The following is a 543,895-nucleotide window of genomic DNA, read 5'->3' on the forward strand; positions in this document are numbered from 1 at the left end:
ACACCAGCCTTTGTCTCCATTGAGGCCAGAGACCACGCCAGGAACTGTCCCAGTTGAAATTCTTCCACAGGTCACTCCCACCATGCCTTCTGAGCTCTGCTGATCCACTAGGCTGCACAGGTGCCCTACCTACCTAGGCAACTACACCTGCGCATATATGGTGGGATATTGCGTCCCAGTGTCCTTAGGAACAGGCAGGATCGCAGTTGATTGATTATTCACTAGAATGGGAGTTCTAGCATCTCCTATTGGTCATTGTGCCTGACAGCTCAATATAAAAGAGTGTGGTTGAAGAGATTCTTTGTTCCTTGCTGTTCTTCCTGTTACTGAGTTGTTACCATTCTGCCTCAATAAATGAATTGACTGTGAAGGCTTGTTGATGTTACATTGTGGGATATAATATGCAGCTTGTTGGCAATGAAGAACTGAATAAAAAGTTCACTTAAAAGTGGCTAGAGCACAACATATGCAGGAAAAAGCTGCAGCAAAACTGGATGCTACAGTCAAACTTTCCAAAGGTTTCCAAACAGTGAACATTTCCTCTTAAAACTTACTTACTTACTTACTTACTTACTTACTTACTTACTTACTTACTTACTTACTTACTTACTTACATACATATTTGATTTATATGCTGCCCCTCTTCGAGGACTGGGGCGGCTTGCAACATATTAAAAAACAAATTACAATATAAGTACAGTGGTACCTCTACCTAAGAACGCCTCCACTTAAGAACTTTTCTAGATAAGAACCGGGTGTTCAATATTTTTTTTGCCTCTTCTTAAGAGCCATTTTCTACTTAAGAACCCGAGCCTGGAAAAATTTCCCAGGAAATTTGAGAGTGGCATGAAGGCCCGGCCAGTTGCCTGCCATTCCCCCTTTAATCCCGACCATCTTGGGCTTTTCTGGGCTGCCAGAGGAGCCTTTCAGTGGCGTTTAAGGAGGCTTTGGCAGTCCAAAGCAAATGAAGCATTTTCCTTTCTCTGGGTACTTGGAGAGGGAATAAACCACTTCGCTGTGGTGACTCCTTCGCACTGCCTCCCATACTTCCAGCATGAGGTTTCCTCCTGGAGCATCTGGGTGTGGAAAGGCAAAAGGGGGCGTTTCGCCCCGGTCAGATCAATTCGGCTTCAGCCAAACCAAAAAGTCACCACAATGAAAGAAAGGCACTGGCTACAAAGCAAGTGAGCGAAAAGAGAGGGGAGCCCTTCAGTATGGAAAGGAAGAGGAAGAAGGTAGCAGCAGCAGCAGCTGCCTTTCAGTCAGAGAAGTGGGAGGTTCCCCACTCTCACCCACCGGGGTTTCTCTCTCTGACACAGTGTATGGGAGGCAGCCTCGCGCCTAGTGTATGGGAGGCGCGTGCTCTTCCTCAGAGTCCCTCTTTTTTTTTAAAGCCTTAAAATGTTGGATTTTTTTTATTCTCTTCACCTCACCTTCTTCCTTCAGCAGCGACAGTCCTCCTCCTCTTCTTCCTCCTCCTCCTCCCACCCAAATTCCAAGCTTTTATTTCTTTCCTAATGGGTTTGCACACATTATTTGCTTTTACATTGATTCCTATGGGAAAAATTGCTTCAACTTACAAACTTTTCTACTTAAGAACCTGGTCATGGAATGAATTAAGTTCTTAAGTAGAGGTACCACTCTATCTGAAGTCCAATTAATTTAAATAATTACTTTTAAAAAACCTAGTAATATTAAAATCATTCATTCCCATTCAACAACATACATACAGTATAGCACACTCCTTGACTGGAGGCCTAGAGTCTAGTGGCCCCAAGCCGGGCTGCATGGGTGAGTCTTCAGACTCTTACAGAAGGTGGAGGCAGTACGAATCTCTGGGGGGAGCCGATTCCAGGGGGCTGGAGCTCCCACAGAGAAGGCTCCTCTCCTAGGCCCCGGCCAGCAACATTGTCTAGTTGACGGGACCTCGAGAAGGCCAAGTCTGTGGGACCTAACCAATTGTTGGGACTCATGCAGCAGGAGGCAGTCCCAAATCTGGTCCAATACTTGTCTTCTCATAATTATTTCATCATATTATGTTGAACCATCTTCTGGCACAGCAATACATTTCCAGAAAGGATATATAGATACTTCTAGGGTTCACCAGTTAAGAAGTAATTGAGAGCCAATTTGATATAGAGGTTAGGGTGTTGGTGTAGAAACCAGGAGAATGGGAATCCTAGGGTTCTTTTAGCATGAAAACCAACTGGATAACTTTGTACCAGTTATTCTCTCTTTCCCAATCCACCTCACAGGGGAATGAAAAACCAGGTACATTTACTATCTTGAGTCATATATTTTAAAAGGTGGGATTAAAATAATATTTGAAGAGAAATCTTTCTATTTTGTTTTCTTTAATTATTTGGTCCTGGCTCAATCCTTCTACTACTTAGAACTCAGGTTGTAGTAATTTATATTTACAGAAGTACATTTTAGATTTGCATTTAAAGTAATAACTGAAAATCTAAAACACAGTTTTGTGTATGTGTGTGTGCATGTGTGAGAGAGGGGGGGTGACACCTCTAACAATCATCCATTAATATTATGTTGTTGCTGACTTCTTTTGTAATATTAAAATTTTCTCACATTGGGTTACTCTAATTTCTTGATTCTTCTTTTTTTGTCTCTTCCTTCTTTTCTTCCATATTTCATCAGCAACAGTTTTATTTTAAAAACTAACAACCCTTTTTTTTCTCTCTCTATTCCAAGCCCCGCCTACTTTTCTCAGTTTACATTCCAAGTCAGGTATAATTGTTCACGCCTATGCTTCTCTCATTCACCTTTTCTGAACTGCCTTCAAGTGGGAGGCAGTCTCACATGTAAAAGGGAGAACAATGAAGACCACGATGCCAGGAATAATTCCTTTACAATATCGTGTTTCTTTAATACAGCTTCTTTGCATACTCTCATCATTAGCGATTTTCCCTTTCTCTCCAACCACTGGTAAGTGATCCAAATAGAGAAGAGTCAAATAAATCAAATCCTGAAGCAAATCAGTATTTCCTTTCTCCTTAATCACAAAACTTTTTCATAATATTCAAAGGGAGCATTCATCTATCTTGAGGCGGCATATATTATCACAGGATAGAAAACTCAGTTATTCAATCATATTCTTTCCTTTAACTCTGTATACATTTTGATTTACTTGAGGAAAGGAGAGGAATCCAGGACTAGATGTCTAGAAATGAATACATGATATTACAGAAAGGGGTTTAATCATTTTCATGCTAAGGACTTTACTTTTGAGTGATGAGTTGAAGCCACAAACCAAGAATTAGAGCAGAATGAATTAGGACTAAAATTAAATGTTATTTAATGTCACATAATTGAAATATAATTAAAACTGGCTTATTTAGAATGATTGCTCCCTATGTTCTGTTACGTTAAAAGTACAAATTAGTAGCAGCCCTTAGCCTGGAGCAGGGGTCCCCAAACTTTTACACAGGGGGCCAGTTCACTGTCCCTCAGACTGTTGGAGGGCCAGACTATTAAAAAAACTATGAACATTTGAACATATTAGAAAGCCTTTTTCTTCTTCTTATACTTTATTAATCTCTGTTCATTCCGAACTTTTATTTTCATGACACTATCTTTATAAATAAACACTACTGTGCATTTTTTCTGGATGGCTTATGGTCTTTACTATCTGTCTAATTTCTGTATGTAATTTTAATATTCAGTGATCAATAAGGCATTCAGTCACATTTCCTTCTGCTAATTTTCATTTTTCCACCATTTGAATTGTTTGCAACTGTATTTTTAGTATGGTAATTCTTTTAATGGGTGGGATACCATGTATTCTTTTCCCATTAGTTTCCTTATCAAAAAAAACCCCTCCTTCTTTGAGTTTATTAAAATCTAATGTCCATAGTATATGTTTTGTACTGATTTTAATTTATTAATTTCAAGACTGAAATTACCTCTCTCTAGCATAAACACTTAGATCTTGTCACCCAGGCAATACCATGGCTGTCTCAGCTAAGGCAACTGAGTCATTCTGTCAGCCATTGGCCAAGAGGCTGGTATCAGCTCTTGGGGGGGGAAGGTTGCAAGCCCCCCAACCCCTGACTGGTGTTCTCTTCTTCACTGCCCCTCCAGGACAGTTCTGATTTGGTTTCAATTTGGTTCCAGGTCTCCTAGCAGCTGGAGTTTGGGGCATCCGGCAGAATGTGGGAGAACCCATATCGCTGGGCCATCAGCCACACACTGATTAAATTGTAGGTTCCTTGGTTCTCTCTGAGCTTGATAGTTTTCTTGAAGATGTTTCATTACCAAACTAGAAGGGAGTGGAGTTTGCTCTTATTTTCATGTACTTGTGATTTGTGCTGTCAGTCTTGATCAGTTGTTGGGTAGAAACCCAGCACCAATCAAAATGTTTTGATTGGTGGCGGGTCTCTACAGTCTCAGGCAGAGAAGGGCTCTTCTGCACCCTTTCTTCAAAAGTTCTTTAAAATACAGTTTTAAAGAGTTTCCCAGAATTCATTAAGGAATCTCCAAAATGCAAACTCATGGTTCTAAAATGAATCCTCTTTATCTAAAGCTTCAGAATTGTTTGCTGGGGAGGTGTGTAGATAAAAGTCAGTCTACATTTAGCGTACATCTGACTTGGGGAATATTTCTTCATAACCAAACAAAAATGTATTTTCTATGCAGTTCATACTTCTTGCTCATTGAATCTGGATGCCACAAAGCAAAGCCCACATTTTGTAATTAACCCCCTTGCCCCATTTTGAATGGCAGAGTGCTGCAGGAGGTTGAGTGCCCTGGCCATGCCCACCCTGGTCACACCCACCCAGCTGATAATTAGAGCAGAGAACTGGATGATAAATTATTTGAATCCCACCACTGGAATAAACTGTTTCTTATTGGAGCTAGTAACTTTGCTTTAGTTTTACCCTTTCTTCATGAGTCTTGTGCTTACAAAACAATAACCACGTTGTCTTCCCTCCTGCCTCCTACTGTTTGATTGTCGGCAGTTGGTTTATTCCAATACTGTACTGTAGGAAATGACCAGGCTGAGGCTAAGGGATGGGCCAAATGTTTTATCAGTCTCAAGCCCCTTCACACTCAGAAGAGATCACTTTGAATTCCACTGACTCTCCTCTACTGCCAATTTGCTTTGATCATTAGTAGTTCAGATTCTTAGAAAGAGTCTGCAATAAATATTTATTACCTCTATCTAAGAATGAACTTTTCTAGATAAGAACCGGGTGTTCAAGATTTTTTTTGCCTCTTCTCAAGAACCATTTTCCACTTACAAATCCGAGCCTCTGAAACTGTAACCGGAAAAGGCAGGGAGAAGCCTCCGTGAGTCCTCTCTAAGAATCTCCCGGGAGGAAACAGGGCCTCCACCCACCCTGTGGTTTCCCCAATCGCACGCATTATTTGCTTTTACATTGATTCCTATGGGAAAATTTGCTTCTTCTTACAAACTTTTCTACTTAAGAACCTGGTCACGGAACAAATTAAGTTCGTAAGTACAAGTACCACTGTATACTGTTATTCTATATTTCAGACATTTGTCCATTTCTTGAACTACTTCATTGCTTTACTTATTATATTCCAATAATTTTCTTCATATCAAAAGATAGCAGCCTTTTATCCTTAGTGAGTTGTTTGCTTTAAGTTGTCTGTTATTTCTTAGTATTTAGTGTAATGAAAAATAAAACTATGTTTGTTAGTTCTGTTCATTTTTTAGACATTATTTGATGAAAATAATTTGATGGACTTATTTCAGAAGTCTACAATGTTTTGTTAGATAAGTGATGTATAGTTAAATTAATAATATAGAGTAGATGAGGATGGCCTAATTATTTTAATCAAAATCATAATATGTTTTGTATAATTGTGTTTTGATTTATTTTCTTTCTTTGTTATTTCTTATTGCAATAGTTGGAAGACCATGTTTTATGAATAAAATGTGCCACTTAAGGAAAAAAGCTATATATTTGAAGAGAGAAACTAGAAGCATATCACAAAAAACAGAAACTCTGTTCAAATCCATTATTTCTGCCACAGGAACTCAGCAAACATCTATTCAAATAGTTGGAACAGAAGAAAGAACTGGTAACATTTTTTTTTCATTTGTTGATTTTAGACAACTGTTTAAAAGATGTTTTTTTTAAAAAAATGCTCTTATGCCTAGAGTCCATAAAACCATTGAAGATCAAACAGTGAATAGATCCAATCAAATGTTGGATTTGTTTTTCTCTGCTGCAAAATAGATATAAGAGATTATGCTAAATCTGAGGAGGGTCCTCGATCTTCAGTCCCTTTGCAGCCACAAGAGATTTAAGTCCAGCCCACCTTAAAATCCATTGACTATTATCTACCACCAATTATTTGCTTAGATCATTACTAGTTCAGATTTTTGTAAAGAGCATAAGCTTGAAATAAATATGTATATTCATTTGAACTGCTGAATCTCTCTGATTTCTTGCTCTTGACAGTGTCTTGTGTGTGTGTGCTTCAGTTGCCACATGTGGTGAGAAATTGCAACCTCTTTATTCTGTGCAGTACAAAGAGATATGTTCTTGGTACTACTAAAATATCAAGACACACACATCCTCATAACCTTTATGCCCTTTTAGAAAACAATGGTACATGTCATTAGCGAGCATTGGCAATAAGCAAAATTAATGCCCATGATAAAAGATTGTCCTCCTAGAAAGTTGGTTCATTACTAAAACATTAAAGCCCTTGCCCATCAGTCCCTAATTAAGTATGCAAATTTTTCTAGTTAATTTATCTGCAACAGGAAAGGGATGTTAGGGCATTCTAACTAATCTGTTTACAAACAGGAAGTGGGGCCAGCCTTGTTTCTATTGCTGCTCTTCTTCAGGGTAGTACAAATTCTTTTATTATGTTATTACATTGCCTTGCAGGAATGTTAGGGCAAGGACCTGAAGCCAAAGAATAGAACACCCCCCCCCCCCCCAAAATAGAAACATGGACGTTTTTTCAATAAAATGGGATTTCTCTGGATAAAATTAGCTCTACACCATAAACTAGTCAATCCTACTTTTACTTAAACCTTAAATGAAAACTGTCCATGGTGTTAATCTGCACTTAGTGCATCTTATGAACAAAAAAATAAGATTAAATCAGTAAAGCAGTATGCTGAAAATATTATGACTCTCTTCTACTTCTTATGGGAGGAGTAGATAGCAGACAAAAGTTATTGTAAATTTCCTAGTTCCTATTTCTGATTTGCAGCGTCATCAAAGCTATCCTAGGGATAGAGGAGCTGAAATGTTCAGTTGCTTGAAGACAAAATAGGAAACTTTCAAATAGGTGCCATAAGTTTTTCAAAGTTATGCAAATAGTACCTATTCAATCCAGTGACCTAGTGATTATTGGCATTTTCTCTGCTGCTTATATGTAAATCTGGGATCAGAGAGGGCTCTGTTCTCGGAGAGGGGCAGCATATAAATCCAACCAACCAATAAATAAATAAATAAATAGCCAAGAAGACCTTCAGCCTACGCAGGCTCGCTGCTCTTGAGATAGCAGGTTGTGGGTCCCTCTTTGTAAAGTTGGCTCTAGGGGTTCAGGTGGGCTTGTTGCTCATGTACCTGCCTCCCAGCTGTCTGTCAACAGCCCTGCCTGTGCTACTTGAGGAAGTAGCGGGGCTGGAGGTAGAGTTCCCCAGACTTATTGTCTTGGGGGACTTAAATCTTGGACCGCCTTCTGCCGCATGAATCCCAGCGACTGATTAGGTCCCACAGAGTTGGTCCCATCAGCTAGACCTGGGGCAGGACTTAGGGAAAGAGTCTTTTTTGTGAGGGCCCTCTGGAATCAGCTCCTCAGGAGATTCATACTGCCCCTGCCCTCCTCACCTTCCATAAAAGTCTAAAGACACATCTATGCCATCAGGCTTGGGGACATTAGACTCTAGCCCCCGGGCTGACAAATGACATGTATGTTGTTGTTGAGTGGGTATGATTGATTTTTAATAATGGGGATTTTATTTTAGATTAGTGGGTTCATATTAATAGGATTTGGATTTGTATCACATTGTTCTTTTATATGTTGTGAGCTGGTCCGAGTCCTTGGAGAGGGGTGGCATATAAATTCAATAAATAAATAAATCTACCATTGCTTGGCAAATCCTCTGAGTTGACACCTGAGTTAATGGCCACCCTGGCAACCATGGACCTGACCCAAGTAGTTCAGGATCCAACTCACAAGGGGGGGGACACACTCCCAACATGGTATTCCTCTCAGAGCAGTTGAGTAATGATCTGAAACTAAGGGGCTTAGATACCGTATTTTTCAGTGTATCTTGGCCCCAAGAATAGGCAGGGTGCCAGGCATAGCACCGGCAGTAAAGCCTCTCTTTCCAGGTGGCTGCTCGAGGCCTCCACTTGGCAGGGACAAGGTGGGCACGCCGCCCAAGTTAGCCAATCCTGGCGGAGGCAGTGGCTGCAGCAGTGGCAACTGGTGAGGCGGCTCCAGAGGCTTTGGCAGGGGCTTGGCAGGGGCCAGCTCTCCCTGGCTGACGCAGTTCTCAGCAGGGGAGAGCCGGCCTCTGCCCAGCTATTCACCCAGCCGAGCCCAGCACCCAATAACATAGTGAGGTAGGGGGGCTAATGGAGCTGAACCCCCTTGCGCTGGATGATCAAGGCTACCTTGCAGGCGTTTTCCACCAGCTGGATACACAGAGTACCAAGGGGACACCTGTCCGCTTCTCCTCAGCTGCCACCATGCACCCCACCTCACTTGCCCGGTGGTGGGCGTTTCTTGCGGGGTCCCTGCCAGCACCACCCCTAGTTCGGATGCTGCCTGCAGGGACCTCGCAAGAAATGCCCGCTGCCGGGCAAGTGAGATGGGGCATGCGGCAGCAGCTGAGAAGTGGGCAGGCGTCCCCTTGGCACTCTGTGCATCCAGCCAGTGGAGAAGGCCTGTGGGGCTGCCTTGATCATCTGGCACAAGGGTGCTCGGCTCCATCAGCCCCCACCCCAATCTTCTGCCTTCGGGGGTGCCTTTGGGAGGTTGCAGCAAGGCAAGTGAGGTGTGTGTGTGACAACAGCTGCAGAGAAGCAGGCGGGTGTCCCCTTGGCGCTCTGCGCATCCAACAAGTTGCATTGGAGAGTGATACGCCCCCATGCCCCACATCCCAGCATCCCATCCACCATCCAAACTGGGGACGGAGGAAAGGGAGGGATAGATAGGAAAGGCAGACCCCAAAACTGTCTACCTAGGAGAGGCATTTTCACTTGTCTGCTCAAAAAGGCTTTGGAGGAAGCTGGAGGTAAGGAGAAGGGAGGTGTGTGTGTGGTCTTTGGGTGGATCCTCCTCACTTTGCTTTCTCATCCCCCCTACCTCTGCAAAAGCGCAAACTGGGCTTCCAGGTTTTAGCAAACTAAGAAAGAAATCCAGGTGGGTGGCTGGGGGCAAGTGGGTGGAGTGTTATCCTCCAGCCAAGACCCTTCTCTCATGACTGGTAGAAAAGTTCTGGGAGTTGAAGTCCACTAGTCTTAAAACTGTCAAGCTTGAAGACCCCTGAGTTACGGGTTAGAAGTGCAAAGGTCTTCAAACCTGGCAAGATTAAGGCTTGTCGACTTCAACTCCCATTCCTAAAATAGCATGACTGGTGGAGGAATTCTGGGAGTTGAAGTCCACAAGCTTGAAGTCCTTGAAGCTGTCAAGTTTGAAGTTTGTAAAAAGTGTACATGGTTTTAAAAAGTATACATGGTTGTAAAAAGTATTCTGCTACACTAGTATTTTATTAAACAGCACCAAAAAACCCACTAGCTCATATGTCACCCTAAGCTCATATGGAAACTTACAAAGTGGCGCTTAGGGTGACAAGATGGGTTGTTTGTGGGGGCTTTTTTATTTGGTGCTGTGACTTGCTGTTTAATGTCTACATGAAATCACTGGGTGAGATCATCCAAGGGCATGGCTGAGTTACCATTGGTATGCTGATGACACTCAGCTGTACATCCCCACCCCATGTCCACTTCAGCATTTTGCACCAATTGTAGTCTCCAAACATTCTTTAAAGGTAGCCCCATTGCAGTAGTCACTTGAGGTGATGAGGGCATAAGTGACTATAAGAGACCAACTGTCCAAATAGGGCTACAACTTGTGCACCAGGCAAACCTGAGCAAACCTGCCCCCTCTCCCACCACAGCTGAAAGATGATGTTTTAAAGTCAGCTGTAGATCAAGGAGTACTCCCAAGTTTCAGACCCTTTCAAGGGGGTCAAAAGATCCCCCATCAGAGTTATGGATGGACAGATGGAGAAGTCTTTGGGAGGCAAAACCCATAGCCACTGCATCATGTCGGAATTGAGTCTGGGCCTCTTAACACCCATCTAGACCCTAACAGCCTCCAGACACCGACACATCCCTTCCACTGTTTCACTGAACTGACACAGTGTGGAGATGTACAGCTGGGTGTCATCTGCGTACTGGTAGTAACTCACGCCGTGTCATCAGATGATCTCACCCAGCGATTTCATTTAGTTATTAAACAGCAAGGGGGAGAGGACTGACCCCTGAGGAACCCCACAGAGGGGAGACCTAGGAATTGACCTCTGACCCCCTGTCAAAACTAACTGTGACCAACCAGAGAGGTAGGAGGAGAAGCACCGCAGAATGGTGCCTCACACTCCCAACCCCTCCAGTCGGCACAGAAGGGATACCATGGTCGATATTTATGAAACACTATTTTCATTGTTTTTGTTAAATTGTATATAATCCTATATCTCATGTAATTTTTTTCTGCTTTAGTTCCAATATATGTTGTTATTGATTCCAAAAAAATAATTCTAAACTGTTTAACTGAAAAGCTATTAATGCAAAGAATCATTGATCCAAAATATCAATGGACTGGTCCCAGAGGACGAATAACTAAAGGTAATTATTGATTTATTTGTAATTGTATTGATTTCTCTTGCAAGAGAATAAGTAAAACCTCTGGACACATAATGATTGCTTGCCCCTGTTATAAAATAATCCATATTGAACCAGGTGGTTGCTTCTATGTAGCACTGTGGTGAATCAAATTATGTGAAACATACCTGCAGATATAATAGGCTCATATAATTGTATGGAATCTTTTAAAAAATGTTATTATATATCTGTTTTCTTCTACATGTTTGTTTATGCTAGGCATAAATACAGCAATTTTGTGTGTTAGTTTCATGTAAGCAAAATAAATTCAGCAAAAACCAATTTTTCACTAATATTGATGGAAGCATGTTGGAGAATGATTTCTTATTAAATTGTTTTTATTATTTTTTATTTTAAACTGTTTCTTTTGCCATTTCCATTTTTAAGTAAGTAAAAAGACTTATAAATTATGATAAAGAGGCTTTGAAGAAAAGAACTAGTTTAATAGAATTATTTTGCAACAGAATTGGAATTATTAAAATATTTTATTTTATGAATTTGTCGGATAATATTGTTTTAGGTGACATGTGTTTGTTCATTTTTTTCCACTTAGTGCATATAATTTACAAACAGAATTCCAATCCCACTAGAAATCATAATATCCTATTCTCAAGAAGATTATGTCACAATTAGTGCCTTGATAGTACATTCTTTTCTTGTTTCTTTCCTTACCTGATAATACAGTAATACAGATGGCATTCTCAAAATAGTTTCCTGCCATTAGATAGTGAAAATTCCAATTCACTCATCCACCTTCCAGGTTCCTGCCACTGTGATATTCTGTTAATAATACAGTCAGCCCAAATGCAGTGTATCTGACACACTACTAAAATAAATTGACAAACAACAGAAAAATACCACCTGGCTTAACATGTAAACTCAGGGAATATAATTTTGAATAGTATTGTTACATTAGTAGATAGGTAACATACAGAATAAATAGCAAATACTAACATTTAATTTTTGTTCTGAACAAAATTTAAACATAAAAGGCTTGTGAGGTAATGATGACCCAATATATGAACATAAAAAAGAAAACAAAATTGAATGCAATAAGGAACAGCTTTCATAAAAAATAAACCTACACATATAGCCAAAGAGCAAGACCTATGTAAACATGTCACTTTTAAAGAAAACAAAAGCCAAGACCAAAGTCTCTACAATCTATCCTAGCCCCCTCTGGAACTGAACAATCACTTTCATAGCATCCTTCTGAAAGAAAATATAGACACTCACAAAAGAGCATTCATTTATACTTTCTTTAAAAAGAGCACAACACTGCATTCCTATAAGTGGAAAAAAGTATTCCAGACTTTTCGGGGGGAGGAAAGTGAACATTGATAACACCATGTAACAATTTTCAAAAAAAAATGTTCCCACTTGTTAAGCATGTTTTCCTGATTGTTTGTACCTTACTATTCCCTGTAAACCTTGCTTTTGTGGTCAGCACACTGATATTTTGAAATTGATCTATTTTTAAGGATATTCGCAATATTTCAAGATACTTAAGAAGCTTCTGGAATTGTGAGAACTATCAAGTTTCTAGAACTGTCCAGAATTATCTAGAACTTTCTGGGACTGTACAGAATTGTAGGTAGCTGTATAACTACAGTTATATAGGGCCACTATAGCCCTTCCTGAGAAACAGAGAGACAGGATCTAATTGATTGGGATTGCATAGTAAGTGGGCAATGGCCATCACAGACAAAGGGGAATTGGCCTAGATAGACAGGTGTGAATTCAATATCTATTCGGATTCTGATAACGACAGTATTCACACTTCACCCCACACCCATTACAGGACGAGCTTAGGAATGTAAATGTATATATATTGTGTTACTCTGGCACCGGGTGATCAATCTTGCTCTGCTGAATCCTCAGTACACTCTTGTACTTTAATACTGCATGGAGTAAAGACCATTTTTATCAAGTTTGGAGAGACATCCTTTTTCCTTACAGTACACAGCAACTTAGTCAATTTAGATGGTATCAAGAGGTTGCACACATCCAGCAGACGCATTTTGCTATGTATGTGGCCACTTTATAAAGACAAGAGTGAAAAAGTACTCTCTGGAAGCATCTGCTAAGATGTATGAGGCCTACAAAGCATACATGCCTGTTGGTGACCAAGACAAACCATGGGCTCCTCATTTCACATGTGAGCACTGCAAGAAAACTCTTGAAGGTAAGTGGATAAATGCTACTCTCTTAAATAGCAGATTAATAATAATAATAATTTATAATAATAATTTGTAATAATAATAATAATAATAATAATAATAATAATAATAATAATAATTGGTACATCCGTCTTTGATATCCGTACCAATTATGGAACTACCATTTACCAGTGGCAAAGATCATAAGCCCAAAAAAGTGGTCGAAAATGAGCAAGCAAAACTACTGTGGGACTTCCGACTTCAGACTGACCGAATTCTGAAGCATAACACACCAGACATTGTGATTGTGGAGAAAAACAAAGTATGGATCATCGACATCGCAATCCCAGGAGACAGCAGAATTGAGGAGAAGCAGCTAGAGAAATTAGTGAAATACAAAGATCTAAAAATCGAGCTGCAACGACTCTGGCATAAGCCCGTGAAAGTGGTCCCAGTGGTACTTGGCATGCTGGGCACAGTGCCAAAGGATCTCAGTGGACATTTGAAAACCATTGGAATTGACAAAATCTCCATCTGTCAATTGCAAAAGGCCGCTTTACTGGGACGGGAAAAATAATTCGCCGCTACATCACGCAGTCCTAGGTGCTTGGGAAGCACCCGACTGGTGATGAAATACGAAATCCAGCATAGTGATCTTGTTTGCTGTGTTGTAGTGACATAATAATAATAATAATAATAATAATAATAATAATAATAATAATAATAATATATTAGATTTGTATGCCGCCCCTCTCCGAGGACTCGGAGCGGCTCACAACAATAAAACATCATATACAAATCCAATGTTAAAACAGTCTTTAAAAACCCCTTATTAAAAACAGTCATACAGCCCAAACACATCATCCATAAAATCAAAAGCAGCTAAGGATATATCAATTCCTCCATACCTGGTGACATAGATGAGTTTTCAAAAGTTTGTGAAAGGCAAGGAGGGTGTGGGCAGTCCTAATCTCTGGGGGGAGCTGATTCCAGAAGGCTGGGGCCATCACTGAGAAGGCTCTTCCCCTGGGTCCCACCAGATGGCATTGTTTCGTCGACGGGACCCGGATGACAACTCTGTGGGACCTAATCAGTCGCTGGGATTTGTGTGGCAGCAGGCGGGCCCAGAGGTATTCTGGTCCAATGCCATGTAGGGCTTTATAGGTCATAACCAACACTTTGAATTGTGACCGGAAACTGATCGGCAGCCAGTGCAGGCTGCGGTGATGACGAAACATGGGCATATCTGGGAATGCCCATGATAGCTCTCGCAGCCGCATTCTGCACAATCTGAAGTTTCCAAATACTTTTCAAAGATAGCCCCATGTAGAGAGCGTTGTAGTAGTCGAACCTCGAGGTGATGAGGGCATGAGCGACTGTGAGCAAATAGGGCCGCAACTGGTGCACCAGGCGAACCTGGGCAAACACCCTCCTTGCCACAGCTGAAAGATGGTTCTCTAATATGAGCTGTGGATCGAGGAGGACGCCAAGTTGTGGACCCTCTCTGAGAGGGTCAGTAATCCCCCCCGAGGGTGATGGATGGACAGATGGAATTGTCCTTGGGAGGCAAAACCCACAGCCACTCCATCTTGTCAGGGTTAAGTTTGAGCCTGTTGACACCCATCCAGACTCCAACAGCCTCCAGGCACCAGCACATCACTTCCACTGCTTCGCTGACTGGACATGGGGTGGAGATGTACAGCTGGGTATCATCATCGTACTGATGATACCTCACCCCATGCCCCTGGATAATCTCACCCAGCGGTTTCATGTAGATATTAAATAGCAGGGGGGAGAGGACCGACCCCTGAGGCACCTCACAAGGGAGAGACCTAGAAGTTGACCTCTGACCCCCCCCCCCCCCACTAACACCGACTGCAACCGGCCAGAGAGGTAGGAGGAGAACCACTGAAGGACAGTGCCTCCCACTCCCAACCCTTCCAGCCAGCGCAGAAGGATACCATGGTCGATGGTATCGAAAGCCACTGAGAGGTCGAGGAGCACCAGGACAGAGGAAAAGCCCCTGTCCTGGGCCCGCCAGAGATCATCCATCAGCACGACCAAAGCAGTTTCTGTGCTGTAGCTGGGCCTGAATCCTGACTGTTGAGGGCCTAGATAATTGGCTTCTTCCAAGGACCATTGGAGTTGGAGTGCCACCACCTTCTCAACAACCTTCCCCATAAAGGGAAGGTTGGAGACTGGATGGTAGTTATTGAGCACGGCTGGATCCAGGGAAGGCTTCTTGAGGAGGGGGCACACAAGTGCCTCCTTGTAAGGAGCCGGGAAGGACCTGCTCCCGAAAGAAGCATTGACAAAACCAAGGATGAAAACCTTCCAGAATCCATATTGGTCAATATAAAGGTTGGGGCCGGAATGACATTGCTTTACAGGCCACTCAACCAAGGAGAGGAACTTTGCTAATCAATTAATAAATGTATGTAGGAAACATACCATAATGGGAGACTAACCCTGATGTCAACTGGGAGATAAACTCTGCAGTAAGGGGGGGATCGAACGGATTCCTAACCAACTTGACTGACAACTTTGAAAGCCAAAATGTAAAGAAGGGAACTAGAGGAACTACTAACTAGAGGAACTACTAAGTACTAACCTAATTCTTACTAATAGAGGATAGAGGGAATTGAAATTGCTGGAAGTTGGGCCAGAATGACCACATCATACTGGAATTTAATATAATATAAACACAAGCAATAGAGTATAATCCAATAAGTATTTTAAAATTTAAAACAGTTAATTTTAATAAACTCGGAGAAAGCCTAAGCAAAAATTCATGAATAAAATATTAAAGGGGAAAACAACTCAAAAGAGTGGGAAACATTGAAAAATAATAAAATAAAAGCCCAGACCAACATAATATCACTGAAAAAGAAAAACAAAAAATCCAAGAGAAACCACTAAGGTTGCAAAAGATCTCTCGATGATCTGAAAGACAAAAAGAATAAGTACAAAAAATGGAAAGAAGAACACATAACTAACGCAGAATATCAACAGCTAGCCCAAATCTGCAAAGAAGTCAGGAAAGCAAAAAATCAGAATGAACTAAGACTAGCAACAAAAGTAAAAAATAATTTTTAAAGGACTTCTGGTGGTGACGTGGGGTGTAGCAGCTGTAAGGAGGGAATCTCCCTCCCGAGGTTGCTTTTTCTTTTGATATCTGAGATTTCTTTTTAAAAAATGTGAGGTAGAAAGGAAAAAGTTAATTAAAGATATTGAGTTAACTCAAGAAAGATTGAAAATTATAAGAAATAGGGAGTGGAATAATTTATTAAAAATTTAAAAAAGGAACTGAGACTTATGGATCAACAAATATGGAATAATATGAGATTGATTGTAAAGCAGAAAATTATGGGATGGGGGAATAAATCAATGAAACAAATGGCAAATTACTTAAAAAAAAGGAAATAAAAATCTTGTATTGTTGCATTAAGGGACAAAAAAGGCGTAATAAAATGTAGTAACGATGAATTGCAAAAAATAATGAAAGAGTTTTATGAAAAGTTATATTCATAAAACTCCGGTTCCGGTTGAGCAGTGGGGAGAATGGTGGGTCCGCTGCTCCTCTAAAACGACGGTAAATCGTCAGGAAATGGATCAGTCCAGGTCCAAGACGGTCAAAGATAGGTCAGAGTCCAGTGCCTACTTTGTCCCTCTATTTTAAGAACTTGAGGGTTGGGAATGTTTCCGCCTGTTGGAGGGACGCCGAGAAAGACCGCGGCGAGGAGAAGTGGCCAATGGAAATGGCGGCGGCGGCTGGCGGAGCCTTGCGGAAGCTGCAGTCTGTGTGAGAGAGGAGAGGACGGAGGAATGCAGCCTTTGTGGGAGAAGATGGAGGAATGTCTAGCTGCTGCTGCAGGGGTGCCGAGGGGAGCCGAGAGAGAGCGTGGCGCCGGAAAAAACATCTAGCCGGTGCGGAGGATGGCAACAGGACCGGACAGAGGATGGAGGGTCGCGGCACCGAAGGAAGTGTTGAGAGGAGTTGAGGGGAGTGAGAGGAGTCGAGCCCCCGTTCAGATAGACTCCCAGCCTGACTCCGGAGGTGAGAGGTCCGGTGTGGACTGGGAATGACGGACACGACGGGAGGACGAGAAACGGTGGAGGGGATGAAGCCCGTTGGCGGGGAACGACTGCAGACGCGAGGGGCAATGTTTTTTGCCCCCCCCCGCATGGCACCAGTGGGTGGGAGCTACTGGGGGCCAGGGGGAGACTATGGTGAGGATTATGCTATCAACCTCCCTCCCCCCCCCTTTTTTCCCCTCTTAACCTTAATTCCTGATCTGTCTATACCATCACCGAAGAACTATGCCCCCTTGTGGATTATGGATTAATTGAAGAACTATGCCCCCTTGTGGATTGACTTAAAAAGACAACTATGAGGACAGGAGATTAAGACCAAGACTCTTTAAGCTAAACTAAATTAAATTTAAGACCTAGACCCAAAGACTAAAAGAACATCATACCTGGACTGATGGATTCCTGAGGATTAAAGAATGTTTTAAGATCTGATTTTATAACATCAAAATCAATTTATATATTTATATGATTTTTATTTTACATTTTATATATTTATAGATATTTTTAATGTTATTGTTTTTTATTGCTATTACGGCTATTTTATATTGTTATTAATTTAATTGATTTTTTAATATAACGGGGTTCTAAACTAATGGATGATTGGGATAAATATGCTTGTGGTTATGAGTGGAATGACTGGCATAATGATTGGGTTGGCGGGGGTGGGTGGGGTTATGGTATGGATGAGATGATTGATAGTAGTATGAATGATAGATTTGGCCCACCTGACGCCCGGGAGACAGGAGAGGAGGGGGCACCGATCTCTGGGGTGGGAGAGGGTCGGAATATCTCTGTGTTGCTGGGGAGAGGCAGATACGGCGGGGGTCACAGAGTTAGCCGTTCCAGGGGAACGAGGGACCGTTGCTTAATAACAGTCCCTTGTTCCGGCTCTGTGAACCCAACCTTGGGTACTGGTGATGAGTGTAACTCTGGCCCTGGGCTCAGGTTGCTGCTGCTCAACGCCAGGTCGGTGGTAAATAAAGCTCTCCTCATCCGGGACCTGATCCTGGATGAGGAGGCCGACCTGGCTTGTATTACTGAAACCTGGCTGGGCCCAGAGGGAGGTGTTCCCCTCTCTGAAATTTGCCCAGCCGGGTTTCAGATATGGCATCAACCTCGACCCCAGGGAAGGGGGGGAGGAGTGGCTATTGTTGCCAGGGAGAGCCTTTGCCTGCGTAGACTCATTGCTCCGGAAATTGCAGGTTGCGAGTCTCTCTTGATGAGGTTGGACTTAGGGGTTCAGGTGGGCTTATTTCTCACGTACCTGCCTCCCAGCTGCGTGTCAAAAGCCCTGCCTGTGCTACTCGAGGAAGTAGCCGGGTTGGCGGTGGAGTTCCCCGGACTTATTGTCCTGGGGGACTTCAATCTGCCGTCACTCGGCGAAACCTCTGGGTTGGCACAGGAGTTCATGGCCACCATGACAGCCATGGACCTGACTCAAGTAGTTCAGGGTCCGACTCACGAGGGAGGACACGCACCTGACATGGTATTCCTTTCTGAGCAACTGAGTAATGGTCTGAGACTAAGGGGCTTAGATGCGTTGCCTTTGTCATGGTCAGACCATTTCCTACTACGGCTTGACTTCCTGGCTCCAATCCTTCCCCGCAGGGAGGCGGAACCAATTAAGATGTTCCGCCCCAGACGCCTGATGGACCCTGAGGGCTTTCAGACGGCGCTTGGGGTTATACCAGAGGCACTTGTCCACAGTTCGGCAGAGTCTCTTGCGGAGGCCTGGAACAAGGCCGCAGCGGAGGCTCTTGACCGGATTGCGCCTTTGCGACCTCTCCGAGGCGTTAGACCCCGTAGAGCTCCATGGTTCAACGAGGAGCTCCGGGAGTTGAAACGCCAGAAGAGACGTCTAGAGAAGCGATGGAGGAAGAGTAGGTCTGAATCCGACCGAACACTTGTAAGAGCTTTTATTAAGACTTACAAAGTGGCGCTCAAGGCGGCAAGATGCGCGTACCATGCCGCCTTGATTGCATCAGCGGAATCCCGCCCGGCCGCTCTGTTTAGGGTGACCCGCTCCCTTCTTAACCAGGGGGGAGTTGGGGAGCCCTTACAGAGTAGTGCCGAGGACTTTAACACGTTTTTCGCTGATAAAGTCGCTCGGATCCGAGCCGACCTCGACTCCAATTGTAAAACAGTCGAGTCAGTCGAGGTGACTGGGGCACGTACTTGTCCACCTGTCTGGGAAGAGTTTGATCTGGTGACACCTGATGAAGTGGACAAGGCCATTGGAGCTGTGAGTTCCGCCACCTGTTTACTGGATCCGTGTCCCTCCTGGTTGGTTTCGGCCAGCAGGGAGGTGACACGGAGCTGGGCCCAGGAGATTACCAACGCTTCCTTGGGGAGGGGAGTTTTTCCATCACTCTATAAAGAAGCGCTTGTGCGCCCCCTCCTCAAGAAGCCCTCCCTGGACCCAGCCGTACTTAACAACTATCGTCCAGTCTCCAACCTTCCCTTTATGGGGAAGGTTGTCGAGAAGGTGGTGGCACTCCAGCTCCAGCGGTCCTTGGAAGAAGCCGATTATCTAGGTCCCCAGCAGTCGGGTTTCAGGCCCGGTTACAGCACGGAAACTGCTTTGGTCGCGTTGATGGATGATCTCTGGCGGGCCCGGGACAGGGGTTTATCCTCTGTCCTGGTGCTCCTTGACCTCTCAGCGGCTTTCGATACCATCGACCATGGTATCCTTCTGCACCGGCTGGAGGGGCTGGGGGTGGGAGGCACTGTCCTTCAGTGGTTCTCCTCCTACCTCTCTGGCCGGTCGCAGTCGGTGTTAGTGGGGGGCCAGAGGTCGACTCCTAGGTTTCTCCCTTGTGGGGTGCCTCAGGGGTTGGTCCTCTCCCCCCTGCTATTCAACATCTACATGAAACCGCTGGGCGAGATCATCCAAGGACATGGGGTGAGGTATCATCAATATGCTGATGATACCCAGCTTTACATCTCCACCCCATGCCCAGTCAACGAAACGGTGGAAGTGATGTGCCGGTGCCTGGAGGCTGTTGGGGCCTGGATGGGTGTCAACAGACTCAAGCTCAACCCGGATAAGACGGAGTGGCTGTGGGTTCTGCCTCCCAAGGACAATCCCATCTGTCCGTCCATCACCCTGGGGGGGGAATTGTTGACCCCCTCAGAGAGGGTCCGCAACTTGGGCGTCCTCCTCGATCCACAGCTCACATTAGAACAACATCTTTCAGCTGTGGCGAGGGGGGCGTTTGCCCAGGTTCGCCTGGTGCACCAGTTGCAGCCCTATCTGGACCGGGACTCATTGCTCACAGTCACTCATGCCCTCATCACCTCGAGGTTCGACTACTGTAATGCTCTCTACATGGGGCTACCTTTGAAAAGTGTTCGGAAACTTCAGATCGTGCAAAATGCAGCTGCGAGAGCAGTCATGGGCCTACCTAGGTATGCCCATGTTTCACCATCACTCCGCAGTCTGCATTGGCTGCCGATCAATTTCCGGTCACAATTCAAAGTGTTGGTTATGACCTTTAAAGCCCTTCATGGCATCGGACCAGAATATCTCCGAGACCGCCTCCTGCCGCACGAATCCCAGCGACCGATTAGGTCCCACAGAGTGGGCCTTCTCCGGGTCCCGTCAACTAAACAATGTCGGTTGGCGGGCCCCAGGGGAAGAGCCTTCTCTGTGGCGGCCCCGGCCCTCTGGAACCAACTCCCCCCGGAGATTAGAACTGCCCCTACTCTTCCTGCCTTCCGTAAACTCCTTAAAACCCACCTTTGCCGTCAGGCATGGGGGAACTGAAACATCTCCCCCTGGGCACGTTTAATTTATGCATGGTATGTCTGTGTGTATGACTGTTAGTATATGGGGTTTTTAAATCTTTAAATATTTTAAATTTGTCTGATTGCTTATGATTTGTTTCTACATGTTGTGAGCCGCCCCGAGTCTTCGGAGAGGGGCGGCATACAAATCTAAGTAATAAATAAATAAATAATAAAATAAATAAAAAGATCAGATCATTCTGCAAGAGATAGAGATTAAGGAGAAACTAACTGATGAAGACAAACAAATATTAAACGGGACAATAACAAATGATGAAGTTATTAGAGTTGTTAATGGATTGAAACCTGCCAAAGCTCCAGGCCCAGACGGACTTACGAGGGAATACTATAAGACTTTTGTGACTAAATTATTACCTTATTTGGAGAAACTATTTAATAACATACTTCAAACCTTCAATATTCCACAGTCATGGAAGACATCCGAGATCATCACTATCCCAAAACCAGATCGTGATTTGTTAGACCCGGGATCCTATCGACCCATCAGTTTACTAAACCAGGATTATAAAATATTTATGAAAATTATAGCAAATAGGATAGAGAGTATCTTACCAAAAATAATTGGTGAAGACCAATAGGGATTTGTTAAAGGAAGGAAGATTCACGAACCAATTAGAAATGTTGTTAATGTGTTACACCATGCTACCACTACCAAAAAGAAATTATGCGTCTTGAAGTTAGATATGTATAAAGCATTTGATAAAGTTAATCATAATTACTTGTTTCAACTTTGTAAGGAATTAAATATGGGAGAAAATTTCTGTCAAATTATAAAAGAAATCTATAAGGATAATACGGCCTATATTAGGGTAAATGGAAATAGAACAGAGAAAGTTAATATCCAAAATGGAACTAAGCAGGGATGCCCACTTTCCCCCATCTTGTTTGCAATGGCAATTGAGGTTCTAGCAAATAAAATTAGAAATGATAAGGACTGGAAGGGTTACCGAATTGGAAAACTTGAATTGAAATTAAATCTTTTTGCAGATGATGCCATAATATTGTCTGAAACCCCCATTGAAATGATGCAAAAATTAATGGTTGTACTTCAGGAATTTAAAGACCAATCAGGTCTCTCAATTAATATTGAGAAATCAGAAATATTTTGTTTGAATACAGGTCCCAAAGAGCAAATTGAGATATGAAAAATTCCAGGATTGAAATTAGGATGTAAAAAAATGAAATATTTAGGAATTTGGTTATTCAAAAACCCAAACAAAATTGCTGAGGCAAATTACAATTTAATATGGAAAAAAATGCAATGATCTATGCATGCGTCGCCAGGATTGACGCACCAAGGGAAAGCTCTCCCACATGAAGAAAAAGAAATAAAAGTTAACCCTTAACTACCCTCTCTAGCTTACTAAAAGTGGACTGAGAGGAGAGTGAACTGAATAAACTGTCGAAAAACTTTACCAGAAGGAGTTAAAAGTTGAAGTAAATAACTCTTTTTGACGCGGTTGGTGAAGAAGTAAGAACAAAGCGAAGATGGCGTCTGCTGTGGAGCTGGAGGAGAAGATGGACTCGTTGCTTAAAGGTTTTGCTGATATGGGCAAATTGCTCCAAGAGATGAAAAAAGATTTATCGGCACTGGGAACCGGAATGGCGGAACTGAAACAACAAACAAAAACTCAAGACCAAAGGATTGGAAAGCTGGAAGCGGGGAAATCTCGCCAGGAAATTCGCATCATAAATCTTGAAGATAGACAGCGTCGTGCTAACATACGCTTGAGAGGCTTCCCCAAAGATTTTGGGGGGGGCAAACAACTTATTCAAGAGATCCTCCAGTGGTTCATTGAGAACAAAGTTACATGTGAGTTGCAAGAATTTGAAAGAGCGCATTGGGCTTTTGGACCTCGCAGGGGTGATTCAAAAGACATTGTTATCAGATTTCTTTCAGAAAGAAGAGCTGCAGAGATTTTTAAAGAACTCAAACAGATTTTAAACTTACGCTACAAAGCCTTTCCAATACGTGTTTTAAAAGATTTATCTGCCGAGACTCTCAAGATGAGAAATCAGATGAGAGAGATCTCTTCTCAGCTATATGAAAATGGGATTAAATTTTCTTGGAGATATCCTGCCACCATTATTGTGTTTAAAGATACTAAATTTTTTCAGGCAAAGTCATTAGAAGAAGGAAGGAAGCTGCTTTTACAATTGGGATTAAATCCAGAGGAAGCAATGCAGACCCAGGCATCGATCGACCGGCCAGATGCAGCAGAACCGTTTCGCGAGTCAGAACAAACCAAGGAGGAGAAGATTGCTGAACTTCAAAGAGAATTGGCCTCACTGCAATCGGAGAAGCGAGATCAGCCTCGTGTCACCAGACAGAAGAAAAAATAATAAACTGAACTGAGTTGTCGTGCTAATATGGTATTAAGTTTTTCAACTAATTAACTTTTTTTTCCCTACTTTTGTACTTCTTGTTGGGGGTTCACGCTAGTTAATAAAGGGAGAGGAGGGAAGATGGGGGGAATCTTTTATTGTCTTGTAAAATGGGGGAGAAGGGAGGGCTTTCAGAGGGAACGTAGATCTAAGAGTGCCTCTCAGTAACGGAAGGTTTTTTTTCCGTTGCCTTCCCCTGTGGGAAGGTCAGGGTAGGGGCACAAGGGTGTGGATTCTTTGGGAAAATAAACAATTCTCCGGTAGGCTCTGTTTTGTTGAAAGAGGAAATGCATTTAGTTTATGTAAATGGGTGATTTAGGCCTTCTATCTCTCAATGTAAATGGTCTTTCATCACAGAAAAAGCGATGTAGAATCATGAAGCTGGCTAAAGACTGTAAGGCAGATATTTTATTCTTGTCGGAGACCCATAAGGGAAGGGAAAAAACAAATAAATTAGTAACAAATATTGAATGGGAAAGAGTTTATCATTCGAAAGGAACGAACAAATCCAAAGGGGTGGCAATATTGGTTCATAAAGAGTGGATTTTCAGTTAAGCAATATTAAGAGAGACAAGGATGGTAGAATGTTATTTATTAAGGGGAAAATAAGAAATAATCTAGTAACTCTAGCGGTTATTTATGCCCCTAACGTAAATGCAAAACAATTTATAATAAATGTAAAACGGAAATTAGATAACTTTGCGGAAGGTATAGTGGTTTTAGCAGGTGATTTTAATTTGGAATTAACAACAGGGAAGGGGGATAAGAAAAAGTTACATTTAAATAAAATTAATATGATGGACCTTCATCAAAATGTGGTTAAAAGAGATACTTTCTATTCTGCAAGACATAATAAATTTAGCTGTATAGATTACATGTTAATTAATAAAACAGATAAGGTTAAGAAGAAAGCAGAAGTGAAAGCCATCTGGCTATCAGATCATGCTCCTATGTTAGCTGTGTTAGAAATAGGGGTTTGTAACAAACAAAGAATTTGGAGGTATAACCCCATTGTCTCTGCAAATGAGGAGAGCAGAACTAAATTACAAAAGGAACTCAATGGATTTTTTAGTATTAATGCAACAGGCGAGGTTAAAGAAACAATAGTCTGGGATACACATAAAGCAGTGATGAGAGGTAACTGCATTAGTACGGAAGCTTTCCTTAGGAAATCCTGGAATGTTAAGAGGAATAATCTATTAAAAGAGAGAATTAATCCAAGAAACCTTAAAAATTACAAGAAACAGAGAATGGAATTTATTACTATCCTTTAAGAAAAAGCAATTGCAATTACTTGATGAGGAAAATTGGAATAAAATGAAGATGATTATGAAACATAGAATTAGAAGCTGGAACAAGAAATCTATGAAGCAAATGGTACATTATTTAAAAAAAAGAAAAGAGAAATCTTTTATCTCTGCTTTAAAAGATAAGGATGGTCTAATAAAACGTAATACTGTAGAAATGGAAAAAATAATGAGAGACTTTTATGGGGAATTATATAAAAAAGAGTATGTTGTTTCACAAACTTCAGAGGTTAAAAAGCAATTAAAGAAAGAGGACAGTCAAATGTTAAACGCAAAAATTACAAGTGAGGAGATATCTAGAGTTATTAGGGGATTGAAACCTGCTAAAGCTCCTGGTCCAGATGGTTTTACAGCTGAATATTATAAAGTGTATATGAATGAATTATTACCGTATATGGAGAAATTGTTTAATAATGTAATGGAAACTTTTGAAACTCCACAGACGTGGAAAATGTCAGAAATTATAACGGTCCCAAAACCAGATCGTGATTTAACGGATCCTAGTTCCTATCGCCCTATTAGCTTGTTAAATCAGGACTACAAGATATTTATGAAAATATTGGCAAATAGGGTGGAGAATATATTACCAAAAATAATTGGAGAAGATCAATATGGATTTGTGAAAGGAAGGAAAATCTTTGAACCAATAAGAAACGTGATTAATGTTCTACATCATGCTACCAGTACCAAAAGGAAATTAAGCATTTTAAAATTAGATGTTTATAAGGCCTTTGATAAAGTTAATCATGAATACCTATTTCAACTATGTAAAGATTTAAATATGGGAAATAAATTTTGTAAAGTTATAGAAACAATATATAAGGATAATGTAGCTCAAATTAGAGTAAATGGCAATAGAACAGAAATGATTAAAATTCAAAATGGAACTAAACAGGGTTGCCCATTATCCCCAATGCTATTTGCATTAGCAATCGAGACCTTAGCAAATAAAATTAGAAATGATAAGGAATGGAGAGGCTATCAAATAGGGGAACTTGAATTGAAATTAAACTTATTTGCAGATGATGCTATAGTAATGTCTGAAACCCCAATTGAAATGATGAAAAAAATAATGATATTACTTCAAGAATTTAAAGATCAATCTGGGCTTAAGGTTAATATAGAAAAATCAGAGATAATATGCTTAAATAGAGCAAAGAGCAAATTGAAATTCAAAAAATCTCAGGATTGAAATTAGGTTGTAAAAAAATGAAATATTTGGGAATTTGGTTATTTAAAAATCCATCCAAAATAACAACGGCCAATTATAACTTAATATGGAAAAAAATCCAGAAGCAGATCAAAAATTGGAAGGGAAAAATTTTAGGAAGAATGGCTAAGATAAGGGCCCTTAAGATGATGATAATACCAAAGATGATGTATTTGTTTCAAGTTTTACCGGGCAGTTTTCCTGAGGCAAAATTAAGAGAATGGGATAATAGACTAAACTTTTGGATTGAAGGAGAGAAAAAATCTAGAATAAGGAAGCATTGGCAGTATGCACAAGAAAAAGAAGGAGGTTGGGGAAGCCCATCTCTAGTATTATATAGAAATGCATTTCAAATTGAAAGGTTAATCGAGCTACAGTTATGGGGGGAAAAGAAATGGGTAGAATTAGAAAGAGAAATTAATAATATAAATAATAAAGAATTATTATTTAAAAGTTGGAATAGAATTGAAATCAGTACCCTAAGTGATTCTTTTAAAGCATGTTTAGAAATATGGCTTAAATGGCAGAGGACAAGTGGAATAAAGTTATCCAAGCTATCAACGTTGCATGCACTGAATATAGGGGATGAGGCTAATTTAATTAGAATCATTAAAATATTAAATAGTAAAGGGGTAATGAGAATGGAACAGCTATATGAGAAAGATGGAAGAGTTAGTAGAACTAGATTGGAATGGTTGATCGGTAAACAGCAATGGTTGCAGATTAATGCAATATGTACATGTTTAAATAAAAGGGAGAATAAAGAAGCCTTCTTACGAGAAGAAAATAACTTGGAAAAAATAATAAGGGTAAAGATAAATGAAAGTAAAGGACAAGCCAGTAACATATATAGAATGCTATTGCAGAGGCAAGAAGAGGTAGTTAAAAGTTTAACAAGATGTTGGCAGGATGACTTACAAATAGACGAAAGAGAAATGGAAGAAATAATAGTAAACATATATAAGATTAAAAACACGAGAGTTAAAGAGATGAGAAGAAAAATCTTACATAAGTGGTATTATACACCTGCACAACTTGCATACTTCCAGGGGAAAGAGAAAGGTAAATGCTGGCATGGATGCCAGAAAAAAGGAATCTTTATGCACATGATCTGGGAATGTATAGAAATACAGAAATTCTGGAAGGTAGTCCAGAATGAAATTAATAAAATGTTAAACATTAATTGGATAATTACAAAAGAAACAGCAATCTTAATTAAATATAGGGAACTAGGAGAACCTAAAGAAATTAAAACTGTAGCATTGGAAAGTGCTCAAGCGGTGATAGTATTAGGATGGAAAGACTCTACAAAATGGACACTACAGAATTGGTATTGGTACATGGTGGATTACATACATTTTGAAATTATGGAAATAAGATTAAATAATTTTGATGAGAATAAACTAGAGAAGCTGATGGTGCGATGGAACAAGGTAAAAGATTATATGTTAAGTAGAATCTGTGATGTAAATACGAAAAATAAACTACAATCACTCTTTTAGTAAAAAAAGCGTTCAAGATAGAGCCAAGGATCAATAGATAGACAAATAACTCAAAAGTCTTTGAATCCTCCTATAGGGGTGGTGGGGGTGACGGGGTGTGTGTGTTGTTTGGTGATGGGCACATGCACTGTGCACTGTTATATGTTTGTTTTTTGTAAACCTATAAAATCAATAAAATTTATTTTTTTTAAAAAAGGAAAAAAATGCAAAAGCAAATTAAAAACTGGAAAGATAAAAGTTTGAGAAAAATGGCCAAAATTAGAGCTCTTAAAATGATGATTATTCAAAAAATGATGTACTTATTCCAAGTTTTACCAGGTACCTTCCCAGGAGTAAAACTAAGGGAATGGGACAATAAAATGAACTATTGGATTGAAGGAAATAAAAAACCTAGAACAAGGAAACGATGGCTGATTGCCAGAGAAAAAGATGGAGGATGGGGGTGCCCAAATTTAGAATTATATAGAGAAGCATTTCAAATAGAAAGATTAATGGAATTACAATTATTGACAGAAAAGAAGTGGGTGAAACTTGAAAGGGAGATTAACAATGTTAAAAATGAAGAGATTTTATTTAAAAAATGGAGTAAAATAGAAATCAATAGATTAGCCAATCCTTTGAAAGCAGCTCTAGATATTGGAAAGGGAAAATGGAAAGGGAAATTAGCAAATAGGAATTCAAAATTATCAACGTTACATGTTTTGAATATAAATAATGATATTAATCTAGGTAGAGTTATAAAGGAATTAAATGATAAAGGCATAATGAGAATAGAACAATTATATGAGACAGGTGGAAGAGTTAATAGAACTCGCCTTGAATGGTTGTTGGGCCAACAAAAATGGTTGCAGATTAATGCAATGTGCAAATATTTGAATAAAACTGAGATTAAAGAAGCATTTTTGAGAGAAGAAAACGGTCTAGAGAAAATATTGAAAGAAAAGATTAATGATTCAAAAGGACAGGCTAGTAAGATTTATAGTATGTTATTACAAGTGGAAGAGGAAGTGATTAAAGGCCTAACAAGATACTGGCAAAATGAATTACAGATAAATGAAAACGAGATGGAAGAAGTAGTAGAAAATATATATAAGATAAAGAACTCAAAATTAGAGAGATGAGAAGGAAAATTTTACATAAATGGTACTTTACACCAGTAAAACTAGCATACTTCCAGAGGAAAGGAAAAGGAAATTGCTGGCATGGTTGCCAAATAAAAGGAGTTTTTATGCATATGCTCTGGGAATGTGTTGAAGTTCAAAAATTTTGGAAGGAAGTACAGAATGAAATTAACAATATGCTAAACATTAATTGAATAATCACGAAATAATTAGCAACACTAATTAAACATGGGGAATTACGAGAATTTAAAGAAATCAAAACAGCAGCTTTGGAAAGCACTCAAGCAGTAGTGGTATTAGGGTGGAAGGACAGCAATAAATGGACAATCCAGAATTGGTACTGGTACATGGTGGACCACATCCACTTCAAAATTATGGAAATAAGATTAAATAACTTTGATGAAAATAAATTGGAGAAGCTGATGGCATGATGGAATAAGGTGAAAGATTATATCTTAGGTAGAATATATGACGACAATGTGAAAAATAAACTCCAATCACTTTTTGTATGTAAAGAAATGAAAACCGGAGCCAAGGAAGAAATTGAAATTTATTGTAAATAATTTAACCCCCTAAATGGTGGAGGGGTTTATTGGTGTTGGGCACTTTTTCTTTAAGATTTTTTTGTTTGTTTGTTATAATAAAAATTTAATTAAAATTTTTTTATAAAATAAAATAAAATTTAAAAAAAAAAGATATCTGAGATCCTGTGAGACATAAATCATCTGGAGGATGATGGGGACAAAGAGGGATTAGCTGGGCATCAGTTGGTAGGAAGCATTCGCCAGCTGATGCGAAGGGAACCCTCCCTATCGGGGAGCAAAAGCACCCATCTTTGCTGATCCCAATATGTGCTGGCCTGAAGCCTTAATGTGCCACACAAGAAAGAAGCATGTGATATGAAAAAATCATCTCCAAAGGCAGTAAGTTGGCACTACCCAATGTGGATTTCTATAAAGACAGACTTTTATAACAACTAATCATATATTTCAAATAAGAAAGTGACAATCGGAATAGGAGATTAAGGAAAAAAGGCTTCACAAATAACTAAGGCGAGGGTGAGAAAAGACGATAGCGAGGGTGAGAAAAGAGGACTGATTCTTGCTGAAATTGATATTGGATTAAAGCCAGCGGTCCCCAAACTACGGCCCGTGGGCCGGATGCGGCCCGCTGAGGTCTTTTAACTGGCCCGCGGCAGCATACGAGATTTTACTGATCGATATAATAAGAGGGAGAAATAGAGAGGGAGAGAGAAATGAAGAGGAGAGATAGAAAGGGAGAGAGAGAAAGGGAGAAATAGAGAGAGGGGGAGAGAGAGAAAGTGTGAGAGATACAAAGAGGGAGAGTTAGAAAGAGAGTGAGTGAGAGAAATAGAGAAGAGAGAGAAAGAAAGAGAAAGAGGGAGAGATAGAGAGGGAGAGAGAAAGGAAGAGGGAGAGATGGAAAGAGAGAGAAAGAGAAAAATGAGAAAATGATGGAGGGAAAGAACGAGAGAGAGGAAAATGAAACAAATGAGAGAAAAGGAAGAGGAAAGAGAGAAGTGGAGAGGAAGGAGGGAGGGAAGGAAGGAAGGAGAAATGGAGTTTGTTGATTTAAGTTTAAATTTACTTGTTAATAAAGAAGTATAAATTACTTTATTACTTAATTATTGATTACTTAATTACTTATTACTTCTTTATTTTAAATATTGTATTTGTTCCCATTTTGTTTTTTACTTTAAATAAGGTATGTGCAGTGTGCATAGGGATTTGTTCATAGGGTTTTTTTATAGTCCGGCCCTCCAACAGTCTGAGGGACAGTGAACTGGCCCCCTGTGTAAAAAGTTTGGGGACCCCTGATTAAAGCAGAGGTCCCCAACCTTTTTTGCACCAGGGACCGGCTTTAAGCTAGATCAGTTTTCCACGGCCCGGGGGGGGGGGCTTTGGTCAAATGGGGGTGGGGTTATGGGGGGGTGGAGCTTAGTGACGCAGCCCTCCACACTTCTCCACAGGGCAGGGAGAATCAGGAGGCTCCTTTGGCGGCTGGGGGCTGCCTGGCTTTGTGATTTTGGCTGGGGGGGGAGTTAGGAAGGTCCTACTTCTCCCCCCCCAGCCAAAAATTCAAAGCCTATCTGCTGGATACGGGCGATGAGCGGGACGAGCGGCGCCGAAGCCGGTGGCCGTGGCAGCTGCTGCAAGAGGCTTCCGCGCCGCTCTGTCCCACTCATCGCCCATATCCAGCAGATAGGCTTTGAGTTTTTGGCTGGGGGGGGGAGAAGTAGGACCTTCCTAAGTCCCCCCCAGCCAAAAACTCAAAGCCTATCTGCTGGATACGGGCGATGAGTGGGACAGAGCGGCGCGGAAGCCTCTTGCAGCAGCTGCCATGGCCACCGGCTTCGGCGCCGCTCGTCCCGCTCATCGCCCGTATCCAGCAGATAGGCTTTGAGTTTTTGGCTGGGGGGGAGAAGTAGGACCTTCCTAACTCATCTATTAACATCTCCTCCCCCGCATCATAGAGACAAATAGATGGAATGCTGCCTAAGATAAAGAAAAAGGAGGAATCACATTGCTGCAGAACATGAATAACATCCTGAATATGGTACAAGAAACAATGTTGAAGCTCAAAGAACTAATAATGAATAATCACACATAACTAAAGACAGATATATCAAGGATGGACAACAGGATAGAAACTATTCAAGCTGCTATCCAAAAGAATGAAGAAAGAATAATAATTGTAGGGGGGGAGGAGCAAAATGAAACAAGAATTGAAACAGTTGACCAAAAACTAAAGGACTCAAACAAAGATTTAGAAAACTCTCTGATTCATCTCAAGGTGGAGAGGTCATCTTATTTTCTGAGGTTCCAAAACATAGTCGAAACTAAGGAAGAAAACATGGGAGAAATTATGATAACTATAGTGGCAGGAATCCTACAGATAAGTCAAGATGAGGTGATCAGCGAGATAGATGAAACATTCAGAATCCAGACTAACTATGCCAGGAAACACCAACTTCCAAGAGAAGTACACTTGAGGTTTGCCAGAAATAACACCAGAGACAGAGTATATGCAGCCTCCAGAGATGGCAAGTTACTGTATAAAGGCAGAGAGCTGAATATTTTAAAGCAAATTCCAAGGAGGGTCCAAGAATGGAGGAGAGATTATAGATCCCTCACTGCTAAACGAAAGGGACATTACATTCAGGTGGATAGTACCTGAGAGAATGGTGATAAATCTCAAGGGAAAAAGAGTGAAGGTTGACACCTTGGAATGAGCATAAGAAATTTATGAGCAAGTGGCAAGTCTAGAGTTGGAACTGGAAAGCGGAGAGCAACTTGAATCTAGTAAAGAAGAAGAACCTGAACCAGGAAGAGGAAGAGAAGAAAAGAAAAGAAAGAAGAGAGAAAAGGTGCAGAAAGAGACAGAAACAAGATGGGGAGAAGGATCACAAAGAGCAGCGGCAGTGGGAGAAGAGGGGTGGGGTCTGATGGCCATGGCAGCAAAGAGCCTTTCCTCTCCCTTGGAAAGGCTCTGAATCCCCACTGCCTGAGGGTTCTGGTCCTGAAGAGAAGGTGATGCATGGGACACTGCTGGGGGCCTGGTAGGGGCTAGCATGCCCCACCAGACGAACCAGCCCTGTCTCATACTGGCTGTGGTGTGAAGCCGGCCAGGCAGCCATGCCTGAGCTGACACAGCCACAGAGACAATGCAACGTTGGGATGGAAAGATGATCGGTAACATCTGGAAAGAGCTGGAGGTGTACTTACAGAGGAAAGAAGAGATTTAAAGCTGGTGCTGCTGAGTGAAAGCAGTGCAAAGGGATTTTGGATTTTTTTTCCTCAATTTGATTTCAACGGAGCTAAAACAGCCTGAAGTAGAACAGTAAGCAGCTGTCCTTGCGATGAGGAAAATGGTGAAATCTTTTAAAAGTAGCAATTGCCCAAGATTGGATTTTTTAAGATTCTTAATTATTTTTAAACTTGTCTTTTTGAATTGGGACCCCCTTAAATTCTCGCTGTGGAGGCTTTTTAATTTTTTTATTTTTTTCTCCATTTACATGTACTAAAGGAAGAGGAAGTCTATAAATAACAAGATTTGAATAAAATTGTTATTTAGCGTCATCCTGTGGTTGGAAGAAACATAGCAGCCAATCTGTGTAAATATGTTGACATGGTTTCGAAGCATCTTACCTGCTTGGCCTTCACATTTGTTTTCTATGAGAAAGGAGGATGTCAGCTATGGCCTGGAAGGGAGAAACTATTCAAGATGGAACTGACTGAATTATTTGAAAACATATTGGACAATGCAATTTGAAAAGAGGTTTGAGACATTTTAAGAACATTGACATTGAAAATCCAGAAGACAGCAGAAGATAGAAGCACTTCAAAGAAAAGGAAGGGACTGAGTTTTTTCCCATAAGGCTATAAATTATAAAAAGAAATGAATATGAAACTAAATGAATTGGAATAATTAATGACTAAATTTTATTGGAGTTTATTACTGAAAAAAAATAGAGATAAAAAAGTTAAAATGGAATGATGGAATAAGGAGATGAAACTGAAATGGTTATGAATGAGAAAATTGAAAAAGGTTATGATTATGATTATTATGGATGAGAAAATTGAAAATGGTTATGATTATGGTTATGATTATTTTGGGTGATTACTACTTTTGACAGTCTTTGAATTATAAATTAATCATTTGTTATTTGAAATAAATTTATTATGTGATTTATACTGATTTATACTGATAAATAATAGGAGGAAAGGGGAAAAGGGTTATTAAAGGAGGATTAATATGGGATAATAATTAGTATCAATTATGTTGGGTATGATGGTAAAAAATGGATGGAGTAAGGAAAAGCTGAATTAAATAGATTATTACACTGAGTTTGATAGTGGAAGGTATATAGAATAGGGAAAATACATAGATTAGGGAAATATATAGATTAGGGAAGATTATCATACTGCAATTGGCAGTGAAAACAATTAGAATAGGGAAGATTATTGCACTGGTATGACAGTGACACATAGATTAGGGTTTGGCAATTGAATTTATAATTAGGGAAAATATTACTCTTTTGGGGGATTTTCGATGGAAGATACTTTTCTTGAAAAATAATACAATAATATGATATATATTGATTATGACTTGTTAAAATAGAAATGATATACTTGTATAGTGAAAGAAACAAAAGGTATGAAGCGACTGGGAAGTATCTTTTTAAAATTTTAAAACACAACCGTTCCTCCTATGTATATTAATATTGTTATAATTAGATTAAGATTTTATATGAATGGTTATCCTGGGATATAAAGAGAAGTAAATTTAGAAATTTATTTTGTTAAGGGCAGCTACGATAAAATAAGAGTTTTAAAAAGTAAGAATGAGTTTAAGAATATAAGAAATGGATTGTAGCATGACGGCACAGTTTTGGTAGATAAATAGCAAATAGCCACAAGAAATTGAGATAGCTAGTAGCACTTTGAATTCAAATCAGGGTGAAAGATAATATCTGAAATCCGGATGTTAAGATTTGAAAAGGAGGTAGCACAGGATGAATGATATGTACCAGAATAAATTGGATAAATATTTAGGAAATTTAGATTAAGAATTAGGCATTTGATATTATATTGTATTGTATTCTAATTTGAGGTATGTGAATTTGAATCTCTGTCAGGTATGGAAAAACAATAAAAATTTATACTCCCCCCACAAAAAAAGAGTGGTGGTGGCAGGTAAATAGAAATAAAAAGAGGAGAAATCTGCAATCTGAACCCAAATTAATCTAGATAAATATCAATGGCCTCAACAATACCTATAAAAGAAGGAAAATATTCTCAAAAATGCTCAAACAGAAGGCACAAATAAATGCCTGCAGGAGGTAATATTAAACAGTCACAGAAAAAAATACTTGGAATATTCCAAATTGGGCAAAATATATGCGGCATTAGATGAAAAAAGAAAAGAGCAGTGGCCATCTATGTCAAGAAAGAACTAAAACCGAAAGAAATATGTATGGATTCCAAAGGTAGATACATAATAATTGAAGTAGAAATCACAGGGGAAAAAATAACACTAGTTAACATAACACCCCAAACAAAAAACAAAAACAATTTTTTAAAAAGTCCACGAAACCTTATTGCACATAAACTGTAAAAATGTCTATATAATTGGTGATTACAATGGAAGAACAGACCCAAAAATAGATCATAGGGCAGGAGGGATAAGTAAACTAAGAAGGCCAACTCTATCAGATCCATTCAACAATAATGGTAGAGGAATTAGATTTAATAGATATCTGGAGGTTATGATATCCTAAACAAAAACAATTTACAATTCACTTCATACCCCATAATTCATTCTCAAGAATAGATATGGTCTGGATAAATAAAGAAATGCATAAAAAAATTAAATCAGTCAAAATAGAACCAAACACGTGGGCTGACCATAACCCACTTAAGATAATATGGCAGGGAGAAAAGAAAGAATTCAGGAGGTGAATTTTCAACACAAAATTACTCCAAGATGAAAACTATACTAACATGATTACTAAAGAAACCAAACTATTTTTAAGAGAAAATAAAAAGCAACCAACAATGACATAGGTTTTGTGAGATACACTTAAGGCATACATTAGTGGGCTAACAATATTTTATAAAGCAAAAAGAAATGGAGAGAGTGGAATATTTATTTATTTATTTATTTTTTATGCCGCCTTTCTCCTTAGACTCAGGGCGGCTTACAATATGTTAGCAATAGCACTTTTTAATAGAACCAGCATGTTGCCCCCACAATCCGGGTCCTCATTTTACCCACCTCGGAAGGATGGAAGGATGAGTCAACCTTGAGCCAATGATGAGATTTGAACCGCTGACCTACAGTCAGCTCTAGTGGCCTGCAGTACAGCACTCTACCTGCTGCCCCATCCTGGCTCATATAACGATAATTTAAATGAGATTAAACGATTAGAAAGAATCCACCAGCAAGATCCTAAAAATAGCAGACACAAACTAAATCTTATTGAGCAGCAAGAGCATACTAGAAACATAAATCAAGTCAAACAAATATATTTCAAAACAGCAAATAAACCAAGCAGATTGCTAGTTCAAAAGATTAAAAAAGAAAAAAAAGCAATAAAATAATATACCAACTAGTAGATAAAAATGGCATATCCGAACACTTGGAGCAAAACAAAAAAGAAATATTACATGACTATTACAAAGATCTATATAAACAGGATCCAGTAGAAACTACCAAAATCACGAAGTATTTTAATGAAGGAAATCTACATAAGAACATAAGAAGAGCCATGCTGAATCAGGCCAAAGCCCATCGAGTTCAGCATTCTGTATCACACAGTGGTTCAACAATTGTACATGGGGATCTTTAGCAGAAATTAACATAACAAAATAACAAATTACCCTACTCCTCCAGTCTTCAAATACTAAATCTAGAAAATTTACAACTACGTCGTCTCCGAACTGATTTAACTGTTGTTCATAAAATCACACATCATAATGTACTCCCTATCAGTGACTACTTCACCTTTAACCACAACACAAGAGCAAATAATAGATACAAACTGAATGTAAATCGCTCCAAACTTGACTACAGAAAATACAATTTCAGCAATAGAGGGGTCACCACCTGGAACTCATTACCTGACTCTGTTGTTGCTTCCCCCAACCCCAAAATTTCCAACCTTACATTATCTACAATTGACTTCTCCCCTTTTCTAAGAGGTCTGTAAGGGGCGTGCATGTGCACTTATGTGCCTAATGTCCCTGTCCTACTGTCTTATTATCCTTTCTATTACTACGTTCTACTTATATTATGTTATGTTAATATGTACTATAATACTATACTTGTTTGACAAATAAATAAATAAAAAAGAAAAAGAAAGACCCTCCCTTTTCCTTGACCTCCAACAAATGGTACCCAAGGGAATCTTGCCTGCCTCAACCAACATAGAGGCGGCACTTGGACATCCGTTCCAATAACATTGGCATCCATGAATCTATCTAATCCTGCCCTGAAGCTATCCAGGCTAACAGCTGTCATGACCTCTTCTGGAAGTGAATTCCATAAACCAATGACCCTCTGGGTGAAGAAATATTTCCCTTTATTTGTCCTCACTTTCTTACCTATGAGCTTTAGGGAGTGCCCCCTCGTCCTAGTATTGTGTGATAGAGAAAATAATTTTTCTCTATCCACCTTTTCTATCCCATGCATGATTTTATACACTACCAAAAATTGAAGATCAGGACAGGCATGATGAACGAAATGATAACTATACAAGAACTCCAATAATACACCCTGGAAAAGCAGAATAATAATAAATCCCCTGGCCCGGATGTTCCCCCTGGTGAATTCTACAAAAAAAACCAATAACACATTTTAAACCATGTTGCTCGAACTGTACAATTATATATTTAAAGATGCCAAAATACCTGATATATGGAGGAAGTCTTACATTACCACAATTGCAAAAGAAGGTGCTGAAAAAGATAAGATTCAAAATTATAGGCCAATTTCATTGCTGAATGCAGATTACAAAATTGTTATGATTATATTGGCCGAAAGAACAAGAAAGGTATTGAATACAATTATTAATTTGGACCAAAACAGATTTTTACCATCAAGACAAATTAAACATTGCACTAGAACCATTTTGGATATTCTTGAATTCTATGAAGCGCATCAAGGGAGGCAGATAGCTGTTGCCTTCCTGGATGCGCAAAAAGCATTTGAGAATGTTAATTGGCAATACTTATTAGATTTGATTAAAAAATTAAAATTCTGCGATAAATTTGAGAATATTATTAAGAACATATATACCTCCCAATCGGCTAGGGTGATGTTAAACGGTGATACAGTGATCCCCCGATCATTGCGAGGGTTCCGTTCCAGGACCCCTCGCAATGATCGGTTTTTCGTGAAGTAGCACTGCGGAAGTAAAAACACCATCTGCGCATGCGCAGATGGTGTTTTTACTTCCGCCGCAGCAGCGAGGAGCCGAAGATTGGGGTTTCCCCACTGCCCACGCAAACTCCTCGCCGCTCGCCCACCCTTCGCCCGCCCACGCCGTTCGCTCGCGCCGCTTCCCAGCTGAGTCCTGAAGCCAATTCGCTTCAGGACTCAGCTGGGAAGCGGCGCGAGCGAACGGCGTGGGCGGGCGAAGGGCGGGCGAGCGGCGGGCGCGCGGGCAGGCGGCGGACAAGCCGTTCGCTCGCGCCGCTCGCTCGCGCCGCTTCCCAGCTGAGTCCTGAAGCCAATTCGCTTCAGGACTCAGCTGGGAAGCGGTGCGAGCGAACGGCGTGGGCGGGCGAAGGGCGGGCGAGCGGCAGCGAGGAGTTTGCGTGGGCGGTGGGGAAACTCCTCGCTGATGCCCGCCGCTCGCCCTCCCGCCAGCAAGAGGGGGAAGACCCAGGGAAGCCGCCCAGCAGCTGATCTGCCCGGCGCCATCTACGCATGCGTGGCCATAGAAAAAAAGGGCGCGCATGCGCAGATGGTGTTTTGACTTCCGGGTTGAAAAATCGCCATATAGCCGTTCGCAATGATCGGGATCGCGATACCCGGGGGATCACTGTATGACCAATCCGTTTCCAATTGCAAAAGGGGTTCATCAAGGTTTCCCCATGTCACCTCTTTTTATTCTGTCACTGGAAATACTTTTAAATAAAATATGGAACAATAAGGAAATAAAAAGAACCAAAATTAAGGACAAAGAATACAAATTACAGGCCCATGCAGACGATGTAGTATTTTTTTAGAGGACCCAATAAACTCAGGTTCAGAATTGATTTTAAAAATAGAGAAATTTGGGGAATTCACACGGTTAAAAATCAATAAACAAAAACCAAACTCATGATAAAAAACATGACCCAAAAACAGGAAGATGAATTAGAAAAAGTTATAAATTTGCAAATAACCAAAAAGATCAGATACTTAGGCCTACCAATCACAATTAAGATCTCATCCATCAAAAAAGATAACTATGATAAAGTAGCACAAGAAACAAAGATAAACTTTGAAAAATGGGGGAATCTGCAACTTTCTATTTTGGGTAGAATTGCTGTGATAAAAATGAGTATTCTTTCCAAATTTATATATCTTTTTAAAATATTAGTTTGTTTATTTATTACTTGGATATACATGCGAAAAATTAGACCAAAAACTTTTCCGGGAACTGAACAAAAATACGATAAAATTCATCTGGCACAACAAGAAACCCAGAATTAAACTATCATATCTACAAGATAAAGGATAGAGGTGGCCTGGAACTTCCGGAGTTAAAATTTTACTACAACGCTGCCTCTCTGAAGGATTGGATAAACTTATCAAAAGAATATAGACCTTAGAGGGGCATAACCTGTAGATGGGCTGGCATGCCCATCTGTGGAAGGATGAATCAAAAAGACAAACTACCATACATTTAATAAATATCTAATCAGGAAACCCATATTAAAAACATGGTAAAACATCAAAAGGAAGTATTATATTAGAATATCTAGATGGTTATCAACCATGGAGACCATTATTTACCCAAACTTGATAGACTCTACAAAAACCCTGAAGTAGAAAACCAAAACTGTAAGATTGATTGATGAACCTACATGCAAATCAAATCAAGATACAGTAAAGATAGAGAGCATATAGGCAAGCACAAACCCATTAGATAAAATCTTGAAAGGACCAGATAATAAAATAATCAGAAAGATATATAAATATTTATTAGAATGGAAGATGGAAGAAATTGTAAAAGATCCCATGATCACATGGCCCAAAAATGTCAGATTGAGAAAAATCTTGGAACACCAACTGTAAAATATCAAAATCCACAGCATATAAAGAAAATTATTACAATCTATTCTGCAGATGGTACTTCCCTCCCTAAAAATTGGCTAAAATGCACCCAAAACTAAACACAAACAGTAGGAAATGTAACGAAGTGACTGGCACCTTCTTTCATCTTTGGTGGTCCTGTCCCAAAGCTAAAGGTTTTTATGGCAAAGATTTTTTTAATTTTTTCACTCCAAACACATATGCAGATTGGCATACCGTCAATCCTAAATTATATTACAGTAATTCATCTTTTCAAATTCGGTATTCATAATCCATCAAATGGATTTGACATATGGACAAAAATAATTACTCAAATTTCTTATATGCATTTAAAAAGCTATTAACTAATACACTTTTTAGGCTGCTTTCTTTCTAATCACATCCAATACATTTGGGCCGTGGTGTTCAATCTTCTCCATATATCCTTAATATCAATTTCATGTATATTTTTTAATCCTAATTTCATAATAGATGCCCTTTAACAAAGAAAGAAAAGGAAGAAAAGCAAATATTCCCGTTCATATCAACTACATTTTAAATGTTATCTGGAAATTACAGGGATCAAAATTATATAAATTCAAGGGGGGGGGAGTTCAAATAATTTGTCACATCTGTCTCAATTAACCCAATTAATAATAATTCCTTTTATTTTATTTTATTTTATTTTTAAAAATTTTTTTTATTACAAATATATACACATTTACATACAATATATGTTTTATATTAATACAAGGCTAAATCAACGCATAACAAATAAACAAACAAACAAACATGACAAACAAACAAACAAACAAACAAAAAGTATTCTTAAAAAAGATCTAATTGCTTATTTAAGTACATTAATAACAATAACTATTCACTTAGCATATTATTATAATATTTGTACTTGTATTCCCTTCAGGAGGTAAGTTTTGAATGATTTTTTATTTTAAATTATTTTCTGGTGAAGTATATTGTGTCCTCAGCGTATACCATTTTCTCTTGTAGGTTGTCACTGTTCTTTAAATCATTTAATTCTTTCTTATCCGCCTTCTTTTATTCGTATTCAATTTCTTTAATATCATACAGATCTTTCTTTATAAAAAGGTTTTTTTGTATATATGTCTTTTGTATTTTTTTTTCTATGTAATAAAAAGGATATAAAGTATTGTTAATTTGGTTTTTTCTTTTGAGTTTTATTTCTTTTCTTAAACCAGTTATAAAGATGTATCCAGGTTTTATCATGTTCGGAATCTTCTTTATTTTTTAATTTAATTGTTAGTGCGTCAAATTCAGCACAGTCTAATATTTTTTTAATTATCAAATCGTCTTCAGGTGGTTCGGGTTGCTTCCAATTTTGAGCTATCGTTATTCTAATTGCTGTCAATATATGAATTAATAAGTAATGTTTGTTTTTTTCAATTTTTTGATCTATAATTCCCAGGAGAAAGGCTTCAGGTTTTTTATTTATCTTCATTTGTAAAATCTCTTCTATCCAATTCTGCATTTTATTCCAGAATTTTTTCATTTTTGGGCAGGTCCACCAAATGTGGTAGTAGGTCCCCATTTTTTTACACCTCCAACATTTTGGGCTTGTTCCTTTATACATTTTGGCTAACGTTGCCGGTGGAAGGTGCCACCTATAATACATTTTGTATATGTTTTCCTTATAAGCTGTAGATTTTGTTAATTTATAGTTTTTGATCCAAATTGATTCCCACTTATCTAAATTTATGCTATAACCAAAATTTTTGCCCCAACTATGTATACTATTTTTAACTATGTGTTCCTCCATTTTGTAGTGTAGCATATATCTATATATTTTGGAAATCATTTTCTTTTCTTGGCCTAAAATTATCTTATCTAATTCTATCTCTTTTATTTGTATTTCCTTCCTTTTCCCTTCTTGATATTTTGATTTAATTACGTTATACGCCCACCAATCAATTTTGATTCCAATTTTTTCTAATTGTTCCCTGGTTTTTAATTCCCCATTTTTTTTCTAATGTTTGATAATAATTTAACATTTTGTTTAGTTCTCTTGAGTTTGGGTATACCGTCGCCTCTAAGCTCGAGTACCATTTGGGGATTTGGTGGTAGTACATTTTTTTGATTTTTTTCCAAGTTGTGTATAACGAGTTTCTTATTATATGTTGTTTGAAATAACTATGTGTTTGTTCTTTATTTTCCCAGAGGATAGCATGCCACCCTGTTCTCATATCGTGTCCTTCCAGTATTAATAGTCTTTTATTTTCCAATTTAAACCAATCTTTCAACCAATCCATAATTGCTGCATTATAATATAATTCGAAATCTGGTAGTGCAAATCCTCCTTGTTTGATATTATCTTGTAGATAATGTATTCTAATTCTAGGTTTTTTTCCGGCCCAGACGAATTTTGTAATCATTCTATTTAATTTTTGAAAAAAGTATTTTCTTAATATAATTGGAATCGTCCTAAATAGATATAGAATCTTGGGTAAGATGGACATTTTTATTGTTGAGATTCTACCTATGAGCGAGATAGGCAATTTGTTCCATTTTTCTAATTTCTTTTTTATTTCTTTTATTAAAACCGTATAATTATCTTCCTTTATTGTGATTGCTTTTGCTGTTAATTTTATTCCCAAATACTTAACTGTTTTTACTATTTGTAGGCCTAATCTGTCTTCTAATATTTTCTTCTCTGTATTTGTTAAATTTTTTGTCAGTATTTTGGTTTTTTGTTTATTAATTTTAAGTCCTGCTACTTTTCCGAATTCAGTAATCTCCTTTAATAAAACTTCCCCTGATTCAATTGGATCTTCTATATTGAATACTAGGTCGTCGGCAAATGCCTGAATTTTGTATTCTTGTCCTTTCAAATTTAATCCTTTAACATTTTTATTTAACCTTATCTGATTTAATAAGATTTCTATGGCCAAAATAAATATTAATGGGGAAAGGGGGCATCCTTGCCGTACTCCCTTTTCTATTTTTATATTTTGCGTTAATTGGTCGTTTATTATAACTTTTGCCGATTGTGTAGAGTATATCGTCTTGATTGCTTTTATAAATTTTTCTTTAAATTTCATTTTGGTCCGTTGTTTAATAAAGAAATTCAAATTCAAATTATCGAATGCTTTTTCCGCATCTAAAAATATTAATGCCAAATTCTTTCCTGGGTTTGCCTCATACCCTGTTTCCCCGATAGTAAGACACCCCCGATTGTAAGACGTATCGGGGGTTTCAGGGGGGTCGGCTAATATAAGACATACCCCGAAAGTAAGACATATGTCTTACTTTCAGGGAAACACGGGGGTATTGCCGCCTCCCTCTCATCTAGCTGCGCACTGCCTCCTGCCCACTTCCGCGCCGCCCCCCTCCATACATCACCGCGTCTGCCGCCTCCGTCTGATCCAAATGAGCGCCACCTCCTGCCCACGCCTGCGCCGTCCCCCTCTCTATACGTCGCCGCGTCTGCCACCTCCCTCTGATCTTAATGAGCGCCGCCTCCTGCCCACTTCCGCGCCGCCCCCCCTCCATACGTCACCGCGTCTAAATGTTAATTTTATGGTTAAAACAAAAAATTCGACAATTTTTTTCCAATATAAGACATACCCCAAAAGTAAGACATAGTAGGGCTTTTGGGGATAAAAAGAAAGTAAGACACTGTCTTACTTTCGGGGAAACACAGTAGTATTCTAAAATATTTATAATGTTTCTCAGATTATTTTTTATATTTCTGTTTGGTAAAAAACCATTCTGGTCCGTATGTATGATTTCGTTAATTATCCCTTTAAACCTTTCTGCTAATATTGTTGTGAAAATTTTGTAATCTGAGTTTAGTAATGCAATTGGTCTGTATTGTTTTATTAAATATCTTTGTTCCAAATCTTTTGGTATTAGTGTTATTAACCCTTCCTTCCAGGATTCAGGCATTGCTCCTTTATCTAGCACCTCATTCAGCATCTGTAGTAATAATTTTTTGACTGGTTCGTATATTTCTTTGTAATATTCGGCTGGTATTCCATCTACTCCTGGGGTTTTGTTATTGTTTTGTTTTTTAATTGCTAGCTCTAATTCTGTCATAGTTATGGTTTTATCCATTCTATCTATGTTGGTCTCTGATATTTGGGGTAGTTCAATCTCGTTCAAATATTGATCTATTTCTTCCTCTTTTATATCATCTTTCCTATATAGCTGTTGAAAATAGTTTTGTATTATCTTTTTTTTTCTTCTATATCAATTTGTTTTTTCCCCTTTTCATCTTCCAGTTGTTGGATATATTTCTTCTCTTTCTGTTTTTTAATTTTATAGGCAAGCCACCTTCCCGGTTTGTTTGCATGTTCGAAGTAGTTTTGTTTTACACTTTTGATTTTTTGGGCTATTTCTTCCTGTGCTATCAAGTTAATCTTGTGTTTAATTACATCTCTTTTTTCTTTTAGTTCGATTTTTTTGGGATCTTTTATCCATTCAGCTTCTATTTGTTCTAATTCTTTTTGATTTTCTCTCATCTCCCTATTTTTATCCTTATTTTTTTTACTAGTGTATGCAATGGTTATCCCCCTTATATATGCTTTGGTTGTGTCCCATATATTTTGTATGGTTGTGTCTTCATTCCAATTTTTTTCTAGAAAGATATCTAATTCTTTTTTTGAAAATTCTTTGTATTTGTTTTCTTGTATAATTTTTGTATTCATTGTCCATCTATTTTTTTTGGTTTGGTTTCCTCTAATTACAATACTTACTGGATTGTGGTCTGCCCAAAAGTTAGGTTCTATTTCTGCTGATATTATCTCTTGTTGTAATTCTATGTTTGTCCATATCATGTCCAATCTAGACCATGAGTCGTGTGGGTGTGAATAATAAGTATATTTACATTCATCCCTGTGTCTTTCCCTCCATGTATCCTTTAATTTAAATTCTTCTATAATATCTTTGAGTTTTTCTGGTATAGTTTTTTTCTTTTTACTCTTTTCTTTACCTTTATAGTCTTTGTCGTAATCTATTATTATATTAAAGTCCCCAATCACACAAATGTTTCCTTTTTCAATTTTTATTATTTTTTGGTACAACTTTTTATAAAAAGATTTTTGGTCTTTATTGGGAGCATAAATCACAATTAAATTTGTTTTTTTTTAATTAATTTCGATTTCTATTATAAGTATTCTACCCTCTTCATCACTGTCAATTACTTTTGGATTTAACCAGCTTTTAATATACAGTGATCCCCCGTTTATTGCGTCCCCGACCATTGCGAACAGGGTACTTCGCGATTTTTCAACCCGGAAGTCAAAATACCATCTACGCATGCGTGCCCGTTTTTTTCTATGGGCACGCATGCGTAGATGGCAAACGGGAGATCAGCTGCTGGGCAGCTTCCCTGGGTCTTCCCCCTCTTGCTGGCGTCAGCGAGGAGTTTCCCCACCGCCCATGCAAACTCCTCGCTGCCGCTCGCCCGCCCTTCGCCTGCCCACGCCGTTCGCTCCCCCTCTTGCTGGCGGGAGGGCGAGAAGCCCTCCCCAGCACCCGCTCGCCCGCCCTTCGCCGCTCGCCCACCCTTCACCCTGGCCGCTTCTTCCCAGCGGAGAAATTCCAGCCCCCACCTGGTCCCGCCCGATCCTCCTCCCTGAGGCAGCTCGCCCTCCCATGGCCGCTTCCTCTACCCTCCATTGCAAGCCCTCGCCACCGCAGCCAACGCGCGCTGCGATCTTCAAGCCCGGCTCCTTTTGGCCCAGCATCCCGGGCCAAGCAGCTGCCTTCCGTGACTGAGCCTGGCTCGCCCGGAAGATCGTAGTGCGCATTGGCTGCAGCGGCAGCAACATTGCTGCCGGCTTGGCTTCGCTCGCCGCTGCAGCCAACGCGCGCTACGATCTTCCGGGCGAGCCAGGCTCAGTGACGGAAGGCAGCCGCTTGGCCCGGGATGCTGGGCCGAGAGGAGCCGGGCTTGATCCGCTGAGCCTGGCTGGCCCGGAAGATCGTAGCGCGCGTTGGCTGCAGCGGCGAGCGAAGCCAAGCCGGCAGCAATGTCGCCACCGCTGCAGCCAACGCACGCTACGATCTTCCGGGCCAGCCAGGCTCAGCGGATCAAGCCCGGCTCCTCTCGGCCCAGCATCCTGGGCCAAGCGGCTGCCTTCCGTCACTGAGCCCGGCTCGCCCGGAAGATCGTAGCGCGCGTTGGCTGCAGCGGCAGCGACATTGCTGCCGGCTTGGCTTCGCTCGCCGCTGCAGCCAACGCGCGCTACGATCTTCCGGGCCAGCCAGGCTCAGCGGATCAAGCCCGGCTCGCCCGGAAGATCATAGCGCACGTTGGCTGCAGCGGCAGCGACATTGCTGCCGGCTTGGCTTCGCTCGCCGCTGCAGCCAACGCGCGCTACGATCTTCCGGGCCAGCCAGGCTCAGCGGATCAAGCCCGGCTCGCCCGGAAGATCGTAGCGCGCGTTGGCTGCAGCGGCAGCGACATTGCTGCCGGCTTGGCTTCGCTCGCCGCTGCAGCCAACGCGCGCTACGATCTTCCGGGCCAGCCAGGCTCAGCGGATCAAGCCCGGCTCGCCCGGAAGATCGTAGCGCGCGTTGGCTGCAGCGGCAGCGACATTACTGCCGGCTTGGCTTCGCTCGCCGCTGCAGCCAATGCGCGCTACGATCTTCCGGGCCAGCCAGGCTCAGCGGATCAAGCCCGGCTCGCCCGGAAGATCGTAGCGCGCGTTGGCTGCAGTGGCAGCGACATTGCTGCCGGCTTGGCTTCGCTCGCCGCTGCAGCCAACGCGCGCTACGATCTTCCGGGCCAGCCAGGCTCAGAGGATCAAGCCTGGCTCGCCTGGAAGATCATAGCGCGCGTTGGCAGCAGCGGCGAGCGAAGCCAAGCAGGCGCGCCGTTTTCCGCTGACTCCTAAAGCGGGGAAGTTCGCCCGGAGTCAGCGTAGAACGGCGCAACTGTTTTAAAATGATCGGAGCTTTCCAATGAGTCCCGAAGACAAACGGCAAACTTCTGCGTTTGTCTTCGGGACTCATTGGAAAGCCGCGCGGGTGTTTTAAAACATCCCCGCCAACATGGGGGGCTTGCTAGCACCCCCCCAAACCCGGGTTGGGCGTTCGGGGGGGTGCTAGCGAGCCCCCCATGTCAGCGGCGACGTTTTAAAACAGCCGCCCCGCCCCCCAATTTTCGGCTCCTCGCTAGCGCTGCGGAAGTTAAAAACACCATCTGCACATGCGCAGATGGTGTTTTTACTTCCGCAGCGCTACTTCGCGAAAACCCGCTCGTTGCGGGGGGTCCTGGAACGGAACCCTCGCAACGAGCGGGGGATCACTGTATAGTGCAATTCCTCTTTTTTTTTCATTTGCAAGTGATGTAAATAGTTTCCCCAATTTCGGGTATTCCAATACTTTCTTATCCTTTTTCTTTACATGGACTTCCTGAAGGCATATTACATCTAGATTTTGTTTTATTAGTTTTGTAAATGTTTGTCCTCTTTTTTGAGGAGAGTTCATTCCATTTATATTCACCGAAAATAATTTAATTTCTTTATTCATTCTTCGTCAACTATCTTGCCCTTTTGCTGCTTCTAAGCTCTCTATAGTTTTCTGTTTTCTCCCCTTTCCCCTTGCTTATCTTGTCTGTTCTCTCTTCCTCTATCTCTCCCTCCTCTTGGCTTGTTGTCTCCAATTCCTTTTAGTAGATAAAATAAAATTTAAAAAAATAGAAAAAGAAAAAAGAAATAAAAAGAAAAAGGATGCCTTTTTCCTTTTCTTTCATATGTGCCTTATAAACCCAATATAATCATCATGTCCTACTCAATTTCATGGCACAAAAAACCCAATGAAATCCTCCTACCCTAATCTATTTCATATCACTGTAAACCCAGTGGAATCATCATGCCATACTCTAATAATGTCACTGTAAACCCAATGAAATCATCGAACCCTATTCTATTTAAATTACTGTGAACCCAGTGGAATCATCATGCCCTAATCTATTTTATGACACTGAATTCAGTAGAGCCTACTCTTTTTTATAGGGCCATAGAACCAATAAATTTATTTATTAATTTATTATTTATTTATTTATTAGATTTGTATGCCGCCCCTCTCCGTAGACTCTGTAAATTCCTCATGCCCTAAGCTAATTTAAGTCACTGTGGAATCATTATACCCTATTCTAATTATATCACTGTAAACCCAGTGGAATCATCATACCCTATTCTAAATAAATCACCATGAACCCAGTGGAATCATCATGCCCTAATCTATTTTATATCTTCTATGTTTATATTTTTATTTTCTATGTTTTTCTATTTTTATCACTGTAAACCCAGTGGAATCATCATTTCCTACTCTATTTCTATCACTGTAAACCCAGTGGAATCATTATGTCCTACTCTAATTATATCACTATAAACCCAGGGGAATCATCATACCCTATAACATCATGAGGTATAAGAAGCAGGAAGAGGGAGATTGTGATCCCACTGCATAGAGCACTGGTGAGACCACATTTGGAATATTGTGTTCAGTTCTGGAGACCTCACCTACAAAAAGATATTGATAAATTGAACGAGTCCAAAGATGAGCTACAAAAATGGTGGAAGATCTTAAGAATAAAACTTATCAGGAAAGACTTAATGGACTCAATCTGTATAGTTGGAGGACAGAAGGGAAAGAGGAGATGTGATCAAAACATTAAAATATGTTAAAGGGCTAAATAAGGTGGTTGGTAAATCCACAGTAACTGAATTTAAACATGCCTGGGATAAACCATCCATCCTAAGATAAAATACAGTAAATAGTATAAAAACAGACTAGATGGACCATGAGGTCATTTTCTGCCATCAATCTTCTATGTTTCTATGTTTTTATTCTATTTTTATCACTGTAAACCCAGTGGAATCATCATTTCCTACTCTATTTCTATCACTGTAAACACAGTGGAATCATCATGCCCTACTCTAATGATATCACTATAAATGCAGTGCCCTATTCTAAAAAAAATCACTGTGAACCTAGTGGAATCATCATGCCTTAATCTATTTTATATCACTGTGAATCCAGTAAAAACTACTCTATTTTATGGGAGAATAAACCCCAAAAAAATCATCATTCCCTAATCTAATTTAAATCACTGTAAACTCAGTGGAATCATCATGCTCTACTCTATTTATATCAGTATAAACCTAATAAAATCATCATTCCCTATTCTATTTTGATCACTGTAAACCAGTGAAATTATCATGCCGTACTCAATTTTTGTCACTGGAATCATCATTTCCTACTCTATTTGTCAGTGGAATCATCATTTCCTACTCTATTTATATCACTGTAAACCAGTGGAATCATCATGCCCTATTCGCTTTATATCACTGTGAATCCAGTAAGATCCTCCTGAACAAATCTATTTTATCTCTATAAATCCAGTGGGATCATCATTTGAGACATTGATGAATCCCCATACAGATGGGAGGTTGAACAACAAACCTTGTGGTGTGACCAGAGCAATCTAGAACGGAGCACACTCAAAACCATAGAAATGGTGGTTGACTTTAAGAGAAACTCTTCCATTCTTCCGTCTCTCACAATACTAGACAACACAGTATCAACAGTAGAGACCTTCACATTTTGAGGTTCTATCATATCTCAAGACCTAAAATGGCCACCCAATATCAAAAACATCAACTAAAATGGACAACAAAGAATGTTCTTTCTGCGCCAACTCAGGAAGCTCAAACTGCCCAAGGAGCTGCTGATACAGTTCTTTAGAGGAATCATTGAGTCTGTCATCTGCTCCTCTATAATTGTTTGTTTGATTCTGCAACCCAACAAGACGGACACAGACTTCAGAGGATAATCAGAATTGCAGAAAAAAACGACCTGCCTTCTATTGAGGACATGGAAGAGAATAGACATGAAGTAATATATATAAAGATAATATGTAAAAATAGAGGAGAAGATATATGAAGGGAAGAAAATATATATGATACATGAGGTAAATGAAAGACAAAGCTTCTTAAAACCCACCTCTGTCGTCAGGCATGGGGGAACTGAGATATTCTTTCCCCCTAGGCTTCTACAATTTATGTATGGTATGTTTGTATGCATGATTGGTTTTAAAATAAGGGGTTTTAGCTGTTTTAGTATTGGATTGTCGCATGTTGTTTTTACCACTGTTGTTAGCCGCCCCAAGTCTACGGAGAGGGGCAGCATACAAATCCAATAAAACTAAACTAAACTAAACTAAACTAAAACTAAACTAAACTAAAGGAAAGACAATTGGACAGGGGGTGAAAGGCACACTAGTGCACTTATGTACGCCCCTTACTGACCTCTTAGGAACCTGGAGAGGTCAATCGTGGATAGTCTAAGGGAGAAATGTTGGGGGTTAGGGGTTGACATTATTGAGTAGGGTAATGAGTTCCACGCTTCGACAACTCGATTGTTAAAGTCATATTTTTTACAGTCAAGTTTGGAGGGGTTAATATTAAGGTTGAATCTGTTGTGTGCTCTTGTGTTGTTGCGGTTGAAGCTGAAGTAGTCATTGACCAGTAGGACGTTGCAGCATATGATCTTGTGGGCAATACTTAAATCGTGTTTTAGAGGCCGTAGTTCTAAGCTTTCTAGACCCAGGATTGTTAGTCTATTTTTGTAGGGTATTCTATTTCAAGTGGAGAAGTGAAGGGCTCTTCTGGTGAAATATCTTTGTACGTTTTCAAGGGTGTTGATGTCCGAGATGTGGTATGGGTTCCAGACAGATGAGCTGTATTCAAGGATGGGTCTGGCAAAAGTTTTGTAGGCTCTTGTGAGTAGTGTGAGTTTGCCAGAGCAGAAGCTACATAGGATCAGGTTAAAAACTCTAGAAGCCTTTTTGGCGATATTGTTGCAGTGGGCTTTAGCACTTAGTCATTTGATATTAGTATTCCAAGATCTTTTAATGAGTGTGGGTTGGCTGTGAGAATTTGTTTATTCAGTTTATATATGAGGTTTGGATTCTTTTTGCTGATGTGGAGGGTAGAGCATTTGTTGGTTGATATTTGAAGTTGCCAGGTGGTAGACCAATCTGAGACAAAGTCAAGGTCTTTTTTGAGAGTAAATGTTTTGTCAGTGGTGTTGAAAAGTTTTACATCATCGGCAAAAAGAACACAGTTGCTTGCGATATGATCGCAGAGGTCATTGATGTAGAGAATGAAAAGAGTAGGACCTAGTACGCTGCCGCGGGGAACACCACTTTTGACAAGGACGGGGGTGGAAATGGCGCTTCAAATTTTGACAACTTGTTGCCTGTTTGACAGGAATGCAGTAATCCAGCTGTGGAGGAATCCTGAGATGCCATAGTATTTGAGTTTTAGGAGTAGTTTGTCGTGGACCACTGAGTCGAAGGCTTTGCAAAAGTCAATATAAATTGCTTCAATGGATTTTCCGTGATCTAGATGGGTAGTCCAAATGTTTTTGCAATGAAATAGTTGTAGGTTGCAGGATAATTTCTTTCTGAATCCAAATTGTTTGTTAGAGAGTAGGTTATTAGATTCTAAGTAAAGGGTGATTGATTGATTTATAATTGATTCCATGATTTTACATGAGACACAGAATAGTGATATTGGTCTGTAGTTGTCAACAAGAGAAGGGTCTCCTTTTTTGAAGATGGGGATGACTATTGCTTTTGACCACAGCTTGGGGAGTGTGCTCGTCCTGAAGGATTTTTGGAAGATAATGCTTAGAGGTTCAGCTATAGCAGAAGATAGCTTTTTTAGGAAATATGCACAAAGACCGTCTGGTCCGACTGATAGGGAAGGTTTGAGGTCACGGATTGCTTTTTCAATGCAGTCTACAGTGAAGTCGATTTGGGTTAGGTTGTTGAGAGAGTTTGAGGTGTGATTTGCAAAGATGGGGGATGAGCCATTACTGTTAACAAAGACAGAGCCAAAAAAGAGTTGAAGAGGTTAGCGTTGGATGGATCATCGTGGTATTCTTTGTTGTTGGGTCCTACGAGTGGTGGTATAGGTCTAGAGTCATTGAGTTTGTTGTTCACGAAGTTGTAGAAGAGATCGAGGGGGACGTTCTCGCCGCTCTCACTCACCACATCCTCTGGGTGCAATCCCCACCTTGGCGGGAGGCGCCAGCGATAGACAGGCGGTGGGGAAGGAGAGGGAGCCACTGAGCCTCTTTGAAGTTCGCGGCGGAGTGCTCAGCCTCCCCACCCACCCCCAGATGCATGTGGAAGGGGAGCTTGCGCGCATAGGCATGTGCGAACCTTCACTGATGCAAGACTTCCCCGCACTTTCCTTGTCACTCCCCGCCCCAACTCCAATGCCCAGCTCCCCAGTGCGGCCTTGGAAAAGACTGCATGGGGGGTTGTTTTTGTGTACGTGGCAGCATGCCTTACAGGGGACATTGCCGTAGTCCTCGGACACAGCTGGAGAAGCCGGGCGGGGCTCAGAGCCCACGGGGGTTTCTCCAGGCCGACAGACTCACCCGCGGGCCGGATAAATGGCCTCAGTGGGCCGCATGCAGCGCCTGGGCCGTAGTTTGGGGACCGTGGCCATAAAGGATAAGTTTAACTTTCACCATCTTATTATGTCTTTTTGTACGTCTTATATTAGTTTGTCAAAATTGTCTTTTTTTAAGGTGCTACAGTTTGAGGAGATTCAAATACCTAGGTATTTAAATTTTTTGATTGTTTTTATACTAAGATTAGATTAGATTAGATTTCTTGGATTTATATGCCGCCTCTCTCCGCAAACTCGGGGCGGCTAAGGATTTGTTCTAATGAAATACTTTGTTCCTGTGTCATGTTTTTAGTTATAATTTTGGTTTTATCTATATTAATTTTAAGGCCCATTATGTCTCCGAATTTGCGAAGTTCTTCTAATAGGATATGTACTGAGTCAAGTGGATCTTGGATTATAAATACAATGTCATCTGCAAACGCTTGTAGCTTAAAGTGTTCTTTTTTTATATTAATTCCTTGAATTTGTGGGTTATTTCTTATGTTCTTTAGTAAGGTTTCTATTGCAAGTATAAAGATTAATGGAACTAAGGGGCAGCCTTGACGGTCACCTCTCATTATTGTTATTTTTTCAGTGCTATGATTGTTGAAAAGTATTTTAGCAGTCTGCTGAGACTAGATCAATTTAATTAGGTTAACAAAGTTGTCGCCAAATTTCACATGGGCTGTTTGAGTTATGAAGTATTGCCAATGTAGGCTATCAAAGGCTTTTCTTAGGTTGTTGAAGATAAGGGCCATTAGTTTATTGGAGTGTTTATCATAATATTCAAGGGTGTTGACTTTGGTCCTTGTGTTGAAACTGATGTTTCTTGCAGGTAAAAATCCGTTTTGATCGGGGTGAATAATATTATTTAAGATTCTTTTAAGATGTTCTGCTATTATTGTAGAGAGTATCCTGTAATCGGTATTGAGTAGGGAAATGGGTCTATAGTTTTTGAGGTGTTTTTTGTCCTTATTCTCTTTCGGGATGAGGGGTATGTATGCTTCTGACCAAACTTTAGGTAGTTTGCTGTGGAGAGGGGCTTCATTATAAATCTCTAGCATAATAGATTCTAATAGGTCTTGGTGATATTTATAGAATTCGGCCAGGATACCATCCGGCCCCGGTGTTTTATTGTTTTGGTGTTTTGCAATGGCCGCTCTAAGTTCCATTATGGTGATTTCCTTATTTATTTTGGAGCTATCTTCCTCCGTTATTGTAAGAGTTTCATAATCAATAAGATAATCCCTAATAGTGCTGTTGTTTATTGTATCTATTTCATATAGTTCCTGGCAGAATTGTTTTATTATCTGTTTCTTATCTTCAGTGTTTAATTTTAGTGATCCTGAATTGTCATATAGAGCGTCTATAATTTTTTCAGCTTTTTGTTGTGCCAACTTAAGGGTTAACCAGCGGCCCGGTTTATTTACGGATTGGAAATGCATCTGTTTTGCATTTTTAAGTTTGTAAGTAAGTTGTTGATGAGTTACTAAGTTTATTTCGTGTTTAATAGATTTGATTTCAATTAAGGTCACCATGTCATTTGGATTTTGTTGAAGGACGTTTCTGCGTTTTGTAACTTAGTGTTAAGATTATTAAGTTTCTCTTGCTTTTGTTTTCTAGAGTTAGCCAGGTAGGAGATATATATTCCATGGATGTAGGCTTTTGCTGTGTCCCAGACGGTCAGTGGGGATGTGGATCCATTACAATTAATCTGAAAGAAAATTGGTAGTTCTTGTTCTATGTGATTTTTGAATTGCTTGTCGTTGATGGTAATAATAATAATTAATAATTTATTAGATTTGTATGCCGTCCCTCTCCAAAGACCAGATGGTAGTCTGGTTCATGTCCATCTTTGTTGTTTTTTATTGTTTGGTTCATTAAGAGTTAATAGTAAAGGGCTGTGGTCAGCCCAGGAACTGGATAGAATCTGTATATCTATTGTTTGGTTTATAATATAGGAATTAGACCAAGCCATATCGATACAGGACCAGGATTTGTGAGGGTGTGAAAAGAAAGTATATTGTTTATTGTCTGGGTTGGGAGTTGTTTTCTTGAATGGTGGTTTGAACTACCCTTGTAAGCCTTTGTTTTATCTGTTATAACATTAAAGTCGCCTATAATAATAAAGTTAGACAGATTTATTTCCAGTATTTTATCATGTAGTTTCACCAAAAAATTGGGTTGTTTGATGGAGGGTGCATAGATTCCAATTATTTTTATTTGTTCGTTTCCTATCGTTATCTGAATCATTAATATTTGGCCATTTTGGTCATTGTAGATGAGTTTTGGTACATATGTGGGCTTAATGTACATAGCTATTCCTCTTTTTTTGACTGGTGCTGAGGATGTAAAGAGTTTGCCAAGGTTGGGAGATAGTAGTATGGTCTTATCATTTTCAGGAATGTGGGTCTCTTGCAGACATATTATGTGAAAGTTATAATTTGATAGTTTATGAAAAAATTTCTTCCTCTTCTTATTTGAATTTAATCCATTTATAATAGTTGAAAATATTGTGATGCCATTTTCATGGGTGGTGGTAGATAAATTGTTTTGTCTTCTATTTTCTAGCCTCGGCTTTCGCTCTTGTGATCGGACCCTGCCTTCCATAGTTCTCTTGAGTTTGTTTTAATTCACTATCCTTGTCTAAAAGATTGTCATCTGAGCTAAGTTCTTCTGTGCTCATTTTGTCTTTACTGTCACCTTCTTTCAAAACTCTTATCTTCAAGAGGTTTTAACAATTCTTCATAAAAGTCTTTTGTGTCTTCTGGAGTATTAATTTTGTATTTTTTGTCCATCAAAGTCACCAGTATTCCCTTGGGCATCAGCCATCTGAACAGAACCTTGTTTTTATTTAGTTTGTTGGCTAGGGGTTGGTAGGGTTTACGCTTTTCTCTCACACGCTTAGGGATCTGACAGAGTACAGTAATCTCTTTTCCTTTATGAGAAACTACAGTCTCTTTCGACATTCGATAGATCTCATCTCTGGTGGTTCTTTTGATAAATCTGATATGGACCTCTCTCGGCAATCTGTGGCGTCTTGCAAAGGAGGTGGAAATTCAGTAAATTTCATCAATTTGGTCAGTCATCTCTTGTGTTGTTTTACCTGTTATTTTTGCAAAGATTTTTGCCATCATTTGGGGAAGGTCTTGTTCATCTTATTCTGTCACATTTTGGAATCGAAGGAAGAAAGCCGACTTCTCAAGTTCCACATTCATCACTGCTTCTTTGAGATTTTTATTTATGTATTTGGTTCTTACTTCCGCAAATTGCAGATGCGTCTCCATCCATTCGTTGATCTCTTCTATTTTCTTTAATTTTTGGTCATTGTTAGTCAGAATTCCGTGTACGTCCTCCATTTTGTCATTCAGCTTTTCCATTCAGTCATCCAGGTTGCCCACATGGTCCTGTATCTTTTTTATGTCTTCTTTCATTATTCCCATGTTTGTAGAAATAGCTTCATAATTACGATTGATTGATTCTTGCATTTTCATCATCATATCAAATAATGAGACCAATGTTATGTTCTGCGCTAATTAGGGAGGTTGAGGAGTTGTTGTTTTGTCATTGGAGATCATTTCAGATGAGCGTTGGGAGGACGGTGTAGTTAAACCTTTTTGACTGTGCTATTAAATTTTTATATCTTGAAATTTTATTCTACTGTACTCTGCTGGGTTGTATCTGAGCTTCCAAAGGTGCAGTCCAATAAGGTACTCTAGAATAATGTTTGTTTTTAATTTTTCCCCAAGTTTCAATTAAAGAATTTCTAACGCTATGTCTTTGAAAGTACCTATGTATAGTCCATTTTCCATACCATACAAATGAGTCCCATCCTGTCTGTAAATTGTGCCCTTCTAAAGTCAAAAGTCTTTTGTTTCTGAGCGTTGTCCATTCTTTAATCAATGTCATTGCTGGCGCTTGATAATACAAAAGCCAGTTTGGAAGTCCAAATCCTCCTCTTATTCGTACACCTTGTAGACATTTTAAACTAATCCTTGTTCTTTTTCCTTGCCAAATAAATTTAGTTGTTATCTTATTCATATAATTAAAAATGATTTTATTAACTTTAATTGGTATGTTTGAAAATAAGAAAAGCAATCATGGTAAAATATTCATCTTAATTAGTGCCCTCTCTTGCACACACACTTCTCTCTCTCTTACACACAGATGCACACCTCTCACACAGACACACACAGACCTCTATCTCTTACTGATCATGCAGGGAATGAAAGGGGTGCCTCCAGTCTAATCCATCTCACAGAAGAAGTTGGAGATCAGAGCTGGAGGCACCCCATTCATTCCCCGTGATCGGTTTGCTTTTGTCTTCTTTTACTGTAGCCACCACCGCTGAGGTTATCTGGGGATGGGGATGGCAGCTTTGAGGGCTAATCCCAAATCCAGGAGTTCCCCCCAGATTTCAGACACTTACATTTTTGTCCAGCTTGATGTTTTGCCCAGCTTTCCTGTCTTTGGAGCCAGCAGCAAAGCAAGTGAGCAAGGGGAGCCTTAAAGCAGCAAAACTCCCTGCTGCTGCTTTAGCCCGGTCCTCCATGGTGGTGGGGGTGTGGGTGTGAAAGACCTTCTCGCTCATTTGCTCTGCTGCCAGCTGCAAAGACAGGAAGGCTGCACAAAAAATCAAGCTGGACAAAAATGTAAGTGTCTGAAATCTGAGGGGAGCTCCTGGATTTGGGATTAGCCCTCAAAGCTGCCTTCTGATGTCAAAGGGGAGGGGGGTGGCGGCAGGCAGAGGGAAATCGCCCACCCCATTCTCCCAGCCTCTGCGCTGCTGCCCTGCTGTCATCTTCTGAGCCAGTGAGCAAGGGGGGCTTTAAAGGAGCAAAGCCCCCTGCTGCCGCTTTTGCCCAGTCCTCCGCGGCAGTGGGTGGGTGTGGAAGACCTTCTCGCTCACTTGCTCTGCTGCCGGCTGCAAAGACAGGAAGGCTGCACAAAAAATCAAGCTGGACAAAAATATAAGTGTCTGAAATCTGCGAGGAGCTCCTGGATTTGGGATTAGCCCTCAAAGCTGCCTTCTGATGTCAAAGGGGAGGGGGGCGGTGGCAGGCAGAGGGAAATTGCGACACACGACCGAACACCGAACCCAAGCCCGAACTTTGCCTGAAGTTTTTTTAAAATTCAGGTTCGGGTTCGGCATGCCGAACACTGCAAAGTTCACATGGATCCGAACTTTGCAAGTTCGGTTCGTCCAACACTATTTATAAGGCAACCATCTCCCTGGTTTATTCGCCTGTTCAAAAAAAAATTGCCTTGTTTTTTAAATGTTTTTAGCTATTTCCTCATTTTCCATCAAATTTAATTTGTGCTTCGTCAAGTCCAAAGTTTCCTGAATTTCTATATTTTGTGGATCTGATTGTAAAGACTATTCCAATTCTCTATGTCTCCTTTCGAGATCATTTTTATATCCAAAAATTTGTCTATTTTGATTGCTTGTATAAGTCGAAACTAAAACTCTAAAATAGGCTTTAGACGTGTCCCAAATAATTTGTAAAGTAGTGTCTCTTGTTTTATTCTCTTGAAAGAAAAATGCCACCTCTTTCTTTATAAGTAATTGAAAGTCTTTTTCTGGTAAAATTTCTCTCTTTAAAATCCATCTTGGTGTTTTTCTTTTATCTTTCCATTGCATAGTGATAGGATTATGATCTGCCCACACATTCGTTTCAATGTCACTTTTTCTATCTGTTTTGTTAATTCTAATGTAGTCCATATCATATCAATTCTAGACCAAGATCTGTGTCTAGCCGGGAAAAAAGTGTATTGTTGTTTTCCCTTATGTCTATCTCTCCAGAGATCAATCAGGTTCCATTCCTCTACCATATTGAAAAAGGCTTTAGGAAGTATTTTTCTTTTTCTTTTCTTTTGTTTGTTAGTCTTATGGTCCAATCCTATATTTGATATTGCACTAAAGTCTCCTAGTATACAAATATTTTCATACTTCAATACATTAATCTTTTTATGTAATCTTGTGTAGAATAGTTCTTGATTCTCATTTGGTGCATAAATCGCAACCAATAATATATTTTGATTATTCATCTTTATTTCAATCATTAGAATTCTTCCTTCCTGATCGGAATATATATCTTTAGATTCTATATTCTTCTTAACATACATTGCCACTCCTCTTTTACTCTGATCAATTAATGAAGCATACAATTCTCCTAGAGATTCATTTTCCAAAAACTTTTTATGTTGATTTTTAATATGTACTTCTTGTAAGCAAATTATGTCCATATTTAATTTTTTAGTTTTGTAAATATTTTATTTCTCTTATTTAGTGCATTAAGTCCATTAACATTCAATGAGATCCATTTAATCTGTTGATCCATAATTGTTAATTTTTTTCCTATCTTAAGGCTTTTGCCTTTCTGTTGCTGATCTTGTCATAACTCTCTCTCTTTTCCTTAGCCGCTAGTTGTTTTTCAAATTCTTCTGCAATTGCAATATTTTCAACTGGTAATGATAGTATTGGTTCCATCCCCCCTGCTGCTATACCCAATAAATGTTCTTTAGTCAGTTCCAATAATCCTCCCTCTGCTGGTGATGGTTGGGCTGTTTCTGTTCCCTTTATTTTTACTTGTGGTTCTCTCTCACCTCGTCCTATCTGTACAAAATTTTGTCTGAAGAATACCTCAGCCTTATTAACTGAATCCAATCTGTATCTTTGTCCTTGCTAGAACATGAAAATACCTTCCAGAACCAACCATCAAAAATGTACTACTACTTCATTAAGTTTTCTTGTAAAAAAATTATATTCTCTTCTTAGATCTCTCACCTTCCTTGGCACTTGCTTCAAAACAATAATTTCTTTTTCTTGGTATTTAAATGTTGTATTTCTCATTTTCTTTAGCACTTGGATTCTACGTGCCTTTTTTAAAATCTTACATGAACTCCTCTCAGTAGGTTATTCTTCATAGCAAACCGAGTACATGTATTTACCCTGTAAGCCTCATCAATGTCATTGAGTATTTTTTCTTTTTCTTCCTCAAAAGGTTCTGATAATACTTCAGCAATTATTTCCCGCAAATCCTCTCCTCTTTCTTCCGGAATATTTTGAAAACGTAGATAAAATTCAGATCGGTCAGTTTGCATAATAATCATAGCCTTCTGGTAGACTCTATCAACTGTAGCCAACTCCTCCAGCTTTGAATCATGCCCGTCTACCTTTTCATCTATCTTTTATAAATGCTGATAGTTTTTCCCCATCATTTCTTTCACTTCTGCTTTCATCTTAGTTACATTCTCATTTACTTGACTCAAACTTTCCTTTGTAGAGCAAAACTCATCTTTAATAGATTTAAAGGCTTCATTTAAAGTTTGAAACAAAATTTTAATTTCTGCTATATCCAGCTTTTCTCCAATACCTAACAAAGATGGTGGTGGTGTACTTGCAGAATATGAAGGTGTTCTCTTTACTGTCATTGTGCAGTTCAAGCAGAACAGATGCAATTCAAATATGAAAATATTTGTAGTCCAATATTTATAATATTTGTAATCCAATAGGTAAAAATAGGAATATTTATAATCCAATGGGTAAAAATAGGAATGTTTATAATCCAATGGGTAAAAATAGGAATATTTGTAATCCAATGAGTAAAAAACAAGAATATTTGTAATCCAATAGGTAAAAATAGGAATATTTGTAATTCAAAGGGTATAAATAGAAATATTTGTAATCCAATGGGTAAAAACAAGAATATTTGTAATCCAATAGATAAAAATAGGAATATTTGTAATCCAATAGGTAAACAAACCCAGTGCTCCAAAGAACGTCCACAAAAGTAATCCAATAAGAAAAGACTTCTCAGTATTCCAAGAAAAACCAGAAAAACCCCCCAAAACAAAACAAAAAAAACAACAACCACAAGTCTTCTGAAATCCAAAAAAATAAAGAATAAATCCAAAAGGAGGGGAGTCCCCCCCCCAAAGTCCCAAAAAATCCATACACACACAAAAAGGAACCTCCCCTCAAAAAGAGGGAGAAGGAAAAACAAGAAAGAAACAGTGAAAAAAGGAGAAGGTGAAATATTTATACATCCAAAGTAAAAATCAAATGGGGGGTGGGTGGGTGGGTGGGAAAAATAGTGGTGTTTTGTTTTCTTTCTCTTTTACATAAACATAATATGAAAAAGGGAAGAATAACCAAAGTTCTTTAGAATTTTTTTTTTTGCACAGCCTTAGTCCAAAATTAACAGAAGTCCCAAACAAAGCAAAAAACAACCACCACTAATCTTAACTTTCCCACCAGATGGTTTTGTTATGGGAAATTCTAACTGCCCAAGATCATTGATAAGGCAACCACAAAAACTTGACATTTAAAATGTTGCTTTATCCACTCACCATGTCCACTAGATAGCAGCATTCTGCCCCTCCCCCAAAAAAGCCAAAAAGTAAAAATATAATATAAAGCAATATACAATGTAAATCTTTATAAACAATATTTCTTCCTGTTTCCAGATTTTAAAAAAAGTCAAATAGTACTTCAGCATTCTCAAGAAAAGCCTCCACCAAAAAAAGTAAAGTTTTTCAATTATTAGCCTCTATGTTACAAACTTTTTCCAGGCACTTCTTAATTGCAGTCCACTCCGGGAAAGGACATAAATCAATCACACACTTGCCGCTGGAATGTGGAATGTCTTTCCCTCATTATTTGCAAGCTTCAAACAGAGGCACTTCCCTCTCAAGTTATCCCCTTTCCAGTAAATTTTAAACCCAAGGGGAAAAAAATCTCATCCAGATGACTTCATTTCACTGTTACCTCTAAGCTGCGTGGGTGTGCACCTGCGCAGCCATCAGGACACCCCCATGAACTAACTCTTTGAAGGCATGCAAAGCTACGCCATGATTTCATTTCACTGTTACATCTAAGCTGCGCGGGTACGCACCTGCGCAGCCATCAGGACACCCCCACGAACTAACTCTTTGACGGCACGCAAAGCTACGCCATCCCAGATCGCAGGGAGGGGAGCTCTTCCCCGGCCAGGTGACAGCAAGGCCCTCCCAATGCTCGCCCGCCACCCAGGCCCCGTGCTGGGCCATGCTGAGGGCTGCCCCTTGGAGCCGGGGGTGACGGGCCTAGCCTCGGCTTACGCAGCCGAAGCATGGGATGGAAATAGGCGGCAGCTGCGGCTTCTCCTCCTCATCTGCATGCCCAGCGAGGGGGCTGTGAGAGCGCTTTCTTGGAGCACTTTGGGAATGCCCCCCCCAACATCCCCTTCACTGAGAGCACTTTGGTCCCAGGCTGTCAGTGAAGAGGCTGCAGGAGAGGCTGGGCAGGCATTCCTGAAGCGCTCCGAGAAAGCGACCTCACAGCCGCTTCACTGACAGACAGAGAAAGAGAGAGAGCAACAGACAGAGTGAGATAGAAAGGAATAGAGAGGGAGAGAGAAAGTGAGAAAAAGAGAGAGAGAAAGAGGGGGAGAGAGAAAGAGAGAGAGAACAAGAGAGATAGAAAGAGAAAGAGAACAAGAGAGGGAAAGAAAGCAAGAGAGAGAGAGAAAGAAAACAAGAGAGAAAAGAGTGAGAGAGAAAGAGAGAAAGAGAGAAAGAGTGAGAGAGAGAGAAAGTGAGAGAGAGAGAGAAGAGAGGAAGGGAGAGAGAGAGGAAGAAAGCAAGAGAGAGAGAGAGAGAAGAGAGGAAGGAAGAGAGAGGGAGAAATGATAGAAAAAAGTAATAGTAATAGACTTTGGTTTTGTTTTATTATTAATTTATTTTAATTAAAAAAAGGGATTTCCCTTTATTTATTTACTTATTTACTTACTTACTTACTTGCTTGCTTGCTTGCTTACTTACTTACTTACTTACTTACTTACTTACTTATTTATACTTCTATGCTGCCCAGTCCTGAAGGGACTGCTGCTCAGACACTATACTTTTCTGCCCACACCGAAAAAAATTAGAGGGAAGATTGCTTCATTTTACTGTTTTCTTCTTCGCTGCCGCTACTTCGCCATACTTAACATAATGAAAACGTACCTCCAGCGGCAACTGATCAAAAGGGACTGGTTCCACCAGAGTTTGCACCCACCCTGTGGATCTCCAGTTTTTCCCCTCTCAATTCCAACCCTTCAAGTCAGGATTGGTGCAGGAAAGTACTCCCAAATTGTCACGGAATGGCTAGTCCCCTCCCCCACAAGCTTGGGAAGAAGCTGCCGACTTGCATAGAAGAAGCCACGTCCCCTTCTCCTCCTCAATCTTGCTCTTCTAGTCTTCTTTCAGCTTTGTGGCATACAAATCTAAATAATAAATAAATAAATAAATAAATGTTTGCTGCCTCTGCACCAGGTTGTTGGCTAGGGACTTTCCAGTTGAGAAGGGGGAGATATGGCCCCCCTCTTCCTTACTGACATCCCCCTCACTTTGCTCCCTCTTTGAGGGGATCAGATACCAATCTGGGACCCTCAGATGTGGGAGTCTTTGGAGCAGGCGTGGAGTTCACAGTCCAACTTCCAATGCCACTGAAGGAGAAGGAGTTGAAGCCCCAGAGATTATATCTGTTTTAAGTGCTATATCAAGGTGCTTCCTGCTTCAAAATGATAGAAATTGCACCAATAATTAGGATAACAATTTTCTACCATTATTTTTTCTACCAATTGAAAATTGGGTGGCTTGGACCATGGTGATTTAGGATTACATATTACTGATACTTTTACTATATAGTTTTGTACATTTTCTTCTTTGCTTGTTTATACATTACTGTATGGTTAATTAATACATAGGGTAAAAAAGCTTAACTTGCTAAATAACGGGCTTCAGAAATTTAGGATTACTTATTGTCTACAATAATTTAATGACACTTTTTCATATTTTGAATTATTTTTATTTATAGAATCTCAAACATTTGTTTTAAATAATGATGGAAGCTTGGAGATTTATAAAATTAAAGGCAGTGATGCTGGGAGTTATACTTGCAAAGCAAATTATATGTACAATAATGATCAGTTGACTACAAAAATCCATTTTATGCTCTATGGTAAGTATGGATTTAGCAATCTTTTTTGTAACGATGATATTAATTTATAAACTACACAGATATTCAAATGCAAGTAAAATAGTATAAACTATAAAGTAATAAATTGTATTTTATAATCTTACAGCCTAGGTCTATTGAAACTAAATATAGGGAGAATATTTATGAACAATGCTTCAGTACATAATAATTAAAATCACAATCACAAGTTATGGTCAACAGCTAAGGGTGGTTCCAGATTCCTCTACTGCCAGTTTGCTCAGGGATGTGCCATGCAGACAGGCACACACATGTGCAGTATAAAAAAACCTTCTGTACATGCACAGAAGCAAAAAAACAAGATGGCAGTACCTATGGCACAGCCAAGAGAATCAGCTTGGGGGCACGGCAGGCCTGGGTAACTGCCAATTTTAAATGTTTCTCTTAAATAATAACTATCTCCCCATAAATCCAAATAGCATCCGAAAAATACCAGCTCAAATTGAGTGACAAAGTAGCTCTTTAGTATTAATTAGAACTACAGTGGTACCTCGGTTCTCGACCACAATTCGTTCTGGAAGTGTGGTCGAGAACCGATTTGGTTGAGAACTGAAACAATTTAAGATAAATTCCCCTCCTCAGTTCTCTCTCCTTCTAGCTTGCCTGCTTCTGTCCCCATGGCTCTCTCTCTCTCTCTCTTTGTGTGTAGTTTGCCGGCTTCTGGCTTCAGTTGTCTCAAGTGTTCGAATTCCAAATATTTGTTTGGATTTCAGGGCAAAAGTTTCTTGAATTTCCTGGTCGAATACTGATTTGTTCGAACTGAGAAGTGTTCGAAAACCGAGGTACCACTGTATTAGAATAAAGGAGTTACTTGATTAGAGCTACTTGAATGATGGACTAGATGCAGCTCTTCTTAGGAACTTTTTTCGGCTTACGAACCCACCGCAGATCACAAAATGGGCAATGAGCGGGACGAGCGGCGCGGAAGCCTCTTGCAGCAGCTGCCACAGCCATCGGCTTCCGCGCCGCTCGTCCCGCTCATTGCCCGTGTCTGGCAGAAGCTGCCACCCGAGCGCTCTTGCCCAGTGGGAGGCGAAGCACTGGGGTGGGGTGGGGGGCTGTCGGGACACCCCCCACCCCAGCACTTTGAATCCCGCCAGCCAAGAGCACTCGGGCAGAAGCTTCCCCCTCATCGCCCGTGTCTGGCAGAAGCTTCTGCCCGAGTGCTCTTGGCCGGCGGAATTCAAAGTGCTGGGGTGGGAGGTGTCCCGACAGAAATGGGCTCTGAAGCAGCGCAAAGTTATCCTGTCTCTCCACCTCCTCCCCCTGCGGCCGCCTTCCCAAAGGAGCTTTCTGGCTGCCCGGGGGGGGGGTTAGCTTTGTGCCGGGGGAGCGGGGGCTGCCACCCGAGCGCTCTTGCCCAGCGGGAGGCGAAGCACTGGGGTGGGGCTGTCGGGAGACCCCCCCACCCCAGCACTTTGAATCCCGCCGGCCAAGAGCACTCGGGCAGAAGCTTCCCCCTCATCGCCCATGTCTGGCAGAAGCTTCTGCCCGAGTGCTCTTGGCCGGCGGGATTCAAAGTGCTGGGGTGGGAGGTGTCCCAACAGCTCCCCCCCACCCCAGCACTTTGAATCCCGCCAGCCAAGAGCACTCGGGCAGAAGCTTCTGCCAGACACGGGCAATGAGCAGGACGAGCGGCGCGGAAGCCGCTTGCAGCAGCTGCCACGGCCACCGGCTTCCGCGCCGCTCGTCCCGCTCATTGCCCATGTCTGGCAGAAGCTGCCACCCGAGCGCTCTTGCCCAGCGGGAGGCAAAACACTGGGGTGAGGGGGGCTGTCGGGACACCCCCCACCCCAGCACTTTGAATCCCGCCAGCCAACAGCACTCGGGCAGAAGCTTCCCCCTCATCGCCCGTGTCTGGCAGAAGCTTCTGCCCGAGTGCTCTTGGCCGGCGGAATTCAAAGTGCTGGGGTGGGAGGTGTCCCGACAGAAATGGGCTCCGAAGCGGCGCAAAGTTATCCTGTCTCTCCACCTCCTCCCCCTGCGGCCGCCTTCCCAAAGGAGCTTTCTGGCTGCCCAGGGGGGGGGTTAGCTTTTGTGCCGGGCGAGCGGGGGCTGCCACCCGAGCGCTCTTGCCCAGCGGGAGGCGAAGCACTGGGGTGGGGGGTAGGGCTGTCGGGACACCCCCCACCCCAGCACTTTGAATCCCGCCGGCCAAGAGCACTCGGGCAGAAGCTTCCCCCTCATCGCCCATGTCTAGCAGAAGCTTCTGCCCGAGTGTTCTTGGCCGGCGGGATTCAAAGTGCTGGGGTGGGAGGTGTCCCGACAGCCCCACCCCAGTGCTTCGCCTCCCGCTGGGCAAGAGCGCTCGGGTGGCAGCCCCCACTCCCCCGGCACAAAACTAACCCCACCCCCTGGGCAGCCAGAAGGCTCCTTTGGGAAGGCGGCCGCAGGGGGAGGAGGTGGAGAGACAGGATAACTTTGCGCCGCTTCGGAGTCCGTTTCTTTCCTGCTGCCACTATCTTCTTGAAGGTTTTCCCAACGAAGCGCTGCGCTGGGCTCCGAAGTGGCGCAAAGTTCTCCCTGCCTCCTCTGCGGTTGGGAGGCTCCTTGGGGAAGGTGGCAGCAGAGGAGGCAGGGAGAACTTTGCGCCACTTCGGAGCCCAGCGCAGCGCTTCGTTGGGAAAACCTTGAAGGAGATAGTGGCAGCAGGAAAGAAACGGGCTCCGAAGCGGTGCAAAGTTATCCTGTCTCTCCACCTCCTCCCCCTGCGGCCGCCTTCCCAAAGGAGCCTTCTGACTGGCCACGGGGGGTGGGGTTAGCTTTGTGCCGGGGGAGTGGGGGCTGCCACCCGAGCGCTCTTGCCCATCGGGAGGCGAAGCACTGGGGTGGGGGTGGGGCTGTCGGGACACCTCCCACCCCAGCACTTTGAATCCCGCCGGCCAAGAGCACTCGGGCAGAAGCTTCTGCCAGACACGGGCGATGAGGGGGAAGCTTCTGCCCAAGTGCTCTTGGCCGGCGGGATTCAAAGTGCTGGGGTGGGAGGTGTCCTGACAGCCCCACCCCACCCCAAAGATCTTCCCGTCTGCAGAGGCTGGCTGAGCCGGAAGATCGCAGCGCGCGTTGCCTGCGCTGGCGAGGGAAGCCAAGCCGGGAGCGATCTTCCGGCTCAGCCAGCCTCAGCGGATCAAGCCCGGCCCGGCAGCTGCCTTCCGTCACTGAGCCTCGCCGGCCGGGAAGATCACAGCGCGCATTGCCTGCAGTGGCGAGGAAAGCCAAGCCGGGAGCGGCGGCGACGCTGCTCCGGTTGCCTGGTCCTCTCCTGCCTCCCACGCTGATGTTCCCCGCTGCGTCGGGCACCGCCAGCCCCGAGTTGGACGCACCCTCCCCGCAGCGCCCAGCTGCTGCCCGCCCCGTCCTAGCCGGAGCCTGAGCCTGGTCCGCTCGGTTGCGCCTCCTTGCCTGCCGCCCGCCCAGGATGCAGACCTGCTGCCTCTCCCCGCGCCCGCCGCCGGCCCAATCCTGCGCCTCCTGCTTCCCCCCCCCCAGCCAAAAATACAAATGCGGTCGCCCGCGGAGCAATGAGAAGCTGAAGCCGCTGGCGGTTTCAGACTCCCGCTGCTCCACGCTGCTCCGCCCTGCCTGTCATGTGGCGGCAGACCCTCTTTGTGTTTTTCGCTGAGGGGGGGAGCAGGAGGACTTTCCTGACTCCCTCCCCCAGCGCCGGACCTCCAGCCAAAAACCCAAAGCGGGCTCCCAACCTGCCGCCGCCGCCCGGCTGTTACCTTTTAAACAGCCTCCCGAAGTCGAACGCCAAACCCGAACTTCTGGGTTCGGCTTCGGGAGGCTGCTGGGAAGCCCCCCAGCTGTTTTAAAAGGTGACAGCCGGGCTGCGGGGCTTCCCAGTAGCCTCCGGAATGCCGAACCCGGAAGTTCGGGTTTGGCATTCGTAAGACGAAAAAAGTTCATAAGAAGAGGCAAAAATTTCCTCAACCCCGGGTTCGTATCTCGGGTTGTTCGTAAGACGAGGGGTTCGTATCTTGAGGTACCACTGTATTCTTACAAGTATTTTAATTTTAATTTTCTTAAAAGTATATAATTCTTAAAAGTATTTAATTTCCCTTTATATTATTCAATGTAATTTAAGTCAGATCAGGCAGTCCAAATGTAATTTCAATCAAATCAATCAGTCCAATTAGATCAAATCAATTCAAATCAGTTTAATTCAGTTCAAATAATTTTATCTTGAACATTGTCTTCCTTCCATGCATTAGCTGGTCAATCTTCACACAGCAAGAATACTGTCTTTAAACCTGTAGCAAACTGCTATTTTTCCTCCGGTCACATGATGTCGCTAGGTGATCAATTTTCCAAGTTTTCTCTGAATAGCTCTTTTATAGTTCCTTCCAGTTTTAGTGATTTGAACTTCCAGTCTTATGTTGCTCTTTGTTTATAGAATAAAAGAAAGATAAGGATTCCACAGCAGAAGTTTAAAATTCCAAATTCCACAAGGCGAATTTTGAAGAAAACCAATTAGGTAGTGAGAAAAAAATAAAATAAAGGGCAACTCGCTACTTTCAAAGCTTCCACTGAAATGCCACACTGCACAGATAGCTGCTTACTTCAATCTCAGGCCATTTTAACTCTGTCCAGCAACCAAGTGAGAAACAAAAGTCTCTGCTTAGGAACTCTCCACTTACCACCATAGACAGGATGTCCCTTCTTCCTCTCTGCAGGTAACTCCTCCAATTCTCTTTCCAGATGGAATCATTTGGCTACCATCCCAGCTTGCATAGTCTCCACAGCTGTGTCGGAACAAGCATGGCTGCCTGTCCAACTTCACCACAGCTGGTGCGAGATAAGCCAGTCCGCCCAGCGGGGCATGCTGGCCCCTGCCAGGCCCCTGGCAGCATCATATGCATCACTCTCCCTGCAGGAGAGATACGGTCTGGTCCAAAAGGACCAGAACTCCCATGCAATGGAACTTCGGGACATTTCCCAGGAGAGAGGGAAATATCCTGGTGCTGCGGCCATGAGTCCCCGCCCCCCAGTCCCACCATTTTAGAACAGTGGTTCTCAACCTTTCTAAGGCCGCGACCCCAAACCTATATGGTTATGGTTGGTTATGACTTATAAAGCCTTTCATGGCATCAGACCAGAATATCTCCGGAACCGCCTTCTGCCGCATGAATCCCAGTGACTGGTTAGGTCCCACAGAGTTGGCCTTCTCCGGGTCCCGTCGATTAAACAATGTCGTTTGGCAGGACCCAGGGAAAGAGCCTTCTCTGTGGCGGCCCCGACTCTCTGGAACCAGCTCCCCCCGGAGATTAGAACTGCCACCACCCTCCTTGCTTTTCGTAAGCTTCTTAAAACCCACCCCTGCCGTCAGGCATGGGGGAACTGAGAAATCTCCCCTGGGCCTATACAGTTTATACATGGTATGTTTGTGTGTATGTTTGCTTTTAATAATGTGTTTTTAGTGTTTTTTAAATTATTAGATTTGTTTTTACATTGCCTTTATTATTGTTGTGAGCCGCCCCGAGTCTACGGAGAGGGGCGGCATACAAATCAATCAATCAATCAATAAACAAACAAATGGATATATGTTTATCCCAGTAACCGAATTTAAACATGCCTGGGATAAACATATATCCATTGTAAGATAAAATACAGGAAATAGTAAAAGGGCAGACTAGATGGACCATGGGGTCTTTTTCTGCCGTCAGTCTTCTATGTTTCTATGTTTCTAAACAAACCATAAGTCTAGCCCCAAATCTCCCAACAGAATTTTGAGCTGATTGCCAGGAAGGTTAGAGAGACACCCCCACTGTAAATGCCTGACTGGTCGGATTGTAAAAATATGTTCCAAGATGCCCGAATAGAAGCTTTAGTTCCTAATACCAGGAGAAATTTGTCTTTTCCCAGGGTCTCAGGTGACTCCCATGAAATGTCATTTGACCCCCTGGTTGAGAACCACTGCTCTAGAAGATAGGCTCAAGATCCAAATAGACCTCCCATGCACCACCAACCAAGAATAGGAAAGTGTGTGCCTTACCTTCTCAATCCAATCTAAAACTAATCTCAAATACAAAACCAATTTCAAATGCAAACTAATCAATGCAAGAAACATATTTAATAAGATGTCTGTATTCCTCCTACTACTAAACACTGACACCTTCAACATTATCTTTGTCTGCAAAACATGGCTAATTGCATCCCTTCCCGACTCCATCATCACATCAAGAAACTACCTTATCTTCCCGTCCAACCGTGAATCCTGCAGAAGAGGCAGAGTTAGGTATATTCTACAAAAAGTCACTAAACCTAAAAAACATCCAGGTTGCACATGATCTTACCTTATCTGAAACCATTGTCGGTGATCTATCCCTAAATACTACCCTTCACTTCCTACTTTGTTATAGAGCCTCTGACTACGACATCACCCATGCGAACAAATTAACCTCACTACTAATGTGGGCAGCCTCCTGTCCATACCCCCCTTATCTCAACCTACCCCACATTAACTGGACCCTAAACAAATGTACTATGGAACCCATCCATACAACCCTATACAACACTGTTACCAATCTGGGTCTCGACCAACTAGTAACAAACAATACTAGACTCAACAAGTGCATAGACCTCATCTTCTGCAACAGCAAAAGTGCAATTTATGGACTACAAATAAAAAAAAACATTTTCCAACAGCCTGAAACCTGACTACTGGGGACCCGACTGCTGGGGACCTCTTGCACTTTTTGCCAAAAATTCTGCACCACTGGGAATTCCCAGAGCATAAGCATAAACACTCCTTTACCTTGGCGCCCATGCCAACAGATGCCTTTAACGTTCTGCTGAAAGTGTGCAAATTAAACGGGTGTGTAATATCACTTATGTAATATTTTCCTTCTCATTTCCCTAACTCTTGTATTCTTGATTTTCCTTATATTCTCTACTGTATTTTCTATCTCTTGCACCTCTACTTGTACCTCATTTTGCCACCATTTAGTCAATCCTTGGATCACATCCCTGTCTGACTTCACTAACATCTTATATATATTGCTTGCTTGCGCCTTAGTACCCTCAGTTTTTTCTATTATTTTCTCTAACTCTATATCCTCCCTAAATAGTGCTTCTTTATTCTCCCTTTCATTCAGATATTTACATATTGCATTTATTTGTAGCCATTTTCCCTTACCCAACCACCATTCTATATGATTTCTACTTGGTCTCCCATCCTTCTCATATAACTGTTCTATCTTAGTTATCCCTCTTGCCTTCAACTCTCCTATACTCCTAGTTAAATTTATTTCATTATCTTTATTTATTACATAAATCACTGACAGTTTTAATTTACAGTGATCCCTCTAGTATCGCAAGGGTTACGTTCCAAGACCCCTCGCGATACTCGATTTTTCACGATATAGTGGTGCGGAAGTAAAAACACCATCTGCGCATGCGCGCCCTTTTTCCATGGCCGCGCGTGCGCAGATGGTGGAGTTTGCGTGTGCGGCGGGGAAGACCCAAAGAAGGTTTCTTCGGCCGCCCAGCAGCTGATCTGCTCAGCAGCGCCGCAGCAGCGAGGAGCCGAAGATCGGGGTTTCCCCTTTGCGTGGGCGGCGGGGAAGACCCAGGGAAGGTTTCTTCAGCCGCCCAGCAGCTGATCTGTTCGGCAGCGCCACAGCAGCGAGGAGCCGAAGATCGGGGTTTCCCCACTGCCCACGCAAAGGGGAAACCCCGATCTTCGGCTCCTCGCTGCTGCGGCGCTGCCGAGCAGATCAGCTGCTGGGCAGCTGAAGAAACCTTCCCTGGGTCTTCCCCGCCGCCCACACAGATGAGAAAGGAAGAGAGTGACGTCATCGGGTGGGAAAAATCGCGATATAGCGTTTCGCGAAGATCGAGATCGCGAAAATTGAGGGATCACTGTATATGCTCTGCCATTTTTTTCCAAATTTCCATAGTCCCTTTTACTCTCTAAACTTAGTTTGTTTAAGTCGCTCCTATTCCACTTTATAAAGATTAATTCTCTATTCTTCATCCCGTTTATCTGTTTTTCTGGTTTCACCCATTTATTCTTGAATAATTGCAACTCCATTAATCTTTCAATTTGAAATGCTTCCCTATACAGCTCCAAACAAGGAACTCCCTATCCACCCTCTTTTTCGTTCGCTATTAACCACTGTTTTCTAATTCTTGATCTCTTATCTTCTTCAAACCAGTAATTAAGTTTTTTTGTCCTTCTCTCTAAACTTGGATGCTGATAGCCACCCCCCACCCCCACGGCAGTACCCAAAACAGATACAGTGATCCCCCGGTTATTGCGTCCCCGACCATTGCGAACAGGGTAATTTGCGATTTTTGAACCCGGAAGTCAAAACACCATCTGCGCATGCGTGCCCTTTTTTTCTATGGGCACGCATGCGTAGATGGCGCTGGGCAGATCAGCTGCTGGGCGGCTTCCCTGGGTCTTCCCCCTCTTGCTGGCGGGAGGGCGAAGGCCCCCCCAGCACCCGCTCGCCCGCCCTTCGCCCTTCGCCCGGGAAGTTCGCCAGGAGTCAGCGGAGAACGGCGCGCCTGTTTTAAAACGATCGGAGCCGGCCGGCTCCGATCGTTTTAAAGCAGGCGCGCCATTCTCCGCTGACTCCTAAAGCGGGGAAGTTCGCCAGGAGTCAGCGGAGAACGGCGCGCCTGTTTTAAAACGATCGGAGCCGGCTGGCTCCGATCGTTTTAAAGCAGGCGCGCCGTTCTCCGCTGACTCCTAAAGCGGGGAAGTTCGCCAGGAGTCAGCGGAGAACGGCGCGCCTGTTTTAAAACGATCGGAACTTTCCAATGAGTCCCGAAGACAAACATCAAACTTCCGCGTTTGTCTTCGGGACTCATTGGAAAGCCGCGCGGGTGTTTTAAAACGTCGCCGCTGACATGGGGGGCTTGCTAGCACTCACCCAAACCCGGGTTGGGGGTTCGGGGGTGTGCTAGCGAGCCCCCCATGTCGGCGGCAACGTTTTAAAACACCCGTGCGGCTTTCCAATGAGTCCCGAAGACAAACGCGGAAGTTTGACGTTTGTCTTCGGGACTCATTGGAAAGCCGCGCGGGTGTTTTAAAACGTCGCCGCCGACATGGGGGGCTTGCTAGCACCCCCCGAAACCCGGGTTGGGGGTTCAGGGGGGTGCTAGCGAGCCCCCCATGTCGGCGGCGACGTTTTAAAACAGCCGCGCCGCCCCCAATCTTCGGCTCCTCGCTAGCGCTGCGGAAGTTAAAAACACCATCTGCACATGCGCAGATGGTGTTTTTACTTCCGCAGCGCTACTTCGCGAAAACCCGCTCGTTGCGGGGGGTCCTGGAACGGAACCCTCGCAACGAGCGGGGGATCACTGTACATCATTTTGGGAATTATCATCATTTTCAAGGCTCTTATTTTAGAGATTCTCTTTCCAGCTCTTCATCTGTTTCAACATTTTCCTCCATATTAATCTATAATTCACCTCCTCAATTTTTGCTGGATTTCTCAATAACCAAATTCTCAGATAATTAATTTTCTTTTGTCCTAACTTCAACCCTGATTCTTTCCTGATTTCTATCTGCTCTCTGGGAACTGTATTTAAACACATAATCTCTGATTTTTCCATATTGACCGACAATCCTGATTCCTGTCTAAACTTTTGTAGAATATTTCTTATACCTTTAATCATCTCCATCAGGGTCTGGGTCAATATAATTGCATTGTCTGCAAATAGGTTTAATTTCATTTCTATTTCCCCTATTTTGTATCCTGCCCAAGTGTTATCTTGTCTTATCTTATTAGCTAATATCTCTATTGCTATTACAAATAACATTGGAGATAAAGGACATCCCTGCTTGGTGCCATTTAGTATTTTAATTTTCTGCGTTCTTTGTCCATTCACCCTTATATACGCTTCATTCCCTTTATAAATATCTTTTATAGTTTCACAAAATATATCCCCCATATTTAATTCCTTACATAGTTTATATAAATAACTATGGTTAACTTTATCAAAAGCTTTATAAACATCTAATTTCAAAAATCCTAATTTCCTTTTAGTAACGGTAGCATGGTGCATCACATTTATTACATTTCTAGTTGGTTCACTTATTTTCCTTCCCTTTACGAATCCGTATTGATCCTCTTCAATTATTTTTGGTAAAACATTTTCAAGTCTATTTGCCAATATCTTCATAAATATGTTATAATCTTGATTTACCAAGCTGATAGGATGGTAGGACCCAGGCTCTCTTAAATCTTGATCCATCTTTGGAATAGTAACAATCTCTGAAAGTTTTCATGTCTGCGGGATATCATGAGTTAACAATATATTATTAAACAGATTCCCTAGGTACGGCAACAATACATTCATATACGTTTTATAAAATTCCCCTGTAAACCCATCTGGGCCCAGTGCTTTGGTTTGTTTTAACCCTTTAATTACTCTAGCAATTTCTTCTTGTGTGATTTCTGCATTCAATATTTGTTTGTCTTCTTCGCTTACTATTTTCCCAACCTTGAGGATTCCTATATTAACCTGCTCCGCTTTATACAAATCCTCATAATATTTTCTCATTATCTTCTCTAGCTGCTCTTTACCATATCTAACCTCTCCACTAGGGTCTCTCAGTGCTAATATACCTGATTTTTCTTTCCTCTTCTTCAAACATCTTGCCATTTGTTGCATTGGTTTTGTCCCCCAACTCAAAGTTTTTTGTCTCATCATCATTCTCATTTTATTCCATTGGATCTCATCATATACCATCAATTGTTTCCTTTTCAATTTCAATAAACTATTCCAATCCCTACTCTTAGTTAATCTTAGCTGCTCTTGTATCAAGTCTATTTCCCTTATCTTCATTTCCCTTTCTCTACCCCACCTCTTTCTAATATCTGCTTCCATACATATACATTGTCCCCTCATAAAAGCCTTACATGCATCCCACACAATTGATTGTTTAATATCACCTATCTCGTAAATTCTAAAATATTCACATAACTCTGTCTGCAGTTTATCTCATCTTGTTCATTAGCAGTTACAACTGCATTATATCTCCAAATTTGTTGGTTGCATTCCTCACTTATTTTCAATTTTGCCAATAGTGGGGCATGATCTGACAACCAAATATTTTTGATATCTACTTTTTTAACTTGTATATTGCCCACTCTATTCAATAATATATAGTCAATGCAACTAAATGTATGATACCTTGCTGAATAATAAGTACCTCTATTTGGGATATCTGCATGGAGATCCACCATATTAAGTCTATTTAAATGTAACATCTTACTATTACCGATCCCATGTGTTAATTGCATATTAAAATCTCCTGTCAAAAACGTTGTGCCCTCCATAAAGTTATCTAGCTTCCTTTTTGTATTTATTATAAATTGTTTTGTTTTTGCATTCGAGGCATAAATTGCTCCAATGTCAACTTCTTATGATTATATCCCTTTAACAAACAACCGAGAGACTAAACTAAGTCGGACGGGCTGGAGAACAACTGAGACAGCCGAACTGAGATAGCTAGACTGCTAGACTGACCTGAGATGCCGGAACGCTGAATGGTGGGAGTGTTTGGCATTGGAGGGCCAGTCAGATGGAGGGACTACATGGAGAAACTGGGTTGGCTGCCGAGGAGAGGAAGGAGGAGGACAATGAATACCAACGGAGTATGCTGTGGTTGCATGGAGGCTTTAGATACTATTGGGAATACGGAGGACTGGAAATGCTAACTGGTGAGAATGGTGGTCAATGGAGGGTGACCAAGGTACCCAGCAAGAGCATGGAAACAAAAGGGGAATCCTGGCTGACGGCAGCAGCTAATATCAAAGTGCTTGACCGGAGTTTTAGACATTCACATTGGACAATTTTAGAACTTAGCCAATTTAGAACTTGGCATTCTTTTGTTGCTTATTTAATGAATTGTCAACTATTTTCTGTATTTATTCATAATAATTAATATTTATAATTGTATAGCACTAGTTTTATATCTTATATAGTATTAATTGTATTTTCCATCTTTACTGTATTATACTTACATTCTATATTTATAAGGAGTTTTTATATTATATATATTAATTATTAAGGGTTGCTATTAATTTTTCTAGAGAATTAATTTTAACTAATTTATAGGGGGGGTTTTAAGGATGGATGATTGCAATGGGTGGTGTAATTTTTATATGAATGAGTGGGTTGGATGGGATGGGGATAGTATGAATGTAGAGTCTAGCCTACCTGGCGGTAGAGACGGGAGGGATGGGGATATCGATCTCCAGGGTGACAGAGGGCCAGAATATTCCGGTAGTGCTGGTGAGAGGTAGATATGGCGGGAGTCACAGGGTGAGCAGTTCTGGAGGAAAAAGATATCGCTGCCTAAAAGCGATCCCTTGTTCCAGCCCCGTGAGCTCAACTCGGGATCCTGGTGATGAGTGTAATCCGGGCCCTGGGCTCAAGCTGCTGCTACTCAATGCCAGATTGGTCGTGAATAAAGCTCTCCTCATCCGGCAATTGATCCTGGATGAGGAGGCCGATCTGGCATGTGTTACTGAAACCTGGCTGGGCCCAGAGGGAGGGGTGCCTCTCTCGGAAATATGTCCAGCCGGGTTTCAGATATGGCACCAGCCTCGACCCCAGGGAAGGGGGGGGAGTGGCTATTGCAGCCAGGGAGAGCCTCCATCTGCGTAGACTCGTTGCTCCTGAGATCGCGGGTTGTGAGTCACTCCTTGTGAAGTTGGACTTAGGGGTTCAGGTGGGCTTGTTACTCACGTACCTGCCTCCCAGCTGCGTGTTAACAGCCCTGCCTGTGCTGCTCGAAGAGGTGGCTGGGTTGGCGGTGGAGTTGGCGGTGGACTCATTGTCCTGGGGGACTTCAATCTGCCGTCGCTCATCGGTTCCTCAGGATTAGCACAGGAGTTCATGGCCACCATGACAGCCATGGACCTGACTCAAGTAGTTCAGGGTCCGACTCATGAGGGTGGACACACACCTGACATGGTATTTCTCTTGGAGCAATTGAATAGTGGTCTGAGACTAAGGGGCTTAGAAGCATTGCCTTTGTCATGGTCAGACCATTTTCTACTGCGGCTTAACTTCCTGGCTCCAATCCTCCCCCGCAGGGAGGCGGAACCGATTAGGAGGTCCCGCCCCAGACACCTGATGGACCCTGAGGGCTTTCAGAAGGTGCTTGGGGTTTTACCAGATTCCCTCATCCGCAGCTTGGCAGAGTCTCTTGCTGAGGCCTGGAACAAGGCTGCAGCGGAGGCTCTTGACCGAATTGCGCCACTGCGACCTCTCTGTGGCACTAGACCCCGTAGAGCCCCAAGGTTCAATGAGGAACTCCGGGAATTGCAATGCCAGAAGAGACGTCTAGAGAAGCGATGGAGGAAGAGTAAGTCCGAATCCGATCGAACACTTGTAAGAGCTTTTATTAAGACTTACAAAGTGGCGCTCAAGGTGGCAAGATGCGCGTACCATGCCACCTTGATTCCATCAGCAGAATCCCGCCTGGCTACTCTATTTAGGGTGACCCGCTGCCTTCTAAATCAGGGAAGAGTTGGGGAACCCTTGCAGGGCAGTGCTGAGGAATTTAACTCGTTTTTTGCTGATAAAGTCACTCAGATCCGAGTGGAACTCGACTCCAATTGCATAACAGTATCGGCTGACAATGAGTCAGTCGAGGCGACTGGGGCTAAACGGCTTTGTCCATCTGTCTGGGAGGAGTTTGACTTGGTGACACCTGATGAAGTGGACAAGGCCATTGGAGCTGTGAGTTCTGCCACCTGTTTACTGGATCCGTGTCCCTCTTGGTTGGTTTCGGCCAGTCGAGAGGTGACACGGAGCTGGGTCCAGGAGATTGTCACCGCCTCCTTGGGGAGGGGGTCCTTCCCGGCTCCTTATAAGGAGGCACTTGTGCGCCCCCTCCTCAAGAAGCCTTCCCTGGACCCAGCCGTGCTTAATAACTTCCATCCAGTCTCCAACCTTCCCTTTATGGGGAAGGTTGTTGAGAAGGTGGTGGCACTCCAACTCCAACGGTCCTTGGAAGAAGCTGATTATCTAGGGCCTCAACAGTCGGGTTTCAGGCCCGGTTACAGCACAGAAACTGCTTTGGTCGCGTTGATGGATGATCTCTGGCGGGCCCGGGACAGGGGCTTGTCCTCTGTCCTGGTGCTTCTTGACCTCGCAGTGGCTTTCGATACCATCGACCATGGTATCCTTTTGCGCCGACTAGAGGGGCTGGGAGTGGGAGGCACTGTTCTCCAGTGGTTCTCCTCCTACCTCTCCGGTTGGGCGCAGTCGGTGTTAGTGGGGGGTCAGAGGTCGACCTCTAGGTTTCTCCCTTGTGGGGTGCCTCAGGGGTCGGTCCTCTCCCCCCTGCTATTTAATATCTACATGAAATCGCTGGGTGAGATCATCCAAGGGCATGGGATGAGGTATCATCAATATACGGATGATACCCAGTTGTACATCTCCACCCCATGTCCAGTCAACGAAGCAGTGGAAGTGATGTGCCGGTGCCTGGAGGCTGTTGGGGCCTGGATGGGTGTCAACAAACTCAAACTCAACCCAGACAAGACGGAGTGGCTGTGGGTCTTGCCTCCCAAGGACAATTCCATCTGTCCGTCCATTACCCTGGGGGGGGAACTATTGACCCCCTCAGAGAGGGTGCACAACCTGGGCGTCCTCCTCGATCCACAGCTGAAATTGGAACATCATCTTTTGGCTGTGGCAAGGAGGGCGTTTGCCCAGGTTCGCCTGGTGCACCAGTTGCGGCCCTATTTGGACAGGGAGTCATTGCTCACAGTCACTCATGCCCTTATCATCTCGAGGTTCAATTACTGCAACGCTCTCTACATGGGGCTACCTTTGAAAAGTGTTCAGAAACTCCAGATCGTGCAGAACGTGGCCGCGAGAGCCATCGTGGGGCTTCCCAGATTCGCCCACGTATCTACAACACTCCGTGGCCTGCATTGGCTGCCGATCATTTTCCGGTCACAATTCAAAGTGTTGGTCATGACCTTTAAAGCCCTACATGGCATTGGACCAGAGTACCTCCAGAACCGCCTGCTACCGCACGAATCCCAGCGGCCGATAAGGTCCCACAGAGTTGGCCTTCTCCGGGTCCCGTCGACTAAAGAATATCGTCTGGCGGGCCCCAGGGGAAGAGCCTTCTCTGTGGCGGCCCCGGTCCTCTGGAATCAACTCCCCCCGGAAATTAGAACTGCTCCCACCCTCCTTGTCTTCTGTAAACTACTTAAGACCCACCTATACCGCCAGGCATGGGGGATTTGAGACACCTTTCCCCCAGGCTTATTATAATTTATGTTTGGTATGTATGTGCTGTTTGGTGTTTAATTATGATAGGTTTTTTAGGTTTTTTTTTTTAATATTAGATTTGTGCCAGTATAATATTGTTTTTATCGTTGTTGTGAGCTGCCCCGAGTCTTCGGAGAGGGGCGGCATGCAAATCTAATAAATTATTATGATTATGATTATGATTATGATTATGATTATGATTATGATTATGATTATGATTATGATTATGATTATGATTATGATTATGATTATGATTATGATTAACCACCTCCCTTCTCTATCTTTCTGAACTCCAACCTCTTCAAATAAAACCCTCTGATGAATAAGAATCACTGTACAGTGATCCCCCGATTATCGCGAGGGTTCCGTTCCAAGACCCCGCGCGATAATCGTAAACTCGCGATGTAGCGGCACGGAAGTAAAAACACCATCTGCGCATGCGCGTCCTGTTTTCCATGGCCGCACATGCGCAGATGGTGGAGTTTGCATGTGGGCGGCGGGGAAGACCCCTTCAGCCGCCCAACAGCTGATCTGCTCCGCAGCGCGGCAGCAGCGAGGAGCCGAAGATGGGGTTTCCCCGTTGCCCAGGCAACGGGGAAACCCCAAGATCGCTTGCCGCTTGCCCGTTCGCCCGCCCGCCCGGCTCCTCGCTGCTGCGGCGCTGCAAGCGAGCAGCCGGGCGGGCGGGTGAACGGGCAAGCGGTGAGCGATCTTGGGGTTTCCCCTTTGCCTGGGCAACGGGGAAACCCCAAGATCGCTTGCCGCTTGCCCGTTCGCCCGCCCACCCGGCTCCTCGCTGCTGCGGCGCTGCAAGCAAGCAGCCGGGCGGGCGGGCGAATGGGCAAGCGGCAAGCGATCTTGGGGTTTCCCCGTTGCCCAGGCAAAGGGGAAACCCCAAGATCGCTTGCCGCTTGCCCGTTCGCCTCCCGCCCGGCTGCTCGCTTGCAGCGCCGCAGCAGCGAGGAGCCGAAGATGGGGTTTCCCCATCGCTGGAGAGCAAGAGGGGGAGAGATAGAGAAAGAGAGAGAAGGAAAGAAAGAGATGAGAGAGGGAGGAAGAGAGTGTGAGAGAGGAAGAAGCAAGATAGAGAAAGAGAGAGAGAAAGAAAGATGAGAAAGGAAGGGAGTGACGTCATCGGGTGGAAAAATCGCGATATACCGATTCGCAATGATCGGGATCGCGAAACTCGGGGGATCACTGTACTTCTACTATTTTGCATTCCTAAAGATTCATATACCCATTTCCAATTTCTATCATCAATCAATTTATCCCTACCTCCCTGTCTTTTATGTGTTTCTGTCAAAATCATAATATCCACCTTATTCTGCTTAGCCATTCTCAATATCCTGTAACGTTTTAAATCAGATCCCAAACCATTTACATTTAAAACCATTATATAACACTCATTCATAATATACAATAATATCCCTTTCCCCCTCTCTAGATTCTGTATTTTTGGGAGATTACAGATTTAAATGAAATATTCCAAAACAAAAGAGACAAAATTACTCACTATATAAGAATTCTGTTAATGACCATCTTGTAATATCAAGATTTGAACAGATGGCAATGATCAGCAAGAAAGTGGCTGAGATGAAATATAGTATTTAACAGCTTTATCCAGTCCTATGCTGAAAATTATCTACCCAAAAGATGAAAATCTAAAAACTGTTTTTTAAAAAATCCCAAGTTTTAAATATCATGTTAGAAATTAACATATTCCTGAAAAAAATGGAAAAAAATTATATCTAACAATACCTGATCTGTTGTGTACTTCTTAAGCAATTCCTGCATTGAAGGAAAGTGGCTTCCTATTTGGGAAAGCAAATAGTTAATACTTATAGAAACAATTCCATCTATGTTGCAGAAAAGGAGGACTTTTCTGGCAACCTTTTATATTTGTCATACATGTACATTTAAATAAGAAAATCTTAAGTCATTATGCCAAGATAAAGTCCAAGTATCAACTTTGAATACTAGCTATAATCACTCCAGTAATAGATACTGAAAGCTATTCAGCCTCCCCCACTTGATCTATGGTCTTGTTGGAGTAATGGTGTTTTCAGCAGCAGAAGAAAATTTTGATTGGGTACATTTAAATATAGAAACATAGAAGACTGACGGCAGAAAAAGACCTCATGGTCCATCTAGTCTGCCCTTATACTATTTCCTGTATTTTATCTTACAATGGATATATGTTTATCCCAGGCATGTTTAAATTCAGTTACTGTGGATTTACCAACCACGTCTGCTGGAAGTTTGTTCCAAGGATCTACTACTCTTTCAGTAAAATAATATTTTCTCATGCTGCCTTTGATCATTCCCCCAACTAACTTCAGATTGTGTCCCCTTGTACTTGTGTTCACTTTCCTATTAAAAACACTTCCCTCCTGAACCTTATTTAACCCTTTAACATATTTAAATGTTTCGATCATGTCCCCCCTTGAACTTCTGTTCTCCAGACTATACAGATTGAGTTCATTAAGTCTTTCCTGATACGTTTTATACTTGAGACCTTCCACCATTCTTGTAGCCCATCTTTGGACCCATTCAATTTTGTCAATATCTTTTTGTAGGTGAGGTCTCCAGAACTGAACACAGTACTCCAAATGTGGTCTCACCAGCGCTCTATATAAGGGGATCACAATCTCCCTCTTCCTGCTTGTTATACCTCTAGCTATGCAGCCAAGCATCCTACTTGCTTTTCCTACCGCCCAACCACACTGCTCACCCATTTTGAGACTCTCAGAAATCACTACCCCTAAATCCTTCTCTTCTGAAGTTTTTGCTAACACAGAACTCCCAATGCAATACTCAGATTGAGGATTCCTTTTGCCCAAGTGCATTATTTTACATTTGGAAACATTAAACTGCAGTTTCCATTGCTTTGACCATTTATCTAGTAAAGCTAAATCATTTACCATATTACAGACCGCTCCAGGAATATCAACCCTATTGCACACTTTAGAGTCATCGGCAAATAGGCAAACCTTCCCTACCAAACCTTCCCCTATGTCACTCACAAACATATTGAAAAGAATAGGACCCAGAACAGACCCTTGTGGCACACTGCTTGTAACCTGTCTCTGCTCAGAATACTCACCATTAACAATAACTCTCTGATGTCTATGCTTCAGCCAGCTTGAAATCCACTGAACTATCCCGGGATTAAATCCAATCTTCACTAATTTATCTGTCAGCTCTTTATGTGGAACCATATCAAAGGCTTTGCTGAAGTCCAGATAGGCAATATCTACGGCACCACCTTGATCCAACACCTTTGTGACATAGTCAAAGAAATCAATGGGATTAGTCTGACATGATTTCCCTTCAGGAAAGCCATGCTGATTTGGGTCCAATAAGTTATTGTTTTTTAGGTGCTGATTTATCCTCTTTTTGAGTAGAGTCTCCATCATTTTAACTATAACTGATGTCAAACTAACTGGCCTGTAGTTACTAGCTTCTTTTCTACTGCCCTTCTTGTGGATAGGCACAACACTGGCCATTCTCCAATCCTCAGGAATATCTCCTGTTAACAGGGATTGGTTAAACGAATCAGTCAGGGGGGTAGCAATGACAAATCTGAGTTCTTTAAGAACTCTGGGGTGGATGCCATCTGGACCCATTGCCTTATTTATCTTTAATCGTTCAAGTTCTTCTAAGACATCGGCTTCTAAGATCACTGGAGCCGAATCCGTACAGCTGGAAGCAATGCTATATCCCTCTATAGTATTATTTTGTAAGGTGTCTTTTGAGAAAACTGAACAGGAGTAGCTATTGAAATGGTCAGCGATCTCCTTATTCCCATCAATGCATGTATTATTACCGGTACTAAGCTTCGTGATGCTGCAGTTTTTCTTCTTCCTATCACTAATATATCTGAAGAAGGTTTTATCCCCCTTCTTTACAGATTTTGCAATTTCTTCCTCTTTTGAGGCTTTAGCAGCATATATTATCTGTTTTGCCTCCTTCTGTCTCATTTTATACACCTCTCTATCAGCTATACTTCCAGACTCTTTATACCTCCTATAGGCAGCCTTTTTGTCATTGACTATAGCCCTTACATCATTGCTAAACCATAGCGGTTTCTTCTTCCTTTTACCTTTACTTATTTGCTTTACATACAGTCCTCTGGCTTTTAAGATGGCCTTTTTTAATACAGTCCACTGGGTGCTCACTCCTGCCATTTTATCCCTCCCCTTTAGTTCATTATTTAAATATTCCCCCATTGCATTAAAATTTGTTTTTCTGAAATCCAATACTTTGGTTGCAGTATAGGATTGCTCACAATCAGTTTTTACATCAAACCACAAACATAGATGGTCACTGCAACCTAAATTTTCTCCCACCTTGACCTCTGAAACCCAATTCCCATTCGTAAAAACTAAATCTAGAATATTCTCTCCTCTAGTTGGTGTCTTAACTAGCTGTGCCAGAGCTGCTCCTGTAAAGGCCTCTACTATATTCTTACTTTTGCATGTAAGGGCACTGGGGATATTCCAGTCAACATCAGGCATGTTGAAATCACCCATAACCACAATATCTCCCTTAACTGCCATTAGGGTAATTTCACCCACCATCTTGTTGTCATGTTCCTCAGATTGCCCTGGAGGCCTATAGATCACCCCAATTCTAATGACAGAACCGTCTTTATTTTGCATGCAAATCCAGAGGGTCTCCAGATCTTTACATGTATTTTGAATTAGTATTGTTTTTAGACTTTCTTTAACATAAATGGCTACTCCACCTCCCCTTCTCTCTATTCTATCCTTCCTATACAGTGTATAGCCTGGTATGGATATTTCCCATTCATTAGAATCCTTAAACCATGTCTCAGTTATGGCAACCAGATCCAAATTATCTCTAGATATTATGGCCATTAACTCACAGAGCTTGTTGCTCAAGCTTCGAGCATTCGTGCACATTACCCGAAGAACATTATTTTCATTATTAGTTTGCCCCTTATTATCAACAACTACATCTATTTTATTTATAGCTCCCTTTTCATAAATTTCAGCAAACGGATTTATCCTCATTGGTCGGGGACAGAAATCACCCACATCAGTTACATCTCTGTCCCCTTTACCTAGTTTAAATGCCTGTCCAAAAAAGTTCTGAATTCCTCACCGAGCACCTGGGTACCTCTGTATGATGGATGCAAACCATCCCTCTTAAACAACTCCCTATTAGACCACCTACTGACATCATGACTTACATAGCCAAAACCTTCAGTTTTACACCACTGCCTTAACCACACATTAAACTCTCTGATACAAGTTGTTTTATCCTCCTGGCCACAAACCGGTAACACCTCTGAGAAAGTCACTGAATCAGTTATTTTACCCAGCTCCACACTTAGACATTGAAAATCTCTTTTTACTACATTAACATTTCTCTGGGACAAATCATTTGTGCCAAGATGCACCACCACATCAACGTTATTACCTTTACTCACAGCCTTGACAATGTTTGTAATCCACCTCCTGTCCCTACTGGCAGTGGCTCCTGGTAGACACCTCATCACCTTCACCACATCCTTACTCTGTCCCAAATCAACACCTCTAACAATCGAGTCACCCACAAGAAAATGTGTCCTCTTTTTATTTCTACTAACTGCACTTGATGGTTTGGTGACATTTACAACAACTTCTCCTTTGAACATCCCCTCATTCTCCACCTGAGGGGCATTGCTAATACCTATAACATCCTTACTATTTAAATCCGCAAGAACATTATAGGAATTGCATACAGAAAGACCAAAATTGCTATGTTTTTGCTCAACTGCATGTAATCTTCCTGAACCAACAGTTGTCCACACAGCCCTCCTCCTCGGGGGGCGCTGTGGAAGTGGAGGCTGCATTACAGCACGTGGCTGGGACAATCTTTCCACTTCTGCCTGCAAGCTACAAACTAAGGTCTGCAATCTAGAGATCTCGCCATATAAACTAGATGTCCTTATGCAAAGAGGGCAGCACCCCAAGTTCCACAAGGTACTACAGAACACAACAGCCAAACAAGTGTTACACTGCACCAAGCCAGTCATCTTAACAATGTATTGAAATACAAGCACTTAGCAAGAAAATCAACCCCTATTGCTACCAAACTTTGCTGATTTTCGTTTATAGTTATATGATTCGCGCGCCGCCAGTAATATCCCCTCCTCCTTGAATTCAAAAACACAATCAGCCAATAAAATTTTCCCTTACAGCCAGTAATATCCCCTCCTCCTTGAATTCAAAAATACAAACTGTAAAAGAGCACTAGTTTTCTCTCCTTTTTCTTCTGTGTTCTGAAAGTGCAATTTAAAATGGCTTTTCTCACCTTTTTATACTTCCCAGCCAGTAATATCCCCTCCTCCTTGAATTCAAAAATACAAACTGTAAAAGAACACTAGTTTTCTCTCCTCTTTCTCTAACAAATAACAAATATAATCTGTTGGTAGGATGGCATAGCAAGATCAAATTGGTAGGATGGCATAGCAAGATCAAATAAATATTACATCAAAAATTGAAGAGTTATAGCAGTTAGACTTATATACCCCTTCATAGTGTTTTTACAGCCCTCTCTAAGCGGTTTACAGAATCAGCATACTGCCCCCAACAATCTGAGTCCTCATTTTACTCACCTCAGAAGGATGGAAGGCTGAGTTAATCTTGAGCTAGTGGTGAGATTTGAACTGCTGAACTACAGCTAAGCAGTTAGCTGAAGTAGCCTACAGTGCTGCACTCTAACCAGTACGCCGCCCTGCTCCTAAGTAATGTATTTAATTCAAAAGATTGCGGAACCTTTGTATAATTGCTTGTCACATAAATAATTAATTCACAATCTATTACCAATTAATTATTAGAACATAATACACTTAAAAAGTGTTCCAATAACAGCAAGGACAAAAGCAAGTCACCATAGAAGAAAGTCACAATCACCAAGTAAGAAACATCAAACAGAGATTCTGGTGGAACCCAAGGCAAAAAGGAAAGGAAAATTATAAAGCATTTGGAAGAAAGATATACTGTACGTTACAGTGAGTTTCCCACTAATTGTATTACAGGCATATATCTGAGAAAATTTACTTCAACCCTTTAGGTGATCACATTTGTGTTATACACAACTCAGGAAACTAAGGAAGATGAAAATTAATACAGACAGCCTTCATGAATGTAATAACCTACTTCAGAAAAAAAAACACCACACACATACCCAAGCCCTTCTGAAGGGTAATTACCTCAGGCCCAGTGGGTTTGGATCATTACCAGATTTGGAAGAATTACACAAGAGGTGTTTTTAAAAAATATTTTGTATTATATTATTTACATTGAAGAAAATACAATACAAAAAAACAGAAAAAGAAAAAAGAAAACACACAGAAAAAACAACAGAAAGAAAAAAAGCATTAAACAATGCACTAACAACTATATGATGTAACCCCTAGGGTTTTCTTACAGCAATTCATATTGGCAATTTACATTAATATGGTTTGTATAACTTACATATTTCTCTACTATTCTTTCCCCCCCCCATAGTATCTTTTCTTTACAACTCAGTTGCAACAGATATAGTTTCATATTATATATAAAATGCCATTTCCATTAATAAATTAAATAATAACAAATCTATTCATTTTATTTATTATTGTTTTTTTCTTCCTTTCCAACCAATCATAAAACAATTTCCAAATTTCATAATATTCCAAGTCCTCCTTATCTTTTAATTTCATTGTCAATGTATCGAGTTCTGCACATTCCATAATCTTCATAATTACAATACTTTTACTTGGGATATCTTTTTGTTTCCAATATTACACTACGCTAACGTGCAATGTGATATAGTGATGTTTTTAATACTCCTTCAGGGATAATCCTTCAGGGATCAACCATCTAAATAGTATTTCATTCCTAATTAGCTTTGCTATAAAGTATTGGAGATCCCTTCATTTTCCTCTTATTCATTTGGTGATCTGTTTTAGCACAATAATTTCTGTCTCCTTATAAATTATTTGTTGACCTCTCATGTTTTTATATAACTTGTCACACATGGTTTTCTTCGTAAATCTAACATGTACCTCTTGTGGCAATCTATGCCTGTTCGCAAAGTTTGTTTGCACCCTGTATACCTCATCTATGTGCCTACTCAATTCCTCTTCTTCAATCTGAAGGCCTTCTGACAATACTTCTACCCTAAACAGATCTTCTCTCCTCGCTTCTGGAATGTTTTGAAACCTCAAATAGAATTCAGATTTCTCCAATTTGAGATGGGCAATGCCTCCTTCCAAATCTTTATTATCCTCAATCTTCTCTCTGTTTTTTCTACTCTTTTTTCTGTTTGCTCTGTTTTTTCTTCTATGAACTTAATTTTCTGTTCCTGTCTAGCCACAGTTTCTTGTATGACTTGTATGACTAATGTCTAATTTTTTAATATTCTCTTTGACCTTCACAAACTTTTCTCATCTCCCCATGATTAAGAAACCTTGTTTCTTGTGTTTTGGTCATTGTCTCTTGTGACATTATCATAAAATCTTAGATCCTGTCTAGTGAAGCCTGTAGAGTTTGTGATGTGGATGTTTGTCCCAGTCTCTCTATGGCAGTCATGTCAGTAATAAGAAATCCAAATCCTAGATATCCAAATAAATATATAAGTCTTTGTCCTGTTGGTGATGACACTGCAGGTTTCTTTTTAATAGTTTTGGTCAAAGTTGATGATATTGCCATATTTACTTTCTTTAAAAAATTATTCCACAGTTGCATATAATTCTTCTATTCAACCATCCTGTTACTTATCTTTAAGCTTTATTGTTTATGGTATTTGTACAATATAATATTCTATCTATTATGCTATAATTATTACTTTATCTCTATAGTTATAATTGCAAAAGAACCTCTTATATTCTCAAAGGGAAATAATTTACACACTAAAATGTATGAAGTCAATGAGGAGAATGTAACTTAACTTATGCAGTCATATATAAAATACTTTATATAGAATCCAAAGTGTAAACACACTCATTTAATCACTTAACACTTAAATTGTCTACTTAATATAATTAGGTTACTACTGTTTGTGTATTTAATATTATACTATATTTTATATCTGTACCAATGTTATATATTATATTCTATATTCAATTTTCTAGATACTGATGATAAATTCTTACCACCTTATACTCTTATAATGTTCTATGCAAACTAATATTAAATTTAATAATACATTCAATTCAGCTATTCAATCACACTATATTTTATTTAATTTCTATAAAGTCACTAGAGCATATTCTGTAAAATAATCAGTCTTTTCTAGATATTAAATTTCAATTGATTCAATATATTCCTACCTTACTTGAATTTAAGTTATAAATAGAGAAGAAAAGATCTAAATATCTAAATGAAACTCTTATATGATAATCCTGTTTTTTTATATATACATAGTTATATAGTTTGATGTTTTTAAATTTCCAAGGATATATCCAGCAAAAATATCAATTTAGGAGGATATTTTCTTACAACTGTCTTTTGGAAAAGGTTGCCTTCTCTTCTGTCTGCATTTGCTGCTGTCAACTCAAAATGTCAGCTCCTGTTAAAGTGCTCAGTCACTTTCCCCCCCTCAGTTCAGAGTCATGATTCTCAGGGTAGAAAAAGAGAAAGCTTCTTCTTCTTAGAAACACAGAAGGTTGGCAGCAGAAAAAGACCTCATGGTCTGCCTTTATACTATTTCCTGTATTTTAACTTAGGATGGATATACAGTATGTTTATCCCAGGCATGTTTAAATTTAGTTACTGTGGATTTACCAACCACATCTGCTGGAAGTTTGTTCCAAGCATCTACTACTCTTTCAGTAAAATAAGATTTTCTCACATTGTTTCTGATCTTTCCCCCAACTAACCTCAGATTGTGCTCCCTTGTTCATGTGTTCACTTTCCTATTAAAAACACTTCCCTCCTGAACCTGATTTAACCCTTTCACATATTTAAATCTTTCGATCATGTCCCCCCTTTCCTTTCTGCCTTCCAGACTATACAGATTGAGTTCATTAAGTCTCTCCTGATAAGTTTTATGCTTAAGACCTTCCACCATTCTTGTAGCTCGTATTTGGACCTGTTCAGTTTTATCAATATCTTTTTGTAGGTGAGGTCCTCTTCCTCTTCGATCCTCTTTTTTTCTCCCACTGTTAACCTTAACTTTAGAACCTGAACTTTATTTCAGTCCTCTTCTTTTGCAAAGTCAAAAAGATGTCCCTTTTGTCAATCTGTAGCCTATTACAATGCTTCCTCTAATTTTTTTTTGGTGTGGGTGGAAAAGTATAGTGTCTGAGCAGCGACTATTATTACTATCTTCTCTTCTTTTTCCATCCCTGTCTCCCCCCCCCCTTGTGTGTGTGTGTGTATGTGAACTCTTGAACCATTTCCAATAACAGGTGAGGGGCTATTGGAAATGGTTTCAAGAGTTCACACACACACACACACACATCACACACACACACACACACACACACACGAGGCTGGGGTTTTTTTCTCTGTTATTATTTGGGTGCTTTTTACCATATGCTTTAAATCAAGAGTCATTTCTCTCTTTCTCTCCCCCCCTCTCTCTTTTTCTCACTTTCTCTCTCCCTCTCTTTCTATCTCGTTCTGTCTGTAGCTCTCTCTCTCTTTCTCTCTCACTCTTTCTCTCTTTTCTTTCTCTCTCTATTGCTTTCTCTCTCACACACTCTTTCTATCTCTCTCTTGTTCTCTCTCTTGCTATCTCTCTCTCCCCCCCTTTGCCTCTCTCTGTCTTTCTCACTTACTTTCTCTCTTCCTCTCTCTTTCAATCTTGCTCTGTCTGTTGCTCTCTCTCTCAGTGAGGGGGCTGCGAGAGCGCTTTCTCCGAGCGCTTTGGGAACACCTGCCCTGCCTCTAATGCTGAAAGCTTGGGATGAAAGTGCTCCCAGAGAAGGGGCTGTGAGAGAGGCGGGCCGGGCATTCCCGAAGCGCGCGGAGAAAACCCTCTCGCAACCCCTTGGCTGGGAGCGCAGATGAGGAGGAGAAGCCAGAGCCGCCACCGCCGTGGGAGAAGTTGTGCCCCAAGGTGGGAGGCGGAGAAAGCCAGAGAGGGGGCGGATCGGGTGGGTGGGAGGCAGCGGTGAAAGGCCAGGGGCGCGAGGGGGCCAGAGGCACCGTGGGGAGGCAGGGGCGGCTGCGGCTCCCTTTCCTTCCACCCTTGTCTACTGCCGGTGCCTCCCCGCCCCCGCCGGTTGGCAGGGAAATGGGAAGCGCATGCGGCGCCTCTGCACTTTCGTCGATCCCGCCACCAACTCCAACACCCGGCTCCTTGCGCCCCCTTGGAAAAGGGTGCGCAGGGGGTATTTTGGGGATGCGCACATGCGCACGCGCTTGCAGCTTACAGGGAACAGTGGCCTATTATATTCCATCTTTTGCTCCATCGTGCTGGGACACTGCTGGATCTTTTCTGGAGACTTTCTATTTTCCTATGTTATCTGTAAGCTCCTTTCAATCAGGAGGGTTCTTGGAAACAATGATCATTCATACCAGACAGGTTCATTGATATGTTGCCGATTTCCACTTTTTCCCCTTCCTTTACTAATCTTTAGGCTGCCATGCTGGTCTCTTCTCCAGCTGGTGATGGGGTTCCCATCTACATCTAAGGGGGCTTGCACCTCCTCCCATAGTGCATGGTGTTTCCCTTTCCAATACTCCCCTCTCCAAGGCTCTGCACTGCGATTGTCGGGCATCCAAGAGGAGAAATTTGGGCTGAGCAGCAGCGATTCACTTCTCAGCTCCACTTCATCATAGTGCCATCCCGGTAAGAAGTGTTATCCAAGAAATTCTTCACTAATGCCTAATAATTGATTACTGAGGCATTCACAGAAGCTGAATTTCCTGAAATATTTTGAGTTGGCATTCTAAATGTAAATATAGCTAATTTGGGGATTGTATTTGTAAATATAACATTATTCTATTACAGGAGACATATTTTATAGAAGATATTGAACTTGGTTATTTTGTACTATTTTCTATCAAGGTCATCAGATTAAGAAAAAGTGGAAGGCCAAGTGGTTGTCTATATGTCTATGTTTCAAATAAGATTCAGCCAATGGCAACCAATGCAGCCAATTTCCAGTGATTCCTGAATCACTGAAAATTGAAGATAATCAAAAGAAGAGAATAAATTCTTCAATAGAACCAATGTATTGGTGTTACCTTTTGATAACTTGCATATTTTGAGCTGTTAGAGAAATAATTTGTTTTAATTTTTAACAGTATATCATGTGCCAGAAAGGAGTATATATATGACATCAGAATTCACAAGTGGAACCTGTGAAACCAGCACAGTGACTTCATTTATAAAATATCTCTTAGAGAAATTAGAGAGCTTAATTTACAAGCTTAACTGTGAAATCAAGCAATGGAACACCCAGTGTCATACTGCTACAGATACACTGAAAAAAATTACACATACATTTACTTTTCAGTTCATAGGTAAGGTGAAACCTTTACTCACTACTTCTGTATTTGTGTATGTTTATTATACAACACTCTATAATACCATAAATATGAAAATATTGCAGATATCAATTCTGTAATACAAGTGATAATATCACATGTAATATAAATGTAATAATGAGCCTATTTCAGCATACATGATAATCAAAAAGTCCAAAATAGCTAATCAACTATTCTCCAAATCAGCCCAGGCAGATCCAGTACTGGCAGAGGCCCAACCATCTGCACAAATGCTGCTATATTTCTCAACAAAATGATACCTATTTATCTATGTGCATATAGCATGCTTTGAAACTGATAGGTAGGCAAAGCCAAGGCAAATGATGGAAGTACTCTGTCACATGATGCTAGAACTTAAACCGCTGAAACAAAGACAATCTCCAATGACTGAGGGCGAACCAATGGCACAGAAGCCACAGGTGGCACACGGAGCTATATCTGCTGTTGCCCCAGCTCAAATGCAATGTGCATGCATGTACTGGCCAGCTGATTTTTTGCTTGCACAGAGGCTCTGGGAGGGTGTTTTTGGCTTCCAGAGAATCTCCAGGGGGATGGGAGAGGACATTTTTTCCCTCCCCCAGCTCTAGGGAAGCCTTTGGAGCCTGGGGGGGGGGGGAATGAGCCTACTGGGCCCACCAGAAGTTATTAAACAGTTTCTGAACTACAAAATGCCTCCAGGGGGTGGGGAAAGCATGCATTGAATTATGGGTGTGGGCACTCGTGCATGCATGATAATGTGCACACATGCTCTTTCGGCACCTGAGGAAGAAAAGGTTCACCATCACTGGACTAAGCCATTAACCACCATTCTTCTTAATGCAAATATGAAATCACCATATAGGTAGTCCTTGACCTTGCATCATTTATTCAGTGATTGCTAGATGTTATAATGTAATGAGCAAATGGTGGTTAAGATTACACCACAAAATTCTGGCTGTTCCAGCATCACCAGAGTCGTGTGATTGCCATCTTGACAATCACTTCTACTTACAATTGGTTACAGTACTCTAAGATCATGTTGTAGTCATTTATAATTTTCCTCATGAAGACAATAGGGAAGCTAACAAGAAAGATCACAAATCATTGGATTAAATACCATCCCACCAATCAGAGAACACTTTTTGTCTGCCTCACTTGGGCTGCACCAACCACTTATGTAATCTTGCATACCTTTCCCAGCCTTAGCTGTGCCTCAGTCACTTCCTTGCACAATGCCCCCAACTTACACCATGCTCTTGCACATTTTTTCTTACCTCTGCCATACTTCTCATACATCCCCTCACACTCATTTGCACCTTATTCAGCCCATGTTGCATCTTGCATGCTCTTTTGCATCCTCAGGCACCTTTCTTGATCTGTGTCACAACTTTTGTATTCTGGTGCACCCTTGTACAACTTTACACCTTTGTGTACTCTCCCTGATCCTCCCTTGCATCCTCACACACCCTTTTGAGTTAAGCTGGCAAGAGGTTGTCCCACCTAATAGTTGTGAGAATTGATAAAACAGCAGCAACCATGACTACAGGGCTTGCCATCCCTAAGAGATGCTGTCATGTCTTACAACCACTTTTCCATTTAAGCTGCATGGCTACATAGCTGTGCACCCAACAACGAACTGCCGCATAACATTTTCCAATGCTACACAGTGGAGCTGGGCACTGTTTGTCCCCGCCCGATGGGTGCCCGATCTGCTCCTCCCAAAACCGGCTTCCCTGCCACAGCACCTGCCCATTCGCCCTGCAGAGTCTGTGGTGGGAAGTGCCAGGAAAGGGTCCCCTGTAGCTGCCTTGAGGTCCCATGTGGGCTCAGAGCCCCCTGGGCTTCTTCTGCTCTCAGCTCCAGGGACTATGCCCACCCCTGCCAGTCCTCCGGCTGCTCTCTCTCCTTGGCGGGGGCACCACAGCCTTTGAAGCCAAAGCCCCCATGTGGCCTGGGAAAGAAGAGGCAAAGGAAGCTCCCACCTGCCATCCCTGCAGTCCCTCTGGGAGAAAGCCAAGACAGACAGAGAGAGGCAAAGAGAGAGGCAGAGGCAGAGAGATGAGAGGGAAAGAGAGAGGGGGAAGTAAGAGAGAGAGAGAATGTGTGAGAGAGAAAAGGAGAAAAAGAAAAAAAATGATGGAGGGAAAGAACAAGGGAGAGGAAAAAGAAATAAATGAGAGAGAAAAGGGGAGAGAAGGAAAATGAGAGGGGGAAAGAGAAAAACAGAATTGAAAGAGAGAGAGTGAGAGAGAAATGAGAGCAAAAAGGGGAGAAAAGAGAGAAATGAGAAAATGATGCAGAGAAAGAGAGGAAAGAGAAACAAAAGAGAGAGAAGTGATTCTTAATTTAAATCATATGGTAAAAAGCACACAAAGAAGGAGAGGAAACCCCCACACACACACATAAGGGGGGGAGATAGGGACGGATAAAGAGAGGGGGGAGTGAGAGGGGGAAGGAGAGAGAGAGAGAAATGAGAAAATGATGGAGGGAAAGAATGAGGTAGAGGAAATAGAGGCAAATGAGAGAGAAGGGAGAGAGAAATGAGAGAAAGATAAATAGAGAGAGGGAGAGAGAATGAGAGAGGGAGAAGGGGAAACAAATGAGAGACAGAAGGGGAGAGAAAGAAAAAGGGAGAGGGAGAGGAAAGCGAGAGAAAAACAGAAATGAAATTGAGAGAAATGAGAGCAAAAAGGGGAGAGAGAGAGAGAGAGAAGGAAGGAGGGAGGGAAGGAAGGAAAGAAGAAAGACATGTCCCACAGAAAAACCGGGAGCCACAAAACCCACCCACTCGTGGCTGAGAGGTTCATGGGACTGGATGGGGGAGATGTTGGCCACACCCATCCAGTTTCTGGGATGCCTGGTGTTTTCTTTTCTGTGGAAAAGGATGAGTCCAAAGGGGTATTGGAGTGTTTTAAGGTTGCAGAGATCTCCAAGGTCCCCTCCAGCTCTTACTACAGGTGGGGTGCTACAGCTGCTGCTAGTTGTGCATTTCCTAAGCAGAAGCCAAGGTTACGTTAAAGCCACTTGGACAATGAAGATGCAGGAATTCTACCCCTTCTTGCCTTCCAACCCATGGAGAAGAATTAATTCCCGCCCCCTCCCTCTATTGATGTTACTATTCACGCACTACAATTAAAAGGTTTCTCCTGCTAGTTGTGCATTTCCTAAGCAGAAGCTAAGGTTTCTTTCAGACAGGTGGATAATGAGGATTTGGGGACCCCAGGATTGTCACCCCCTCCTCAAAGCTCTGGAGATAAATTCCCATTCTCCCCCACCCCGTGGAGAATTTACAGCCAAAGGGTATCTTGGCATCTTCCTGATTTGATGTGTGCTCAGGCATTAAAATGTGCTGCTCAGACACTACATTTTTTTGCCCACACACAAAATAAATTAAAGGGAATATTGCTTACAATGACATTATTAAATGATGGAAATTCTGGTCTCAATTGCCATCATAAATCAAGGAATAACTGTATCTAAAAATACAGTAGATTGTTTTTTCAGTTGACATATTTATTTATTTATTTATTATTTATTTATTTGTTTGTTTGTTTATACTTCTATGCTCCCTGTCTCAACCGACTCAGGTTGAGTGCATAGAACATACAGTACTTATAGCCCATGGCACATATTGTATCCTGAGAATGCCTTAGTAACTCCCCATTTCTCTATTCCTCAGAGCCCTCCCCAAAATTACTATTGTATTGGATTCAAAGTGTGTTGGCTAGAAGGAGAATATTAATTAAATATTAATTGCTATTTTTATATGCAAGGAAGAGGTCAGATATTTTTTTAAAAATCTTCTCTCTAAAATAGATGCAGAACTAAATCATTAATATATTTAAATTGTGTGCTGGTTTTTGTTGTTAATTTAAAAAACAATACAGTGGAACCCCGACATAAGAGCTGCTCTACTTAAGAGTAACTCGAGATAAGAGCTGGGAGGGGAGAGATATTTTTGTTCTACTTACAAGCCCAAATTCAAGATACAAGCGCCAAGGAGCTGTCTCCTGAAGCCAAACGCTAACTTCCGCGTTCGGCTTCAGGAGACAGTTGCGAAGCGGCGCGCGTGTTTTAAAAGGTTGTAGCCGGCCTGGGGGGCTCGGGGGGGTGCTTGCAGCTTTCTTTCTTGCTCTTTTTCTTTCTCTCTTTTACCTTCCCTTCCTCTATTTCTTCTTTTCTTTCTCCTTCCCACCTTCTTCCCTCCCTCCCTCCCTTCACTCATTCCTCTCTTACTCTCCCCTTTCATAAGTTTCCTTGCTTCCTTCCTCTGTTCCTGTCCCTTCCCTCTTTCCTTCCTTCCTTCCCACCCTCCGTCCATTCATTCACCCATTCCTCTCTTGATCGCTTAAAGCCGGTCCCTGGTGCAAAAAGGGTTGGGGACCTCTGTCCTACAGGATTGGGTGGCAGAGAAGTTGAACATATGTAAATTTAAAAGTTTAAGGAAGTTTACAAGTTAAGTGAAAGAAACTTCATTATTCATTTATATGTACATGTACATTTCTTCATTAAAAACATGTCTTTCTGCATAATTTAGACTAACTTTGTGAGTTTTTTGAGGGCTGGAACCAATTAAAATTATTTACATTAATTCCTATGGGGAAAAGTCGTTCGAGATAAGAGCTGCTCGACTTAAGAGCCCAGGTCCGGAACGAATTAAACTCATATCTCGAGGTACCACTGTACTTGAAAAATTAACTTTTAAATGTATCTTTTCATAGATCACCATTGCCACTTGATAATACCATGTTATTGCAGGCTGATTTTATCTGTGATAATATTACCGTATTCTGATACATGAAATTATTACATTAAAATATGCTCTAAAATCATCTGCAAAAATGTAATTAAAACATGAAATATTCTCTCTTTTTCATTTTTTGCAGTGTTTCCTCTTGTACTAGGCACAGGAGATTTTTGTCAAAATTCTCATTGTGAACATTCCAAAAGCAGTATTAGAAAGGTAATGTAGAGTTATTCTTTTAAAAAAAAATAATTTGTATTCAATTTTTAAAAAACAAAGAAAAACAAAAAGACAAAAACCATAATCACACACAAACATCTTTACATTTTACAGTTCTGTATCACCAGTGTAAAATTACTATGCATATATAGCCATCTATCAGATTATCACATTATTAATTTACATTAATATTAGTATTTACATCTGCTACTAATTTATTTTTTTATTATTTATTTACTTATTCAATTTTTATGCTGCCCTTCTCCTTAGACTCAGGGCGGCTTACAACATGTTAGCAATAGCACTTTTTAACAGAACCAGCATATTGCCCCCACAATCCGGGTCCTCATTTTACTCACCTCGGAAGGATGGAAGGATGAGTCAACCTAATTAGTTGTCATTCATTTTTTTCTTTTGATTTCTAGCCAATTATAAAATTTATCCCACACAGTAAAAAATTCTTCCTCTTGATGATTCTGTAATTCTAAAATAAGCACTGTATTGTCATTTCTGTGCAATCCATAATTTTATTAATTATTATATTCTCTATCAAAGGATTTCCATCCTTCCAGGTCTGTGTGAAGGATAATCTAGCAGCAGTTAATATGTGTATAATTAAATATTGGTTTACTTTAGTATATTGCCCTCTAACAATCCCTAGTAAGTATGTAAGTCTGGCCATGGCATGCCAGCAGTAAAACATTTTATATGTTTTCTTTATAAGCAGTCAATAGCATCAATTTATAATTTTCCTTACATAGTTTATCCCAATCCTCTAACTGTATAGCATATCCAAAGTTTTTCATCCAGGTGATCATATTTTCTTTAATGTTTTTTTTATAAATTTACTGTAAATCTTACTAGAATTTTATCTATTAAATTTTGTTTTTTCCTTATACTGGGTTCTTGCAAGTCTTTTTTATATTTGTTCTGAAGTTGGAAGTATGGCAATCAATGAATGTACAGTGGTACCTCTACTTAAGAACTTAATTCATTCTGTGACCAGGTTCTTAAGTAGAAAAGTTTGTAAGTAGAATTAATTTTTCCCATAGGAATCAATGTAAAAGCAAATAATGTGTGCAAACCCATTAGGAAAGAAATAAAAGCTCGGAATTTGGGTGGGAGAAGGAGGAGGACAGGGGAATTTTTAAAAATCCAATGTTCCGTTCGCTCTGAGCTGCCCTGGAAGGAAGTTAATATTGGAATGGTAATCGTGTGATCAACATGGCTCTGCTAATAAATTGAACCTTGGATGAGAGAATTGGACTGGAATCTGATTTATTTCTCAGATGCTATTTGGGGCATTGACAACAAATTCCGATACTCTTTTTTCCTTGGGGACCTGAGCTTCCTTCCCTCCACTCCCAGCCACCAGTGGAGTGTAAACCACAATTTAAAGCCACGATTTAAAGTGGTGAACAAGAGTGAACTTAAAGTGGTGAACAAAGAGTGAATTTAAAGTGTAGAGACTAAAGAGTGAATCTAAAATCTAAAGTGGTGAAGATTTAAGGAACAAAGGCAACTGCCCTTGTTTGCATAGGAATCTTCCCAAAGCCCAGAAAACCTTCTCATCAACCATGCCAAACAAAAAATGAAAAACCTCCACTTACAAACATCCCCAAATGGTATACAGCTACCAAACAAACCATTTGCTATAAATGCAACAAAAATACCTTAGATATAGAAGAATGTAACAAATGCCAAATGTGCTCAAATTATGCCCACAATTTCTGAACTAATCACCATGTCCAATAAATTTCACAACCTCGAATCAATCCTATCCTCACAAAAAGAATATATTGAGTCCATGGAAACACGGATAGAAGCACGAATACAAGCATGCTTCGCATCCTTGGACAACAGTCAAACAGAAATTTAATTGATCATCAACAACCTCTACCTCAACCAATAACCCATCATCCACTACCTCCACCATACGAGCAAACACATCAACCACCTCCTCATCAATCCACCAACCACCCAAATAACATATCCCTACTAATCAAAGACACCTTTGATTAGTAGGGATGCCATCCTATTTGCCCTGGATATCACAAATGAACCTGATATCAACACAATTCGCAATATCATTGCACCAGTATTCCCAATGGATGAAATCATCGAAGTGTCCAGAGACTGTCCCGAGTTCAAATACAGAGATGGCTCGGCAGTCCCTCAATTCTGCAGAGTCATCTGCAAAAACAAAATCAGCAAACATAAATTCATCAATCCCATAAATTCCATTAATTGTTAGAAACAACTAAAAACTATCAGCCAATTTAATAATTTCCTATACTATTCCTTGTCTATGTTTTTAAGTTTTATGTTTACTGTTTTAGCTAATTTTAGGGGGATTAATTATATGTATTATATATTATTACTTTTTAAACAATTTTTAAGGAGCTAATTTATGTATGTTATGAGTGAATGGGATTATCTTAGTCATTATTACGGTAATTTATTTATTTTTTAATTAATTACCTAATAATGGATATTCATAATCATTGGAATGAATGGAATGGTGTGAATGGAAATGAGTGGGAGGGGGGTGATAGATGGAATAGGGTGGGTGGGTGGGATTATAATATGTATGAAATGAATGAATATGATATGAATGAAATTTCAGGCACATCTGACGCTGGAAGAGCAGGAGGTGCGGGGACACTTATCTCTGGGATGGCAGAAGGTCAAAACATCCTGGTTTTGCTGGGGAGAGGCAGATATGGCGGAAGCCATGGAGCTAGCCGTTCCAGGGGAAGGAGGAATCACTGCTTAGTAGTGATCCCATTTTCCAGCTCCATGAGCTTAACTCAAGGCACTGGTGATGAGTGTAATTCTGGCCCTGGGCTCAAGCTGTTGCTACTCAATGCCAGGTCGGTGGTAAATAAAGCTTTCCTCATCCGGAATTTGATCCTGGATGAGGAGGCCGACCTGGCTTGTGTGACCGAAACCTGGCTGGACCCGGAGGGAGGAGTTCCTCTCTCTGAAATTTGCCAGCCGGGTTTCGGATATGGCATCAGCCTCGACCCCAGGGAAGGGGGGGGGAGGAGTGGCTATTATAGCCAGGGAGAGTCTGTGCCTGCGTAGACTCAATGCTCCAGAGATCACGGGTTGCGAGTCCCTCCTGGTGAAGTTGGACTTAGGGGTTCAGGTGGGCTTGTTACTCATGTACCTGCCTCCCAGCTGCGTGTCAACAGCCCTGCCTGTGCTGCTGGAGGAGGTAGCCGGGCTGGCGGTGGGGTTCCCCAAGCTTATGGTCTTGGGGGACCTTAACCTGCCATCACTCAGTGAAACCTCTGGACTAGCACAGGAGTTCATGGCCACCATGACAGCCATGGACCTGACTCAAGTAGTGCAGGGTCTGACTCATGAGGGGGGGCATGCACCCGACATGGTATTCCTCTCTGAGCAATTGAGTAATGATCTGAGACTAAGGGTCTTATAAGTGCTGCCTTTGTCATGGTCAGATCATTTTCTACTGCGGCTAAACTTCCTGGCTCCAATCCTTCCCCGCAGGGAGGCGGAACCGATTAAGAAGTTCTGCCCCAGATGCCTGATGGACCCAGAGGGCTTTCAGAGGGCGCTTGGGGTTATTCCAGATGCACTCGTCCACAGTTCGGCAGAATCTCTTGCTGAGGCATGGAACAAGGTGGCAGTGGAGACTCTCAACCGGATTGCACCGTTGTGACCTCTCCGTGGCACTAGACCCCGTAGAGCACCATGGTTCAACAAGGAGCTCCGGGAGTTGAAACGCCAGAAGAGACATCTAGAGAAGTTTGATCTGGTGACACCTGATGAAGTGGACAAGGCCATTGGAGCTGTGAGTTCCGCCACCTGCTTACTGGATCCGTGTCCCTCCTGGCTGGTCTCGGCCAGCAGGGAGGTGACACAGAGCTGGGTCCAGGAGATTGTCAACGCTTCCTTGAGGAGTGGGTCCTTTCCATCACCCTATAAGGAGGCGCTTGTGCGCCCCCTCCTCAAGAAGCCTTCCCTGGACCCAGCCGTACTCAATAACTATCGTCCAGTCTCCAACCTTCCCTTTATGGGGAAGGTTGTTGAGAAGGTGGTGGTGCTCCAATTCCAGCGGTCCTTGGAAGAAGCCGATTATCTAGGTCCCCAACAGTCGGGTTTCAGGCCCGGTTACAGCACGGAAACTGCTTTGGTTGCGTTGATGGATGATCTCTGGCGGGCCCGGGACAGGGGTTTATCTTCTGTCCTGGTGCTCCTTGACCTCTCAGTGGCTTTCAATACCATCGACCATGGTATCCTTCTGCGCCAGCTGGAGGGGTTGGGAGTGGGAGGCACTGTTCTTCAGTGGTTCTCCTCCTACCTCTCTGGTCAGTCACAGTCGGTGTTAGTGGGGGATCAGAGGTCGACCCTGAGGTTTCTCCCTTGTGGGGTACCTCAGGGGACGGTCCTCTCCCCCCGCTATTTAATATCTACATGAAACCGTTGGGCGAGATCATCCAAGGGCATGGGGTGAGGTATCATCAGTACGCTGATGATACCCAGCTTTAGATCTCCACCCCATGTGCAGTCAATGAAGCAGTGGAAGTGATGTGACGGTGCCTGGAGGCTGTTGGGGCCTGGATGGGTGTCAACAGACTCAAACTCAACCCTGATAAGACGGAGTGGCTGTGGGTTTTGCCTCCCAAAGACAATTCCATCTGTCCGTCCATCACCCTGGGGAAAGTTTGATCCAGTCAGATGCCAGCAATGTGGTAATAGCAGCAGTGTTGTTACAAGACAGTGGAAAGGGACAGTGCATATCTTTCCAAAAAGCTGACCCCCACCAAGAGGAGGTGGGCCATTTGGGAGAAGGAAGTATGTGCAGCAGTGGTGACCTGGAGGCATTTCCTAGAAAGCGGAACCATCCCTTTTGAGGTGTGGACTGATCATAAGAACCTCGAAGCATTAAAGACCCCTTGGAGGCTTTCTCCTAAGCAAGTACGATGGGCCCAATACTTCAGATGTTTCAACTTCACACTGAAACATATCCCAGCTGGGAAGAATCTCCTTGCTAAGGCTTTTTCACGAAAACCCAGTATAACAGCCAAAGAGAGGCAGAAGTCCATTCAATCATCCCATGTCTTCCCCCACATGTATTTTGTAAGCTGCCCTGAGTCCTTTGGGATTGGGCAGCATAGAAGTCGAATAAATAAGTTCTGAAAGTAAAGAGAAAGCTGCACCTGTTCACACTCGAGACCAGACTAGGAAATAATCCTCACCAGGGAAAAAGGGGTGGGAGAACAAATTGAAGTCAATTTTGCCAACTGATCCGTGGTTCAACAACCACAAGGAAATCCTAACACTAAGAGAAGGATTGGCTTTGAAGTGAACCAAATTATATGCGTCTGCTAGCCTGCAATTAGAGATTCTCCAATGGAGTTATGACTCCAGACTAGGGGGTCACTTCAGGTTCCTGAAAACATTGCACCTGGTGTGGAGGCAGTTCTGGTGGCCTAGGATGAGAACAGAAGTCGAAGATTATGTAAAGAACTGTTCTACCTGTACCACCAAGAAACATAGATCCAGTAAACCTCCAGGGTTGCTGCAGCAAGTCACCAACCCTAGTAAACCCTGGGAAGAAATAGCGATGCATTTCATTGTGGAACTCCCCGAGAGCAAGGGTTACACTGTTATTTGGACTGTCATTGATTTATTCTCCAAATAAGCTCATTTCATCACTTGTTCAGGATTACCCATAGCCAGCCATCTGGCTACGCTATTCCTAAAACACATTTACAGATTGCATGGAGTCCCTCGTAAAATCATATCAGATTGGGGGGTCCAGTTCACTGCCAAATTCTGGAGAGAATTGGTTCACGTCATTGGTTCCACCAAGGACTTAGCTCAGCGTTCCACCCTTCAACAAATGGAGCAGCTGAGAAAGCTAGTGGAACAATACCTCAGATGATATATGGGTTACCAGCAAGACAATTGGGCTGAATTGCTGTCTTTGCAGAAGTAGCATACAACAACTCTGCACAGAGCAGCATTGGACTAACTCCTTTCCAGGACAAGATTTCGTTTCCATGCCAGAACTACTTACAGAACTTCGCTCGTCCATCACATTGGTGGAGTGGATAGAGAAACTAAAGAGAGGATGGGAGGAGACCAAGAAGGCGCTTGCAGAGGCAGCAGGACCCTACAAGAAGCAAGTAGATGAACATCAATCTTCCCTTTTAGAGTGGGAGATAAGGTTTTCCTGTCAACCAAATACATTTGGTTAAAGCTGCCTAGCAAAAATCTAGATCCTAAATTTCTAGGCCCTTTCCCAACCGTGAAAGTAATCAAACAAGTCATGGTGCAGCTTGCATTGCCTAGAATCTTAGGAAAGATCCACTCTCTATTCCTCTGCAGCCTGCTAAAACTGGTGATTGGGTTCAACATTAGGCCACATACACAGTCACCCCCTCCCTCTGTAGTAATACAGGGAAATGAAGTGAAAAGGATTTTGGATTCCCGCATTTTCCAGGGTAAATTACAATACTTGATTCATTGGAAGGGGTACCTTTTGTCAGAGGCTACCTGGGTTAAGAGTCAGGATGTCAAGGCTGATAGGTTAATTAAACAGTTCTATGAAAAATACCTGACCAAGCCTAAGTGTGCCCATGGGGAGAAAGAGGGGGTTAAAAGTGGTACTAACCCCTGTGCTCCATTGTTTCAGGAAATGATTCTTTTCAAAGGGGGGCCACCTGTCATGCAGAATCAATCTTGTGGAGTTAGAGACTTTGGCCTGCCATGATAGAATAATATTAGGGGAACTGGGAGGGGTAGTTGCATGAGAGGGAAAGCTACTAGCCATAACAAATTCCTTTCTTAGAGTCCAAGATAAGGAATGGCAAATAATTTGAAAGAAAATTGAAAATTAAAGAGGGTAGACCCCGGTGACAAAAATAGGAGGAAGGAGACAGCATTGGTTATAACTAGTCTAAGAATAGCACCGATGTTGGAATAAATTTAGGATTTGGGAAAGCTTGTCTGTCAACCACATAACAGATTAATATTAGAAGTACTCAAGGAAGGATAAGAAGGAGGAAGAGGAAGTAGGAAGAAATGGGAGAGAGGTAGGAGGGAAGTAGATAAGAGAAAGGGAGAAAGAAGGTAGAGGAAAGAGAGGGAAATAACACAAAATATAGGAGCAAAACAGATGGGAGATAAAACATAAATGGTACAAATTTAGATATTTGTTTATAATATATTGGAAAAATGTGTAAGTTTGTACATGTTGATGCTGTGGTTTATGTATAAATGTAAAGTATGTGGAAAAAAATCTTAAAAACTACAAAAAAAGACACTTTGCTATCTACAGATCTCATCAAATTTTAGTGCAACATTGTTTACAAATTTGTGGACCACTTTCTATGCTACAACTTCACTGATAGTTCGTAATTTTCTAGACCCATCTCCTCTCCACCCCCACCCCCAGAAAACCTAATACATTCTGCAGATAATGCAACCAGTTCACGGCATGTGATTAATTCCTTTGTACGGAAACTGCAATTTATGATGTTAGCTAGCAGAAAGAAGTGTCTAACATTATGTTTCTTTATATAAGCCATCTTGGGAGCCAATTGACAATCAAATATTAATGCAATCATATTTTTAAATTGTAGGCATATGACAAAATCAAGCAATTCTTTGAAGTGCTAAACACAGATTCTTTTCCTGATGATCTTTTCAGTTATGTTCCTGGTACTCTCTCTGGTGTTAAAATAGATCATTGCAAACCAGGCTTTGGGAAAAATGCAAGTACCATGAACAACAATACAATATGCCCAAGATGCTGTGGTGAGTTTCCAGGATTTGGAGTAGAATTTTAGAGAGAGCAATATAAAAGAAGGGCAGGGAAGGAAAAAAGATAACTTATGAATGGCAAATTAACAGCTAGGCTCGCATCTGCAATTAGTATCTGCATCTAGACTTCAAATACACTATTTGTTTGAACAAAGGCTAGGGAGAGAGCAAAAGCTTTGGCAAGAAAATCTAACTGCATAATGTTGATATAAAATACAAGAAGTGACAGGTTGTGTTACAACATTTCAGTGTAATCTGTAGCCTTTGAAATTGCACCCCAATACACTTCAAAGGATTCTTCCTTATGTCCTTTATCATGTCTTATTATTTGTCTGAGGTTTGTTTTGTTCTGCAGATCCCAATGGCTTCTATTTTTTTAAAAAAATCATATATAAAAAAGAACAAAAAACATATTGTATATAGATGTGTATTTGTAAACACATCATTAACTTGATAATAAATTAATGATGTGTAAACAAACTAATAGTTTTTATTAGTCTTTTCATTCAAGCTAGTTCATGAGCAGAAAGTAACCATATATTGGTACATAATTGAAACTACATTCACTTCTTTGATCGATATGCTATATTGACAGGTTATATTAAATCAAAATTATAGCGATATTGAGACAAGCTCATAACATATGAGTATATATCCCCTTATCTATTTTACATTTCCAATATAATGAGATGGATACAAGTAGTCTTGACTAATAATCAACTTAAGCCACTGTTCAAATAGCCACTGTCTGTTACAACAGACCCTCTAAAGCAATTGATAACCTGGTTTCAATGTTTTGATGTCACCTCCCACCAATCCTATGACTACATTTTGGATGCTCATCAGCCAACCTTTATGACCATTTGATGGAATGGAACGGAGCAGAGCAAAGCAGAGGAGAGCATAACACAGCACAGCATAGTAATGGCATGGGCGGGGATGGTCTTTTTGTGTGTCTAGTAGTTTTGGTGTGCAATGCCCTATAATATCATCTTGGAGAAAGAAGTTGAGGGATCTATAGATATTTTCATAGCCCTCTTTCTGGCTCATGCAGTATACATGTCCTCAATGGAAGGCAGATATATAAATTGTTGTATTATGCATAATTCATTATATAATTTTGTTTTTGTTTTTAATGGAATAGTGTCATGTCCACCAGGTACATTCAGTGCAAAATATGGAACAAATTGTATTTTGTGTCCTATTGGATCCTATAATGGAAAATATGGCCAGGTGACTTGTGAAAATTGTCCAAAACACCAAAGCAGCGATGGAAACGGTGCAGTCACAGAAAAAAAATGTCATAGTAAGTTACTGAATACAATGTGTATGGATTCAAATTCTCTTTATTGGTGAATTATATTCACAAATAGGCTAAAACAAGTTAACTAGAGGTGTTCAAGCAATTGTGCAGTATATTGGAACTTATAACATATTTTTTTAACCAAATACTTAATTTAGCTTTGATTTTTATATGTTTTTTTCCTCACTTTTTATGCATTATGACTAGTATCAGGGCCGCCATCAGGAATTTTGGGGCCCCATACAGCCTAAGTGTCTGCCCCCCCCATTTAAAAACTATTTTAAGTCGCCGAGCCACTCCATCCCCCGAGGATCATTTCCCGCTTCACGCCAAGTGAGGCGGTCCCATAGGCCAGTGTTTCCCAACCTTGGCAACTTGAAGATATCTGGACTTCAACTCCCAGAATTCCCCAGCCAGCAAACGCTGGCTGGAGAATTCTGGGAGTTGAAGTCCAGATATCTTCAAGTTGTCAAGGTTGGGAAACACTGCCATAGGCTATTTCAGGAACTGGGTTAAGCCGATTGTGTGGACTCATCCAGGAGAAAGAAAGAAGCGGGAGCGGCGAGGGAAAGAAAGAGCCTCCTGGCATTGGTCAGGCGGAGCATGGCTTATTTACGGCTCCTTGGCACTTCTCCCTTCTTGGAAGAGGCCTTGTTGACAAAACCATGTGCTTTCTAGCGAGGAGAGAGGGGAGGGGGATCCCACACCTGGCAGCCACTGGCGAGGAGCTGGAAAGGACAAGGGGAGAGAAAAAGCAGGGTACCAGCAGTCGGGCAGGTGTCTTGAGGGGGCACTCCCATCTGGAAGGAAGGGAAAACAGGCGAGGGCGAGCTATGAAAGAAGGAAGGAGGAAGGAAGGAAGGAAGGAAGGAAGGAAGGAAGGAAGGAAGGAAGGAAGGGTAAAAGGGGCGATCAAGAGAGGAATGGGTGAATGAATGGACGGAGGGTGGGAAGGAAGGAAGGAAAGAGGGAAGGGACAGGAACAGAGGAAGGGTGCAAAGGAAGCCAGGAAAGGTGTGAAAGGGGAGAGTAAGAGAGGAAGGAGTGAAAGAAGGGAGTGGGGGAGGAAAGAAGGGAGGAAGGAGAAGGAAAGCAAGAAATGGAGGGAAGGAAGGAAGGAAAGAAAGAAAGAAGGAAGGAAGGAAGGAAAGAAAGAAAGAAAGGGGGAAGGGACAGGAACAGAGGAAGGAAGCAAGGAAACATGAAAGGGGAGAGGAAGAGAGGAAGGACTGAAGGAATGGAGGGAGGGAAGAAGGTAGGAAGGAGAAAGAAAAGAAGAAATAGAGGAAGGGAAGGTAAAAGAGAGAAAGAAAAACAGCAAGAAAGAAAGCAAGAAAGAGAAAGAAAGAAAGAGAATGAAAGAGAAATAAAAAGAGAGAGGGGGAATAAAAGAAATGGAAGGAGGGAAAGGAGAGAAAGCAAGAGAAATAAAGAGAGAAAGAGAAAGAAAAAAGAATGAAAGAGCAAGAGAGAGAGAGAGAAAGAAAGAAAAAGAAAGAAAAGAAAGAAAGAAAGAAAGAAAGAAAGAAAGGCAACTCCAAAGAAAGGCTCACTGAGCGGATGCATGAAAAGAGGGACCTGGATCTCCACTTGCCTCCCCCTCGCGCTTACCTGCTCCCAGCGCCAGCAGCAGGAATGCAAGCGAGTAAGCCGGCGCCTGCCCAAAAGAAGCTATTGGCTCCGGGCGGCGGGCGGTGTTCACGGCCCCCCGAACCCCCGGCCCAGCACCTCCGGAGGCTGAAAGGCGCGGCTCTCTTGCCCTCGCAATCCTCGGGGGGACACAAGACCGGCAGAGAAGCCGGCCGGGCTCAGCCCTCTCCCAGCTTCCTCAATTCCGCTTCCCCAGCAGCGTGGCTTGGCTTCCGGAGGGCCGAGACACCCCCGCGGTGACTCCTCCTTCCGCTGCTGCCATCGGGCTCCCTGCCTGTCTGCCGGCCTCCCTGCCTTCTTTCCTCGCGGGGGTGGGAAGAAGGTGCGGGCTGCTGTCAGAGAAGCTCCGCAGAGGCAGAGTTCGTCGCAATCGGGGTTGGGGAGTTTTGGGCGGGCACCGGGGCCCCCCATTTTTCAATTTGGCCGGGCCCCTGATGCCACTCCCAGTAATACCGGTCTATCGGCGGCCCTGACTAGTATAATATAAAATCTTTCCAGTCAGTTGCCAATTTTCCTTGAGGGAGATGAGCAGCCTAGAAACATAAAGTATAAGAAATGATAGAAAGTTTTTGTAGCTTGGGTGGTAGATATTACTAGTAGTTTTTTCTATGAACTTGTTGTTTTTCAAACATTTCATCACCAAGCTAGGTAACATCATCAGTGGAACTTTGGTTGAAGTTTTACTTCTCTTCTGCTTTTATAGTTCTTATCAATCATTTGGTCATGTGTCTGTCTGGTCATAGCATATGAAGATCATCTGGTGATGACATCATCTTGGCTGGTCACAGGACTGACTGGTCATGCCATGTGAGGGTCATCTCACATGCATCAGAAATTTGTGATCATTTCCCAAGCATAATCTACAGCCCTAGAATTTCCTTATGTCTCCCATTTAAGTCCTAATCTAGTCAAAGTGCTTTATTATCCCAAGTTTAGATTGGAACTGCTATACAAATTAGAAAAGCTCCATAAATACTAGAGCATTTTACTGATAGATTCTATATAAAATTTAGTGATACTGTGATGCCTCATCTTACGAACCCCTCTTCATACGAACTTTTTGTGATACGAACCCGGTGCTTGAGATTACTTTGCCTCTTCTTCCGAACTATTTTCACCTTACGAACCCGAGCTGCCGCCGCTGGGATGCCCCACCTCCAGATTTCCATTGTCAGCCAAAGCGCAGGGATTCCCCTGAGGCTCCCCTCACTGGGAAACCCCATCTCCGGACTTCTGTCAGCCAAAGCGCGGGGATTCTCCTGAGGCTCCCCTCACTGGGATTCAAAGCAGCACTGGCAAAATGAAGGGAATCCCTTCAAATATGTTTTGAAAATATGTTTTTGATGGTCTTAGGTGACCCTTTGAAAGTGTCGTTCGACCCCTAAAGTGGTCGCAACCCACAAGTTGAGAACTGCTGCTTTAGAAAGTTGCTTATTATTGATTTCAGTGAGGTTAAGTTTCTAAATTGTACTACTTTGGGAGATTTTCTTTCTACCATAGATGAAAGAAACACTGAACAAATGTAAAGATTAACCAAAAAAAAGCTTTCATTTTTACACAACAAAAGGAGATAAAATATCAATTTTGGTTTGTTAAGGACTAGATTAAATTGAAAGAATATTATTATTATTATTTATTATTTATTAGATTTGTATGCCGCCCCTCTCCAATTACAACACAATTACTTTGTGTTGCTCAAAATTTTATAAAACACTAGATGAAATCTTTGAAACTAATTGTTAGAAAATCTCCCATCGGAAACTTGGTTTATTTTTTAATTTACTTATTTATTTGTCATATTTGTTATAAGATTACAGCTATGGCATAAATATAAACAAAATCAAAGGTATTGGTAAATTTGAGCAACAGAACAGTAGGGCAGGGATGGGATGGGAGCGACAAGGGTGTGCTTATGCACGCCCCTTACAGAGCTCTTAGGAATGGGGTGAGGTAGACAGTCTAAGGTTAAAGTTTTTGGGGTTTGGGCAAGAAACCAGTCAGGTAGTACATTCCAGGCTTTGATCACTCTGTTGCTGAAGTTGTATTTTATGCAGTTGAATTTGGAGTGAGTTTGAATCTATTGTGTGTGCATATGTGGTTGAAGCAAAAGTATTCATTGACTGGCAGGATATTGTGTTAGATGATTTTATGAACTACATTTAGATCAGATTGAAGGCGACATAGCTCTAAGTTATTTAAGCCCAAATTTTCAAGTCTGGTGGAATAAGGTATTCTGTTGTGAGCAGAGGAGTATTAATGTCTGATATGCAGTGTGGATTCCAGACAGATGATTTGAAAATAAACATATGATAAGGAGTGACTTGAAATAGAGAACAATTGATATAATGAAGAAGCACTGTAGAACAAATAAGACTTTGGGGAAATAATTTACTCATTTTTTAAAAAAAAAATTGTAATGCTGTAGCAAAAAGTATAGAAAAATGGCCATTTGTTGGATAAAAAGAAAACCAAGAAAACCAAGAGTGATTTGAATATGGATGTAAAATATGTTGAATTATAAACATATGGGTAAAATGTAGATCTTAAAATGAATTTTAAAAAAACTAGAGCATAAGAGTGATATGTAAATTTGGAAGGAGACAATCAAAAATAGTTAAGAAATCAATTTATGGGACACTACTTCACAGGGCTAAATATAACATTTTCGAAAAATGAGATTATAGTAAATCTATTGGATAAGGATTAAAATATTTATGTTAAGAGTTTCTAGTAGTTATTAATAACTTATAGCCCAAAGGCTATGATTATTTGGATAATGACCATTCCAAATTACAATAGTGACAAATAAAGAGTGATTATGAACAATCCTCAGAGTTCTTGAAATTGCCATCAAATGATGAGGTCCTGCTTTAGAATGGACTTTAATTTCTTTCTGAGCTTATTTTAATTTAACAGTATATTTGGATTTTGCAGCGCCAACACTTAATTGTGCAGATCTTGGTATTTGTTACCTGCATGAAGATTCATATTGCAGATTATCTTGTATGTATGTATGTATTGCACATATACGTACATATGCACACATATATATGAATCATTAGCTTTTTAGTACTTTTACTGGACTAACTAGCTCTGTTTGGATGAGTCAATAGTGAAGAAAAATACATAGATAATGAATTTTGCCTGGACCTGATAATTATAGGGAAAAGAAAGTAATGCCGTGGTTTTTTTTAAGAAGGTCTGAGTAGTCTGCAGAGTGCTCCTGGGGTCTGGGGGAGGGCAAAAAAATTTTTGCCAATTTTTTTCATGAAAACGAGGGTGTTTTTGCCTTCCCCCAGCCTTCAGAACCACTCTGCAGGCCTCCCAACCCTCTGCACATCCCATTTTTTGCGGAAAATGTGCCCATTTTTTGCGGAAAATGTGCCCATTTTTTGCGGAAAATGTGCCCATTTTTTGCGGAAAATGTGCCCATTTTTTTGAAAAATGGGATGTGGGGCTAGGCTTTGGGAGGCCAAAAATGGCTGTATTTGGTGTATAAGACACACCGACATTCCACCCTATTTTAGGGAGGAAAAAGATGAATCTTATATTCCAAAAAATACGGTATTAACCACTAGAACAGCTTGCCTCTTGGGCTTCTAGTTGTTCTGTCTGGCCTAATTCTGTCCCTAATATCTGTCCCTAATTTCTCCAGGACTACCTTCTGCCGCACAAATCCCAGCGACCGGTTAGGTCCCATAGAGTTGGCCTTCTCCGGGTCCCGTCGATGAAACAATGTTGTCTGGCGGGACCCAGGGGAAGAGCCTTCTCTGTGGTGGCCCCGACCCTCTGGAATCAACTCCTCCCACCCTCCTTGCCTTTTGCAAACTCCTTAAAGCCCACATCTGCCATCAGGCATCGGAAATTGATTTCCCCCGGGCCGTTTCCGTTTTATGTATGGTTTGTCTGGGATGTATGACTGTTTTTATATTAAGGGTTTTAAATTGTTTTTTAATCAATGGATTTGTAATGTGTTTTGTTGTTGTGAGCCACTCTGACTCTTCAGAGTGGGGCGGCATACAAATCTAATAACTAATAACAACAATAATAATAATCAATTACTAGAAATAAATGACCTATTCACACTGATTCAAAAAGCAAAGTCACTTTTTATCAAACAAAGTTCTGAAATACAAGAGTTAAATCACTGGAATATGCTCTTGGCTGCATCTCTCTCATTAGCGGAGATAACAATGGCCACATCTGGGAAGTTCGCCAGAATACAGTCATAAATCTTCTATTAATTGTCTGTTTTGCTTTGACAATGTACTCACACACAATCCCAGGAAAATTTCAAAGCTTTAGCAAACTACAGGAAGGAAAATCCAAAGGAACAGACAGGCTCTCCGTTCTGAGACAATGGCATCCATGCTGAATGCTGTCTTTCCACACACCCCTTTCCCATCAGCCTGTCTTATATACTGCCAGGGAATGGCCAAATGTCCCATAGAGATATTCAATGCCTAGACCCCCTTTTAGAGAGATATTCATGTCTGGCTCTCATTCTTCTGACTCTCACATCTAAGAGAGGGTCCTCAAAGTCCCCATTGTTCCCATTGTAAGGAGGAAAAGTATATCAATATTATCTGCTTTAGCAATAAACTTTTATAAATAGAAACATAGAAACATAGAAGATTGATGGCAGAAAAAGACCTCATGGTCCATCTAGTCTGCCCTTATACTATTTCCTGCTTTTTATCTTACGATGGATATATGTTTATCCCAGGCATGTTTAAATTCAGTTACTGTGGATTTACCAACCATGTCTGCTGGAAGTTTGTTCCAAGCATCTACTATTCTTTCAGTAAAATAATATTTTCTCATGTTGCTTTTGATCTTTCCCCCAACTAACTTCAGATTGTGTCCCCTTATTCTTGTGTTCACTTTCCTATTAAAAACACTTCCTTCCTTTAACATATTTATTTTTTTAAAACATAAAGTTTATTAATTAACAAAGGGTAAATGGGGGGAGTGGGAGGGGGAGTACATAGATTCAAAATGGGTAAGGGTATTGATCACATGATAATATATTTCATAATATATGTAACAAAATATAACAAAAATTCAATATTCACATTTGTATCTTATTACTATGAATAATTCATTTATCTATCTTATCATGTTAATTAAAGCCTATAAGGATAATAAATGTTAGTAAGAATAGTAAAAGACTTATTTGTAGAAAAGTAAGTAGAAAAATAAGATTAGAATTATATAAAATATTTAGCAAAAGAAAAGTATAAGGAGTGAGAAAAGAAAAAAAGTTAAATAAATGGGGGAGGGTAAAGGGGGAATCTGCATAAGTAGCAGACGTTATCAAGAGATACAACAAGGTATATTGATATATTATTGGGTGTATCAGTAATATATCGGTAAAAAAAAAGAAAAAGGAATGAATAAAGAAAATAAAATATATTTATATCTATGTAGTAAGTATTGAAAAAGAAAAAAGGTATAGCTTGATTGATCTGAGATAAATGAATGATTAAATTGTAAAATTGTAGTGAAAATCGTTGTTTAATTGAGTTTAAAAAAAGATAAAAAGAGTAATGTTGTCGGAATCAGTTTCTGGTTGAAATTTTGTTTTTTATTTATTTATTTTATTATTTATTTAGTTATTTAGTTATTTATTTTAAGTGTCGGTATTGAAATTGTTTTAATAATCAATGGGATTTTGAGTTCAAAACATTGGAAGATAAGATAAATTTATTGGTTTATAAAATGAAAGTTAGGTATTCTTTGGCAGTGATCCATTTGTACCAATTGTCCCATATATTATAGTACAGTGGTACCTCAAGATACGAGTTTAATTCGTTCCGGACCTGCGCTCTTAAGTCGAGCAGCTCTTATCTCGAACGACTTTTCCCCATAGGAATTAATGTAAATAATTTTAATTGGTTCCAGTCCTCAAAAAACTCACAAAGTTAGTCTAAATTATGCAAAAAGACATTGCAAGAATAAATGTAACTTTACTTATTAATAAGATGATAAGCTGAGAGCTTTCCTTCCCTTCCTCTTTTTACCCAAAACAATCAACATGGCAAACTTTTATTTTTATTCATTAAACTGTAGTTATTTATTCAACTTCACTGCCACCCAATCCTGTAGAGGGAGGAAAGAAGGGAGGAAGGAAAAGGAAAGCAAGAAATGGAGGGAGGAAAGGAAGGAAGGAAAGAAAGAAAGGAAGGAAGAAAGAAAGGAAGGAAGAAAGAAAGGGTGAAGGGACAGGAACAGAGGAAGGAAGCAAGGAAACTTATGAAAGGGGAGAGTAACTTCACTGCCACCCAATCCTGTAGAGGGAGGAAAGAAGGGAGGAAGGAAAAGGAAAGCAAGAAATAGAGGAAGGGAAGGTAAAAGAGAGAAAGAAAAAGAGCAAGAAAGAAAGCAAGCAAGAGAGAAAGAAAGAAAATGAAAGAGAAATAAAAATAGAGAGGGAGAATGAAAGAAATGGAAGGAGGGAAGGAAGGAGAGAAAGCAAGAGAAAGAAAGAAAGCAAGAGAAAGAAAGAAAGAAAGAAAGAAAGAAAGAAAGAGAAATAAAGAAAGAAAGAGAAAGAAAAAAGAATGAAAGAGCAAGAGAGCAAGAGAGAAAAAGAAAGAGAGAGAGAAAGAAAGAAAGAAAGAAAGAAAGGCAACTTCAAAGAAAGGCTCACTGAGCATCTCTCACTCTCTCTCTCTTTCTATCCCTCTCTCTTTCTCTCCCCCCTTTTCCCTCTCTCTTTCTCTCTCTCCCTCTCTCTTTCTCTCCCCCCTCTCCCCCCTTTCCCTCTCCCCCCCCAGGCCGGGAGCGATGTTTTAAAACAGCCGCGCCGTTTGCGAGCTAACTCCTGAGATGCGGAAGTTCGCCTTTGGCGTTTGGGCCACTTGGAATGTGAAATTCAAAACAGCGTTCGGATCCCCCCACCCCCAGCAGAAGCCAAGGACCCCCAGAGTGGGGCGGCAGGGGAGGCGACCGCCTCTCCACTCACCAAGTGCCGGGATACGAGCCGAGAAGAGCCGGGCTGGCTTACTTTCCTTCCTTCCCGCGCTGATGCAGAGCCACTCGAACAAAGCGTCACGCCCCCCTGACGCTTTTGGCGGCAAAAGAGCCCAGCGTCGCTTCGGAAGCCGCCGAAAGCATCAGAGGGGCGCGACGCTTTGTTCGAGTGGCTCTGCATCAGCGCGGGAAGGAAGGAAAGTAAGCCAGCCCGGCTCTTCTCGGCTCGTATCGCGGAGAGGGGCGGCATACAAATCCAAGTAATAAATAAAATAAAATAAAAAAATGTCTCTCCTCTCCCAGCTCTTATCTCGAGTAGCTCTTAAGTCGAGCAGCTCTTATGTCGGGGTTCCACTGTAATCAGAATCTTTTTATTATGAATCACCATTGTAAGTTTTGACATCTCCGCACTGTTAATATTGGAGGAGTTTTTTCTTGTTTCCAATACTGTGTGTATGAAATTCTAGCAGCCATTATGATCTGTAAAATAAGATATTTCTCTGATTGGGTGAGTTTCTGCTTAAATGTACCCAATAAATAGGTTTCAGGTTTAAGAAATAAATTGAGGTGACTTGGTCTATCAAATTTTTAATACATCCTTTGACTTGTTCTTCACAATTATCAAATGCTAATAGGTAGTTGGGCCAAAAATAATTGTATCTATTAGGTTGGTTTTTTGGAATCCATATTGTTTTTTGTGTTCAGTATATTTTGAGTTAATTTGTAGATAAGTAAACCAGTCTAAATTTATTCCTATGTCCTGTAATTGTTGCTTGGATAAGAGGACGTTATTTTTAACTAATAACTGTTGATATGTTAATAATTTGGGAAATGAGAAGATGTTAGGGTGGATTATTAGTTCGTTTGGTGATAATCATTTTGGTATTGTGTTATAATGGTTCTTTTTTATAGAGTGCCAAGTTGTTATTAGTGTTTTCCTTAGGTAAAGATGTTTAAAGTATTTGGGTATTTTATAGGGGTCCATTATTAAAAATGCATGCCATCCGGCATGAAGGTCGAAACCTTCAATTGTTAATAGTCTTCTATTTTTAAGGGTCACCCAATCTTTTAACATCATTAAAATCACTGCTTGGTAATACAGGTGAAAGTTGGGTAATCCGAGACCTCCTCTGATTCTATGATCCTGGAGGTTTTGTAGTTTTATTCTAGCCTTCCTCTTTGCCCATATAAATTTTCTTATTTCTTTGTCTAATGATTCAAAAAAAGATTTTTTTAAAATAGTTGGGGCGACTTGAAAAAGATATAAAAATCTTGGTAAGATATTAGTTTTGATGGCGAGTATTTTCCCCACCAGGGATAGTTTCAGTTTGGACCATCTCAATAAATCTTCCTGGGTATCTTTAAGTAGTTTGTCATAATTATCTTTTTTAATGGTGCTATAATTTGATGTCATCCATATACCTAGATATTTAACTTTTTTTTACTGTTTTTATATTGATCAAATTTTCGAGAGTTTTTATTTGTTTTAGAGTCATATTTTTGGTTAAAATTTGGGGGGTTTTCTTATTAATTTTTAGACCGGATATTTCTCCAAAATTGTGTATTTCATTCATTAGTATCGGGGCGGTTTGTATCGGATCTTGTATTATGAATACCACATCGTCCGCAGAAGCCTGGAGTTTGTATTGTTCTTTTTAAATGGTAATTCCTTGGATTGAATCATTATTTCTTATTTTATTGAGCAGTGTTTCTATTGCTAGAATAAAAATGAGAGGGGCTAAGGGGCATCCCTGACGTACATCTTTCTTTATAGCTATTTTGTCTGTAATGTCGTTATTGAAAAGGATTGCAGCAGATTGTTTGGAATAAATATTTTTAATTAAATTAAGAAAATTTTCACCAAAATTCATATGCTCAATTTGAGTAATGAAATATTGCCATTGGAGACTGTTGAATGCTTTCCTTAAATCCATGAATATCATATTGCTTATCATAATATTCGATAGTATTTAATATTGTTCTCGTATTGGTTGCTATATTTCTTAAAGGAAGAAATCCATTTTGGTCGGAATGTATGATATTATTTAAGATTCTCTTTAATCTTTCTGCAATTATAGAGGTAAAAATTTCATAGTCCATATTGAGAAGAGCAATTGGTCTGTAGTTTTCCAGTTGGTGTTTGTTGTATTTGTCTTTAGGGATAAGTGTTATATAGGCTTCTGACCAAGACATAGGGAGTTTGGTGTGGGAAAGTGCGTCATTATAAATATCTAACATAATAGGCAAAATTGTGTCAACATGTTGCTTGTAGAATTCAGAGGTAATTCCATTGGGGCTGAGGGTTTTATTGTTTTATTGTTTTGGTATTGCTATTTGGAGTTCTGTGGTCGTAATTGGGTTGTTTAATGTAAGTCTTTGTTCATCACTTATTAATGTTTTTTTTGACGTTTTTTCCAAATAAGTTAATATGGAATCGTTGTCTATTGTTATTGAATTATAGAGTTGTTCATAATATTCTTGAATTATTTGTTTTTTCTCCACGTTGGTTGTTTTTACGGTTCCGGAACTGTCAATTAAAGTATGAATGTTTCTATCTAGCTTTTGATGAGCTAGTTTGAGAGTTAGCCATCTGCCTGGTTTGTTGGCCGATTCAAAGTGGTATTGTTTTGCAGCTTTTAATTTTTGAATTAGTTGTTGCTGTGTTATTAAGTTTATTTCATGTTTAATAGTTTTTATTTTGGTCAGAATTGCTGTAGTTTTAGGATCGGTATGTAGTGTGTTTTCTGCAGTCTGCAAAGAGGTATTTAATTGAGCACTTTTTTCTTTTGCTTTATTTGTGGAGTAAGAAATATAAATACCACGGATGTAGGTTTTAAAGGTGTCCCATACTGTTTGACAAGATATGTCAGCATTTAAATTAGGTTTTTTTTTTTAAAAAAGGTAATTCATATTGTATTTTATCTACGAATTGCTGTTGTTTAATGATTGTTTGGTACATAGACCATATTTGAAAAGTTTCCTTATTAGTATTTTTAAATGTGAGAAGTAAAGGATTGTGATCAGGCCAGGTTGCATTTAATATTTCTATGTCTGTGATTTCATTTATAATTTCGAGATTAGACCAAGCCATGTCAATTCTAGAACAGGATTTGTGGGGAGGGGGGAAAAAGTATATTGTCTAGTATCTGGATGGTAGTATCTCCATATATCTTTTAAAGCAAATTCATAAGTTATCTGGTTGAGTGTAGAGTTTTGCGAGAATTGTGTTTAATAGTACCTTTATAGTCTTTAATTCTATCGGCTATGGCATTGAAATCTCCGATTATTAAGAAATTTGTTAAGTTCAATTCTAATATTTTTTTTATGTAAGTTGTGAAAAAAAGCAGATTGATTGGCAGAGGGAGCATATATCCCTATAATATATATTTTTTGTGACCTAGTTTTAGTTGAACTATTAGTAATTGGCTGTTTTGATCTGAATATATTAGTTTAGGAAAATGATGGTAGCTGATGTACTGAAAAGTTCAAAGTTTGGGAGATATAATAAGTTGATCTCATCTTTAGTGATATGGGTTTCTTGTAAAGATATTATGTTATAGTTGGATTCCGAAAACTTATGAAAAATTTTTATTCTCTTTTTGCGTGAATTTAAACCATTAATATTGGAAGTGAATAGTGTAATTTGGTTTTGTCTAGTGTTGGAGTATGGGTTCCTTTGGTTTTTCTTTTTGAGCTTCGGCTTTTCAAACGCAGCGCTTTGTTGCGCTGCTTTCCCGGGCAGCCGGCTTTACTGGCCGGCACAAGGCAGCCATCACAGCAACAACTACGGCACCATGGCGGCCGCTGCTGCCGAGAGCTCCAAGCCCACTCTCAAGCATCAACGCCAGGCTTCGGGTGAGCAGAGCTGGTGGGGAGGCAGACACGGCACCTCTGCCAGGAAGGGCTATCAAAGAGGCCCTAAAGGGGGACAGGGCGGTCCCCGCCGCCTGTGTCAGCAGTGAGGTGAGAAGTGGACCGAAAGAAAGAAAAGGGAAAGAGAGGGAGGGAGGGAAAGAGGTGGAGAGGAAGGAAGGAGGGATGAGAGGGAGGGAAGGGAGGGAGAGAAAGGGGGAGAAAGAGAGGGAGAGAAAGATAGAAAGGGGGAGAGAGAATAGGACCCAGAACAGACCCTTGTAGCACACCGCTTGTAACCAGTCTCTGCTCAGAATACTTGCCATTAACAACTCTCTGATGTCTATGCTTCAGCCAGCTGCAAATCCACTGAACCATCCAGGGATTAAGTTCAATCTTCACTAATCTATCTATCAGCTCTTTATGTGGAACCTTATCAAAGGCTTTGCTGAAGTCCAAATAGGCAATATCCATGGCACCACCTTCATCCAACACCTTTGGGTCTCTGGCAGGCCCGGGACAGGGGCTTGTCCTCTGTCCTGGTGCTCCTTGACCTCTCAGCGGCTTTCGATACCATCGACCATGGTATCCTTCTGCACCGGCTGGAGGGGTTGGGAGTGGGAGGCACTGTTCTCCAGTGGTTCTCCTACTACCTCTCCGGTTGGTCGCAGGAGGTGTTAGTGGGGGGTCAGAGGTCGACCTCGAGGTCTCTCCCTTGTAGGGTGCCTCAGGGGTCAGTCCTCTCACCCCCTGCTATTTAATATCTACATGAAACTGCTGGGTGAGATCATTCAAGGGCATGGGGTGAGGTATCATCAATATGCCGATGATACCCAGTTATACATCTCCACCCCATGTCCAGTCAACAAAGCAGTGGAAGTGATGTGCCGGTGCCTGGAGGCTGTTGGGGCCTGGATGGGTGTCAACAAACTCAAACTCAACCCAGACAAGATGGAGTGGCTGTGGGTCTTGCCTCCCAAGGACAATTCTATCTGTCCATCCATTACCCTGGGGGGGGGAATTATTGACCCCCTCAGAGAGGGTCTGCAACTTGGGCGTCCTCCTCGATCCACAGCTCACATTAGAGAAACATCTTTCAGCTGTAGCGAGGGGGGCGTTTGCCCAGTTTCGCCTGGTGCGCCAGTTGTGGCCCTATTTGGACCGGGAGACATTGCTCACAGTAACTCATGCCCTCATCACCTCGAGGCTTGACTACTGTAACGCTCTCTACATGGGGCTACCTTTGAAAAGTATTCGGAAATTTCAGATCGTGCAGAATGCAGCTGCGAGAGCAATTATGGGCTTCTCTAAGTATGCCCATATTACTCCAACACTCCGCAGTCTGCACTGGTTGCCGATCAGTTTCCGGTCACAATTCAAAGTGTTGGTTATGACCTATAAAGCCCTTCATGGCACTGGACCAGAATATCTTCGGGACCACCTTCTGCCACACGAATCCCAGTGACCGGTTAGGTCCCACAGAGTTGGCCTTCTTCGGGTCCCGTCGACTAAACAATGTCGTCTGGCGGGACCCAGGGGAAGAGCCTTCTCTGTGGTGGCTCCGACCCTCTGGAACCAGCTCCCCCCTGAGATTAGGATTGCCCCCACCCTTGCCTTTCGTAAAATCCTTAAAACCCACCTCTGCCGTCAGGCATGGGGGAACTGAAACATCTCCCCCTTGCCCATGTTGTTCTGGTGTTTGATTGATTGTGTGCTTGTCTTTTATATATATTGGGGTTGTTTTTATGAATTTTTTAACCTAAAATTATAATTGGATTGGTGGGTATTGGATTTGTCACTATGTACTGTTTTGCCATTGTTGTGAGCCGCCCCGAGTCTGCAGAGAGGGGCGGCATATAAATCCAATAAATCTAATCTAATCTTTGTGACATAGTCAAAGAAATCAATGAGATTAGTCTGACATGGTTTGCCTTCAGTAAAGCCATGCTGATTTGGGTCCAATAAGTTATTGTTTTTTAGGTGCTGATTTGTCCTCTTTTTGAGTAGAGTCTCCATCATTTTAACCACAACTGATGTCAAACTAACTAGCCTGTATATAATATATATAATAAATAAAATATAAAATATAATATAAAACTTATTTAAGAAAAGCTGTAAAACTTTTAATGCTGCTATTCAATAAGGGACCAACTTCATCCTGGCATTTTGAATTCTTCATGTTATCAGTAATGCAGTTATTCTTCATGTAAAATGCATTTAAGTTTCTAATCAGAAAGCAGCTCTTTTTTGTTGACTATTTAAAGAGATAATTTATAGCAAATCCTCAAGTTTTTAAAGTTTTCAATATCTTTTTAATTTTTAATTTGAATGCATACATTTAACCTTTAATAATAATAATAATAATAATAATAATAATAATAATTATTATTATTATTTATTAGATTTGTATGCCGCCCCTCTCCGAAGACGGGGTGGCTCACAACAATAATAAAAACAATATAACAGTGAAACAAATCTAATATTAAAAACGTCGCCAGAAATTTCCAAATCCTACACGGGAAGAAACCTGAATATACCAAGACCGTCATACCTGTACCCGTGAAAATCTACGAAAATCTACGAGAATATATGTATGTATGTATGTATGTATGTATGTATGTATGTATGTAGATTGTTCTGAGTTCGGGTTTTGCCCTGTGTAATATTTTGCATGTCTATGCGACGTTTCGGTGAAATCATGCAAAATATTACACAGGGCAAAACCCGAACTCAGAACCTCTGCCTTGTAAGGCAGAGACTTAGCAGAGGTGCTATCAGATCAGATCCCTTCCAGCTGTGTACCAGGGAGGGGCTATATGTTTTTTTATGTCGGATCACCCTGGTATATTTCAAGGAACGTCACAGCTCCTTTTTGCCTCTAGGCCCAACCCAGGGCCACTTCAAGGCAGTTAATTTATTTATAGCCGACAACTATATTCTGTATGTGTCAAAAAAAATTTTCAGCTGGAATTTTAAAATTAAGGGAGACTAGGATGGTCCCATTTCGGCCTTGTTCTGGCCTCATCAGCTAGCCACACCCTTCCTTACTGGGATTTGATCCTGTGGATTCTGCCTTGTAAGGCAGAGACTTAGCAGAGGTGCTATCAGATCAGATCCCTTCCAGCTGTGTACCAGGGAGGGGCTATATGTTTTTTTATGTCGGATCACCCTGGTATATTTCAAGGAACGTCACAGCTCCTTTTTGCCTCTAGGCCCAACCCAGGGCCACTTCAAGGCAGTTAATTTATTTATAGCCGACAACTATATTCTGTATGTGTCAAATGTTATCACATGTTTTTTTGCTGAATTTGAAAATTAAGGGAGACTAGGATAGATCTATTTCGGCCTTATTGTGGCCTCATCAGCTAGCCATACCCACTGGGACTTGAACCTGCAACCTTTGCCTTGTAAGGCAGAGAATTATCCTCTAGGCTACAGTATCCAATCCCTTCAGCTCTGCACCAGGGAAGGGTTACATATTTTTGTGTCGAATCACCCTGGTGTATTGAAGGAACATCACAGCTCCTTATTTGCCTCTCAGCCCAACCCAGGGCCATTTCCAAGGCAGTTAATTTTATTGATAGCCAACAATTCTATCTGTATGTGTCACATGTTTTTTTGCTGAATTTGAAAATTAAGGGAGACTAGGATAGATCTATTTCGGCCTTATTTTGGCCTCATCAGCTAGCCATACCCACTGGGACTTGAACCTGCAACCTTTGCCTTGTAAGGCAGAGAATTATCCTCTAGGCTACAGTATCCAATCCCTTCAGCTCTGCACCAGGGAAGGGTTACATATTTTTGTGTCGAATCACATACACACACAAACATACATACATACATACATACATACATACATACATATATATATATATATATATATATATATAAAACCTTTAATTATGTATTGTAATCATCCTAATTACAATATTTGGATAAAGCTTATTGCTGTTTTAATCTTGTGCCAGTTTTATATCTAGTATTGTTTCAATTCTCCAAATCTCTACCATAAGCATAAACCTGGTTTACATGAAAGCTTTCCTCTTTGCAGCTATCTGCAATTTATTATAAAATGTTTTCCATCTTAAAAAAGGAACTGTGGATGTGGGATTGATGTACTGTGTATTTGTTAAAACTTTTAACTGTTGGTCTTTTCTCTTGATCTCTGAATTTCTCTTACTGTTACATAAAACAATAATTTCTCTTTTCCTTTTCTAATCCTTTACAATTGTTTTGACTTTTTAAAATAATCCCTTGTAATTTAAGATTACAATTTCTTAGATATTTATAGTATTAGTTTATAATGTAAAGTATTAGTCGTTTACAATATGCAATCCAGTATGTTTAGACAAAAAGATGGGTATGTATAATATTAATTATTTTAAAAAACATTATCCATTGGACATGTTGATATCTCAATCAGGATACATAAAGATATATACACATTGTCAAGATGGCATAAGCAGATATTTTACAGCTAGTACACAAATACTGTACAATATTTTTAAGATAATTAAAATAATGTAGATGCAGAAAGTTCTCCCATGAATTGGAATTTCTGCACAACTGCTTTTTTGTACTATCTTTCAAATTATGTGGACATGTTTTTGCTTTATTTTACTGTCAAATCATTTGCAGAGCACTCTAGAAGTTCTGATGGCCTAATAATTTATTTGTATCCTATCTTTATTATTTTTATAAATAATTCAATAATGATTTTTATAAATAATTTTTCTAAATAATTGTGAAGTGGCTTTGGCTGAGTGTGACTAGTTACCCAGATAGTTTTTATGCCTAAGGGAACCTTGAACTGATTGTTTCCTTCTTGCTAGCCAGTGCCTTAATCATTAGACCAAATTGGTTCTTCAGTTCATTATCTAATATTTAAGACCAACACCTTCCTTCTTTAATTAGTGCTTCAGAGAATTCTGCAGTTTAGCTGATTAGCATTCCTTTTGGTGATCACTGAATGTTTTCACAAAACAAGTTGTGTTTGGGATTCCTTTGACACGTTTGAATTTGCATTAATAAAATAGGACTTATGTTTTTTGCTTCTGTTTTTCAGAAATTCTACCAATGTGGATGGTCTTTTTAATATCTTCCACAGCAACTAGTATTTTTCTTGGGACAACGTGGATGTAAGAAACTTATTCTATTTTGAATGTTGATAAACGTCTTAAATATTATTTATCAATATACAGGCAATCTCTGCATCCTCTCGTTTCAGCAGCTGAAGAAAGTCACATTTTGTTGAATTGAATTTGGTAAATTAAATTTTAAATCCATGAAACTATGTAAAAGCCGATAGTAATTTTCTAAATTCCCTTATCTAGAAGTTTATACCATTTAATCATCCACAATTTAAGAACATTTACATAGTAAGCTAAGTGATACAAAGTTGCTATTACAAGTAGTTGTTACCTAAAAGCCAAAGTTTTTGTTGTTAATCAAGACATTTGTTAAGTTAAATTATACAGTTGTTAAGTGAGTCATTCCAGTTGCTCAATTGGTAACATGGTTGTTACTATTATTATTATTAGTAGTAGTAGTAGTAGTAATAATAATAATAATAATAATAATGATAAATTTATTTATTTATTTATTTAGATTTCTATGCCGTACTTCTCAGATGACTCAGGGTGGTGTACAACATAATAAACAGTATAATACACACATATAGAAATCTAATATTAAAAATTATTTTGAAAAAAAAAAATTAAAAAAAACAATTTTTCCCAACACAAGCATCCACGTTCACATAATCAATCACTCATGGCTATGTCCGGAATCGATCTTGATACTCATGGCCCCCATACCCGCTGGCAAAGATGGGTCTTCAAAACTGTGAAAGGCCAGGAGGGAGAGGGTGGTACGTATATCCAGAAGGAGTTCATTCCAAAGGGCCAGAGCACTTTAAATTGTGACCAAAGACCAATAGACAGCCGATGCAGCTCACGGAGTGATGTTGAAATGTGGACAGATCTTGGGAGCCCCACAATGGCTTGTGTGGCTGCTTTTTGCACTAGTTATAGTCTCCAAACACTTTTCAAAGGTAGCCCCATGTGGGGAGCATTGCAGTAGTTGAATCTCAAGATGATAAGGGCATGAGTGACTGTGAGAAATGACTTCCTGTCCAAAATAGGGCAACAATAATAATTAATAATAATAATTTATTGGATTTGTATGCCGCCCCTCTCTGTAGACTCGACACAAATGGTGCACAAGGCGCACCTATGCAAACGCCTCCCTTGCCACAGCCAAGAGATGGTCTTCTAAGCTCAGCTGTGGATCGAGAAGGACACCCAGGTTGAGGACCCTCTCTGAGGAGGCAAAGATCCCCTCCCAGGGTGATGGATGGACAGATTGTCCTTGGGAGGGGAGACCCACAGCCACTCCATCTTGTTGAGGTTGAATTTGAGCCTGTTAACGCCCATCCAAACCCCGACAGCCTCCAAACACCAGCACCATATTTCTACTGCTTCACTGAGTTGACATGGGGTGGAGATGTATAGCTGAGTATTATTATCATACTGATGATAATTCACCCCGTGCCGTCGATTCCATGTGGATATGGGGTGAGAGGACCGATCCATGAGGACCCCCCACAAAGGAGGGACCTGTGGAGTCTGCGGAGAGGGGCGGCATACAAATCTAATAAATAAATAAATAAACAAACATCTGGCCACCTCCCAACACTGACCTCTATACCTGGAAAAATACTGGAGAAAATAATCAAAAAACAACTTACCCACTTCCTAGAAACAAACAAGATCATATCCAATAGCCAGCACGGATTCATCAGAAACAAATCATGCCAAACCAATCTCATATCATTTTTCAACACCATAACCAAGTCAGTTGACCAACGCAACTCAGTGGACCTCATATACTTGGACTTCAGTAAGGCTTTCGATAAAGTCGACCACAATCTCCTATCCACAAACTAGAAAAAAATGGAGTAGATTACTACACATGTAGATGGATAAACAGTTGGCTGACCAACCGCACCCAACGAGTTGTCCTCAACGGCACCAAATCCACATGGAAAAAAGTAGACAGTGGAGTACCACAGGGCTCTGTCCTGGGTCCTGTACTCTTTAACATCTTCATCAACGACCTGGATGAGGGAATAAAAGGGGAACTAATAAAATTTGCAGATGACACCAAGCTGGCGGGGGTAGCCAACACCCTTGAGGACAGGCTCAGAGTACAAGAAGACCTAGACAGACTATCACAGTGGGCCCATACCAACAAAATGAGGTTCAACACTGACAAATGCAGAGTCCTCCACCTCGGCAAAAAGAACCCTAGACATACATACAGCCTGGGAGATACCCCACTCAGCAGTAGTGACTGCGAAAGAGATCTTGGAGTCTTGGTGGACAATCAACTAAACATGAGTCAGCAATGTGCAGCAGCAGCCAAAAAAGCCAACTCAATCCTAAGCTGCATCAACAGAGGAATACGCTCCAAGACCAGGGAAGTACTAATACCACTCTACTATGCCCTGGTCAGACCCCACCTGGAGTACTGCATCCAATTCTGGTCACCTCACTACAAAAAAGACATCGAAACTCTGGAGAAGGTGCAAAAAAGAGCAACCAAAATGATTAGGGGACTCGAAACCAAGACTTACGAAGAGAGATTGAGAGAACTGGGCATGGACAGCCTAGAAAAAAGAAGGTCTAGTGGGGACATGATAGCAGTTTACAGATACTTGAGGGGTTGCCACGGTGAGGAGGGGGTCTCTTTATTCCCCAGGGCACCAGAGGGCCGGACAAGGAACAATGGTTGGAAGCTGACCAAGGAGAGATTCAACCTGGAAATAAGGAAGAACTTCCTGATGGTCAGAGCGATCAACCAATGGAACTGCCTGCCAGGGGAGGTGGTGAACTCCCCAACTCTGGACACCTTCAAGAGGAGATTGGACTTCCATTTGGCTGGGGTGCTGTAGGGTTTCCTGCTCAGGCAGGGGGTTGGACTCGATGACCTAACGGTCCCTTTCAACTCTATTAATAAATAAATAAATAAATAAACTTTGACTGGCCAAAAAGGTAGGAGGTGAACCACCATAAAACAGTGCCTTGGACTCCCAACCAATCTAGCTGGCACAATAGGATACCACAGTCGATGGTATCGAAAGCCGCTGAAAAGTCAAGGAGCACCAGGATAGAGGATTGGCCCCAATCCCAGGCCTGGCAGAGATCATCCATCAGTGTGACCAAAGCAGTTTCAGTGCTGTAGCTGGGCCTGAATCCTGACTGCCGAGGGCCCAGATAATAGGCTTCATCCAAAGACTGTTGAAGCTGGAGTGACATCACCTTCTCATCAACCTACCCTATAGTTGTGGGTCCAGGGAAACAGCTGGGTCCAGGGAAGGCTTTTTGAGGAGGGGGGGCACAACTGTCTCCTTGCAGGGAGCCAGAAAGGATCCCCTCCCTCAAATAAGCGTTGACAATCTCTTGGACCCAACTCCTTGTAACTTCCCTGCTAGCTGAGACCAGGATCCAATAAGCAGGTGGCGGAGCTCACAGGTCCCCTGGCCTTGTCCACTTCATCAGGCATTACTAGGTCAAACTTTTCCCACACAAAGGATTAAGACGAGCCTCTGTCACCTTGACTAACTCATTGTCAGCTGACACAGCATTCCAATCGGAGTCAAGATCCATCTGGATCTGAGTATTTTTATCAGCAAAGAACTCAACAAAATCCTCAGCACTGCCCTAGAACGAGTCACCCTAAATAGGGCGGCTGGGCAAGATTCTGCTGATGCAAGTAGGCTGACATAATATGTGACTCTTCTTGCCCTAAGCTCCACTTCATAAGTCTTAATATAAGCACTTACAAGTGTTCGGACGGATTTGGATTTACTTTTCCTCCAACATGTCTCTATTTGTCTCTTCTGGCATTTAATCCAACAGAGTGCCTTGGTAAACCAAGGAGATCTCCAGGGTCTACTACCACAGAGAGGTTGCAAAGGTGCAATTTGGTCCAGAGCCCCTCTTGCGACCATATTCCAGACCAATACTAGGGACTTCTCGGAACTGTGTATAAGTGAATCCGGTAAAACCCCAAGCGCCTTCTGAAAGCCCTCTGGGTCCATCAAGCGCATGGGATGGGATCACCTAATCGGTCCTGCCTCCCTGCAGGGAAGGATTGGAGCCCTGAATTCCAGCTGTAGCAGAAAATGATCTGACCATGACAAAGGCATGGTGTCTAAACCCCTTAAATTCAGATCATTGTTCAACTGCTCTGAGAGGAATACCATGTCGGGAGAGTGTCCCCCCTTGTGAGTCGGACCCTGAATTACTTTTACGGTATAATTTTTTTTATTTTTCTCCACCATAAAATAAAAAAATATATGGTTATAAACACAACAACAATGCTTAAAATCAATCATATACAAACCTTTCTTTTCTCATTACTCACTCCATGGAAGGTCTTATCTCTCTTCCTGTATAAAATTTTCTGTTAATTTTATACAATATTAGCAATTCTTAAAATTCTAAATGGAAATTTTCCCCTCACCGTCTTACTACTAAAGGTTACAACAATATAAAGTTTAAATTTAAATTTGTCTAAATTTAATCTTAAAATATATAGTTAACTAAAAATTCTCTCTCTATATATATATCTTTTAGTAAAAGAAACTGTTCATAAAATGTAACCTAGATCATAGAATACAGTTCTATATGTTTAAATCTAAACAATAGGTGAATTTTGTGTTATATCATTATACCACCATTTCTCATCTTTGCCATCCGGTTTGCAAAGCTTAAATCAAATTCACTTATTTCTATTTTTCCAAAATTAACCAATTACTAATAATGCATAATATATCTCTTAATTTTCTATCCAATCATAAAACTTCCCCCAAATTTTATAATAATCAGAGTCTTGTTTATCTTTAAGTTTCAAAGGCAATCTACTCATCTCTGCACACTCCATAATTTTTCTCAAAACTTCTCTTTCCGTTGGTATCCTATTTAATTTCCAACATTGTGTATATACAATCCTAGCTGCAGTAATTATATGTATAATTAAATATGTATCTTCTTTATCAAAATTATCTGGTAAAATGCCCAGAAGGTATATCTCGGGTCTAAAATCAATAATCTTTCTTAAAATCATCTGAATCCAATGTTGAATTTGTGTCCAAAATTTCCGTGCTTCTGGACAAGTCCACCACATGAGAATGAGCCAGGTAACTCGCTACATTTCCAACAGTTCATCGACAAATTCTGAAACATTTTTGCTAGCTTTTGTGGTGATATATGCCCTCTATAAAACATCTTATATATATTTTCCTTGAATGCAGTTGACATTGTCATTTTATAATTTCTCTCCCATAATTTATTTATTTTATTTATTTATTTATTAAATTTTTATGCCGCCCCTCTCCGCAGACTCGGGGCAGCTCACAACAGCAAAAGAAAACAATATATAATACAAATTCAATAATTAAAAAGCTAAAAACCCATAATTTAAAAAACATGCACACAACATACTATACATAAACAGTATAGGCCTGGGGAAGATATTTCAGTTCCCATATGCCTGACAGCAGAGGTGGGTTTTAAGGAGTTTGCGGAAGGCAAGGAGGGTGGGGGCAGTTCTAATCTCAGGGGGGAGCTGGTTCCTGAGGGTTGGGGCTGCCACAGAGAAGGCTCTTCCCCTGGGACCCGCCAAATGACATTGTTTAGTCGACGGGACCCGGAGAAGGCCAACTCTGTGGGACCTAATTGGTCACTGGGATTCGTGCGGCAGAAGGCAGTCCCAGAGATATTCTGGTCCGATGCCATGAAGGGCTTTATAGGTCAAGACCAACACTTTGAATTGTGACTGGAAATTGATCGGCAACCAATGCAGATTGCGGAGTGTTGGTGTAACATGGGCATACATTGGGAAGCCCATGATTGCTCTCGCAGCTGCATTCTGCACGATCTGAAGTTTCCGAACACTCTTCAAAGGTAGCCCCATGTAGAGAGCATTACAGTAGTTGAATCTCGAGGTGATGAGGGCATGAGTAGTGAGTCCCGATCCAGATAGGGCTGCAACTGGTGCACCAGGCGAACCTGGGCAAATGTCCCCCTTGCCACAGCTGAAAGATGGAATTGTCCTTGGGAGGCAGAACCCACAGCCACTCCGTCTTATCTGGGTTGAGTTTGAGTCTGTTGACACCCATCCAGACCCCAACAGCCTCCAGACACCGGCACATCACTTCCACTGCTTTCTTGACTGGACATGGGGTGGAGATGTACAACTGGGTATCATCTGCGTACTGATGATACCTCACCCCATGCCTCTGGATGACCTCACCCAGTGGTTTCATGTAGATATTAAATAGCAGGTGGGAGGGGACCGACCCCTGAGGCACCCCACAAGGGAGTAACCTTGAGGTCAACCTCTGACCCCCCACTAACACCGACTGCGACCGACCGGAGAGGTAGGAGGAGAACCACTGAAGAACACTGCCTCCCACTCCCAACCCCTCCAGCCGGCGCAGAAGGATACCATGGTCGATGGTATCGAAAGCTGCTGAGAGGTCAAGAAGCACCAGGATAGAGGATAAACCCCTGTCCCGGGCCTGCCAAAGATCATCCATCAACGCGACCAAAGCAGTTTTTTTTAATTGCTGCCAACAATCTCTATCTATTGTATATCCTATATTTCTCATCCATTTTATCATGGTATCCTTAACCTGCTCGAATTCTAACTCAATCGTTTAAAAGTATTGGTAAATTTTTTTGATCAGGTTAACATCCTGACCCAATAAGATTTGATCTAATTCTGTTTTTTGTAAGTTAATACCTTCTGTTTTAATGTCTTTCTCAAATCTTGATTGTAACTGTAAATACATAAACCAATCCAGTTTTATGCCTTGTTTTTCTAATTCTTGAAGAGGTTTTAACTTCAATGATTGTGTCAGTATATCCTTATATCTTAAAATATTAGACCAGTTTAGTCTATTGGGGTGCATGAATACTTCTATTATCGATATCCAAAATGGTACTTTTGAGTAGTGTTTCGCTTTCATTTTTTCCCAAATTATCATCAACGAACTTCTTATGTCTTTGAAAGTAACTGTGTATGTTCTTCTTCTCATACCACATATATGCGTGCCAACCTATTTGCAAATCATGTCCTTCTAACACCAATAGTCTTTTATTACTAAGTAAAATCCAGTCCTTTATCCATGTCATTGCCGCCGCTTGGTAATAGAGCTCCCAATGTGGTAGCCCAAATCCTCCTCTTTCTCTTGTATCTTTATCTGTAACTGATGTTCCAATTTTCTATGTTTTACTTCAAGCTCTTTCTTATATAGAAAGTTTGCTCTATTCCTCTTACTCTTGTACGTTGTAACAAGGCCTCTAAAATAAGCTTTGGATGTATCCCAAAGTATTTGCAAGGAAGTATGTTCTCTTTTGTTTTCTTGGAAGAAGAAGGCCATTTCTCTTTTAATAAATAGTTCGAACTCTTTCTCTTGTAATATTTCTCGCCTTATTATCCACCTAAGTTTTTTACTTCTGCCCTTTCATTTCAGCACAATAGGATTGTGATCTGCCCAAACATTAGGTTCAATATCAACTTTTTGAACAGAGTTAAGCAGATCAAATGTAGCCCATACCATATCAATTCTTGTCCATGAAGCATGTCTCGCAGAGTAAAAAGTGTATTGTTTTTCTTTCAGGTGTCTATTTCTCCAAACGACCACCATATTCCATTCATCTATCATCTCAAAAAAAGATTTAGGCAAAGTCCTCTTTTTAAGTTTGTTGCTCTTATTCGTTTTGTAATTCAGATCTGGTTGTACTATTTCATTAAAGTCACCCAATACACAAATATTCTCATAGTTTAATTCATTAATTTTCTTGTGTAGCTTTAAGTAAAAGGCTTCTTGATTATCATTTGGGGCATATATTGCTACCAGCAGTATTTTTTGATTATTAAGTTTTAAATCAACCATCAGTATTCTACCTTCTTCATCCGAGTAAATATGATTGGAGTCAATTTTCTTTTGTATATACAAAGCAACTCCTCTTTTAGCCTGATCTATTAATGAAGTATAGAGTTCTCCAAATAGACTTATTTTCTAAAAATTTATCATGTTGATTTTTAATATGAACTTCCTTGAGACAAATTATATCCAAATTTAGTTTATTAAGTTTGTTAAAAATTCTGTTTCTCTTATTTGATGAATTAAGTCCATTAACATTTATTGAAATCCATTTAAGCTCTTCATCCATTTTAAATTTGTATTTGTTTTCCTATATTAAGGCTTTTGCGTCTCCTTTTATTTATTTATTTTATTTATTTATTTATTCCATTTTTATGCCACCCTTCTCCTTAGACTCAGGGCGGCTTACAACATGTTAGCAATAGCACTTTTTAAACAGAGCTAGGCTATTGCCCCCACAATCCGGGTCCTCATTTTACCCACCTCGGAAGGATGGAAGGCTGAGTCAACCTTGAGCCGATGATGAGATTTGAACCGCTGACCTTCAGATGTACAAGTCAGCTTCAGTGGCCTGCAGTATATCACTCTACCTGCTGCGCCACCTCTTTGCTGCTCTCGTCATCACCCTCTCTCTTTGTTCCTTACTATCAATCAGAAAAAGTTGTTCTATACTTGTTGTCGCTTCTTGGTCTTGAGATAAGATATCTGTTCCTCCCGCTGCCACTTCTAGCAAATATTCTTCACTTAAGATTTTTAGTCCCTCTTCTATGGGAGCTGATTCTTTTGCCCTCACAACTACTTGCATCTCCTTTGCTCCTTCCTCAGTCTTTTCAAACTTCTGCTGGAAAAACAATTCAGCTTTCTTAACTGAGTCCAGTCTATATCTTTGACCTTGCCATACCAGGAATATGCCCTCTGGAATCAGCCATCTAAAATTGATTCCTCTTTGGTGAAGCTTTCTTGTTAAAAATTGGTATTCTCTTCGTAGATCTCTTATCTTTCTTGGAACCTGCTTTAGGACTGCACCTTTTCTTTGACCTTTTGTATTCGTTGCTAGTTTTTACCAATAATTTCCTCCATTCCTTTCATTTCAACATTAACAGAATTTAAATTTTTAATCACTTGGCTCAGATTTTCCTTAACTAAATTGAATTCTTGATTAGCACTTTCTCTACTCAATTTTACTTCTTCTCTTAAAGCTTGAATTGCACTCTTAATTTCAGCAAATTCCAATTTCTCTATTATGCTTGATGACTGTGGAGGAGTGCTTGTAGAATGTGATGGTTTCTTTGCTGCCATTTTATAATCCAATTATACTGGAATATTCCAATCAGGAAATAATCCAAAGGGTGGGTATGCAAACCGATAAAATCAAAAAGTAGTTAAAAAAAACAACCAAAAATAATCCAGAAAATCAAATATAATCCAAAGGGTGGGTATACAAACCCGGTGTTAAAAACACACGATAAAATCAAAAAATCATTTCAAAAAAATTAAAAAGTAATCCAAAAAATCAAATATAATCCAATGAATAGATAGAAAGAACCATTAATCAAAAATAAAAACACACAAGGTAATAATCCATAGGGTGGGTATACATACCCGGTGTTAAGAACACCCGATAAAATAAAAAAGTAGTTTTTTAAAAAAAGAAAAAGAAATGATAATAATCCGAGAAATCAAATATAGTCCAGTGAATAGATTAAAAAATCCAATAATCTAAAAAAAACCAAATAGTAATCCAGAGGGTGGGTATACAAACCCGGTGTTAAAAACGCCCGATAAAATTAAAAATTAGTTTTTGGAAAAAATCAAAAATAATCCAAAAAAAAAAATCAAATATCATTCAATGAATGGAAAAAAATCCAGTGATCGAGCCCCCCCAAAAAATTAACTAGTCAGACCCAACATTTAAATTAGGGTCTGATAAAAAGAGTAGTATAAAAGCCAATTCTCAAGAACAAGCTATCAAAATCAAAATCTGATAAAAATAATAAAATAATAAAGAATTGAAAAAAGTAGAGTATAATAAAGTCCTAAAAAAAATAAAATTAAGGATTTAAATATTTTTAAATTTAAAAATTAGAAATCAAATATAAAAGTTAGTTGGTTTTTTTTAAAAAAATAAAAAAAATAAAAAGTAAATAGACTTGAATTATGTATAAAATAAAATCAAGGTTTAAATCGAAAAAGTAGCTGAGTATAAAAATTGTAATATCTAAAATATATATACGTTATATTTATTGATTATAGAATTATAGGATTATAAGTATAACCCTTAAAGGGTCTTTTAGCTGAATTATTATACAGAAGCCTCGAACCAAGGAGCAGAATTATTGTACTTTTCCTAAGAGAAGGGGAAAAAAAACTATTGATCACTTTGTAACCATAACACACTGAATCAGTGAACTGCACCTGGCTTTGTTATTAAAAGTTGCAAATGTTACAAATTGTCAAGACCACAAATTATCAAGGCCACTTTGGTAGCCTTACCGCGATAGCTGGCTCAAAGGGAAGAGCGATCCAAAGGAAAAAAACTTTATGTCAGAAATAAGTTCATTTCTGAAGGTAATATCACAATGCAAGTAAATGGTTTGTAATCATGGGAGAGGCTGATGTAAACCATAATCAGCATGTAATCATGGGTTTGCTAACTAGAGCAGGGCAAAGTAAGAAATAGGAGTAACTAAAATCCAAAACCTGTGGATATTGACTAAAAGACTGGATGGTGATACAAAGAATTGAGAATCAAACCGGGGATGGGGTGTGTTGGGGATTAATCTATTAAGAAAAAGAGAAAAGAATAACAAAACTGGGAGAGCAAGCCGGAAATGCCTATTGCAGTTCGGAGATTGAGGCTGTGAAAAAGTTTCTATGTAGCTGCTGTACAATGGAAGATGGAAGGTTTGTGACCCGGTGGTGTGTGTAAAAGGTTTTGTTGGCTGATTTTATATGATATTTGGGCTCTTTGAAAATTTAATATTGAAAATTTAAAACAGAAATCTTTAAGATTGAAGAAGAGTGACTTTGTAACACAGTGGAAACTCTTATAACTGAGTTGAGAGAACTGGTGGATGAGTTTTTTTATGGTTGTCAAGAGATTTGTGGACTGTACTTAAAAAAGATAATTCAAACAGTACCAAAAATAGAAGATGTTACTGAAGAGGAAAGGATCAATGAAAACTTTGAACTATACAAGGAAGAAATGATAAAAATGACTGTTGAAACCAAAATACCTGATTATTATAATGAACTATATTTACAATACCTTAGATATGATTATGTTTACTGTTTTGAAAATGAATTTATTTGGAATAGCAAAAAAAAAAATAGAGAAGGATAATAAAGAGGTTGTGATTATAGAATCAGGCAAGGGAAAAATAAAATACTTAAGAAACAGAAAAGGAATAGGAGAAAGGGATAAAAAGGAGAACAATAGAAGGAAAAAAAGAAAAAGAGAAAGAAAGCTAGAGAGAAAAGAGGCAATTTAAAGTTATGGGGTTGGAGGAAATTTAAATATATAAAAAAAGATGAATGGTCAAGGTATCAATAAATTGATTTTCCCCCTCAAATAATTTTTAAATGATCTATTATCATACATATTAGATTTGGATATAACATAAACAAGAATTTTTCTTTTTTTAAATAATGTGATTATATAGAATGAATTTAACTATTGGAATGGAGAGTAAATAATTTGCATATTAATAATATTTGAGAGACTTCCTTAGTTTGATCGCCTTCTTGACTTTCCCCCCCTTCTGCTGTAATGTCTTTCTTGTTGTTGTTCTCCTTTTTAATAAGCAAGTATATTTTACAAATTAGCCTTATAAGGAAAAAAATGTCAAAAGTAAAGCCCTGCCTGAAAAAAGCAAGTATACTTCTGAGATTGTGTAACAGGTTTTTTAGCATAAGAAAATACAATATAATGATCAAGATAATATGAATAATTCAAGGAATGATGATATATTATTAATATGGAAGGACTCTTAAGAAATTGATTTTGGGATTTTGAGGGGGTTTACTTTTGTGTGTGTGGCTTCTTCTTCTTCTTATATTTATAGACGGGTAATTCTTGGTTTTACAATTATCAAATTAAAAATAATCCTAATTCATATGATAAGGAATATATGAAAAAAATATGATTTATTAGATGAAAAGTTGAATCAATCAATGATGAAGATTTGTAATTATGAGGAAAAAAATCTAAATGAAATTTGATGGTTAGTTATGTGAAAGCCTGACATTATACAAATGATTGGGTACTTAAAAAAAATCTGTTTTTTTAAATGAAAATGAATGGAATACAATAGATTGGCCTATATATTTAAAGGTAGAGTAGAGATTTTTAGTTACAATAAAAGAGGGAATAAAAGAAAAATAGATATTGAGAAAACTATCAAAGAAAGGGAGAAAGCAACAGGCCTAAAAAGGAAGTTATGAAAGATAACCAATAATGATTGAAAAATAATTTATAATGATTAATTTGTGTTGGTGTTTATCTGCTGGTGTTTATCTGCTTGTCTCTTGTAGGCTTGCGCTGCCTCCACCAGCACCTTCTCAGTATCCTCCCATCCTCTCTTCAGCTTCTCCATCCACTCTGCCAACACAATGGATGAGGGAGGTTCTGTAGGTAGTTCCAGTATGGGAACGAATTCTTTTTCCCCCCCCAATATATTTTATTAAATTTTCTTAAAATAGACAAAACTGACAAACATACATTTAACATGAAAGTGGGGTTGTATCTTCCCCGCTTGTTCTTGAAGTAAAATTTCAATACAAAAAAGAATACATTCAGAAAAGTTTAAAATCAACTTATTACTTTAAATGAAAAGAAGAAATTTGGTTAACTTTTTATATTAAGTTTACATTGTAATTCATAACTCTTAAATCTTATCCCTAATAAGTCTAAAATAACACTTAAATCATAACTCTGCTAAAACAATACTATTATTTATTTATTTTTTATTTTTACTGTTAATATTAATATTTTTTCTGATTGGTTATACCCAGTAAGTAAAATTCCGGGGTTATTTCTATCTCCTGTTTTACTATTTCTTTTATTATTCTTTCTATCATTTTCCAATAAAGCTTAGCTTTGCTACACATCCACCATTGATGGTAATAGGAACCTATTTCCTTCTTACATTTCTAGCATAGTGGAGATGTCTTTGGGAACATTTTTGCTATCCTATTTGGTGGGAGGTGCCACCTATAGAACATTTTAATTTGATTTTCTTTTAGGGAAACTGATTTTGTCATTTTCCAATTTGAAATCCAAACATTTTCCTATGTATCTATATCTATTTCTTTACCGATATTTTTGCACCAACTTATCATGTTATCCTTTAATGTCAAATCTATATTTTTATGGGCAATCAGATATTTATAAACTTTCCCTATTAATTTAGTCTGGTTGGTAACTAATAAGTTACCTAAGAAATTTTTATTCTTATGAAAGATGTATGTCGTACTGTCTTTTTGAAATCTGGACTGAATCTGAGCGTATTGCCACCAGTCGATTATCATCCATTCTTGTAGTTTATTTCTTGACTTTAATTTCATTTGGTCGTCTAATAATTCCTTGTATCTTATTATTTTCATTTCCCTTATTGAATTTGGGTGTATTATTGCTTCTAGGGGGGAAATCCATTCAGGAATAGTCAAAAAGTGATTCTTTTTTATAGCTTTCCAAACTTCCAACAAGTACTTTCTTATTGTATGTCTTTTGAAATAGGTATGAATTTTATCCTTATCATACCATATAAAGGCATGCCAACTGAGCATAAGATCATGTCCTTCTAATTTTAATGTTCTTTTATCTTCTAATACTATCCAGTCTCTAATCCATTTTAAGGCAGCTGCCTGATAATATAATTTCCAGTTAGGTAAAGCGAATCCTCCTCTTTCTTTAATGTCTTCCAAAATATTTATCTTTATTCTTGCTTTTTTCCCTTGCCATAGGAATTTTTTAACTATCATTGTTAAGTTTTTTAAAACATTTCCCCCAGGATTTATTGGAATAGATTAGATTAGATTAGATTTATTGGATTTATATGCCGCCCCTCTCCGCAAACTCGGGGCGAATAACCTGAAACAAAAACAAAATCTTAGGTAAGATATTCATCTTAATTGTGGCAATTCTCCCCAAAAAGGATATTTTTAAGTTGTTCCATATTTCTAAGTCTTTTTTAATTTCTACAATTAATTTTAAATAATTGTCATTTTTTAATGATATTGTTTTTGATGTTATCCATATTCCCAAGTATTTAACTTTCTTAACTATTTTCATATCTGTAATATGTTCAAGCTTTCTTTCTTGAATTTTATTCATATTTTTCACTATAAATTGTGTTTTACTCTTATTTATTTTTAATCCTGCAACTTTTCCATATTGTTCTATTGTCTGTATCAGTATTGGGGCTGTTTTTATCGGATCTTCTATTATAAAAGTCAAATCGTCCGCAAATGCTTGGACTTTATATATTTCTTTCCCAATAGTTAAGCCTTTTATTTTTGGGTCCGCTTTTACTTTTATCAATAAAATTTCTAAAGATAAAATAAATAATAAAGGTGATATCGGACATCCTTTTCGAACTCCTTTGCTTATTTTGAATGTTTCCAATTGCTCGTTGTTTAATATAGTTTTTGTAGTTTGTTTTGAATAAATGGCATCTATGAAATTTACAAATTTAGTACCGAATCTCATTTTATTTAGTTGCATTTTTATAAAGGTCCAATTAACATTGTCAAAAGCTTTTTTCGCATCAAGAAACATTAATGATACTGTTTTTTCAGAATGTTGTTCATAATATTCTAAAGTGTTGATAATCATTCTACGATTCTTTTTAATCTGTCTACCTGGTAAGAAACCGTTTTGATCATGATGAATTTTCTCATTTAAAATCCTTTTTAATCTATCAGCATATATTGTGCTGAATATTTTATAATCAACATTTAATAATGATATAGGTCTGTAATTTTTAATATTTTCTTTTGCAGTTCCTGGTTTATGAATTAAAGTTATTAAGGATTCTGACCATGATTTTGGAATTCTACCATCCAGTCTGCTTTCATTGAAAATTTCCAACATGTTATTTATTATTACTTCACTATCTATTTTATACCATTCTGCCGGTATGGTATCAGGTCCAGTAGCTTTATTGTTTTTTTGCTTTTTAATAGTTGTAAGAAGATCCTCAATTGTTATTGGACTATCTAAACTTTCCTGTTGTTCTTCCGTTAATTACGGTACCTTTATAGATTCTAAATAATTAAAAACTTCATCTTCCCTAATATCTTCTTTTTTATATAACTCTTTAAAAAAAATTGTACTATTTTTGCTTTTTCATCTATATTATATTTTATTATTCGATTTTCGTCCTCTAACTTTGAAATTATTTTTGACTGTCTATGTTTCCTTAGTTTATAAGCAAGCCATCTTCTTGGCTTATTGGCATGTTCAAAATAATGTTGTTTAGCTCTTTTTATCTTTTCTGCTATTTGATTTTGCTCTACAAGTTTAATTTTATGTTTAATTACTTCTATCTTTCCCTTTAGCTCCCTGTTCTTAGCATCTTGATACGATAAAGATTCTACTTGTTTTAATTCAGTAATTAACTGTTCAAATTGTATTTTTTTTCTTTACCTTTGCTGTATATGAAATCATTAGTCCTCTGATGTATGCCTTGGCAGTATCCCATAAATTCTGAGGAGTAGTATCTAAACTTTTATTTATTTCAAAAAAAATCTTTAATTCTTTCTCTATCCATTCCTTATATTTTTTTTCCCTTACGATTTTTCTATTCATCTGCCAATTTGTGTATTTATTACTTTTGATATAAACTACTACCGGATTATGATCTGCCCAGGTGTTAACATCTATTTCAACCTCTTTTATTTGTTCTGCAGTTATTTTTGAAGCCCACACCATATCTATTCTGGTCCAAATTTTGTGGGGGTTTGAATAGAAAGTGTACTGTCTTATTTGGGGATGTCTTTCCCTCCATATATCTTTTAATAATAATTCTGTCTTCATCTTTTGAAAAGTAGTTGGTAATATATTTTTCTTTTTCTTACTATTTTTCTTTCCCCTGAATGATCTAATAATCTATTTGAAATTGCATTGAAGTCGCCAATTATAATCAAATTTTCAATATTTAATTCATTTATTTTCTGGTGCAGTTGTTTATAGAATGTCATTTGATTTTCATTTGGGGCATAAATAGAAACGATAACAAGAGGTTTAGGCTCTATGTTTATCTGCACAATTAATATTCTACCTTCTTGGTCTGCGTATAATTGTTTGGAGTTTGTGGAGTTCTCAACATACATCGCAATCCCTCTTTTTCTTTGATCTGCCAATGCAGCATACATATTTCCAATTTTTGGATTCAATAATAATTTTCGGTTTGTCTTTTTTATGTGAACTTCTTGTAATATTACTATTTGAGCTTTTTGATTTTTAATTTTTGTAAATATTTGTTTTCTTTTCTTGGTTCATTTAAACCATTCACATTTACAGAAAAGATTTTCAAGTCTTTTAGTGTAGTCATTTGTAGTATTTTTTGGTATCTTTAGTTTCGCGCTGAGGTTGTTTTCTTCTTGCACCTAGGTCCTCCTCTCCTCCCTGTGTGGCATTCCCCGCATCCTCCTCCCTTCTTTCTGGCAGTATTTTAATTGGTTGCTCCAGTTGGCGTATTCCACTAGTTTCATAAAAGTCTTTTGCTTCATCCAAGTTTTCTATTTTATATCTTTTGGTTTGCCAGTAAAGTGATAGTCCTTCTGGAATAAGCCAACAGAAAGTTATGTTTTCTTTGATCAAAATTCTAGTCAAAAAATGGTAGTCTCTTCTGCTTTCTCTTACACTTCTTGGAACTTGTTTCAGTATTGTGATTTCTTTTCTTTTGTCTTGTAGTTTTTCATTTCTTGTCCATTTCAAAATACAGTGGAACCCTGACATACGAGCAGCTCTACTTACGAGCTACTCGAGATACGAGCTGGGAGAGTAGAGAAAATTTTGCTCGACTCACGAGCTCACATTCGGGATACGAGCCGAGAAGAGCCGGGCTGGCTTGCTTTGCTTCCGAGCTGATGCAGAGCCGAATAAAGCGTCACGCCCCTCTGATGCTTTCGGCGGCTTCCAAAGCGATGCTGGGCTCTTTTGCCGCCAAAAGCGTCAGGGGGGCGTGACGCTTTATTCGGCTCTGCATCAGCTCGGAAGCAAAGCAAACCAGCCCGGCTCTTCTCAGTACAGTATCCAGCTCTTGGTGAGTCCTTGGCTTCTGCTGGGGGTGCAGAAGCGGGCGGGGGGGGCAAAAAAACCCGCACGGACGAGCACTCGCTGCGAGAGGCGGGCGGGGGGGGGGCAAAAAAAAGGCACGGACGAGCACTCGCTGCGAGAGGCGGGCGGGGGGGGAAGGCACGGACGAGCACTCGCTGCGAGAGGCGGGCCGGGGGGGGGCAAAAAAAGGCACGGACGAGCACTCGCTGCGAGAGGCGGGCGGGGGGGGGAAAGGCACGGACGAGCACTCGCTGCGAGAGGCCGGGGGGGGGCAAAAAAAAGGCACGGACGAGCACTCGCTGCGAGAGGCGGGGGGGGAAAGGCATGGACGAGCACTCACTGCGAGAGGCAGGCGGGGGGGCCAAAAAAAAGGCATGGACGAGCACTCGCTGCGAGAGGCGGGCGGGGGGGGGAAAAGGCACGGACGAGCACTCGCTGCGAGAGGCGGGCGGGAGGGGGGGAAAAGGCACGGACGAGCACTCGCTGCGAGATGCAGGCGGGGGGGGAAACGCACAGACGAGCACTCGCTGCGAGAGGCGGGCGGGGGGGGAAAGGCACGAACGAGCACTCGCTGCGAGAGGCAGGCGGGGGGGGAAAAACGCATGGACGAGCACTCGCTGCGAGAGGCGGGCGGGGGGGGGAAGGCACGGATGAGCACTCGCTGCGAGGGGCGGGCGGGGGGGGGGGGCAAAAAAACCGGGGCACTTTCGCTGCGAGAGGCGGGAAAAAATAAGCAAGAAAAAAAAAGCAAAAAAACCCGGGGCACTTTCGCTGCGAGAGGCGGGAAAAAATAAGCAAGAAAAAATAAGCAAAAAAACCCGGGGCACTTTCGCTGCGAGAGGTGGGAAAAAATAAGCAAGAAAAAATAAGCAAAAAAACCCGGGGCACTTTCGCTGCGAGACGCGGGGGGAAAAAAAGCAAAAAACCCCTTCTTCTAGCGGCCCGCGCGCGCGTTCGTGCCCGCGCTCGTCCCTTCAGCAGCAAGGGAGGGAAGTCAGAGGGCGAGGGATGGAGAGAGAGAAAGAAGGGAAGGAAGGAAGAGAAAGAGGGAGGGAAAGGGAGAGGGGGGAGAGAAAGAGAGAGATAGTGAGAGATGCTCAGTGAGCCTTTCTTTGAAGTTGCCTTTCTTTCTCTCTTTATTCATTCTTCTTTCTTTCTCTTTCTTTCTTTCTTTCTCTCTTTCTTTTTCTCTCTTTCATTCTTCTTTCTTTCTCTTGCTTTCTTCTTTCTTTCTCTTTCATTCTTCTTTTTCTCTCTTTCATTCTTCTTTCATTCTTCTTTCTTTCTCTTTCATTCTTCTTTCTTTCTCTTTCATTCTTTCTTTCTCTTTCATTCTTCTTTCTTTCTCTTTCATTCTTCTTTCTTTCTCTTTCATTCTTCTTTCTTTCTCTTGCTTTCTTTCTTTCTCTCTTTTTTTCTCTCTTTCATTCTTCTTTCTTTCTCTTTCATTCTTTCTTTCTCTTTCATTCTTCTTTCTTTCTCTTTCATTCTTCTTTCTTTCTCTTTCATTCTTCTTTCTTTCTCTTGCTTTCTTTCTTTCTCTCTTTCTTTTTCTCTCTTTCATTCTTCTTTCTCTTTCATTCTTCTTTCTTTCTCTTTCATTCTTCTTTCTTTCTCTTTCTCTCTTTCTTTTTCTCTCTTTCATTCTTCTTTCTTTCTCTTGCTTTCTTTCTTTCTCTCTTTCTTTTTCTCTCTTGCTCTTTCATTCTTCTTTCTTTCTCTTGCTTTCTTTCTTTCTCTCTTTCTTTTTCTCTCTTTCATTCTTCTTTCTTTCTTTCTCTTTCTTTCTCTTTCTTTCTCTCCTTCCTTCCTTCCTTTCCTCCCTCCATTTCTTGCTTTCCTTTTCCTTCCTCCCTTCTTTCCTCCCTCATTCCCTTCTTTCACTCCTTCCTCTCTTACTCTCCCCTTTCATAAGTTTCCTTGCTTCCTTCCTCTGTTCCTGTCCCTTCCCTCTTTCCTTCCTTCCTTCCCACCCACCCTCCGTCCATTCATTCACCCATTCCTCTCTTGATCGCCCCTTTTACGGCGCCGCTGACAGCTAGCTCCCCACCACCACCGGGCCATGGAAACCTGGTCTAGCTTAAAGCCGGTCCCTGGTGCAAAAAAGGTTGGGGACCTCTGTCCTACAGGATTGGGTGGCAGAGAAGTTGAAAGTTTGCCATGTTGATTGTTTTGGGTAAAAAGAGGAAGTGAAGGAAAGCTCTCAGCTTATCATCTTATTAATAACAATAAGTTCTTGTAATGTCTACATTTCCTGACTTGGCCTAGCAAGGTCAGAAGAAACATCAGCTTTAACGATTTATTCATTCTGCACTCCATTTCTGAGACCATAGAATAAATAGGATTTCTACATCCACTTTCTCTAATTCTAGTCCTATCAAAGGATGGTCAGAGGCTTCCCCCAGAAGGAGCAAATAGGCTTGTGGGCCAAAGTGCTGACCAATAGGACCTTCTAAGTGTTGGCATTAAAACTTTCTTACTTGGCTGATTTTAATTTTTCTGCTTGCAGGCAAATTCGGGATAGGAGCCGAACTTCCTAGTTGGCTTCCAGTTGTCTCGGTGGTGTCGGTGTTTAGAGCGAGGATGGCTCCAAAAAAGGCCGCTGAGAAGAAGAAGATGATGATATCCATAGAAGCGAAGCAGGAGATCATTAATTTGCACGAAAAAGGGACTCGTGTTGTTGACCTTGCGAGGAAGTTCCAACGCAGCACATCCACCATCTGTACAATCCTGAAGCAGAAGGACATCCTTAAAGGTGTTAAACCAGCAAAAGGTGCGACAATAATTTCCCAACTCAGGACGTCTGTTCATGAAGAGATGGAGAGGTTATTGCTAATTTGGATAAAAGAAAAGGAGCTGGCCGGAGATACAATAACAGAGGCGGTCATCAGCGAGAAGGCTCGTGCGATATTCACCGATCTGAAGAGCAATGAACCATCCTCGTCGGGCGATCCAGATGAGTTCAAGGCAAGCCATGGGTGGTTTGACAGGTTCAGAAAAAGAAGTGGCATTCACTCAGTGGTTCGGCATGGGGAGGCAGCAAGTGCAGACATCAAGGCAGCGGAGGAGTTTGTTGTGCATTTTGCTAGCCTGGTTGAACAAGAAGGCTATGTCTCTCAACAGATCTTTAACTGTGATGAGACTGGGCTGTTTTGGAAGAAAATGCCCCGTAGGACTTTCATTACTGCCGAGGAAAAGAGCCTGCCAGGACATAAGCCCATGAAGGACCGTCTAATCCTTGCATTGTGTGCAAACGCGTCGGGTGACTGTAAAGTGAAGCCACTTCTCGTGTACCATTCGGAGAATCCTCGCGCGTTCAAGACGCACAAAATCCTAAAGGAAAGACTCCATGTCCTGTGGCACTCCAATGCAAGGGCATGGGTAACGAGGCAGTTCTTTGTGGACTGGGTAAATCTTGCTTTTGGTCCTACGGTGAAGGAATATCTTCTGGCTAATGAACTCCCCCTACAAGCCTTACTGCTGCTCGACAATGCTCCAGGCCACCCACCTGCTCTTCAAGACGACATCCTTGAAGAATTTCAATTTGTGAAGGTTGTCTTTCTCCCACCCAACACGACTTCAATCCTGCAACCAATGGATCAGCAGGTCATAGCTAACTTCAAGAAACTGTACACGAAGCATCTGTTCCGCCGATGTTTCGATGTAACAGAGAACACCAACTTGACACTGCGTGAGTTTTGGAAGGATCATTTTAACATCGTTTCTTGCCTTAACATCATTGACCTTGCCTGGCAAGAAGTGTCAAGGCGAAACCTGAACTCGGCGTGGAAGAAGTTGTGGCCTGCTGCTGTTGCACCAAGGGACTCTGCTGAGCCCGAGGGTGAGACCGAGGACATCACCGAGACTGACACCCCATTGGAGGAGATTGTGTCACTCGGTAAGTGTATGGGTCTGGAGGTAGACGAGGGTGACATCAATGAGCTTGTCGAAGAGCATGAAGAACCGCTCTCTACAGAGGACCTGAAGGCGCTCCATGAGATGCAACAGACGGATCTGACCCAAGAGATGAGCAGCAGTGAGGAAGAGATGCAGGAACCACAGAAAGCCATTCCTACCAGTGAGATAAAAGCGATGCTAGCGCAATGGGAGAACGTTGTCAGTTTTGTGGAAAAAAATCACCCAGAGAAAGTAGCCACGAGTCGTTCAGCAGCACTTTTCAATGACACCTCATTGACTCACTTTCGCAACATTTTGAAAAGCAGGCAAAAGCAGATGTCATTGGACACATTTTTTACAAAAAGAGCTGCTCCAAGTGAAAGTGCAGCCAAAAAGGCAAAAACAGATGATTAGGCTACTGTGTACATATGTAAATTTAAAAGTTTAAGAAAGTTTACAAGTTTCTTCAATAAAAACATGTATTTTTGCATAATTTAGACTAACTTTGTGAATTTTTTGAGGGCTGGAACCAATTAAAATTATTTACATTAATTCCTATGGGGAAAAGTTGTTCGAGATAAGAGCTGCTCGACTTAAGAGCACAGGTCCGGAACGAATTAAACTCGTATCTCGAGGTACCACTGTATCATCTCTTATGGTTCTTCTAATAAATTTGATATGGACTTCTCGTGGTAGGTTGTGCTGACGAACGTAGCTAGTTTGTACTCTGAAAACTTCATCGATTTCTTTTGTAAGTTCTGTAGGATCCAACTGGAGGATTCCTCCAATAATTTCTGCCATTCTTGCTTGTAAATCTTCATCTTTCTCTTCTGTTATGTTCTGAAATCTTAAACTGTAGGATGCTCGTTGTACTTCAAGATGTGTAATTGATTCATCATATTTTCAATTTCGTGCATCAGATCTGCCTTCAAAATAGTCCATTCTCTTTTCCATTTTTTCAGTTTTCTCCTCCACCGCTTTCACCCTATCTTCATTTTCTTTTAAAGTTTGTTGAATTTCCTTCATTTGCTCCTTCATCTCGCCAATTGTAAGAAAAAATCCCCAGACCATGAGAATAAAAGCTAAAAATCTTTATTAACCACATGATATATATATATATCATAGAAACATTTATCAAACATAACATATATCAAACATAACATATATCAAACATATATCAAACATAACATAAAGACGCCAATATGATAATACCGTATCATATCAGGACCAATTGAAGACACTCAAAAGGTGTACTCAAAAGGTAAAGTACCTAACTTCAAGAACCATCTTTTATAGTATTTTAATGTCTGGTTTACACCCCCTTCCTCCTGTCCATATATGGGGTTGTCTTGCATCCAATTTCATCATAGTTCCTTGGAACTCTCTAGATTAATCCATCAAGCCTTTATGAATGTTTCTTGGCCTAAACAATAGGATTTCTTCATCTTGATACAGGATGTAAACATGTTATTTGTACTGTTTGTTTTTCTGGCAAGGACTGCTGTCCAAAAGGTCGGAAGTTTAGTACTCCAATAAGAGTGTTCCGTATCTATCTAGGCCTTAGATGCCTAGATTCTATAGATAATTCTCTCAATCCCTCCTCTTTTTTTTTCTAAGAATTATTCAAATCCTTAGAATATGTCTATCATAATGCAGACTACCCAATTCATGGGGATATTCATCCTTATGCCAGCGGACCTTCCATCAGAAAATGCAAACTAAAGTACATTCGATACAGATACAGAACTTAATACATAACTTAATACAATGCGTATAATAACTCCTACAAATGAGTCTGGCAACCAAGAGTTGGAGTGTTCCATATGTCACTAGATGTAGCATTGTATGATTCTACTCCTAACTACGGTTTCTTGTGCCGTATCTCTACTTGAATAACTCATCTCCCATGTCTATATCTATATGTCCTTATGGTCACTCTGTTTTATATTATAGATTCATTACCTCCTTTTGCAATGCACATGTTCAATGCCTCATTTGCTTAAATTGAGTTCTGTAAGGCCCACCAGGGACATATACTCAACAAACCATCTTATATGTTTGTATTATACTACTCCTTGTATCTCATCCATGAGTGTGGGATATGTCACCAATTACATTCTATTCTCCGGGCCTTGATCAAACAACATTTGTAAAGATAGGCCACTAAATAAACCATTATCTTGGTATATGCTTATAATGGGGTACATATACCATTTCTCCACCTTCTGGAACATGTTTATATATTGTTCCTTTCACCTCACCTTTCTCTATTGTAATGCCTGCTAATACATGACTATCATGTTCAGTGTTCCCTCTAATTTTTGGGGAGGGTGGGCAGAAAAGTATAGTGTCTGAGCAGCACAGAAATAATAAATAAATAAATAAACAAACAAACAAACAAACAAATAAAAAACCCACCCTGTTTTGCCTCAGAGAATTTCAAAATAAAATACTGTACTGTGTGTCTATAACAGTGAGCTCATAATAGGGCAACTCTATCAATATCAAAATGCCACTTAAATAGTTGAGCTAGTTTCAAACTAGATTTTGATTTTCTTTCTCTCTTCCTTACTCCCATTCTTTTTCTTTCTCTTTTCCTTCCTCTCTTTTTTCTATCTGTTTCTCTCTCTTCCTCTCTCTCTCCTTCCCTCTCACTCTTTCCCTCTCGGCTTCTGGGCAGGTTTGGAAAACTCTGAGTTGATGATGATTTTTAAGTGAGCGATTGCTCACTGCTCAGCTTAGAGGGAACTATGATCATGTTCTAGTGTAGAATGATTTTTCTTCTCAGTTACCCTTTCACAAATGACCCATTTGTTTACAAAAAAAATGTTACCTCCATAAATGTTAGATTTGTCTATTGTGCAGGGCTCATCTAATCCAGGTACAAGAATGCATAAGCATGAACATATAAGTCACCAAATAAAACCCCACTTGTCCTAGGGCTTCAGCTTTTTCCTTTTCCAGCAACTCTATGGATAATTGTGTTCACACCTCTTGCCTATATATTACATATCAATTGGCTGGTAACATATTTCCCTACAATCACTTCTTCAAACAATAGGGGACATATGTGCATTATATCTAGCTTGTTAATTCCCCTTTTCTTAACGTGTCTCCCATCTCCCTTGTTTAACTTCGTCTCATTTCATTCACATAGCTTATTGCACAGTTTTGCTAAGGCTACATTGTATAAAAATACCAGTTTGGAAGGTGTTTTTGTTTCATGATATAACAATAATAATTCTTCTTCTATAATCCTACACTTCTTATATAAAGGTGTGTAATCTATACTTATAAAAATATTACTTATAAATAACTTCCACTTCATAGCTTCATCCCAATCCTTTTTCTTCCACATTTGTACTGTGAATATTTTCCTACTGGCACTCCATTACTGAAAGTGGATCTGAGGCATATTCCAGTTTTCAAATCTGGATCAATTAATGCTAGTGATGATGTTTGTGTATACCAATGATCCTGTCCGGTATGGAAACAGAGCTGCTATCATATCACCAGGTGATTAGATAACACAGCCTCTGATCCCATCCCTTTGTGTACAGTATAACATTCCACAAAACAATCACCAACTTTATTATCACATTCATGCTGCTATGTATTATGTGTACTAGGCCCCCCCATCGTATAGTTGCATGTCATGTGTATATGTGACAGTATTGTATACACTAACACTCTGAAATCAGGGGCTTACATTCACAAATTTCCACAACATAAATGTGACCTATTCAGATATATCCTCTTCTCTATGAGAATGACAATGGCAAAATAAATCATTCATACCCAGATTCACAAATCCACCCTCCAAAGTTCCATTTATGTAAAAAAAAAACATTAAAAGGTTTCTTAGTCCTTCTTTCTCTCACTCTGCTTTCGGGAGACACTGATAAACTGACAAAGTCCATTCCTTCATGCATCAGACCATTCATATGTGTCCATGACGTGCACAGTCATCTCAATCATTATCAGTCTTTTCAATGGACATTCCCAAATAAACTTCCAGTTGTGTCCAGTTAGGTTTTCACTCAGGAATCAGTCCTCACTCTTAAAATTATGCACTTGTAAATAAGCCACCAGCCCGTTAGACCTTAAACGAGAAAAAACTGGGACAAGTTTCTTTTAGTTGTTTCAGAGACAATTTAGCATCTCAGTGCATCTCGTTCCAGTATTACACACTTAAATATACATTGCACAATCATTTATACACATACAAATGCTAAAGGTAAACGTTTCAAAGTTGTTATAACTTTATGCTGCTTCTGAGATTCAATTTTCTCCCCAGCCTTTGCCAAATATACTCAGACAGAAGGGAATCCTTTTCAGTTCCCTATTCTACTAAATAGACCATAAAACGTGTACCTATATCATTATTAATATACATTATTAATATACATATACTTTTCCATACCAAGGCATATTTGTTTCACTATTATATTCACTCTCATCTTAAGTATTTATCATTTCAAATAAAATTGCTTTCACCCATCCACTTAAAGGATTTAATTCTTACCCAAATACATATCTCAACTGCTGGCATTTTTAATGTAATTCACTCAATTCACTGAAATGGCCAGCCAACACGTTACCTACTACAATTAGTCCTCTCATTCCTTTGAATTCAAACAGTACACTGAGATCCAGAAATACCCTTCTCTCCAGATTTTCCAAGCTCACCATTAAAGACCCTTTGGTCCTGGGAATTCAATATTACCAGGTTCACCTTGTGGACCAGCTGGATCAGCTGGACCAGGGCAACCATCAGGTCCAGTTGAACCAGGAAGACCTAGACCTGGGCTTCCAAATTGTCCTGGAAGACCTCATAGACCCATCAGACCAGGTTCACCAGTGGGGACTAATAGCACCACCTAAACCTTGTATCACCATATTTGCCATAAGACCCTGGATCACAAAATCCAGATTCTCCAAAAAGAACCTATTGAACCACAAAAACCTTGAGGCCCTGTTTAACCAGGTTCACCAGGCTCACCTGAAGGTTCCTGGTTAACAGGAAAACCAAGTAATTCCAAAAAACAAACAAACCCAGCAACACCACTAGGGCTGACTACTACTAGCATCAGCTTGTCCTGGAGTACCTTCTTCACCAGGTACACCAGATTTACTTTTGTTATCAACAGTATCAGGTTATTCATCCCAACCACTGTATTCCCTTATTTATGTTATTCCAATATCCATGTTTTAGTATATACACTCATTCACACTCAATCAAAAACAAACGTTCTTTCCCAATGAATGGAAAACAGTTATGCATCCTTTCATGCACATGTCCAACATATTTCTCACACTAAGTTAAATTATTAGTTGTCCTTCTTCTTCCCTACTGCCTCTTTTACAGCACCTCATCTTTACTCAATAATCCACATCTTATACAGGCATCTCTTGTAATCAATCACACCGATCATTCAGCTTATTCCAGACAGCATGTAAAAAACTCCTACTTATCACATACATTGCTTACTACCACTGCTTGTTAAATCTCTTCTATCCAATTTTGTTACATTTGTAAAGCAACCCCCTTTCACAAAACCTTTCCCAGTTCACTTACTAGGAGCTAAACAAAATTATACTATAAACAAACACCCTACCAGTCTATACTAATCCATTCAAATGCCTTCAGCCTCTAACACCTTCCTTCACCACAGGAAATCATCAATCCAAAACTATCAAAACTACCTGTCTTCTAAATCACAACAGGTTTATCTAATGTAGCTACACACTTTTTATTACATTCTGTAGCTAACCCAACATTTACTACCACAAACAACCCAAATACCAACACTACTATTATAACAGCCAGAGTTGGAAGGGACCTCAAAGGTCATCTAATCCAACCCCCTTTCTTCAGCAAACAGCTCTCTACCAACTCATAAAAATGACAATCTCCACTTGTGTAATCGCTGGCTGCACTCCAGCATCCTCATACGTATCATCCCACATCATATCTTCTAACAGTTTTCACATAGGAGTATTTCTTCATCAATAAACAATATAAAACACGGAACCACAATCCCAAACATATGTATAAACACTACTTATACCATGCTGTACAAAACAACCACACTTCCCTGCATTCTCTCAGATTACAAACCACAGAGAGAAAATAATGTATAAAAGGAAAAGAATGTTGCACAATCAACATTCATACACTCATAAACAACTTTCTCTTCCCTTAAAACAGAGCCAAATCCAGAAATACGTCACCATCCAGTGCAAAAATCTATTGTCACAGAACTGATTTATCTAAATCTACACGAGCTTCTCAGCTGTATTCAATGATGCCACAGATTTAATCCAGAAAGCAAGTGTCTATCATTGAATTCTACTCAATTGTGAAAAATTTTTCCTAAAATGTTTAGCTTCCTTACGAGCATTGTAAAATCCAGCAACAATTGTCACAGCAACAATTAAACATTTTCATTTCATAACACCACAAGACTCCCTACCAGTACTTTATTTCATTTAACAGATTGGTGTACAATTCATAATTCATAATCAAAGCTTTTTTTTCCTTTTAAAAAAAAAATAAAATATAATATGATTACCCTCATCTTGAACCTCAAGATATCCTTCAAAATATCCCAGCTAGCAATTTCATATGGGCATACAATAGGAGACTATTACCTCCAACAAATATACAAGGCAATTGTTAAAAATAATCCAATGCCTGCTATGTATCTTGACTATGTTGTTTTAGAGATATAGTGTTAGATTTTCCTTTAACTTAATAAGTAATTACTAGTAACTTAGTAGGCTTGACATTCCATCTCAGTTCTCTGATTCAAACAAAGATAAACACTTCTATCAGAAAACATCAAAATAGTCAGTTATTTTCCTCAATACTGGACTCCAGTTTATCATATGTAAAACATACACACTACTATACATGAAAGAAACCTCTTTCATACCCACATCTATACACTAATTTTGGAATTCACCAACACGGAATTCCCTCCAACTGCCACATAAAGCCATAAAAAAAACCCTTTATAACTCTTTCTCATCCTCAACCTCTTAATATACATAACAAATAAACCTAACAACTCAGCCACAGAACTGTAAACCTTTCGCCTGTGTATTAAACACATGCCATCTATCCCAATACAATATTTAAATTTTCTACTCTCTCACATAACAAATATCCACAAATCCCCTTATCTCCAGCTGCTTATAAACCAAGCCTGCTGTAATACAGTAATTCTCCTCCAAATCTACTGCACCAAAAAAAAATCCCAGAAACAACAATAGCCCCTCAACAATTATAACCTTACTTCCTCAAAAAGAAAACACAGCCTGTCAACCCACTTAACTTCAAGACAGCCTCATATTCTCACATTCCTTGTCTTAAGCAAGCAATACTATAAACCCTACACATACAGCCTTAACTCCAATTCAACAACAAAAAAAACCCCTTTGTAATTATTATCTGCTCATCCAAAACATCTATCTCTGATTATTAATCACATTTATCAAAAGCTCTATTTCTCAAGAATTCAAGAATATCAGTTAGACTTCCCTACACCTCTTGCAATAATCTTTCCGCTCTACCAGCAATCTAACTATAACCATATGTATTATAACTTCTTAAATCATACCAGCAAAAGGACAAAATATTACATAGCACAGCTGCTATCTCCCCATAAAGGCACCGTTCTGCTCCTCAACGTACAACCTACAAGCAGCCTACATCCCTTGTCAGAGGGGGGGAAAGAAAAAGAAAGAAGAAAACCAAAACAAAACTTCCATCACAGCATCCGCTGTTAGTTTTAATTTAGACGAAACCCATTCCTAGCATACGCTATGTCCTAAATTTAAAGTCAACACCCATATTTTTCTTCCATAATAAAACCCCTGTTTCATTATGACATAAACGTTCACCCTGAAGTGAAACATAAGCAAACCGATATTCAACTATGTAAATATCCACTCTGATCCCTTTAAAACTCTTACTCAACGGTGTCACCACCCAACATGTGTTTTAAATTAGTTCTCGTGCACAAGAACCCAGCACAAATATAGAGACATTTCTCTCACATGCTCTGTGTGCCCACATGTATTCAATCATGCCACTACATATCACCAACCCAGGATCAGACCCCTTGGCCACCTTTACTCACCAAGGACGCTTGCTTTCGCCGGCAGCTGCAACTTTTCCCGGGAAACCTCTTATTCTCTTGGCCTCTCAGTTCGAAAAGAAGCTAATTCCTGGACATGGAAGCAAGAGAAAACCAGCCACTGGAAAAAACTCCAGTAAGGGCGCCCTGCCAGGTTTCTCCCGTCCTCCATCCAGGAAAAAAGTTCTCGAGCCCCTAAAGTCGGGCTTTTAAGGCCTCTCGTTGTTGATTTGCGTCTTCTTGTGATTTAAGCATAAATTCTTTCATTACATTTAACGTCTCTTGTATCGTTACAAGGGTGGGCTGTTGTGCTTTCTCTTTCTCTTTAGCTAGCATGGTTGCAGTGGCACTTTGGTGTACAGGAGATGGCTGGGGCGACACTTGGGGAGATGAAGTTGACGTTAATGTTTGTTTTTTGATAGTCTTAGTATATGTAGACGTACTCGACATCCCTGGCTTCACAGCAGTTTTCTGTATTATTTCTTATTTATAGAATTTAAAGGAGGGGAAGAGAACTCCAACAAACTCCAAGCTTATTAAGTTAAACCTCTCTAATTATTTCTAAATATCACAATGCAAAAGACACAATAGGCACAGCAGAAATGTCAATGATCTTAATACTTTAAAATCTATATATGTCAATCCTTGTTATACCTTGTTAATGTTTCAAAATATACAATTTTAAAAAGGAGATTTACCTTTAAGGTTTCATTCAATTAAAAAGAAATATATAAAAAAAGATGTTTCTCAATTTCAGAAAGCAAAAAAGTGTCTTATGTTATTATAACAAACCAAATCTGCTTTAAAAAAATTGAAAAAGAAAGGAGAAGAAAAATAAAAGCTGAGAAGAGCAGCAGAAAAAGAAAAAAAAGCAGGAATCAAAAAGTAAAGAAAGAAGAAGAAGAGAAAATAAAATAAAATGGAAGAAGGAAAAAAGAACACCACCACAGGGAGGAAGAGGGAGCCCAGGAATATTTAGCAATTCATTTAATTCAAGCTATTTCTATTTTTTTTAATTAACTAATATCTATAAACAAGGAAAGCAAGGGAAAGAAAACAAAAATGATGTAAAGGAAAAGAAAAACAAGAAAGTAGAGAAAAGGATATCAAAAATACAACAATAATATACTTATAATCTTCTTTTAGGTGTAGATTTCCTTGTTGATTGAAGTTCTATTTAATTTTCCAAAGTCTTTTATAATAGTTCCCAAAATCTCGAAATGCCAAATAATGCCAAGAAAGTCCAAGTCTTGTTAAAAAAAATTTCCAGTCCCAATGTCAAAATCCGAAGTTTGATATTTTTCCTAATCAAAATTTATTCCGGTTAAGTCAGTTCCAAATTTTAAAGTAATTCCTATGAAGACAGTCCAAGGAAAGCAGACGATCTCTTCTTTGCTATAAATCCAAGAAAACAACCAATAATCCAATAACAACGATTCCAGAGACGATCACTCAAACTGTATAAATCTTCTTAATTTTTAATCCATCTGTCACCATTAATTCGATTCGTTTAGTTGTTTAATTGACCGCAGATTGCAGGTTTATTTCATTTTAAACTCAAAAGTAAGAACAAAAGAAACGTAATCCCTCCGCTGTCAAAATTAGTGCCCGGGATTTGATATTATTCTGAAGACCTAAAAATTCCAATCTTCATTTCAGCTTTGCCAATTTATAACTTTTTAAATTTTCATGTCAAGTTGTATTTTATATTCAGATTCCTTTCAAATTTAAAAGTTCAAAAGTTCAGGTTCAACTCAAGAAACGAAAGAGAGAAAATAGATCTGGCTGTTGTTTGGCTCCAGGATATGAATTTTCTATCAACTTTCTCTTTCGCCTTGTTAAGAAAACTTTCACTTATAACTTTCACTGTGCTTCAATCTTCTGCATTTAACATGGAACAATGAGATTTTTACCTTGATTCTTCTTTTCTTTTGGTATTCTTTTTCACTCTGTTAAAATTTCGGAAATCTCGGCTTTCTTCTTTTGCTTTCTCGCTTCCCACTGGTGCGGGGGGATCGCAATAGCCATATCCTCTGGGTGCTGAGGATCGGTTCTCCCTTTTCCAGAGCTGCAGGGCAGACCGCTGCCTCCGGAGCTTCAGCGATAGCTCCTCGGACAGAGGGAAGCCCCCTGTTCTAGGAACAGGCCATCCGGACCCGATCCAACCGCAAACCGCGACCTCTGGAGGGGTGAAAGGAGTTTCAGGGACAGAGCCCTGCCCCGAAGCCTCCGCTGCGGTCCTGGTCCAGACCGGAAGACATATGGGAACGAATTCTTGACCACTGGTGACCTGGGAAGAAGTTAGTCCCTTGCTGCTGTATATGCTACTTCTGCGAAAGGCAGCAGTTCAGCCCAATTGTTCTGCTGGTAACTCACATAACATCTGAGATATTGTTCCACTAGGGTGTTAGCTTTCTCTGCTGCTCCATTTGTGGAAGGGTGGAATGCAGAACTAAGTCCTTGGGTGGAACCAATGGTGCGAACAAATTCTCTCCAGAATCTGGCAGTGAATTGAACCCCCTGATCTGATATGATTCTACGGGGGACTCCATGCAACCTGTAAATGTGTTTTAGGAATAACTTAGCCAGATGTCTGGCTGTGGGCAGTCCCGAACAAGCAGTGAAATGAGCTTGTTTGGAGAATAAATCAATAACAGTCCAAATAAAAGTGTTACCCTTGCTCTCGGGGAGTTCTACAATGAAATCCATTGCTATTTCTTCCCAGGGTCTAGCAGGTTGGCTACTTGCTGCAGCAATCTGGGGTTTTTTCTGGGCCGATGCTTTCTGGCGGCACAGGTGTCATAACTTCTCACATAATCTTCGACTTCTGCTCTCATCTTGGGCCACCAGGACTGCCTCTGCGCCAGGTGCAATGTTTTCAGGAACCCGAAATGACCTCCTAGTTTGGAGTCATGAATCTCTAATCGCAGACTGGCCGGCATATAGAGTTTGGTCCCCTCCCAATCCAATCCTTCCCTCAGTGTTAGGATTTCCTTATGGTTGTTGAACCGCAGATCAGTTGGCAAAGCTGACTTCAATTTGTTCTCCCACTCCCCCTTTCCTGGTGGGAACTACTGTATCTCCTAGTCTGGTCTTGGGTGTGGACAGGTGCAGCTTTCTCCTTACTTTCAGGATGCAGGGAAATACATGGGACTTCTTCCTCTCTCTTGCTATTGTACTGTACTTTTCATGACAAAGTGTCAGCAAGGAGATTCTTCCCAACTGTAAAATTGAAACGTCTGAAGTATTTGGCCCACCACTCTTGCTTAGGAGAAAGCCTCCAAGGGGTCTTTAATGCTTCTTATGATCACACTTTGAAAGGAATTGCTCCGCCTTCTAGGAAATGCCTCCATGTCCCCAGTGCTACACGTACAGCAAATGCTTCCTTCTCCCAAATGGCCCACCTCCTCTCAGTGGGGGTTAGCTTTTTGGAAAGGTATGCACAAGATAACAGCTGTCCCTTTCCACTGTCTAGTGACAACACCACTGCTATTACCGCATAGCTGACTGGATCACAAATTTTCGCTTGTTGCAGAATTGGCATCTTTGCAAAAAGCCTTTTGAGCCTTTCGAAAGCCTTTGGGCATTCCATCGTCCACCTGATTGGATGAGATGGTTTGGGCTTATTAGGGGCTGAGCCAGTCTTTAGTAGCTCGGTTAGGGCAAGGCAACTTCATTGAAAGCTGGAATGAACTGCCGGTAGAAATTTGCAAATCCTAAGAAACTCTGTAATTGGTTGCATGTGCAATCAATCCACTGCTGATCACTAGGGAACAAATGGTCATATTGCCCTCCAAACTCAGCTTGGAAAAACAGCGGGCCAGTAGCAGGCACTGAAGCAGGGAGAAGGGTGGTGACCCGGGCACCACACCCATCTCATCTCAGGGAAATATATTGCCTCAGACATCTTCATCTTTGTGCCCCCCCAGCTCTCATCTCCCATGCTGGAGGCTTCCTCCCATACCTTCAATTCTGGTTGGATCCGCCAGGAGAGGGGGGTTGAAAACTCCAAGCCCTTCCACCTCCGGTTTCTTGTTTAACACTCTCTCTTCCATTCTCCTGAATTTACTCTCTGCCAATGTCTGGGAGCAGACAAATGGAAGCTCAGGTCTCCGAAGAAAATTGAGTATCAGAATTTATTGTCAAAGCCCCAAATAGCATCTGAGAAATAAATCAAAATCCACTCCACTTCTCACACAAATGCTCAATTTATTAGCAGAGCCATGTTGATTTTGTTTCATCCATTCTGATACTAATTTATCTCCAGTACTCCACTCAGGTTAAGGTTCATCTTACATCCCCACACCCACAAGTGTAATCACGTGGACCAGTCCAGTGTAGGGATTCACCTACTTCCTCTTATGTACAGTTGATGCAGAATAAAAGATGACTTTGGACTCTGAGAAAGGGAATTTGTTGTGGCTATAACTTCTCTTCTACCCCTCCCAATTCCGTTATGCTGTGTTACTGTGGCAGCCCAAAGCCTCTGACTCCACATGATGGCTTTCAGCCTGACAGGTAATCTGGTCGGATGCCATGTAGGGCTTCATAGGTCATAACTAACACTTTGAATTGAATCCGGAAACCAACTGGCAGCCAATGCAGACTGCAGAATATTGGAGAGCCATGGGAAGTGGCTGTGTTCTGCACAATTTGCAGTTTCGAATTGGGGCTTCAAAGATAGAGAGCACCTCCCATTCCAGATAGGGCCGCAACTGGTGCACCAAGCAAACCTGGGCAAATGCCGCCCTTGCCACAGCCAACAGGAAAGCAAGTAGGATGCTTGGCTGCATAGCTAGAGGTATAACAAGCAGGAAGAGGGAGATTATGATCCCACTATATAGAATGCTGGTGAGACCACATTTGGAATACTGTGTTCAGTTCTGGAGACCTCACCTACAAAAAGATATTGACAAAATTGAACGGGTCCAAAGACGGGCTACAAGAATGGTGGAAGGTCTTAAGCATAAAACGTATCAGGAAAGACTTAATGAACTCAATCTGTATAGTCTGGAGGACAGAAGGAAAAGGGGGGACATGATCGAAACATTTAAATATATTAAAGGGTTAAATAAGGTCCAGGAGGGAAGTGTTTTTAATAGGAAAGTGAACACAAGAACAAGGGGACACAATCTGAAGTTAGTTGGGGGAAAGATCAAAAGCAACATGAGAAAATATTATTTTACTGAAAGAGTAGTAGATCCTTGGAACAAACTTCCAGCAGATGTGGTAGATAAATCCACAGTAACTGAATTTAAACATGCCTGGGATAAACATATATCCATCCTAAGATAAAATACAGAAAATAGTATAAGGGCAGACTAGATGGACCATGAGGTCTTTTTCTGCTGTCAGACTTCTATGTTTCTATGTTTCTATTATGTTCTAAAGTCAACTGTGGCTCAAGGAGGATGCCCAATTTGTGGACCCTCTCTGAGGGATTCAGAACCCGCAGCCACTCCATCACTGAGTGGACATGAGGTGCAGATGTGTAGCTGAGTATCATCAGCATACTGACGATAACTCACCCCTTGCCCTCGAATGATCTCACCCCCTGCCAACACTGACTGCAACCAACCAAAGAGATAAGAAGAGAATCACTGTAATACAATGGCTCCTACCCCCAATCCCTCCATGTCAAAAAGCACCAGGATAGAGGAATGACCCCTATCCTGGGCCCACCAGACATCATCCATCAGTGCGACCAAAGCAGTTTCAGTGCATAGTCGGGCCTAAAGCTGAACTACTAAGGGCCTAAGTAATCAGCTTACTCCAAGGATCATTGGAGCTCAAGCGACATCACCTTCTTAATAACCTTCCCTAAAAAGGGAAGGCTGGCACAATAGTTGTTTAAAACAGCCAGTAGCAGGGAAAGCTTCTTGAGGAGGGAGTGCACAATTTCCTCCCTTAAGGAAGCCGGGAGGGACTCCTCCCTCAGAGAAGCATTGACAACCACCTGGATCCAGCCCCGTGATACCTCCCTGCTCGCTGAAACCAGCCAGGAGGTGCATGAGTCCAATAAGCAGGTGGTGGAGCTCGCAGCTCCTATCGCTTTGTCCACTTCCTCAGGTGCCACTAGGTAGAACTCCTCCCACACAACAGAACTAAGACGGTTCCCTGTCACCTTGACTGGCTCGTCAGATGACCCTGCATTTCAATAGGAGTACAGGCATGTCTGGATCTGAGTGATTTTATCTGCAAAAACCTCATTGAAATCCTCAGTGCTACCCTGTAAGGCAGCGGTCCCCAAACTACGGCCCACGGGACAGATGCGGCCTGCTGAGGCCATTTATCTGGCCGCAGCAGCGCACGAGATTTTACCAATTGATATAAGCTCCCAAATCTCCTGTCCACTCACCGCGGTTGGCTGCTGAGCAAGGAGGAGATGGAGAGGCAAGGGGCAGGGAAGAAAGCAGGACTGCAATTGGCCCCTCCTCCCCACCTCCTCCGCAGTGAGTGGACGGGAGATTCAAGAAAATGCGATTAGTGAATCAAAAACTGTGGGAGGTGGCCGCTTGCAAACCCCTGACCTCCACCACCTCCCCCCTACGGCACAAGGCGAGCACACCTCATCGCTGACACAGGCGGCAGGGACCACCCTGTCCCCCTTCAGGGCCTCTTTGACACCCCTTCCCGGCAGAGACGTCGCATCTGCCTCCCCATGCAGCTCTGCTCACCCAAATCCTGGCATTGACGCTTGAGAGCAGGCTCGGTGCTTTCAGCATCAGCGACCGCCATGACGCTGTTGTTGTCGCAGTGGCTGCCCTGCGCTGGTCAGCAAAGCCGGCTGCCCGGGAAAGCGGCGCGCTTTTCAAACACGCCGCTTTCCTGGGCAGTGACAACAACAATGCTGCCATGGCGGCCACTGATGCCAAGAGCCCCGAGCCCGCTCTCAAGCGTCAACACCAGGCTTCGGGTGAGCAGATCTGAACGGGGAGACAGAAGCGGCGCCTCTACCGGGAAGGGCTGTCAAAGAGGCCCTGAAGCGGGACAGGGCGGTCCCCGTCACCTGTGTCAGCGGCGAGGTGGCCGCGCCAGCCGGGGCGGGAGAAGGCTGCAGTTGTGCAGAAAGCAGCACCCGCTGGTGGGGCCTGGTCCGAGAGGAGCCACCGCTGTCATTGCAGCAATGGCAGCTGCTGTGGGGGCAGAGCCAAGGGGAGAGCGTGGAGGTGGTGCCCGCCGGAGAGGTGCAGAGAGAAAGAAGTGGACAGAAAGAAAGAAAGTAGAAGCAAAAGTACCTCCCTTTTTGAGTGTTTTGGTAGACTAAAAATATTTTAAATGAAGCTAAAAATATTTTAAATGAAGAGAAGGGAAAGAGAGGGAGAGAAAGAGAAGTAGAGAGGAAGGAAGGAGGGAGGGAGGGAAGAGAGAAAGGGGGGAGGAGGGAGAGAGAGATAGAAATGGAGAGAGAAAGAGGGAGAGATAGAGAGGGATAGAGAAAGGAAGAGGAGAGAGAGAAAGTGAGAGATACAAAGAGGGAGAGATAGAAAGAGTGAGAGAGAGAAGAGAGAGAGAAAGAAGGAAAAAATGAGAGAGGGACAGAAAAAGAGAGGGGGTAGAGATAGAGAGGGAGAGAAAGGAAGAGGGAGAGATGGAAAGAGAGTGAGAGAAAGAAAAAGAGAAAGAGAAAAATGAGAAAATGATGAAGGGAAAGAACGAGGGAGGAAAATGAAACAAATGAGAGAGAAGGAAAAAAGGGAGAGGGAAGAGAGAAGTGGAGAAGAAGGAGTGAGGGAAGGAAGGAGAAATGAAGGGAATTTGTTGATTTAAGTTTAAATTTACTTGGTAATAAAGAAGTATAAATTACTAAATTACTTAATTATTTTATTACTTCTTCTTTATTTTAAATATTTTATTTGTTCCCATTTTGTTTTTTACTTTAAATAAGGTATGTGCAGTGTGCTTAGAGATTTGTTCATAGTGTTTTTTTATAGTCCGGCCCTCCAACAGTCTGAGGCACAGTGAACTGGCCCCCTGTGTAGAAAGTTTGGGAACCCCTGCTCTAAGAGTTTGTCTTACCCCATTATATTAAGGAGGGAGCAAGTCACCATAGACAGGGTGGCTGGCCGAGATTCCAATCAAGGCGGAATGACAAAAACAATTGCTGCCAACCTGCCTTCCATTGAGGACCTGTATACTGCACAAGTCAAAAAGAGGGTGGTGAAAATATTTACTGACTCCTCACATCCTGGACACAAATTATTTCAACTCCTACCCTCAAAACGTCACTACAGAACACTGCACTAGACACAAGAACAGTTTTTCCCCGAACACCATCACTCTACTAAACAAATAATTCCCTCAACATTGTCAAACTTTTTACTAAGTCTGCACTTCTATTTCTACTAGTTTTTTCTCATCATTCATATCATCCTTTTCCTCCCACTTAGGATTGTATGATTGTAACTTGTTGCTTGTATCCTAAGATTTTTTTATTAATATTGTTTCTTCATTGCTAATTAGACTCTATGACAATTCTTAAGTGTTGTACCAAATGATTCTTGACAAATGTATCTTTTTCTTTTATGTACACTGAGAGCATATGCACCAAAACAAATTCCTTGTGTGTCCAATCACACTTGGCCAATAAAGAATTCTATTCTATCTATTTTGTTCTATTGCCGCCTTGAGCACACTAAATAAATCTTAATAGTGTTCCGTCAGATCCCAATTAAATCCAGAGTGCTGGTGAGACCACATTTGGAATACTGTGTTCAGTTCTGGAGACCTCACTTACAAAAAGATATTGATAAAATTGAACGGGTCCAAAGACGGGTTACAAAAATGGTGGAAGGTCTTAAGCATAAAACTTATCAGGAAAGACTTAATGTACTCAATCTGTATAGTCTGGAGGACAGAAGGGAAAGGGGGGACATGATCAAAACATTTAAATATGTTAAAGGGTTAAATAAGGTTCAGGAGAGAAGTGTTTTTAATAGGAAAGTGAACACAGGAACAAGGGGGCACAATCTGAAGTTAGTTGGGGGAAAGATTAGAAGTAACATGAGAAAATATTATTTTACTGAAAGAGTAGTAGATGTTTGGAACAAACTTCCAGCAGATGTGGTTGGTAAATTCATTAACTGAAGTTAAACATGCCTGGGATAAACCTCCATCCATCCTAAGATAAAGTACAGGAAATAGTATAAGGGCAGACTAGATGGACCATGAGCTCTTTTTCTGCCATCAATCTTCTCTGTTTCTATGTTTCTATAACTCTACCAGCCATATTTGATTTTTTTGCCAATATTCCTTTGCTTTTTTACGTGATCACTACATATGATAATATGTTCCTGCTTCTTGATTGTATTTCCAATATTTTGATGATAAATTTCTAAATTTTTTTGCCAATCTTGCTGATGGAAGGTGCCACCTATAGAACATCCTATATAAATTATTTTTGACAGTATTGCCAATGTTATTTTCCTACTTCTTTCCCATAATTCTTGCCATTTTTCCAGTAGTATATTGTACCCCCAAAATTTTACCCATACCACCAATTTCCTTAATCCGTTCCTCCTCCATCTTATAGTCCAATAAAAAAGTATAATTTTTCTTTACCAATTTAGCATTTTTCCTCAGAAAGATCTTAACTATTGTAATTAATATTACTCCATATTTATATCCCCCCTATTTCATATATTTCAAGTAACATAATTGGATTTGTAAATAGGACCACCACTCCAGTTCTATCCCTTGTATTTTAGTTCTTGCCTCAATTTCAATCCCCCTTCTTCATTTATTATATCCTTGTAGAAATATTTTTTTCCTGCTTAATAATATTGGGATACACTAATGCTTCTAATGTGGATAACCAAATTGGAACTTTCCTGTAGTTTTGCTGTTTGAATTTATTCCATATCTCCAATCAAGCTTGTCTTATAAAGTGTCTCTGAAATTATTGGTGTCATAGAGGCAAAATATCACTTATAATGGTAAGGTTAAAAATGTGGGATACACAGCATCATCATCACATGGATTTGTACCTTGTGGACAAATCACATTCAACATGCAGTCCTTAATAGAACTACATCTACATAGAGGGAAATAAAAAATGTGGTACCCCAAGGTTCCATTTTTCTCCCAGTTTTCACTGTTTGCATAAATGATTTAGATGCAGGAATAAAAGGGGAACTCATCACATCTGTAGATGACATTAGGCTGGCAGGAATTGCCAACACCCCAGAAGATATGCTCAAAATCCAGATGGATCCTAACAGATTTGAACACTGGGCCAAAATAAAATTCAACACAGAGAAAGGTTTTATACTTAGGCAAGAAAACCAAATAGGTACAGGCCAGGTGAAACCTGGCTCAATAGCAGCCCTAATGGAAATTAAATATGAGCCAATAGTGTGTGATAATATCTACATGGTAACAACCAAAGAAGACAATGAAATCTTAAATATCATTAAGAGAGGGTAGAATCAAGATGATGTGAAGTACTAGTATTGCCTTTAAAGTCTTAATAAGATCATACTTGGAATACTGTATCCACTTTTGATCATATTAAAAATTGTTGAGTCTCTGGAAAGAAAGAAGAAAAGGGCAACAAAGATGATTAGAGGGCTGGAGGCTAAGATATATGAAGAACAGTTGATGGAATTGGATGTATCTATTCTAGTGTAAAGAAGGACTAGAGGCAACATGATAGCAGTAGTATTCCAATATTTGAGGGGCTGACACAAAGAGGAATATCTATTTTCCAAAGCATCAGAAGACAACACCAAAAAAATGGACGGAAACTAATTAAGGAAAGAAGCAATATAGAACTAAGGAGAAATTTGCTGACACTAAGAACAATCAAGCAGTGAAATAGCTTTCCTTAGAAGTTGTGGGTACTCCCTCCCTGGAAACTTTTAAAAGGAGACTGGACTGAAACGGAGTCACTGCCTGAAATGGTATAAGGCAGAGATGGCTAACCTTTTGTTGTCATGTACCAAAAGTGCGAGCACATGCACACACACTCATTTATTTATTTATTTATTATTTGGATTTGTATGCCGCCCCTCTCCGAAAACTCGGGGCGGCTCACAACAAGTGAAAAGACAATCCAATACATAATCCAATTTAATTAAAATATTATAAATTTAAGAAAAACCCCTATACTAACATACACACACACAAGCATACCATATATAAATTCAACGTGCCCAGGGGAAGATGTTTAGTTTCCCCATGCCTGACGGCAAAGGTGGGTTTTGAGGAGTTTACGGAAGGCAGGAAGAGTAGGGGCAGTTCTGATCTCCGGGGGGAGTTGGTTCCAGAGAGTCGGTGCCGCCACAGAGAAGGCTCTCCCCCTGGGGCCTGCCAACCGACATTGTTTAGTTGACGGGACCCGGAGGAGGCCCACTCTGTGGGACCTAATCGGTCGCTGGGATTCGTGCGACAGAAGGCGGTCTCGGAGATATTCTGATCCAGTGCCATGAAGGGCTTTAAAGGTCATAACTCATAATGCAATGCATGTGCGAACCCCGTACACATGCAACCCTCATGCTCCCTGCTCCCTACACGTGATTCTCCATGTTCCCCCATGCATATACATGTGATCCCTGCACCTGCATGCCCCAACCCTGCACACATGACCCTTGCATGTGTGTTCCCCCATGCAGGCACACATCTCCTGCTTGCATCCTCTCCCTGCAGCTGGCTGGCAGGAGGCTCATGCACATGTGCGGAGGAGCTGAGATGACAACTCGCGCATCTGCGGAGAGATTCTGTGTGTCACCTGTGACACACATGATATAGGTTCGCCATCACAGGTATAGGATTACCTGCATGAGCAGGGGGTTGGATGAAAAGACCTCCAAGGTCCCTTTCAACTCTCATTATCCTATTCTGTTTTGTTATGCTCTGTTCTGTTCATTATTAAGGGAGAATAATTAACTAGTGAAATAGCTTGTCTTCAGCAGTTGTGGGTGCTCCATCGCCGGAGGCTTTTAAAAAGAGACTGGATATCCACTTGTCTGGTATAGGATCTCCTGTGTGAGTAGTGGTTTAAACTACAAGATTCCCAAAATCTCTTCTAACTTTATTATTCCTAAAACCGCAGTCTGCCCCCCGCCCAATAATAATGGCTGTTGATCTTCCATAAAATTGAAATAAAGCCACAGGGGAAAAAAGTATAGCATATGATACTTTAAGCATATGATTATTGTTATTTCTTTTGTATCTTCTTAATTCTTCTGGTCTTAATCTTTTTAGGCTGTAGAGTTATCTACAGACAAGATAGTTGGCACATTAATCAACCAATCAATCCATCCATCCATCCAATAAATAAATAAATAGAACAGGGTTCACACAATCAATGCCAAGCTACAATTTTACAAATATTAAAGTATTTGTAAAATTAAAAACAAGTATCAGGTTCCACCCTATATTTTAATACATTGTTTTTATGTTTCTGTCTAATTCCAAATCAAATTATATGGGCTGGGTTTATATGAATAGTTGATCAATTTTTATTTATAATTCTTACATTTTTCTATATAATTCTTACAGAATCATAATCAATTGCTGCAAAAAAGCAATAGCAACTCAATACATAAAAGAAGCAGAATCTCAGCTTAAGAGGAGAGTGCAAGCATTTGCAAACATTGCAAGTGATACAGAAATTCAAGAACAAAGAAATAAATTAAGTCCAATCAAACAACAAAGAAATAAAATTAGCTTTTTGGAGGAAGAATGTATAGGATTATTAAGCAATGATGAAATAACAGAAGGATCCACAGATGGTACAAGTCTATCTCCTGATGAAATGAGACCAGGGCAATTTGAAATTAATTTTGGAGAGAAGTCATCAATCATTTTGGAAAACAACAGTAATTTCTGTACAAATGCTCCAGAACACACCCAAGAGAACTTAATCAATGATGCATAAGCAATTCTAGCTGCTGTGATATCAACCATTTGCAGGATTTTATTTTAAAAAATACTTGGAAATGAATAGTATTACTTAAAAAGTGTTAAATTAAAACTTTGAACATATATTTAAAAGTAGCAAATTAACCAGATTAGATATGAAATTTTTATGGAACATTAGATCATTTTTGGAAAGAAATTCTTCAATCAAAATCTAAACTAAGATTTTCTTTAAGCACAATGGAAAAAAGAAGTGGCGTACAAATGAAATTATAATTTGTGATGTTTTATGCTGTATTGGAAGTTAAATCTGATTTAAATATAAAATTTATTCATTCTAAATATTAAGTAGAAGCAATGTATTTTGCAGCATATAATATTGAAAAGTGTAAGTGCTCATTCAACTGTATCACCAAGCCCAGATGGGGTCAAAGTTAAGCAGGTTTATTAGGTTACAGAACCAGATGGCGGGGCAACAGAGCTAAGAATTTAAAAATCACATTTCTGATTCTGTAACCTGACAAACTGGCTTATTTATCATTCACTGTTAATAAATAAAGACAAAAGCTTAGAATAGAATCCCTTAAATGTTTTTAAAGAAAAATGTTGCTGTTAGAATATTTTGTCAATTTTAAACATTTCTTATTTTTGAAGTATTCCACTGTTTTTCTAACTTACTGAGTTGTTCTTATAAATATAGTGTTTATATATAGAATTTTCAATCTTGATGGGATCTGATGCAGTGCAGCTGCTCAAAACCCAGACATTTCAGAAACAAAACTGCAACAAAGCATGTTGCAGCTCTGTGCACTGAAAATGTGTGACAATATTGGAAAAGATACATATAATTATTATTTAGTATATTATTTAGTATAACAACAAAACCATCAATATAAAAGTGCACAATTTTTATGAAATTATACATTTGTAAATGAGGCATAAAATATAAAAATATTTTATTAAAATAAAAGCTTTGATATTACATTGCAAAGACTTCTTATTTATAAGAATCAAAATAAGATAATTGCCACAAATGATTGCTAACAAAAATGCTAAGATAGTTTTCACTTTTTAAATATTTAACAATTTGGCACAGATGGTGCTATCCATACATACTTCAAAATGACTTTTAATAATACTGATAGCAAAATATTAGTAAAGATCAGGTGCATAAAAAGTGTAAGAGTATAATCCAGTAGATTATTATTCAGCACCTGAATAGCTTCTGTTTATGATTTGTACAAAAACTTTATTTTGTCTGGATTTAAAATACACATTTTGCATAAAATAGAAGTGTAATTGTATAAAAGCTTTACCTAAGTATCTAATATAATATACAAATACTGCATTATTTAGAGTGACATTCACAAATATTTTAATGCTCTTTATCATTTTCAAAAAAAGCAGTGTAAACAATATTTGTTATTCAAGCTGTATCTTTTACATATTTTAAACACAAGAAAAATTAGTTTAAAACATGACTGATAATGGGACCAAAGTATTTGGCAAATCCTTCTGTGCATAAATAATTTTACTTCACATTCTTTGCAGAACAGGCTCATGGCTATATTCTTCATTGTGTATTTACTTCCAGGAATATGATTCTAGGATTATACATGAAAATGAATTCATTTTTGGTACATTTTTTTAGTAGAAGCGGCAGCAATGTTTTAAAATCACAAACTAATTTTTAAAATGGATATTCTGAATAATATACCTCTAAACCAGGGCAGTGCTCTTTCCACTGTACTGAGGGCTACATGTGACATCCAGCTGTACCTTTTGCACCCCTTCTCTAAAGTAATATAAAAATTTTAAAAATCTGTTTCAGCTGTGAAAATTATATACAAAATACATATGTATGGAAACACCTATTTCGTCTTAAAAGAAAATGAAAATAATTATTTTAATCCAAACTTGCTTCTACAATAAGCTGTTGGTACATGCAAAGTGGATGGTTCACATACAAAAAACTAGACCCTGGATTAATCTTTCTTATATAGAGATCATTTGACCTATATACACATGTAAAAACAGGGAAATTGGCATGGACATATATGCTATGGTATCCTTGCATAACACAGAGAAAAACATATACTTTCATAATACAAGGAAAGCATATGTTATTTGGCATCTATATTTTTAATTTTTCTGTTGCAATTCTAATTCTGCTTAGTAATTTTCTTTGGATAAGCTAGATTTAGAATATTATATAAGGCGGAAGGGGGAATAGTAAAAATGCAACTGAGTACGTACTTAATAAACAAGTAATGCTTCAAAAAAAATTGCCTCTCTTATACTGACATTTGGGTGCTAAGGTGCTGTTTAAGGCCTGTGACAGAAGAAAACTGAAAAATATATGCTAGCTTACACTCTTTAAATAAGTCCTGTTAATATTGTGAATTTAAAATATCCAACAGTATTGAATAATTTATTGTTTTAATTTATATCTTGCTTTGGCACTAAAATTATATGCATTATGGTATCTAATGATCAAACATGGTTAAAACATTAAAACTATAATTTAAAAAAAATAATTGAACACACCTATATGAAATTACAAGACCCACAATAACAGCAAGTTATCTGATTATTTTCCATTTATAGAGGCCTGAAGCCAGTTTAACTTCACTTGCCAGGACATTCAAAGACCTTACAGTAAATACAGTGGTACCTCTACTTACAAACTTTTCAAGCTACGAACCGGGTGTTCAATTTTTTTTTGCCTCTTCTCACGAACCATTTTCTACTTACAAACCCTCACTTCTCTCTTGGCTGCTGCGAGCAGCGGAGAGGGACAGCAAGAGGTGAAGCGAGAGGAAGCAGTGTCGGGCAAACGAAGCAAAGCGAATGGAGTGGGGGAGGGACAGCGAGAGGTGGCAGCTGGACGAAGGCGAAAAGAGTGGGAGAGGTGACAAGCCAGACGAAGCAAGGCAAAAAGAGTGGGAAGAGGGACAGCGAGAGGTGGACTCAAAGAGCTCAAGAGAGGGCAAAGGTGTGGGGGAAATGATCAGAGTGGGGTGGACAAAAACGGGAGGCAAGGACTCATGGAGCTCAAGAGAAGGGAAAAGTGTGGGGGAAATGATCAGAGTAGGGTGGGGGGAAAAGGGAGGCAAGGATTCATGGAGTTCAATAGAGAGGAAAGGTGTGGGGGAAATGATCAGATGGGGTGGGGAAAAACGGGAGACAAGGACTCATAGAGCTCAAGAGATGCTCTTTTCACCTTGCTTCAGAGGGACTGCCACCACTTGCCACCTCTCACTGTCCCTCCCCCCACTCTGTTCGCCTCCGCTTTGTCCGTCCACTTTTTTTTTTAAGCCTTAATGTTTTGGATTTTCCTAATGGTTTTGCACGCATTATTTCTTTTACATTGGTTCCTATGGGAAAAATTGCTTCTACTTATGAATGTTTCTACTTAAGAACCTGGTCACGGAATGAATTAAGTTCATAAGTAGAGGGACCAGTGTATTTCAAAACAAGGCTAGAAAAAATGAGTGTGTATTCAGAAGCACCACAATAATATTTTATGTTATCTTCATCACTGAAAATTTTTGTTATTTAGGACTTGTTTATATTATATAGAATTGTTTACTTGCCTTTTTACAGTATATTAAAGATTAAGTTAATATCAAATAATAATCCAATTTTGTAATTAAAATGCCACGGTTAGAATTCTGTGAAGCAATCCTTGTGGGCCTACAAGCTAGTCCACAGACTATGACATTGTTACTTCATTAGATTTGAATGTCTTTCGCAAAATAAATACTAAAGTCTACTTGAATATTTTTTTTACTATGTATTACACTTGATAGCTAAAAAAAATTAGAACAAGATTCCAAAATACCAAATAGTCTGCTAATATAACTTGACTACAGGAAGAAGACATCTTGAATGAAACTTCCACTTGGGCTGCAATAAGCGCTGAGAGAGGTACATGGGATGCTAAAGCAGGACTGTCAGAGTTGATCAGTGATTCTATCTTTTCTGCTTCTTTATTGCATGCTTCAATCTAGGAAAACATAATAATGAATTTAGTGACTTGTAAAAGGGCATTATGGAAAATATGCATCTTTCAGCTTTATTGTCTTATCTTTCAGAGTGCTTCTTTCATGTAACGGGAAATAATATCAAAATTATCTTTTTATAAGTTCAATAAGAAAGGTTTACCTTCACTCTGCCTTTTAGTGGCACAATTTGCAAGCCTTCTTGGACAGATCAGCTTGTCAGTCCCTGGGTCGCCAGCTGTGGCAGGGCTGCCATTCAGACAGATAAGGATAACTGCCATGTTTGGCAAAGACCATGCTTGCCGAACACCTGCCAAAAGCCTGAAAGCTGCACAGTTCAGCCGAGCAGAGGGCATAAATGCTGTGTGGCCCTTGCCAAGCTGCAGGGAAGGCAGGCACATCCCCGAAAAGCCTAGCACATCTAAGGAGCCCTCATAAGGCCAGCTGGGCTGCAGGCTTCATAAACAGCTGATGTGTGGCAGAACAGATGGGTGGTGGAGAGTGCGCAAATGCAGGGAGCCTGGCATGTTGGAAACAAACAGGGCATGCTGGATGAAAAACTACATCTGCAAAGATACCGGCAAAGTGGCAGCAATTATGGGATGGGAATTATATGAGGTGGGGCCCAGGGAGTGGAACCCACAGGGGTTACAATTAGAGTTCTGCTCAGCTCAACTGTGCTAAATGCCGGAATGTGAAACAGCTACTCCTCAGGCAAGTAACTGATCTTCTGTGCACTCTGAGTTGTTACTGCTAATTACAAAATATCCATTTTTAAAAACTTCCCAGCTGCAGCAAAATACACATTTCTTTTCCTTATCCCCCCCCCCTCCACTGGAATGCAAAAAAGAAGAAGTAGTTAAAATCTATAATGGTATAATTGGACTAGACATGGGAGGATAATCTCATTTTCAGGCCTATTAATCATCTCCGTATGTGAGGAGAAATGAGAAAAAGTGTCCACTGAAACATTATGTAGGCCATTCTATGGTTTTATCTCAATTTTGGTAGGAAGTACCTACATTATGGTTCATCAGATTAAGTTATTTTAAGTTATTTGTGCAACACGCTAACTCCCTTCTAGTTAAGAATGGGAAAAACCAAGCCAACATTGCTTATTAAAAACATTGCTCCTTGAATGTACTGTATCTTCTTATTTATAAAATGAAGCACAGATTATATTCTGCAGTATTCCTTACGTTACACTGGTTTCTTCAAAGGAGACCATCATTACAAAATTATTTCTATAGTACTTTATATTTATAGTTATACTTTTATATTTTTGATCCTATTTTGTATCAGGTCTTTTCCAAAGAAGAAGCAAAGAATACATTTTTATCTTTTTGAATTTCTTCTTCTCTTTGGCATATTTATTAGAACTTGACATACTTATTATAAAGAAGTAATTTAATTCAAGGAAATTTGGTTAAATCATCCCTCAAACCATTATAAACAAATTCTAAAAAGATTCATAGTTTTGTAAGATTTCAGATCTTTTTACTAATGAAGCGTTTTGATAGTGCTTCTTGGAGATTTTTGAAATAACTTTTGATGCATTGTCCCTTAAAACATTTCAATTGGCATGTTTTACTCAATTCTTTATTCAAATGTGTGATTACTAATAATATGGGTTTTTAATTTTTTTTGCATTTACAATGTTATTTCATAAGTATAACTTGCTCATTTCATTTTAATGAAATAGAACAGAATTCTTTAATTGGCCAAGTGTGATTGGACACACAAGAAATTTGTCATTGGTGCATATGAGGACCCGGATTGTGGGGGCAATAGGCTAGCTCTGTTAAAAAGTGCTATTGCTAACATGTTGTAAGCTGCTCTAAGGAGAAGGGTGGCATAAAAATTGAATAAATAAATAAATATGCTCTCAGTAATTTGGCTTTGGAATCTCTTATGTTATATTGGAAATGTGAAAGTGTTAAAATAATTACAATACTGAGCATATCTATGAAACATAAAAAAATCAGAAATATATTTTTGACATATTTTGGTACAAACTTGTTTATTCCATAATCTAGAGAAAATCAAACTGAATATTATTGAGTCTCAGTAAAATTTTTGAAATCTTGGAGAATTTAGGATGTGATCTAATTTTTCTTTTAGTAAAATTAAATGCAAAAAAATTAAAATATTACCTGAAGTGCTTTAGGATTCTGATCCACAGGAATTATAAGAATTACAAGTTCAGATTCTATGCTGAAGTAACCAAACACATCACATTGTGGTACAGAAACATGGAGACGGATCTTTTGAAGTATTTCAAGGACTGTGATTGGCTTTTGGTTGGTTATCTACAAAAGACAGCCACACAAATATTTTAAAATTTGTAACGTTTTACAAAATTGTGTTTTTCCAGCATCCTTAGTACAGTATACATATTTCATAGTTGGTACATTACTTTCTATAAAGTAGATATCCTCATAAAAGAACATGAGGATATTTGAACTTTGGTGTGCTTTTGGTATACTTGACCATCAATGCAAAATATTACTGGAATTGTCCGTATCATTAGCAGAGAATGTTACATATCATGTAAATTTATAACCTATCCTTTTCTTATTTATATAAAAAGCCTCATTTGGTCAAAACCATGATGAAATTCACAATCCCATTAGAAGACAGCTGTGATTCATGTATGAGGGACCCATAATGTGGATTTTGAAACTTGTTAATTAAAATAGTTACTTTATTATAGTTTAACTTATTTCTCTCTTATGGGGATTTATCAAACCACTATAGATTGGAATGTAGAAAAACTGTTCATCCTGTCACTGTATGGATTGAGTGATAGCTTCTAATTCCTAAACTGAAAAGATAAATTACAGAAGAATGGTTGGATACTATTTCCTAATAAGAAAAAGGTTGTTAGTGCAAAAACTGGCGTCTTTGTTTAAATTTGTGAAATTTAAACAATCTTTGTAGTTGATTTATTATGTAAAAGAGGTTACTTTTATCCTATCCAATCAACACTCCTCTTGCATTTTCTTTGTTGTATTAGCTATAAAAGGAAATGTATACAGTGATCCCCTGGTTATTGCGTCCCCAACCATTGCGAACAGGGTAATTTGCGAATTTTGAACCCGGAAGTCAAAATACCATCTACGCATGCGTGCCCTTTTTTCTATGGGCACGCATGCGTAGATGGCGCCGGGCAGATCAGCTGCTGGGCGGCTTCCCTGGGTCTTCCCCCTCTTGCTGGTGGGAGGGTGAAGCCCCCCCCAGCACCCGCTCGCCCGCCCTTCGCCCTTCGCCCGGCCACCCGCTCGCCCTTCGCCCTTCGCCCGGCCGGCTCCGATCGTTTTAAAGCAGGCGCGCCGTTCTCCGCTGACTTCTAAAGCGGGGAAGTTCGCTAGGAGTCAGCGGAGAACGGCGCGCGTTTTAAAGCAGGCGTGCGTTTTAAAGCAGGCGCGCGTTTTAAAGCAGGCGCGCGTTTTAAAGCAGGCGCGCGTTTTAAAGCAGGCGCGCCGTTCTCCGCTGACTTCTAAAGCGGGGAAGTTCGCTAGGAGTCAGCGGAGAACGGCGCGCCTGCTTTAAAACGATTGGAGCTTTCCAATGAGTCCCGAAGACAAACGTCAAACTTCCGCGTTTGTCTTCGGGACTCATTGGAAAGCCGCACCGGTGTTTTAAAACGTCGCCGCCGACATGGGGGGCTTGCTAGCACCCCCCCAAACCCGGGTTGGGGGTTCGGGGGGTGCTAGCAAGCCCCCCATGTCAGCGGCGACGTTTTAAAACACCCGCGCCGCCCCCAATCTTCGGCTCCTCGCTAGCGCTGCGGAAGTTAAAAACACCATCTGCACATGCGCAGATGGTGTTTTTACTTCCGCAGCGCTACTTCGCGAAAACCCGCTCGTTGCGGGGGGTCCTGGAACGGAACCCTCGCAACGAGCGGGGGATCACTGTATTGGATCTTGAGGTTCTCCCTTTTCATAGGGAGATCCCATTTTATCCAGGTACTAGTTGTCAGCTAAGCACATCAGGAACCTATTTAATCTCTCATTTGTTGCAGAGTTTGTTACAAAGTTGATGTCAATGTAACTAATGCCCCCCACATACTGTAACTAATGCAGAAAAATACAATGGTGTGGTTTTCTGCACACCTCACCTGATTAGCAAAGAATTCATTTGTTTTCTCTACTTAGTTGGGTTCATTTGGTATATATCTATAAAAATATCATTCCTTTTCCCTCTATAATAGAATAACAGAGTTTAAAGGGACTTTTCAGTCTTCTAATCCAACTTCTGCTCAAGCAAGAGAGCCTACCAATATACTACCATACTACCAATAATTTATTGTCTTCTTAAAAACTTTCAGTGATGAGCATCCACAATCCCTAGAGGCAAGCTGTTCCACTGATTTATTGTTCTCATTGATAGGAAATTTCTCTTTAATTCTAGGTTGGATCTCTTTGATAGGTTTCCAACCACTATTTTTGTTCTGCCCTCAGGTGTTTTGGATCTATTGATCGACCTTCTCTTTTCTGTGACAGCCCTTCAAACCAGAAAGACTGCTTTCATATCACCTCAATACCTGCAATGATTCATTCTATGCTTTAGCTTTCAATTCCCTAATTATTTTTGTTATAATTATCTCTACACTCATTCTAGAGTCTCAACATCTTTTTGTACTGTAGTGACCAAAACTTGATGCAGTATTCCAGGTGTGGTTTCATCAGTGTAGTATAAAGAAGTACTAATATTTCATGTGACCTTTTTTGTTTGCTCATAGTCTCTTTATACTTTTCTTGGCTCTGTGTTGTATCATTCATCTCAACATGAAACATGAGAAAGTGTTAATAACTGGTGGGATTGATTATTATATTAAGCCTCTCTGTCACATATTTTATCTTTCCCCTGAGAGAAAACATACTTCCTTTGATAAAATATCTGGTGAACAAATTGTTGATTCTCTTCCTTTGAGAAATGAGTTGTCAATCACCAACGCATGCTTTTTTTTTACTTTGCGAAGTCTGAGCTATTTTTCTTCCTGTCACTGAAACATTTAATGATTTGTAATTTTTTTACAGATGTCTTAATACTCCATAGATTCAGGAGATGTTGTGCCACTACACACCCTTTTTAGCCTGTTGAGAAAGGAGACATGGACACCGCAAGAGACAAAATTGGGGACTTTAAATCTGAAACTCTTAGCAAAGAAGCAACTTGGCAATTTAGTGAGTTAAATATAAATAATATTTTATTCTTCAAGTGTGAATACTCTTTAGACCTTCCATACCACCACCATCACCACCCCAATTCGTGTCATTTATTTGTGTGTGTGTGTGTGTGTGTGTATCAAGAAAGAGGTCAAGGTAGCAAACATATCACATATTCCTGCCATCTATTTTCCTCGCAGCATCACAGCAACAAACTTGTGAGATAGGTTGACCTGAAAGAGAGATCAGCCAAAGTCACTCAGCTGATTTTTGCCAAAAGGAAAATTAGATTTATAGTCTCTTGACATAATTTTAACTGTAAAATCAGATAAAGGGTAATAAAGAGCAATTAAAGCTGCCTGAATTTGGATAGCCACAAACTTTGGATAGCCACAAAGGGCAAGTAGAAGAGTCAAAATGTTGGATGGGATTAATAACATCTTGAAAAACAGATGAAAAGTTTACAGAAGATAATGTTAAAGGTGGTATATTAATATAGTATAAGAAAATGTCAAGATCCACATAGTTGGCCAGGATGAAGAATGACGAAGACTTCAGTTATCTTTACTCTTAGTGTTGGAAGTCTAAACATAGATTTTCAACCCTTATTAATTAGTGAATTTGTTATGATGAAGTTCCTCAGAATGCTTTTGAATAATTTCTTACAATGTTTCTTGCCATCTAAGAGTTGCCATTGATTAAATAAGCTGCAGTCCTCTATTTCTTGTTATCTATGTCTAATTTTCCTTACATTATTTTGATTAGCCTCCACATAATTTTTTACAGAATGGATGGTTTGCTAATCTAGAATAGAATGGAAAGGTGTTACCTCTACTTATAAACTTAATTTGTTCCGTGACTAGGTTCGTAAGTAGAAAAGTTCGTTAGAAGAAGCAATTTTCCCCATAGGAATCAATGTAAAACCAAATAATGCATGCAAACCCATTAGGAAAATCCAAAACTTTAAGGCTTAAAAAAAAAAGCAGCGAGCCGAGGAAGCGGCAGGCGAGAGGGGATTACCCCCATACTGCTGCCAAAATGTGTCCGTGGGAGTCCCGGCCATCCATCCTCCCCGCTCCCTCCTGCCAGAAGCCCGTGGGGGCCAAAGCTGGTTGTGGGGAAGGGCGGAACTTTAGGCTCCTGGACAGGCAGGAGGCCACTGCCTTCCCACCCGGCTGCCTTGCCTGTCTCCCCCCAACACTCTTGGCCAACGGTGCCCGCCCTGCCCGCTACAAAAGCCGTGCCGAGGCCACCCAGGAGCCCCTTCCCCCTCCTCTTCTCTTTTCCTTCTCTTCCTTTCCTTCCTCTTCCCCCTTCTTTCTATCCTGCCTTTCTCTCCTCTCCTCTCCCCTCTTTCTCCTCCTACCTCCTCTTTCCTCTTCCTCCCTTCCCTTCTTCCTCCTCCCCCTCCGCATGAGAACAATAGCTGGCTTGCAGCTTATAATAAGTAAAATAATAAATATTAATACTAAAATCCCATTGGGAGAGTTGTATGTGTGTGAAATGTTTACTTCTACCTGGAGGGGGGGGTCAGGCGAGCGTGGTCCAGGCGTCACCTGGCAACCCCTGGCTCGGCCCTCGGTGGGGAGGGAGGGTGTTCTCATGTAGAGGGAGGGAGGAAAAGGAAAGAGGAGGAAAGAGGAGAAAGAGGGGAGAGGAGAGAAAGGCAGGATAGAAAGAAGGGGAAAGAGGAAGGAAAGGAAGAGGAGGAAAAGAGAAGAGGAGGGAGAAGGGGGAGGGGAAGAAGGGAAGGAAGAGGAAGGAGAGGAGAAGGAAAGAGAGGAGGAGTAGGAGGAGGAAGGAGGAGGAAGAGAGGATAAAGACAGGATAGAAAAAAGGGTAAGGAGGAGGAGAAAGAAGAGGGAGGGGGAGAAGAAGAAGAAGGAAAGGGGAGGAGGTGGAAGAGAAAAAGGAAAGGGGAGGAGCCGAAACTTCAATGGGCTCTTCCCCGCTGCGGATCCTGAGGCTTCGGTGCCACAAACTCGCTGGATGGTGGTTCAATATGACTCTTCACGATAAGTCAAATGCAGCAATAAACTCCATCCTTCCACCCACTGCCTTCCGTTCCCCAAAGTTCCAATTATTTTGATTGTCTATCTTTGTTCAAAAAACCCCTTCGAGTCTGCAATGCTAAAGGGTTTTTTCCCCCCTCCACCCAGCGGCTGTTCCCTTTTGACAGGGGATTTTATCTCGAAGCCCAGAAGGCTTTTTAGTCTTTTTGAAAGAAATACCTGGAATCTTCCGGGACGGAAGAATTGAAATAAAGCTGCCAGGCATTCCATCAAATCTCCCCTCGCCTCCTTTGAATGAGGGTGGGTGTGGACGGGAGAAAAGCTGGGAGAGCCCAGCAGAGAGGAGGTGGCAGCGGGGCATCATCTCCACACCCAGGAAAGAAGACAGCAATCCACCCTTGGAAAAAACGGTTGAGGAAAAGCTCTTGCCGGAGGACCCAGGTGGCATGGGGGAGGCAACAGGAGGCTGGGGCACCTGCCCCACCAACCCGTCCTGGCAGCGGGGGCTCCCAGGCAGCCTCAGTGCAGCTTTTGGAGTAAGCAGGGTGGGCGCTGTTGGTTGAGGATGTTGGGGGGGCGGGAGACAGGCAAGGCAGCCGGATGGGAAGGCAGCGGCTCCGGGATCTCTTGCCTGTCCAGGAGCCTAAAGTTCCACCCTTCCTCATAACCAGCTTTGGCCCCCATGGGTTTCTGACGGCAGGGAATGGATGGGAATAATCCCCTCTCGCCTGCCATATCCTCCGCTCACCTCCGAGTGGAAGAATCCGCAGACAAGAGGGGAAACTGGCAGCGAGATGGAGCGGCTGCGGATAATTCCTCGGATGCCGCCTTCACGCTTTGCAGTGACGGTAGCAGAAGGGCTGGGGGTTAGAGACCCGGCATGGCAAAGCCTGGCTCCAGTTCCCTTCCAATCCTCAGAGCCTGCAAACTTAAAAGCACTTGTTTTGGCCGCTGCTAGCAGCAGCAGCCAAAAGTGAAGTGTGGGTTCATAAAACGAAAATGGTTCGTGAGAAGAGGCAAAAACCCCTTGAACGCCCGGTTTGTATCTCAAAAAGTTCATATGTACAGGCGTTAGTAAGTAGAGGTACCACTGTATTTAGGTCTTCTTTTATCTCCTTTAAAAATTTTCTTGCCTGATACTTCTGAAACCCGCACCTCTGGTTAAGTACAACATTTAGTGAGGTGTTAGCTGTTTTCCAGTTGCAAGGCAGCATTTATGTATTTATTTATTAATACATTTTATGCATTAAAGTGGCAGTAGTGTAGTTCACAATCTTAAATATAACACCAAATTTAATTATTATTATTATTATTTATTAGATTTGTATGCCACTCCTCTCCGTAGACTCACAACAGCAAAGAACATTACAAATCCAATGATTAAAAACAATTAAAAACTCTTAATTAAAAGCATTCATACACCCCAAACAAACCATACATAAAACGGGACGGCCAGGGGGAATCAATTTCCCCCTGCCTAGTGGCAGACGTGGGTTTTATAATACTGATAAAAATCTTTAAAAACCTACAGTAACAAATAATACTATGGGCAAAGGAGGGATAAAAATGTCTGCCTCAGCAATAGAATCCTAGAGTCAATTGTCCAGTTCCACAGGCACCTTAGGTCTGGCAGCAAACTATCTCTTGAGCGCCTTTTGAAAAATCAGAAGGAATAAAGCCAATCTAAATTCAGGTGGAAGGATGGTAGATGACTGTAGCAAAAGTACATGTCCTGGGATCCACCAGATTTAAGTCTGTAGCCACTTGCAGCATCCCTTTTCTGTAAGATCTGATGGGGAAGATTGATGTAACTGGGGAGAGGTGGTCTCTTAGATGTATGTATATAGTCACTTGTTCAGTGCAATCTATATTTATTTTAGATCATAGCTACTAACTACATCCTATTAAAATTACCACAATTTATGCCACACGAGCTTGTATTATATCGGTACAAGGAAGATCATTTACTATCCAGTAAATGATTGTTTGTTTTCCATTCCTTTTCCATTCATGATTATAAATTGTATTGAATATCTGAAAGTCCAGAATAGATGGCCATCTCCAATACTTTAACTTTTAAAGAAAAAAGACAGTGTTTACTTACCCTGGCAAAAGTATTCAATTTTTCTTTGTCATATAAGACCCTCAATATTCCTGCATACAAGGGACAACAAGCTCCTGCATAATAAAAAGACAGCAAACACAAAGACAGGTTGAAATGTATTTTAAAAAAACCTTCTAATAATGTATGATACTTAAAAATCCTAGAAGAATAAAAGAACATGTTTCATCTTCACTGAGCAACATACAGTATTTAAATAAGCCCTTTTATTAATATTAGAATTATTAATCTCAGCTTTATCCAAGCTTTCACATTCATGTTTTAGACTCTACAATCTCATATACTTTTCCTCCACAATGAACTTGTTTATAATTAGTTTTTAATATACCTTTCTTTAGGAACATCTACCAATATAGAACATTAGCATCTATGGAATCGTAGTTATCACTGATAATCATATATCATCATCAAGAGAAAATTAAAGTCCAAAATAGAGGGAGGGTAGACAGTGAAAATTGTCCAAAAATAAATGTACAGTTCACATATGCACTATTAGAGTTACAAATAAATAACCTATTCTTCACTGTGGCCTTTGTAATTCACACTGATAATAAACTAATCAGCTAAATATCTGGGGAAGAGATAGTATTAATAGGCAACCAAAAGAAGGACATCATTTGAGGAGCATCGTTTTGACGTAGAACATCATAATATTTAATGAAGACTTTATTCATTGACCAATTCATTGCAGATCTGTTTATGATTGGAAGGAAGACTTGTGGTAATACAATACTACTGAAGTTGCCATTGCTCAAAAAGAAGTGGAAAGATGGAGAAAGATGGTTTTTAACTGGTAGCACAAATATATGGATGAAACAACTGACCGAAAATTATTGAGCAAAGACCAGCTTATCCTTGTTTGAACAAAATGTCTATCACTGATAAAAATCTCCAAAATCCAGAATACCATATTTTTTGATGTATAAGATGCACCGGTGTATTAAATACATCTAGATTTTAGAAGAGGAAAACAAGGAAAAAAGTATTCTGAACCAAATGGTGTAGTATTATATTGTTTAATAAAATACCAGTATAGCAGAATACTTTTTACAACCATGTATACTTTTAAAAACCATGTACACTTTTTAAAACCATGTACACTTTTTACAAACTTCAAACTTGACAGCTTCAAAACCTGTGGACTTCAACTCCCAGAATTCCTCCACCAGTCATGCTAGCTCAGAAATGGGAATTGAAGTCCACGAGCCTTAAACTTGCCATGTTTGAAGACCCTTGCACTCTCAACCCCTAACTCAAACAAACAAAACAAGCAAATAAGAACTATTCATTTTGTTAGTTGTTCCTTTAGACACAGAAATGGCTAGTGGTAGAATCATTTGCAATTACAGTTCCCTGCTGAGGTTGCCTTAATATTACTACTATACCATGAGGTTTTCAAAGACCCCTCTCTTGACTACTCCAATTTTCACAATTGAAATGCATGGAAATATTTGATGATGATAATAAACCTGAAATATTCCTGAAAAGGAGTGTTTCTAGAGCAGGGATCTCCACCCTTGACCACTTTTAAGACTTGTGGACTACAACTCCCAGAGTTCCTCAGCCACCTTTGCTGGCTGAGGAACTCTGGGAGTTGAAGTACACAAGTCATAAAGTGGCCAATGTTGTAGACCCCTGGACCAGATGACCTACATTATAGAGTCCCTTCCAATTCTTTCTCCCTCTGTGTGTGTGTGTGCGTGTTTTGCCCCTCTTCATTTGTTTCTCTCTGACCACAGCGCTGTGATCTTTCCAATGGCATTTGCAAAAACCCTTCCTGGCTCCTTTCAGGAGACCGGCCTTTCTGCTTCGCCCACGGGACTTCCGGGCTTAGTAACCGCACCCATCCAAAAAAAAGGCAAAGAGATGAGCCTCGCTCGTCCGAGGATGTCAGCAACGCTCAGCCCAGCCAGCAAGCGGGAGTTCTCGTTTCTTCATTCAATGGTCCTGCCAAAAGACCCCACGCCCCCAAAGCCTGGCGGGCTCCCTTTCATTTCTTCTCCTGGAATCGGAAACCAAACTCTTTCCTGCGGCTCCTAGCGGCCCCCGCTCTAACTCCTCGCCCAGTCGAAGTTTCAGAAGCAGCTTATACCACCATGTGGCCGCCACCAGGAGGGAGGGGTCCAGGTCAGTGAGGTTGCGGCAAAGCCCTGAATTTATTCTTTGGCCGGGGGTGGAAGTCCTTTGTTGCTGCAGCAGAGGCAACGGCAGAACAGCCCAGGAGGCCCTTCTCCTCTGCTGCAATGGGCCCTCCAAGACCCTCCCCACAGTGCTTGGGTCGTTCAGATAAGAAGAGGAACGCTCGCCCGGCTCGGCTGAGCCAGGGGTGAGCAGGTCTGAGGGTGCTCGGAGCAAAGCTGCCTCAGCGAAGCTGGGCGAAAGGGCCCGCCTTCTGCCGCACGAATCCCAGCGGCCAGTTAGGTCCCACAGAGTGGGTCTTCTCCGGGTCCCGTCCACTAAACCAGCGTTTCCCAACCGGTGTTCCGCGGCACACTGGTGTGCCGCGAGACATGGCCAGGTGTGCCGCCAAGCTTCAGCTGGGCGGGGCGCTGCCGGTACTCCCGCTCGCAGCTGTCTCCTGCTCGATGCCGCGGTTTTCGGCGCTCTCCTGCTGGGCCCCAAAGAAAGAAGGCAGGAAGAAGGAGAGCTCCATTCTTCGCACCTTTTTCCCGCCTTCTTTCTTTGGGGCCCAGCAGGAGAGCGCCGAAAACCGCGGCATCGAGCAGGAGGCGGGGGACAGCTGCGAGCGGGAGCCCCAGGACGGAAGTACCGGCAGCGCCCCGCCCAGCTGGAGCTCCTCTTTTGTCGACGGCAAGTGTCCGATGGGAGCGGGGGGGGGGGGGGTGGCCGCAGCGGCCGCAGGCAGTCGGGGGAGATGGCGGCGGCGAGAGGGAGCGCTCTCTCGCTCTCTCTCAGCTGACTGCAAGTGGGAGCCCTGACGGTGGCGGTTGGACGTTCTGCTGGACGTCGTACATGTTGGCGCTGCGTGCCTGGCATATACGGTGTCCAGCACCACGTCCAGCTGCCGCCGTCAGGGCTCCCGCTTGCAGTCAGCTGAGAGAGAGAGAGAAAGAGAGACATATAAGAGGCAGAGAGAGAGAGAAAGAGAGACATAGCAAGAGAGGCAGAGAAAGAGAGACAGAGCAAGCAAGAAAGAGAGACAGCAAGAGAGGCAGAGAAAGAGAGATAGAGAAAGAGAGAGAGAAAGAGAGACATAGCAAGAGAGGCAGAGAGAGAGAGACACAGCAAGAAAGAAAGACAGCAAGAGAGGCAGAGAAAGAGAGATAGAGAAAGAGAGACATAGCAAGAGAAAAAGAGAGACTTAGCAAGAGAGGCACAGAGAGAGAGAAAGAGAAAGAAAGAGAGACATAGCAAGAGAGACAGAGAGAGAAAGAGAGATAGCAAGAGAGGCAAAGAGAAAGAAAGAGACATATAGCAAGACAGTGAAAGAGAGAGAGAGAGCAAGAGAGAGAGAAAAAAGCAAGAAAGAGATAGCAAGAGAGACAGAGAGAGAGAGCAAGGGAGAGAGAAAGACATAGAGGAAGGGAAGGAGGGAGAGAGAAAGAGAGCAAAAAAGAGAGGAAGAAAGAAAGAAAGAAAGAGGGATGGAGAGAGAGAATGAAGGGAAGGAAGGAAAAGAGAGAAAGAGGGAGAAATAGAGCGAAAGGGAGGAAGAGAGAGGGTTTTTTTGTCCAAACTTTTCTTTAGCCCGCCCCCCCCCCCCTTTCAGTGTTCCCCAGGATTTTGAAAATACGAATAATGTGCCGCGGCTCAAAAAAGGTTGGGAAACACTGCACTAAACAATGCCACTTGGCATGACCCAGGGGAAGAGCCTTCTCTGTGGTGGCCCTGGCCCTCTGGAACCAACTCCCCCCAGAAATTAGAATTGCCCCACCCTCCTTGCCTTTCGTAAGCTACTTAAAACCCACCTCTGCCGTCAGGCATGGGGGAATTAAGATTTCTTCTCCCCCTAGGCCGTTACAACTGTATACATGGTATGTTTATATGTATGTTTGGTTTTTTTATATATTAAGGGGTTTTAATTTGCTTTTAGTATTGGATTTTATTGTATATTGTTCATGATTGTTGTTAGCCGCTCCGAGTTTTCGGAGAGGGGCGGCATATAAATCCAATAAAACTTGAAACAATAAACTAAACTGTGAAAGGGACCGGTTAGGTGCTGCCTCTCTCGGAGCGAAGCTGTCTCAGCTGGCCTGATTGTCTGGCAGGAGGGGGCTTGGATCCATCAGCCCACACCCCAATCTCCCGCCTTCGGGGCGTCTTCACCGTACGCTCCCAAAGGCGCCCCCAAAGGCAGGAGATTGGGGTGGGGCTGATGGATCCGAGCCCCCTCCCATTAGACAATCAGGCTGGTTGAGACAGCTTCACTCTGAGAGGCGGCACCTGACAGGTCCCTGCCACAGCCGCTCGCCCGAGCCAAGCCCACCACCCAATAACATGGTGCCAGTGCAGATGACAGCTCATGGGACGTGGAGGTGACATTCCCGGTGCTGCTGCTCCTCAAAGGGAAGCTGCCTCAACAGTTGCCACTACCACTGTCGCCACCTCCTATCCTGCCTTGGCAGCATTCAATGCATAAGACACACCCAATTTTCAAAGCACTTTTTAAAGGTAAAAAGGTGCGTCTTATACACTGAAAAATACTGGGTGGTAGGCTTTAAAGTGAAATAAGAGAAGGCTAGTTATGGAGGCTAAACATATGAAGAACGGTTGCAGGAACTGGATATGGCTAGTTTAATGAAAAGAAGGACCAGATAGTAGTGTTCCAATATCTTAGGGGTTGCCACAAAGAAGAAGGAATCAACCTATTCTCCAAAGCACCTGAGAGTAGAACAAGAAGCAATGGGTGGAAACTACAGTAAACAAGGAGAGAAATAACTTAGAACTAAGGAAAAATTTCCTGAGTTAGAACAATTAATCAGTGAAACAGTTTGCCTTCAGAAGGTGTGAATGCTCCAGCACTGGTAGTTTTTAAGATGTTGGATAACCATCTGTCTGAAGTAATGTAGGGTTTCCTGCCTAAGCAGGGGGTTGGACTATAAAACCTCCAAGGTCCCTTTCAACTCTGTTATTATTATCATTATTATTAAGAGAAAACTCAGTTCAGAAATTGCAACAAATATACTGCAAAGACCCAAAATCTCCTCAGTGTGAATCTAGAGACCATAATGAAGAATCAGTTAATTATATATGTGCAAAAATCCAAAACTATATCATTTTACAAGCAATTTTTTCTGTGCATAATTCTAATGTCAATCAAATATTAATGTCAGAATTTTCACCTGGTGGGATAACTGGCTTGTATCCTGTTGCTGAAAGATGGGGACATGTAACAGATACACATTCTCCTTGATAACTGTAGTCAGAAAGGACTCCTACAGCTTGACAAAATCCATTGTAATCAACAGCCACACGATCAGAAAAAGCAGCACAGATGTTGCTATACGTTTCCCCATTATGGCCACATACCAAGTCTACTGATTTGCAAAAGGACTGAAATAAATAAATAAATATCAGCAGAGAAATTTGAAATTATTTCCAAAATCAGAAGAGAATGTAATTTCCCAAATTACATGCAAAGAGAGTAATGATTTTTCAGTGTTTACATTATCCAGTATCCTGTAAAATAAACATACAAGAGATAAACATACAAGAGAAAAAAAATCATACAAGAGATAAACATACAAGAGAAAAAAAATCCAATTTTAAACTATAAAATTAAGGAGATGAGGGAAACTCATAGTGTCATGGTCCCAAATTGATGGGTTTTTTTTAAGGTTGCTCCTAAATTACTGCTTGACCAATTTCTCAATTTTGCAAAGCATAACATTATGTTTGGCCATAAATTATTCTTCCAAACTACTACTACTACTACTACTACTACTACTACTACTACTACTACTACTTATTATTATTATTATTATCATTATCATTGTTGTTATTATTGTTATTATTATCATCATCATTATTATCATTATCACCATCATCATTTCTTTTATTCATTAAAAGTGTCACAAATACCACTAACTGATGCTAATGGTTGATATTCTTGCTTAAAAATCTGTGCTGACCAATTGACCCCCTCTTCACCCAAATCATAAACAAATCACTAGAGATGTGCTATTTTCCTTCCTGTTTCAAACGCACTGGTCCAGTGCCAAAGAAGCCCTCCATCAAGGAACTGAATGACTACAGACCAGTTGCTCTAACATCTGTAGTTATGAAAACCTTTGAAAGGCTACTGATGTCCCACATGAAAACCATCACAGATCCACTGTTAGACCCCTTGCAATTTGCATACTGAGTAAATAGATTGACAGATGCTGCTGCTCTGCACTATATCCTAAAACATCTTGAATCTCCAAAGACCTATGCTAAGGTCCTTTTTGTAGACTTTAGTTCAGCATTCAACACCACCATACCGGACATTTTTTTAACTAAACTAAATAAGCTAACAGTACCTGAACACACTTGTAAGTGGCTCACAAGTTCCCTAACAGGCAGGAAGCAACAGGTGAAGCTAGGCAAAAATCACATCAGATATCTGTACAATTAGCACAGCCAACCCCCCACCCCCCAAGGCTGTATACTCTCACCATTTCTCTTCTCTCAATGACTGCATCTCAAATGATCTATCTGTTAAACTACTGAAGTTTGCAGATGATACAACAGTAATTGGTCTCATTCGAGACAATGATGAAACCACATACAGATGGGAGGTTGAAGAACTAGCCTCATGGTGCAACCGGAATCATCTAGAACTGAACACATTCAAAAACTGTAGTTAAATTGTTGCTGGTTTTAAATATAGACAATTCAATGCTGTTCAGAATTCAAGATATATCAACAGATAAATTAATTTGGAAAACACTTGAAAACTTATTTGCCATACCGCCAGTAAGCAAAAGATTGTTCGTGAGAAGAATGTTGTATCAAATGAAGATGAAACTTGGCATAAGCATGATAAATCACCTAGACAAAATTGAAAAGACTGTGTGAGCTGAGAAAGAATAATGCACAGGTAGATGAATAGGAGCAAGTTGCAGTGATGCTAAGTTCAGTGGAAAATAGCTACTCAACCATGGTCAGTATTCTTGAAAACTTGCCAAATGTACCGATAACTGTAGAAAAAGGTGACAAGGAAATTGACAGAAGAATACAATAAAATAACTCAATATCAGCAGGTGGTGACAGTGGAAGCACCAGATTAGCCGAGAGTAATGTGGATAAAGCATTAAAGATGAAGAAGAAAAGATGCTTCAGATGTTGGTCTGAAAAACTTTTTATTGGACAATATTCAGAGAAACAGAGTAGCAAGAATAAAGAAAACTTTCAAAGCTATAGAAGAAAAGAAAGCTGAGAAGATGATGATATACAGAGAAAATGATGAAATACAACACTGGGTGGTCGACTCAGGAGCATCGAATCATCTGAGTTATAACAAAAATATTTTTTTGCAGGTTAGAAAGCAAGATGAGTCAGATAGATGGGTTGAGATGGCTGATGGACGGAGACAACACTGTGTGGAACAATGTTATGTGGGTTCCAGAAATCAATAGCAATTTATTGTCTGTGTCTAGACTAAATAAGGATGGTTTTTTTTGTATTATTTGAAAACAATATATGTAAGATAATACCCAAGGGCAAAGTATGTAATTGAAGGGAAGGAGAATTTGGAAAGAGCAAAAGGATGTTTGCAAAATTTAATGAAAAAAAATATAAAGTTCCAAATTGCATACATAAATGGCATCGTAGGTTAAGCATGTGGATTTGGGATATTTGAACAAGATGATAAATGAAAAAGATGAATATAATTTAAAAGTACAAAAATGTGGAAACTATGTAGCATGTAACTACTGTAACACTGAAAAAGCAAAGAGAAAAACAGTTCCTATAAGAAGTAATGCAAGGTCAAAAAGAGTAATGGAATTTATACACATTGGTGTGCATGGACCAGTATCTTGCAAAAGTGTTAGGGGTAAATCTTATTTTTTAACCATTGCTGATTTTTACAGATATTGCTTGGTATATCCAATGGAGAGTAAGTCGGAGGTACTGAAATGGTTCTAATTCTCTGTTATGTGGCAAAGAGGAAATTTGGAAATACAATCACTACAATATTAAGTGACAATGGTAGTAAATTCACAAATATAAAGTTTGAAAATTATTTAATGTCACAAGGAATAATTCATAGATGCACTCCAATATATTGGGAAATTATTGAAAGAAAGCACCAGACATTATGTGCTGGAGTCAGAGCGGTACTTTCGGATGCTGAATTAGAAAGGAAAATTTGGGCTGAAGGGCTCAGATATGTAAATTACATACAAAATAGAATTTATCACTCCTATCCTAGAAAGTCTCCATATGAAGTCCTATATGGAAGAAAGCCAAATCTGAGCTATACCATTTGGATGTATAGCATATGTTCATGTTCCAAAGCAGATCAGAGGAAAATTAGATTCAAGGGGCAAGAAAGGAATTTTCATAGGATATGATGAAAATAGCCATGCATACAGAATTTATATAGAAGAAGAAGAAAGGGTAGTAGTGTCTAGGAGTGTAATATTTGAAGAAGACATAGGGAGAGATCAAATGTGATTAAGAAATAAAAATAATGAGAAAGAAAATAAAGTTAGAAAAGAAATAAGGAAAAGGAAACATGAGAAGTAGCTGAAGAAGAAAAGGTGAATAAGGCTAGAGTAATGCTAGTAAAAGAGCCACAAAATTGGGAAAAAGTAAACAAAATGCCAAATGAGGAGGTAAGTAGATGGAAAAAGGCAGCTTCAGAAGAAATTGATTCATTGGGAAAAAATGGAATTTGGAAATTGGTAAAGTTACCAGAAGAAAAGAAGCCAATTGGTTGCAAATGGGTGTTTAATACCAAATACAGTCATACCTCGTCTTACGAACCTAATTGGCTCCAGGGGGAGGTTCGTAAGACGAAAAGTTCGTAAGACGAAACATTGTTTCCCATAGGAAACAATGTAAAGTCAATTAATCCGTGCAACAACAACAAAAAAAAAACCCGTAAAAAAACGCTGCCGCCCGGCTGTCACCTTTAAAAAAAAATATATATATTTATTATTTTTTTCCTTTTTAAAAAAAAGTACATAGTCATATTTACAGATGAATCTACATCGTATATACATTCCTATCGACATTGTCTTCTAATTACTTTTAGATTTCTTGATGTTTTATTCCATTGCTTCTTTTAAGTTTCTTTTTTTTGTCCATTGGTACCATTTTGTCCAGGTTTCATAATAGTCCGATTCTTTTCGATTATTAAGTTCCATTGTCAATCTGTCCATCTCTGCACAGTCGTATATTTTCTTGCTAATCTCATTATCTTCAGGTATTTGCGGATTTTTCCAGTTCTGTGCAAATACAATTCTTGCAGCTGTTGTAATATGCAAGCTTAAATATTTTACATTTTTAGAATAGTTACCTCTCATAATACCCAATAAAAAAAATTCTGGCGTATATTCTATTTTTGTATTTGTTATTTGACACAACCAATTATTTATTTTTTTCCAGTATTTTCTTGTCTCTGGACATAACCACCATAGGTGAAAGAAGGTGCCTTGAGTGTTTTTACATTTCCAACACATTGGGCTGTAATTTTTATGCATTTTAGCTAGTCTTTTGGGTGGAAGGTGCCAACGGTATAGCATTTTATATTGGTTTTCTTTATATATTGTGGATTTTGTTAATTTAATGTTTCTCTTCCAAATCTGTTCCCATTCCTCTATATATATATATTATGGCCTACGTTTTTCGCCCAGGCAATCATTGTACCTTTAACTATCTCCTCTGGTGTTTCATATTCCATCAGATATTTATATATTTTGGATATTGCTTTTTCTTCCGGGCCTGTCAATAGTTTATCTAGTGGTTGGGTAATTCTTTCTATACCTGATTGTTCCATATCCTTTTTATATCTCGATTGAATTTGTAGGTATGTCCACCAATCTATATTTATATTTTGTATTATTAATTCTTCCCTACTTTTGAGTTTACAGTTTGTATCTAATATTTCTTTATATTTAATTTTTTTTGTCAGTTCTATTGTATTTGGATATATTAGAGCTTCCATTGTGGATAGCCAATTTGGTATTTTTATATAGTGTTTATGTCTTATCTCTTTCCATGTTTTGAGTAAAGACTGTCTGATTAGATGCCTATTAAAATATTTTGGTATTTTATCTCCTATGTCCCATAAGTAGGCATGCTAACCTTTATCCAAATCATGACCCTCCAATTGTAAAATTCGTTTATTATCAAGATTGATCCATTCTTTTATCCACATCAATGAAGCTGCTTTATAATACGTTTTCCAATCTGGCATTCCGAATCTCCCTCTATTTTTAATATCTTGTAAATCTACTATCTTTACCCTTGATTTTTTACCTTGCCATATGAATTTCGATATTATTTTATTTAATTGCGTAAAAAATTTAGAGTTCAATTTTATTGGTATGGTTTGAAATAAGTATAGAAATTTCGGAAGTATACTCATTTTAATTGATGCTATTCTTCCCATCAGTGATAATTGTAGCTTACTCCATTTTTCTAATTCTACCTTGGTTTGGTTTACTAGTTTTGTATAGTTATCTTCTTTTACTGTTGAACATCTATTAGTTAAATTTATTCCTAAATATTTAATTTTTTTCGTACTAGTGAATCCCAATTCGGTTTCTAATTCCTTGGTTTGCTTATTCGTCATATTTTTGGTCATGAATTTTGTTTTTTGTTTGTTGATTTTTAGGCCTGCTATTTCTCCATATTCTTCTATTTTTCCAATTAGAAACAGAGTTTCGAGTACCAGTATAAAAAGTAGAGGAGATAGCGGACATCCTTGTCTAACTCCTTTATTTATTTGGAACGTTTTTGTTGTTCCATTATTGACTATTACCTTGGCCTTCTGAGTAGAATATATGTTGTCTAATAGCAATTCAAATTTAGAGCCGAATTCCATTTGCTTTATTAACTTTTTCATATACAGTGGAACCCCGACATAAGAGCTGCTCTACTTAAGAGCAACTCGAGATAAGAGCTGGGAGGGGAGAGATATTTTTGTTCTACTTACAAGCCCAAATTCGAGATACAAGCGCCAAGGAGCTGTCTCCTGAAGCCAAACGCTAACTTCCGCGTTCGGCTTCAGGAGACAGCTGCGAAGCGGCGCGCATGTTTTAAAAGGTTGCAGCCGGCCTGGGGGGCTCGGGGGGGTGCTTTCAGCTTTCTTTCTTGCTCTTTTTCTTTCTCTCTTTTACCTTCCCTTCCTCTATTTCTTCTTTTCTTTCTCCTTCCCACCTTCTTCCCTCCCTCCCTCCCTTCACTCATTCCTCTCTTACTCTCCCCTTTCATAAGTTTCCTTGCTTCCTTCCTCTGTTCCTGTCCCTTCCCCCTTTCTTTCTTTCTTTCTTTCTTTCTTTCTTGCTCTTTTTCTTTCTCTCTTTTACCTTCCCTTCCTCTATTTCTTCTTTTCTTTCTCCTTCCCACCTTCTTCCCTCCCTCCCTCCCTTCACTCATTCCTCTCTTACTCTCCCCTTTCATAAGTTTCCTTGCTTCCTTCCTCTGTTCCTGTCCCTTCCCTCTTTCCTTCCTTCCTTCCCACCCTCCGTCCATTCATTCACCCATTCCTCTCTTGATCGCTTAAAGCCGGTCCCTGGTGCAAAAAGGGTTGGGGACCTCTGTCCTACAGGATTGGGTGGCAGAGAAGTTGAACATATGTAAATTTAAAAGTTTAAGAAAGTTTACAAGTTATGTGAAAGAAACTTCATTATTCATTTATATGTACATGTACATTTCTTCATTAAAAACATGTCTTTCTGCATAATTTAGACTAACTTTGTGAGTTTTTTGAGGGCTGGAACCAATTAAAATTATTTACATTAATTCCTATGGGGAAAAGTCGTTCGAGATAAGAGCTGCTCGACTTAAGAGCCCAGGTCCGGAATGAATTAAACTCGTATCTCGAGGTACCACTGTATTGCCAATTCACATTGTCGAAGGCTTTCTGTGCATCCAGAAAGATCATTGCAATTTGTTTATCAGAATGTGCTTCATAGTATTCAATTATATCTAATACAATTCTTGTATTATTCCTGATTTGTCTCAATGGTAGGAAACCATTCTGATCAATATGTATAGTTTTATTTAGTATTTTCTTTAATCTTTCAGATAATATTGAAGTGAAAATTTTGTAATCGGTGTTTAGAAGAGCAATTGGTCTGTAGTCACTAACTTGATTTGTATTGGCACCTTCTTTCGGTATCATGGTGATATATGTCTCTTTCCATGTTTCAGGTATTTTAGCTTCCAATAGTGCTTCATTGTAAACTTCATTGTAAACTTTTAACTGTAGTTGTTCTATAGTCTTTCCAAAGTGTTTATAATACTCTCCTGGATAACCATCTGGACCTGGCGATTTGTTACCTTTCTGTCTTTTAATTGCATCTTGTATCTCTAGTGGGGTAATCTCTCTATTTAACATTTCCCTATCTTTCTCGTTTATTTTCATCACATTATTTTGTTGCAAGTACTTATCTATTTTAGTTATGTCTATTTCCTCTTGTGAGTATAATTTCTCATAGTATTGTATAATAATTTCTTCTAATTTTTGTTCATTGTGTTGTAATCTCCCTTCTACATCCGTTAATCGATGTATCATCCTATTTTCCTTTTCTTTCTTAATTTTGTGTGCCAGCCATCTACCTGGTTTGTTGGCATTTTCAAAGAATGTTTGTCTGGCTAGCTTAATATTCTGACTATATTCCTGTTGGTCTATTAGGTTTAGTTCATGTTTATATCCCAATAAAGATTCATATATTTCTTTTTCCTCTGGTGATTCTTGATGTTGATTTTCTAATTTTTTAATGTTTTCTATTATCACATTATATTCCTTTCTCCCCTTTTTATTTCTTTCTATGTTATATGCTATAGTAATACCTCTTATATAGGCCTTGAGAGTATCCCACAAGTTCTGGATTGTTGTTGGTTGTTTTTGGTTTTCATCTATAAAAAGTTCAATCTCTTTTATAATTCACTATATTCTTCTTCTAATAATATATTTGTATTTAATTTCCCTCTTCTATTATGATTTTTAGTCCCTTTCCAAGTCACAACTAGTGGGTTATGGTCTGCCCAAACATTTATATCTATTTCGACCGTTTCGATGTCTCGTAATATTTCACTATTTGCCCATATCATATCTATCCCTGAATAGGATCCATGTGGCGCTGAATAAAATGTATATTGTTTTTTTTTGGATGCGCCAGCCTCCATAAGTCTGTCATGTTTAATTCTTCTATCATCTTTGAATGTGTTGGGCAGTGTAGTCCTATTCCGGGTTCGGCGTTCGGGAGGACGCTGAGAAGCCCACAGGCTGTTTTAAAAGGTGACAGCCGGGCGGCAGGGCTTCCCAGCAGCCTCCGAACGCCGAACGCAGAAGTTCGGGTTTGACGTTCGGCTTTGGGAGACTGCTGGAAAGCCGCCCGGCTGTTTTAAAAGGTGACAGCCGGGCTGGGGGGCTTCCCAGCAGCCTCCCGAAGCCGAACGCCAAACCCGAACTTCCGCGTTCAGCGTTCGGAGGCTGCTGGGAAGCCCCCCGGCTGTTTTAAAAGGTGACAGCCGGGCTGGGGGGCTTCCCAGCAGCCTCCCGAACCCCAAACCCGGAAGTTCAGCAAAAGTTTGGGGTTCGGGAGGCTGCTGGGAAGCCCCCCAGCCTGGCTGTCACCTTTTAAAACAGCCGGGCGGCTTCCCAGCAGCCTCCCGAAGCTGAACGCCAAACCCGAACTTCCACGTTCGGCGTCTGCTGGGAAGCCGCCCAGCTGTTTTAAAAGGTGACAGCCGGGCTGGAAGGCTTCCCAGCAGCCTCCTGAACCCCGAACCCGGAAGTTCGGCAAAAGTTCGGTGTTCGGGAGGCTGCTGGGAAGCCCCCCAGCCCGGCTGTCACCTTTTAAAACAGCCGGGCGGCTTCCCAGCAGCCTCCCGAAGCCGAATGCCAAACCCAAACTTCCGCGTTCGGCGTTCGGAGGCTGCTGGGAAGCCCCCCGGCTGTTTTAAAAGGTGACAGCTGGGTTGGGGGGCTTCCCAGCAGCCTCCCGAACCCCGAACCCAGAAGTTCAGCAAAAGTTCGGGGTTCGGAAGGCTGCTGGGAAGCCCCCCAGCCCAGCTGTCACCTTTTAAAACATCCGGGCGGCTTCCCAGCAGCCTCCCGAAGCCGAACGCCAAACCCGAACTTCCGGGTTCGGCGTTCGGCGTCTGCTGGGAAGCCCCACTGCCCGGCTGTCACCTTTTAAAACAGCCGGGGGGCTTCCCAGCAGCCTCCCGAACACTGAACCCGGAAGTTCGGGTTTGGCGTTCGTAACACGAAAAAAGTTCGTGGACTTACCTGAATGGCCTTCTCGATGCACTGCGAGGAGAGTCCAATGTAGGTTATTCTTCAGCCTCATTGGCAGGGACTGAGTTAAAAATTAACATATTTATTATGTCCCGCCCCTTAGCTGCCCCATTAGGTCAGTCAATAAAAACGAAGGAATAGTGTGAAAAAACCTTCAACTTTAGTAACAATAAGTAAATAGTAACAAGAAAAGAAACTGGAAATGTGACCCTGGGCCAAAGAAGCCGGGAGGGTTTGGACTCTCCTCGCAGTGCATCGAGAAGGCCGTTCAGGTAAGTCCAACGGTCCTTCTCCACTGCACTGCTACGGAGAGTCCAATGTGGGATATACCCAAGCAGAACAATTAGGGAGGGATAGGCTGGACCAGGGGCGCCAGATTGCATACCCTCTGCAGCACTCTTCGGTCGAAGGCTGTTTCTGCGGAAGCATAGGCATCTAATCGGTAATGTCTTATGAACGTTGTAGGGGCAGACCAAGTTGCCCCCCGGCAAATGTCTTCAATTGGAGCCTGCGTGTTCCAAGCTGCGCTAGTGGCTGCACTCCTGGTGGAATGAGCGGTCACTCCGGTTGGTAGAGAAGTAGAGCTGGCCTTATAAGCCTCCATGATGCAGTAGCGAATCCATCTACTGATTGACTTCCCTGTCACCTTGGTGCCCATAGACGATGGGGCGAAAGAGACAAATAGTGACTCCGTTTTTCTAAAGGATTTTGTACGTTGAATGTACATTTCTAATGCTCTACGGACATCCACTTTGTGCCATTGTAGCTCTAACGGATGTGATCCATGAGTACAAAAATCAGAGAGCACAATGTCCTGAGAGCGATGGAAGTTGGAGTTGATCTTTGGCATAAAACAAGGATCTAGTCTCAGAGTTACCCTGTCAGGGTGGAAGATATAAAGATAGAGCTGCCAGCTCTGAGACCCTTCGTGCTGAAGTAATCGCCACCAAGAAGGAGACTTTGGCAGACAGTATTTGTCTCAAATGGAAGATTGGTGAGGGCCTGCAGTGCTAAAGGAAGATCCCAGGATGGGAAGCAATGAATGACTGGTGGAGAAAGGTTTGATGCTCCCTTCAAAAAATCCCTTATCCATGGATGATGTGAAATCGAGGATGAGGGATCCGGTTTGAGGACAGTGGCTATGGCTGCCACTTGTCTGCACAATGTATTTGGGGCAAGGCCCTCATCAAGGCCCTTCTGTAAAAAGGCTAGGAGATGAATCACGGAAGATGTCTGAGGATGTATCCCTTGCGTTTTGCAAAAACTGCAGTAAGCAGCCCAGGTGGCCTGATAAATACGCATTGTTGATGGCCGGCGAGCTGCTTGGATGGTATGTATGACACTGTCAGGTAGATGGTCCTTTCTCATACGGTCCCCCTCAATTGCCACACGGCAAGTCTCCACCACTGAGGATTCGGGTGAACTATCGACCCCTGGTTGAGTGAAACCCGGTGTTGCGGGAGGATCCATGGTAGGGAGATTGACAGATCCATGAGGTCCGCAAACCATGGGCGCCTGGGCCAATATGATGCTACTAGTAGAATTTTTGCTTGTTCCATTATGACCTTGATGATGACTCTGGGAATCAGGCAGATCGGTGGGAAAGCGTATAGTAGACCTCTCGGCCATGGGGAAAGGAGGGCATTGACCTGTTCCGCTCCTGGTGATGGAAATCGTGAGAAAAATCTCGGAACCTGGTTGTTGCAGTGGGTCGCGAATAGGTCTACGACAGGCTTCCTGTAGCGGTGCACAATTTCCTGAAACATCTCCGAGTTCAGGCACCATTCCCCTGGGTCGAGAGTCTTGCGACTCAGCCAGTCCGCCTGTATATTCAATATTCCCGAGATGTGTTTTGCACGGATCGAGGCTAAGTGCAGTTCCGCCCAAGAAAGGAGGGCCTGGGCTTCTTGCATCAGAGGGCCTGATCTTGTGCCGCCCTGATGGTTCACATGTGCGCAAATTGCCACATTGTCTGTCATGATTAAGACATGTTGTCCCTCGATTAGGTCCGCAAAACTGAGGACCGCCTTGAACACTGCCCGGAGTTCCAGAAGGTTGATATTTAAACCCCTGAGGTCCTCCTGTGACCAGAGTCCTTGAGCTACCTGAGAGCTGGAATGAGCTCCCCAGCCCAATAGGCTGGTGTTGGTAGTGATGGTCACTTCTCGGTGGTATAAAAAGGGGGATCACTTGGTTAAAGCAGGAGAGGTCCATCAAGGTAGGGAATGGTGGACGGCTTTGGTGATTGATATTTGTCGCTTGGACTGACTGACCCGTGCTCTCTGCAAGGGGAGCAGAAACCACTGTAGTGGGCGGGCGTGAAGTCGAGCCCATGGCACAATGCCTATGCAGGAGATGAACAGTCCTAGCAGTTGTGATAGGAATGCTATGCTCACCCTATTGTGATGTTGTAGGTAGGTTACTGTAGTTCTGATTTTCTCCTGCCTTTCTGATGAAAGGAAAACTCTGCATTCTGTTGTGTCTGTCATGGTACCCAGATGACGCAGGTATTGAGTCGGTTCCAGGTGACTCTTGTCGTAATTGACTGTGAAGGCGCGGAGCTCCAAAGACTTGATGGTAACCCTCAGGTCTCTCCGTGCTTGCTGTGGACTTCTGGACAGGATGATGATGTCGTCCAGGTAAGCGAGAAGACGTAGCGATTGCGTCCAGAGGTCGGCCATCAATACATCGAGGAGTTTGGTGAATACTCTCAGGGCTGATGACAACCCGAAGGGCATGGCTCTGTACTGAAAGTGTTGATCCTCGCAGCAGAAGTGGAGGGAGCGGCGATGATGTGGGTGGACTGGAACGTGTAGGTACGCCTCTTTGAGATCGATGGACGTCATCCAGTCCTGTTGCCAAATGGACGCCAGGATGGTGCGAAGGGAGTGCATCTTGAATCTCTGATAATGGACGTATACGTTCAGCTGTCGCAGATTCAAGATTAGACGGCTCCCGCCGGAGGACTTTGGAACCACAAAGATGATGGAGTAGAACCCCCATCCTCGTTGTGTCACTGGTACTGGCTCTATTGCCCCCGTATGTAGTAAGTGGTTGGTCTCCTGAAGCAGAAGGAGTCGTTTTTGGTGACTGCTTAGAGTTGGGCATTGTATGAACCTGTTTGGCGGGGTTTGAATGAAGTTGATCCGCAGTCCATGTGCCACAGTGTCCAATGCCCAGGCGTCTGTGGACATAGTCTCCCAAGATTCGATGAAGGACTGCAAACAACCACCGATGGGAATCTCCTCCAGGGAGTCACTTCTGTCTACGATATCCCCCTCTACCGGTCCCCCTAAAAGACCTTCGGGATTGTTGAAACGGTCTGGTTCTGTCTCCATATCCGGTCCTGTCAGATCTATATGAAGATTGGTTGTAGGCCCCCTGCCCATAGGTCCTGGCGACTGGGGGCCCGGTCGGTGAAGGGTCTGCACGAAAGGGCTGCCTTCTAAAGTAAGGAGTCCCACGTCTGTCCTGCCTTCTGGTGGACCGTGGTAATTTTTTTTAAAAAATCCTTATCCTTATCCTCTATTAGCACTTTATCCAAGGATTCACCGAAAAGATTTTGACCTTGGTATGGTGCTGTGGTCAGGCGCCACTTCAATTTGGTATCTGCTTGCCAGGATCTTAGCCACATTAAGTGCTGGGATGAAATATTTGTAGCCAGAGCTCTAGAAGAAAATCTGGCTGCCGTTAAGGTAGCATCCGCTGAAAATTCAGCAGTTGCAATAAGTTTGTTAATGTCTTGACGTAGTCGGGTATCATCTGGGCCTAGCCTGGGTAAAATGTCCTGTAGCCACAGGATTGACGCTCTATTAAAAAAGGAAGCAGCTGTAGCTGCCCTTAAGGACCACTCTGATAGGTGGTGAAGCTTCCTGATTAAGATCTCTGCCTTCCTATCATCGGGTTTTAAACCGTCTGCCATGTCTGACGGGACTAAGGTGTTGGAAAGCAGTGCAGTCACGGGTGTGTCCACTGATGGGTATTGAAGCAGATCCTCTATGTCCGGATCGAAGGAGTAAAACTTCTTATCTATCGCAGAGGGTCCCAGAGCTGCGGCCGGATGTTGCTAAGGCCTTTTAATGTTGTCAGCAAATATGGGAGACGAGGGGATATGCTCCGAATCTGGTTTAGGTATGGTAAGTAGACAGGCAGCAGGTAGAATGCCTACAGATTGGCCCGCTTGTTCTTCCATGGCCTCCAATGTCATCGCTTGCTTTGCTTTATTTAGTAAAATGCGGTAAAGAGATGGTTTGAAGAGAGCAGCCAAAGTAGGTTGCTCGGGTAAGTTTCTTTCATCATCAGAAAGACCATCTTCCAGTTCTGTGGCAACTTCTCTTGGCATCTGTTCCTCCTGGAAGGAGTCATGCTCAGAGGGAGGTCGATCTGGTGCTGCCCAGAGGTCCTTGTGACTGGTTCGCGGTGGAACCTGGAGTGGGTGTTGCTGTGCTCCAAGGGCAATGCCCTGTGAATAAGCTGAGGCAATCATGTCTTGCAGTGATGGAGGCATGATTTGCCAAGAGTCCATATGGCCACGAATACTGCTGCAGATGGGGTGAATGTTGCTGCTGCTGCAGGAATAGGTTGGACAAATTGTGGCCAAGACTGTGGTAGTATATCCTTGGAACAAACTTCCAGCAGACGTGGTTGGTAAATCCACAGTAACCGAATTTAAACATGCCTGGGATAAACATATATCCATTGTAAGATAAAATACGTCAGTCTTCTATGTTTCTATGTGTTGGCCTGGACCATTCTTGTCTTTGAGCCCCTTTCAAAGGGAGGGGGGCGCTTAAGGGACGATCTGGGGAGAGATCTCCTGGCCTACTAAGCCCTTCATCAGGCAGGGTTGGTAAGTTAGCAGGGACTGAAGGACTCTGCTGGGTAGAGAGAACTGTAGCCAGAGGGCTGGTCTCGGGCCTGTTTTGTGCTGCCTCCAGTTGGACCTCAAGGGCCCTGATTTTTTTCTCTGCCTCTTTCAAGGCTGTAGAGGATTGAGAAGTGTTACTTTTAGTCTTGGAGGCATGGTCTTTCCCCTTCTCCTTGGCCACAGCAGGCTCGTTCATTTTTGTTTGAGACTGCGACATATCAGGAGCGATTTTACTGAGAGAAAAATTCTCTGAAGGAATTGTCTCACACGATTCAACCAGAACATAGACAAAATGGCGGCGTGAATGTGCCCGCGAGCCCTTTCGAAGCTCAGATATGTCTATGATCTTATGGCCTCCCAATTGCTAGTCTGTGTCTAGTCAGGGAGGATGGCCTGTGGAATTGTAGTCATAGCAATGCCCCAGAAATGGGCGTGTTGTCAGGCAGGCTTTGCAAATCCAAAATGGCAGGCACTGTGTGCACTTCGCCTCCATGAATGTCTGTCACTCGGAAACGCCCCCAAAATGGCGGCCGCAACTACAGCAGGCAAAGTATGAGGTAATTTACCAACTCTTGTAAACAGCAAACCTCACTTATTATAATTTCACCCTTTTAGAGCCTCCAAACAGCTGATCTCATTGGCTGCAATTTTGTCATCGCTGGGGGGGGGGGAGGAAGGGTCTGATCGCGAACGTCAGGGACCCAAGCCAGCAATCCCTGTGGTCAAGGCTCTGCTACCGGAGTGCAGAGGCCTCTGAGGGATGATACAATAGAGAGTAATGTCCCGGAGGCAGTGACTCTCTAGGTTTTCTGTTCATCTGTATTAGAGTCTGTGAAAGAAAGAAAAAAAGAGGGAGAATATGTTAGTCCATTAAGCAAATTTATTAGAGAGAAACAAACTCACAGTCCCTACACTATGACTCAGTTTTTAAGACTGACCTAATGGGGCAGCTAAGGGGCGGGACATAATAAATATGTTAATTTTTAACTCAGTCCCTGCCAATGAGGCTGAAGAATAACCCACATTGGACTCTCCGTAGCAGTGCAGTGGAGAAGAGGCAATTTTTTTCTGAACCCCGGGTTCGTATCTCAAGTTGTTCGTAAGACGAGGGGTTCGTATCTTGAGGTACCACTGTATAATGGAGAAGGCAACATAATAAGGTACAAAGCTAGGCTAGTAGCATTGGGATAAACAAAAGGGATAGATTATAATGAAACATTTAGTCCCAGATGCAGACATTCAACAATAAGATTATGTCTTGTAATATAGCAGCAAAAGAAAATATGGCAGTAAAACGCATAGATATAAAGATTGCATTCCTTTATGGAGATATTGAAGAAGAGATCTATATGTTACAACCTCCTGGTTTTTGTAAAGATAAAAGTTTAGTATGTAAGTTGGAAAAATCCATTTATGGACTGAGGCAACCAGCCCTTAACTGGAATAATAAATTAAATAAAGTGTTGAGAGGAATGGCTTTTACAGCAAGGACATGTTTATTTGTATACCAAAGGAAGGGTATAAATGACACTAAAGTCTTTGTAGATGATATATTTATAATGTTTAGTAAAGAAGAAATTTATGAAGATTTTGTTAAGATATTAAAGAAGAATTTCGAAGCCGTTGAGTTAGGAAATGATTCATATTAGGGATGGTAATAGAAAAAAACACAGATAATGGATATTATGCATCACAGGAAAATAAGATTAAAAATTGTTGCAAGAATGCAATATGGAGGAGGCAAATATAATAAATACACCTATGTCAACTGAATATACAAATCACATAGATGAGAGTGAACTTTTTTTGCAGCAAGATTTGTATAGAAGCACCATAGGGAAATTAATATATTCGGCTGGAGTTTCATGACCTGATATTAGTGCTTATGTTGGCATTCTTAGCAGGCATGTTAACAGACCAACAGTGTATAATTGGAATGGTGTTAAGAAACTATGTAAATATTTAAAAGGAACAATGGGCCATAAATTGATAATTGAGACAAATGAAAATGAATTGGAAATATGGGCAGATGCTTCATTTGCTCAAGACATATCGAATAGAAGGACTGGTGACTTACCTGAACAGTCTGCAAGGAGAGTCCAAAGTGGGTCTTACTTCAGTCTTATTGGCAGAGACTGAGTTTAAATTTAAATATTAATTAGGTACTGCCCTCTAGCTGCCCCAGAAGGTCAGTCAAAAAAAATAAAGGTGTAGTAAAAGTCATCAAGAACTTTATTAACTTTACTCATTAACCATAAAACACAAACCAAGAAATTGCAACTCTGGGCCAAATCAAGCCAGGAGGGTTTGGACTCTCCTTGAAGCGCATTGAGAAGACCGTTCATGTAAGTCAACGGTCCTCCAATGCGCTGCAAAGGAAAGTCCAATGTGGGATATAACCAAACTCAAGTTGAATGGGAGGGAGAATGTTGGACCAGGGGAGTTGTAGAAGCACACACCCTCTGTAACACTTACCTCCCAAAGGCCGCCTCAGCAGACGCAAAGAAATCCAGGTGATAATGTTTTATAAATGTTGAAGGAGTGGCCCAGGTAGCTGCACGACAAATGTCCTTGATGGAAGTCATGGTAGCGGCACTATGAGTTGAACAAGCCATAATGACGGCTGGAAGCAGATGAGACCTTGTCCACCATGCAAGTCCAAAGCCAACGATTGATGGTTTGGGAGGAAACCTTAAATCCCATTGAAGAAAGGAAATGAATCCAAAGATGTTGGGAAAGAGATCGAAAGTGGTCCTGACATAGAAATGTGGAAAGGGTCACCACCTACCTACGCAAGGTGTTAGGAGCCAAACCTTTGTCCAGCCCCTTCTGGAAAAAGGTCAGGACTTGACCAAGGGAGAAAACTTGAGGATCAAAGTTCACTGACCTACAGAAGTCACAATACGCTGCCCAGGTGGTTTGGTAGATTTGCTTGGTGGATGGGCATCTAGATGCCTGTATGGTAACAATGACTTTCTCCGGTAGCAATACCTGTCTCATGTGTTCCCCCTCAAGTGCCACACGGCTGGTTGCCACTACTGCGGGTCTGGGTGTAGAACAGACCCCTGACTGAGAGAGATCAAGTGGTTCGGAATGAGCCATGGAAGGGAGACTGCTAGGTCCATCAGGTCAGAGGACATCGAGGCCAGTGTGGAACTATTAGAAGCACCTCCGACTGTTCTGAAAGCATCTTGTTGACAATTCTTGGAATGAGGCATGTTGGAGGGAAAGCATATAGAAGGCCAGCCGGCCAAGGAATATATAAGGTGTGGATTCTCTCCACTCCTGGGGAAGAAAAGCAGGATAAATATTGTGGGAACTGGGCATTGAGGTAGATAGCAAATATATCCACCTCTGGGACTCCAAAAATGTGAATGATTTCTCGAAAGACCTCCAGAGCCAGGCACCATTCTGCAAGATCCAGCATTGCACGGCTCAGCCAATTCACCTGCATATTCGATGTTCCCAAGATGTGCTCGGGTCGAAGTGATGCCAGGTGTCATTCGGCCCAGTTGATGAGGGATTGCGCTTCCTGCTTGGGTCAACGAAACTTCGTTCCACCCTGGTGATTAATGTGGGAACAAGTCACAACATTGTCCGTAAGTATGAGGACGTGGCGGCCCTCTACTAGACGGGTGAAGCGTCAAAGTGTGAGAGACAATGCCTTCAATTCCAATAGGTTTACATTGATGAGATCTGCTGGGGCCCACAGACCTTGGGCTACATGGGAAGAGGAGTGGGTGCCCCAGCCTGTCAGACTGGCATCTGTGTTGATAGTGACCTGATGATGCTCCTGGAATGAAGAACCGCGATGTAAAGCTGGAGACACCCACCATGCTAGCAACCACCAGACTGCCGGGGTGGTAGCCACCAGTCTGTGAGAATGACTGGTTCGTGCCTTCTGGAAGGGAAGCAGGAACCACTGAAGTGGATGGATATGAAGACGAGCCCCTGGGACTATGTCTATACAAAAGATCCAGGAGTTTGGAGAGGAAGGAGAGTGGAACTCTGTGTTGATTGTGGAGGAGAGTCACCATTTGCAGAATATTCACCTGATGGTCGGGGGAGACCTTGCAGATCATGGTGTCGATGCTTGTGCCAAGGTGGAGAAGACGTGTGGTCGGAACCAAATGACGTTTGGTAAAGTTGATGGAGAACCGGTGCGATTGAAGGGTATGGATGGTATCCCGAGGATCTGCTTGGGTCTGCCTGGGATGTCTGGAGAGGATGGCAATATCATCCAAGTAAGCCATCAAGTGCAGCGAGCACATTCAGAGGCTGGCTGTGAGGACGTTGAGAAGTTTCGTAAAGGTTCTGGGGTGGACAAGAGGTCAAAGGGCATCACCTTGTGCTGGAAATGAAAGCCCTCCAGACAAAATCATAGGAATCTTCTGTGTGTGTGTGATGGATTGGCACATGAAGGTAAGCCTCCTGCAAATCTATCAAAGTGAGCCAGTCCCAATGACGAATGGAGGCCAAGATGGACCTGAGAGAGTGCATCTTGAATCTCTTGTACTAGACGTAAATGTTCAGCTGTTTCATGTTCAAAATTAGCCAGCAATCTCCTGAGACTTTGGGTACCATGAATAAAAACCTTGATCTTGCTGGTACCATGGCAGTCTCTCGATAGCTTCGATCTCCAGAGGTGGGCCACTGATTGTGTCAGTAGAGTCCGCTTCTGTGGGTTGATTGTCACTGGGCACTGTACAAACCGATTTGCAGGCGATGAAATCGATGTGGAGACCTTGAGACACTGTGGTCAGCGCCCATTCATCTGTAGATGTAGCTTCCCAAGAAGCAATAAAATTCTGTAGCCTGCCTCCAATGGGAATCAGGGGGGAAGAGTCATTTGGATCTCCGGAAGGCTTTGGAGGTGGATCCCTTAAAGGGACGTTGCGGCTGCTGGTACTGGCAACTTCTGTCGGTGAACGCAGATCTGTCCGTTCTGTATGAGCTTTGGGTGTAGGACCTCTGTGAATATGACCTCGGGGCCTAGGGTGCAGCCGAGAAAGACTCAGAGCGAAAGGGCTGTGACTTGAAATAAGACGCCAAGCGCCTGTCCGCCTGCTTATATGCTCTGGGGAGCACCTTCTGTTTGTCCTTATCTTCTATGTGGACAGCATCAAGAGATTCCCCGAATAGTTTATGCAGCCAGACGCCACTTGGACTTGGTGTCTGCTTGCCAATTCCGCAGCCAGAGGAGACAGTGGGAAGACAAGGTTGTCGCCATGGCGTGAGATGCAAATTTTGCCACATTTAAAGTTTCATCGGCTGAAAACTCTGCAGCTGCCAATAGTTTATTCAAGTCTTGGTGGAGGTGCCTGTCAACTTGGCCCAACCTGGTCTACATATCTCTCAACCACAAGATGGAAGCTCAATTGAAGAATTAGACCACTGAGACTGCTTGAAGAGACCAGTCCGCCATCTGATGGGACTTCCGAATAAGGTTTTCAGCCTTCTGGTCATCTAGTTTCAAGCCATCAGCCATGTCAGATGGAACAAGGGTGTTGGATATCAAACTGGCTACTGGTTGGACAATTGCCAGAAACTGTAGCAGAGCCTCAATATCAGTGCCAAAGGCATAGAACTTCCGTTCAGACGTGGATGGGCCCTGTGCTGCTGTTGGATGTTCCCGCGGATGTTTAATGTTGTCCACGAAAATCTGGGAGGACGGGATATGATCTGCCTCTCTTTCTGAGGTTTAGTGAATAGTCCAGCAGATGGGTGAATGCCCACAGATGGTTCAGTAGGTTTGTTAGATCCCCCCCCCCTCGAGATCTGCAATTTGTCTTGCCTTGTGCAGGAGGATCTGGAAAAGAGGGCTTGAAGAGGCCCGAGAACACTTGTTGTTCTGGGATAGTGTCCTCATCCTCTGAGAGGTCATCTTCCATTCCACTCTCATCACCATGTGGCAATGGGTCGCCAGCTAGGTACTCCTGAAGGAAGAGTGGGGCTGCAGGAGTTGATCAAAAACATCTAGGCTGAGGATGGGCTGGAATGGAGGTGGTGCACTACTGAAAACCAGCTTGCGATACCCTGAGAATAGATGCTGGCTACCCATTCAACTTGAGTTCGGGCCAAGTACTGAGGTGGGCGCAACCCCGCAGCCATTGGAGTGAAGGTGGTAGAGGGTGGTTGGCATTGGCTGATCCACAGATATGGTGCTTTCTGGCCTAGTAGGCCCTTCGAGGTCTGCCGGCAAGGGAGGTGGCGCGCTTATCATTGGATGCTCTGGTGACTAATCCCTCTCAGTTGCAGTTCTAGCAGGCTTAATGAAAACTACTGGTGAAGCAGGATTAAGAAGAGGACCCACAGGAAACTGAGGAGGTATGACTGCTGGAGATTGAAATAGCTATCTCCAACTATTTTTCTGAGGCCCTGATCTTTTTTTCTGCTTTCTTGAGGGAAGTGGAGGATTGTGAGGCCTTGGTTTTGGATTGGGCTGTGTGCCCTTTCTCCTTAGGCTTTGGGGCAGAGGAAGTGGAAATTAGATCCTCTCCCAGCTGCGCCTGCACCAGATCAGCCATGGGTGATTGTGGTTAGCAGTCAATAGGAATCCCTTACTGAGAAGCCTAGCGATAAGCAGCCAAATAACCCTCTTGCAGTGAGAAAGATGTTAGGAGCTTGAAAACAGCAGGAGTGTACGTTGGCTCATTGCCCAGCAGGTGATCGCACCTGTGTTAACGAGGTCCAACAAGTGATGGCAATTACTGAGGCTCAAAATGGCGGCCATGATTGTAAGGCAAGCAAAAGTGCAAGCGTGGCTGTGCAGAGGGCTTTGGGAAACTTCAAAATGGTGGGCACACCTGGTGCTGGTGGGAAAGCTGTTCTTTTCAATCCCCCCCAACCTTGGTCTCTGGGCCACAGAACAGCAACAAATCCACAAAGAGGGCAAGGGAGGGGGGCACCGCTTACCCACAAATCCCATAAATGTGACTGTCTTGCCTGGATCCCTTTCCTGGATTGTATTCGGTGAGATGAATTTACTGCTGAGAGCCTATCCGGGCTGGAGTCTCTTTAAGAAGTGTATTCAGTGGGAGAGGCGGACTGTCCCACCACCAACTGATTCAGTTCAGCCAAATGGGTTTCATCCTTGGAGGACAGGGACCTAGCTGATTGGCTTGTCTGTCATTAGAGCAATACTCGCTGAGAGCAGGGGCTCTGTCAGGAGACAGTCACAGAAGGGGTAATGCCCACGGAAGGTAGTGACCCCAGGAGGCTCTCTGAATGTGCAGTCAGATTTAATCCAGTATCTCACCTACCTTGATAGAAAGCAAAACTATTAAACAATATAAAAAATCTCTGAGAAAAATTAAAAGTAAAACTCACTTTAAAGAAAGGAAAGGAGAAGAAACTAAGTCCCTACACTGCGACTGAGTTTTTAAAAACTGACCTTCTGGGACAGCTAGAGGGCAGTACCTAATTAATATTTAAATTTAAACTCAGTCCCTGCCAATAAGGCTGAACGAAGACCCACGTTGGACTCTCCTTCGCAGCGCATTGGAGAAAATCAATAACAGGAATAATTGTGCAATATGGAAAATGTACAATAGATTGGATATCTCAAAAACAAACTTTGGTAAGTGTCAGCACAATGGAAGCTGAATTTATAGCATTATCAGAGGCTTGTAATAATTCAATATGGGTTAAACAGTTATTGAAAGATGTAGGTGTAAATGTAAATGCAAGTGAAATAGTGAAAATATATTAAAATAAGCATGCTTGTTTTAAAAGAATCACAACAGAAAGGGTTAAGAATAGATCTGAGCATATTGATATTCATTATTTTCAGGTAAATATATGGTGTTTAAGAAAGAAATTGTCTTAGAATATGTGCCAACAGAAAATAATGCTAGCTGATATATTTACAAAGTCGTTATCAAATGAAAGACATAGAAACTTGATGGATTTGCTAGCAGTAAAGAAACATGTAAATAAATAATGTTTTTCCATGCAAATGAAATAAGAAATGAATTTATATTGTTTTAGTTTGAAAAAAAACCCCCAAATATAAATTATTTCAGTAGGGGTACGTTAGCCTGCAGCATGGAAAAGGGGGAATAGAATGGTACATGAGGACTAATTTGCATACTGGTATATAGTCGGTTTTGGCAGTTGGACAGGAGAATTCTATTCATTCATATGCTGGTTGTTGGTGAATCTGATTCACAGAGAGCAAATGCATTATCTCAGAGTTCATGAGAGATTATATAATGTCCATAGATAGAATATTTAGAATTAGGATAAGATCTAAACAAAGTACAAGGACTGTGTATATATGTTATTACTTGAGAAGAGAAATATAGTTCTGCTGTCAAATTGTTATTTGTAAAAACATAAAACAAGTTCCATTAAGAAGAAGAAATAAAACACATAAGCTTATATTGGAGTCAGTGTATTTATATGCCCAATATACATTGTGTTGCACAATTCTGTTATGATAATACTCTGCTAAGTGAAGTGAAAAAGATTACTTAAAAACATAACTTTCATAGAAAGCCAACAGACAATAGACAATCTATAATTATCTGGTTTGGTTCTGCAACCCAACAAGACCGACACAGACTTCAGAGGATAATCAGAACTGCAGAAAAAACAACCTGCCTTCCATTGAGAACCTGTAACAAGAAGTCAAAAAGAGGGAAGTGAAAATATTTACTGACCCCTCGCATCTGGACATAAACTGTTTCAACTCCTACCCTCAAAACATCACTACAGAGCATTGCACACTAAGACAACTAGACACAAGAATAGTTTTTTCCTGAATGCCATCACTTTGCTAAACTAATAATTCCCTCAACATTGTCAAACTATTTACTAGGTCTGCGCTACTATTGCTATTAGTTTTTTCCCATCATTCCTATCACCCATTTTCTCCCACTTATGACTGTATGACTGTAACTTGTTGCTTGTATCCTTAAGATTTTTATTAATATTGATTTTTCCTTATTGCTTATTTGACTCCTATGACAATCATTGTGTTGTACTTCATGATTCTTGACAAATGTATCTTTTTTATTTTGAAAATATGCACCAAAGACAAATTCCTTGTGTGTGCAATCACATTTGGCCAATAAAGAATTCTATGATGTTCCAAGTAGCGCCGTTTTTTTTGCAGTTCTGCTGGTGTTATTGCAGGAAACTGCAATTTCTTAATGTGTTTTGTGAAATTCTTGGACATGGTACCAAGTGCCTGATGACAAGGGATATCACTGTTACATATTTCATCCATAATCATATAGTTTCAATGGCCAGGTCATGATATTTCGTAATTTTTTTCAGTTCTTTTTCTTCAACTCTGGCATCTCCTGGTACAATGATATCAATAAACTGTACCCTTCAATCCTCAACAACCATATCTGGGGTGTTGTGTTTCAAATGACGATATGCCTGTATTCGAAATGATCTTCACCATCTCATTTTCAGTAACTTTTTCCACTTTGTGTTCCCATGACTTTTAAAATAAAGGTATGTCATATTTTTTACATAATGACTAGTGGACTAATTTAGCAACTCGATCATGTCTAAACTTGTAATCAGTTTGCGCAATTTTGTTGTACTCACATATTAAGTATGAGACAGTTTCAACTTTCTCATTGCAAAGTCAGCAATTTGAATTGTCAGTGGATTTTTGTATCTTCATTTTCATGGCATTAATTTGTAGTGCTTGTTCTTGAACAGTGAGTATTAAACTTTCTATTGCTTTCTTAATGGTTTCCATTTTAAGCCATGCCCATGTAAGGTTGTCATCACATTTTCCTTCAATGTTTTTCAAGTGTTGCCCATGCAGAGCTTTGGTTTTTTATTTATTTAATCTGTCATCCAGCTGTTTTTCCTTATACAGTGGTACCTCGGTACTCGACCACAATTCGTTCCAGAAGTGTGGTCGAGAACCGATTTGGTTGAGTACCGAATTTATTTATCCCATAGGAAATAATGGAAATGGATTTAATTGGTTCCCAGCCCGTTAACTCGCTGGGAACCAATTAAATCTATTTTCTTTATTTCCAATGGGATAAATAAATTCACTACTCCAAGCTGCAGGAAAGGTGGGGGCTGCTGGAAGCAATGAGGAAAGGAGCCCCCAGAAGCTGCCATCCTGGCAACTTCAGGGGGCTGAGGAGCTCTCTAAGAGCTCCAAGCTGCAGGAAGGGTGGGGGCTGCTGCAATCTTGGCAGCTTCTGGGGGCTCTTTTCCTCATTGCTTCCTTTTATTACCTGTAAGCAGCTTCAAAAACGTTCTCCTTCCCTGTGGCTGCAACAGCGGCGATTTCCCTTCCAGTAGCAACAGTGCCGGGAACGTCACGTGATGAAGCGAAGCCGCCGGAGCCATCTCAGCAGTTGCTGCCGCTCCAGCAGCTTCCCTTCATTACGTGACTTCCCGGCGCTCTTGCTACTGGAAGGGAAATCGCCGCTGTTGCAGCCACAGGGAAGGAGAAAGTTTTTGAAGCTGCTTACAGGTAATAAAAGGAAGCAATGAGGAAAGGAGCCCCCAGAAGCTGCCAAGATTGCAGCAGCCCCCACCTTTCCTGCAGCTTGGAGCTCTTAGAGAGCTCCTCAGCCTCCTGAAGCTGCCGGGATTACATTTCGTATAATGAACAAAATTTTCTCTGGCTGTTCGGTATCTGAATTTTTGTTCAGATACCGAAGCAAATTTTTGCCGAAAATTTTGTTCGTTATCCAAAATGTACGAGAAAGGAAGCGTTCGAGTACCGAGGTACCACTGTATTCTGCTTTTATTTCTGTTGTTTTTATAATGTCCATTTTCACATAATTATTCAAACTTTTTCTTCTACAGTTTGATGTATTTCTCCGAGACCGCCTTCTGCCACATGAATCCCAGTGACCGGTTAGGTCCTACAGAGTTGGCCTTCTCCGGGTCCTGTCGACGAAACAATGTCGTCTGGTGGGACCCAGGGGAAGAGCCTTCTCTGTGGCGGCCCTGACCCTCTGGAATCAACTCTCCCTGGAGATTAGGATTGCCCCCACCTTCCTTGCCTTTCGCAAACTCCTTAAAACACATCTCTGTCGTCAGGCATGAGGAAATTGATTCCCTTGGACCGTTCCGTTTTATGCATGGTTTGTATGAGGTGTATGATTGCTTTTATATTAAGGGTTTTAAATTCTTTTAACTATTGGATTTGTACTGTTTTTATTGTTATGAGCTGCCCCGAGTCTTCGGAGAGGGGCGGCATACAAATCTAATAAATAATAATAATAATAATAATAATAATAATAATAATAATAATAATAAAAGCCCTCTGCCTCCTATTTTTCTTGGCAAGTACAACCTGTCAATGTCATTTTGTGGATGTAAAGTGTGATACAGATTCAAAAGTTTGTGTGTTTTCCGGTCCACGTTTTCCAATTCAGGCAAAATCCAGTTGATTATTTCAGCTGAGTAGCATATCACAGGCACTGCCCATGTATTAAAGGCTTTAATTAGGTTTCCAGCATTCAGATTTGATTTTAATATTTTGCAGACCCTCCTGATATATTCCTTTTGTGTTGACTGACTTTTCCATTCAGGATGTTATTTGCTTCCAATATGACTAGGTATTTGTAACCATCATTCTTTGCTAATGCTTTCATTATGCTTCCATTTCCCAGTTCTATTCCTTCTATTTTTTTCATTTTTCCTTGCTGCATGGATAAAATAGCACATTTTCAAGTCCAAAGTTCATTTTTATGTCGCTACTGATCAGTTAAACTGTGTTGAGTATTGATTTAAGTTCAGTGGGGCTTTTTGGATTCATTTTTAAGTAATCCATGTAGAGTTTTGTGTTTCATAGGATCATTGTCAGTGGAATTAATGTCATGTTGAACAGTAATGGTAAAAGTGAGTCTCTCTGTAAGACTCTTCATCTGATGTTGACTTCACCAATGTTCTCCCCATTTGCTGTTAGAACTGTTTTCCATTTTTGGATATTTGCTATCTTTCACTTTATCATAAGTTTTTTAATTTCTGTGCATTCTAGCACCATTTTTTATGATCATTGCATTCAAGGGAATCTTTTCTTTCTTCAAGTTTTGGGCGAATGTAGTTCTCCCAAATATGTTTGTATAATATAGTAAATATAATATTTTATTTTATTATTCCCAATAGAAACAATTCTGTCATCATCGCAAATTTCTGCTTTGTTATTTCCTCAATCCATTTTTAAATTTTTCTCCAATATTTCTTTGCACTGGGACACGTCCACATGTAGTGGAATGTCCCTTGTACATGACTGCACTTCCAACAAATGTGTGATATAGTTGAGTACATTTTGGCCAATCTCGCTGGTGATAGATTCCATCTGTAGAACATTTGATATACTGTATGTTCTCCTTATATTTTTTATTTACACTTTATTGCATATGACATTTAAGTATTTTATGAAAAGTAAATAGTTTCTCATCGCAACATTGTATATTTGTTGCTGAATTTGTTTAATAATCTATACATCGACTACCGTGCTAGCTGCATCAAAACCAAGACCCGCATTCCACCATCCAATCCTCAAACCACCATCATCCATAACCATCCTAACTTCAATCCACCTTCAACCAAGATCAATTCACCATACCTCCCATAAACCATAACATTCAAACCACCATCACCCAAATCCATCCTAACCTCCAAACCACTTTCCGCCAAAACCAACTCCCATCAAACCAAGACTAGGTATGCATGCCCCTTACTTCCTCAATAACAACCACTGACAATTTTAAATGCAAAGTAATGAATTCAAGAAACATAGTTAACAAAATACCTGAACTCCTTCTCTTACTAAAAACTGCTAAATTCGACATCATATTTATATGCAAAACACGGTTAAACGCATCCCTCCCTGATGCCATTATCACAGTAAGGGACTATTATGTTTTCAGATCTGATCTTGTCACCTGTAGAAGAGGTGGAGTTGCAATCTTTTATAAAAAATCACTCAACCTAAAAAAAGTGCAAGTTAAACAAGAACTGATCTTAGATACCACACTTCGCTTCCTTCTATGTTATAGAGCCCCTGAATACAACATCTCAAATGCGAACAAGCTAACCTCACTATTAATGTGGGCAACCTCCTACGCACATCCTCTTATATTTCTTGGTAATTTAAACCTACCACATATAAACTGGACCCTAAACAAATGTACAACTGAGCCCATTCACTCAACCCTTTACAATGCTATTACTAGTCTAGGATTAGATCAACTGATTACAGACAATATTAGACCCAACAATTATCTTGACCTCATCTTCTGCAACAGTTTACACTCAATTTATGGACTACAAATAAAAGAACCTTTTTCTAACAGTGGCCATAGTATAGATTGACTTTTGTTTCAGTACAGAAACCACCATAATGAGGGGACAACCAAGTACAACTTTAAAAGGGCCAACTATGATATCATTAAAGCCGACCTCTCATTTCTTGATTGGCACACAATATTCTCCAGCTGTATCACTACTGAAGACTACTAAAATATATTTTTACTTGGAATCCAAAGAGTCATTAAATTATATGTACCACTAATATTTACCAAAACCAAGGAAAATAAAGTACCCATAAATATAAGGAAGCTTCAATTTTAAAAAAGAGATTTCTTTGGCGTAAAAATAAAGCAGGCTACATTACAAACTTTAAAAGTAGCTACAAAAATTGTGTCTCCAAATAAAGACTAAATGCACCAATTATCACATCTATCAAGAAGAAAATCTTCTATGAACAAAGTCCAGCCCTGTCTTCTATAATTTTGTAAACAATAAACTCAAAGACACTAAATCCATCCTAGCTCTTAAAGGATCAGATTATAAAGATTATAACGATAAAATAGTTAAAGTTAACCTCTTTAACACATTTTTCAGCTCAGTCTTTGTTAACAGCAATGGCTCATCCCCAACATTCCCCAGTCATACCACAACAAATTTCAATGATCTAATACAAATTGATTTTACAGAAGAAAACGATAGAAAGACATTACACAACTTAAAACCATCTTTCTATTGGACTTGTGGATAATGTGCTTACTTCTTTAAAAAGCTCTCCTCAACTTTGGCGGAACCTCTAAGCAAAATTTAATGAATCTTTCAGAACTAGTTTCTTACCTAAACTATGGTCACTAGCAACAGTCATCCCCATCTTCAAAAAGGGAGATCCAAGTAATGTCGAAAATTACAGACTAATTTCTTTGGGTTGTGTCACCTGCAAAGTCATGGAATCAATCATGAACCAATCCACTCCACTCCACTCTGAAACCAATAGCCTACTTTCCAACAAACAATTTGGCTTCAGAAAAAAAATTATCCTGTAATCTGCAGCTCCTACACTGCAAAAACATATGGACCACTCAACTTGATCAGTATAAAACAATAGATGCAATCTACATACATTTTTGCAAAGCCTTTGATTAATTAGTTGATGACAAACTTCTTCTGAAACTTAAATCCTATGGCATCTCCGGACTATTACATGATTGGATAACAGCATTCCTGTCAAACAGACAACAAGTAGTCAAAATAGGAAGTGCCATATTTAATCCTGCACCTGTCATCAGTGGTGTCCCTCAAGGCAGTGTTTTAGGACCAACACTCTTCATACTCTACATAAACAATCTTTGTGACCATATTATAAGCAACTGTATTCTCTTTGCTGATGAGCTTAAACTATTTAACACTGACAGTGCTGCTACCCTTCAAAAGGACCTTGACCATGTTGCAGAATGGTCTAACAAATGGCAACTTGAAATCTCAATCAGTAAATTATCTTTCTTACACATTGGTAAAAAGAATCAGAATACTAAACATATACTTGGAGGAAATGAACTTGTAGTCGACCCTCATTCTGTCAAAGACCTTGGAGTACTCATATCCAATGACCTAAGTCCTAGAGACCACTGTAACGACATTGCTAAAAAAGCATTAAGAGTTGTCAATCTAATCTTACGTAGCTTCTTCTCTGGTAACATCAAACAGCTAACCAGAGCTTACAAATCATTTGTCAGACCAATTCTAGAATACAACTCACCTGTATGGAAACCACTTTGAATATCAGATATTAATACAATTTAGAGTGTCCAGAAATATTTCACAAGAAGACTCCTTCACTCCTCCTCCCGCAACAAAACACCTTACTGCACCAGACTTGAAATACTGAAATTAGACAATTTACAACTACGTCACCTCTGAACTGATCTAACCATAGTTCACAAAATCATATACCAAAATGTCCTTCCTGTTAATAACTACTTCACCTTCATCCACATACAACACATGAGCACGTAATATATTCAAACTTAATTTAAACCGTTCCAAACTAGATTCCAGAAAATACAACTTCAGTAATAGAGTGATCAACATTTGGAATTCACTACATGACTCTGTTGTTTCTTCCCCAAACCCCAAAATCTTCAACCTTAGATTGTCTACAGTTGACCTCTCCCCTTTTCTAAGAGGTCTATAAGGGGCGTGCATAAATGTACAATTGTGCCTACCGTCCCTGTCCTACTGTCCTATTGTCTTCTTTTATCATTATTTTCTATGTTATGTTTATATAAACTACTATCCTATACTTGATTGACAAATAAATAAATAAATAAATACATATTTCAATTAGAAGGTATTCTTTTAAAGTTTAGAGATTTAGTTGCAAAATACTAGCATTTGATAGACTAGAGGTGAAGGCTTTGGGAAAATATTCAGATGTTATGCCTACTGTTATCAGAATCATCTGGCAAGGGATTTTCCTGTGGTATTGTGTAAATGAAATTGGATTTTAAAAAAACAGATTATAAATAATTGAAATTTTGAACATCTGTGTTGGAGAAGACTTGTGGAAAGATCATGGATAATCAAGAAAACATGCAAAAGTATCACAGAACAAATTAATCCAGAGTTTTCCCAAGCACAAATTATCAAGTTCAAATTATCATATTTTGGACAAATTATAAGAAAACCTTTTCTCTAGAAGTCTATAATGCTGGGAGAGGAGGAAGGGGAAAAAACAGGACAATCAGTAGCAAAGTGGCTGGACGAAGAGTGGGCACAAGTTTGATACCCCTGACTTAAGGAATAGGTGATCCTTAAAAAGATCAATATCTGAAAGTTAAGAAAAGACACCCAGTTGATAGCACAGATCAAATTAGTATCAGCCCTTGCTTCAATAAAAGCTTCATAGAAACATAGAAGATTGACAGCAGAAAAAGACCTCATGGTCCATCTAGTCTGCCCTTATACGATTTCCTGTATTTTATCTTAGGATGGATATATGTTTATCCCAGGCATGTTTAAATTCAGTTATTGTGGATTTACCAACCACGTCTGCTGGAAGTTTGTTCCAAGCATCTACTACTCTTTCAGTAAAATAATATTTTCTCACATTACTTCTAATCTTTCCCCTAACTAACCTCAGATTGTGCCCCCTTGGTTCTTGTGTTCACTTTCCTATTAAAAATACTTCTCTTCTGAACCTTATTTAACCCTTTAACATATTTAAATGTTTCGATCACGTCCACCCTTTTCCTTCTGTCCTCCAGACTATACAGATTGAGCTCATTAAGTCTTTCCTGGTAAGTTTTATGCTTAAGATCTTCCACCATTTTTATAGTCCGTCTTTGGACCCATTCAATTTTGTCAATATCTTTTTGTAGGTAAGGTCTCCAGAACTGAATCCAGTACTCCAAATGTGGTCTCACCAGCGCTCTATACAGCGGGATCACAATCTCCCTCTTCCTGCTTGTTATACCTCTAGCTATGCAGCCAAGCATCCTACTTGCTTTCCCTACCGCCTGACTGCACTGTTCACCCATTTTGAGACTGTCAGAAATCACTACCCCTAGATTTAGATTAGATTTATTGGATTTATATGCCCCTTCTTCACAGATTTGGCAATTTCTTCCTCTTTTTGAGGCTTTAGCAACATATATTATCTGTTCCGCCTCCTTCGGTCTCATTTTATACAACTCTTTGGCAGCTATACTTCTAGACTATTTATATCTCCTATAGGCAGACTTTTTTTTCATTGACTATAGCCCTTACATCATTACTAAACCATAGCGGTTTCTTCTTCCTTTTACCTTTAGTTATTTGCCTTAAATACAGTCCAGTGACTTTTAAGATGGCCTTTTTAAATACAGTCCACTAGGCGCTTGCTCCTGCCGTTTTATCCCTGCCCTTTAATTCATTATTTAAATATTCCTCCATTTTTTTGAAATTTGTTTTTCCAAAATCCAATATTTTGGTTGTAGTATAGGATTGCTCACTATCAGTTTCTACATAAAACCACAAACATAGGTGGTCACTGAAACCTAAGTTTTCTCCCACCTTAACCTCTGAACCCCGGTTCCCATTCGTAAAAACTAAATCTAGAATATTCTCCCCTCTAGTTGGTGTCTTAACCTGCTGTGCCAGAGCTGCTCCTGTAAGGGCCTCTACTATATTCTTATTTTTGCATGTAAGGGTACTAGGGATATTCCAGTTAACATCAGGCATGTTGAAATCACCCATAATCACGATATCTCCTTTACTGCCATTTGGGTAATTTAATCTACCATCTTGTTGTCATAATTCTCAGATTGCCTTGGAGGCCTATAGATCACCCCAAATCTAATGACAGAACCCTCTTTAGTTTGCATGCAAACCCAGAGAGTCTCCACTCTTTACATGTATTTTGAATGAGTGTTGCTTTTAGACTTTCCTTAACATAAATGCTACTCCACCTCCTCTCTACTCTATCCTTCCCATACAATGTAAATCCTGGTATGGATATTTCCCATTCATTGAAGCCCTTAAACCATGTCTTAGTCATGGCAACCAGAGCCAAATTATCTCTAGATATTATGGCCATTAACTCACAGAGCTTGTTGCTCAAGCTTCGAGCATTTGTGCACATTACCTGAAGAACATTATTCTCATTATTTGTTTGTCCCTTATCCTCAACAACTACATCTATTTCATTTACAGCTCCCTTTTCATAAATTTCAACAATCTGATTTATCCTCGTTGTCCAGGGACAGAAATCATCCACATCAGTTACATCTCTGTCCCCTTTACCTAGTTTAAATGCCTGTCCAAAAAAGTTCTGAACTCCTCACCGAGCACCTAGGTACCTCTGTATGATAGATGCAAACCATCCCTCTTAAACAACTCCCTATTAGACCACCTACTAACATTATGACTAACATATCCAAAACCTTCAGCTTTACACCACTGCCTTAACCACTCATTAAACTCTGCAATACAAGTTGTTTTATCCTCCTGACCACAAACCAGTAACACTTCTGAGAAAGTCACTGAATCAGTTATTCTGCCCAGCTCCACACTAAGACATTGGAAATCTCTTTTTACTCGATTAACCTTTCTCTGGGACAAATCATTTATGCCAAGATGCACCACCACATCAACATTATTATCTTTACTTACAGCCTTCACAATATTTGTAATCCACCTCCTGTCTCTTCTGGCAGTGGCCCCTTGGAGACACTTCATTACCTTCACCACATCCTTACTCTGTCCCAAATCAACACCTCTAACAGTCGAGTCACCTACAAGAAAATACATCCTCTTTTTATTTCCACTAACTGCACCTGATGTTTTAGTAACACTCTGCACCTCTTTTACAACAACTTCCCTTTGGAACATCCCCTCATCCTCTACCTGGGGGGCCTCGCTAATATCCGCAGTAACTTCACTATTTAAATCTGCAAGAACATTATAGGAATTAGATAAAGAGAGACCAAAATTGCTGTGTCTGTGCTCCACTGCATGTAATCTTTTTGAACCAACAGTTGTCCACACAGCCCTTCTCCTCGAAGGGTGCTGAGGAAGTGGAGGCTGCACACATGGCTGCATTACAGGATGTGGCGGGGACAATCTTTCCACTTCTAATTGCATGGTACAAACTAGGGACTGCAACCATATAAACTAGATGTCCTTATGCAAAGAGGGCAGCACCCCAAGCTCCACAAGGTACTACAGAACATAACAGTCAAACAAGTGTTACACTCCACAAAGCCAGAAATCTTAACAATTTATTGAAAAACAAGTACGTACCAAGAAAATCAACAACCCCTGTAATTAAAATTTTAAAATTTTATACAGCTGTAAAACAAGTATAACACTGAACTAAGCCAGTAATTTTGACGTATAATAGAATCACAGTCTGAAGCGCACCCCCCTGAATGTATTATTACTATTTTTGGTTTACAGCTATATTACTTGTTTGTTTGTTTATTAAATTTGTATGCCACCCCTCTCCGCAGACTCGGGGCGGCTCACAACAGCAACAGACAACAATATATAATACAAATTCAATAATTAGAAAGCTAAAAACCCAAAATTTAAAAAAACATGCACATAACATACCATACACAAACAGTATAGGCCTGGAGAAGATATTTCAGTTCCCCTATGCCTGACGGCAGAGGTGGGTTTTAAGGAGTTTGCGGAAGGCAAGGAGGGTGGGGGCAGTTCTAATCTCAGGGGGAAACTGGTTCCTGAGGGTCGGGGCCGCCACAGAGAAGGCTCTTCCCCTTGGCCCCGCCAAACGACATTGCTTTGTTGATGGGACCAGGAGAAGGCCCACTCTGTGGGACCTAACCGGTCGCTGGGATTCGTGCGGCAGAAGGCAGTCTTGTAGATACCCTGGTCCGGTGCCATGAAGGGCTTTATAGGTGATGACCAACACTTTGAATTGTGACCGGAAACTGATCGGCAACCAATGCAGACTGCAGAGTGTTGGTGTAACATGGGCATTTTTGGGAAAGCCCATGATTGCTCTCGCAGCTGCATTCTGCACGATCTGAAGTTTCCGAACACTTTTCAAAGGTAGCCCCATGTAGAGAGCATTACAGTAGTCGAGCCTCGATGTGATGAGGGCATGAGTGACTGTGAGCAGTGACTCCCGGTCCAAATAGGGCCGCAACTGGTGCACCAGGTGAACCTGGGCAAACGCCCCCCTCGCCACAGTTGAATGTGAGCTGTGGATCGAGGAGGACGCCCAAGTTGCAGACCAATTATCCAATTGGAGTCGAGGTCCGCCCAGATCCGAGCTATTTTTTCAGCGAAAAACGTGTTAAAGTCCTCGGCACTACTCTGTAAGGGCTCCCCAGCTCCCCCCTGTTTAAGAAGGGAGCAGGTCACCCTAAACATAGCGGCCGGGTGGAATTCCGCTGATGCAATCAAGGCGGCATGATACGCGCATCTTGCCACCTTGAACGCCACTTTGTAAGTCTTAATAAAAGCTCTTACAAGTGTTTGATCGGATTCAGATTTACTCTTCCTCCATCGCTTCTCTAGACGTCTCTTCTGGCGTTTCAACTCCTGGAGCTCCTTGTCGAACCATGGAGCTCTACAGGGTCTAGTGCCGCGGAGAGGTCGCAACAGTGCAATCCAGTCAAGAGCCTCCGCTGCAGCCTTGTTCCAGGTCTCAGCAAGACACTCCACCGAACTGTGGATGAGTGCATCTGTAATAACCCCAAGCGCCTTCTGAAAGCCCTCTGGGTCCATCAGACATCTGGGGCAGAACAGCTTAATCAGTTCCGTCTCCCTGCGGGGAAGGATTGGAACCAGGAAGTCGAGCCATAGTAGAAAATGGTCTGTCCATGACAAAGGCAACGCTTCTAAACCCCTTAGTCTCAGACCATTACTCAATTGCTCAGAGAGGAATACCATGTTGGGTGCATGTCCCCCCTCATGAGTCGGACCCTGTATTACTTGAGTCAGGTCCATGGCTGTCATGGTGGCCATGAACTCCTGTGCCAGTCCAGAGGTTTCACTGAGTGACGGCAGATTAAAGTCCCCCAAGACAATAAGTCTGGGGAACCCCACCGCCAACCTGGCTACCTCCTCGAGTAGCACAGGCAGGGCTTTTGACATGCAGCTGGGAGGCAGGTACATGAGAAACAAGCCCACCTGAGCCCCTAAGTCCAACTTCATCAAGAGGGACTCGCAACCCGCAATTTCTGGAGCAACGAGTCTACGTAGCCAAAGGCTCTCCCTGGCTATAATAGCCACTCCTCCCCCCTTTCCTGGGGTCGAGGTTGGTGCCATATCTGAAACCCAGCTGGGCAAATTTCAGAGAGAGGAACTCCTCCCTCCGGGCCCAGCCAGGTTTCAGTTACACATGCCAGGTCGGCCTCCTCATCCAGAATCAAATTCCGGATGAAGAGAGCTTTATTTACCACCGACCTGGCATTGAGCAGCAGCAACCTGAGCCCAGGGCCAGAATTACACTCATCACCAGTGCCCAGGTTTGAGCTCACGGAGCCAGAACAAGGGATCATTATTAAGCAGCGATCCCTCGTTCTCCTGGAATGGCTAGCCCCATGGCTCCCGCCATATCTGCCTCTCCCCAGCAACACTGAGATATTCCGACCCTCCGCTATATGCTTCTTATGAAGATAATTGTACAAATGTTTTTGATCAGTGGAGAGGATAATTGATACAGATAGCAAGATTTCTTTGATAAAACAGAGGTGAAAATTCTTGAGAATTTCTTCTTGAAATGTTTAGAAATATTTCAATGGTTCTAAGATTTTCAAAAGTCTATAATAAAATTCAGAAATCTGCTAAAGCTTATTTAAAGGGTTTTACTGAAAAATGATTCAGAAACAACAAATAAAAATTGACAAATGATGCTGTTAATATGGCTCTGCATTACATCCTACAACATCTTGAATCTCCAAAGACCTACGCTAGGGTCCTTTTCGTACACTTTAGTTCAGCATTCAACACCATCATACCAGACATTCTTTTAACTAAACTAAATCTGCTAGCAGTATCTGAACACCCTTGTAAGTGGATGACATACTTCCTAACAGTCAGAAAGCAACAGGTGAAGCTAGGCAAAATCACACCAGATATCTGTACAATTAGCACAGGGGCCTCCCAAGGCTGTGTACTCTCACCACTTCTTTTCTCTCTATACACCAATGACTGCATCTCAAATGATCCATCTGTTAAACTACTGAAGTTTGCAGATGATACAACAGTGATCGGACTCATTCAAGACGATGATGAAACTGCATAAAGAAGAGAGGTTGAACAACTAGCCTCGTGGTGCGACCGGAACAATCTAGAACACATTCAAAACCGTAGAAATGGTGATAGACTTTAGGAGAAACCCTCCCTCTTACCACCTCTCACAATACTAGACAACACAGTATCAACAGTAGAGACCTTCAAATTTCTAGGTTCTATCATATCTCAAGACCTAAAATGGTCACCTAACATCAAAAACATCATCAAAAAAGCACAACAAAGGTTGCTCTTTCTTCACCAACTCAGGAAGCTCAATTGCCCAAGGAGCGGCTGAAACAGTTCTATAGAGGAATCATTGAGTCTGTCATCTGTACCTTTATAACTGTCTGGTTTGGTTCTGCAACCCAACGACTGACACAGACTTTAAAGGATAATCAGAACTGCAGAAAAAGCAATTATGCCATTGAGGACTTGTATAATGCACAAGTCAAAAAGACGGCAGTGAAAATATTTACTGACCCCTCGCATCCTGGACATGAACTGTTTCAATTCCTACCCTCAAAACGTCGCTACAGAGCACTGCATACCAAGACAACTAGACACAAGAATAGTTTTTCCCCGAACACCATTACTCTGCTAAACAAATTATTCCCTCAACACTGTCAAACTATTTACTAAGTCTGCACTACTACTATTATTAGCTTTTCTTATAATTCCTATCACTCATTTCCTCCAACTTATGACTGTATGACTGTAACTTGTTGCTTGAATCCTTAAGACTTTTATTTATATTGATTGTTTCCTCATTGCTTATTCGACCCCTATGAGAATCATTGTGTTGTACCTCATGATTCTTGACAAATGTATCTTTTTCTTTTATGTACACTGAGAGCATTTGCACCAAAGACAAATTCCTTGTTTGTGCAATCACACTTGGCCAATAAAGAATTCTATTCTATTCTATTCCATTCTATATTATTCTAAAAGATTGTATGATTAGATTGATACAGTATTTAAACAGAATTAAAAGGGAACAATATGTCTACTAATTGAAGATAAACATCAGATTTACTGCTGATTCTTTATAACAACTGCTAGGATTGTATGCCTGTATTAAGTTATACATAATTCATTATTTGGAGACATACCAGACTAAGAAATGGGAATATGCATCAATATTAAAAGTAACTTTTTATTTTTAAAAACTTTTTTTATTTATTAAAATTATATGGCACCCATTTTGCTCTAACATAATTTTGGGCAGCTTCATAAAACAAAATTGCAACAATTAAAATACTATGACAATAAATATAACATTACAATTATATTAGAAATTGAATTTCATATAATCTGAAAAGTATATATTATAATTATGTTTATGAACTTGTACCAGATCTGAAGACTTAATTTAGTCAGTTTAGACAGAATCTGTTATTATTTATTCTGATTGATGATTCTAATCATAGAGTGTATTTTCTAATTATATACTATCATTTTGATTTTGACAATATTTTTAAATTGATATGACCAACTCTTATTTAATTTTATAAAGCATGTAGATCCCTTTTATGTTTCTTTTTGTTTTCTTGGCTGCGCCTTTAAATTGCTAACAAACAAAATAAAAATTTAAAAATCCTCATATAGACTGTACAGAATTATTCATAGGGATTTCCAAGTAATCAATAGCCAAATTAATACCTATGAAAAGAAATGCCTTTTTAGAAGTCTATAGTTTCTTAACTTGTTTAAATAGCATAAAAAGAAAATTCAGCATTAGGTAGGTGAGTCAAAAAGTAACGCCATTTTATTTGGGACAGGTATAATTACCTACACAGGAACATGTAGCATACATCAAAATAAAGCTGGTCCTCTGGATCACATCCCTACTCAACATAGTCACCGTTTCTCTCAATTGCAATGTTCCACCTTCCAATGAGAGCATGCATCTCTCCCTGGTAAAATATTGTTGACCATTCTTTGAGCCACTTCCTCACAGCAGTTTTCACTTCCTTCACTGAAACAAGGTTTGCCTCTCAAACCCTAAATGTAAAGTAATCTAAATCTAAAGTATTGTCCTCAAACATATTTTGTAATCATCTGTGAATGTTCACAGGGGCTTCCCTCTCAGCAAGAAGGAATTCAATCACTGCTCTATTTTTGACATAACTCTAAGAGGGCAGTCATTTTGAATTTTCCTTGCGAATCTACAAACCTGAAAAATAAGAAACAAAATATTTCAGAAGGTGAATGATATAACCATTTATAACTGGGGAAAAATTCATGTATTTGTATCAAAAGCTTCACCTGAAATAAAGAAAATGGCATTACCTTTTGACTCACCTCATAGATGTAGCAACAAAATTCAACAAAAAAAGTTGTTTTATACCTGACATGGACCTTTGTATGATATAATTTTTCCTTTTTGATGCAGAGCACAGAGATTATTATATTCTATATTGTCTGTATCACAAACAGGATCTCGCAACTGGTCACCACAACTGAATTGTCTTGGCACACATTCATATTGGTTACATCCAAAGTTCTCAAAACTTGTTAAACAAACCTGTGGCTTTGGTAAACATCTGGAGAAAGTATTTTCAAATATTTATTCCAAAAGAAAAACAAAAGCAATAGAAATATTATAACAAACAAAATAATTTATTATATATTCTGGTCTGTTCTTTAAAAAGTTGTAAACAATTATATGTTAATAAATATAATAAATATTTTTGGTCATAAGCATAAAATACAGAATGTAAACAAATGTGTTATAAACGGGCTACCTTACTTAAGAAATCTACAATCCTCACAAAAGATAGGAAATATTGTGAAGGAACCTACATCTCAATTAGTTCAGTTGTATAGTATTTTAATAGCCCTACCTCAGCACTAGTCAGTTGACAACCTTCTTCTACTCTTCCTGGAATCTTCTATCAAAGGGGAAGTCTTCTCAAGAAGCTCCCAGTTATGCAACTTACATTTACTACAGCTAGTCCATACAAAGTAGATTCTTACTGAACACTAGAACAATCTACCCAAAAGAAACAGCAATTCAACAATGGACCTACTCATTCAGAGTGATCCACTTCATTGTAAGCATTCTATCAGAGGCTATCAACCATCTTCTTGGAATACTTTAATTTGGATTATTATTCCAAGTAGGATATTGGATCCACCAGCCTAAATGGGACCTTCTGTTTCTATCACTCTAATATATTTTCATTCCTAATTTCTACCTTTTTGTAATCAGAGGCAATATCATGGATTCCAATAAAGAAAGCAGTAGTAATTTGATACTAGCAGACCAAAAAAGCTGGTCATCCCCCTTAATCACTAGCTAAATTTCCCATTGCCCTTAGAGTTTTTAGTGGTGGGGAGTAGGGTTTTGAAATACTAACTGTTTTGGCAATATTTATTTAATTTATTTACTCAGCCAAACAACTCTAGGCAATTTAGAACATATGTTTTAAAATGAAATTGAAAATAGTAATCTGTGGACTATCAAAAACAACGGCTTTTGTCTTTTCAAATGACAGACTAGGAAATGCCAAAATGAGATACTTGAAACAGTCCCATTCAATTAGCAAAGCTTTAATGAATTGCTTCATGAGATCCAATTTTATATGCAGGTGTGGAAATATAATGTTATTTCTGTTCAAAAGTGGCTGATGTAAAATGTTTGGATCACCAGGTTCCAGGTCAGATCTTGGTGGCCAATTCAACTGCATCCAATGTTTCTCACTAGACAAAAAGCATGGATACTTGGTATATCCACGCTGGCCAAGAGGCCATTCAGCATATATATTGCTACAGTAAAAACCTGTCGCTATTCTCCTATGCGTCATTCACCTGGCCCCCATTGGAAAAGGTTTATGTCAGCCAATAGGAGAGCAATAGTGCTTTCTATGATCCATGCTCGAATCTGCAGTGAGTGGTCACATTCTCAGAAGGTGTAGAGAAATAACTTGACATGGTAGAAGAAAACTAACTACAGTTTTGAAACCAGCATGTCTAATTAACTATAAAAAAGCTCAAAAATCAAACTCATCAGAAATTGTGTTACAAATTGTTCCCCAGTGTTATGATTGGTTGCATAGTTAGCCAGATATTTTGACTGGATTTGGCATTTTTATAGTTTTTCCAAGGGCCTGATAGCCAGATGTTATTTGATAATATTAAAGATGCAGTATATAACCTGTTCCAAATAAATTTGTGTTTTGCAAGATGATATTTTTTTGTCAGTGACAAAAAAACCAGTTCAAGTGGTTTTGAATTGCACTCAAGATGCTATTGGTATTGTCTATACCTATTATTATGGTTGATCACATATTCAGCAAGACTTTTAAACTGAATTTGATATTTTTATCCATCAATCAATTCTTTCCCAAGCACCTGGGACAGACAAATGAGGTTTAATGGTGTTGAAGTATTGTTGAAGGGTGCAAGAAGTTCATCTAAAGCGGCTTCTTGCAATTGACTGATTATTTTGTCAATGCTGATAGTGTTCGGGTTATGGTCTATTTGTTTTGGGATATTGGCACTATCTTTATTTTATTTTGCCACCATCATTTTATTTCTATTTGTGGTCTTTTTATTTTGTGATCTTCTCTAGTTCTTTTTCTTGTATTCTGTTGACTCCAGGTACTATATATCCACCACTCAAACTTCTTTCTAACAATTATTAGATCAGGAGTATTATGTGACAGATGCTTATCTGTTGAATCCTATTTTGTGGGATTATTATATTTATTATTATAATTTATGATGCCCAACTCACAGAGATTATATAATTTTAATAAACATATCCAGTATACTAGATCCAATAGGACAATAATAGTTCTACCTTTCAGGATTCTTACTAAGAATTCCGCTCATTACCTCTTCCTAAATTTTGCTTCAAATTATTAAAGATAATATTCCTATCCTTTGGTTGCTTAGATTATTTTCCCCAAAAGTATTCCTGCAGTTGGAGAGAAATCACCTGTATAGACACATATATATTACTTTCTGGGAGTTAGGTTAATAAAACTATTTGAAGAAATATATAAGAAAGTTACTTGTCATTTAATAAACAATTCTAATTAAATTTTTATAGCACAACACCCATCCCAAGAGAGAAGCTTGATATGCTCTATCACAGTGATGGCGAACCTATAAAACAGGTGTCACAGGTGCCACGCAGAGCCATATCTGAGGGCACAAGGAGTTATCTTATGTCAGCTCCATCACACATGTGCGCGCTGGTCAGCTGATTTTCAGCCTTCTTTTCAGCTGTTTTCGCTCCCCCCAGGCTTTAGGAAAGCCTCCTGAACCTTGGGGATGGTGAAAAATGGCCCTGGGCTCAAGCTGCTGCTACTCAATGCCAGGTCGGTGGTAAATAAAGCTCTCCTCATCCGGGATCTGATCCTGGATGAGGAGGCCGACCTGGCATGTGTTACTGAAACCTGGCTGGGCCCAGAGGGAGGAGTTTCTCTCTCTGAAATCTGCCCAGCTGGGTTTCAGATATGGCATCAGCCTCGACCCCAGGGAAGGGGGGGAGGAGTGGCTATTATAGCCAGGGAGAGCCTTGGCTTGCGTAGACTCGTTGCTCCAGAGATTGCGGGCTGCGAGTCCCTCCTGGTGAAGTTGGACTTAGGGGTCCAGGTGGGCTTGTTTCTCACATACCTGCCTCCCAGCTGCGTGTCACAAGCCCTGCCTGTGCTACTCGAGGAGGTAGCCGGGTTGGCGGTGGGGTTCCCCAGACTTATTGTCTTGGGGGACTTTAACCTGCCATCGCTCGGTGAAACCTCTGGACTGGCACAGGAGTTCATGGCCACCATGACAGCCATGGACCTGACCTAAGTAGTACAGGGTCCGACTCATGAGGGGGGGCATGCACCCGACATGGTATTCCTCTCTGAGCAACTGAGTAATGGTCTGAGACTAAGGGGCTTAGAAGTGTTGCCTTTGTCATGGTCAGACCATTTTCTACTGCGGCTTGACTTCCTGGCTCCAATCCTTCTCCGCAGGGAGGCGGAACCGATTAAGCTGTTCTGCCCCAGACGCCTGATGGATCCAGAGGGCTTTCAGAAGGCGCTTGGGGTTATTCCAGATACACTCGTACACAGTTCGGCAGAGTCTCTGGCTGAGGCCTGGAACAAGGCTGCAGCGGAGGCTCTTGACCGAATTGCGCCGTTGCGACCTCTCCGCGGCACTAGACCCCGTAGAGCTCCAAGGTTCAATGAGGAGCTCCGGAAGTTGAAACGCCAGAAGAGACGTCTAGAGAAGCGATGGAGGAAGAGTAAGTCCGAATCCGATCGAACACTTGTAAGAGCACATGTTAAGACTTACAAAGTGGCGCTCAAGGTGGCAAGATGCGCGTATCATTCCGCCTTGATTGCATCAGCGGAATCCCGCCCGGCCTCTCTGTTTAGGGTGACCCGCTCCCTTCTTAATCAGGGGGGAGTTGGGGAGCCCTTGCAGAGTAGTGCCGAGGATTTTAACACGTTTTTCGCTGATAAAATCGCTCGGATCCGAGCGGACCTCGACTCCAATTGGAATACAGAGTTGACTGACAACGAGTCAGTTGAGGTGACTGGGGCATGTACTTGTCCACCTGTCTGGGAAGAGTTTGATCTGGTGACACCTGATGAAGTGGACAAGGCCATTGGAGCTGTGAGTTCCGCCACCTGTTTACTGGATCCGTGTCCCTCCTGGCTGGTTTCGGCCAGCAGGGAGGTGACACGGAGCTGGGTCCAGGAGATTGTCAACGCTTCTTTGGGGAGGGGGTCCTTCCCGGATCCCTACAAGGAGGCACTTGTGCACCCCCTCCTCAAGAAGCCTTCCCTGGACCCAGCCATTCTCAACAACTATTGACCAGTCTCCAACCTTCCCTTTATGGGGAAGGTTGTTGAGAAGGTGGTGGCGCTCCAGCTCCAGCGGTCCTTGGAAGAAGCCGATTATCTAGGTCCTCAGCAGTCAGGATTCAGGCCCGGCTACAGCATGGAAACTGCTTTGGTCACGCTGATGGATGATCTCTGGCGGGCCCGGGACAGGGGTTTATCCTCTGTCCTGGTGCTTGTTGACCTCTCAGCGGCTTTCGATACCATCGACCATGGTATCCTTCTGCGCCGGCTGGAGGGGTTGGGAGTGGGAGGCACTGTCCTTCAGTGGTTCTCTTCCTACCTCTCTGGTCGGTCGCAGTCGGTGTTAGTGGGGGGTCAGAGGTCGACCTCTAGGTTACTCCCTTGTGGGGTGCCTCAGGGGTCGGTCCTCTCCCCCCTACTATTCAATATCTACATGAAACCGCTGGGTGAGATCATCCAAGGGCATGGGGTGAGGTATCATCAGTATGCAGATGATACCCAGCTTTACATCTCCACCCCTTGTCCAGTCGGCGAAGCAGTGGAAGTGATGTGCCGGTGCCTGGAGGCTGTTGGGGTCTGGATGGGTGTCAACAGACTCAAGCTCAACCCGGATAAGACGGAGTGGCTGTGGGTTTTGCCTCCCAAGGACAATTCCATCTGTCCGTCCATCACCCTGGGGGGGGAGTCACTAACCCCCTCAGAGAGGGTTCGCAACTTGGGCGTCCTCCTCGATCCATAGCTCACATTAGAGAAACATCTTTCAGCTGTGGCGAGGGGGGCGTTTGCCCAGGTTCGCCTGGTGCACCAGTTGCGGCCCTATTTCGACCGGGAGTCACTGCTCACAGTCACTCATGCCCTCATCACCTCGAGGCTCGACTACTGTAATGCTCTCTACATGGGGCTACCTTTGAAAAGTGTTCGGAAACTTCAGATCGTGCAGAATGCAGCTGCGAGAGCTATCATGGGCGTTCCTAAATTCGCCCATGTCACACCAACACTCCGCAATCTGCACTGGTTGCCGATCAGTTTCCGGTCACAATTCAAAGTGTTGGTTATGACCTATAAAGCCCTTCATGGCACTGGACCAGAATATCTCCGGGACCGCCTTCTGCCGAACGAATCCCAGCGACCAGTTAGGTCCCACAGAGTTGGCCTTCTCCGGGTCCCGTCAACTAAACAATGTTGGTTGGCGGGGCCCAGGGGAAGAGCCTTTGGAACCAACTCCCCCCAGATATCAGAGTTGCCCCCACCCTCCTAGCCTTTCGTAAGCTCCTTAAAACCCACCTCTGTTGTCAGGCATGGGGGAATTGACATGTTCCTTCTCCCTAGGCTTATAAAATTTATGTATGGTACGCTAGTATGTATGATTGGTTTTAACTTGTGGGGTTTTTTAAATTAATTTAAATATTGGATTTGTTTTACATTGTATTGCTATTGCTGTGAGCCGCCCCGAGTCTGCGGAGAGGGGCGGCATACAAATCTGATTAAACTTAAACTTAAACTTACTGGAGGTCTGGAGGCTTCAGTGAAGTTGAGCATATGCACAGGGGCAGTGCATGGGTTATGCCCATGTGCGATGGAGGGCATTACATTATTTATTTATTTATTTACTTACTTACTTACTTACTTATTGTTTGGACTTCTAGGCCGCCCTTCTCCGTAGACTCAGGGCAGCTTACAACACAAAAATACAAAATTACAGAATGTGGGAAATCCAAACATTAAGATCTATAAAACTAAGCCTAAAGCCTAAAACCTATAATAAATATTAAATTAGTCCTAAAAACCTCAATAATAACCATTCAACCACATTCATCCATACTTCAGTCATATTATTGGCCGGAGCAACATATCAGTATTCAACAGCAGCCCCAAGCCTACCGGCAAAGGCAAGTTTGAAAGCCTTCTGAAACGCCGGGAGGGTGGGAGTAGTGCAAATCTCTGGGGGGAATTGATTGGCTTACGGGACCTAGAGAATGTCGACTCTATGGGACTTGGCCGGCCACTGTGATACATGAAACAGGAGACGTTCTCATAAGTAACCTGGTCCTAAGCCATGTAGAGCTTTATAGGACATAACCAACACTTTAAATTGCGTTCAGAGATCAATCAACAACCAATGCAAGTCACAGAGTGATGATGAGACGTGGGCATGCCTTGGAAGGGTTAGGACAGCTCATGCGGCTGCATTTATTTGTTTGTTTGTTTGTTTGTTTATTTGATTGATTAATTGATTGATTTATATGTAACCCCTCTTTGTGGATTCAGGGCAGCTTACAACATTTCAATAAAAATACAATATATAAAACACTTCTAAATCCAATTAACAGAAATAATTAATTTAAAACATTTTAAAAAGCTAAACATTTAAAAATCAAACATTCAGAAACATACAACAGCATCCTACACATTCCCTGGCCAGAGGCTGGAGTCTAGTGACCCCAAGCCTGACGGCATAAATATGTTTTCAAGTTCTTACGAAACGCAAGGAAGGTGGGGGCAGTGTGAATTTCTGGGGGGAGTTGATTCTAGAGGGTCGGGCCCCCCACAGAGAAGGCTCTTCCCCTGGGACCTGTCAAGTGACATTGTCTAGTTCAGTGTTTTTCAACCAGTGTGCCGGGGCACACTAGTGTGCCGCGAGACATGGTCAGGTGTGCCGCGAAGCTCAGAGAGAAAAAAAGCAAGAGAGAGAAAAAAAGAGAGAAAGAAAGCAAGAGAGAGAGAAAGCAAGAGAGAAAGAAAGCAAGAGAGAGAGAAAGAGCGCAAGAGAGCTAGAAAGAGCGCAAGAGAGCTAGAAAGAGAACAAGAGAGAGAGAAAACAAGAGAAAGAAAGAGAGAAAGAGAGAGAGAGAAAAAGAGTGGGAGGGAAGGGGAGAGAGAGAAAGACATAGAGGGAGGGAGGGAGGGAGAAAGAGAGCAAAAAAGAGAGGAAGGAAGGAAGAGAAAGAAAGAGGGATGGAGAGAGAGAGAAAGAAAGAGGAAGGAAGGGAGAGAAAGAGGGAGGGAGAAAGAAATAGAGTGAAGGGGAGGAAGAGAGAGAGGATTTTTTTGTCCAAACTTTTTTTAACTGCCGCCCCCTCCCTGCTCAATGTGCCCCAGGGTTTCGTAAATGTAAAAAATGTGCCGCGGCTCAAAAAAGGTTGAAAATCACTGGTCTAGTTGATGGGACCTAGAGAAGGCCAACTTTGTGGGACCTAACCGGATGCTGGGATTCATGCGGCAGAAGGAAGTCCTGCAAGTAATCTGGTCCCATGCCATGTAGGCTTTATAGGTCATAACCAACACTTTGAATCAGATCCAGAAACCAATTGGCAGCCAGTGAAGCCCGCAGAGTGCTGGAGAGACATGGGCATATCTTGGCAAGCCCATGACTGCTTGCGTGGCTGCATACTGCACAATTTGTAGTTTCCGAACACTTTTCAAATGTAGCCCCATGTAGAGAGCACTGCAGTAGTTGAATCTCGAGGTGATAAGGGCATGAGCGACTGTGAGCAGAGACTCCCTGTCCAAATAGACCTGGGTCCAGGGAAGGCTTCTTGAGGAGGGGGCGCACAAGTACCTCCTTATAAGGAGCTGGGAGGGACCCCTCCCTCAACAAAGCATTGGTAATCTCCTGGAGCCAGTTCCGGGTCACCTCCCTACTGGCTGAAACCAGCCAGGAGGGACACAGGTCCAATAAACATGTGGCAGAACTCACAGCTCCAATGGCCTTGTCTATTTCATCAGGTGTTGCCAGGTCAAATTCCTACAATACAGAATAATAATAATAATAATAATAATAATAATAATAATAATAATAATATATTAGATTTGTATGCCGCCCCTCTCCGAAGACTCGGAGTGGCTCACAACAATAAACAATGTGACAAATCCAATACTTAAAAAGACATTTAAAAACCCATATCATTAAAATAACCATTGTTTGCAGGCAAAACTATCTATAAATTGGCGCAGGTTTACCCAGTTGGCTTTGATGGCTAAGGGAGGACTTGAATTCCAATCTTTTGCTTTCTAGCCTGGTTCCTCAATCACTAGATCAAATTGGTTCTCTCTAATGGCTCATAGGCTTTCAATTGGGGCTGAAAGTGGTTATAAGCCACTTCATCCAATTCTGCAGCAAAACTGACCACAATTCAGCATTCCTGAAAAATGCCTTTGCCCAAGAAAAAAAAAAATCAAACCACTTCTTTATATTTTCTACCATTTCCTTAATTATAAAATACCTACATAAGTGTCAAACATATCATTTGTTTCTTTATAATGTCCATGTTAATTTGAGATACCTTAAAGTTTCTATGTGCAGAATGTGTTCTCTGAATGAGGGGCAGCTGCACCACAGATAATATGTGATGTTGGGCCTCCTACCTTCAACCTGATTTTAAGATGGGGTCCCCAACCCCCAATGTGTAGCCTGATACCAATCTGCAGTCTGTTGCAACTGGGCCATGCAAGCAGCAGGTGAACACATAAACTCAATTTGTGCATGCAACCCCTTATTAGAGACCCCTGGACCTCATTGCAGGCTCCTCTCCCCAGGGATACAAATAAAAAAAGACCCATGCTGAATTCAGCAAGGAATTCAGCAGCGATTCAGGGGCTAGTTAGGGCTTTCCAAGTTTAATGGCATGGGGGAAAGCCGAGCTTCTGTCTTCCGTCGCGTAAGCACCTCTCTACCTTGGTAGGTTTGTCTCGCGTGTAGAGATTGAGAGCGCCTACTTTTCCTTTCCCCTCCTGGCCGCCGAAGAGAGCAGCGTGGCATTCGCAATGAGAGCCATCTCAGTTGCCCTCCCCACACACTTGCAAGCCACTACCACCGGCTTGCAAAACAGGAAAGCTGCTACCGCTGCTGCTGACCATTCAGAAAAGCCGCTGCTGGCTGCCGCTGGAAGAAGCCTTTATCTGAGGATCTGTCAAGCTGCCTGACAGGTTTGAAGACCAACTTCCAAGTTGGAAGACCCCTGAGTTAGGAGTGCAAGGGTCTTGAAATCTGGCAAGTTTAAGGCTTGTGGCCTTAAACCTGGCAAGTTTAAGGCTTGTGACTGAAGGAGGAATTTTGGGAGTTGAAGTCCACAAGTCTTGAAGCTGTCAAGTTCCAAGGTAGGAATGCAAGGGTGTTCAAACCTGGCAAGTTTAAGGTTTGTGGACTTCAACTCCCATTCCTGAGGTAGCATGACTGGTGGAGGAATTCTGGGAGTTGAAGTCCACAAGTCTTGAAGCTGTCAAGTTCCAAGGTAGGAATGCAAGGGTGTTCAAACCTGGCAAGTTTAAGGTTTGTGGACTTCAACTCCCATTCCTAAGGTAGCATGACTGAAGGAGGAATTCTGGGAGTTGAAGTCCACAAGTCTTAAAGCTGTCAAGTTTGAAAACCCCTGAGTTAGAGGTTAGGAGTGTAAGGGTGTTCAAACCTGGCAAGTTTAAGGCTTGTGGACTTCAACTCCCATTCCTGAGGTAGTATGATTGAAGGAGGAATTATGGGAGTTGAAATCCACAAGTCTTAAACCTGTCAAGTTTGAAAACCCCTGAGTTAGTGGTTAGGAGTGTAAGGGTCTTCAAACCTGGCAAGTTTAAGGCTTGTCAACTTCAACTCCCATTCTTGAGCTAGGAGTTGAAGTCCATAAGTCTTGAAGCTGTCAAGTTTGAAGTTTGTAAAAAGTGTACATGGTTTTAAAAAGTATACATGGTTTAAAAAAGTGTACATGGCTTTAAAAAGCATACATAGTTGTAAAAAGTATTCTGCTACATTGGTATTTCATTAAACAATATAATATTGCACCATTTGGTTCGGAATACTTTTTTCCTTGTTTTCCTCATCTAAAATCTAGGTGTGCCTTATACACCGGTGCACCTTATACGGTACATAGAAAAATACGGTAACTTGTACATTCCCCATCCTATTCATTAACATATAATCAATACAGTTGAATGTGTTATGTCAGGACGAATAAAAAGTAACTCTATTTGGTAGATCCACATGAAGATCAGCCATATTAAGTCTATTTAAATGCAACGTTCTTCTATTTGCCATTCCCATTGTTAACTGCATATTAAAATCTCCTGCCAAAAACACTGTGTCCTCCCCAAAATTATCTAACTTTCTGTTTGTATTCATTGTTGCTTCATGTTCACATTTGGAGCATAAATTGCTGCCAATGTTATTTTCTGTTGACTTATTTCCCCTTTAACAAATAAACATCTCCCATCCCTATCTCTTTGAACTTCCACCACCTCTAATGGAATGCTTTGATGAATAAGAATTGCCACACCTCTACTATTTTGGTTACCCCAAGACTCATATATCCATTTCCAATTATTATCAATTATAAGTTTATCCATTCTTTGTTGTTTATGCGTTTCTGTTAAAACCTGGCCATCCTTAATACTCTACGTTTCAAATTAGATCCCAATCCATTTGCATTTAAAGCCATAATAATCCAATCATTCATTATATATAATTATGTTCCCTTTCCCTTTTGTAGTGTTCCTAATTTACTTATTTTTCTCTTTTTTCCCCTTACTCACCCCCCCACAAGTGTCTTCTACTATGATCCCCTCCTCCTCTAGGGAAGGACAACAAGTTGAATACACCTCTACCATCTGACTCCCTTAATAACAAACAAACAAACAAACAAACAGCTCCCCCTCCCCTCATTTCCCCCTTTAACATTCACCTCTTCTTGCATTATGCTATTCCCTTCCCCCATAAAAAGGAGAAGGGAAACCTGACAGAAAGAAAGCTTCAAAAAAAATGCAAAAAAAAGAAAGAAAGAGTCATTGGCAAGTCTTCACTTCAACAATTTCTTCATATACGTGTGTCTTGGCTTTTTCCCTTTTCCTCTTCTTACAGCTGAGACCTACGCCTTGAGAACCTTCAGTTGTTCTTCCCTTTCCTTCTCCTCCAGCTCTCCCTGAAGGGAATCTTCTGGAGTTCCCTTCCACTTGAATTGGTTGCTATACCAGCCCTTCCTCCTTCAACAATCGCATCTGCTGCCCCACTGGATTCTCTGCTTTCTCCTCTTTGATCTGTCCATTCTTCAAACTCTATATCCAGTTGTTGCAGCATATTTCTTTCCTCCTCGACTATACGTGCTCTGTAGGCCTGATTTCCTTGATATACCAAAACGGCTGCAGAAAATCCTTATGTAAATTTGACACCATTCCGGAACAAAAGAGTTGTAATTCGTCTCAATGCAGCCCTTTCCTGTAGAGTTTGCCTAGAGAGGTCTCTTAAAATTCTTACCTCATTTGCATCATACTTCAGATCTGTCAGGCTTCGCAAATGTTTATAAAACTTTTCAGCCTTCCTTTCACTTGCAAACTCAACAACAATGTCTCTTTGTCTCTGCATGTCTCTGCGGCCGATACTCGAATGGACCTTCTCAATGTCCTGTTCATCAATATTTGTCATTTGCTTTGAACCATTGTTGAATTGCTTCGGGTAATATCAGACCTTCTCTAAACCCCTGCTTAAAGCCACGAAAACGTAAGTTATGTCTCCTCTGGCGATCTTCTAGATTTGCTATTCTGAAGGTTTGTTGTTTTGTGATATCACTTGCCTTTCTAGCTTGGGATTTCATTTCTTTTCAATTATTTCAATTTTCTCTTTTTGCTCTTGTGAACTCTTTTTAAGCCCTTGCACATCATTAACGGGGCCCCCAAATGCACTTTCCATCTCTTTAAATCTCTCCTCCATAGAGCCAAATATTTGTAGCAATTTATCTATCTTCCCATCCATGCCTGGCTTGGTTCCATCCTCCGCCATCTTTTCTTTATATTATTTGTATTCTACTCACTGTTTTCCAATTTCAGAATCCAACGGCATCCAGTGGCACCCACCTTTTCCAAACTTTCTTCTTTGCCTCTCTTAGTTCTCCTTTAATTTTTCTTTCTTTCTATCCACTTTTTAAGGAGTTTCATGGAGTTTTTCGGGGTTTCTATCAATTTTTCAAAACCTTTTCAGGGAGCTCTCCTGTGGTTGCGTCTAAAACCCTAGGCGACGCATGCGTAATCGCGTACCTTCCGATTTTGCTGAATCACCATCTGACTTCCAACTTTTCTCACACAATCATTCATCGTTAACTTCTGCTTGCCTTCCACACCTCCTAAAGCCCTTCTTGCCCTTTTGCTGCCAATCTATAGTCCAAATTTCTTTGTTCGGATCCTTTAGAGTCAAGCTAAGTAAACAAATGAAAGTATCTATGGAAGATCTTAGATCCACCCATCCAACACTCTCACTCTCGCTCTTTTCCATTCAAGGTTGCAATGGCTGCCTCTCTGTCTCCTGGAACCTCTTATTGTTCCAACCAGCAGGCAACAAATAGGGCTCTTCTTCTCAGATCTTTCTATTGTTAAAATGTCCTCTTGGTCAAATTCTCTCCTGCAAAGTCCACCTCTCTTTCTGGATGCTACTTTTCCGCTTCTTCAAACCAAGTCAGGATGTCATGCCTCCAGATGCCTCCAGACCAACCATGAGGCCAGTTTCATGCTCAGCTCTGGGGTTTTCCCTTGCTCTTCCGGGGTGTCACCTTTCCTCTACAGATGCTCCAGGAACTCCCCTTCAAATCACACATCCCTCTGAGCAACAACTGGCTTTTTGTCTATTGAAAAGCATTAAAAAACAGAGATCAGCCCTGGGAGACTCCAATGGCTGCTCTGCACTGGTGTGACATCAAACCAGAAGACCAAGCCTAATGTCTTAATCACTAAACCAAACTGGCTCTCATAACCCATAAATCAATGAGAAGGTTTGTTTATTTTTCAATCTCATACTGTGGATCAGGAAAATGTATGTCTGTCCATAAATATGGAGAGTTACAAAGGAAGAAATAGGATTATTGATGATTATATTGCATTGGCACCCTTCAGTATCATCCTTCAGGGTGTGGAGTGATGCCGGGGGGGGGGAGGGGAACACGTGGCGCTGGGGAATGTGCTTTTTTTGCCAAAGGGAGTAGGGGCTTTTTGCACTAAACAATAGCATAGAGCACAGAGTAGGAGATACAATGTGCATATAACAAACCCTTAAGAGACCCTATGGAAAAATATTTAACAGGAATGAAAAGAAAGGAGGAGAGTGATGGAGATAATGAGACAAACATAATTCTCCGAAAGCTAAGATGAGGAGACATGACGAAGAGTATGGAACGCTTGGCTTCCCTGTGACTACAGTGGGAGACGAGGAAATACCGGTATGTCTAAAAATGTTGGCAGCAGACAGCATGAAGCTAAATAAATTAAGGCGTCACTTAAACACATTCCACCCCAATCACACTGATAAGCTGCTTGAGTTTTTTCATCGAAAATGTGCTGAATATTGCAAACAGTTGTCCCGGCAGAGAGTTGGGGGGCTGTGAAATGTTTACTTCTTCCTGGAGGGGGGGGCGTAATAGAAAATAATTTAGAAATACTGGCTCAGAGGTAAAATATCCTATTTTTGATTGCTCCCTAATTTTATCTGGAGTTTCTGCTGTAATCGATTGGGATATTTAAAGTGATTCTCAAGTTGTCAGGGGAGGGTTGGCGAGAATTGCTGAATATAGTATTAAGGTACTAGCTAGATAACTGAACTTTAATAATATCTGGTGTAGTGATTAGATACTGGAGAGTTGGAATAGAGTATCACTTAAATTTGTTCCTCAATATACTATTCCTTTCTTTTTCATAAACTTTCTACAGAAAAGCTATCTACTTTTCAAACTGAAGAAGACTATTGGATCATTAACAAGAGATTCATTCTACAGGAAATGGCTTTTTCATCCTGATTTCCAAGTCTTTAAACTCATGATAGCATATGCAATGTTTAAGAACTTTTAAAAGTTTTTATTTTATTCTAATTAAAGCATGGATTTAAATATCAAATTTTCATGACATCTTTCTTTCAAAATTCAAATTTTAATAATACACTTTCGTGATATAAAATATTTCCTAATATTTTATCCTAAAAGGAAGTATAAAATATTTTCTAAGAGTTTACATAACACTGACTAGTAGTTTATTTATTATATCTAATATATAAACACTACAATTCATGTGTTTCTGTTAACAGAAATTAAGATAAAAATCATTTTTCATAAAAGTTAACTGATCTAGTAACATAATTTCTATAGATTTTCTTGAACATTTACCTCTGATTTTTGTGGCAGGGATTAAAGTTGCAAGGATCCTTAGAAATGCAGGACCCAAATTCAAACTGATTATCATGTAGCCCAATACAACGTGCTATACATGCACTTGGATAAGTACGTCCATTCTGTCCACAAACTGGGACAAACTGATCAGCGCAGTTACATGGCAGACCTGAAAAATGTAAACCTTGTTTAGGATGTTGTCTATAACTACATCAGCTATAGAAATCCATTTATTATTTTTCTCTGAAGGAGATATTTGCCCTTTAAATAATTATCTGAAAGAAGGATTATTATACAATGGATAAAAATAATGGTAACAGAAGTAGGTAGACACTGTTTAATGAATATACCGGTAGCCCTCAAGATACAACTGCAATGGAACCTGTACATTATAGTTGCATGCATGACATTTATTAAGCAAAGCAAGCTTTAAGATGCTCCATTTTTTAAGAAGACTCCATTTGTTTATGCGGTTTACAGCGCCTCTTTAAAAAAACGCCTCTATAGTATCATGAGAATAGAACCTCTAAATAGCAGGAGTTTGAAATGTGTCAGTAAGCAACGGATTCTGTACTGGTCAGTTGCTTTTCTTAGAAGTTGAAAAAACAAAAAGGTAAAATGAGGATTTCCTGGAATAGGCTTGAGTCCAGCAAGTCCGTGGATGGATTGCCTTCTTATTTGCTGGAGGCTTACAAACTCCATTTGCCCTGATCTCCTCTTCCTTGTCAGAGTTTATAAAATCCATTTACTCTCATCTCCCCTTGCTTCTGGGTGGGAAGAAAGCTAAAGCCTAGCAAGATTTATACCCTTTATAGCATTACAATAGTTTCCTAAAGTTGTTATAATTTTTTCTCCCAAAACTCTGTGTTTTGAATTTCATTTATCTCTTACATTATATTAAATCTGCAGTAAAGTGGTCCCTTGACTTTCACAGGGGATACGTTCCAAGACCGCCCGCAAAAGTCAAATTTCCGTGAAGTAGAGACCCTTCCTTCCTTCCTTCCTTCCTTCCTTCCTTCCTTCCTTCCTTCCTCCCACTCCCTCATCCATTCCTGATTTTACTTACCCCCAGAACCCGCAGGGGCAACAGAGCAGCAAGCTGGGGGGTTTGCTGCACTCACTGCCGGCGTCTCTGGTAGCGGTGGCGCAGCACCGGTGCTCAGGGTCAGGGCAGGGGAAGAGGAAGGTCAAGGCAAGAGGGATCCAGGCCAGGACTCGAAGCCAGGATTGATTGATTGATTGATTGGTTTGTTTGTTTATTAGATTTGTAAGCCGCCCCTCTCCGAAGATTCGGGGCGGCTAACAACAGTATAAAAAGACAATGTAAACAAATCTAATATTAAAAATAATCTAAAACCCCCCAATTTAAAGAACCACTCATACATACAAGCATACCATGTATAAATTCTATAAGCATAGGGGGAAGGGAAATTTCAATTCCCCCATGCCTGATAACAGAGGTGGGTTTCAAGGAGCTTGCGAAAGGCAAGGAGGGTGGGGGCAACTCTGATATCTGGGGGGAGCTGGTTCCAGAGGGCCGGGGCTGCTACAGAGAAGGCTCTTCTCCTGGGTCCTGCCAAACGACATTGCTTAGTCGACGGGACCCGGAGAAGGCCAACTCTGTGGGACCTAACCGGTCGCTGGGATTCGTGCAGCAGAAGGCGGTCCCGGAGATATTCTGGTCGGATGCCATGAAGGGCTTTATAGGTCATAACCAGCACTTTGAATTTGTGACCGGAAATTGATCGGCAACCAATGCAGACTGCGGAGTGTTGGTGTAACATGGGCATACCTTGGGAAGCCCATGAATGCTCTCGCAGCTGCATTCTGGATTCCAGGCTGGTCAGCTGGGAGGTCGGATGTTACCACTAAGGGAGACGGCTTAGGTGGGTAGGGGAAGAAGAGGCAGTGGTGGCGGGCGGCAGTAAGGCTTGGCTTCAAGTGGAGCGTACCAACACTCCGAGAATTAAAGGGGACGGATTGGGAGGCTGGGTCGGAAGCGGAGCTTTTATTTAAAGAAGCAGGACAGCTGGGGTGGTGGGGGAGGAGGAGAATTAAAATGCACAGTATTGTACATCGGGTGGCTGCATTTTTTAATTAATATTTTTTGAAAACCCATGGTATAGCCTTTCCATGAAAGTCGGACCCGCGAAAGTCAAGGGACCACTGTATAACCCAAGCCATTTGCTTCAGGTTGTATTGGCAACCTGAATAAATCCACAGGCAAACAGACTTCTGAACGTTGTCACATGAAAAATCTAGGCAAAGTATCATGAGAGAAAAACAAAATTCAGCATTACATTGCTTCTGATAAGTTTCAAAGTTTCTTAAAATTTAAAAACACTACCTGTAAATAGATGTCGCTCATCATCTGAATTTAATTCACTGAAACATTGACGAGTAGAGCATATCAAATTCCCAGAAAAACATGAACAGACATTGCAGTCTATATTAAAAGATGTTCCATGGCCTTAAAATAAAATGAATATTTTACTAAATACTGGATTTAAAATGTAACTACTTATATGCATCGTTAGTATGAAATACCGCCCTTGCAGCCAAAAAAATGTATTCAATATATATCCTTTTCTCTAGGAGTTCACACTAGTGTAGATAGCATTCTCTCCTCCATTTTTCCACAGTAACTCTACCATGCCGACAGAATGTGACCAGCCTAACCCAAAGACCTTAAATGATTCAAGATGGAATTATAATTGGGTTTCCAGATTAGAAGCTATTTTAAAAAAAAAATCTCATAATTTATTTAGATGCAACAACAACAACAAAAACAACAGAGTTGGAAGGGACCTTGGAGGTCTTCTAGTCCAGCCCCTTGCTTAGGCAGGAAACCCTACGCTACTTCAAATAGATTATTATCCAACATCTTCTTAAAAACTTCCAGTGTTGCATTCACAACTTCTGGAGGCAAACTGCTCCACTGATTAATTTTTCTAACTGTCAGGAAATTACGCATGCATGCGTACATATATACTGTAGAAATACAGGCAATCATTGACTTACAATAACAATTGAGCCCAGAATTTGTGTTCCTTAAGTGAGAAACTTCTTAGGTGAGTTTTGTCCATTTTATGATTTTTCTTGCCATATTTGTTATGTAAATCACTGCAGTTGTTAAATTAATAACACAGTTGTTAAGTGAATTTGGCTTCCCCAATGACTTTGCTTGTCAAATCATAAAAGATGGTCATATGACTCCAGGACACCGCAACTGGCATAAATATGAACCAGTTGACAAGTATCCAATTGTAAATTTAGTAACCATTCGGATGCTGCAATAATAATGTGTGAAAAATGACAAAAAGTCACTTTTTCAATGCTGTTGTAACTTCAAATGGTAACTAAAAGAACTGTTGTAAGTCAAGGAGTAGCTGTATTATATAATTCTGCAAAAAATAAACAAGTTGGTACAGAATAATCTCAACAAAACTGAATGATATACAGTGATCCCTCGATTATCGCGAGGGTTCCGTTCCAAGACCCCTCGCGATAATCGATTTTTCGCGATGTAGGGTTGCGGAAGTAAAAACACCATCTGCGCATGCGCACCCTTTTTCCATGGCCGCGCATGCACAGATGGTGGAGTTTGCGTGGGCGGCGGGGAGACCCGGATCTTCGTCTCCTCGCTGCTGCTGCGGCCGCCCAGCAGCTGATCTGCTCGGCGGCAGCAGCGAGCAGACGAATCGGGCTTTCCCCTTTGCGTGGGCGGCGGGGAAACCCCGATCTTCATAGAAACATAGAAACATAGAAACATAGAAGTCTGACGGCAGAAAAAGACCTCATGGTCCATCTAGTCTGCCCTTATACTATTTTCTGTATTTTATCTTAGGATGGATATATGTTTATCCCAGGCATGTTTAAATTCAGTTACTGTGGATTTATCTACCACGTCTGCTGGAAGTTTGTTCCAAGGATCTACTACTCTTTCAGTAAAATAATATTTTCTCATGTTGCTTTTGGTCTTTCCCCCAACTAACTTCAGATTGTGTCCCCTTGTTCTTGTGTTCACTTTCCTATTAAAAACACTTCCCTCCTGGACCTTATTTAACCCTTTAATATATTTAAATGTTTCGATCATGTCCCCCCTTTTCCTTCTGTCCTCCAGACTATACAGATTGAGTTCATTAAGTCTTTCCTGATACGTTTTATGCTTAAGACCTTCCACCATTCTTGTAGCCCGTCTTTGGACCCGTTCAATTTTGTCAATATCTTTTTGTAGGTGAGGTCTCCAGAACTGAACACAGGATTCCAAATGTGGTCTCACCAGCATTCTATATAGTGGGATCATAATCTCCCTCTTCCTGCTTGTTATACCTCTAGCTATGCAGCCAAGCATCCTACTTGCTTTCCCTACCGCCTGACTGCACTGTTCACCCATTTTGAGACTGTCAGAAATCACTACCCCTAAATCCTTTTCTTTTGAAGTATTTGCCAACACAGAACTGCCAATACAATACTCAGATTGAGGATTCCTTTTCCCCAAGTGCATTATTTTACATTTGGAAACATTAAACTGCAGTTTCCATTGCTTAGACCATTTATCTAGTAAAGCTAAATCATTTACCATATTACAGACGCCTCCAGGAATATCAACCCTATTGCACACTTTAGAGTCATCGGCAAATAGGCAAACCTTCCCTACCAAACCTTTCCCTATGTCACTCACAAATATATTAAAAAGAATAGGACCCAGAACAGACCCTTGTGGCACACCGCTTGTAACCTGACTCTGCTCAGAATACTCGCCATTAACAATAACTCTCTGATGTCTACGCTTCAGCCAGCTGCAAATCCATTGAACTATCCAGGGATTAAGTCCAATCTTCACTAATTTATCTATCAGCTCTTTATGTGGAACCGTATCAAAGACTTTGCTGAAGTCCAGGTAGGCAATATCCACGGCACCACCTTCATCCAACACCTTTGTGACATAGTCAAAGAAATCAATGAGATTAGTCTGACATGATTTGCCTTCAGTAAAGCCATGCTGATTTGGGTCCAATAAGTTATTGTTTTTTAGGTGCTGATTTATCCTCTTTTTGAGTAGAGTCTCCATCATTTTAACTACAACTGATGTCAAGCTAACTGGCCTGTAGTTACCAGCTTCTTCTCTACTGCCCTTCTTGTGAATAGGCACAACACTGGCCATTCTCCAATCCTCAGGAACTTCTCCTGTTAACAACGATTGGTTAAACAAATCAGTCAGGGGGGTAGTAATGACAGCTCTGAGTTCTTTAAGAACTCTGGGGTGGATGCCATCTGGACCCATTGCCTTATTTATCTTTAATCGTTCAAGTTCTTCTAAGACATCGGCTTCTAAGATCACTGGAGCTGAATCCGTACAGTTGGAAGCAATGCTATATCCCTCTATACTATTTTTTTGTAAGGTGTCTTTTGAGAAAACTGAACAGAAGTAGCTATTGAAATGGTCAGCGATCTCCTTATTCCCATTAATGCATGTATTATTCCCGGTACTAAGCTTCGTGATGCCGCAGCTTTTCTTCTTCTTATCATTAATATATCTGAAGAAGGTTTTATCCCCCTTCTTTACAGATTTGGCAATTTCTTCCTCTTTTGAGGCTTTAGCATCATATATTATCTGTTTCGCCTCCTTCTGTCTCATTTTATACACCTCCCTATCAGCTATACTTCCAGACTCTTTATACCTCCTATAGGCAGCCTTTTTTTCATTGACTATAGCCCTTACATCATTGCTAAACCATAGCGGTTTCTTCTTCCTTTTACCTTTAGTTATTTGTCTTACATACAGTCCAGTGGCTTTTAAGATGGCCTTTTTTAATACAGTCCACTGGATGCTCGCTCCTGCCATTTTATCCCTCCCCTTTAATTCATTATCTAAATATTCTCCCATTGCATTAAAATTTGTTTTTCTGAAATCCAATACTTTGGTTGCATTATAGGATTGCTCACAATGAGTTTTTACATCAAACCACAAACATAGATGGTCACTGCAACCTAAATTTTCTCCCACCTTCACATCTGAAACCCAATTCCCATTCGTAAAAACTAAATCTAGAATATTCTCCCCTCTAGTTGGTGTCTCCAGCTGTGCCAGAGCTGCTCCTGTAAAGGCCTCTACTATATTCTTACTTTTGCATGTAAGGGCACTGGGGATATTCCAGTCAACATCAGGCATGTTGAAATCACCCATAACCACAATATCTCCCTTTACTGCCATTTGGGTAATTTCATCCACCATCTTGTTGTCATATTCCTCGGATTGCCCTGGAGGCCTATAGATCACCCCAATTCTAATGACAGAACCTTCTTTAATTTGCATGCAAATCCAGAGGGTCTCTAGATCTTGACACGTATTTTGAATTAGTGTTGTTTTTAGACTTTCTTTAATATAAATGGCTACTCCACCTCCCCTTCTCTCTATTCTATCCTTCCTATACAGTGTATATCCTGGTATGGATATTTCCCATTCATTAGAATCCTTAAACCATGTCTCAGTTATGGCAACCAGGTCCAAATTATCTCTAGATATTATGGCCATTAATTCACAGAGCTTGTTGCTCAAGCTTCGAGCATTTGTGCACATTACCCAAAGAACATTATTTTCGTTATTAATTTGCCCCTTATCATCAACAACTACATCTATATTATTTGCAGCTCCCTTTTCATAAGCTTCCAAAAACTGCTTTATCCTCATTGGTCGGGGACAGAAATCACCCACATCAGTTACATCTCTGTCCCCTTTACCTAGTTTAAATGCCTGTCCAAAAAAGTTCTGAATTCCTCACCGAGCACCTGGGTACCTCTGTATGATGGATGCAAACCATCCCTCTTAAACAACTCCCTATTAGACCACCTACTGACATCATGACTTACATAGCCAAAACTTTCAGCTTTACACCACTGCCTTAACCACACATTAAACTCTCTGATACACGTTGTTTTATCCTCTTGGCCACAAACCGGTAACACCTCTGAGAAAGTCACTGAATCAGTTATTTTACCCAGCTCCACACTTAGACATTGAAAATCTCTTTTTACTACATTAACATTTCTCTGGGACAAATCATTTGTGCCAAGATGCACCACCACATCAACGTTATTACCTTTACTCACAGTCTTAACAATGTTTGTAATCCGCCTCCTGTCCCTGCTGGCAGTGGCCCCTGGGAGACACCTCAGCACCTTCACCACATCCTTGCTCTGTCCCAAATCAACACCTCTAACGGTCGAATCACCCACAAGAAAATGTGTCCTCTTTTTATTTCTACTAACTGCACTTGATGGTTTGGTGACATTTACGACAACTTCCCCTTTGAACATCCCCTCATTCTCTGCCTGAGGGACCTTGCTAATATCTCCAACATCCTTACTATTTAAATCCGCAAGAACACTATAGGAGTCTTCGGAGAGGGGCGGCATACAAATCTAAGTAATAAATAAATAAATAAATAAAATTCGATAGATAGACCAAAATTGCTATGTTTTTGTTCAACTGCACACAATCTTCCTGAACCGACAGTTGTCCACACAGCCCTCCTCCTCGGGGGGCGCTGTGGAAGTGGAGGCTGGACACATGGCTGCATTACAGCACGTGGCTGGGACAATCTTTCCACTTCTGCCTGCAAGCTACAAACTAAGGACTGCAATCTAGAGATCTCGCCATCTAACCTAGATGTCCTTATGCAAAGAGGGCAGTACCCCAAGTTCCACAAGGTACTACGGAAGACAACAGCCAAACAAATGTTACACTGCACCAAGCAGTAGCTGCAGCAGCAGCGAGCAGACGAAGATCGGGGTTTCCCCGCCGCCCACGCAAAGGGGAAACCCCGGCTCCTCGCTGATGCCCCCGCTCGCCCGCCCGCCCGCCAGCAAGAGGGGGAGAGATAGAGAAAGAGAGAGAAGGAAAGAAAGAGATGAGAGAGGGAGGAAGAGAGTGTGAGAGAGGAAGAAGCAAGATAGAGAAAGAGAGAGAGAAAGAAAGATGAGAAAGGAAGGAAGAGAGTGACGTCATCGGGTGGGAAAAATCGCGATATAGCGTTTTGCGAAGATCGAGATCGCGAAAATCGAGGGATCACTGTACATCAAATATTTGTTTACAGTATATGGAAAATTTGTAAAAAACAGACAGGAGATCATTGGTAGGAGGACTTCAATTAGAATTAGTTTTGTAATCTGTAGAATTGTCTATTTTGCTTGTTTTACACTGTTTACATTGCTCGTCCACTGCCCAGAGTCCAAATGGAGTTGGGCGGCTAATAAATGTAATAAATTAAATTAAATTTTAAAACCTTGTTATAAAAACAACTCCATATACTAGTACTTACTTTTTCTTTGACCTCCAACAATGCATGACTTTTGGAGATCAATACAATGCATTTCCATGCAGTTTTCTAACAAACCATTCTGCCCACATGTGCAAATTTTATAGCAACCAACATCACCAACAGAAGATGGTACTTGGATGAGTGTACCTTGACGGACAATAAAATCAGAGGCTTCACCCAATTTGCAGCCTATGTTAATATGCAGAAAATCAATTGTTAGTGAATTATGAATTCTAGAAGGAATAAGTGTTGTAACCTCTTAAAAGATTAAGAAACAGTTTAAACTTTCATTGATTACAGTTTACTCAGAGACATGGAGCATTGCATTTAAAGTAAGGTCAGCTGGTCTTAAAAATGAAATTGGAGGTGAAAGATAGATACAAGGCAGAGATAATAACATTACTGATAAATATGGGGCAGTTTCAAATAACATTGGAGGAAATATATTCTCTCTCTCTCTCTCTTTCCACCTCCCTCCCTCCCTCCCTCCGTGTGTGTGTGTGTGTGTGTGTGTTTGTGTGGAGAGAGAGAGAGAGAGACAGGAGGGAGGGGAGGGAGAAGAGAGAGAAGTAAACAAATCAGTTCTTCCTTTTATAATGATGAAAGCTGAAAGTTCTGATACTACGTACTGCAGCAAATGAAAGGAACAAGCCCATTGTAGTATTCCCCATTATAGGAAAAACCAGCATTCTCTATTTGGCATTTACTATCTAGATTACACCATTTATTTATTGTAGCGACCATTCAACCTTAGAATATAGTATCAGTATTCTTGGAAGTCTTTTAATCCAACCCTGCTCAAGCAGGGCATGGTATATCATTACTAAATGGTTGTCCAGTCTCCTCTTAATAACTCTCCAGAGATTGAGCATCCACAACTTCTGAAGGAGTTCAGTTGGTTAATTGTTATCACTGTTAGAAAATTTCTCCTTAGTTTTAGGTAGCACCTTCTTTAATGATCATCTATCCCTTACTTCTTGTCCTACCCTCATGTGCTTTGGGGCATAGGTCAACCCCCTCTTCTCCGTGACAGTCCTTCAAGTACTGGAAGACTACTATCACATCATCTCTAGTCCTTCTCTTCATTAGACTAGACATATTTAGTTTTCTCAATTATTCATTGTATGGTTTACCTTCTAGACCCTTTATCATTTTGTTGTTCTTCTCTGCATTTATTTAAAGGCTTCAACATCTTTTTGTAATATGATGACCAGAACTGGATACTATATTCCAAATATAGTTTCAACAATATAAAGTGATATTATCATTTCATATAATCTTAAGGCTACTGGTCACCGCACCTCAAGAAGGATATAATGAAACTGGAAAAGTGCAAAAAAGGGCAACAAGAATGATAAAGGAAATGGAGCACTTCCCTTATGATACCAGGTTGTAAAACCTTGGTCTCTTCAGCCTTGAAAGATGGCGTTTAAGGGTGACTTGATCAAAGTGTATAAAATCATACATGGGATAGAAAAGGTGGATAGAGAAAAAATATTTTCTCTATCACACAATACTAGGACAAGGGGGCACTCCCTAAAGCTCATAGGTAAGAAAGTGAGGACAAATCAAGGGAAATATTCTTCCCCCAAAGGGTCGTTGGTTTATGGAATTCACTTCCAGAAGAGGTCATGACAGCTGTCAGCCTTGATAGGCTGATAGCAACCTTGAAGGCAGGATAAGACAGATTCATGGATGCCAAGTGTATCGGTGGTTATTGAAATGGATGTCCATGTGCCGCCTCTATGTTGATTGAGGCAGGCAGGATTCCCTTGAGTACCATTTGTTGGGGGTCAGGGGAAAGGGAGGGTCTTGCCTTCTCTTTCTGCTCAAGATCCCCATGGACAATTCATGGGTCACTGTGTGACATAGAATGCTGGACTCGATGGGCTTTGGCTTGATTCAGCATGGCTCTTCTTAAGTTCTTATGTTCTTATCTCTCTACTGATGCAGCCCAGCAATTGATTTTTTGGGCAATTGCAGCACAGTGATTGCTCATTCTTAAATATTGGTCTACTATGATACCCGTTGCTACTGTTCAGCCAGATATAACCTCTTCTATAACTTTGCATTTAGTGTTTCTTGCCTATGTATAGGATCTTACTTTTCTTATCACAGAATTGCATTTTGTTGGGTAGGGCCCATTGTTAAAGTCTGTCAAGGTGCTCCACTTGAGCCTATCCTTTATTGTTATCAATTTTCCCCAATTTAGTGTTTTTTGCAAATTTGATGAGTTTTTCTTGTATTTCCTAACCTAGATTATTTATGAAGATGTTGAAGAATACCAGGCCTAAAACAAAAGCTTGAGCTACCCCATTGCAAGATTCACTCTGTGTTGATGTAATTCCACTGAAGATTTTTCACTGTGTGATTGGTCAATCAGTTGCAAATCCATCTCTGATGGTACTATCTATTCCACATTGGTCTATCTTACCAAAAAGAAGGTTGTGATGTTCTTTATTAAATGGCTTACTAAAGCCTAAGTAAACTATTTCCATAGCATTTCACTTATCAACTAATTTAGTCATTTTGTCAAATAAGGCAATATGGGCAATTTGGCATTATGTTTTTAACCAAACCCATGCTGGTTTCTAGTAATTACCGGTACCTTGTTCATTTCTGGGTACTTAAAAATCCTGTTTGATTATCTTTTTTAGGGTCTTTCCAGGTATTGTTGACAGGTTAATTGGCCTGTGGTTTCTTGGGTTCATTTGTTTTCCTTTTTTGAAGATTGGAAACACATCAGCTATATTCCAATCCTTTAATATTTCCAGAGTACTCCAGAAAATCTTTTTTTGGGGGGGGGGGGAATTCAGTGGTTCCGACTTCACACCTGCCAATTCCTTCAAAATCCTGGGATGTAGCCCAACTGGTTCTAGCAATTTGAATTTGTCTAAACTGAACAGGAATTCTCCAACAATCTTCTTTAATATTTTGTCTTGTATCACTATTCTGTATCCTACATGACACTTCTGTATGATACATGACACTTTTGGCTGGACTGTTGTTTTTTTCTTTTGGTGAAGAGTCAAAGAAAGAAATAAGAAATTCTGCTTTCTCCTTGGTACCTATCACCTCACCATCTTTTCCATTAGTAGATGGATGGTTTCTCTGACTATATATATACATTTTATTTCTTACATGTATAAATGTAAAAAACATGTTTTTAGCATTTGTCACAAGTTCACTCTAACCCTTAGTGTGCCTGCCTTTCCCCTTGAAGAAAGAATATTTTCAATTACAAAAAAGACAAGTGTTAAGTTATTAGGAATCATATGGCATTTGTTTAGCCTTTGAAGAGGCTTACCCTGAATACAAAAATAGGGAAGACAGGGTTCAAGAGGCTGACATCCCTTTCTGTTTACTTCGCACAATTGATTTGCAGCACAAGGGTTTGGGTTACAGGGATGTGTAACATCTTCTACAATATTATCCAATGTACTTGGACCTGAAAAAAAAGTAGGGAAAATTAATACTATATAGAATTAGACTTGTGTATTATTTTTTAAGCCAATGTGTCATCTTTATTCACTATGTGAAAATATACACATCATTAAAATAAAAAAAGTAACTTAAAATTTTTTAAAGAACCAAAATTTCAGTGCTTATCAAAGAGGGTTATATTTATCATTAATTCATTAATCAATCATATTTTTATTACTGCTCATCCCATTCTAGGCAGCATAAACAAATAAAAAACAAATAAACAAATAAACAAAAACAAATCCTGAAATCTCAAACCAAGCATCATTCGGACTCAAGACACAGTTATGTTCTTTCAGTTGGCCATTATTTTTATCATGCTGCTTCCTTCTTTTTTAGTGATTATAGTGCTTTATTTTAATAATATAGCCCTCAATCATGGCTCCAAAGAAGATTAAGAGTGATAGTAGCAGTGTACCTGTAGTGAAAAGGCAGAGGCCAACAATTGAATTGAAAAAGAAAATTATTTGAAAGAGGCATGTATGTATCAGATCTTGCGGCCGAATACGGCATGGCGAAGTTGACAATCTCGAATATTTTAAAGTAAAAGCAGCAGTTTAAAGAAGCTAATGTGTTGAAAGGAGTGAGTACTTTAACAAAGCAAAGGCCTCAAATAATAGAAGAAGTAGAAAAGTTGTTGCTTGTGTATATAAATGAGAAACAGGTGATAGCATCAGTGAGGTGTTAATTTGTGAGAAGGCGCTGCAAATCTATGATGATTTGCAGAAGAAAACCCCAGAACAAGTGTGTGAGTGATTTTTTTTTTCCAAAGCCAGTCGAGGCTGGTTTGAGAAATTTAAGCAAAGAACAAGCATCCAATCTTTCCCTAACAGTGCAGTAGGCGACAGGAGCCTAAACATGTTTAATAATAATGTGATGTCGTATTACCGTAGTGTTACAAAAAAGGTAGGTTTCTTATGTTTAATGAAATGTTTTCTTTAATGTTTTTATGTTTATTTAACTCTTTAAGTACTGTATTATAACTGTTCTCATTAAAAAAGAATACCTATATACCTGTCATTCGTATATATTAGCGAGTTTACAGGGAATAATAACTTTTTTCTATCCATTTAAGGTACAATCAGGAAAACACACTTAACAACTGGGAACAATTTTTTTTCAAAATTGTTACATAAATCATATGACCTTTAATCTGTCGATTTTGAAATTGTCCAATGTATATCACTTTGATATTTCCATCGCTTCCTGTATGCTGATCAATCTGATCATCATTCTTCTTTTCATCACCACTGTTTCTTGTATTTCCCTGTATGTTGTCATAATCATCTTGTTTTGAAATTCTTTGAAGATTTTTTATACTTTCAATTAAAGAGTTAGCGTTGCTTCTCATTTCCTCTCTCCATTCTTTAATGCTTGTGCATATGTCACTGCATAAATCTTATTTCTCGAAGCTCCATCTTTGACCAGCTGCCCAGTAAAAAATCTTTATACAGCCTCAAAGCAAAAAAGCCTCAGAAGAAAATCAAACTTTTTTTCTTTTCTTTTACCCCTTTTAGACTCACATAAAGTTCAACAGAAAAATATTCTTTCTCGGTTCTTAGCTTTTTTTATCAGTTGTTATATAAACAATTCAACAAGCTACATTGAATCAAGGTCACATCTGGCAGCGCATACATTCCAGCCAAATGCTGCCTCAGCTTAGCCAACAGATTTTTCACCACGCAGGCTTACAGTTGCCTCCCTTTCTTTTAAATATTCAGACCAGAATACCTCCAGGACCGTCTTCTGCCACACGAATCCCAGTGGCCGATAAGGTCCCACAGAGTTGGCCTTCTCCAGGTCCTGTCGACTAAACAATGTCATCTGGCAGGCCCCAGGGGAAGAACCTTCTCTATGGCGGCCCCAACCCTCTGGAATCAACTCCCACCAGAGATCAGAATTGCCCCCACCCAAGGAGAAAGTTCAATTTTAGTCTCTAGTCCGAAATGATTAATCCAAATTTTGCGGGGGTATGATTATAGTAAGATAAGCACTAATAGAAAATGGAATAGATGTGATCTGATACATACTAATGGGCAGAATAAAAAAGAAATTAAAATGGAAAATAAAAAATTGGGAAAGACTGCACAATCTGGGAGGAAAAGAGAAAAGAGGAGATTAGAGGGATAGAAAAAGACAAGAAAGAAAATTTTTGAGATTTGGCAAGATTGCTGTAAATTTGAAAAGGGGTGATTGATCATTCAATAAGTTAAAAATAGATTTTTCTTCTTTTATTTTTATGAATATAATTTGCGTTGCTTTGAAGTAGAAATAGATGTATTAATTTATAAGATTGTATTAGAAATATGCATATAAAGAAACTTAACGGAATATATACATAAGAAATAAGCTGATCTTGATATGAACTACAAGTATGGAAGTGATGTTTCAATAATTACATAAGACAAATTTGAAACACATTTGGAAAATGTAAAAGGTGCTTAAAGGTTAATAATAATAATTGCTAATTGGTTGAATATTAATTGATTGGGGAATATTAACAGAGAATATAGAAAAGATAATATGAATTTATAATAGAAATTGGATTTATAATTATAATTATCCAAAGGCTTTTGCTCCCATCATTTTTTTTTATCAAGCCTAGAAACAGACTGCTTTGAATTCTAAAGTTGTCACTGGGCTTGTTCTTCAGTACTTACGAAGATAGGTATCTAAAGGTATGCAAGTCTCCAAATCATCAGCTGGGGATAAAAGTTCACAGATGCTTTCAGCCATATGTCCCTCAGGAAATTTGCTTAAGTCTCCACATTTTTTGAGAATTTCTACACAATCTGACCTTCAAGAAAACAAAATGTTTACACATTATATATGTGCATAGTATTTAAAAATAAAAAAGGCACACAGCTGTACATATAAAAATAACATACAATTTTACATATAAATATCAATATCCTTAAATATGTAACATTAAGTCTCTGTAAATCACATGAAAGAGGTGTTTTGGAATGTATGGAACCACACAAGATTTTTAAAAATCCTTCCATAGCTGCAACTGAAAAAAGACCAAACAAATTTATAGCCTTTACATGTGTTCCAAAGCAACTCTTTCTGGAGATTTTCACAGCCCTATATAATATGGTGTCTAGTTATGTTTGCCCTAAAATAACTATTTATGCATTTAATAGCTTAAATTATTTATTCTACAATAAATCCCTATGCAGCATGAATCTTGAACTCTTACAATGAACTATGCATTATCACATCGTATGTGGGACTTAAAATTATTTTACTTATTAGATTTATTTTGTCATCCATCTTGCCTCGTGGTAAAAATTATAGAGGCATGGTAAAAATTATAGAGGCATAGAGGTATTCATTCTAAATACAGATGTATAAATTCTGCCAGTTCTTATTGTACTGACATTTTTCCAATTAAAAACATCTTGGATGAACTCTCAGATTAGGGATCCTTTATAGTTCTTGAATTTGTCAAAAAAATATGCTCAGAGGAATTTGCCACTAAGCAGAATAGAAGTTCAATCAAATTATTTTATGTACATTGCACAGAATATCATTATGACTGTCTTCTGGCTTATTCCCCTCCACAATTTAATGGATTTTGGATTTGCACAACAGAATCTGTCTAGACCCTATTCAATTATATAATATATTAGCTTTACAGAGTTTAGTAAAAAAAATCCTATAAAAATAATTTTGTAACATCTTATCAGAAAGTCAAATCAAACTTGAACTTGGTGTGATAATTGACTTGCACAAACTTTTGAAATCAATCATTGTTTAAATTTCAAAATGTATCACATAGTTGCTTTTGGGCTTTCTTCTACTTGCTCAACTCTCCACCCTATATTTGTAAACCATTAAAGTCGTTTACATTTTCTTTTTAACTGATGGTTAAAAATATACTTTAATAATTAGGAATAATATTGGATAAGTTCTAGAACAATGCACTAATTAGTTCCATCTCAGTTTTGCTTTAGACTTTCTTCATTTGGTTACTGAAAATACAATATTTACAATATTACTGTCATTTAATTTTCCTTTTTCTACATGGATATCCAACTGAAAACCTACTAAAGTTAACCCTCTTCATGCAATCATATGAATGTTTAAAGAAAAAGAAGTGAATCAAGGAAGCACCAAACTTTTCCCAACACTCTTTCAAGATCTTCACAGTCAGCTGAAAATCCTGAATGACAGCTGCCCTTACAATTAGCCTGAAGATTAACACAGACTTCTATGAGATAGGACACATTAGCATACTTGACTCTACATTTTTCAGGTGAAGGTATGGATGTACAGATGAAACTTGAAAAATTAGAATATCATGCAAAAGTTCATTTATTTCAGCAATGCAAGTTCATAGGTAAAACGTAATATGTGGGAGAGACTCATTACATGCAAGGCAAGATAGTTCAAGTGGTGATTTGTCATACTCGTAATGATTATGGGGTACAGCTCAGGAAAACCCCAAATCCCCCATCTCAGAAAATTAGAATATTACATGCAATCAATAAAACAAGGATTGTATATAGAACAATATTGGACCTCTAAAAAGTATAAGCATGCATATGTACTCAGTACTTGGTTTGGGGTCATTTTGCAGCAATTACTGCCTCAGTGCGGTGTGGCATGGAAACTATCAGCCTGTGACACTGCTGAAGTGTTATGAAACACCAGGATGCTTCAATAGCGGCCTTCAGCTCTTCTGCATTGTTCGGTCTCATATCTCTCATCTTTCTCTTGGCAATGCCCATAGATTCTCTATGTGGTTCAGGTCAGGCAATTTGCTGTACAAATATGCAGACCTTAGAAACTTTTGCATCTCATTTGGAAACCAAGGACCCAGAGAATGGAGGATGAATGGAGAGGCACAGACGGCAAGATGCTTGAAGTTTAGCATGAAGTTTCCACAGTCTGTGTTGATTTGTCAGCTACTGGTATTAGTCCACTGTGCTTCATTAAGTCCAGGGTCAAAGCAGCTGTCTACTGGGAGATATTGGACTACTTCATGCTTCCTTCCACAGCCAAGCTTTATGGGGATCCTGACTTCAATTTTCCAGCACCTGCCCACACTGCCAAAAGCACCAAAAACTGGTTCTATGACTGCAGGATTACTGTGCTTGATTGGCCAGCAAACTCACCTGACCTGAACCCCATAGAGAATTATGGGGCATTGCCAAGAGAAAGATGAGAGATATGAGACCAAACAATGCAGAAGAGCTGAAGGCTGCTATTGAAGCATCCTGGTCTTCTGTAACACCTCAGCGGTGCCACAGGCTGATAACTTCTATGCTACATCGCATCGAGGCAGTAATTGCTGCAGAAGGGGTCCAAACCAAGTTCTTAGCATATATGAATGCTTATATTTTTTAGCTGTTCAATATTGTCCTATGTACAATCCTTGTTTTATTGATTGCATGTAATATTCTAATTTTCTGAGATGATGAATTTGGGGTTTTCATGAGCTGTACCCCATAATCATCACAATTACGACAAATCACAGCTTGAATTATCTTGCCTTGCATGTAATGAGTCTCTCTCATTTATTATGTTTCACCTTTTAAGTCGAATTATCTAAGTAAATCAACTTTTGCATGATATTCTAATTTTTCGAGTTTCACCTGTAAGTGGAACCTCTTTTGCTATCCAGTTTTAAAACTAAGAAAAATGCCTGAAGATAAAAAGCTAAAAATCTACTTACTTGCAAATAATACTTCCTCTAGATTTACTATGACAAGGTTTAATTTGCAGTGAACAAGCAACTGCCTTCCACATTTCTGGTTGGCATTTTTTAATATCAAGTACAGGGATATTTATAAAAGGCATCTTAATGCTTCCTTTTTCCCAAAGTTTCATATCATTCATAGCTCCTTGATCTGACTGGGCATTACAGCTCCTGAAGAGTTCAGTAGGCCTTCAAGAAAAAGTCATGCAAACAGAAGGCAACAATTTCATGACCTTTAGATAAAGATAATAAATAATAATAATGTATATATTTAGATAAAAAGCTGGGTTTTACCTAAAACGGGGGGGACGGGGACCTGATGCATATTGTAAAATAATTATGCGTTAAGTTTCAAGGGTGATTTCATGCCTTATATATAAAAAAGAACTATAGCAATCTAATGCTAAATTTAAAATATTGAGCCCAATTATTTGATTTCAGAAATAGAACTGTATTAAAGATGTTTGAAGAAAAGCTAGATTTTAGTTTGAAAAGAATTTCAGAAAGAACATATGTATTAAGGCAGGAAAGGAAAGCAGCATGTAGAGATATTGTTATTTTGACTATTTTAAAAACCAGAGAAGCTAAATACACAAGGAATTTTATTAGGATCAGTAATTTCTGGAAAATCATTTAGCTAAATGTATATATAATTACAGAAGTACAATTGTACAATTGTGATACAATCCACACTAAAAATAAGAGTCTTAGAGAGAAACTCCATAAAACTATTTTGTAGATATTAAACAGAGAATAAATTTATAGAGGGGATAATCAAGTAGAAATATTCACATATAGTGAATATTATCCGGTCACAATTCAAAGTGTTGGTAATGACCTATAAAGCCCTACATGGCATCAGACCAGAATACCTTCGGAACCGTCTTCTGCCACACGAATCCCAGCGACCAATACAGTCCCACAGAGTTGGCCTTCTCCAGGTCCCGTCGACTAAACAATGTTATCTGGCAGGCCCCAGGGGAAGAGCCTTCTCTGTGGCAGCCCCGGCCCTCTGGAATCAACTTCCCCCAGAGAACTGCCCCCACCCTCCTTGCCTTTTGTAAGTTACTGAAGACCCACCTAGGTCATCAGGCATGGAGAAGTTGAGATACCCCTGGGCTTATATTGTTTATGTATGGTATGATTGTGTTGCATGGTTTTAATGATGGGTTTTTAGATATTTTTTAAATATATTGGATTTGTCACATTGTTGTTATTGTTGTGAGCCGCTCCAAGTCTCCGGAGAGGAACAGCATACAAATCTAATTAATAATAATAATAATAATAATAATAATAATAATAATTATAATTATAATTATTATAATTATTATTATTATTATATATTTTGGCACAGTAAATACAGTGATACCTCATCTTACAAACTTAATTGGTTCCGGGACGAGGTTTGTAAGGTGAAAAGTTTGTAAGATGAAACAATGTTTCCCATAGGAATCAATGGAAAAGCGATTAATGTGTGCAAGCCCAAAACTCACCCCTTTTGCCAGCTGAAGCACCCGTTTTTGCACTGCTGGGATTCCCCTGAGGCTCCCCTCCATGGGAAACCCCACCTCCGGACTTCCTTTTTTTTGTGATGCTGCAGGGGAATCCCAGCAACACAAAAACGGGTGCTTCGCTGGCAACGGAAGTCCGAAGATGGGGTTTCAAGAGAGGGGAGCCTCAGCGAAATTGCAGCATCGCAAAAACACGGAAGTCCTTGAAACCCCACCTCCGGACTTCCATTGCCAGCGAAGCGCCCGCTTTTGCGCTGCTGGGATTCCCCTGCAGCATCGTAAAAACACGGAAGTCCAGAGGTGGTGTTTCCCATGGAGGGGAGCCTCAGGGGAATCCCAGCAGCACAAAAACGGGCACTTCTCTGGCAACAGAAGTCTGGAGGTGGGGCATCCCAGTGGCGGCAGCTTGGGCTTTTAAACTGAAAATAGTTTGGAAGAAGAGGCAAAAAATCTTAAACCCCAGGTTTGTATCTCGAAATGTTTGTATGATGAGGGGTTTGTAAGATGAGGTATCACTGTATAATTAAACATTTTAACAACACAATTTGGGAATAAGATTTTAATAGCACAATCCCAAAATGAAAACTATTAGATATAAGAATCTGATTTTAATGTCATATATTACAGGCAATAAATTATCACTTTAACTATGAAGATATACATCTCACCAAAAAGCTGATTTTGTGTTTATATACTCTAAAAGACACACTCCCAGCCAGAAAAATCTATTTCAAATCTTGCTATAGACAAGATTCAAGTTGTTCAGTCTCAAGTTATTTCAATTGAAATTGTGTGAAAATTAGATTTTCCTTTCTTCTTCCTACATACAAATAAAAACCTGCTCTAGATATGTTCCAATCTAGTAGAGAAAATTGACAAGGCATATAGAACAGTGGTTCTTGGTGCTTGACTTGTCCTTGCAGATGTTTCATTACCCAAACTAAGTAATATCATAAGTGCTAGTAGGGAATGAAGTTTGCTCTCTTTAATAGCTTGCCCTGTCAATGTTAGTGAGAGCAGTTAGAATAAAATAATAACAGGTTTGGAAGGGACCTTAGAGATCTTCTAATCTAATCTCCTGCTCAAACAGGAGACCGTATCCACTGCTTTTCAACCTTTTCTTCACCACGGAACCCATTTTGTGGCCATGGACCAATAAGACTTAATTCATAACATTTTTTCAAGTCTTCATTGACAGCATTATGACCTATCCAGGGGTTCATGAACCACAAGTTGGGAACCACTGGCCTAGTCTCCAGTGATAGAGCACCCATAACTTCTGAAGGCAAGCTGTTTCACTGATTTAATTTTCTACTGTTAGGAATTGACTTACTCTAAAATGTATTTGATGGATATGTACAAAATAATTAATCATTAAATATTTTGTTTATTTGTTTTGTTTTGTTTGTTTGCACTTTTTTTTCTATGTTCTTTTTTAAATGTAAATAATTCAATAAAAACTATTTATTTATTTATTTATTTATTTATTTATTTATTTATTTGATTTATTTGATTTGATTTGATTTGATTTGTATGCCGCCCCTCTCCGCAGACTCGGGGCGGCTAACAACAATAAAAAGACAACGTAAACAAATCTAATATTTAAAAATCTCAAAACCCCAATTTAAGAGATCAGTCATACATGTAGTCATACCATACATACATTTTATAAGCCTAGGGGAAGGGAATATTTCAATTCCCCCATGCCTGACGACAGAGGTGGGTTTTTAAGAGCTTACGAAAGGCAAGGGGGGTGGGGGCAACTCTGATATCTGGGGGGAGTTGGTTCCATAGGGTCGGGGCCGCCACAGAGAAGGCTCTTCCCCTGGGTCCCACCAAACGACATTGTTTAGTCGACGGGACCCGGAGAAGGCCAACTCTGTGGGACCTAACTGGTCGCTGGGATTCGTGCAGCAGAAGGCGGTCCCGGAGATATTCTGGTCCGATGCCATGAAGGGCTTTATAGGTCATAACCAACACTTTGAATTGTGACCGGAAACCGATCGGCAACCAGTGCAGACTGCGGAGTGTTGGAGTAACATGGGCATATTTAGGAAAGCCCATAATAGCTCTTGCAGCTGCATTCTGCACGATCTGGAGTTTCCGAACACTTTTCAAAGGTAGCCCCATGTAGAGAGCATTACAGTAGTCGAGCCTCGAGGTGATGAGGGCATGAGTGACTGTGAGCAGTGACTCCCGGTCCAAATAGAGCCGCAACTGGTGCATCAGGCATAAAATAAAATAAAGGAAATTTATCCTTAGTTCTAGGTTGCTTCTTTCCTTGATTAGTTTCTATCCACTGTTTCTTGCCTTGCCTTCTGATGCTTTGGAAAATAGGTTGACCCCCAAACATTGGAACATTTATATCATGCCATCCCTAGCCCTTCTTTTCACTAGACTAGACAAACCAATTCCTGGAACCATTCTTCATGAAAAACCATTCGTCCAGTGTTTTTCAACCAGTGTGTCGCGAGACGTAGTCAGGTGTGCCACGAAGCTCAACTTCCAAGACCAAAAGCTGAGCTTCCTTCTTTGCGCCTTCAAAGAGAAAGAAAGCAAGAGAGAGAAAGAGGGAAAGAAAGCAAGAGAAAGAAAGCAAGATAGAGAGAAAGTGAGAAAGTGAGAAAGAGAAAGCAAGAGAGAAAGAGAGCAAAAGAGAGAGAGAAAGCAAGAGAGCGAGAGAAAGGAAAAAAGACAGAGAGAAAAAGAAAGCATGAGAGAGAAAGAGAGGGAAGGAAGGAGGGAGAGAGAAAGACATAGAGGGAGTGAGGGAGAGAGGAAGAGAGCAAAAAAGAGAGGAAGGGAGAAAGAGGGATGGAGAGAGAAATAGAGCGAAAGGGAGGGAGAGAGAGAGAGAGAGAATTTTGTCCAAACTTTTTCCCCCTCCCGCTCAATGGGATTTTGTAATGTAAAAAATGTGCCGCAGCTCAAAAAAGGTTGAAAATCACTGATTTAGCCTACATACCCCTAATGGTGAGTAAACCTGTATTCAGTAGTCTAAGTGTAGTCCTATTAAGGCTTTATAAAGCAGTTCTAATTCACATGATCATGATTGTATCCCTGTCAAGGCAACATAGGATTCCACTGGATTTTTGGCTGATGCTGCACACTATTTAAATGGATCTTGACCAACTTGAACACTGCACCTGATTTAACACTGAGCCCTATTGTCTACCAGGACTCCAAGATGCCTCTCAGAATTACTATTATTTAGCCAGGTTTCATGTAAACTGTACCTATATATTTGATATTTCTTGCCTAAGTGCAAAACTTTACTTTACTCAACACTGAATTTCATTTTGTTAAATAGGGCCCAGTGTTCAAGTCAGTCAAGATCTACCTGTATTTTGAGCCAATCTCTGGAGCTGTTGGCTATTCTTGACACTTTAGTTCATCTGCAAATTTGATGAGTTCCCCTTTTAAATCTAAAACTGAAATATTTTTGAAGATGTTGAAATGTACTGGACTTAAAATAGAGCTAACCCTAGCCTCACTGCTTATTTCCCTCCATGTAGATATAGCTCCATTAAAGACTACACACTGAGTATGGTTTGTCAGCCAATTACAAATCTATCTGGTGGTGATGTGAATAGAATAGAATAGGATAGGATAGGATAGGATAGGAATAGAATAGTTAGGAAAGATCTTGAGGTCTTCTACTCCAACCCCTTGCTTAGGCAGCAAAGCCTACACCACTTCAGACGAATGGTTATCCAATCTCTTGTTTAAATTTCCAGTGTTAGAGCTTTTATAGCCTCTGAAGATAAGTTGTCCCAGTAGGTTATTGTCAACTTTGTCAAATGTCTTACTGAAATCCAAACACACCATGTCCATTGCATTTTGCTGATCCACTAATTTAATCACTTGATGCAGAGAACATCTCCCAGTTGATGTCAGGGCAGTTAAGGTTCTTTGTTTCCTACATATGCTGTCTGCACAATTATTATACATATCTTTTATACATATTTTTCACTTCCAATCTGTATAAACTAGTGGGTATAAGCATATCAAATGATGTGTATTTGTGTAATGAGGGAAGCTGTGATCCAAGTGGATCAACATCCTATATCAAAGTGTGCATAACTGTTAGGCAACTTCTTTTCCTCAAGCAAAATGGGCCAAAAATTTAACTGACTGAAAATTTTAAAAATTGTAAAAAGTCTTTCAGAGGGATGAAGCACTCTTGAAGTTCCTAAGATATTGTGGTGTGATCACAGAACCATCAAATGTTTTCTTACAATCAATCAAGAGACAACTGTCTCGAGAAACATGCTGAGAAAAAAAAGACACATATTTATTGCCAGAGATTTGAGAAGAACTGAATGTTAAGCTACCAGGAACCCAGTGTTCTCCCTAGTAGGGTGAAAACACAGCCCTTAGCCAATCAGGATTGCAAGTCTGAAAAAAGTATAAATAGCAACCTTGTCCCTCAGTTCCCCCTCAGGACTCAGTCCTGAGCCAGGGGCATGTGCTTTTCTCCTTGAAGTATTCTCCATCTTTACGACCCATCTCACAGTGAGTGTTTTTTCCTGCCCTTATCAAGCTCCCCAGGTGATCTCTACCATCTTACCTGGGTTGAAGGCAGTCTCAGGTATCAGCCCAGCTGCCACTCGAAAGCAAACTTGGGTGTCAACCCAGCTGCTACTTGATATCCCAGCCGTGGCTTGATTCCAAATTACTTCAGCTACATGGGAAATGGGGAAACTTAACCTTCATGCGAATGGGGGGATTACAAATCAGGTGACACTCCCCCATCCAACTGGAAATTGCATCTGGAAGCCAATGGTAACTTTAAAGTGATTGATCAGACTCTAGACACAAAGCAGAGTGGCCCTAGCAGTATTAATCTGAAGTCTTAAGATAATTAAAAACACTGGAGGGGAAACAATCTTCCCAACTGAGAAGTTTAACAAAACAAAGCGTTAACTGAGGGCAGAGACTGCTGGACAACGTGTTTGCCTGGGGAAAGCATCCTTGGTGTAATCGCAGCTAGAGCGTAAAACGTTCAAATTCACTGCAGGAGGCTTCTAGCAATCAGATCATTCTTTTTGTCTTCCTGTTGAGCCCTGCATTGTTGCAGTAAGTCAAAGATTGCCGTGGCGACCATTTAAACTGAACCACAAGGTTTGAAGGCAATTGGCCTTAATTATGTAGCCATACCCCCAACCTAGATTTGTAACAAAAAGATGGGTTTAATGCCAGAAAAGGACCAAAAACAAGGCAAGATTTGAATTAAGTCTAGCAAACATTGCCTTGGAGAGGATAGAAGGAATCTTTCACCCATTCACTATAATAGAGAACGATCCATAAGTGGTCAAACCACTTCTTCTGATAGTAGGTTCGTAAATCATCAAGCCAGGCAAAAAAAGGGAGTGGTTCCAAACAAAACTAGAGATGGTTCTAAGGGGCAGTAGACCAGGATGCATGGCTCCCAGTCCCCACCAGCATCCACCAGCACGAACCTGAGAGATAATACAAGTCCAGCACAGAGTCACAGATTATCATCAGACCATTCCTCAAAGTCAATTCCCCTGGACCATACTGATCTGCATTTAAATAAAACTGACCTGTGGGGGCCCTCTGGGGCCAACTATAACTCTGAAACAGGGTGGAGGTTTAGTGATCCCGGCACTGATCCACTGAACTCTAGGGAAGTGCAGCAGAGTATCAATGAAGCCATCAGAAGAGGCATAGAAGCAGGCATTAGAGCCATGGTGAGCTCCTCACCTTCTACTCCGCTTGCCACTGCCGTACGTCTATCAAGTGACTTCATGCTCTGCAGGAACACCTGCCTGCCGTTGACACCAGAGCACATCAAGATCTAAACAAGCTCCTGGTGATTGCACAGTTCACATGCAACACAACTCTTTAGGCTACTTATTGTGTGACAAGGGCAATGGGGTCCACTGTAGTCACACACAAAATGATCTGGCTGTGCAACTGGTCCACTGACCTCCACTTCAAATGGCGGTTGGCACCACTCCTCTCACCAGTCAGTCCCTCTTTGGGGAGGTCCTAAACCCCATAATGGTTGAAATGAGGGACAAACATAAAATTCTTCGCTCAGGCAGCCAGGAATCCATCTACCGCATTGCCTCTTTCTCCAGACAGACTTTCAGAAGGTTAGAACAGTCATATGGGACATACTAGGGGCAGCTCCAAGGGCAGTACAAGGGGCAGCTTGGTGGGCGCCAGAGAGTCACTTGTGACAGGTCCATTAGGGCAATCAACCTAAACAGCCTTTTTGAGGAACCTGTGGTCACTCCTTCTGCCAGAAAAAGTAAACTCCCTGCTGAGCCTCCCATAGGGGGTTTTCTGGCATTATTTGTCAAGCGATGGGAGAAAATCTCTAACAACACATGGGTCTTGGAAACTCTGTCATCTGGTCTTGTACTCTCCACTCCCCAAGGTTTTATCTTGCCCCCTGTCATCAAATCCTAAGAAAAGGATTCTGATGAACAAAGCCATCAAGCACCTGCTGGACATTCGAGCAGGTGCCTCAACAAATACACAGTGCATAGAAAATTCAAGATGCCCACTTTACAATCAATTCTGGCGATTATTAGGAAGGGAGATCTACTTATATCCATCAATCTCTCAGAGGCCTCTCTCCATATTCCCATTTGGCCATCCCATCACCAATACTTACATTTTTTTGCTATGCAAGGAAGCACTAAGAAAACTGGGCCATTCCTTCAGCCTGTCTTCAGCACCGAGGGTATTCACTAAAGTCAGGGCTGCCTGGACAGTCCATCTATGATCCATACTGTGCATGTCTAGTGTTACCTAGACAACACACTCATTCAGTCTACTTCTCTACCCCAAGCAAACTAGGAAGTACAGGTAGTCCTTAATACCCTCGGGCACCACATGTTCTTGGTCAATTTAGGCAAGAGCCATCTGATTCTCTTCACCAGAGTTAGGCATTTGGAGGCCAATATTGACTCCCTGGAGTGCAGGGTGTACCTAACCCAGGAGAGGAAAAAAGACCTACTGGGATTAGTCCAGCAAGTGCTCAGTTCCTCTTAATCTGTTGTCCTCTCTCCTGGGCAAGATGATGTCAGCTATCCACATCACCCTGTGGGCTCACCTGCACTCCAGGGACCTTCAATTGCTTCTTCTCCTTTTTCAGCGAGATTGGATCTTACCTTTGTCTCAAAGGTCAACTCTCTTTTCCATAAGGCACAAGATATAATATTATCCAGTTTTTATCCTTGCCCACTAATGACATGGAACATCAGTGGCACCTCCTAAATGTGAGGCGTGCCTTGGACATTTATCTGCAATGCACAGCGATTTTCCATAGATCTGAGGTGCTGTTTGTATCCTTCCAGCCTGCTTCCATGGGCCAAATGGTATCCTCCTCCATGATGGGTCATTGGATCCGCACTTTTATTTCGAGGACTTAATGTCATTACCATGACCTGACAGAATAACTGCCAATTCAACTCGTAGTGCTGCTACCACAGCACCTTGGAATATCCGGGCATCCAACAAAGAGTTTGTCAAGCAACCACCTGCGCATCCCCAATACCATTCATCCGTCACTACAACCTGGACGCTTTCGCCTCTGAGGAGGCGGCATTTGGACAAAAAGTGTTGCAACAAATGGTGCAGGACAGTGGGAGCACCAACCAGTGTTAGGTAGCCAACCCAAAAGACTGATTACTTTGGTATGTCCCGTCCTTGGAGGCTAGCTCCACCTACTAGCTCCACCCTTTCTCATAGGGTGGAATTAGCCTACAAGTCCCTGTCTTCAGAGAATATAGCTGGGGAATAGTGTCTAAAATGCATATCTCTAAGTATGTTATAAATTAATAAAGGCTTTTCTTGTCAAGGAGCTGAACACAGAATCTAACTTCTGTCCCTCGTCTTAAAGAGGGGGAACTAAGGCACAGAGATGCTATTTACACCTTTTTTAGACAGTGCTGTGTTTTCCCATTCTTGCCTGCTAGCTCCACCCTACAAGAAAGAGCATATCAGGTAAGTACAACACTCCTTCTATGAAACATTATAGAATACTGCAGAACTTGCATAAGCAAAGCAAAGTAAGCCAGTTTTGTTGATGAACTGCCTAGCATGATCCCAGATGCAAATGTCATTTTCAGAGCAACCACAATTCAATGTTGCACACTCAAAAAATAGCAATTACTTCCAGAAGCATTTCAGGGATGGGAGCAAGCATGGTTTAATGAATCCTGCATTGAGCAGGGGGTTGGACCCAATGACCCTGGAGGTCCCTTCCAGCTCTAAGCAAGAGAATGCTGCGGCATTATAACTACAAGCAACATGTAATCTTCTAGCAACAATCTAACTATCTTACAAAATTAGAATAGATTATCTTCTGGACACTGCATCTGAAATCATCTGAAATCTGACATTTGCGCAAGTGATCTTATCCAAAAACTGGTCAGCAAGCTTGGCTGGCTATTATTGCTGCAATGCACATACTTGCAGCAGGTGTGTCTACTCCAATAAATCAAAATAGTAGATGATAATAATAATAATAATAATAATAATAATAATAATAATAATAATAATAATAATTTTTATTAGATTTATATGCCGCCCCTTTCCAAGGACTCTTTCATTTCATTTTTTTACGATTGTAATGCCTACTATATATGGACTCATGAATTAGAAAAAAATTATCTCTCTGCAACATCTTAGAAAATAGTTTTCAAATTACAGATGTAGAATTAACAACCGTACCTTCTCCAATGTACATATTATACAAAACAATATTGTCTAAAAATATTACCTGTTATTAAAATTAGTGCAGAAAGTAAGATTTCTACAGCCCAATTGACAAGGTTCACGTACATCTGCTAAACAAGTCAACATGGAAACTTCAACAGGATTATATTCACAAAAACGATCAAATTCTTGCCAGCTTTGTGTGTTCCCCCAGCTGCTTGTATAAAGTTTAGTGCATACATCTCTAAAAAAAGAAGAACAAATATATATAAAATAAAAATGAAATATTTTATAAGTTTAAATATTCTTTAGCATATAGTTCATAAGACTTTTTGTCTCAAACATAGAAAGGAAAATTTATTAGGGCTGCAAAAAGCTGTAGTTTTAATCATGCCCAAGCCATTACTGATATAATAACTAAAAACCGTTGCTAATAACCTTTTGAATAATTACTGAAATAGGTGTTGATTGCTTACCTGAATGCCTCTTCTCGTACGATGAGCGGGTACAGCAGTCACGTGGGTTGCTCGCTGTCCAATCCGTCGAGGACCGAGCCTAGTCTTTAAAAAGCCTGCTGGATTCGTCTCTTCCCCAGAATTCACGAATCCGTAGACTTAGGCTCAATTGTGGTGGCTCAACTCTCATGATAGGAAAAAAGCAGGTTAAAGGAATAACCATAGTTAGAAAGGAAATTCTCCATACTGAGAGAGCGGGTCCAGCAGTCACGTGGGACATACCCAATAGATGAGTCCCTAGGGAGGGATTAGTTTGCTATCGTGAGAGATAACGGATTGGAGGACTCTTCTGCCGAAGGCAGCATCCACTGAAGCGTAAGAGTCAATTTTGTAATGTCTTATGAAAGAGTTTGGAGAGGCCCAAGTGGCTGCTTTGCAGACTTCTTACAATGGAGCTTGAGTTGCCCATGCGGCAGATGTGGCTGCACTTCTTGTGGGATGTGCTGTGATACTTCTAGGTATGGTGAGGGAAGCTGACTCATAAGCCATTGAGATAGTCCCTTGAATCCAACGGCCTATTACGGTTGAGGATACCTTGGATCCCATGGATCTGGGATGGTAGGCCACGAACAGAGCTTCAGACCTTTGAATGGGTCTTGTCCGTTGGATGTAGATTCTCAGCGCTCTGGTGAGATCTAGGGTGTGCCATCGGACTGCAAGATGATGGTTTTGGTTGGAACAAAATGAAGGCAACACAATGTCCTGCGATCTATGGAACATGGAACTGACCTTGGGTAGAAAGGTGGGGTCCAAACGCAAGACTACTTTGTCCGGATGGAACTGGCATAGATCCTGCCTAATTGAAAGGGCTGCCAATTCTGAGATGCGTCGGGCAGATGTTATTGCCACCAGGAATGCTACCTTGTAAGATAGGTACCTGAAGGACGCTGATCTTAGGGGTTCGTATGGTGCCTGAGTAAGGGAATGGAGAACCCGCGGTAAGTCTCAGGATGGGTATCTGTGAACCCTGGAAGGTCTGAGGTTCGAAATACCTCTAAGAAATTCTTGAATTTCCGGAAAGGAGCGGAGTGGTTGTCTGCGAGGCCCTGCTAAGACCAAAGATAGGGCTGCCAGATGGTGACGGATGGTGCTAGATGAAAGGCCTTGCTAGAACCCTTTCATGAGGAAAGCTACTATTCTGTGGATGGGAATACACAGGGGGGATAGATCCTCCTGCGAGCACCATTGGTGGAATTTGGACCAGGTATGGTCGTAAAGCCTGTTGGTGGATGCTCTTCTGGCTTTTAGAATTATTTCTACAGTGTCCGGGTCGTATCCTCGCAGGTCTAAGTTGCGCCGGATAATAGCGAAGCGGTGAGGTGGAACCACTCCGGATCTGGATGGAGAGAGGCGCCCTGCTGCAACATATCCTCTGAAACGGGGAGTCACCAGGAGTCTTGGACGGACAGACATTGCAGGTCCACGAACCAGGGCCTGCATAGCCAGTGAGGGGCTATCAGAATCACCTGGGCCTTCTCGAGGATGATCTTGTGGATCACATCTGGGAGAATTGGAATTGGAGGGAAGGCGTAAAGCTGCCCTCGAGGCCAAGGGATTCTGAGTGTGTTGTTCGCCTCTGCTCCCGGGGATGGGAACCTGGAGAAGAATCGAGGGAGTTGAGCATTGACCTCGGTCACAAATAGGTCTAGCGATGGGTGACTGAACCTGAGGCAGATTTGCTGAAACAGAGCCGGATGAAGGCTCCACTCTCCTGGGTCTAGAGTTGACCGGGAGAGCCAATCCGCTTGCACATTGAGGACTCCCGATATGTGGTTGGCCTTTAACGACTGAAGATGCCTCTCTGCCCAGAGACCCAACTTCAGGGCTTCTCTCATCAGGGCCTTGGACCTGGTGTCCCCTTGTCTGCAAATATGACTCTTTGTGGCTATATTGTCCATGAGAATCAGAACATGTTGATTGATGATGTGCGGTTTGAATTGTTTGAGGGCGAAAGACACTGCTCTCAATTCCAGCCAATTGATAGGTGTGGAAGCCTCCTCCGCTGACCACGTGCCTTGGGCTATCAGGCCCTGGGCATGGGCTCCCCAGCCCGATAAGCTGGCATCCGTGGTGATGGTGAATTGGTCTGGACACCTGAAGGGAGATCCCTTGTTCAGAGCGGTGGAGGTCCACCACGTAAGGGATCTTAAAACTGTGGATGGGATGGTGATGAGGTGTGTTGAGTTGCTGTTTTCCGATTTCTGGAACAGTAACAGAAGCCATTGGAGATCCCTGGCATGAAGACGGGCCCAGGGGATAATGCCAATACAGGATACCATCTTTCCCAGTAGAGAAAACAGGATAACAATGGAAGTCCTTCTCTGAGATCGTATTTGGGAAATGAGCTCCTTAATACTGATTTTTCTCTCAGTAGAGAGAAAAACCTGAGAGAGATCTGAGTTAATGATGGCCCCCAGGTGTTGAATAGAAGTAGACGGATGGAGCTGACTTTTTCTGAGATTAATGGAGAAACCATGATCCTGTAGGATAGACATGGTAATGTTGATGTCTGAGCAGGTGCCCTCTTTAGAGGCCCCATGAATTAATATGTCATCCAAATAGCATAAAATATGAATGGGCACGTCTCAAATGTGAGCCGCCAGGGCTCCTAGGAGCTTAGTAAAGACTTGAGGAGCCAAGGAGAGCCCAAAGGGCATGGCCCTTTGTTGATAGTGCTTGCCCTGGAAGAATTTCCTGTGATCTTTCGTAAATGGAATATGAAGATAGGCTTCCATGAGATCCAAGGAGACCATAAAGTCCCCAGGATGGATAGCGGCTAAGATGGATGACAAAGAATGCATCTTGAATTTCCTATATTTAATAAACTGGTTCAAATTTTTAAGGTCCATGATGGCTCTCCATCCTCCAGATGTCTTAGGGACCATGAAGAGGATGGAGTAGAAGCCCAGACCTCTTTGGGAAAATGGAACAGGTTGGATAGCCCTGATAGACAACAGATGTTGAATAGCTTCCTCCATTTGGATATGAGATGGAGAAGATCTGGGGGATGGGCATGAGATAAAACGTTTAGGAGATATGGAGATAAAGTCCAACTGAAGGCCCCATTCCACAGTAGCAATAACCCAGGGGTCCTTACAGGAATGGCGCCATCTGGAGGAGGACCAAGCCAGGCGCCCCCCTATGGGAATGGCACCATCTGGGCTTTCTGGAAGCTCTGGTCGAGGAGGAACCTCTTTGGTAACGGGATCCTCTATCCCTGGGGTTTCTGCTAGCTTGGGAGTGAAAACGAGTGGAATACTGACCTGAGTTTCTTTGAAAGGCGATGCCTTGATCCTGTTGACAATTGGGATGTTGAAAGGGTTGAGTTTTGATGGCCTTCTTGTTGGTGGGCCCCAAAAGTTTCTTTTTGTCAGCGGTTTCAGTGAGAAAGGGGTCCAGGAGGTTGCCAAATAGGTGATCACGCTTCAAAGGACCCATGGCCAGCTTCCATTTTTGCCTCACTCTCGCCTGCCAAGGGCGCAGCCATAGAAGTCTTCTGGCCGTTGTTGAGGCCGCTACTGACCTGGCTGCAAATCTTGATGATTGCAGGGTAGCATCAGCTACATATTGGGCCGCTGCAAAAACTTTGTTAAAATCCTGTTGACCATGTAGATCATCAGGGGGGATGTGCTGCTGGAGCTGTTGAAGCCATAAAAGCATAGCTCTAGAAAAGAAAGATGCTGCTGCTGCACTCTTGATAGCCCAGATATCCACGAAGAAACATCTTTTGAGCATTTGCTCTAGGCATTTGTCTTCGGGTTTTAAAACCTCCTCTGCTTCACTTGGCATAGCAGCCACAGAGTGTAGAGTCTTAACAGGTTCATCAGGTTTAGGGCAGACAAGAAGATCTTCATAAGAAGGGGAAAGCTTATATAATTTCTTGTCCTTGTTTGTGGGGTTGAAGCCAAAGGCTGGGTGGTCCCACTGCTTGAGCAGAGCATCTTTAAACAATTTGGGCATTGGAATGACCTCTTTGTCTTCCTCTTCCTCCATGAAGTATGGTAGGTTTTCCTCAGGAGGATCTGTGGAAGGAGCAGACTGTTTATCTTGCTCGGCTAAGCCTGTAGAAACTCTTGCTTTAAATAGAAGAGATTTGAAGAGTTGGAATGGAAAGATCGCAGCTGGGGCTGGAATCTTAATTTGAGATTCCTCATCTTCTGACAGGCGATGAAAATGGGTCATCAGTATCCTCTATGTCCACATCCTCGTTCTCATCCTGGGAAGAATCCAAATCCTCATTAATTGGAACTCTGTAGGATGAGAGGGAACTCACGGGCCGGGGGCGCATGGAAGGGGATGAGAGTGAGAAGGCACATTGATAGCCAAGAGCTTGGCATCAATGGCTTTAGACAAGGCAGAAAACATAGATTGAAACTCTGGAGGCAGTTTAGTAATGGTTGCAGGTAAAGATGGAATTCCCTAAAGGCCTGAGATGGGTCTGGCTCGGAGGGATCTTCCATAATGTCTGGCTCCTCTGGATCTAAGCCCCATAAATTAGGTTGGGGTCCGTTTAGGTTTGGCTCATCCAGAGAGAGCACAGGGACCCCAGAGGGAGGCAGGTTAGAAGCCTCTGGGGGGTTAGGGCTAATGCGCACTTGGGGCTGTACCTTTAAACGTTTAGCTGATTTTTCATGGATTCTCTGCAAGGTTAGGTCCCTTCTCTTCTCAGTGCTGGTGGGGCTAGCCATTATATGGGCTCCCGAGGAAGAGGAGGAAAAGGCCTGGGGGATATTATCAATTTCATCACCAGTAGGCCTAACCTCTCTGGGACCTTTAGATGTGCCTCTCTTGGGAAACGAAGTCATGGCCTGAACAAATTACAGGGACAAGACTTGAGCCAAAATCTGATGGGAGAAGGTTCTAGGGCAACGTTCCCAAGAGGAAGAGGGCCCTGCTCCTAGGCCCAGGACCGTCTGTAACTCACAGTCAATCTGGTCGGTACCAGAGTTCGTGCCTGGGAGTGCAGAAGGGCAGGCCTCGCTAACCTTAATCAAAAGGTAAACCAAGGCACACTGGTTTGGAGGCCTAGCCAGGGAGAAAAGGCCTGAGAGACTCAAAGCTTACTCCACGGCCAAGTGGTGGACTTACTGGCGCCAGACGGGACGCGCGTGGGCGATCCGCAAGGGCTGACAATTACTGGGTGCTGAGTGCCTTCGCACCAAAATAAACTGCTCCGAGATTTTAAAAACGGAGTGAAGTCTAAAGTCCAGGGGACAATCAAGGGAAGCTTGCTAACAGTCCCACAGCACAGGAGGAAAAAGAGCCCTTTTTTCCTTTTTAAATCAATCCTTAGCTTACTGGTAAACCTCCTGTCCGAGTAGATTTACTAGTAAATACAATACGGCAGCAGCGCAAGCAGGGCGTTTGCAAAAAAAACGCAGGAGCCGCACCACAGCTTCTCCCTCTGCGCCGAGCCCAGTAAAGCCGGTGTGCAACCAAGGCAAGCTCTAAAGTAAAAGGCAACATGAATTTTACTTATCTGATAGAAAGAAGATGAAGGGAAAGTGTTTTGCGAGAGGAACGAGCCACCACGAGTATCGAGCGAATTCTGGGGAAGGAGCGGATCCAGCAGGCTTTTTAAAGACTTGGCTCGGTCCTCGACGGATTGGACAGCGAGCAACCCACGTGACTGCTGGACCCGCTCTCTCAGTACAGAGAATTAGTTTCTACCGAGCATACCAAGTCTTATCTGTGAATGTCTAGGCCTCCAGGGGCACGTTTAGAATCATACTATTTTCTTCTTGTACCTTAAAGAAAACACTTTCTGTTTCTTCCTAAATTACTAAATACAGCTGATGTTTTAAATATTTATATTCTTTTCAAAATAAAAACAGACTGTTTTTCACAATTGCCTGACCACTCATATTTTCCAGATAACAAACTCAGAACTAGATGATAAATTGCCTCTTTGTTTCATATTCTAGAAATGGTGCATTTTGGACACAGTAATGTTCTATGAGGATACTTTAATTTGCACCAAGGCTTAAGTTATACTTGATATCCTCCATGGAAATACTGAGACACAGATTAGAAGAGGGGGGAAGCTCTATATTCATTAAATTCAAGAAGCCTGGAAAGCTCCAACTAATTCAAAACAAACAAAGCAGATAAAAAGGACAGAAATACTGTACTGAACTATACAATTTACTCGCACAGAAATTTAGGAATCAGAGTATGGAAATCCTGTTGAAACTATTTAGTTTCAAAGGGAGCAAAGGAAGGAGGGAGGGAGAAAAATGTAGTGATGGGAGTTTGTTATACCTTGCTTGGGTACAAAGAAGGTTTATATGAGGCCTGCCTGCAAGATATTGCCAGTCTTTCAAAGAACCATGGAATAGTGAAAATGTGTTAAAAGTTCAATACATTCTTCCCCTCGCTTGTTGACAATATCATTTGTCAGGAGGTGACTGCAGTAAGAAAATGTTCAGTTTCATAGATACTTATTTTATTAGAAGAAATAAATCTAATAAACAAACAGTTCACATCTTGTCTTTATCAATACTTGTTGCAATGCTCTAAATCTCCATCAAAATTTTTTTTTTAAAAAGACTATAACTTATTCAACAAAAATTATATTTCAGGCTTACTGGCCTTATTGTACAGAAAGAATAATTGGATTGTTGGAAATGTAATACAGTGATCCTTCGTTTATCGCAGGGGTTACGTTCCAGGACCACCGACAATAAACAAAACCCCACGAAGTAAGATGCTATATTTACAACATAAATATAACATAACGGCATGACACTACCTCCCACTGACACCGCTCACCCCTCCACCTCGTACCTCGCCCAATGCTACTTTTTACCTGTGTCTTAAACCAGGAGAGAAGGGGGAGAGACCAAGGGGGGGGGGAGAGAGACACACGCCAGTCAGACTGTCTGTCCGAGAAGCGAGAGGTGGTGTAAACGGTGTTGCTGGGCTCAGGTGGCGGGGCGTTGGAAGAGGATGAGGAAGCAGAGACAAGAGGATTGCAAGCAGCTGTCCCCTGCAGCACAAGGCAGGCACGGTGGTCGGCGGGGGGCTGCTGCCAGGGCAGCAGGGCCCCACTGACATCAAGCCCGGTGGCGGCCAGTTTGAAAAGCTGCCGCTTGGCTTCCATGCTCGCCCGCAGGGGACAAGCAGTGGGGCCATGAGATCCCTCTGGGACCCGCAGAGAGGCAAATCGGTGCAGGGTTAGTTCCCTCCAACCACCGGCGCTCCCCTGCTGGGCCATGCACCCTCCCTTCCTCACCCTCATTGAGTTGCTACATTAAAAAAAACCTGTGATGCATCGAAACCGCAAAAGGTGAACCACGAAGTGGCAAGGGAACACTGTAATAACAGTTTGTTAAAATGTATTGTACAAATTATTTAAAAATCCCTGTCTCCCCAGGTGTGGTCTAATTAAGGCTTTATAGAGCAATACTAATACCTCACATACACTTGATTCTATCTGTCTGTTAATGCAACCTTGGATTGCATTTACTTTTTTGGCTGCTTCCACACACTGCTGGCTCATTTTTAAGTGATTGCCCCCTAGGACTCAAAGATTCCTCTCACAATTACTGCTATTGAGCCAGGTTTCACCTAATCGGTATGTCCATTTGGTATTTCTTGCTTAAGTCTAAAATTTTACTTTTCTTCTACATTGAATTTTACCATCAGGCTCTAGATCTGTGCCTACTACAGCCCCTACTGTGCCTATGACACTTCCAATGGCTGCACTAGCTCTGTCAGCTGTCCATGCAGCTGCCCTAGTGATGGCTGCCCTGCCAGCACAGGCCCCATTCTGTCCACCACCATTGATAGTTAAATTTGATGGGATTCCAAAGCAGCTGGCTCATTTTCTAACCCAAGTCTGGCATTACATGGAATATTACAGGACCACATATTCAGGCAATACCATCCACATTGACTGTATGGCCCTGGCACTAGATGGAGACACAGCATTGTGGCTGGTAATACTCTATGATGATGTTGCACCCAAACTAGGGCACTTTTAAAGTAGGAGATAAGGTTTACCCCTCCACTTAGTTCCTGTAGTCATGACAATCCTGCAGAAAACTAGGACCAAAACAGTAAGGCTTTTCCCCAGTATCAAATTCATAAATCCAGTCACAATTTAAAACTGCCAAAAGGACTTAAGCGCATTCATCCTGTTTGCTATTGTAATCTATAGTTTGCTTGTCTCTAGTTTGCTTTTGTGGCTTGATACAAAAACATCTTTTTTTTTCAAAATATTTTTATTTTTCTCCACCATTACAACCATACAACATATCACATATACCTTCATTATATAATAATAATCATGTATGATATCTAACAAGAAGTAATCTAAATTTTTTAATGAAGTTTGAAGTCTGATTCGAAAAATATGTTTAGTTTTGCTCTATCATATAAAGTTTCTGATATGGAAGCATTTTTGTCATTACATTATTTCTACATTTTCAATGCATGTGGTTTTTCTATGTTATTCCCATAAAATATCAATATCAACTCAGTTCAGAACCACTTCTCAGGTTTGTTGTTTTGGGAAAAATAGGAGGAAGAAGATCCATTAGATATATTCACTGCCTTGAGTTATTTGTAAAATAATAAAGGCCGGATACAAATAAATAAATGAAAAATTTTGTAATAATGATATGCATTTTATAAATTAATGAGCTGCTCTTTGTCAGGAGCAGCCTTCCCAAATATGGTCACCTCCAGATGTATTAGAGTACAACTGTTCTCTGCTATCCTTGCACTTTAACATTTTTCAACAACAATTTTTTTCCTTTCTACAAATACATTTTGGGGAACAACAATCTTACTTTTGGAGTATTTTTCAAATTATTTTCTCTATCGCATACTTGCACTTTAAAATTTTTCAACAATTTTTTTCCTTTCATTCATTTTGTCTATAAATGACAAATGAAAAGTGTGGTTTGGGGAACATCCAGTCTTGCAAAGCAACGCCTGCTTGCAGGGCGAACGCCATTTCCTGTATCCAGACGGAGAGGGTCTCCTGTCTGAAGAAAGGGTCTCTAGTGTGGTCTGGAGAACTTACAGTCTTGCAAAGCAATGCCTGCTTGCAGGGCAAACACCATTTCCTGTATCCAGAGGGAGGGGGACTCCTGTACCTGTCTGAAGAAAGGGTCTCCAGTGCGGTCTGGAGAACTTCCAGTCTTGCAAAGCAACACCTACTTGAAGGGCAAACACCATTTCCTGTATCCAGAAGGAGGGGGATAAATTAAAAAGTGCAATGGCTAACAACTTGTAAGCCACCCAGACTCTAAAAAGAATCATGGCATAAAAATCGAAAAAATAAGTTAATGCATAAAAAGGGGTGGACGAACACTTTTGTCTCACTACTGACCTCTTGCACTCGTACTTTTGGGGCCATCTCTGGGCCACTTTTTTCAATTTCTTTCTCTGCATGTCCTTTTATTCTATATATAAAAAAGCTACTAGAGCTCTTTCAATTTATTTTTGGGTAAAACAAGGGCCAATTCCTATCTCTACATCTCTTTCTTTTATCGAATCTGAAGCCACTAGTGCTCTCTGAAATTTAATTTTGGTTCAAACACGGGGCGAATTCATGTATCTGTTTTTTCTGTCTAATTTATTTATTTTATTTATTTATTTTATTAGATTTGTATGCCGCCCCTGTCCGTAGACTCGGGGCGGCTCACCGCATACAATAAGGCAATTCATAACAAATCTAATAAATTTAAAAAACATTTTAAAAACTCCATTATTAAACTAGTCATACACACAGTCACACCATACATACATTATATAGGCCTGGGGGAGGGAGGGGGAGTTTACAGAAAGCAAGGAGGGTGGGGGCAGTTCTAATCTCCGGGGGGAGCTGGTTCCAGAGGGTCGGGGCCACCACAGAGAAGGGCCTTCCCCTGGGACCCGCCAGACAACATTGTTTAGTCGACGGGACCCGGAGAAGGCCAACTCTGTGGGACCTAATTGGTCACTGGGATTCGTGGGGCAGAAGGCGGTCCCGGAGATATTCTGGTCCAATGCCATGAAGGGCTTTATAGGTCATAACCAACACTTTGAATTGTGACCATTAATTGATCAGCAACCAATTCAGACTGCGGAGTGTTGGAGTGACATGGGCATACCTGGAGAAGCCCATGATTGCTCTCGCAGCTGCATTCTGCACGATCTGAAGTTTCCGAACACTTTCCAAGGGTAGCCCCATGTAGAGAGCATTACAGTAGTCGAATCTCGAGGTGATGAGGGCGTGAGTGACTGTGAGCAGTGAGTCCCGGTACAGATAGGGCCGCAACTGTTGCACCAGGTGAACCAGGGCAAACGTCCAACCGCCACAGCTGAAAGATGGTTCTCTAATGTGAGCTGTGGATCGAGGATGCCCAAGTTGCGGACCCTCTCTGAGGGGGTCAATATTCCCCCCCGCAGGGTTATGGACGGACAGATGGAATTGTCCTTGGGAGGCAGAACCCACAGCCACTCCATCTTATCTGGGTTGAGTTTGAGTCTGTTGACAACCATCCAGACCCCAACAGCCTCCAGGCACTGGCACATCACTTCCACTGCTTCGTTGACTGGACATGGGGTGAAGATGTACAACTGGGTATCATCTGCAAATACAAATACAAAGGCTCTACTGCTGCGTGGGCATTTAAGTTTTACAAGGCATTTTTTCTCTAATTCTAATTCAACCTGAACGCCGCAACTTCATCTGTTCCTTGGACCAGTGTCACCACAGGCCTTCAAACATGAAGAAAGCCAAATATGAAGGGACATGGCCGTGCTGCTGCTGCTGGTAGTGATGGAGCTGGTGCTGCAGGGGCAGGTAGAGGGCATGTAACACCTGCGTCTCCTACCCCTTCCTCTGGTGCAAGCAGGCATCTGGGTTTGATGCAAGAAGAAGTTGGAGATGACATGGCATGCAGCGCTACCTCTTCCTTGTTATTGCCTTCTACACTCCACCAGATCTGCGTGTTCACTGCCTGAGTCATCATCCCCCTCCAAAGCAGCAAAGCTGTCTCACCCAGAAGCAGCGGAGTCTTTAATGCTGTTCTCTGAGGTGTCCATGGCATCATCGGGGAAAACCACAATCGATGACGATGAGACCCAGATCCCCGCTCCTGCAGCTTACTGCAATGTGGAGTCTGAGAAGGAGGCTAGCGGGGAGGAGTCAGTGGAAGAAGATGACGAGGTGCTAGATCCCAGGTGGACCAAAGGTCAACAGAGTTCAGAGGAGGAAGAGGCTGTGGTAGTTCCACAGCCCCAGGCAGCAAGCAGAAGTGGAGGGAGAAGGCTGCAAACACTCAGCGCTGAGTCTGCTGGTACTACTGCCCACGGTGTCCAGGTGACGAGCACGTCTCATGTGTCACAATTAGAAGACAAGAAAAAGGTTATTTTCAATCTCTGCCACCAGTCCCTGAAACAAGGGAGAGATCTTAATAATCTCAGCACCAGCTGCATGACCAGGCACCTGATTTCAAAACATGACCTTCAGTGGGGACAATACCTTAAAAGTATTCAAACGCCTGGGTCTTCCTCTTCTGCTGTGGCTGCCTCAGACACTGCCAACACCTCCCCAACAACAAGGTCACCTGTCTGTGCCCAAAGGGACAATGATGGATCGCCACTAACACCACCACCATCACCACCACCAGCAGCACCGGCAGCAGCAGCACCACCACCACCACCATCGCCAAGCATGTTTACACTGTCCCAGGGAAGCATTCATCAGCTGTCCATCCCTCAAACTTTTGAGAGAAAGCGGAGGTTCGAGCCATCCCACCCATGAGCCCTGGCCCATAAATGCAAGCATTTCACAGCTGCTTGCATTTGAAATGCTACGCTACCGCCTAGTTGAGACACCAAGTTTCAGGAAATTTGTTAAATTGGCTGTGCCATAATACTCCGTTCCCAGCCACTATTACTTTTCACGCAAGGCCATCCCTGCCCTGCACCAACATGTAGTGGAGAAAATTCAGTGTGCACTGCAAAATGCTGTCAGTTCCCACGTACACCTCACCACCGACAAGTGGACCAGCAAACATAGTCAGGGCCGGTACATCTCTCTCACTGCCCACTGGGTGAATGTAGTGGCAACCGGGAATGAGGCAAAAAGCAGTTCAGCGCATATCCTTCCACCACCTAGGATTACTGGACATCAGTTGGTGCCTGCTGTTGCCTCCTGCTCCTACTCTGCTTCCCCATCTTCTTCCTCCACACCCAGTAAGCGCAGCCCAGCAACCACCTATTTCAGAACGGCTGTGGGTAAACGGCAGCACGTGGTGCTGAAACCCATCTGCTTGGGGGAGAGACCACACACCACCCAGGAGGTACACCAGCTCCATCACCCTGGACCAGCTTCCAGGGGCAGACAGATGAGTGGTTGAAGCCGGGGAAGGTGGTGTGCAACAACGGGCGGAAACTTGTGGCAGCCTTGGGCTGAGCGGGGTTGAGTCACATCCCTTGCATGGCGCATGTGGTCAACCTGGTGGTGCAGAAGTTACTGGCCAATTATCCGGGCATGTCGACGCTGCTGGGTAAAGTGCATGCGGTGTGCACGCAATTTCGACATTCCCACCCTGCTGCTGCTCGCCTATCTTCCCTGCAGAGGAACTTTGGCCTTCCCACCCACCGCCTCATCTGTGATTTGCCAACCAGGTGGAATTCCACGTTGCATATGCTTAAAAGGGTGTGTGAGCAACAGCAGGCAATAGTGGATTACCAGTTTCATAACCCCTAGTCAAGTCAAAGTCCAGACCCACAGCACTTTGCCCCCAATGAGTGGGCCTCCATGAGGGACATTTGTTCCGTCCTGAATGTATTCCAGCACGTGACTAATACGGTCAGCGCTGACAATTCTGTCGTCAGTGCTACCATCCCCATGGTTTGCATACTGGAAAAAACCCTTCAGGCCATGCATGATGTGCGACAGGAGGAAACAGAGCGGCAGATGGAACAGGAGGAGCAAGCAAAGGAAGGCCCATTTTATTCAGCAAATCCATGTCTCACAGGGTGGGGGGCTGTGCCGACAGCAGCCAGGTACTCCGCTGTCCAGCCAGCGTAGAGTTTTGGGGCAGGAGGAGGAGGAGGATGACGACGACGACGACTTGCAGCAGGGCGGCCCCCAGTGCAGCTCATGGGCACCAATAGAGCCTGGCTGGAGGGGGGAGCAGGATGAAAACTTCGCCTTGACTCAGGGCAGCCTGGCTCACATGAGCCATTACATGCTCCAGTGCCTGCGGAATGACCCCAGGGTAGTCCGCATCCTCGACTCGGCCACTTACTGGGTGGTTGCCCTGCTGGATCCCTGTTATAAGGACCACATCACCTCCTTCATACCAGCGGCCGAGCGGGAGCACAGAATAGGCGAGTATAAGCATGCGCTCGTAGACACACTATTGGAAGAGTTCCCAGAGCAATTGGAGCGCCCAGTGGTGGCACACGGAGGAGTAGGATGCAGTCGGCAACGCAGCAGGTACACTGGCAGCAACACGGGGGGGGGGGTCATTGGAAGATGTTGACGATATGCATGAGACCTTATTCGACAGCCACACAGATGAACCACCCTCGGATGTGATGCCCCATAGCAGAAGGCATCACATGACCCGCATGGTGGACGAATACCTGTCCATGTGCATGATGATTCTTAGCGATGCCTCCAACAAATTAAATTTTTGGGTAGGAAAATTGAACACGTGGCCAGAGTTTGCCCTCTATGCCCTGGAAGTGCTGGCCTGGCCTGCGGAAAGCGTCCTGTCAGAGCGTGTATTCAGCATCGCAGGAGGGGTCATCACTGACAGAAGGATCTGCCTATCCACAGTCAACGTGGATGTACTGACATTTCTTAAAATGAACCAGGCGTGGTTAACAGACGGCGTTGCTGTGCCACCACCTGAGTGAGTGGTAAGAGCGTTCGCTACCACCAACACCAACACCACCCTCAGAGACAGTTGTAAAATTCATGTTATGTATGTATATATATAGTCAGTTATGCTTTTATGGTGAAAGTTTGGGTATAGTTTGTGTTTGACTAAAGTTTGTGTTCAATAAACCTATTTTTTGCACAGATTTGTTCTACGAACCTATAATGTACATTTGGGTCTGCCTTTCCTTTTCCTGTGTAATCTTAAGCTTTCGGAGTCTTCGTAGATGGGCGGCATACAACTCTAATGATGAAGTATAAACTATGTCCCCTCCCAGAACTGTCACCATTTGAAAATCGGAGATATGCAGACTTATTGTAATGGGATGTGATGGTCTGGTTTGGGTTTGACAAACACGGTTTGTGTTGTCTCTCCACCAGTTGCAATTTGCCAGTGTGCCACTCTTGTCCAGTGTGCAAAGCCATCCAGCCATGGCAACAGAACAAGAGAAAGAGGAGATGTCCAGGGCTGGGAAGGATGATGATGAGACCCAGATCACCGATCCTGCAGTTTACTGCAATGTAGACTCTGAGAGTAAGGCTAGCGGGGAGGAGTCAGTGGAAGAAGATGCCATGGGTGATGACGAGGTGCCAGATCACTACTAGTGGACCAAAAACCCTCAGTGTTCAGTCTGCTGTTACTACTGCCCACAGTGGCCAGTGACCCAGCGTGCCATAGAATGCATGCCCTCCATTCACACAGGACTGCTGTGCAAAATCTGGTGGGTGGCTGCTGTTGCGTCCTCCTACTACTCTGCGTCCCCCTGTTCACTCTCTCTAAATGTAATTTTGGGTCAACCGCAGGGACACCTTCTTTCTCTAGCTTTCCTTTTCTACGCAAGACAAAGCCACTAGCTCTGACTCTCAATTTAATTTGTGGGCAATCGCAGGACCACCTTCTTTCTCTGCCTTTCCTTTTCCTACGCAAGACAAAGCCACTAGCACTTTCTCTAAATGTAATTTTGGGCCAACCACAGGACCACGTTCTTTCTCTGCCTTTCCTTTTCTATGTAAGACAAAGCCACTAGCGCTGACTCTCAATTTAATTTGTGGGCAACCGCAGGACCACCTTCTTTCTTTGCCTTTCCTTTTCCTGTGTAATGTAAAGCCTTCAGAGTCTTCGTGGAGGGGCGGCATACAACTCTAATAAAGTATAAACTATGAAGATGCCATGGGTGATGACCAGGTGCCAGATCACTACTAGTGGACCGGAAACCCTCAGTGTTCAGTCTGCTGTTACTACTGCCCACAGTGGCCATTGACCCAGCGCACCACATAGCTCACGCCCTCCAATCATACAGGACTGCTGTGCAAAATCCGTTGGGTGGCTGCTGTTGCGTCCTCCTGCTACTCTGCGTCCCCCTGTTCACCCTCTTGCAAATGTAATTTTAGGTCAACGGCAGGACCACCTCCTTTCTCTGCCTTTCCTTTTCCTGTGTAATCTAAAGCAGCGTTTCCCAACTGGTGTGTCGCGAGACACGGTCAGGTGTGCCGCGAAGCGCCTAGGGAAGCTCCAGCTGGGCGTGGCGCTGCCAGTGCCGACCTGGAGCTCCTGCTCGCAGCTGTCCCCCGGCTTCTGCTCGATGCCGCGGTTTTCGGCGCTCTCCTGCTGGGCCCCAAAGAAGGAAGGAAGAAAGAGAGCTTCATTCTTCACGCCTTTTTCCCGCCTTCCTTCTTTGGGGCCCAGCAGGAGAGCGCCAGAAACCGCGGCATCATGCAGGAGCCGGGGGACAGCTGCGAGTGGGAGCCCCAGGATGGAGGCACCAGCAGCGCCCCGCCCAGCTGGAGCTTCCCTGGCGTCGGTGGCAAGTGTCCTTTGTGGCCCGGCGGGAGGGCACTGGCGGTGGGAGGGGGTGGCTGCAGTGGCCGCAGGCAGTCGCGGGGAGATGGCAGCGGCGAGAGGGAGCTCCAGGCGGCGGCGAGAGGAAGCTCTCTCTCTCTCTCTCTCAGCTGACTGCAAGCGGGAGCCCTGACGGTGGCGGTTGGATGTGCTGCTGGACGTCGTACATGCTGGCGCTGCGGGCCTGGCATATACGGTGTCCAGCAGCACGTCCAGCTGCCGCCGTCAGGGCTCCCGCTTGCAGTCAGCTGAGAGAGAAAGAGAGAGAGAAAGAGAGACATATAAGAGAGGCAGAGAGAGAGAGAGAAAGAGAGACATAGCAACAGAGGCAGAGAAAGAGAGACAGAGCGAGAAAGAGAGACAGCAAGAGAGGGAGAGAGAAAGAGAGATGATGTACCTATTTCAGGTGCTGTCGGGGGGGTTATCGGTATGTAAGGTTAAAGAGTGGGATAAAAAAATTAATTATTGGATTGAAGAAGATAAGAGACCAAGAATAAGAAAAAAGTGGTTAATTGCGAATGAAAAAGAGGGGGGATGGGGTGTTCCATGTTTGGAGCTGTATAGGGAAGCTTTTCAAATGGAAAGGTTAATGGAGTTGCAATTAAGTGAAAATAAATGGGCGAAATTGGAAAAACAGATAAACGGGATGAATAATAGAGAATTAATTTTTAGGAAGTGGAATAGGAGAGATATAGGTAAATTAATAGGCCCAATGAAAGGGACTATGGAAATTTGGAAAAAATGGCAAGGGAAAATAGGATTATATAAATCTAAACTGTCATCGCTTTATGTAATAAATAGAGAAAACGAAATTAACTTAAATAGGGTTATAGGAGAGTTGAAGGGAAGAGGGATAACTAAGATAGAACAGTTATACGAGAAGGATGGCAGGCCAAGTAGAAATCGTATAGAATGGTGGTTAGGTAAGGGAAGGTGGCTACAAATAAATGCAATATGTAAATATCTAAATGAAAGGGAGAATAAAGAAGTATTATGGCGGGAGGAGACAGGGTTAGAGAAAATAATAAGAGAAAAAAGTGAGGGGATAAAGGCGCAAGCAACTAATATATACAAACTGCTAGTGCAGTCAGATGGGAACACGATTGATGGATTGACTAAATGGTGGCAAAATGAGATATTAGTAGAGGTACAAGAAATGGAAAATATAGTAGAAGATATAAGGAAAATTAAAAATACAAGAATTAGGGAAATGAGAAGGAAAATATTACATAAGTGGTATTTTACTCCCGTTCAATTTGCACATTTTCAGCAGAATGTCAGGGGGAATTGTTGGCATGGTTGTCAAGATAAAGGAGTGTTTATGCATATGTTTTGGGAATGCCCGATAGTGCAGGAATTTTGGCAAAAAGTGAAAGAGGATATCAATGGAATGTTAAATATACAATGGACAATCACTAAGGAAATGGCAGTACTAGTAAAAAGCAATGCGATGGGAGAATTTAGAGAAATAAAAAAAGCAGCAATAGAAAGTGCTCAGGCAGTAATAGTTTTGGGTTGGAAGGATGCGACAAAATGGACAATGCAAAATTGGTATAGGTACATGGTGGATCATATTCAATTTGAAATTATGGAAAAAAGGATAAATTTGGATAATGAAACTGATTTGGGACGGCTGATGGGACGGTGGGACAAGGTAAGACGATATATGACGAGCAGAATCCGAGACCAAGCTACAAGAAATAAACTAGAATCACTCTATAATATGTAGACAGATATATTGCTCTTGGGTTAAGTGGATTATAAAAGAAATACCCCCAATTAGGTGGTGGGGAATGTGTGTATGTCGGGGTGGTGGGCAAAAAAAAAAAAAAAAGCAAGAGAGGGAGAGAGAGATAGAGAAAGAGAGAGAGAAAGAGAGACATAGCAAGAGAGGCAGAGAGAGAGAAAAAGAAAGAGAGACATAGCAAGAGAAAAAGAGAGACTTAGCAAGAGAGGCAGAGAGAGAGAAAGAGAAAGAGAAAGAAAGAGAGACATAGCAAGAGAGACAGAGAGAGAAAGAGAGAAAGAGAGATAGCAAGAGAGGCAAAGAGAAAGAAAGAGATATATAGCAAGAGACAGTGAAAGAGAGAGAGCAAGAAAAAGAGAAAAAAGCAAGGAAGAGATAGCAAGAGATAGAGAGAGAGAGAGCAAGGGAGAGAGAAAGACATAGAGGAAGGGACGGAGGGAGAGAGAAATAGAGCAAAAAAGAGAGGAAGAAAGAAAGAAAGAGGGATGGAGAGAGAGAAAGAAGGGAAGGAAGGAAAAGAGAGAAAGAGGGAGAAATAGAGCGAAAGGGAGGAAGAGAGAGAATTTTTTGTCCAAACTTTTCTTTAGCCCGCCCCCCCCCCCTTTCAATGTTCCCCAGGATTTTGAAAATATGAATAATGTGCCGTGGCTCAAAAAAGGTTGGGAAACACTGATCTAAAGCCACTAGCGCTGACTCTCAATTTAATTTGTGGGCAACCACAGGACCACCTTCTTTCTCTGCCTTTCCTTTTCCTACGCAAGACAAAGCCACTAGTGCTCTCTCTAAATATAATTTGGGGTCAACCGCAGGACCACCTTCTTTCTCTGCCTTTCCTTTTCTACACAAGACAAAGCCACTAGCGCTGACTCTCAATTTAATTTGTGGGCAACCGCAGGACCACCTTCTTTCTCTGCCTTTCTTTTTCCTACGCAAGACAAAGCCACTAGCGCTCTCTCTAAATGTAATTTGGGGCCAACCGCAGGGACACCTTCTTTCTCTGCCTTTCCTTTTTCTGTGTCAGCTGAAGTTTCAAGCTGTTACTACTGGTCACAGCGGCCAGAGACCGATGGCGCCACAGAGCGCATGGCCTTCCATCACACGGAATTACTGTGAAAAAGGTGATCCCTGCTACTCTGCATCCCCTTTCACCTTCCTGCAAATTTAATTTGTGTGGGCAAGCACAGGGCTGCGCTGCCTTCCGCGGCTCTATTTTTTAAAGTTTGGAGTTCGGTTCGAGTTTGGGGTTCTGTGATGTCACCCAAAATTTTTGAAAAATTCGCCCGAATCTGCCGAACCCGAACTTCGTTGGGTTCGCCCATCACTAATTTAAAGGAAACTTATGAAAATAATAATAATTAATAATAATTTATTAAACTTGTATGCCGCCCTTCTCCAAAGACTCGGGGCGGCTCATAACAACAATAAACAATGCAATAAATCTATTGATTAAAAACTATAGCTAAAAACCCATTATCATTAAAATAATCAAAATAACACAGTCATCACCATACATAAATCTTACTAGTCAGAGAGGGGATATATTAATTACCCCATGCCTGGTGACATAAATAGGTCTTCAAATTCTTGGAAAAGGCGAGGAGGGTGGGGCAGTTCGAATCTCTGGAAGGAATTGATTCCAGAGGGCCGGGGCCACCACAGAGAAGGCTCTTCCTGTAGGTCCTGCCAGACAACATTGTTTAGTCATTGGGACCAGGAGAAGGCCAACTCTGTGGGACTTAATCAGTCCCTGTTATTCATGCAGCAGAAGGAGGTCCCGTGGGTATTCTGGTCCAATGCCATGTAGGGCTTTATTCATCATTACCAACACTTTGAATTGTGTCTGGAAACTAATCAGCAACCAGTGCAGGCCGCAGAGTGTTCACAAAACATGAGCGTATCTGGGATGGCCCATGACTGCTCGCGTGGCCGCATTCTGCATGATCTGAAGTTTCCGAATACTCTTTAGAGGTAGCCCACGTAAAGAGCATTGCAGTAATCGAACCTCAAGGTGATAAGGGCATGAGTGACTGTGAGCAATGACTCCCTGTCCAAGTAGGGCCGCAACTGGTGCACCAGGCAAACCTGGGCAAACGCCCTCCTCGCCACAGCTGAAAGATGGTGTTCCAATGTTAGCTGTGGATCGAGGATGCCCAAGTTGCAAACCCTCTCTGAGGGGGTCAATAATTTCCCCCCCCCCCAGGGTAATGGATGGACAGATGGAATTGTCCTTGGGAGGTAAAACCCACAGCCACTCCGTCTTGTCTGGATTGAGTTTGTGCTTGTTGACACCCATCCAGACCCCAACAGCCTCCAGGCACCGGCACATCACTTCCACTGCTTTGTTGACTGGACATGGGGTGGAGATGTATAACTGGGTATCATCGGCATATTGATGATTACCTCACCCCATGCCCTTGGATGATCTCAACTAGCAGTTTCATGTAGATATTAAATAGCAGGGGGGAGAGGACCGGCCCCTGAGGCACCCCACAAGGGAGAGACCTAGAGGTCAACCTCTGACCCCCCCCCCACTAACACCGACTGCAACCGACCAGAGAGGTAGGAGGAGAATCACTGAAGAACAGTGCTTCCCACTCCCAACCCCTCCAGCCGGCACAGAAGGATATCATGGTCGATGGTATCGAAAGCCACTGAGAGGTCAAGAAGCATCTGGACAAAGGACAAGCCTCTGTCCTGGGCCCACCAGAGATCATCCATCAACGTGACCAAAGCAGTTTTCATGCTGTAGCCGGGCCTGAAACCAGACTGCTGAGGGCCTAGATAATCGGCTTCTTCCAAGGACCGCTGGAGTTGGAGCGCCACCAACTTCTCAATGACCTTCCCCATAAAGGAAAGGTTGGAGACTGGATGGTAGTTGTTTAGCACGGCTGGGTCCAGGGAAGGCTTTTTGAGGAGGGGGCGCACAAGTGCCTCCTTACAAGGAGCTGGAAAGGACCCCCTCCTCAAGGAGGCATTGACAATCTCCTGGACCCAGCTCCGTGTCACCTCTCGGCCCGCCGAAACCAACCAAGAGGGACACGGATCCAGTAAACAGGTGGCGGAACAGACAGCTCCAATAGCCTTGTCCACTTCATCAGTTGTCACCAAGTCAAACTCCTCCCAGATGGATGGACAAAGACGTTTAGCCCCAGTCACCTCAACTGACTCATTGTCAGCCGATACTGCTATACAATTGGAGTCGAGCTCACGGGACTGGAACAGGGAATCGCTTTTAGGCAGCGATCCCTTCTTCCTCCAAAACGGCTAGCCATATCTACCTCTCCTCAGCAGGACCATAATATTCTGGCCCTCTGTAACCCCGGAGATAGATATCCCCATCCCTCCTGTCTCTCTACCGCCAGGTAGGCTAAATTCCACATTCATACTGTTCCCATTATTCAAGTACATATCATCCCATCCACCCCACTCATTTAATTCATATAAATCAACCTTCCCGCCCCAGTCTTCCAACATTAACCCTCCCACCCATTCATTCATCTCATATATATCATCAACTTTGGCTCTTGCCATTCTTTATCAGAGGACATCCTCTCTCCTTTGATACGGAGGGATGGTAAAGTTCTAGGGTAGTGTCTTTGCTGTAAACATGACAACAAGATGATGGATGAAATTACCCAAATGGCAGTAAAGGGAGATATTGTGGTTATGGGTGATTTCAACATGCCTGATGTTGACTGGAATATCCCCAGTGCCCCTACATGCAAAAGTAAGAATATAGTAGAGGCCTTTACAGGAGCAGCTCTGGCACAGCTAGTTAAGACACCAACTAGAGGGGAGAATATTCTAGATTTAGTTTTTACAAATGGGAATTGGGTTTCAGAGGTCAAGGTGGGAGAAAATTTAGGTTGCAGTGACCATCTATGTTTGTGGTTTGATGTAAAAACTGATTGTGAGCAATCCTATACTGCAACCAAAGTATTGGATTTCAGAAAAACAAATTTTAATGCAATGGGGGAATATTTAAATAATGAATTAAAGGGGAGGAATAAATTGGCAGGAGCGAGCACCCAGTGGACTGTATTAAAAAAGGCCATCTTAAAAGCCACAAGACTTTATGTAAAGCAAGTAACTAAAGGTAAAAGGAAGAAGAAACCGCTATGGTTTAGCAATGATGTAAGGGCTATAGTCAATGAAAAAAAGGCTGCCTATAGGAGGTATAAAGAGTCTGGAAGTATAGCTGATAGAGAGGTGTATAAAATGAGACAGAAGGAGGCGAAACAGATAATATATGCTGCTAAAGCCTCAAAAAAGGAAGAAATAGCAAAATCTGTAAAGAAGGGGGATAAAACCTTCTTCAGATATATTAGTGATAGGAAGAAGAAAAACTGCAGCATCACAAACTTAGTACCGGGAATAATACATGCATTGATGGGAATAAGGAGATCGCTGACCATTTCAATAGCTACTTCTGTTCAGTTTTCTCAAAAGACACTTTACAAAATAATACTATAGAAGGATATAGCATTGCTTCCAGCTGTACGGATTCAGCTCCAGTGATCTTAGTAGCCGATGTCTTAGAAGAACTTGAAAGATTAAAGATAAATAAGGCAAAGGGTCCAGATGGCATCCACCCCAGAGTTCTTAAAGAACTCAGATCTGTCATTGCTACCCCCCTGACTGATTTGTTTAACCAATCCCTGTTAACAGGAGATGTCCCTGAGGATTGGAGAATGGCCAGTGTTGTGCCTATCCACAAGAAGGGCAGTAGAGAAGAAGCTGGTAACTACAGGCCAGTTAGCTTGACATCAGTTGTAGTTAAAATGATGGAGACTCTACTCAAAAAGAGGATAAATCAGCATCTAAAAAACAATAACTTATTGGACCCAAATCAGCATGGCTTTACTGAAGGCAAATCGTGTCAGACTAATCTCATTGAGTTCTTTGACTATGTCACAAAGGTGTTGGATCAAGGTGGTGCCGTAGATATTGCCTATCTGGACTTCAGCAAAGCCTTTGATACGGTTCCACATAAAGAGCTGATAGATAAATTAGTGAAGATTGGACTTAATCCCTGGATAGTTCAGTGGATTTCAAGCTGGCTGAAGCATAGACATCAGAGAGTTATTGTTAATGGCGAGTATTCTGAGCAGAGACAGGTTACAAGCGGTGTGCCACAAGGGTCTGTTCTGGGTCCTATTCTTTTTAATATGTTTGTGAGTGACATAGGGGAAGGTTTGGTAGGGAAGGTTTGCCTATTTGCCGATGACTCTAAAGTGTGCAATAGGGTTGATATTCCTGGAGGGGTCTGTAATATGGTAAATGATTTAGCGTTACTAGATAAATGGTCAAAGCAATGGAAACTGCAGTTTAATGTTTCCAAATGTAAAATAATGCACTTGGGGAAAAGGAATCCTCAATCTGAGTATTGCATTGGCAGTTCTGTGTTAGCAAAAACTTCAGAAGAGAAGGATTTAGGGGTAGTGATTTCTGACAGTCTCAAAATGGGTGAGCAGTGTGGTCGGGCGGTAGGAAAGGCAAGTAGGATGCTTGGCTGCATAGCTAGAGGTATAACAAGCAGGAAGAGGGAGATTGTGATCCCCTTATATAGAGTGCTGGTGAGACCACATTTGGAGTACTGTGTTCAGTTCTGGAGACCTCACCTACAAAAAGATATTGACAAAATTGAACGGGTCCAAAGACGGGCTACAAGAATGGTGGAAGGTCTTAAGTATAAAACGTATCAGGAAAGACTTAATGAACTCAATCTGTATAGTCTGGAAGACAGAAGGAAAAGGGGGGACATGATCGAAACATTTAAATATGTTAAAGGGTTAAATAGGGTTCAGGAGGGAAGTGTTTTTAATAGGAAAGTGAACACAAGAACAAGGGGACACAATCTGAAGTTAGTTGGGGGAAAGATCAAAGGCAACATGAGAAAATATTATTTTACTGAAAGAGTAGTAGATCCTTGGAACAAACTTCCAGCAGACGTGGTTGGTAAATCCACAGTAACCGAATTTAAACATGCCTGGGATAAACATATATCCATTGTAAGATAAAATACAGGAAATAGTATAAGGGCAGACTAGATGGACCATGAGGTCTTTTTCTGCCGTCAGTCTTCTATGTTTCTATGTAAATAGTCCCATCTAGGAAAGGAGAAAATTCTCAGATAGGTATGTAATATTCTAAATCTAATATAGATCGAGTGTTCTTTAAAACATCCTTTAAAATTCATTAAAATGGTAATAGTACAAAAATTAGAAAGTCTGACAAAACAGGCCACTGCCATATTATAGTCCCCCAGCGAGCCTGTTAAAAGGTGGTAATAATCATAGTCAGCTGCAACCCTGTTTGCTCCGAAGCTCCAATGACAAAGAATGCTGAATCCTTGACATGTCTGGCTAACAGTAGAGGGAAGAGTCCCGTCTGGCCTGCTCTCACTGGCAGCTCAGCCAAGCCTCCTCGATCCTTATATCCTCCACACTCCATGGTGTCTCCACCAGCCTCTCTCACAGGTTGGCTCAGATGTATTTCCACCTTGTCCTCCGTGGACACTGGCCCTGCCTTCGCCAACCCCTCTTACTCGTCAGCCCAGCAATGTCGGCTCCATGATCCCCAGCTCTCACCACTCTCCTCGACCAGGAACTTGGCAGGTGCAGCGTTTCCATCTGGTCTCCATAGACGCTCTTTTTGCACTCTTCTCACACTCCCCTTGAGCTCAAATGTTCTTAAACATTAAAAAGGAACTTTGGCTGCTGTACCAAATACTGAGCGGCAAACGCCAACCACATTCTTCGCCTGCTGTCTTCTGTTCTGTCTCCCACTTGCCTCATTCACTCGCGTCGGAGACCTGGTGTCAATGTACAGTTTACAGCTGTCTTCTTTTAGCCTCTTAGCCTCTTGTCAGCCGGCAAACAATAGGTAACAGTCTTGCAGTTCTCCTCTCTCCTCTCCTGTCAAAAAATCTGTCAGTTCTTTTGGATGCTATACAAGCATCATCAATGGAATATCAGTGGAGATTTGAAAGTGATTGGTCTGCTAATGGGAATGCAAGGAGGTTTCATTGATGCTTCTTGTGTTTATGGGACAGTAAAAATACAGTAGAGCATTATGTTCAACATGATTGGGGACAGAGAAACATCTATGCTCCAGGTAGACACAGTGTAAAGCATAATCCTTTAGTTGCTCCAACAAAAATCTTTCTTCCTCCAATACATATAAATTTGGGATTGATTAAAAACTTTGTGAAAGTCATGGCAAAGATAAATTCACAAGGATACCAGTACATTTCAGCATTTCACCAGCAAATCTGGTATTGGTTGGTCCTCTCATCAGAGAGCTTATAAGAAATGATGTGTTTGAAGCAATTCTAAATGATAAAGAGCTGAGAGTTTGGAAAAGCTTCAAGTGGATCTATGAAAACTTCTTAAGAAAAAAATAAATCTCCAGAATATGTTGAAGGTGTTGAGGAACTGCTAAATGCATACCAGTGTCTTTTATGTCGCATGTCTCTTAAAATGCACTTTTAGCATTCACATTTAGATTTCTTCCCTCCAAATCTTGGGGATATAGGCGATGAACAAGGTGAGCAGTTTCACCAGGACATTCAATAATGGAACACTGCTACCAGGGTTTTTGGAATGACTCAATGATGGCAGATTACTGTTGGATGTTATATAGGGATAACCCTGAAAAATCATATCAACGATAGTCTAATGTCAAGCACTTTTAATTTTTGCTCATATTTTGGTTTCTATTTTACATGTGAAATAATTTTGGTTCAACAAATACTGTTTGTAAGGTCAAGCACTTTTTTCTGATATGTAGATTACTGTTTTCTTAATGTCTCCAGTATATTTCCTGTACCTTATAATAATGATGCTGCTTCATGGAAACTATACCTACTACAGAAAAACTACATTCATATTTGAAATCAGACCAAAAAATTATTCAGAAAAGTACAAGGTCAACTTTCTAGACCGGTGTTATGATAGAAAGGGAACAACATTTTGAGATTAAATAAATCCTGAATTCTAGACTCCATAGAGGGAGGTTACAGAAATTGAGTGATTTGAAACTAATGATATTTGTTTCCCCGCCTGCCCTGTTTAAGCCACCAGTTTCATAATAAATATCCCAATAAGCCAAAAAGATACCTGGTGATTAATTAATGTGTTTCCTATTTTTTTCTTTTGTAGGCATATCCATTTTTTGCATATCATTCTCTTTGTAGCTTTACATCATATCTTGCCAATCTGACATTAGCATTGAGGGTGGAGAGAGACTGGAATGTGATTAGACAGGTGGGGGATTGGGAGTGAAACTGGGCCAGTCCTGCATAAAACCAGCCCCCAAAATGTGGAGATGCAGAAGGTACAAACACAGGATCTTTTAAATAATCTGAGAATTTCTAATTGGGCTTCGACTGATAATGTGGTGGTTGGAGTGGGGAGGAGAAATTAACTGCATTTTCTTCATGCCAAACCAATAGATTCTACCTTGCTACTTCTAAATTCATGAGTATAATCTTGGAAAAACAATAAGATAATTAACTTAAGTGAGATAGATAACACAATTAGGGATAACAATGAGAATTTTAGTAGCATGTAGTTCTCTGACTTTTATATAGAATTTTGAACATATTTTCTTTTGACATTAGCAAACTGTCTTATGAAAGTGGGGACATTTTGTTACGTTGTTCCTTTTATTTTGTAAATAAGAAAGCCTCTTTTATTGAACTACTGACAGAAGTTCCAGAGCTTTCTCAAATTTCAAATTGGTTTCACTTCATTAAAAAAATGCACAATTAGCAAATTAATGGCTAATTTATCAAAAGCTTATAGGAACTGAAACAAAGAAGATACACTAACCTGCACAAAGAAGTATTTGCTTTGGAACAACAGTGCAACTTAGCACTATCCAGAACTGTGGAAGGTGGTGGATGCAGTGTCACTCCAGGATGAACAGATCTTGAGCTCTCCAAGAAACACTGCCAAAGTGGATCCTGTGGAAGAGGCATTGTTTTACAGCTTTCAATAAGCCCATCCACAATTTCATGTTCTGTTTTCATTGACATCAATATCCTTTTACAAGCTGTTTGGCAAACATAATCTTCAGCTCTATCACAACAGTATAAACCTAAGTAAGGAAGAAAAACAAATATTGTTAGTTGTCACCTCTGTGCATATATGAAACTTGAGTTTGACACATATGGATGAATATTCGTATCTCCTACTGTTTATCGTTTTAATCTACATTAAATTTTTGTTATGGATTCAATACTTCATTAATTTATCATGAACTGTTTATGCCCTGGGTTTTTGTGTGTGCGTGTGTATGTGCGTGTGTGTGTACAGCAAGCAAAAATGGAGCATTTTCTTTTCCTTTTGAGCAAAAATAATTTCCTTACTAATTTTTTCCCCCTTAAGTAGACTCTGAAGCATTCTCAGAAATTGATTTCATGATTTTGGTCAGCTGTTACAATGAAGGGTAAATGAAGTCAAGAAACGTCAAGATAAATGCAGGCATTAGAAACTACAATGCTGGCAAAATATGTTCTTTGGTCCTAAATCAATGTTCTGAATTTAATATAAAGAGATTTTGTCAAGGTTTTTTCCTGCCTGGGAGAGACAATGATTATATAAAGCTCAGTATGCTAATTTGGGTATGGTAATATCTGAGCATGTACAAGATTGAAGAGAGAGAAGGGCAGAGTTTAGCCTGAGTTTTTTCTCTCTGCTCATGATGACTCTGACGAAGAAGGATGTCTTTTAAAGTGCTCCTGTGTAATATGGTACTGTAACTTTGTGCATCTATAAAGTTTGTTTTGAAACTCAGCCACATATAGTCACTTGTTTCTCAAGCTTCCGGGTTTTAAACTGCGAAAACTAGGACAGGTTATGGGCCCAGTGAAACCCAGAGTGAAATACAGTGGTACCTCTACTTAAGAACTTAATTCGTTCTGTGACCAGGTTCTTAAGTAGAAAAGTTTGTAAGTAGAAGCAATTTTTCCCAAATAGGGCATCAAAGATAGCCAATATTTGGCAAAAACCCATTAAGTACCAACTTTGAACTTATATTTTTTCAACAACTTGAAGGAAAGTGCTGCAAATTGGAAGTCCTCATTGCAGCTGGGTACTTAGTACACCTGCCAAAAATCAACCTAAAAGACCAAGTAGTTTTGAAAATACAGCAGTCTGAAGATTGCTGTAAATTCATTTTTGAGGGTTTTTTTGCAAAGTTTGAGCCTGAACCATGTAAAAAGTAAGAGGACTAGGTACATGGGGGTTTCCCAGTATATAAAGCTCTACAAGATGTGCAGGTTCACCAAATATCTCCAACATACTACTGAAACTGCCACGTTTACAGCTTCTGGAAGTTGGCCCAAAATGTCATTTTTGCTGACTCAGCATTTTGCAACCCTTCACTTGAGGTCTCTTAGAACTCCCAATTTTTAGTCTTTTGAACTAAACTTTTGCACAGCATAGTTTCATATCATAAAGAAACTTTATGCCAAATTTCATCAAAATCTGAGATGGTAAGGTGGGGCCACTGGTCCACTTGACAAGGAATGCAATAGGAAAAGCATTTAGGGCATTAGCTTTATTCTTCAAAAAAACTAATTAACACAAAATCAAGATGTCAGTTTTTGCCTGACATTATCATAAAATTCGCCAAGGGCAATTACATAGGATTCCAAACACCTATAAATGCATGCACCTATAAATATTGTACTTTCAGTTTCATATCTCCTTTAATCTGGTATGATAATTTTCTTACTTCAAAATGGCAAAAAGGCAAAAATTATAGCTACTGTAAGATTTTTCCATTTAAAAGGAATAGTTCCTGCAGCTCACAATGTCTACTAAGCTATAGTCACACAGTTTTTCTATAGCTTCTAAATATACTGCTTTACAAAGCTCAATATCATCCAAACCATACAAAACAATTTATTAGAATAATTTCAATAACCCTATACAGTGGTACCTCAACTTAAGAACTGGTCTTCATGCCGCTCTCAAATTTCCTGGGAAATTTTTCCAGGCTCAGGTTCTTAAGTAGAAAATGGTTCTTAAGAAGAGGGGGGGAAATCTTGAACACTGGGTTCTTATCTAGAAAAGTTCTTAAGTAGAGGCATTCTTAAGTAGAGGTACCACTATATAATAAAATATAACATTATCAGAGGTGGTATCCTCCTGGTGTGGACCGGTTCTACGGAACCAGTGGTAACTTGGTAGCCTGGGTTGCCGGAACCGGCAGCAACCCAGGCTTTCCACACCCCTGAACTGGCTCTCTTAGCAGCACAATAGGGGCTGCCATCTTGTTTTTTGCTTCTACACATCTGCTGAAGCTGCTTTTATTTCTGCATATGTGCAGTAGCTGGGTTTTTAGCACTATGCCTGCATAGCACATCAAGGAGCAAACTGGCAGAGAGGTAAGCCACCCTGAACATCATGATTAAAAATAAGAATACAGTTCTAATAAAGCGCCAGAACATGGTATATATTTCTTAGCTTCTGGCTAAAATTAATTCTATTCCTTATAAATTTGGCCCTATTAGTATTTAGTGATCACTTGAAATCATTGTGGTTTAAAAAAAACCCCCGAATGAAATTCAGTTGCTGGGCTTCTCTACGGAAGATCTGTGCACAATAGGCTCTGATAAAGCTAGAACTGCCCTTAAGCAATAACCTGGTACAAGTGTAAGTAAGGTGACACATTACATTGTTTATCACTGCTCCCAAAACAGTCTGCTCCATCAATTCCAATTTTAAAATTCTGTAAGACCTCCATTTTAGCCAGGCTAGAAATTACGCTCTCACCATGTGTCCACGTGTTGATGGTTCAATAGAATCTTTAGGCCAGTGATGGCGAAGCTATGGCACGCATACCACAAGTGGCATGCAGAACCATATCTGAAGGCACGAGGCATTGCCCTATGTCAACTCCAGTACACACATGTGCTTTGGACAGATTCTGGGCTTCTTTTTGGGCATTTTTTGTCATCCCCAGGGTTGAGGAAAGTTTCTTGAACCCTGGGGATGGCAAAAAACAGCACAATGGGCCAACAAGAAGTTTGTTTCCAAATTTCTGGTTGGCCTGTTTGGCAGTTTTTTATTCTCCCCAGGCTTCAGAAGGCTCTCCTGAAACCTGGGGACATTCCTCTATCCTGGTGCTCCTTGACCTCTCATCAGCCTTCGATACCATCGACCATAGTATTCTTCTGCGATAACAGGAGGGATTGGGACTGGGAGGCACCATTTTATGGTGGTTCTCCTCCTATCTCTCTGTATGTTCGCAGTCAGTGTTAGTGGGGGAGGGGGGCAGAGGTCCACCCTTTGGCCTCTCCCCTGTGGGGTGCCACAGGGATCTGTCCTCTCCCCCCTGCTATTCAATATCTACATGAAGCCGCTGGGTGAGATCATCTGACGGCATGGGGTGATGTATCATCGTGTACATCAGTACATTTCAGTACATTTCCATCCCATGCCAATTCAGTGAAGAAGTGGATGTGATGTGCCAGTGCCTGGAAGCTGTAGCGATCTGGATGGGGGCCAACAGGCTCAAGCTTAACCAGACAAGACCGAGTGGCTGTGAGCATTTCCTCCCAAGGACTCTTCGATCTGTCTGACCATTGTTCAGGGGGGGGGGGCATTAACCCCCTCAGATAGGGTTCGCAACTTGGGTGTCCTCCTGCACCCACAGCTGAGTTTTGACCACCATCTTTTGGCTGTGACCAGGGGGACCTTCACCCAAGTTCACCTGGTTTATCAGCTGTGGCCCTATTTGGACCAGGAGGCTCTGCACACAGTTACTCAGGCTCTCATCACCTCCCATCATGATTATTGCAATGCACTCTACATGGGGCTACCCTTGAAAAGTGTTCGGAGACTGCAAATAGTCCAAAATGCAGCCATGAGAGGTGTCATGGGTATGCCTTGGTATGCCCATATAACACCTAAGCTCCGCAAACTGCATTGGCTTCTTATTAGTCTCCAGGCACAATTCAAGGTGTTAGTTATTACCTCTAAAGCCCTATATGGCTCAGGGCCAGACTATTTACGGGACCATCTCTTGCCACATACCTCCCAGACACCAATACGAACACACAGAATTGGCCTCCTCCGAGTCCCGTTGACAAAGCAATGCAGGTTGATGGGACCATGAGGGAGATCCTTCTCTGTGGCCGCCCCGGCTCTATGGAACCAACTTCCCCCCGATGTCCGTACTGCTCCCACCCTACTGGCCTTCCATAAGGCCACAAAGACCTGGCTTTGCTAGCAGGCCTGGGGGGCCATGAACTAACAATCTGGCAGGGCCATACTATATGAATGGTATATATGTATGAGATTACGAATCTTTTATATCAATTGGGTTTCTTTTAAAATGGGGTTTTACATAGTTTAGATTATATTCAACTTCTTTTTATTGCTCTGTATCTATTTGTATTGTGCACATGCGTGGGGATGTTGTGTGCATGCACACAGGCAGCACGAGAGTTATGTGCATGCATGGGGAAGGGCATTGCATTATGGGTGTGGGCAAGCATGCACACTATTGTGCATGTGCACCTTTTTGGCACCCAAGTCAAAATAGGTTTCCCCTCACTACTCTAAACCAGTGATTTTCAACCTTTTTTGAGCTGCGGCACATTTTTTACATATACAAAATCATGGGGCACATTGAGCTGGGCGGGGAATGGGGGGGGGCTAAAAAAAGTTTGGACAAAAAAATTCTCTCTCTCTCTCTTCCTTCCTTTCACTCTATTTCTCTCCCTCTTTCTCTCCCTTCCTTCATCTCTCTCTCCAACTCTGGCCCTGGGCTCAGGTTGCTGCTGCTCAATGCCAGGTCAGTGGTAAATAAAGCTCTCCTCATCCGGGATCTGATCCTAGATGAGGAGGCCGACCTGGCATGTATTACTGAAACCTGGCTGGGCCCAGAGGGAGGTGTTCCTCTCTCTGAAATCTGCCCAGCCGGGTTTCAGATATGGCATCAACCTCGACCCCAGGGAAGGGGGGAGGAGTGGCTATTATAGCCAGGGAGAGCCTTTGCCTACGTAGACTCATTGCTCCGGAAATTGCGGGTTGCGAGTGTCTCTTGATGAAGTTGGACTTAGGGGTTCAGGTGGGCTTATTTCTCACGTACCTGCCTCCCAGCTGCGTGTCAAAAGCCCTGCCTGTGCTACTCGAGGAGGTAGCCGGGTTGGCGGTGGAGTTCCCCGGACTTATTGTCCTGGGGGACTTCAACCTGCCGTCACTCGGCGAAACCTCTGGGTTGGCACAGGAGTTCATGGCCACCATGACAGCCATGGACCTGACTCAAGTAGTACAGGGTCCAACTCACAAGGGAGGGCACGCACCTGACATGGTATTCTTTTCCGAGCAATTGAGTAATGGTCTGAGACTAAGGGGCTTAGAAGCATTGCCTTTGTCATGGTCAGACCATTTCCTACTACGGCTTGAGTTCCTGGCTCCAATCCTTCCCCGCAGGGAGGCGGAACCAATTAAGATGTTCCGCCCCAGACGCCTGATGGACCCAGAGGGCTTTCAGACGGCGCTTGGGGTTATTCCAGAGGCACTCGTCCACAGTTCGGCGGAGTCTCTTGTGGAGGCCTGGAACAAGGCTGCAGCGGAGGCTCTTGACCGGATTGCGCCTTTGCGACCTCTCCGTGGGGCTAGACCCCGTAGAGCTCCATGGTTCAACGAGGAGCTCCGGGAGTTGAAACGCCAAAAGAGACGTCTAGAAAAGCGATGGAGGAAGAGTAGGTCTGAATCTGATCGAACACTTGTAAGAGCTTTTATTAAGACTTACAAAGTGGCGCTCAAGGCGGCAAGATGCACGTACCATGCCGCCTTGATTGCATCAGCGGAATCCCGCCCGGCCGCTCTGTTTAGGGTGACCCGTTCCCTTCTTAACCAGGGGGGAGTTGGGGAGCCCTTACAGAGCAGTGCCGAGGATTTTAACACGTTTTTCGCTGATAAAGTCGCTCAGATCCGGGCCGATCTCGACTCCAATTGGAAAACAGAGTCGACTGACAACGAGTCAGTCGAGGTGACTGGGGCACGTACTTGTCCACCTGTCTGGGAAGAGTTTGATCTGGTGACACCTGATGAAGTGGACAAGGCCATTGGAGCTGTGAGTTCCGCCATCTGTTTACTGGATCCGTGTCGCTCCTGGTTGGTTTCGGCCGGCAGGGAGGTGACACGGAGCTGGGTCCAGGAGATTACCAACGCTTCCTTGGGGAGGGGAGTTTTTCCAACACTCTATAAAGAAGCGCTCGTGCGCCCCCTCCTCAAGAAGCCTTCCCTGGACCCAGCCGTACTTAATAACTATCGTCCAGTCTCCAACCTTCCCTTTATGGGGAAGGTTGTTGAGAAGGTGGTGGCACTCCAGCTCCAACGGTCCTTGGAAGAAGCCGATTATCTAGGTCCCCAGCAGTCGGGTTTCAGGCCCGGTTACAGCACGGAAACTGCTTTGGTTGCGTTGATGGATGATCTCTGGCGGGCCCGGGACAGGGGTTTATCCTCTGTCCTGGTGCTCCTTGACCTCTCAGCGGCTTTCGATACCATCGACCATGGTATCCTTCTGCACCGGCTGGAGGGGTTGGGGGTGGGAGGCATTGTTCTTCAGTGGTTCTCCTCCTACCTCTCTGGCCGGTCGCAGTCGGTGTTAGTGGGGGGTCAGAGGTCGGCTCCAAGGTCTCTCCCTTGTGGGGTGCCTCAGGGGTCGGTCCTCTCCCCCCTGCTATTTAATATCTACATGAAACCGCTGGGTGAGATCATCCAAGGACACGGGGTGAGGTATCATCAGTACGCTGATGATACCCAGCTTTACATCTCCACCCCATGCCCAGTCAACGAAGCAGTGGAAGTGATGTGCCGGTGCCTGGAGGCTGTTGGGGCCTGGATGGGTGTCAACAGACTCAAACTCAACCCGGATAAGACGGAGTGGCTGTGGGTTTTGCCTCCCAAGGACAATTCCATCTGTCCGTCCATTATCCTGGGGGGGGGGAATTATTGACCCCCTCGGAGAGGGTCCGCAACTTGGGCGTCCTCCTTGATCCACAGCTCACATTAGAGAACCATCTTTCAGCTGTGGCGAGGGGGGCGTTTGCCCAGGTTCGCCTGGTGCACCAGTTGCGGCCCTATCTGGACCGGGACTCATTGCTCACAGTCACTCATGCCCTCATCACCTCGAGGTTCGATTACTGTAATGCTCTCTACATGGGGCTACCTTTGAAAAGTGTTCGGAAACTTCAGATCGTGCAGAATGCAGCTGCGAGAGCAGTCATGGGCTTACCTAGGTATGCCCATGTTTCACCATCACTCCGCAGTCTGCACTGGCTGCCGATCAATTTCCGGTCACAATTCAAAGTGTTGGTTATGACCTTTAAAGCCCTTCATGGCACTGGACCAGAATATCTCCGAGACCGCCTCCTGCCGCACGAATCCCAGCGACCGATTAGGTCCCACAGAGTGGGCCTTCTCCGGGTCCCGTCAACTAAGCAATGTCGGTTGGCGGGCCCCAGGGGAAGAGCCTTCTCTGTGGCGGCACCGACTCTCTGGAACCAACTCCCCCCAGAGATTAGAACTGCCCCTACTCTCCTTGCCTTCCGTAAACTCCTTAAATCCCACCTCTGTCATCAGGCATGGGGGAATTGAAACACCTCCCCCGGGCATGTTTAATTTATGCATGGTATGTTTGTGTGTGCGTCTGTTAGTATATGGGGTTCTTTTAAATTTTGTATAAATTTTAAAGTTTTCTGATTATTTATGATTTGTTCTATCTTGTTGTGAGCCGCCCCGAGTCTTCGGAGAGGGGCGGCATACAAATCTAAATAATAAATAAATAATCAATAATAAATAAATCCCTCTTTCTTTCTCTCTTCCTTCCTTCCTTCCTCTCTTTTTTGCTCTCTTTCTCTCTCCCTCCTTCCCTCCCTCTCTTTCTCTCTCTCTCTTTCTCTCTTTCTCTCTTGGTTTCTTTCTCTCTCCTCTCTCTCTCTTGCTTTCTTTCTCTCTTTCTCTTTCTCTCTTGCTTTCTTTCTCTTTCTCTCTTTCTCTTTCTCTCTTGCTTTCTTTCTCTCTCCTCTCTCTCTCTTGCTTTCTTTCTCTCTCTCTCTTGCTTTCTTTCGCTCTCCCTCTTTCTCTCTCTTGCTGAGCTTCGCGGCACACCTGACCATGTCTTGCGGCACACTAGTGTGCCACGGCACACTGGTTGAAAAACACTGCTCTAAACTGTATGTTATTATGTTATTCAATTTTCACATGTTGTATAGCAGGGATCCCCAAACTTTTTACACAGGGGGCCAGTTCACTGTCCCTCAGACTGTTGGAGGGCCGGACTATAAAAAAAACCTATGAACAAATCCCTATGCATACTGCACATACCTTAATTAAAGTAAAAAACAAAATGGGAACAAATAAAATATTTAAAATAAAGAAGTAATAAGTAATTAATAATTAAGTAATAAAGTAATTTATACTTCTCTATTACCAAGTAAATTTAAACTTAAATCAACAAACTCCTTCCTTTTCTCCTTCCTTCCCTCCCTCCTTCCTCTCCACTTCTCTCTTCCCTCTTACTTTTCTTCCTTTTCTCTCATCTGTTTCATTTTCCTCTCCCTTGTTCTTTCCCTCCATCATTTTCTCATTTTTCTTTCTCTCTCTCTTTCCATCTCTCCCTCTTCCTTTCTCTCTCCATCTCTCTCTCCCTCTTTCTCTCTCTTCTCTCTTTCTCTCACTCACTCTCTTTCTAACTCTCCCTTTGTATCTCTCACACTTTCTCTCTCTCCCTCTCTCTCTATTTCTCCCTTTCTCTCTCCCTTTCTATCTCTCCCTTTCTCTCTCTCTCTCTTTCTCTCTCTCTCTTTTCTTTCTCTCTCTTTCTCTCACTCACTCTCTTTCTATCTCTCCCTCTTGGTATCTCTCCCTCTTTCTTTCTCTACCTTTCTTTCTCTTTCTCTCTTGCTTTCTTTTTCTCTTCTCTCTTTCTCTCACTCCCTCTTTGTATCTCTCCCTCTTTCTCTCTCTCTATCTATCCCTCTTTCTTTCTCTCTCTCTCTTTCTATCTATCCTCTTCCTTTCTCTCTCCCTCTTTCTCTTTCCCACTCTATCTCTCTCTCCCTCTCTCTCTCCCCCCTTTCTCTCCTTTCCTTCCCTCCCTCCTTCTTTCCTCTCCACTTCTCTTTCCCTCCCTCTCTTCCTTTTTTCTTTCTTTTGGTCCACTTCTCTCTCTCTCCGCTTCTCCAGCAGGCACCACCTCTGCGCCTTCCCCTTCGCTCTGCCCCCACAGCAGCTGCCATTGGTGCAGTGACAGTGGCGGCTCCTCTCTGATCAGGCCCCACCAGCGGGTGCCGCTTTCCACGCAACTCCAGCCTTCTCCCGCCCCGGCCGGCGCGGCCACCTTGCTGCTGACACAGGCGGTGGGGACCACCCTGTCCCCCTTCAGGGCCTCTTTGACAGCCCTTCCCAGCAGAGGTGCCGCGTCTGCCTTCCCAACAGCTCCCATCACTCGCATGCAGCTCTGCTCACCCGAAGCCTGGTATTGATGCTGGAGAGCGGGCTTCGGGCTCTCGGCATCAGCGGCTGCCATGGGGGCGTTGTTGTTGTTGTCGTCGCAGCGGCTGCCTTTTGCCGGCCAGCAAAGCCGGCTGCCCAGGAAAGCAGCGCAGGAAAGCGGCGCATTTGAAAAGCAAGTTTTTCTCGTGCAGTCTCAATGCTAGGAGCTCTGAAGCTTTTTTGGATATTCCCAAATCTCGTACCAAATCATTCAACTCATGCTGCTCAAATCCCTTATGTACAAAATCATCTTCCATTTCGAAATCTTCATCGTTAGGGTCACTTTGATTTTCACCAGACTCGTATTCCCGTATTTTCAAAAAAGGCAATTCATTGAAAATTGGCACTGGGATTTCGGCTGAATGAGGCACTGGGTGTATAGTTGATGGTAAACTAGGATATTCTATTTTACATTTGTTTTTCTTGTTATATCTTAACGATCACTTGAATGATCTCTGGGCTCTTACCAAATCATAGGTATACCAAATGGAAGTTTATCACATGTTCCCTTGGTCCAATCCGTAAACTCTCAACACACTGCTTACACACTTAGTGAGGGACCCATGATTTATCTTGATCACCAATTTTCACTTTAAAATAGGCAAAATAGGCTTGCCTGACAAATATACTGATGTTTGTCCTTTGACTGGGAATGGTAAAACTGCCACATATATAATAAAACAAATTGGGGCTGTTTAAGCACTTTAGATGTGAACTAGCAGAGGTAGACATAAGGAAAAGTTTCAGTTCAAACACTAAACACTGCTAACCTTGTATATAAACAAGAACTCAGACTCCACGTCAGAATGTGCTGCACTATTTCAGAGCCACACAAGATCTCACTACTGTATCTCAAGTGTAACTGAACAAATCCAGACAAGTAAATGTTCTGCTTTTTGTTATATTATCTGACACGGTACTTTATTGTAAAAAAGATCTGTTAACAACCATTACAAGAATGCTCTCTGTCACAGTAGCCCTACCAATAAGTTTGTCCTTTCTCTCTTGTGCAATACAAGTATTGAGACGCCTAGAGGCCATTCAGCATATAACATATTGCTATAGTAAAAATCTGTCTCTGTTCTATGCATCATTCATCCAGTGACCATCGGAGATTATTTGTGTCAGCCAATAGGAGAGTAATAGTGTTTCCTATGATCATTGCTTGATTCTGCAGAGTGGTCACAATCTCACAAGGTGTAGAGAAAAAACTTGACATGGTAACTACAGTTTTGAAACCAGCATGCCTAATTAACTACAAAAAAGCTCAAAATTCAAACTCAACAGAAATTGTGTTACAAATTTTTCCCCTAGGTTCCTCTCACAGTTACTATAGTAGTAAATATGAGAGAAACATAGGAGTCCTAGTGGACAACCCATCATATACAAGCCAGCAGTGTGCTGCAGCTGCCAAAAGAACCCCAATGCAGTCCTAGGTTGCAATAACAACATTCACATACCAAAATCATGTGAAATATTAGTGTCCCATTATATTGCCTTGATTAAGATCACACTTGGAATACTGCATCCAATTGCAATTAACACTAGACAAAAATAAGAGAAATAAGGTTGACATGATAGCAGTCTTTTAATATCTGAGAGGTTATCAAAAAGAAAAGGGGAGTAAATGTATTCTGTAAGGGCAAGAAGTAATGGAGATAAAGAAGTAAAACTTATCAAGGAGAGATGTAACGTATAACTAAGGAGAAATTTCCTAGTGGTGAGAACAATGAATAAGTGGAATAGCTTGCCTCCAGAAGTTGTGGGTGCTCCATCCCTTGAGGTTTTTAAAAAGAGATTGGAAAGCCATTGTCTGGAATGGTATAGGGCAGTGATGGCGAATCTATTTTTGTTTGGGTGCCAAAAGGGTGTAGGTGCACAACAGCATGCACGGGCATGCCCACATCCATAATGCAATGCCCTCCCCTCGTGCATGCATGCACAACCCCCTCCCAAAGCCTCCGGACGTCTGGTAGGCGCACTCAGCCATTTTTTGCCCTCCTCAGGCTTCAGGAAACACCAACACTTTTATAGCACCTCTTGAAGAAATTTCCAGAAAGGGAATACAATTTTTATTTACAGTGTTCCCTCGATTTTCACGGGGGATGCGTTCCAAGACTGCCCGCGAAAGTCGAATTTCCGCGAAGTAGAGATGCGGAAGTAAATACACTATTTTTGGCTATGAACAGTATCACAAGCCTTCCCTTAACACTTTAAACCCCTAAAGTGCAATTTTTAGATCATTACTCACCATGTTTATTTATTAAAGTTTATTTAAAAAAATATTTATTAAAGGCAGATGAAAGTTTGGCGATGACATATGACATCATCAGGCAGGAAAAACCGTGGTATAGGGGAAAAACCCGCAAAGTATTTTTTAATTAATATTTTTGAAAAACCGTGGTATAGACTTTTCGCGAAGTTCGAACCTGCGAAAATCGAGGGAACACTGTAATACTATTAACCTCTGACAAGGACTCAAGATTCAATTCTGTGTTGGTATTTGTAAGACACACCGTTCTATTACATAATAATTTTTAGTTGCATGATTATTTTTAACTCCATTACATAATACATTGTTTTTCTGTTCTATATTTGTGTGTGTGTGTGTGTGTGTGTGTGTGTGTGTGTGTACCTGTAATGTATTTTTGATGATAATGAAAGTGAAGGGAGACTAGTATAGATCTATTTCAAGCTATTTAGCTCTCATCAGCTAGTCATACCCTTACTGGGATTTGAACCTGGGCAGCCTGCCTATAAGACAGTAGCTTTAACCGCTAAGCCCCAGGTTCTCCTCCTATCAACTTGTACCAGGGAAGAGTTATACAGTGATACATTGTCTTACGAACTTAATTGGTTCCGTGACGAGGTTTGTAAGGTGAAAAGTTCGTAAGATGAAACAATGTTTCCCATAGGAATCAATGGAAAAGCCACATAACTCTTCCCTGGTACAGGCTGAGAGGAGGAGGACCTGTAGTCTAGAGCAGTGTTTCCCAACCTTGGCAACTTGAAGATATTTGGACTTCAACTCCCAGAATTCCGCAGCCAGCAAATGCTGGCTGAGGAATTCTGGGAATTGAAGTCCAAATGTCTTCAAGTTGCCAAGGTTGTGAAACGCTGGTCTAGAGGTTAAAGCTACTGCCTTACAAGCAGACTCGCCAGGTTCAAATCCCAGTAAGGGAATGGCTAGTGGATGAGAGCAAAATAGTTGAAATAGATCTATATAAGTCTCCCTTCCTTTTCATTATCTTCAAAAATATGTTACATATACACATATACACACACAAACACACATATTTTATTCAATGTATTATTCTATTCAATATTTTTATCTGGCTACAACAGCCATAATAAATTTCAATTGGATTAATAATAGTTCCTCAGATATTATGCAGAAACGTTTCCTAACCTAATGCTGAAGATAACTTATGAGATATGCATGCACAGCATGTCCGCTATTAAGAGATTAGTGGATTTTCTCTGTAGAATAACCTGGACATTTGGTTATCCTTAATTTTAGAGTACATTTAATTTTAAGCGTTGGAAACTTACCTGAACGCATCTTCTCATCCGCTGCGGTGTCAGTATTCACACATGGGTTGTCCTCAGCCAATCAGATTGAAGGTTCAAGTCAAATCATTTCCATAGAGCTCAGATCCACCATTGCTTCCCCAGATTTTACAGATGCAAAGACTTGACTCATGTTCGCAATGTAAAAAAAAAAGGCTCCCAGCCAAGGAAGAAAGAGGAAAAAGACAAGAGAAAGGAAAAAGTAGAGAGAGAAACCAGAAACATGATAGGGAAGGAGGTGAATACTTATACCACCCCAGATGAGAAGAGGCATTCAGGTAAGTTTCCTGTCAGGATTAGTACCTGAGGTAATATTCCAGTTACACAGAGAAAGGTTGTAATTAGTGTAAAGTAAAAAGAATGCTGAGTCAAGGTGGGTTACCAGAATGGTCAAAATCTGTATATGCTGTAATGCACCTTTACAAAGGTGTGGCTTGTGGGAAGTGGTGGTTTGTTGTAGTTTATGGTTAGTAATGGTAGAATCATCTAGTAAGTTAGTTTGATATTATATGATATAGAATAGAATAAGTAAAAGTCTTCTAAAGAATTCCTTCTGTAGTGTCTTCATTCCAAAACCTCTCCTGTTCCTGAAATCCTTTCTATTTCTGGGCTGGCAGCTTCTAAACGCAACTGAGGAAAGAAGGGATTTCCTGTCTACGGTGGTAAGTGGAGAGTGCCTGAATGGGATTTTAGACTTTTGTTTTTGTGCTTGGTTGCTGGACAGAGCTAAAACGGCCTGAGATTGAAGAAAGCAGCTAGCTGTGTGACATGGCATTTCAGCAGAAGCTTTGAAAAGTAGCGAACTGCCCATCATTTGATTCTTTCTAGCTATCTAATTGGTCTTCTTTAAAATTTGCCTTTTGGAATTTGGAACCTCCTAAATTTCTGCTGTGGAAGCTTTATTTTTCTTTTCTTATATAAACAAAGAGGAACGTAATATCGGAAGAACAAGTCAATAAAAAAACGGAAAGAGCTGTAAAAAAGCTATCCAGAAAAGACTTGGAAAATTGGTTATCTGGCGACATCGTGTGGCCGGAAGAAATATAGCAGTTTGTTATATGTCTAAAGACTTTGTCATTTTGGCTATGAGAAGGTGGATCAGCTAATGCATGCAAGGAAGAAAATATTCAAGATGAAATTGACTGAACTGATCTGAAGTTATTTGATTTGATTGGACTCTCGATTTTACTGAAATTATATTTGAACTACCTGATTTGACTGAAATCACATTGGACAATATAATTTGAAATTAAATACTTTAAGAATTAAATACTTTTAAGTATATATTTATTAATATTTTAATCTTATGGGAGTTTGGTAATGAAAATACATATATTCTATATATATAAAAATATATATAAGCAACTGATTTAAAGTGTAAAATGGAAGAACTGTACAAGAGGAGAAATTTTAATGGCTTATGAATGAGAAAATTGAAAATAGCTCTGATTATTGCGCGTAATATAGATGGGATATTTGATAATGGTTATGATTCTTTTTGGATGATTTTCTTTTTCTCTTTTCTTTTTTGTTCTTTTCTCTCTCTTTTTTTCTTCCGATTGTTTGAATTATAAATTGCCTATCTGGTTTATGGTTTATGGTGATAAATAAAATAGGCGGAAGGGGGAAAAGAAAAGAGAAGAGAGGTATAATATCAGGAGTAGGATTAATATGGGATAATAATTAGCACTAATTATGTTAAACATTATGAGGAAATACAGATGAAACAAGGAAGAGTTAAAATGAATAGATTAGGGAAGATAATCACACTGAGTTCGATAGTGGAAGATATTTAGAATTAGGGATATATATAGATTAGAGAAATATATAGATTAGGGAAGATTATGGCACTGCACTCAGCAGTGAAAATTAAAATAGGGAAGATTATTGCACTGATATGACAACGACACACAGTTTAGGGAAGATAATTACACTGGGATTGGCAGTGGAATTTATAGATTAGGGAAAACTATTACACTAAGAACGGCAGTGGAAAATAGCTAGATTAGGGAAGAATATTAATACATTGGTCTTTCTTTTTTAATGGAAGATACTTTTCGCACAAAATAATGGAATAATTTATATTTATTTTGATCTGTTAAAGTAGAAACGATATACTGATATAATTAAAGAAGTGAAAGAAATGAATTGAGTAGGAAATATATTTTAAAATCTCTAACAACAACCCTTCCTCCTATGTATAGATTAAGATACGATATGAATAGTGCTTTTTTTTTTTAAAGAGAAGTAAATTCTGATATTTCTATTGTTAAGGGCAGTTATGACAAAATGAGGGTTTTTCAAATGAAAGCAGGAATATGTTTACTAAGAACACTAAAAAGGGACTGAAGCACGATGGCACAGTTATGAAAAATAGCAAATAGCCAAGAGAAAGTGTTGTGCGCAGAGAGTGTTGTGCCTATCCACAAGAAGGGCAGTAGAGAAGAAGAAACTACAGGCCAGTTAGCTTGACATCAGTTATAGTTAAAATGATGGAGACTCTACTCAAAAATAGCACCTAAATCAGCACCTAAAAAACAATAACTTATTGGACCCAAACCAGCATGACTTTACTGAGGGCAAATCATGTCAGACTAATTTCATTGATTTCTTTGACTATGTCACAAAGATGTTGGATGAAGGTGGTGCCGTGGATATTGCCTATCTGGACTTCAGCAAAGCCTTTGATACGGTTCCACATAAAGAGCTGATAGATAAATTAGTGAAGATTGGACTTAATCTCTGGATAGTTCAGTGGATTTGCAGCTGGCTGAAGTGTAGACATCAGAAGGTTGTTGTTAATGGCGAGTATTCTGAGCAGAGCCTGGTTACAAGCGGTGTGTCACAAGGGTCTGTTCTGGGTCCTATTCTTTTTAATATCTTTGTGAGTGACATAGGGGAAGGTTTGGTAGGGAAGGTTTGCCTATTTGCCGATGACTCTAAAGTGTGCAATAGGGTTGATATTCCTGGAGGCATCTGTATGTAATATGGCAAATGATTTAGCTTTACTAGATAAGTGGTCAAAGCAATTGAAACTGCAGTTTAATGTTTCCAAATGTAAAATAATGCACTTGGGCAAAAGGAATCCTCAATATGAGTACTGTATTGGCAGTTCTGTGTTAGCAAAAACTTCAGAAGAGAAGGATTTAGGGGTAGTGATTTCTGACAGTCTCAAAATGGGTGAACAGTGCAGTCAGGCAGTAGGGAAAGCAAGTAGGATGCTTGGCTGTATAGCTAGAGGTATAACAAGCAGGAAGAGGGAGATTGTGATCCCGCTGTATAGAGCGCTGGTGAGACCACATTTGGAATACTGTGTTCAATTCTGGAGACCTCCTCTACAAAAAGATGTTGATCAAATTGAACAGGTCCAAAGATAGGCTACAAAAATGGTGGAAGGTCTTAAGCATAAAACCTATCAGGAAAGACTTAATGAACTCAATCTTATAGTCTGGAGGAAAAAAGGGAAAGGGGGGACATGATTGAAACATTTAAATATGTTAAAGGGTTAAATAAGTTTCAGGAGAGAAGTGTTTTCAATAGGAAAGTGAACACAAGAACAAGGGGGCACAATCTGAGGTTAGTTGGGGGAAAGATTAGAAGTAAGAAAATATTATTTTACTGAAATAGTAGTAGATGCTTGGAACAAACTTCCAGCAGACATGGTCGGTAAATCCACAGTAACTCAATTTAAACATGCCTGGGATAAACATATATCCATCCTAAGATAAAATACAAGAAACAGTATAAGGGCAGACTAGATCAGACCTGGGCAAAGTGTGGCCCAAGGACCGGATGCGGCCAGTCCGCTGTCTGTGACCGGCCTGCGGAGGTAGGAAGGAGAAATGAAGGAAGGAGAAATGGAGGAAGGAAGGAAGGGAAGAAGGAGGGAGGGAGGAAGGGAGGAAGGAGAAATGGAGGGAGGAAGGAAGGAGAAATGGAGGGAGGAAGGAAGGAGAAATTCTCTTTCCATGCCCTTTTGCAAAAGTCCAATAAATGCTCATTTTTTAATTGTTCATTGGTTTCATTGGCCTTTCCAAGAAATTTAAAGCAAACCCCCCACCCCATCTCTCGGGGGGGGGGGAAGGGGAGGAGGAGAAAGAAAAGGAATCCAAAGCTACTTTCAGGCAAAGCCTCCACTATGTTTTCTCAATTGACAATGTAGATCAGTTGAAGAGAGGCACCTGAAAGGAATATTTTGAAAAAGAAGTAAAGAACTGCCCAAAAGCAGAAATAAAAGCCAGAGAAAATCAGAGAGACAGAAGCTTCTCTCCATCTGGAGAAGGGATAAAGGAAGGAAGGAGAAATGGAGGAAGGAAGGAAGGAAGGAAGGAAGGAAGGAAGGAAGGAAGGAAGGAAGGAAGGAAGGAAGGAAAGAAGGAAGGGGTGGGCAATTAATTTATAATTATAATATATATATAATATAATTAACTCAGTTCTACCCAATAATATACAGTATTAGGTAGAACTGAATTAATTATATTAATCCGGCCCTCTAAAACCATCCAAATTTCTCATGCGGCCCCATGGCAAAATTAATTGCCCACCCCTGGACTAGATGGACCATGAGGCCTTTTTCTGCTGTCAATTTTCTATGTTTCTATGAAATTTAGATAACTATAGCATTTTAAATACAAATGAAAGCAAAGAACAATACTAAAATCCAGATGATAGTATTTGGAAAGGATGTAGCACAGGATGAATGATATATACCAGAATAAATTAGATAAATAATTAGAAAAATTTGATTAATTTGACTAAGAATTTGGCATTTGATATTGTACTGTATTATATTTTAATTTGAGGTATGTAAATTGGAATCTCTGTAAGGTGTGCAAAACAATAAAAAAATTATACCCCCCCTCAAAAAAATTGTGTTCCAGCACCCGTTGAGGCACCCTCCAGCCAAACGCTGCATCAGCAGATGCATAGGAATCAATTTTGTAATACTTAATAAAGGAATTTGAAGAGGACTAGATGGCTGCTCAACAGACTTCGTCCAGGAGCGCTTGTGTGGCCCAGGCCGCTGAGATTGCAGCACTACAGGTGGAGTGTGTAGAAATTCCAGAGGATGTTGGAAGTGCCACTAAATCATAGGCTTTAGGGATGGTGCTCCTGATCCAACGGCCAATCGTCCTAAAAAAAGAACCATGGCAATTGTTTGTTCCGAGGGCTTGCAAACAGATCGACAGAAGGGAGTCCGAACTATCGTAAGATCTGGGATAGGAGGAGATGTGGTCTGCTGTTAATGAGAGGAGATGTTTTTCTAGCCAGAGGCCAAGTCGTACTGCCTCGACTAGCAAGAACTTGGATTGCATTCCCCCTTGCCAACAAATGTGGGCTTTGGTGGATAAGTTGTCGGTCAAGATAAGGATGTTTTGACTGGTTACTTGATGATTGAACTGTCTCAGAACTAGGTAGATCACACGGAGTTCTAGCCAGTTGATGGAATGGCGAGCTTTTGCCGGTGTCCATGTGCCTTGCGTTATCATGGCCAGGTTATGAGTCCCCCCCCCCAGCCCGAGAGGCTGACATCTGTTGTCACCCTGATTTCTTGGGGATTTTGAACAGAGATCCTCTGGAAATGGCAGAGGAATTCCACCATGAGAGGGATTGCTTCCAGAGTCTCCGGGGGGATGGGGGATGGTGTTTTTACCCTCCCCTGGCTCCAGAGAAGCCATTGGAGCCTGGGGAGGGTGAAACATGAGCCTAATGAGGTTACCAGAAATTGGGAAACAAGCCATTTCCAGCTTCCAGATGGCCTCTGGGGGGCTGGAGAACTGTTTTCACCCTCCCCAGGCATTGAATTATGGGTGTGGGCACTTACGAATGCATAATAGCATGCGTACATTCTCTTTCAGCATCCGAGGAAAAAAGGTTCACCATCACTGTGGTAGGATATCCATGGTAGTATGGAGATTGCTAACTGTATGGAAGGCGCAAGGACTAGGATATCATCTAAATAGAAGTGCATATGGATGGGGATGGATCTAATTGAGCCGAGGTGGCACAGTGGGTAGAGTGCAATACTACAAGACACTAAAGCTGACTGACTGCTAGATCTGTAGATCAGTGGTTCAAATCTCATTACCGGCTCAAGGTTGACTCAACCTTCCATCCTTCCGAGGTGGGTAAAATGAGGACTCGGATTGTGGGGGCAATATGATGGCTCTGTTAAAAAGTGCTATTGCTAACATGTTGTAAGATGCCCTGTGTCTAAGAAGAAGGACAGCGTTTTTTTAAAAAAACCAAATAAATAAATAAATAAATAAATAATATAAACTGCGAGAACTGTTGGGATTTTAGTAAAAACTCTCAGAGCTGACGAGAGTCTAAAAGGCATGGCTCTGTACTGGAAATAATTTCCATTGTAGGAGAAACAGAGAAAACGTCTATGATGTTTTGAGATAGGAATGTGGAGGTAGGCCTCCGAGAGGTCTAGGGAAGCCATGAAGTCCCCCTTGTAGAGGGACGCTAGGAGTACATTGTATTTGTTGCCTGTATTTAATTAAAAAACTGAAATGTTTTTAGTCCAGGATGGCCCTCCCCCCCCCCCCAAGTCTTATGGACCACAAAGAGGAGGGAATAAAACCCTGAACCCTGTTCTTGTGTGGGAGGGTGATGGAGGACCACCTCATCCATTAGATGCTGCTTAGATGAGGTCCTGGGGACTGAACAGGCTACAAAGGAGTTGGGGGGAAGAAGAAACTATAAACCAAACTGGATGGTGGAGAGAACTCAGGAGTCCTAAATGGTGGACTGCCAACCTGGAAAAAAGCTGGCTAACCGACCCAATAAGGATGTCAGAGCTCCTACCACTGGATCTTATGAAGGCCCTAGAAGCGGCACCCTTTCTGGGCTTGCTGCAAAATTGCCTCCCTCTTTTGTCCTATCAGACTGGGGTCTGGGGCGGGGAGCATACTGACCTAGAGATCGGAAGGCATAACTCTGGTCAGGAATGATGAAGAGTACCTTGCGGTGCCCCTTCAGTTGACATGAGGAAGGATCTTCCACTTATCCGTGGACTCTACAAGCAGAGGTTCTAGTATATCGCCGAACAGCGCTTTGCCCTTGAATGGACCCATTGTGAGGTGCCATTTATGGATGGTGCAAACCTGCTTGCCACTGTCGCCACCAGTGCAGACGTTTACCCACCAAGGATGAAGCCATCGTCTTAGTGGAGAACCGGGATGACTGGAGAGTAGAATCTAGAAATTGAACAGCTGCAAAAATCTTATTTAAGTCCTGTTGAGCTCTTAGATTGTTAGGAGGAATATGATGTTGAATTTAATGAAGCTAGATGAGAGTGCTTCATGCAAAGAAGGAAGAAGTGGATGCAGCTTTAATGGACCATGCTGTGGCCTGGTACATTATCTTTAGTATTTGTTCCATCCTGCGATCATCAGGCAATTCCTTCTACCAGAATTGCAGTTGTAGAGTGAAGAACCTTGATAGATTCATCCACTGATAGTACTGCTAGAACAGTGTTTCCCAACCTTTTTTGAGCCGCGGCACATTATTCATATTTTCAAAATCCTGGGGAAACACTGAATGGGGGGGGGGGGGGACCGGGGGTGGCGGCTAAAGAAAAGTTTTGACAAAAAAAAAATCTTCCTCCATTTCGCTCTATTTCTCCCTCACTCTTTCTCTCTTCTTTTCCTTCTTTCTCTCTCTCCATCCCTCTTTCTTTCTTCCTCTCTTTTTTGCTCTCTTTCTCTCTCCCTCCTTCCCTCCCTATATGTCTTTCTCTCTCCCTTGCTCTCTCTGCCTCTCTTGCTATCTCTCTTTCATTCTCTTTCTTTCTCTCTCTTTCTCTCTCTCTTGCTATCTCTTTCTCTCTGTCTCTCTTTCTGTGTCTCTCTTTCTCTCTTGCTAGCTCTCTTTCTTTCTCTCTCTTTCTCTGTCTCTCTCTCTCTCTGCCTCTCTTGCTATGTCTCTCTTGCTCTCTCTCTCTTGCTCTCTCTTCCTTTCTTCTCTGCGGAGGCCGGCGAAGGTTTTTCTTATTTTAAATGTTCCGGGTGGCAGGGGGATGCGGAGCCCGCACGCACACACCCCCGACATTCCAAATCCTGCCTCAGCTGTGAGAAGAACGCCTGCCCCGCCTGTCCTGTAGCCCTTTCGCTGACAGCCTGGGACAAAAGCGCTCGGTGAAGGGACTGCAAGAGGGTCCGGGCGGGTGTTAGCAGCCGGATGAGGAGGACGAGAAGCCGCTGCAGCCACCCCTAATCCCCCCCTTCCCTGGGTGCCTTCCAAAGGCCCCTGGAAAAAGGCAGGAGGTAGCAACGAGGCGCGAGGACAAGCAGGCAGCTTGGCGGAGGGGAAGCGCTGAGGGGCTCTCCTCCTTCCCCACCCCCGCGCTTCTCTCCCGCCCTGGCTTTTGCTTCGCCCGCAGATTTCCCCGCAGTTCAAAAGGAGGCAAGAGGTGGCCTTGATGAAATTGCGGGGAAATCATGGGGCGAAGCGAAAGCCAGGGCGGACTCGCAAAGGCGGGCTCAGGCTGCACGAGGAGAAAGAGGCGGAGGGAAAGAAGGCGACGGCAGCGGGACCTGCAGCTTGGTGGGCGTCTCCTCGTGGGATAGAATCCTCTCTTTCTCATGCTGCTCCCACAATGGCTGCGCGCGGTCCCGTCGCCCCTGGCTGAAGGTCATCCTGTGGCTGGTCTTGGGCTTTACGGTTGCTTCCTAGTTCCCTCTCCTCCCTCCGCCTGTGTCTACCGCCAGCGCCTCATTCCTCGGAGCTGCCGCTTCCTTCCAGGCAGCCCAGCCACGCTGCCGTAGAAAGTGCAGAGGTTATTGCCGCCACTTCTGCCTCCACTCAGGGAGCCATCGTGGTTGAGCTGAGCGAGAGGAAAAGGCGCGGTGACCACGGTGGCTCCCTGAGTGGAGGCAGAAGCGGTGGCAGAAGCGGTGGCAATAACCTCTGTGCTTTCTATGGCAGCGTGGCTGAGCTGGACGGAGGGAAGCGGCAGCTCCCATTCGAGGAACCCACGGCAACGGGCGCCGGCTTGGTGGAGGCGACGGCGGGAGACACAGGCGGTGGGAGGAGAGGGAACCAGGAAGCGACTGTGAAGCCCAAGACCATCCACAGGATGACATTCAGGCAGGGGCGCCGGCAGCGCCCCACCCAGCTGGAGCTTCTTGTGGCACACCTGGCCATGTCTCGCAGCACACTAGTGTGCCGCGGCACACCGGTTGGGAAACGCTGTGCTAGAAGATCTGCAAGAATGGAGGCAACGTTGTAAAAATGTTTGTCCTTAGATGAAAGAGCAGGGGCTGCAGCCAGCCATGATCACTGATGATGAAGTGCATCCAGGAACAATTGTGGTACAGAAGCAACATCCATTTTGTATTTGGATTCAAGGGAGAGATGATCTGCGGTGGCATCTGCAGTGGTAGGTGAAGGGACATTAAGCCCCGCTGCCACCATGGCCTTGAAAAGGAGAGATTTAAATAGCTCCAGTGGAAAAAGATTGGATGGAACTGGAAGGTCCGAAGGATTTTCCTCATCTTTTGACAGATCTAGAAAGGAGCCCTTTCTGGGGGGATCCTCATCTCTTGTTCATCCTCTAAAAAGTCCTCAGAGAAAGTATCCTTGTAAGAGTCGTCTTAGTGGAGAACCGGGATGACTGGAGAGTAGAATCTAGAAATTGAACAGCTGCAAAAATCTTATTTAAATCCTGTTGAGCTCTTAGATCGTTAGGAGGAATATGATACACTTGTAAGAGCTCACATTAAGACTTACAAAGTGGCGCTCAAGGCTGCAAGATGTGCGTATCATGCCGCCTTGATTGCATCAGTGGAATCTCGCCTGGCTGCTCTGTTTAGGGTGACCTGCTCCCTTCTTAACGAGGGGGGAGTTGGGGAGCCCTTGCAGAACAGTGCCGAGGACTTTAATACATTTTTTGCTGATAAAGTCACTCGGATCTGGGCGGACCTCGATTCCGATTGGATAACCCAGCTAACAGACTCCAGGCACCGGCACATCACTTCCACTGCTTTGTTGACTGGACATGGGGTGGAAATGTACAGCTGGGTATCATCAGCGTACTGATGATACCTCACCCCATGCTCCTGGATGAGCTCCCCCAGCGGTTTCATGTAGATATTGAATAGCAGGAGGGAGAGGGCCGACCCCTGAGGCACCCCACAAGGGAGAAGCCTAGAGGTCGACCTCTGACCCCCCCCCCCACTAACATCGACTGCGACCAACCAGAAAGGTAGGAGGAGAACCACTGAAGGACAGTGCCTCCCACTCCCAACCAATGTTCCACGTGGCCGCGCACCCAAAACCAACCCCCGCGCACCTTTTTACACGCCGCACAAGGAGCCGGGTGTTGGAGTTGGGGGCGGGGGCGGGGAGTGACGAAAGTGCGGAGGCCGACAAAGGTTATTTTGATTGTCAACTGCGGCTGCCCCCCCCCCAGCACCTCCGGCCCCCTTGTGCCCCTGGCTTCTCACCACTGCCCCCTACCCGCCCAATCCGCCCCTCTCTCTGGCTTTCTCCTCCTCTGCCTCCCACCTTGGGGTGCAGCTCCTCCCGCAACGGTGGTGGAGGCTGTGGCTTCTCATCCTCCTCATCCAACCGCTAGTGAAGGGGCTGCCAGAGGCATAGTTCCCTCTAAGCTGAGCAGTGAGCAATCGCTCACTTAAAAATCATCATCAACTCAGAGTTTTCCAAACCTGCCCAGAAGCCGAGAGGGAAGGAGAGAGAGAGGAAGAGAGGAAGAGAGAGAAACAGATAGAAAAAAGAGAGGAAGAAAAAGAGAAAGAAGAAGAATGGGAGTAAGGAAGAGAGAAAGAAAATCAAAATCTAGTTTGAAACTAGCTCAACTATTTAAGTGGCATTTTGATATTGATAGAGTTGCCCTATTATGAGCTCACTGTTATAGACACACAGTACAGTATTTTATTTTGAAATTCTCTTTGGCAAAACAGGGTGAGTTTTTTATTTGTTTGTTTGTTTGTTTGTTTATTTGTTTATTTATTATTTCTGTGCCGCCCAGTCCCGAAGGGACTGCCGCTCAGACACTATACTTTTCCGCCCACCCCCCCAAAAAATTAGAGGGAACACTGGCCAGAGGGTTTTCTCTGAGTGCTTTGGGAATGCCCGCCCCGCCCCTCTCGCAGTCCCTTCGCTGAGAGCGCTTTCATCCCGGTCTGTCAGCGAAGGGCTGCAGGAGAGGTGGGGCAGCGTTCCCGAAGCGCTTGGAGCAGAGGCCCGCAAAGGTTATTTTGAATGTCAGGTGCATGTGCGCGTGCACTCCCCATCTTCCTGCCAGCCCGCCCGGAACATTCAAAATAAGAAAAACTTTCGCCGGCCTACACAGAGAAGAAACGAAGAGAGAGAAAGAGAGAAGAGAGAGAGAGCACAACAGACAGAGTGAGATAGAGAGAAAGTGAGAGAGAGAGAAAGAGGGGGAGAGAAAAAGAGAGAACAAGAGAGAGAAAGAAAGCAAGAGAGAAAGCAAGAGAGAGAAAGAAAACAAGAGAGAGAGAGAGAAAGAGAGAGAGCAACAGACAGAGCGAGATAGAAAGGAGAGAGGGAAAGAGAAAGTGAGAAAAAGAGAAAGAGCAAGAGGGGGCAGAAAGAGAAAGAGAGAGAAAGCAAGCAAGAGAGAGAGAGAGAAAGCAAGAGAGAGAGAGAAGAGAGGAAGAGAGAGAGAGTGAGAGAGGAAGAAAGAAAGAGGATAGAGGAAGGAAGAGAGTGAGAGAGAGGAAGAAAGCAAGAGAAAGAAGAGTGGAAGGAAGAGAGAAAGAGAGAGAACTGATAGAAAAAAAGGGGAGAAAAAAGAGAAATGAGAAAATAATTGAGGCAGAGAATGACAGGAGAGCGAAACAAAAGCGAGAGAAATGACTCGATTTAAAGCATATGGTAAAAAGCACCCAAATAATAACAAAGGAAAAAAACCCAGTCCTCACCTGTTTTTGGAAATGGTTCAAGAGCTCTCTCTCTCTCTCTCTCTCTCTCACACACACACACAGAGAGAGAGAGAGAGAGAGAGAGAAGGGGGGAAGAGGCAGGGATGGAAAAAGAGAGAAGTGAGAAGGGGAAGGAATGACAGGAAGAGGGAGAAATGAGAAACAAATGAAACAGAAAAGGGGGAGAGACAGGAGAGAGACCCAGAAATGAGAACAGCGGTAGAAATTTGAGGAGGGATGATTGATTATTAAATATGGATTGACTATGGAATATTGGTAAAAGATATATTTAGGTGTTGATTAATATTAGGATGTATTAATTTTAAAAATTGGACTAGAATTTTAGAACTATATAGAATTACATAGGTAAAATTAATGGAAGATTATGATAAATAAGGGGTTATGATATGTACTCTATGATTTTATGAGTTTGCATTATGAATTTAAAATATACTTGGAAATGTAGAAGATTGATGAAAGTTAATGCTAAGTGCCTGAAAATTAATTGAGCTTGGAAATATTGAATGAAATTATAGAAAAGTATAATTTAGGGAAAGATATTGGCATTGGTGTTCAGGTAGATTTTCATAGTATTATTAATTACTATAATACTATGATAAATATTTAAGAAATGAAGATTTTAAAGCATGGATTTATTAATAGTTGTGTTTTTGGTTTTGCTGGTTGTTTTAGTTTTAATAGTAATAGATTTTGGTTTTGTTTTATTATTAAATTATTTTAATAAAAAAGAAGGGAATTTCTTATGTATGTATGTATGTATTTATTTATTTATTTATACTTCTATGCCCCCCAGTCCCAAAGGGACTGCCGCTCAGACACTATACTTTTCCGCCCACACTAAAAAAAGTTAGAGGGAACATTGCTCCCAACCCCTCCAGCCGGCTCAGAAGGATATCATGGTATCAAAAGCCGCTGAGAGGTCAAGAAGCACCAGGACAGAGGATAAACCCCTGTCCCGGGTCTGCCAGAGATCATCCATCAAGGCGACCAAAGCAGTTTCCGTGCTGTAGCCGGGTCTGAAACCCGACTGTTGAGGGCCTAGATAATCGGCTTCTTCCAAGGACTGCTGGAGCTGGAGCACCACCACCTTCTCAACAACCTTCCCCATAAAGAGAAGGTTGGAGACTGGATGATAGTTGTTAAGAATGGCTGGGCCCAGGGAAGGCTTCTTGAGGACGGGGCGCACAAGTGCCTCCATGTAAGGAGCCGGGAAGGACCCCCTCCCCAAAGAAGCGTTGACTATCTCCTGGACCAAGCTCCATGTCACCTCCCTGCTGGCCAAAACCAGCCAGGAGGGACACGGATCCAGTAAACAGATGGCGGAACTCACAGCTCCAATGGCCTTGTCCACTTCATCAGGTGTCCCCAGATCAAACTCTTCCCAGACAGATGGACAAGGACGGGCCCCAGTCAGCTTGACTGACTTGTTGTCAGTTGACTCTGTTATCCAATTGGAGTTGAGGTCCGCCCGGATCCGAGCGACTTCATCAGTGAAAAATGTGTTAAAGTCCTCGGCACTGCTCTGCAAGGGCTCCCCAACTCCCCCCTGGTTAAGAAGTCACCCTAAACAGAGCAGCAGGGCGAGATTCCGCTGATGCAATCAAAGTGGCATGATACGCTCATCTTGCCGCCTTGAGCGCCACTTTGTAAGTCTTAATATGAGCTCGGTCAGATAATATGTTCGGTCAGATTCGGACTTACTCTTCCTCCATTGCTTCTCTAGAGTTTCTTCTGATGTTTCAACTCCTACAGCTCCTCGGTAATCCAAGGAGCTCTCTGGGGTCTAGTGCCATAGAGAGGTTGCAACGGTGCAATCTGGTCAAGAGACTCCGTCGCAGCCTTATTCTAGGCCACAGCAAGAGACTCTGCCAAACTGTGGACGAGTGCATCTGGTATAATCCCAAGCGCCCTTTGAAAGCCCTCTGGGTCCATCAGGCGTCTGGGGTGGAACCACCTAGTCGGTTCCATCTCCCTGCGGAGGATTGGAGCCAGGAAGTCAAGCCGCAGTAGAAAATGGTCTGATCATGACAAAGGCAACATGAGTTGGACCCTGTACTACTTGAGTCAGGTCCATGGCTGTCATGGTGGCCATGAACCCCTGTGCTAGCTCAGAGGTTTCACCTGTATGTAGTGCTGTGGGTGAGAAAGTCGCCAGGGAGAGAGAGCAAGCAGTTTTAAATGCTGTTGCATAGTTGGAAATGGAACCATTAATCTGATTGCTTAATTGCTGCTTAAAGGAGCCCCATAGTGAACACACGGCTAGAAATCCCTGGGGATAGTAGCAGCTCCCCATCTCCCACTGAATTGGGGTAGGAGAGGGGAATGTAGGGTGGAAATTCTGCAGCCAAAAGGCGAACTGACTTCCTTGCCTTTGTATTGCAGACAGTCGTGGAGTTGCTGTTTGAACAAACAGAGATGTTTAGCAGAGTCACGTGGTGGACGAATTCACAATTTTGAAAGGTAAGCCAAATTGGAAGAAGCAGAAAAAAGCAAGGAGTTGGAATCGCTGGCCTAAAAAAGGGAGCATGCCTTTCAGTTGAACGACCGAGTAAAATCTGGGGAAGCAAGGACGGGTCTGAGCTCTATGTAAATGATTTGACTCGTCCCTTCAATCTGATTGGCTGAGGACTACCCATGTGTGAATACTGACACTGCTTTCAGATTGGAGAATTGCATGGATTAAAAAAAAATAAAACAATAAATGAATTAACAATGTTTAATTTGTACAAGTCTTATTGTATTATTTCCATACATTAGTTGACATAATATTATATGTCAAAGTATCTTTGTCATATACTTACTATCTGTTGAATTTCTCATTGGGTAGGACTGTGTATAGTTATTCACACAATTCAGTAACATTGGGCTCACAGAAACACAGTAATTTTCAAGAGTCTTTATCTGGGAAGGACCCGGAGAAGTATCTGTTCGAAAGATTGCTTGACAGTATTCCCAACAATTTGTCTGATGACCAGCATAATTACAACAAACTGATCCCACTAAGGGAAAAAAAGGAGAGATTTTATCACTTATTATTAAAAAGTGTATTCATCCTTTGCTGATAAATTTGAATATACTATTTTGTTTAGAATCTCAAGAACTAACATTGCTCTTACTACTATATAGAAATATTTGGCCAGAAGGTTCCATATTTTGAAACATATTGAAATACATTAAAAAAGATTACTAAAATTTAGAAGAAATACAATCTGTTCAGCTTGAGTCAGTTTTACACATGTGAAGTTGATATATTCTCTTTTAAAAATTATTTTTAAGGTAAAATGAAATCAAGGAGAAAACAAAAAGTCAAAATTCTGTTCAAAAAATACTTACTTTCATTTTTGTTGATACAACTAAAAAGAGTGTTCTAAAAATAAAAACAAAAAAGTATGGTTAACAGCTAATAGTGAAAAAATTAATGATACATATGCATGGATATCTACCTGATAAGCAACAGAATCCAAATAAACACACACACACACACCTACATAGACACAGACAAACAGACAGAGAAACAGAGACAGACACAGCCACACACACATATAAATAAAATTCACAATAAGCAATGGAAGTCTATTCAAAATTTCATTTCCCAAAGCTAATTAAATATTTTATATTAATTCAATTTATGAATTAATTATAAATTAATAATGCTAGAAAAAAACCCAGAATAACAGCTGAAATACCTTTATTCCATAAACCTATTTTAAATTCATAGAAAGATTTTTAAGAGGTTTTTTTATGGTATATAAACTACAAGAAATGTTGTAATTGCAGTGGATTAAAATAACCTTTTTACAAATTCATTAATTTAATTAACAATAATACCTTTTTCTTTAGTTCTAATTATTAGTTGAAGAATTTTTTTGAAATCTATTAATCTCCTTTTTCTTATTTTATCCAACTATTTCCTGGTATTAATTAGATGTGCTTTATTTATAATATGTTCTAAAGTTGTAGAAGATGTTTTATTTTGATTATAAGAGTCTTTCTATTAAAGACTTCAGTGTTGCTTTCTCATTTATTTCTATACCACTCTCATTTATTTCTATATCATTACCATAAATATACACCTGTCATCATATTAATAACTATATTCTTTCTTTCTTTCTTTCTTTCTTTCTTTCTTTCTTTCTTTCTTTCTTCTTTATTGGCCAAGTGTGATTGGACACACAAGGAATTTGTGTGCATAAAAGAAAATATATGTTTGTTAAGAATCATAAGGTACAACACTTAATGATTGTCATAGGATTCAAATAAGCAATCAGGAAACAATAAATATTAATATAAATTGTAAGGATACAAGCAAGTTATAGTCATACAGTTATAAGTGGGAGAAGATGGGTGATAGTAATAGTAATAGTAATGCAGCCTTAGTGAATACTTTAACAGTGGTGAGGGAATTATTTGTTTACCAGAGTAACTGGTCCTGTGTCTAGTTGTCTTGGTGTGCAGTAGTTAAAAGTATAGTGGCTTTTAAATCACTATTTTTTCTATGACAATAAGAAATTATTAATAAACTCAATCATAATCACAATATTCCATTCCCTAGTTAAAAGAAAATACATTTTAAAAACTCAGTCTCTTTCACATTAGATTAAATTTTACCCCACTATTTTGTTTTAAAATATTTTCTTTTGAAGATTGTCTAGCAACATGAACAGGTACTCCTATATACAATTTTCTACAATTTATCCCCAAATCTAGAAAACTATACTGGCAGTTTGCCCTCAAATGATTTTATCATGAACTTATAAACAGATCTAAGATGTAAAAATAGCAATGGTACAAAGAAGTTAGAATAGATACATCATGACAAATATATATTAAAAAACCCAGATAATTAAGTTTGTTGCTTTTTAAATTTGTAAAAAAAAATTAAATAACTGGAATTAAGGTAAAAGAAAAATAATGAAATGATATATAAGAAAAAAAGCAGACAGAGAATAAAAATTAGGAAAAGAAATTATCATGAGAAACTATTATCACTTCACTCCTATTTTTGGAAACTTTCTTACCTTTCCTTTCTGTTCTCCAACAAAAATTGGGCAATCTCCTACAGTAATGCAGAAATCCAGAAAAGAGAAGGAAACACAGCATAATAGAGGAGAAGTATAATACAGAATTAGAAAAGATAAAGCTCTAAGTTGAAAGCTATGGTTCAGAAATATTCGTATAACCTCCTCAGTAACAGAAAAGCCCTATCTTTTCAAATATGAATTTTCAGTAGAACTTGAGCTATTAAGAGCATTCTTCGTTCAAATTATTGAATTAAGCTTGAATGTATCATATACACTTTACTTAAGTTGATCAAATGTCCTGCTTTTGGCGAGACAATCCCGCTTTTGAATAATTTGTCCCGGGTTTCAAAAGTCCCAATTTTAACAGACCTCCTTGTTAAAAGACCTCCACCCAGCAGTTTTAGGAGAAAATCGAAGCGGCACAGAGCAGCGTTTGACAAACCTCGACAGCTCGGGAAGTGCCCCTTCTTCCTCCACCTCCCCATGCTCCCCTTTGTGCGCTGCTCCTGCTGTCATGGTTGATGCTTCTGCTGCCAGCATCGCTGCCGCTACTGCTAAGGGAAGGGAGGGGGAGATAAAGGTGGGGGAGGGGGAGAAGATGGGAGTGGGGTCCACATGATGCCAATGCCGCCAGCCTTCTCCTCTTCCTCCCCCGGAACCGGGACAGAAGGGGGCTCCAATTCCGGGTCACCACAACCCCTCTTTCCTGACAGCCATCACTTGCCCATCCACGGCTGGGGGGCAGCACTTTCAAGTAGCACCTGGGGCACTTTCCTTGGTCGCGTGCCAGTCTTGGGAAAGAAGATGCACGCTCAGGCTGCTCTTCCTTGCACATGAAGCCTTCTGTGGGGTGGCTGCGTTGGCCAGTTGGAGTTTTCTCTCAGGAATTGGGGCATTTAAATGACCTCATTGGAATTAGCTCAGAATTAAACTGGCGAGAATTGAACCGTATGTTGGCAAATGAGTGATTCCAGAGAGAGAAACAGAACAGAGGGAGGGAAGAAGGGAGAGAGAAAGAGAGAGGGAGGAAGAAAGAGAGAAAAAAAGAGGAAGGAAGAGAGATAGAAAGAGAGGAAAAATATAGAGAGAAAGAAAGAGAGAAGAGGGAGGGGGAGAAAGAGAAAAGGGGAGGGATGAAGAGAGAGAAAGGGAGGGAGGTGGGAAGGAGGGAGAAAGAAAGAGAAAGGTAGGAAGGAAGAGAGGAAGAGAGGAAGGAAGAGGGAGGGAAAGACAGAGAGGAAGAAAGGAAGAGAAAGAAAGAGGGAGGGAGGGAGAAAGAGAAAGGGAGGTAGGAAGAGACAGAGAGAGAGAAAAAAAGAAAAGAGAATTTTTTTTGCTCCATATACACCATATTTTTAATCAAGACACACACACACGTCAATGGTGTCCCTCTTTAGCAATGTTAAAATCTGGTCACCTTAACTTTATTCCACTTTTGCAAAAGGACAAAAAACTTGATACAAAAGTATATTTTAGGGTGAAAAATAATACCCTGAGTAGTTTAAAAAAAAGACTTATTTGCTTGCATCTTTTAAATTATTTTTATTAAAAATTCAAGTTCTAGAACATATCTAATGCACCTCCTTCATCCTATTTTCTCCTGAACAACAAACCTATGAGAAAAAGATTAGACCTCAGTCTTCTGCTTTCTATTCTGGTACTTTAACCAATAGGTCAAATTGACTATTATAGAAAAAAATTAAGATGACATATAGAATGAAGTATTTTGGAATCCTAAAATAAGAACATCTTCCAACTTTTTTTTAACTGCAGCTTCCAAAATTTTATATTTGTCACTGGAGGTATTATTCATATCTCTTGATATGGTAACAATTTTAGCAATAAACTTGCTGATCAAAAATCTTTATAAAAATCTTTAAATTTTAAAAGGCTGTAGCCTCATGAAATTCCACAAATATTCCATATATTTCTTATTCACTTTTCAATAAGTAACTGAATTCAAATAATATAGTGCTGAGATTCAAATGAATCTTCATGTTGACTTATGAAGCAAAGACTGGTGCAGTGAACAGTTCTGGTTTGTGAATAGGAGGAGGCTGCAACACAATAGCTAGGATAATGTTTCTTTCATCTACTCAGAAGTTGTTTTTTTATCGTATTAATGTGTTCTTCTCAATGTGTATAATCCATTATTGTATAGATAATCCTGAATTTATGACTGCAATTGAATCTGGAATTTTGATCGTAAGTTGTTGTGATAGTTAAGCAAGACTTGCCAAGCTCAAAAACAATTCCAGCTCTCCACTTTTGGGCCTCATTAAAAACTGTGAGGGGAAGCTCAGAGGATAAAGGGGACTTAGAAAGACCAGCACCTGTTCTGTCTGCTGCTGGGCCTAGCTGGCTGAGGTCTTCTGATAAGCAGTAGGTTTTCTCATCTCTGTGACCCTAGCCAGTTGAGGTCTTTTGGCAATGGAGAAAGAGGAAAAAAATAGGGTTTCTTGGAGTGGGGGAGGGGAGGACTTATATGGCCAAGGCCTTCTGGAAGTGGAAAGAGGGAGTTACAATGTTTCCACAGTCATAAGATAGGTGCATCACCAAGTACCCCCCTTTTTTTGCCTTTTGAACATTTTAATCCAAGTAAATAGAATACTTATAATAAAATAAAATAAAACAAATACTTTCCAAATGCAAAAATATTTCCCTATCATCTACCATCAAAATATGCACAGAAACCTCGCATGTAACACTTCATCCTGCTGAATTTGGTAATATACAAAATAGAATAGACAACTAACAACATAGAACCAGACACCTATTATTATTATTATTATTTATTAGATTTGTATGCCACCCCTCTCCGAATACTCGGGGCGGCTCACAACAGTAGTAAGAAACAGTGTAACAATGGGACAAATCTAATAATAAAATATATATAAAAACCCCAACAATTAAAAACCATACAGCACATACAAACCAAACATGAAATATAAAAGCCTGGGGGAGATGTCTTAGTTCCCCCATGCCTGGCGATACAGGTGGGTCTTGAGTAACTTGCGAAAGACAAGGAGGGTGGGGGGCCGTTCTAATCTCCGGGGGGAGTTGGATGCAGAGGGCCGGGGCCGCCACAGAGAAGGCTCTTCCCCTGGGGCCAGCCAAACAACATTGTTTGGTCGACGGGACCCGGAGAAGGCCAACTCTGTGGGACCTTATCGGCCGCTGGGATTCGTGCAATAGAAGGTGGTTCCAGAGGTATTCTGGTCCAATGCCATGTAGGGCTTTAAAGGTCATTACCAACATTTTGAATTGTGACCGGAAACTGATCGGCAGCCAGTGCAGACCACGGAGTGTTGTGGAAACATGGGCGAATCTGGGAAACCCCACGATAGCTCTCGCGGTTGCATTCTGCACGATCTGAAGTTTCCGAACACTTTTCAAAGGTAGCCCCATGTAGAGAGCGTTACAGTAGTCGAGCCTTGAGGTGATGAGGGTATGAGTGACTGTGAGCAGTGACTCCCGGTCCAAATAGGGCCGCAACTGGTGCACCAGGCGAACCTGGGCAAACACCCCCCTCGCCACAGCCGAAAGATGTTTCTCTAATGTGAGCTGTGGATCAAGGAGGATGCCCAAGTTGCGGACCCCCTCTGAGGGGGTCAGTAATTCCCCCCCCCCCAGGGTGATGGACAGACGGGTGGAATTGTCCTTGGGAGGCAAAACCCACAGCCACTCTTATCAGGGTTGAGTTTGAGTCTGTTGACACCCATCCAGGCCCCAATAGCCTCTAGACACCGGCACATCACTCCCACTGCTTTATTGACTGGACATGGGGTGGAGGTGTATAACTGGGTATCATCAGCATATTGATGATACCTCACCCCATGCCCTTGGATGATCTCACCCAGCGGTTTCATGTAGATATTAAATAAGCAGGGGGGACAGGACCAACCCGAGGCACCCCACAAGGGAGAGACCTAGAGGTCAACCTCTGACCCCCCACTAACACCGACTGTGACCGACCAGAGAGGTAGGAGGAGAACCACTGAAGACAAGTGCCTCCCACTCACAACCCCTCCAGCCGGCGCAGAAGGATGCCAAGCCGCTGAGAGATCAAGAAGCACCAGGACAGAGGACAAGCCCCTGTCCCGGGCCCGCCAGAGATCATCCATCAACGCGACCAAAGCACTTTCCGTGTTTTCCGTTTCCTAAAATAATTTTAAAAATTTAACCAAAACTACGGCTATTTTGCAGTCAAACCCTAGTTATTTTTAAGTACATTTCAAAAAGCAGTATTGAAATCCGAGCATTAAGAATCTCTGTTCTTTTCCTTTTTTAAAAAAAATTAGACCGCCAAAGTAATACTGGCAACCTACAGGGAATATTAGCAACAGTTCGGCGGAGTCTCTTGCTGAGGCCTGGAACAAGGCTGCAGCGGAGGCTCTTGATCGGATTGCACCTTTTCGACCTCTCCGTGGTGCTAGACCCCATAGAGCTCCATGGTTCAACGAGGAGCTCCGGGAGTTGGAACGCCAGAAGAGACGTCTAGAGAAGCGATGGAGGAAGAGTAAGTCTGAATCCGATCGAACACTTGTAAGAGCTTTTATTAAGACTTACAAAGTGGCGCTCAAGGCGGCAAGATCCGCGTATCATGCCGCCTTGATTGCATCAGTGGAATTCCGCCCGGCCACTCTGTTTAGGGTGACCCGCTCCCTTCTTAATCAGGGGGGAGTTGGGGAGCCCTTACAGAGTAGTGCCGCCTGATAAAATCGCTCGGATCTGGGTGAACCTCGACTCTAATTGTAAAACAGAGTCGACTGACAACGAGTCAGTCAAGGTGACTGGGGCCCGTACTTGTCCACCTGTCTGGGAAGAGTTTGATCTGGTGACACCTGATGAAGTGGACAAGGCCATTGGAGCTGTGAGTTCCGCCACCTGCTTACTGGATCCGTGTCCCTCCTGGCTGGTTTCGGCCAGCAGGGAGGTGACACGGAGCTGGGTCCAGGAGATTGTCAACGCTTCCTTGGGGAGTGGGTCTTTTCCAACAACCTATAAAGAGGCACTTGTGCACCCCCGCCTCAAGAAGCCTTCCCTGGACCCAGCCGTACTTAATAACTATCTTCAAGTCTCCAACCTTCCCTTTATGTGGAAGGTTGTTGAGAAGGTGGTGGCGCTCTAGCTCCAGCAGTCCTTGGAAGAAACCGATTATCTAGGTCCCCAGCAGTCAGGTTTCAGGCCCGGTTACAGCACGGAAACTGCTTTGGTCACGTTAATGGATGATCTCTGGCGGGCCCAGGACAGAGGTTTATCCTCTGTCCTGCTGCTTCTTGACCTCTCAGCAGCTTTCGATACCATCGACCATGGTATCCTTCTGCGCCGGCTGGAGGGGTTGGGAGTGGGAGGCACTGTTCTTCAGTGGTTCTCCTCCTACCTCTCCGGTCGGTTGCAGTCAGTGTTAGTGGCGGGTCAGAGGTCGACCCCGAGGTCTCTCCCTTGTGGCGTGTCTCAGGGGTCGGTCCGCTCCCCCCTGCTATTCAATATCTACATGAAATCTCTGGGTGAGATCATCCAAGGGCATGGGGTGAGGTTGCCGATCGGTTTCCGGTCACAATTCAAAGTGTTGGTTATGACCTATAAAGCCCTTCATGGCATCGGACCAGAATATCTTCGAGACCGCCTTCTGCTGCACGAATCCCAGTGACCAGGTAGGTCCAAGAGAGTTGGCCTTCTCCGGGTCCCGTCGACTAAACAATGTCAGTTGGCGGGCGCCCAGGGGAAGAGCCTTCTCTGTGGCGGCCCCGACTCTCTGGAACCAGCTGCCCCCAGAGATTAGAACTGCCCCTACCTTCCTTGCCTTTTATAAACTCCTCAAAACCCACCTTTGTCGTCAGGCATGGGGGAATTGAGATATCTCCCCTGGGCCTATATAATTTATGTATGGTATGTTTGTAGGTATGTCTGTTTAAAAATGGGGTTTTCTTAACTATTTTAAATTTTAAATTGTAAATTATTAGATTTGTCATGAATTGTTTTATTGTGTTGTGAGCCGCCCCAAGTCTACGGAAAGGGGCGGCATACAAATCTAATAAATAAATAAATAAATTAAATAAATAAATAAATAAAATTATTGCCCAACTGGCATTATTATTTTTTTAAGCTGAACAAGTACCCAAATTTTGATAATGTGATCATCAGGAAGATGCAATGGACAGAACTTTGGTCAGGAATGGTAAATCCCTTGCTTTATATGTTCACTGAAAAAACAGTCATAATTTGAGAACTATCTGTATGCCTGTTTAATCACTTATAAGCCCTTCCTCTCCAATGAATCCTGCTCCTTATTTTTCCTTTTTTTCCATGAATTCCTTTGTCTGTTAGATATTTGATTTCTGACCTATGCCTGGAATGTGCAACAGAAAAACAAGAGTGAATCCAATAAATAAAACCTAGAGCTCATAGTCAGATTATTGTAGTGATATAAAACATTACAAGGGGCATTTTTTCAAAGAATTCCTGGGCACGGCTGAAACTGACATTGCATTATGAAAAGGGGGGGGGGCAAGCAGCTTCCTGCACCATTTTTCACAGGTCTCATATGTCCTAGGAACACAGCAAAAAGAAGTGTTTTAGCACGTTCTAATTCAAGAACTGCTTTATTTTTCCTTTTGCTCCTTTCATAATACAAAATCAATCCCAATATGGCCCAGAGGACAATGCAAAGGAGATGTTAGGTGTATTACAGTTCCTGTAAGTTGCTTTGAGCTTTCTTTTTCCCCATGTGAATCCATCCCCATTAGACCTAGCAGCTAAGCCAAGCATGCCTTAGAAGCAGTGAGAGCAAGAAGGCAGTGTAGAAAGTCAACTAGGGCAGCACACTGCAGGATAACATGGGTCTAGGAATATGGTTTGGTGAAGATGATTGAGAATGGTTTAGGGCACCTCTGGATTACCTGGTCGTGGCCAGCAACTCCAGACCCATGTGGTTCTGAAGCTGCTGGCAAGCAGGATGTATATTAAAAGGCAGAAATGGGGGGGGGAGAGAGAGAGAGAGTGTGAGAGAGAGAGATGAGTACAGGAAGTCCTTTAATTTACTGAAGGTCAGGGGTGGGAGGGACCAAACCCAGACAAGCCTGTATTAAGGTGAATCTTTGGCTAAAACAAGTTTGTTTAATAATGCCAATAAGAATTGTAGTTGTTAAGTGATATTATTGGGTGATATCATCTTTACCAATCAAAATTCTGATCCTAATTGTAGTCATATGTTGAAGACTACTTGTATGATATAAATATGAAAACATTCCATCCTGCACACAACTGAGAAACACCAATTTCCCTAATATTGATCACAGAAGGCACTTCTTGACTAAAATACAGGTAGTCCTTGATGTACAACCAAGTTGGACTTAGCAACGCAAGATGCCCAAGTGATTGCTTCTTTTAACAATTGCAATCACAGCTCTTCCAAGTTATTCCTTTATTTAATTTCTGTAATTACTCAACTAAACCAGTCATTCTGGGAGGAAGTTGTGGCCCTTAGGTGACAGTATGGTTGATTAAGAAGATGGAGCAAAAGAGTGCAAACAGTTCTCCTCTGTGTGCATTAGGGACCTCTTAAACTGGGCCAAAGAATGGAAGATTTTGTATGTATGTATGTATGTATGTATGTATGTATGTATGTATGTATGTATGTATGTATGTATTCTTATATGCTTCCCACTCTCACACAGGACTCAGGGCGGCTCACAAACAATTTTGTTTTACCATCTACTGCAGGCCTTTATCAAATATCTGATTTTTGATTCACAGCATATTGTAGGCCTTGCAATGCACTCTACGTGGGGCTACCCTTGAAGTGTGTCCAGAGACTGCAAGTCGTCCAGAAGGCAGCCGCACAAATTGTTATGGGGGTACCTCTGTATGCCCATATAACACCAACACTCCACAAGCTGCACTGGCTACCGATTAGTCTCCAGTCACAATTCAAGGTGTTGGTTATCACATATAAATCCCTACATGGCTTAGGACCAGACTATCTTCAGAACTGTCTCCTGCCATATACCTCCCAGAGACCAATAAGATCGCACAGAGTTGACCTTCTCTGGATCCCAGTTGACTAATCAGTGTAGGTTGGCGGGAAGGGCCTTCTCTACAGCTGCCCCAGCTTTATGGAACCAACTCACCCCTAATGTTCGAACTGCCCCTACCCTACTGGTCTTTCAAAAGGCCGTGAAGACCTGGCTTTGTCGAGAGGCCTAGGGCCATGAATACTACCATCTTTCACGGCCAAATTGTATTGATTGGATTGGTATGAATGTTAGGTCGATTGGTTTTTTTTGTAAGTCTGTACTATGGGATTTTATTGATTATAATTTTAAAGTGTTTAATTTTAATATTGACTTCTTACTATTATATTATATTGTTTTTATTTTTGTTGTAAACCACGTGATTAGGTGGCATAGAAGTCAAATAAATAAATAAATAAAATTAACTGAATCTGGGTCCCCATTGACTTCACTCATTGGAAGGTTGCAAAAAGTGATCACATAACTCCAGGACACTGCAACTGTCATAAATGCATGCTAGTTGCCAAATACAGTACAGTATCTGAATTTTGATCATGTGATCATGATGATGATGCAGCAATTTTAAGTGTGAAAAATGGTCATAAGTGACTTTTTCCAATGCCTTTATAATAGGGCTGGTCGGTGGGCCGGATGTGTCATGTGCTGGGCACACCCAGTTTAGCAAAGGGGAAAAAAGGTCCCACAAAGCAGGACACTCTTGCTTTACGATTCCAAACATTCACTGGGGAAATGGTTATAAGTCAGGGAATAACTGTATTTTAACTTCAAATGGTCATTAAGCAATCAGTTATAAACTGTGGACTACCGTAATAGCAAATGTCTATTTCATTGCAAATGTTTAAATTACAATTCATCAAAAGCTTTGGTAGAAGTTCTTCAAATTAAAAGCAAATTTTCTAAGTCAGGATTCTAGGAACATACTCTTTTGTTTTAATCCAAAAAATTGCAAAACAGTACAGCTGTGATTAAAAAGGATTTTTTTTTTTGCCTAATCTAGTCCAATCCTAGATTCTATTGAAATATCAAAGTGGGTTAATGTCTGGTATGTAGTTAAACAGCTATTAATCCATCTGAGAAAAAATGCAGAACCATTGCTATAATATTTTTTTCTATCCCTAGATACTTTTTTCACTATATCCAGCAGTCAAGAGATTCTTTCCAAACATATTTTTTCTTAATTTACCACATTTAGTTTTGATTCTGATCAGACTAAAAAAAAATTATATGGAAAAAATTCAAATCATACTTTTTATGCATATTAGTAAAGAAGAATTTTAATTAGAAGGAAATTGCTAGTGAGAGAAAAGATAATTTAAAAAGTTACCAATTAGCTAAAACTCTAAACGCATGTGTATTAAAAATGCTAGCCTTTATTACAATAGTCTAGGAATTATGGCTTTCAAGAAAAGTTCAGGAATTACTGTCAACCACTTTATTTTCTTTTTTACCAACTTTAAGCCTAGCTCAGTGATGACTAACCTTTTCTGGACCTAGTGCCCAAAGTGCGTGCAACCCGCAAAATGCAATGCATGTGCAGCCCCCATGCATGCGCCCAACCCCCACATGCACCACACCTCTTCGTGCATGTGTGCACCCCCACATGTGTCCCAACCCCCTGCACATGTGCAGCAGAATTCTAAAGACCACTTGGCCAGCAGGGGGTGTGCAGGCATGTGTGGCAGAGATGAACTGGGTGATGGCCCACATGCCCACAGAGAGGTTCACCATCATGGATCTAGCTCATACCAATCCTGGTAAATTTCTTTTTGCTTTCATCTCATTTCAGCTAAATGAACTCCTTTTTTAAAAAAGACCCATATAATATATTCCCCTTAAAATGTTTCTTTGAAAAACTGTTTTTTTTTAAAAGAGAAGATTATAGCTGAATCTAAGGAGGGCTTCTGGATAAAACATTAGAAGCTACCCCCTCCTAAAGTAAAGAGCTGATCATTTAAGATCCATTAACCATATACCATCAACTCTTTAGAAAAATCAAGAGTGTATGGATCTAGTCCAGATATGGCAGAGACAGAATAATAACACACATATATTTACCAATTCACGTACAAAAATCTCTGTGCCATTTTCAATAATTTATAAATAGTAAGCTAATAATAAATATTATTAATAATTGCTAACATTTGCTTTCTTACAGCTATCAGTTAATATCAAATCAGACATATACAATAATATTAAAATAAAAACATTCATCATTTTAAAATTGAACAATCATTATATCTTAAAACCAGAACAGGAAAGAAATAAACTGTTCAAAAAATAAAGGGAACACTTAAACAACAGAATATAACCCCCTTTATTATTAAATAAAGGGAATACTTAAACAACAGAATATAACTCCAAGCAATCAGTGAGAATATTTCATTCATTCAGATCTAGGATGTGTTATTTGAGTGTTCCATTTATTTGTTTGTTTGTTTGCTTGCTTGCTTGTTTGCTTGTTTGTTTGCTTGCTTGCTTGCAGTATACTTTGTATATAAGAGCATTTTTTTGTCAAGGTTCCTGCCCTCTGGAACATCATTAAAAATGAGATCTAAGAGAGATGAAACATCATTAAAGATGAGATATAAGAGCCTTTTGGAAAGGTTTCAAAACTTGGCTCTACCAAATGGCTCAGGGTCCCAATGAGGGAATTCCACACTGGTGGATTAAGAACATCCCTATTTTATTCATATAATGGGCCCTAGTTAATTTCCTGTTAATTTAAACATTTTAGTATTTTTTAATATTTTAATATTTATTATTGTTTTTATGATGTTGTAAGCCATCCAGAGTCACTCAATTGTGAAATCACCAGTATATGAATTTAATAAATAAATAAGTACAACTAGTTCTGAAATTATGACAGATAATTTGACAAAATTTGCAGTTACAACAACCACAGAAGAAGTGCTTTGTGGCCCATAAAGCATTTCTGGAAATAATCATAAAACATCACATTACTCTTGGTCACAACATCATATTTCAGGCACTTAGCAATCTGCTCATATTTGCAACCAATTGTCAAGTGCCCTGTGATTATGAGCTATATTCTCACAGCATATCAAGGAATTCCCTTCCTCCAAGTAGGGGAAGGAAATCTTCCTGCACACCAAAGAATCAGATGTAAAATCTGTTGAAAAGCTAAAGAGCTTTTCAGACTGACAGCTTTGAATTTTCATCCTGAGATAAGCATGCTATCAAGATAAGTGGATTCCAGAAGAGAAAGTTGAGTTCCAAAGTCTTAGAAAATGCCAATTTTACTAACATTTTCTCCTCACAGGAGACACACTAGTGAATGTCTTATTTTCATGATGATCATGAAGGAACCTTCCAAACCATTGCAAGAATGGAACTCACACGCAAGATAGTTAGGCAACAGAAAAATAAGTGGACCAAGGCATGGTGGGATGATAGAGTCTATGTACCAGTGGGCCTAGATCAGGGGTCCCCAACCGCCGGTCCGCGGACCAGTACCGGGCCGCAAGGCATGTTGCTCCGGTCCGCGGAGTCAGCAGCTGCTGTGGAGCCGGCGAGTGCCAAGCTGTTTCCTGTCTCTTTCCCCTCACGTTCACTTGGGACCGCCATTTGCCTCGGGCTGAGAAAACCTTTGCTTGCTTGCTTTCTTCCTTTCCTGTCTTTCTTCTCTCGTCGAAAGTGGTCTATTTCCTCCTTGCGAAGCCCTTGCAAAGCCCTTGCTCTGCCTGCAGCTCAAACGAAAAGGCTTTGGCATTGTGCAGCTCTTTTTTTGCTAGGCTCCCCCACCCTATTCCCGGGGTCCTGGGTGGGAGCGAAGCCAGGGGGGGGTGACCATGAAACCCCCACCACCAGCTCCGGTAATTTTCTTTTGGAAGGATTCCTTGCTGCAAGAAAATTACCAGACCTGGCAGTGGTGGGCACTCCAAGCAGGCAGCGATCGCAAAGGAAGGTGACTGTGTCCGTGGAGGCACCTCCCCCTGCTCTGGGATTCCTTGCTGCAATCCCAGCCGGAACGGGGGGGGATGTCCTCTGGTGAAAGGCAAACGGCGGTCCCGAGTGAACAGGAGGGGAAAGAGACAGGAAACCGCCCCCTCCTACCCTTCCTCCCTCTGTCACCTCAACTCCCCCGCAAAATTAAAAAGGGGGGGGGGAGAGAGACAATGGAACGATAAGCTAAACCACCTTTCCGCCCCCACCGGGCCATAGAAAAATTGTCTTGCTGAAACTGGTCCCTGGTGGAAAAAAGGTTGGGGACCACTGGCCTAGATGACAGATGCCTCTAGCCTAATACAAGTTTTACACATGCCCATGCACACTTGTCTTCCCTCACCCCAGTCACTGTTGTGTGCTTAACAACCACAACAGGGAGTGCTAGAATTGCAATTGTTAAGTGAGGTGGTCATATGGACACTTTGCAATTATTTATGACCAAAATTCCAGGATCCATTATGGCCATAAATCAAATACTGCCTGGAAAGGCCTAGTGAAGAAATAATTTCAGCTGACACTAAATAATTACAAGACCTACAGCCAGCTGCAAATGAACACAGATGGAATTCCATGATTGTAGCAACTCTACAACTCTAAGAGTGCCTTCTGTCCGCTCCATAAGTTAATTTCTGCTCATTCAAATCTAGTAAGAAGACATCATCACATGGTAATTATCATTCATGTTGTTCTTCAATTTAATTTATTTAATTTCTCATCTCATTTATAACTTTATTTTAAGAAAAGAGGATACAAATCCAGTGACACAGGATCTAGTCTACAAACACACTACAATAAAAGTCTATAGCCATGAGTTACAGAACTGGAAAAATTGCCACACAGAGCCATCTCTCCAGGTACGCCAGCTATTGCCTGTTGCTCTTCTGGTTTCTGGTGCACGCATGCATGCCAGCCAACTAGTCTTCAGTGTGCATGCGTGCCAGAAACCAGAAAACCAGATGAACATTGCTGTAGAACTGGTCTTCTTGCACTCCTGCATGTATGCACCAGGGAGTTTCTCTTCTAATTCCTGGTGCTCCTTCACATGCTTGCTCCCATTTCAGCACTGTGCTGAAAAGGTTTCCAATACTGATCTATAGTATTTTTATTTCAAAAGACTAACTAAACCTTGATTGGAACATAGTTTTCCCTTGTGTGGTATAAGGAAAAGACCTGGAAAGGTGCACACAGAAAATTCTTTTTTAAGCTGGGCAAAATAGTAGAGGGAATACGCATGGATGGTAACAAGAAGGTACAGGGCCAATAAGCAAACCATTCAAGGTTTGAGCAAGATTTTTAAATCACAATATGCCTTCTTATTCAAAACATCAAATAAAAAAGGGAAGCTTATTATCAGTGGTTTTCAATCTTTTCTCTACCACAGACTCCCTTTAAATACATTTTATGGTTATGGACCATGGCTATGAATCCCCCAAGACTTAACTTAAGATTTAAGTCATAATGTTTCTTCAAGCCATTACAGATCATCTATGATGATATAGCAATCTGCCAGGGGTCCACAGACCATAGATTGGGAACAACTGGCTTAGATCACACACAAATATTTATGGCTACAATTTTCCAGATTACATGAACATATGATTCATTAATCAAGTTTCTGTTGTTGTATAGCTTATATATAATTATGACATTGAAAAGAAAAGAAAACAAACAAAACAAAACATTACAGAGAAAAGAAAAGGGAGCAGGAAAAAATACAGATTCAGTTTGCTGGCACTTATTTGCAAATAGGATTGCCAAAAGCCAACCTAACAATGTTAAAAATAGCATGATTTTCTTCTACAAACTCCAGACAGACTTTATAATCAATCTATGTCAAATAAGTTACTTATGAAAAAAATATTATCTGCAAAATGCTTACCTCATATTCTTTCCTGCAAATTTTCAAAATATCGTTTTTTGAAGATGCCTAAAATAAATTTTATTATCAATATGTTTTTCAGACTATTCAAAAACAGAATTTAGAAAGTATATAGGTAAGAACTGTAATCATTTTAAAATGTCACTAGTTATACAGTGGTACCTCATCTTACGAACGCCTCTTCTAACGAACTTTTCAAGATACGAACTTGGTGTTTAAGATTTTTTTGCCTCTTCTTCCAAACTATTTTCACCTTACGAACCCAAGCAGCTGCTGCTGGGATGAAGGAGTTTCTTTTTTTCCCCTTTTTTGAAGAAAGAAAAGGGAGGGGCTGCTTGGAGTAGGAAAGATTTTGCAGAGAACAATGTGCTTGCAAAGGCACTGAAAGGGTGTCTTTTTAAGAAAGAAAAGGGAGGGGCAGCTTGGAGGAAAGATTTTGCAGAGAACAACCTGCTTGCAAAGGCACTGAAACTGTGTCTTTTTAAGAAAGAAAAGGGTGGGGCGTCCCCCTTGCCTTTCTTCCTTCCCACTCACCCTTTAGCCTAGCCTTGCTTCTTCCACCCGCCCCCTTTAGCTGCTCCTCCGTGCCCTCTGTTCGCCTCCCTTCTAAAGTTTGGGATTTTCCTGAAGGATTTGCACGCATTATTTGCTTTTACATTGATTCCTATGGGAAACATTGTTTCATCTTACGAACTTTTCACCTTACTAACCTCCTCCTGGAACCAATTAAGTTCGTATGATGAGGTACCACTGTATTTCTACCATAATAATAAATCTAAATTATTTACATTTCTAAATTACAATTCAGGTGATAATAGCTGGGAGATGTTAATGAATTTAGGAATTCAGATGCTCACAAAAATAGGGGGAGATATTTGAGAGGCTGCCTAGTCAATACAAAATGAACATATAAACCGTGTTTCCCTGTCTTATATTTTTTTGAACCCTGAAATAAGCACTTGACCTTATTTCCATGCACTCAAAAGCTGATTGAGCTTTTTATCAGGGGATGTCTTATTTTGGGAGAAACAAGGTACAATGTCTAAGATTCCTCCTCCCCTTTTGCTGAAATATATCTTCTATCATTCTAGCCATAGAGGAAAAACATGTGAATGTGGTCCAAGAAAATACAGAGAATTGCCAGTTCCTCATCTTTGATCTTAAGTTTTCAGTTATAAATTAAAGTGCAAGACAGAATAAGAGTTTGAAAACCACTTTAATGCAATGGTTAAGGTGCTGACTTAGAAATCAGGAGTCTAGCCTCCCTTAAGTATAAAAGCTGTTGTCTGACTTTGGGCTAGTCACTAAGTCCAACCCACTTCATGGGGTTGTTGGGGAAAATATGAGGCAGTAAGAGTTTATTCTCCGAACTTGTGAGGTGGTTTCCAATTGTTTTGGTACAAGGATAAGTAACAACAGAATTAAGTTCCACTGAAGATGTTACCTACCGTGCTAATGAAACATTCGAAAACCCTCACCGTCATTCTATACCCAAGCTACAAATATTCACCACTATTGCAAATATGAAGTAGTATTTAATATTGGGTTTCCCCAAAAATAAGACCCTGTCTTATATTTTTTGAACCCTGAAATAAGCGCTTAACCTTATTGCCATGCACTCAAAATTCCAATTGGGCTTATTATCAGGGAAATCTTATTTTGGGGGAAACAGGGTAGGTTCCCCGATATCAGTTACAATATCAGTTACAATTTTAAAAAATTGTTGTCTGTTTATGATATTCCCTCCATGTAAATACCCCCTTGTTGTAGGAGAGAGTGTTCTGTTACGGTTGGGAGCTATGCTGGAGGTATGCCACCAGAATTACACAAGCCACACAGGTCTCAACTGGAGATAGATTAAGAGTATCCAAGCCCATTTATCATAAGAGAACAGAAAAGGAATTCCATACCAGATTGGTCATCACTCAAGTTAGCATGAACCACGGCAGTTGCTGTCCCTGAGCAGCTATCAAAAAGTGAGTTACAGAACTGTACAAAGACCTGGTGATCTATTTCATAAAAAACTTGCCGAGAAATTTCTATGGAAAGGTTCTCAAACGTATAAGTTGGGTTCCCAATGACAGGACAAAAGAAATCCTAGTTGTTGAGGGAGCCAGTGGTGTAAGCAACTGACTGTGTTATACAGATATATACCAGATGGCCATCTGGAATGTCAGAGTAATGAATCAGGATAAATTAGATATTGATAAATGAGAGATTATTAGGTTGGAAACTGATCTCATATCAGTAAACAAGAAAAAGTCAGACAGTGACTTTTTCTAGTCTGAGGATTTCACTGTGTATTGTTCAGAACACAAAACCAGGAAAACAAATAGAGTTGCTAGGGCAGTGGGAAAGCTTCTCAACTGCTCATGATCAAATTCTGACCATCAAAATTCATGCCAAGTCCCTCAACATCAGTTATCCAAGTCTATGTCCCAACGTGTACTGCAAGAGAGCTTGAAATAAAGAGCTTTTATGCAATAATCCAAGAAATTATGAAACAAGTATCCCCCTAAAAGACATTGTTTACATTTTGGGTGACTTCAATTGAAAAACAGATATAGGCATCACTGGTCATTTTGGACTAGATGAGAGGAATGACATAGGCAATTGTTTGGTACAATTTTGCCAAGAAAATTGATTTAGGACATGACTATATGGTTCAAACAGCACAACTGCCACTCATACAGTTGGATTTCATCAAATAAACGTCGCCATAATCAGATTGGTTATGTTCTATGCAGTTATAGATGGCCAGTTCAGTCCTTGCTCTTGATATATCCAAGTGCTAACTGCAACTTAAATCATTCATTGTTGCTAGCAAAGATTAAAGTCAAACAAAATCAAAAAGGCATCTATGAAGTTTAATGTCAGCAAAATCACTATTACATAAACAACTGAGGAGAAAAATAGATTTGAATTAACTGCTAAGAAGCACCTGATGAACTGCAGCAGAAAATTCAATTGGGCATTACTGAAATTGCAAAAGAATACATTCCATATAAGAAGCAGAAAAAAATACAAGTTACTCTCAGATGAAACCATCAAAATGTCTGAACAAAATAAAAGCAACTAAGGCAGAAAGAAATAGTAAGAAGCAAGAAGACTGAATATGGCCTTCCAGAGGACAGCAAAGGAAAAACAATGAAATTTACTGGGATGAGGGATGTAAATGTGAAGCAGACCATATGAAGGAATATGAGGAATACATTTATGCAAATCAAAAAGATATAAGCACCATTTATTGCTCATAAAGCATAATTAAAAAACAAACAAGGGAAAGAACTGTCCTATCAACATCTTAAAAAAAATATTTTTATTGATTTTTAACAAGTTTAATATACACACAACATCAAGAACATAAGGAGAGAATATACAGAAGAGCTGTAGCAAAGCCTAAGGATGGTAAAAAAAAGAGAACTAGAAATAGAATCGGCCATCCTTGAGGAGGGTGATGAACTAACTGCTCAGCAACAAGGCTTCCTGCAGAATTATTGAGACCTGTAGCACCAGTATCGTTAGAGACATGTGACCAGAGGTTTTGAAACACTCAACATTCATTCCAGTGCTGAAAAAGGGAGACTCTATAGATTGCTCCCATTATCACATAATTGCTCTAATTCCTTACATCAGCAACATGATTATACAACAATAGCACCAACTACTGAAAGTGAATTACCAGATTATCAGCTTCCATAGGAGTCAGGGCACTCACAACCATATTGCAAATCTACACTGGATTATGGAAAAATCTTGTGAATATCAAAAAATCATTTAAATGTTTCATCAACTACAAGAAAGCCTTCCATTGTGTGAACCATGAAAAACTATAGAGAGTCCTACGAAATTTGAGAATATCAGCACATGTGATCAACTTGGTGAAATGGATGTACACAAATCAAAAAGCCAGTGTGCAAATACCATATGAAGACACTGACTGCCTTAAAAATGAGAGGCTGGGCGATTTAACGCCCAGCCGACAGTTGCCGATGGCGGGAACCAACTCGGTACCGCCTATCAGCTGGGGGCGTTCCCCGCAGTAGCGTGGGAACGCCCCTGACGACCCAGTGGCCGCTCGGGCATTCTGGGAGGCTGGGGGCGGGGAATGTGCCCTTTATCAGGGCTGGCTCTCACCCCCTGGCTTCCCTTGCCTCCCGAGCTTGCCACAGAGCGGACAGCGTGCAGGATGGCAGCGCGCAGGACGGCTCGAGCTGCAGAGATTCATTCTTCACCTCGGTTTGCTTGCTTGGGGAAAAGGGGGGTGGTCGGATGGGTTGCGAGGGCTGGCGGGTCTAACCCCCACCACCACCTTGTGGAGCTGCGCAAGGGCTTTACCGGCTTTCCTGGTGGCCTTGTGGTTTTGGGGCCTGGGGACCAGGCTCTGGGGCTGCCAGGGCAGATAGACAAGGGCTCTGTTGGCCCAGCTGGCGCCGCGCGCGGAGTTTTTCAGTGCTGGGCTACCAGGGTGAGCACCGGGGAGAGAGCGGGGAGTCCTTTTTTTTTTTTTTTTGCCGACTGGCTGGGCGCCTGAAGGTATCGGGGGAATGAGCAGTGTGAATTTTTGGCAAGGTTCATCACGATCTGGTTTCCCCCCATGGTTCATGTTTCCCCGTCGAATCCAGGGGCCTGGAGCGGGCCGCGCACAGGGCAGCGCCTGGATTGAACCACGTGGCGAGCCTTTCACCCCCACCCTCCCCTTTTGTTTCCGGCACAACGCGGGCCTGGGTTCAGATGCACCCAGCTTTACTTTCGTGGGGGTGGATGTCTTGAGCAGGGCGGCGACCCCCCCCTTCACTGAGGTGAAAGGTCTGCGTGTTTTATTTAATTGGGTATTGATTTAATTGATGGAGGTTACATGTTTGTTGCGTCTTGTCGACAGATTTAGTTGCGTCTTGTCAACAGATTTAGTTCATTAAAATCAGTTCATAATGATAGTGATCTGTAACAAGATTAGTTCCAGCTGTTGGCAGAAGTTTTCTATCTGGTCCACTGAAGCCCACATGAGTAATGTGGTAGAGTCATGGCAGCCTGGATTGAGGGCAGGGGATTAATTAACTTGTCTTTTAAAATTATAATGGGATTGTTGCCCCCCCCCCTCCCATTTCGTGACAAATTAGTAATTTATCGATTACAGTACCAATATTGAACTATTTATTCCCTGATCTATTCTGGCATATTGATAATATGGAGACCCCAGTTATTATATATTATGCATTGCAATCTTGACTGATTTATTGAACAATGAATTATAAAAATAAATAAAGTAATAATTATTATTAATCCATTAGAATCAAAAGGGACTGACACTGGATGTATGGATTAATAGATTGGTTGATGGATGAGCTATTTACCTCAACTTTTAGGAAGCTTCATCTGATTAAGTGGTTGGATTAATTGAACCACTGGGTTCAGTTTTATTTAATCTGCTATTAATTCATTCTATATGGGGGTATATATGTATATGTAGGTAGGTAGGTAAGCGGGTGTATATATATTATGGTGTTTATAGGTGTGTATATACAGTGGTCCCCCGATTATCGCGAGGGTTCCGTTCCAGGACCCCTCGCAATGATCGGTTTTCCGTGAAGTAGCGGTGCGGAAGTAAAAACACCATCTGCGCATGCGCAGATGGTGTTTTTACTTCCGCAGCAGCAGCGAGGAGCCGAAGATTGGGGTTTCCCCGCCGCCCACGCAAACTCCTCGCTGCTGCCGCGCCCGCCGCTTGTCTTGTCCGCCCGCCGCTTGTCCGCCGCCTGCCTGCCCGCGCGCCCGCTGCTCGCCCGCCCTTCGCCCGCCCACGCCATTCGCTCGCGCCGCTTCCCAGCTGAGTCCTGAAGCCAGAAGGCAAAGGCGAACTTCCGCGTTTGGCTTCGGGACTCAGCTGGGAAGCGGCGCTGGGGTTTCCCCACCGCCCACGCAAAGTCCTCGCTGCCGCTCGCCCGCCCTTCGCCCGCCCACGCCGTTCGCTCGCGCCGCTTCCCAGCTGAGTCCTGAAGCCAAACGCAGAAGTTCGCTTCAGGACTCAGCTGGGAAGCGGCACGAGCGAACGGTGTGGGCGGGCGAAGGGCGGGCGAGCGGCAGCGAGGAGTTTGCGTGGGCGGTGGGGAAACCCCAGCGCCGCTTCCCAGCTGAGTCCCGAAGCCAAATGCGGAAGTTCGCCTTTGCCTTCTGGCTTCAGGACTCAGCTGGGAAGCGGCGCAAGCGAACGGCGTGGGCAGGCGAAGGGCGGGCGAGCGGCGGGCGCGCGGGCAGGCAGGCGGCGGACAAGCGGCGGGCGGACAAGACAAGCAGCGGGCGCGGCAGCAGCGAGGAGTTTGCGTGGGCGGTGGGGAAACTCCTCGCTGATGCCCGCCGCTCACCCTCCCGCCAGCAAGAGGGGGAAGACCCAGGGAAGCCGTCCAGCAGCTGATCTGCCCGGCGCCATCTACGCATGCGTGGCCATAGAAAAAAGGGCACGCATGCGCAGATGGTGTTTTGACTTCCGGGTTGAAAAATCGCGATATAGCCTTTCGCAATGATCGGGATCGCAAAACGCGGGGGATCACTGTATATGTAGGCATATATTGATTCACTGCTATAACTGTGCAATTAATTATAAGTACTGTACGATACACCTCCGATGGATGTATAAGCATATATGTGGGTGCATTGGTGCACGTGTATGGGTATCACGTCCAGGCATGTGTATAGTTAATTAGACACTTTAACTACCCATTTTGCCCATAAGTTAATTTTACAGGGCAGTGATTGGCTTTGGAATTCCCTGCTGGGTGAATGTGATATGCCTTGTTTGTTTATTTATCTATTCCCCAATATTATATACATAGGTATATAATAAATAGGGCATTTAGTATCACAAATAATATTTATAGCATTTAACTGAATCGACTGATTTTAGAATGAACTAAGTTAAAGTTGAAACAGTTTAATACAAACAGTTTGTTAGTGTGCACAAAATGAGAGAAACAAGGCTCGTGTATGCAAGCTAACGGTCTGGTATAGGCCAAATGCGGAGTTTCTCAGCTTACTGGATGCGGAAAGAGATAATCAACACTATAATTATATATATTGTCGTCAGAGGGGGGCGGCATACAAATTTAATGAATTATTATTATATATTAATTGTTTCAGTGAATAATAATTTAGAAAATGTTTTTATCATAAAAAATATTGAAGTCGTGGTGTCAGGATGGTACCATTAATATTATGGTTATATTGATTAAGTCATGTTGGTAAAGCTAATCCATGCGCTAGCGGTAAAGAAAGCATTGGCATGGGCCTTTGCTTATCTTCATAAATTTCTTGCAATTATTCTACTCCCTGGGTGAGCAAGCAGGGCCACGGAGCATATTGGCTCATCTCCCTGGCATTTTAATGCTGGAGGAAGAGTATTATGACTGCCTGAGAGGAATACAGGAACATGGGTCTGCGACTGGTGTACAGCTGGCCCATCGGTGGAGGGAAGCGAGACAGCAACAGGAGGCCCTTTCCGTTAACAGGGGTATGTGTGCATGGGCAGGCGGTTGGCAGCCACATGGCATAGGCTGGGGCGCAGGGTACCCAGAATTGGTGGATGGCGCCATCGCTCGAGCAAAGGAGTGCAGGTTGGACCACATGGTTACATGCCATCGTATAGGGGCAACAGGTGGGCTTAGCTCTCCTAACAAAACTATTTGAGGATAGGGGGAATGATCAAGAGATGGTCCAAGGAAAGGACTCAGATTGGGGAGAAATTAGTAAGCCGCTATACATTACCCAGTTTCAGGGGCAGCGGGCCTTGGATGAGACCCAGATCCTCACCCAACAAGGCAAGGCTGTTTCACACGACAGCCATAAAAATGGCCTTTGGGACATGGTAGGTCTACAAGGTGCTGTCATGATCGCATAGTAGTGGATCATGCTAGGTTCCCTGGGCCAGCAAACCGATGTTAAATGGGGGCTGCGGCAGCCACGTTGGTTACGCACGGTGGCTGACCAGTAAACGCAGATGGTGGATTGATCACTGGCCGGGTGTATCAAACAAGGATATATGCCTGGGTATGATGGACTCAGTGCAAGTAAAGCAAGGAAGCCAGGGAATGGTCCCCCTTTTTTCCATAAGACAGGCCTCCACTGAATAAATAACAGTTAGGGGCCGTTACAGGAGGATTGGCAGGATATCGGGTGGGATTCCCTCAACAATACTGAATGCAGGTTTCAACAAGTTCTCAGCAAAGTAATGAATCCGGTGGCAGATGGAAGTCAGTGGCTTTCATGAAGTGGATTCAGAGCACCTGAGTACAAGCGATTTTGGGATCGGGTGGCTAACACTGTCTTTGTATTCTTATCGTTTCTCTAGGTCCTGGCCCTGCTCCACTTTGTTACGTGCGAAGTGCGAAGGAGCTGCCCTTCCGTTGCCCACAGTAGTGAACTGCGGCCACAGCGTGGCATGGTGGCTGAATGTTGAGCTGCAACATTATCTTCAGGAATGTGGTGGTTGCTGAGTTGCTGGGGCTTCAGTGGAAAGGCTTGAGCTCAGAGGTCTTCGTTTGAGACGGGCCTCTTCCGTTGTGAAAAGTTGGGAGCAGTGATGGGCCGGACTCAGATAGTTGGTGTTGCACACTGGTGGCAACGACCTGGTGCTGGTGAAGGACTTGGCTTAGTGGTGTCAAGTCATGGCAGACCCCCGGGGCTTGCAGAACATATGGACCAGATTGTTGGAGTTGCACACGGGTGGCAACGACCTGGTGCTGGTGAAGGACTTGGCTCAGTGGTGTCAAGTCATGGCAGACCCCCCCCCGGGGCTGGCAGAGCATATGGCTCGACATACAATTTGTTGGAGGACTTGGCGCAGTGATGTCATGTCATGGTGAACCACCGGTCGTACGGGGTCTACGGCCGTGGTGTGTAGTTCTGATACCCCCACATGGAGGGGATGCGGAGTCGCCATCATACCAACAGCAGTTGACGGGACCAGGATATGGGTTAACATGGCAGGGGGAGGCAAAGTGATCAGACACCCGGGCATGTGTTTTTTAAACCCCCCTTAGCTTTCACTGGGTCAATTTAAGGAAGATGTCAGGAGTGGCAATTTTTACACAGACCTGCAGTGGTGCCTGCGTGAGCTGAGGCAGGCTTAGGTGGGGAGCGAGGGGCCAAGATAGAGATCTGACCCCCCGCTGTGGCAGAAAACGGGGCGGAAAGGGTATCAGTAGCAACTGTGTGTTCTCCTTTGGGCATCTATTGTAAGATGATTGGCACCCCTGTCACACAACTCATGCTTCCTCCACGGACGGAGCGGTGTGAAGGGGGTGCCCTTGGGGCTCACCCACGTCATTTCCGGTTCCGGGTCAGCCTACAGTTGCCGATGGCGGGAACCAACTCGGTACCGCCTATCAGCTGGGGGCGTTCCCCGCGGTAGCGTGGGAACACCCCTGACAACCCAGTGGCCGCTCGGGCATTCTGGGAGGCCGGGGGCGGGGAATGCGCCCTTTATCAGGACTGGCTCTCACCCCCCGGCTTCCCTTGCCTCCCGAGCTTGCCACAGAGCGGACACCCACCCACCCTCCACTCAATCCAGGGTGTTTTATAGGTCGCCTGGTTGGGGCCGAGTAGGAATTTTTGCAAACTTATAGCATTTGCTAGGGTTTGTTTTTTCGCCTACTCCATCCTGGATGAGGAAAAGGATTTGTGGTTATGGGGTGTATCTGTATGTAAATAGGTTTTGACTCAACAATTGGATGTATATATACTTGGTCACTATATGGCAGAAAACGGGGCGGAAAGGGTATCAGTAGCAACTGTGTGTTCTCCTTTGGGCTTCTATTGTAAGATGATTGGCACCCCTGTCACACAACTCATGCTTCCTCCACGGACGGAGCGGTGTGAAGGGGGTGCCCTTGGGGCTCACCCACGTCATTTCCGGTTCCGGGTCATGCAGGGTGAGCCCTCCCACACGCTGGCCGTGGCTTACGGGCTGGGTACAGGCGGGGCATGCCTCACCCTGACCCGGCATGGAGTTCGCCCATTAAGTTGCCCAAGCATGTTTGTGTTCAGGAAAACTCCGCCCCCCATTTTAAGCGACCCCTGCAGGTCTTTTTCATTAATATTTAATAAAGTGACCCATTTTACCCAGCTTTGTGTCCGAGTGTTCATTTCCCGTCCAAGGCAATAGAGAAACTTGCATTTTCAGCTGTTTTTCCAACTACTCCTCAAGAAGCCCTCCCTGGACCCAGCCGTGCTTAATAACTACCGTCCAGTCTCCAACCTTCCCTTTATGGGGAAGGTTGTTGAGAAGGTGGTGGCGCTCCAACTCCAGCGGTCGTTGGAAGAAGCCGATTATCTAGGGCCTCAACAGTCGGGTTTCAGGCCCGGTTACAGCACGGAAACTGCTTTGGTCGCGTTGATGGATGATCTCTGGCGGGCCCGGGACAGGGGCTTGTCCTCTGTCCTGGTGCTTCTTGACCTCTCAGCGGCTTTCGATACCATCGACCATGGTATCCTTCTGCGCCGACTGGAGGGGTTGGGAGTGGGAGGCACTGTTCTCCAGTGGTTCTCCTCATACCTCTCCGGACGGTCGCAGTCGGTGTTAGTGGGGGGTCAGAGGTCGACTCCGAGGTCTCTCCCTTGTGGGGTGCCTCAGGGGTCGGTCCTCTCCCCCCTATTTAATATCTACATGAAACCGCTGGGTGAGATCATCCAAGGGCATGGGGTGAGGTATCATCAATATGCGGATGATACCCAGTTGTACATCTCCACCCCATGTCCAGTCAGCGAAGCAGTGGAAGTGATGTGCCGGTGCCTGGAGGCTGTTGGGGACTGGATGGGTGTCAACAAACTCAAACTCAATCCAGACAAGACGGAGTGGCTGTGGGTGTTGCCTCCCAAGGACAATTCCATCTGTCCATCCATTACCCTGGGGGGGGAACTACTGACCCCCTCAGAGAGGGTGCGCAACTTGGGCGTCCTCCTCGACCCACAGCTGACATTGGAACATCATCTTTCGGCTGTGGCGAGGAGGGCGTTTGCCCAGGTTCGCCTGGTGCACCAGTTGCGGCCCTATTTGGACAGGGAGTCATTACTCACAGTCACTCATGCCCTTATCACCTCGAGGTTCGATTACTGCAACGCTCTCTACATGGGGCTACCTTTGAAAAGTGTTCGGAAACTTCAGATCGTGCAGAATGCAGCCGCGAGAGCCATCGTGGGGCTTCCCAGATTCGCCCACGTTTCTACAACACTCCGTGGCCTGCATTGGCTGCCGATCAGTTTCCGGTCACAATTCAAAGTGTTGGTCATGACCTTTAAAGCCCTACATGGCATTGGACCAGAATACCTCCGGAACCGCCTACTACCGCACGAATCCCAGCGGCCAATAAGGTCGCACAGAGTCGGCCTTCTCCGGGTCCCGTCGACTAAACAATGTCGTCTGGCGGGCCCCAGGGGAAGAGCCTTCTCTGTGGCGGCCCCGGCCCTCTGGAATCAACTCCCCCCGGAGATTAGAACCGCTCCCACCCTCCTTGTCTTCCGTAAACTACTTAAGACCCATCTATACCGCCAGGCATGGGGGATTTGAGACACCTTTCCCCCAGGCTTATTATAATTTATGTTTGGTATGTATCTGTTGTTTGGTTTTTTAAATTGATAGGGTTTTTAGTTTTTTCTTAATATTAGATTTGTGCCTGTACAATATTGTTTTATCGCTTGTTGTGAGCCGCCCCGAGTCTTTGGAGAGGGGCGGCATACAAATCTAATAAATTATTATTATTATTATTATTATTATTATTACTCATTTTTTTGTTACTTTTCTAACTTTTTCCAATTTTTCATTAAAAAGCACATCATAATTTTTACAGGTGTTCTAGTGAATCATTTTGACATTTGATTTATATCTTTTTTTCTTATCTGCAAGAAAATTGCACAGACTGATTACAAATAAAATGGCAATAATGGTGCCCTGGAACACCTGCAAAAAATACCACCCATCTACAAGCATGATTTAATGGCACCACAAAATAAAATAACTGAAAATGAAAAGCTAAAGAGTTGTGAAATTTCAGAATAATTGTTATTTTTTATCTGCAGAAACAGACTCTGGAAGCAATATTTTTGTAGGTTTCATTTCAAATTTCCATGTACTCAGAGTTCAGATTACATAGAACATGAAACATAGAATAACAGAGTCAGAAGTACCTTGGAGGTATTCTTGATCAATCCCCTGCACTGCAGGAGAACCTATACCATTCCAGACTTTCCTTAGGGTTGATAGGATGGATACACCCAATCATAGAACGAATAACAGAACAGAATAGAATTAGAAATTGAAAGGGACATTGGAGATCTTCCACTCCAATCCCCATTTCTGATCCAACCAACATTAAGCCATGGATAATTCTCTAGTTCTGATTAATAAACAATATATTATACAGTAAGGTGGTGAGACACACCTTCCTCTTAACCCCTATGTAGATTACTGCTTTTGTGAAAACATATCCCCTGAAAAAAGCCTTCTTGTGAAAGGCACTTACATATTGTAATGCTCCTTGCTCAAAACAATTTGTAGTAGAAAACATGGAGAAAAGATTTTGAAGAATAGAAATGTTTCAGAAGGCAGGTCTATACATCCCCCAAAAGAGAATCCAGCAAACACGTACCTGTTTACATGCTTGTCTACATTCTACAGCAATGGCTAATTCACAGCACCCTAAGCCAACCCAGCCATCAGATTTTTTCAAAACACCTTTGAAGAAAAGAAAAAAATACATTATGAAATTTTTCTTTTATACCGTATATTTTTAAAGTATATGCTATAATTTTCAAACAATTCAAAGGCAATGCTTTGCAAAACAAATCTAATATATTGCTGCCAAAACAAAACAAATTAAATTCAGGAGGCATTCTTTGTATATGGGTTTGGAAGTGCTTAATTTCTCAATCCACCCTGGGAAGGCCTTTGTTGACACTGATTTTTAACACCTGCCTCTAGGCTCTAACTATGGACTAGTCATTAAACAGATCCCTTTCCAGGAAAATTTGAAACTGTAAGCCTAGCTTCCTCTTCCCATTATACAGAGAATTTTGCGATTCTTTATTTTCACAATATTCACTAGATTGTATAAAACAATTCTGCATTTCTATAATTTTGTCACACAAACGTTTTCATGACGTATACAACATGCAGCAGCACACATTTTATATGATATTGTAGAGATAATCCTGTTTCACATGGCTCATGCTGAATTAGGAAACTGTAATTTCTAATTATTCCATTTGATTTTTAATTTTAAATGTTTTAAACGATTTTAATCCTGCCATTATTATTTTTATAAATAAGACAGTAATCATACTCCTTCCTACTGATATTTTCCTCACAACAAGTCTGTTGGTCTGAGAAAGCATGACTGATCTAAAGTCACTCAGATGGCTTTCATGCCAAAGGAAGAATATAAACTCTTTGGTTACTTAACCACTGGAATGAAATGCTTCTTGACACCTGCCTCATAGCAGCGATATTGGCAGCTATTTGCAGTAAGAGCCCATGTGGCTATTCAGCCCATTTCTTCTGCTTGCTTACAGCCGCACCAGTGCAGGAGGCCAAGCAGTATGTTGGTGCCACAGCTGCAAGGTAAGGCAGGGTGATGTCAAGGGTGGATGGCCTGGCTGCAGAGAACCCTGAGTTAAACTGGTGTTTGATGTGTGGAGCACTCCGCCTCACCTTGCAGCCGTTGCACCGGATCATTTTTCAGCCCCCTGCTCCATTTGCGGCCCCAAGCAAGCAGAAAAAGTGGGCCAGCAGCCACAAGGTTCCTACTGTACATGGCTTCTGGTGCTACTGCTGTAAGGCAGTTGTCAGGGAATAGATAGCCTGGTTGCAAGTGCCTTGAGGCAAGCCAGTGCAAGGCACATGGGGCAGTTCCACCCCTCTGCCTCATGGTGGCAGCACTGTCTCATCGCATGGTCCCCTACACACCGCAAGCAAGCAGAAGAAATAGATGGGGGGGGGGGGGAAATAATACCACTTATTTTGTGGCCCAAAAGAAAATAAAGCCCAGCCTTGTTTTCAGGAAAACACAGGTAGTGTTTTTGCAGTGGGTTTAAAAATCCAGTAGGACATTGGGCCATTAAAGGTTAAAAAAAAAAAAAAACAGATTAAAAGAGTTGGAAGGGTCCTAGGTCATCCAGTCCAACCCCCCACTCAAAGTTCAAGACTGGAAAATAGAAATGGTCTGCTATTCTGATCAACGAGTTAGCTTGGGTTATGTTTTCTCTACTTTAATACTGTATGCTATAAAGCTATTACTTATTTTTCTTATTTATTCCGATGTGCACTCAACAAAGGATTATAATAAACTAGCAAGTAAACTAGATTAGTTTTATAGAGTTTATTAGTTTTATATTAAACAACTAATTCCCACAACACTGCCAAACTATCTAAAAAGGCAGTATTACCATTATTATCCTCATCTTCCCTGTTACTGATCTTAGACCTCTAATCAGTCCCAGCCCCAGTATTGACACTTAGGCCATAGGGACTGGATCTCTATATCAGCTCCAGCCCTAGTAATTCTTCATCAGTTGTCATTGTGCAAGGCAGCCAAAAGGACATAGCGTGTATGGGAGTTAGAGGTAGTAGTCCCCTGCAGTTATAAATGTGGATGGGCTGTCAAAATACTGTTTATCATGTAATGATAGTGGTGCTATGATGGCACTAACTTTGAGTATGGATTATAAATCCACTTTTTTGGCACTGTCATAATTTTAAACAGTCACTGAATGTTTATAAATCAAGAACTATTTACACCTTTTTCATGGAACAGAAAGGAAATATACATAGGCAAAAAATATGCAATGAAAGAGAGGCCACTGGTACAGCATATATCAGATTAAGTTGCTCATGTAAAATTAAGTTGTTCATGTAAAAAAAATCCAGGTACAAACCTGAGAGCTAAAACATGAGGCATTCAGAGCTCTATTAAGTTTATACATAATAATAAACTTACCTGGCAAAGAGGAATTTATACAGCCCCAAACCTCTCTCTGTAAAGAACAATTCTATGATTACTAAGTAATAAATCAGAAATTTAAAGAAATATTTAAACAAAATATTTGTATTGGAAACATTAGCATATTTAAAACTGTATGAATTAGTAGTGATTATAGAATCAGGCTAGAAAACTTGGGGACCATGAATTTTAGTCCCACAAATTCATACTTTGTTTGGGAAAAAGTGTATAATTTTTTTCCATATACAGCATATCAGAAATTAGAAGGTGAATTGATTATAACCTTCCTAGGATCTAATCAAGAAGATTGTACATATATAGAAAAATATACCTGCTGTCAAGTAGGATACCTTATACTATACCAGATAAATGATTGCCCAAATCTCCAGTGAAGAAGCACTCACAATTTCTGGATTTCACTGATTAAATGTTCTCCCTGTCAGGAAATTTCTTGCCCTCGAGTGTTTGGTGATCAGCCAACCCCACTTTTCTCTATCTTCAATTACTCAAAAATGGCTATAATGTCAATCCTAATTTTTTCTTCTTCTTTAGACTAGACCAGGGGTCAGCAACCTTAAACACTCAAAAAGCTATTTGGACACATTTTCCACAGAAAAGAAAACACCAGGAGCCACAAAACCTTTTTGACCTCTAAAAGGAAGATAACACTGCATATATATATATATATATATATATTTAGCTTTATGCTATGTATGAAAAAAACATAGTGTTGCATTTATGAAATCAATAACCTGATATAGAAAAAACACATTTTTATTTCTGCATGCAACAAAAATATTTTGAACTAAAAAAAAAAAGATGGCACATTGGCGGTTATGATGCATATTTTGAGCAACAAAGCCACAGCAGAGGAATGAAAGAGCCACATGGGCTCCAGAGCAGCAGGTTGCAGACCCCTGGATTAGACCATGGGTCTGCAATCTTAAATACTCAAAGAGCCATTTGGACCCATTTCCTATAGACCATAAACACTAGGAGCCACAAAACCTGGGTGCACATGACCAACTCACTCTCACCCAGTCACATGATCCCCCCCAGCCATGCCTACACAGGTTTTACAGCTCCCATTTTTTTCTGTGGGAAATGGGTCTCTTTCTCTCTCTCTCTCTCTCCCTCCCTCCCGCCCTCTCATTTCTCTTTTTCTCTTTTTCCTCCCCCTTCCCCTCTATTCTTTCTTTTTCTTTCTTTCTTCCTTTCTTTCTCCCTTCTCTCATTTCTCACTCTCATTCTCTCCCTCCAGCTTCCTCATTTCTCTCCCTCTTTCCCTTCTCTCTTTCTCTTTTTCCTTCTCTCTTTCTCTCCCACCATCATTTTCACATTTCTAAGACTCCAGTCATCATATTGCCACGTCTACCCCCTGCAGCTATTCGGTTGAACATAGAAGGTGCAAAATCCAGCCCGAAGGAGGTGTGGACTACCTTGGGCACAAATGTGGCACTTCACTCCTGCACTAAGGCTCTGGCGACACCCGCCCTTCTCGTGACCCCCTGGCCAGCTCTGGTGAGGTCAGGAGGGTGCACATGAGCGGGGGAGACCTTCCTCAAGCAAGCGGACGGGCTTGATCAAAGTGCAGCAAAGATATGCTTCGAGTGGGCAGGTGCTTACTTGCTCCCCACTTGTGTGCAACTTCCCGGCCCTATCACAGCAGCCAGGAGGTCACCACACACACACATACACAGAGAGAGAGAGACTTTTGCATGATTTAAAGCCACAGCTTTAAATGGCTCAGCCCATTCTGTCATCCTGGGTCCCATTCCCACCCCACCAGCCCTTGTGTTAGCGAGACTGGTGTCGGCCATGGCTGGGATCAGCCAGTGTCTCGGGGTGGAGAGCAAGCAACCGAGGCATGCCTGGCACTAACAAGGGATGGAAGAAGTTACCAGAAAAGTGAGACATCAGAGAATCAGCTCCAGCCATTTCTCCATTCCCCACTATTGCCCTTAGTTTCTCAGGCCAGGCGAGAGTGACTGGGAGGGAAGGGCAAGGGACTGAGATAGCCAGTGGTGGGACAAGGAGCCAAAACAGAGGGCTCAAGAGCCACCTGTGGCTCCAGAGCCACAGGTTGCTGACCTCCAGACTAGACATATCCAGTTCCTGCAATAATTCATCACAGAATTTAGCCTCCAGACCCCTTGTCATTTTTCTTGCTCTGCTATAGATCAATACTTCCCAAATTATCTCAATACATAGCACTCTTAATGTTTCTATAATTTTTTCACAGTACCCATATGCCAAAAAAAAGTACTAAGACTGGGGAAAAAAGTACTAGGAAACAGCTGTGTTTCCTTTCGAAATTTTAAATATCCCTAAAGCACCTGTGATTACACTGGAATGGCACTGCACACAATTTGAGAACTACGGGTCTCAATAATTTGGATGGTTTAATGCAGTGTTTCTCAATTATTTTCTGTTACGCCCCCCACCTAGGAAGAAATAAACATTTCATGTCCCCCAACTCTCTGCCGGGACAATTGTTTGCAATATTCAGCATGTTTTCGCTGAAAAAAATCTCAAGAGGCTTGTTAGCGTGATTGGGGTGTAATGTTAAGTGATGCCTTAATTTATTTGGCTTCATGTTGTCCACTGCCAACACAGTAAACATACCGGTCTTTCCTTGTCTCCCACTGTAGTCACAGTGAAGCCAAGCGCTACATATGCTTCATCACATTTCCTAGTCTTAGCTTTCGGAAGACTTACTTTATATTTGTCCATCTCTCTCCTCCTTTTCATCCCTGTTAAATATTTTTCCACGGTGTCTCTTAAGAGTTTGCTATCTGCACTTCACATCTTCTACTCTATACTGTGTGCTATTGTTTAGTGCAAAAATCCCCTACTCCCTGTGGCAAAAAACTCCACAATTCCAGGGTCACGCGCCTCTCCCAGCATCACTCCAAACACCCCCAGGGGGGCCCGCCCCACTATTTGAGAAACACTGGTTTAATGGAAACTCCTCTCCAGAATAGAGATCAGAGTGGGGGGCAGCTGCACTGGGTTTTTGTCCTAACTTGTGTTTCTTTTCTCTTTTGGGTAATAGCAAGACATTGAGTAGGAATATATGCATGGGATGGAAACAGGTTTTTTTCAGCAGGGGGTTGCACTTCCCTGCAAACAGATGCACTGCACATGCATCCTCTTCATTCGGGCATGCCCGTGTGTGTGCCCACGATGGTTTTGCTTCCCCACATGCACAGGAAGCAAACAAATCACTAACATCTCACACATGAGATTTTGCTTCTGCGCATGCCAAAAATGCAAAAAAAATAGATGGTGCCTCCTGACGGATTGGCACTGGAACAGTTGCATACAAATTGCGCAATCTGGCAGCCCCTACCAGTGTGGTGTCACCTTCGGCACCGATAGGAACTCACCACTGCTTCTATCTATCATCTGTCTGTCTGTCCTGTCCATCATACAGTTGAGCTGCACTTAGTGTAATGAATGCTGAGCAGAACTATCAGGAGATAGTCCTACTAGTTATTTGGAGGACTAATTTATTGGAAGGAAGATTGTTGCGGATTTGCAATATTCTATGGGGTAAAGAGAAGGCAATAAAACAGGGATACTGATAATAAGTCCTTTCCGGGACAATTCTCCTGGTTGGTGCGAGACGTTCGCATACTATCATAGCTAATGTTACTTCCCAGTGCCGAGACTGCTCCAGGATCTAAAACAGCAGATTTCAAAAAAGGGCTACATCCCAATAATTCCCAATCAGGCTTCAGTAATACACATCGGTTTTGTATATTCATCCTTTACTATGTTTTAGACAAAAGTGTTCATGCCAGCTGCATTTATTGACCATGCAACACTGGACCATGCAACCATTGTTTTCCTTACCTGAACTGTAATTCTCAGGAGGCCGGAAACAGCAGCAAGCGCAAGTTGACCCCATCTATCAACCAATCAGGACTGAGCCCATGCTATTAAAGCTTCAGCTCTGTCAATCACTCCGCCTTTTTGTGAAGGACGAGGCACTATTTCATCATGTGGTCAATAGTTGTAGAGATTGACAGACAAAAGAAACAGAAACCAAAAGACATACAGAGCAAATAACAGAAAATGACTTTCCTCCCCTATAGAAAAGGGAATGGAAAGCAACAGATATATCTTAATGACCAGGAGGATGGGGAGGGTCTGGCTGCTGTCTCCAGCTTCCTGAGAATTACTGTTCGGGTAAGGAAAACAATGATTAATTCTCCATGGAGGGTGGAGTCAGCAGCCAGCGTGGGACCTGCCAAAGCCTACATCCCGCAGAGAGGGAACACCTCGGTAGCTGTTGCCGCAGAAGCAACACTTGCTGTAGCACCCTCCGACAGAAGGCAGCATCTGAGGAAGCAAAGGTATCGATCTTGAAATACCTTATGAAGGTGGTCAGTGAAGACCAGGTAGCAGCTCTGCACATATCCTCCAGGGAAGCTTGGAGGAGCTTCCCTGGAGCTCAAACCATTGTGCTCCTCGTAGAGTGAGCAGTGATGCCATGGGGATGAGGGGATGAGGACAAATATTAAGACTTGGAGATAGCAGCTCTAATCCACCTGCCTACAGTGATCGAGGAGACCTTCTTACCCATTGAAGCAGGGAATAAGAAATGAAAAGGGCCTCTGATTTCCACCTCCCCACTGTGCGCTTCAGGAAGATACGAAGCATGCGCTTCACATCTAAGGTGTGTTCCAGAGGGTGAACTGGCTGGGAGCAAAAGGAGGGAAGGGTGAGCTCCTGAGCTCTATGGTACCAGGAATTGATCTTGGGAAGAAAGGTATGGTCTAGTCCAAGCACTAAACGGAAAAAAGAGACAGAGGTCCTTATGGGCCAAAAGGGCTGCAATTTCTGAAATTCTCCTGACTGCTGATTGCTACCAGAAACACCACCTTCTGGGTAAAGTAGCGGGTGGAACAGTCTTGGAGTGGCACATAAGAGGCCTTAGTCACAGAGTCCAGTACGCATGTGGGAAAACAGTGCACTACTGGAAGACTGCAGAAGGAAACTCCTCGCAGAAGTCTCTTAATCAGAGGGTGTGAGACAAGGGGAAGAGGTCTGCACAAGCCAGCATTGAAGACAAGGTGATTAACTTGGCATATGAGGGTATTGGGAGCCAAACCCTTGTCAAACCTCTCCCTGAGAAACCCTAGCAGCTGACCCATCATCAAGTCTGTAGGAGAGCAGTGAGTTCTCTTGCACCACTTACAGAAGGTGCGCCAGGTAGATGCGTAAATTCGTTGAATGGAAGGTTATCTGCTGATCAGCTCCATTGTTCCTGGAGGCACCTGGCCATCGATCAGATTGACCGTTCAAGTGCCAGGTGGTCAGTTTCATCCAGTGGAGATCTAGATGGATGACTGACCCCTTGCTGAGCAAAGAGGCCAACATGGGAAGACGCCATGGAGGGGAGGCAGATAGCATTACAAGGTCTGCAAACCAGGCCCTGCGTGGCCAGTACGGGGCCACCAGGAGTAGCTCCACCCCCTGCTTGATTAGCTTGCGAACCACCCTGGGAATCAGGTTGAGGGGCGCAAAAGCATATAGGAGCCCCTCCAACCAAGGTGAGCGAAGGGCATCTGTCCCTTCCAGGGAATGAAACCAGGAGAAGAACCTGTTCTATCTGGTGGCAAAAAGATCCCCCTGAAGGTGGCCAAAACGATTGCAGATCTGCTGAAAGCTGTTGCCAGCCTTGATGTTGTCCTTCCCCACAATATAGTCCGCTGAGATGGAAAGTAGATGGCTTTCGGCCCAGTTGCAAAGGGCCCTGGCCTCCTCCATGAGTGCAGGTGAACGAGTGCCAGCCTGCCTGTTGATATGAGCCTTGGCAGTGGTGGCGTCAGTGAGGACTAAGATGTGCTTCCACACCATCAGCCGGCTCAGCTCTTGGAGTGCCAGGCGGACCGCACATAATTCCAGTATGTTGATGGGGACCAAAGTCTTTAAGCAATCTTCGAATGGATGTGTGCTCCACATCCTGAGATACTGACATCCGTGGTAAGGACAAGGCAGGACAGCTTGAGGAAGCAGGAGCCTTGACTCAGGGTCGCCGGAGACCACCAGGGGACAGAGTAGAGGACCGCCTGTGGGAGAAAATCCCTTGTAGGAGAAGAATCCCGGTCCACATTCTAGAAAGGTAAGAGGAACCAGTGCAATTTCCTGGAGTATAGGCATGCCCGTGGAACAATATTGATGGCCGAAATGAATTTTCCCAGGAGCGTAGAAAGCAGGCATAGAGGAACTCTGCGCTGACACAAGACAGAGGAATTTAGATCCGCAATACTGGAACGTTCCTGGGATAAGAACACCCTAAACTGCAGAGAATCAATAATGGCTTCCAGGTGAGTAATACAGGTGGAAGGGATTAAATTACTTTTCTCCTCATTGATAGAAAACCCCTGGTTTTGCAAGGTGTTAACCGTTACCTGAATATCATAAACAACTTGAGACCTAGAGGAAGCAAGTAGAAGGATATCATCCAGGTAATAGTGGAAACGCATGGGAAGTGTCCTTAGGCGTGTCATCAAGGGGGCTGAGGTGAATCCAAAGAGAAGGGCTCAATACTGATAATGGATGCCCCCATAGCAGAATCAGAGATACTGCTGAAATTTGGGGTGGATAGGGATATGGAGGTAGGCCTCCGTTAGTTCAATCGAGGCTAGGTCACCTCTCTGAATGCACACCAGAATGGACTGAAGCGAGTGGATCTTGAACCGTCGGTATCTGATATGGTGTTTCAGTCTTTTGAGGTCTCCACCCCCCTGAAGACTTGGGACCAAGAATAGAATGGAATAAAATCCTAATCCAGCTTCGGGCTCCGGCACTTGTTGGCTAGCACTAATCTCCAACAGGTGGGCAAAAGCCTCATTCATGAGATGCTTCTTAGAAGAGTTATTAGATACTGGGCAACAAAGGAAGAATTCTGGGGGAGTGGAGGGAAATTCTAGGGAGAGGCCAAATTTTACCATCTCCCTAACCCACGCGTCAGATGTGGTTTCCTCCCACTGGTCCATAAAAAAGGACAAGCAACCACTAATGGGAGGATCCCCGTCTGCCGCGGACTCAGTGCAGCGGAAAGGGTGACCTCCGCTGCCACGAAAGGACTGCTTAGACCTTTTGCACCGAAAGGAATGGTCCTGAAAGAACCTCTGCCTCCCCCTTACTGACCTTGTTGTTTGGGAAAGAAGAGAGCCTGAACCAGAGTGTGGTAAGGCTTCCTCGGAAGAGGGGAAGGATGAAGATTCCCCTTACGAGTCGTCATTGGGAGCACCTTACACTTATCCTTATCCTCCATGATAGGGGTCCCCAAACTTTTTACACAGGGGGCCAGTTCACTGTCCCTCAGACTGTTGGAGGGCCGGACTATTAAAAAAAACTATGAACAAATCCCTATGCACACTGCACATACCTTATTTTAACATAAAAAACAAAATGGGAATGTACTATTTAGAGGGGGGAAGAAGTCTGAAATTCATATATGTTTATGCTTTGTTTTTAATTTTCTTTTGTTAACATCTGACTGGCTATACAAGGTTTTCTTGGTTTATAGAAAAATGTATAAAAATATTTATAGGAAAATATATAAAGAAAGAGGGAAGCACTTTGGCATAATGGTTAATAAGTTAGAAATATAATTGGTGTTGTACTTTTTGAAGGTACATTAAGGAGGGAATTTAATTAAAAGAAAAGTATGTACCTGGATGACAACATTAGAAAAAAAAACTTTTGCAACTTTTTTGATGATTGATATTAGTTACTGACAAAATACTGCATTTTATTCAGGGAAAATTAGATGGTACGTTGTATTGTTTGAATGTATGTTGAGAGAAATTTTTTAAAAAATTTACCCCATCCCCAAAAAGTCCTTCCTTCCTCCACCCCTCCAATCATTTCATTCTTCCTTCCTTGTTCCCTCCATTTCTTCTTCCTTCCTTCTTCCTTTCCTTCCTTCCTTTTCCCTCCATTTCTCCTTCTTTCCCTCCCTCCCTCCTTCCCTCCTTTCCACTTCTCTCTTCCCTCTCCCTTTTTTTCCTTCTTTCTCATTTGTTTTGTTTCCCTCTCCCTCGTTCTTTCCCTCTATCATTTTCTCATTTTTCTCTTTTTCTCTCTCACATTCCCTCCCCCTCTCATTTCTGTTTTCTCTCTCTCTCTTGCTTTCTCTATCTCTCTCTCCTCTTCTTCTCTCTTCCTTTCTCTCTTCTTTTTTTTCTGCCCTGCAACACACCGCGGGGCAGTCGGCTGCAAGCAGGAGCTCCAAGACGGTGGCACCAACGTCGGGTCACAGTACATTGCTGGCACTGCGTGGGCATGGACATGGGGCTGGCACTGGCCCGCTGGCTGGGACGGGACGGAGGTGCCAGCCCCATGCCCAGCGCATGTCCTGCAACACATCCAGCCGCCACCGCCGGTGCCTTGCAGCCAACCGCCCCACCGCCGCCCCACGGCTACTGCTCAGTGCCCTCCCGCTCGACCCACGTTTGGCTGCGCCACCTTCACAGCTTGCCCTTGCTGCCCCGCGCCCACCAGAGCTGCCCGGTGCGGCTGAAGCGCGGGGCGGAGTAGGCGGCGGCTGCTTCAGGCCCGCCCCCGAGCTGAGCTTTCTTTGGCTTCCTTCGAGGCAAAACTGCAAAGCTCACCTGCCGCCTCGAAGGAAGCCAAAGGAAGCCCAGCTCAACGAGGACCGGCTGTTGGTCCCTTGAAGCGGCCGCTGCCCACTGCGGAGATCCCTTCGCCCGAACGGAGGCGGCGGCGGGGGCGGGTTCAAGGGACCAACAGCCGGTCCTTTTCGGGGCTGCGTTGCTACAGCCTCCGAGGCCGCCCACCAAGGAGATCCCTTCGCCCGGAGGCGGCCTCAGAGGCTGCAACAACGCAGCGCCAAGAAAGACCGGCTGTTGGTCCCTTGAACCCGCCGCCGCCTCCGTTCGAGCGAAAGGATCTCCGCAGTGGGCGGCGGTGGCGGCAGCTTCAAGGGACCAACAGCCGGTCCTCGTTGAGCTGAGCTTCCTTTGGCTTCCTTCGAGGCAAAGCTGCAAAGCTCACCTGCCGCCACGAAGGAAGCCAAAGGAAGCTCAGCTCAACGAGGACCGGCTGTTGGTCCCTTGAAGCTGCCACCGCCCACTGTGGAGATCCCTTCACCCAAACGGAGGCGGCGGGTTCAAGGGACCAACAGCCGGTCCCATTCCCTCCCCTCACTGATGCCTTTCCCCAGCAAGCAGCTACAGGGAGAAAGGAAGAGACTTTTTTTTAAGGGAACTTACAAGCAAAAAGCTGAAGGAGAAAGGAAACAGCAGTCTAGTACAGAAGCTGACCACACCTTCTGCCTAGTTGAGGACTGAGCAAAAAAGTGGAATGATTGACACAGCTGAATCTTAAATAGCATGGGCTCAGTCCTGATTAGTTGACGGACTCGGTCAACCCGCGCTGGCTGCTATCTCTGCCCTCCATGGAGAATGGGCTCTTATTTTTTGTAATCTAGGATCCAAGACACCCAATAGTTCAGTGATCTGGGCCAAGAGTTGAGGCAAGCTCTACCTGATATTAAAACACCAGCAACAATGATACTAATAATCTCTTCTTATTTTCTATGACAACATCACCTCAATTCCCTGTATGTTGAAACAAAGTACAGTATACAATTTCACTATATACTATCCAAGAACAATTATACCTACCATTGATTCTGGACAATATTCAGGAGCACGTTGCAACAGGTGTTTCAAATGAGAATCGCTCTTAGATGCCAAAATCTATTAAAAGAATAGTTAAGAAAATATTGCACAGTAAAAATAGCACAACATAGCATTTTAGGCTTATATACAACTTCACAAGGCTTTACAGCACTCTCGGGGTGGTTTAGAAGCATTATTTGCATATTGCCTCCAATAATTTGACTCCTCATTTTACTGACTTTGGAAAGATGGATTGCTAAGTCAACCTTGAGCCCCAAAGGAATGAACTCCAGGCTGTGGGAAGTTTGCCAGCAATATTGCACTTTAGCCACTGATTCACCTGAACTTCAATCTAATTTCAATAAAATTGAAACACAAACAAAAGTATATGTTGGTATATTATATAATGTTTTAGCTATGCAATGCACATTGCATTGATACTCTTAATATCTACACAAAACTATTCTAGCTTTCTGGCTTCCTGTTCTGAACCACATAGCACTACCAGCAAGGCAAGATGTACTAGTGACAGAATACAGAAAAGTTATGAACAACTCATTTCAAGCAGTGCATGCTGACCTTTCTTGTTTATGAGGCAGAAGAATTCCTCAATTCCAGGAAACTCCCACTGGTACTTGCACAACATCTGCCTAACAACTTTAACACTGATTTCCAAAGGAAAGCCAAATAGGATGCTAAACCTTCCTATAAGATATAGGAAGACATATAAATGACCCCACAAAAAATATGTCAGGGTTTGAACTACCACACCAGCAATACTCCTGAATAGGATTCATACCACACATGGCATCTGCTGGGAGTCAATATATGAATGGGGAATAGTATCCTCATCTCAATGTGACTGCAGGGTCCCTTATCAAACTGTAAATCAAACTGTGATCAGATGTAAGCTGAGGGCATATACCAGTACAATATCTGATTTTTTAATATATAAATGATGCTGCATTTCAATGGCTAGGTCAGCAATGGCGAACCTATGGCATGGGTGCGACAGGTGGCACCTGGAGCCATATCTGCTGCCCTAACTCAGCTCCAATGGGTATGTATGTGCCAGCCAGCTATTTTTGGCTTCCACAGAGGCTCTGAAAGGACATTTTTGGCTTCCAGAGAGCTCCAGGGAAATGGGGGGACTAATATGCTACACTAGTTAGAGTCTCTAAACATTCTTTAAGGGTAACCCTAAATAAATGACCCCTAGCAATAATTGAGCCTCAAGGTGATAAGGGTCTGATATATTGCTAGTCCATGTATAATACTGTATGTCATGTGCTAAATAAATAAATCAAGATAGGATTTGTCCCCAATGAAACAAAGCAGCACAGTGTTTAAAGAATTATTCTTGATAACTCCACCCCAATTTTGTGGCCTAGAGCAGTGGTCCCCAACGTTTTTTCCACCAGGGACCAGTTTCAGCAAGACAATTTTTCTATGGCCCAGTGGGGGTGGAAAGGGGCGTGGTTGGGGGCGGGATTAAGCATGGGGGTGCTGGTCCTCCCCGCCCCTCTTTCCCGCCATCGTCCTGTGGCCGGCAGAACCTGCCTCCCAAGCCCTCTTACCCAGCGGGAGCTAAGCGCTGGAGAGAGGGGGTCAGGCTGGCCCTCCTGCCTCCCCCCAGCCAAAAACGCAAAAGCGCCCCGTGGCAGAAGCCAAAAGAGGCTTGAGCCTCTCGGTCCTTCCCGCCCCTCTGTCCCATCCATCGTCCTGTGGCCGGCAGAACCTGCCTCCCGAGGCCTCTTGCCCGGCGGGAGGCGAAGCGCTGGAGGGAGGGGGTGGCGGCATGAGGGCCGGCAGCTGCTGACTCCATGGACCGGTGCAACATGCCCCGCGGCCCGGTACTGGTCCGCGGCCCGGTGGTTGGGGACCCCTGGCCTAGAGAAGTCCTAAGACCCCAATTTGTTTCAGAAACAATTTATATTAGAAAAATAACCTATATAATTACTAGGATCTATTTTTTTTTCTTTTATTAATCTCCAAAGCTGATACTTGCACCATTTTTATTATAAATTGTATAGGCAAAAATTTCCTCACCATGCAGTGGATCCTCTGTTCTTATGGGAGATACAATATGGGAATCTAATATTTGAAATAAATACTCAATTCTTTTAAAACTCGTATGCCCCTGCAAAAGGTTAGTACAGTGAAACCTCGTCTTACGAACCCCTCGTCATACAAACTTTTCGAGATACGAACCCGGGGTTTCAAATTTCTTTGCCTCGTCTTAAAAACCCTTTCCGTCTTACGAATCTGAGTCCGGGTCCATGGGGTCTCTTACTGCGCGCGCGCTCTCTGACTGCTGTAGGGATTCCCCTGCCTTGTGACTGTCACCGCCAGGATTTCCCATTTGATTATGGCCCCTGGCGGGATTGGGGGGGAGAGCCGCGCCTGAACCTAGAGCTCGCTTAGGAGCCACCGCCTGCTCGGAGAAGTCGCAGCTGCCACCACCGCTGCAGCCACTGCGAAGCGGCTGTGAGAGTGCTTTCTCAGGATTGTTGCCGGGCCGAAGCACCTGGGGTTTTTCCTTTGCTTTCCAGCAGCTAGGCAAGATCACCCCCTCCTCCTCCTCCTCCGGGGACAGGCACACACGCCCCTTTGTCTCCCCGACCAAAGAAGCGGTGGCCAGTTGAAGTAGTGGCTGCTTCTCCCTCCATTTGATCCTCGGCAGCCCTGTCCATGAGAAACTGCTCTGAGTCCTCCTCCCCCCTCTTGCCGATCAGAAAGAGAAAGAAAAGGAGAAAGAGTGGAAAGGAAAGAGAGGGGGGAGTGTGTGTGAAAGAGAGAGAGGGAGAGGGAGAGGCTGACTGCCTCTCCCTTGCAATGACACAAGAAGCTGCCTGTCTGCTGTGCTGTGCTCGCCCCCTGGACGCGCCTGGCGGCTTTGCCTGAGGACGAGAGAGCAGCTGAGGGATTGGCGAACACAGGTTTCTTTCTTTATTTCTCCCCCCTTCAACCTTCTCCTCAGAAGCTTCCTCCCATACATGCCTCACGCAGCTTCGCAGCCTCCTGTTTCCCTGGAGGGGTTTGTGTGTGGATGGGGGGGGGGCTTCCCTGCCTTTCCCGGTGCTGTTGCCCCCCCCCCCTTCCGACTGAGCGTGTTTTCGTGGTGTGCTGGGCTGGCAATGGGCTGGCCTCCACGAAACCCACGTGGGGGCTTTCTATCTATCTATCTATCTATCTATCTATCTATCTATCCATCCATCCATCCATCCATCCATTATCTATTTATCTATCTATCTATCCATCCATTATCTATCTATCTATCTATCTATCTATCTATCTATCTATCTATCTATCCATTATCTATCTATCTATCTTTTTTTATTTTTTTTTATTAATAGAGTTGAAAGGGACCGTTAGGTCATCGAGTCCAACCCCCTGCCTGAGCAGGAAACCCTACAGCACCCCAGCCAAATGGAAGTCCAATCTCCTCTTGAAGGTGTCCAGAGTTGGGGAGTTCACCACCTCCCCTGGCAGGCAGTTCCATTGGTTGATCGCTCTGACCGTCAGGAAGTTCTTCCTTATTTCCAGGTTGAGTCTCTCCTTGGTCAGCTTCCAACCATTGTTCCTCGTCCGGCCCTCTGGTGCCCTGGGGAATAAAGAGACCCCCTCCTCACCGTGGCAACCCCTCAAGTATCTGTAAACTGCTATCATGTCCCCTCTAGACCTTCTTTTTTCTAGGCTGTCCATGCCCAGTTCTCTCAATCTCTCTTCATAAGTCTTGGTTTCGAGTCCCCTAATCATTTTGGTTGCTCTTTTTTGCACCTTCTCCAGAGTTTCGATGTCTTTTTTGTAGTGAGGTGACCAAAATTGGATGCAGTATTCCAGGTGGGGTCTGACCAGGGCATAGTAGAGTGGTATTAGTACTTCCCTGGTCTTGGAGCGTATTCCTCTGTTGATGCAGCTTAGGATTGAGTTGGCTTTTTTGGCTGCTGCTGCAGATTGCTGACTCATGTTTAGTTGATTGTCCACCAAGACTCCAAGATCTCTTTCGCAGTCACTACTGCTGAGTGGGGTATCTCCCAGGCTGTATGTATGTCTAGGGTTCTTTTTGCCGAGGTGGAGGACTCTGCATTTGTCGGTGTTGAACCTCATTTTGTTGGTATGGGCCCACTGTGATAGTCTGTCTAGGTCTTCTTGTACTCTGAGCCTGTCCTCAAGGGTGTTGGCTACCCCCGCCAGCTTGGTGTCATCTGCAAATTTTATTAGTTCCCCTTTTATTCCCTCATCCAGGTCGTTGATGAAGATGTTAAAGAGTACAGGACCCAGGACAGAGCCCTGTGGTACTCCACTGTCTACTTTTTTCCATGTGGATTTGGTGCCGTTGAGGACAACTCGTTGGGTGCGGTTGATCAGCCAACTGTTTATCCATCTACATGTGTAGTAATCTACTCCATTTTTTTCTAGTTTGTGGATTAGGAGATTGTGGTCGACTTTATCGAAAGCCTTACTGAAATCCAAGTATATGAGGTCCACTGAGTTGCGTTGGTCAACTGACTTGGTTATGGTGTTGAAAAATGATATGAGATTGGTTTGGCATGATTTGTTTCTGATGAATCCGTGCTGGCTATTGGATATGATCTTGTTTGTTTCTAGGAAGTGGGTAAGTTGTTTTTTGATTATTTTCTCCAGTATTTTTCCAGGTATAGAGGTCAGACTGATTGGTCTGTAGTTACCTGGGTCGGTCTTTTTGCCTTTTTTGTGGATGGGGACTACGTCAGCTCGCTTCCAGTCTTCCGGTAGGTCTCCAGTGATCCAGGATATTTGGTAGATGAGGAGGAGTGGTTCCGCTATGGTGTCTGCCAATTCTTTTAGGACTTTGGGGTGAAGTCCGTCTGGCCCTGGTGATTTGTATTCGTTGAGTTCCCTCAGGTAGTCCCTCACTGTGCTTTTGTCTATGTTGAGTTCGGTTCTGGGGCAGTTTGTTGCAGTTAAATTGCAGATTGGTTGGAGGGAGGTTCCCTTTTGTGTGAAGACTGATGCAAAGTAGGTGTTGAGTAGCTGTGCTTGGTCATTGCTGTCTGTGATTTCTCTACCCTCTTCGTTTTTTAGTGTGACGATTGTTTCTTTGATTTTCTTCTTATTGTTGATGTGTTGGAAGAATCTTTTTTTGTTGTCTTTGACTTCCGCTGCAAGGTGTTGTTCATATTGTGCCTTTGCTGTTTTTATTTTTTGTTTGCAGGAACTGGCTGTTTGCTGATATTCCGCTTTGGTTATGAGTCCTTCTTTCCATTGTTTGTACTTAGCTTTTTTTCCTTTTATGTCATCTGCGAGGGCTTTGTTTAGCCATGCAGGTTTAGTTTTGGTTTTCCTGTTTTTCCTTTTCATGGGGATTGCATTGTTTTGGGCGTCTATGATGCTGTTTTTTAGGATCACCCAGGCTTCCTGAGTGGTTTTTCCTTCTAAGAGTTCGTTCCAGGGGCATTGTTCAAGGTTCGCTCTGAGCTTGTTAAAGTCCGCTTTTCTGAAGTCTGGGACTGTAGTGGTGTTGGGTATAGTAGCTAGTGATTGCACTATGTTGAATTTGAGGATGACGTGGTCGCTCTCTCCCAGTTTCCCTTCTTCTTCTGTTCCCTCTATTGTTTCTTCCCTGTTTGTTAGTATTAGGTCTAATATAGCATTCCCTCTGGTTCCTGTTTCAACTTTTTGGGTTAGAAAGTTGTCAGCTAGACTGGAAAGAAATTTGGCAGACTTTCTGCTTGGTGCTGAGTTAGTTTTCCAGTTGAAGTCTGGGTAGTTGAAGTCCCCCATTATTGTCGTGCTGTGTTTGTTGCATATGTCTGTTAGTTGGCATGTGAAGAGGTCGTCCATTGTGTCTGTTTGATTGGGTGGTCTGTAGTATACTCCAATTGTGGTGTTGCTCTTTTTTTCTTTTATGTTGACCCATATGATTTCTAGGGGGTTATCATCTTTGGTTGGATGTAGTTCTGTGGCAGTGTAGTGGTCTTTGATGTATAGTGCAACACCTCCTCCTTTCTTGTTTGACCTGTTCTTCTTGAAGAGGTTGTAACCCATTATCTGTGTGTTCCAGGCGTGTGTTTCGTCCCACCAGGTTTCTGTGATTCCAATTACAGTAGATCGTATTGGCCCTCGTGTATTAATAATTCCAGTTCATCCTGTTTGTTTCCCAAGCTTCGTGCGTTCGTGTACAGGCATTTTAGATGTTTGTGTTTGTTTGCAGGTAGAAATTTTTTATTCTCAGGTTTGTTTGTAGGCTTGTCCCGTTCCCCTTCCTTGTTTTGTTCAGTGTTTTGTCGTATAGTTTGGTCACCCTCCCCTCTCAGAGCTAGCCATCATCTATCTATCCATCCATCCACCCACCCACCCACCCACCCACCCATCCATCTATCTAGAGGCTTGTCTGAGAAGAGAAGGGAAACAGTTGCCCCTCCTGGATACATAATGAAAGTTGGGGGGGACGGGACTTACATCTGGGACGAAGCAGCCAGGCAGCTTCGGGTATCTATCTATCCATCCATCCATCCATTATCTATCTATCTATCTATCTATCTATCTATCTATCTATCCATCATCTATCTATCTATCTATCTACCCACCCATCCATCCATCCATCCATCCATCCATCCATCCAGAGGCTTGTCTGAGAAGAGAAGGGAAACAGTTGCCCGTCCTGGATACGTAACGAAAGTTGAGGGGTACGGGACTTTCATCTGGGATAGGGATGAAGCAGCCAGGCAGTTTCATGTATCATTGCAAAGGAGAGGCAGTCAGCCTCTCTCTCTCTCTCACACACACACACACACACACACACACACTCCCCCCTCTCTCTTTCCCTTTCTCTTTCTCCTTCCCTTTCTCTTTCTGATGGGCAAGAGGGATCAAGAGGACTCGGAGCGATTTCTCCCAGACAGGGCTGCCCAGGATCAAAGGGAGAGAGAAGCAGCAGCGGCCGGATTAGAACTCCAGATCGCTACTTCAATTGGGCGGCGCTTCTTTGGCCAGGGAGACAAAGGGAGCATGTAGCTGTCCCCGGGGATTCCGGAGGAGGAAGGGGGGCATCTTGTCAAGGGAGTCTTGTTTGAAGCTGAAGCGCCAGGATTCTTCTTTGCTGTCACCAAAAACTTTCAAGTACAGTGGAAGCCCCACCGGTTGACAAGCCGCCAGGCAGCTTCCTGCGCGTGTCAATCCACCCACGAAGCTCCCTCCGTGCAGCCTGCGCTGTCTTCCCCCCCCCTCCATCCACCCCCGAACAAGGATTCAAATGCCTGTGGTAGTAAGGCAAAAGTTTTTTCCATTGATTCCTATGGGAAACATTGTTTCATCTTACGAACTTTTCACCTTATGAACCTCATCCTGGAACCAATTATGTTAGTAAGATGAGGTATTACTGTATTCCAATGTAAAAGCTGTCTCAGAGGGTTCTGTTAAAACAGAGCTCTTAGAAAATTGAACATTAAGTAATATGCTAATTTACATTTCCAAACTTTGAACTGGAGGAATCAGCAAATGTATGATACTTTAGTGACTAGACCGATATTTAGCAAGATATTTAGTATATTCCACTGCTAGTGGGCATTTATAGCCAAAGAAACATGCAAACAATTTTAGCCTTCTGTTAAAATGAAGCCATCTGTAGCCTTCTGTTAAAATGAAGCCATCTGTGAACAAATATAAACTAGTTGGGAACAAATATATCTTTTAAATCTATTATTTTCACTCATAAATTAGTTTGGTTAACAAATAAGATATAAACAAGCATAACATGGTTTCTTCCCTTGCACATCAGCTGATCTAAGTTTGCCTATTTGTAGTCTTCTGTTCTTTAAATTATTGATCATGCTCATTTCAGTTGGAATCTTTGTATGCTAGTGATGTCAATAATTAGGCAACCAGAATAACAGAATAACACCAAGGTCCAAATAATTACGCAAAAATTTGTCTTGGGTGGAAAAAAAATCAGGCGCTCAGGCATGAAAATTTATTTTTGTTATATTTAATGTTGTACGCCGCCCTGAGTCGTCTCGAGAAGGGCAGCATTGAAAAATAATAAATAAATCCTCTGAGGGACTCTTAGATTTGTGGTGCACTTGCCCCCAGTGGCATTCCCCTTGGGGTTCCTGGATGCCATTGGAGCTACTGTGCAAAAGGCAGAGCCAAAGGAAAAAACAAAATCTTTCCCCAAGTGCAAAGTGAGAACAAAGCCCCAGCCCTTGGTCTGGAGGTCTCTACAAATCTCTGTTCCCCTGGAGCTACTCCAGGTGGATGATAAGAGAATGTAGGAGCTAGGTCCTCTCTGCTCTTAATTAATGGAATCCCGGTAGCTGTGTTTCGAAGCACTCTTTTCAGATTTGGATACTGTCCTCTGTGTAAACAAATTACTTGTCTACGTGGACATATTACCTATCTAGAATCTCTAATCTGTGCTCTGCAAGCAGAAATCAGGTGCAAAATTCAGCCATTCCATTCTAATGAACCACATTAACAGCCCCCTCTACCACAAAGATTCTGCAGGAGAAGGGCAGCATGGATAACTATGGAATCTGGCAGGTTAAGAGCTGTGAAACACAAACACAATGCTTTTGCTGTGTCCCAGTATAACAGATACAGTATAGTGTCCTGGCTGACCTTAATAGGGACACTAAAATGACATGTCAAGGTAGTTGTGATAAAGATAACTCAAAAAAGCAGGGGATCATGGTCCAAGATAAAGAACCTCAAGTGGAAACTGTATATTACCGCGGGAAAGGACGCATTGTTTTTTTAATTCTTCTTCTGCCGGTCGAGGACAAAGCCGGCGTTGGAGAAGGCGCACGGCGGGTGAGGCGGCGGCAGTGCAACTTGTCAGCGGCGAGAGAAACATTTCAGCGGACAGAAAAACCCAAGCCGAGAGTCCCTTGTTCTATCGCTCTCCTCTCAGCCTCGGCAGAGCGCTGAGAAGCGGGGTTTTCGGAGTGGGGAGGCAAAAACTCTCAGAATGTCACCACCGAGGCATTTCTTGATGGAGCGGGGGTCCCTAAACTTTCCTTCAACCCCAGCAGACACAAAGATGAGAGTGCGTGGTCCTCCCCAGCCACCCATCTGCCAGGACTGCCCCGCGCCAAGGCAGAATTAAATTTAACAACCAAGATATTATATTTTTAAAAAACATACTTTTTTGACAGTTTGTTTGTTTGCCTTTTAACAGATCTGGCTGGCTGTGCCCAATGTCAACACTAAAAAGTTTTTTTCTTTAAATTTCTTTGTTCAGCTAGAAAGTTTGTTCTCACCCAAGCCTAAATTAATAGGTTGAATGCTGTACTCATATAGTATATAACTCTGATCTATTTCTGAACTTTAGGTAATCCTCTTTCTTTTTTTTGCCATTTACATAGTATAATCTTTTACTCAAGGCTTGGAAAGGATGAACCTCTAAGATATCCTAATTATGTGCACTTAGGAACTGCTTTCTCTGCTTGTTTAAATACTGAGTGCAAAATTTTTCACCTCCTGCCAGGTGAAAAATCTTTTGCCAGATAAGCTATGGATCCCACTGAAGAAATTTTAGAGAATACTCAAAATGATTCTTCATTTGCTTTGTAACCTTAAATAAAAAGTATTGACTGTATAATTTACCCTGGGAGAGGGGGGGAGAAAGATGCTAGGAAGGAAGAAGGAAGAAAGATAGAAAGACAGACAGAAAAGACAGGAAGGAAGGAAGGAAGGAAGGAAGGAAGGAAGGAAGGAAGGAAGGAAGGAAGGAAGGAAGGAAGATCTATGACCACAATTGAGGCCAAAATTTGTTGTTAAGCAAAAGCGTTGTTAAGTGAGAACCACCACATTTTATTCAATCCATGACATTTCCTAGCTCTAACAGTGATGTGCAAGCTAGGGAAGTACGGGTACATCTGAAGACATGTGTAATGTTCTAGTTATGGTTAACTGTGTGGCAGAAAGTGGACTCTGGGTTTGTTTTTCCTATTATAGTAAGTGAGTTTGAATATATATAATTTTACAAGAGCGCTCTCGCTCTCTCTCTCTCTCTCTCTCTCTCTCTCTCTCTCTCTCTCTCTCTCTATATATATATATATATATATATATATATATATATATATATATATATATATATATATATATATATACACATACATACACATACAGTTTATATAGTAGATAATGTACAATATATTTCTGTGTGCCTGTGTGTAATATGTATATACACATATGGCATATATACATAGAATTAAATAGTATATTTTGGATGTTCAGTAATAGTAAATAGAGGGAAATTGTATCTCTTTGAGGCAAGGAGAGGCCAGGTACCCTAACCCTAACCCAAACCAGTAGGAGCAGCGGGGGATTGAGGTAAGTACTTGCATTTTTTTGCCTATACATGCCTTGGGGGTACATATACCTGTTTACCCTCTTTTAAACTTACAGAGCTAGCTTACTGGTTTTCTTTGAAATAAATATTCTAAAACATTTAATCTACTGATGCGTCAATCGATATAATTTTATTGGTTTCCATTTTTATAAGTTACCAGTAGCCGCTGCATTGTCCACCCTCGACTTATACTGGAGTCAATAAATGTTCCCAGTTTTGTGGCAAAAGTATAATGAGTTTAGAGGTAAAAAATTACAGAGAGTTACAGAGGTCCATTATATTCCTTAATATACATACTATTATTATATATTAAATGATATTATTACAGTAGTTCTATTCATGTTTCATTCTTAATTTACATTCTAATGACCATATTTATTATCTATACCATATATAACTTAATAAATCTAAGAAGGAGGTGGGGTGGGAAAGGGATTGTCTGCTTCAATAGCAGACATTGAGTTTAATGACTTGTCGTTCTTATTAAGCGGTGAAAATAGGAAATGAATAAGTAAAGAATAGTAAAGTATGTAAGAATTAAAGATAAGATAGAGTTAGGTTTTTTTCCAGTGATTATATGGGTATATCGGTAGGACTGAACTCAGACAGCTTTTGGATTGTTTCATATTCTAGTTACCCATTGATACCACTTCTCACAGGCCTTATAGAAATCTGATTCTTTTTTGTTTCGCAATTCCATCGTCATTTTGGAGAGTTCAGCGCATTCCATAATTTTAGCAATGATATTTGGAGTTGTGGGTATGGTATCTTGCTTCCACTGTTGGGCATACGTTATTCTGGCTGCAGTTAATATTTGTGTGATGAGGTATTTGTCTTCTTTTTTGATTTTTTGTCTAAATATGCCCAATAGAAATAGTTCTGGTTTAGCTGTGATCGGTATCGATATGACTTGGTCTATTATCTTTTTAGTATCTGTCCAATATTTTATTGCATAGGTACAGGTCCACCATAGATGATAATAGGTTCCCTTTTTCTTTTTGCATTTCCAGCATATCGGAGATATGTTAGGGTACATGAATGAGAGTCTAGCCGGTGGTAAGTGCCATCTATAGATCATTTTGAATAGATTCTCTTTGTATGATGTTGCTAATGTTAATTTATAGTTAGTTATATATAGTTTCTCCCATTCTGGGAGATTTATTATATATCCAAAGTTTTGCACCCATGCAATCATACCTCCTTTGACTTGTTCTTCTATAGTGTCCTGTTTTAATAAATAGCTGTATAATTTGGATATCATTTTTGAATTGGGTCCTAAAAGTATTTCGTCTATGGGATTGTTATGTTGGAAGCCAAAAGTATTCTTATAAAGATTATATTTATTTTTTATCTGCATATATGTTAACCAATTTAAATTAACTCCCTTTTCTTCTAATTGTTTTTTGGTAAGAATGTTGTCGTCCAAATCAAGTAATTTAGAGTATGTTATGGTCTGAGGCATATATTAAGGTTTCATTAGGGGATATCCATTTCGGAATTGCTAAATAATGCGTTTTTTAAATCTGGGACCATGTTGTTATTAAGGTATTTCTTATGTTGTGCTTTTTGAAATAATTTGGAATTTTATTTATGTCCATTGTTAAGAAAGAATGCCACCCCATTTGTAGATTGTATCCTTCTAGGGTGAATAGTCGTTTATTTTGAAGCGTTATCCAGTCCTTGATTTTAGTTAGAATAGTTGCTTGGTAATATAAATAAAAATTGGGGAGGCCAAAGCCTCCTCTAGATCTGTGATCTTGTAAATTTTTTAATTTGATTCTTGCTTTCTTTTTGGACCAGATAAATCTTCGAATTATTTTATGGAGATGTTCAAAGAATGTTTTGTTCAGTTTAGTTGGGGCTACCTGAAATAAGTATATGTACCTAGGGAGTATATTTGACTTGATTGAGGTAATCTTACCCATTAAGGATAGATTTAGTTTTGTCCATCTATCCATGTCTTTTTGTATGTCTTGCGTTAATTTATCGAAGTTGTCTTTTTTTAATGTATTACAGTTTTCTGAGATCCAAATGCCGAAGTATTTAATTTTTTTTACTATCTTTAGGTTTAATTTTTTTTTCAAGTTGAGTATTTTGTTCTTTTGTCATATTTTTGGTTATAATTTTTGTTTTATCTTTGTTAATTTTAAGACCACTTACTTCTTCAAATTTATAAAGTTCTTCCATTAAGATATGTGCTGAGTTAAGTGGATCCTGAATTATAAATACTATATCGTCCGCAAATGCTTGTAATTTAAAGTGTTCTTTTTTTATTTTAATTCCGTTTATTTGTGTATTGTTCCTTATATTTTTTAGTAGTGTTTCTATTGCCAAAATAAAGATTAGCAGTGCGAGTGGACATCCCTGATGTACACCTCTTTTGATTATTATTTTATCTGTAATGCATTTATTGAAAATAATTTTAGCTGTTTGTTGTGAGTAGATGGATTTTATTGTATTAAGAAAGTTAGATCCAAATTTCATACAGTCAATTTGTGTTGTGAAGTATTCCCAATATAGGAAATCAAAAGCCTTTTTTAAGTCTATAAATATGAGAGCTATTGGTTTGTCAGTATTTTTATTGTAATATTCGAGTGTATTAAGTGTAAAAAAAGTAGTTTGTTTAGTTGTAGGTGCATATATTCCTATTATTGTTATTTGCTCTTTGTTAATTGATATTTGAACCATTAATATTTGCCCATCTGGGTCTTCATAAATGAGATGTGGTAAGTATTGAGGTTTAACATACATGGCTATCCCTCTCTTTTTAACCGATGCTGAGGCTGTAAAGAGTTCACCAAGGCCTGGGAGAAGTAGGAGCGGAGTATCTTTTTTTGTAATATGGGTTTCCTGTAGACATATTATTTGAAAATTGGGTGATAGGAGTTTATGAAAAAACCATTTCCTTTTTCTGTCTGAGTTCAATCCGTTTATGTTAGTTGAAAATATGGCGATGTCATTTCCTTGAGGTAGTGTTGACAGTTTGTTATGTTTTTTATTTTCTTGTTTCTGCTTTTGCTCTTGTAATGAGTCCCTGTCTTTCATGTTTGTCTTGTTTTGTTTGCAATTCTTCTTCCTGAGTTGGTCTTAAATCATCTTCCTTGTCCTGTGGGTTATCCTCTGAATTTAATTCTTCTGTGCTAATTATCTTTTGGTTATCTTTCTCTTTTGTGAATCTGTCTTCTAAGGGTTTTAAGAGTTCTTCATAATATTCTTTCACATCTTCTGGGGTGTTGATTTTATATTTTTTGTCAAATAGGGTTACCAGAATTTCTTCAGGGATCAACCATTTAAATGTAATTTTATTTTTATTTAATTTATTTGTCAAGAATTGATAAGGTTTGCATTTTTCTCTTATGCGTTTTGGAATCTGTCTAAATACAATAATTTCCTTCCCCTTATAAGTAATTACATTTTTTTTTGAGGCTCAATATATTTTGTCTTGAATACTCCTTTTGATAAATCTGACGTGTATTTCTCAGGGGAGTTTGTGTCGTCTTGCAAATGAAGTTGTAATTCGATAGATTTTGTCTATTTGATCTATCATTTCTTGTTTTGTTTTCCCTGTCATTTTCTCCAAAATTTCGGCCATGGTTTGGGGGAGTTCTTGATCTTCTGATTCTTTTACGTTTTGAAAGCGTAAGAAAAAGGCCGATTTATCCATCTCTAAATTGATCAATGCCTCTTCCATATTTTTGTTGATAAATTCTGTTCTGGCTTCAGAAAATTGTAGTCTGGTTTCGATTCGTTCATTTATTTCTTCTATCTTTGTAATTTTTTGTTCATTATGTGCTGCCTTTCCCTGGACGGTTTCCATTTTATTATCTAAGTTTTCCATTCTGTCATCTAAATTGGTTACGTGATCTTGTATTTTTTTAATATCGTCTCTCATAATTCTCATGCTACTGTATATGGCTTCATAATTCCGATCAATAGATTCTTGCATTTTGGTCATCATCTCATATAGTGATGTCATCGTAATGGTCTCGGGAGGTTGTGAGGCCTGCACTGTTGTTGATTTGTCGTTAGGGTTGGTTTCTATTGCTCATTGAGTAGATGTATTAGTAACTTGTGTCGCATTTTCCCCCCCAAGATTTCTTAACGTTGTCTGGTTTGTGGATGACATCTTGGTATTGTTATTATTAGTTTTTCTTTCCTTATTCTTTTCCTTTCTTTGATTGTAGATATTGTTATGTTTATCCCAGATGTGTTGGTGGTAATATTCAGTTCTATGTGAGGTTATTTTAGTGTTAATATGTTATGTTAAATTTTAGTGCATAGAAATATATGATTATTTAGTTAATAGAGTTGTAGTATTGGGTTAATAAAGGGTAAGTTTAATGTTGTAATTATATATGATATTATCACATCTGTATATTCAAATCTATTATTTTTATGTTCAATTTTATCAAATGTATATGACTATATCTAAACAACTTTATCTATACTCAGTTTGTATTCATTAATCTTCAATCTATATTTCTACAGTCATAACAATCATAACAGTCAGTTCAGTGATTATATTAATATAATTGAGGGTAAGACAGTTGTCTGTTTATTCTATCAATGTTCTATAATTGTTCTATATATTGTTCTATAATTGTTCTATATATAGTTTTATAAATTGTACCTTATATAACTTATGAATAGTAGTTCGCAGATACAGTGATACCTCATCTTACGAACTTAATTGGTTCCGGGACGAGGTTCGTAAGGTGAAAAGTTCGTAAGATGAAACAATGTTTCCCATAGGAATCAATGGAAAAGCCAATAATGCGTGCAAACGGAAAACTCACCACTTTTGCCTCATTACTGCCGGCATTCAGATCATTCGGGGGTGGGTAGAGGAGCGGGAGACGGGGGTGGAGAGAGAGACAGTGCAGGCTGCCCGGAGGGAGCCTCGTGGGTGGACTGGGTAGACAGTTACTGCCCGGCTGCAATGACTCGAAGGGAAGGGAGGGAAAAGGTTGGAGAAGCCCTTGCCTGATTCGCGCGGCGCCGCCACTTTCATCTTCAAGCAGAAACCTCTCTGTCTCTCTCTCCTTCCTCCCTCCGCCTCCTCTTCCTCCTCCTCCCGTATTCCGCCTCCCTCCCAGCCACATTCACCTTCCTCCACCGCCAGCGGCATCCAGCTCCTCCTCTTCTCGCTTTACAAGATGACAGCTGGGCGGCGGCACGGAGGCTGGAGGCGGCGGGTGTGTGTGGAAGAGGTCCACAGCAGAACTGGGGGGAGCTGCGGTGCCTAGACACCTGCCTGCAGCAAAGGCACCCCGCGACCACCACCTTTGCCCCCAGAGGAAAGACCCCAGCCCACGCCTGCTGCTTGCTCTCCTGGGGGCCCCCGCAAAGATCACCTTCGGGAGCTTCGCCACCCGGCTGTCATTTTGTAGAGAAGCGAGAAGAGGAGGAGGAGCTGGATGCTGGTGGTGGCGGAGGAAGGCGAATGCGGCCCGGAGGCTGGGAGGGAGGCAGAATACGGGAGGAGAAGAGAGGCAGCCTCCACACTTTTCTTTTGGCGGAGGAGCTAAGTGGCCAGAGAAAGGGATCAATGTAAAAGCGCCGCTGGGCTGGGAACGTCTTTGGCCAATTAGCTCCTCCGAAAGAAAAGTGTGGAGGCTGCCTCCCTCCTCCTCCCATATTCCGCCTCCCTCCCAGCCTCCGGGCCGCATTCACCTTCCTCCCGCCCGCAGCCGACTGACCGTGGGCTCCTTCCCGAGCTCGGAGAGCTTCCTGGGCATGAAAGCTCGCGAACGCAACAAGAGCGAAAGCCAGTGCTGCGACGACGACTGGGCGGCGCTCCAGAGCCTCTGCGGCATGTTAAAGACTTCCTCCTGCCTGTCCCCGCTCTTCTGCCGGCCACGGGCAATGAGTGGGACAGAGGGGCGGGGTTAAGCCTCCTTCGGTGGCTGGGGAGCTGCGCGGCTTTGCCTTTTGGCTGGGAGGGCAGGTGAAGCGCCGGACCTCCTGCCTTCCCCCCCCCAGCCAAAACCCCAAATGTCTCCGCTGTAGGAGCTGCTGCAAGAGGCTTCCCTGCCCTTCGCCCGTGGCCGTCAGAAGAGCGCTCTTGCCCGGCGGGAGGTGAAGAGTGCTTTGGCCAGTGCTTTGCCTCCCGCCGAACAAGAGCGCTCTTCTGCTGGCCACGGGCGAGGAGCCGGCTTGCCTCCCCAGCGCTAAAAAGAAAAGTTGTCAGCCAGCGCTGCGACTGACGGAGTCCTGAACCTCCCGTTCTCTCCCCCATCGCCCCTTCGCCGTCCCTGTGTTCCTAGGAGAAGCACTGGGGAGGGAGGCAAGACGGCCCTTCTGCTCCTCCCCAGCGCTTCTCCCGGAAGTTCGGGTTTGGTGTTCGGGTTCGGGAGGCCGCTGAGAAGCCCCCAGGCTGTTTTAAAAGGTGACAGCCGGGCGGCGGGGCTTCTGAGCAGCCTCCCGAACCCGAACTTTTGCCAAACTTCCGGGTTTGGCGTTCAGGAGGCCGCTGGGAAGCCCCGCTGCCCGGCTGTCACCTTTTGAAACAGCCGGGGGGCTTCTCTGCGGCCTCCCAAACGCCGAACCCAGAAGTTCGGGTTTGGCGTTCGGGTTCAGGAGGACTCTGGGAAGCCCCCCCCGCTGTTTCAAAAAGTGACAGCTGGGCGGCGGGGCTTCTCGGCAGCAGTGGCAGCGGGTTCGTAAGAAGAAAAAAGTTCATAAGAAGAGGCAAAAATTTTCTGAACCCCGGGTTCGTATCTCGGGTTGTTCGTAAGACGAAGGGTTCATATCATGAGGTACCACTGTATTTCCCAGTTAACCTAGTAAACAGTTAATTGCTTAATGATATCTAAATTATTACAGTATAAATACTATACAGTAGTCCCTCACCTATCGCTGGTGTTACGTTCCAGACCCGGCCGCGATAGGTGAAATCCGCGATGTGGAATTTATCGACTGATAGTACTTATTTAAGTATTTATATTGTAATTGTTTGGTAAGTTTTCATTGTTTTAAGTGTTTATAAACCCTTCCCACACAGTATTTATTTTAGATACAGTATTTAAATACAGTATTTACAATTTTAGATATTTTTTTTAAAAAAACCTGCCGATCGAGTTCGGCGGGCTGTTTAAATCTGCCGATCGACTTCCTCAGAAACCCGCGAACCAGCGAAGATCCGCGAATGATTTTTCTAATTAATATTTCTGGAAAACCCGCGATGAAGTGAAGCCGCAGTAGGTGAAGCGCGGTATAGCGAGGGACTACTGTATATATATATATAATATTACACAAATGATATAAATTAATTTTATATTAAGTATCGTCTTTTATTGTTAGATATTTGTATTTTAATATATTATATATTATTCAAAAACTATCAACATTAAGTATAATGAACAATGACAGTAAAATCAGTAATAAATTTCTTTCCTAACTTTCAGCGATGTGTTGTCTTCCGTAAGATCCAGGGGATCAAGGGACAGATTCAGATTCAGAGGGTCGAAGGACGGATTCAAATGTCAAGTAAAGGGGGGGAAAGTTCATTCAGTTCGTCCGGATCAAATAATCAGTGAATCTTATAGTTAATCAATCATTTAGTCAATTCATAGGTAAGGGTCTTTCGTAATTTGATAGTTCTATGTAAATCCAAGTAGTTTTATAAGTTCATTTCAAAGTTGTTGTGGAGAAAGGATAAAGGAATATAACACAAAGGAGGTTCAGCAATCAGACAATCCAAATTAATTCCAAGTTTGAGAAAAGCAGATATATAATTCAAAATAAGTATCGAAATCCTAGATGAAAAGAAGGGAAATCAAGGGTAAAGAGAATAATAAAGTCTTCATAGGAGTTGCAGCTTGGAGGAGAATAGAGGACAAAGTAAATTCCAGTGGGGTGTGAAGAAAAGGGAAGAAAGAAATAAGTTTGAGTATGTTCCGGCTTTTAATCTCGAATGTCTCTGACTCCGTTGTCTTTCTGTACAACTTAGCAATTCCCCAAATCAAAAACTAACCTTGCTCTTCCCTTCCACACTTTCAAAATACCTTCCACCCTTTGTAGCTATTCCAATCTAGGCAGCGTCTTCGATCTTCTCTGCTCCGAAAATCCCATCCATTTACTGCTGCGTCACCGCTTTAGATACCGGTCAGAAGGGTGTTTACAATGGCGCTGTCACAGTTTCCCATCTCTCTCGCTCTCTCGTCTCTCTCGCTCTACAAAGGGTTTACTCTCGTAATGCTTTCCAATCATCTTTTCAGACTTCCAAGCAACAAACTCTCACCCGGTTTCCAATCGTCCATGTTCAAGTCGTCTTCGTGACTTCCATATATGAGTCGGAGCGTCGCACTTCCGGATCGGCCTGATGAGCCGATCTCTTTGGGGGTCAGCAAAGGGGATTACCCCGCTTTCCAGGGGGCCACCCAGGCACCCCCAGATGCGCTGGAGGTTCCCCTATCGAATCGTGAGGTCTACAGGTCCACGATCGCCCGAAGAACGGCCGAAATCCCTCAAAACACCAAAGCTTCCTCGGAGCTGCCAAGAGAAGCGAGGCACCAGTGCAATGTCACAGCCGGAAGTTAAGAGGTGTATTCTTAAGATAGTCAAGAATGCCAGTAAAGACTGTGATATTGATGCTATTATACATCTTGACACAAACTGTCTGTCTCAAAAAGATGTACTCTCTGTGCAGAATGACTTCCAGAGCTTGGGATATGAACTTAGTATTATAGGTTGTAGGTTTATCTTTTCAGAGGTATTACCAGTATACCAGTATATAAGGAACAAAAAGGGAAAGGCCATCGTGTAGCAGAGTTTAATGTATGGCTAAAAGAGTGGTGTAAAAGGGAAAGCTTTGGCTTTATTAGTCATGATGTCTGCAGCTGGTCCAATGAAAAACTTTACATAAGAGATGGTTTGCATCCATCAAAGTAAGGGACTGAGCTTCTTAGTATTAAATTCACAGATTTCCTGGATAAACATTTAAACTGAATAGTGGGGTTGGTAAATTAATTGATTCAGATAATTTCTCTCCCCAACAATCTAAAATCAATAGGGTTAACAGTGCATACAACAAAGATAAGGGTAAGTTTATCAACCCTGCTATCAAGCAAAGCCAAGCATTTAATAGAGCGTACCATACCAAGTGCACTAATCAAACAGGTTGCAAGAAAGATGGGGCAATCAGGCACAAGACAGATTATGTACACAGTAAGCACAGGGTCAACCAAAATGGACTTAAATGTCTATACACCAACACACAGAATAATGAAGAATAAACAGGGTAAATTAGAAATTCAAGTAAATGAGGGAATATATGATATAGTTGCCATTACGGAAACTTGGTGGGATGAAACTGACAAATGGAATATACAGCTAGAGGGATTTAAATTATTTACAAGAAATAGACCAAATAAAAGAGGAGGAGGAGTTGCACTATATATAAGAAATAATTACACCTCTACAGAAATAGAACACAACAATAATGAAAATCATCTTGAATGCATTTGGGTCAACATTAAAGGGGGTGGGGGAAATGACTGCCATAGGTCTATGCTATAGGCCATCCAACCAAACAGAAGAAGTAGATTAACCTTTTGATAGCTAACCAAGATATGTAGGAAGCATATCACAATAGTAATGGGGGATTTTAACTACCCTGACATCAACTGGGAGACAAACTCTGCACCAAGTGGAAGATCCAACAGGTTCCTAACAAACCTAGCAGACAACTTTGTTACCCAAAAAGTAGGCAAGGGAACAAAGGGATCAGTCGTATTAGACTTAATTCTCACTAAAAGAGATTAAATGATAGAAGGTGTTGAAGCTACAGGAACCTTGAGGACAAGTAATCATACAATATTGGAATTCAACATTATGCAGAACAAAGTCAACAGAACAAAGTCAAACTAGAGTCTTCAAGCTTTAAGAGAGCTCATTTCAATAAACTCAGAGAGAACTTGGGAAAGTTTCCATGGATGAGAATCCTCAAGGGGAAAACAACTCAAGAAGCTTGGGAAATTTTGAAAAGTGAGGTTATAAAAGCCCCGACTAGTTCAATACCAATGAAGAAGAAAAATAATAGGCCACAAAAGAAACCAGCATGGCTGCATAAAGAGCTCTCTGACAAAATGGAAGACAAAAACAAACAAAGAAATATAAAATGTGAAAGAAGGGGAAATAACTAAAGCAGAATACCAGCAAAAAGCCAGAGCCTGTAAAGATGAAGTGAGGAAAGCTAAATCTCACAATGAACAAAGGCTTGCAACAAGAGTAAAAATAACAAAAAAGCTTCTTCCAACATATTAAAAACAAGAAAAAAGTAAAGGAAACAATTGGTCCATTGCAGGGAGAAAACGGCAAGAAGATGACAAGCAGCAGGGAGAAAGCAGAACTACTCAACATGTTTTTTGCATCTCTCTTTACACAAAGGGAAAAAACACCCCAACCTATCAAAAACAGCATCACAAAAAACATTTCATTTTCATTTCATTTATTAGATTTGTATGCCGCCCCTCTCCGTAGACTCTGTAAACATATTAGGAATACAAGTTAAAATAGGGAAGAAAATGGTAAGGGAACACCTGTTCAGCCTAGACGAATTCAAATCACCAGGACCATGGATTATACCCCAGGGTTCTGAAGGAACTGGCAAACGAGATCTCAGAACCACTGAACTACTATATATCTTTCAAAGATCCTGGAGCACTGGGGAATTGCAAGAGGACTGGAAAAGAGCTGGTGTAGTTTCCATCTTCAAGAAAGGAAAAAAAACAGATCCAGGAAACTACAGACCTATCAGCCTGACTTCAATACTAGGGAAGATTTTGGAAAAGATAATCAAGCAACGAGTCAACGAACACTTGGAAGCAAACAAAGTAATAACCAAAAGCCAACATGGGTTTGTCAAAAACAGATCATGCCAGACTAATCTTATAGCATTCTTTGACAAAGTGACAGAATTAGTGGACCAGGGGAATGCTGTCGATGTGGTTTACTTGGATTTCAGTAAGGCTTTTGGCAAAGTAGACCATAGCCTAATACAAAATAAAGTAGAAAAATGTGGGATGGACAGCAACTCTTCCAGATGGATTCAAAATTGGCTAACTAACTGAACTTAACATGCAGTGCTCAATGGAAATACATCTACATGGAGGGATGTATGCAGTGAAGTAGTCTAAGGCTGTTTTAGGTCCAGTACTCTTCAACATCTTCATCAATGATTTGGACGAGGGGATAGCTGAAGGAACAGGGCATGGCTAGTTTAATGAAAAGAAGGACCAGGAGAGACATGATAGCAGCAATGTTCCCTCTATTTTTTTTCCGGTGTGAGCGGAAAAGTATAATGTCTGAGCGGCACATTTTCATGCCTGGGCGTGGATCGTTTAGAAACCCAGTTGTTAAACAAATCTGGCTTCTCCGCACCCCCCCCCCCCCAATAGTCTTTGGTTGTGAGATAGTCGCAAAAGTCACGTGATCTCAAGACACAGCAACGGTCATAAATATGAAATGGCAGCAAAGTTTTGATCACACGATTGTGGGGCTGCTGTGAAGGTCATAAGTGTGAAAAGGGGGCATAAGTCACTTTTTTCAAAGCTGTTGCAACTTTGAATGGTCAGTAAATGAACTGTTGTAAGTCGAGGACAACCTGCATTCCCCCCTAGATGTTTTCTGTGGAGCTTCCAAATGGACTCCTGATCTGCTTCTAAAAGAGTGTACTGGTCAAACAGATAATCCTTGACTTCTGTTCTGACTTCAATGGAGGCCAACGTTTCTATCTCCTGAGTAAGACAGTTATTACATGAGTTCTGCATCACTTTACTACCTTTCTTGCCACAGTCGTTAAGTGAATCCCTGCAGTTGCTTGTCAGAAGATCTCAAACGATGTTCACATAACCCTGGGACATTGCCACCATCATAACTATAGACCAGTTGTCAAGTATCCAAAGTTTGATCCAATGACCCCTTTATTTTTCTAACAAAGTCCTTCTTTCCTAGAAGGAAGAATAGAAAGAATAAAATGGAAAGTGGGATTAAAAGGAAATACAAAAAAAATAAAAGGGTTTGGTTCAAAGTTCTGCTCAGATTAAAGAAAATGGAGTTTGAGAAGGGTTGAGTAAGCATGGAGTATTGTTTTGTTTGCTTTTTTTTAACTTTAATTATTTTTTCTATTTAGATATATGAATTTAGGAATTGCTGATCTGATCTGTTTTAATAAAGTTAGAAGTATTGATTATAATAAGATATGTAGTAGGTGATACTGATTTGGATTAATGCATAAATGGAATTGAATTTAGAATTTTTGGGGAGATTAATAATGTTAAGGATTTTTAATTGATTGAAAATAGAGAATATTTAGAATCCCCCCCCCTTTTTTTTCTTTTCTCAAATTGACTGAAATTTAAGATTAATGATTAAGTAAGAAAAGTAGATAAGTATTAATTGGCTAAATGTTAGATGGGCTGAAATAATTTTTAAATTTGGGATTAGGTAAATGTACTATTTAGAGGGGGGAAGAAGTCTGAAATTCGTATATGTTTATGTTTTGTTTTTAATTTTCTTTTGATAACATCTGATTGGCTATACAAGGTTTTCTTGGTTTATAGAAAAACGTATAAAGAAAGAAGGAAGCACTTTGGCATAATGATTAATAAGTTAGAAATATAAATGGTGTACTTTTTGAAGGAACATTAAGGAGGGAATTTAATTAAAAGAAAATGTATGTAACTGGACGACCAAATTAGGAAAAAAAATTGCAACTTTTTTGATGATTGATATTAGTTACTAACAAAATACTGCATTTTATTGATGGAAAATTAGATGGTTCACTGTTTTGTTTGAATGTACGTTGAGAGAAATTATACCCCCCCAAAAGTCTCCTTCCTGTCCCTCCATTCATTTCATTCTTCCTCCTTCCTTCCTTGTTCTCTCCATTTCTCCTTCCTTCCTTGTTCCCTCCATTTCTCCTTCCTTCCCTCCCTCCTTTCTTCCTCTCCACTTCTCTCTTTCCCTCCCTCTCTTTCCCTTTTCTTTCTTTCTTTCCACTTCTCTCTCTCCTTTCCTTCTTTTCCCTCTCTCATTCTTTCCCTCCAGGTGTCTCTCATTTCTGTGTACTTCTCCCTCTCCCCCCTCCTCTCTCTCATTTGTTTCTCCTCCCTTTTTGCTCTCATTTCTCTCACTTTCATTTTTGTATTTGCTCTCTCTCTTTCCTCTCCCTTTTTCTTTCTTTCACCATAATCCAGAAGCAACGGCTGCAGGACCCGGAGAAAGGTGCGGGAAGAGGCAGGCTCTCTTCCAGACCCGGTAGGGGGTACAGCTGTGGTGGCAGTTGCAGAGTCCGCCTGCCCAGCAGGCAAAAAGCCATTTTCTTCAGGGAGGGGCCGGTCCCCTCCACCACCTCCTCTCGGCACCAGTCAAGCGCCATCCAGCAGAAGGGAGGAGGAGGAGGAGGAAGAAAGGCAACCTCACATAGAGGGGAGCCGAGGAGGAGCAATCCACACTTTCGTTAGCTTTCCCTGCTGGATGGTCAATTGCCATCCAGCAGGGAAAGTTTACGAACGTGCGGATGGCTCCTCCTCGGCTCCCCTCTATGTGAGGTCGCCTTTCTTCCTCCTCCTCCCTTCTGCTGGATGGCGCTTGACTGGCACAGAGGAGGGTGGTGGAGAAGGCTGGCCCCTCCCTGAAGAAAATGGCTTTTTGCCTGCTGGGCAGGCAGACTCTGTGGGCCCTGACTAGTCACTGGAATACATTGAGACAGAAGATGGTCCTGATGGTAATCTGGTCCTAAGCCATGTAGGGTTTTATAGATCATAACCAACACTTTGAATTGCGTCCAGAGACCAACTGGCAACCAATGGAGTTCATGGAGTGATTGTGAGATGTGGGCAGATCTTGGAAGATCCACAATAGCTCGCGTGGCTGCGTTTTGCACTATTTGCAGTCTCCAAAGGCTCTTCAAAGGTACGCCATGTAGAGAGCATTGCAGTAGTCGAACCTCAAGGTGGTCCAAATAGGGTCGCAACTGGTGCACCAAGCGCACCCGTGCAAACGCCCCCTTTGCCACAGCCGATAGATGGTCTTCTAAGCTAAGCTGCGGATCGAGGCGGACGCCCAAGTGGCAAACCCTCTCTATGAGGGGGGCAGAACCTCCCGCCCAAGATAATGGGCAGACAGGTGGGATTGTCCTTGGAAGGTAAAATCCACAGCCACTCCATCTTGACAGAGTTGAGTCTGAACTTATTAACGCTCATCCAAATCCTCACAGCGTCCAGACACCGGCACATCATTTCCACTGCTTCACTGAATTGACAAGGGGTGGAGATGTAAAGCTGAGTATCATCAGCATATTGATGATAACTCACCCCGTGCCCTCGGATGATCACAACCAGTGGTTTCATGTAGATATTAAAAAGCAGGGGTGAGAAAACCGACCTCTGAGCAACCCCACAGAGGAGGGACCTAGGGGTCGACCTCTGACTGACTGCCAACACTGACTGAGACCGACAAGTGATGCAATCAAGGCAGAATGATATGTGCATCTTTCCACTTTGATCCCCAGAAGATACTTATCAGACTTAATATAATATCTTACAAGTGTTCGGTCAGATCCAAATTTACATTTCTTCTGAAGTTTCTCTGTTTCATCCCCCGGAGTTCCTCAGTAAACCAAAGGAATCTCCTGGATCTACAGCCACAAAGAAATCACAAAGGCGCAACCCATCACTAGTTGACAACTACAGACCAATATCACTATGCTGTGTACCTTGTAAAATCATGGAATCAATTATAAATCGTTCAATCACTCTTTACTTAGAATCTAACAACCTACTATCAAAAAAACAATTTGGATTCAGAAAGAAACTATCCTGCAACCTACAACTACTCCACTGCAAAAACATCTGGACTACCCACCTTGACCAAGGAAAATCCATCGATGCAATCTATATCGACTTCTGCAAAGCCTTTGACTCAGTGGTTCACGACAAACTTCTCCTAAAACTCAAATCCTATGGCATCTCAGGTCTCCTCCACAACTGGATTACCGCATTCTTGTCAAACAGACAACAAGTTGTCAAAATTGGAAGCGCCACTTCCACCCCCGTCCCTGTCAAAAGTGGCGTTCCCCAAGGCAGCGTACTAGGTCCTACTCTTTTCATCCTATACATCAATGACCTCTGTGATAATATCGTAAGCAACTGTGTACTTTTTGCCGACGATGTGAAACTTTTCAACACCACTGACAACACACTCATTCTCCAAAAAGACCTTGACTTCGTTTCAGATTGGTCCAACACCTGGCAACTTCAAATATCAACCAACAAATGCTCTACCCTCCACATCGGCAAAAAGAATCCAAACCACATATATGAACTGAATAAACAAATCCTCACTACCAACCAACACTCAGTAAAAGACCTTGGAATACTAATATCAAATGACCTAAGTGCTAAAGCCCACTGCAACTATATCGCCAAAAAAGCCTCCAGAGTTGTTAACCTGATACTACGCAGCTTTTGCTCCGGCAATCTCGCACTACTCACAAGAGCCTACAAAACCTATGCCAGACCCATTCTCGAATACAGCTCATCTGTCTGGAACCCACACCACATCTCAGACATCAACACTCTCGAAAACGTCCAAAGATACTTCACCAGAAGAGCCCTCCACTCCTCCACTCGAAACAGAATACCCTACGAAAATAGACTAACCATCCTGGGCCTTGAAAGCCTAGAACTACGGCGCCTAAAACACGATTTGAGTATTGCCCACAAGATCATACGCTGCAACGTCCTTCCGGTCAACGACTACTTCAGCTTCAACAGCAACAACACAAGAGCACACAACAGATTCAAACTTAATATTAATCGCTCCAAACTTGACTGTAAAAAATATGACTTTAACAATCGAGTTGTCGAAGCGTGGAACTCATTACCGGACTCAATAGTGTCAACCCCCAATCCCCTACACTTCTCCATTAAACTCTCCACGATTGACCTCTCAAGATTCCTCAGAGGCCAGTAAGGGGCGTACATAAGTGCACTGATGTGCCTATCGTCCCCTGTCCAATTCTCTTTCCTTACCCCTTTTATCTTATATATTCTCTCCTCTATATATATTCTCTTCCTATCCACTTCTCTTCTTTTTTACTTCCTATCTTTATATATATTACCTAATGTCTATTCCCTCTCATATGTATTGTATATTGGACAAAGAATAAATAAATAAAAATAAAATAAATCCGGTCTAGACCTCCTGCCATGGCCGTATTTCAGGCTGTTACTAGGGACTTTGCAAAACTGTGGATAAGCAAAACCCCAAGTGCCCTCTGAAAGCCCTCTGGGTCCATCAGGTGTCTGGGGAAGAACCACCTAATCTGTTCCGTCTCCCTGGGGGGGGAGGATTGGAGCCTTAAACTCGAACTGTAGGAGAAAGTGATCCAGCCATGATAAGGACAAAACATCTAAACCCCTTAAATTCAGATTATTTCTCAATTTCTTCGAGAGGTGCACCATATCTGGAGGGTGCCTCCCCTCCCCCATGAGTCTGATCCTGAATTACTTGAGTCAGGTCCATGATTGCCATGGAAGCTATGAACTCCCATGCCAACCCAGAAGACCTGCCAAATGACAGTGTATTGAAGTCCCCCAAGACTATAGGTCTGGGGAACTCCAGTGCCAACCCGACCATCCCTTCGAGTAACGCAGGCAGGGCTGTTGACACGCATCTGGGAAGCAGGTATATGAGCAACAAGCCCACCTGAACCTCTAGGTCCAGCTTCACAAAGAGGGACTCACAACCAGATATCTCGGGAGCAGAGAGCCTGTGTAAGCTGAGGGTCTTTCTGGCTATAATAACCATTCCTCCCCCCCCTTCTCTGGGGTCGCGGCTGGTGCCACACCTGAAACCTGATTGGGCACATTTCAGAAAGAGGAACGCCTCCCTCTGGGCCCAGCCAGATCTTAGTCACACATGCCAAGTCAGCTTCCTCCTTCAGGAGTAAATCCTGGATAAGGGGAGTTTACAACCAACCTGGCATTGATAAACAACAGCCTGAACCCAGGGTCCAGATTTCGCCTCTCACCGGTACGCTGGGTTGAGCTCGTGGGGCCAGAACAAGGGATTGCTTTCAAGCAGCGAGTTCTTGTTCCCCAAGAGCAGCCTACCCCACGGCCCCCACCATATCTGCCTCTCCCCAGCAAAACCGGTATATTCCAGTCCTCTGCCACCCCAGAGATGGGTTCCCCCACTCCTCCTGCCTCCAGAACGCCAGACGAGGCTGGCCCTTTCATTCATCTCACTCATCCCAGCCATGCTTTCCTTCCATTCAAACTCATTCATCCATCCCTAAAATTAACCCTCCCCATAATAATTTTTAAAATAGCAACAATAAAACAAAAATCCTCTCTAATTAAACTAGCCTAGAAACTCTCCCCAAATAAAATTATCTAAAAATATACCTCCAAACAACCATACACACTATCTACCATCATATAGACACTCAATTATCAGCCATACACTTCAATACTACATCCAATTTAAAACCCTATAAAGTTAAGAACATTTAATTAAACTACAAGGTCAAAGGTGTAAAAATTAGCTTCCCCACCCCTGAAGAGCATTTGGAGACTAAAATTGGTCCAGAATGCAGCCCCATGAGTGATTGTAGGTGCACCAAGTTATAGTCATATTATAACAATCCTCCACAAGCTGCACTGGCTCCCTATTGGTCTCCAGGCTCAATTCGGGGTATTGGTTATTATTAGGATCAGGTTATCTCTGAGATCGCTTTCTACCTCATAGTTCCCAGTGACCGGTAAGATCCCACAAAGCAGGTCTCCTTCAGGTCCCATCAGCTAAACAGTGTCAGCTGGCAGACCCATCGGGAAGAGCCTTCTCTGTGACTGCCTTAGTTCTCTGGAACCAACTTGAGATCTGGACTGCCCCCATTGAAGACCTGGCTTTTCTGGCAGGCTTTGGGCCATTGCAATTTTACATGGTCCAGCCTTGAAAGATATGTATGTATGTGATTTTTTAACTGTTTTTTCTTAATCTTTTATGATGTTTTTAAAGGCATTTTATATCCTGTTGTAAGCCACCCATAGTTCTTTGGGAGTTGGGTGGCATAGAAATTAAATAAATAAATAATTATGCCTTTTTCATAAAGTATCATCCCAAGTACTGTTATCTCCCCAACATTCAACTATGAAGATAAACACAATAAACTGATTTAATTTTTTTACAATTGCTTTATCCATTGTTCATATTAATTTAATTCCACTGTCACCTATTGGTCTAACTGGTTTCCAGATTCTTATTAGTTTCCAGATTCTTATTAGCAGCATGTTTCTGAAGATGTTTACAAAGTATATATAACAATAGACATAAACTGTTATGTTTTAAATTTTCAGCTGCGATTCAACACACCAAAAATCTGATGAAACTGAGAACCAGGTGACATTCTGAGTACAAGTAAGGAGGAAGGTGATATACAAAGAATTTAAAAATACAAATAGAATTAAAAATATAAACCAGTTTATAAATTATGCCACCATACAGAATGAAAGAACCAAGACTATGGTTACACAGTAAACCTAAAATACAATCATAATTAAAATATGTTCATGAAAATATCTGGGTGACATTAAAGATCTCAGGCTTAAAACTTCACCATTAAAAGTGATCATCACGGGCTTCCGGTGGCAACACGACTGCGCTAGGAAGTGTCAAAGCGGAGCTCTGCTGACACTTTCACTTTTTTCATTTGAAGTACCACTTTTATCGGTGCGATCTGGCTCGGAGGGTCAGGATTGTTGAAGGGGGTTATCTGAAGCTCTCAGGGCAATTCGTCACTGCCCGGGGGGGCGAGGAATATACCCCATAAACTTCACTTGAAAAGAACCGGCGCTTCAGCAGCCGGCCGAAGCAGCAGTGTCCACACAGCAGGAAGAGGAAGAGTGATTGGAATCAGGCCAGAGAAAACAAGATACATCGAAAATAACTAAGAACTCATAAAGATCAAACAACCCCAGGTACTGTTTAAATATTTAACATAAAAGGCGAAAAAGAATAGTGTAATTGAAAGGACCGCAAGTTTTTTTTTACCTTGAAAGACCGAGGAATTTAAAACCACACGCTGCGAAACTGACAGCTAATTGAAATTAAATTTTTCACTACATTTTTTTTTTTTTTTTTTATGGACTATAAGTTAAAAATAATTAGTAGCTTTATTTGGAAGAAGACTGAATATCTATAGTGCGAAGAGGAGGCTGAAAAGAAGAAAGGGAAAGTGTTAAGGAAGTTGCTGATTGCGGACGCCATTGCAACATAATAACAGCAAGAGAGTGACTGAGCAGAAAACGAAAGTTGTCAGTGTAAGCGGAAGAAAGTGAGACTGGGTTTTGGAAAAGAGACAGAAATATAGAAACCCCTTCTCTTTGTTTTTCTTTTGACAGAAGAAGATACTACAAATTCAATTTTTCCTTTACTTTTTACTTTTTTACCTCCTGATCTACTGATAGTGAAATTAATTTTTGTTCTTCCTATATTTAATTATTCGTTATTTTTCTATTTTTTTTATATTATTATTATTATTATTATTTTTTAATTTCTATTGGAAACTTCTTTCGAAATTTTACTGGACTAATCTAACAAAGAAAAAGTTTTTCTCCTTACTGTTTTTTCTTAATCTTTTTCACTTTCTGCATTTTTTTCTCTTATTATTATTAATAAATACTTTTTCTTTCTCTTTTGCTCGCTACATTTTTTTTGAAATAATTTTTAGATACAAAAATATTTTTACTTTAATTCATATTTTTTGAAATATTTACATTTTTCTTTTTTTCTCTCTCTTTCAAATCTTTTACTGTTCTAGTCTCTTTACTTCTATTAACTATTATTGCCACTTCTCACTCCTATCCCCTTTTTCCTACTTTTTGTAGTTTTGATATGAATAGTAATTAAATAACCTTTTTTTCCTCCCGGCTTGTATTAAAATTTATTAGAGTACCTTATGTAGATTAATTTAGTTTTGAAGTTGATTGTGATTTGTCTGTATTTCTGATAAGTATATTCATTACATTAAGTAAAAATTTATTACTTTATAATAGTTGAAAGGAATTAATAGTTTAAATAAGTAAACAAGTAAATAGTGAAATAAGTTAAGATTGATTACTGTATAAGAGTGTCTATAGTACTTAGTAAATATTAATTAATTACAGCTTAAGTATAGGGAATGTATTAAATGTATTAAATATCCTCTTATCTACTGAAATTGATAAATTTAATATTGTATTATTGTAGTCATTACCCTTATTATCTTTTCGCATCTGTTCTCCTATCTTATTTACTTCTATAGTTTGCAAATATCTTAGAAGCTGTATAAAATTATTATAAGTAAGAATTTTTTTTTCTTGATTACAAGTGTAGGTTATAGTGCAAAAATTTAAGAACTTTGTTAAACATGACTAGTATAACTACAACAATGAAGACCTCCAAAAAGCAAAATGTAGATTCACCAATACACCAAAAGACATTAGATATGATGTTAACAAAAGACAAGGCCGGCTCAACAACTAGTCTACAATCAATACAAGATATGATAGTACAATTACAAGATACAATGACAAAAGCTTTAGAAAGCAACAGAGAAGAAGCTAAAAAACAACACGAAGAATTAAAGACAGAGATGGGAGAAGTAAAAGACAATATCAAGGGGATGGATGAAAGGATTGTAGATATGCAACAAACATTAAAAGAAAATATACAAAAAATAAAGATAATAGAAGAGAAGGTAGAGAAGGTAGAAAAGAAGGTAGAGAGTATAGAAGAGAAAAATGAGTTGACAGTCAAGAATATGGACCAATCTATTTCACAATTGGAATTAGATCTTTCCTCATATAGTTTAAGATTTCAAAATATAATTGAAGAACGAGATGAGAATTTGGGTGAGAAAATGATAGAAATTTTATCAAAAATTTTACATAAAGACCAACAAGAGACGGCGCGGGATATAGATGAACTTTACCGGGTACATACCAATTTTGCAAGAAGGCATCATCTGCCGCGTGAAGTACATATTAAATTCACTAGATGGATGGTGAGAGATGAAATATATAAATGGTCACACAGCCAATCAATATCATACAGAGGCAAAGAAATAATAATTCTTAAACAAGTGCCACGTAAGATTCGTGAAATTAGAAAACAATATCAATTCTTGGCAAGAAAATTGATCCAAAGGAATGTAATGTTTAGATGGCTTCTACCAGAAGGGATGATGATAACTTGGAAAGAAAGGAGAGTTAAAATAAATACAGTGGAGGAAGCAAGACAATTCTCTGAAGAAAACGATTTACTATATGAGGAACAAGTTAGCAAGGAAAGTAGGGGAAGTAGAGAGGAATTAGAGACAGCAAGTCGGGAGGAAGAGGAACCGAGGGAAGAAAGAGAGAAACCAAGGTTGGAAGATGGAAAACAGGAACAAAAGAGAGAAACTTAAAAGAAACAAGGAATCGGAAATACTACGCATAGTTAATGTCAGAAGACACAAGAATAACATCTATTAATGTAAAAGACCATTGAACTTACCTGAACGGTCTTCTCGATGCACTGCAAGGAGAGTCCAAGATGGGTTATACTTCAGTCTGATTGGTAGGGACTGAGTTTTAATTTAAATAATTACCAGGCAGGCACCGCCTCCCTCCCCTTAGCCCTCCAGTCTAAATTAAGGCGAAGGAGCAGTAAAGCAAAAACCCATTTATTAAACAATTGAACGTGCAAACATCAAACTGTAATCATATAACTCAAAACCCCCACAGCAACCCTGGTCCAGAGTCGGGAGGGTTTGGACTCTCCTTGAAGTGCATCGAGAAGACCGTTCAGGTAAGTTCAACGGTCTTTCTCCAATGCACTTGCAAGGAGAGTCCAAGATGGGATATGCCCAAGTTGTAATCACAGGGAGGGACAAGACTGGACCAGGGGTTCCACATATGAACAAACCCCTTGCAGCACCCTCCTCCCAAACGCTGCTTCCTCTGAAGCAAAGGAGTCAATCCTATAGTGTTTGATAAACATTGATGGAGCTGCCCATGTGGCTGCTCTACATATGTCCTCTAAAGAGGCCTGGGTTCTCCAGGCCGATGAAGCTGCCGCACTTCGAGTGGAATGTCCCGTTATCCCTGGTGGAATTGGGGATCCTTTAATCCTGTACGCCTCTGAGATACATTCCCTCAACCAACGGCTGATAGTTTGAGAGGACACCTTGTTGCCCATAGTCCTAGTGGCAAAGGACACGAACAGGGCTTCTGACGTCCTCACAGTTTGAGTCCTTCTAACATAAATTTTTAAGGCTCTTCTCACGTCCAACTTATGCCATCTTAATTCAGATGGATGAGTCCCACGAGCACAAAAGTCCGGAAGTATGATGTCCTGAGTCCTGTGAAAGGACGTGTTTACCTTGGGGATAAAGGCCGGATCTAGTCTAAGGACTACTCTGTTTGGGTCAAAACGACAAAGGTCTGGTCTTGTTGACAAAGCGGCTATCTCAGAGACTCTCCTGGCTGAAGTGATTGCAACCAAGAAAGCGGTCTTTAGGGTCAGCAACCTTAACGAGATCTGGCGTATGGGTTCAAAGGGAGGACCTGTTAGTGCGTGCAACACCAAGGGAAGGTCCCAAGAAGGAAAACGATGAATCACTGGTGGTTTGAGATTGGTCGCTCCTTTCAGGAAATCCCTGATCCACGGATGTCTGGTAAGGGAACGGTAACTGTCTGACGAAATAATGGTGGCCAGAGCGGCAACATGACGGCGTAAGGTATTAGGGGCAAGGCCCTTTTCTAGTCCAGCCTGTAGAAAGGTTAAGACCACATGCGGTGACGCCGTCTGAGGATCTATCTCCCTTTGCTCACAGAATTTGTGGAAAGTAGCCCAAGTTGCCTGGTAGATTCTCCTTGTAGATGGTCTACAGGCAGCTAGTATGGTGTCGATGACCGTGTCCGGTAAGGCCTGTCCTTTTAGATATTCCCGCTCAAGCGCCACACGGTTAGATGCCACCACTGTGGTTCCGGGTGGGAGAAGGACCCCTGTGTTAGAGAGATCCGTTGGTCCGGTATTCTCCAACTGGGTGACCTCGAGAGCTGCACTAGGTCTGCGAACCAGATGCGCCGAGGCCAAAACGGGGCTATCAGTATCACCTCTGCTCTCTCCTCCAGGATCTTCCGAATCACCCTGGGAAGGATGGACAGAGGGGGAAAGGCATAAAGAAGACCCTGAGGCCAACGAAGAGTCAGGGCATCCACTCCTTCTGCGCCCGGGGTTGGGAAGCGAGCGAAGAAACGAGGAAGTTGGGTGTTTAGGTTGGTTGCAAACAAGTCTATCACCGGTTCCCCGAATCTCCTCACCACCTCCTGAAAAATCCCGGGGTCCAATCGCCATTCGCCTGGGTCGAGTGTCTGGCAGCTGAGCCAGTCCGCCCACACATTCTCCACTCCCGAGATATGTTCTGCTGAAAGTGAGGCCAGATTCACCTCTGCCCATCTGAGGAGTGATGTCGATTCCTTCATTAATCTCCTTGACCGTGTTCCCCCCTGTCTGTTGATGTGGGAACGTGTGGAGACGTTGTCGGTCAAGATGCGTACATGATGACCCCGCACTAGATGGGCAAGGCTGTGGAGGGCCAATGAAACAGCTTTTAACTCTAAGAAATTTATATTGATCTCTTGCAGGTCCTGAGGGTCCCAGAGTCCTTGAACCATGTGCGAAGAGAGGTGTGCTCCCCACCCTATCAAACTGGCATCCGTTGTTATTGTAATAAGCTCCTTGTCCAGAAATAAGAAGCCCTTGGTCAGTGAAGGGGACCTCCACCATTGTAGGGAGTTGCGTACCCTGGAACTGAGGGGGACTCTCCTGAGAGAGTGACTGGTCTTTTGTCTCTGATATGGGAGCAGGAACCATTGGAGTGGGCGTAGATGGTGTCTCGCCCAAGGCACTATATCTATACAAGAGACTAAAGTTCCTAGGATCTTTGATAGAAGGGCAAGAGTGGGGTATTGCTGAGGCCCCAGTTCTCTTAACAGAGTCCTGATTGTTCTTTGTCTTTCCTGGGACAGAAAAACCATCCCCAGGTTGGAGTCTATAGTGGTGCCCAGGTGGGCAAGACGATGTGTGGGTGTTAGGTGACTCTTTGACCAGTTGACTGTAAAGCCATGGTCCTGTAGTGTCTGGATTGTCATTTGTGAGTCTCTGTGTGCTTGTTCTCTGGTCTTTGACAGAATGACGATATCGTCGAGGTACGCCATCACGCGTACCGACTGGCGTCTGAGACTGGCCGTGAGGACGTCCAGTAATTTTGTAAAGGTCCTGGGGGCGGAAGATAGTCCAAAAGGCATTGCCCTGTATTGGAAATGTCTGCCGCCTAGGTAGAATCTCAGGAATTGTCTGTGATGTGGAAAGATGGGCACGTGTAAGTAGGCTTCTTTCAGGTCTATAGACGTCATAAAGTCGTTTTGTCTTATAGAGGCCAGGATGGTTTTTAGAGAGTGCATTTTGAATCTCCTCAATTTCACATAGAGATTCAACTGTCGAAGATTGAGGATCATTCGCACTCCTCCTGAGGATTTTGGCACGAGAAAAATTACTGAGTAAAAACCTTTGCCCTGATGGGCCACAGGCACCTCCTCTATGGCCCCTATCTCTATGAGGTGAGACACCTCTTGGTATAGAAGTTTTCTCTTCTGAGAGTCTGACGGGATACGACAAGGTAGGAAACGTTGGGGGGGAGGTCGAATGTACTCGATCCTTAGACCCTGGGAAACCGTAGACATCGCCCATGCGTCCGAGGCTGTGGTCTCCCAGATGTCGGGAAAAAACCGCAGCCTGCCGCCTAAAGGGGCGACTCTCTGAAAGTCACTTATTTTTCCTAAAGCCCCTGTTGCCTCCTCTGAAGGGGCGGCGACCCTGGTATGATCTACCTCGATCCGTCTGGTAGGTCCTGTCCGATCTAAAGGCTCCCTGGTTGAAGGAGCCCTGGAAGTACGGCCTCGTCGTCTGGGAGTTGGTCGAGGAGGGCTCTGCTCGAAAGGGCTGACGTCGTTGATAGGGAGTGGAACGCCTATCCTGTCGTCTGTTAGCCCTGGGCATCACCTTCTTCTTGTCCTTGTCCTCGATCAGGACATCATCAAGGACCTCCCCGAACAGTTTCTTTCCCTTGAACGATGAGGAAGCAAGACTCCATTTGGATTTGACATCCGCCTGCCAGTTGCGGAGCCAAATGAGCCTGCGCGAGGCCACGGAGGAGGCCATTGCCCGTGAGGCGAACTTGGCAGCGTTGACGGTGGCATCCGCCGAAAACTCGGTGGCTGCCAACAGTTTGTTGAGGTCCTGCCGAAGTCTGCTGTCCTCTGGGTCAGCTCTAGCCTGGATTTCCTTAATCCAGAGGATCATGGCCCTATTGAAAAACGAGGCCGCCGAGGCGGCTCGTACGGCCCATGCTGCCATCTGGTGGGTCCTGCGAGCCACGTTCTCCGCCCGCTTGTCCTCAGCCTTCAGGCCTTCCTGCGACTCAGAAGGCACTAGAGCATTAGATACCAGGCTCGTTACGGGCTTGTCCATGACTGGGAATTCCAGCAACTCCTCCATCTGTTGGTCGAAGGTGTAGAATCTGCGATCAAGATTGGAGGGTCCCTGGGCGGCTGCTGGGTTTTCCCACGGGCGCTGGATGGTCTCCAGGAACAGGTGGGAAGAAGGGATGTTTACTGTCTCCTGTTTAGGGAAGACAAACAATCCCCCTGCTGGCTGAGATGTCTCCGGCGGTACCGCCTGGCCGCTCTCACCCGCCTGATCGATAGTCAGTTTTGCCTTATTCAGGAGCACCTTGAAGAGGGAGGACTTGAACAGGCCGGTGTAGGTAGGCTGTTCTGGTGGCTGGTCATCTCCAGACAGGTCATCTTCAGCTGCGCTGAAGTCATCTCGGTAGGCATCTTCCTTCCCCATGGATTCCATTAAGGACTGCGTGGCAGGGGCCGTCCAGGGGTCTCTAGACCTCATTGGAGGGAGTCCCACTGGAGCTTGTTGGTGTTGTTGTGCCCCCGTGACCAGGCCCTGGTTATAAGTGGTAGTGATCAGCTCTTACAGGGCCTGGGGCATGCCCTGCCAAGCATCATGGGTGCTGCGGAGGCCTGCCGCCGTAGGGGTGAAGGTGGCCGTCTGGGCGTGTTGTGAGGCTTGTGAAGGGGGGTAATTGGAAGACCACCCCGCAGCTTGTCTCCCCAGGCCATATGGTTCGGTCCTGGGTGGTAGCCAAGCCTGGCTCCCTCTCTCTGGGGACCAATCCCTCTCTGAGACTGAGGTTGACACCCCTGGGTAGAACATGGGGGGGGGGAGATGGAGGGATTGGCAGGTGACTGCTGAGTGAGAGGTATAGCCGGCCCTGCTGCCCTCTGTGAAGCCTCCAACTGTTTCTCAAGAGCTCTGATGCGCTTCTCTGCATCCTTAAATGAAGAGCTCTGCACAGATTTTGATTTTGACTTTGAGGCTTTTTCCTTGGGAGTACTGGGCTTAGAAGGGGTGGTCTCCTCCCCAACCGGTGCTGTTTGGTCGGCCATGCCCCAAAGGAAACACTCACGATTTTCAATTTAGTGCTAAAACTGTTGCGTTGTTCCTCGGGGCCCCGTGCGATTGCTGGAAGTCTCCCAAAAACGAAAGCGAAAGGCCAGGAGTCTTCCCCTCTGCGCCTGCGCGCTCTCTCTGCCGGTCTCAGCAAGGCTTGTGGCCGAGCACAGTTCCGAGCCGGCGACCTTACCAACATGGCCGCCGGCTGGCTTCCATGGCAACCGGGGCAGCTTGGGCGGGAATTGGCAGCCTGGAGGCTCAGGACCCTCCCAAGATGGCTGCCGTTCGTTGCCGCGTCAGTGCCACCAAGATGGCCGCGGGTCGTCGCCATGGTAACGGCTCGCAACATTCTTAGCGGGCGGGAAGCCGACAATTCCCGCCCTCTGCGATCGCCCAGTAAATTTTGCAATTCTTCTCCGGAGCCGATCCGCTGCTGTTTGGGGCGAGCCGGGGATGCCTCCGGCGTGGATCGGCTCTTGCCTGCCTTTGTTGGGGGGGGGCGACAGCCTCCCCCGCGGCCGCTGGTGAAAGAAGCCACCCTTCGGCCCGTGGTGTATTCGCCAGGGGGAGGACGGACTCCCCGAAGCGTCAACCACCTCCTCGTCCTCCGGGTGCCACCTCGGAGGTAGGCTACCCGGGCGCTCACTCCCGAACCCACAAGGGTAGCTTTGCTGAGTCCTCGCTGTGCTGTGTGGGTTCTGGCTAGGGAGGAGCTGCAGGCAACTGGGTTAAACCCACGGGAGGTTTTGAACCCAGGCCTGCCCGAGGCAAGATTCCCCCTGTGCACCTAAAAGAAAAGGAAAAAAGAGAGAGAAAGGTGTTAGTGTAATACAAAAATAATATTAAGAACACAATAATTTACAAGAGAAGTAACTCAGGAGTCCCTTTACTGTGACTGAGTTTTTTAGACTGGAGGGCTAAGGGGAGGGAGGCGGTGCCTGCCTGGTAATTATTTAAATTAAAACTCAGTCCCTACCAATCAGACTGAAGTATAACCCATCTTGGACTCTCCTTGCAAGTGCATTGGAGAATGGACTTAATACAGTGGAACCCCGACATACGAAATTAATTGGTTCCGGAAGGAACCTCGTATGTCGAAGAGCTCGTAGGTCGAAGCATTGTTTCCCATAGGAAACAATGGAAAAGTGATTAATGCGTGCAAGCCCGAGGGCTGAGGGGAAAAGACGTCGGCTGAGGGGTGCCCGGTGCTTCGGAGCCGGCATGGGGGGGCTTTCCATGCCGGCTACGATCTTTTCAGACAGGCGCGCCGATTCTCCGCTCACTCCGGGTGAGCGGCGAATCGGCGCATCTGTTTAAAAAGATCGTAGCCGGCATGGAACATCCCCCCATGCCGGCTACGATCTTTTCAGACAGGCGCGCCAATTCTCCGGTCACTCTGGGTGAGCGGCGAATCGGCGCATCTGTTTAAAAAGATCGTAGCCGGCATGGAACATCCCCCCATGCCGGCTACGATCTTTTCAGACAGGCGCGCCGATTCTCCGCTCACTCCGGGTGAGCGGCGAATCGGCGCATCTGTTTAAAAAGATCGTAGCCGGCATGGAACATCCCCCCCATGCCGGCTACGATCTTTTCAGACAGGTGCGCCGATTCTCCGCTCACTCCGGGTGAGCGGCGAATCGGCGCATCTGTTTAAAAAGATCGTAGCCGGCATGGAACATCCCCCCCATGCCGGCTACGATCTTTTCAGACAGGCGCGCCGATTCTCCGCTCACTCCGGGTGAGCGGCGAATCGGCGCATCTGTTTAAAAAGATCGTAGCCGGCATGGAACATCCCCCCCATGCCGGCTACGATCTTTTCAGACAGGCGCGCCGATTCTCCGCTTTTAGCAGTGAGCGGAGAATCGGCGTGCCTGTCTGAAAAGATCGCCGCCGGTCCGGTGGGGTTTTGCAGCAACCTCCGAGCCCAGGCGCGCTTTCTCGAAAGGGCGGAGAAAGCCCTCTCTCGCAGCCTCCTGGCTGGGAGCACTTTCGCTGCGAGAGAGGGCTCCGTCCCTTTCGGGAAAGCCCTCTCTCGCAGCGAAAGTGCTCCCAGCCAGGGAGAGCGTTCAGATCCCCCCACCCCCAGCAGAAAGCGTTCAGATCCCCCCACCCCCAGCAGAAGCCAAGGACTCACCAAGCGCTGGATACGCGGAGAAGAGCCAGGCTGGTTTGCTTTGCTTCCTTCCCCTGCAGAGCCGAATAAAGCGTCACGCCCCCCTGACGCTTTTGGCGGCAAAAGAGCCCAGCATCACTTCAGAAGCCGCCGAAAGCGTCAGAGGGGCGTGACGCTTTATTCGGCTCTGCATCAGCTCGGAAGCAAAGCAAGCCCGCTCGGCTCGTATCCCGAATGGAAGCTCGTGAGTCGAGCAAAAATTTCTGTACTCTCCCAGCTCGTATCTCGAGTAGCTCGTAAGTAGAGCTGCTCGTATGTCAGGGTTCCACTGTAATCCTAATAAAAGAAGATTGATATTCACAAAATTAAAAAAATTAAAAATGGATGTGATTGCTTTGCAAGAATTACATATACACAAACGAAATGTAGACCTATTAGTAAATAAGAAACTAGGAATTCTTTATACATCTTTAGCAGGAAAAAAAAGGGGTGGTGGCAATATATGTGAAAGAAACGATTAATGCAAAAGAAATATACAAGGATAAGGATGGCAGAATTTTAATAATAGAATTAGAAAAGAAACAGAAATTGCTAACATTAATAGTAATATATTTATACTATTATTAATAGTAATATATTTATACTATTTATACTATTAACTATTAATCTATGAACTTTTTTATTCTCTATTTTATATTGTGATATATATTATTAGTATTTTAATTATTATTAATTTAATTCATTTTAATATTGCTAGGGGGTTTCGTAATTAATGGATGATTGGGGTAGATATGGGACGAAAGATTGGTATGAATGTAATGGTTGGGGCGGGTGGGATTATGGTATGAATGTGATAAATGGAAACAGTATGAATGATAGACTTGGCCCACCTGACGCCGGAGAGGCAGGAGGGGAGGGGGCACTAATCTCTGGGGTGACAGAGGGTCAGAATATTCCGGTGTTGCTGGGGAGAGGCAGATATGGCGGGGGCCACAGAGTTAGCCATTCCAGGGGAACGAGGGACCGTTGCTTAATAACGGTCCCTTGTTCTGGCTCTGTGAGCTCAATCTTGGGTACTGGTGATGAGTGTAATTCTGGCACTGGGCTCAGGTTGCTGCTGCTTAATGCCAGGTCGGTGGTAAATAAAGCTCTCCTCATCCGGGACTTAATCCTGGATGAGGAGGCCGACCTGGCATGTGTTACTGAAACCTGGCTGGGCCCAGAGGGAGGAGTTCCTCTCTCTGAAATTTGCCCAGCTGGCTTTCAGATATGGCATCAACCTCGACCCCAGGGAAGGGGGGGAGGAGTGGCTATTATAGCCAGGGAGTGCCTTTGCCTATGTGGACTCATTGCTCCAGAGATTGCGAGTCTCTCTTGATGAAGTTGGACTTAGGGGTTCAGGTGGGCTTGTTTCTCACGTACCTGCCTCCCAGCTGCGTGTCAAAAGCCCTGCCTGTGCTGCTCGAGGAGGTAGCCGGGTTGGCGGTGGAGTTCCCCAGACTTATTGTCTTGGGGGACTTCAATCTGCCGTCACTCGGCGAAGCCTCTGGACTGGCACAGGAGTTCATGGCCACCATGGCAACCATGGACCTGACTCAAGTAATACAGGGTCCGACTCACGAGGGAAGACACGCACCCGACATGGTATTCCTCTCTGAGCAATTGAGTAATGGTCTGAGACTAAGGGGCTTAGAAGTGTTGCCTTTGTCATGGTCAGACCATTTCCTACTACGGCTTGACTTCCTGGCTCCAATCCTTCCCCGCAGGGAGGCGGAACCAATCAAGATGTTCCGCCCCAGACGCCTGTTGGACCCACAGGGCTTTCAGACGGCGCTTGGGGTTATTCCAGATGCACTCATCCACAGTTCGGCAGAGTCTCTTGCGGAAGCCTAGAACAAGGCTGCAGCGGAGGCTCTTGATCGGATTGAGCCTTTGCGACCTCTCCATGGCGCTAGACCCCGTAGAGTTCCATGGTTCAACGAGGAGCTCCAGGAGTTGAAACGCCAGAAGAGACGTCTAGAGAAGCGATGGAGGAAGAGTAAGTCTGAATCTGATCAAACACTTGTAAGAGCGTTTATTAAGACTTACAAAGTGGCGCTCAAGGCGGCAAGATGCGCGTACCATGCCGCCTTGATTGCATCAGCGGAATCCCGCCCGGCCGCTCTGTTTAGGGTGACCCGCTCCCTTCTTAATCAGGGGGGAGTTGGGGAGCCCTTGCAGAGTAGTGCCGAGGATTTTAACACGTTTTTCGCTGATAAAATCGCTCAGATCCGGGCGGACCTCGACTCCAATTGGAAAACAGAGTCGGCTGACAACGAGTCAGTTGAGGTGACTGGGGCCCGTACTTGTCCACCTGTCTGGGAAGAGTTTGATCTGGTGACACCTGATGAAGTGGACAAGGCCATTGGAGCTGTGAGTTCCGCTACCTGTTTACTGGATCCGTGTCCCTCCTGGCTGGTTTCGGCCAGCAGAGAGGTGACACGGAGCTGGGTCCAGGAGATTATCAACGCTTCCTTGGGGAGGGGATCTTTTCCATCATCCTATAAAGAGGCACTCGTGCGCCCCCTCCTCAAGAAGCTTTCCCTGGACCCAGCCGTACTTAATAACTACCGGCCAGTCTCCAACCTTCCCTTTATGGGGAAGGTTGTCGAGAAGGTGGTGGCACTCCAGCTCCAGCGATCCTTGGAAGAAGCCGATTATCTAGGTTCCCAGCAGTCAGGTTTCAGGCCCGGTTACAGCACGGAAACTGCTTTGGTCGCGTTGATGGATGATCTCTGGCGGGCCCGGGACAGGGGTTTATCCTCTGTCCTGGTGCTTCTTGACCTCTCAGCGGCTTTCGATACCATCGACCATGGTATCCTTCTGCACCGGCTGGAAGGGTTGGGAGTGGGAGGCACTGTTCTTCAGTGGTTCTCCTCCTACCTCTCCGGTCGGTCGCAGTCGGTGTTAGTGGGGGGTCAGAGGTTGACTCCGAGGTCTCTCCCTTGTGGGGTGCCTCAGGGGTCAGTCCTCTCCCCCCTGCTATTCAATATCTACATGAAACCGCTGGGTGAGATCATCCAAGGGCATGGGGTGAGGTATCATCAGTACGCTGATGATACCCAGCTTTACATCTCCACCCCATGTCCAGTCAACGAAGCAGTGGAAGTGATGTGCCGGTGTCTGGAGGCTGTTGGGGCCTGGATGGGTGCCAACAGACTCAAACTCAACCCGGATAAGACGGAGTGGCTGTGGGTTTTGCCTCCCAAGGACAATTCCATCTGTCCTTCCATTACCCGGGGGGGGAATTATTGACCCCCCAGGGTAATGGAGAGGGTCCGCAACTTGGGCGTCCTCCTCGATCCACAGCTCACATTAGAGAAACATCTTTCAGCTGTGGCGAGGGGGGCGTTTGCCCAGGTTCGCCTGGTGCACCAGTTGCGACCCTATCTGGACCGGGACTCACTGCTCACAGTCACTCATGCCCTCATCACCTCGAGGTTCGACTACTGTAATGCTCTCTACATGGGGCTACCTTTGAAAAGTGTTCGGAAACTTCAGATCGTGCAGAATGCAGCTGCGAGAGCAGTCATGGGCCTACCTAGGTATGCCCATGTTTCACCAACACTCCGCAGTCTGCATTGGTTGCCGATCAACTTCCGGTCACAATTCAAAGTGTTGGTTATGACCTTTAAAGCCCTTCATGGCACTGGACCAGAATATCTCCGAGACCGCCTGTTGCCGCACGAATCCCACCTACCGATTAGGTCCCACAGAGTGGGCCTTCTCCGGGTCCCGTCAACTAAACAATGTCGGTTGGCGGGCCCCAGGGGAAGAGCCTTCTCTGTGGCGGCCCCGACCCTCTGGAACCAACTCCCCCCGGAGATTAGAACTGCCCCTACTCTCCTTGCCTTTCGTAAGCTCCTTAAGACCCACCTGTGTCGTCAGGCATGGGGGAACTGAGACATCTCCCCCGGGCATATACAATTTATGAATGGTATGTGTGTATGTATGTGTGTTTAGAAAATGGGGTTTTTTAAATGTTTTTTAATAGAAATTTAGATTTGTTATAAATTGTTTTTCACTTTGTTGTGAGCCGCCCCTAGTCTGCGGAGAGGGGCGGCATACAAATCTAAATAAATAAATAAATAAATAAATAAATAAATAAATAAATAAATATGCACCGAATGAAAATCAATTAGAGTTTTATAAAAAACTACATGAAAAAATCATTGAATTAGATTTAGAAAACATAATTCTACTAGGAGATTTCAATGCGGTAGCAGATAAGAAATTAGATTATAAAGGAAACAGAAATATTAAAAAAAAGAAAAACCTCCCTAAAACTTTTTGGGATATAGTTAAGGAGCTAAACTTGAAAGACTCTTGGAGAGAAAAACATGAAAAATACAAACAATATACATATTATTCAAATCCATACCAGAGTTGGTCGCGGATAGACATAGCTTGGGCAACACCGCAGATAAATAATGAAATTGTAAACATTGAAATAGAAGCAAACACTTGGGCAGACCACAACCCAATATCATTAATTTGGAGAAAGGGAAATAATAAAAAACAAATAAAATGGATTATAGACAGAAAAATAATAAAGGAAAAGCAGTACACTGAAATGTTAGAGAAAGAATTACAGATATTTTTTGAAATAAATAAAACAGACGAAATTTCACCACAAACACTTTGGGATACGACAAAAGCTTACATCAGAGGTTTAACAACATCATATATGGCAATGAAACAAACAAAAAAAGATTAAACAGGAAAAATTAGAACAAGAATTAAAACAAATAGAAACAGAGCTACAATTAAATCCAAAAAGTAAAAAAATTAAGGAGAAAAAAGATCAAATTAAACATGCAATTAATTTGATACATCAGGAAGAAGTAGAAGAAAAGATTAGAACAGCCAAACAGGTATATTTCGACCAAGCAAATAAAACAGGAAGGTGGCTAGCACATAAACTAAGAAAACAAAAAGAAATAAAAATCATAGACAGATTAGAAGATGAACAAGGTAACATAAAATATGAGAAGGAAGAAAAGAAAAGAATAGCAGTACAATATTATAAGAAATTATATACACTGGAAGAAGTAAAAAAAGAAGAAATAGAAAAGTATATTGAACTAACAAATATGGAAGCATTAACAGAAGAGCAACGACAAGAACTAAATAGACCAATTACCTTAGTTGAACTTCAGACAGCGATAAAACAACAAAGAAACAACAAAGCAACAGGCACAGACGGCATACCAGTAGAATTATACAAACAAGAAATAAAAATATTAGAAAATAATATATTGGATATTTATAATCAAATAGCCCGAGATGCAAAGATACCCCAAGCATGGACAGAAGCATTAATATCACTTATACCCAAAACAGAAACAGAAAAAGAAAAAATTCAAAATTACAGACCCATATCGTTATTAAATACAGATTATAAGATATTTATCACAATCTACGCAGCAAAACATTCTGAATCAATTAATATACAGTGATCAAAATGGCTTTCTCCCCAAGAGGCAAATTAAAGATAATTTGAGGATAATAACAAATGTACTAGAATACTATGAGGAACATCCTGGAAAACAGATGGCACTGGTTTTTCTTGATGCACAAAAGGCTTTCGACAACGTAAATTGGAAATTTATGATAACACAATTAGAAATGATGAATTTTGGACAACACTTTACAAATTTAATAAAAACAATATATCTGGAACAAAACGCCAAAATTATAATGAATGGAGAGCAAACGGAAAAAATTAAAATTGAGAAAGGAGTGAGACAGGGATGCCCTATCTCTCCACTTCTGTTTATATTAACGATGGAAACACTACTAATTAAAATAAGAAAAAATGAAGACATAAAAGGCCTAAAAACAAGAAAAGAAATTTATAAAGTCCAGGCCTTTGCAGATGATTTGGTATTTATAATTGAGGAACCATTGACAACCGCACCAAAATTAATTAAACAAATCGAAGATTTTGGTGAAGTAGCAGGACTCAAAATAAACAAACAAAAAACGAAAATAATCACCAAAAATTGCACAAAAAAACAAATAAAACATCTAGAACAAATTACCAATATGCAAATAGTCAAAAAAGTGAAATATTTAGGAATATGGCTTACAGCCAAAACGTCGACATTAAAAGAAGATAATTATACAAGTTTACTAAATCAAATCAAAGTAGATTTTAAAAATTGGCAAAATTTACAACTCTCATTAATAGGTAGAATTAATTTGATTAAAATGAGTGTCCTCCCCAAGCTCCTCTTCCTTTTCCAGACAATTCCAATAAACCCAGGTAAAAATTTCTTTAAAGAATTAGACAAGGTAATATTAAAATATATATGGTTAGGTAAAAAAAGCAAGAATCAAATTAAAGGCATTACAAGATGTGAAGGAAAGAGGAGGTCTGGGTCTACCAAATTTTAAACTATATTATTACGCAACATCATTGGTATGGATCAAAGAGTGGATCACATTAGAAAATAAACGTATATTGATAATAGAAGGGCACGATTTATTATTAGGCTGGCACGCCTATCTCTGGTACGGAAGAGACAAAACTCATACATATTTCAAAAAACATATATTACGAAATTCTCTTATCCAAATATGGAAAATAATAAAAAAAACAACAATATACTAAGGTACCAGAATGGGTTTCACCAATAGAACTAACATACCATCCAAATTTAATCGGGCCTCACAATACAATTAGATATAAAGAATTATTAGATCAACAAATGAATATGAAAACAAAGGAAGAATTGGAATATAACGGTAAGAAATTAGATTGGTGGACATATCTACAATTAAAAGACGCATACCAAAAAGACAAAAAGGGGAGGGGCGGAGCCAACTGAGGAACAGAACGGACGGTGTGGAGCCGAGCTCCGCCAAACACCACCGTTTTTCAGGTTCTCTTTGGTCCCAAGGGGATCCCAGACTCTGCGGAAAAGGGTCTGGCGTAAAGGGGATACCGTTAGCACGATTTGTGGCGGCAGCCCGATCGGCGGAGCGGACATTCCCCCCCACGACTGAGTGCCTGCAAGCTAGGAGCGTCATGGCGGCCTAGAGTGTTCCCAGCTGGTGGTGACTAAACTAACGCTAGCAACGGCGATCGGGGTAGAGGAGTTGACGAATAACATACCGGAGTTGGATTGAACGTGAGATCTACGAATTTAGCTTCTTTTTCCTCATATACGGGCTGGCGTCGCTTGAGCTAAAAACCTGATAAGCAGCGACAAGGGAAGGAGGGAGGAATTGACAGCTTCCTCCTTCCGGCTGGCGGCGAGCGTTTGTTTGTGAGTCACAATATCTATTCATGAAAGCTATCTATAACATCTTTTAAAGCGTATAACATTTACCAAGAAGACCTGACGTCCCGCGAGGAAATATAATTTTCCGAATGAACTTTTAAATGGTTAAATCTGGAATCTTCTAAAGAGGACTCAACGTGACAGCGTGATCCATCTACTTCCTGGTTCCTGGTTCCTCTCTGGCCCTTCGATCTTGGTTATTGCTGCTGCGTCACAGGAGAGCGAGTTGAAGGAGCGTCGGCTTTTCCAATTTTCAACTTTCTTGGTCTATGAGGGACAGCGATCGGAGGCACCTCTTTCATCTGATATCGGGAGGGGTAGGTCGCAGGAGGGATCATAAGCGGCTGGAGAGCACCCTAGAGACTACCAGAGAGATCGGCCCTACTGACTAACTTATCCAGCGATATAACGAACCCAAAACGACATCAACGTGCGACATTATTGAAATCCTACCCGAACTTCATGAAGTAAAGTATGAAGATTTAGAAGGGTTTGATACTCCATTTAATTGTTTAACTGCACAATAAGTAATTCTTATGATCTACTGTGTCGCAAATTCCTAATCCCTATTATTAGTTGATGATCTACACAAGGTTTCTGTACTTTACCAAGTTTGTATCCCTCGACTCTATATCGTCATTATCTATATCAAATAACTTAAGACCTTAATCAACTCTAATGTAATGAATTTATATGAACAAGCTTATTGACTTTACTATTCAATACAATATATTTAATATAACAAGACATTAACTGCTATTATTAATTTTCTGTATATATTAATTGATAATTGATAATTGATATTAATTGATAATTATTGTCTTTCTGTAAAAATAACGTAGCTATAGGATATTTGAATATACTACTAATTCTGCAAGTACTAACTCTAAACTATAAAACTTGTACTGGGTAATTAATAGAAATAGAACAATAGAAATAGAAATATAAGATAAGATATACCTGCAACAATATTCTGAATTAATCTATATATATTACGCTGTCTTTGTTAATCTGTTACCGGTCAATAGTAAATGACACCTTAATTAGAAGCTTACTATAATTAAGATAAGGTAGTATTTTCTTTGTAATAGTTATATACTTTGTTTAACCTATATATATATATTTACTTAATAATTAATTAGTATACAACCTGTTTGAACACATTCCTTCTATCTTCCCCTACGTATTTACACTCTCTAGAGGGAAGAAATATTTTTAAACTTTCAAGGTTTACTATTGAGTCCAACAGGAATTGATATCCTAACTACACATTACTTAAAATATACTGTTTTACTTTATCGATACTAAAATCTGGATCAGACCATCAAACAACTGTACCAGTGGGCAAATTGGTGGTCAGCTATAAAAATGACAAGCCTTTCTAATTTGTCTAGGCTAGGATCAGGGAAAAAATCAATCACCCATTCTACATCAGCCATACCAAGTCCCTCTACCCAGAGATCTCTCGACGATATGTTACCTAGAGAGAGGTCTAACTCTTATAAAGATCTTCAAGCTACGCTGCTTCAAATGCAGGAGCTAATGTTGAAAAATCATCAGGATATTAAAAAAGAATTAGGTGAGGTGAGGAGTGACACATCCGAATTAAAAGAGTGGATGCAGAACATGGACAAAAAGCACGAGGCTTTTCAACAACAAATGACTAAACAAGAACAGAGGATACAGGTCTTAGAAGACAAAATAGACCAAGAGCACAAACAGATGGAAGACCTGACAGATAAATTAATCCACGCCAACAAAGATTTAGAGAACACAGTAATTCAATTAGAGAGCGAAAAAGCTAACCAATATCTTAGATTTCAAAATCTCAGGGAGGAAAAAAGTGAAGACCTACCAGACATTATGGCCGATATCCTTTCAAAGGCTCTGGGCATTGAAAAAGATACAATGCTTAATGAAATCGATGAAGCCTATCGTATAAACACTAATTACGCTAGACGCCATAACCTCCCCAAAGAAGTTCACATCAAATTTATCAAAAAATCAGTCAGGGATGAAATCCTTCACAGAGCCCGGGAAGACCCTATAGAACACAAAGGGAGACAATTGGTAATATTAAAACAGGTCCCAAAACACGTCAGAGACCTTCGTAGGCCATACACCTTTCTGTCAGCAAAACTGACCAGACACAATATAAATTTCAGATGGCTGGTCCCAGAGGGTATGCTGGTGACCTGGCAAGATAGGAAATTAAAAATAGATTCTGTCGAAAAAGCTGAAGAATTTTTCGACAAAAATTTCTCTACCGACCGAACTTCGGAAACACAAGACGATACCGGAACAACGACCCTCCCTTCCACTAGTGTACAACCTATAGAACAGAGCCCAACAAGTTTAGAAAGAACTCAGGCTACTGATAAACTAACTTTAGGCAACAATGGCTATACAGGATATCCAAAAGAAACTAGAAGTACAAGGGCAACAAGACCCAAGTACAGATAACTTAAACTTGGCACAAGATAAATTAAACAAAGGAATTGAACTATACTCAATTAATATAAATGGCCTAAATGCACCAAAAAAAAGAAGCCAAACTTTAAATAAAATTGCTAAATTAAACTTCGACATTATTGCATTGCAAGAAGTTCACATCAAAAAAAAATTTGAGCACCTACTCAAAAGAAATAAACTTGGGAATCTGTTTACGTCACTTGCCGGGGAAAAAAAGAGAGGTGTAATATGTTATATCAATCCTAATATTCAAGCTGAGTTGAAATATAAAGATAGAGAAGGTAGAATTTTAATCCTAGAACTTACTATAGAAAAGGACAAAATAACTTTAATAAATATTTATGCCCCGAATGAAGGCCAAGAAAATTTTTACAAAAAACTATTAATCACCATTAGAGAACATTCCACTGATAACATCTGCTTATTAGGTGACTTTAATGGCATAACTAACAATGAAATGGACTATAAGAATGACAAAAAGACCAAACAAAAGAAAAGAATATTACCTAAAACCTTTTTCGATCTAATTAAAGAACTAAAATTGAAAGATAGCTGGAGGGACAGAAACCCTAAACTTAAAAAATTTACCTTTTATTCTGATAGGCATCAATCTTGGTCAAGATTGGATATGGTCTGGACAACAACAGAAATTAACACCAAAATCCACTCGATAGATATAGAACCTAATTATATTTCAGACCATTGTGCGCTCAAAGTTTGTTGGAAAGGGAATAAACAGAGTTGTAGATGGTCGCTTCAGAAATCTATTTTAAGTCAGGAAGATTTTAAGCTAAAACTTAAAACTGAAATGAACTATTTCTTCCAAGAAAATCCAAAAGATGACACTAGCCTTCAAAATGTTTGGGATACAGCCAAAGCTGTTATTAGAGGGATAGCTATATCATTCATGGCTAGAAAATTTAAACAAAAAATACAGAAGTTAGCTAATTTAGAAGAAGAGTATAGGGCTTTAGAAGAAGAACTTCAGAACTTCCCCATTAAAAAAGAAATCAAACAAAGTATGCTACAAATTAAACACCAACTAAACTTAATCGACCAACAAAACTGGGCACAACAAATAAAAAGAACTAACCAATACAATTTCGAGAATGCCAACAAACCTAGCAAATGGCTAGCTAATAAGCTCAGGAAGCAAAAGGAAAAGAAACTGATAAACTGTCTAAAAAACAAAAATGGGGAACCATGCCATGACTTGGAAAGGAAAAAAACGATTGCTAGCGATTTCTATAGTAAACTTTATGAATATTCTGAAACTATACAAAATAATACCCAAGACGCAAAAATTCAAGAAACCCTAGAGCAGGCTAAACTCCCTAAAGTACCACAAGAAATGGTCAATATAATCAATAAACCGATCACTGAAACAGAATTAAAGGAAGTAATAAAAAATCAAAAAAACAACAAAGCACCAGGTCCGGATGGACTCCCCACAGAACTTTATAAAGATCTTCCTAAAGAGATGGAAAAAGCCTTTTTAGAGACGTTAAATGAAGCTCTAGATAGAGGCAAAATCCCAAATTCATGGACAGAAGCAAACCTAGCGTTAATTCCAAAAAAAGATACAGACCATACAGATATAGCTAATTATCGCCCGATCTCTCTCTTAAATGCCGATTACAAAATCTTCACTTCTATCTTAGCGAACAGAATCAAAGGTTTTCTAAATTATTTTATACATCCAGACCAGAACGGTTTTCTCCCCGGGAGACAGTTAAAGAATAATATTAGAATTGTACTAGACACGCTCGAATACTACGAAGCCCATAATGAGAAGCAAGTGGCGTTAATATTTCTTGACGCCCAGAAGGCCTTCGACAATGTGTCTTGGAAATTTATGATAAAACAGCTGGAGTATATGGAATTTGGCCCCAAATTTATTAACGCAATAAAAGCTATTTACTCTGTCCAATCGGCCTATATAATTCTCAATGGAGATACATCAACCAAAATCTCTTTACACAAAGGCACAAGACAAGGTTGTCCATTGTCCCCTTTACTATTCATCTTAACTCTTGAAGTACTAACAAGAATAATTAGAGACAAGGAAGACATACGGGGTCTAAACTGTAAGAAAGAAATCTATAAACTCCAAGCTTTCGCAGACGACTTGGTATTCATCTTAGAAGATCCTTTAAAATCAGGTCCTAAACTATTAGAAGTTCTGGAAGAATATGGTACAGTGGCAGGCCTCAAAATAAACAAAACTAAAACCCAAATTTTAACAAAAAACATGCGACAAGCACAAAAAGATATCTTATCTGCTAAATTGGATATTCAAATTGTCACAAAAATTAAATACCTTGGCATCAATTTGACAAATAGAGTGTCAAGCTTGAAATCAAATAACTACGATATATTATTGGACAAGATAAATAAAGACTTGTCAAAATGGAGGAATTTACAACTATCTCTCCTTGGGAGAATCGCAGCCATAAAAATGAACACTCTGCCTAAAATATTGTTTTTATTTCAAACTATCCCTATACAAGTAAAACAGGATTTTTTTACCAATTTGACTAAAATAACCAACAATTTTATCTGGCAAAACAAACGGCCCCGAATTCGACTAAAATACTTACAAGGAAAAAAAGAAGAGGGCGGTCTGGCTCTTCCAAATTGGAAGGACTACTATACTGCTGCATCGCTAGACTGGACAAGAGATTGGATGAGTCTAACAAACACTAGACTTCTTAAATTAGAAGGCCATGACCTCCATGCAGGGTGGCATTACTATCTCTGGGACGAAAAGCCGTCAACCCACAAATACTTCTCCAACCACCTGATTAGAAAATCGTTAATTGGCACCTGGAAAAAAACTAAAACTAAATTATACAAAGGAATTCCCATGTGGTATGCTCCTTTAGAAGCCTATGTACATCCTAATTTACATAAGAGAAATAATATATTAAGATATAAAGACATTTTAAACCCAAATGGGACAATTAAAACAAGATTAGAACTTGAAAATTTGGGCCAAAAAGTGGAATGGTGGGAATACCTTCAGATCCAGACTAAATTTAACAAAGACACCAAAAATTCCGGGATTACCAAAAATGCTCTGTTAGATAAGCTATGTATAGGCCCCCAAGATAAGATAATCAAAAACTTCTATGGTTATTTAAATTACAATGAATTGGACACCTTTAACAAAAAATCCAATGTTAAGAAATGGCACCTCGACCTTAAAAAAGAGATAAAAGAGGAGGAATGGCAAACACTTTGGACAAAGAACTATAAACTGACTATTGCCACCTCTTATAAAGAAAACCTGGTCAAAATGTTTTACCGTTGGCATATTACCCCAATTAAATTAACCAAAGTGAACAACAAACTGTCACCAATCTGTTGGAAATGTCAACAAGAATTGGGTACCTACTTTCATCTATGGTGGGAATGCAATAAAGCCAAAACCTATTGGGAGATGATTGGAAATTGGATTGAAGAAATATTAAATTTGACGCTCGACAAAACCCCTGAATGTTTTTTACTAGGTATAATTAGGCAAAAACTGTCAAAACCCCAAGCTCATCTTATCATCCACTTAACTACCGCAGCAAGACTTACATACGCGCAGTGGTGGAAAAATGAAGACCTTCCCCCAAAGGAAGCAATATTTAGGAAAATAATGTACTGCGCAGAAATGTCGAAACTGACCCTATTAGTCAGGAACGAACCGTTAGATACGTTTAACAGTTGTTGGGACCCTCTCTATAAATGGCTAGGAAGCAACAGAGAGACCAATAGGCTTTAAGAAGGTTAAAAACCAAAAAAAAAAAAAAACCAAACCTTGAACTGTTACAAATCCGGTATAAAGTATTCCATTATCTAATATTATTACACGAGACTGTATATGTATTTAACTACCTAAACCTATCTTTATTTTTTGCGAACTTCTTAACAATATATGTAAACGCAACACTGGTTTCTAACACTCTTGATAACCTATTCGAAATATGTTAACTGAGCAAAAATATCTAGATCTAATTTTCGTTTTCAATTCAACTCCCCTGCTTATTCGCCGATATTGTTATTAGTTTTGTTTTTGTTTGTTTGTTTGTTTTTTGTTTTTTGTCTTTTCCCTTTATATGTGATATGCCCCGCATTGTACCATATGTTGTATATAACGATGTATATGTCTATATTTTAATAATAAAAAAATTTAAAAAAAAAAAAAAAAGACAAAAAGGAATATGTTTTTCTGGTGGGGAGGGGTGAATTGGACAGGACACTATTAAAAAATGATGAAAACTTAGAAACATAGAAGACTGACGGCAGAAAAAGACCCCATGGTCCATCTAGTCTGCCCTTTTACTATTTCCTGTATTTTATCTTACAATGGATATATGTTTATCCCAGGCATGTTTAAATTCGGTTACTGTGGATTTACCAACCACGTCTGCTGGAAGTTTGTTCCAAGGATCTACTACTCTTTCAGTAAAATAATACTTTCTCATGTTGCCTTTGATATTTCCCCCAACTAACTTCAGATTGTGTCCCCTTGTTCTTGTGTTCACTTTCCTGTTAAAAACACTTCCCTCCTGAACCCTATTTAACCCTTTAACACATTTAAATGTTTCGATCATGTCCCCCCTTTTCCTTCTGTCTTCCAGACTATACAGATTGAGTTCATTAAGTCTTTCCTGATACGTTTTATACTTCAGACCTTCCACCATTCTTGTAGCCCGTCTTTGGACCCGTTCAATTTTGTCAATATCTTTTTGTAGGTGAGGTCTCCAGAACTGAACACAGTACTCCAAATGTGGTCTCACCAGCGCTCTATATAAGGGGATCACAATCTCCCTCTTCCTGCTTGTTATACCTCTAGCTATGCAGCCAAGCATCCTACTTGCCTTTCCTACCGCCCGACCACACTGCTCACCCATTTTGAGACTGTCAGAAATCACTACCCCTAAATCCTTCTCTTCTGAAGTTTTTGCTAACACAGAACTGCCAATGCAATACTCAGATTGAGGATTCCTTTTCCCCAAGTGCATTATTTTACATTTGGAAACATTAAACTGCAGTTTCCATTGCTTTGACCATTTATCTAGTAACGCTAAATCATTTACCATATTACAGACCCCTCCAGGAATATCAACCCTATTGCACACTTTAGAGTCATCGGCAAATAGGCAAACCTTCCCTACCAAACTTAATCAGTAAAATATATAAATTTTTGATCCGTTATGAGACAGAAGTGGAAATTGTAAAAGAGAATATGATAAGCTGGGGAATGAATTTTGGCTACACAATTGAACTAGAAAAATGGGAAAAATTATGGATTAACAATTGGCAGATGACAAGATCGACCGCATTCAAGGAAAACCAATTAAAAATGTTCTACAGGTGGCACCTATCGCCAGAAAGACTTGCAAAAATGTTCCCAAAAACCTCTCCAATATGTTGGAAGTGTAAAAAATAAAGAGGCACGTTCTACCACCAATGGTGGACATGCACACAGGCAAAAAAGTTTTGGAATAAAATAACAAATTGGTTAAAAGAAATAGCAAATGAAGAAATCGAAAAAAAACCAGAATTATATTTATTGGGTATTTTTAATTAAAAAAAATAGAAAAAGAAGCAAGATACCTAGTTATACATATACTAACAGCTGCCAGAATAGTATATGCCCAACAGTGGAAAACAGATAAAATACCGGAAGAAAACATAATAATTAAAAAAATACTAGACTGTGCGGAGATGGACAGGCTATCCAAAAGATTAGAGGGAAAAGAAGAATCAGATAAAACATGGGCAAAATTTTATGATTGGCTAAAAGAAATAAATAAATAAAAATTTATGCAAAGCAAAAGTCAAATAAAAGAATTCAAAAATTAATATTATGCAAAAGAAGTGTAATTCTCTGATCAAATATCCAAAAAAAATAGTGGGGAAATTTTCATTTCCCAAATGTTGTATATATGTATGTTTTTTTCTTTTGTCTTGTATGTCACATTTGTAAAATAATAAAAAATAAATAAAAAATAAAGTGATCATCACATGGTAATATATATAACATTAGAATGCCAGTTCAAATGTAAAGTTTGGCATAAATTGAGAACCAACTTACCAGTTCACAAACATCATGACACATTAAGTTATTCTTCGAAAGGTAACAGCATGATGCACCTGTAGGAAAACATACTTTTTAATCTCAATAAAATATTTACATTTTGTAATGCTTAATGAAACTTTTGTTTTTATGCTTGCTGTTTTTCTAAGGTTCAACTTTAAACTGAACACTCAAATAACAGTCATTGCCAAGTTTTTATAACAGCCCATGATCAAAGCAGTAAAAATTATATAAACTCAGTCAGATATTTAATTCAAGGATTAGGGGTAAAGGATAAAATATTGGACTCTACAATAGACCTCCATTCTTCATTGATTATTGAATTCATTAAGGTAGAAACTCTTTCAACATTTTAATTTTTTTCTTCCCAAGTTTTTTTCCAGCCAGGCTGATTTGTCTTTTATGAAGTAAACTACTAATGAACTCCTCTTCTATCTGTTGATTGTTTACATCTAGCTCAGTGGTTCTCAACCTTTCTAATGCCACGACCTCTTAATACAATTCCTCACATTGTGGTGACCTCCAACCATAAGTCTAGCACCAATTCTCCCAACAGAGCTTTAAGCTGATTGGCAGGAAGATCAGTTTACTTCATTGTAAACGCCTGATTGGTCGGATTGTAAAAATATGTTCTAAGGCACCAGAATAGAAGCTTTAGTTCCTACACCATGGGAAATTTGTCTTTTCCCAAGGTCTTAGGTGACCCCTGTGAAATGGTCATTTGACCCCAAAGGGGTCCCAACCCCTAGGTTGGGAGCCACTGATAGCATAATCTAGTATTTTTAAAATTTTACTATAATCTGTTGCAATAGTCTCATTGTCAGGAAATCACTCTTTAGTTCTAGGTTGCTTCTCTCAATTAGTTTATACCCATTGCTTCTTATCTTGTATTCTGGGGCTAGAAATAAGGTGACCTCACTCTTTTTTGTGGCAGACTTTTAAATACTTGAACTGCTATCATGTCACTTCTAGTCCTTCTTTTTTTAGCCCCCTAATCATATTTATTGCTGTTTTTTGCATTCATTTCAGAGTCTCAAAATTTGTTTTACCTTATTGTAAGTGATGAACTAGACGTTCATAGGAAAGGTACTATGAGGGAAATTGCAGAATACTTATTATATGTGACTACATAACTGTTAAATGATATGCTTCAATTTGTAGGAAAACTACAAGTGCTATGGTGATATTCTCAATAGATTCTTATGATCTTGGGGAATAAGATCAACCATTTGGAAGGATTCCAGTTATAATTTTAAGGAAAAGTTTTATTATCAATAATCAGTCAATATTTGATCCTAGACATATCAGAGAATGATTGCAGTGATTAATGGTAGATTAGAAAACATTTGTGGACAAAGTAGACCACAATCTACTTGGTAAACTAGAAAAATGTGGGATAGAATATCGCCATCAGATAGATTTGTAACTGGCTGAAAAAAACTGTATTCAATTAGTAGTCCTTAATGGTACTATATCTACATGGAAGGAAGTTAGTAGGGGAATAACACAAGATTCCATCTTAAATCCAGTACTCTTCAATATCTTCATAAATGATGTAGATAAGGGAACTAATCAAATTTGTAGATGATACTATGCTGGCAGGAATAGTCAACCTAAATACAAATTGGGAAAAACCTGGTTCAAAAACCATAACTGTGAGAGGGATGTTTGGGACAACCATGACCTGTATGACTAAGAATCTCCATAGACATTTTAGCAATGCACTTTGGGATCAACACACTTTGAATGGTGTGGAAGAATGAGTGGATTTCCAGAAAAATTGCAGACTACAGGAAATATTTGCATTTAGTAAGAGATGCAGATAAAAGGGAATCATTCCCAACAGTCTGTTCCTGTGTTCAACAGTGAAGGGACACAGGGCAGAAAACATTTTAATCCATTTTGTTGTATACATGATATACAATGACTGAGAGAAAAATGTAAAGAAGGAAACCAAAGTGCAGCCATATTTTGCTTTTGCACTTAAATGATCTTTTCTCTGTTCAATTATATAATTATGCATGCAAAGCAGTATTGTGCACAAACATATTTTAAACCCATTGTATGAAAAACAGGAGATAAGAGCAAAGCCAGAGGATTTTCGTGTGTGAAGAAAGTCTCAAAGTAAAAAGGGAAAATACACATTAATAACATGTCATTGCTAACGTCATGACTTATGGGAGTGTTCAGAATACTGGGGGTCAAGTATGTATTGTGGTTTGGTATAAAAATGTATGTATGACAATGTCAGTTACCCTCTCCAGGTGTGATTCTCTATCTGGGTTGGCCTCTCCTTGATCAACAAGATAGAAAATGTCTGTTCCTGTTCACCTGGCTCCTGTGTTATTATTTTTTCTTTTCTTACAATGACAATAAAGGTATACTACATCCTGCAGAAATCACAGTTCCACAACAGAGTCCTTTCGGCAATTCTAAGGCGGCTCCACATCCAGGTGACTCTGAGGACACAAACCTCCATGTGACTTCAATGACTGTCTAAAAGAATGTATATGGCCAGCTGCATGCAAGGATTATAAATCATTCCATTCACCACCATCCGCTCAGAGCTGAAGAAACCTCTTGGATGAAAAGCAAAAGGTCTTCAAAGAAAAACAGGAAAGTCCAGTTGCCTCTTGAAAAAGCACCCTTAGGATAACCCTGGAATCCTAATGGACAAAGCAGCAGCCAAAAAAGCAAATGCAGTTCTTGCAGTCCTTGTATAAACAGAGGCACAGAATTAAAATCACATTAAGTATTAATACCATTTTTTAAAGGTTATGAAGATCATATCTGGACTACTGTATCCAGTTTTAGTCACCATGCTGCAAAAAAATGCAAAAAATAACAACTAAGTTGATGAAGGCCTGAAGACTAAAACATATGAAGAACAGTTATAGGTTTTGGGTTTGCCTAGGGTAGAGAAAAGGATTACGGTTGATATGATAGCAGTATTCCAGTAACTGAGGGGCTGCTATAATGAAGAGAGGGTCCAATTATTTTCTAAAATACCTGAGGGCAGAACAAGAAACAATGGATGGAAACTTAAAGAATAGAAGCAAGTTGGAATTAAGGAAAAAGTCTCTTCCAGAACTAGTAGAACAGTTTTTGCTCAGAAGTTGTGGGTGCTTCATCACTGATGGTTTTTAAGAAGAAACTAGACAGCCACTTGTCTGGAGTGGTATAGGGTCTCCTCCTTAAGAAGGGGGAGACTAGACTAGAAGACCTCAAAGGTCTCTTCCAGCTCTATTCTTCTGTCATTTTGTTGAATGTAACAGGTATTTCTTTTTATTTTGCCTGTGCCCCCCCCCCCTTGTATAATCTATTTTAGGGTCCATTACCCCATTATAACCAATGTTCCCTCTAATTTATTTTCGGTGTGGGTGGAAAAGTATGTCTGAGTGGCACATTTTCATGCCTGGGTGTGAATGTTCCCTCTAATTTTTTTTCTGTGTGGGCGGAAAAGTATAGTGTCTGAGCGGCACATGTTCATGCCTGAGCACAGATGTCACCCAAGACAACTTGTTGCATAATTATTTGAGGCTCGGTGCTGGGGCAGAATAAGGTCCCTTCCCACTATGTTATTCTGTTATTTTATATTTCAATTAATATCATTATCCTCTTACAAATCCAGATAGGCCATCATGCCTAATCCTCCTTATACATTCTTCTTAAAAGAAACTAAAAACCCTTATACAAACTTTTCCTAATTACCGTATATACTCGAGTATAAGCCGAGTTTTTCAGCCCCAAAAATGGGCTGAAAAACCCGACCTCGGCTTATACTCGAGTCACCACAAGAGGGCGCCGAATCACCACAAGAGGGCGCCCAGCCAGCAAGCTAAACGGGGAGGACGGCGACGGCATGAACTCTCTCCAGGCTTTAGAAGCCTCCAGCCGGAGAGAGAAGCAGATTTAAGGAGGAGAAGGAGGAGGAGGGCAGCTCTTTCCTTTCCTCCTCCTCCCACGCAGCTGTGGGCTATTCTGGCTCTCCTCCGCCTCATTTCCCTGTTGCGTCCCAAGTGGATCTCTTTAGCAAATCTGCTTCCCTGCACAACACATGGGGCAATAAAGGGAGACGGAGGAGAGAGCCAGCAAGCTGAAGGGTGGGAGGGACCGGGACGGCATGAACTCTCTCCAGGCTTTAGAAGCCTCCAGCCGGAGAGAGAAGCAGATTTGTTAAAGAGATCCACTTGCTATGGAAGGAGGAGGGCAGCTCTTTCCTTTCCTCCTCCTCCCACGCAGCTGTGGGCTATTCTGGCTCTCCACCTCCTCCTTTCCCTGTTGCGGTCCCAAGTGGATCTCTTTAGTAAATCTGCTTCCCTGCACAACACATGGGGCAATAAAGGGAGACGAGGAGGAGGGAGGATCAGGAGTGGGAGATCAAGCCAACGAGCCAGCCAGCAAGCTAAAGGGGGGGGGGGGAAACAGCATGAACTCTCTCCAGGCTTCTAAAAACTCAAGTTTAAAGAGCCCTGGGTTAGGGTTAGAAATGCAAGAGTCTTCAAACCTGGAAAAATTAGGGCTTGTGGATTTCAACTCCTACTCCTGAAGTAGCATGGCTGGTGCAGGAATTCTGGGAGTTGAAGTCCACTAGTCTTAAAACTGTCAAGTTTAAAGACCCCTGGGTTAGGGTTAGAAATGCAAGTCTTCAAACCTGGAAAGATTAAGGCTTGTGGACTTCAACTCCCACTCCTGAGGTAGCATGGCTGGTGCAGGAATTCTGGGAGTTGAAGTCCACTAGTCTTAAAACTGTCAAGTTTAAAGACCCCTGGGTTAGGTTTAGAAATAGGTTTTAGTTTGGTTGCTGGTTGAGCTACTTTTTTTACTTTTTACTTTATTGTTATTACCAGATTGCTTTCATTTACCCTCTTTTAAATTTACAGAGCTAATTTTGGTTTTCTTTAAAATAAATATTCTAAAACATTTAATCTACTGATGTCTCAATTAATGTAATTTTATTGGTTTCCATTTTTATAAGTTACCAGTAGCCACTGCATTTTCTAACCTCGGCTTATACTCGGGTCAATAAGTTTTCCCAGGTTTTTGTGGCAAAAACTGGTGCCTCGGCTTATACTCGGGTCGGCTTATACTCAAGTATATACGGTAATAAGAAAAAAAATCCTAATAAAACAAAACCAAAATCTATTACTATTAAAACTTTAAAAAACCTGCAAAACCAAAAACACAACTATTAATAAATCCATGCTTTAAAATCTTCATTTCTTAAATATTTATCATAGTATTATAGTAATATATAATCTATCTGAACACCAATGCATCAATTAATATATTACCATATTTACTTTTCTATAATTCCATTCAATATTTTCAAGCTCAATTAATTTTCAGGCATTTAGCATTTACTATTAACTTTGATCAATCTTCTACATTTTCAAGTATATTTTAAATTCATAATGCAAAATCATAAAATCATACAGTACATATCATAAACCCCTTATTTATCATATATATCTTCCATTAATTTTACCTATGTAATTCTATATAGTTCTAAAATTCTATATAGTTCTATGTAATTCTATATAGTTCTAAAATTCTAATCCAATTTTACAAATTAATACATCCTAATATTAAACAACACCTAAATATATATTTTACCATCATTCCATAGTCAATCCATATATAATAATCAATCATCACTCAGAAGGGAAGTGTGTTTAATAGGAAAGTGAACACAAGAACAAGGGGACACAATCTGAAGTTAGTTGGGGGAAAGATCAAAAGCAACATGAGAAAATATTATTTTACTGAAAGAGTAGTAGATCCTTGGAACAAACTTCCAGTAGACGTGGCTGGTAAATCCACAGTAACTGAATTTAAACATGCCTGGGATAAACATAGATCCATCCTAAGAAAAAATACAAAAAAATAGTATAAGGGCAGACTAGATGGACCATGAGGTCTTTTTCTGCCGTCAGTCTTCTATGTTTCTATCATGGGGAAAAAGGATGTTGAGAGACTCTAGAAAAAGTGCAGAAAAGAGCAACAAGGAGGATCAGGGGACTTGGAGCTAAAACATATGAAGAGGGTTTAGGACATTTAGCCACCGCCAGTTGGATGAAGCTCTTTCCTCCGCAGCAGCTGATCAGGGGGTCAGACTAGATGGCCAGTGAGATCCCTTTCCTTTCTATCATTCTGTAAATCTCCTGAATGAGAATTTGGGTCAGGTCAGACTAGATGGCCACCAAGCTCCCTTCCCTCTCTATCATTCTGTAAGTCTCCTGAATGAGAAGGGGGTCAGACTAGATGGCCACCAAGGTTCCTTCCCTCTCTATCATTCTGTAAGTCTCCTGAATGAGAAAGTGAGTCAGACTAGATGGCCACTGAGTTCCCTCCCCTCTCTATCATTCTGTAAGTCTCCTGAATGAGAAGGTGGGTCAGGTCAGACTAGATGGCCACCAAGGTCCCTTCCCTCTCTATCATTCTGTAAGTCTCCTGAATGAGGAGGGGGTCAGACTAGATGGCCACCGAGGTCCCTTCCATCTCTTTCATTCAATGTGTGTGTTTGTGTATGAATAGCAAACTATCCCATTATTTCCTTCCAAAAGTAGCATTTTGTAACAACCGTTCTGATTGGATGGTGGCAAAGTGTCCCATGTGGCCAAAAGGCTGTGGCTGAATTTGGATTTTTGTGGCCAAAGGGCTGGGGTCAAGAGCTAGGGGCCTTTGGGCGAGGGAGTGAAGGCAGCGGCTGATCAGCTGCTGCGGAGGAAAGAGCTTCATCCAACTGGCGGAGGCAAAAAGTCCCATTCCCTATGAAGAACGGTTGCAGGAACTGAGAATGGCTAGTTTAATGAAAAGTAGGACTAGGGGTGAGACAATAGCAGTGTTTCAATATCTCAGAGACTGCCACAAAGGAGGAGTCAACCTATTCTCCAAATCACCTGAGGGTAGAACAAGAAGCAATGGGTGGAAACTAATCAAGGAGAGAAGCAACTTAGAACTAAGGAGAAAATTCCTGACAGTTAGAACAATGAATGAATTTGTGGAACAGCCTGCCACCAGAAATTGTGAATGCTCCAACACTGGAAGTTTTTAAGAAGATGTTGGATAACCATTTGTCTGAAGTAGTGTAGGGTTTCCTGGCTAAGCAGGGGGTTGGACTAGAAGACCTCCAAGGTCCCTTCCAACTTTGTTATTATTATACAAGCCAGTTAGAAAATGTTTCACATTTTAAAATATCTGTACAAGCCACAAGAGACATCACTTAGAGAGTGGTTCTCAAACTGGGGGTCGGGACCCCTTTGGGGGTCAAATGACTGTTTCGCAGGGGTCGGCTAAGACCTTGGGAAAAGATAAATTTCCTATGTATTAGTAACTAAAGCTTTTATTCTGGCGCCTTGGAACATATTTTTACAATCTGATCAAATCAGGCGTTTACAGTGAGGGTGTCCCTCTGACCTTGCTGCCAATCAGCTTAAAGCTCTGTTGGGAGAATTAGCACTAGACTTATCGCTGGAGGTCACCACAACATGAGGAACTGTATTAAGGGGTCGTGGCATTAGAAAGGTTGAGAAATTTCGGATACATAATAGATATAGAAAAGTGGGGAAAGCTCTAAATTCATAACTGGCAGATGACAAAGTCTAAGACATTCAAGGAAAACCAGTATAAGATGTTTTACAGGTGGCATTTATCTACGGGAAGAATTTCTAAAATGTTCCCGAAAGTCTCACCATTGGGTTGGAAATGTAAAAAAGAAAAGAACCGTTGTACATACCTGAACGGTCTTCTCGATGCACTGGAAGGAGAGTCCAACATGGGTAATTTACCAATCTTATTGGTAGAGACTGAGTTAATTTAAATATTTAAATATGAGATAGTCACCGCCCCTTAGCAGCCCCCAATACCTCAGTTTTAAAAACGAAGCCAGTTTAAGGATAACCTGTTTATTGAGCAATAACCATATAACCTCATAACTGTTTAACTTGTAGCCCCAAACTCCAGCAACCTGGCGAAACAACCGTGCCGGGTGGGTTTGGACTCTCCTTCCAGTGCATCGAGAAGACCGTTCAGGTATGTACAACGGTTCTTCTCCACTGCATCTGGAAGGAGAGTCCAACATGGGATATGCCAAAGATTACGGCCCATGGGAGGGAAAAGGCTGAGCTACGGTCGCAGGAGTTGAACACACTTGCTGCAAAACCCGTCTCCCAAATGAAGCTTCCGCCGAAGCTACTGAGTCCAGTTTGTAATGGCGTATGAAGGTAGTAGGAGACGCCCACGTAGCCGCCTTACAAATGTCCTCAATGGACGCCTGAGTACTCCAAGCAGCCGAAGTGGCTGCACTTCTAGTGGATTGTGCTGTCACCCCGGTCGGTGGTAATTGAGACCGAGCTTTGTAGGCCTCCTCAATGCAATCCCTTAGCCAGCGACTGATGGATCTTGATGATATCGCAAGGCCCATAGATCGTTGGCCAAAGGAGACAAACAACCTTTCAGATTTCCTGAAATGTCCAGTCCGTCTGATGTAGATCTTCAAGGCCCTCCGAACATCTACCTTGTGCCACCTCAACTCGAGAGGGTGCTGCCCATGTGTGCAAAGTCCGGCAACACTAATTCTTGAGTCCTGTGGAACCCAGAATTAACCTTGGGAATAAATGATGGATCTCACCTCAATACAACCCTATCGGGGTGGAATACACACAAATCCGCACGCGTAGACAGAGCCGACAGTTCCGACACTCGGCGTGCTGACGTAATTGCCACTAAAAAGGCTGTCTTTAAGGAGAGCAATCGTATTGGAATCGTCCTCAGCGGCTCGAAAGGAGGGGCTGTAAGCGCCCGGAGTACTAGGGAAAGGTCCCATGTCGGGAATCTGTGTACTGGAGGCGCGTGGGTGTTAATGGCGCCCTTAATAAAATCCCTAATCCAAGGATGTTGTGCAAGGGAGCGAACGTGAGGCAATCGGATGATGGTTGCCAAGGCAGCTAAATGTCTTTTCAAGGTATTTGGGGCTAACCCTTTTTCGACCCCGGACTGTAGGAATTGCAAGATTGAAACAACCGAAGCCTCCCCTGGATTAAGGTGGTGGTTCGAACAAAACCTACAAAAGGCCGCCCATGTGGCCTGATAGAGTCTTACCGTTGATGGGCGACGCGCCGCCTGCATGGTGGATATAACCTCGTCTGGCAAAAATTGATGTTTCAGACCCGCCCTTTCAAGTGCCAGGCGGTCAGTTTGAACCACTGAGGGTTCGGATGACAAACTGACCCCTGAATTAACACTACCTCGGGATCCGGAATCCTCCACGGGGAAGATACCGACAGGGCTACCAGGTCTGCAAACCAAGGACGTCTCGGCCAATGGGGAGCTACCATTATCACCTCTGCCCCCTCCCGAATTGTCTTGTCTAGTAATCTTTGAATGAGACACGTCGGGGGAAAGGCGTACAGCAAACCTTGGGGCCACGTTGACCATAGGGCATTGACCCCTTCCGCCCCTGGTGTTGGGAACCGGGAGTAGAACCTCTCCAATTGGGCGTTCGCTGGGGTTGCGAAGAGGTCCACCAATGGAAGACCAAATCGCAGCACTATCTGCTTGAAGAGCGCCGGGTCCAGTTGCCACTCCGAAGGATCCAGAGTGGCCCTGCTCAGCCAGTCCGCTTGCACATTGCTGGTCCCCGCAATATGTTCCGCCGTCAAGGAGGCCAGATGAGACTCGGCCCAATTGAAAAGCTCCGTGGCTTGAACCATAAGCGGTGTGACCTCGTACCCCCTTGGTGGTTCAGGTGGGCTTTCGTGGCCACATTGTCCGTTAAAATCAGGATGTGTCTGTCCTGAACCCAGGGAGCGAAGGCCGGAAGAGCTAAGAAAACCGCTCTGAGTTCGAGAACGTTGATATTGACCTGGGTTAAGTCCTCCTGAAACCATAGGCCCTGAGCTATATGAGGACCCATATGGGCGCCCCAGCCAGACAAGCTCGCGTCTGTTGTGATAATCACACGCTCGTGGCTGTGCAGAGGAGAACCTTGGAGCAACGCCGAGGACAACCACCATGCCAGCGACTGTTTGACTGAAGCAGGAAGTCTCACTTTCTGGTGTGAGTGACTCACCTTGTCCCTCTGGGCCGGAAGGAGGAACCATTGGAGGCCCCTGATGTGATGCCGAGCCCATGGAACAATCCCAATGGATGAGACAAGAGTCCCGAGCACCTTGGATAACGTTGCCAGCGGTATCTGCCGTTGTCGACGAAGACTGGTTACCAACCGCCGGATATTGAGTAACCTCTCTGGAGTCAGGGAAACAGTGTCTTTCACGGTGTCTATGATGGACCCCAGATGTTGGATCCTTGTGGTAGGATGAAGATGACTCTTCTCCTCGTTGACCGTGTACCCATGCCCTTCCAGAGTTTCCCGTGTGAGCGCCAGATGCTGTTGCGCTTGGGCCATAGACTTGGACAGAACGATGATGTCGTCCAAGTACGCCATCACCCGTATGGACTGGGCCCTGAGGTGTGCTGTCAGGATGTCCATCAGCTTCGTGAATGTACGGGGTGCCGAAGACAGGCCGAACGGCATGGCACGGTACTGGACACCGTTGAGACAAAACCTGAGGAATCGACGGTGCGCTGGCCAAACCGGAACATGCAGGTAAGCCTCTTTGAGGTCGATAGAGGTGAGGAAATCGTTGTGCCGAACAGAGGCCAAGATCGATTGTAGGGAGTGCATGTGAAATCTGCGATACCGGGGGCGGAGCCAGCGGAGGAGCTGAACGGACGGTGTGGAGCTGAGCTCCATATTACATCTCCGTTTTTATAGGTTCTCTTAGGTCCCTTGGGGGCCACAGACCCCGCGATCAGGGGTCTGACGGATTGGGGGTGACGCTAGTTCGATCCCGAGGCGGCAGCCCGATCAACGGAGCGACCAAACCCTTTACGACTGAGTGCCTGTAAGCTAGGAGCAACATGGCGGCCTAGAGAGCTCCCAGCTGGATACAGCTAAACGGCGATTAGCGGAGGCGAACGAGACGGCGGAGTTGAGTAATAACATACCAGACTAAAACCGTACGGGAGATTCACAACCAGAGCTTCTTTTTTCTTCCCCTCTTATGGGCAGCGTCTTTTAAGCTCGAAAACCAAGCAGCTCCGACCGGAGAAGGAGAAGGAGGAACCGACATCTTCCCCTTCCAGGCTGGCGGCGACCTAGCGCTTTGGGTCACAACAATCTCCGACAACCTATTTTATTTTTTAACATCGTTCTAAGTTTCTACACACAGTACGAAGATCTGACGTCCCAGAGGGCTTTTCTACCTCCTCAGAAGTGCTCCCGCTTTGTCTTCCTTTACTTCTGAAGCCTATTTAGAGGCTCCGTTTTATCAGCGTGATTCATGAACTTCCGGTTTCCTGCTTCTTCTTCTGATCTCCTTTTTTGTTGCTGAGTCACAGTCCGGGCTTGTGTTTTACTCTGACAATCTGGCAGTAAGGAAGGATTCGTTACAGAAGGATTTGCTACAGATTTCCCTACGCAATCCAGTCTGACCTTGCGAAACTACAGGACTGGAAAGTACTATAAATTACATCTGTGAGAGAAGACCCTGGGAGCGTCCACGTTAACATCGAAAATCTCTAGTAAACTACTTACCAACCTAATCAACGAATCCAATAATCAACAGCTTGCAACATCATTGAAATCCTACCTGAACTCTACGACTTAGATTTGGAAGATTCAGAAGGGTTTGATATTCTATTTAAATGTACATTAAGTAACTTTTCAGCGCTAATGTCTTGCTAATTCCTAATTCTTATTTACAGTTGATAGTTCACATAAGGTTCTTGTACCATACTAAATCTGATTTCCTTTAACTTATAACTTCATTATTTATACCAAATATTTAATATCTTAATTAATCTAAATGTAATGAATTTACTTGAATGAATTTATTGACTTTACTACTTAATATAATATATTTAATATAACAAGATATCAACTGCTACCAATTGTATCAACTTACTAATCTACTGTATATATTAACTGATATCCATTGCCTACCTGTATAGACAACTTTGCTATAGGCTATTTGAATACACCACCAACTTTTCAAGTGATCTTTCCCCCTGAGTATTAACTATAAATTATAAAGTTATTATAGGTTAATAATAGAAATAGAATAATAGAAATAGAAATATAAGATAAGATTTACTTACTGTAATAATCTGATTCAATTTATATATGTTACTCTGTTTTTGTTAATTTGCTATTGGTCCTTAGTAAATGACACCTTACTTAGAAGTTTACTATAATTAAGATAAGGCAATATTTTCTTTGTAATAGTTATATACTCTATATAATCTATATATACTCAATTAATATAATATATATAATTAATTAATATACAACCTGTTAGAATCTATTCCTTCTCTTTTTCCTTTCTTATTTCCTTTCTTTAGAGGGAAGAAACATTTTCAAACTTTTATATTTACACAAAATAACTGAATCTAATTTACCTTACCACTTTCCTATTGCTCATCTCTCTTTCTATTTCTTTTAGCTACTTACTACCCCCCTCTTGCTATTTGTTCTAAGGTTTTTCAAGGATTTTTAATAGGCTTAACTGGAATCGCTCTTCAGTCTTTATATTACCCAAAGTTCAACATTTCATTCTATCTATATTAAATTCTGGATCGGACCATTAGACAACTGTATAAGTGGGCTAGCTGGTGGTCCGTCGCAAAAATGACAAGCCTTTCTAATTTGTCTAGATTAGGATCTGGGAAGAAATCAATTACTCATTCTACCTCAGCCATACCAAGTCCCTCTACCCAGAGATCTCTGGAAGATATGTTACCTAGAGAGAGGTCCAATTCCTATAAAGACCTCCAAGCTACGCTGCTTCAAATGCAGGAGCTAATGCTCAAGAACCATCAAGATATTAAAAAAGAACTAGGCGAGGTGAGGAACGATACATCCGAGTTAAAAGAGAGGATGCAAAACATGGACAAAAGGCATGAGGCTTTTCAACAGCAAATGATTAAACAAGAACAAAGAATTCAGGTCTTAGAAGATAGAATAGACCAAGATCATAAACAAATGGAAGACCTGACAGAAAAATTAATCCACGCCAACAAAGATTTAGAGAGTACAGTAATTCAATTAGAGAGCGAAAAAGCTAATCAATATCTTAGATTTCAAAATCTTAGGGAGGAAAAAAGTGAAGACCTACCAGACATTGTGGCCGATATTCTTTCAAAGGCTCTGGGCATTGAAAAGGACACAATGCTAAATGAAATCGATGAAGTCTATCGAATAAATACTAATTACGCTAGACGCTATAACCTCCCCAAAGAAATTCACATTAAGTTTATCAAAAAATCAGTCAGGGATGAAATCCTTCACAGAGCACGGGAAGATCCCATAGAGTACAAGGGGAGACAATTGGTAATTTTAAAACAAGTCCCAAAACACGTCAGAGACCTACGTAGGCCATACACCTTTTTGTCAGCCAAACTGACCAGACACAATATAAACTTTAGATGGCTTGTCCCAGAGGGTATGCTCGTGACCTGGCAAGACAGAAAGCTAAAAATTGATTCGGTCGAAAAAGCAGAAGAATTTTTCGACAAAAACTTTCCCACTGAACGAACATCTGAGATACAAGACGGTATCGGAACAAGGAACCTCCCTTCCACTAGTGCACAACCTATAGAACAGATTCCAATAAGTTCGGAAGGAACTCAGGCTATTGATAATTTAACTTTAGGTAATAATGGCTATACAGGATACCCAAAAGAAACAAGAAGTACAAGGGCTACAAGACCCAAGTATAGATAATTTAAATTCGGCACAAGAAAAATCAATCAAGGGAATTGAGTTATATTCAATTAATATAAATGGATTAAATGCACCAAAAAAAGAAACCAAATTTTAAACAAAATTGCTAAATCAAATTTTGACATTATTGCAATGCAAGAAGTCCATATCAAAAATAAATTTGAACATTTACTAAAAAGAAACAAACTTGGGAATCTGTTCACGTCTCTTGCCGAGGAAAAAAAGAGAGGTGTAATATGTTACATCAACTCTAACATCGAAGCTAAATTGAAATACAAAGATAGGGAGGGTAGAGTCTTAATTTTAGAACTAACTATAGAACGGGATACAATAACTTTAATAAATATTTACGCTCCGAATGAAGGCCAAGAAAAATTTTATAAAAAATTACTAAATACCATTAAAGAATATTCCACAGACAATATTTGCTTATTAGGTGATTTTAACGGTATAACTAACAATGAATTGGATTATAAGAATGATCAAACGATCAAACAAAAGAAAAGAATACTACCGAAAACCTTTTTCGATCTAATTAAAGAACTAAAATTGAAAGATAGCTGGAGAGACAGAAACCCCAACCTTAAAAAATTTACCTTTTATTCTGATAGGCATCAATCTTGGTCAAGATTGGATATGGTCTGGGCAACAACAGAAATTAATACTAAAATTCATTCGATAGAGATAGATCCTAATTACATCTCAGACCACAGTGCGCTCAAAGTTTCTTGGAAAGGAACTAAACAGTGTTGTTGATGGTCTCTTCAAAAATCCATACTAAGCCAGGAAGATTTTAAGCAAAAATTCAAAACTGAAATGAACTATTTCTTCCAAGAAAACCCAAAAGACCACACTAACCTCCAAAATGTTTGGGATACAGCCAAAGCTGTTATCACAGGGATAGCTATTTCATACATGGCCAAAGAATTTAAACAAAAAAAACAGAAATCAGCTAAATTAGAAGAAGAATATAGGGCCTTAGAAGAACTTCAGAACTTCCCCCCCAAAAAAGAAATTAAACAAAATATGCTACAAATTAAACATCAACTAAATTTAATCGACCAACAAAATTGGGCACAACAAATAAAAAGAACTAACCAATATAACTTTGAAAACGCCAATAAACCTAGCAAATGGTTAGCCAATAAGCTCAGAAAGCAAAAAGAAAAGAAACTTATAAACTGTCTAAAAAACAAAAATGGGGAACTATGCCACGACTTGGAAAGAAAAAAAAAGATTGCTAGCGATTTTTATAGTAAACTTTATGAATATACTGATATTATACAAAACAATACTCAAGATCTAAAAACCCAAGAAATCCTAGAACAGGCTAAATTACCCAAAGTACCACAAGAAATGGTCAATATAATCAATAAACCGATCACCGATACAGAACTAAAGGAAGCAATAAAAAGTCAAAAAAATAATAAAGCACCGGGTCCGGATGGACTCCCCACAGAACTATATAAAGATCTTCCTAAAGAAATGGAAAAGGCCCTATTAGAGACGTTAAATGAGGCTCTAGATAGAGGTAAAATCCCAACTTCATGGACAGAAGCAAACCTAGCGTTAATCCCAAAAAAAGACACAGATCATACAGATATATCTAATTACCGCCCGATTTCTCTCTTAAATGCCGATTACAAAATCTTCACCTCCATTTTAGCGAGTAGAATCAAAGGATTTCTAAATTATTTTATACATTCAGATCAAAATGGTTTTCTCCCCGGGAGACAGCTAAAGAACAACATTAGAATCGTGCTAGACACGCTGGAGTATTATGAAGCTCATAATGAGAAACAAGTGGCGTTAATATTTCTTGATGCCCAGAAGGCTTTTGACAACGTGTCTTGGAAATTTATGATTAAACAGCTTGAATATATGGAATTTGGCCCTAAATTTATCAATGCAATAAAAGCTATTTACTCTGTCCAATCAGCTTATATCATTCTTAATTTATTTATTTATTTATTTATTATTTAGATTTGTATGCCGCCCCTCTCCGAAGACTCGGGGCGGCTCACAACAGAATAGAACAAATCATAAATAATCAGAAAACTTTAAAATTTATACAAGCTTTAAAAGAACCCCATAAACTAACAGACGCACACACAAACATACCATGCATAAATTAAACATGCCCGGGGGAGGTGTTTCAGTTCCCCCATGCCTGATGGCAGAGGTGGGTTTTAAGGAGTTTACGGAAGGCAGGGAGAGTAGGGGCAGTTCTAATCTCTGGGGGGAGTTGGTTCCAGAGAGTCGGTGCCGCCACAGAGAAGGCTCTTCCCCTGGGGCCCGCCAACCGACATTGTTTAGTTGACGGGACCCGGAGAAGGCCCACTCTGTGGGACCTAATTGGTCGCTGGGATTCGTGCGGCAGTAGGCGGTCTCGGAGATATTCTGGTCCAGTGCCATGAAGGGCTTTAAAGGTCATAACCAACACTTTGAATTGTGACCGGAAATTGATCGGCAGCCAATGCAGACTGCGGAGTGATGGTGAAACATGGGCATACCTAGGTAAGCCCATGACTGCTCTCGCAGCTGCATTCTGCACGATCTGAAGTTTCCGAACACTTTTCAAAGGTAGCCCCATGTAGAGAGCATTACAGTAGTCGAACCTCGAGGTGATGAGGGCATGAGTGACTGTGAGCAATGAGTCCCGGTCCAGATAGGGCCGCAACTGGTGCACCAGGCGAACCTGGGCAAACGCCCCCCTCGCCACAGCTGAGAGATGGTTTTCTAATGTGAGCTGTGGATCGAGGACGCCCAAGTTGCGGACCCTCTCTGAGGGGGTCAATAATTCCCCCCCCAGGGTGATGGACGGACAGATGGGATTGTCCTTGGGAGGCAGAACCCACAGCCACTCCGTCTTATCCGGGTTGAGTTTGAGTCTGTTGACACCCATCCAGGCCCCAACAGCCTCCAGGCACCGGCACATCACTTCCACCGCTTCGTTGACTGGGCATGGGGTGGAGATGTAAAGCTGGGTATCATCGGCATATTGATGATACCTCACCCCATGTCCTTGAATGATCTCACCCAGCGGTTTCATGTAGATGTTAAATAGCAAGGGGGAGAGGACCGACCCCTGAGGCACCCCACAAGGGAGAGACCTCGGAGCCGACCTCTGACCCCCCACTAACACCGACTGCGACCGGCCAGAGAGGTAGGAGGAGAACCACTGGAGCACAGTGCCTCCCACCCCCAGCCCCTCCAACCGGTGCAGAAGGATACCATGGTCGATGGTATCGAAAGCCGCTGAGAGATCGAGGAGCACCAGGACAGAGGATAAACCCCTGTCCCGGGCCCGCCAGAGATCATCCATCAACGCGACCAAAGTGGTTTCCGTGCTGTAACCGGGCCTGAAACCCGACTGCTGGGGACCTAGATAATCAGCTTCTTCCAAGGACCGCTGGAGCTGGAGTGCCACCACCTTCTCGACAACCTTCCCCATAAAGGGAAGGTTGGAGACTGGACGATAGTTGTTAAGTACGGCTGGGTCCAGGGAGGGCTTCTTGAGGAGGGGGCGCACAAGCGCTTCTTTATAGAGTGATGGAAAAACTCCCCTCCCCAAGGAAGCGTTGGTAATCTCCTGGGCCCAGCTCCGTGTCACCTCCCTGCTGGCCGAGACCAACCAGGAGGGACACGGATCCAGTAAGCAGGTGGCGGAACTCACAGCTCCAATGGCCTTGTCCACTTCATCAGGTGTCACCAGATCAAACTCTTCCCAGACAGGTGGACAAGTACGTGCCCCAGTCACCTCGACTGACTCGTTGTCAGTCGACTCTGTTTTACAATTGGAGTCGAGGTCGGCCCGGATCTGAGCGACTTTATCAGCGAAAAACGTGTTAAACTCCTCGGCACTACTCTGCAAGGGCTCCCCAACTCCCCCCTGGTTAAGAAGGGAGCGGGTCACCCTAAACAGAGCGGCCGGGCGGGATTCCGCTGATGCAATCAAGGCGGCATGGTACGCGCATCTTGCCGCCTTGAGCGCCACTTTGTAAGTCTTAATAAAAGCTCTTACAAGTGTTCGATCAGATTCAGACCTACTCTTCCTCCATCGCTTCTCTAGACGTCTCTTTTGGCGTTTCAACTCCCGGAGCTCCTCGTTGAACCATGGGGCTCTACGGGGTCTAGCGCCACGGAGAGGTCGCAAAGGCGCAATCCGGTCGAGAGCCTCCGCAGCAGCCGTATTCCAGGCCTCCGCAAGAGACTCCGCCGAACTGTGGATGAGTGTCTCTGGAATAACCCCAAGCGCCGTCTGAAAGCCCTCTGGGTCCAACAAAAATCTCTCTTTACAAAGGCACAAGACAAGGATATCCACTGTCCCCTTTATTATTCATCTTAACCCTTGAAGTATTAACGAGAATTATTAGAGACAAGGAAGATATAAGGGGATTAAATTGTAAGAAAGAAACCTATAAGCTTCAAGCTTTCGCAGATGACCTGGTATTCATCTTAGAAGATCCCTTAGACTCAGGTCCCAAATTATTAGAAGTTCTGGAAGATTATGGTACAGTGGCAGGCCTCAAAATAAACAAAACTAAAACCCAAATTCTAACTAAAAATATGCGATAAGCACAGAAAGATATTTTATCAGCTAAAATGGATATTCAAATTGTCACAAAAATTAAATATCTCGGCATCAATTTGACAAACAGAGTGTCTAGCTTAAAATCAAATAATTATGATATATTAATGGACAAAATACAAGCAGACCTGTCAAAATGGAGGAATTTACAACTTTCCCTACTTGGGAGAATTGCAGCTATAAAATTGAACACTCTGCCCAAAATTTTGTTTTTATTTCAAACAATCCCTATACAATTAAAACAGGAATTTTTCAATAATTTGACTAAATTAACTAACAATTTCATCTGGCAAAATAAACGTCCCCGAATCCGACTAAAATATTTACAAGGAAAGAAAGAAGAAGGTGGACTGGCTCTCCCAATTTGGAAGGATTACTATATCGCTGCATCTCTAGCTTGGACGAGAGACTGGATGAGCCTAACAAATACTAGACTTCTTAAGTTAGAAGGCCACGACCTCCATTCAGGGTGGCACTATTATCTCTGGGACGAAAAGCCGACAACCCACAAATACTTCTCTAATCACTTGATTAGGAAATCGCTTATTGACACTTGGAAAAAAATCAAAACTAAACTATACAAAGGAATTCCCATGTGGTCCGCCCCTTTAGAAGCCTATGTACACCCTAATTTACATAAGAGAAATAACATAATAAGGTATAAAGACATTCTAAACCCAAACGGGGCAATTAAAACAAGGCTAGAACTTGAAAATCTGGGCCAAAAAGTGGAATGGTGGGAATACCTTCAGATTCAAACTAAATTTAACAAAGACAAAAAAAATTCCGGGATAAGGAAAAATGCCCTGCTAGATAAGCTATGTATAGGCCCCCAAGATAAGATAATCAAAAACTTTTACTGCTACCTAAATCACAATGAATTGGACAACTTCAACACAAAAACTAATGTTAAGAAATGGAATCTAGACCTTAAAAATGAGATTAAAGAGGAGGAATGGCAAACACTCTGGACTAGGAACTATAAATTGACTATTGCCACCTCTTATAAAGAAAACTTGGTCAAAATGTTTTACCGATGGCATATTACTCCAATTAAGTTAACCAAATTAAACAACAAACTCTCACCAAATTGTTGGAAATGTCAACAAGAATTGGGCACCTATTTCCACCTATGGTGGCAATGCAATAAAGCTAAATTATATTGGAATAAGATTGGAATTTGGATCGAAGAAATATTAAATTTATCACTTGACAAAACCCCTGAATGTTTTTTATTGGGTATAATCAGACAAAATCTATCGAAACCCCAAGCACACTTAATCATTCACTTAACTACGGCAGCAAGACTAACCTATGCGCAGTGGTGGAAGAATGAAGAGCTACCCCCAAATGAAGTAATAATTAGAAAAATAATGTACTGCGCAGAAATGTCGAAACTGACCCTACTAGTTAGAAACGAATCGTTGGCTACGTTCAATAATTGTTGGGACCCTTTCTATAAATGGCTAGGAAGCAAAAGCGAGAACAACAGGCTTTAAGATTGTAACACTAGAAATAACTTCGAACTGCTACAAATCTGGTATAAAGTAATCTATTATCTAATATTATAGCATGAGACTTTATATGTATTTAAATATGTAACTTTATTATTATTTGTTAACTTCTCAACAATATGTTTATTTCAATTCTGGCATTTAACACTTTTGATAAACTATTCGAAACATGGTAATGAGCAAATATAACTTGACCTAATTTTCGTTTTCAATACAACTCCCCTGCTTATTCGCTGATACTGTTATCTGTTTTGTTTTTGTTTGTTTGTTCTTTTTTTCCCCCTTTTCACGTATTGTATGTGTTATGCTCTGCAATGTACCATACGTTGTATATATGATGTATATGTTTATATTTTAATAATAAAAAATTAAAAAAAAAAAAAAGAAATCTGCGATACCGAATGAAGGTATTCAGGAGTTTCAGGTTTAGGATCATCCTGAACCCTCCCGATGACTTCGGCACTAGGAACACAATGGAATAGAATCCCGTGCCCTTGGCATGCTCGGGCACCTTCTCTATCGCTTGTATTTTGAGAAGGTGAGTAATCTCCAGTTGTAGATGACGCCTTTTGAGTGGGTCTTGCGTTAGCGGACAAGTGACAAACCGGTTTGGCGGGGGCTGCAAGAACTCCAGGCGCAGTCCTCGCGATATTGTGGCTATTGCCCATTTGTCGGAGGAGGTATTCCTCCAGGAGGCACTGAATCGTTGGAGTTTGCCTCCTATGGGCTGTAATGAAGCCAAGTCATTTTGTGCGCCTGAAGCCCCTTTGGTTTCCTCTGAACGGACGCCTAGACTGCTGGTATCCTCTGGGCCTATCCTGAAAGGCCGCGCGGTCCCCTCTAAAGGTGGGTTGGCCATACTGATTTTGAGAGTATGACCTATTGTTTTGTCCAGCCGAGGAAGAGGGGTCCCACCGAAATGGCTGACGGCGAGCGTAGGGATTGGGCCTACGCTCTTGGCGTCGGTATGCTCTGGGAAGGGTCTTCCGTTTGTCCTTATCCTCAATGAGGACAGGGTCCAAGGCTTCTCCAAAGAGCTTTTCCCCTTGGTATGGAGATGATGCCAGGTTCCACTTGGACTTCAGGTCCGCTGGCCAGCTCCTCAGCCAAAGGAGGCGTCTGGATGCAAGTGACGCCGCCATCCCTCTAGCCAAAAATTTAGCGGCATGGAGGGTAGCATCCGCTGAGAACTCCGCAGCGGCCAATAATTTACTTAGGTCCTGACGTAAGCAACCTTCTGGGCCTAGGCGAGCTTGTACCTCCTGCAGCCACATTATCGAAGCACGATTGAAAAATGAAGCTGCAGTCGCTGCCCTAAACGCCCAGCTTGCCATTTGATGTGATTTCCTTAGTAAAATTTCCGCCTTTCTATCCTCTGGTTTCAAGCTATCGCCGGTTTCAGAGGGAACCAAGGCCTTAGAGATCAAAGTCATTACCGGCTGGTCGATGGGCGGAAATTCCAGCAGCTTCTCCATGTCATCATCCAAGGTATAAAACTTCCTTTCGATGAGCGAAGGGCCTTGTGCTGCTGCAGGCTGCTGCCATGGGCGCTTGATGCTCTGTCTGAATATCTCCGAGGATGGCACATGATCAGTCTCGGGCTGGGGTTCTTTGAATAGTACTGCCGACGGCTTAGGGTCATCTGAGGCCTCAGTAGCCTTGGTTGGACCCGGTAAGTCTGCCACCTGCTTAGCTTTATGCAGCAGAATCTTGAAAGGGGGGGCCTTAAAGAGCCCAGCTGTCACAGGAGGATCAGGAGCTGTCTCATCATCCGAAAAATCATATTCCTTTTCTGTGTCCTCTAAGGGTGACGGCTCTTCCATCCAGGACCCCATGCCCGAGGGGGGCGGTGCAGCCCATAGGTTCCTGGGCTGTGTTGGGCGGGGGTGTTGAGCATTCTGTTGCACCCCCGCAGCCATCCCTTGTGAGTAAACATCAGAAATGAGTCCCTGTAAGGCAGGGGACATCTGCTGCCAGGTATCCGGTTGCACACGCAGCCCAGCCGCAGTGGGCGTAAAGGTGGCAGATGGGGCACTCCTCAATGAGTGGCTGGCAGACCCTGGTCTTGGTTGCTGAGGGCCAGATGGAGGAACAACTTGAGGCATAAATGGGTGCTGCCTCTCTGGAGACCAATCTCTCTCTGATAAAGTTTCTGAGGGTCTCAAAACAGATTGGGCTGGTGGATCCCTGCCTGCAATAAGGGAGAGATGGTTCTTGGAGTTAAGAGAGCTGCCTCCAGTCTCTGCTCCAATGCTTTAATGCGCCTCTCTGCCTCCTTGATCGAAGAAGAGGCTGGAGCCTTAGATTTGTCTTTGGACTTCCCTTTGCCTTTATCCTGAGGCAGTACAATGGGGGAAGGTGTTTTCTCTAAGGTCTTTTCCTCCATTACTCACGGTTAACAGTTGTTCTATTTTTGACAGAAGCTGAATACACGCTGACAGATATAGCTGTCACTGAGCAAATGCCTACAAAATGGCGTTTTGGCACCTCAGAGCCTACGCCTGTGTTTGACAGGTTGGTCGCGCTCAGTGATTGGGCGGAGAGCAACCTTTCGCCCGCCCAAACAGGGCGGGCGCGGGCATCAGTTGCCGAAAATGGCGTTCCCGCCTTTTTTTGCCGCCTTCGCTACACTGGGGCGCTTCCGTTAGGGCAATGCCCCCCCACGATTCGCCTCCTGGAGCCAGTCGATCCAAGCGGCTTTTCGGCTTGGCGAACGGCTTTTTCGGCGGCGGCGGCGGCTTCATCCATAGCCGCCGAACAGCTGAGAGGCGCTGGCTCGGCGCCAAATTAAGCCGCTTTTAGTTTCTTGCCGCAATTCTGCTTTTCAAGCTTCCCAGTGAGGGGGGCGGACCCCCTCACCTTCAGCTGACAGCCGGGTATGGCCACTGAGGCCGGGGACCCTAGGCTGAGGTGCTCCTCGTTCAGCATGGTACCCACTGAGGGAAGGGAAGCTCAAGGAGAGTTACGGTGGGGGTGTTTCTGCCCGCGGAGGGCAGAGACCCCTTGAAATCCCTTTCTTCATTCATAGCATCTGTAAATAGAAAGGGAAGAAAAAACATAAAGATTAATATTATTATTATTATTATTATTATTATTATTATCATTATTATTATTAGCATTTCATACAGAAGAAAAACTCAACAGTCTCTACACTAAGACTGAGTTTTTAAAACTGAGGTATTGGGGGCTGCTAAGGGGCGGTGACTACCTCATATTTAAATATTTAAATTAACTCAGTCTCTACCAATAAGATTGGTAAATTACCCATGTTGGACTCTCCTTCCAGATGCAGTGGAGAAAGGCACATTCTATCATCAATGGTGGACTTGCCCAGAGGCTAAGAAGTATTGGAATAAGATAGCAGATTGGTTAAAAGAAATAACATCGCAAGAATTTGAAAAATAATCAGAACTATATTTATTGGGCATTTTTAATACAAAAATTAAAAAAGAAATTAGGTATTTGGCCATCCATATATTGACAGCTGCTAGGATAGCTTACACCCAGCAATGGAAAGCAGACAGAATACCAGAAGAAGGTATAATTATTAAAAAGCACCTAGAATGTGCATAGATGGACAGAATGTCCAAAAAATTAGAAGGAAAAGAAGATACAGAATTGTTGTGCTTGGCTCTGGTCCAGCTCCTGCCCCAAGGAATGTGGAGGTGGATGTGGGGGAAACATCCACATGCCACAGGCCTGTTTTGTTCCCGATAGAATCTCCCGACGAAGGCTCTTCTGACAAAGGAAGCGTGAGTAGCAGGGAAGAGGGGAGTTTGGCAGATAGCCCGGGCACTGTTCCCTCTAATTTTTTTTCGGTGTGGGCGGAAAAGTATAGTGTCTGAGCAGCAGTCACTTCAGGACTGGGCGGCATATATATATATATGTCCCAGTGGGTATGGCTAGCTGATGAGGCCAAAATAAGGCCGAAATAGATCTATCCTAGTCTCCCTTAATTTTCAAATTCAGCTTAAACATGTGACACATACAGATAAAATTGTCAGCTATCAATAAAATTAACTGCCTTGGAAATGGCCCTGGGTTGGGCCGAGAGGCAAAAAAGGAGCTGTGATGTTCCTTCAATATACCAGGGTGATTCGACACAAAATGTAACCCTTCCCTGGTACAGAGCTGAAGGGATTGGATACTGTAGCCTAGAGGATAATTCTCTGCCTTACAAGGCAAAGGTTGCAGGTTCAAGTCCCAGTGGGTATGGCTAGCTGATGAGGCCAAAATAAGGCCGAAATAGATCTATCCTAGTCTCCCTTAATTTTCAAATTCAGCTTAAACATGTGACACACACACACACACACACACACACACACACACACACACACACACACACATATATATATATATATATATATATATATATGTAATGTTTTTAGCTGATATATATATATTTCCCTTTATTTTATTGAAATTAATAATAAAACAAAACCAAAATCTATTATTATTAAAACTAAAACAACCAGCAAAAACAAAACTATTAATAAATCTATGATTTAAAATCCACTTAAATAGTTGAGCTAGTTTCAAACTAGATTTTGATTTTCTTTCTCTTTCTTGCTCCCATTCTTTTCTATCTGTTTCTGTCTCTTTTCCTCTCTTCCTCCCTCCCTCTCTTTCTCCCTTCTCTTCTTTCTCTCTCCCTCCCCCCTCCATCCCTCTCACTCTTTCCCTCTTTCTCATCCTCCTTTCCTATTTCTCCCTCCCTCCCTTTCCTTCTTTCTCTCTTCCTTCCTCTCTTTTTTCTCTCTGTCTTACTCTGTTCTTTTTTTTCCTGTCCTGCAACACCACTCACTCGCACAAATATGTTTTTTGGGGCCAGAAGCACGGGGGCTTCCTGGGAAACTTTCATTTTTCCCTGGGACCCGGAGAAGGCGGCCGTCGGATTTGGGGTGAAAAGGTTCGGAGGCAAGAGCCCCGCCATCACCCCGAGCAATTCGCATAATGAAGTAGACTGCTGAGGCACCGGGCAGTAGCCATGGGAAGGTTGGGGGAACTGCGACAGGGCGGTGGCCGGGCTTGGGCGGCGGAGAAACCGCGGTAGGCTGGCGGCCGTGTCTGGGCAGTGGTAGGCGGGCCGCAGCAAGCCGTTGGCCGGGTCTTGGCGGTGGGGATGGCGCGATAGGCTGGCGGCCGGGTCTGTGCAGCTACGGGTCTTGGTGGCGGGGAAGCCGCGGCAAGCCGGCGGACGGGTCTGGGCAGCGGAGGAACCACGGCAGGCTGGTGGGCGGGCCTGGGTGGCGGGTGGGCTTCCTGCAGCAAGCCGGTGGGTGGGTCTGAGCGGCGGGGAAGCTGAGATAGGCCGGCGGGGGAACCATGCTTGGCTAGCAGGCGGGCCTGGGTGGCGGGCGGGCTGCGGCAAGCCGGCAGCCGGGTCTGGGCGGCGGGGAAGGCGCGATAGGCTGGCGGCCGGGTCTGTGCCGCAGCAGCAGGCCACGGCAAGCCGGCAGCTGGGTCTTGGCGGCGGGGGAACCGCGATAGGCCGGCGGCCTGGCCCAGGGCCCCCAGTCATCACCCCCCACCCTCGTTCCCACCCCCACCCCACGGATGCTTAGAAGGCCTGGCAGCAGACCGCGCCACCAGACCCAGGGCCCCCCAACGGTTTTCTTACCTTACCGGGCCGGCAGCTAAACAACCATTTGGCTGCTGAGGGGGGGGTGTATGTGGAGGAGAACATCTGGGATTTAAGGGGCGGGGAAGAAAGCAGGCCTATAATTGGCCTCTTTCTTTCCCGCCTTTACTTGAAGGAACTGTTGCTGCAAACTGTTGTTTACAGAGCAGCGGCAGTTCCTTTAATTTCAAATTCCGGCGCAGCGGTCGGTCCTGCACGCTGGAATTTGAAATTCCCGGGCTGGGGGTTAAAAACCTCTGCGCTATAGCGCGCTGCGCAGCTTAGAGGGAACTATGAGCCCGGGAGGAGATCAACCATCCTTATCATCCCTGGATACTGAACAAGAACGTATGACAGACCCACGCATGCGTAGAGTGATGCATAGGAGAGAACAACTGAAGGATTATTACAGGAGATAAGTGAGGCCACCTGTGGTTGGGTGGTGCTGCTGTAATTAGGGCTACAGATAAAAAGATCAGCGTACTAATTTAGCCTCATGGAAGTTTATCTGATTCATAATTTCATCAAGATCATGGTTTCCCTGTTCAAGATTGTGTGTGGACTTTCTGAACTTTGGAATTGGACTCAATTTCCCAATTACTGGGTGAGAAATTGGATTGCATTTAACCTGTGCCTTGTGTGTACCAGAAAATCCCTTTGATGTTTAAAAAGGGAGTTTTTTCTGCTTTTCTGTTGATAAAGACTTTTGGTTTTCCTTCTATCGTGTGGTGTGTGTCTTTTTGGACCAATTACCCTGTAATTACGGGCGGTTGGGACACACCGGCAGAACACAGAATATTATAAGATATGGGGAAATCTCTACAATTGGCTAGAGAAAAGGACAATGATAAAATAAATAAATTAGAAATTAGAAAAGTATAAGCAAAGCAAAGCAATACGTTAATAAATGAATACCAATTTAAGAGGAAAAATTTCTCTGATCAAGTAGTCTGAAAGAGTGGGGAAATTATTTTTCCCAAATGTCTGTAATGATATGTTTTGTTTCATTTACTGTTTTGTTTTTATTTGTCTATTTGTATGTTTGTTTTATTATCTATGTATAAAAAAAAGAAAAAAGAAAGATTGAGAACCACTGACTTAGAGGAACATCTTCCCACCTTGTGGACAGTACTTCCAGAAACCAAGAATAACCATAAACGACTTCTACATCTGGTATCCAGTATCTAGTTTACGAAACACAGACATATACACTACATTTACAATAAAATTAGAAGGGAATTTGTCATTATCCTGCATAGAAACATTAAACAGGATGTGTTTTTGATTACATACATGGCGTTGTAAATCCTCCACAAAAAGTGTGGATAGCAGATAATCAGATGACACCTCTGCTAAGTATCAAATTGCCACTTAAACAGTTGAACTAGTTTCAAACTAGATTTTGATTCTCTCTCTCTCTCTCTGTTCCTTCTTCCCTCTCCTTCCCTCTCCCTCCCTTTCTTTCCTTCTCTCTTCCTTCCTCTCTTTTTTCTCTCTTTCTCTCTTTTCCCCCTTCTATCTCTTTCTCTCCCTCTCTCTTCCCTCCTTCCCTCCCTCTTGCTCTTTCTCTCTTCCTCCCTCCTTCACTTTTCATTTCTCTCCTCCCTTTCTTTTTCTCTTCCTTCCTCTTTTTTCTTTTCCTTCCTCCTGCTGTCTCTCTTCCCTCCTTCTCTCCCTCTTGCTCTCTTTCTTTCTCTCTTCCTCCCTCCTTCCCTTTCTATTTCTCTCCACCCCTTTCTTTCTCTCTTCCTTCCTTCCTCTTTCCCCCTTTCTCTCTCTCTTCCGCCCTTCCTCCCTCCTTTCCTTCCTTTCTTTCTTTCCTTCCTTCCTTCCTTCTTTCTTTCCTTCCTTCCTTTTTCCCCTTTCTCAGCAAAGTTCTTAGTTTTGTGTGTGTGTGTCTGTCTGTCTCCCCCCGCCCGGCCAGGATACAACGGAGCCAAAAGATTTACGTGTAGGAGTATATAGTTCTTTTTTTAAAAAACCGCTTGGCTTCTGGAGGTTGGGTGGAGTTGAAAAATGCCCTTTGGCTTTGTGAAGGTTTGACTTCCCGAGACGGGATCGGTTTGTGAAGGAAACAAAAAGCTTGTAAGTGTGTGTGTATGAGGAAGGGAGGCTTGGGTTGAAGAGCTAAATTCTTCCCTTCCTCAGCAAAATTCTTAGTTTTGTGTGCATGCGTGCGTGTGTTTGTGTGTGTGTGTGTCTGTCTGTCTGTCTCCCCCCACCCAGGCGAGGACACAATGAAGCTGAAGGATTTACGGGGAGAGAGAGAGAGAAAAGTTTTAAGCGGCGTGTCTGAAAGAGGGGCGGCTTCCGTCCCCCGCAGGCAACTCTGTCCTTTCCGTTTAACATTAACCACACTACCACAGAGAGAAAAATCTCTGTGGTAGTGTGGTTAATATTAAATCAAAAGCGCAGCCGGGACCCCGGCAGGAGAAAACAGGCTGCTTTTTCCTACCTCACTCTCAGCTGGCTGGCTCCTTCTGATCTGTAGCCCCTACTTGCCGAGTGCCGACGCCATCACCGTCGCCTCCCGGACTCAGCAAACCTGAGGCTGGAAACAGGGGCGGAAGTAACCGATGGGTGCTGCCATATTGCTTGGGATGGTAATTGCGCGGGGCCAAACTTCCTCTTTGGCAGATCTTAGCGATCTTAGCCAAGAAGAAGCAAGCGAGCGAACGAGCAATCCAGACTGCCCCGTTTTGCGCCACTTCAAAAGTTTCTGTGGGGGGGATTCCTAATGGCTGCGTGGGTGTGGGCACGTGCAGCTTAGAGGTAATATTGCTGGGCGTGGATCGGTTAGAAACAAAAGGGGGTCACGTGACCTCAGGACACACAGCAACGGTGATAAATATGAAACAGCAGCAAAGTTTTGATCCTGCAATAATCGGGCTGCTGAAAAGGTCCTAAGTGTGAAAAGGGTGCACAAGTAATTTTTTTCAGGGCCATTGCGACTTTGAATAGTCAGTAAATGAACCATTGAATGTCGAGGACAACCTGCCTCCCCCCCTAGATGTTTTCTGTGGACCTTCAAATTGGACTCCTGATCTGCTGATCTGCTTCTAAAAAGAGTGCTGCACTGGTCAGACAGATAATCCTTGACTTCTGTTCTGACCCCAATGGAGGCCAACGTTTCTATCTCCTGAGTAAGACGGTTATTAAGTGAGTTCTGCCTCACTTTACTACCTTTCTTGCCACAGTCATTAAGTGAATCCCTGCAGTTTCTTGTCAGAAGATCCCAAAAAACGTTCACATAACCCTGGGACATTGCCACCATCATAACTACGTTGTCAAGTGTCCAAAGTTTGATCCAACAACCCCTTTATTTTTCAAACAAAGTCCTTCCTTCCTAGAAGGAAGAATAGAAAGAATAAAATGGAAAAGGGGATTAAAAGGGGATACAAAAAAAGAAAAAAGAAAAGGGTTTCGTTCAAAGTTCTGCTCAGATTAAAGAAATTGGAGTTTGAGAAGGGTTGATTAAGCTTGGAGTATTGTTTTGTTTCCTCTTTTTTAACTTTAATTATTTTTTCTATTTAGATACATGAATTTAGAAATTGCTGATCTGTTTTAATAAAGTTAGAAGTATTGACTATAATAAGATATGTAGTAGGTGATACTGATTTAGATTAATGCATAAATGGAATTGAATTTAGAATTGTTGGGGAGATTAATTTTATTAGTTACTAACAAAATACTGCATTTTATTCATGGAAAATTATGTATGTTGAGAGAAAATGTTAAAAAAATTCACACAAACACCCCAAAAAAAGTCCGTCCTTCCTCCATCCCTCCATTCATTTCATTCTTCCTTCCTTCCTTCCTTGTTCCATCTATTTCTTCTTCATTCCTTTCTTCTTTCTTTCTTTCCTTCCTTCCTTCCTTTTCCCTCCATTTCTCCTTCCTTCCCTTCCCTTCCCTCCTTCCTTCCTCTCCATTTCCCTCTCCCTTTTTCCCCTTCTCTCCCCTTCCCTCTCATTTGTTTCTTTTTCTTCTCCCTGGTTCTTTCCCTCCTACATTTTCTCATTTTTCTCCTTCTCTCTCTTTCTCTCTCTCCCCCTTTCTCTCTCTCCCTCTCTTTCTCTCTCTCATTCCCTCTTTCTCTTTCTCCCTCTCCCTCTCCCACCCTCCTCTCTCTCTTCTCTCTCCCTCTTTCTCTGTCCCTCTTTCTCTTTCTTTCTTTCTTTCTCTGTCTCTCTCTCTGTCTTTCTCTCTCACTCCCTTTCTCAATCTCTTTCTCTCTTTCTCTATCTCTTCCCCCTCTCCTTTCTCTCTCCCTTTTTTGCTCTCTCCCTCTTTCTCTCTTTCTCTCCCCTTTCTTTCTTTCTTTCTTTCTCTCTCTCTTTCTTTCTCTCTCCTCCTTCCTCTTTTCTCTCTTTCTCTTCCTCCCTCCTTCTCTTTCTTTCCTTTCTTTCTCCGGCGAATCACCCTCCTCTCCCACAATGGACAGCCATCGGGCTGGCGGCAGGTCAGCAGATCCGCTCCCCCGCCCACAGACGGCCATGGGCGGGCGGGCAGATCCACCCTCCCACAGACGGCCATCGGCAGGCTGGCAGATCGCCCCCCACGGACAACCATCTGGCTGGCGGTGGGCCGGTGGAACTGCCCCACTACAACCACGGTAAGGGGCTTACATACCCTAGCCAGCAAGCTGAACAGCTGCCGGCGGAAGGAGAAAGGGATAAAGAGGCGGGAAGGAAAGCGAGCCTGCAATTGGCCCCTTTCTTTCCCGCCTTTACAGTGGAGAGGAATTTAAAATCTCAGCAACAGTTTTAATTGCCAATTCTAGCGCAGAGGTCCGACCTCTACGCTAGAATTGCAATCTTCTGTACTGAGATTTTAAATCTCCTGTGCTACAGTGCACAACTCAGTTTAGGGGGAACAGTGATTATAACTCCCTATTATGCATACGGTCTTATAGTTTATTTGTAACAATTCATCATATAATTTTTTGCAAAATTGTTTTTGTTTTTTATTTGGTGCATATATGTTGACTATTAAGATTTTTTCTCCTCCTATTTCTACTTCAATTATTAAGTATCTTCCAGTGGGATCAGTTTTTATTTCCCTGGATTTTATCTCCTTCCTTACATAGGTTGCTATTCCTTTCTTCTTTTTTTCGCTCAGTGATACATATACATCTCTTAATTTTGGATATTCTAAGTATTTCTTTTGTGTTTCTTTTATGTGCGTTTTTTATATACAAATTATTCCTGTTTTATATTTAAGTAATTTTGAAAATATTTTTCTTCTTTTGTGAACATTGTTTAATCCTTTTATATTTAGTGAAATTAGTTTTGTTTCTGTTTGCATTATTCCTTCTATTACTTCTTCCTATTCCTTTATTTATTAGCCTCTGCAGCTCTTTGCATTCTGGTTTTAACTTTTTTTCCCCTGCTTCTTCTATTTCTTTTGTTTCTTCTCTGCTGTTTTCAGTTTCTTTCTCTAACTCTTCTTCACAGCTTGTTTCCCACACTCCAGTTCTTCTTCCAATCCAATCATCTGTTCTTAAATCTCCTGGGCTCATTCCGGAGTATCTAACTCTTTTCCCCTCCAAGTTTATCACCATGCCCTCTGGAACAATCCATCTGAATGAAATTTCTTTCTTGTTTAACACTGCTGCTAGAGATCTGTAGTCTCTCCTTAGTTCTCTTATCCTTTTGGGAATTTGTTTGAGGATGTTTATTTCCCTTCCTCTGTAAGTCAATTTCCCATCTCTAGTAGCTGCACATACACTGTCCCTGGTTCTTTTTCTTGCAGATCTCAAATGGATCTCCCTAGAGAGATGATGGCGTCTGGCATAATTTGTTTCTTTCTGTATACCTCATCTATTACACTTATCAGTTCTTCTTTACTTTTCCGAAGAATTTCTGCAACCACATTAACCATTATCTCATCTAGATTATCATCTTTGGTTTCTAGGATGTTTTGGAACCTTATAAAATATGCATATCTATCCATTTCCATGTGAATAAGAGAATTTTCCATTTCTTTTTTTGAATCTCTCCATTTCTGGTCCACCATTTCAATTTTTTTGTTTCCTGGACTATGTTCAACATTCTGTTCATGTTCTCCATCATGGTTGACGCTCCTTTTTCTGTTGGTAGCATTTCATCAATCTACCTCTGTGCCGCTGGTGAAGAAAGACTGGCGGATGTTGCTGGTGCTGGTTTTTCCCCACCTCTAGATGCCATATTTGATGGGTTACTTGTCATTCTCTTAATAATTTGATTTTTTTTTGTTCCAAAATTTTGTAGATTCTGTTCCAAATCACCATATAACATTTTTTTCCTTTTTTTTCAGGCAAGAATTTTTTAATTTTTCACTCCAATCGCTTATGCAAAATAACACACCATCAATCTTGAAATACATTACAATATTCTTTTTAACTTTGGTGTGTTTTTTTAATTAAATTTTTATCACAAACAAAAAAATCTTAAAGAAAAAGTGCCCAACACCAATAAACCCCTCCACCATTTAGGGGGTTAAATTATTAACAGTAAATTTCAATTTCTTCCTTGGCTCCGGTTTACATTTCTTTACATACAAAAAGTGATTGGAGTTTATTTTTCACATTGTCGTCATATATTCTACTTAAGATATAATCTTTCACCTTATTCCATCGTGCCATCAGCTTCTCCAATTTATTTTCATCAAAGTTATTTAATCTTATTTCGATAATTTTGAAGTGGATGTGGTCCACCATGTGCCAGTACCAATTCTGGATTGTCCATTTGTTGCTCTCCTTCCACCCTAATACCACTACTGCTTCAGCGCTTTCCAAAGCTGCTGTTTTGATTTCTTTAAATTCTCGTAATTCCCCATGTTTAACTAGTATTGCTGATTCTTTCGTGATTATCCAATTAATGTTTAGCATATTGTTAATTTCATTCTGTACTTCCTTCCAAAATTTTTGAACTTCAACACATTCCCAGCGCATATGCATAAAAACCCCTTTTATTTGGCAACCATGCCAGCAGTTTCCTTTTCCTTTCCTCTGGAAGTGTGCTAGTTTTACTGGCTTAAAGTACCATTTATGTAAAATTTTCCTTCTCATCTCTCTAATTCTTGTGTTATATATATATATATATATATTATATATATTTTCTACTACTTCTTCCATCTCGTTTTCATTGATCTGTAATTCATTTTGACAGTATCTTGTTAGGCCTTTAATCACTTCCTCTTCCACTTGTAGTAACATACTATAAATCTTACTAGCCTGTCCTTTTGAATCATTAATCTTCTCTTTCAGTATTTTCTCTAGACAGTTTTCTTCTCTCAAAAATGCTTCTTTAATCTCAGTTTTATTCAAATATTTGCATATTGCATTAATCTGCAACCATTTTTGTTGGCCCAACCACCATTCGAGGCGAGTTCTATTAACTCTTCCATCTGTCTCATATAATTGTTCTATTCTCATTATGCCTTTATCATTTAATTCCTTTATAACTCTACCTAGATTAACGTCATTATTTATATTCAAAACATGCAACGTTGATAATTTTGAATTCCTATTTACTAATTTCCCTTGCCATTTTGACCAAATATCTAGAGCTGCTTTCAAAGGATCAGCTAATCTATTGATTTCTATTTTACAGTGATCCCTCGAGTTTCGCGATCTCGATCTTCGCGAAACGCTATATCGCGATTTTAAAAAAAATATTAATTAAAAAAAAACCACTTCCGCGTTTGGCTTCGGGAGTCAGCTGGGAAGCGGCGCAGCTGTTTTAAAAGGTCGCCGCCGGCCTGGGGGGCTTCCCAGCACCCCCCCAAACCCCCAACCCAGGTTTGGGGGGGTGCTGGGAAGCCCCCCATGCCGGCGGCGACCTTTTAAAACAGCCACGCGGCTTCCCAACTGAGTCCTGAAGCCAAACGGCAAAGGCGAACTTCCGCGTTTGGCTTCAGGACTCAGTTGGGAAGCCAAACGCCAAAGGCGAACTTCCGCGTTTGACTTCAGGACTCAGTTGGGAAGCCGCGCGGCTGTTTTAAAAGGTCGCCGCCGGCATGGGGGGCTTCCCAGCACCCCCCCCAAACCCCCAACCTGGGTCTTCCCGGCCGCCCACGCAAAGGGGAAACCCCGGATCCTCGCTGATGCCCGCCGCTCGTCCGCCCGCCAGCAAGAGGGGAAGACCCAGGGAAGGTTCCTTCGGCCGCCCAACAGCTGATCTGCTCGGTAGCGCAGCAGCAGCGAGGAGCCGAATCGGGGTTTCCCCTTTGCGTGGGCGGCGGGGAACGCAAACTCCACCATCTGCGCATGCGCGGCCATGGGAAAAAGGGTGCGCATGCGCAGATGGTGTTTTTACTTCCGCAACCCTACATTGCGAAAAATCGATTATCGCAAGGGGTCTGGGAACGGAACCCTCGCGATAATAGAGGGATCACTGTACTCCATTTTTTAAATAAAATCTCTTTATTTTTAACATTGTTAATCTCCCTTTCAGGTTTCACCCACTTCTTTTCTGTCAATGATTGTAATTCCATTAATCTTTCTATTTGAAATGCTTCTCTATATAATTCTAAATTTGGGCACCCCCATCCTCCATCTTTTTCTCTGGCAATCAGCCATCGTTTCCTTGTTCTAGGTTTTTTATTTCCTTCAATCCAATAGTTCATTTTATTGTCCCATTCCCTTACTTTTACTCCTGGGAAGGTACCTGATAAAACTTGGAATAAGTACATCATTTTTGGAATAATCATCATTTTAAGAGCTCTTATTTTGGCCATTTTTCTCAAACTTTTATCTTTCCACTTTTTAATTTGCTTTTGCATTTTTTTCCATATTAAATTGTAATTTGCCTCAGCAATTTTGTTTGGGTTTTTGAATAACCAAATTCCTAAATATTTAATTTTTTTACATCCTAATTTCAATCCTGAAATTTTTCATATCTCGATTTGCTCTTTGGGACCTGTATTCAAACAAAATATTTCTGATTTCTCAATATTAATTGAGAGACCTGATTGGTCTTTAAATTCCTGAAGTATCACCATTAATTTTTGCATCATTTTAATGGGGGTTTCAGACAATATTATGGCATCGTCTGCAAAAAGATTTAATTTCAATTCAAGTTTCCCAATTCGGTAACCCTTCCAGTCCTTATCATTTCTAATTTTATTTGCTAGAACCTCAATTGCCATTGCAAACAAGATGGGGGAAAGTGGGCACCCCTGCTTAGTTCCATTTTGGATATTAACTTTCTCTGTTCTATTTCCATTTACCCTAATAAAGGCCATATTATCCTTATAGATTTCTTTTATAATTTGACAGAAATTTTCTCCCATATTTAATTCCTCACAAAGTTGAAACAGGTAATTATGATTAACTTTATCAAATGCTTTATACACATCTAACTTCAAGACGCACAATTTATTTTTGGTAGTGGTAGCATGGTGTAACACATTAACAACATTTCTAATTGGTTCGTGAATCTTTCTTCCTTTAACAAATCCATATTGGTCTTCACCAATTATTTTTGGTAAGATACTCTCTATCCTATTTGCTATAATTTTCATAAATATTTTATAGTCCTGGTTTAGTAAACTGATGGGGCGGTAGGATCCCGGGTCTAACAAATCACGATCTGGTTTTGGGATAGTGATGATCTCGGATGTCTTCCATGACTGTGGAATATTGAAGATTTGAAGTATGTTATTAAATAGTTTCTCCAAATAAGGTAATAATTGAGTCACAAAAGTCTTATAGTACTCCCCCGTAAGTCCGTCTGGGCCTGGAGCTTTGGCAGGTTTCAACCCATTAATAACTGTAATAATTTCATCATTTGTTATTGTCCCGTTTAATATTTGTTTGTCTTCATCAGTTAGTTTCTCCTTAATCTCTATCTTTTGCAGAATGATCTGATCTTTTTTATATAACTTTTCATAAAACTCTTTCATTATTTTTTGCAATTCATCGTTACTACGTTTTATTACACCTTTTTTGTCCCTTAATGCAACAATACAAGATTTTTATTTCCTTTTTTGAAATAATTTTCCATTTGTTTCATTGATTTATTTCCCCATCCCATAATTTTCTGCTTTACAATCAATCTCATATTATTCCATATTTGTTGATCCATAAGTCTCAGTTGCTTTTATTTTATTTTTAATAGATTATTCCACTCCCTATTTCTTGTAATTTTCAATCTTTCTTGAGTTAACTCAATATCTTTAATTAACTTTTTCCTTTCTACCTCACATTTTTTAAAATATATATTTCAGTACTAATATAATTCCCTCTCATAAAGGCCTTATGTGCATCCCAAAATATTGATTGCTTCATATTTCCTGTATCATTTATTTTAAAATATTCAGTCAATTCTTTTTGGAGTTTCAATTTATCTTCTTCTCTTCCTAACACAAGAGGATTATATCTCCATATTTTTTGTTTATTGTTTGAATCAAATACAATCACTGCTAATAATGGGGCATGGTCTGATAACCAAATGCTTTCAGTTTCAGCTCTTTTAAGATGTGTATTCCCAGTTTTATTCATTAATATATAGTCAATGCAGCTAAACTTATTGTGCCTAGCTGAATAAAATGTAGCTCTATTTGTCGCTTCGGCATGAAGATCCATCATACCTAATTTATTTAAAGGCAGATTATTTTTTTCCTGTTTCCCTGCTATCAATTCAATATTGAAATCACCTGCCAAAATCACTGTACCTTCTGCAAAGTTATTCAATTTACGCTTTGCATTTAATATGAATTGCTTTGTATTTTCATTTGGGGCACAAATTACTGCTAATGTTATTACATTATTATTCATTTTTCCTTTAATAAATAACATCCTTCCCTCCTTGTCCCTTTTAGTCTGAGTCAATTCAAAGGGAACTCTTTTATTTATTAATATCGCCACTCCTTTGCTTTTATTATTGCCCCTGGACTCATATATCCAACCCCAGTCCTTACAGTTAGTTAATTTATCTTCTCTTTTTCTCCCTTTATGTGTTTCTGATAAAAATAGGAAGTCCACTTTTTTATCCCTAGCCAGTTTCATAATTCTATAACGTTTAATCTGTGACGACAATCCATTCACATTTAATGACATCAAAACCTTTTCACCCATTTCTTTCAGATATGTTTCTCTCCTCTGTAAAGCGAAGCATATTGGAAGATTCTTCATTTGTAATCTTAAACCCCCACCCAAGTGCCCCTCCCTCAACATTCCACCAGGGGGGAATCAATGGAAGAAATCTCCATTGGCTCTGAGAGGCACCCACGGCTTTGCTATCCCTCAAGTACGCTCTAAAAAATTGCCCATTTAAGAAGCAAATAGTAACCCTCAACCCCCCCTCTATTCCTTCCTTCCCCCTTATTAAGTATTGAAGGGAAAATAATACCCAAAAAGCTAGTCAGCTGGGAACAACAACACCAGTTATACAATACAGTGCTTATTTCTTCTTCTGGCGTGTGACATGTCCCTCCTCCTTCTTTCCCTTCTCTCGGAGTAAAGCTAGTTCCTTTTCTAATGCAACGATTCTTTCCTCCTTCTCTTGGCTGATAGGACCTCCTGTAGATAACAGAAGAATCGCTTCTCCTATTGCTTCTCCTCCTTCGGCTCCAGTTGCCTTCTTTGTTGAGATTGCCTGCTGATTTATATCCGGATTTATTCCCAGCTGTCAAAGCATTTGCATTCTGTCTTCCAGAGAACTTGCAAAATAAGTCTTGGCATCTTTGAAGATCAGGATCGTGGCTGGAAATTTCCATGTAAAACGAAGATTATTTTGAAAGAGCATATTCGTGACTGGTCTCATCTGATTTCTTGCCAGCAGCGTCTGAGCAGACAGATCTTTCAAGACACGGACAGGAGAGCCTTTATAATGGAGATTTGGAGTCTGTTTGAGCTGTGTAAAAACTTTGGCAGCCCTCCGCTCCAAGGCAAATCTTACCACAATATCTTTTTGATTGGCTGAATTCCGAGGACCGTAAACCCAATGGACTCTTTCAATTTCATCCAAATCCACTGTAAGTTTGCTTTCCAAGAGCCATTGGTAAATCAATTGGGTTAATTTCTTATTTTCACCAAAATTCTGCTTAAAACTGTCACGCTGGACATTGCCAGCCACAGAGACATTCAGTAATTAAAGAGTTAATGTGTGCCTTCCCTCTTGATCACTCCCATATTTACATCATATCCCACATATCATTTCCGTCTGCTTACGTAAAAGCACATTCCTCCTCTCTTCCTTCTCCTCCACGCCATGTTTTTAAGCTGCTTGATAGCGTGTCTCTCACGGCACAGTTTATTTTCTGTTTTAAAATAAAGAATGTTTGTTTTGATTTACTCTGCCTGAGTCTCCTTAAATCCATTGCCTCCACCTTTATCAGTTAAAAGGTGACATGGAAGCCAGAGGATGGTTTATTTACTCTAATTAATCAGGCTTGAATGCCTGCAAAAAAGCGGAGACATCATCCTTTTGATCTCCCTCCTTCTGAAGCAAATATGCCGATCCCAGCCAAAGAGCTACCTGACTTCGCATTAAGCAATATTCCTGCTGAAGATACGTACAACAAACAGATAAGTACTGATTCTAATCTACTTCTCCTAACTCAACAAATTAACTTATCAAGCGAAGCACGGGCAATGAGCCCGGAGCTCCAGAAAGAAGTAGCAATAAATCCTAGTCAGCAAGGGAGCCTGCCAGAAACTCTCGGAGCAAAGCCCAAAGTTAGATTTCATGAAAGTTTGATGTCTGAGCCAATTTTAAAAGAAAGTAAGCCTTTGTCAGATGACATTAATATACAGATTACAAGTTCCCTAGCTGAAGATTTAAGAGAGGACATTAAAATTGCACAGAAATGCCTATCAGAACTTAATATAGACAAAAAGTCAAGTGATCTTACACAGAGTGAAAAGGATTTGATACAATTCTATTGTACTCAGCTAACTCAGAAGGAGCAGAAGTTAGATAGGATAAGAGGCATGTAATTAAAATATTGTGAAAGCAAAATAAATGATTTGAGGCAAAAAAGATGGAGTCTGTCCAAAGACAGCCTGATTTTTTCAAAAGTACAGCTGACGTAATGCTTTCCTTGCCATTCAAGGAACTTGGTGCAACAACGCCACCCAGTGGCCAAACTGAGAATTTACCCAAGTCAATCTATTTTCCAGAAAGCAGCTCATTTTCAAGTCAGATCAAATGTGTGCCACCTGGTGGCCAAATTAAGCAATTGCACCAAAATGTTATTTTATTGCCAGAAGACTCAGGAGCGCCATCCAGTGACCGTTTTAAGCAATGCAGGTCACCAAAAAATTTAGATGGCCAGAAAAATATTGATTTGCGCCAGAAAGATTTCTTTTTAGATTTCCAAATGAACAAAGAAGATTCAGCAGGACAATTCTGCAGACAAGGGAAGGTTTGTACCTCAACAGACTTTTTTCAGCAAGTACCCCAACCAAGTCAAGGGGTGCAATTCTCACAGGTACAACCGCCTCAAGTTCCTGCTACCCCCGTGCAACCGGCGCAAATTGCACTTCAGCCGGCTCAGCCATTATTGGCACCACGTCCTCAACTACACCAACAGATGCCAGCTGCATTTCCAAGACAATTCTCTACCTTGTCACCATTGCAAGGTGAGTCTCAACTTCAGAACAACGGGCGGAATTACAAGACGTGGTTACACCAGATCACGCTGATATTAGCTGCAGAAGGGGTTGACAACAAATAGACTCTGGACACAAGAAGAAAGAGCCTTAGATAGAAGAGCGACCATTTTGATTCTCATGTCTCTCGATACAGATTTATCAGTTAGATTCTCACTTGCTAATACTGCAAATGCCGTGATTACCGCGCTCGATGAACTTTACCGTCCAATCTCTGCCGAGGGCACATGCCTGTTGTTTACTGACTTTTTCAACGCAAAACTAAAACCTGGAGAGAAAATTGCTCCACACTTGTCAAAACTCTTGATGATGCAAAAGGAATTGGGCGAAAGAGGATACAACATTGATCACATACAAATGACCACGGCAATCATCACGTTGCTAAATGGGGACTGGAAAGAGGCTATTACGAAGTGCCATAGTATACCTCTACCTCAACGAACTACATCCAGAGTTTGCCAAATTTTAACTGAAGAAGAAATAATTATGGAACGCAGACTTAAATCCAGATCAACTACTACTAGAGCTCCAGCGAGTCGTGGTTACCAACAAAGAAGTAACCAATCCAGAAGATCAGATTTTCAACGCTCTCAATCTGCTGATCCACAACGCTCTCACTATCCTGCCCAGCCCAGAGGAAGAGGTTCCAGAGGCGGCAGACGTAGGAGTTCCAGTAACTACAGATCAGCTCAACGAGGTTCCGGAAGCGAATCACACTCTACAATCAATACCTTGATTCTAAAAAATGTTCCTGACTTAAATTGTAAGTACAGCACAAGACATTTATGGACTTTACATAGCGGAGCCGCTTTTCACATCACTCACCAAAAGGAACTTTTTACCGAATTACATGAAACTGATATAAAGGAGGTGTACGCAGTCTCAAATCACATATGCCAAATCGAAGGAGAAGGAACTATCTACATTGATGAATTGGATCAGATGATTCCACGCGTTCTCTACATTCCAAATGCTGCAAGCAACATACTCAGCCTTCATCGCTTAAACAAAGACTTAGGCTACAAAGCAATGCTCCTGAACAATGACATCCACATTATTAGAAATGGAACTGTTGTCGCATATGCCATTCCGATTGGTGGTGTTTTCTACCTGAAGCCAAATTTTTGTTCACTGGTAGATGTAAGTATAAGCGTTCCAAACCATGAAAGCGCAGACCCAGAGAGAAAACCTGCTGCTACTATAGAAACAGAGGCTCATAAAGCCAATGAATCCCAAGGTGTTCCGCATAATGTTGCAAATGCTAAACTTATACTAACAAATAAATCTTTTCATTCCAGGTGCATTCACCATTGGCATCGTCCTTTGGGCCATGCTTCATATGATGTCTTATCCAAGATGCCCGAATGCGTGAAGGGTTTCAAAGTCGATAGTAATTGTCCTATTTACTTAGACTGTTTTGTTTGTAACAAATCTAAATCCAAAGCTGCACCCATTGCTAAGCATGCCCTACGTTTGTCTTCACACATTTTCGATTTGGTTCATACCGACATTGTCGGTCCATTTCGGCCTACTAGGGGTAACAATAAGTATTTCTTAACAATTGTTGATAGTTATTCTAGATATGGTTTTGTGTATCTAATGAAACAAAAATCAGAGACGTTTCAGATCTTTACAGACTTTGCTGCATAGGTCTTCACTCAATTCGGTGTCCGTATCAGAAGAATCCAAAGTGATCGTGGCGGAGAATTCAGGTCTCGGCGATTCCAAAACTGGATGAGACGCAAAGGAATACGGCACCAAGCTTCAGCCCCTTACACTCCGGCTCACAACGGGATTGCAGAACAAAGGCAAGGTGTTTTACAGACTACGTATCGCTGTCTCCTAGAAGACACTGATCTCAACAATTCCTACTGGGGCGAAGCACTAAGGTATGCAAACTACAGTACATTGTTAATCGTACCTGGAGCAGTGTTTTAAAACAAACTCCGTACTACATGTTTTATGGGAAGAAACCTGACATTCAAAACCTTCACATTTTTGGCTCATATGCCATGGTTAACATTACACTGGCCCAGAGAAAGAAGGGTGGTCCAGTGGCAGAAAGACTGAGATTTATAGGTTTTGATGAAAGTTCCAAGTACTACAAATTTGCTGACTCTAACTACAGAGCTGTTATTTCCAATTCAGCTAAATTTGAGGAAGATACAAATTGGTCCAGAATACACAGTAATGATACTTCAGTTTATTTTCCTAAAGATGTTCAAGGTACAGCGCAACCTGACTCTCAGATAGCTGTTCCAGATGTTCCAGATGTTCAGTCTTCACCAGTCGCAGATGATGTTCCTAGCGATGTAATTGGAGACATTCCAGAACCACAAAAGGAGTTCCTCCTCAGAGATATCAAGTGCAAGTATCTCAAAAATTGTTTCCCGTTATTTGCAACAATGTTCTACTTCCTCCTGATAATTTTTATCAAATAAGACATTTACCTGAACCTGAACAAGAAAAATGGTATGATGCCATGCAAGCTGAACTTGACAGTTTAAAGAAACTTAAGGTTTCCAACCACATGTTGACCCTCCAGAGGACAAGAAAGTTATTGGCACACGATGGGTCTACAGAATTAAGCAAAAGCCAAACGGTGAGCAACTATACAAAGCAAGATTAGTAGCACAAGGCTACTCTCAGATTTTTCCAGATGATTACACCGATACTTATTCACCTACTGTCAGAAATGAAAGTGTCAAAATTGCCTTAACAACTGCCACTGCCCTGAATTTAGAAGTTTTCCAGTTCAATGTCGAAACTGTCTATCTGAATGCTGATCTAGATGAAGAAATCTACGTGAAAGGCGCGCCCGTATTCGAGGACTAGGAAGGACGTGTCTGGCACCTGCAAAAGAGTCTGTACGGATTGAAACAATCTGGTTTAATGTGGCACAGATGTCTCATTGACAAGCTAAATTCAATGGGCTTTATTAAGTCCGACTCTGATGAATGCGTGTTTACAAAAGGGCAAGGTAATGTTTATGAAATTGTTCTTGTTTATGTTGATGATATTGTTTACATTGGTCCAAATCAACGCACGAGTGGGATTTTTGCAAAAGGTTTAGAAAAACACTTTACACTGAAAAACTTAGGACACATTCATGATTACTTAGGAGTTCAGATTCAGAAAACTCAGAAGGGGTTTAGCCTCTCACAAGCGAACAAGATTGATCAACTTTTGCAACATTGCAACATGGCTGATGCACGCCCATGTCGGTCTCCAATGCAGACAGACTTTTACAAGTTGACATACCAAAACAATCCTTTGTTTAAGGACCAAACACTTTATCGCTCAGTCATTAGGTCACTGTTATACATTAGCAGTTGGACAAGACCCGACATTTCACTTAGTGTGAATTTGTTGTCACGACACGTAGGCAACGCAACTACATTTCATTGGACATGCATAAAGAGATTGCTCAGATACATGAAGCACACGAAGAACACGAAGTTGTTCCTGGAACCAGAACACAACAAGTATCCTGAATTGATTTGCTACGCAGATTCTGATTGGGCGAGTGATATTGAAACTCGTCAAAGTACTTCTGGTTTTATAATGTTTTTGAATGGTTGTCCAATTTATTGGAAAGTTAGAAAGCAGAAATGTATTTCTTGTTCCTCCACTGAGTCAGAATATGCTTGTGTCTCTGACTGTTGTAATACTTTAACCAATGTTTCTGCTCTCATTAATAGTATCTGGGCTGATCCAATGAAACCAATTGTTATTATGGAGGACAATACTTCAGTTAAATTCATTGCTGAAGCTGAATATGTGGGAATATGTCCCGTTCACGGCACATTGACTTAAGATACAAGAATGCAAGAAAATATGTGCAACAAGGATTCGTGAAACTAGAATATGTGCCTACAAATGAACAGATCGCTGACGTGCTGAATAAATCACTGCCAGCCGACCAACACGAATACCTCTCCAAGAAAATGTGCCTTATGTGAAACAATGTCCCTGATGACTGCCAAAGAAGGGTTGTCACGCTGGATATTGCCAGCCACAGAGACATTCAGTAACTAAAGAGTTAAAGTGTGCCTTCCCTCTTGATCACTCCCATATTTACATCATATCCCACATATCATTTCCATCTGCTTATGTAAAAGCACATTCCTCCTCTCTTCCTTCTCCTCCACGCCATGTTTTTAAGCTGCTTGATAGCGTGTCTCTCACGGCACAGTTTATTTTCTGTTTTAAAATAAAGAATGTTTGTTTTGATTTACTCTGCCTGAGTCTCCTTAAATCCATCGCCTCCACCTTTATCAGTTAAAAGGTGACAAAAACCCCTCAAACGTAAGTTTGATCTCCTCTGCCGGTCTTCTAAGTTGTTTATGCGCTGCTCTTGTTTTTTTCTATCTGCCTCAAGTCTCGAGATCCTTATCTCCTGATCTTTGGATTTAACTTTCAGTTCATTCATGCCGTTTGTCACTTCTTTCATGTCTAATTGCATGTCTTTAAGTTGTTGTCCTACATTTGAAAATGCCTGAAGGAGTGTATCCATTTTTTCCCCTAGATCTGGAATAGTCGCCATTTCCCTTTGTCGTTTTACTCACTTCTTTAACAGTGAAGTTCTGGTCTGTAACTCCTCTTTTTAGCTGATCCAAGCAGGTTTTCCAAGTCTCTTTTAAGTTCTCTACCTCTCAGTCCGCTTTTCACTTAGCTTGAGAGGGCTGTTAAGGGTTAAGATTTGTTTTCTCTAATCATATCTGGAGAGCGTTCCGTGGGAGCGTCTACTCTCGATGCATGCGCAAAGCCTTCCTCTTTTTTCCCCCTTCTCTCCCCTTCTCTCTCATTTGTTTCTTTTTCTTCTCCCTTTTTTCCCTCCATCATTTTCTCATTTTTCTCTTTCTCTTTCTATCTCTCCCCCTTTCTCTCTCTCCTTCTCTCTCTCTCTCTCTTTCCCTCTTTCTCTTTCTCCCTCTCCCACCCTCCTCTCTCTCTTCTTTCTCTCTCCCTCTTTCTCTCTCTCCTCTTTCTCTGTTTCTATCTCTCCCCTTTCTTACTTTCTTTCTTTCTCTCTGTCTCTCTGTCTTTCTCTCTCACTCTTTCTCAATCTCTTCCTCTCTTTCTCTATCTCTTCCCCCTCTCTCTTCTTTCTCTCTCCCTCTCTTTTTCTCTTTCTCTCTCTTTCTCTCTCTTTCTCTCCCCTTTCTTTCTTTATTTCTTTCTTTCTCTCTCTCTCTCTCCTCCTTCCTATTTTCTCTCTTTCTCTCCCTCCCTCCTTCTCTTTCTTTCTCCGGCGGATCCGCCTCCCCTCCCACAACGGACAGACATCGGCGGGCCGGCAGATCCGCCCCCCACAAACAGCCATCGGGCTGGCGGCAGGTCAGCAGATCCACTCCCCCGCCCACAGACAGCCATGGGCGGGCTGGCAGATCCGCCCTCCCACGGACAGCCATCTGGCTGGTGGTGGGCCGGTGGATCTGCCCCACCACAACCACGGTAAGGGGCTTACATACCCTAGCCAGCAAGCTGAACAGCTGCCGGCGGAAGGAGAAAGGGATAAAGAGGCGGGAAGGAAAGCGAGCCTGCAATTGGCCCCTTTCTTTCCTGCCTTTACAGTGGAGAAGAATTTAAAATCTCAGCAAGTTTTAATTGCCAATTCTAGCGCAGAGGTCCGACCTCTGCGCTAGAATTGCAATCTTCTGCACTGAGATTTTAAATCTCCTGTGCTACAGTGCACAACTCAGCTTAGGGGGAACAGTGATTATAACTCCCTATTATACATACGGTCTTATAGTTTATTTGTAACAATTCATCATATAATTTTTTGCAAAATTGTTTTTGTTTTTGATTTGGTGCATATATGTTGACTATTAAGATTTTTTCTCCTCCTATTTCTACTTCAATTATTAAGTATCTTCCAGTGGGATCTGTTTTTATTTCCCTGGATTTTATCTCCTTCCTTACATAGGTTGCTATTCCTTTCTTCTTTTTTTCACTCAGTGATACATATACATCTCTTAATTTTGGATATTCTAAGTATTTCTTTTGTGTTTCTTTTATGTGCGTTTTTTATATACAAATTATTCCTGTTTTATATTTAAGTAATTTTGAAAATATTTTTCTTCTTTTGTGAACATTGTTTAATCCTTTTATATTTAGAGAAATTAGTTTTGTTTCTGTTTGCATTACTCCTTCTATTACTTCTTCCTATTCCTTTATTTATTAGCCTCTGCAGCTCTTTGCATTCTGGTTTTAACACTTCTTTTGTTTCTGCTTCTTCTATTTCTTTTGTTTCTTCTCTGCTGTTTTCAGTTTCTTTCTCTAACTCTTCTTCACAGCTTGTTTCCAGTCTTTCTCCACACTCCAGTTCTTCTTCCAATCCAATCATCTGTTCATAAATCTCCTGGGCTCATTCCGGAGTATCTACTCTTTTCCCCTCCAAGTTTATCACCATGCCCTCTGGGACAATCCATCTGAATGGAATTTCTTTCTTGTTTAACACTGCTGCTAGAGATCTGTAGTCTCTCCTTAGTTCTCTTATCCTTTTGGGAATTTGTTTGAGGATGTTTATTTCCCTTCCTCTGTAAGTCAATTTCCCATCTCTAGTAGCTGCAAATACACTGTCCCTGGTTCTTTTTCTTGCAGATCTCAAGTGGATCTCTCTCGAGAGATGATGGCGTCTGGCATAATTTGTTTCTTTCTGTATACCTCATCTAATACACTTATCAGTTCTTCTTTACTTTTCCAAAGAATTTCTGCAACCACATTAACCATTATCTCATCTAGATTCTCATCTTTGGTTTCTAGGATGTTTTGGAACCTTATAAAATATGCATATCTATCCATTTCCATGAGAATTAGAGAATTTTCCATTTCTTTTTTTGAATCTCTCCATTTCTGGTCCACCATTTCAATTTTTTTGTTTCCTGGACTATGTTCAACATTCTGTTCATGTTCTCCATCATGGTTGACGCTCCTTTTTCTGTTGGTAGCATTTCATCAATCTACCTCTGCGCCGCTGGTGAAGAAAGACTGGCGGATGTTGCTGGTGCTGGTTTTTTCTCACCTCTAGATGTCATATTTGATGGGTTACTTGTCATTCTCTTAATAATTTGATTTTTTTTGTTCCAAAATTTTGTAGATTCTGTTCCAAATCACCATATAACCTTTTTTTCCCTTTTTTTTCAGGCAAGAATTTTTTAATTTTTCACTCCAATCGCTTATGCAAAATAACACACCATCAATCTTGAAATACATTACAATATTCTTTTTAACTTTGGTATTCATGATCCATCCAATGCTGCCACCAACACAATTGACATCTGGACAAAAATAATGTATTTTAAGTGCTATTAATTAATACAATTTTTAAATTGCTTCTTTTCTAATCAGATCTAATCATTTAGTCCATAGTGCTTCAATCTTCTCCACATATTCTTAACAACAATTTCGTCATATTTATTACCATTACTTTTATAATAATTGCCCTTAAAGATGAAAAACAAATATTCCCAATCATGTCAACTAAATCCTAAATTTTATCTAACTATTACATGGATCAAGAGTATATTAATGCAAGGGGGGAAACAGAGAGGTCCAAATAATTTATCACATATGTCCCAAATAGCCCAATTAATAATTCCTTTTAATAGATAAAATAAAAAATAAAAAATGGAAATGGAAAAAAGAGAAAAAAGAGAAAAAGAAATAAAATAAAAATAGGAAGAAAAACGAAATGAAAAAGAACGGGAGGAAATAAACCTTTTTCTCCTTCCTTGCATCCATCCCATATAGTACCCAAATCATCATATCCCATGTGTCACTGTAAGATCATTGGAATTATCAAACCTTACTCTTATTATCACTGCAAATCCAGTGGAATCTTCATGCCCTATTCTAAGAGGGGGGAAAAATCATTGTAAGTGGAATCAATAAATCACTGTAAACCCAGTGGAATCATCGTGCCCTGTTCTAAAAAAAACCCAACCATTGCGAACCTTTTTTCTTTTTTTTTTCATATATCCCTTATAAAACCCAAATCCTCATACCCCAATTTATAGCTGCTAGCCCAATGGAATCTTCGTGCCCTATTCTAATAAGTTAACTGTAAACCCAGTGGAATATTCATGCCCTATTCTAATAAGTTAACTGTAAACCCAGTGGAATCCTCATGCCCTACTCTAATTATGTCACTGTAAATAAATCCAATGGAATCCTCATACCCCAATCAATAAATCACTGTAAACCCAGTGGAATCATCAATAAAACCTAGCCCATTTTGTGGAACAATAAAATCAATAAAAACCTCATACCCTAATCCAAAATAAATCACAATAACCCTAGTAAAGACATCATGCCCACTATACTTTATATCAACATAATTTATAACTTTCCGTGCATTTACAGAAAGCCATAAACTACATACTATAATCCAAATTCTAAAACCTTACTTAAATTTAATAGTTGTAAAATTCCTAGAATTGATATTATATATCATCATTGATAAACTTTCTTAAAAGAGAGGGGGGAAAGATAAAAATCATCCATTATAATCATCATTATTTCTTACTTTTATAATTCTATTATCCCATTATATTATAATTCATCCCTAGACATAATTTCCATGAAATTTGCTTATAGTTAAACCTAAACCATATTTTATGTTAGAAAACTTTCTTAAAAAGAATATCAATCATCCATTGTAATCATCAGCTATCTTATCTAATGCTTAAATCCTCATCAAAGGTTTTGCCAGGTGAAAAACTTTTTGAGAGATGAGATAACTGAACTGACTGAGGACATATTGGATATTATTACTGGAAAAGAGACTTAAGGCACTATAGATTAAGGAATATGGATATGGAAAATATAGATGGCAACAGTACTATTAAAAAGAAGAAGATTTAGCCTTACCATAAAGTTATAACTCTACAAAAGAATAAGACTATGCAAAATGATGAATTGGAATTATGGGAACTAAACAATGAATTTTAAATTTAATTGGAATTTATTATAGGAAAATACATGGGGAATATGGAGGGGGAATTAAGGAGCCAGAACTATGTGTTGTATGTAACAATGTTCAATTAAGATGTGTTTTGTTTTTAAAAATTATTTTTAGATATAAACAATGCAAAAATGAAATGGTAGAATAAGGAAAAGAAAATTGAAAATGGTTATGATTATTATGGATGATTAATATTTTTATTATTTTCATTATTAGCAGGAGAAAGGTGGAACCTTTTGAGAAGGAATTTCATCAAAGAAACTATTCATAACTTTATATATATAAAGTTATGTCTATTTACTGTTTACTTTTCTATCAATATTTATCCTGAAACAGTCCGTATAGTTAGCAAAGAATTTTAACAAAATTACTAGGGGGAAGGGGGGAAAGAATACATTCTAGCAATTCATCCTATTTCAACTCAAGGCAACAAAGAACTAATTATGAGGAAAAAAAATATGGAGAGAAAGATAACCAGAAAAGAAGACAGTGGAGGGGGGGGAGAGAAGGGGGGGGGGAAACCTAGATAGTTTAAAAATCTGTTTGGTTTACTCCAATTTGTTCATCTTTTCTAATTAATTAGGGAGAAAGAAAAAAAGAAGTAATTGGTAATTGATAGGAACTATCTCGAAGTTGAGATAGTGAAATCGTACCGAACGTTCGTCTTTTTCTCTCCGACACGTCCGACTATCATCCACACCTTCAAAAAGATCCTCACCCCAAGGAAAAAAGCACAATTAATCCATGGGGGGGGGGGAAACATTCAGGAAGTCCAAGGAGAAAGTTCAGTTTTAGTCTCTAGTCTGAAATGATTAATCCGGAATAAATTACACATAAAATCTAGTCATTGACAGCCAATAGCCAATTCCACGGAATAAGATAAAATAGAAAAAAATAAGGTGGTAAAAGAAGAAGGTCTGCGGAGAGGGGCGGCATACAAATCTAATAAATAATAATAATAATAAAAATAAATGGAAAAAAAAGAAAAAGTTACTTGTATCCTAAACCTGAAAGCAGAAGAAAAAGACAAAATCTTGGCTTGCGGACTTGCTTTCTTTTTCATTTAACTTTCTTGATGATGATGTCAGCCAAAATCACATCTTCCTGCAGCAGCTAATACTCGGTCTCTCAGTCACAGAAGCTTTTTTAATTTTCTTTTATTAACCACTCAAAAAAAGTCCAATAACGTTTCCTCTTTTTTTTTTTTGTTCTTTAGCCAAAGAAAAAACAGTCTGGTTAGATCAAAGCTGCCAATTGCGCTATAACATCGTTCTTGGTACACTGATTTTTTAAAGTCCTGATCGCTTTCGATTACTTATCCTGGCACCGCTATTCTGCTGCCTTTTCAGTCCAAATTCAGCAAGCCTAGAGAGAGTAGGATCCTCTTTTACCTTGAAGAAAAAAAAGAAAATTATATACCTTTGCTTTTTTTTGATCTGATCAAGCCGATTGACTTCTGGTGAGCTTTTTGAACTTCCTCTTAGGGTCGCTCTGTTATGGCCGGGCAGCCACTATGATAGCTACCCAGTTCTTCCAAGGAGCTGCGGGCAAACCCTGCCCTACAAGACAGTGGCGATCTGTCTCTAGGGTTCCAGGAGACCCCTGTTCTGTGGTCAGATCTTCCGGTCTCCAACAAAGAAAACAAAGGTCCGGGCACAGAGTTCTGTTCCCTGCCTCCTGTCACAGAGTCATCCCAAACCGGAAGTCTTTAAATGGATTTTTAAATTGAATTGGACTTTAAATTGATTTTAAATTGAACTTTATTATAAGAGAATGTAATGAAATTTTTAGGAACAAATTGTTTTAATGGAGGAGGATCTAATTAAAGATTTAGATTTTAATTGAGCTGAATTGAATGTTTAACTAAGATATCTGAGATTTTTTTAAAAATCTTTTCTTGGGGGAAATAATGAAATTACTGTTAAAAGAGAAATTGAAAATGGTTAGGTTTGATAGGGTTGTTTAGCTTTAATTATTAATGTAAAGATTAAGATTTTAAGTGAGTTGCATATGAAATAATGATCAATTAAGTTACCTTTTGAGACACATAAAATTATTTTGATGGGGACATTATTAGGATAATGAAATAATACTATTGAATATGAAATTGAATTGAAAATGTTTAGGTTTGCTTAGGTTTGGTAGGATGATTAATATTAATGATCAAGGTGTAATGATTAATTTGGTTAATGTTGTCGATTCAAATATATAGATGAGAAAGACTATGGAATAATATAAGTAAATGAACTATAAGCAGATAAACTATGTAAAAAGCAAAAGCATGGAAATAGAAAATATTTTTAATAATATTTGCTGATATTTGCTTTTTTAAAAGTTAAAGAAAAGGGAATAATGATATACTAGAAATGTTGACTATATTTTTAATATAGAATATTAAATATTAAATATGGAATATGATTATTAAATTTAATTTAATTACCTTATTTTTCCCCTCTTTTTTCTTTTTCTTTTTTTCAGAATGGAATATGTTGATTTTATTGGATTGAAAGTGTTATAATTAGAGTAGGGCAGATTCCTTTACAGTGACCTCTTTTTTTCTAGAATAGGATATGAGGATGGATTGAAAGTGTTATAATTAGTACAGGGAAGATGATTATACTTGCCATACAGTGACTTTTTTCTCTTTGTAGAAAAGGGTAGGATGATGCTATTGGATTAAAAGTGTTATGGATTGAAAGCTTTATAACCAGAACAGCATATGATGAATGCATGGAGTATTTAGTTTTGTTTTTATTCTCCCTTTTTCTTATCTTTTTCCTTATTTTTTTTTCTTATTTTTCCCTGCTATTTGCTAATTTTCTTCAATCTTTATTACTATTCTGTATTTCTATTCATGAAAGGGAATTATTTTTAATTAGGTTCTTTTTTAATTTGGTTTATTAATTTGGTGATATTTGGGGTATACTATATGGTGGGTTCTCCTTTTTTGTCCCCTCTATATATATTTTAGCTAATTTTTTTTAGTAATGGTTGGTTTCAATTTAAATTCCATGTTGGAGATAATTGGAAATATTTGCTCCTTTTCTTTTCCTTTAAGGCTCTTTTTTCTTTTTTCTTTTATTTTAAAGGGCATTGATTATGGAAGAGGGTTTAAAGCATATATGAAAATTTATATGGAGGAGATTTTTGAGAAAATTGAAACATTTTGATCTAATTAATTTGATGTGATTAAGAATAGTAATAGCCTAAAATGTATACAGTTTTTTACTTTTTTTATCATTTGACGAATTGGAATAGTTATTTTCTGGTCCAGATGTAAAATTGTAAGGAGGTGACACTGGTTAATCTGTGTATACCGAAACTGCAAAAATAATATATTGTAAATTAATTTGAAATTAATGGTATCTTCTTCTTTTTTTGTACCTGTGATTGGAGAAGGAAAATTAAAAAAAAATAACCCAGATGTGCCGCGAAGGCTGCCAACACCTGAGTGAACCATCTGGGGGCTGAGGATAGTCCAAAGGGAAGGGCTCGATACTAATAATAGACGCCCCTGCTGGAAACCGGGATGGAGATAAGCCACTGTTAGATCAATCGAGGCTAGGTCGCCTCTCCATACGCATGCCAAGATGGACTGAAGTGAGTGCTTCTTGAAGCATCGGTATCTGATATAATGGTTCAATCTCTTGAGGTCGAGAATGGCTCTCCACCTCCCCAAAGATTTTGGAACCAAGAAAAGGATGGAATAAAATCCTGATCCAGCACCCACTGGATGGTACTAATCTGAAGCAAATGGGCAATGGCCTCATTTATGAGGCGCCTCTTGGAAGAGTTGTTAGACATTGGGCACCGAATGAAGAATTTTGGGGGAGTAGAAAGAAATTCTAGGGAAAGGCCAAATTTGACCGTCTCCCTGACCTATGCATCAGACGTAGTTTCCTCCCTTCGGTGGTCCACAAAGAAACAAGCAACCACCAATGGGAGGAACCAGAAAGAGTCACTTGGACCCTTTGCCCCGAAAGTAACAGTCCTGAAAAAACCTCTGCCTCCCCCTGTACTGATTTTGCTGTCTAGGAGGGGTGGGAGCCTGGACCGGAAGACGATATTGTCTCTTTGGGAGAGAAGGCCGAGTGTTACTTCTGCGAGTTGTAGTTGGCAGGATCTTTCATTTATCCTTGTCCTCCATCAGAATGGGATCCAAGACTGCGCTGAACAAGTTTTGTCCATCAAATGGTGCTGTAGCAAGCTTCCACTTGTGCTTAGCATCGGCCTACCAGGGCCATAGCCAATGTAACCTGCGTTTTACAACAGAAGAGGCCATAATACTTGAAACAAACCTAGCAGTTTGCAAGGAGCTGTCCACTGTGAAGCGAGCAGCTGCCAGCATTTTGGCTATGTCCTGATGTGATCTGGTATCTGCATCCGGGATCCTCTCCTGCAAATCCCTCAACCAGGTTAAGTTGGCCCTATAGAAGAATGAAGCCAAAGTGGCTGTTCTTACCACCCAGGCTCCCAATTGATGGTTCTTGACCAGGATCTGCTCCAGCTTCTTGTCCTCCAGCCGCAACAGTTCTGAAGCATCACCGGGGAGATTAGTAGGAGATAGGAGAGCCGTAATCAGAGCATTTACTGTAGGTGGATTGAGAGTGGGGGATAACTCTGGCCCAACATTTAAAAAATTTCTATAATTGGCCGAGGGCAGAGGCCTGAGGAGGAGGATTGCCACTGCCCATGAACCGCTTTAATATCAGATCCAAGGGTAGAAGGAGCTGCAGCAGCAATGTTAGCAGCATTCCGATGTTAAAATAATAAGGAGCAGAAAAGGGTCGGATGAAAAAGGCCCACTGTGGACAGGGGCTCCAAAGTGATAACCTCATCCTCCTCAATGGGGTTCCTGAATTCTGCTGCATAGGCCATCTGGGGCTGTGACTGCCAAGCCTGATTTTGTGGTTGACCTGCCAGGCCCACCAGCACATTGAGTTGAGGGGGAGCAGCAGTAGGAGCTTGGAGTCCCCTTATGAACTGCATACACTGTGCAACACTCTGATTAAAATGGCCACCGGCCATTGAGGAGGCAATAAAAAACCTTGCCAAATCCTTAGCTCTCTTTTTTTTTTAAGCGCCACAACAAGGAGCCGAAACTCCCCTTAAGACAACAAAAACAATGTCCTTTAGATTCAGCTTCGCCACTACACACAATAAGAACCCAGGCTCCAGCTGAGATGAGAGCCCTCCGGGGCGAGCGAGCATCCTACTACAAGCCAAAAATAGCACAATAGGTGAAAGTTAGAAGCCGACATACCATGCTGGCGCTGGGCCGATCAGATGGTGAGCAGGGAGGAAACCACCAATTTAACAGCCGGGCGCCATAAGAAAGCTGAAAATAAGAGGATCGGGAGGATTTCACTGCTCCAGCGACTCCATTTGCCGGAAAAACACCTCAGGGAAGGACTAGGAGGGCACAGGAAGCTGAAACCTCCCTGTCCGGCTGCTCCCGGCTCTCAGCTCTGAGCGGCTGACTGGCCCATGGCCAGGCAAGCACGGAAGGACGAGCCTTCCCTCACCCCAGATTGCCTTTCCCTGAGACAGTGGCTGACGGGGAGAAACAATTTTTTTTTAAAAAAAAAACTGGTAATACAGAAGTCTGACAATTTGGCAAGAAGAGAGAGAGAGGAGATAGCAGTATCAGCAATAGGTTGACCAACACATCCTGCCTTTGTTGAGGACTGAGCAAAAAAGCAGAGTGATTGACAGACTGGATTCTTTTGTCAACCCACACTGACTGTCTCCACCCTCTCTGGAGAATGGAATGGCAAAGATGGGTCTCTAGCTATGGGGAAGGCCAAATGGGACCAAGAAGTGGCATCCTCCTTTCAGCTTCTTTCTCCACTTTAATGTTTATCCCACAGAAAGCGGGAGAAATTTGTTGCTGAGGCTATGCAGAATGAAGGTTTTCCTGCCAAATGGTCCCTCTGGTACGATTCAATTTGGTGAAGGGTCGCTCTAGAAAGAGTGTAGAGAAGGAGAACAAAAGTGATGAGGAGATAACAGGCTAAAATATATAAAGAATGGTTGCTGGAATTAGTTAGTCTAATTTAATAAAAAAGAAGGACTAGGGGTAACATAGCAATGTTCCAGTATATCAGGATTGCCACAACAAAGGAGGAGTCAAGCTATTCTCCAAAGTACCTGAGAGCAGAACAAGAAGCAATGGGTGGAAACTAATCAAGAAAAAAAGCAACCTAGAACTGAAGAGAAATTTCCTGACAGTTAGAACAATTAATCAGTAGACCAACTTGCCTCCAGAAGTTGTGAATGCTCCAATGCTGGAAGTTTTTAAGAAGGGAATGGAGTACCATTTGTCTGAAATGGTACAGAGTTTCCTTCCTGAGTAGGTGGTTGAATTAGAAGACTCCAAGGTCTCTTTCAACTCTGTTATTCTGTTCATTATTCTGATTATATGACAGGATTCTGAAGAAGCTGGCAGACGTGATCTCAGAACCATATCTTTCAAAGATTCTGGAGCACTAGAGAACTATCAAAGGACTGGAAAAAAGCTGATGTGGTTCCCATTTTTAAAAAAAGGGGGGGACAAATCCAGGAAACTACAAACAATCAGCTTGACATCAATACCTGGGAAAATTCTGAAAAAGATAATCAAGCAACAGATTCGCAAACATATAGAAGCAAGATCCAGCTGGAACTCGACATTCTTGAACACTGGGTCTTACCTAAAAAAATGAAAGTTAATACAGAAAAAAAGTAAGGTTTTACACTTAGGCAAGAAAAACTAACCAGATACAGACTAGTTGAAATTTGGCTCAATAGTAGTAACTGGCACAAAGCAATGTTTGGAAACTAATCAAGGGGGGAAGCAACCTAGAACTAAGGAGAAATTTCTTGATGGTGAAAACAATAAACCAATGGAATGGCTTGCCTTCAGAAGATATGAGGCTTTTTAAAAGATTGTCTGAAATGGTATAGGGCAGATATGGTGAATCTTTTTTTCCTTGGGTGCCAAAATATTGCATGTGCACGTTATTGCATTTGTGGGTGTGCCCACTCCCATGAATTTTTAATTCTTAACAGTAAAAACAGTTTAACAGAGGAACCGATTATCCAGAGGAGACTCCAAGAGGTTGGATTTAATTATTTAAATAGTCTTTTAAAATTTATCATTGAATTATGGCAGTTTTATCAGTCTATCAGTTTTTTATATGAATATTTGAACCATAAAATGTGAACTATAAATTAAAATCCACCGATAGATACCATCCTATATCTACAGTAGGTACTGCCATCATTATAGGGCTAAACATCAAAACATAATTCCCTATCTTGGAGCAGAACTTTAAAAGATAGAAGTCTAGAAATACTAGACGCATCAGATTTAATTTTGTCTATCACAGGATGATAACAGTGTTTAGAATTCCCCAAAACATAAATGATATATCGGGCAGTTCCAAAATACAAGTCTCCTGTTCCAGACCTGCCATCCTAATCGTAGAGACAATAATTCTATTCTCTGAAGCTGGGCCTTTATTCTAATCCAGTGATGGCGAACCTATGACACGCGTGTCAGCACTGACACGCGTAGCCATTTTAGGTGACACGCGGGAGAGCAGAGCGCAGGCTCGCCCACACGCTGCCTTTGGCAGCACAAGCATACCTGTCCGGCCAGGGGAAGAATCGCCCCGGCCGGACGTCAGTTTCAGCTGGGGCGGCCCGAGAACACCGCCTCCTAGCTGGGCGCGTCTGCGCAGAGCGCAGGCTCGCCGACACGCTGCCTTTGGCAGCACAGGCATGCCTGTCCGGCCGGGGGAAGAATCGCCCCGGCCGGACTTCAGTTTCAGCTGGGGGGGCCCGAGAACACCGCCTCCCAGCTGGGCGCGCGCATGCCTGTCCGGCCGGGGGAAGAATCGCCCCGGCCGGACGTCAGTTTCAGCTGGGGCGGGGCGAGAACACCGCCTCCTAGCTGGGCGCGTCTGCGCAGAGCGCAGGCTCGCCCACACGCTGCCTTTGGCAGCACAGGCATGCCTGTTCGGCCGGGGGAAGAATCACCCCAGCCGGACGTTTCAGCTGGTGGGAGGGTGGCGGCAGCGGGCAGTACCCGTGGGGAGGCGCCAGGGTGGTCAGCTGTGAGGCGGAGCTCCGGAACAGAGGCACCGACGCCGGGGGCTGGACATGCTGGAATTGCGTGCCTGGCACTTACCTGCTGGCTGGGCTGGGACGGAGGCTCCAGCCCCACGTCCATGCCCAGCGCAATGCCAGCATGTACGGCGTCTAGCAACATGTCTAGCCGCCGCCGTCGGTGCCTCGGTTCCGGAGCTCTGCCTCACAGCTGATCACCCTGCTGCCGCTGCTGAGAGAAAAAGAGAAGGAGAGGGGGGAGAGAAAGAGATAGCAAGAGCGGGACAGAGAAAGAGAGAGTGGGGATAGCAACAGAGGGAGAGAGAAAGAGAGAGGGGGGAGAGAGAGAGAAAGAAAGATAGCAAGAGAGGGAGAGAGGGAGAGGGGGTTAGCAAGAGAGGGAGAGAGAGAAAGAGAGAGGGGGATAGCAACAGAGGGAGAGAGAGAAAGAGAGAGGGGGAGAGAGAGAGAAAGAGAGAGGGAGAGGGGAGGAGAGAAAGAGAAAGAGAGAGATTGCAAGAGAGGGAGAGAGAAAGAGAGGGAGAGGGGGGAGAGAAAGAGATAGCAAGAGAGGGAGAGAGGGGGTTAGCAAGAGAGGGAGAGAGAGAAAGAGAGAGGGGGGATAGCAACAGAGGGAGAGAGAGAAAGAGAGAGAGGGGAGAGAGAGAGAAAGGGAGAGGGAGAGGGGGGAGAGAAAGAGAAAGAAAGATAGCAAGAGAGGGAGAGAGAGGGAGGGGGGAAGAGAAAGAGATAGCAAGAGAGGGAGAGAGGGAGATAGCAAGAGAGGGACAGAGAGAAAGAGAGAGGGGGGATTGCAACAGAGAGAGAGAGAGAAAGAGAGGGGGGAGAGAGAGAGAGAAAGAGAGAGGGAGGGGGGAGAGAAAGAGAAAGAAAGAGATTGCAAGAGAGGGAGAGAGAAAGAGAGGGGGAGGGGGAGAGCAAGAGATAGCAAGAGAGGGAGAGAGGGAGAGAGGGGGTTAGCAAGAGAGGGGGAGAGAGAAAGAGAGAGGGGGATAGCAACAGAGGGAGAGAGAGAAAGAGAGAGGGGAGAGAGAGAGAGAGAGAGAAAGAGAGAGGGAGAGAGGGGAGAGAAAGAGAAAGAAAGAGATTGCAAAAGAGGGAGAGAGAAAGAGAGGGAGAGGGGGAGAGAAAGAGATAGCAAGAGAGGGAGAGAGGAAGAGAGGGGGTTAGCAAGAGAGGGAGAGAGAAAGAGAGAGGGGGGATAGCAACAGAGGGAGAGAGAGAAAGAGAGAGGGAGAGAGGGGGGAAAGAAAGAGAGAAAGAGATAGCAAGAGAGGGAGAGAGAGAAAGAGAGAGGGAGAGAGGGGGGAAAGAAAGAGAGAAAGAGATAGCAAGAGAGGGAGAGAGAGAAAGAGAGAGGGAGAGGGGGGAGAGAAAGAGAGAGAAAGAGATAGCAAGAGAGGGAGAGAGAGAGAAAGAGATAGTAAGAGAAGGAGAGAGAGGGGGAGAGAAAGAGAGAAAGCAAAAAAAAGAGAGAGAAAGAGAGATAGCAAGAGAGAAAGAGAGGGAGAGAGAGGGGGAGAGAGAAAGAGAGAAAGACAGCAAGAGAGAGAGAGAGAGAAAGAGAGAGAGAGAAAGAGGGGGGAAGGAGGGTGAGGGAAAGACATTGAGGGAGGGAAGGAGGGAGAGAGAAGGAGGGCAAAAAAGGGAGGAAGGAAGGGAGAAACAAAGAAAGATGGATAGAGAGGGGGAAAGAAAGAGGAAGGAAGGGAGAGAGAATGAGGGAGAGAGAGAAATAGAGCGAAAGGGAGGAAGAGATATTTTTTTGACCAAACTTTTTTTGCCCCCCCCCCCCACCGCTCAATGTTCCCCAGGATTTTGTAAATTTGAATAATGTGCCGCGGCTCAAAAAAGGTTGGGAAACACTGATTTAAACTATAAATATCACAAAATTATGTTTTTTTCTCAAGGTGACACACCACCCGAGTTATGCTTGGTTTTTTGGCGAATTTTGACACACCAAGCTCAAAAGGTTGCCCATCACTGTTCTAATCTGTCCAGTACTCTCTTTTCTATATAGTAGTCTATGCTCAGGATTATTCCCTAAACCCTGTTTTTTAATCCAAGGAAAATAAACAGAATAGTACATTTAACAGGAAACTGAAAAAATCTGTATACCATTATCATGGTACACATTAAATTTTAAAATAATAAGCATAATAAAATATTTATATTCCATTCCTGTTGGAGGATCCACTTTTTGGTTTTCTTTTGTGTGTGTATATATATTTGCTGCTTGTTTTAATTAGTACAGTACAAGTATGTTAATAGCATTTCTGATTTTCCATTCCCCGATTTAGGTCTTCTGATAACTCCAATCCAGCTCCGATCCGTGTCCTTTATTTTAAGAATTTCACCGAAGATATGTACCGTAAATGAATAGACAGCACTTTGAGAAAAAAAATCGAAGTGGAAATATTCAAATTCCAAGAAATTTTATGTTAAACTCCGTTTTAATTGATATCTGAGATAACACACATAATTCGACTAACATCCTTCTTTTTTTTTAAAGCCGTTATCAGCAAATTCCTTCAAACTTCAGCCAAACCACCCCTCCCTCACCCCCTGCAACCCCCCAGTTAATTAGCGGGTTGGTTGAAAGGGTTCCAAATTAATAGCTGTCCAGCCTACCATTCAAATGTTCCCGGAGCCTTTACTCACCAGTCAGGCCTGGGAGGAACAAGAGTAACACGGGGACGATTAACAGATCTCCCTGACTTCGTCCATTCTCCCGCTGGGAACGAACCCCTCCAGACGCCATAGTTCGTTCTCTGCGGCCCGCCCCATCCGCCAGCCACCCGGGCGCCTTTTCATTGGCCGACGGACCCCTCCACTCCCGACCAATTGTTCTGTCTGAGAGAGGATGGAAGTCTATGAGGGAGGGACCCCTTAAGAATCTCTGTTTTACGAAATTCTTAGTAATCGGGATATTGGCAGGCTCCTTTTTTGCGAATTTTATATAAAACGTATAAGTTTATATAACTTTTATATAACTTTAAGGTTATGAAGTCTTTTATATCAAGTAATTAATTTATCTAGTAAAGTATAACTTATTGCCGCTCCATTTCTTCCCTGGAAGGAAATTATAATTCCCATATGTATAATTATTCTAATAATTAGATGAAGAAAAGTGAAGGAGTGACACAGGTACACACAAACCATTTAGAAAAATTGAAAGCATTTGAGAAAACCGTTAATACTATGTAATAATAATAATTTATTAGATTTGTATGCCGCCCCTCTCCTAAGACTCGGGGCAGCTCACAGCAACAATAATAACAATGATAACAATGTAGCATATATTTAAATATTATTTTTATTTGTTGCAAGCCAGCATATAAAATTGATTGATTGATTTTGACATTTGATTCGGTAGAGGCCACCTAAAGGATGAATAGTCCAATGCCCTGATTAATAAGTACTGTATAGCAATCTGAAGCATTACAGAAAAATGTCTGGCTTCTGAACACATCCAGCGCAGGGGTATCTCCCTATTTAAATTTATTTTTACTTCTTAAAAGGAAAAACGTAGCATTTATTTCTGTAAAAATTTAATTCTATTATTTTCACCCCATTTCTCTAAAGCAGTAATTCAAGCTGTAAATCTATTTCTTCAACTTTCATCTTTTTGTGATGAAAAAATAGAAAAAATAACTCAATGCGCAGAAATGTCTAAATTGATCCTCAAAATCAAAGGCAAAGAACACTCACAATTTTATGATTGTTGGAATTTACTCTACCACTGATTAGAAAATAGAAAAAAATCTTGCTAATTACCTTACGAACACTTAAATATGTAAAAAAAAATTATACCTGATGAAAGCCAATAGAGCAAATAAGATAAAGTTATGAATTATTAAGTTAGACTACCATCTGTTTTCTATGTTACTTATATATTTTGCTTCTATTTTTTTTTCTGTTATCTAAAAGAGACAAATTGATTTTTGACAATAACTATAACTGGGCTAAAGAAAATATATGCAGTTTTGGGAGAATATATAGACTGATCTTGTACTCGCCTATATTTTAATATGTATTTTTGATGTATTGTGTTTTGTTTTGTTTTGTATTAGGTTTTTTTCTTTCTTCTTTTTCTTTTTCTGTATTATAATTGTAAATAAAACTTAAAAAAAATTGTAAGATACGTAAATAAGAAAGACGGATAAAAGAAGGAAAGAAAAATCTTGTACTGTATAATGGCATTAAGAGATCCCAATGGTGAGGTAAGATACAGCAAAGATCAGTTGGAGAAAATAATGAGGAACTATTATGAAGATCTGTATAAAGAAGAACAGGCGAATGTGGGAGTCATTAATGTTGGAAAAAAGTTAATAAGGAAGATAGACAAATGTTAAATGCAGAAATTATACAAGATGGCTCCAATCCTTCGCCGCAGGGAGGCGGAACCGATTAGGCAGTTCCCCCCCAGATGCCTGATGGACCCAGAGGGCTTTCAGAGGGCGCTTGGGGTTCTTTCAGATGCATCCGTCCACAGTTTGGTGGAGTCTCTTGCTGAGGCTTGGAACAAGGCTGCAGCAGAGGCTCTTGACCGGATTGCGCCATTGCAACTTCTCCGTGGCACTAGACCCCGTACAGCTCCATGGTTCAACGAGGAGCTCTGGGAGTTGAAACGCCAGAAGAGACATCTAAGAAGCGATGGAGGAAGAGTAAGTCCGAATCCGATCAAACACTTGTAAGACCTTATATTAAGACTTGCAAACTGGCGCTCAAGGCGGCAAGATGCGCGTATCATGCCACCTTGATTACATCAGCAGAATCCCGCCCAGCCACTCTGTTTAGGGTGACCCGCTCCCTTCTTAACCAGAGGGGAGTTGGGGAGCCCTTACAGAGTAGTGCCAAGGATTTTAATACGTTTTTCGCTGATAAAATCGCTCGGATCCGGGCGGACCTTGAGTCCAATTGGATAACAGACTCGACTGACAATGAGTCAGTTGAGGTGACTGGGGCCCATACTTGTCCACCTGTCTTCGAAGAGTTTGATCTGGTGACACCTGATGAAGTGGACAGGCCATTGGAGCTGTGAGTTACGCCACCTACTTACTGGATCCATGTCCCTCCTGGCTGGTCTCGGCCAGCAGGGAGGTGACACGGAGCTGGGTACAGGAGATTGTCAACGCTTCTTTGAGGAGGGGGTCCTTTCCAGATCCTTACAAAGAGGCACTTGTGCACCCCCTCCTCAAGAAGCCTTCCCTGGACCCAGCCATTCTTAACAACTATCGACCAGTCTGCAACCTTCCCTTTATGGGGAAGGTTGTTGAGAAGGTGATGGCACTCCAACTCCAGCAATCCTTGGAAGAAGCCGATTATCTAGGCCCTCAACAGTCAGGATTCAGGCCTGGCTACAGCACAGAAACTGCTTTGGTCGCATTGATGGATGATCTCTGGCAGGCCCGGGACAGGGGTTTATCTTCTGTCCTGGCGCTTGTTGACCTCTCAGTAGCTTTCAATACCATCGACCATGGTATCCTTCTGAGCCGGCTGGAGGGGTTGGGAGTGGGAGGCACTGTTCTTCAGTGGTTCTCCTCCTATCTCTCCAGTCGGTCGCAGTCAGTGTTAGTGAGGGGTCAGAGGTTGACTTCAAGGTTACTCCCTTGTGGGGTGCCTCAGGGGTCAGTCTTCTCCCCCCTGCTATTCAATATCTACATGAAAACACTGGGTGAGATCATCCAGGGGCATTGGGTGAGGTATCATCAGTATGCTGATGATACCCAGCTGTACATCTCCACCCCATGTCCAGTCAACAAAGCAGTGGAAGTGATGTGCCTGGAGGCTGTTAGGGTCTGGATGGGTGTCAATAGACTCAAACTCAACCCGGATAAGACAGAGTGGCTGTGGGTTCTGCCTCCCAGGGACAATTCCATCTGTCCATCCATAACCCTGGGGGGGGATTATTGACCCCCTCAGAGAGGGTCCATAACTTGGGTGTCCTCCTCGATCCACAACTCACATTAGAGAACCATCTTTCAGCTGTGGCGAGGGGGACGTTTGCCCAGGTTTGCTTGGAGCACCAGTTGCAGCCGTATCTGGACCGGGACTCACTGCTCACAGTCACTCATGCCCTCATCACCTCGAGGTTCGACTACTGTAATGGTCTCTACATGGGGCTACCTTTGAAGAGTGTTCAGAAACTTCAGATCATGCAGAATGCCGCTGCGAGAGCAATCATGGGCTTCCCTAGGTATGCCCATGTTACACCAACACTCCGCAGTCTGCATTGGTTGCCGATCAGTTTCCGGTCGCAATTCAAAGTGTTGGTTATGACCTATAAAGCCCTTCATGGCATCAGACCATAATATCTCCGGGACCGCCTTCTGCCGCACGATTCCCAGCGATCGATTAGGTCCCACAAAGTTGGCCTTCTCCGGGTCCCGTTGACTAAACAATGCCGTTTGGCGGGACCCAGGGGAAGAGCCTTCTCTTTGGCGGCCCCGACCCTCTGGAACCAGCTCCCCTGGAGATTAGAACTGCCCCTACCCTCCTTGCCTTTTGTAAACCTCTGCCATCAAGCATGGGGGAATTGAAACATCTCCCCCGGGCCTATACAGTTTATGCATGGTATGTTTGTATGTATGTTTGTTTTTAATAATGGGTTTTTTAGTGTTTTTCCTTAAATTATTAGATTTGTTGTACATTTATTTTTGCTGTGAGCTGCCCCGAAACTACAGAGAGGGGCGGCATACAAATCTAATAAATAAACAAACAAATAAATAAATAAATAAATAAATAAGATGTAATAGAATAATTATTTTACTGAAAGAGTAGTAGATCCTTGGAACAAACTTCCAGCAATCGTGGTTGGCAAATCCACAGTAACTGAATTTAAACATGCCTGGGATAAACATATATCCATCCTAAGATAAAATACAAAAAATAGTATAAGGGCAGACTAAATGGATCATGAGGTCTTTTTCTGCCGTCAGTCTTCTATGTTTCTATGTTTCTATAATTAAAGGGTTGAAACCAGCCAAAATTGTATACCTGGGAATTTTATAAGACTTATATGAATAAATTGATACCGCATTTGGGGAAGTTGTTCAATGATATATTTAAAACTTATAATATCCCACAGACATGGAGCACATCAGAGATTGTTGCTGTCCCAAAGAAGAATTGGGATTTAAGGGACCCAGGTTCCTATCGTCCTATCAGTTTGGCAAATCAGGATTATAAAATATTTATGAAGCTATTGGCAAACAGAATTGAGAATATTTTGCCAAAAATTATTGAGGAAGATCAATATGGGTTTGTAAAGGGAAGGAAGATAAGTGAACCGATAAGAACTGTTGTCAATGTGATGCACCATGGTAACATAACCAAGAGGAAACTGGGAATTTTGAAATTAGATGTGTATAAAGCCTTCAATAAGGTCAATCATAGTTATTTATATAAATTATGTAAGGAGTTAAATATGGGAGACACATTTCGTGAAATTATAAAGGGAATATATAGTGAGAATGCATTATACAGTGATCCCCCGATTATTGCGAGGGTTCCGTTCCAGGACCCCTCGCAATGATCGGTTTGCGCAGATGGTGTTTTTACTTCCGCCGCAGCAGCGAGGAGCCGAAGATTGGGGTTTCCCCGCCGCCCACGCAAACTCCTCGCTGCTGCCGCGCCCGCCGCTTGTCCGCCCGCCGCTTGTCCGCCACCTGCCTGCCCGTGCGCCCGCCCTTCGCCCGCCCACGCCGTTCGCTCACGCCGCTTCCCAGCTGAGTCCTGAAGCGAACTTCCGCGTTTGGCTTCGGGACTCAGTTGGGAAGCCGCACGGCTGTTTTAAAACGTCGCCGCCGGCATGGGGGGCTTCCTAGCAGCCCCCCAAACCCGGGTTGGGTGTCCGGGGGGTGCTGGCAAGCCCCCCATGCCAGCGGCGACGTTTTAAAACAGCCGTGCGGCTTCCCAACTGAGTCCCGAAGCCAAACACGGAAGTTCGCTTCAGGACTCAGCTGGGAAGCCGCACGGCTGTTTTAAAACGTCGCCGCCGGCATGGGGGGCTTGCCAGCACCCCCCCGAACCCGGGTGGCCGGGCGAGCAGCGAGCGAACGGCGGGTGGCCGGGCGAAGGGCGGGCGAGCGGCGAACGGCAGGCGAGCGGGTGCTGGGGGGGGCTTCTCGCCCTCCCGCCAGCAAGAGGGGGAAGACCCAGGGAAGCCGCCCAGCAGCTGATCTGCCCGGCGCCATCTACGCATGCGTGGCCATTTTAAAAAGGGCGCGCATGCGCAGATGGTGTTTTTACTTCCGGGTTGAAAAATCGCGATTTAGCCCGTTCGCAATGATCGGGATCGCGATACCCGGGGGATCACTGTATATAAGAGTGAACGGACAAAGAACACATAGTTTTACAATTCAAAATGGGACTAAGCAGAGCTACCCACTATCTCCAATGCTATTTGTAATTGCAATAGAGATGCTAGCCAACATGATAAGACAGAATAATAATTGGGAAGGATATAAAATTGGAGAATTAGAAATAAAATTAAACTTATTTGCAGATGATGCAATTATATTGACTCAGACTCCGATAGGAATGATTAAAGGAATAAAGTATATTGCAAGACTTTAAACAGCAATTGGAGTTATCATTTAATATGGTAAAATCAGAGATCGTGTGTTTAAATATAGGTCCAAGAGAACAGATACTCACTAGGAAGGAGTCTGGATTGAAGTTGGGATTAAAGAAAATGAAATATCTGGGAGTACAGTGAACCCTCGAGTTTCGCGTCCTCAAGTATCGCGAAAGGGCTATTTCGCGAGTTTTCAACCCGGAAGTAAACTCCACCATCTGCGCATGCGTGCCCTTCCACGCATGCGTAGATGGTGGAGTTTCCCCGCCGGGCAGAGGCTTCCCTGGGTCTTCCCCCTCTTTCTCTATGTTGCTTCTTCCTCTCTCACACTCTCTTCCTCCCTCTCTCATCTCTTTCTTTCCTTCTCTCTCTTTCTCTATCTCTCCCCCTCTTGCTCTCGAGCGGCCGCCTAGCAGCTGATCTGCTCGGCAGCGCAGCAGCAGCGAGGAGCCGAAGATCTTCGGCTCCTCGCTGGTGCTGCGCTGCCGAGCAGATCAGCTGCTAGGCGGACGAAGGAACCTTCGCTGGGTCTTCCCCGCCCGGATCTTCGGCTCCTCGCTGCAGCCGTGCGCCCCTCGCCTTCGCCTCACCTGGCGGGCGAAGGAGGGCGCAGCTCCGGCCGCTCGCCTCGGAGCCGGTCTGCCTCACTGCCTCCAGTCCGCGGCAATTCCCCTCAGCACGCTGCCGGATCCAGCGGGGGAGGGGGGGAAGCGAAGGCGCGGCGATGGGCAAGGGCTGCCAGTGAGCCTTCTCCGTCCCTTTCCTGCTGCACCGGTCTGGGGCCAAGTGGGCGGGGGGCGGCCGGGACCTCGCCTGTCTCCGCCGCCCGCATCGCCCCTCCGGCGGGCCGGCCTCCCCCGCCCGCCTCTGCTGCAGCCGCCACCGCCTCCCCGACTGGCACAAAAGGGCCCCGCCCGCCCCGCCCCGAAGCTTACCTTGCGGCGGGATTCCCTCCCCCCGCAGCCAAAACTAAAAGCCTGTCTCTTTTTTTTCTTGCGGCGAGCCCAAGCCGTTTCTCTCTCGACCGCAGCCGAGCTTCCCTCGGCCCCCTTTGGCCCCGTCGCCTCCTCCCCGCCTGCCTTTCCTCGCCAAGCGCACGAAAAAAAAGAGAGAAGGCTTCTACCAGAAGCGGGTGATGGCGGAGGAGCTCCGAAAGCTGGCTAGCGGCTTTTCCCCCGCAAGAGATCCTTCATGCCCCTGCCCGCCGTCCCCGGCTTCTGGTAGAAGCCTTCTCTCTTTTTTTTCGTGCGCTTGGCGAGGAAAGGCAGGCGGGGAGGAGGCGACAGGGCCAAAGGGGGCCGAGGGAAGCTCGGCTGCGGTCGAGAGGGGAACGGCTTGGGCTCGCCGCAAGAAAAAAAAGAGACAGGCTTTGAGTTTTGGCTGCGGGGGGAGGGAGTTAGGAAAGTCCTACTTCTCTCCCCGCAGCTAAAAACTCAAAGCCTGTCTCCTGCCGCCCGGTTTAGCCAGGACACGAGCGGCGAAGTGACACCCCCCACCCCAGCACTTTGAATCCCGCCGCAAGGTAAACTTTGGGGCGGGGCGGGCGGGGCCCTTTTGTGCCAGTCGGGGAGGCGGCGGTGGCTGCAGCAGAGGCGGGCGGGGGAGGCCGGCCCGTCGGAGGGGCGATGCGGGCGGCGGAGACAGGCGAGGTCCCGGCCGCCCCCCGCCCGCTTGACCCCGGGGGGCTGAAGGGAGCCGGGCGGGGGCTACTCCCCCAGCCGGTTAACTTGAAGCGCTCGATTAACCGGCTGGGGGAAGGCAGGGCATTTGCCTCCTCTTTCCAGCTGAAGGAAAAGCAGACAACTGCCTTTCCCTCGGTCGCTTCCCGGAGACCGCTTTGGAACATCGCTTTGGGAGAGGGGGCAACTGCTCCCAGTTAAGAAGCAAGAATCCACCCCCTAGCCAAACGGCTTTTTTCGTGTTTAGCGCTCGAACGCCGTGCTAAACAGGAAAAAAGCCATTTGGCTAGGGGGTGGATTCTTGCTTCTTAACCGGGAGCAGTTGCCCCCTCTCCCAAAGCGATGTTCCAAAGCGGTCTCCGGGAATCGACCAAGGGAAAGGCAGTCGCCTGCCTTTCCTTCAGCTCTAAAGAAGCGGCAACTGCCCTGCCTTCCCCCAGCCGGTTAACCGAGCGCTTCAAGTTAACCGGCTGGGGGGAGGCAGGGCAGTTGCCGCTTCTTTAGAGCTGAAGGAAAAGCAGGCGACTGCCTTTCCCTTGGTCGCTTCCCGGAGACCGCTTTGGAACATTGCTTTGGTTGTTCCTGCCTCTCCTGCAGCAGAGAGAAGCGGCAAATGGCCCAGCCCTTCCCCCAGCGGCTTCACCGAGCGCTTCGGGAAGGTGCCGCCTGTCTTCGCTGTAAGAAAGGCAGGTGCATCCAAAGCATGCGGGGAAGCGGTTGGGGGAAGGGCTGGCCATTTGCCGCTTCTCTCCGCTGCAGGAGAGGCAGGAACAACCAAAGCAATGTTCCAAAGCGGTCTCCGGGAAGCGACCAAGGGAAAGGCAGTCACCTGCTTTTCCTTCAGCTCTAAAGAAGCGGCAACTGCCCTGCCTCCCCCCAGCCGGTTAACCGAGCGCTTCAAGTTAACCGGCTGGGGGGAGGCAGGGCAGTTGCCGCTTCTTTAGAGCTGAAGGAAAGGCAGGCGACTGCCTTTCCCTTGGTCGCTTCCCGGAGACCGCTTTGGAACATCGCTTTGGGAGAGGGGGCAACTGTTCCCGGTTAAGAAGCAAGAATCCACCCCCTAGCCAAACGGCTTTTTTCCTGTTTAGCACGGCGTTCGAGCGCTAAACACGAAAAAAGCCGTTTGGCTAGGGGGTGGAAGTGAAAGTGAAATGCCGGCGGCTCTAGCAGCTGCTACAAGCAGCATTTCACTTTCCCTCCCAGGCAAAAAGATGCCGGCATTATGGGCTGATGGGGCCGGACTTCCCAGGCGGAAGGCGTGCCCCTCTCCCTGGCATCTTTTTGCCTGGGAGGGAAAGTGAAATGCCGCTCGTAGCAGCTGCTAGAGCCACCGGCATTTCACTTTCCCTCCCAGGCAAAAAGATGCCGGCATTCTGGGATGATGGGGCCGGACTTCCCAGGCGGAAGGCGTGCCCCTCTCCCCGGCATCTTTTTGCCTGGGAGGGAAAGTGAAATGCAGCTGCTACGAGCGGCATTTCACTTTCCCTCCTGTTCTGTCTGGGTTTTCCCAGACCTCAACACCAACTGAAAAAACAGCCAGACACTCTGGTAAAAGCCAAAAGTATTTTATAGCTGGAAAAAATAAGCACAAAGGAAAACCTGTCTTCACAACAGACAGGCTATAATACGTTACAACAGGGTCCTGATGTCCAGTCAATACCATAAGCTTCTTGCTGGCACACCCCCCCAAGGTTTCAATAGTCCAAGGCACAAACCAGGATTGTAAGCCACCAAAGTTCACAGACAGGTCTCACGAATCTCCAAGATAAAACTCCACAAGCCAGGAAGGGTGGGTCCGCCTTTTATCCTTTCCCAAGAGCACCACACCCAAACCCAGCTGTGACCTCTAATGCTGGAAATACTTAGCCAATTGAGTCCGTCTCTGATTAGCTCTCCTTTGTCGCATATCTATGATGTCTTGAGCATTTTCCCCTAAGGAATCCAGGCTGCTTGCTGGGGAGAGCTCCCCCTGGTGGGACTCTGGCTGTCCTTCTTCTCCAGCCTGGGTTTCCTCTTCCTCATCAGTCTGCACCTCCTGTTCCTCAGCCTCTCCCTCTGAGCTGGAAACCGACAGAAGGTCAGCCATTCCCGGAGGGGTCCCAGACTGAACCACAACACCATCCCCCCGCGGAAGGCCCCTCCCCACCTGCCAGCGGAGAGGACGCGGTTTCTGAGGGAACTGGGCGTGAAAATCCCGAATAAGGTCGGGAGCGTCCAACAACGCCGCTTCCACCCAGGAGCAATCATCAGGGTCCCCCTCTACCCATTGCACCTTGTACTGGAAACAACCATCCACCCAACGGGAATCCACAATGTCATGTACCATAGCTTCAGGGAGGTGGTCACGAACACACGGGGCAGGAAACACGGGAACATTGGGACGGAGCGGACAATCGGGAGGGACAGGGACTAACAGCGAACGGTGAAACACAGGGTGAACCCGCAAGTTGGCCGGCAGGGTGAGCCGGTAAGCCACCGGATTGATCACCCGCTCAACGGGAAAAGGACCCAGGAACCGGGGATCTAATTTGTGCCGGGGTAATTCAGAGGCTACATATTTCGTGGACAACCACACCTGATCCCCCACCACCAAGGGGGGCACATCCCGTCTGGAGCGATCAGCCACCCTCTTGTAGTCCTCCTTGGCTTTATTCAGGTACCTCTTCACCATCTCGTGGACCGCCTGCAGCTCTGAGAGAAAGTCCTCAGCAGCAGGCACCGGGGAATCTAGGAGGGTCAAGGGAAAGAAGCGAGGGTGAAATCCATAATTTGCGAAAAAGGGCGTGAGCCGGGTCGATGAGTGACGGGAATTGTTAAAAGCGAACTCCGCTACAGGGATAAACCGGGACCAATCAGTCTGGCGATCCGCCACTACACACCGCAGGTATTGCTCCAGTATCCCTATAACTTTTTCGGTACCTCCATCGGTCTGGGGGTGCTGCGTCGATGCGAGGCACACGGACACATTCAGGGCCGACATCAATTCCCGCCAAAACCGGGCTGTGAATTGTGTTCCCCTATCAGAGACCACTCGATCCGGAAGCCCATGTAACCGAAACACGTGACTGATAAACATTTGAGCCGTGAGTTGGGCAGTGGGCACCCTAGTGCAAGGTACAAAATGAACCATCTTGATGAGCATGTCCATCACCACCATGACTACCGTGAAGCGAGCAGAGGAAGGCAAATTAGTTACAAAGTCAATGGACACGGCACCCCAGGGTCTCTCAGGCGTGGGCAAAGGTTGCAGTAATCCCGGTGGGGCTCCAGTCACCCCCTTGGCCGTACGACACTGGACACAGGTGGCCACATAGGAACGCACATCATCTTGGAGGCGTGGCCACCAGAATGTCCGAGAGACTAGCTCCAATGTTTTGAACAGGCCAAAATGCCCCGCCACTGGACAGTCATGACACTGGGTCATAATCAACCCTCTCACTGGGCCGGCGGGAACATACAGCTGCCCCCGGTACCGAAGCAGACCGTCTTGAAACGTCCATGGGAAATTGGGTGTTAACTCCCGCACTCTCTGCGCTACAAACCCATCCTCCCGCTGCGCCTCCCGTAAACGGCGACGCAAGTCCACTGGGTCCTGAGTGGCAGCCAAAGCTGCAGGGGGTAAAACTGTCTGCAGAGGAGCCGGCTCCTTCGGCGCGACAAGGCATCTGCTCGAGGGTTCTGGGCACTGGGAGTGTACCTGATGCGGAAATTGAACCGCGCGAAAAAGAAAGACCAGCGGATCTGTCTCTGGTTTAATTTCCGAGCCGTCTGCAAATACTCGAGGTTCCGGTGATCCGTCCGTACCTCGATTTGATGACGGGCCCCCTCCAGGTAATGCCGCCAATGCTCAAAGGCGGCCTTCACCGCTAAAAGTTCCTTCTCCCAAATAGTATAATTCCTTTCCGAGGGAGACAACTTCCGGGAGAAGTAGGCACACGGAAACAACATGTCACCGGGACGATGGGCTTGGAGGAGCACTCCGCCAACCGCTACATCTGAAGCGTCTGTTTCTAACACAAACGGCCGAGCGGGATCAGGATGGCGCAGAAGCGGTTCCGCCATGAACGCCGCTTTCAGGGCATCAAAAGCCCGCTGTTCCGCCTCCCCCCAACCAAATGGGACTTGTTTTTGTAACAACCGAGTCAAGGGCGTGGTTAACGTGGCATACCCCGGAACAAAAGCCCGATAGTAGTTCGCAAACCCCAAAAGACGTTGTACGTCTTTCACCCGTCGTGGAGGTTGCCAAGACTGAAGTGCGGCCACTTTGCTCGGGTCCATGGAAATGCCACCTGGAGACAAAATGTGCCCAAGGAATTCGACGGTAGTCTGGAAGAATTGGCACTTCTCCAGCTTGGCATACAACTGCTGCTCCCGCAACCGGAGCAGGACCCGGCGCAGATGGTTCAAATGCAAGGCATGGTTCGGGGAATACACTAAAATGTCATCAAGGTAAATCACCACAAAATGGTCCAACATGTCCCGGAACACGTCGTTCATCAGATGTTGAAACACGGCCAGGGCGTTGGTGAGGCCAAATGGCATCACTGTATATTCAAAGTGGCCGTAACGCGTGCCAAACGCTGTCTTCCACTCATCCCCGGCCCGCATCCGGACCAAATTGTACGCACTGCGCAAATCGATTTTGGTGAATACCGTTGCCGTCCGCAACCGGTCCATGAGTTCAGGGATCAAGGGCAAGGGGTACCTATTCCGCACCGTGATGGCGTTAAGGCGGCGATAGTCACAGCAGAGGCGAAGATCGCCTGTTTTCTTTTTCACGAACAAAACAGGGGCAGACAAAGGGGACTTGGATGGCCGAATAAATCCCTTGGCCAAATTCTTTTCCACAAACTCCTTGAGAGCCACAAGCTCCGGCTCGGACATGGAGTACAAACGACCAGCCGGGAGCTTGGCGTCAGGTAGCAGGTCAATGGCACAGTCATACGTCCGATGCGGTGGTAGCTGATCCGCCTCCTTTTCGTTGAACACATCGGCGAACTCCTCGAGGCAACGGGGTAATTGAATCGCGGGAACTACTGGGCCGTGGGCTGCGCACACATGTCGGTGATGGTCCACGCACTGCAAACTGGAGAATGTGACCAGGTTCTGAGACCACACCACCTGCGGGTCATGTGCACGCAGCCATGACAACCCCAACACGAGGGGAAAATGAAGCCCCTTGGTAACATAAAACTGTAGGGCCTCCTCATGAGTTCCGATGCACATCCGCACCGGCAGGGTCTGGAAACGGATGGGACCAGCCAGCAAAACCCGCCCATCGATAGTCTCCACAGTTAATGGCGGGGTAACAGGACAAAGGGGCAAGGAATGACGTTGGGCAAAGGCTTCGTCTAAGAAGTTCGTCGTCGCCCCCGAATCCACGAGGGCCAACGCAGGGTAAGTCCGAGTCCGTTGCGCGATATGCAGAGTCACCGCAAGCGTCAGGTGTCGAAATGGTCCGAATTCGGAAGTCGTGAAGTCAGAAGAAAGTGGGATCCCCGCCCGACCTAATGTTGCCACCAAGCCGGGCCCCCCTCGTTTCCCAATCGTTCCGGCGACGGAGGACATCCAGACAAAGGCCCCGCCATCGGAGAGTTCAGGGCAGGGACGGGGACACCAGGGGTTGTCTCCTGTAACTGCACAGGGGACGCCATGGGAAGCACGGGAGAACTGTAGGGTACGGGAACGACGGCAGCCACTGTGCTCCGCCTCTTGTGGGGACAAACGACAGCAAAATGTCCCGGGGCCCCACAATAGAAGCACAACCCAGCTGCCCGCCGACGCCCTCGTTCCTCCGGGGTCTGTCGGGGTCGGGCGTAACTCACGTCCATCGGCTCCCCGGCAGCAACACGATCCATCAAGCGTGGAGGCAGCGCTGGTGAAAAACGTCGGGGCGCAGGGACCGGAGCCGGGGTGCTTACGGTTGACAACCCCCGCCGCGAAACAGGTGTCGGCGGGACGCCTGACGCACGGGGGTTGGACCGTCCCGCTCGACGGACTTCCCTGGCCAACAGCCTGGCCTCTATTGCCAAGCAATGCCGCTCCAAACCGTCCAACGTGCCGGGCATCACCTCATGCACCAATGCGTCCAACATCATGTCTGATAGTCCATCCTGAAAGGCCTCGATCAGGGCAACCTCATTCCACTGGACTTGCCCGGCCAGAGACCTAAAGTCAGCCATATAATCCACCAGGGGGCGCGAACCCTGGCGTAATTGCTTCAGCGCCCGCGTGGCCGTTTGTTCCTGCACCGGGTCCGCAAATTGGTGACGCAGCAAGTCACAGAAAGCATTGTAGTCCTGGAGTAGCGGATCATCCCGGGTCAGGTAAGGTGCCACCCACGACGCTGCAGGGCCAGCCAATAAACTACACAGAAACGCCACCTTGTGGTCATCCCCTGGGAAGTGCATCATCTGGGCGTTGATAAAAAGCTGCACCTGGCTCTGGAACGCAGAAAACAGCCGCCGGTCCCCCCAGAACTTTTCCGGCATCGCCACAAAACATTTCCTTCTGGGCAAAGGTGCTGGAGGTGGTACCACAGGTGCCGCCTGGGGTGGGGCGGCCTGGGACAAAACCTCCACTTGACGTTGTAATAACAAGACTGTCTGGGTCACTTGAGCAATGTCCCCTCGCAACTCTGCAAAGACAGCCTGCATGTCAGCTGCAGAAACATCCATGGTGACAGGCAAAAACAGGAAGCCGAAAAACAAAAGATGTCCAACAAGGAACCAGCAGCAAAGAGCAAGGAAAAAAGCAACCAAACCACCCCTCCAAAATGAGCACCAGGTGTCTGGTGGTTGGTGGAGTTTTATACTGTTCTGTCTGGGTTTTCCCAGACCTCAACACCAACTGAAAAAACAGCCAGACACTCTGGTAAAAGCCAAAAGTATTTTATAGCTGGAAAAAATAAGCACAAAGGAAAACCTGTCTTCACAACAGACAGGCTATAATACGTTACAGCAGGGTCCTGATGTCCAGTCCATACCATAAGCTTCTTGCTGGCACACACCCCCAAGGTTTCAATAGTCCAAGGCACAAACCGGAGCTGTGAGTTCCGCCACCTGTTTACTGGATCCGTGTCCCTCCTGGTTGGTTTCGGCCAGCAGGGAGGTGACACGGAGCTGGGCCCAGGAGATTACCAACGCTTCCTTGGGGAGGGGAGTTTTTCCATCACTCTATAAAGAAGCGCTTGTGCGCCCCCTCCTCAAGAAGCCCTCCCTGGACCCAGCCGTACTTAACAACTACCGTCCAGTCTCCAACCTTCCCTTTATGGGGAAGGTTGTCGAGAAGGTGGTGGCACTCCAGCTCCAGCGGTCCTTGGAAGAAGCCGATTATCTAGGTCCCCAGCAGTCGGGTTTCAGGGCCGGTTACAGCACGGAAACCGCTTTGGTCGCGTTGATGGATGATCTCTGGCGGGCCCGGGACAGGGGTTTATCCTCTGTCCTGGTGCTCCTTGACCTCTCAGCGGCTTTCGATACCATCGACCATGGTATCCTTCTGCACCGGCTGGAGGGGCTGGGAGTGGGAGGCACTGTCCTTCAGTGGTTCTCCTCCTACCTCTCTGGCCGGTCGCAGTCGGTGTTAGTGGGGGGCCAGAGGTCGACTCCTAGGTTTCTCCCTTGTGGGGTGCCTCAGGGGTCGGTCCTCTCCCCCCTACTATTCAACATCTACATGAAACCGCTGGGCGAGATCATCCAAGGACATGGGGTGAGGTATCATCAATATGCGGATGATACCCAGCTTTACATCTCCACCCCATGCCCAGTCAACGAAGCGGTGGAAGTGATGTGCCGGTGCCTGGAGGCTGTTGGGGCCTGGATGGGTGTCAACAGACTCAAGCTCAACCCGGATAAGACGGAGTGGCTGTGGCTTCTGCCTCCCAAGGACAATCCCATCTGTCCGTCCATCACCCTGGGGGGGGAATTATTGACCCCCTCAGAGAGGGTCCGCAACTTGGGCGTCCTCCTCGATCCACAGCTCACATTAGAACAACATCTTTCAGCTGTGGCGAGGGGGGCGTTTGCCCAGGTTCGCCTGGTGCACCAGTTGCGGCCCTATCTGGACCGGGACTCATTGCTCACAGTCACTCATGCCCTCATCACCTCGAGGTTCGACTACTGTAATGCTCTCTACATGGGGCTACCTTTGAAAAGTGTTCGGAAACTTCAGATCGTGCAAAATGCAGCTGCGAGAGCAGTCATGGGCCTACCTAGGTATGCCCATGTTTCACCATCACTCCGCAGTCTGCATTGGTTGCCGATCAATTTCCGGTCACAATTCAAAGTGTTGGTTATGACCTTTAAAGCCCTTCATGGCATCGGACCAGAATATCTCCGAGGCCGCCTCCTGCCGCACGAATCCCAGCGACCGATTAGGTCCCACAGAGTGGGCCTTCTCCGGGTCCCGTCAACTAAACAATGTCGGTTGGCGGGCCCCAGGGGAAGAGCCTTCTCTGTGGCGGCCCCGGCTCTCTGGAACCAACTCCCCCCAGAGATTAGAACTGCCCCTACTCTTCCTGCCTTCCGTAAACTCCTTAAAACCCACCTTTGCCGTCAGGCATGGGGGAACTGAAACATCTCCCCCTGGGCACGTTTAATTTATGCATGGTATGTCTGTGTGTGTGACTGTTAGCATATGGGGTTTTTTAAATATTAAATATTTTAAATTTGTCTGATTGCTTATGATTTGTTTTTACATGTTGTGAGCCGCCCCGAGTCTTCGGAGAGGGGCGGCATACAAATCTAAGTAATAAAATAAATAAATAAATAAATTGTAAGCCACCAAAGTTCACAGACAGGTCTCACGAATCTCCAAGATAAAACTCCACAAGCCAGGAAGGGTGGGTCCGCCTTTTATCCTTTCCCAAGAGCACCACACCCAAACCCAGCTGTGACCTCTAATGCTGGAAATACTTAGCCAATTGAGTCCGTCTCTGATTAGCTCTCCTTTGTCGCATATCTATGATGTCTTGAGCATTTTCCCCTAAGGAATCCAGGCTGCTTGCTGGGGAGAGCTGCCCCTGGTGGGACTCTGGCTGTCCTTCTTCTCCAGCCTGGGATTCCTCTTCCTCATCAGTCTGCACCTCCTGTTCCTCAGCCTCTCCCTCTGAGCTGGAAACCGACAGAAGGTCAGCCATTCCCGGAGGGGTCCCAGACTGAACCACAACACCTCCCAGGCAAAAAGATGCCGGGGAGAGGGGCACGCCTTCCGCCTGGGAAGTCCGGCCCCATCATCCCAGAATGCCGGCATCTTTTTGCCTGGGAGGGAAAGTGAAATGCCGGCGGCTCTAGCAGCTGCTACGAGCGGCATTTCACTTTCCCTCCCAGGCAAAAAGATGCGGGGAGAGGGGCACCCCTTCCGCCTGGGAAGTCCGACCCCATCAACCCAGAATGCCGGCATCTTTTTGCCTGGGAGGGAAGGTGAAATGCCGCTCGTAGTGTGGGCGGGCGCGCGCGCGGGGACCCCAGCTTCGCTTCCCAGCTGGGAAGCGGCCCCAGCAATGGCATGGGCGGGCGGCGCGCGCGCGGGGAAACCCCAGGCGCGAGCAACGGGGTGGGCGGGCGAAGGGCGGTGGAAGTAAAAACCCCATCTGCGCATGTGCAGATGGTGTTTTTACTTCCGCACCGCTACTTCGCGAAAAATCGATCATCGCGTGGGGTCCTGGAACGGAACCCTCGCGATGATCGAGGGATCACTGTATAGCTATTGAGGAATCTGTAGAAAACAGTGGAAGTTAATTATAGATATGGATGAAAATGATAAAACAGATGAAGAGTTGGAAAAGGAAAGGGTTAAGAAGAATGGCAAAGGGCCTTAAAAATAATGATAATTCCAAATATGATGTATCTGTTTCAGGCATTGCCAGGTGTTTTACCAGGGGCAAAATTAAAGGAATAGGATAGAAGGTTAAATGATTGGGTAGAGGAAGATAAAAGGCCAAGAATAAGGAAAAAATGGCTAATTGCAATTGATAAAGATGGTGGGTGAGCAGTCCTTGCTTAGAACTGTATAGAGATGTGTTCCAAATTGAAAGGTTAATGGAGCTGCAAGTATTTGAGAATAAATGGGTTAAATTGGAAAAAGAGATTAATGGGATAAGGAATAGAGAGTTAAAATTTACAAAAGTGGAATAAAAGGTGATTTAGATAAATTAATAGGCCCTTTGTAAGGGACTTTAGAAATTTGTAAAAAGTGGCAGGGAAAATTAGGATTAAATAAATCAAAGCTCTCAACGTGATATGTTATTAATAGAGATAATGAAACAAACCTAAATAGGATAATAGGTGAGCTGAAGGGCAGGGTATAAATAGGATAGAACAGTTATATGAAAACAATGGAAGAGTTAGTAGAAACCGAATAGAATTGTGGTTTGGCCAACAGAGATGGTTTCAAATAAACGCAATATGCACATACTTGAATGAAAGAGAAAGAAGCACTACTAAGGGATGAGACAGAATTAGAGAAAATTTTAAGAGACAAAAGTGACAGTACAAAGCCACAGACAGGTAATATATACAGGATGTTAACGCATCTAGTTGATCCAGGGATTAACTAGATGGTGGCAAAGTGAATTGCAAATAGATGCACAAGAGATGAAGAATATAGTAGAGAATATAAGGAAAATTAAGAATGCAAGGGTTAGAGAAATGTGGAGAAAATTTTTACATAAATGGTACCATAAACCTGCATAATTTGCGCATATTTATCGGAATGTTAAGGTTGCCTGTTGGCATGGATGTCAGGAGAGAGGGGTGTTTATGCATATGTTTTGGGATGTTTGGTAGAGCAGAAATTCTGGAAAGAGGTGCACAACAAAATTAATAGGATCTTAAACATAAAATGGGTGATTACAAGGGAGATGGCAGTATTAGTAATAAGAAGTGATATGGGTGAATTCAGAGAAATTAAGGAAGCAGCTATGGAAAGTGCCCAAGCGGTAATAGTCTTAGGTTGGAAGGATGCAACAAAATGGACAATACAAAATTGATACATGGTGGAACACATTCAGTTTGAAATTATGGATACAAAAATGAATATGATTAATTAAAATAAAGTGAAAAAACTGATGGGAAGATGGGACAGGATTAGAGGTTTTATGGTTAAAATTCGACACCGAGTTATAAAGAATAAAATGGAATCACTCTATAATTTGTAAACATGGTAATGTTCTTGGCTTAAAATAATATAAATCAGTACACCCTCATTTCGGTGGAGAGATGTTGGGTGGTAGGAGAACATATCACTGTGCACTTATCTTTTGTGTAGTGTGTATCTGTTATTATTATTAAAAACTAATAAAAAAATTTTTTTAAACTTAATACTCAGTCCTTACTTTTTTGAATCCCAAAACAAATGGTTAACTAAGTTCAGTTTCATTTTTATTTAAAATAAAAAAACAACATTTATTTCCCAACAAATGTTAGGATAATTAAAACTTTCAAATATAGAACAATATATTGTTGACTTTTGGAAGACATTGTTCAAGTTTTCTCCATGTATTTGTAGGAGCAGTAGAAACAGGGCTGAAATCCAGCAGATTCTGACAGGTTCTGGAGAACTGGTAAAGGAAATTTTGAGTCGTTTGGCACATATCACCTCTGGCTGGCCCCAGAGTGTGGTGGGAATGAAGATTTTGCAATACCCTTGCCCCAGGAGTGGGGAGGGAATGAGAATTTTGCAGTATCTTTCCCCTGCCACGCTTATTAAGCCGGGCCCACCAAGCTACACCATCCATGCCCACCAAGCAATACCCACAGAACCAGTAACAAAAAAATTGGATTTCATCATTGTTCTATAGTAAGTAGGCAATAAAGTCGAAAAAAGGTTTTACATAACTATAGATATGTTGAGGCTGGGTGTGACAAGGAATGGCTGAGAGGGGAGGTGCCAGGTGAGGCAGCCCTTGACATGAGTGACATTGAGTTGGTCATGCCTACCCGGTCACATTCCCACCAAGCCATGTCCATCAAGCCACACCCACCAAGCCATGCCCACAGAACCGATAGGGAATTTTTTTCAGATTTCACTACTGAGTAGAGAGCAATGTCAATATTGCTTTGTTTCTCCATTTAATTTTTATTTTTTTATTTTTCAATTTTTTTATTAATTTTTCATAAAATAAACAGACACACATACAAACACTAAACATAAAGTGGGGGTGTATTTCCCCCGCTTCTTTTGAAAGTGTACATTCAAGTACAGAAAAAGAATACATAATTGAATATATGTTGAATGTTAAAAGGTTTAGTAAATTTGAGTTAAAGTTTTACAAATCTTGAATACAATATGAATATTAAGTAAAATTAGTATAACATAGTCATCAAAAAAAACAAAAAACCTTTAATGTAATCTTAATTACTATAGTAAAATACCATATTCATCAAACAAAACATTTAAACTAATTTCAACTATTATACATATATAGACCAAAGTTCTTAATATGTTGCTTATACTTATACTTATACATAAACTACTATGTCATGATCATCAAAAAATGCATTTAAACTAGTATTAATATTGTTATCACCTAGGTAAAAACAAATACAAAAAGTTAACTAGAAATAAATGTGTATATCTTATTTTTTCTTATCTATCCATTTATAAACATTGTTCCATGTTTCATAAAATTTAGTATCTTCTTGATCATTTAATCTTCTTGTCATCATATCCATTTCAGCGCAATCTAGTATTTTAGCTATAACTTCTTCTTCCTTGGGGATTTCCTCCCCTTTCCAATTTTGCGCATATATTATTCTAGCCGCAGTTAATATGTGTATAATTAGGTAAAGAATTTCTTTCTTGTAGGTCTGATTGGTAACTCCTAATAAGTAAAATTCCGGGGTATTATCTATATCTCGCTTTATTATCTCTTTTAATATTTTCTCGATCATCTTCCAATATGTTTTAGCTTTACCACATGTCCACCATTGATGGTAATAGGTTCCTATATCCTTCTTACATTTCCAGCATAATGGGGATGTTTTGGGAAACATTTTTGCTATCCTATTTGGTGGGAGATGCCATCTGTAGAACATTTTGATTTGATTTTCTTTTAATGAAACTGATTTGGTCATTTTCCAGTTATTAATCCAAACTTTCTCCCATGTGTCTATGTCTATTTCCTTGCCAATATTTCTACACCATCTTATCATAGTATCTTTTAAAGTCAACTCTATATTTTTATGAGCGATGAGAAATTTATATATTTTCCCTATCATTTTTATTGGATTGGTAGTAATTAGATTGCTTAAAAGATTCTTACCTTTATTAAAAATATAAAGAGTTTTATCCTTCTGGTATCTAGATCGAATCTGAGCATAATGCCACCAGTCTATTATTATCCCTTCTTCTTGTAATTTAATCCTAGATTTTAGCTTCATCTGGTCATTTAGTAATTCTTTATATCTATAAGTTATTTTCTTGTCTTTTATGGACTTTGGATGCGTTATTGCTTCTAGGGGAGCTAGCCATTCTGGGATATTTAAAAAGTGATTTTTCTTTATGTCTTTCCAGACTTCTAGTAGATACTTCCTTAATGTATGCCTTTTAAAATATGAATGATTTTTTTCCTTATCGTACCATACAAATGCGTGCCATCCAAGCATAAGATCATGTCCTTCTAAGTTTAGTATTCTTTTGTTCTCTAGAGTTATCCACTCTCTAAGCCATGTTAATGCGGCAGCCTGATACCCTGTTTCCCCGATAGTAAGACACCCCCGATTGTAAGACGTATCGGGGGTTTCAGGGGGGTCGGCTAATATAAGACATACCCCGAAAGTAAGACATATGTCTTACTTTCGGGGAAACACGGGGGTATTGCCGGGGGGGGGAGCCCGATGATGTTGCTTCCAAGCTCCCCGTGCGCCCCTCGCCTTCGCCTCGCCGCGGCGCCACCGCCTCTTCCCCGGCTTGGCAAAGCGAAGGACGGCGCTGGTCCGAAGTGAGCCGAGTGGGCGGCGGCTTGCAGCGAAGGTGCTCGTCCCAGCAACCGAGTCCTGCCGAGGCTCGGCTGCAAGCGGCCAGCGAGGCCGACCAGCTCCGAGGCGAGCGGCCGGAGCTGCGCCCTCCTTCGCCCGCCTCCTTTCCGGCAGGCAGGTGGGGCTGCCCAACTGCGCAGAGCGGCTCCTCCCCTCCAGACACACGCTTCCCCGACATGCGTCTGTGGCTCCACGCGTGCACGCCGCTTGGAGCCCTGAGGTTGAACTTGGAAAAGGGCTCACGAGGCTCCTGTCCCGCGGCTGCCCTTCTGGACTCTGGGGAGATGCCTTCGGGAATGCTACCCTTTCCATTTTTTTCCAATGTAAGACATACCCCGAAAGTAAGACCTAGTGGGGCTTTTGGGGGTAAAAAGAAAGTAAGACACTGTCTTACTTTCGGGGAAACACGGTAGTATAATTTCCAATTTGGAAGGCCAAATCCTCCTCTTTCTTTAATATCTTCTAGGCAGTTCATTTTTATCCTTGCTTTTTTCCCTTGCCATATGAATTTTTTAACTAGGTTTGTTAAAGTTTTAAAAAAAATTCCCCCTGGATTTATTGGAATTACCTGGAAGAGAAATAAAACCTTGGGTAGAATATTCATCTTAATTGTTGCAATTCTTCCTAAAAATGATATTTTCAGATTATTCCACATTGCTAAATCTTTTTTAATTTCTGTTAGTAATTTTGTATAATTATCATTTTTTAATGTTATTGTTTTCGCTGTTAAATTTATTCCTAAGTATTTTGCTTTTTTTACAGTCTTTATTCCAGAGATGCTTTCTAATTTAGTTTCTTGTGTTTTGTTCATATTTTTGGTCAAAATATATGTTTTGCTTTTGTTTATCTTTAAACCTGCTACCTTTCCATATTGTTCAATAGCTTGCAGTAAAGTAGGAACTGTTGTTATCGGTTCTTCAATTATGAACGTTAAGTCATCAGCAAAGGCTTGGACTTTATAAGTTTCATCTCCTACAGTTAAACCTTTTATTTTAGGATCCGCTCTTATTTTAATTAATAGAGTTTCAAGAATCATGATAAATAACAATGGTGATATAGGGCAACCTTGACGGACTCCCTTATTTATATCGAGTGTTGGTAATTGATTGTTGTTCAATATTATGTTAGTTGTTTGTTTTGAATATATAGTATCTATTAAGTTAACAAATTTTGGGCCAAATCTCATTTTATTTAATTGCATTTTTATAAATATCCAATTGACGTTATCAAAGGCCTTTTGAGCGTCTAGAAACATTAAAGATGCTGTCTTGCCTGGATATTGTTCATAATACTCTAATGTATTTATTACTGTTAATTTTTAATCTGGTGAAACAATACAACAAATGTACGAGTACAGGTAGTCCTTTACTTAAAGTAGTTCACTTAGTGACCATTCACAGTTAGAACAGCACTGGAAAAAATTATGACCATTTTGAGTTATGATCATTTTTCACACTTATAACCTTTATAGTATCCCATGATCAAATGATCAAAATTCAGATGCAACTGGTTCAAACTTATGACCATTGCTGTGTTCCAAGATGATGGTGATCACCATTTGCAACATTCTGGCAAGCAAAATCAATGGGGAAGCCACATCCATTTAACAACCATGTTACTAACTTATTAACTGTAATTATTCACTTAATAACGGCAGCAAGAAATGTTGTAAAATGGGGCAAATCTCATTTAACAAATGTTTCACTTTACAACATGCCTTTTGCCAATAAACAGTATATTTTTATTCTTTGCTTTGCAAAGTACTGCATGTATGTATGTGTTTGCATGAGGAAACAGCCAAAGTGTAGAAAGAACAATCAGATCCCTCTTACTTTCATTCAATGACCTCAGGAAACGGATTAAAAAAAAAACATGGAAGAAATAACTCTGCCTCTCAGCCAAGCAGAATAACTTCAAGGAACCCAATAAGAGCATTTTTATTTATGTTATTCTTCATTTCTGTTTGTCAAAAACATGCACGAGATAGCAGGTATTGGTATAAACATAAGCATAAGCAAAGTAGGTGCAGGTAAATTAGGACATTAGGACAGTAAAACAGGGATGGCAGGCACAATGGTGCGCTTACACATGCCCTTTGCAGACCTCTTAGGAATGGTTTGAGGTCAACTGTAGTTTTTGGGGTTTGGAGAAGAAACCACAGAGTCAGGTAGTGCATTCCAGGCACTGATCGCTCTGTTGCTGAAGTCGTATTTTCTGTAGTCAAGTTTGGAGCAGTTTACATTGAGTCTATTGTGTGCTCGTTTATTGTTTCCATTGAAGCTGAAGTATTCATTGACAGATAGGAGATTGTGATAGATGATTTTATGAACTAAATTTAGGTTAAATTGAAGGCAATGTAGTTCTAAGCTGTCTAAGACCAAAATTTCAAATCTGGTAGAATAAGATACAGTAATACCTCATGATACGAACTTAATTGGTGCAAGGAGGAGGTTCGTAAGACGAAAGGTTCGTAAGACGAAACATTGTTTCCCATAGGAAACAATATAAAGTCAATTAATCCGTGCAACCAAAAAACCCCCCGCAAAAAACCGGCTTTCGGCGACTGCTGGGAAGCCGCGCGGCTGTTTTAAAAGGTGACAGCCGGCCTGGGGGGCTTCCCAGCACCCCCCGGTTCGGGGGGGTGCTGGGAAGCCCCCTAGGCCGGCTGCGACCTTTTAAAACAGCCGCGCCGCTTCGCAGCTGTCTCCCGAAGCCGAACGCGGAAGTTCGGCTTTAGCGTTCGGCTTCAGGAGACAGCTGTGAAGCGGCGCAGGTGTTTTAAAAGGTCGCAGCCGGCCAGGGGGGCTTGCCAGCACCCCCCCGAACCCGGGTTCGGAGGGGTGCTGGCAAGCCCCCCAGGCCAGCTGCGACCTTTTAAAACACCCGCGCCGCTTCGTAGCTGTCTCCTAAAGCCGAACGCTAAAGCCGAACTTCCGCGTTCGGCTTCGGGAGATAGCTGCGAAGCGGCGCGGCTGTTTTAAAAGGTCACAGCCGGCCTGGGGGGCTTCCCAGCAACCTCCCGAACCGAACCCGGGGTTCAGCAAAATTTTGCCTCTTCTTACGAACTTTGTTCGAGTTACGAACCGGCGTTCGGGAGGCTTCTGGGAAGCCCCGCCGCCCGGCTGTCACCTTTTAAAACAGCCGCCCAGCTTCCCAGCAGTCTCTGAACGCCGGTTCGTAACTCGAAAAAAGTTCGTAAGAAGAGGCAAATTTTTTCTGAACCCCGGGTTCGTATCACGAGTTGTTCGTAAGACGAGGGGTTCGTATCTTGAGGTACCACTGTACTCTGCTGCAAGCAAAGAAGTGGAGGATTCTTCTTGTGAAATATTTCTGGACTCTCTCAATTTTATTAATGTCCAATATGCAGAGTGGGTTCCTGACAGACGAGCTGCCTGGAACCCGCACTGAATTGGTCAAGAATTGGTTTAGCAATTATTTTGAATGCTCTGGTTAGCAGTATAATATTGTGCCAGAAAAGAAGCTACACAAGATTAGATTAATAACTCTTAATGCTTTTTTGGCAATGTTGTTATAGTGAGCTCTACAGCTTAAATCATTTGAAATGAGTATTCGTAGGTCCTTGACAGAGTGAGGGACATTTATGAGATTGTATCCTCCCAGTTTGTCTTAGGTGTTCTGATTTTTATTTTTTTATTTTTTTTGTGATAATGAACTATGAGGCCTGTCTGTTCTATTGAATCACATTAGGGTGTTTGTATGTGTTGCGAGAAGCAAACACATCAATAAATAAATAATTGATATGCAACTGAAGATGTAGTTTTAGCTTATTATGTTTTATCATATATAGCTGAGTAGATCTGTAAGAACATTCTCTTTTTTAAAAAAAATATATTTTTTATTGATTTTTAACAATTTTTACATCACACAACATAAAACAGTGCGTAGTGAATTGTGCCCACCACCCCGACACACACACATTCCCCACCACCAAATTGGGGGTGTTTCATTTATAGTCCACTTAACCCAAGAGCAATATATCTGTTTACATATTATAGAGTGATTCCAATTTATTTCTTGTAGCTTGGTCTCGGATTCTGCTCGTCATATATCATCTTACCTTGTCCCACCGTCCCATCAGCTGTTCCAACTCAGTTTCATTATCCAAATTTATCCTTTTTTCCATAATTTCAAATTGAATATGGTCCACCATGTACCTATACCAATTTTGCATTGTCCATTTTGTCGCATTCTTCCAACCCAGAACTATTACTGCCTGAGCACTTTCTATTGCTGCTTTTTTTATTTCTCTAAATTCTCCCATCGCATTACTTTGTACTAGTACTGCCATTTCTTTAGTGATTGTCCATTGTATATTTAGCATTCTATTGATATCCTCTTTCACTTTTTGCCAAAATTCCTGCACTATCGGGCATTCCCAAAACATATGCATAAACACTCCTTTGTCTTGACACCCATGCCAACAGTTCCCCCTGACATTCTGCTGAAAATGTGCGAATTGAACGGGAGTAAAATACCACTTATGTAATATTTTCCTTCTCATTTCCCTGATTCTTGTATTTTTAATTTTCCTTATATCTTCTACTATATTTTCCATTTCTTGTACCTCTACTGATATCTCATTTTGCCACCATTTAGTCAATCCATCAATCGTATCCCCTTCTGACTGCACTAGCAATTTGTATATATTAGTTGCTTGCGCCTTTATCCCCTCACTTTTTTCTCTTATTATTTTCTCTAACCCTGTCTCCTCCCTCCATAACACTTCTTTATTCTCCCTTTCATTAAGATATTTACATATTGCATTTATTTGTAACCACCTTTCCTTACCTAACCACCATTCTATACGATTTCTACTTGGCCTGCCATCCTTCTCATATAACTGTTCTATCTTAGTTATCCCTCTTCCCTTCAACTCTCCTATAACCCTATTTAAGTTACAGTGATCCCTCGATTATCGCGAGGGTTCCGTTCCAAGACCCCTCGCGATAATCGATTTTTCGCGATATAGTGGTGCGGAAGTAAAAACACCATCTGCGCATGCGCGCCCTTTTTCCCATGGCCGCGCATGCGCAGATGGGGTTTTTACTTCCGCACCTGGGAAGACCCAGGGAAGGTTCCTTCGGCCGCCCAGCAGCTGATCTTCTCGGCAGTGCCGCAGCAGCGAGGAGCCGAAGATCCGGGTTTCCCCGCCGCCCACGCAAAGGGGAAACCCGGATCTTCGGCTCCTCGCTGCTGCGGCGCTGCCAAGCAGATCAGCTGCTGGGCGGCCGAAGGAACCTTCCCTGGGTCTTCCCCGCCGCCCACGCACCGCTCGAGAGCAAGAGGGGGAGAGATAGAGAAAGAGAGAGAAGGAAAGAAAGAGATGAGAGAGGGAGGAAGAGAGTGTGAGAGAGGAAGAAGCAAGTTAGAGAAAGAGAGAGAAAGAAAGATGAGAAAGGAAGAGAGTGACGTCATCGGGTGGGAAAATATTTTTAATTAATATTTTTTGAAAAATCGCGATATAGCGTTTCGCGAAGATCGAGATCGCGAAAATCGAGGGATCACTGTAGTTTCATTTTCTGTATTTATTACATAAAGTGATGACAGTTTAGATTTATATAATCCTATTTTCCCCTGCCATTTTTTCCAAATTTCCATAGTCCTTTTCATTGGGCCTATTAATTTACCTATGTCACTCCTATTCCACTTTCTAAAAATTAATTCTCTATTCTTCATCCCGTTTATCTGTTTTTCCAATTTCACCCATTTGTTTTCACCTAATTGCAACTCCATTAACCTTTCCATTTGAAAAGCTTCCCTATACAGCTCCAAACATGGAACTCCCCATCCCCCCTCTTTTTCATTCGCAATTAACCACTTTTTTCTTATTCTTGGTCTCTTGTCTTCTTCAATCCAATAATTTAGTTTTTTGTCCCACTCTTTAACCTTACATACCGATAGCCCCCCCCGACAGCACCTGAAATAGGTACATCATCTTGGGAGCTATCATCATTTTTAAAGCTCTTATTTTTGAGAATCTCCTTAGCTTTTTATCTTTCCAGCTCCTCATCTGTTTCAACATTTTCCTCCATATTAATCTATAATTAATCTCTTCAATTTTCACTGGGTTTTTCAATTACCAAATTCCCAAATATTTTATTTTTTTGAGTCCTAATTTCAACCCTGATTCTTTCCTGATTTCTATCTGTTCTCTCGGATCTATATTTAAGCACATAATCTCTGATTTTTCCATATTAACCGACAGTCCCGATTCCTGCTTAAACTCTTGTAAAATATTTATTATAACTTTAATCATCTCCATCAGGGTCTGGGTCAATATAATTGCATCATCTGCAAATAAATTTATTTTCATTTCTAATTCCCCTATTCTATATCCTGCCCAAGTGTTATCTTGTCTTATCTTATAAGCTAAGATCTCTATTGCTATTACAAATAATTTTGGAGATAAAGGGCATCCCTGCTTGGTGCCGTTTAATATTTTAATACTCTGCGTTCTTTGTCCATTCACTCTTATACACGCTTCATTTCGTTTATAAATCTCTTTTATAGTTTCACAAAATTTCCCCCCCATATTTAGTTCATTACATACTTTATATAAATAGCTATGGTTAACTTTATCAAACGCTTTATAAACATCTAATTTCAAAATTCCCAATTTCCTTTTAGTAGCGGTAGCATGGTGCATCACATTCATTACATTTCTAATTGGTTCACTTATTTTCCTTCCCTTCACGAATCCATATTGATCCTCTTCAATTATTTTTGGTAACATATTTTCTAATCTATTTGCCAGTATTTTCATAAATATTTTATAATCCTGATTTGCCAAACTGATCGGACGGTAAGACCCAGGCTCTCTTAAATCTCGACCCATCTTCGGAATGGTAACAATTTCTGAAAGCTTCCATGTCTGCGGGATATCACGATTTAACAATATATTATTGAACAATTTCCCGAAATGCGGCAACAACACATTCACATAAGTTTTATAGAATTCCCCTGTAAACCCATCTGGGCCCGGTGCCTTGGCTTGTTTTAACCCTTTAATTACTCTAGGAATTTCATCTTGTGTAATTTCTGCATTCAAAATTTGTTTATCTTCTTCACTTACTATTTTCCCAACCTTAAGGACTCCTATCTTCACTTGCTCCTCTTTATACAAATCTTCATAATATTTCCTCATTATCTCCTCTAACTGGTCATTACCATATCTAACCACTCCACTAGTGTCCCTCAATGCTAAAATACATGATTTTTCTTTCCTCTTCTTTAGATATCTCCCCATTTGCTGCATTGATCTTGTCCCCCAGCTTTGTATTTTTTGTCACATCATCATTCTCATCTTGTTCCATTTGATCTCATCATACACCATCAATTGTTTCTTTTTCAATTTCAATAAACTATTCCAATCTCTACTTTTAGTTAATCTTAACTGCTCTTGTATCAAATCTATTTCCCTTATCTTCCTTTCCCTCTCTCTACCCCACCTCTTCCTAATATCTGCTTCCATACATATACATTGTCCCCTCATGAAGGCCTTACATGCATCCCACACAATTGATTGTTTAATACCACCCACATCATTAATTCTAAAATATTCAGATAACTCTGTTTGCAATTTCCCTTTATCTTGTTCCCTAGCAGTTACAACTGCATTATATCTCCAAATTCTTTGATTACGTTCCTGACCTATTTCCAATTCTGCCAATAGTGGGGCATGATCTGATATCCATATACTTTTAATGTCTACTTTTTTAACTTGTATATTGCCTCCCCTATTCATTAATATGTAGTCAATGCAGCTAAATGTATGATATCTTGCTGAATAATATGTGTTCTGTCTGGGTGCCCCCAGACTTCAACACCAACTGGAAAAAGCAGCCAGACACGCTGGTAAAAGCAAAAGCACTTTATAGTTTGAAAAATAAACCCTGAGAAAAACCTGTTCTTCCCACCAGGCAGGCTATGAGACTTCACAGCAGAGTCCTGATGGCCAGACAATACAGCAGACTTCTTGCTGGCACACCCACCACTGTAGAGAATAAGACCCACACCTTTTCCCCCCAAGGTTTCAGTATTCAAAGTCACAAACCAGAATTCCAAGACGCCAAAGATCACAGCCAGGTCCCAGGACTCCCAAAGATAATACTCCACAAGCCAGGAAGGGTGGGTCTGCCTTTTCAGCCTTTCCAGAGAGCACCACACCCAAACCCAGCTGTTGCCTCTTTAGTGCTGAAAGTACCTGGCTAATTGTCCCCTTCGTTGTGTTGCTCTTCTCTGCCGGAGATCGATTATTGCTTGTGCATTTTCATCTAAGGAATCCAGGCTGCTTGCTGGGGAGAGCTCCCTCTCGGGGGACTCTGGCTGTCCTCCCTCTCCCTCAGCCTGAGATTCCTCCTCCCCATCTGCCTGAACCTCCTGTTCCTCATCCTCCCCCTCTGAGCAGGAAGCCGGCAGAGGATCAGCCATTCCCTGAGGGGCCTCAGACGGAATCACAACAATATGTAGCTCTGTTTAAAATATCTGCATGAAGATCCACCATATTAAGTCTGTTTAAATGTAACATCCTGCTATTTGCAGTCCCATTTGTTAATTGCATATTAAAATCTCCTGCCAAAAAAGTTGAGCCCTCCATAAAGTTGTCTAACTTCCTCTTAGTATTTATTATAAATTGTTTTGTTTTCACATTTGAGGCATAAATTGCTGCCAATGTCAGCTTCTTTTGATTTATTTTCCCTTTAACAAATATCCACCTTCCTTCTCTGTCTTTCTGAATTCCAACCTCTTCAAAATTAACCCGCTGATGAATCAGAATTGCTGTGCCTCGGCTACTCTGCATTCCTCTAGATTCAAACACCCATTTCCAATTTCTATCATTAATCAATTTATCCCTTCCTCCCAGTCTTTTATGCGTTTCTGTCAAAATCATAATATCCACCTTATATTGCTTAGCCATCCTTAATATCCTAAAACGTTTCAAATCCGATCCCAAACCATTCACATTTAAAACCATTATCTTACACTCCATCATAATATACCAAAATCACCCTTTTCCCCTCTTGTTTTGCCCTTGGTTTATTTTCCCCCCCTTTCTTTACCCCTATTACCCCCCCCCAACGTGCCTCCCCCGTGCTCTCCCCACCAAGTGGGGAAAAGACAAGGAAAAAACTTGCCCATTCATGAGGCACATTATCTGGATTGCGTTCTCACTCAACTAGCTCCTCTTTCAACCCTTTTTAATAGTAATAAAGAGAAATCTTCTCCCCCCTCCTTTCTCCTTTAAATAATTCCTTCTTTAATTTTAAATTCTTAAACCACCTTTTTCTCCCCCTTAGACTTCCCCCACTGAATGACAGATATACAGGAATCCCAAGGCATCTCCAAGAAAAAAAAAATAAAAAATAATAATAATAATAATAATAATAATAATAATAGTAATTTTTTTTCCCCCCCACAACAAGACAAGGAGGCCAAAACACCATCACTTTCTGGCTCTCTTCTCACGCAGAGCCCGTGTTTTTCTCTGCTCCTTTCTGATGGCCTCCGCCTGCCCGGTTAACTCCTTCAGCTGCTCTTCCCTTCGTCTTTCCTCCTCGTCTGGGGTACTCCGACTGTCAAAAGCCTCTTCTCCTTCATGTGCTAGTGCTCCAGTTTCATCAAACTTAATCCCCAGTTGATCCAATAAAGCCTTTCCCTCCTCCAATGACCGTGCTCTGTACATTTTATTTTCCTGGAACACCAAGATGGCCACTGGGTAGCCCCAGCTAAATCTGGTTCCACTTTGATATAACCGGCTTGCAATTGGTTTCAAAACAGCTCTCACTCTCAGAGTTTCCCAGGAAAGGTCCCTCAGAACCCTTATCTCATTTCCGTCTTGTTTAAGGCTCGTAGAAGTCTTCAAAGATTTATAAATCATCTCTGCTTTTTTTTCACTGAGGAAAGCTACGATTATGTCTCTCTGCCTCCCGTCTCTTCTGGGGGGCCCCCAGTGAACTCGCAATAAATCATCCAAGCTGACTTGTACTCCTGCCTGTTTATTTAACCAAGCGCAGACTGCTTCTGTTAACTTTGAATCAAAAGCAGAATCCATTCTGAACCCACGCAGACGCAAATTCCTTCTTCTCTGACGGTCCTCCAGATTTGCAATTCTATCATTCATTTGTTTTATTATTCCATCGTGACCCTTCACTTGTTTTTCAACTTTCTGTATCTTTCCAGCAGAGGATTCTTCCTCCTTTTTAATTTGCTTTACTTCTGAACCCAGCTGTTCCATTGTAGTTTCTACTTTATTAAATCTCTGCTCAAATCCAGAACAAATGTCCAGCAATTTATCCAGTTTTTTTCCCCAATGTTCGCTAAGCTGGAAACGTCTTCTTTTTTCCCTCCCTCCGCCATTTTAAGATTTATTGTACTCACTTATCACTTCCTTGTTACAGCAAAAGCACCTCCGTCTTTGCTTGAAATCGTAAATCTTCAAATTCTCTTTGATGCCCATAGATTCCTGTACCTCCTATTTTTTTCCTAAGAAGGATTTATAGTATTTTTAAGGGAGAGAAAACTCTTTACATTATATATTAATTCGGAGCCAGAGGTGAAATGCCTAGAAACAAATTCGGCACATGCGCAATTCTGCAAGAACATTCTCAGTTCTGACATCATGAATATAGTCTGTAGAAAGAATTTCATTCTTTGAATTAATTCAGAATGATTAGTTTTGATGATACAGAGAGAGAACACATAAAAATGTATCACAAATTTGTCATAAAATTATAAAGGAATAGTTCCAATACAACAATGGGAAGATAATAATAATAATAATAATAATAATAGTAATAATAATAATAATAATAGTAATAATAATAGTAATAATAATAATAATAATAATTTATTAGATTTGTATGCCGCCCCTCTCCGAAGACTCAGGGCGGCTCACAACAACAATAATAACAGTGTTACAAAGTAAACAAATCTAATATTAAAAACATCTAAAAAACTCATCATTTAAAAACCATGCAACACATGCATACCATACGTAACAATGTAAAAGCCTGGGTGAGGTGTCTCAATTCCCCCATGCCTGGCGATACAGATGGGTCTTAAGTAATTTGCGAAAGACAAGGAGGTAGGGGCAGTTCTAATCTCTGAGGGGATTTGATTCCATAGGGCTGGGGCTACCACCAAGAAGGCTCTTCCCTTGTGTCCCGCCAAATGGCATTGTTTAGTCGACGGGACCCAGAGAAGACCAACTCTGTGGGACCTTATCAGCCGCTGGGATTCATGCGGCAGAAGGCTGTTCCGGAGGTATTCTTGTCCGATGCCATGTAGGGCTTTAAAGGTCATTACCAACACTTTGAATTGCAACCGGAAACTGATCGGCAGCCAGTGCAAGCCACGGAGTGTTAGAGAAATGTGGGCGAATCTGGGAAGCCCAACGATAGCTCTTGCGCCTGCATTCTGCACAATCTGAAATTTCCAAACAGTTTTCAAAGGTAGCCTCATGTAGAGAGCATTGCAGTAGTCGAACCTCGAGTTGATGAGGGCATGAGCTACTGTGAGCAATGACTCCCTGTCCAAACAGGGCCGCAACTGGTGCAGCAAGCGAACCTGGGCAGCCTTGCCACAGCTGAAAGATGATGTTCCAATGTTAGCTATGGATCAAGTAGGACGCCCAAGTTGCAGACCCTCTCTGAAGAGGTCAATAATTCCCTGCCCCAGGGTAATGGACGGACAGATAGAATTGTCCTTGGGAGGCAAAACCCACAGCCACTCCATCTTGTCAGGGCTGAGTTTGAGCTTGTTGACACCCATCCAGACCCCAACAGCTTCTAGGCACCAGCACATCACTTCCACTGCTTCGCTGACTGGACATGGGATGGAGAGGTATAACTGGGTATCATCAGCATACTGATGATGCCTCATCCCATGCCCTTGGATGATCTCACCCAGCAGTTTCATGTAGATATTAAATAGCAGGGGGCAGAGGACCGACCCCTGAGGCACCCCACAAAGGAGAAACCTAGAGGTTGACCTGTGACCCCCCCACTAACACTGACTGCAACCAACCAGGAGGAGAACCACTGAAGAACAGTGCCTCCCACCCCCACCCCCTCCAGCCGGCGCAGAAGGATACCATGGTCGATGGTATTGAAAGCCACTGAGAGGTCAAGAAGCACCAGGACAGAGGACAAGCCCCTGTCCCAGGCCCGCCAGAAATCATCCTTCAGCGTGACCAAAGCGGTTTCCATGCTGTAGCTGGGCCTGAATACTGACTGTTGAGGGCCTAGATAATTGGCTTCTTCCAAGGACCGCTGGAATTGGAGTGCCACCACTTTCTCAACAACCTTCCCCATAAAGGGGAGGTTGGAGACTGGATGGTAGTTGTTAAGCATGTCTGTGTCCAGGGAAGGCTTCTTGAGGAGGGGGCACACAAGTGCCTCCTTATAAGGATCTGGGAAGGACCCCCTCCCCAAAGAAGCATTGACAATCACCTGGAACCAGTTCCGTGTCACCTCTCAGCTGGCCGAAACCAATCAAGAGGGACATGGATCCAGTAAACAGGTGGTGGAACTCACAGCTCCAATGGCCTTGTCCACTTCATCAGGTGTCACCAAGTCAAACTCCTCCCAGACACATGGACAAGGGCAGGGCCCAGTCACCTTGACTGACTCGTCGTCAGCCGACACTACTACCCAATTGGAGTCGAGGCCCGCCTGGATCCGAGCAACTTTATCAGCGAAAAACGAGTTAAACTCCTCGGCACTGCTCTGCAAGGGCTCCCCAACTCCCCCCTGATTCATAAGGGAGCGGGTCACCCTAAACAAAGTGACCGGGTGGGATTCCACTGATGCAATCAAGGTGGCATGATACGCACATCTTGCCGCCTTGAGCGCCACTTTGTAAGTCTTAATGTGAGCTCTTGCAAATGTTCGGTCAGATTTGGATTTACTCTTCCTCCATCGCTTCTCTAGACATCTCTTCTGGTGTTTCAACTCCTGGAGCTCCTCAGTAAACCAAGGAGCTCACTGGGGTCTAGTGCCAGAGAAAGGTCGCAATGTCGCAATTCAGTCAAGAGCCTCTGCTGCAGCCCTATTCCAGGCCACAGCAAGAGACTCTGCCGAGCTGTGGACGAGTGAATCTGGTAAAACCCCAAGTGCCCTCTGAAAGCCCTCTGGGTCCATCAGGCATCTGGGGCGGAACCACCTAGTCGGTTCCACCTCCCCACGGGGGAGGATTGGAGCCAGGAAGTCAAGCCACAGTAGAAAATGGTCTGACCATAACAAAGGAAATGCTTCTAAGCCCCTTAGTCTCAGACCATTTCTCAATTGCTCCGAGAGGTATACCATGTCAGGTGCATGTCCCCCCCTTGTGAGTCAGACCCTGAACTACTTGAGTCAGGTCCATGACTGTCATGGTGGCCATGAACTCCTGTGCTAACCTGGAGGAACTGCCCAGTGATGGCAGATTGAAGTCCTCCCGGACAATGAGTCTAGGGAACTCCACCGCCCACCCGGCCACCCCCTCGAGCAGTATAGGCAGGGCTGTTGACATGTAGCTGGGAGGCAGGTACATGAGCAACAACCCCACCTGAACCCCTAAGTCCAACTTCACAAGGAGGGACTCACAACCCGCAATCTCGGGAGCAACGAGTCTACGTAGGCAGAGGTTCTCCTTGGCTATAATAGCCACTCCTCCCCCCCTTCCCTGGGGTCGAGGCTGATGCCATACCTGAAACCCGGCTGGGAAAATTTCCAGGGCCCGGATTACACTCGTCACCAGTGCCCTGGGTTGAGCTCACGGGACCAGAACAGGGGATCGCTTTTAAGCAGCGATGTCTTCTTCCTCCAGAATGGCTAGCCCCATGACTCCCGCCATATCTACCTCTCCCCAGCAAGACCGGAATATTCTGACCCTCTGCCACCCCAGAGATAGATGCCCCCTTCTCTCCTGCCTCCCCATTGCCAGGTGGGCTAAATTCTACATTCATACTATTCCCATTATTCATATACATATCATCCCATCCATCCCACTCATTGATTTCATACAAATCAATCCTCCCACCCCAATCATCCAACCTTAACCCCCCCCCCAATTCATTCATCTCATTTATATCATTCCCACCATTCCACTCTTTCCAGTCATCCATCGTTAAAAACCCCGCAATAAATTAGTGGAAAAAGAATTAATATAAAGCTAAAATCCATACTAATTATTAAAAAATATAAGGAATAAAAAGGTAGTTCCGATTTCAACTAATCAGTTAAGTCAAGTCCATACAAATAACACCAGATCTAAAAGGTGAGTTCAAGGGATGTATAATGTTCATTGATAAGACAAAGTCTGAGGAGTCCTGGATATATAAACTCTGTCCTCCCAGGCTCTTTGCCTCTGTCATTGTTCTCAGCTCCCCCACCTCCACGGCATCCCCCGGCTCTCGTGGGTCACCCCAGATGCCTTCCAGTGCCTCAGCTGTTATTGGAGGACATCTCCGGATCTCCAGGCCCTCAATGGTAGCACACAGACTCCACAAGATTTTCATACCGTCAGATTTCGGCTCGCCAGTCTCCTTCTCTCAGCCTCCACCCTCATTGCAACAGCCGGTCCTCTATCTGCTAGGCCCTCCAGCGCTGAGCGCGCCCACCATGTAGTGACTCAGCATTCTGGGTCTGTGTGGTAGATCACGTTGTTCTTAGGGACATCTTCTATTTTCTTCCTTCGGCAAGTGCAATACGGTTTGTTCGGCTCATTCGCTCGCTCATACGCTCGTTCGCTTGCCCACCTCAGCCTGCCTATTCCCTTCAAAATCTACAAAAAACTAAAAACCTCTTTAGAAGCAGTGGTGGGCAGGACCCGGAATGATCAGAAATGCCATTCTGGTAGCGCAAACAGAGTGCGTAGCCTTGCTCCATTGCTGCCGGGCGTGCACGCATAACTGGAGCGATTCCGGTAAAAAATTACCATTTATTTTGCTTTTGTGCATGCGTGGAAGAAAAGAAACCAGCAATTTTTGCTGCTGGAAGGACGTCCGCATGCGAGATTTTGGCTGCTGCACATGTGCAGCAGAAAGAATCTCACTGTGGCACATAGAGTCGCTGCTGGCAAAAGCGGTGTGTACAAGCTCCGGCCATGCGCCTGCTTTCTCGCGCCACAGGAGAGATGCCTGCAGCGCAGGAGATTACAGAGCAGGCTGCATGGCAAGAGCTTGGGGCCACCCAGCCTGCATGCTTTTGGCGCCCCTGCAGAAGATGACTGGAGCAAGGTAAGGGATGAGCAGGCTGCTCACAGTGTGACATGATGAGTGGCAGCGGGGCAGTGCAGATGAGGGGAAGCCATGGCGAGAGACACGGGGGCGGAACAGTGGCAAGCAGGCAGCAGCATGGCAGAGCAAGTGGGGGACTGGGCAGTGGGGGGAGAACCACCACAAGATATGGGGGGGGGCAAATGGCAGCTGGCAGCGGCTAGCAGCCACTTACCTTGTTTTTGCCTATTTCCAGGTTCTTTTCGCTTCTGCGCATGCGCAAAAGCAAAAAAAAACCAGAAATCTCACATGCATGCATCCTCACGTGAGATTTGGCTTCTATGCATACAGATGTTAGAGCCTGTAGACTAGTGAGGATAGAGAAATTTTACTACAAGGTCTGAAAGATCTAACATAGGTAAGCCACTTGAAAGATTTGGATATGCACAAGAAGTATATGTATTTATGTAAGCCACAGGATGATGTAGAAATGTTAAAGAGTCCATCACAGCAGGTAAATAAATGGAAAGAGGTAAAAAGGCAGTTAGTTAAAAATGTTAACATCAACGCCCCAAATATCATCTGAGAAATAAATCAGAATCCACTCCAATTCTCACATAAGAGGTTTGATTTATTAGCAAAGCCATGTTGGATCATGTTTTGGCCATTCTGATACTAATTTCTCTCCAGTACTCCACCCAGGTTAAGGTTCATCTCACATCCCCACACCCACAAATGCAATCACGTGGACCAGTCCGGTGCAGGGATTCACCGACTTCCTCTTTTATATAGTTGATGCAGAACAAAAGATGACCTTGGATTCTGAGAAAGGAATTTGTTTTGGCTATCAACTTCTCTCCTACCCCTCCCAATTCCTTTATGCTGTGTTACTGTGGCAGGCCAAAGCCTCTGTTGGTCTGTGAGGGGACAGTTCATTACAATCTTCCTCAATGAAAACTCTTTCCAAGCCTCTGTATTCCAGGGGCACTTTTTGGAGACCTGGGAGTGTTCCTTCCTTCATCGCAACCTCTGCTAAGGGGCTGTCTGGTTCCTCCGGGGGAGGGGGTTTTCTCCTGCCCGTCTCTGGAAGAGGGTTAGAGCCAATGTGGAGGGTAAGCTTGCGATATTCACCCTCCCAACTAATGGTGGGGGTCCATTTGTCTAACCAGGCCAGACCCAATATGCTTGTGACATTTTGGGGGTGACTATGAATCTCAGGAATTCACAGTGTCGGCCCATTCGCAGCTCCACTAACTCAGTCAGGAGTGTAGCTGGAACTCTGCCTACTAGAGAGTCGTCCTCCTGTTGAAAACGGATGGGTTTGGCTAAAGATCTGGTTTGGATTTTTAACTTCTCCACTACGGTTTTGCTGCTAAGGCATCCCGAGCACCCTGTATCTATCAGAGCCTGGATTTCTCCCTCCTGCCCTGTGGCCATTATTTTAATCCTTGCTTTAATGAGGAATGGAGGGATGGGCTCATTCACTATTGGGTCATCTACTTCATCGGGCTCCTCATTCCAATCAGGGCTGGTTTCCTAATATATTTCTTCACCCTCAGGAAAATCCTCAGGAGGGCACAGCTCTGTTGTTTGAAAGACCCAGCGACCTGGCAGAGGGGCTTCTTCAGATCCTCTTTCTGCTACAGGTTCAGGGAGAGAGGGGAGTCAAGCAGTCAGCCCCCTTATGGCCAGTTTGGTCATGCCGATAGCAATTTATTCCACTCGTGGCCTCTGAGTAAGAGCGGATCAGCAGGCAATGGAAAAGGTGACGTCTTAAAGAATCAATTGGTGCATGGTGGGGGGGAGGTTTCTTCTCAGCACGAACTACATCCAAAGTGATCGCCAAGGCATACCTGTTTTGAATGGCCCAGCTGCCTCCCCCACACAATTCACAAGCCTCTCTCAATTCTACGTCAAGAGCACTTTTAAAAGTATGTACCAAAAGTCTCTCAGGCCATTATCTTAGCTTGCCAGCAGCTTCTCTGAATTCCTCCACGAATTCCTTGACAGGCCGTCCTGACTGTCTTAACCAGCAAATCTGGTTCTCTGCCTCTGTCTGGTTTGCCACATCATCAAGCTCAGGAGTCCCTCATTATGCAATTTAGAAGGCAATCTTGCTGCCTCTCCCTCCTCCATCCCTTTTGAGATGCTATCAATCAACTATTGATCACTAGGGAACAAATGATCATATTGCCCTCCAAACTCAGTTTTGAAAAATGGCGAACCAGCAACAGGCACTGTAGCAGGAAGAAGGGGGGCAAGTCGGGGGTGGAATCCCTCCATTGGGAAATCTCCTTGCTGAAAAGTAGGACTCGAGATAGGTTATTTGAGAATCCATACACCTCCTTTATGTCAGATTCATGTAATTTAGTAAAAAGTTCTCTTTGGTGAGTAATGTGAAAAGCAGCTCCGCTGTCTAAAGTCCATAAATGTTTTGTGCTGTACTCACAATTTGAATCAGGAACATTTTTAAGAAGCACGGTATTGATTGTAGAGTGTGATTCGCCTTCGGAATCTCGTTGAGCTGATTTGGAGTTACTGGGACTCCTGCATTCCAAATTAATGCCTTCTTCTTCTTTTAATGGCAGCAAGGTAGAACATTGCTCTTGAGTTGCAGCCGGCATCTGTTGCTGTAGTTGAGGACGTGGTGCCAATAATGGCTGAGCCGACTGAAGTAGAATTTGCGCCGGTTGCACGGATGTAGCAGGAACTTGTGGCGGTTGTACCTGTGATAATTGTACCCCTTGACTTGGTTGGGGTACTTGTTGCGAAAATGTCTGTTGAGGTACAAACTTTTCTTTGTCTGCAGAGTAGAATTGTCCTGCTGAAGCTTCTTTATTTATTTGGAAACCTGAAAAGAAATCCTTCTGGCGCAAATCAACATTTTTCTTGTGAACTTGAAGCAGTTGTACCTGTGAGAATTGCACCCCTTGACTTGGTTGGGGTACTTGTTGCGAAAATGTCTGTTGAGGTACAAACCTTTCTTTGTTTGCAGAATAGAATTGTTCTGCTGAAGCTTCTTTATTTATTTGGAAATCTAAAAAGAAATCCTTCTGGCGCAAATCAACATTTTTCTGGCCATCTAAATTTTCTGGTGACCTGCATTGCTTAAAATGGTCACTGGATGGCGTTCCTGAGCTTTCTGGCAATAAAATAACATTTTGGTGCAGTTGCACATTTTGGATCTGGCTTGGAACTGAGCCAAATTCCTGAAGACAAGTTGAGCTAGGTATTTTTTTAGTTTGGCCACTGGGTGGTGCTGCACCTAGTTCCTTGAATGCTAAGGAATGCATTACATCATCATTAGGCTGTCTCTGGGCAGACTCCATTTTTGTCTTTTGTTCTGGTAAACCACATATTTTTCCTTGGCAATGCTTTAACTGCATGCTTGTTATCTGATCAAGTATTATCTGTTTTCTGATTAATTCAGCACTATATGCATTCTTGTCTAGCTTCAATTGTAATAAAGATTTCTGCATCATATCAATTTCAAGTCTCAAATTATTTGCTAAAACATTTGCAGTCTGCATGTCAATGCATTGTAAGGAGGACTGACATTCTTGTGAAGCTTGTTCAGAATTTATTATTAACACCTGGTTCTCATTAACTGGGAGCTGTAGCTGAGCTCGGAGGATATTTGGCATTTTTTCTAGGTGATAAGGATTCAAAACATTTACTTTCATTTCAGAGTTGTCCAGGAACACATATGGCTTATTACAACACTTTTCTGTCTCTTCGATACAGCATTTTAAATTAGCCTGCTTGCTAAGTTCAAGATTCAAAACATTTGTTTTCAAAGAGCATTGTTTTTCACATAGAAATGCTTTTGGCTTTGCAGAAGGACTAGTAATATCAGGGACAGTTTGACTGTCTCTCAATTCTGGCAAGCAATAAATTTTTGTAGAAGAGTTAGGAATTTCACTTATCTGTTGCTTTGAAGTGAAGTTAGGCAGCTGTTCGGCTGAAATTGTACATCTTTCCGTAGCAGCGGCTGCATCTGCCGAGGTATCCATTTTTTTTTCTTCAAAAGCAGAGAAGTTATCTTTGCTTTATTTTGTAAACCATCGTCTCGGCTACCATGTTGGGATGGATGGAATTTTAATGAGTCCTCGGCAGTCAGGAATCAATCAAACTAAAAAAAACTTTATTTAATAAACAGAAAATAAAATAGAGTGCCAGGAGCAGCACTTATCAAGTAGCTGTAACATGGCTGAACACACAGAAGAATATAGATTGGAATGTGCCTGCTTACGTATTGCAGGCGGATGTGACATGTAGGAAAGATATGAATTGTGGGAGTGATGTATGAGGGGGTGTGATCAGAGGGGAAAACACACATTAACTCTTTAACTACTGAATGTCTCTGTTGGCTGGCAATTCTCAGCGTGACATTTAGGTCATTCCGATACTAGTTTCTCTCCAGTATTCCACTTAGGTTAAGGTTCATTTTATATCCCCAAACCCACAAATACAATCACATGGACCAGTCCGGTGTAGGGATTCACCGACTTCCTCTTTTGTATAGTTGAGGCAGAACAAAAGATGACCTTGGACTCTGAGAAAGGAATTTGTTTTGGCTATCAACTTCTCTCCTACCCCTCCCAATTTCCTTATGCTGTGTTACTGTACCAAAGCCTCTAACTCCACATGATGGCTTTTGGCCTGACAGTTACTTTGTCAAAAGAGCAAAGTGAAACTGGATGTAAATGAATGTATTCACAAAAAGGATTATGGACAAAAGTCAGTTAGCATTTGTTTTTTTAAGGACAAAGATATATTGGTGTTATGTAACCAAGAATGTGAATTATAAGTGACGTAGGTTTGGATAATGGAGTTGTAAACCCAAAATGTAAATTACAAATATATGAATTGTGAATTCATGAAAGCAATGCAATGTATGGTTAATTGATAGGTTAACATCCAGTAATGATGGAATATTTGTATAACATACAGCAATGATGGAATATTTGTATGTGTCTGCAATATTAGAATATTGGAAGGGGTGTCAGGATTAGGGCCTACCTGATGCAATATTCCAAATTGCAGAGAGAGAAATTGTAGGAACTTTAACAATGTAAAATTGCTTAGTCACGGTGAATATGCAAATTGTAATGTAATCTGATTGGATGACAAAAGTATATATATCCTAGTCTCCCTTAATTTTAAAAATTCAGCAAAAACATGTGATACATACAGAAAATATTTTGTTGGCTATGAATAAATCAACTGCCTTGAAATGGCCCTGGGTTGGGCCTAGAGGCAAAAAGGAACTGTGACGTTCCTTCAATACACCAGGGTGATCCAACAGAGAAACACACACACACACACACACACACACACACATATAATGCACCTTTGCATAGGTGTGGCTTGTGGCTTGAAGGTATTGTGGCTTAGTATGGTTTAGAGTGGCTTGTGAATAAGTGTGGCTTGTGGCTGAAGACTTGTAGCTGAATATTGTAACTGAGAATAGTAGATAGAGAATTGTGAGTACTTTGTATAGTAACTGCTAGAGAGATAGCTACAGTGCTACAAAAGAAGTAAATATTTTCCTAATAAACTCTGCAGTATGTGTCTTCAATTATCATCAAGACAACAGTTCCTGATAGCGTGGTCTGAGGCAGGCTGGTTAGCTGCTTTGGTTATCTGGGTGGGCTACTTCTGCAAAACAGTTTGTATCTATTGTGTGCTCGTATGTTGTTGTGGTTAAAGCTGAAGGTAGGGCATTGTAGCAGATAATTTTATGAACTAACTTTAGGTCATACTGAAGGCGGAGTAGTTCTAACAAAGAGCAAAAAGGCGTCCCTACCTTTTCTGAAACTAAGCTATTGATTTAATATCCTCACCCAGGAAGAAAACATGATGCAGATATATGAAGAGAAGTCTTGATAAAGTCTTGATAAAGTGTTCCAGTGGTAAGAAGTAAAGAAGCTCACACTTCCCCAAAGAAAAAAGGTGTGCTTTGGTGATTGGTGACTCATTACCTATCAACCCATTTCAGAGGAACTCGGACAATAAAAACCCAGTCCAACACATACTACTGAAAAAGAAAAGTAAGAAATCCAAGAAGGAACCAGCCTGGTTGCCCAAGGATCCCTTTGATAAACTGAAAAAAAGGACTTAAAAAAAACCCCAGAAAGAGGAACATACAATTAAGGCAAAATATAGGACATCCAAAGATGAAATCAGAAAACCAAAGGCTCAAAAAGAACAAAGAAAAAAGTCAAAGATAATTTTAAAAAATATTTCAATATATAAACTACAAGAAAAAAATCAAGGAAACAATGGGTCCGCTAAAGAGACAAGATGGCAAAGAAGTAATAGGCAGCAGAGAGAAAGCAGAACTGCTTTATTCATTCTTTGACAGATTACCGTATTTTTCGGTGTATAAGGTGCACCGGTGTATAAGACACAACTAGATTTTAGAGGGGGAAACCAAGGAAAAAAGTATTCTGAACCAAATGGTGTAGTATTATATTGTTTAATAAAATAACAGTGTAGCAAAATACTTGTTGCCACCATCTATACTTTTTAAAACCATGTACACTTTTTACAAACTTCAAACTTGACAGCTTCAAGACTTGTGGACTTCAACTCCCTGAATTCCCCTAACTCAAGCAAATAAACAAAACAAACAAGAGTAATTCATTTTGTTAGTTGTTCCTTTAGTCACAGAAATGGCTAGTGACTGGCGAGTCTTCGGAGAGGGGGTGGCATACAAATCTAATAAATTATTATTATTATTATTATTATTATTATTATTATTATTATTATTATTATTATTAATATTAATATTATTAATGATAGAATCATTTACAATTACAGTTCCCTGCTCAGGTTACCTTAATATTACTATTATACCATGAGGTTTTCAAGGACCCCTCTCTTTACTACAATTTTCACAAATGAAGTGCATGGAAATATATGGTGATGATGATAAACCTGAAATATTCCTTAAAAGGAGTGTTTCTAGAGCAGGGATCTCCAACCTTGGCAACTTTTAAGAGTTGTGGACTACAACTCCCAGAGTTCCTCAGCCACCTTTGCTGGCTGAAGAACTCTGGAAGTTGCAGTCCACAAATCTTAAAGTTGCCAAGGCTGGAGCCTCCCACTTTAGAGCACTAAAGATTCAGCTAAACTCCAAGTTTAAACAAGGTTTAAGAAGCTGCAAGATTTACCAGGAAGTTATAAACTGGGAACACATCTTATTCCCTCTCCCCCCCTTATCTAGTCTTATCTATTTGCCTCTTTCTATTCCCACAATAATCCCCTGTTTTGGTTGGGTCACTCGGATGAGAAAAACGGCTGGTTTCGGACTAGAAATGCTTGGAACAGTGTGGGCTTTACGCCTTTCCCTATGGCAGGATAAAATTTGCTTGTTTTCTTCTCTGGCAGGTCCTGGGATAGAGGTTTGTTCGGTCTCCAGAGTGTTGCCACCGCTGCTGCCATGGAAAAGCAGCTGCGGGGGACAGGCTTATTTTCCCCATTGCCGCCTTTCCGTGGCAAGAATGGAGGTGGCGGTGCTCGGGAGACTGAATGAACCTGTCCCCCAGGACCTGCTATATTCCCCTTCGGCTGCCTTTCAATGGCAGGAGTGGCAGGACCTGGGATACGGGTTCGTTCAGGCTCCAGAGCACCGCCGCTGCTGCTGCTGCCACCATGGAAAAGCAGCTGTGGGGGACAGGTTTATTTTCCCCTTTGCTGCCTTTCCATGGCAGGAGCGGAGGTGGCGGTGGCGCTCAGGAGACTGAATGATCCCATCCCCCAGGACCTGCCAGACTCCCCTTTGGCTACCTTTCCATGGCAGGAGGGGCAGGTCCTGGGGGACGGGCTCGTTCAGGCTCCAGAGCGCCACTACCACCGCCACCAAGGAAAGGCAGGCTCCTGCTCATCCCCAGGACCGAGCCGCCAGCTTCCCGCTGGGCGCTGCCAGGCGGCCTTGGCAGGATTCGGTGTATCAGATGCACCCAATTTTTAAAGCACCTTTTGAGGTAAAGAAGTGCGTCTTATACACCAAAAAATACGGTATATCCCAGAGTTCTGAAGGAACTGGTAGAGGTTGTCTCAGAACCATTGTATCATATCTTTCAAAAATTCTGGAATACTGGGGCATTACCTAAGGATTGGAAAAGAGCTGATATGGTTCCCATCTTCAGAAAAAGAAAAAGAAAAACAGACCCAGGAGAATTACAAACCAATCAGCCTAATTTCAGTACCATGGGGAGGTACTGGAAAAGATAATCAGAAAACAGATTTGTGAACATCTAGAAACAAATAAAGTTATAACTGAAAGCTAGCTAGCTTGTTAAAAACAGATCATGCCAAATCAATCTTATTTCATTATTTGTCAAAGTGCCTAAATTAATAGACTAGTGAAATGTTATGGACATAGTAAAGTTAGACTTCTGTAAGGCATTCAACAAAGTAGATCAGAACCTATTTCTTGATAAGAAGAGTATAAAGAAGAGAAAGAGGCTTTATTGTTGGAGATGCTACTTTTTTCTTATAGATGAAGGAACATCAGTGATGAATTAAATTAGAAGACAATTGAGTTATTTGAATGACAAAATGAGAATGGCACCATGGAAAAAGAAGGACTTATACCAAAATTAAATTGATTAAGAAGTTTTTTAATGTGATTATATATGATGTACTAACAGTATATTTTATCTTCTTGAAAATGGAAGGTATATGGCATTGTATGGAGGTATGTGGAGGAAAAGAAATTATACCCCACCCCCCCAAATAGTATTATATCTATATGAAGGGAAATAAACAGGATAGCACAAGGTTCTGTCTTAGGCTCAGTACTCTTCAATAACTTCATAAATGACTTAGATGAGGGAATAGAAGGGGGAACTCATTGAATTAGCAATGACACTAAGCTGACAGAATAGCTAACACTCTGAAAAACAAGCTCAGGATCCAAAAATATCTTTACAGACTTGAATAATGGACCTTATCCAACCAAATGAAATTGAACATAGAGTATAACACTTACAGTTAGGTAGGGGAAAAAAGTACAGATTAGACAAAACCGGCTCTGAAACAATAACTGTGAGAGGGACCTTAGAGTCCTAGTAACAATCACTTAAACATGAGATAACAATGTGGGGCAGCAGCCAAAAAGCTAATACGATCCTATATACTTGGGATTTTTAATGTTTAATGGGCAAGTTGTTCTTTTTTTCTAGCCAGCGATAAAAGGGATCCCAGCAATTGTTAAATGGGGATTCGTCATCGTTTCTAATTTCCAAGGTTAATTTAGTCATTTCTGCACAGTATTTGATTTTTTCTATTATTAAATCATCATGGGATATGTCTTTGTTTTTCCACCATTGAGCAAATACTAATCTAGCTGATGTGGTGATATGTATCTGGTGTCAAAAACCCTTCTTTTTCAATGGATGAATGAGATAAAAACTAAAATGATTTACGCAAAAACTCTTGGCTTTGCTATATGCAACACTCCATTTACTTATGCATAATTTAGAATATTAGCTGTATTATAATGAGCTATTGAGAATATTTTTAGTTCATATTTTCAATACAGATCTACTGTACACTCGCCCGCCTTTTTTTTGTCCCGTTTGTTTGTTTGTTTGTTTTCCCATTTCTGTTTGTTTTATTCTGTTTTGTCTTTTTTTCTATGGTTAAATGGATATTGCCTAAAATTTGTTACACAGTTTTTGTTTCTATATTGCTGTCTGTACCTCAATGTATTTACTGTATACTTGTAAATAAAACATTATAAAAAAAATAAATAAAAAGCTAATACAATCTTTAGTTGTATAAACAAAGGCATACAATCAAAATCACACAAAGCACCCTTCATAAAGCCTTTGTAAGGCCCTATACAGTAATACCTCATGATACGAACTTAATTGGTGCAAGGAGGAGGTTCGTATGACGAAAGGTTCGTAAGACGAAACATTGTTTCCCATAGGAAACAATGTAAAGTCAATTAATCCGTGCAACCAAACCCCCCCCCCGCAAAAAAACGGCTTTTGGCGACTGCTGGGAAGCCGCGTGGCTGTTTTAAAAGGTGACAGCCGGCCTGGGGGGCTTCCCAGCACCCCCCCAAACCCCGAACTTTTGCCGAACTTCCGGGTTCGGGGTTTGGGGGGTGCTGGGAAGCCCCCCAGGCCGGCTGCGACCTTTTAAAACAGCCGCGCGGCTTCCCAGCTGTCTCCGAACGCCGAACGCAGAAGTTCGGCTTTGGCGTTCGGCTTCAGGAGACAGCTGGGAAGCGGCGCGGCTGTTTTAAAAGGTCACAGCTGGCCTGGGGGGCTTCCCAGCAACCTCCCGAACCGAACCTGGGGTTCAGAAAAATTTTGCCTCTTCTTACGAACTTTGTTCGAGTTACGAACCGGCGTTCGGGAGGCTTCTGGGAAGCCCCACCACCCGGCTGTCACCTTTTAAAACAGCCGCGCGGCTTCACAGCAGTCTCCGAACGCCGGTTCGTAACTCAAAAAAAGTTCGTAAGAAGAGGCAAATATTTTCTGAACCCCGGGTTCGTATCACAAGTTGTTCGTAAGACGAGGGGTTCGTATCTTGAGGTACCACTGTATAGGGTTAGGGTTAAGTTCTCCTGCTTGAGCAGGAGGTTGGACTAGAAGACTTCCCAAGTTCCTTTCCAGTTCTATTTTGATTGTTTAGCATCTTTATTCAATCTTTAGACTAGTCAGTTTCTCTAGGGAAGTGGCTGTCTCCCGGGTGCAATGATTAAAGATATGACAGAGGCTTGCTAAAATAATCAGGCCCAATAAATATTATCTGTTTTTCCTCTTTCATGTTGACAAGAATGCTACAACCAACATCCTGAAATCAATTTAAAAAACCTATAAACAGGCCTGATTCTTCAAATTGTTTTCTCATCTATACTCCAGATGACAAGTACTGAGACAACAGAAGATTTTGGAAGTAAACTGCTGGCTCAAAGCATGGTGCTGTCTTTAGAACTTTGGTTTTCTGGATCATGAAATACACTACATGCATAAAGGGTTACTAGCACCCCATGAAGACTGGCAAGATTGTATTTGAGAAACAACTCACTTATCTTAAGGAGGAAAGATACCAATTTATAGAACTAATCACAAAGTGTAAATCTCAGCACAACAAATCATAGTGAGAAAGGGAGTGGTGAAGAAAGGGAAACTACAAATCAGGAGATATGGGTATCAAAACTAGAGTCAATAATAATTACTTCTACAACAATGCTCATAGCATGGGGAAACAAACAGGGAGAGCTTGAAATCCTAATATCTGGAGCCAGTGAGGAGTGTCATCTACTGGCTGGAGGAACTAATACTTTAAAAACTTTTGGTGGATGTTTGAATTGTTGCTGACCCTGGACTGTGAACATCAGGACTATTTTAGGCTCAGAGAAATAATTGCTGGAAGCTGGTTTGATAGTGAAGACTGGTAAATGGCAAATTTGGAAATATGGATTTTTCTAAAGAAGAGAAACCCAATTTTTTAAAAAAGGACTGTATTGAAGATTTACTGAGATGTTTTATGAAATGGGAGGACAGACTTAAATTAGCAATTGAACAAGCAATTGAAAAAGCTTTGGAGCTCAGTGAAGCCTTTGATAACCTGATTGTAAGCAGTAAAAAACAAAACAGAATGATGGAGAGGCGACTAGAAAGAGAAACATAAGTGGAAGAAGACACAGACAATGATGGTGATAAAAATGAAAGGAACTATAAGGATGGACAGATTAAAGACTATATTGAACTTTTTGAATCTAAAGAAGAAGAGCAGGAGGATGAAGAATTAGAGAAAAATACAGTCAAAGAGAGAAAGAACTTTGAGAATAATTCTGAGAACAAACAGATTAAATGTAACAATGACTCTATTGGGATTATTAGTGATAAAAAAGGAATAAGGTGAGAAGACTTAGAAAACGATGGATATAAAAAGGGAGAGAATTTTAAAAATGGATAGATTAAGGGTTATATTGAATATGAATATTATGTTGGAGTTTATAGTGGGGAAAAAAGAATTGGGCAAGGATTCAGAAAGAAAAAAGAGAGAATGGAAGAAGTTGGGGGTACAAGGCCACAAGGAAAAAGAAGAAATTAAGATTAATAATATTTTATTTATTATTTATTTATTTTGTCCAATACACAATAATACACAATGAAGGTTATAGAGGATATAGTAGAGAAGAAATACGAAAAATAAGGAGAGACTATAGGACAGGGGACGGAAGGCACTCTAGTGCGCTTATGTACGCCCCTTACTGACCTCTTAGGAATCTGGAGAGGTCAACTGTGGATAGTCTAAGGGTAAAATGTTGGGAGTTAGGGGATGATACTATAGAGTCTGGTAAGGAGTTCCATGCTTCGACAACCTGATTACTAAAGTCATATTTTTTACAGTCAAGTTTGGAGCAGTTAATGGTTGACTGTTATTTGATTATTTGACCTTTATTTGATCATTAAATAGTGTCTTCCTTTTTTTTATTAATAATCAAGTACATTTATGAATATATTGGATGTTTAACAATTAATATTTCTCATTTGCGGGCTTAAATTTAAAAAATTTAAATAAATATTAGTATTGCTAGAGGGAAAGATTTTTAATTAGGACAATGGTAACTGAGTGATATAGATTGGAATAAATTGGATCTGTTGAAATAAATTTAAAATGCCATATGGGTCATATAAGAGGGGAATATATAGCATGATAGAAGTTTGAGTGTTATTAGACTATTTGATTATTGTTTATTAAATAATATTTTTGAGTTGATGGATTAAATAAAAAAGTGCTACATGCATATTGGTACTCCGAGAGGGAATGAATCACAATTAATAATGGATGTATTAATTAATTTTGGGGAATTTTAGATTTTTTTAAAAAAAATTCTCCAATCACAATACAATATAAAATACCAACAAAATCAAATTGCTTCACAATAAATCAATTTTAAGATTACGGTATACAGATCCAATACTGCCTCCTTTACTTTTGACAAAAAATAGCTGCTCCAGTTTCTTATATTATACTAATACGCTATTAACTAATACACCTTTTAAGCTATTCCAAATTTAAATCACCTTGCACTGATTAGGCTATGGTCATTCAAATTTCTCCATATCTTCTCCATATCAATTTTCATGTATATTTATTAACCTTTTTAAAATTGTACATGCCCATTTTAAAAAAATCTATAAAAAGAAAGAAAAACCAAAACTTCCAATAACTAAATCAAGGCAGGGGGGGGGAGCCAAATAATATCTCACCATACACCAAATTAGCCAAATTCCTAAACCCAATTAATAATAATTCCTTTATGTAGGAATTATTAAAAAAAATAAGAGTGTAAAGTTTAAAGTTAAAAAGAAAGAATAAAGAAAAAGGGAAAGTGTAGAAAAAGAAAAAAAACCATAAAAAGAAAAGGCCAAACAAACAAAAAGGGAAGAAAAATAAGAAAAGAAAAAAGGGTCTTTCTTCTTCTTACCAACCTCCCTTGTAAATCAATATAATATCATCCAAATTTACATGGACCCATGGACCACTAAAACCCTCCAACCCACTCTAAAACTATAAAACAATAAATCTAATGACAAGTAAGTTCATCCTGACCTTCACCATTATCTATATCCTGTAAAATCATCATATTCTACTCTAATTTAATTGCTGTATACTCAGCGGAATCCGCATGCCGTATTTCTAGGTATATCGCTGCAAACCCAGTGGAATCATCATGCCTAGAGCATCATGCCTAGAGCATATAGCAAAGAATATTAAAAATAATAACAAAACATTTTTAAGTACATCAGAAGCAGGAACCCAACCAGAAAAACGGTTGGGCCACTCAATGACAATGGTCAGAAGGGGATAATCAGAGAAGACAAGGAGATTGCTGAGAGGCTAAATGACTTCTTTGCCTCAATTTTCACTGAGGAGGATAGAGAGCATTGGCCTGCCACTGAATTAGTTTTCCCAGGGAGGGAATTAGAAGAATTAAACCAGATAGAGATAAACAAAGAAGATGTTCTTGCATGCCTCTCTAAACTAAATGTCAACAAATCACTGGGTCCAGATGGCATCCATTCTAGAGTTCTCAAGAAACTCAAGTGTGAAATTGCTGAATTTCTAGCTAAAATATAAAATCTTTATCTAAGATCAGGCACTGTACCTGAGGATTGGAGGGAGGCAAATGTAACCCAGATCTTCAAGAAAGGATCCAGACGTGATCCATGAAACTATAGAGCAGTCAGTTTAACCTCAGTTCCAGGTAAAGTGATGGAAACCATTATTAAAGATAAAATTACTGGGCACATAGAAAAACAGGCATTGCTGAAAGAAAATCAGTCTCTCACCAAAGGCTCCTAAAAAAGCTCTTCAGCCACGGAATTAGAGGATAGGTCTTGTCCTGGATTGACAACTGGCTAAATTGTAGGAAACAAAGGGTGGCAATAAATGGACAATTCTCTGGATGGAAGGAAGTGAGAAGTGGTGCACCCCAAAGTTCAGTTTTGGGACTTTTACTTTTTAATTTATTCATGAATGATCTGGATGTAGAAGTAAATAGTGAGGTAGCAAAGTTTTCTGACAACACTAAATTGTTCCGGGTAGTGAAAAGTGAAACTGATTGTCGGGAGCTCCAGAAGGATCTCTCGAAATTGAATGAGTGGGCAACAAAGTGGCAAATGCATTTTAACCTAAACAAGTGCAAAGTTATGCACATCGGGGCAAAGAACCCCAATTATATCTACCTACCAACTGATAGGGACCAAACTTTCTGAGACAACCCAAGAAAGGGATCTTGGGGTTTTGATGGACAGCTCAATGAAGATGTCAACCCAATGTGCAGCAGCAGTAAAAAAAGCAAATTCCATGCTTGGCATGATTAAGAAGGGAATCGAAAATAAGTCGGTAAGTGTTGTATTGCCTCTGTACAAATCGATGGTGAGACCACACCATTATATCCTTCTGGTCACCGCACCTCAAGAAGGATATAATGGAACTGGAAAAGGTGCAAAAAAGGACAACAAGAATGATCAAGGGAATGGAGCATCTCCCTTATGAAACAGGTTGCAACACTTTGGTCTCTTCAGCCTTGAAAGACGGCATTTAAGGGGTGACTTGATCGAAGTGTATAAAATCATGCATGGGATAGAAAAGGTGGATAGAGAAAAATTCTTTTCTCTATCACACAATATTAGGACAAGGGGGTATTCACTAAAGCTCATAGGTAAGAAAGTCAGGACAAATCAAGGGAAATATTTCTTCACCCAGAGGGTCGTTGGTTTATGGAATTCACTTCCAGAAGAAGTCTGACAGCTGTCAGCCTTGATAGCTTCAAGGCAGGATTAGACAGATTCATGGATGCCAAGTGTATCGGTGGTTATTGAAACGGATGTCCATGTTGGTTGAGGCAAGCAGGATTCCCTTGAGTACCATTTGTTGGGGGTCAAGGGAAAGGGAGGGCTTTGCCTTCTCTTTCTGCTCAAGATCCCCATGAACAATAGGTAGGCCTCTGTGTGACACAGAATGCTGGACTCGATGGGCTTTGGCCTGATTCAGCATGGCTCTTCTTATGTTCTTATGTTCTTATGCCCTGTTTCTAAAAAAGAAAGAAAAAAAAGAGAGGAAAAAAACCCCCCTCCAATAACCTATTGGAATCAGTACCTAAGCATATCGCTGCATAACCAGCTGAATCTTCATGCCCTACTCTAACTATATTGATCCCAATAGATAAAAAGAAAAGTTCCCCTGCTTTAATCCAAATTAAATTATAACCTTTCATAAACTGATAACCATCTTAGTACACCTTTCTAAAGTTTAATCTGTATTTTCTGTAATTCCATAAATTATATAATCAATAATTACCACTGACATAGTTTCTCTTTCTTTAAAAAAAGAACATCAAACATAATCCTCCTCATCTTCTATTTCCATAATTCTTATAATTCTGATTCAATAGTTTAAATATCAAAATTCAATCTCTTAATCATATATATCATAATTCAATTCATTACTCAGCCTCTTAACTTAATTCCATTATTAATTCCATAATTCTTACTTATGCCATGTTAATTATTCATAATAAAAGTCTATTAACTGTGCTCTTCATTCCAATTATTATTTTCTTTTATTTATTCCAACGTCATGTCCTATTTCTAAAAAAGCGAAAAAAGAGAGGAGAAAAGAAAAAAGAACCTCTAATAGCCCACTGGAATTAACATCTAATTATATCGCTACATACCCAATCATCATGCCCTACTCTAATTATATTGATCCAAATAGATGAAAGGAAAAGTTCCCCTTCTTTAATCCAAATTAAATTATAACATTTCATAAATTGATAACTTCTACAATTATAATCAATGCTGATATAATCCTTTCTGCCTGGAGATAAATACATTAAAACGAAAGTCCATCCTTCCAAAAACACACAGCGATAAGAAATCATCTGTTGACCATCTGTTATTCTCTTTAATAAATACAAATCCTAATCACAATGCAATAACTCCTCCAAACCAGAAGATGGCAGACCATACGCAAAGTTGTTACCTCATTTCCTTGAATGCAAAGGGAAATAATTTCGATGGAAAAAAGAAATATAATCCAATAAAATCCAAATGAAATCCAAATTCAAATTCCATATTTTTAAAACCTTAAAAACTCTTCAAAAAAGAAAAAAAAGACATTAGGCAATTTGCTGACTACAAGCTTGCGCTTTTTGCCTCCATTATCAGGCAGCCGCTGTGATCCCATTTCTGGCTTCTCTGTTTCCGTTAATGAAAAAACTCCAAAATATAATTTAAAATTTTTTAGCACTCCAAACTCCCCAGCACACCACTTAGCTATTCTTCACCTCGCTTATAGAAACATAGAAACATAGAAGATTGACGGCAGAAAAAGACCTCATGGTCCATCTAGTCTGCCCTTATATTATTTCCTGTATTTTATCTTAGGATGGATATATGTTTATCCCAGGCATGTTTAAATTCAGTTACTGTGGATTTACCAACCACGTCTGCTGGAAGTTTGTTCCAAGAATCTACTACTCTTTCAGTAAAATAATATTTTCTCATGTTGCTTTTGATCTTTCCCCCAACTAACTTCAGATTGTGTCCCCTTGTTCTTGTGTTCACTTTCCTATTAAAAACACTTCCTTCCTGAACCTTATTTAACCCTTTTACATATTAAAATGTTTCGATCATATCCCCCCTTTTCCTTCTGTCCTCTAAAGTACAGATTGAATTCATTAAGTCTTTCCTGAAACGTTTTATGCTTAAGACCTTCCACCATTCTTGTAGCCCGTCGTTGGACCCATTCAATTTTGTCAATATCTTTTTACAGGTGAGGTCTCCAGAACTAAACACAGTATTCCAAATGTGGTCTCACCAGCGCTCTATATAGCGGGATCACAGTCTCCCTCTTCCTGCTTGTTATACCTCTAGCTATGCAGCCAAGCATCCTACTTGCTTTTCCTACTGCCCAACCACACGGCTCACCCATTTTGAGACTGTCAGAAATCACTAGCCGCCCTGAGTTTGTGGAGAGGGGCGGCATATAAGTCCAATAAATCAAAATCAATCAATCAATCAATCACTACCCCTGAATCCTTCTCTTCTGAAGGTTTTGCTAACACAGAACTGCCAATACAATACTCAGATTGAGGATTCCTTTTACCCAAGTGCATTATTTTACATTTGGAAACATTAAACTGCAGTTTCCATTGCTTTGACCAGTTATCTAGTAAAGCTAAATCATTTACTAAATTACAGATACCTCCAGGAATATCAACCCTATTGCACACTTTAGAGTCATCGGCAAATAGGCAAACCTTCCCTACCAAATCTTCTCCTATGTCACTCACAAAGATATTAAAAAGAATAGGACCCAGAACAGACCCTTGTGGCACACCGCTTGTACTCTGTCTCTGCTCAGAATACTTGCCATTAACAATAACTCTCTGATGTCTATGCACTGTTAACAAACCTTGGTCACCTGCTCTACCTTAGTGAAATTAAAACCTCCCCTTTTCTAAAAATTGTTCCCTCTTTACAGTTCCCTTCTCTTTCTCTCTCTTAGCCATATAGCCAACCTTTTATTTCTCCCCTTTTCCTAACAGTATTTTTCCTCCTTGTGCTGAATCCTTCCTTCTCCTCTCTTCTCTAAATTGTTTTACTTTCTCTCCTTTCTTCTGGTCTTGTTAATTTAAAGTAATAAGACAATTTACTGTGATTTTTACTAGTAACTGGATTGATACTTTTGCTACATTACTGGTTAATATTTTACTGTGATATTTTAAGGGAAATTTGTAGAAAAGTTAATTGAACAGGTTTGGAATTTATAGTGATTCTTTCCTTTTCACTAAATATAAAATAATAACAATTTTAAATTTGAAAATGTCAAGTACTTCAACCTATGCCAAAACAGTTAAAAAGCAAACAGCAGTAGCAGCTTCATCACCCCAAGGATCACCTCACCCTTCACCGGCGCACCAGGTCCTATCTGTAACCATGTTCACCAAGGAGAAGGAGAAAGATAAATCTCAGCAGCCCACTCTTACAACAATACAAGAAACTTTAAATGCAATGAAGGACTTTATGCTTAAATCTCAAGAAGATGAATGGTATGTGTGTATGTATGTATGTGTGTTTAGAAAATGGGGTTTTTTAAATGTTTTTAGTAGAAATTTATATTTGTTATAAATTGTTTTTCACTTTGTTGTGAACCACCCCGAGTCTGCGGAGAGGGGCGGCATACAAATCTAAATAAATAAATAAATAAATAAATAAATAAATAAATAAGATGCAACTCAACAAAGAGAAGCTATAAAAGATGATGCAACCCAACAAAGAGAAGCTATAAAAACAGAGTTGGCTGAATTCAAAACAGACATGGCTGAACTAAAAGCAGACACGGGAGAGATGAAGGCACAGATGAAGGAGATTCAACAAACTCTCCAAGAGAATGAGGATCGAGTTAAAACAGTTGAAGAAAAGACTGATAAAATAGAGAAGAGAATGGACTATCTTGAGGACAGAGCTGATTCATGATACAGAAGATATGATGAATCAATCATTCATTTGGAGATGCAACGCGCTTCGTATGGGCTACGATTTCAAAACATAATAGAAGAAAAAGATGAAGATTTAAAGATGACTATGGCTGAAACCATTGGAGGAATTCTCCAGGCGGATCCCACGGAAATAATGAGAGAAATCGATGAAGTTTTCAGAATTTCAAATAGCTACATACGTCGCCATAATCTCCCGAGAGAGATTCACATCAAGTTCGCAAGAAAAACCCTGAGAGATGATATATTGCACTGGACAAGAACTGCAAAACTGCAACATAAAGGATTTGAAATAAAAATACTAAAACAAGTCCCAAGAAGCGTCAGAGAAAGTAGAAGAGACTACCACTTTCTAACCAGAATTTTGATTAAAGAAAATATAACTTTTCGTTGGCTTATCCCACAAGGACTATCATTGACTTGGCATTCTAGGAGATATAAGTTGGAAAACTTGGACCAAGCAAGGGACTTCTTTGAAAATAGTGGTATAAGCCAACTGGAGCAACCAATAAAGCAGCGGTCCCCAAACTACGGCCTGCGGGCCGGATGCGGCCCGCTGAGACTATTTACCCGGCCCGCAGCAGCGTACAAGATTTTACCATATATAATATACTAAGTTCCCGAATCTCCCCTCCACTCTGCTGCTGAGCGTCTGGCGGCGGCAAGGAAGAGGAAAGCCAGGGGGCGGGGAGGAAAGCACCCTATGGCAGAGCAGCAATAGTTCCTCTGAGAAAGAAATTAGCCAATTGCTTTCCTCCCCGCCCCCTGGCTTTCTGCCTCCTCCTCCTCCAGAGGCTCAGCTGCAGACCGTCTTTGTCCCTCCAGTGCCGCTTTTTTGCTTTTTTTTTTTTTTGCACCGGTGAGGTTTGCGCGCGTTTGGGCACTTTTGGTGTTGGGGGGGGTCTGCTGCGGAGAGGGAGAGAGAGAGAGAAAGAAAGAGGGAGACATAGAAAGGGAGTGAGAGAGAGGGAAATAAAGCAAGAAAGAGAGGGAGAGAGAGAACGGGAGAGTGCTGCTTTTTTGCTTCTTTGCTGCCCCGCAGGGAGCCTGGAAGCCCTGCAAGAGCGTCTGGAGGGGGCAGTAAACAAGCCATCAGGACACCCATGCACTAAATTGTTAACGGCCACAATGTCCCGGCCAGGCGACGGGGAGGCCCTCCCGATGCTTGCCCGCCGCCCAGGCCCCGCGTTTGGAGCCGGGGGCGACGGGCCTAGCCTCAGCTTACTTGGCCCCAGCGCAGCCGAAGCGCGGGGCGGAGTAGGGGCCGGCGGCTGCTTCAGGCCCGCCCCCGAGCTGAGCTTCCTTTGGCTTCCTTCGGGGCAAAGCTGCAAAGTTCACCTGCCGCCTCGAAGGAAGCCAAAGGAAGCTCAGCTCAACGAGGACCAGCTCTTGGTCCCTTGAAGCTGCCACCACCACCGCCGCCCACTGCGGAGATCCCTTCGCCCGAACGGAGGCGGCGGCGGGTTCAAGGGACCAAGAGCCGGTCCTTTTCGGAGCTGCGTTGCTTGAGGAGATCCCTTCGCCCGGAGGCTGAGGCTGCAACAATTCAGCGCCGAGAAAGACCGGCTCTTGGTCCTTTGAGCCCGCCGCCTCCGTTCGGGCGAAGGGATCTCCGCAGTGGGCGGCGGCAGTGGCAGCTTCAAGGGACCAACAGCCGGTCCTCATTGAGCTGAGCTTCTTTTGGCTTCCTTCGAGGCGGCAGGTGAACTTTGCAGCTTTTGCCTCGAAGGAAGCCAAAGGAAGCTCAGCTCAGGGGCGGGCCTGAAGCAGCCGTCGCCACCTACTCCACCCCGCGCTTCGGCCGCACCAGGAGCTCTGGTGGGCGCGGGGCAGCAGGGCAAGCCACGAAGGTGGCGCAGCGTGGGTCAAGCGGGAGGGCACAGCAGTAGTCGTAAGGCGGCGGTGGGGCGGTTGGCTGCAAGGCACCGGCGGCGGTGGCTTGATGTGTTGCAGGACGCCGTACATTGCTGGCACTGCGCTGGGCATGGGGCTGGCACCTCCGTCCTGGACCAGCCAGCGGGCCAGTGCCAGCCCCGTGCCCATGCCCAGCGCAGCGCCAGCAATGTACTACGACCCGACGTCGGTGCCACCGTCTTGGGAGCTTCTGCTTGCAGCCGACTGCCCCGCGGTGTGTTGCAGGGCAGAAAAAAAAAAGAAGAGAGGAAGGAAGAGAGAAGAAAAGGAGAGAGAGAGAGAGAAAGAAAGCAACAGAGAGAGGGAGAGAAAACAAGTGAGGGGGAGGGAATGTGAGACAGAAAAAGAGAAAAATGAGAAAATGATGGAGGGAAAGAACGAGGGAGAGGGAAACAAAACAAATGAGAAAGAAGGAAAAAAAGGGAGAGGGAAGAGAGAAGTGGGAAGGAGGGAGGGAGGGAAAGAAGGAGAAATGGCAGGAAAAGGAAGGAAGGAAAGGAGGAAGGAAGGAAGGAAGGAAGGAAGAAGAAATGGAGGGAACAAGGAAGGAAGGAAGAATGAAATGAATGGAAGGGCGGAGGAAGGAAAGACTTTTGGGGGGGGGGGGTGTACATTTTTTAAAAATTTTCTCTCAACATATATTCAAACAATACAATGTACCATCTAATTTTCCCTGAATAAAATGCGGTATTTTGTCAGTAACTAATATCAATCATCAAAAAAGTTGCAAAAGTTTTTTTTCTAATGTTGTCATCCAGGTACATACTTTTCTTTTAATTAAATTCCCTCCTTAATGTTCCTTCAAAAAGTACAACACCAATTATATTTCTAACTTATTAATCATTATGCCAAAGTGCTTCCTTCTTTATATATTTTTCTATAAATATTTTTATACATTTTTCTATAAACCAATAAAACCTTGTATAGCCAATCAGATAGAATAGAATAGAATAGAATAGAATAGAATTTTTATTGGCCAAGTGTGATTGGACACACAAGGAATTTGTCTTGGTGCATATGCTCTCAACGTACATAAAATAAAATATACATTTGTCAAGAATCATGTGATACAACACTTAATGATTGTCATAGGGGTCAAATAAGCAATGAAGAAGCAATATTAATAAAAATCTTAGGATATACACAACAAGTTACAGTCATACAGTCAACATGGGAGGAAATGGGTGATAGGAATGATGAGAAAAACTAGTAGAATAGAAGTGCAGATTTAGTAGAAAGTCTGACAGTTTTGAGGGAATTATTTGTTTAGTAGAGTGATGGCGTTCGGGAAAAAACTGTTCTTGTGTCTAGTTGTCTTGGTGTGCAGTACTCTGTAGCGACGTTTTGAGGGTAGGAGTTGAAACAATTTGTGTCCAGGATGCGAGGGGTCAGTAAATATTTTACCCGCCCTCTTTTTGACTCGTGCAGTATACAGGTCCTCAATGGAAGGCAGATTGGCAGCAATTGTTTTTTCTGCAATTCTGATTATCCTCTGAAGTCTGTGTCGGTCCTATTGGGTTGCAGCACCAAACCAGACAGTTATAGAGGTGCAGATGACAGACTCAATGATTCCTCTGTAGAACTGAATCAGCAGCTCCTTGGGCAGTTTGAGCTTCCTGAGCTGGCGCAGAAAGAACATTCTTTGTTGTGCTTTTTTGATGATGTTTTTGATGTTAGGTGACCATTTTAGGTCTTGAGATATGATAGAACCTAGAAATTTGAAGGTCTCTACTGTTGATACTGTGTTGTCTAGTATTGTGAGAGGTGGAAGGGTGGAAGGGTTTCTCTTAAAGTCTACCACCATTTCTACAGTTTTGAGTGTGTTCAGTTCTAGATTGTTCTGGTCACACCACAAGGATAGTTGTTCAACTTCCCGTCTGTATGCGGATTCATCATTGTCTCGAATGAGTCCGATCACTGTTGTATCATCTGCAAACTTCAGTAGTTTAACAGATGGATCGTATGAGATGCAGTCATTAGTGTATAGAGAGAAGAGAAGTGGTGAGAGTACACAGCCTTGGGGGGCACCTGTGCTAATTGTACATATATCTGATGTGATTTTTCCTAGCTTCACCTGCTGCTTCCTGTCTGTTAGGAAGCTTGTGATCCACTTACAAGTGTGTTCAGGTACCGCTAGCTGATTTAGTTTGGTTAAGAGAATGTCCGGTACAATGGTATTGAATGCTGAACTGAAGTCCACAAAGAGGACCCTGGCGTAGGTCATTGGAGATTCAAGATGTTGAAGGATGTAGTGTAGAGCCATATTAACAGCATCATCTGTTGATCTATTTGCTCGGTATGCAAATTGCAGGGGGTCTAACAGTGGATCCGTGATGGCTCTCAAATGGAACATCACTAGCCTTTCAAAGGTTTTCATAACTACAGATGTTAGAGCAACTGGTCTGTAGTTATTCAGTTCCTTGATGGAGGGCTTCTTTGGCACTGGGATGATAGTCGAGCGTTTGAAGCAGGAAGGAACATAGCACAACTCTAGAGATTTGTTGAAGATTTGGGTGAAGATGGGGGCCAATTGGTCAGCACAGACTTTTAAGCAAGAAGGAGTTATCTTGTCTGGGCCTGGTGCTTTTCCAGGCTTCTGTCTGAGAAATAGATCTTTCATTTCCTTTTCTGTGATCACTAGGGGTTGTAAACACAATGGGATGGGTTCAGTTGTAGAAGATTTAGCTGTTGTTGGTGTGTCTGGGATGGAGGTTGTGCACATAAGTGGTTGAGATTTCTTTTCAAACCTGCAGTAGAACACATTCAGGTCATCTGCCAATTGCTGTTAACAAAAGAAAATTAAAAACAAAACATAAACATGTATGAATTTCAGACTTCTTCCCTCCCTCTAAATAGTACATTCCCATTTTTTTAATGTTAAAATAAGGTATGTGCAGTGTGCAGAGGGATTTGTTCATAGTTTTTTTTATAGTCCGGCCCTCCAACAGTCTGAGGGACAGTGAACTGCCCCCCTGTGTAAAAAGTTTGGGGACCCCTGCAGTAAAGGAACAAACTGTACAACATCAACCAGTACAACAGCAACCAGTAAAGGAACTGACAGTACAACAAGAGGAAGTTATGGGGGCAGCTGCACAAGAAGAAGAGCAAGACCAAGGTGCTAGAAGAAAACAACCTCAGCGCGAAACCAAAAAATATAACAAATGACAACACCTAATGACTTAAAAATCTTCTCAGTAAATGTAAATGGACTAAATGAACCAAAGAAAAGGAAACAAATGTTTTCCAAAATCAAAAACCAAAATGCTCAAATTGTAATACTACAAGAAGTACACATTAAAAAAAGTAACCAGAAATTACTATTGAATCCCAAAATTGGAAAAATGTATGCTGCATTAGCAGACCAAAAAAAAAGAGGAGTAGTGATGTATGTTAAGAATTCTATAAATTCCAAACAATTATTTACAGATGAAGGCAGAATTCTGATTGTACAAGTTAACATTGAACCTAGACCTCTTACCATTGTTTCTATTTATGCCCCTAATGAAGATCAAATGACATTTTACAAAAAATTACATCAAAAAATAACAGACTTAAATATTGAAAATATGTTAATAATTGGAGATTTCAATGCTATCACAAATAGACAACTAGATCATTCGGGGGGGGGGAAATAATAGTAAAAAGAAAAGAAAGAATCTACCGTGTTTCCCCGATAGTAAGACACCCCCGATTGTAAGACATATCGGGGGTTTCAGGGGGGTCGGCTAATATAAGCCGTACCCTGAAAGTAAGACATATGTCTTACTTTCGGGGAAACACGGGGGTATTGCCGAGGGGGGGGAGCCCGATGACGTCGCTTCCAAGTTCCCCGCACGCCCCTCGCCTTCGCCTTGCCGCGGCGCCACCACCTCTTCCCCTGCCGAGGCTCGGCTGCAAGCAGCCGGCGTGACCGACCGGCTCCGAGGCAAGCGTCCAGAGCTGCGCCCTCCTTCGCCCACCTCCTTTCCGGCGGGCGAAGGAGGGCGCAGCTCTGGCCACTCGCCTTGGTGCCGGTCGGCCTCGCTGGCCGCTTGCAGCCGAGCCTCGGCAGGGGAAGAGGCGGTGGTGCCGTGGCGAGGTGAAGGTGAGGGGCGCGCCGGGAGCTGCCGGAAAGGAGGCGGGCGAAGGAGGGCGCAGCTCCGGCCACTCGCCTCGGAGCTGGTCGGCCTCGCTGGCCGCTTGCAGCCGAGCCTCGGCAGGGGAAGAGGCGGTGGCGCCGCGGCGAGGCGAAGGCGAAGGGCGCACGGCCGACTGGCTCCGAGGCGAGCGGCCGGAGCTGCACCCTCCGTCGCCCGCCTCCTTTCCGGCAGCTCCCCGCGTGCCCCTTGCCTTCGCCTCGCTGCGGCGCCACCGCCTCTTCCCCTGCCGAGGCTCGGCTGCAAGCGGCCAGCGAGGCTGACCGGCTCCGAGGCGAGCAGCCGGAGCTGCGCCCTCCTTCGCCCGCCTCCTTTCCGGCAGCTCCCCGCGCGCCCCTCGCCTCCAATGTAAGACATACCCCGAAAGTAAGACGTAGTGGGGCTTTTGGGGGTAAAAAGAAAGTAAGACACTGTCTTACTTTCGGGGAAACACAGTATTACCCACCACTTTCCAAAAAATGAAAGCGGAATTATTATTAAATGATATTTGGAGGGAAAGACATCTCCATAAGAGACAATATACTTTTTACTCAAACCCCCACAAAATTTGGACAAGAATAGATATGGTATGGGCTCCAAAAACAACCGCAGAACAAGTAAAAGAGGTAGAGATAGATGTTAACACATGGGCAGACCATAGCCCAGTAGTAGTTCATATGAGAATTAAAAATAAACAACTTAATTGGTGGATGAATAGAAACATATTGAAAGATAAGAAATATAAGGATTGGATTGAGAAAGAATTAAAAATATTTTTTGAAATCAACAAAAACTCAGACACTACTCCACAAAATTTGTGGGATACAACTAAAGCATACATAAGAGGAATAACGATATCTTATACAGCAAAACACAACAAGGAAAACAAAATAAAATATGAACAATTAATAAATGAATTAAAACAACTAGAATTACTATCACAACAAAATACAAAAAATAAAGAATTAAAAAGGAAAATAGATGTAATTAAACATAAAATCAGATTGATAGAACAGAACCAAATTGCAGAAAAAATAAAAAGAGCCAAACAATATTATTTTGAACACGCTAACAAACCAGGTAGATGGCTAGCATATAAACTTAGAAAACAGAGGCAATCAAAAATAATTAAAAAATTAGAAGATAAGGATGGATTAATAAAACATGACACAGAAGGGAAAGCAGTTATTGTACATAATTTTTTTAAAGAACTATACAAAAAAGATAATATCAGTGAAGATGAGGTTTTTAAGTATTTAGAACACTCTGCGTTACCACAATTGACGGAAGAGCAACAGGCAAATATGGAAGGACCAATAACAATGGAAGAACTCCTAATAACAATTAAAAAACAAAAAAATAATAAAGCTACTGGACCAGATGCTATACCGGCAGAATGGTATAAAATAGAAAATGAGACAATAAGAAATAACATGTTAGAAATCTTTAAAAATAAATAAAAGTAAAACACAATTCATAACAAAAAATATGAGCAAAATACAAGAAACCAAATTAGAATGCATTTCTGGAATAAAGATAGCTAAAAAGGTTAAGTATTTGGGAATATGGTTAACAGCAAAAACAATAACATTAAAAAACGACAACTATATAAAATTATTGACGGAAATCAAGAAAGATTTAGAAATTTGGAATAATTTACAAATATCCTTCTTGGGAAGGGTGGCCACAATTAAGATGAATATCTTGCCTAAAATTTTATTTTTATTTCAGGTGATCCCGATAAACCCAGGGGGTAACTTCTTTAAAAACTTAACAAATATAGTTAAAAAAAAATTATGGCAAGGGAAAAAAGCAAGGATAAAGATAAATATGTTAGAAGATATTAAAGAAAGGGGAGGATTTGGACTTCCAAATTGGAAATTATATTACCAGGCAGCCGCCCTAACATGGATCAGAGATTGGATAACCTTAGAGGATAAAAGAATATTAAATTTAGAAGGACACGATCTTATGCTTGGATGGCACGCCTTTATATGGTATGACAAGGATAAAAACCATTCATATTTTAAAAGACACACATTAAGAAAATACTTAATAGAAGTTTGGAAAGACATAAGGAAAAATCATTTCTTAACTATTCCTGAATGGGTTGCTCCCCTAGAAGCAATAATTCATCCAAAGTCTACAAAGGGCAAGAAAATAATAAGATATAAAGATTTATTAAACGACCAAATGAAATTAAAAAACCAGGATTAAATTACAAGAAAAAGGGACAATAATTGACTGGTGGCACTATGCACAGATCAGATCTTGATATCAGAAAGATACAACGCTTTATATTTTTAATAAGAATAAAAATTTACTAAGTAACTTAATCACTCTCAACCAAACAAAAACAATAGGGAAAATCTACAAATACTTGATTGCACACAAAAATATAGATTTGACCTTAAAAGATAATATGATAAGATGGTGCAAAAATATTGGCAAAGAAATAGACATAGATACATGGGAGAGAGTTTGGATTAATAATTGGAAAATGACAAAATCAACCTCATTAAAAGAAAACCAAATTAAAATGTTTTACAGATGGCACCTCCCACCAAATAGGATAGCAAAGATGTTTCCCAAAACTTCTCCGTTGTGTTGGAAATGCAAGAAAGAAATAAGAACCTTTTATCACCAATGGTGGACATGTGGTAAAGCTAGAATGTATTGGAAGATGATAGAGAAAATAATAAAAGAAATAGTAAAGCAGGATATAGAAATTACCCCGGAATTCTATCTATTAGGAATTACTAATCAGACTTACAAGAAAGAAATTTTATATTTAATTATACACATTTTGAGTGCGACTAGAATTATTTATGCGCAAAATTGGAAAGGGGAAGATGTCCCCAAAGAAGAAGAAGTTATTGTGAAAATATTAGATTGCGCTGAAATGGACATGATGACAAGACGTTTAAATGATCAAGAACATACGAAATTCTATGAAACATGGAACAAAGTTTATATATGGATAGATAAGAAAAAATAAGATATATAATCTATTTTTGGTAAAAATAAGGTTTTTCTTTCGGATTAAAATAGTATTAGATAAATTAATTTTGTTTAAGAATTATATTAGAATTAGTTTATGTATGAGTAATATGGTAAGAATTTTGGTTTTATAGTAGTATTAGAATAAATGTGAAAAACTTTAAGTCAAAATTTAACAAAATTTTTAACACTTAACATGTATTTAGTTATGTATTCTTTTTCTGTATTTGAATCTAAACTTTCAAGATAAGTGGGGGAAATGCATCCCCACCTTTTATGTTCAATGTTTGTATGTCTGTTTGTCTGTTTTATGAAAATCAATAAAAATATTTTTTTTTTAAAAAGAGTCATCGGCAAATAGGCAAACCTTCCCTACCAAACCTTCTCCTATGTCACTCACAAACATATTAAAAAGAATAGGACCCAGAACAGACCCTTGTGGCACACCGCTTGTACCCTGTCTCTGCTCAGAATACTTGCCATTAACAATAACTCTCTGATGTCTATGCTTCAGCCAGCTGCAAATCCACTGAACTGTCCAGGGATTAAGTCCAATCTTCATTAATTTATCTATCAGCTTTTTATGTGGAACTGTATCAAAGGCTTTGTTGAAGTCCAGATAGACAATATCCATGGCACCACCTTCATCCAACACCTTTGTGACATAGTCAAAGAAATCAATGAGATTAGTCTGACATGATTTGCTTTCAGTAAAACCATGCTGATTTGATTCCAATACGTTATTGTTTTTTAGGTGCTGATTTATTCTCTTTTTGAGTAGAGTCTCCATCATTTTAACTACAACTGATGTCAAGCTAAGTGGTTTGTAGTTACCAGCTTCTTCTCTACTGCCCTTCTTGTGGATAGGCACAACACTGGCCATTCTCCAATCCTCAGAAACATCTCCTGTTAACAGGGATTGGTTAAACAAATCAGCCAGTGTGGTAGCAATGACAAATCAGAGTTCTTTAAGAACTCTGGGGTGGATGCTATCTGGACCCATTGCCTTATTTATCTTTAATCATTCAAGTTCTTGTAAGACATCTGCTTCTAAGATCACTGGAGCTGAATCCGTTCAGCTGGAAGCAAAGCTATATCCATCTGTAGTATTATATTGCAGGGTGTCTTTTGAGAAAACTGAACAGAAGTAGCTATTGAAATGGTCAGCGACCTCCTTATTCCCATCAATGCATGTATTATTCCGGTACTAAGCTTCGTGATGCTGCAGTTTTTCTTCTTCGTATCACTAATATATCTGAAGAAGGTTTTATCCCCCTTCTTTACAGATTTGGCAATTTCTTCCTCTTTTGAGGCTTTAGCAGCATTTATTATCTGTTTCGCCTCCTTCTGCCTCATTTTATACATCTCTCTATCAGCTATACTTCCAGACTCTTTATACCTCCTATAGGCAGCCTTTTTTTCATTACTATAGCCCTTACATAATTGCTAAACCAGTTGCAGTATAGGATTGCTCACAATCAGTTTTTACATCAAACCACAAACATAGATGGTCACTGCAACCTAAATTTTCTCCCACCTTAACCTCTGAAACCCATTTTCCATTCGTAAAAACTAAATCTAGAATATTCTCCCCTGTAGTCGGTGTCTTAACCAACTGTGACAGAACTGCTCCTGTAAAGGCCTCTACTATATTCTTACTTTTGTATATAAGAGCACTGGGGATATTCTAGTCAACATCAGGCATGTTGAAATCACCCATAACCAATGTTCCCTCTAATTTTTTTCCGGTGTGGGCGGAAAAGTATTGTGTCTGAGCAGCACATTAGCTGAGTCCTTCGGGACTGGGCAGCATAGAAGTCAAAATGAATGAATGAATGAATGAATGAATGAATGAATAAAATACAGTCATACCTCGTCTTACGAACCTAATTGGTTCCAGGGGTAGGTTCGTAAGACGAAAGGTTCGTAAGACGAAACATTGTTTCCCATAGGAAACAATGTAAAGTCAATTAATCCGTGCAACCAAAAAAACCCCCCGCAAAAAACCGGCGTTCGGCGACTGCTGGGAAGCCGTGCGGCTATTTTAAAAGGTGACAGCCGGGCTGGGGGGCTTCCCAGCAACCTCCTGAACCCCGAACCCAGAAGTTCGGCAAAATGTCAGGGTTCGGGAGGTTGCTGGGAAGCCCCCCAGGCCGGCTGTCACATTTTAAAACAGCCGCGCGGCTTCCCAGCACCTTCCCGAAGCCGAACGCCAAACCTGAACTTCTGTGTTCGGCATTCGGCGACTGCTGGGAAGCCGCACGGCTGTTTTAAAAGGTGACAGCCAGCCTGGGGGGCTTCCCAGCAACCTCCCGAACCCCGAACCCGGAAGTTCGGCAAAAGTTCGGGGTTTGGGAGGTTGCTGGGAACCCCCCCAGGCCGGCTGTCACCTTTTAAAACAGCCGTGCGGCTTCCCAGCAGCTTCCCAAAGCCGAACGCCAAACCTGAACTTCCGCGTTCGGCGTTCGGAGACTGCTGGGAAGCCGCGCGGCTGTTTTAAAAGGTGACAGCCGGGTTGGGGGGCTTCCCAGCAACCTCCCGAACCGAACCCGGGGTTCAGAAAAATTTTGCCTCTTCTTACGAACTTTTTTCGAGTCACCTTTTAAAACAGCCGCACGGCTTCCCAGCAGTCTCCGAACGCTGGTTCGTAACTCGAAAAAAGTTCGTAAGAAGAGGCAAAATTTTTCTGAACCCCGGGTTCGTATCACGAGTTGTTCGTAAGACGAGGGATTCGTATCTTGAGGTACCACTGTACATACATACATAATAAATAGAAGACCTCCAAGGTCCCCTCCAACTCTGTTATTATTATTTCACAAGGCAGTTAGAAAATGTTGCACATTTTAAAATATCTGTACAAGCCACAAGAGAAAATTGAAAATATAACATCTGTACAATACATTTATTGGATTGGATTGGATTCTTTATTGGCCAAGTGTGATTGGACAGACAAGGAATTTGTCTTGGTGCCTATGCTATCAGTGTACATAAAAGAAAACATAGATTTGTCAAGAATCATGAGGTACAACACAATTTAAACCTGACTTTCCCTAAATTAATACTATTTTTTAATATACAGCCATATGCTCATAACATTGTGCAATAAATGAGTCTTGGGAGAAGGATGGCCTAGAAACTGAATAGATAGATAGATAGATAGATAGATAGATAGATAGATAGATAGATAGATAGATAGACAGACAATACAGAAATAATTCCAGAAACAATCTTTAAAACTGTCCAACCCTTTTTAGAATATACAAAAAAAAAACCCACCCAAAACCCAACCCACACCAATGTAATAGGCATGACTGTTCTTAACTCAATGCTAGTCATTCCAAGTGATTTTTCCAAGTGTTAGACGTGCAAATTTCTTGTGAAAGGTTGTTGAGCTGCCAAGAAGCAACAATGAACTTGCTTTCCCTAAATTAGGATCACATAATACAAGGGGAATTTTTAATTTAAAAAAGTGATTGTTTCCCAGCAGTTGATAAAACAAAATTATTTAACTATTGGTTAGTTTATATAAGAAATTATTAAATTTTAAAGTGACACTATTAAGACAGATACTATAGAATGCTTGCAAGGCATAGCATTGTACACATATTTTAAAATGCACACTGTTGCCAACATTGAGGTTACTGTAGGGATAAAAAAATGCTATCACTGATCTTCAGCCTGAGTTTACAAATGCAGATGGTTACTGAACCATTCATTCTTTACTCCTGACCTTTGAAGTATACTATGAAGAAGCAGAAAGTAATCTCACCATAGGCTTCTGATAAAAGCCATCATATCAGATGTTGTCTGGGGGAAGGGGCGGGGCGGCGGGCGGAGAGCCTGGAGAAGCCGCTGAGAGGACGTGGAGTCTGGAGAAGAAAAAGGAGGCCAGGGAGAGAACCGAGAGGGAGATGGAGGGAAGAGAGGGGAGGGGAAGACCCCCAATACCTCCCTCCCTGGGCGCCTTCTAAAGGTCCCTGGAAAAAGGCAGGAGGGTTGACGTCTGTGCTTCCCTCTTTAGAATGGTAGCAATGAGGCGCGAGGACAAGCAGGCAGCTTGGCGGAGGGGAAGCGCTGAGGGGCTCTCCTCCTTCCCCACCTCTGTGCTTCTCTCCCGCCCTGGCTTTTGCTTCGCCCTGCGATTTCCCCGCAGTTCAAAAGGAGGCAAGAGGCGGCCTGGATGAAATTGCGGGGAAATTGTGGGGTGAAGCGAATGCCAGGGCGGACTCGCAAAGGCGGGCTCGGGCTGCATGAGGAGAAAGAGGCGGAAGAAAAGAAGGCGACGGCGGTGGGACCCGCAGCTCAGTGGACGTCTCCTCGCGGGACAGAACCCTCTCTCTTTCTCATGGTGCCACCCCATCCTGTGGTTGCTCCCACCATGGCTGCGTGGTCCCAACGCCCCTGGCTGAGTGTCATCCTGTGGCTGGTCTTGGGCTTCAAGGTTGCTTCCTGGTTCCCTCTCCTCCCACTGCCTGTATCTACCACCAGAGCCTCCTTCCTTGGGCCGGAGCTGCCGCTTCCCTCCGGGCAGCCCAGCCACACGGCCATAGAAAGCGCAGAGGTTATTGCCGCCGCCTCTGCCTCCCCTCAGGGAGCCACCGTGGTTGAGCTGAACGAGAGGAAAAGGCGCGGTGACCACGATGGCTCCCTGAGTGGAGGCAGAAGCGGTGGCAATAACCTCTGCGCTTTCTATGGCAGCGTGGCTGGGCTGGCCGGAGGGAAGCGGCAGCTCCCACTCAAGGAATCCACGGCAACGGCTGCCGGCTTGGTGGGAGACGATGGCGGTAGACACAGGCGGTGGGAGGAGAGGGAACCAGGAAGCGACTGTGAAGCCCAAGACCAGCCACAGGACGACACTCAGGCAGAGGCGCCGGGACCCAGGTGATGGGACAAGGAGCAGGAGCCGCGCGAGACCTGCTCGGCTGAGAAGCACAGCAGGACGGAGGAGGAGGAGGGATAGGAGAAGCCGCAGCCTCCACCACAGCTGTAGCCACCGCCGCGGTAGGAGCCAAGCCGGCCTCCAATGTTTGTAAAAGTTTCCACGTCTCCTCTGCGGCCATGATGCTTGGCAGGGAAGGAGGCCATGTTCTGCTTTCTTCTGAGGTTGCAGGGGAGGTGGGCACACGCGACTGCAGCCTACCAGAGCCAGAGAAGCTGGGGCTTTCTCCCCCGCTCACAGCTTGGGAGTGGCGGATCAGCTGTCGGGCGGGGAGAAACGGTGCGGGCTCCTGTGTGCTAGCTTGAAATAGGGTGCGCCGTCCTTGGAATTTGCCCGCACCCCAGCTCACTGCGCAGCTTAGAGAGAACTATGCCCATAACCACAATATCTCCCTTTACTGTTATTTGGGTAATTTCATCCACCATCTTGTTGTCATATTCCTCAGATTGCCCTGGAGGCTTTATTTATTTTGCATGCAAACTCAGAGAGTCTTCAGATCTTTACATGTATTTTGAATTAGTGTTGTTTTTAGATTTTCCTTAACATAAATGGCTACTCCACCTCTCCTTCTCTCTATTCTATCCTTCCTATGCAATGTATATCCTGGTATGGATATTTCCCATTCATTAGAATCCTTAAACCATGTCTCAGTTATGGCAACCAGATCCAAATTATGTCTAGATATTATGGCCATTAACTCACAGAGCTTGTTGCTCAAGCTTCGAGCATTCGTGCACATTACCCAAAGAACATTATTTTCATTATTCGTTTGCCCCTTATCATCAACAACTACATCTATTTTATTTATGGCTCCCATTTCATAAGCTTCCAGAAACTGATTTATCCTCATTGGTCAGGGACAAAAATCATCCACATCAGTTATATCTCTGTCCCTTTTACCTAGTTTAAATGCCTGTCCAAAAAAGTTCTGAACTCCTCACCGAGCACCTGGATAGCTCTGTATGATGGATGCAAACCATCTGTCTTAAATAACTCCCTATTAGACCACCTACTGACATCATGACTTACATAGCCAAAACCTTCAGCTTTACACCACTGCCTTAACCACACATTAAACTCTCTGATACAAGTTGTTTTATCCTCCTGACCACAAACCGATAACACTTCTGAGAAAGTCATTGAATCAGTTATTCCGTCCAGCTCCACGCTTAGACATTGGAAATCTCTTTTTACTACATTAATATTTCTTTGGGACAAATCATTTGTGCCAAAATGCACCACCACATCAATGTTATTACCTTTACTCACAGCCTTGACAATATTTGTAATCCGCCTCCTGTCCCTGCTGGCGGTGGCCCCTGGGA

The 543,895-nt window shown here is 42.0% G+C and overlaps 1 protein-coding gene across 11 annotated transcripts; it reads right to left on the reverse strand.

Annotated features, from left to right (window-relative positions):
- Positions 1-165,212: 165,212 nt before the first annotated feature.
- On the reverse strand, positions 165,213-472,882 carry RECK (reversion inducing cysteine rich protein with kazal motifs). Of its 11 annotated transcripts, none has more exons than XM_070727793.1 (22): positions 472,763-472,882; positions 413,908-413,966; positions 359,009-359,083; positions 349,338-349,374; positions 346,992-347,077; positions 334,357-334,404; positions 318,788-318,821; positions 318,256-318,453; positions 290,259-290,526; positions 263,493-263,672; positions 253,197-253,391; positions 250,174-250,310; positions 247,338-247,478; positions 244,031-244,219; positions 238,054-238,176; positions 235,704-235,875; positions 221,124-221,319; positions 182,792-183,002; positions 177,471-177,544; positions 170,337-170,492; positions 168,024-168,188; positions 165,213-165,783 (listed from the first exon to the last, which is right to left on the reverse strand). In XM_070727793.1, exons 1-22 carry the CDS (start codon positions 472,860-472,862, stop codon positions 165,574-165,576), a joined length of 3,054 nt encoding a protein of 1,017 aa, XP_070583894.1. In that variant the 5' UTR covers positions 472,863-472,882; the 3' UTR covers positions 165,213-165,573. The 11 variants fall into 11 exon arrangements, with proteins under 11 accessions (XP_070583894.1, XP_070583893.1, XP_070583896.1 ...); XM_070727792.1 differs by having other exon boundaries at positions 253,197-253,409; XM_070727795.1 differs by having other exon boundaries at positions 253,197-253,409; positions 472,733-472,792.
- Positions 472,883-543,895: the final 71,013 nt, after the last annotated feature.

The sequence above is a fragment of the Erythrolamprus reginae genome, chromosome Z (genome assembly GCF_031021105.1).
Source record: "Erythrolamprus reginae isolate rEryReg1 chromosome Z, rEryReg1.hap1, whole genome shotgun sequence".
Taxonomy (NCBI): domain Eukaryota; kingdom Metazoa; phylum Chordata; class Lepidosauria; order Squamata; family Dipsadidae; genus Erythrolamprus; species Erythrolamprus reginae.

Excerpts from the sequence above, each read along its gene's own strand:
- RECK (XM_070727792.1), bottom strand. The coding sequence starts at position 472,862 with ATGGCGTCTGGAGGGGTTCGTTCCCAGCGGGAGAATGGACGAAGTCAG. Across the intron at positions 238,177-244,030 it reads TGTTGGAGGTCAAAGAAAAA|GCCATGGAACATCTTTTAAT; the intron begins GTAAGTACTAGT and ends TTTTATTTTAAG. Across the intron at positions 235,876-238,053 it reads TGAGCGACATCTATTTACAG|GTCTGCCATGTAACTGCGCT; the intron begins GTAGTGTTTTTA and ends TACATTTTTCAG.